Source organism: Parambassis ranga, chromosome 21, assembly GCF_900634625.1.
Source record: "Parambassis ranga chromosome 21, fParRan2.1, whole genome shotgun sequence".
NCBI lineage: Eukaryota > Metazoa > Chordata > Actinopteri > Ambassidae > Parambassis > Parambassis ranga.
In genome coordinates this window covers 11088756-11653575 of record NC_041041.1, presented here as the reverse complement: position 1 = coordinate 11653575, position 564820 = coordinate 11088756, and the positions used below count along the sequence as shown (strand labels likewise).

Sequence of the window (564820 nt, the reverse complement as noted above, 5' to 3'; positions counted from 1 at the left end):
ACACAAAAGCTGCAGGCATCCAACTAAAATAGGACATCCAGCGTCATCTATGCGTGCAAAGTGATGCTGTAACTTTCACATATATGAAATAAAAAAACAAAGAAAACTCCAGATTATAACAAGGCACACTATTTAAATGACAGATACATAACAAAAACAACACCCTGAAGGAGTCAATGCAACTTAATGTAATGTTGTGATTTCATTTCTTTTAATCACAAATCAATATTCAGCTGTCTGTCCTCTCACATTATGATAAAATATACAATAAAGAATTAACCAGCATATGGAGGCTGGTGGGCTTTTCCTTTCTTCTGCACTCTTTGTCTGAATGTTCATTTCCTTGAGGTCTACGCTGATGCAAGCGTTGTGTTGTCTGCATGCAAATGAAGTATCAAATATAGCATCATGATGTGAGAGGGAAAAGCTTCTGAAACCTGCTTCTGTGATTCACACCACAAGTCAAATGTGATTACGCTCCCACGTCTCAGAATCTAATTCAGCCTCTGCAGCGTTATCACCTTTCTTTTCTGTTCTTTCTTTTTTACAGCAGGAAGTGACTGCACAGACTTCAGAAATCAATGACTGTCAGAGCTCTTGCTGCTAAGACCTTATTGGAAGAGGTATCAAAATGAGTGTATAAGAGCAGCAGAGGGGGAGCAGAAAAGAGGCTTTGAAGATCAGTGTACTTATGTAGGATGGTATCCCCAAACTGTGAAGGGGGGTCTGACAGGGACCGGCTCGCAGCACGAAAGACGTGAACCAGAGGGCATCCTGCGCGGCTTTCCTCCCGCTCCTGGTCAGTGAACGTCTCTGCCCGGGAGGGTACCTGATAGAGCTGTGGTAGATAAAAGAGCAGTAAGAGCCTTTCATATGCACTGGTTCATCCTCTCACACCCTGAGCCCTTTACAGCTTTATGCAGCATAATTGCATTGCCTGCTGTTGAGTGGAGAGTGAGCGTCTGACTCCCAGGATGTGGTTTACTTTGAACGCAGCTCTAATTGACACTGATTGATTTGCTTGTTTCCCCAAACATGTCCAGAGATGGGACCCTGGAGGATGGATGTATACAGCGTGGTATCTTTTACATGTCTGTCCATCTGCGTCCAGCCCGTCTGATTTTATCTGGAATTTAAGGCTGGTATTTTTCCACAATCAGGATTTAAACAACAACAATGTTATTCTGCTATGACCCAGAAACAAGAACAAAACTTTCTCAATCTCCCATTAAACTTTATTTCCTCACTCAACCCCCTCCTCAGTCTATTTCAAGCCATTAGCTGCTGAGTATTTCTGTGGGGTAAGAAGGTTGTTACATAAGGAAATGTTCTTCTAATGCACTGCTGACCCAACATGACTAAAAGACCCATTAAGAGGACAGACGCTTTGGCTCTTATGATCTGAATGTGAGCTCTCAGGGCCAAGATTTCCATCCTGGTCACTCATATAACACTCTTTGTTTGAGCTTAATCAGTAATAATAATCTTTTATCATTCTTATGATAAAATAAAACAGAAATATCAGCTTTAGTGCAGCACTAAAAGCTTTAAGTTAATGTAAAAGGCTGCTGATCTATCACTCATCCCATCTTCCCGGACAAATCTGTTGATCGGTTATATAATGTTACATAAGTAAAGCTCGCTGACGAGAGAAAGAGTCAGGGCTTTATAGAAAAGTCTAAGAATACAGAGGCTACTGACGTCAGAGCAGAGATGTCTGAACACTGAAAGCTTTCAGCAGAGATACCATCCAAGGTGTGAAATGACCACAAGAAATTTAAATCATGTAACACAGGCTTTGACAAAAGTCATGTTTCATGTCCCATCAGTGATGATGTCTGCAGCAGTGTAGTTAAAATTACATATTTAGGTTTAGCAAATGAAACACACACTGTCACTGTTTAGCATGCCAGAATGCAGACTTCAGTCATTTAAAACAACCTTTTCCCAGCTACCACATGGGGACGAGACATCCGACCAACAGATTCATACAACAACAGGAGAGTGCAAGCTACGTAAAAACCATAGACCCCGTCTATTTCCTGGTGAGGATCGCTGGTCAGAGGTGTCCATGTATTGGGTTTCAGACTGACATTTGCATGCTAATTGGACTGAACCAGTGTAATACCACCATGTACCACTATATGGGACAGTGAGGTAACATAGCATTCAGGCTATTTCATGGCATTCAGGCATTTTTTTCATGTATACACACTATTATTTAATCTCACTGAAAGACAGGTAGTCAAACAAAGATGGCTGACACTGATGCTGTAGCTAGTCCAAATGACCACCCTTGCTCTGGCTAGGGTTTGCTTTTAACTTAGCATGTACCTCTTGGTGTAGACTGATATCCAGCAAAATGAGATTTAGCTTAGTTTAGCTGTGAATAATTTCTATGCTCCAATGTACATGTGACAAAAATAAAATGTTTGGCTGTGAAAAAAGCCCTTTACAGTGGGTTGGTATATATTTTCAGGAGGCTCACAGTGGGATCAGGGGTTACACAAAGACCATCCGCCCCACCAGGAAATAATTTTTTTTTTTTTTTGCCTCTCCTGCAAGAAACTCGGAACAAATTACACAATATTTTACCGGGACAAATAGATTACGTGGATGTGGCTGGAACAGTCTGTGCTCTGACAGTGATTTATGGGCGGCTGCTTATCACATTTTGCTATTCACACTGCAAGGTCAGAACAGACATCCTCCACAATGCATGGGCACAGTATAGAGAGGTGTCGGTTGCATTATTTTTTTCAAACTGCAGATCGGTGATTTCACTCCCGAGAGATTCAAATACAAAAAAATATCATCAACATGAAGGAATGTTTGCTACTAGATGCACTCATGCAGCAGTAACGCAGTCTGAAAATGTGAAAAAAAGCAAATCAGCTTTCTGCTGTCGTACACACAAAGAACGACATGTCAGAATTCACTTAAATGAACTGAACTGTTATTTTCAGTCCTTCTGTAATCACACAGTTTATACCCCTTTCTTATCAGTAATGGAGGTCACACAACTAAACCTATCCTTACATTTACAGGCAGTCAAGTGCAAATCCACTCATTAATCGTGTCTACAAAAACAATTCAGTCACCACAAATCCACCCACTCAGGAATCACTTCCCTTTATGAAGAAGGCCTGGGTATCATATGGAAAGACAAATGGTTGAGGAGAATAATTAAAAGGCTTGAGTGGTCCTTTATCTCTTTCTTTGGCTCTACACAGAGCTCTACACCCCCCAACTATGTGAGTATGTGTTCAGAGCTTGATGAATGGCTCATTGTGCAGCAGCTATTTTGGCAACAGAGTGATGATAACAGGACAGGATGAGTTTGTTAATGCCTCATCAGAGTTTAAGGGGTTTTAGGAAAGAGAATGCAAAATCTGTGGGAACTGAGAAAGGGATTGTGTTTATTTACTTTTCCATAAACAACGGTTTTTGGAATCACATCTACATCACCGCTCCTGATTTCCCTGAAATAAACTTTACACAACACATATTGTCATTTTCCTTAACACAATAAATTAATCTGTCACACTGCTTTTTTTGCATATTATCATTTCTGTACTATATGTATAAAAATCTCATTGCCGAGTATCCAGAGTTTCATATCTGAGTGTGGAACATCACGCTCTGTTCTCATAATCATGGATGGATGGATGAACAGAACAGCTATATATACATATATATATATATATATATATATATATATATATATATATATATGTACTCTTATATAACTGTACCTTCCTCCTCCACATCTATGGAGGAAAAAAAGGCTACAAGCCCCTGCAGCTTGTTAAATGACAGAGAGGTTTGATGATCAGCTCACTCCACTCTGGTCTCGTCAATAACAGGCTGCAGCCTAGAGGTAGTTTTCATCACTCTAATAAGATGCAAAGAGGAACATTTACATTCAAACAAAAAAAACAAAAAAAGGGCAAGATGATTATTTCATGATATTATTTTCCTCTTTAAATCACATTCTGACACATGTCGGTTATGGCTGATTGAACACATGTCTACACTGAAAAATACATTTTTAATAAAATACATGTACTCACATCATACAGCATACAGACAGTGTGTGGACAGTTATAGTTTGGTATTGTGTGGTGACAGATTCCATGGATATTTTTCTCCATTAACCATTTTTAACCATTAACTCTCTTTTTTACTACAACTGCATTTGAACACACTGCAGAGATTGATGCTACATGCAGGCTAAGATTGAACTATAGAAACTAGAAATAGAGCTACAGTATTTTAAACAAACACTGTTTGCTATCATAATGTGTTCATGTGTACAGAATATATTACATATAAAAAATCTGCAAGTTATACGATCGTGACATGAAATGAAACATTATGCAAATATAGGTCCAATCATTTTATCATTTTAGTACTACCGTTCAATAGTTTGGGGTCACCAGGTCAGTTCTATAGCTTCTCTGATCGGCATAACAGTTCAGCTGCGCTAACATAATTTCACAGGAGTTTTCTAATCATCAATTAGCCTTTTTATGGCTTCTAGGAGTGATGGTTGCTGGAATAGGGCCTCTGTATACCTTTGTATATATTCCATTAAAAACCAGCCTTTTCAAGCTAGAATAGTCATTTACCACATTAACAATGTCTAGACTGTATGTCTGATTACTTTAATGTTATCTTTATTGAAAAAAATAAAGACATTTCCAAGTGACCCCAAACCTCTGAACGATAGTGTATATCTGCTCCTTTATTGATGACAGTCAACATTTAAGAGACTGAGTAGAAACATCAGTGTGTTTGTGTTACTGTGAAATATCTACAGAAGCATGGTGGCAGTGTGCACGGTAAAGCACCGGGGGGAAAAAGTCACTGCAGGTGCTGCTTGTTTTTTCATGTTTGGAGACAGGTGGCCCAAAGTCACATTTTTTTTTGGCAGGAGGTCTTGACTTTTCTGATCAGTAATCTGCTGAGTGTCTGCTCTGGCAGACAGGTTACAAACCTGTGGAGTCTTGACCATATTGTATCTTATTAGGTTTCACTTTGTGTGGAAGAAAAGCATCTGTTTGGAGTGTCGGGTTCCCATGAGAACAATGTTTCTGAGCCAGTGGACTCCTCTTATCCACCACTGGTTGTCTTAACAGGCTGGTCCCATGAGTAGGTGATGTTAATAGATACTTCAGAGTTGCTGATGTATGAATAATTTGATTACTGCGCTGAACACATCTTGCATTCTAAGGAACAGAGAGAGCTTCTGCTTTGTTTTTTTCTATTCAGTCAGTCATCTTTTTCTATGTAAAGAATCTATAGCAATGCTAACTAGAGCTAAATGCTAACAGTGACAGCAGGAACCTCAAGTATCTGCCTGTCATCATAGAACATGTGTAATAAATTGATCATTGCTATTCCAGCAGGCTGCAACATTGTGATAGAGTCACACATCAAACGGAGCTCACAGCTTTCACCTCCAGCAGTGATCAGCTGTGAATTAAAGCCTGTGATTCTTACAGAGTTTGTCAGGATATAATTTTAACACCCTACAAAAAAAAGCGCCGACAGGAAAAGCTGTGAAAATTGTTAAATTAGGCAACAAATCTCCATCTACTAGCACGTTGCTTTTCACACTCTTCACACACTCTTTCAGGTTTTAATTAAAGCTGCAATAAAGGATCATTCCACAGTGTTGGTCATGACTTTTACCAGGAGGCACTCAGTCCTGTGAGAGGCCATTATCATTGTTTTCACTTTTGTTTAGTTAATTAATTTAATGTAGGTTTCAGACGCAGCTTAGTTAAATTTAGGCACCAAAACTAGGTCATTTCATGATATTTCTCTGGTGAGGATGTGCTATTGCATGCGCTGGAATCCATCATATAGATCAATTATGCGCTGAAAATACTCCATTGGCTATATGTATGGGGCCTGTTCCAGTTGTCAGTGGGTGAGAAGCAGACTGCATGTCTTTGTACTGTGCAGACACTCACATGGGGAAAACAAGAACAAGGTGGACAGGCAACCTCTACACACAGGCCCAGACGGCCGGAAGGTTCAGACCCAGAAGTGTTGAGCCACCCTCTCCAAATTAAGTGATTTAGATAATCTGGCTAAACGGTCGGCTCGTTTAAATCAGTCTGACAATCAGATTATTCAAAGTTTCTTGCCCCAGCAAATCTCTTGGGGTTTAACAGCATTGCTGTTGCCCCAGATCTGAGGAATTAGCTTTAATAGCTGCAATAAAACATAATGGAAACTGCTGTATGACCCAAAGTGTAATTACCTGAAATGATGCTTTTCTAATAAACCCTGATGCAGCGGTTCTACCAGCAGCATTCCTCTTTACATTGTGCTGTGGTTGTAACATGGCAGCTGGTGAAAGGCACAGTGATTGACACTGATTGCTGAATAAACAGGCCCACTGATACAAATGAATGTATAACTGTCCTAAACACAGCATTTTGCTTGAGGCAGTTTTTCAAATCACTGGACTATGAATATGAAATCCTTCAGAACTACCCAGAACAGAGCGAGTGGAGGACATCTGGCTGACTGGTGTCTGTGCTGCGCTGCCTGCTCGTTAGCATATCAAAGACAGAACTGTATTTATCATGCAGACATAGAGGAAATACATGTTTGAGAACTGGGAGCAATCATTTAAAATGTGATATTGTTGTCATGATAGCTTTAAAAAAAAAACACTTGAGTTTACATAATTTCAAAAAGAAGACATTACACAAGCAGTGTGTGTGCTAATGAATTTAATCTGCCAGGAATGTCAGACAGAGCCGCTCTTTGTTTGTGGCAGAGGAAGTTGAGCTCCCCCACTCCAAAGAACCAGTCCCACTGTTATCCAACCTTGTTTATGAATCCAATGTACTGTGAGAGCACACAACACACACCGCAGAAGAAAGTTTGCTGCAGAGGTTATTCGACTGCACGGATCGCCCTGAACCATTTTCCACTCTCTGAATTTATTCCAAAGAGACGTGAAATAGTCAGCTCCTACGTAATCTCCTCCTGCACTGGTAAGCAGGGACAATCCCGCTCATTGTTGACACGCTGCCTTGCTCGCCCCTGGCTTGTCGTCTGTGTTCAGAGGGCTGCACTCTCCTGTAGACACCTGAGAGTCAGAGCACATCTACCACTGTTTGTATTTGCACTCAAACTCATGATGGATCTGTGGGTGATATAAACAAGCAAAGGCCATGCTGTTTGACTATTTTAGTTTAACAGTGACCTGAAGAGGCAGCACTTCGTACAATGCTTCTTTCTGTTCAACTTAAAGGTTTTGCTACGTAACTTAAAGCCTGAAGAAGACAGGCACCAACAGCCACACACTGAAGAAGAGTGTCCTCTTTTTCTTCCTCATTTGTCTGGACATTGGCTTTCCACTTCCTTGCATTCCTCCGATGCCCCCCCCCCCATACATCAGGTTGTTAGGTGACACTGAAGACCAGGGCCCCATCGGCACTGCAAGCAGTTTATCTAGCGGAGCATTATAAAGGTTGTGGCCACCTGTGGTAGGTGGTTGTTGTTTGCCTTCTAAACCACACTGACCAGCAGCTGTTGTACACTGGATGCTATGTAAGATTAAGAAACCTTTATTAGTCCCACAATGGGGAAATTGCATAGCTCGCTAGTCCTTCTACAAGACTGCTATCAACAACCTGCAGCTAGCTGATTACCACCCAAACTTCAAGGATTCCTCAACAACCTAATGCTCAGATGTTGAAGTTTGAACTTTGACCTTTAAAACAGTATATTCTGATCAGAATCCTCCTCAGTGATCAAACAACAGGTCGTGACCAAACCTGTTCGGCTAAAATGTGCAGAAACAAACCACAGATAACAGCTTTTTCTTTTTTTTTCTTTTTGCACTTTGTGAACTCACATTTTAAAAACCGTCCTCAGACGTGTGGGGAAGCAGTGATGTGGAAACCATTTTTTATTTGGATTATCAGCGCTGCTCTTTCTGCTCCTTCAGGCAAGAGAAAAAGAGGCAGACACTGGTCCTATTCATGTTATTTCCAGTCAGCCAGTCAGGAAGCTTTGACATTTATAAACTGGTCAAATGAATAAATGTAGAAGACTAAAAACTATTGTTTCACATGAGACATGAAGACACAACATTCCCCTGCACTGTGAGAACTCCACCATGTAACAGCACAGTCAGCTGTAGCTAAGAATACACAGTTCATTGAGCGGGCGGTCTTTACAAGAGTTAGCTCATAAGGTGGACAGAATGATTGTGGGTAAAATCGCCCTAATTCCATTTTATTACTTCCCTGGCTGGGGGATAGAGGAGAAGTGCAATTTTAGATTTGCCCCACTATAGAAAGGCATTAGGTTTGTTTGCAGTGAGACATACATGTAATAAAGGGGTGAAAATATCATGTCTGAACCAATCGATATGTGTCAGGCTTACGTCTGCCAGAGTGTACACAGAGACAGGCTGTGTCAGGATTACAGGGGACAGCAGGAACCTGCAATAATAGAAGTACTGTTAACAAATCAAAGCATTACAAGGAAGGTCTAGCTGCATAAGCAATAGTTAGCAATTGGTGTTTCAGGAAAATAATTTATTTAAAGCTTATTTGTCTGAATATTTACACTCGTTACATTTCAATCTGTAGTGATGCAGATTATACTGATTTTTATATAGATTATAATGCAGATTATAATGTGACCTTCCCTGATGTTCCTGCTCTCATGTGGACCTTATCTTAGATCCTTGTCTTCGTGCCTAGATTTAGCTATTATTAGCTTGTAGTTAACTAATGTAGCAAAACTACTATCATAAGTGGATCACAGTATAATTCATCTAACCTCCTGAAGGTGATCTATAGCCAAATAAAACTAAATTAGCTAGGTTTCCATTTGCAAATGACTTCACAGCTGTAATGCTACACACACTGGATCTATCACCATGTGAGTGGATGTGATAGCTGGTTAGCTTGCTGCTGATCTGGCTTTGGTTGCTTTGTTGCATTCAGCTTTACTGAACGTACACAAACAGTGTGACGCAACAATGCAGGACTGGTGTAACTGATGAACAAGGTGCTCATAAGGACAGTCTGCAGTTCATTACACAGCCATGTGTATCAGTGATACCAAGGGATGTCTCACATATCCAACTTTTAACCATTACCTTAGATGTAAAATGTTATTTTCTCACTAATCTGAATGGCCACATAAAAAATAAAAGCCGGCTCATGAATGCTGGGACAATGAAATGGAAAAGAATTGAATATAGGAGCAGTGGATTCTTCGTCGCGGTCCGGATCATCGCTCAGTGTGAACAGCTTTCATAGGGATTATTTCTTTGTAAATACATAATACCAGCTTTCAACTGACCTTTTTGCTTCTGAAGACACAGTTTGTATGAAAACTGGATTATGCAGAATAACTGGGTCAGGTTGGAGCCTACAGTGTTTGAAGCAGATATCTCAGACAGATACCTTCGAACCTGGAAACACACAGCTGAACTGCGCCTCAACACACCATCCACAGTGTATAGACAAAATAAAAATATGGATTTTTGTGTCTCTGTGCCTGTCAGCAGAAAAACAGGATGATAACATCAGTCTGAGGTTGGAGATCTTTCTGAAATCAAAGACGTTATCTGACTTCAAAGCAATTTAAAAATTCCTGAAAGCCTGTCTTAAAGCGCAAACAGTAATTAGCCATCACTCCATTTAATGGGCGAATGTTAAAACAGTGATTAGCTTGTCTTTGTTGTCTTGATTAATTCATTTGCTGCTGTGAAAGCAAGCAGCTGCAAGTCTGCTAATCAGTGGCAACAATCATCACAACAGTGCAATCTGCACGGCAGTGTGGGCTGAGGGAAGGATGTCACAGGGCACAGAGCTATCCATCACTATTTATATAAAAACGTATCCAAAAAGGGAAGAAGCAAATCTCCCAGATTCAAATTAAACAGATTTATAGAAGACTGTTCTAACACCTAGCATCACACTGACTGTGTTCTCCTGTTTGTGGCTTCTGAATGAAACCTTTGGTGTGTGATAGCAGGAGAAGCTCAGGTGTAACTGATAACATTAAAAACACCTGTGTTCCATTAAGGTGTGCAGGGTCAGGGTGTGGGTGCTGTGCATGCTGGCACACAGTTCATGTCATGGCTCACTGTGGGGAGCAGAGCCGTGATTAAAAGGGCTACAGCTGTGTGTCGGGACCAACGTGAGCCATGATTAGAAAGAGAGCAATCAGATCACAGCTGCATTTTAGTATAAAACTCCCCGTTTATGCTCTTTGTCATAAAAACAACCCCTTTAAATCTTGTAGATTGTCAAGTAAACTGTTTATTTATCACCCCCACCCCAACCCAAATGATACAAAACACATACATCTGACCACTCATGTGGTCGATCTGGTCACTGAGGCATGAATTAAATGTCAATAATTCAATGTTGTTTGGAAAAGTCCTCAGGTTTCACTCAGCACAGCAGAGCACAGTGTGGTAAACAATAAACAGTAATGATGGCTGAAATGTCCAACAAAATGCTGACTGATTATAAAACTTATATTCTTGGAATATATCCAGTCTGTCTTGTTGAAGTCAATATGAGGCTTGATGTCACAGAGAAATAATGATACACAGATGATATTATAGGAAAAAGATAAAGATCTAGAATGAGCACACTTGTCCTTTAAAATGAGACATCATGTAAACAGACTGTGACTCTCACAGCTTTGTCAACAGCTGACACAACACAGCCGCTGTGTTTGTGTCGCCTGTGTACTCCTGTGAGACCGACACCATCCTCGTTTCACCTCAGCAGCTCTGTCTGCGAACACCAGAGGGATCATAGACACTTCAATACATCCAATAAAAGCAGCGTGTGACCTTACAGTCCTGGTGTCATCTGATAAATCCCAAGTAATCATGCTGTCTTTCATGTGTGATGAGATGTGCCCTCATTAGCTCTTAAAACATTTGATAGTTAAATCCTGGGTTAGCAGCCTCCTCTGTAATCCCATTAACTTCATCTAGCTCAGCCCCGACTTCAGCTGCAGCAGAAAATGGGTGCGAGACCACGAAGCAGCTCGCTGGAAGAGGAGTCCCTTTGTCACATTCTCTGCGTGTGGAGTGTATTTTTAAAGTCCACATGAGGAGGGGAGACATTTACATCAGGGCAGAGCTGTGTTTAAACCATTTAGCAGATTTATGGAAATCCTATTAAAGAGTGACTGACTGAAGCTGGGGGACACACTGCTATGACAAAAATAGAGGAATTTTTTTATATATAAAAATGCAGCAGAACAATCAGAGACAGTAAAAGGTGGAGAAGGAGCCCGCTCATCAGACTCATCGGATATTGATGAAAGGAAAGTGATTTATTAACTTCATAAAATACAAAATAAAACTGCAGTTCGCCTTGATTGATGTGATGCAGACTGATGGTAGAAAATATGTGCTTTGAATACTGTTCCTGCTTAAAATGGGAAATTCTCACCTACCAGCCTGCAAGGTCAGTAGAGAGACAATTTTACAACAGCTGTGGACTTCCTTCTGTTATTTGACTGGTTTGTTTATAGAGCCTGAGCCGAACTTGTTGGTATGTTTTACAATGTTTTGATATGGATGCAAAGAAACTATCGCCATTATGGACGAATACTCCTCCCACTGTGAACTGCATGTGTTTAATGGGGAACTCCGGAAGATGTCCAGACCTGATCCTGCAGTCTCTAACTGGACGGTCACATGCATGAATCGAGTGGAAGAAGTTTTACATCTTTACTTGTTGGGATGTTTGAGTATAAAATAAAAAAATATGAACCTGATACTGGTGCTAAAGCAGCCTGGTATAAGGTCATCAGTGTCTAAGCTCATATTATGTCAACAATACATCTGCCAGATACAACACAGGGTTACATTAAAGGAGCACATGATCGCATTGTCCACCAGCATCCGATCATGGGACCAACACAGCAGCAGACTTTCACTCAGAGGTCTGAAGATCGAATCCCCCGACACCCCGAGCTGTTTTGATTTTATCCACCAGCTATCAAAACTACTGGTTAGTGTTAGGCATTAAAACATAGGATGAGGGCTTTAGGTAAAGATAAAGTACTTGGGGTGAGCCACCTCAGAAAAATCCATGAGTCTACAGTCTACAGTCTTGGACAGAGTCATCATATCAAACTGAAATTGCAATTAAAACTGTACAGATAGCAGAGGCAGATGATTATTTAAAGTTTGGTTCTATTGACAATAAGACAATGAACCGATTAACTGTTTCTGTAAAAAAGACAATCCTTCTCAGTAATTAAGATCCTCTGTTTTTTCTGTAACTTTTCAAACTTAAAACCATCCAGGATTTAGATGTTTAATAAATTAAAGCCATGACTTAATATGTCCAGTGCTTCAGCTGTGTGTCCTTCTATTTGAATAAAAACTGGCAATCAAACGTAACAATAAAGGGAATCTATCACAATAATCACCGACCACTAAAATGTGCCAGCGGAGCCGGCTCCATAAATACTCAGTGTACAATGTGGCTGCCGTGAAATGATCGACGGCGTAATGAAGGAGCTAATGAGGGGGATCAAGATGGCTGCAGAGCCAATAAATCAACACCACTGTGCCTACAATGATACAGGAGCAATCAGTAATGCTGGTCAGTGCTCAGGAGCAGAGGGGAGGAGGGGCATGGGGGGGGGCAGGCACCGCCATCACCATGCAGGTCAATGTCAAGAGCTCACTGATGAGATTTCAGAGAACAGAGCATGGCTTCAGTCATGAAAGTCTGTTCTCTGTAGTCATCAGAAATCATCAAGTAAAATCTTAGTATTCAATATTTTCATCAGAGTGAAGTGTAAGAATTCCTGGTAACACCTTTCAAGGTAACATCAACCCTCGGTCTGACAATCGATGAGGCTTTGCACCGATCAGCACATCGTGAAGACGATTCCCTGGTGTAAGCATGTTGAAGCAAAAAGGTCAATCCACACTTCAGACTCACCTTCCACGAGGCACACTTTCCAATCATTTAATAATCAGTCCGCACACTCAGATCACAAGACAGCCATCACTCCAGTAATCAATACTGATCAATTATTATTTAGAATTTGCCTTCAAAGAGTCGACAGCGACACAGGAAATGAAACCATTTATATAAAAGATTTGATATCAATCATAATTATATTTCATTTTCAGAATAAGAAAATTGTGCTTTTTTTTATTTATTTCACCCAAACAGAAGCTCTTTTCACCTTTTTTCACCTGCAGATCAATACACGTTTTCATGCACTGGTTCAAGGGTCAGGACCTCCACAGGGGGTCACAAGGAGAATCAAAGAGGTCAACAAACCATTTGAAGAGGAGGAAGCACCAGAACAACAAAACCAAAAGTAGTTACAAAAATGTGGTCAGCTGTAGAATATGAGTATATTTACATCAGGTAATGCTATCTAGTAAGCTAACGACAGCTAACATCAGCTAGCAGACCAGAGCGCTGGTAAAAGAACATATTTTTTAGGTCGTTAAATGCAACTGGACTGAGAAAGAGACAAAAAAAAAATAAGAAGCAGGCCAAGCAATGCTAATGTTAGCTAACTGTGACCCTCAAGGCTCCAGGTTGTTTCTTGATTTTTTCCCCACAAACACATCATTAAAAATAACAAAATAATGTTATAGGAGTATTTAAACTGTTAGATTTCTTTATTGTGCAGCAGCCTTCATGTGCCGACTAAACAAGTCTGCATGGATAGCACTGTATCATCTGCACTGAGAATGGGCCCACATTAAATATTGATAACAAAATAAGCAAATCCACATGGGAAGCAGCAGGATTGAGTAATAAGCCGAGACCTGCACATACAGTAATAGGCCTACAATGACCTTCATGCATACTAATGTCAGCAGACTAATGGAGGAGACGTTGTGGTGCCTCCAGACGCAGTGTGGAGAGCCGCTGCAGGGTGAGGGGAGGGGGGTATTGGCAGAGTCGACCCGTGTGCACATGAGGATTTGCACTCACCCATGCACTTTGAGATAACTGAGCGATACCCCATAATGCTATTAAATAGAGGCACATCCCCGGTGGCAGAGGCAGATGCCACGCTGAGTCGCCCTCCATACAAGAGCAAAGGCAAACACTGTGATCATACACGGAGGCTGCCAGCTGAAATAATGAGCAGCTATCAGTATGTGTCACAAGAACATATTATATCTCATCGCGAGTTCGGGGCATGTAAGGAAGAAACATTTGAATGACAATAGAGAGAGCCGGGTGCTGCAGGCCGCCTGCATTGTGTCCCACATTTGGGTTGGGACACAACCAGTGTATTTACATAATCTGAATTAAATGTAAATCAAACTGTTTCATCTCTGCCTCCCTGGATTTGAAGGGTTAATGCTTGTGCTTAAAAAGAGCAGCCCTCAGCAGGGGGAAAGAGTCCCTCAAAGGCCCCGGAGCAGCTTCATTTCAGCAACCTCTGCGTTTTTTAAAATTTCCTCCAGATGCCCCCTGAAGGAGAGGAGGCCATCCAGTGTGTATTTATGATACCATTCACGTAAATGAGGCGGTTTGGCCTTAATCCTTGCCTAATTAAGTGGCAGTCTGCTGAAGCAGTCTGCTAAGGGCCAAAGCATAATACCTGTAGAATTATGGGAACAGCTGGAGCAGGCTGCCTGTCAGCAGATCAGCAGCCACATTATTATCCTGCTCATTTATAGAAAGGCTAAAACAGGGACTCTCCGAACTACTGCTGCCCATCTTCAGCCCTGTTGCTGCTGTTTCCCAATTAGACTCTGTTCTGTGTGGTGGCTCCACGTGTGCAGCTTGTAATAAAAAATAATAATAATACAAATAACAATGCAATTCTGTTCACCAAACAGGAAACTGAAGCTTTTCTTGCTGCTGCAGCAGCCTCTAAACGTTCTGCATTCATTAAAGTAAAACCTCATCAGAATTAGCATTAAAATAATTATGGAATGAATAATGAATAATACAGAGCTGGGGGGTTTAATTAATCAAACAATCAGAATGAACAGCCTGTGTGTGGTGCTGACACAGTTTGGACTGTTATCAGGGTGATGCTTTGCTTTTCTCTCAGCCTTTGATTCACCATCAAAGAAGCAGAACCTGCTGTACCATCGTTCACTTCCAGCTTTGTAAATATGCAGCGTCGAGCCAAAAGTGTTGTTATTCACCAGTGATGTGACCTACATAGTAACATTTACAATTCTCCTCTCTGTGATCAGCAGCTAATCAAGGCTGCCCCAGTTAGGCAGCATTCAGATCAGACAGCAGCAAACAATCAGTGTGTTATTAGAATATATACCAACAAACACACACACACACACACACACACACACAGTGAATCACAGAAAGCATATTTCTCATCAGCTGTCACTGAAAACCTTTAAAAATGTTAAAAGCTGTATTTTCTTAAATCTTTTTTGTTTTATATTTTGTATTATTATATTATATTATATTATATTATATTATATTATATTATATTATATTATATTATATTATATTATATTATATTATATTATATTATATTATATTATATTATATTATATTATATTATTATGTTTTAATTATAAATTATCTTTATAATTATATTCTTAAATCATTCATAATAAATAATAATTATTATTATTATTTATTATATAATTATAATCCCTCTTCACAGTAATCTGAGTATTGTTACACGTGAATGACCAAAACCTCTGTTAAATTTGGACGTATCGCCCCCTGCTGGTCTCCCTGAGATGGTGCAGGTGGATTCATCATCAATAGTTCTAACTCGCATAATTTGTCATTTTATTGCTGAATCTTAATAATGACTCCTTAGAAAAGTGAGATTTGAGCAGCATTAATACAGACAACACTGTGCCTGGAGGTGCTCACTATATTACACATTTTTTTTAAATTCTTGCACAAATTATGATAATTATAATGCTACTGATGAATTCCAAGCTCAAAGTGCTTCACAGAGACCCAGAGCCTGAACCCCCTTTAAGAGAAACAGAGGCAGGGGAAAAACTCCCTTTTAACAGGAAGAAACCTTGAACAGAACCCGGCTTATAAGGAGAACCTTCCTGCTGACAGTCAGCCGGGTAAGGGAGGAGAAGAAGAGGGAGACAGGACAGAGATGATGAAGGAGAGAGGAGAAGAAGAGAGAGCAGAAGAAGAGGAAGAGGAGAATAGCTTTAATTTTCCACATAAAGCATCACTATGCTGGAGATTTTAAAGAGAGATACAGCAAAGTAAATCCCTGCAGGATGCATTAGTGTTTGTGGTTACATGACATCACAGCAGAACTGATATTACAGTGGGTGGTGGTGGAGCCAGTTTGAACCAGTTTATGTACTGTGAGGGCGTCCTCTGATGATTAATGGGAGAAGAAAGAAAACAAAGTCCAGTTCAAAGTGTCATATAACGATCATAGAGTAGGAAAAAAAACAATGTTTCATACATCAAAACTGTTCCTGAATTTCACTGCTCACCACTGTTTTGAAGCAGCTGCTGTGTACAATGTGCTCATGCGCACAGACTTCATCAAGTCATTATGTCTTCATTGACTTGTCCCAGATTAGTGGAACCACAGGGGCAGCTGACACCCCTATTATAACAAAATAAAACAAAGTGGAAAGTTGTGTCGAGAGAGAAATGGACACTTCCAGACATTCCACAAGGTGGCAGACTAGACCACAAAAAAAACCATTTGTTCTCCAGGCTGCAGCTTCAGTCTGATCTGTGATCACATCAGGAAAAACTGTCAGCTGAGAGTGTCACTAAACCTTTTATACAAAGAAAGGTGATGTAATTCAGAATTAAAGGAAGTAGAGACATTTTAAAGAGATAGTAAAAGGTTTATTACAACGACTTAGCAATTGGAATTTTATACATAACTTTCACGTTACAAGTTCACTTTCAACACAGTATCACACCCCATTTTTTTAGCCAAGGTAAGACAAAGAACCTAAGCTTTCAAGTTTTAACAACTCATTTAATGATATTTATCTGAGACATTATCAAATAACGGGTAAATTCTCGCAGAGAATTCTTATCTCATGCAGATAGCACATAACAATAAACCTTTAAAAATCATACTTTAAGAAAACAAAGTTAGCTTCTTGTAAAAACTACACAGTAGTAAGCCAGTACAGACTATAAGAGAAAAAGGCAAACTGACTTCATGGTGTGATTTGCTTCTTACAATGATTTCAATGATGAAATGCTGACGATTCTTACAGAGCTGTAGTAGTGTAAATCTAATATACATGACGTGATTCCAGTTCACATCTGAACGCTTTCATTTTACAGCTGACAGTCAGAAGGAGGCTGATAAAAGGTCAGTTTGTATCATGTGATCAAAAGGGCTCAGCTACCGGATCCAGACAGTCCTATAAAAACAAATTACCAAGAAAGATCACATACAAGGTACCGTCCATGTTATTTACAATGTTTTTTTTTTTTTTTTTAAAAAAACAGTTTCTAGAATTGTAATGATGTAAACAGCCTAAAGTGTTCTGCGTTAGACACTGAAGCCTTTAAGAGCCACTTAGAAAGCAAAGCAAGATTTCTCCTCTAAACTCTGAGAGAGCAACTGAAGCTAATTTGCCTTAAAAATGTACATTAGTCATTTCTACAAAAAACATTAATGGCACTGAATGAAGTCAACATCACCATGACTGAGTAATGAAAAAGATACTGCAATCCTACAATCACTGCTTCAGGAACAATCAGACTACAGATGGAATGTTAATGAAAGAACACGCACATTTCTAAGCAGCTCACCTCCATCAAGACTATTTTACAGGCAGAGGCGAGCTCAAACATTCAGACTGCACAAAGTGGCCACAGCTGACCTCACTCACAGAAAAAAATGGCAAATCTGATTTAGCCATTTGTGTGAAATGTGACATTATTCAAATCTACTCCTAAAAAAAAGCTGCCAGTTCTCAATGTGTGGAACTCCTAAACCCGTCATCTCTCAGATATATGTGCAAAGCAAATAAAAATGTGTCTTCATTTTTAAATATAGTGCTTACAAAAGTCATGAAAACAAACAAGCAAATTAATTACAACTGAGCCACAACACACTTTGGTAAGGTCTCCAACAAATCACTGATCGCCTTCAAATAAAAAGGATAAAACAGATTAATAATAAAAAACACAAATAAAACTGTAAGTTACACCTAAAGTGCATGTTCTTCAATTCCAGAGAAAACATTGTATTTTTTTAAAGCATTGCCTATGAAGTACAAAAAGGACCAAACATGAGATAAACAGAAGAATAAATTAAAAACAGTACAGTCCGAAGTGAAGCTGAGAGAATCTCTTTCCTCTGTGTGTGTCAGCAGCAGCGCTCCAGCACACTTCGGGACAATCAGCTCCCTGAACGCTGAGACTTGGTGGCGCCCCGCCGTGGCTGGCTCTCCTCTATGCTCTGATTCGATGTGGTGGCGGTGGACGGGGCGGAGACGGCCGGGGTCATGGAGGAGGAGCTGACCCCGTTGGAGGTGCTGACGGAGCTGTGCTGGATGGCCTCGTTCTGAGGGCTGCTGGGGACGGACATCTCCTCGCAGCTTTCGTCTTTGTCAGAGACTGAAAACACATCGGTTTGAACAGCTTTTTAGAACATGTCGGGATTTACTTGTATTCTTCTAGCAGAACGCTCACTATGGCTTTATCACAGCAGCCTAATCTGGATGTAAAAGAGCCATTTGCATGTAGTGTATGCAGAGCATTCCATTAATCCCCATAATGCTACTTCTACACCCCTTCCTTTAATTAAAGCTCCAATGTCAATTTAAACCCACATCATCAGGGTACATTACATTCTGGGGCATGTGGCAGTGTTTCCCATCTCTAACTGCATTCTCATTTGTTTTTTGTTACCTTGCCAACTACTGCAGCGACAGATGATTACAGCACCTGATTTTAATGATGCTCACACTGGAGAGTAAGGAAGACTTGGAGTCGAAATGCCACCAGCTGTTAGGCAGTTGCATTGAATTAATTGGATCCTGATGGAAAAAAAGACTCCACTCTCATGCTCTGTTTCATAAAGGAATAAGGAGCACAATGATAATTAATATTGCTAATGATATGAAGTCACTTGTTATGGCACTTTGTAATTAATGACTGGGGTTCGTATTAGAGAATGTGAAATACAGATTCCATAGAAGACACAAATGTCTTCACATTAGAGGCCTCATCTGCCTCCTTAACTGGACGTTGACCGTGTGATTTAGTGCAAGTGAATGTCAAAGAGCTATAAATTCCGGTGCTGTTACACTACGCAGAAGGTCAGTCTCCGAATAAATCCGCCCGGTGGTTTTGTTTCCTGTTCAAGTGAGCATTATTACTCCTAACAGCATTAAGTGGTGGCTGGCTGATACATCATAATACTCTAAAATTCTGCTTCCCTGGGCAGACAGAGCTTCTTTCCGCTCTCTTAGTTTCTGAAGTGGGGTCCGTGGTAAACAGATGGACAGCTCGCTGTGCCAACTGAAAGCATGTGCTGGCTTGTTTGTGGGGCAGTCTGGGTAATTTCCTCCCACCTGCCATGGCTTCGCCTGGGCAGGACGATGAAGGGTATTACAGGGTCTGGAGGGCAGTGTAGTCTTATGGGGTGTGTAACAGTGAGAAAACAGGAGTTCTCTGCATGACTGAGAGTCGTGGATCGGTCACAATTAACCAATGTGATTCACAGAAAAACAACCAGGAGCACTCCAGCCCCCAGGAGCAGTTTTACAAGAAGGTATAAATGAAGACTGTGGTGTCATTTAAAATGAACAGAATTAAGAAATTACACAAAAAGTTAGAAAACTACTCTGGAACCATTTCCAGCAGATGTTATCAAGAGTAAAACACAATACCTTTGGATCTACAATGAGTCAGGGCAAGGTTGATATGGCCATATTGGTTGTTTATGAAAGTGCCTCATTGGTTCTTTACTGTACAGTCAGACATAGAATTAGAGCAGAACAAACGTGACCTAAGACATCTAACAACCACCTAATGTAATCAGTTCATCTTTGAGTTCTTTTCATCTTCCAGGAAGGCGACAGACGTACAAGCTGAGAACATTACAGCTCCATCTACAGAAGCATAAACACCTCTGTCCAGCTCAAAAGGTCAAATCACAGCTCAGGCATGTTAAATTAACAGGTGGCCATATAAAACAAATCCTAAGGCCACACTGGCCAATCAGAAAAAGTAATTAAAAAGCTATTTCCAGTAGGCTACAGAGTGTGTAGAAATAAAAGCAGCAGCCAAAAAGTCAGTTTTACTTGTCCACACGTTAACAATGTAGACTGTGATCCTGGTGTGAAGTCACTAAATTATTTCATCCACTCTCACATTGGATGCATTTCCTTCTAAGCTAGCTGAAACCACAGCTGTCCTCATGAACCAAACGGATGAACTAGAGGTGTTTGGATGAGGTATATTTTTCCAAACATGGTAAAACGTGCTCCAAATGTCATCCTTCACAAAAGGTCTATAAAGAGAGGACAGACGCATCCTCAGCAAACCCACAAAGAAGATGACCCAATTCATCTGCAGATCCTGCTAGAGGCAATCTGCACCGCACCAAATGAGACCTGGCTCTGACAGCCTGGAAACCATCAGTCCCATAATGCCCATGACGTGTGTCTGTGGGATGGTTAGCAATAAGAGATGCATAATGAACAGCGTAGCTTGGTGGACACCCCACAATGAGAATGTTCTGCAGTCTTGTCAAGCTTGCTGCCTTAATGGACTCATTTCAGCAGCAATCATTGTCAATACAAGTCAGCGGAGGCGTTTGGAGCACAGAGGAGAAGTGGCTTGGAGCACACTGGGTTTGGTAGCACATCAGCTCATCTGTGAAAGAAGGTGAGTTATGACCAGAAAATCCCAATGACAGAGCCACATTCTGAGGAAACGAAGAAAAATTGGTGACATCATTCTAAATGAGACCATGTGATGACACTGTACAGTAAGGGCAGACAAGAGGAAATTTAAATGAAGAGGCTGCAAATGGCTGTCTTCAAACATACTCAAAATAATGATCACAAGCTAAAGAAAACACTCAAAACTTAACATTTTAATTGTCACATTTGGGTGCTGCTCTAAGAGAGATCATGCTTCATAATCCAGCTGTTGTCACAGAAACATTTGGTCTCTGAACATCCACCCTAAAGCACACAGCAGACATTTAACTTCATCTAACCAATGTTTATTCAGGAGTCGAATGAGGGGAAAAGATTGCTGCATGTGGATAGCACCTGTGGCCTCTGGATCAGGACAGTGCTGCCAATGAGAATCTGTCTCCAACACCCACACATAATACATGCATACCTGAACTTTTGCAAAGTTTTTCAACAAACAAATGGAAAAAATGCACCTCATATGTCAATAGCTGTTAAGTAAGACATGTGCTTCTCATGGTTAGCAGGAGCTCATTTTAGACACGTTTGAGTGGAAGCCTCGGGCTGAGAATAATGGAGCATTACTCACTGTAATAGCCAGATTTCTTCTGCATGGCGGTTACAGGGCAATCTTTATGAGCCAGAAGAAGCTGCTTCAGCTGAGCCACTTCGTTTCTCAGCAGGGTGACTTCATTCTTAAGGAGAGAAGAGACACACAGAGCCACTCAATAAAAACCTTCACTCTGGAGCAAACAGCACGTCACATGAAAAGATAGACAGAGGACAGGCGCACACAGTTCAAATATTCCACATGATTCCCCCACACACAGGAGATAGAAGGCCAGAATTCAGCCATCAGTGTAAAAGTTGTCTGATGTCTGATTCCGACACACACACACTGCTTGTAGGCCAATACATTAAAAGTCTCAGGAACACATTTCATCCAGGTACAAACTTTTTAGATCTCTTTTGATTGATGATCTTGCTTCTTAAACTACAACTGGGACATTTTACACTTTTTACACTTAAACCAATACCAAAGTGAAAACAAAGGCTGGCAGTGTCTTGGAATAGACCACGGAGACTTCAGCCAACATTCAACTGGCACATTCTGTGTTAAAGAATTATTTACCAGCAGGTGGCAGTAGTATATGTTAGTAATATAAACAGTAATCAGTTGCTTTTACATTCCAGATGGCCACGAACAAGCAAACATATGCATCTTAGAATGTTCAGATGAAGATTGTTTGTTTGTTTCGTCACTTCTTGTTTTGTGTGGTGGTGGTTAGCTAAGCTAAGGAGCCAATCAAAGGGACGTCTCACACCAACACTCCTCAATCAGCCAAAAAAGCTAACCAAAGGGGTCTGACCACAGGCCGCATATAAAATGGAGTGCAACTGGATCTGACTGATGCCAACAGTGCAGGACACAGTACAAAAACTAAGATATGAGTGCTGGCTAAATAAACATGCAAGTTTTCTCTGTTGGACAATCTCTGCCAAAACCTAAACTAATTCTGAGAAACACATGAACGCTCTTTACCAATATATCAACTCTACCTTGAACACATAAGAGGCAGTTACAGCTAAAAGCAGGATCTGAAGCACAAGCAGAAGACCCAGAAACATACAGAAACAACAGCAGACACAACTTCAGCTTGAGTGTAACTTTGTTTCCTCTCTACTTGAAATGCTCTCTGAAGGTAATTATTAATGGGATCACAAGGTTAAATACTGAAGACTTCCTTTATACAGTAAGTTTGTATGACCACTACATTACTGCAGATAAACTCATATTTTCTCCCAGGAGAAACAGCCAGCACAGGGATAGGTAACACCATAATGAATGAACTGAGAATAAAGTATGATGCACTTCTTCCTTTATGTTTTTCCTGCACAATAATTATGGGCCTTCACTGGCTACCGACCAGCACATTTGTCAGAGGTGAGCTGTTCAGATTGTCAGCGCAACTTCGTAGATGCTGCAGAGATTTACACTCTTGTGTCGTTACAGCTCCCAAGGGAGGTGAGGATTTCTGCATGTCGTAAAAGAGAGCCACATTACGCTGAAGGTGACTTTAACTGGATTTAGAGCGGCCAGGGGCCCACGGAACACCCAATGGCAGATTTAAGCTCCTTCTCTTCTCCTTTAAAGGACTATGGGCGGCTTAATCTATTAGTCTAAAAGCAGCCAATTTATTTGATTCCATCTGTTTAGTCTTGCTGGCGCTGGCAGGGCTGAGCTATTGTAAGACAGATTTAAACACAGCTGGAAGGAGCGTATGCATCACATGTAACTGTGTTCACTGCACTTCCACTGAGACTGCTCGCATGTTTAGCCTATATAAACACTTGCACTCTTAAATCTCCTTTTAATTAATTAAAGAGGACCTCGGACACTTGGCCAAAATGTGACATTAAACACCAGACAGCACCACTGCCACTGATGTTCCAGCTGTAGTGATGTCAAATCATACCAAGTTCTTTTTCTGGACATCTGAAAATTAACACTTGTTTCTAACTTTGTGAATTAATCGAAATTGAGCAAATGGGCCTTGGGTGATGTTGGACGCTCTGTGAGCTGCCTGGTCTGACACCTCATTAAAAAGCCAGTTAAGGATGATGTTAAAATAATTGTGCATCATTAGAGGCAGTTTCGCTGATCAGCTGGGCCATGTCAGCATGGGGGTTTTTACAAAAACTGCACTGCTGATTAATGCCTTCATATAAAGCGCCCTTTTATTCTCTACCACATGTTGTTCTCTTCATTGTAGTTAACAGTGCAGTTCCTGCTATTTATAACCTCATTCACTCACCTATCCTTTCCCCTTCATCTTGCTTTATTTAAATAAAATCTTAGGTAGTGCACATGACAAGCAGTGATGACTTGTTTTTGAACCACATATTAACAACATGAACCCTTTTATTTTCAACGTGCAGCCCCTCCCCCCATCTGCGCATATTACTCCGCTTTCATAGAAAAATAAGACAGTGAGCAAATAAACACCACATCTCATTTAATTGTCTGGAACACCGATGTGCCGCACCCCCGGCTCACACTTATCAACAGAGACAGCAGATACATGAACTGTTTCGAACTTGTCAGCATCAGATCCTAATTGCTTCCAGCGAAATGAAGGTTCAAAAAGACACCTTTCCCTCTGAGATTTTTGAGGCCATTCAGTAAACTGCTGAGACAGAAGCGAAGACACGCTTGTGTGCGGCTGACATCTGGAGGAAACATCTTTATTGACAGGGACATATCGATGTAAAGGGCTCACACACTGCTGCTGTCACACGGCAGCTCTTCTTAATCGGCTTTAATGACTTCATCACCACAGAAGGGAAAAGTCTGTGTACACACGCTTACACCAACAGCACACAATGACAAACACACACACAAACTGACACACTGACGGCATGTGAGCACAAAAACAAAGACAGATAAAGGAGTGGTTGTTACATGCAGGAGATGAGAAAAAGATGTAAAGAGCACCTGTAGTTGTCCATTCATGGAGTTGAGGTCCTCAGCCTTCTTCTCCAGAGACTGGACCCACACCTTCCTCTTCTGCCGACAGCGAGAAGCGGCTGCCCGGTTTCGCTCCAGGAACTTGCGCCGCTTCTCATCGGGGTCTTCATTCGTGGTTCTACGCCGCCGGCCCCCTGTGCTTGGAGGGTTTTGTGCAGGGGGCACAGGAGAAGCCTATGAATATTAATAATACAGTAACAGTTTAGGCTAGAGAGTGGCCCAGTGTTACAGCCTTTTAAAGGGATGAGGTGGAGAAAAGAAACACAAAACCCTGATAAACGTGAACTGGTTGTGGAGGATGAACAATTGAAACTTCTGGGAGACACACAAAGTAATGTTCACTAGCCATTCCTAACTATAGCTGTTCATTTTGCCTCATTATTGTCAGCTTTCAGTTGTAGTTAGTTTAGGTTGTGTCTTTGTTTATGTTCCAGGAAAAGATCACGATTCGACCATCTTACAGTATAATTTGCAAACAACATAGTTGGCTACAGACACCTGGGTGCTTGTCTCTGCCAAGTGATACACTTAGGTGTTAATAGCCATGTTCCACCCCAGGTGCAAATAACATTGTCGGCTATACACACCTGGGTGTGAATAACAACTGCCAAACTGTTGAAGCTCACTGTCCAGCCCCACTGTATGTAATACCTGTCAGAATGTCAGGCCCGATTCTCAGACAAAAGAAGTCTTTTCTATCAGACACAGACTGGTGAGAAGATAATTGCCCCTCTTTATGGTAAACATGAATACTTACAGGTGTCTCTGTGGTGGAGGTGGCTGGCTGTTGGAGGGAATGGGGGGAAGGTTCCTCGGTTGTGGGCAGTTGAGGAGCCGGAGCCGGAGTTAGGACGGCGGTTGGGGCTGGAGTTGGGGTCGGGGCAGGAGAAGTGGGAGCAGCAGTGTGGGTTACAGCGCTGCTCTGAACTTCACCACCATCTCCATTGGTTACCTGAGGAAGCTGCTGGCTTAATGTGGCTTTTAGTTTCTGGGGACAAAATTTGACACAAAACAACACGTTAGGTTTAAAAGCTATATATGTGAAGTATATAATTTTACAAATTTAACAGAAAAAACAGGTTGAACAGTCATTCCCATCTTGACCAGAATGGTTACCAACAAGGCCTCAAAACAAATATTAAAAAAAAAGTCCTACTAGTCTCCCTGACCCTGCCATAGAGAGGCAGCCCACTAACACGATGGTGCAATCCCCATGCTTTGCCATATGGGTGCTCAGGTTAAAGGAGCTAAACGAGTGGGCAAAAACTGATGGATGAATGCTTCCCTGGGTATTTTACTTGGATCCTAAAAGCACCAAGAAGCAGCAGGTTTTTCCACTTTTGATAGTGTCTTTTAAAAACTGATAATGTGTCATCAACACTAGCCCTAGAGTTTAGAACCACAGAAAAGAACCAGCAAAGACTGCTGACAATATTAATGAGGACGCTGACTAGATAATGTGACATATCCTGCTGCTACTCTGTTTTACTCCAAAATTAAGACTATAAAATAGGACGGTAAAATAAATGAAATAAAGTCTATAAAGCATCGACTCAAATCCTCAAAGAAAAAAAAATGTAATTAATTTTAATTAATCATTAAAAATTCTCCACGACTGTCAATGTAAGCATTAACACAGTGCTCATTTATTTTGCATGTGTTGTGATCTGGTAAGGTTACTAAACATGATGCCGAGGCACAACGTATCAACCAGACTATCAAATAAAAAGGGCTCCTTGAACACTTCCACTAACCATGCAACACAACCTATTCACAGAAATTCATCCATTCCTCTGCAGACTGCTGCCTGCCATTCACAGGTCAATTCCCCTAACATCCAACACTGAGCAAACAAGGTGAAAGTGAATGAGCCTTTCGAAGCAATAACAAAGTGAGAGGGAATACATTTACATGAGAAAACAGAGGACCGCATTATTCCAACAACTACCTTTGCCAGACCAATCTATCTACCAAATTAGTTTATCGTGTAATACCCTTCCAGAAGCTCTTCTGGCAGAAACAAGATATTATTCTCTTGGAATGGCCCATAGAAAGAGGGAAAAGCCAGTCAGATTCATATTTCATCTCTGCCATGGAAACCTCATCAGTGTAATAACCCTCCATCTCATGGGTGTTATTCAACCATCTGCTACTATATTACTTATCTTTATTTTGCAACTAATTAACAGCATAATCTTCTAAATTCAGCAAGTTAATTATCATTATTGTGGTCTTTGCAGCATCATCAGTCCTTGTAAAGTGCCGTCTCCGCGCCCCCCGAGAGTCGGGTAGGGGGGGTGGTAAGCGTGCAGGTTGAGCTGGGGGTCTGTTTTCTTGACGCAGGCTCATTAGGTGTTTGCTGATGAGCTGTGTGCGGTGGGAGGCACCGCGAGTAAGAGGGGGATGCAGGTCAGGCAGGATTCTGCTGAACAAAAGGTTCCATGCAGGGTGAGGCCGACTTAATGTGCCTCGCTGAGCGTGTGCCAGGATGCCCCCAGCTGGCTTTTACTGGTCGCTCCCCAACCCCCCCACGCCTCTGGTTGGACCTGATGACGACGTGCTGAGCACAGCGCTGTCTCCACGTTAGTCATCTCCATACCCCATGATCCCTAACATCTCCCTGCCCCTCCTGTTCTTCTTCTTCTTCTTCTTCCTCACAGCATCAGGATCAATCCTTCTCTACAAAGCACACACACACACACCTCCTTCTCTGCAGTTTATCTGTTAATTTCCACAGGCGGAGCATGCTGTGAACACTTACAGGTTCTGTGATCCGTGCTTCATCACATTGCCACTGATCTCCCACACAACACTTAATATCCCTGCCCTTCACCTATCACTTTAAATACAGAACAACACTGCTGTGACCGTCTTCTCCCAACAGAGATTTTTTTTTCTGCGTTTCTTTAGATTTGCCTATAAAATGTCACAGAACAGAAGAAGAAAAACATAAAATTCTACAGTGGTTTTACTGTAATTATGCTAATGCTAATGTTTTATTACATTGTTAAATTTTAGATTTGTTTACATCTAACTTTGTTTTTAATCTTCCTTAATCTGTAAACCTTTTCTTTTTACTACACTCTGCAAACACAGTTCATGTTAATATTAACAAATTAACAGAACAATAATTTAAAATCTGAATAACTGTGGATTAATCTTCTGTCGACACATTGCAGTTGATAGAATAAAGATGGAATATTGATTTAGTCTCTAATGAGACTGCAAACCCAGTCTTATTGCTCCCGTACTGTCAGACTCGGTCATTACTTTGGTTTTTATCTCATCTCTCAGATGGGAAATAACAGATTCAACATAGAAATGATATTTGATGTAAATGAAAGAAGAGATAATAAATACCAGCTTTGCCTCTGATTGGGCGGGCTGAGGCTGTGGCGAGGGAGGTCCTGGGATTCCGGGGACGTTAGGCACTACGGTGACAGGTCTGACAAGCTGACAGCAGAGACACAGACACAGATCAGCACAGAGAAAATTAGTCTTCAGCAGTAAAAAGGCAAGCAGCACTCCCCCACAACACCAACACACACACACACATACACACACAGCCATGGCAGGCTCTCAGAGTTTCCTCATATCTCAGCCTCATTAGGTTGGATGGCCTGTTATTTTGTGGAGGCAGCGCCACATGGAGATGCAGTGTGCACGCTAATGAACCTCTGCCTGCCTGTGTGAGAGCATATGGACAGGGAGACTGAGGAGAGGATGGAGAGACATGAGTCAGAAGGCCAGACTCAGGCCTCCTCTCACAGCCGCTGACAATGAGACAGGGGAAGGGGGGGAGGAGGAGATGATGGAGTGAAAGGGAGGCCCACTGGTGGCTCCTGTTCTCCGTCTACTTTTTGCCCTCCTTTACTTGTCAAAAGCTTTCCCCGATCCCCACAGACCAGGAAGATAGAGGTTTTTTTTCCCTGCTGTGAAGCTATCAGGAGATAATCATCTGCTGCTCAGTGTTCCACGCAAACAATCAGGACTACAGCGAACAATAAGACAGGCGTCCACATGGGGGAGTTCATAAAATTCCAACAAGACTTTCATTTTGTATATGAGACACTGACATGGGTTGCAGCTTGTACCATCATCTATTGGCTCTGCCAGGAATCGAGAGAGTGGGTTTTAATTGTACAAGGACAAATAGGAGTAAAGTATCCTGGACAGAAGCCTGCTGCGCCTCAGCCAAAATGCTGTGACACACAGTTGTACTCTAAAGTCCATTATTTCACTCAATCTCTCCTGCTTTAAAGTGACTGCCAAGTCTGAGGTGACAGCATTGTAAATATTCTCTCTGACCAAGGAAGGAAATATGGGATACCAATAAATCGCTACAGCTTATGTGTAATGTTGATATTACCTCATATAAAGGAATTTAATTCACATTTACATGACTGCTCATCCAGTTCAAAATGTGTGTAATGAATCAGTGTATTTCTTCAAAAATATGTGTTAAGAACAACATTTCACATGCAAACTTCTGCCCACAGAGTAAGGATGAATTCACTGCTTAACTTCTTCCTTGAAGTCCGACATACTGAAAGCCAGTGTTTACAGAACATTTCCAGCAGAACACTCACAGGGATTGTAGTTGGAATATGTACACTTGAGCTTGTAATAGATGCAGGAATAGCAACTGGCATGGTCTGGCCATTAGGCAGCTGTAAGAGCACAGGGAAGGTACCAGACACCGGGCTGAAAGAGGAGAGAAATCACAATAAGGCACATAACAAACAGCTGAGCAATCAGCACATCAAACAGAATGTGTTGAAAATTAAAGGACAGTGGTGACTGCTGATTTATTAATATATGTCATATTCAGGCATTAACTAATGAAAAGAAAAGTGTAACCAGGATACAGCCCAACTAAAAAAACATGAAAATGTACCTGTTGTATAGAAGAGTCAAAAATAGAAGACCTGAGAAGTGACATCAGTGTTGCCCATATATTCATATCTGGACTGTGAGGAAAGCATCTGAGGTTTTCACTGGATCATCCATGTCAGGGTTCACACAAAACTCTTTGCAGACCCCTGTTCCAGCCCAACACCATGGTAACTATTAAAATGATCACAACACAACTAAGGTAATGTAACGTTTAAGGCCAGTCAGGTCTGTATAACATACTCTCTTTTATGTAGTAGAATCTAAAATAGATTTTTGATTATATCAACGTCTAATTTTGTCAGTACGTTTACTCCTAAGTGTGACAACAGTAGACACAAAATATTAAAACACTGAATTTGTCTGCAGGCATTAACCAAACAACCCAACAGCTTACAGCAAGCATTTGAGCAAAAATAAAGAGCAGATGTAAGAACTCTGACAAGGATGATTCTTCTTCTTTTTGGTCACCATTCTTCATTATTTTACTGATGTATATTTATATTTGAGCAACACTGAGTTTGTTCTTTAAAGATGGAACTTACAGCCAAAAATAAAGTTTCTGCAGAGTGCATGTAAATCAAAAACAAACAAGCACATGCCTCATGAAGAACGAGCTCACCAAAACAAAACTGCACAAAAATGATTTTGAAAATAAGAAACGATGACTTCATACAACTAGGATTGTTTTTTTTTTTAAAAAAGTGAACACATTCAGTTACTTACACTATAGGTCTATTAGTGGATGGAACTTGGGTAATAACAGAGCTAGATGTTGGCGATGGGAGAGCCTGCTGTATTACAACATTAGCCTCTGAGGTTGCTAGAAGTACATTGGGAACTTGGAGAGATGCAGGATGGACTATAGTGGATGTTGGCAGTGGGGCTGGCTGCAAAGATAAGTCCTGGAAACATCACACAAGACCTTAGCTGCAGGAAGTTTTTCACCAACATCAGATTATTTCCTACTATACAAGTTGATGCTGCTGCTTTCCTCAACGTTGGGAATAGGAGTGATTCTTTTGTGCGGTACAGTTGAGAAATTATTACTCACAAACAGTCCAAACATTTTTAGAGATACATTCATACCACTGCTAGTTGTTAGTAACAGAAGAACATGAGCCTCATAATCACCTTATTTAAACTCTTACCTTTTCATCATTTGTGGTAGACTCGGGATGAGGCAGAGGACTATCTCGATGTGCCTCTAGAGCCGCCGGCTCCTCGATTTTGTTGCGTATAATTGGTGTTGCAAGAGGTGACAAATCCAGTGGTAACTGCAAACAAGATACACGCATAAGCAAAGGGCTGCACACGGACACATTTCTGATGCTCTGCTTTCTAACAATGAGAAACAACCTTTTTAATGTCATCTTCAGTTGCTTTTTTGAAGTCATGGTCAAACGGACTTGCGAGTTCATTGAAGAGCCCGACTTCCTCGCAGTTCTTCAGGAAGCGTGTAGGTGTAGGTGTTTGGTCTGCAGCAAAGGAAAACCTTCAGTACAACCTGACCAATGTGAAGCACAGTTCACACCTAAATAGCACTCACCAGCTATAACACTTTCGTTCCTTGCTGGGCCAAACTTCAGGGTCATCTCATGTTTGTGTTTGTGGACAGCCAAGTGGTCTTCATTTGTAAATCTCTATATAAAAGGTAGAGAAAAAATACAACATTTCCTATTCATGTTTATCATCTTTTGCTCTTATTAACATATAGATTACTTCCACTGCTTAATGCACATTTGTAGTTCAGCTCTTTGAGGCTTTGTCGTTATGCAGAAACTTTGATGAGGTCCATAACTTCTTTGGTAATACTGCTTTAGGTAATTGAAAACTGAGTCTACAGTGACCTCCTTAATGTCATCCTGTCATCTGTCATCCAGGATTAATTTGTCCTGCCCTATTCAACTGCAGTGCCATGCCAAAACTACTGCCTCTTCCCCAAGAAGGAGAAGAAGAAGAGGTCCAAGACACAGGCAGCTGATCACTTGTCACTCCTAGCTTGTTGACAAGTCTAATACATAAAACTGGTGAAAGAGTGATTTCCTCAAAATCATAGAGAGGGGATCAGTTTTACATCATTACTACAATTATATAGCCTACAGTGAGTTAGACACATACTATCATTTTAATGGTAACACTGAATTTCCAGCATTCACACATAAATAAACACACTCTACGTTTAAAATCACAACACTAGGAAGTTCCTGTTTGTATAACAATGTTATGCAGATTAAATAAAACCTCTTGCAATTTTTTCTTAGATGTATGCTTTATAACCATTAACATTAAGACATATTTTTGTTTGTTGACAAGTTAAAACACTTAACACTATATCAATTACACAACCATTGTGCTAGAAATAAAATATTAAACTATGTGTAGAAAATACAAAAAAGTGTCCACCGAGCCTGATGTCATCTTACGGAAAACAGAGTTCACACTGCAGCTGATTCAGTAAATAACTTTAACAGTGTTATAATATGTTGGGGCAAAGTAACACTTTTGACACACAGATAGTGACTCACCTGTCCACAGCCAGGCGCAGTGCATTGAAACGGTTTATCATCACTCATATTAAGGAATTCCTGTTAACTCGCCCTGGAATCAAACACGAAGGTGCATTGAAGTGAGTATGAAGGATTAGCTGATTATAAATAACATCTGGCTGCAGCCAAGAACACGTTACATCAAGGACAATACGCGAGTATCGGTTGTTTGGTATAGTAATATAAAGTCCTGCTGAACATGGACAAAGCCTATCGATGAAGGGCGGCTGCTGTGGTTGTTTACACCTCAGTGTCATCATAAAAGACGGCTCTCTCTCTATTCTGGTCCAAACATTTGTGCTACTGAGGCATGTTTTTTATAGCTAGCAGTTTGTGTGCCGTACATAGAACTGAAAACACATCACACAACATCTATATCGTTTTTACAGAGACAGCGATCTTCATCAGTTCCAGTCGCTTCCACGGAAAAGCCTGAGCCGTGCGTTAACATACTACCGTCGCCATGTTAGGACCTAAATATCACTGTAAACAGAGGACATGTCAGCGTTTGTTTCGAGGCCGTTTCGTTGTAGCGAAGCACAACTACCTCACAGTCCCACAAATTATGCATTTTAACACATCTTTGTATCCGTTCGCTGTCACTTTATGTGGACACTTACCCCACAGCCACAACCCTTGATTTCCAAAATCCCACGGTTGTATCAAGGTATCGCGAGAGCTGCAAGGGCTCTTCCGTAAACGTCACACTCGGCCATATACATATACGCTCTTTGGCCAGAGACGGTTTTAGAGCAGAAATGGCTACTACTGAGGACTGTCTTCCCCACAGCATGTTCTGGAGGCTTCAAGTTTCCACATCACCTTTCATAAAGCTGCACCGCGCAGCTCCTAATTGTCCTCATGTGTTTTCATTTGTTTGCACTGTGGCAGCTGTCAGCTTATATTATTACTTATAGTAATAGTAAAATGCAGTGTAATACATTTTTAGCTTTTTACCATCTATTCCCCAAATTATACCAGTAAAATACAAAATCAGCAGTACAAGGAGTACTCAGGTCCATTAGGAGGACAATAGAGCAAATGAAACTCTTCCATTAATAAATGATATAAAAAGCACATAGGTATTAGAAGGAAAATGTCCCTGTCAGAGCAGCATGCTACTGGTTTATATGCGAGGAAAAAACATATAGAGAAAATTCCTTTTTTCCTAATCTTTCTGGAGAAAAGGCTGTAAATCTCTGGTTTAATCAAATTTAATTTTAAAGTAGCTAAAGCTATTAAATAATGTAGTGGAGAACAAATATGAAAAAGCATAAATTGTAAATACTGTAGTTCCTCAAAACTGTGCTTCAGTAAATAAAACATTTTATATTTCACTTCCTTCAGTGGACATTTCTGCTTGACAAATGCCTTAATCAAAGACATACAAGATTGACAACTGCTTTGGCTTAAGTTCAGTCAATCAATGTCTCCAAATATATACAGCACGGTCCAATGATTCAATTTGTCACTGTCATGATTAAAACAAGTCAGAACTCATCATTAAGCTCAATTAAATCATCTAGATTTATTCAGTGGCATTTACAAAAGCAAGCTCTCACTTGCTGCCTAATTACAGTACTATTTAACTGCAGCTGAACTCACTGACGTGGACCCCAAAAAGCTTCATGTTATGCTCTGAAAAAACAAGGCTGATTCATGGCAAGTCCAAGCAGCTGCTTCACAGAAAAGATGACATTCATGAAGGCCAACTGCGGTTGTGTTAGCTTGACATTCCAGACATAAAAGTTACTGCCATTGTTAAATAGTCAAAAACATGTATTTTAATCACGTAATCTCTTACATTTGTACAATACATGTTTTCCTTATTTGACAGTGTCTGAAAGACTTGAAAATGTACATTTCCATGACACCAACACGGAACAATTTTGGTAGCCACAATAAAATATGTAGTCACATCTGTAATGAAAGTGTTGTATGACAGCAGAGTTTTTTACATAGCAAACAGGATAAGGAAAGCGACCATCAAACAGAACAGACCCATAGCTTCAGACAGGGCAAATCCCAGGATGGCATATGAGAAAAGCTGCTGCTTCAGAGATGGGTTCCTGCAAAAGAGAAGAAATTATCAGGACAATGCACAACCATTCGTTTGAAAGATGTACTGTGACAAGACTGAAACAAACCTAGCATAGCCGATGATGAGGCTACCGAACACCGTTCCAATTCCAGCACCAGATCCAGCTACTCCAACTGTGGCAGCTCCGGCACCAATGAACTTGGCGGCGGTGTCAATGTCCCTGCTGATAGCGCTGGTCTGAAAGCCTCTGAGTGTGACCTGGCTGAGGGGACTCTGTGGCATCACAGCAACGGTGCTCTGTGGCACAAAAATTTAATAATAACACTTTTTAAAAAGTCAAGATACAATCAGCTGACATACCATTTTTAAAAAATTATGCCAAGAAATAAGGTTTTTGATTTAAAATTTATCAGAAACTTGGGTTGCATTTATAAACTCAAGTCTGTTAAGTTGTTTAACATGTATTTATAATATTAGAATGTTGATATTTTCTCAAATATGTAAAGAAAATTACAAAACCTTTCAGCACAACTGAGTTTTAAATAATAAACCGACAGTCCTCAAAGCAATCCTGCATTTTTTTGGTTTCTTACCTCTGTATTGACATCAGGCCTGGACAGCACAGAGGCAGAGAGGGGTCTGTAAAGAGCCCGGGATCCAGCACGGACCTGTGCAAATACATGGGGAGGACAGGTTTAGTTACACAACAGGACACAAAACATAAAGTTAGTAGCTATTCCCAGGCTGCAGGCACAGAGCAGGTGGGAGGTGTGTGACAGTGACAAGTGTCAGTCAGTACAGAGCACACACACTGTGTGACCTGTGGCATTTTAGATGACAGCAAGAACTGACTGTGCTGTCAAAGACAATGACAGTTAAGTTTCTTAAAGATAAGGTATTGACATGTTACAATACACTTTAATAGTAACATTACTAGCATATCTTCCTATGGTAGTTGAATCTGGTTAGCCTATTAGAGGTCCCAAAATTAGTAATATGCCCTTTTTAAATAACTACGTGTATAAGGAAGCTAGCAACATCCAAAGGGGGAATGCACTCCCCCTGCTATGAGTATTCTGTTGAACTTTGTGACAAATTCTGCTAGCAGAAGGTTTAGGTGACCTTAGCTAAAGGCCCTCACTGGGAATGTCCGCGACAAGCTAAGGCAATAGCACAGCAGCATTACTTGGCGCTCACTTGCATGCAACGTCTTTGTGAACGCAGAAGCTCCTCTAGAAGCATATAACACATCCTTCTTTCACTGCTTTTGCTTTAGTATTAGCAAGTAAACCAAGTGGCCTAGTCCGCAGATACCCTTGCCAGTGAGCTGCAGTCAAGTTCAACCAGAGGCCCACCGGATTTCATTCTGACATTATCAGGGAACGACTCAAAATCCACAGCTTGAAAACACACTGAGGGAAAACTCACCAGAGCCGGCGTGGACACGAACTTTGCACAGGCGTACATCTTTCTTCTTTAGGTAGTTTTAACCGGTTCGGTCTAATCTGGCTGAAGCCCGGGTCTCTCTGTGGAAGAAAGACCGGAGTGAAGTAAGGTCAAACGGGTGTAAAAATGCTCCACAGAGAAAATAAAGCCATTCACATGCACATCCACATCCACTCTGTATGCTGTCCTCACTTGTGCACTGCGATGTTAAGCTAAAACAGAGGATGAAATGAGATTTGAAGGGATACACTGCTCATTCAAACTGCCATTACACACTTACCGACTGCAGAGGTCGAACCACAGTGGAAGAGTACGCATGCGCGTTGTGACGTAGATAGAGACCCGGATGATGACAAGGGAAGGTCATTTAAATGAAACTTTATTTAACATTCTCCGGGAAACAAAGACCATTCACAACATTAAGTGTTCTGTATGATCATTGTTTATTAGTTTATTATTTGTGAATACATTTAAAACGAACATTTATTTAAAAAAGATTTTAAGATATATATATCATCTGTAGTTTGGCTCATGTGGATAAGATAGGCCTTAAGATTGCCTTAAAATGTCTTACTGTTCATAAAGTCCATAAAAGAGCAAACCAATCACTGATCCTAATGAAAAGCACTGCATAGCATAGCTGTGCTGGAAATAAAGTGTTTATTTTGTAGTTATTTATTGCATATATATTTGAATATGATTAACTAAGTCTGATTAGGTCATTTTGGTTTTTGGCGATGTATACACTTAATGTATGACTCAGTAAGTGCAAGCCATTGACTCAATTAACTATAATACAGCTAATAATAACAGTGTTGTGCAACATCCCCTCCAGTCCACACCAGATATACCATCTGAAGGTAGAGGGAGAATTTAACTCGTATTTCAGCATTACTTTTTCTCTCATAACAAAGCATGCCTGCTGCTGTCCACCACTATCACCTGTTGTGGTGTGAATTTAACACTCTATCCAGAGGGAATGATGGCTCGGGGCCCTATTTGTGTGTCTCACAGGCTGACGGTGGAGCTGTAGGCTACAAGCACCAGGCGGATTTGTAATCGTGATGAATGACTCCACAGCAGCTGGTCTGTGATGGAAAGGTAATGAGCATAGGGAGGCTGCCTTTGCTTCATGCTGGCTTAAAAGGGAAGAAAGTCCCAGTGGCTTCTCAGATATGATCTTTTCAGTTTCACAACGAACATGAAGCCACACATTCCTGACCTCATAAGCAGTGACTCAGTCAGTAGATCATGTATGAAGCAGAAATACTGAAGACGACAGTGACAGATTTTATGCATTGAGAAACACCACAGCTGGGCCCTATTTTTGTCTATGCTATTCTACTCTGTTTCAATTTATTCTATTCAGTTTTCTTTGTTTTTACTATTCTATTCTATTCTATTCTGTTCTGTTCTGTTCTGTTCTATTTTGACCTTGTTCGGATAGTGTATCCTAACAGTACAACAGATTTAGACTGATGATCTGGTAAAACTGTGTCTAATGTAATTAAACACATCACAGACCTGTAATCACGCCACTATATGGCCTGTACTGCCTGAGACATTAACAGCTTGTAAAACAAGAACAAGGTCATTCTCATAATGTCCCAGCAGAGGGAGCAATAGGGTCTGATGTGTTCATACCCTTTTGTTGCTGGGGTCATGGTAATGACACAAAAGAGATGAGAAACATGCGCTTTCCACAACAGCAAATGTATAGTATATCAATTAATCTTCTTTTCTTCATACAATTATTGCACAGATAAAATATATCACTCATTTTTTTACAAAACGTGCTTTGTTACAACCTTTCAGTCATTCTGTTGATTGTGCATAAATAAGAATTTAGAATAAAAAATAAACATGTGACATCATTATTTTCTTACTTCTACAGCTGAATTTCTGTTACACTCTAGGCCTTTGTTTAATGCAGGAACTTTTAGGTCAGAGCTAACCGAATGATAAAACATGAAGATTTACAATATATTAATTGCAAGACAGCACATATCAAAGTAGCCATTAACTACCTGAGGTCAATGTCATACTGTCTAATTAACCGGGCAGCGGCTGTGTGGTCCTACAAGGCTGCTGAAGGTGGAGAGAGCAGCCGATTTCCCACACACACAGCCCCCACCACCACCTTTTACTTCCTCCCATTCAGAGGCACGCACGCACTTGCTGTCTGAGTTCTTGCATAGAACGCTCTGAGACATTCCATTTGCATGCCCGCCCCATCAAGCTGGATGCACTCAGACTGGTAATAAAAGGCATTGACCCCCTTAACCTTTATGAATTACAATTTGTGCCTGCAGCACGTCCTGTCAGAGGCCTCAGAAAAGCAGGCACCTCAGCCGGGGTGTGTGCGTGTTGTTTTGCAGTTGTTAAGAAGAGGGGAAAAGGTTTTTACAGCTCCTCGTCGGAGCTCCTGACAAGCAGGGAGGAGGCGGTCTGACAGCAGAAGCAGGGTAGGGAGGGACTGCGGTGCTGCTGATGGCTCCATGCTAATCTCTATCCCTAGATGCTGCACGCAACAACACAGGCTTTGTGAGGAGCAGGAAAACACAGCTCATGCATCTTCATGCATCTCATCCTTACTACCACTGCAGTTATAAACCTGAATCAATCTGTTTGTGGGGACAAACCAGAACATAAGACCAGAACAACTTGTTGATTGGTTTGGGAATTGTTAACAGACTGCCATAAATTATTTTTTACCACCAATTCATTATTCCTGCATCAAGCTTTATTGTACAAGAACACTTGCTATGGTTATAGTGACAGTTTAGGGTTCTCTGTAATATAATATTATCATGGCAAAAAGGACTAAGATTGTTAATTTCACTGCAATATTTATCAAAAAACCTGTAACTCCGACTCCCTCTCTCTTTTTTAATGCTAGCAAACGCACAACTACAACTTAATCTCTGCTGTGGTGAATCACAGGTACATTTAGCTACTGTTAACCAACACTTCCTGCTGACTGTGTAGGCAGTTCTTTGTACAATAATATGTAGTGAGTTAATCGGTGCAATGAAGACACACTTTCAGACACTACTCACATCATCATTGCCAGTCTACAATTTTTCTTTGAGCACAATGCATGACGGTACACAGTGCTTGTGTAGGGACATCAGCTTTACTTTGCTTTCTTGGTGCATTGTGGGATTCATTGGGTTGACTGCTGTATGGGGGTGTATTGATTCTCACTAAACATGTGGACAGGGAGACAAAATGAAAATAGTGGACAACAGAGTGAGTGATTTTGGTCATAATCCATGTCTTCTTTTCTTAGTTTTATAGTGCGTTGTAACAAGAAATAATGATGATAAGATCCACTACTATCCTAACAAAACACTCACACACACACAGCAGTCACATTGAACACAATCTACAGTATCTGTCCAGGCTCATATGGGTGCACAAGGATCTTAATAAATGTGTTTGTGTAGAACATTGTGACCTGATGTCACAATGACTCGGTCCTTTTGAATAGAAAATGGTATCAACTGATCATTAACCCAGTTTGACATGAGTGTAACATGTTGCCATGATCAGCATATAAATTCCATTTTCCACAACATGTTGCTCACATAAACCTAATCAGTTCATCACTGAGTGATATTTGTGGTAAACTTGAAGATACCTCATGGAAATGTTTCTGCGTTATCGCGTTCATGAGAAAAACTGGAAACAGAACAATGCCTGCCATGGCTGCTGCCAGTGGTAGTTCAGATACATGGAGTTCTGACAGGAGTTAAATACCACAGATGACAATAGACTCTGTGGGGTTTGGTGCTGAGTGTTAACATGTGCTCTCTTGTTTAAATAATGTATTTAATCGTACATTAGGCTTGGGTTTTCCATTTCCTGTGCAGTGTAAAGGCTACACAATAGGATAATAAAGGTTAGTCCTGCCAGCAGTAGAATCTAATTGTTTTTTTCGCTGTCTGTTTCTTTTCTTGCTGATGAATAATGAGTATTAATTTAGAATAAAATGTTATTTATTGTCAATTGTATCAGATCAGCTGACAACATTTGGTTTAGAGGCAACACGTAGCAGGAATAGTAGTCTCAGAATAAATAACAGGACTTTCTGAATAGCCAGCGAAGCTTAAAATGTGACTGTGCCTTTTCTCCTGGGTGGCACAGTCGATAATTACTGCTGTGATGATAATACACCATGATAACCCTCGCAATTTTATCCCTGGAGCAAACTGCAGAACAGGTGTAAAATCAGGTGCATGCTGAATCCAGGTCACAGCTCTGCAAAGGCTGCTGAATTGTTTTTAAGAAAGATAAGATTCTTTAACCCGTGTGCGGATCATGAGGAGACCCTGAGAACCCTCTGCACTGAGAGTGTAGAAGCCTTCAAGCAGCTGCTCCAATAATCCACAGTGAGAGTACACAGGCAGCTTCCTGATACCGCTGCAAATCATCCCACAGAAATGCAGCAAACATTCTTTATCTCTGAAAGATTTAAAGGACATTAGCATTCACAAAATTGATTTTTCAGCGAATCCATAATAACACTGATGTTTGTGCTGCTGCTGAGCAGAGCAGTTGGAGGTGGTGTAAGAAATGCTGAAGCCTGCAGTATCATTAGTCTTTATCCAGACTTTTTTAGCTAAGTCTGTAACACCTCTGTATCCACTGGCTGCACTGTGCTTACAAGTATTCAACTCAACAGAGTGATTTTATCAAATAGTTCTTAGCAGAAGCACTGTAATGTCAATGTCTGCTTTTTAAATAAAGTTTAGAACTGACAGTGTGTTCTCACAGCCACAAGCTTGAACTGAGCCTCTTTGCTTTCTCTGTTTAGCATCAGGAAATTCAGTCAGTGACTGTGTGAACAGGAGCGTGGCTGACAGGGGCAGCCGTGCGATGATTGGTTTACGGATCTCTGCTTTCTGTAGTGACTTCAAGGTCACTAAGATTTACAATCAAATAGCTTATGACACTTTAGCTTAAAAAAAAGAAAACAAAACAAAAAAAAGCCACCCAGGGCTGACGACAGGAAAAAGGAAGAAGAAGCCAGCCACCTCAGAGGATTCTGCTTGACCTCATGCTGTGGACTGGGATGTGCTGCTGTCTGTTTTTATTTCTACACCCAACATAGACGTTGGTTTTAGCAGACAGAAGGTTGTTAAGGATGGCATATGGAGAGCGGATTTGATAGACAGACACTACATGGTGCACACAGTTTAGTAGATTAAAAGAAAGCTGCATTTCAAGCTCCAGTCAAACAGCAGTTTCAGTCTACTACACAAAAGAGCAATTAAATATGATTTAAAGGCCAATCTGTAATAGCAGTGTGCTGCCCCCTATTGAAATGTTATTGCCCTACTACTTACTCTTATAGACGGTGATTTAGTGCAGTGTTCTGTCTAGTTTAGTTTATTTCAGTCATCACTCTGAAATTTAATGGCAGAGTTTTGATTTAAAGAGCTGCTAAACTTCTGAATATGGAGACACAATATCTATTGCAAACAATATATATATATATATATAACAGTGGACACAGTATCTAACCACACAACAAGCTAAAATCACTATAGAAGCAAACATTAAAAGCATGTTTAGTTTTATTAATCACAGCACTCCACGTGAGACTTGCTACACATAAGCTAATATTTCAGTCATGTTTACTTAGTACTCATATGGAACACTGTTGATTTTTATGGGACACATATGGCTGCATTTTATTGTGCTCAATTAAATCGCTTTAAACTAGGATTAAGTTTTTTGAGCAGCAATCTATTATACAACGTCTCCTTACTTAGTGGCATTCACTGCCCGGCTGCTGCTGCTGCTGCTGCTGTGAATGCCTCCTGCTTGCTCTGCTCACACAGACTGGGGTGTCAAATATGAGGCTGTCACAACAATATTTAGTGAAAGAGCCCTTCCTGCTTTTAATGGCTTGACCTACATCCCAGTTCAGAGAGCTAATAAAGGCAGTCTGGTGTAGGTCCTGGTGCTGCACAATGTCACTCACAGATGCCCAACTCAGCAAGATCCGGAATGCTCAATTAGTCGCTTTTATAGGCGCCATTAATATGCATTAACTCTCTTTCCAGTGTACAAGCACAGACAAAGAGTTGCTGCTGTAAACATATCAGCAAGGTAAAAGATAAAAGAATAAACATGGAGCATAAAAGGATGCGTCACAATACAGTGATGGAATTTAGCTAATTACATGTGCTATGTTTATACAGAAATTTAAGCAACATGCATTTATTTTTATGTTGCATTTCAGGTCCTATATTTACTGCTTCTGCAGTCAAACATTGATAGCATATATTATCTGGCCTATTAAAACAGGGTACACACACACATACATGCACACTGTTATAAGGAGCTTTACATTTCCATAGATTTGCTGCTGTTGCCTCAGCTCTGCTCTTGAACCTAGACAACAGATAGCTCATCGCAGAAACCTACACAATCTGGTACCACTCCTCCCACACAATAAACCGATCTGGCACGCAGCAAGCTGAATCAATCATGGCACTTTATTATCCTGTCACTAGTCTGCTTCCTGCAAGTGTGTTTACCCCGTCCATGGCCCTGCGATTGTGGCTGTTCAGTGTACATTAAGACAGACATAATTGAGATTGTGGGCGGCCGAAAGTACAGGGCTCAACCTGTTGTCGTTAATCTGTCATATTGTCAAGAGTCACAGCGGTGCTGACCTATAGGAGGCTGCATCTTGGAGGCACTGCTGATGGCGCTTTGTTCTTCATGGCAGAGGGCCTCACCTATTTTAAGTTTATTGGTTTGCCACCAACCAAGAACCCAAAGAAAGTATGATCTATTATCCAACCTCTGGCTTCAGTGTTTCTCTGCGTGTTTGGTGCTTTATGTTCAGCCGTGGCACCCTTAAAACTCATTACCTCTGCAGTATATAACAGTATTCATGATTTGAGCTATTAAAGATTTTTGAAGGTGTGGGAAAAATAAGTTAGAAAAACTCACTAGAGTAGCAGTCATGCCCCGTATTATGAAAGCTTAATACTGCTCTTTGTAATATACGAAATTATACAGGCAATCAATTTGCATTAATTGGTACCCCTTCAGATAGCAGCGGTCTCTCTTTAAATCAGATTACTGATGGGTGTGCTGAAAACTTGCCTTCATTCTGTATAAATTAAAGCTCTGGAAAAGCATTTACAAAATAACAAGATATAAATGAATGCAATCGCACCATTGGAAAAGGTACTTTTTACAATCACACACCATATTAGAAATAATAGCTAAATCTTGCCTCTACGGCCTGTTATTAATTACCTGGCAAATAGGACCTGTCTGTTTTCAAAGTGAGTTATTGTGGTGGCGAGAGATCACCAAAGAAAATTAAACAGCAATCAAAGGAGATTTCTATCATCATAATTCTGATTGTCAGGATCACCTTTGCTGAGATGGCTCACTGCAACATAACAAATCCTTGTTTTTATTAAGTGGCTCAATTTGCTGCCGTTCATATTTCATATTTATGTTGCATTACAACAGTGCCATACATGTATCCTGCGTTCTGCTTATTTCTGGTATGCATCATGATTTATTAGACATGGAAAAAGGAGAATGCTGCAGTGAAACAGGATCTAATTGATAGTTAGAGACGATGCAGCATCCTGCATGCAATATGTTTACACCAGACTTACATGGAAACAGCTGCCACATCACGCACCCCGTGCATCACATGATAACAACATGGCGATAAAAAAAAACACAGCTTTTATCGCATCATGCGTTCTTTTTAACTGGCCTTGATTTCGCACTGCAAAAATTCAAAAAGCAATTGGTTAAAACCTCAAAGAGGATGTTAAGTATCTGGCTCTGTGTCTTCACAATGTGGCTTCTTTTATAGCAAGAAGGAAGGGGGGGTTATATCAGCCTGGAGACCCATAAGTTATGAAATGTCAGGATCCTATGCATTCTAATTGAGTGTGGAACAGTTAATGGCTGTGGAAATTCAGCCGCTTGACGTCTTATTCCCCTGTGAGCCGTTTCACAGCCGAGCCCATGAGCCTCAATTAAATGACAAAATGGGCCCATTCTTGAAAATAACAACAATAAAAACACAAGCCTATAAGGCAATAATATCAGGTCTCACCTTGAATCAACAATGGTCACAGCTTGCAAATGGCTAAATGGAGACACTGTGATAAGAGCCCAGACAGGGGGTCTATATAAGATATTTCTTTGTAGAGACTTTACAGTTGTGGAGATCTTTATTGATCAGCTAATCTGATGAATATTTTCCCAATCAATTCAAGAACTGTTTGTTCCATAAGATTTTAGAAAATGGTTAAAAAATATCAATTACACTTTCCTCATCTTCAAACGTGACTGATCAAAAGTCCAAAAACATTTAGTTAAACATCACACAAGAAATAAATGCTGCAAATATCAGCATGGAAATATGTGAATTATTGCTTAAACCATTATCAGAATGATTAGATTCATTTTAAATAAGGTGAAAAACATGTTTCACTTTCATGTTGCAACACTACAACACACTGCACACAGCTCATCCTGTCCCCTGTACCCACAGGAATGTTTCTCAGACTCAGGCCTACTTTTTACACCAAACTAGATCACGTCCCAAAATAAAGTTAAAGTTACCTATGTGTTACTGAGTAAAACTTTTAAAATCCAAAATCAATACAGCCTAAACCTTTTCTCATTTTCAGCAGATGTCTGCAATCTATAAATACACATGGAGCATGTCCTATTAAATCCTGTGATATGGTGAGGGGCTAAATATTGACCCAGTCCTGATTGGAGAAGATTTTTTTCATACCCTTGCTTATTGTTTTTATAACTCTTTGACTTTAACCCCTTTGCTGCATCACTGATTTCATGCAACAAACAATAGCTTTTCAATAATTCAATTTATAGCTCGCCATAAATGGAATTCAAAGGACAATGCTGTTGCAAATGAACACAGACGATGCTCTTGGCTCTAGCAGCACCCTGGGTGCCAGAGGAAAGGGAGAATATTTATTTTACGGTTGCCTCACATTCCCATTAAAAACAAGGAAACTACATTTCCAAGCATGTGGGGTAAATGTAATATACAGAGTTGAAAGAGACAGATGGTAGAGTGAAAATCTCATGTGGCAATACTGTGCAATGGTACCAGCGCAGCCAGTGCCAAGGAAGGAACCCTCCAAAAACCACCCAAGGCCAGATTAGATCTATTAATGCATGTTCATGTGCATCTATCATGTTTTCCGTTCACATACATGTCCATGCGGGCAGTCTGGTCCTGATACTCATGTGGCAGAATCTCGTTCATCATTTATCGTTATTGCCAAAACACAAAGACGTGATGTGTGGGAATGGATCTAAGACACAAGCACAGAAATGAATTACCATCCTATTTATTTATTCTGGCCTTTCTGTCAATCACAGCAATAATCAGAACTAACTCATTCAGATTTTGAGAAAATGAAGGATGCATTCCTTCCAATTTTCAATTTGGAAGTGGCAACTATGGCCATGATGAATGTCTGAATAGTCCATCTTCTTCCTCTCATTTCTCCTAACCTTTCCTGACAGCTTAGATATTGCCTACCTGGTAATTTGCTCTACAATAATTGTTACTGTGAGATTTCCCCCAGCTTTTAACAAGGATTCTTAACACCCTCTGTAGGTGACAAAATGCAATTACAAACACAAGTGCCCCGTCGTGACTGGTCATCAGCAGCTGCCACCTCCATTCCCTCAGCCCCAACTGCTTCCATTAATGTACAAAAACAAAAGACATGCAGACAGATTCGGCAAACATTTGCTGTGAATAAAACTTTAATTAAAAGATATGAGGCTGTTTTATTGATTAACAACATCAGTGATTAAAGTGTACACCAGACATTTTTTTTCCTGTCTTGCCATTTTGTTCCCTCTCAGAGATCATTTATTGTTGCACGGCCCTGTTTATTGATAAGTGCGTTTGATGAATGCAGAAGCGGCTGCTTGGAGAGCAGGCTTGCTGATGGAGCGATCATATTGTGAGAAACGCCAGGCTCAGGCAAGAACAGCTGTTGCGGCTCCATCCGCTGGGACGCCATGTTTCCACCACCACCCTGAGTGCACATGCAGACGCGCCGCCATAAAGCTGCAGCCGCCATATTCACAGCACCCTAACAACTCTATGAATTTTATGACACATCACCAGATCTCTCATCTCTGTCCAGCACTAAAGCCTTAATTATTGGACTAATTGCTATGGCAATATCCATCTCTCTGTAATCCTTTGGTGATTACATTTTGTGTTCAATACCAGGCTTATCCTTTAATTAAAAGGATTATTAACCTTTAAATGGAGCCATGTGGGATTAAACCCTCGAATGCTGGTGTCAAAAGCACTTTTCCAAAAAAATAAAAAAGAGCTAAGAATGGGGCGCATCATTTCAATCATAATCAGGAGACTGTGAGGCCAGTCAGATGGCTCATAGCTGCACTACATGTTAGCAATAAGCCATCATCCATATCTCCTTCCAATTAAAGTCTACAAAATGCTGACACATTATGCCTGGTGGGCTAACAATCAGTGCAAATAGATGGATAATGATGCAGCTCTGACCACAGAATCTAAACAGGGTGAGAACAAGGTGAAAGGGTGAACAAGTCAATGATAAGAAAAAAAAACTCATAATATTACAGACAGTGAGAACTGTGCCATGGCAGGCTTTCAAGGCCTTTCACCTCCAGTTCAAAGTTCAAAGTCAGCCTAAGTGGAGCATCATTGGGAATCTTGGACAAATAAGAGTGTGTTTTCAGACAATGAAGGTGGTGGATCGGTTTGGTCGTGGTGTGATGACACCTCATTGATCAACACATAGCCTCATCATGTGCACCTGTGTGGAAAAACTCCAAGGAGGAGCGCATGCAGGATGTGAATGTATGAATATAAAAGATGCTCTGCTGTTAACATCGCTGTCATGGCTGCTGCTTTGGTCACCCAGTGTAGCATCATTTTGTCTGATCAATACCTGCCTTCATCGATAATGCAGCAGAACTATTTGGCCACCAATGAGGCGAACGCGGACTAAGAGACCATGATGCTGAACCCCCTGCTCCTCAGCTAAATCGAGCAGTTAGACTCAAGAGCTGTTTGCTCATGCCAAAGCCACGCTGCATTATCCAGAGCAAGTCTTCATTTGAATGTCCTAATTAGTTAATTAGTTGGTGGTTAAGGATGATATGAGCATCTCATCAATCTCTCTATCTCTAAAAATAAACACCCAGGGATGGCAGTGGTGAGTCATTAGAATACTGATGACTGTGGAAAGAGTCTGTGAGGAGGAGAGGTCTCCTTGCGACACTCCATATTTCCATAAAGCACCCAGTGCCATAAAGAAGACTGAGGACCTATTGCTGTGAGCATTGTATGGATGACAAACCAAGCATGACATAATGAGTTTACACAAACTCTGAGGAGCTCAATTAATGTTTTTTCATGCGTAACTTTTGGGATCCATTTACTTGTTTATCATTGATGGAGGGAAATGAGAATTAGACATGAGAATGAAAGCTGTTTGGTTAAGTGGCTGTTTTCACCCCACCAAACCCCATTGTTTTTATGCAGGCTTAAAACAATTACTCTGGGCAAAGTAGCAGCAGCATGGACAGAGAGTAAGTTTGTACTTACTGCAGCAGAGTACATGAAAGAAAGAGGATAGAAGAGGAGGAACGAATAGGTTAAAAATAGTTAGCATATGGCAGCATATGATTGAGTTTCCAGGGCTCTGAAAATTCACTCTAATTATTCAACGCTATCCCTCTGTCATCCTTCCCTATATGCTTTCCTTTGCGTGGAAGTACAAGTGACTCCAACTAATATACATAATTCTGCTACTTAATTGGCACGGATCGGGTGAAAGTGGGCTAGGAAAAATCCTTAGAGACTAATAGGGGCACATATCATTGGCTCCATCAGAACAGTAGTCCCATAGGTGATAGAAGTCAGCAAATATTTCATGAGCTGTACTATCAAAGTACCTCACCTCTGGAGTCTTGTGCACTATCCTGCGAAGAGCACTTCTGAAACAGTTGTGCTGTCAGGTGTATTTATAGCAGGCGGGCCGATGACTGATGCTAATGCCATGGAAATTATGCAGTGCACTATTGCTGTCATAACAATATGTTAGACTTAAACAGGAAGGTTAACTAAACTAGTCATTTAAGTTATAAGTGGGCCACTGGCGTACGTCTGCATACACAGATATGGATTATGCAGTGTTGCCTCAACTCCTTTACACGGTCCTACATTTAGCCTTGTGTTGATTTAAATCATTTGGTATCAGATGAAAATCCTAGGCTAAATGGGAAATTTAATTAAATCATCACTAAGGAAGAGACAATTCAAAAGGCCTTCAGTGATTCATCCCTGCAACAAGATGCTGTGGTCATCATGAAAGACATGGATGGAGTCAGGTTGGCTGATACTGGCTGATACCAACTGAGTGTTGGATTTTTTCAGAAGAGCTTTTTGAAGGAGTCCTTAGCACTGCTAATTGGCTCTGTAAACGTCCTTATAGACAGAGATTACAGTATGAAGGTATTTTTGATTGTTTGCAACCCTGGGTGCCAGTTCTCGTCACTGAAGATGCATCTTTTTGTAATAACAAAAAGAAAATTCCACAACTGTACAAGCTGCATGCATTTTAGAATGATCTCAACAGGTCACTGCATAGGTCAGGCCACACATGACACCATACAAGGACAATACTCTATTGTCGTGTTTCTGTCATTCTGTTGTTGAGCAGTGTTTAAGGTTCCACTGTGCTGACTAAAAGCTAGATTTGTGAGATAATAATGCAACACGATCAACAAAACACCCCATAAAAACATGAACTAAAAGTAATTCTGTATTACGTCCAATCAAGAAACACAAATATGCATAGATGGTTTCATTGACACATTAACCTCCCTAGCAATGTGTGTGCTCCTACAGGACATGACCGTTTAACCTTTATAACATATATGCGCACAACGTCAGCCTGATTGCTCTCTTAGTCTCCTGATAGTGGATAGTGAATAGTGCGGTGAGCAGCAACCAGAACCTTAAGAAACCCCACAACAGCCCCACAATAAAAGGCTCACACTATATCAAAACAAATTGTAGCCACTAAAGGAATCAATTTTTGACATTTCACCTCTATCTAGAAAGAGTTCACTGACCCTGGCTCTTAAATTTACAGCTCTGCACAGGTTCTATCAAAGTGTTTGTCAGCAATGCGTTTTTTGCTGAAAGTTTTAGTGTAACACAGTGCAGATCATGACACGTATGGATTTAATGGACCCTTGGGCCCCTCCCTTATATATCTCACGTCGTTCACACAGGATAAATATCTTAGGTCTCGTGTAATAACACAGGAGGAGATTTGTGGATGAGACCCCCATTTCTAATCTTGGATCTATTAAAGTGCTTCTGAATGAATCATCAAAGCTGTTGATGTCACTGTGGGCTTGTTAGCAGGATTCTGGAGTCAATAACAATTTCTGATAGGGTTTGTAGGAATGATCAAATACAACAGTGTATGATTAATAACTGTAATATGGCCTAATGAATAATATACACACATAATGTGAACATAATGTTAAGTGTCTGCCTGTTAAAGATTAGGCAACATATGTTTTACATTATGGAAGATAACACAACTTGATTCCTTTTGTGTTTTGTTTCTGATTCCTTCTGTCAGGTAAGAGATTGGATATGAGCAAAGAGGAAAACAGCAAATATAATCCCAAATCTTCCAGGAGCACACAAAAGTCACTTGCCGGTGTTTTTTTTTCTTTTGAGAATCGGTCTACTCAAGCTGAGGATTCCTTCTAAAGCAGCAGAGATGACTTTTTTTCCATCGCGGTGAGAGGCTGTTCAGTTAGCCCAGGGAGAGGGATCATGAGTACAATATTGACTTTAAATTACAGCAATAGCTGCTGCTCATGCTGTCTCAGGACCACGCTGCGGATCAAACACAAAGATCAGGCCAGGATTAGGAGAAAGCCACTGACAAGCACAGAGCCGCCTCTCTGCTGCTGCGCCAGCACATACACACACACACACTCAAACAGCTCCACCCAAATCTCCACACTAAGCTCTCCCCCGCCTTGCAACATGTTACACACAGACCTTACAGTCATCTCATTTGGATCTCAAAGACAGAATTGATTACAAACACAATTATCTAAACACAAGGGTAAAGAGGCGGCCGGTCGTGTGTGTGTGTGTAGACTTTTGTCAGCACAGATCTATTCTGAGGACAGGAGGATGGCAGCATTTCCTCCCTGACTCACACGCTTACTTACAGGATACAGCCGTGTTCTTGCAACGCTTTCTAACTGGGCTTTTATTTTCTTTTTCCTGGCAGTTAAACACAAATAACAGCATGGATGATGTGCTGGGATTCATTGTCTGTGCTCAGGGAGGAGTGCAGGATGTGACTGCTGTGATAAATGATCGTACCTTGTGGCTGGCGTGACAAAGGAACTGCAGCACAATCTGCATGTGCTCCATCCTTTCGCCATCATTAGGTGTAATTGGGACTCATGGCGAGGCATGTTCTTTTTTTTTTACTGTGGTGAAAGTATCGGGAATGGAGCCCTCTAATACAACCAACTGCAGCAGGGAGACACGTCCAGGCCCACCACGATAACATCATGTCCTGATATCACACTCCTGGGCTTAATGGAAGCTCAAACATGTACATGTGTCAAATCACCTTAACTCTAATGTCAAACCAAGCCTATTGTCATGTCAGACTACCCTTTTCGATGTTGACCTTCAAGGGTGTGCACACAGGGGCTTTTGGTTATTGGCATCTGTCTGAGGAAGCCTGACCATGTTCCTTCACTATAAACTCTGATTAGAGTGCTACTCATTAGCTATAATGGGAACGCATGTGGAATTTACAGCACAATTTACAGGTTAAGACAACCTTTATTATTTTTTTCCTGTACTAGTGTTATTCATTAGACACAGCTGAATATACAGTAAGTTGAGACTTAACTGGAATAATATAAGTGTGTGTCTGTGTTGTCCTGTTTGTCAATGAAAAATCCCCCAAAACTCCATATATGCTGATTATATATGCAGCAGGGTAAGTTGTGGCAGCAGGAGAAACACAAAGTCTTTGTTTCATGACCTCAGTCTGTATATCCTTTCCCCTCCTTTGAATCAAAGCCCCCACACCATCTTTAGCATTTAGAATTAATTGCACAGTTATCCTCAAATTAATTCCTAACTGTTTTACAACACACAGAGAGAAAAGGGCAAACCAATTATTATTCTGTTTTCACCTTACAGAGGGGGATATTATGCAAATGATCTTCTCTACATGAGAAGGAAAAGGGGCTTTATTTTCCTCAGCAGATGCTGCCTAGACAGTCTAGCGTTCTGTGGGGGGACAGGAAGTGAGGATGCTGTGAAGATCTGATCGCTCCACCTGGCTTCCTACCGACTCCATATCCAAGCAATAATAGAAAACATACAGATTATTTATTTATTTCAAAGAATCCTTTTTTCTGTATTTCATTCTGGACAGGTAAGGTTAAAAGGAATGTTCTAAGTGCTGTCTGGAAGTATTTTACAACTTCTGCGCTTACGAGCTAGAGGTGTTTCCTGATGGAAGACAAAGTCCCTTGGCTAGGCAGACCTGCAAAATGTTTTATTTGCTTCTTTCCCAGGAAGTCTATACATACTAAGACTGAGCTGCGAGCCTGTGAGCCAGACATCAAGTTGTGTCTGACAGGACAGCAGTGAGCAGTGCTCGGCTTCAGAGAGGACAGGGGGCATCTCACCTCCCTTGGCCGCTCTGCACCACAGACCACAGTGAGTGTTTATTAATCTGAGACCTTGAGACCTCAGAGAAGTTGCTAAATAAAAACTAAAACAGAGACGCGCAGCGCAGCATTTCCAACTTCTTAACAGTCAGGAGCCATAATGCTTTGTGAGCTGATTTAAAACCAGCATCTTCTTCCTCTTCCAAGGTGGAACAAACAAAAGCTTTAATGAGCTGTGATGATGAGCTAAGGTCAAAGCGCTTATCATCTTTACAAATCAGGAGAAGATGCTCTCATGGAAATAAGCTCCCATGAGTATCCATCATCACCTCAAAAAACTGCATGCAGTGGCACAGCTCCAGGTGCTCGAGCAAATTGGGCTTTCGATGTGGAATGGATCAAACGTCGGCTCAATATTCATTACTCTCTCTGACTGTGATCTGCTGCAGCTCCGTGAGTGGGTGAGGGTAATTGTGTACCTCATTGTGCACGTGTTTGGACCAAACTTAATCATGATGTCAGGTTGTTAATAAAAGGTTATTAAAGGAACAAAGATCCAGGTTTTACATATGTTAGGCAGGGGAGGTCTCGGGAACTCCTGTCTCTGAGGTAAACATGGGCCCTCATGACAAATGATGCTCATGCTGAGATCAGATAGTTAACAAGAGATCCCCTTATTAACCAGGTCTGCATAGATAATTGGCACTTGAGCCTCACATTTTGAATCTGGCCTGAGCAGTGTCATTTATCAAGAACCCGAGCATGCTGTCAGGGCTCCATAATAAGCCGCAGTAACTGATGAATCAAGATTAAGCCGCTAGATTGAGAACGAAGGGGGAGAAAATGGGCCACAGCCATGTTGCAAGAGGCTCAGCCTGATATTCATAACATTAGAGCGTTATTATTCCTTACAGGGAGGGGTTCTATGCAGCATTACAACCTGCAGCTGGAAAACAGCTCTCGCCTGACAGCACTGTAATGAAGCCTCTCACCTCTTTGCTCTAATCTGTGTGCACGTATCTTCGTCTATTAATCAATGGGAAATTAGCAATACATTTAAGTTGAACTGTTTTTTTGAGGATTTCATGCTTTTACTTGTGTTGATTTGTTTTTGAACATATAACCAGAGGTTTCTTTCTTCTATAAATTTTAGAAAATAGCACTTACTGCAGAGTTACTCTCAGGTTGCGAAAATTCATATTAAAATATTAGCAAAACAATACAGAAGCTCATTAGAATTAAGTACAAGTATTCCACACTCACTGGTTTCCAGTTGCTGCTGGTCACTGATAGGCTTTCATAGACTGTTAATGTGGCTATGAACATGAGCCTGTGTGTGTGTGCGCACTTTCCTTCCGTTTATCTCACTGGTATATAAGTGCAGATAATTACAGATGATGGGCTGGTGATCAGCTGCAGGTATGGGAGCCACCTCAGGCCTCGCCCAGCCTTGCACCTCCAGCTCTCCCCTGCTCTGTCAGGCATGTTTGGCAGCGTCTCCTTTCCCTAAGTCTCCAGCTGTCCAGTGGGGTGCGCCAAGTCACAGCAGGAGTGCCTGCCTCTCCATCTATGGCCCATCTCTTTCTAGGAGTGTGTGATATGTGTGTGTGTGTGTGTTTGGGGGTTGTTGGGGGGGTGAGGTGGAGGGGGGGTCCTCTCTGTACTCGCATTACTCACTAGCAGACGGAGCATGCTGCCAGCGCCCAGCATGTCCGCCCACACACCCCTGCCCTGCCGGTTAGACCTCACGGTTGGAGGAGATGATGGAGAGAATCTGGGATCCATGAGGGGGGTGGATCCAGAGGAATCTGAGAGACAGACAGAAGCCCAGAAGCTTACCTCCATCCCACAGGCCGATCCTCGGACAGCCAACCTGATATGGTAGTCTGTATCTCCTTGTTGGGTTTTTTTTTTTTTTTTTGGGGGGGCAGCAGTGTTACTGTGATGTGACAGCAGAATGATTTGTAGTTTCGTATTATCACTACCCCCTTATTACAGCTCTGCACATTCTTCATGCATTTCTCTTAGCAAAAGTTTTAGGAGGATTTTGATGTTGACAGTGCTGTGTGAATGAATTATCATTAGGAACGCCACAGGAGACTTAATATTTGGCAGCCTGACTGACTTTAGAACAGTAATTAATGGAACATATTTACTATCAAACATTGTGACCTTAAGAAAGAAATAGTTTAAAAAGCACATCTTCTCATTCTGTATGTGCAGGATTAGTTAGTCCTAAGCATACAACACTGTATTAATATAATCTTGCATATATAATCTTAAACAGTTAGCCATATGTTTAGAAAACTGACTGGTGCTCAACTGCAGCAAAATATTCATTTATATTCAACTCCTTATACAATACAGTAAAAAAAAGCAGCAATCAAATAATGTTAATCATCAGCAGTGGGACAAATTCTCAACAATAAATCCTCATCCAAATATAAATAACTAGGTTTATTACTACCAGACGGTATTACTTTCATGTGCCCACAGGGGGCTCTAGTGTACCACAGATTTTTACTGCCCAGAGTGTGTTAACTGCAGCTCAGAGACCAAAGCACTGATTGTGTTGAGGGTAGACCTTTTGAACTGCTGTGCCATACCATTGATACAAACATTAACCAAGCTTATGCACAAATCAGAATATAAGCATGCAGTAACAGTGCAAATTAACTGCAAGAGAGGACTGACAATAGTTAAAACTGAAATGGTGTCTTAATGTAATGTACCACTGCATAAAAGAAAGGTACAAAGAAGTGTGAGAAGCCCGAGAGAATGCACACCTTATCTCGATATTTATATAAATATATATATATATATATATGTGTGTGTGTGTGCGCGCACGCATGTCTGCATGAAATTCCAAGGTGGTGAACAGTACTTGATGAGCTAGCTCTGGAGACCTCTGAATTTTAATGATGTTGGAGATGATATTGTGTGTCCTTCAGCTTGTTATACTGACACAAGCACTCCATAAATCATCATACCTAGCTATCGTAAAATCAATACCAAACTGCTACCTCAGCGCTAACCCGTAATAAGTTTTTCAGCCATCTAACAGCTTAAACTTTGCTGTAATGCTGTTCGACCTATAGGTTAAGATCAGAGCATGCTTAATTTGTTTTGTAATAGAGACTTTCTAATCCTTAATGAAGCGCCTATTAGGGAGGCTTTTGTTGGCACATTGGTGATCAGTTGGTGGAACAGCCACTGCAATTAAGTTTGAATCTTTGTCCTGGAGCAAAAAAAAAAAAAAGAAAAAAGAAAAGGAAAAAAGAAAATAAAAAAAGGAGTTGAAAAAAAGGAAGGCTTGAACGGTCAATAAATGTTAATCCAGTCAGAACTCGTCTGCGCCTTTGAACAGGACTCACGCTGGGTTTTTTTCACATGCACTTGTTTCATCCTGCCCTAAGAGAGGCCATCCCTTAAGAATACTGCCACTGATCCTGAGACCAGACTACCACTCACTAATAAGAGCCCATGTGTAAGCAATATTGTCCGCATTAAACACATTATTAGTGAGCTTTGTGTAAAACAAGCCATAAATAAATCCACAAATAAATGGAAGACCACCATTATTCCATAGGAAAGTTACAAAAATAATAAGGCTGCTACTGGGTTAATTGTGATAAAGTTGAAACACTTCTGAAGAATTTGTGCCCTCTTCTTGTACCAAAATCATCCCTGTATGCTTTGCACGAAGACCAAACAAGATGCAAATAACAAAAGAAAAGACAAAATGACAAGCCTCATGTAACCTTGTGGGGTTGTACTTTTTTTCAGAATGATAGCTATAACTGGGGCAGCATTTCTGAGACACACAACATATGTAAAAGCCTTTGCACAAGAGAGAAACCATTGCCACAATTTCTGAAGCGTAAACAGCTTATGAAAGTCAAATGGATATGTGGCATAATCTGACATGGCGAGTCGCTGCTTCAAAAACATCCCTAACAAACCACCACGCCAGACAACAGCGACAATAGTTGCATGTTTTTAAACGCTCCACAGGTGCTCGATCCAAAACATCACCCAAGTCAATAAATAAGGGTTTTAACATCAGAATATTATTTATCCATGTTTCTTATACACAAAAGCAAAGTTTAAAAAATGAGTGTAACTGCCAGCTTTCCATTTACACTCCAGTAGATTAAAAGGCTAACATGGGTCACTGGCCCAAAATTTCAGGTCCAAAAGATTAAGCATTAAAGCGACCTGGCACCACAATCATCTGATGTTTTCTTGGCAAGGGGAACACACACAGACCAACGTTTTTTTAAGGGGCTGACGCTGGCTTTGGCTGTGATTTACACGCAGTAAGAGGTGGCAACCAATTGTCAGAGGTCTTGCTGGCTGACCCTGAAACATCTGTGTTTAGGGTCTGTTGCTGATTACACAGCAGACAAGGCAGCAAGAGGACGATATGAACTCTGGCACTAAAGTGGCCTGAGAAATATTTGACTACCTAAATGACAGCAATGTCATTTTTCATTCATTGTTTAGCATACCAAAAAAAAAAACACCAAAAATGGCTGCTGCTGATTCATGCTGGCTCTGAATCCTGTCTGTAAAATAATCGTATTTAAAAAAAGAAAAATTAGTTACTGAAGACTCTTTAAGATAAAGGAGAGAGTTTGTGTCCTATGAACACTTTTTCTGCCACAGTCTCTGATTGAAGGGTGAAAATTCAAAAGACGATTAAAATGACAAAAAAGAGCATTCTCCAATACAGTTGTGTTGAAACATTTTTTATTTTTTTTTTACAAACATGTTTCAGAAATTTGTGATTATCAAAATCTGCCTGGTTGCCATGTTGGGAAAAAAACTCTTTTATGTGCACATCTGAAGCTGTAGTAAACATATAAAACATAAATAAAAATATAATACTCCATTATTATATTGTGGTAACAGACATTTTTCCATTTATTTATATTTAGACAGGATGATACTCAACCTCAGAATTAAATTTACTAAACTATGTACATCTGTGTTTTTCTGGAATAATGTTTCAGTTTTGAGTCCAGCAATCACAACCATGCTCATTTGTTAGTTAGAGTAAGCAGAGTATTGTTTTGGACGACCACTGTAATCAACTAATTTCAAAATGAGTCAATATTTTTGTTTGGACTACATTATTGAAGGTCTATTTGTATTTTCCTATTTTTAACAGGTCAAAGCATTTGTTCTACATCATTCATATCTACAGACATAATCAAGGTAAGAGCAATTATGTATGGGAAAAGGTCATTTTATTTAAAAAAAAACAGGACAATCTACTAGGTCTGCTTAACTATTGCAAAGACACAAAACTCAAGAATGTGTGCGGCTGACACCCCCAATATATGTTTTTAATAAGTACAATCAATACTGCAATACTGTGCCTTTTGTGACTTTCGGTGCAATTTACAATACCATCTTGAGTGTTTTTTTTGTCTCACAGAAACAAACCAACCATCATAAACTTGTGTGAGATGTCGACACGACGACGTTGCAGAAAAGTCTTTTATTTGGCTAAATTGGAGCAGCCGGGTTTCTTGCATGTCCATCAGAGGCCTCCCATGTGGCTCTGATAGGGCTGTTAGGGATTGGCAAGGCCAAACCGGGGCAGGGAGTGAGAGATGGGGGAAGGGGATGGGTTACACTTAAAGCCAGAGCTGGGATCCGTCAGTGTGGGCGGGTGGGGTCATCTTAAGCGTGACCTGCCACCTCTGACAGAGCTCTAAAAAGTATGAGCTGACCCCATGTGCTGAGCAGTCGTCCCTCACTGTCACACAAGTCTGCGTCATATAAATGGAGACCTAGTACTGTAGTCTGATAATTGTTGTTTTATTTGATTTGTGCAATCTGCAACATTATTTCCTAGTTTATATAAAAATGATTTGATTGCAAACAAAGAACACGTCTCATTAAAGTGACAGAGACAAACAAAGAAACAACTGTGATCTGCATGTAAAACATTGAAGCCTTAGAGCAGCTAGGGAACATAGATGTAGTTTTTCACAATTGTATGATCTGCCAAAAAGTCCAGTCTCGCCCTTTGTTGAGCATCTACACAGGAAGAAGCACGGATAATAAAGGTCTCTTTATGATGAGGCTCCTGCACACACAGCCACAGAAAACTTAAGGAAAAAAATATCTATCAGGAGGTGGGAATTACATTGCCCTGTGCTGGGGTGGGAAAAATGAAGCAGGCATTTCTGAGCTTGCTGGCAACATAACCTTCAGAAACATCCTATTTTTCATTAGAGTTGTGTCAGACAGCTATGCCTTTAATAACATTCATCCCTGTACCAAGGAGAGTATAACTCAGGCTTTAGGCACATAATGAATGGGAGAATAGGCCCTGGTGCTGTTAAGAACAGGAGGGCTTGCCAAACAGGCTGAGCTGCACTGCTGCACTCATGGCAAGCCTTTCACAGCACGGCATCCTCCTGTATTAACGCCATGCAAATGAACAGTCAGACGCTTCCTGAGGTGGCTCTCTAATGTGGCCCCGTTAATTACTGTCATTAGAGCCGGGGTTTGGAGAAAGAAACTAATAAGGCACCATCCTCATGATCTGTGCATTTGAAAGTCATCTTCGACGATAAAAACACGTCACAACCCCAGAAAGAAAATTGCAAATTGCTAAATTTGCTGACAGAGTGAAAAAAAATTCTGCTGACTCTGAGCAGCCTGCCGGTGATGGATGCATTCTTGACACAGTCTTGGTGTTTAGACTTAAGAAATAATGAGTATCAATGTCCCCGCCGTGGAATATGCAAAGATGAAAGAGCGCTGTGTGGGTTTAATTAAGGGAAGCAGAGGCAGGAGCTGCTTTCAAACAGAGTGACCCAACATGATCAGGTTCTTATTGCTGTCATTTTTGTGCTGAAATATGGTAAGGTACCGGCAATGCTTTAATAACTCCACCGCAATGTCACACACTCAGAGACTTTTAAAGCATGGTAAATGTAGCCCAGGGATATTTTTGTGGAGCACATCTTGGTTTCAGAAACACAGGATAATGTGTATAACATCGAAATAAGGTGTGTGTGTGTGTATATATGTGTGTGGCTCTCTAAATAAGGATGGTTTTGTTTTAAGAACAGTCGAATTGGTTTTCACTGCATCATTACAACCGCGGGGGGTGTGGGCACTCATTGTTTCCACAGTCAAGTAAAGTATTTTGTTTTACAAATGCCCTCTGGCAATTTTACACTCCCTACATCAGGGGGGTGGGGGTGAAAAAAAATGTTTCTCATACTTCACAGAGCAAACCAAAATATCCCCTATTATGTCTGTGATGCATCAAATCCCTGGTGAGGCCTTGAATTTACTTTCTCCCCAAAAACCTGGAGGGTGACACGGTCAATATATTCAACACACAAGGCCACTTCCAGGGCTAATACAGAGGACTTTGTTTTTCTCCTGTTCCCTCCCCTTCTCCTTCTTTGTTTCACTTTCTCACTCTTACGCTGCTGTCTCTGTTTTTCAAATGTCTGTGCTGCTGAGGACAAATCAAAGGCTCTATTTTACTAATGTAACACTGAGCAGACTGTGAGGTGGCTGTGGGGATAATGAGGGACTGCAGAGATGTGAAACAGACAGCCTGAAATGGATAATTAGGACAGAAAGTTTCAGCGATGCCAATGACACTCTACAGGAAACAGGATCATTAAGTTCTATATAAAATCGCTGTAAAGTGTATCTATATGTCCTATTCATACTTTTCATTACAACCAAGCTCTATTTAACTTAAGGTGCAGCCTTTACCTCTGTTTCAGAGAAACGTCAGAATGTAGGCACTTTAACTATCTTTATAACTACCTGTGAATATATTTAGCATAATTAATGCTTTGACCTGCCTGAAGAAACACACCACTACTTCTTATCCTTTTTTGCACCACTGCCAGGTCTTAGTTATTCCGCAAAGATGGTAGCCTTGTTGTAACATGCAGGTACATTACAGAGGAAAAGGTGTGGTGTTGGAATTTTAAGGACAAGTGAATGAAAAGGACAGCCTCGCAGGTCTGTGGTGCTCACGAGTATTTCACACTGCTCTGAAGGGTCTGTTGCAGGCAAACTGGATAATGAGCTGCAATAGCTGTTAAAAGGCGTTTGAGGGAGATATCATGCTATGTTGCTCTATTATGATTAGATTTCTCCTTGACAATAGGAAAAGATCAAATCAATATCTACTGAGATTTTGATGATCCACGAGCCACCCCCATCCAGTAACACCCCTTCCCCAGGCTCTATTGAGAGAACATGATCTGACATCACCACAGTAACATCAGGCTTTTCTCTGCTACTGTGGAAATATGTAACTTCGATTAGCGAAATGCTTAACAAAATGACCCATGCTTTAGATTTCCTCCCAAATGTTGCTGTTTGGGTACTGATGACAGGATCTATTGTGTGTTTCACTTTAAAGCAATTCAATTAGGAGTCATTAGTCCTCTGAGTGATTACCCGTGGCCTATCGATAGAGAGGAAGGACACACTAATTAAAGGGCATTTAAATGTTTTTCGGTGCAGAGTAATGGGGAGAAACTCAGCATTTAAAACGCAGTTTGGAGGAAAATATCCTTGCACAGCAAATGACCGACATAACATGTTCACTTTGCTCTCTGCAAATTCCCTTTATAGACACATATCCTGTAATGGATCCCACAGGAATACTAAAACGTGGTCTTACAACAGTCACCAAGAAGCTAGCAGTCCTGCTAAAAAGCAGGTAAACATATAGATGGTATGCTCAAGAAACAAAAGACAGATTAGTGGACAAACTGATGTAAAATCATGGCAGGTATTTATGGTACATATGTGAAAATGACTATTTCACTGAAAGCAAGGAGGAGATTATCTTTCATTTTTAATTGACTGTCAGTGTTGTGCATCCTTAAATTCATTGTATCAAAGATGGATAGGTACTTCCACTGCCTATCATGAAGTTAATTCCATTCTTAGATGAATTGCAGTGATTATATTGAAAGGTTGTCTTACTTCAAATCCGCTTTTCTTTTGTATAATAGGTTACTGCTTCTTTTATGCAATCATACAATACAGTATGATACAAAAATAATAAATATACAAATCATTCATGTTTAAACCTAAATCTGAATGTTATAACAAATGGAAATGAAATAATATGCAGCATATGTACAGGTCACTGAATCATTTTCCTTCCAGAGACTCATCAGCCACAGCACAAGGACACTACACCTACACAGTGTTGAGGGGACTGCTTTGTGTTAACATAGTGAGAGAGAGATATTGATTAAAGTATGATAAGAAAAAGCTCCAGTCCCAGGGCAGAGGCTTCACAGTTATGATTAAATATGCTGCACAAAGGTAGGACCTATATCTCAGATGCAAGCCAACCTTGTGCACATACAGAAAATGTACTTTCTCACTAATATAAGAGAATATGAAATCTTTAAATGGCTCCTTTCATTAAAAAAAGAAAAATATAATCAAGAACTATACCTTATTTTGATGGTTTTCAATGGCCCATGATATTCTTTACAGTATACAGTAGCAGGCAGGAACTATTTATAATATATGCTGTAAAAATGTCTAAATATAAGTGCATTAAAGTAATGTCAGTTGCCTCATTACTGTGAGAAGTTAGTGGTTTCTGATTTCAATGTATGATTAGCAAAAGTGGTTTTAAAAAACACAATGAATTCGCTTTTATGCAAAAAACATTTCAGAGGTTTTTTCTCCATTTTTAATAATTACATTATCTCTTAACTGTCCAAGCAAACTAACACAAATATAATTTTGATATGATTTTTATGCACTAAGCATGCATAGACACTGGCTGAGGAAAAAAAAATTAAAATACATGAAATTCACCGTTAATTTGCAAAAACAAATTTTGGTAGCATAATTGGGTATGCTGTCATTTCTATGTAAATATGTAAAAGTATTGATCCATATTAGCTAATATATTGGGTCCAAACATGGTAGACTGGGCTTGGTATGCAGTTAAATGACACGTTATGTTACACTTTGCTACACAGCCCCTGGTCTGATATGCTATTCATCTATACTCACAGTAAGTGTGTTTTTTAACATATGAGCGCCACTTATAAATCTGAAGTCTGTAAGTTGAATACTGTAAACAAAAGGCAGTTTTGAGATTGTCGGTAATAATAAGACGCCTTGTTATATTTATGTAAAACTTGTTAATTATAATACATATCAAAAAAATAGACGATTCAATTTTGCATGCCAGCAGCATTCTGCAGTTTTAGCTACACAGCTGAAATAACTGTGAAAAATGTCCCCTTGGTCTGACTTTTATTCCTCACCTTATTCCCAATGTCATTCATTTGCCACTGAAGGTAACAAGCCTTTTCCACTCGGTGCTCTGTAACGGCAGACCTTTAATAGCCATTTCCCGGTGTGGCGAGGGGAGAGAGGGAACATGTTTATTTGTGTGTCTGCACATGCTTCTCCAGCGATTCTCTCTGCTCCACTCACCCAGCTGCTGGCTGGAGGAGTGATTCATGGGCCTGACAGATGCCTGGTGCAGCTGGATCTGTCCTTGATCATCCCAAAAGCCTGGACAGCACTGTCATTCACCATTGCCCAAATTATCTCTGTATTGACTGCAGAACCCTCTGTGACAGCGCCGTAATGGCTAATTACCCAGGATGCTTTGGGTACTTTTAAACCCCAGAGTGTTCTCTTGCTGTCTTGCCATGCGGCTGCTGCTGCTGCTACTACCGTATCGTGTCGTATTGAGGGCCAGTGTTTCCTCTAGCCCCACCTGAGCTCCACAACCTGAGGATTCCGGAGCAAAATGTGAAGAGAAACAAAGGCATCATTATCCTCTTTTCCCCAAATTATACAGCGACACCAAAGTAACCAAACAATTTTCTCATAGTGTCAGCAACACACACAGAGGGAGATGAACAACGAACAACTGTTTACGGGTTGTCTGTTTTTGTCTTTTTTCACATGTCAGGGGAATTAGCTTGTGAAACACAAAGTTAATTATCAAAATCTGTTGGGAGATTTTTAAAACATTCTGTAGAAAAAATCTTTTTCTGTATCTAAATATTCAGGAGTATCTTATAATCAAAACCTATCTGAAGGACACAGGTTTTTTAAGTCAACTATAAGGATACTAATCCAATATTCTAAAGCTGCAGGTGGTAGACTTTGAGTTGCATTTCAAGAGGAAGGTGACAGTGAGAAGTGAAAGGAAATGAACGGAGAGACAGAAAGAGGGAAGGAGAAGGTGAGGGAATAGAGGGTACAAAATCCCATCCTGACTGTTAGAGAAGATGATGAGGTCCCCTGAGAATGGACAGAGTAGAGAGGGAGCAGCTTTTCCTCACAAAGATTCTAGTAATTTGCCACATCCTGTCCGCACACCAGGCATGGAAGCCACTCTGTCCTTAATTACCAGGATAACAAACCCATCCCCTCCCTGCTCCTGCTCTCCTCACGTTACTCCCCCCCCCCCCCCCCCCCAGCCACAACTGCCACCTCTCAGGCTTCTTGCACTCCTCCTTCGCATCAGTGTCGGGCAAGAAATGAATGGCCTTTGCCTCTGTCTGCAGACATTGGAAGGATGGACACCAAATAAAGTGATAAAAGCTGAGAGAATGACCCTGCCTGAGTTAGCAGCTCTGATCTTGATGGACAGGGGCATTATAATGACACCAAGGCCTCACCTGGATAAACTAGCAGTTGTGACAGCCCTGTTAGCCATACACACCGGGGGAAAACCTTTAGATTAGCTCTCTGCTACTGACAATAGGACAAAATTATCTGTGAACTATTTTGATTCTCCTATATATTTTTAAAAAAAATCGTGATGTAAAACAATTAAAGAACTTCTATTTTCCAAAAAATTAAAATCAACATTGTAAGACACTACAAACAATGAGGCTTGTAACAACACACTGTCAGGAAACAACCACATTACAGGGGCCATGGCCTTTTCGTCTGGCCATCGTCTGTCATCTTCAAGATGGCGGCTCGTCAGCCTTGCATATTTGCATTGGCTTTTGCATACGTCTGCATTGCTGCATGCATCCTGACTCCACAGAATCAAAACAAAGAGACAAAGAGAGAGAGAGAGAGAGAGAGAGAGTGTCGGGAGTGACACAGTGCATACAGTACATTCAGCTCAGAGGGAGTGACGAGGCTGCATTAGTGCTCTGTTTGTATGCCTTTAAAGTGAACAGGCAGTGGGAGGGTCTGCTATTCCTGGGGGTGAAGGGGTTAGAGGGGTGTGTGTGTCTGTGTTACCAGTCACCTGCTGCTAAATCCTATTAGCAAGGCCTGGGGGTTAAACCAACCATCACCATTAAAGGCCTGTCAGGGGAAAGCCCACAAATAATAGGGCTGATCGCTACAACTCACAAATAATTAGGTGCTTTGATAGAGGATAATCAATTAGTGATAATAGGAAGCGTGTTGACATTCAGAGATGTAGCAGAAAGGGGGAAACAAATAACAAAGAGAGAGACAATATGTTTAAGAGAAATACGAATTGAGGCTTTTGTTAACAGCCTAAAGCTATGAGGCTGCAATACAGGTTTTTTTGTCAATTACTTAATTAATTAATTATCAACTTTTGCTTCTGACAAAAAGCAGCAGATCACTCCCTTTAAATGTAACTTAAAACTGGTCAGGCTGTGGTGTTAAATCCTAAATTAATACTTTATGTCATGATCCAGAAACTCACCATAGCTACACTGATCGTTATTTCTAGTTTTTTTGTTTATTGTGTTTTAAACACTAATAGTTAAAACAATGCTGTACTTTGGATGAAAACTATATCATGGTAAATTTCCACATGCACATGATTTCGATTGCATTTGAAATATCTGTTAGAATGTATTCCTCACAGAAACTCGTCACAGCTCTACTCAGACTGCAGGTCCCTGGACTGAGGGTAGACAGGTCTGCCATGATGAAATCAAGGACAAAAGACGGCTTAGATTTTGGGCCTTATTGCCAGTAGGTATGAAAGCACAAGTAAAAAGTCATAAGGCAGACAGTGTTGTTTAAGCATCACAGTGCCAGCCTAAACATTTCCATATGTTTACTAACATGAGGAAAACGAGGTGAGAAAAAATTGGCAAAGGAAGTGTTAAATGAGATGAGAAGTGACAGTTTACATCTCCAGCCACAATTAACACGTTGATGGCGTTTTTCGCCGGGCCCCTCACAGTGATAATGCCTGTTGTCAAATCTGTTTAGCACGCCAAATCTCCTGGAGCCTTCAGCTAGGCAGCAAGCTTTTGACAGATTGAAGGTTCAGAGATAGGCTATCATGACAGATGGAAGCTGGCATCGATGTTCAGCTCTCGCCAATCACAGGGGACCTGCCCCCCTTATTCTGCGGGGCGCAGCTCCGCAACCTTCCCCCCTCTGATGGGAGCAGGGGATGGCATTGTTAAGCAGTGCATCTGTGAGACTCAGTCTCCTCTGATGGAAGCATAAGGCAAAGAGCTCTCAAGCAAAAGACGGCCACTGCTGTAAGCGCATTTCAGATATGATGGGAGGCTAGCTCCAGGGAATTGAGGAAGAGAAAAAGTTTGAAACATTTTGAGGAGCAGAGGAGGACCCAGGAGAGAAAAGAGCGACTGCAGCAAGCCTCAGCTATTCAGTAATGCTATCATTAAATTTGATTATTACCTAAATGCTCTGTATAGTCACAGGACAGTGGCGTTTGGCAGAAACATTTACATGATCACTCTTTAAATCTGATCAGCAGATTGACGTTTCTCTCAGACAGAATCGCACCTGTTAAATACTCGATGCTGAGAGGGAAAATCAATTTAGATAGCCTTGGCTTGTGTGTAAAGTCCTCCTTAGAACTCATACTACAGTATGATTACCCTTAATGAGATCCATCTGAAACGGTGGCACAGGAGAAACTCATTAAACTGAGCTTGTTCTAATCAGACAGGCTTATATGGATTTTGCAGACATCAGAAATTGTTCTGAAAAAGACAAATACACCAGGGCCTCTGAAACAGAAGAAGGGATCCGATAATTAAGTATCTGCCATGCGCTGATGATATCACGAGTGTTAATGATCACTATAATGACAGTTCACGCAGCACCCAGTTGATTTACAATACACCTACTGTGAGGCACCACTGAGACAACCACTGCAGCAAACACGCCTGAGTGAAAACAGTTTAGTATAGATTAAAAAGGCATAACTCAGACCAAATAGGGAAAGGAATTAAATGCTTACTTGCACTAACAAAATCCATAGGTAAGTTTGAGATGCAGCGTTGCTAGTTTACTTGCTGCCAGGCAGCCCTCTAAGTTGTTTGGTCTCTCCCTCCCTGTTTAGGCGAACACATTGTTGATTCAGACCCATCATGTTGAGGCTTGAGGTCACCCTGTCTCAGGCTTGGCTAGTTAGCAGCAGCCCACCTGATGGCCCAGAGGAAATCACAGCAGCCGCACTCACAGGAGAGGGCCTGACAGCCAGGCCCCGCACCAGAGAGAGGGGTCCAGCCAGGGGGGGTGGAGAGAGGAGGATCAGTATGTGGGGGGGGAGGAAGAAAAAACGAAGAAGAGGGGTCTGAAGGTGGGGGGGTAGTCTAAAAGCAGGGAGTGACGAGACAGAACTAAAGAGGGCGCAATGGCGAGTGTTATAGTCATGGCTGTATTAGGTGAGGAAGAGTGTAATAAAAGGATATAAGGAAGGAAACAGGGTTGATGAAGAAGTGAGATGAGAAATGAAGATGACACTTTTTTCAAGTTGTACAAAAAAATAAAAAAAGGGGAAGGTCCTGTCAGTATAAGAGAGTGATGAGTATTCTTCATAGGGATGGTTCCAAATTTTTTTTTTTTTTTTTTGGGGGGGGGGGGGGGGGGCACTTGTCATCAGTGGTGTATGGATTTATACAGGGGGGGCTGGTCTAGTGGTCTAGTTGTCTGCGTTTCCAACACCTAACAGCAGTTTCTGTTCAAGCAGAAGCAAAACTGCACTGTGTAAATGAAGTGAGGCATCAGTGTAAGCTATCCTGGGGCAGTGATGCTGCTCTTGCAGAGAAAACGTTGGCTGTAAAATGCTGTGATGAACAGCAGACATTTCCAGTTCACAAGACTCCCAGTCTCTCCTGAGAGTCTGCTTCATCCCTATTATAGCCAATAATAGCCCATTGTAGTCAAATGCTCTTTCTCTTCACTGTGACTGAATGAGGACACATTATTTACTGAGAGGAGACAACGCTAATACACGGCTGCAGAAAACTGCTGACAGGAAGAGGGCAAAAATCAGAGGTTTTCCCTCCTAGAGGACGTTACACTTTTTTATATTTATAGTTGTGTTTAATAACATCCCACAAGCTGCCAATACTTCTCCAGGCAACCTCCATAGTCGCACTCACTGCACGCTCAACTACAAGGTGTTGAATCTGAGGAAATCAATTTATCATTTCCATTATAAGAGAAAGCTGACACTGATCATTCATTCATTGATAAAAGAAATAATGAACATGTCTTCACAACAGTAAAACCTATCTATTCAGATAAAAGCAGAGATAACATTTTGAACCTAAATTTAACATTTGATGATTGATGGGAACATATCTTTGACATATTATTGACTGCACGGATTAGAAGAACACAAATTAAAATGTAAACAAATAATTAATTTAATGAGTCCTTTAATACTAATTAAAAGGTATTCTCAGTGGAGAGAGGCCCTGTTTTCTTCTTCTTTTACAACCTCAGTGTATTGATGTGCTGGTTTCTTTAGGCTTCCATTCTGCGCTTATGTCCAAAGGCATCCCGAGACAAATGCCTCACCACAAAGTCATACACCATTAATGCAGTCAGTGGTGCTGCAGCCTCAGAATCTTATTATCTTAGTTGGTTCAGCCTCATTAGCTGTTCTATGCATATTAATGGGTGGGAAATGGAAAACTATACCCCATTTAAGAACAAAACATGCTCAAAGTACGCTTGCTTCTAGGTTATAGGACATAACTCACTCTGCAAATTGCTATCATCGGGCTGCTGGCAGAACCCTGCTGTTTTCTTTACCCAAAAGCCCTTGGTTCCTTCGCAGAGACAGAGTTTCATTAACCTGCACTGCATTCAGATGCCATTATGGCTCTAATTATGGCACATGCTCTTATGAGGAACAGCCCAGGTTCTCAGAGACTTTTATGTCCAGCTGTCCTGTCGCCAAGGCCGGGGTCGTCCCCAGCTGCTGTCGAAGTTTCAGATAGAGACGATGTGCTAATCTCACATGCATTGAAGCTGGCTTTGTAGACTTATGCAGGCTTATCTATCATGGTCACGACTGCATTAGACATAAGACCTTAAGTTTGCAGGCACTGAAGTAGAAAGGAGAGCAAATTAAATTCTTCTCATCTACCTCCTCAACTGTGTCCAGATTGCATCAGTCAGAAAAAAAAGAATCTCTTGAGGATAAAACCAGCACCTAGTAGTGCAGAGGTAAGTCTTTATGTTCCGTTCCCCTCAGTAAAAAGGCAATGCTGTTATAGTTTACCAATCTGCATTTAACTATTAGAAAAGCAAGACAGTGACAGACTCAGCACATCTGCCAACAGACCAATGGAGTCTTTAGCCTGGGAAACAAATAAAACCTTTGTCTAGTGTCTCATTATCCATGAAAGTATCTCCTTGGCTTCCTCTGTCTAATCAAAGAGAAAGGAAACACAGGAACAAGCTGAAAAATTCCAACATGAGGGAGATTGAAACAGTTCCCTCAGCGGTGAGCATTGCTCCACTCACAGTAGATAGTGAAGGTAAGAAGATCCTTTGGCAGGTGCTGTGGGCTGTCAGAGCTGTAGATGAGCTCTGCTGCTGGATAACATCTTGCCAAATGCTCGAAGCTTGTCAGTTAAGAGTCAGCCAGAAAAAGGTGGACAGATACTAACCTCTCAAAGAAAAGACAAAGACCAACAGGAAGTTCCAAGCCATAAAAAGAAAGTTTAGAGTTCCCCGAGTGAAATATTGTCACAATGATGAACTTTTCAGATTAACTGCTTGAAATTGCTGTAATGTCTTCATTGGACTTACTTACATATGATTATTTTTTTTATTTGATAGGCAAGGTGGAATAAATTCCACAACTGAAGGAGGTAAGAGTGGGTGTTAAAAACATTGTCAAAACTTTTCTATGGCAAATTCCATGTTCTTGGCTGTCATGGAGTGACTGCTGCCATGACTGTGATTTTTAAATGTATTTATTTACAGAAGCACAGTACAAACATACCCACCCTAGTGCTTATATAAACTGAATTTGTTGACATTTTTTGACATATAAAGAACGTCACCACTACCAGACACTGTATATCTACAACTCACATTTGAACATTTATGCACAGGTATTATGCATAAAAAGGATCTTATGAGAGCTGTAAAACAAAAGAATATTGTTTAAGTTAGTTTCTTGTGACTCTCGCTTTAGTTCCTGCTGTCTGGCTCTCCCTGTTTCCATACAATCACTGCAATACCACAACACGGAGCTTCTGCAAGCTCATCTATACTTCATCAAGCTGAAAGAATATGTGAATTGTTGGGAAAGATGAGTGAAGTCATATTAATATATTAATAATGAATAAAAATCTGTGTGTTTAAAGCCCCTTAGTGCTGTATACATGTACTTTCAGAATAAAAAAAGTGTTATTGATCATTGTTTTTTTTCAATCCCCATATAGTTGCAATTGTAGTCCTAAGTCACTTTAGACTCCCTTGACTCCATTATTTTGAGCTACTTCAAAGACAAAATCTTTATTTACATCTATACTTATTGCCACATTATTTGTATGTGACTAATTTACTCTGGTTCCATCAACTAAAGCAATCTGACTTATTGAACAATTTTAATCTGCTCTCACAGGGGAACAGTCCGTATTGACTTTACATATGGTGAGTTACTGATACTTTAACATAAGCAGGTAGAGAAACATCACTTCTTATATTTAATGACATTTCAAATGTTGTGAAGATTCGAGCACATGCTGTTATAAGGTCTCTTACTGTTCATTTTCTTTACTAGTAGAACAAGCAATTTGAATAATTGTGACCTCATGATTGAACACACAGCTGAAGTGTACACAACTGCAGCGTGCAACGCTAATTCCAATAAGCCCTTTTCCTATCTAAATAATTTTGCTTTAATTATAACCACTATAACAATGAGACACAGTGAGATAAATAAATAACTCTGCTGTCCTCCCTGGAATTGTGCTGATGCGGAGGCCTGCCTAGGCATTATAAACCTAATTAGCAGAAGATTACTATGCAGTGTGCAAGGCTGTGGTCCAGAAAGACATCATTAGGTCTTCTGATGGGGATATGCCTTCAGCACATTGATTGTTTTTCGCTCCAAGAACAATGCAGATTGCAGACTTTATAATTGGGCTTTCAGGTCACTTGTGACTTCACTTCCACTACAGCATGTGTGGCTGGTGATCTCCACTCAAACAAAAGAAGCCAATAACAAAAAGACATTCCTGCTGAGCTCATGAAAAGACCAGCATGTTCATGAATTATGAGCCATACCATAAAAATGACACTGTAGGAATGGTGCAAATGGTCTAAAGGCAATGATGCAGCAATGTAAGAACATATATAGATATACAGTCAACAAATCTCTTCCATAATTTCCGAATCTTAGTTTTGATATGTTATGATTATAACCATCCTGCCTCATAAAGTTCTGTTGATCCACTAAGGTCTCCATCTAAATTATTTTAAACATATACAATTTTATGCATGTATCTCTGCTTATGCAATGAATGGAAATTGAGAACTTTGAAATGAAAATAATAACTTCAACTATTTTTACCCCACAGAGGAACCGGACTTTTGTGCATCTTCAGACAGCTGGACATTTCCTGGGACTTCTTTAAGGTCTATGTTCACAGAAAAATAACTATGTGGTAGGTATGAACCACAAGAAGCAAAGAACAGTGGGGGGGGGGGCAATGAGAAAGAGTAGAAGAATTTCAATGTATTACATTACCTTGTGAGTCTTGTGTTCCAACAAAAGTCTGGGGGAAAGGACTGAGCAGGAAGCCGTTGCTGTAAATTCTACATCTCCCCAAGTTCCTATAGTGGAAAAACACATGTTATTATTGGAGCAAAGCAATGATAATTGATTTAAGTTCTATTCTAAAATTGTATTCCTTTTTTATTTAATCTTTTTCGTTAACTGAAAAACTGCTTTTCTGTTTAACTGGAAGAATATGTCATTTTTACTACACTGAAATATAAACATGTATCCCATGTTCTGCTCTTTTTAAGACAGACTGAAGACGTGATCTACTTTTCTGGGTCTGTGTGCATGTCAATTCCTCAGTCTTTCCAATATGACCGATTTACAATATAGACTAAGTAGCAAATTAAGCTAGGTGACAACTTAACAGGACAGTATGGTATTTGAAAATATTTTTCTAGGAGAACAAAAGGTTAATGTGATCAAACTGGACACCATATACACCACAAAAGACTGAGGACAGAAAACATTTTTGGTATTGGCCTTTACTAGACACTGTGCCATAGAAACATATCTAACTATAGACTGCTGTATCCTCTTGCACCTTTGCTCATCAGCAGAGGTAACTATACTATGAATTCCAGTTGGAACATCATCTTCCCCTGGTGCCCTGGGTTTGAAGGCTGTTGCCAACTTGCCACATAGCCAACAACAATAAGAAAAAAGTGAGCCTTCCTTCAATAACGATTTACTAGATGTAATAGAAAGTCCTTTTTTTTCTGGTTTCTGCTAAACGTCTGCCATGCTTGTTTGCTATATTCAGCAAGACAGCTGTTGGTTCCTGCCTCCTAGACAGGAACTAAACCTCCACAGGTGAGACTTAATGTTACAATGATAACCTCACCGCCAGTTTGTTCTTTGCATGCCTGTTCAGTATCTTCACCATGTGACATAATCCTGAGTAGTCCAATACCCACCATCAACATATTGATGCTAATAAAAGAACAAGATTCAAGACTCAATTATATATTTAAAAAATGAATCATATTTCTAAATATGTTTCCTGAGATGCAGAAGCATAAATCCTTGGGATCCATCTACTCGTTTTTTTTTTCTGGTCCAGAAATAAGTACACCATCAACATTGGGATGATGTTGTTAGGACAGCAGACCGTCCCTCCCATTCAAACCCTCCAGGTTTCTCCTTCATTAGCCATATGAGCACAGAAGGTCCCCCAGTAGAGCTGTGGGGTCCCCATGTGGCGCCCTCTCCAGGTGCCTGTGACATCAGAACTATATGCTACAGTGAAACAGTCATCCTGCTTTGATTTATGCACCTGCTGTAATTCAACACAGCATTTTCTACACCCAAGTCATAACTTGCCACAAGCAAACACAAGCTACATTTTTTCCATCACAATGAACGTGACATTAATATATTTCTCAAATCTTGTGCCTTTGAGGTCATAAGATTAAAACAAACCGGAACTATAAATATTCCTATGTTTTTTTTTTGTTTCCTGCTTGGGTTGCACTTCATTTGCTTGCTTTGCATTCCTCTATGTGTGTTCATAAGAGAGCTTTTTTTAATCAGCTTTGCTTGCTGCCTTCCTATCTGGACTCACCCATCGTACGCCTGTCTCCTGCACCTCGTTCTCTTTGGCTGGCGTTTGTAACAGAGCACTACAGCCCCATTTGAGGTATGATAATCAGCTGATTAGCCAGCGAAGTCCTTTTCCCAGAGGCTCCTTTGTGTGCAAAATCCTCACACTCAATTGACATGTGGACATCATCAAGCTGATGAAATGCAATTGTAATGAACAAGTGAGGCAGAGCATCTGCAGTGGGACCCTGAACGAAAAGGACCCTTCCCTCCTGACATGCTAATGCTGAAAGCTGCTCTCTGCCTGTACTTCCCGTGGGTCCCTCATGGAAATGTGAAGAGATGCATATTCAAACCGACGCCTTTTGAGGGGGCTAGATGTACGAAGAGAGACATGAGAGAAAAAACCCTGTGTGGACTTGGCCAAATGCTAATTCTGAGACAGATTATATTGCATCACGCGCAGTAATGATCTGACAGTTCATTTGTGAGGAGAGTTCAGGATCTGAGGTTTAATGCTTGGGTGGACGCAGGTGCTGAGCCCCAGCTCCTCAGAGCTGTCAGAAGAAGGCAGGGGGCTGCTGTCAAATTATCCCAGTTAAAAAGGCTGAGGCGCCTGCAAATATGAAAGACATTTAAGAAATTAATGCATTCGTATTCAACACATATTGCAACAGAGTTTCATTAGAGGTGCTCTAGTCATATTAAAACTGACATCTGACCTTTCACATTTCTCTGAGGCACTCAGGAACATTCTTATTACATACATGCTTAAGTCAAAGAGAAGGTAATTGTGATAACTAGCAATAATTAAACAAACTGACATTTTAGCACCATCCTTTTCCCTTACTTCTGTTGTTTTTGTTTCTTGCTGACGAATGATTATAAAAGCTGTGATTGTGTGAGTCAGTTTATTTTGGAGAAAAACTGAGTAAACTGGAGGTTATGTTACTATCACACACCGCCATCATTTCATCTCTTAACTGTTTTCAGTTATGAAGGAGATTTATCTTATTACCATTGCTGCTTTGTTACTGCATAATCTTGCTGTGATTATGATAAGCATGCATAATGGAGACAAATTCCATACAATTTCCCTGATCAACATTTTCTGCTTTCATGCATAAAACATTTATCATCAACAGATATGAGCAGGAAAGTCCTGGGGACTATCAAAGTCAGGATTTTATAAATCAAAGCACCAGAATATTTCAACACTGTCTTCTCCAGCTGTGGGGTACCATGGAAACTTGCAAACTTTATCTGAGTAAATCAGACTTTTTTATATATTGAACAGGAGTGTTGCATTATGTATTATGAAATGCAAGTACAGTTGGTAGAGGTCAAGTCAAATAAACAGACTGATGATGCCATACATATTGTTCTATAAGGATAGATGTAGGTCATTACACCTATGGCCTCCAGATGAGGAGCTGTGTGATGACAGGACCTTTGGGCTTAGACCTTAGAGACAAAGCAAATAGGCAGTCAGCAGGCCCCCTGCTTTCTGGGCCTTTAGGGTCATTGAGGTGTCAGAGGAAGAGAGGGTCATGGACCCAGAAATCTAGCCTCACTCACTTCAACACCATCACTAACCCGGTGTAAGCACAACGAGACCCTAGGCTCTGAGGTGGGCTCCCTCTCACCAGGTGTTCGGGATGGCATACATGTCTTCAGGGTATGGAGTGCTGCTGGCTGCCCAGGACTACACATGGTGCTGAGGGTCAAACATGGAGCCATGCTGGACCAGCTGTCGCTTTGCTGTTGGTCCCAGCTCTGAGCAAGGAACGCTGGAGAGGGACAGATGCGCACACTCAGTCACTCTTCTACAGCTCACTGCAACACGGGTCTCACTATCTGACCCCGGAGCTTTGGCATTATTTTGTCAGGATCACTGTGGTAAGTAAGCACACATGTTGTGATCATGGGCAACTCTAGGTCTCTGCATAACAGCACAGAGAGTGAACACAATTCTTCAGTATCCTCCCCATAATTGACACGGTCACTGTTCTTTGTTTCCATTCAGCATACAAGGGCATCCATTAATTTGAAAAGGCTAAGCTACCATGCTCACACATGTATGCACCTAGATCACAGACTCGGCATCGCTTTGGAAGCAGCAGTACTCCATCTTCTGCCTAACTGCAGCTAAAAGCATGAAAGCAGCAGTGAGATTTCATTTGGCTAACTGACTGAAGGCACTGAGGGAGTAAAGCTCGCTGGAGAGATTTATACACCCAGTCTGATGCTTCCTGCTCCCTATAATAGAACAAAAGCTTGTTGTCTCTTCCAATTACAGATGTCAAAACGCTTATTTTGAGGGTTGTGATCTTTTCCCTTTTAATCTGCAAAGATAAAAGGTCTCAGCTTCATTAGCATGTCTTCTTTCCCCCCAGACCCAGATTCCCTGCAAGCAGCCAGCTCAGCCTTACAGCCTATTACCCACTCTTGGGGCCATTAAGGTCTAACATTAATGATGTGTAATTAGCATATGATGACAAATAATAACAATGCACACCCATTCAATGTAATGGGGGGTAGGATAATAACATGGAATCCCACTGTTTCAACCCTACATAAAGCTCACAATATTTATGTTTTATTGCCCACGCTCTTGTTCATAGGTATAATGGAGTGGGATGTAGTACATGTGCATAAATTATTCAAATTAATATGTTTATCGAGAAATTTTACAATTACAATACATCAAAGTGCTTAATCTGCACAAAGCCTGACGGTAGTTTAATTATGTTCAATGGCAACAGAGGTAAATTTTGATCAAATTTTTAGAGCTACAGTATTTTATGTTTGTGTAAAAAATATATGATAATATTGTTAACTACTGTTGTAATGTAAAGCCCTGGTATGAACAGAAATCTTTTTTATCTACTCAGTTACCTCAATGGGTCAAATGTACGAATAACAAGTCTTTCTTTTGCTGTGAACACCTCTTACCTACACCCTTAATTTATAAATGATCTGTTTGAGATAATGAAGGATAGAACTCATGTTAAATGGAGGGGTATTAGTAGACAAGTGATCAATTATACTGTAGAACAGAGGCAAAGCAATCAGAACTGACAGACCATCTTCAAACGGCTCTTCTCATCCATTAAACAGACTGCCTGTTTGTGTCAGCTGTGGGTCTGGAAGAAAACCATACAATTAAAGAGAGCCCGCATGTTTACGCACACACATTTATATGCAGCCCCAACATGGAGCATCTTGTATTGTGTTTTGTGTAATGCAGCACACACTACATTTTTTTTTTTAGTTTTCACATCTGTCACAAAACAACCCATCACCAATTATACTGAAGCACAAAAACAGCCCCCGTTTTCAAATTTGTTGGTTACCTCCTGTAAAGAAGATGGTGGGGCATCTCGGAATCAAACTAATCAAAGCACCTCAAAAGTAGAAACTGAATGAATATATTGACAAATGCGAGGTGCTGTTGAGATAAACAAGTGTAAGGTTTTGTGAGACATCCCACTGTCTTTGTGTTTTTTTTCCACTCCACCATTTTAAAAAATTAATTGCTGAATTGCTGCTTTCTATAACTGTCTATAACACATCTTTGTAATATAAAAAATAAACCTCACCAAAAAAATAAATAAGAATAAAATGTTGAAGAGTATAAAGGTAAAAGAATAACAAACACTTCAGATGTTTCAAATGGAATTTGCTGTCTGCAAAACACAGACATTCTCTTTTTTTTCAGGCAAGCAAAGCAGGGCTATTCGAAACCCTGTTTACAGCGCCCAGATCTCAAATTGACTTGCTAATGTTAACTTTTATTCCGTTGCCATGGGTTACCATGTCGTGTGATTTGACACCGAGCTACAGGCACTGCTGATTAGTAGCATCCAGTTCTGTCCATCTCTGTGCATCACTGAACCATCTGGTCATTTATTCACTAATAAGCCCCTAATGGCCCAAATATTCAGCGGCCTGTCATTGTGACATGGCAGAAAATGCCTACATCTTTCAACTTGCTTTGACGTGTTGCTTGTTTCACATCAAAACTCGTCATTTACAGGAGAGAAACTCAGAGGGGTAAAAACTTGACCTAATCTGCAGTGTTAACACAGAGGCAAGGAGCTTTGTTATCTGCTAGACTGACTGAAAGGATGTTAATGCATTCATCCTTCCCTACTTCAAGATCTTCTTTTCTGCCACAGGGAGACGGATATGAGTGCTGTCAATACACATTTGATTATGCACACATTGATTCTACACTCAAAAAAGGAAAAGATTATGCACAGATGCAGACTGTAAGGTGCTGTGTGAGAATTCAACGGGCAGCTCGTGGTTCTGCAATGTGTTCACGTCCAGCCTGTCATTTGTCACCAAAACATTGACTTTTCGCCATAAATATTTCCAGATGAACAAAGCCAGCTGGGGTTGTAATTAGTGACATGCAACCATAAATTTAACCTTTGCAGAGACACTGGTGGCGACCAATTAACTAGCTGCTGAATAAAAAATATCCTCAATTATCTGTCTCATTATGGCTATGTTGACCTGCATGTCCAAAGAGCAAAGACAACAGGCAACAAAAACAATTTGGTTTTCTGTCTCTGTTAAATTTATATTTAACTGTAAAATCTAATTTATATATAGCATGATATGTGTGGTAATCAGTTATCTGTTGTGTGTGTGAGAAATGAAAAGAACCAAAATTGCAATAAACAAATGAACACTTTAATACTAAATCCTGAAACAGCCCCTTTCTGTATCATTGGTCGTATTGGAGTGTGAATGAGCTTCATGTTGACCGACTGGTTGCAGAACCTCTCTGTCAACTTAACTAGCAGCCCAGGGTGGTGTGAATGTATACTTAACTCCCTGTCACTTAGCATGGCATGCACCCTGAGTCTCCATCAAGACGAGCTAAGTAAGATGGAAGACGAGCAGGCTTTGGCTGGAAAGGAGACGGGAAATGCCACCTTTGGTGAGCTCGCCTGGGACCAGAATCTCTCAGACTTATTTGAATGTTGTGCTAAGGGTGAGAGGATACAAGAGCGTGTGTCTTTCACACAGTTAATATAATTTCTATTGTAGAAGTGTTAGGGTACGGCTGTTTAAGGGATTTACTTCATACTTGAAGCATTCACAGGAAAATCCCTATTCTAGCTCATCTTTTCCCTGTTTAAATCTCCTACCATGCATCGGCATTGCAAACTACACAGCAAGCAGAGGAAATCAAATCATCTATGTCTTAAACCATCAGGCTTCATACAAAAATAAAGTTGAAACCAAACGCATTTGATACAGGAAAGCAAGGGGAAAATGTTTTATGTATGCAGTGCAGATTCGGAACGGAATACAGAGCACAGCATATATATTTTGAGTCCACTTTTAAAGCACTTCTAATTAACCAAAACACTCAAATACAAACAGTCTAGGCTGCCTGATGTCACTGCAGCACTGTGGTCTAATTTATGTAAACTTGTTCCATTATATAGGCTGCTGAGAGTATCATTAAGGTTTGGCTTGGTTTTGGGATTCTTTTAAAGCAACCCTACAATAAAACACAGCCAACTCATCTCATTTGCTCCGTGTGTTGGATGTGTATTCTAATGAACGGCTTACAACAATGTGACCTGCCAGTGCAAATAATTAACCTTAAGTGAAACCAATTACATACTTTTCTTCCATTGCAAAAGCCTCCAAAAGCAATCATGTATGGCTTTCTCCAGGAATGTTTTGCTGATAAAGAAACTAAGTAGAGGATTCAGAGCCACTGTGTAACAACAAATGGACACTGAAAAGTCTCTTTATGCTCAGAGAGATATCTAAAGAGAAAGAAGATAAACAACAATTATACTGCTCTCCCTGTCAGCACAGCATGCCTCGGGTCAGTCCATTAGAGATCACTGTTTGGTGCACTCTTGTGCTGGAATAAGAAGTGCACCCGTTTGCGGCCAGGCTTTTGACTGGCAGTTGGGACCTGGAGACTGTGTGTGTGTTGTGAGCTGCCTGCGAATGCAGGCGGGATGGGGGGTGGGGGGGGGGGGGATATCCAGACATAAACTTCCGCTGTCAGCATGGGCAATCATGGCACTTCATTGTCCAGCAGCATCATTACAATATGGTTATCATCTGAGCTTGAGTCTGACACCTTCTCCAGGACCTCTCCAATCACCCCCATAGTAGGCTTCAGTACCAGGCAGTCAGGGCAAATCTCTGCTTTGTGCTTGTCTGCCTTAATAGACTGGATGTCACTTCTGCCTGTGGAATGTGCCCGGTCTTCAGCTGTCAGTCAGAGGCGCGGGTGTCAGGCCGGAGCGTGGCTGGAGCCGTCTGGATTAGAGGGTAGTTACCATAGCTGTCAGATTACTGACAGCCTGACACCCCCTCTCCCAACTTCCTTTTATTGTTTCTTTGTTTCTCTCAAACATCCTCCAGATGGGAGAATTACCAACCAGAAAAGAGAGAGAGAGGATGGTGAGCCTTGAAGGTGGAGTGTGGGGGGGTGTGGATACAAAAGCTGAGGCGGGTTTTAAAAGTTGTATGCCACGTTAGTTTTGTGATGAAGTAAAGCGTGCTTGGTGGATTCCCATAGAGAGAGAAGGAATGGCAGAGAGGATGAAAGAGAGCATTACACCTATTCCCACCTCTCCTTGTTATCTTTGGTATTCATGTCAAGATAGGTGATTGTGTTGGTCATTAGTGTTCCTATACCCAACAGAGTGTCTTAGTTAGTACCTCTGAGGAAAGCTTCATCTTCATCGAATATTCACCTCTATGCACCTGCTTCATTCATCTGGAGATGTGTTGGAAATGTTCTTTAATTTCTCTTTCTTTTAAAGACAAATGAACTGGCTCAATGTAGAGATGTAGACAGGCATGATGAAAATCACTTAGATCCTATAACCTATAATGAATAATGGAATCATCCATGGTTTCCTGAAGTATTTTAATGATTGAGGGAACTGTGGGTAGGCTACGGGTCAGCACTTATCTTTACATTTTTTCATCCCGCTCATTTCAGTGACCCTGGATGGGTGACACTGTCATTCTGCCTTCTTTAAATGAGCACTGAACTAAAAGGCAGACTCTACATTAGGACGAGATATGAAGACTACATCTGGATGTCTGGTGAACAGTCTGGTGAACAGTCTGGTGAATATGAAAAGGGAGATTCTTCTTAAACATTAAGTAACATTTCGTTTTATCAACTTTATAGCAAAAAATACATGAACAAAACCTTGATTTTAAAATCAAAAGCACGTTTAGCTTCCAACAGCCCAGAACTGTGAACTTCAGAAGCAATTACATGGATGTAAAATGAGAGGAAATGAGGTATTCTGTTTGTAAAATACACCAATACACCATTTCAGCCCCTGGCCGTCGGATTTTACCAAAAAAATAACCAAAGGCAGATTACAGTTTGCCCTGACCTCCAATCTCCTTTAACAAGCCCGGCAACTAAAATCAGCTGTGCCGTCATGTACGGGTAAAGATAATGAGGGCGGCTGCCTAAGGAAAGACTGAATGCAAAACAATTATAGTTAGTTACAGGAGCACAGGTTAATATTCTCTCATGTCCCTCTTCTCACACATTCCCCTTTGTCTTATATCAATCTTAATGAAAGTTACGAGACCTGTCCGCAATGATAAGCAGCCACTCAGGCGTACTCTGTGTCAAGGCTCCCACATTATGCCTCCCCTTCAGCCTATGTTTTGCATAGCCTAAAGCATCTATTAAAATCCCCTTGTAAAATTCATAAAACAAAAATGTGGTGGGTCAAGTCTAGAGGGAGCCAAAGTAAGCTGCTTATTAGCAGGGAGTCGAAAACACAGATCCAATTACAGATCCTGAACAAGGAGCACTAAGAATCAGCATTGGGGAATAAGTATTTTCCTTTTCTCTCCCCTTCAATTGGCCTAGGTGCAGAGGAGAGAGAGAGAGGTATCAGAGAGCAAGATCCACAAATGGTAATTACAGTGGGAGTGTTTAGTGCATGAAGCTAGAGTTGGAGCCATTCAAGTACAAACTCATGTAAATCTTCACTTTGCTTCAGATAGTAAATTGGTCGGGTTTAAGAGGAATCCCAGAAGGAGAGGAGGAGAGGGGCTGCGCCGAGAGGAGCCATGAGCTCCAGAGATATGTAAAGAATCTCTGTCTGGAATTTAAAGGGCTACAAATTAGACCTGACATTAGCCTTTTTCTTTTACAGAGCCAGCAGAATGTGAATGAAACAGAATAAATAACTATAAGAAGGCTTTTCCCCCCTTCTTATAAGATGACATTAATCCTTTCATGTGCAATGACAGCTTACAGGGTTTGACCCTCTCCCCAGACAGCCATATAAAGCCAGGAGCTTTCTTAAGATCCCACCAAGAACACGCTTCTGTTAATAAGAGGTCCTGATAGAGGTCTCCACCCCACATTTAATACAACCAACCCTGCTCAACATGCTCAACAGATGGTTCTTATTTAACCAATCAACAATATTGCCAATTTGAATTCCATTTAGACTTTTATTTTTAATTTGAATCGTTCGGTATCTGTAACAAGCGGACAGCTTTCTAAATTTTTTTTCTTCCTGGGTAGTGAAGGCTGAAGTGTCTCTCAAGCGTACAATAGCGTGAGCATTTGAGCCCTTTGAAAGAAAAAAAGATCAAAGGCGGCAAGTCCTCCTGCTGCTTCTGGGTTTAAGCTGTAACCGGCACAGACCCTGCTCTCCACATCTCGAATAGCGCATAGTGGTGGGTGGCGAGCTGACTGATTGCCAGGAGTGTACTGTCAGCGTCACTCCCTCCAAAGAGGACCATGATGGCGGACAGTGTGTGGGCAGTCCACGTGGACCCCCACACCAATACTATCAGCCCTAACACAGAGATGGCGGCTGCCTGTGTGTCCCATAATGACCTCAGTAGGTAATGCACAGCAATAATATTTCGACAGGGTAATTCATTTGCACAAATGGACAATCCATCACATTTTTGTAGACAATAAATTCTGCCCTATAGGCTGAATGAATGCCATATTTAGTTTTCAATACATTCCTGAATTGGGTATATTTAAAAAAAAAAAAAAAAAATTAAATTAAAAACAAATCAATAGAAACACAGTATGATTTCTATAAGTGGTCTTTAGCAAGATGCCATGCTACAGCATGTAACGGCTTTAGTTGACACTTAAGAGGTTTTAAGGTAAGTGTAAATGTAATATAAATTATTATAAATGGGAAAGACTGGGCTCAATTTATAAACTTTAAACATATTATTAATACAAATTATATGTTGTAATTGTATAAATAGTCTCTTGATGTTTTTAGTAGCATAAACTGTATGCAGGGAAGCAGGGATTAGAATGTCACTTGAATTTTATTATATATTCCAAGGCTGAGGGGGAAACCCTCATCACACCATGTAGTAGTTTCAGGTCTGGCCTGGCCTGGCCTGTGTTTTGTTTGTTTTACCGCTCTCTCTCCTGTGACTGTCTACTGTCTAATAAAATTACATAAACGATATTATCTCAGTTTTCATCCTTTATTAGACACCAATACTTTATATTACATAACTTTTCAGTACACTTAAGAGTTATGTCCGGGGCTAAACTAAATGCAAGGGTCTCACACCCTTAAATACGTAAATGTTAACACAGTAGTATGAGATAACAGACATTCCTGTACAATTACCAGCCAGTGTTACACCGCTGACATTATCAGGAGGAAATCTACATTACAAATGGCCCCCCTTTTGAAAACAGCAGCAAAGTGGCCACTTTATATTCCATCACCTTAGATCCCCCCCCCCTTAAGCCACTCCTTATTTCCCCTTTTTCCAATCAATGTCATCTGCTGCCAATGGAGTGATACAAACACAATTTCTATTTATGCAACAGGACCAGACACAAAGCAAATAAAACTAGCAAGATATGCGGTCCAAAACAGCATCTGTTAGTCAGAGTATGCAGATTAATTGGAAGTCTTTGTGTTGTGATTTCAGTTGAGTGCAGTTTGACTAACGTCTTAACCTACTTAGTGCAATTAGTGCTTCATTAGAGAGGCTAACTAACTATTGCTTCTCTCCATAATGATGTGCAAGAGTGTAGACATAAAAGTACATAATCAATGGTTTCCAATTACTCCACGAGTGCAACCACTATTTCAAATAAACTGGATAATAATATAGAGCCATTACAAAGTCTAAGGTAGCAGAACCATTTAATTGCAGTGCAGTTCTTCTCAGCTCCAAGATTTTTTTCACACTAATGAAGTGTCATACAAAAAAGGCTGTATTGATTTTTTCACCACACAGCCTCCACCACAAATATGTAATTATCCTTTTTATATCTGGCAGGGGATTAAAGTAATCTATAGTATCTAGCCTTTGCGCTTCCCTGACAGGGTTGTATGGGGCTTTTACCCTTTTCAAAATATGCAGCTTTTTGATGAATGAACTTTAGACAAAATGATGTTCTGTTCTATATTGTTTTGTCTAAAAACCTGTATTCTGAAGACATCATGCAGCATGTACAGCTGCCTGAGCTTTCAGTACACAATCATGGCATTTCAAGCCCTGTCATCTATGAGCCAGGCAGTTAGAGCTAACCATCAGCTAACACACACACACACATACGCAGACAGATAGGCTCCACAATCGAATACAAACACACACAAAGTTGAAACAGCTGCACACTGTTACACATGCACATGGTTTCTTTGGAGATCTGCGTGAAGCAGTGAGTTCAATAGAATTCATCACAGCTGGTTAATAAGGTTAATTTAATCCAATAATGTGTCCATGAAAATCACTATTTCCTCTAGAGCACCACACAAAAGCTCCCTGCTGTTCACTGTCAAACACACAACACATCCGCACTCATCCTCAGGCTTCACATAATAACAGCCCAGTCCATTTAAACTTTAGGCCAGCTACTCCTCTCCTCTCTCTCCCTCTCCTCCTCACTGTCTGTCTTTGCGTCTCCAGACCTGAGATGGACGAGCAACCTTAAGACTACCCCACGCTGGGCTGCCCTTCACGATAATAAAAAGCCATTACCTTGACCGCTGACACGAGGCCAAGTGTGAGGGTCAGAGTGATATTTATTGATGAAACTCTGAGCTCCCAATCTGCTGCACTCAGTGCGCATCATACAGCTGTCAGCACAGACAGGGATCAGGCAGCATGATGGCCCTCGACATGGCCCATCTATAATTTATGAACTACACAGAAAACAACCAGGAGACAACAGAGAAGCCCCGGCTGCCCAGGGATTACCCTCCAGCCCAGCTAAAGAGATCTGAACGAGAACCATCTAAGGGCCACTGTGGGCCACGCTGATATGGGGCAGCAGGTAAGCACAATAGCTGGTGTTCCATATTCAGAGGGGCCTCACCGGGATCCATCTCTCTGGAGGACAGTGTTGTGAATAATATAATAGACAGTGTTTACAGTGGGGATGTAAAGTGAGTGCGCTGGTGCATCACACACCCCAGCACACTTCAGCTGAGCCCTGTAAATGAGCTAACAGAGGGGCAGGAGATGTAAAGTTTTCACATGTGCTCTGAGACTGCCAAATAGCAGAGACAATCAAAGATGGCCATCGCAGGTCGAAGACATTTAGTTATCACTGTTTTTAAATCATGACATAAAATAGGCTACAATTTAAACCACTAAAAATGCCACAATTTAATAAAGCTAAAAGGGGGTCCCAGTTGAGAAGCTTAAACCACCAAATTAAACTAATTAATTATCAAAGTAGCCAATTAATTTTCTCCTAATTGATGTAGCAATTAATTGCTTCCAGTAGCATACTTATATATTGATGGGGTAATAGCAATATATGCAATTGTAATTTTCCCCCCCTCTATCCATATACATTATTAATCTGATCATATCGATGTAAAAAAATGAGACCAACTTAATTCATATATTTTTGCTTCTTTCAGATCAAAAATACCTTTTGTTATTTATTACTTCTAGCATTACCTAAACATAGTTAAAATAGATAGATAGGACTTTTTTCTCTTTTTGGAAACTTGTTTTCCCACTGGTTCATTTTGGGTTTTTTTCTTCTCATATTAAATCCCACTTGACAGTTCTTTGTTGAAAACTCTAATTGCAAATACACTCCTTGGCCATTTTTAACACTAGGGTATTCCGTCTCCATTCCTGAATTCCCAGCCAGATCAAGTGCAATCCTTCATCGTCCAATTTCACTGACACTACCTTTTTATCCTCTGAATTCATCTTTACATGCTGCAGACAGACATGTATTGTTTCTGATCAATAAATAACCATATAATTGAATACTGCTGCATCTCAAATGAAGCCCTCATTTACCAAGCTTCAGTAAACAGGCGAGATTCTTTGCCCATCTAATGCTGACATTTCAGAATTCAAACACATTCAGGGCAGTGTCAGTGCACAGAGCTTCTGTATCCCACTTAGGCTCTCTTTTCAATATGGAACTATCTCCACCCAATAAATTATTCTGGGCATCTCCAAAGTCATTACACATTTATTTTGATCTCGCATCATAATTCACAGCTTGGCGCACAATGCATTTTCACAAAATGCATGGTAATTCCTTGGTGCAGAGCAAAGTTATGATTCATTTATACTGGAGTGACAGCATAATGCAGAGACGTCAAAATCCATTAAACTGTTCAATGTCTTGGGGTTTATTTTTAGATTCAATTGAGATTTAACTGATGGTGAAAAATATACAGTCAGGTGTGTTTACCTCACCTTTAGAGAGAATGTGTTATGGTTCCAATTAATTTGTTATTCCTGTCACTAAAGGCATTGTCTATGTCAAAACTGTCACAGCGCTTTGGGCTTTGTTTTCTGGAGAATGGCATTTAATTTCGCTGTACACTTTCATAACTATACTCATTTAAAAGGTGTGCATTTTATTTAGAGACACTTAAATTTAATACATGCTGATTTGATTGCTCATCACAATGGCAGATTGCAAAATTGCTAGCTGTTACCTTGACCACTGAGCTAGTTAAATGATCATCCGCAGTTTAAAAGACATTCAATTATTTTATGCACACCTCCAGAGATGAGTGTTGAGAGGAGGATTCTCCAGCCTGAGTGGATGCTAAATTGCATGACTGTGGACATAATGCCACCATTTAAGACCGTTACCTTTGTGAATTCTTTCCTATGTAAAACAAGGTATGGGCCTTTAATGTACTGTGGTACAGCACACTCATATTTCCCAGTACAATTCATGTCAGGGACTCCATTCCTATAGGCAATAAAGTATTGCAGAAATATTAAGTAAAAGCTAACTTTAAGTATTGGGTATATTCCACTCCATTTACTAGTATTTCTAACCAATAAACATTAAACTCTATAACTTGCCAGGCTGTGCAGTGATTGTACTCTTCCCACTGTTATGGTTCTTCAAAGCCTTGAAGTGCACTGAGTATACCTAGCTGTTCACTGTCTGAGATGGGGAAAGGCAGGCAGCAGGGATTTTTTTTTCTTTCTTCTACAAGGATTTTTTTGTGTGCAGTTATGGTCCATCATTATTAAATGTCTCTTGTTGGATGGTAGAGGCGCTTTATCAAAAACAGCCATTCATCAGGCGCTGTGCAAGACAGCTCACATCTGACCTCTGCGGCAATAATGCCGCATCAAGTAGGCCAACTACCTAGTTTAGCGGCAGAGCAGGGAGCAGGGGCCGGCTCCAAGATTAAGTGCGCTGTTTCAGGTTTTCATTCCCAGGGGCTCTGCTGGCTGATGTTGTATTGATTGCAAAAGTTTACCAGTAAGTATCACAAACAACAATAGCCAGGTCAACGATCGGTGATGCCTGAACTGCTATTCCCCGGTGGAGGGCTACACGTTCAGGCTAAAGCACTGCCATCATCATGGCTGTGTGCAGGGTGCAGAGAGGGCTCTCCTGAGTTGGGGGAAGAGAAGTGCACTGGCTGTTCCTACTGACATTTAGGAAAGCGATATGTCAGTGTGAAATGAGCTAGCGTGAGATAATTATAAGCCTTTGCATTATAAAAGGCTGCATCGACAAACTGTCGGATTGGCCTTCCACAGTGGCACCTGGCCCTGTTACTCCTGCGTAAGTTGCTCCTTATCCTAGTTAATGGTTTGGTAATTCATTTTAACGTCCACTGTTCAGACTCTTCTTGCCTTTCTATGCACATATATGACAGAGGTGACAGAGGACAGATCCGTGCAAATGATTCACAGCCTATTTCACAACAACTCACTTCCCATATTTATGGTAGCATGTCCACAAAATGGACAACATTTTTGTAGAAGGAAACTGCAGTGCTTCACATAAGTGAAAGGGTTGAGCAGTAAAGAAGACAATTCACCCTGAGGCCATCTCCAGCAGGCTGAATGATGGTGCATCCTTGGCCCTGCATGGGGGACAGCACACAACCCTCCATCACAGTGCCACCGGACCATTACCCTGGGACTGTAACGGCCAGCCGCACCAACCAGGCCTCCTCCACTGCCCCATGAAGCTAATCATGTGATTTGATGCAATGACAGAGTAATGACACAGATTGGTGGTGTGTTCAGCCTCCCCCTGCTGGAGACAACAAAGGAGATGGTATGGCAACACACGAGACTGCCTCAGCCAGAACCTGAGATACAATGTTGCAGAGCAAGTTACAGAAGATATCCAAGTACTCTCACAAGTAAAATAAAAAAAGATTAATGAAGCTTCTCAGGGATTCTTTTATGTCCTTGACTAACTATATTTCACTTAATGAGGGACATTAGCTGTAATAAAACTACTCAGAAGTACAAGCCGTTAATTAATGCTTCCACATTACCACTGAATGAAAATAACTGAGTTGTGGGACCCATTGGACCAAATATTAAAGGTGCAATCTGTGGGCTCATAATTTCCACTGCTCTCTGCCAATTCATCATTTTAGCCATCTAGTACTGTGAAACTTCGATTACTGTACTGCACATCACTCCTTATTAGACTCATGCTGTCTTTAGCATGGTTTTAAATGACTGTATTTGTTTACCTCTTATTATTATGTAGAGCAGCAGTGAACATAATTGCTCCAATGCCGCTTTTAAGACACTGAGGACTTTGTATGAACTTGAAAACACATAATCTGAACAGTTAAATTAAAAACTCCTCCTGTTTGATTCCAGTTTCTTCGCCTACCTTCACACTGCACAAATACATCTCACTAACCTCCCTCTAAGAGCACCTTTATCTGGGCTATAATCCTGGCTGTAATATGCCCTCGTTAGGAAAGCACTGCTGGCCCACACCAGTAGTAACACAGGGAAGGCCTCAGGCACCACTGGAATTAATTACAGACAAAAGCGATGGTGTTTGCAATTGTCATGCCAAATTTATCACTAGCCACTTAATGTGCCTCATCTGAACTGATCCACACTAGCTGAATTGCCCCGGGGCATCTATTCTTCATCTTCCAGGGGTGAGGTGGTAGTACGGAGAGACCGTGTCTGTGTGTGTCTGTGTGTGTGTACTCAGGGCAGTCTGCATCTGCTGGGGGCCTGCCTAAATCCTGAGCTGGAGGCGGTGTGTGCTAACAATGCCCCCAGCAAATACAACATGTAGAAGTGTATAACAAATGTCAACACCCCTCCCAACCCCCTCATTCTCTACCCACCCAGCTACATCTCCAGAGAGAGGTTCAAAGCCAATCTTGACATCTTTAATTCTGTCATTTTTGTGATGATAATCCTTGATGTTCTTAGATGTGGTGTCAGTAGTCATTTGCTCTACACTGAAGTACATCTCTACACAGGAACGCAGATATCCTTTCTGTAGAAGATCAATGAAGGATCAAAAAGATTTTCTCACTAAAAAAACAAGAATGTTCACACATGTAGGGCTACAATAACTAAATAAATAAAAATACTTCAATTTTTTGCATTTAGCATAAAATGTCCGTAACTGGTGAAAACATCTACCAGAGGCATTCAGGTATTACAGAAGAAACCATCACATTCCCATTTGAAAAGCAGGAATCCATTTTTTTAATTCAAATGTATTCATAAAAATTAGTGATTAATTTTCTAGCACTTGACTAGATATTTGTTTTAAGCACATTATGAAGGCAAGTTACAATATTTTAGTCTCTCTAATAAACACTGTTTATTAATTTAATGTTTATAAAGCACTGCGACAACCATAATACTGAAATACATTTAGCTGCCGTTTTAATCCTGTCATTTATATGGTTGTTTACATCAAAAGGACAAAGCCTATCCCAAATGCACACTTACACATAAGCCACCATTATCATTCTGCTTGTGCAGCTGAAAACCTAATACCTTAGTTCAATAATCATGCTGAGGGGACAGCTCATTGGTAGCCCAGTGGTACAAGAGAATAATAACTCCAAAGGAGACCTGCCTCTCTAAAACAAATATGCAAGTGCTTCAGTTCAACATAGGAAAAAATGTAGCAAAATACTGTATCCACAAGTGCATAATGTCTCATCAACACCAATCGGTTATCAATTAAAGCAAAACCATCTCATTATATTAATGAATGGCCTCAGCCAGTAATAGCCTGTCTTATTGATGTTTGAACAAGGTAAGCACAAACCCCCTTACACAGCAGCAAGATCCACAGCATCAGCAGCTGTGAACAGATTTGCAAGGATGAAGAAAACAAAAAAGGGAAAAGCAAAGAGAAATTGAAGGACACAACAGGCTATTCTCAGAGGGACTGCATTTATTCCAGCAATTGTCATGCAAGCCTTGTTGTAAGTAATAATGTGGCCTTTAATGACGGAATGATGGACCTGCCAAACACTGCCTCTGCCATATACTGTCTGCATGTCCCCGCCGTCCGCTTCTCACATACCCATCTGGGACATATTAGCATATCCTCGTCAATTCACAGCCCACTTTAACATAATCCATATTTGTTGGGTAAAGTCCAACAGCAAGGCTCCCATACAGCGGTCATAGGATACTATGACACACTTCAGGAGCCCGGCCCACATAAAGCATGCTTGGGCAGCTAAGCAATTCAGAAATGCAAAATAGCAGGGCATACCTTCCCCTACCTTGTACCTAGAGGGACAAATCCCTTTTGGCCAGACATCTCCAGACTGTTACCTTGGTATTCTTCCACAATAGTACTTGTGATTTTTATTCTAAGTGTTCAGGAAAGAGGAGGAAAAGAACAAAAAGCAGGCTGCTGTCATGGCTGGCAGTGAGTGTGTAGAATACATTGGGTTGCTGAGGCATGTCAAAGTATGTATGCTTCACCTATCAGAGAATAATGCCATATTTTGATACACATTTGCTTGGTAAATATTCTTATTCTTAGGAAGAGGGATTGACTGCATAAGGGCAAAGCTTAAAATAACATATTATTTAAAAATTAATGTAAAGGCCTTTTGACCTGACACTGGACTGCTGTGTACTACTAATATAGACCATTACTGTATTATATTAAGTACACGTGTTTATGCATACATACACCTACATTCTACATGAATCATTTGCAATATAAATAGTGTGAGTTAAATACAGTAAAACTAAAATAGGTCACAGTAATGTTCTTTACTCTTGAATGCACGAGGATAATAATTTACTTAGTGGGTCATCCCTTAAGAGAAGGACAATCATTATTCCAGAGAAGAGAAATGCATCTCAAATGTTCTGACATTTATTGATACGGTAATGTGGCTGTAGATTTTATTGAGCACACTCAGAAAACAGTTTAAGTGAAAATAGTCAACACAATTATGGAACAGCTAATGATAAATTGAATACTTATTCTGCATATTTTTTTGATTGGTGCAATCCTTTCAAGTGCTCTGCAGTATATACATTCAGCAGAAACCCTTCACCCACTTGAAAGCAATACCTGTCATGAACCATCATCACAAAAGCCTTCTGAGATATATAATCTCAGAGAACTTTTAACCCAGGAATTTCAAACCTTCCTGTCAAAGAGAGAGCAGAGATCTTGGGATCATGACACTCAGTCAGCAGCAGTCACACAGCTCTGGGCCGGGTGCTTCTCAAGTGCTGGACTATCTGGCAGCCAGCAGGGCCAGAGACTGAATTTCATAACCCTTAGTTAAATATTAGTCCAGTGGAATCCATTTAACATACTGCAGTGTACATGAAACTGTGTCCAAATGCATCAAGGCTCGCTGCATGCTATTTTTGATCAAACACACACACCAAAAAAAAAAAATCTACCACCACTGTTAGGAGGTAAACAGAGTGGAGCAAATTGTAAACATCTAGAGGGCTATAAATATTTCAGCCATGTCAGTTGTCAGACCCACCTAGTGTTCAAGCCAGAGACATCTAGTTATGGCTGAATTTTAACTGAGGTTGACTTATGATAATGAAATTCATTCACAGCAGGAACTACTGTATGTATACAGGACACTTCCTTCATTTCACTGAGTTGAGGAAGTTTCTCATTTACTTCCATTCAACATTTAAAAGGCGGCTACGCATGGCTTCAACATTATGAAAAAATTACAACAAACACCTTCCTCCTCAATCACAGGCCAATTTGATTTGTGCTCCAGAGGTCAACAAGGAATCCTGTCTTCACACATCCCCCCACCCTGACCAAACCCCCAGTGATGCTGCGAGTGGGATGCTTCTCTAAGGGATGTCATGCTGCATGTCATCAGCCTGGTTAAATTGCACTGCCAGTGGGTAAGCAGCAGGGGTCACATGAGGCTCAGTGTGGACTGCAACATGTAACGCATGGTAGACCACAGTCTGAAGGCTGGCCAGTAATGACTCCAAAACCTCCCAATAAAGATTGAAGAGCAGAGGTTTTCATCTAAAACAACCCGTCTCAGATGCACGCAATGAAGAAAAGGCCATGTAAAGCTCACTGTAATGTGTTAAAAGGGCTATACGGTTTTGCTTGTTTGCACTACAGAAATCAATACATCAATACTGCGTCAATAGAATCCATCTATAATAGGGCAGCTGTTTGGGGGTGTTCTTACACTAGATGATCCTCATTTTAGGTATGATTAAACAATTCAGTATAACAAGTTAAAGGAAAATGTCTGTTTAGGGAACAAGTCCAAGTCTTTGCCCTTGTAAACACAAAGCCCACATGTGACTGGGAGAGGCCTCAGTTGGGCAGACAGCAGAGGGAGTTAACAAAGCTAATTAGGAGAGGCTGACATGTTAAAGTGAGCTGTGGCTCGGGAGTCAGCTCTATCACATATGTTTCCTTTGTGGCGGGTGAAGTGGCTCCTTTGTTTGTGAATTGATGGCGTTTCGCTCTGCCGTCCCTTTGGGTAGAGGCACTGACCTGCGGAGGCCCCGACAGTGAGAAGAGGCACTTTCTCTGTCTCCCCAATGCCTGCTGCTCCAGCTGTCCCACTCCCTCCCAAACCTAAACCTTCCCAGAACCGTGGATGCACAGTGAGATGGGCAACACCTGTAAAAGAGCGAATACCCCCTCCGCCCAGGCACCACAAAGCAGCCTGCCCACCTGCTACTGAGCTCTCTGGGCCCTGCAGCTTAAACGCTCATTTTGTGCCTCTCAGCACGGGACTTATTGATATAAATAGCTGTGCACAAAGTGCACACTCTGTTTTCTCTTGGTCTGATGCAGTAGGTGTGTACGTGATTATATTCAATGGCAGCCTCTTTCAGGTGGGGATGAAATATGAGCAGTTTGGACACTGGGTAAATGACAATCTCTGCTAGATTCACTGAAAATGATTATAGCACAATTGACATTTATCGAAATGGACAACATGATTCTGGCACCGGTCTTAAACAAGGATTCAATATCTAATATGTAGACACAATATACTCTGTATTAAACATTACAGATGCTGCAATAGATTTAATGATGACCTTACCATTTGTCTTTATATAGCTTGTCCTTCCTCACTGGCAAATCGTACGGTTTGTCCTTGAGAGAGGAATGAGACACTTTATGGTTACAATGAAAAAGACTACGTTAAATCCATACAGTGGTGTCTCTTCACGTATTACTTTGTGTTAATTGTAGCTTAACATATCTACATGCTCGTTTATTACTATTTCACTAAGGTTAACTTGTGTTTGAATCAAAGGGAAACACAACAGTAGAACAAATCGCACTGTGCAGCATTTTAAAGCCTGGATGTTAAAGTATTAACTTGCCCTATGGGTCCACAAACAAAGTTTGAAAAAAGTCAATCTCTTTCATTCACCTAAGCCAGCATGGCAACAGATTAATCCTCACCCATTAAGATGACAAGACAATTTGTGGAGTAGTTGAGTGTAAATAAATACGTTGAGGAGGAGATAATACATTAGGCTGCTGACCGGGCTATTCCATTACAGCAGCACATTTGTTTCCATACACGGAGGAAGCCATTCAGCGGATAGCGTCTTTCCTTCATGAGGTGAAAGTGGAATCTTGCCTGTGAAAAGAAAATAAGGACATCAGGACTCCCCAGCATTAACTTTCATCACAAAAGTCATCTCAGCCACCAGAAATAAAGGCTCTCTCTGAGGCCTGCTCATAAAAAGGAGAAGATATAATACACAGCCTTCAGTTTAAGAGGTAACAATAGTTTTGTCTCCATTAGGTGCCATAAAACAACAGTGACGAGAAGTGCATCTGGTGCCCTGCTATTTCTAAACATGACTGTAAAACGCTGCACCCAATGATCCTGCAGCATCACAAAACAATCCTAAAAACTTTTTCAGATGGTATATATGCGCCTCTAGATTTACAAGCCTCTTCACCATTCCAGGTGGTAGTTCTGTGAGAAGGCAAGAGGCAGTACAAGCTAAGCCAAGTGGCTGCATTGATTTTGTTGTAATTGATCTGATGGTTCCTTGTGATAATTGACAATTATCCCTGATTACCAGACAGGGGCTTAAAATCAGTCTAAGAAAATGACCGGCATTATGGGATGTTGTACAATGGCTGAACAAAGATAAATCAATACACCTCAGAAAGTGCTTAGAAAACAAAAGAGTGTCACACAGGACCACATGCTGCTCTGCCTCTAACAATTCCTGGCAGACAATATACTACCACATATAGTAAACTACACATATACTAATACCACAAGGGATTGAAATTAACACAGTCAATATTAAGAGTATGAAATAAACTCTACTCATAATTGTGTGCATGCTGCAAACCTGCACACGCCTGCATGTTTGTGTGTATGGCTACATGGCTATATTTCTCTGTTAATTTGTGTCTGACCTCCTGATTCCACCAGACAGATGCAACTCATTGCAGCTTAATAAATATAGAGGCCCAGGGGATCTCTGCTAAACAGTTCTATTAAGTTGGAAACATGTCAGCCAATATAAAAGCAGCCTGACCCCGGGAAAGGTCAACTGTGACACGCATGTTTACTCAGGAAAACAACCCGAGGCTGGAAGGTCTTGTTTTATCGGATGTCTTCAAAAGAGAGAAAGAGCAAGAGAGAGAGAGCGTCTGGCTGCCCAGTTGCTGGTTTTACGTGATTTTGGATCTTTGAGTCCACAGAAGAAAAAGCCTGTGTTGTCATTGAGCTTTTCTCTACACAAGTACAATAGCTTGTACATGGGGGTAACAGTATATTTCTCACACCATGAAGACAGATAGATAGATAGATAGATAGATAGATAGATAGATAGATAGATAGATAGATAGATAGATAGATAGACAGACCATTAACCCTGTCACAGGGGAATAGCAGAAGAGAAAGTGAGAAGGCTTTACTTCCTGTCCTCAATAATCTGCTTCTACAATGTTTAATCAGCACATCAAAACATAGAGGGGAGAGGAATTTCCGTGCTTGGTGAGCATATTAGGGATGCAGTCGCAGCGTTAACTAGCATTGATGAACTGTTTGCTTATGCAGTAATAATTAACTTCCATTACATTACTTTGTGTGATTACTTTCTTAATTGCCTGAATTATGCATCAATTTAATATCTAATAACCAGTCTTAGACATTAGACACTGCTTAGACACATTGCATATAGTTTCCCAGCTTTAATTAAACACACTAGAATAAATGAAACGATGTAGGATGGATGTCTTGCAGTGATTTCCTGGGTGCTTAAATATGCTATTTATTATAAAAGCATATAAAAATTCACTTTCTCCTCAGGAAAGCAAACCACAAGATGCCAATTATAGAATGCAAGTTGCTTTGCCATGGCTTTTTGAGAATCTAGACTAATAAATTTGTTGAGTGGGACTCATTGTGCATTATGCAAATACAATACAATGCCATTTTTTAAGTTTCAAAATCACAGAGAAAAACATGTCCCCAAAGATTATTTTAATTATATAGCAGAGTGGGCTCCTCCATTGTTATTGTCCTCTGGTAAGGATCAGTTAGCAGGGACAATAAACGAGGACAGATTCCATTTTTTTGTATCACTTAACACTTAAATGCAACATATCTTGTACACATTCTCTGCATGAAATATGAGCATGTGCTTACTGGATGAAGGTGCAAATGAATGACCTAATCAGAAACATAAAAACACCATGAAGGTAATACAGCCATAGAACAATTACAATATATTTTTTATACATGTTGTATGTCAGAGCATCAGAGCGAAAAAAAAAAAAACCTTCTGCCCAAATGAAATAACTTCTCATCTCTTTTAATGCAATGCAAAAATAAACATTATAGAATCAGGTCCATCTTTCTCAATTGCACCCCTCATGGTACCTGATTTAAATTTGATTTACACGTAGTAAAGCAACTGTATGTCATATGAACAGAATATAATTAAAAAGCCATCCCATGGAAGCACTAGGTCATTCAATGAATTGATATTAACGTCTGGTCCTCTTGTATCATCATTTTACCCTCACTCAAAAACTGACATATCCACTTAAAAAGAAAAATGAACCCTATTTTCCTCATCAGCAGTAGTTTGGGAAACCTACATGTACCAGAAAAGAAACACTCTCATACTTCGTTATAAAGCAGCACAAAAAAACTGTGTGATTAAAAACTATATTTTACTGTATTTTACACAAATTATTGTAAATTATATGTGAATAAAAGTCACTGAGAAAAATCACCTATGACTTAAAAAAATAAAATCTATTTAGCTGATCTAAACTCATGCAAATCTGTGTGAATGGTGGTAGGTCTGGCAGCATCGTTAGTCTGCCTTTTAAATGATTTTCTGGAGCTGGTGAGCTGCTAGCAATGCAAGGTTAGACAGAAAATGATGGCAGCACGCGGATGCTTCACAGACCTCATGATAGTTTCCGTCTGTCATTATTTACGTCTGACTAGTCGCGTCATGTCAGCTACCTAGAGAGACACTTTTAATGTGAACCCCCCTCCGTTCTCCTATTGCTCTTCACAAGCAGTGTAGTATACCATTATTTCTTTGCTTCAGTACCTTTAGGTGAAGCTCGCCCTCCCATCAGCCAGAATCAAAGACAGATTCCCTGCTTGGTATTGTACATGCCCATGTTTTTGCAGAAGCTACATACTGCAATGAGGAAGTCAATTCTGTATCTCATTTGACTAATTAAATAAAAAAGGGGGGAAAATATTCAGTGATGTGGTGTTTGGGGATTTAAAATCTGGATCTCAAAAGATTTGGGAGGGCACAGCTGCAGCAGCAGTTCCATAATGAATATCTCAAATGTTTCATAGTTACTGTTATACTGTATGCAGCTGCATACATCTGCAGTCATTAGCTAACACAATATATTCTCCTGAATAGAGAAGTGCACTTAATATGCTAAGAGTGATGAAGTAAAGAAACACTGAGAGCACAGCCAAAAGTAGTATCTTATGAGTTCTCACAACATACAAATTTATTTCTCAACAGTTACCCTCTAGCTCAATAAGATGGCCATTTATCACAGCGCTACCCATGAATCAAGTCAGGTTGTGAAATCGATCATTGATTCACCTTATTCCCTTGTTTTTCCATCTGAGCCACATAATGATCATTAAACTGACCACAGCATGTCCAAAAAATGGATTTATAATACTCTGAGCTCAGCCTGAATCATCACAAGAATGGTATCCTGAGGAAAAGTTGACACAGACATAGCATAGAGAGAAAGAACATTAATTTACCATATAACACTCTTCCTCTGCAACTTTTAGTGTGGCACACTTGTGCTGTGGAAGTAAAAACCACAGGCCCAAGACCTCTTGGCTAGAGTCCATCTCTATGCTTTGTGCACGTGATCACAGCCTAGATGAGCATGCTTTAATGGGGCTGCTTAGCCCCATCATGACCCAATGAGTGCCGGCTGTGGAGTGGATGTGCTTGCTGTATGTGTGTGTGTTCCCAGCAGGGAGACAGTGCCTTATGAAGGTCACAACTGCAGCAGTCTGGGGCTCTCTAAGTGAACCCTGGAGAGGATAACAAGCCACATCTAACGCTCTCTCTTTGTGCTCTCACAGCTGCTGATTCACCTGAGTATAGTGCCATCTAAAACATAGTTAGCACAAAGCAAAGCTACATTTTATCTCAGACTGTACCAAAAAAAAAAAGCTGTGCATGAAAATTACTGTGCAGGATTATTATCTTCAGCCTCAGTCTAAAATGTATTAGTGTTGACCCAAGATGAGAAATGTGGTGTTTTGCAAAGCAATTCTTGCACAGTCTGTATACAAAAATGGAAAAATGAGGAATACCATTTGCCTCTTGGGAATTTCAGTTCAACCACAGTGTGTGACAGTATTGCCCTGTGTTATGGCCACCTAATGGACAATGTAGCATTAATTCAGCTTCAGATGAACAGGCAGGACAGCAGAATCAAAAATGAGGAGGGGGCCCTAGGTGTATGAATTATGCATATTACATTACCATAACACTACAATATACTGTGCGACAAAACAACACAGTGAAAATTGAGCTTCGACTGAGATATTGAACAATTTCCTACATGGTTCTTGCCTACCTTAGAAGTGAAATTGTATTAAGCTTGCTCAATAACAGCAGAACCCATATGAGATTTGTATGTTCACATCTAGTCCATGGAACAAAACACTATGTAAACAAGTCGGGGATAATTGAAAAGAAAGTCTCCTGACTGCTTTCCCAGGGACCTATCATTCAGGTAGATGGGAATTTGGTTAAATGGCAGGAGAGAAATTACCTTTTTTATTGATTTTCCTTAAGACATCAAAGGCAGATAAATGAAATTGAGCAATTTACTTTATCAGGCCCTGAAATGGTATTCAAGCAAAACATGTCAGAAACTATTATTTGCAATCATGTTGTTCTTATTAATCCTGAGGAAAAATGGATAAATGAAAAGGCACAAAGGAATTTAGTGGGCTACAACACATTTTCAGTTTGTATTAGGCCATAAACAGTGCAGAGAAACAGATGCAGTCACACAAAGCAAATGAAGTGAAAAATTAAATTGTAACTTTTAAACAAAGTTCTTATGCAAACATCACTTGACAACTAGTTTTTGCGATCATTATAAAGGATAATAACTATTTTGTATCAATGTTATAAAAACGAGCATTAAAATGATTCCTGTTCTGCAGGTATGTGACTGAGACTGTGCCAAATGCTTTTTGGAGAATAACTGTCACTAATTAAAAGCATATTAGCTACTTTTTTATGCCATTGAAATGACAGCATTGTTGTTTTTGGTCACAAAAACCAAAAACAACAATTTTCTTTTCGTGTTCAATAATATAAGGCAGACAACCTCCCTGATTTGTAGGTGACTGCTGTAAAAGAGACAGCCTTTAGCTGCAGCACACACTGTAAGTGTGTGCTGTGTAAAACAGTATGTGGTATTGGTAACTGCTTCTGTTCAAGCCTTGTAATCATTACCTGGCATCTTATTGCCTCTGTGGCTTTTAAAGCTCTTGTCTCACCCCCAGAAAACAGGGAGTTATAGCTGATCTTTTATTAAAACTTTAGGAGAGCGTCTCTCTCTGGAGGGGGCGGAGGAGGAGTGGGACAAATTAGTGTTGACAGTAGACACTTAAAGCAGGAAAATCACAGGCCCACTGGGAGGCAGGAGCCACATGGGGCTCCCCGCCTGTGTAAAGAACACTCCAGATTTCACTTGAGATGCAGTCGCCTTTTAACAGGGCAGGGGGAATGTCAACAGACCCTCTTGAATGAACCAATAAAGCCACTAAAAGGAGAGGATTAACCAGCTGATATCAGGGACAGCGGTTTGTTTTGAATGCAGCTCCCCCTCTCTGGAACATGCCCTGAAACACACTGGGCGGAACATTTCCTTTGCTGCTACACTGTCACAATTGTATAGTTAATTGTGCAAACACTTGATTGTGGTCACACCAGATTTAACCATGTAATTGACGTTACTACTACTTGATTGGAAGGAGCATAGAAAGATAGCTTTGTAATAATTTGTAAATTGAATTGTTTTCTCCTGACCTCAAAAAAATGTACCAGTTTCAACCCTTTTTTATAGCCCTGGCACTATTGTTGCTTTTACTGCCCATTTATCAGACAGTGCTTCTGCTTGTAAGTGAGGCTACACAACATGAAACGGTAATTAAAAGACATCGGGGCTTTCAATCTCTTCTTAATTTACCTAACAGCTGTGATGAAAAGCCCTTAGTCCAATTAATGTGTCAAAATATAATCCAACAATGTCACGACCTTCTCACAATGCCATTAACTTCAAATAAAAGATGTGGCTTAAAATAGATGTATCTGAACTACCGTACCTATAACCACAATGTGTTTAATTTTTGTAAATCACTGTTGTAGCTTTTGCTCAGATGTTTAACTGGTGTGTTTAAATGAAGCTCAATGAGGATGTTTTAGAGAGGGAGGGTTCTGCTAATGACATCTGATATGACCATAAATATATATCAGAGGTGTGAGGTTATGCACTATAAATACAGGCTCTGACGCATTGGCTGATGAATGGGGCAGGCCTTTCTGAAACTTTCTGCCACCATTTACAACAAAGCTTCAATGTTTATGCTAAGCTTCATCATTGCAGTAGAATTCAGACGTGTGAAAATAATATTAACATTTCTTTTTATTGAGAGCTGCTTGTTTTTTCATTCAATCCTAATGAGTTTTTCTGATTTCAGTGTTAGGATAAGATGATTTGCAGTTAATTACTGGTTAATATCCATGCCACAGAACTTTGCCATGCACCAGGAACTTGTAAACACATGATCCCAAGCATGTCATAAAAAGAGAACTTGCTTCTTCCTCTTATTAAGTCTGCTTGCATCTGCTTTGGTTGAATTTATTTCACAGTAGTTCCCCGCGTATGTCATATCCCTGGGTCCTTTCTCTTCAGTACGTAATTAGCTGAAATGCTTCCTGCCATCATATATAGTTTCTAGATTTTACTTGTCTCAGTGTATGTTTTTAGCGCTCACATATTTGTGCATTTATAACCTTGAGTAAACCATTTGATTGTGCTATATATTGATAAAATATCACATTTTTACAAACAGATTTTAATTTGTTTTCATTCTCAGACCGGCTTTCAGACTGCAGACTGCATAAAGTATAAGCTGAATCATGTGTTACAAAGGTTGGTTATAACGTCCCAGGGTTATGCCAGGGTACTTCAAATTATAGGAAAAAACAGTTATGTATGAGAGAGCTGAAAACAGGCAATAACACAATTAGTATTTCAGGGCATCTACTGGAAACTTACTTTTCTATGTCAAGCAGAGCAATGTGAGATGAATTTAGGCATTTGCAATGTGTAGCTGATTTATTATTGAGGAGGTGAGGGTAAAACATTGAGGGATTTCCCTTTAATCAGATCTCTTAGGAGTCCATGTAGTGGACCAATACCCCAATGAGCTCCCTTTTAGAAGCCAGGAATATTAGATTGGCTGCACGCTGCCTCAGTTTTAGCCTCAATCAGAGGGAATTGGGGAGGATTTTGTTAAATCTAAGAGCCTTTTACATCTCAGAAAAGTTCATTTCTCTTCATCTATTAACTCTGAATAAAAACCAACCATCATTTATGCATTTGTCCATTTCAAAATCCTCAACCTCGTGAGCTGTAGATCTAAGCCCAAATTTTGAGCTTATGGATGACCAATCACAGAGGTGTGTGCCTCAGAGCTGAACCACAAATGGATCCTTCACAGCATTGTAAATCAGACCTCAAAGAGTATTATTTAGCCTGAAGCAAAGAGTGCTTGTTTATCAGATGGTGCCTGAGTCTAGGATAAAAACCTCCCCATAAATCTGGATACCTTTTATGTGCTCATGCAGACTGGCTGGCTCGTTCTGACTTTAAGGCTCTCAAGAATGCAGAGGTAAGCATGGCATTCATGTCAAAGAGCAAACATTGTTGCAGGAGTTCCTGAAGACAACTCCTAATGGACATTTTTATGGGATGTTTAAACACATTCTAATTGGTCTTAATGTACCTTTAATGGCACATGTGTCCTATCTAAACATTGCTGTCATTTCATTCAAGTGCAAACAAACTATAAACCACAAATCAGCGACAAATCATGACGCTTAAAGGGTGACTCCAAGGTGAATCTTTGGTCTGGCTAAAAGCCTTACATTCATGATTTAGTGTGCGCAGTCTATACACAGGTTCAATAAGCACTGTCAATTTCTCACATGAAGTGTCACTCGGTGCCACACCATATCCGACAGCGTGCTAGATGTAAGTTATCACGACTGCAGCGCTCCAGCAGGTGATTTTCTGAACATTTTATTTGGTTGCCTGATATATTGCCGCTCAGATATGGCATTGCCAAACCCCAGATGATAAATCAAACGTGCAGTGGCTGCCTCTGATAACTCAATAAGCACCTGGACTCCTCCTAACATGTCACACCTGCACTTCTACATATACAACTCTCATTCTGAGGCCTCACTGGGGGGCTCAATACACCTGCCTAGTGCATTTCTGCAGCGTAGCAGCTGGGAGAGAAACATCATGCATGCTTAATTAGGAGGATCGAGAACCATGGGAAGAGGTCTCTAATTTCTGATGCACATTATGTACTCTTTACCATATGAAAGAGCACATGTAAAGATATAAACTGCTACTCCAGTAGAACATTCATTTTTGTGAATTCTAGTCTGTTCACACAGCAGAGTATGAAGAAGATTTAATTTAATGAGCATACTTGAGCATATTCAACAAGAAAATACCAAGGGGAGATATTGTCAATCAATATTATTGTATACTTTCCATCCAGTCAATTTAGTGCATACTCAGGAACCATTACAAAGTGTAATAAATAGGGGTGTGTTCAAGAAAATAATAATAATATACTGATTCTCAAAACCTGGAGGCATTTGTTAAAAAATGTTCCATGTCAAATGCGCAAAAAACCCATTGTAAGTGCATACATTGTGCATTTACACTGTTAACAAGTATTTAAGCCAAACACTGACTTTCAAACCTGCAAGATAAATAAGATGATGTATTGTATCAAAAGAGTTCATCATTTACAGTTCAAGTATTTAAAAATCATTCCCTTTTTCTATTCCAAGTACAGAGCTGAATAAGTTAACAGTAAGTTATAGATAATTATTCTATAAGGTGTGCTGGTCTAAAAAACAGGTGCCCTGCAGAAAACATTTCCCAATAGTTGTGTTATGGCCCCATGCACAGAGGTAGTGCGAATATGAGAAGCCATTTCAGACAGGAGGTTACATTTTCAATGAATTTTTCAGTGTTTTACAAGGGCAATCTTCTAGTGTGAGAGTATTGCTTATAAGGTGTGACTCTTATCAACACTCCACAAGCTATGTGTTTATCACAGACTTAGAGTCATACGCCTAAATCTGATGTGAGGTGCAGCATTGCAACAGAGGCTATAAACCCTATAAGGGAGTGAGAAGTGGAGAAGCAGTATGGTAACTCAGAACGTCCTGCTGTAATTATGGCATCCATGAAAAGATGAAATTGAGTGCAGACTAAATCTGTAGCTGCAGGCAAAATCAACAGCTTGGCATTACTCAGTGACCCCTACCTATCCTGAGGATACAGCAAACATACCAAAATTTTCCAGCTTTTTTTTTTTTCCATCAGTCAAGAGTGAGGGAATGAAGTGCATCGATTGCTTGTGATTATTAACTAGACTGAGATAAGCCCTCTCCTTATTATGCAGATTACTGAGGCTCCCCGCTCCAGCATATTGTACAGATGCAAGGGAGCAGCTGCTCTTACAGATGGTGGGTACACGGATCTATCATTATGCCTCCATTGTCTCCACTTCAATTGTTTGGGGGACAACAGAACTGCATCAAAGAGGAATCCGACTGCAATGAATTAAGAAAGAGAAACGAAAGCCATCAACTAAATTTATACACCGGAGGCCGTGGAATGGAGAGGAGCGTAAAGCTGAAGCTATTTCCTATATACAGCCATGGAATCACCCAGTCATGTATACTGTACCCAAATCTGTTAGATGCAGCACTGTGCACCAAACATATGTTGTTTTTATTCACAAACAGATATTAATTCTGTACTCGAATATTAATTCCAACGTGGAAAAATGCCTTTAACCAGACAAAAAAAACATAAACCTTACAGCTCAAAATATTAACATTAAATTACACCTCCTGATTTGTGTAAATCTAAAAGACTAAAATCATCACTATTACTGTACTACAGATAACAACTCTCCAATAATTAACTGTAACTTTAATATGATCCCACAAAGACAGCCATAGTGAGAGAGGAATATTATGCAGACAACATCAATTTTGCCCTTAAGGGAAACCTCTGGTTGACCATTTGACTCACCACACCTCCTGCTGTGCACTGCTGAGATCAGGACACTGGTAGCTCCTCTGATCAAACATGACATTACACTGGAGGGAATTACATGCTCAGATTATAACAGAGAAGGTCACACCGAGTCGTAAGTCATGACAGCAGTCTCACACTATTTCACAGATAGCAAGGGCTAATAGTGCTTTAAGAATTAATGCAGTGACATTAAACCGAGTACAATACCAGCTTTCAACCCTTGTTAGACATGCTGATTTAAATATATCTATGATGTATTGTAAAATCTGCTTAGTTATTAACGGTTCTTCAATAGGTTTTGAAAGACGATAACTAAAAAAACATAATATATTGACATGAAACATCACATACAATAATGAAATGCGGTCCAGTATGAGGCAAGATAGCAGTGAGCCCCACACTTACACAATGACTAACATATGCGATTACACTGAACATAGTCACACCAAACTGCCTGACAGAATCTAATTTTGTGAGAAAACTATCACTATAAACAAATTGTAATGCTAGCCAGTCTTAGCGTTTCTGATTTGTGAATGTTTAGTAGTCGAGGAAGCAAGAAGCTGTGTGACTGTAATCTTACACCTATAGATGCTAAACATTATACAGTATACACTGCCTATATGTCTTTAATATAATATAGTATAGCTAAAAACAGAATAATAATAATAATGCCCATGAAAATGCCCAGCTCTAATTATTTTCCTTCCTTTACCAGTTTGTTTGTTAAATTACAGTTTCAAATTTAAAAGGACTCACTAATGTCCCAAAGATAACTGGTTATCCTGCATTATTTTACATTACTCTAGTAAAGGATGCTAAGTGCATTTCTTCTGTACCACTGGAACCATTGATTACAAAGAAAGTCTCTCAACCACAAGTGCGAGATGCCCACTATCATCCATACAGAATAAGCAGTAATTCCCATAAGGTGGAGGGAACTTACATTATTTGTGCCAAATAGAAAATCAATTGGTAAGCAGAATATATTCCTTTATCAATATCCCACAGAAGCTGCTGTCTTGAGATGATCTCAGTATGAATTAATAAATCCCTGTTTACCAACTTCTTTCACTTTGTGTATTCACAACTCATGGCAGAAGAACAACTTACTAACAATTCAATTCCTCCCAATGTGATTTGCATGTGGATAAAAAAACCCACAAAGGGCAAAAGGAAATTCTAAAAGCATCCCAGCAGGACACAAAAAGCTGGATTTCAACATTAATTCCTTAACTTGTATCTGCTATATTCAAATAAATAACAGTTTTCCTTTCTTCAGTCATGTGTCATGGGTGGATAGATTGAGCTCCTGTCAGAGCACAAAGCTCCCCTCGCAAGTCCACATTGCCTCATCTGTTGTTAGGACCTGGTCCACATGGGGCCAAATTTGATTGGAAAGCCCAAAGGGAGGAGTTCCACCAGTCACAGGGGCATTGTTAGCGCCTCCAAAATGGCCAGAGAAGAATGACTGATTATGCAACCACAACCAGGGTTACTAATAGGAATTCTATTTGAATTTCTAACATAACAGATGTTTGCTGGGCACCTCCATGGAGTGCGTATACACAGTTATGCTAATTCGCCAGTGTTTCCCTTCAAGTTAGCTCAGAGTCATTAGAGCACACAGCTAGCTTGGATCCCTCTGTCAAACTAATAATTGGCCATTATTGATATTAATTAACATTTTTGCTCTCTCTGTCCTTTTTGACCCACTATCTGTTAGTAAATCCAGTTACTGAGTCCTATTAGGGCAATAAAAACCACGGGACTCTATGGTGGTTGCGAGTCATTTATCAGAAAGAGAACATAAAGCCAATTAGGAAGGGGTGCAGACAGTTGTCTTCATTCTCCACTGACTACTTCTTGATCTCCATTATAAATTGCTAATAGAGCAAATACTGGTTAACAAAGAGGGGGGAGTGGTGGGTTACCATTGCTTACTCCCACCCCTGATGGCAGGTGAATAGCACCAGTAACAGTAGTTTCCGTTTGATGAGGCCATACCAACATCAGCTGCAGTTTTTCCTAACCTTCTTCTGCACATCTAGCAACCATGTTAATTACCCTAGAACTAGATTGTAACATGTAGGTAATTCATCCTATTAGCTATTGGTCCCTCTGCTATTATGATGCAATGAGCTTGAGAAGTGCTGTCCACCATAGGTTTATGTTCTCAGATCAAGAAATCCTAATAGGTGTATATTGACTGGTTTATTTTCCACAAAACTCCAAAGGGACCAGTGGTTGCAAGAAAATATATCAAAAAGGCTATCAACAATGGCTGGGTCTTCTGTGTAAAATCAATAGCGCGCCATAGATGGCTTGAGTTTTCACAGTTCTCTCTCGTCATTTAAAAAGACTGTAGACTATATGATGCCTGGAGGGACCCATGAGATTATTGTAACATAGCAACCATGCTATATGTTTGAAAAGGCACAGATTAGTAATAACATAATCTGTTATGCCATTGCCAAAACAAAACACTAAAGGCTGTTGTTTTGAACTTGATAACAGGTTATTGCTGTTCTAACCCGAGTCTTTGGGAATTAATGGTTTAGTTTTCCAGAACAAAAGGACTCAGTAGCATGAATGATCATGAGATGTTGTTGAAGCATTAAGCCTCACATAACCTATGTGAATTACAAGTTATGCTCCTGCTCCCTGAATCCAGATGCTACCGTAGCAGCCCAGGTTTATGACAAGAGGTATTGCGGTCCCTTAAATGAGCAGTATTTAATAGCCTGGATTCAAGTGTAAAGGCTTTCTCCCCTGTGCATTACTCCAAGAACCTAATTACAAGTTTCATCATCAATCATAAGCATTATTTATTCAGTGAAATGAATTTCTAATTAATAACTGATGAGCATTATGGCCTCAAAGACTGTAAAGCTATTAATTATGGTTGGCAATAGGGAATATCCCTGTAAAGGACTACGTGGTGCACAGTCACAGCACAGTAATGCCAACAGGCTAATGTCCAAATAGTAGATGCACTAGACAGAAAAACTGTGTTAGCTAAATTGGAACTGGTTTGGTTTTTGTTTGGAATTGTTATGTTGTTTGCCACTCTCTATCATAAAACACATGTTTTGGTTTAATGTTTGTCTGCAGCAGGGAATGTTACTGTATTTAAGAACACATTCAAAATCATTAAACATTTTTTCTGCTGTGCTTGAATGTAATTTCTCTTGACTGTCTAGTACTATGTTTTGCATTGCAGTCTTTCAAAATTGGTTAGATTATTACTCAATGAATGTCATTTAAAGACACAGTTGATGAAGTATAAAAAGGGTACATTTTATTCTTCATCATTACAAAACAAATCCATTAATGATTTTTATGTATGGCATTCTAGATGTTTGTTCAATACTATTTTCCTTGTGTTTTATCTTATTTGTTCTTAGGTAAATTGCTGATCATGCAGGCTGTTTTTAATCACCAGCCTGTCCCATCCACACCTGGAATTCACACAGCGAAATTAAAATAAACAGTTAAACAGACTTTCTAAGGGAATGACAACATATAAAATACATTATATTGAATGTATATTTTATGTAGCTACTGTGCATGAATTGCTGATGCATCCTTTGCAAATCTAAATCAAATTGTATTTTTTATTCATATATCAGTTTCAAGTTAACTCAACAAACAATTCCATGCTGCCTAATGCATATTTTATTACTATTTGGAACCCAGGTCACAGGAGAGATAAACATAACAGCAAGACACACAAATGATTTGAAAAGAGAGACATAATTACATCACAGCCTGTTTGTAGAGAGACTGCAGGTCGTGAGAAGGGATTCAAAAGTCAGCTTTGATTCTGCTGGCCTGACCTCCTACAGGAGGGTTTTACAGAACATGTGACCTGATGGCAAATGACCACTTTCGGGAAGAAAGGAAAACATACATATAATTATTGAATTTCACATGGTTATTGAACTATAACTGTATATTTCTTTTATAGATGAGCATTATCCACACACAAAATAAACCCTGTGCACTGTCATTTTGCACATTATTGATGACTCTTCTACTCATGATTATTATTATGTTTTTGACTGCAATAAATAATAAACAACACATCTGACATATACTCCATCACTGCAAATGTATCTAATTTATACACAGGATTACATCTTTGCATTACTGAAGTTGTGCTCCCCTGGATTAATTCTTTTCCAGCCTCATTTCAGTTTGCAACAACCACAGGTCACAAACATAGATTGGTTATAATGAAAGTAGATTATTGTACATCTTCCCTCAGACATTACAATAAAATAGACACATTATGAAAAAGACGCAAAGAAAGTCAAAATGATGATAAAGAACTATGAGAGGCTGTAATTCTGTCATTTAGAAAATGAAAATCAGTGAAGCAGCTCCTTAATTTATCTGTTGTTTCAATTCAGCACAAAATTTTTGCACATTTGTGGCAGTTTTTTTGCATATATTCATCTCACACAACTCTATCTGCACAAAACAGAGATAGATTGAGTCATGCATGGCTGTTTAAGCCATTCAGAGTAAATGTAATAAATGTACATGACTACAATGCTGAATTGCAGCCGTGTATTAATGCGTTGTACTTCCTCATGGGTCAAAGAAAGCAGGATTTTCACATGATTTTTACATGTTGGTAAAGTCTCATGTGTTAGCGGCTCCAGTCATGTTAATGTAATTGAAACTCAAGCCTGTTTGTTTCCAAACTCGACAATTCACTGTGTGCAATGGAAATTTGGACATGCTCTTTGGTTTATTTAAAATATGCTTTCTATTCTCTTTCACTTTTTTGGTAAAACAGCAGAACACAAAAGCGCAAAAGCAGCATGTCCTCTGGGCTCTGCCTGAATTGTATCATTCATTGTCTTGTGCTTTTTTAATCAGGGTCATAAGGCATAGAAGTCACTGTGCTGGTCAGACCCTTTTGTGCTGGACTACAGAGTAAAACACCAATAAACTGACATAGGAGCACTGCAGCCAATTGTGAATTCAACACTACTACAAACATTTACCTACTTTTCTGGCATTTTATTGACATATTTCGTTTTGCTGTCTCAAAGCTTAATAATAAGTTTATATTTTTCATGATATCCATACTAAATATATCTAAATCACAACTACACTCAGTTTATGGATCATTATAAATACAATTCAACACACACTGACAGATACCAGTAGTTTGATTCTGCCACCATATTGTTAATGTGTCCACTAGTGGTGGCATAATTTGCAAAGTAAACTAAGCAAAAATTAACACTTAACAATGTCACACTTTATAGTGTCAATTGTTTTCTTTACACACACAAAAATAGATGACACTGGCAATTAAAACCAGTCACCAGTCCATTGCAAAATGAAATTTGCTTGCTTGTTATGAAAAAAAAATGTCTGCTTGTTTGTTGCCAAAGCATAATTTCTCAAGAGGAGAAATCATGGATGCACCTTCTACTGCCGTAGTGCTACACCAGATCAAATGAAGGGGACTTTCCATAAGTGGCAGCACTTCTCCCAACACTGTCATCAAAGCTAAATTTAGGATTATAGCATCACAGAAAGTAAGTGAAACCTCCATGACAATAATTCATGTGATAATCAGAAAACCAAGCTGTATCTATAATCTGTCCACAAGCAAGACAAAGCTCTTTAGAGTAATTTCCTCCATTTGTGTCAAATGAGTTTCGCTTCTGCTCTTCCCCTTTAGGAAGACTAATAGAAGGTCTGGAGTCTATGCATTCCAATTGAATATGAGCACAGATTTAGACCAATCCTTTCACCAATAGACATCGATCAAAATATTGAAAGTTTTCAAAAGTTTGTCAGTGTTTACTGTCAGCTCTTATCATTCGGGTGCAGGTGATTTTCCTTTTGCAAAAATCTCTTGAGAGGTGCAAAACTATGTTTGCATGCAAGACAATAAGTTTATATCATTTCAGTGTTGTTTGTATTGCTTACACCTATTATCTTGATGTAAAGTCTACAAAAGATGTGTGCATACAGAGCTATATGCTGTCTAAACCAATTCAGGAGTTGAATGTACTGATGGATAACAGCATTAATGACTTCTGTAAAAGGTCTGGCACACTCGTGTTTACTTACCTTCTGTCTTTGAGGTAGGCCTGAATTACTGAGAAGTGGAGTTCAGACTTGTAGCATCCTATTCTTCCTGAGCTTAAAAGGGTGTAAATAGGATAATGTTAAAGATGAATCCCCTCACAGCAAGAACAGAGAACATTTTTAGCCGTCAACTGCATTGCAAAATCTCACCTCCACTAGTTTAGCATTCCTTGCTAATGCTACTAGCAATTTCCGGCTGATTTTTAAAACGCAGTTGCTTACTCGGTTGCTTACTCTGTTTTCCCGCTATACTAACTTACCTGTTGCTTTTAAAATGCAGACAGTCATTGACACGCGTGATAACAAAATGACACACTGCACTGGACCTGTGCCGGAGGTATCACAGGATGATCCGGATCGGAGTCCACTGCTATTGTTGACGTCATCATTAAACACCTTCTTGCTAACATCTTGTTAACGGTATTGTCCACGACCTACAAAGACGAGATTTGATTGGTTGTTAAATGCACCTGGCTGAAATCCAGCGTTTCTATTGGTTAATACTCTAGCATACCATCATACGTAATACATGATATATCTAATATTTTTAAGCATTTTATCTATTTTTGACTTCCCTGTTCTATTTTGTATTGTTTATTTGTTTATTATATATATATATATATATATATATATATATATATATATATATATATATATATATATATATATATATATATATATATATATATATATTATTGTATATTGTGCATATTCCTGTTAGAAATGACCATAGGAAGCATGCAATAATTTTTCCCTTTACAACCACCTCCTTTCAGACAACAGTCTATAATGTGTGAACCAATTGTATTGTGCTAGTCTCTTATTGGATTTCACATGATTGGTATTTTAATTGCCTGTTGCTTGAACTTGCCAAAACTCTGCAGGTCAGTTCATTATGCATTATTTCTCTCTTACAGCACAGCCGGTTCACCACTGAAATAGATACACTATGTCATCCTTCAATATGAGTGAGACACATAACAGAGACAGGACTGTGCACATCCTATAACTGTCCTTCTCTGCAGGTCTACAACACACACACACGCACGCACGCACATACTGAAAGCTCTCGTCTTTCCATCTGGTAAAGTGGGCTGTTGTGATTGATTTGTGGATTTGCTCCCTCTTTTTTTCCCTCCATTTAAGTGAAATAATGTATGGAAGCAATCTGGCGACAGACATTTTGGAAAATCTATTTGAAATCATTTCAGTTGAAGCCATGGCAGTTTGTCTTCTTAGGGGAGAGGAGCAAAGTATAATTGTCTGCAGTCTAGTAAAACACAGTATAACTGCCATCACACTTGACTGAGCTTATAGCCAGCTAGTCCCATGGCCTCTAGAAGATAGAGCAGTTAATGTTCCCTTTTATTTTAGAGGATATGTCACTTGTATCGCAGATTTATACCATGATACAGCAATTTTGTCCAAACAGATGGATAATGGTGTCACCAGCAAAAAGCCCTGTTTTTATTGAGTTTAGAGCATATTGTTTAGATAGGAGACTGTGTTGAACAGCTCCACCAGCCCTTTCTCTCTTTATCTCTCTAATCTTGCCAGTATTAGATTTGATCATTTTTGTTTGAAGGAGGAAAATGTGGCTGTAATGGCTTCCTAATAGCAAACACAGGGGATACAAATCCAGGGACCCTGTTCTGTAGTGCTTCCATAAGCACCACTGATTTATAGAGGTCTTTATGACAGAAAGGAAAATGATCTGCTGCAGGTATAAATCAGGTGAGGAGTAGAAAATTGAACTTAGATATCATCTTGTCAGATGCTTAATGCTCTTCCTCCTGTCACATTCGATAGGACCAATTTGGAGAATCCTGCAGAGGTAAAAAGAAGACAATTAACAATGACAGTGTGGTAATAGATGAAGCTATAAAATGAACCTGCTGCCTGCAGGATGCTTTGTATGATTTCCACATGAGGGAGTGGAAGGAGTATGTTGTCTTGTTCTCTATTTCTTCGCTTCTCTGTTTTTTTTTTGGTGGTTTCTTCCTCAAGATACGTGTAATTCTTCAGTAAAGATCATGTTTGTTATATGATTTTACACTAAAGTTGAGTGATTATCTTGCATATGTGACAGGACTTGTAAAGGTTGGACACTATAGTAAATGAATCAACATATTAGTTGTCAGGCACAAAATTATGCACATATTAAAACCACAAACAACCAAAATAAACTCCAATACTGTGCAGGAATCTGATTCTAGTAACCTCATTTGATGAAATAGATGTTTGCATGCTGTCTCTGTATTAGTGTGTCTGTCCTCTGTTAGTGTAGTATATATTTAGGATAGCGGGTTGTTTGCTGTAATAACTGTCACACTGTATCAGAGCTCAAACAGATGCCATCGCTCAGTGGTGTAATGAGTTCAAGATAGGACAGAGAATGACAATGCTCTCTGATCCCTGAATGTCACTGTGGTATAAACTACAGCATGCTGCTTTATTGCTAGCATTATGCATTCAGCTGCATGCAATGATTTGACAGATAGAATGTAGGGGAAAAATGGAAAACCATCCATCTATGTGTGCATATGTGTAGGTTTCAAGTGATGTGAATTTGAAAAAAAAAAAAAGAGAGAAAGTAATTTCTTGGGAGCTGATGACCTTTTGCAGAAGCTTTTGTCGAGTGGCAATTGAAACCCAAGCACCTAAAGAGCTTTAAAGTAATAAGCAGAGATCCAGTGCTCGGGAACCATCACCCCTCGCAGCTCATCAAGCCACGCGCTTGTATAATCTAATTTGATTTTAATGCTTCTCTGAAGGAGATTGTGCTCTTATTACTGTGTAATGATGCTATTGTCAAGAGCCAGTGGTGATGTCTAATATCACCAACCATGTTAACTACTTCTGTGACACTCTTCTCAGCATTTTCCACATCGCCTCCAGTGCACAATGTAGCTGGTGCTGTATATTTATGACTTTGTTGTTCTTCCTGTTGCATTCAGGCTTCATGACTGACAGAAACATAGCCAATCTTTTAAAACTCCCTTCCTTATTACCTTTGTCTGATATGGTACTTTTTTCGTATTCAGTACAGTAGATAGAGCATAACGATGAAGGTCTTAGCCGAGATGAGGAGAATTTTGAAGTGCTCACACTCGGGGGCAGCAAATGGAAAAGTGACAAGCCTGGTGCACTTGTCTATTTTACTTATTCTGTGCCTCTGTTTCATATTCTGCCTCGCACTGTGGGGTTATTTTCCTCCAGGGTTCAGGAGGGCACGCTCTTTCATTTCTTCAGAAAATTGTTTCGCAGGATTTCAATCTTTGGCTGCTAGATATGACAAAACACAATATCAAGAACACTTATGTTTCTTATCTGCCATTTTTTCTGGGTATAAATAAAAGATCAGTATAAATTTGAGTCAAGTGGCCTCGAATGCACATGTGAGAGATGAGTATGAAAAGAACTATGGACCTTGGGACAGCCCCACTGTACATTCTCATCTCTTGCTCAAAATTACCTTAGCACTGGGGCTTTGTGTGTCATTTGTCATCCTTGAAAATCAATTAGTGTTTCCATGATAGCAATCCAGATGTAACACATGACACAAAAGCCAAAGGATTTTATATTATGTAAACTGTATTTTCTTAAATTGTTCATATAAAGGGCTGAAATAAATTTAAAATTTAGGTGCATACTATGATGACTACAGACTAATATCAGATATCTGAAGCTGAAGGGCCATCCTAAATATTGATTGTGCCTAAATAGACCTTCAATTTGCCACCCAATAAAAATCATTGCATCACACAAAGTCTAATAGTAAAGCTATTTAACACTTCTGTCATCATTCCTGTCTGTAAGATGCATTTAAAGAAAGACAAGCAACACACAAAGCTGCACAAATAATAACTCTACTGACTGTGAAGAACAAACTGTCAAGAAATGATTCAGTGCCACACAATGTAAAATATTACTCAAACACATATTTCAAATCACGCCGCGGCACCCAGAGATCTTTTGTGATATATTATTTATGATGATGCACATGTGTGCAGGCTATGTATACTCAACAACCTCCCAGTGGTGTAAAAACATTCAAACATCGTCCTATTGATGTCCCATTTTTTTCCCTGTTTGGCTCTTGTCAGAGGTCAACCTCAAACAGCATGCGGTGGAATCAGGCGTTACTGTTGGTGTCACATTGATGCATTACAAGGCCCGGGAGGTCACGTCTCTGTAAACATACATTATCAAAACCCATAGAAGATGTGGAATGTTGACCTCACCAATAGTTTACGGTGTATCTTCAGGGGAAGAGGGTCATGTGCTGGCAAAGAAGCAACTTCGTAGCCGCAATGACTTTCTTGTTGCAAATGAAGAGGGTCAAGCAATCAAGACTGGTCAGGCTCTGTGTCAGCACCATTATCTTACACTGTCTGAAATGATCAATGAGCTAAAATAAAATGATCACAGGCTACAATTGGCCTGTTAATGAAAATAGACTGTTTAAATATGGGCCTGGGTGAGCAGCTGGACAGAGAAGAAAACGAGCACCGATTTAATATATGAGAAGATGCAATACAGGCAACATAAAGGAGCTGTTGTTAGTGTGACTGTCCATGTTGTGAAGTTTTAAAATGCAGCAATATCCAAATGTGTTTTTGTATAAAAGCATGCATCCAGTGCATACATGTTCTCAAAAGTTTATTTCATATTATTTATACAGCAGAGGAATTCATACATTCAGCAAACAGATATTGTCAATAAGACTGAAAACATGTGACTTCATTGTCTGTGTGTAAAAAGGCTTTACTCAGAGGCATAAAATATAAAAAGCACTTAGGGTGTGTGCCCAGTCCTTATATTACTGCTTTCCTTTCTTTTACCAATAAATACAAAACGTATGTGCATTCCTATTACGGTACCATGGCTGTGTAAACATGTTAGCACCTCCCTTCTGCAGCGTACCTCAGTTAACACCATCGTGAAAACTGCCGCATTATAGAAAAATTTATAAATATTTCCCATAAATAAAACTTTCCCCGGATTCATATGAACTAGAATAGAAATGTTTGAAATTCAGTCAAAAACAAATAAAATATAGAAAGAAAGAAAGAAAACACAGAAAATGATTTTTCCTACAGAACATCAAAAGCAGTTACATTCATTTAGCCTAACCCTTCTGTGTTTGTTATGGACTAATCATACTGAAACAAAATGGTTTAGCAGGGCTACGCAATTTAATGTTTTGTTTACTACTACTATTTGTGGCACTATAAAAGCAATTCTCAAAAGAAAGGACGACCAGTTAGTTAAAGATCACATTAACAGCCAAGTTGTTATTGTTCGACTCTAACTAACTGCATTTACTTATAGGCTAACTGTTTACTTTACACTGCTTCAAAGACAGAATAAAGTTCAAGCCTGACTTGTGCTGAAATAACCACTCCATTGTTTTATTCCACTTCCATGGCAGACACATCTTGTTCTCCGTCAGATTTCTCAGAGGGCAGGTCTTGTGACTCAGGGGTGTTTTGGCTGTCTGACGCAGAACCGGGCTCTGTGGTAGTGAGTGTGTCTGGCTCTTGGGTATCCGTTTCAGCAGGGACATCACCAAGCTTGGATTTTTCTGATAATTAGACAGTTTTAGTTTAGTATGCATGCATTTCAAACAGGAAGGAAAGAAGGGAATTTTATATTACTAACAATATTGGTAACATTCATTTGTATACATGATCATTACATTCTAGAGGTATATGCTGGTGGGTATTTTTTTTTATTTGAAATGCAATGTGCTTTTATAGGTTTAACAGCTTTATTCTAGATGGACATGGACAAAAGTTTCAATTCAAATCTGGAAGGGTGACAAGAGGCCAGGGGGAATGGCAGGCTAAAAACAACCCCCAGCTAGGGTTCTACAATCCATTCTGCTTTTTCTTCCTAATACTACTGGATGGGGGGAGGGGACCTCATAAGCAGCATGCAAGGAACTGGAGGCCAGGAAACATTCAGGGAGCAGATGCTAGGCTAATGCTTGCCAACAGTGGCTCTACTGTCCTGCTGCAAATCTTACAATTTGTTGATTTAGTCAGACACACCTACCTAAAATGCATTGTTCATCTACATCAGCACTTGACTGGAGGAATGACGACTCGGATGACATCTTCAGTTCACCCATAACCTCAGGGAGTCGAGGTGCCTGAGGTCTGGTTTTTCTTGCAGGGTTCAAAAAATAACAATACGCACATCGGAAGGCTGAAACAACGCAAATAAAAGACACCATACATACAGTTTATGTAACCTCTCAAATACTTTCTGAAACAGACACAGATTAATATACATGAATATGAACCAATGACAAAAAAATGCCTGAGATGCATAAACATTTCAGATTGATGTGTGGCACTACTTTGCATATTCAATCTTGTTCCGTTTTTGCTTACAGGAGTTGGTAGTGGCAGAGGCATTTAAGAGCCATATGATATACTATGCTGCCAAATGCTAGAGGGCAAATGAAGGCGCACTGTTTGATAGGGACAAGAGTGTTGTGGTGCTTAAACTCTTACCAGTATATTCAAATTCTTCTTTTAATGCCATGCCGTTATGGGATAGACACTGCTGACATATGAGAGCATATCTGACAAAAGAAACAGTACGTAGTTAGATCACATGCAAATAAAATTGATTCTTTTCAGATGTTATGTGCATTGTAATTTAACATTTAGACACATGATGTAAAAAAAAACCTCTTTAAACATGTATTATTTTATCATGTTTATATGACAAGGAAATAACATTGAACACAAACTGTACATAAACAAGTGTAAAACACTGTCTCCATTTTCAATACAATGTTGTACCTGTTTTGAGGACCATCTCCAACAAGATATTCAATGACTCTGTCCATGGCACCTCGCTCCCTGGGGAGTACAGGTCTGGCCAGGGGCGGACCCGGTGGGTGCATCCCTGTTGAAGCACAGTATCAATGCCTGTTAGTCCCTGTGTGCAGTTCTGAACACAAACTTCCATTAACAAAGTACAGTAATAGCTCTCTAAAATAGTTTGCTGCACAAACCATGATGAATTTTACAAAAACAAGCCCCTTTTTCTTAATGACTTAACACAGGATCTCACTTGCAAAGCACGTCCTGAGTCCCTGCTGCGCTGGCGAGCAGTAATTAATATAATCTAACATCAAGAGCAATCATAGGAAGATGACTGGTCATTTCTGTGAGACTTGGCAGAGTCTCAGCATCCTGCTGGTTATTAATTTACCAGCATATGGAAACTCTGTGGTGACTCTTTGTATCAAATTGCTTTTCACTTCCAATTTTCAACAGAGGCAGGTGATAACATCAAGTCATGTAAACCATTTGTGAGGTGTTCCCAATGCCAAAGGCAATTTCACTGAGCATTAAAACACATTTAGTGAGATTCCACCACCATTGCCCAGAGAACAAACGCAGGTCTGACTAATTAATCATAGTTAATATAATCCTGTATCGTGCATACCTCACAGTTGGCATTCCACATGGCAATTACAGCATGCAGCTTCCTCTACTCAAGAACCACATTTTCTTTACTGTTTGCACTTTGCATTTTTTTTCTATTGAATGGTCATAGTCCAGAAGTAATTCATATTGAATATTCAATACTTCTCCACTCCACAGATGTCTTCCATATAAAATAACATCATCTTGTTGCCTGGCTGTTTCTAATCTTTAAGAAAAAGTCAAAGATGTAAAGCATTATATCCTCTTGAGATAAATATTAAACATATACAATTCCTACTGTATAAAAAAAGTTATTGCCAATTTCCAATCTTAGTTTGCAATTATATACTTTTGGAGAAAGGTTGGACCTTTTAGCAAGATATTTTAATCATACACTCCTGCAATTATCCTTTACAACTTCTGTATAATATACTGCAGCCTTACTGACAACACACACCACAGAGCTTTAAGCAACTAGGGACACAGAGCCAGGGAAGAGTAAATCACACCTTAATCGACCACATTATGATCTGGTCCCCCTGTGTGCAGGTAACTCACCGACTCCTGGAACAGGTGTTCCAGGGGTCACAGGCTTCCTCATCAAGCTCTGCTGAGCAGCCATAGCTGACAGGCTCCTCTCTGGGGGTCCACCTGGAGCAGAGTGGGAAGATCGTCCAGGATAGGTGGGCCCAGAGGCAAGAGGAGGGCGGGCAGCAGCACCGCTTGCAGGATTCACCACCACTGGGGCGGTCTTTGGGGTGACATTACGCTGACGGAGCTCTAACACAGAAAACATTGCAGTTTGCTTAACAATAGTAGGAAATGCCAGAATAGAAGTAGGGCACATGGTGCCTTCTTCTGTTAAACCATCAAAACTCACTGCTACCTTGTCCTGGTTTAGGAGTCATGTGAGGTTTGACTGGAGTAGATTCAAGTTCCTTCACACAGATAAAAGTACAAAAGTACAATTTAGTATACGAGGAATAAAACAAGCACAATTTGATTACTATAATAAAGTAAGAACTAAATATCTCACAATAGTTTTCTTAGACTCAGGATCAAATCGCTCCAGAATCATTTTGGCGTTTTTATACGTCTCCGTTTCCATTACTTCTTCAAGCTGAAAAGACAAGACAAGTGCTTAATTTCATTTTTCAATACACTGCACACTGCATTATTCCTGTATTAATAGCTGTATACCAGAGTAATTATTGGCTGATCATCTGATGTAATTAATAGACATTAATACACACATACAGATATCTCAGAATCACCTTCAGTAACATTAGTGAGAAAGGGCACCATGAAGTTACTCCTTTAAATAGCACATCTTCATTAAAAATAAATACCAAACCGTTCTAAATGTTTATATATAATATGAAGAATAATTACATTCACTACTTCGATAATGGAGAGTGTGAAAATTCATCAGCCCTAATTATTGAAAGTTATTAGACTTGACAGAGGATGACAAGCCATTCCTCAGATTTATTTCGCTCCTGTACTAAATGCTATTAATTAAAGTGTCATTAGCAGAGTGGTTCACTGGGTTAGTCATTGTACCAATCAAATGCTGTCTGATCTGAGATTAGTAAGTCACATGCTGCAAAATACTAAGAAGCTCAGCAATACTACAAGGCTTTCCACATAACTTGCATAACAAAGTGCAAACTTGTGCTTCACTAGGAGAGCACCAGAAAACCAAATTACAGACTTTATGGGTTAGTTAGTAGTTGGTACACTCTGGTTTTTAGGACATTTAAGAAAAATCTTGTGTCCTAAAAATGCACCTTTTTATTAAAATAACATAGACATGTAACATAAGTCATGAGTCAGTCTGGGATTACGTGAAAAGGTCACTTACTATTTTCCTTTTTTGAGCTTTAAGATCATCTAATTTTTCATCTAACAAGAGAAAAAGTAAAGAAAATGAGTAACATATCAAAACATAAATAAGTCATCATGAGGAAATAGTTAAAAAAAAAAGGATCTTACTGTTTTTTTCAGTTCTTCTTGAAAAAATAATAACAAGAAGTTTTCGAAGTAGCCACACTCTAGAAGGAAACAAAAAGCTCTTATTTGGTTATGTGATAGTTAATAATAATAAAAGGATTACACTGTATACTTACAAAAATGGAAATATTACAAATGGAAGAGACAATATGAGTCGACCCATTAGCTGTTCAGGCAGGTACCAGAAATACACGACTATGCAAGTGATCAGGTAGAGAAGTGACGAGTACAGAAGCAGTCGTCCCACCCATATCTTCAGCTGCCTTTGATACTTTTCACTATATTCTTCAAGAATCTGTATATCCTGTGGGGAACAGCATATGAGGATTTTATATATTTGAACAGAAAGGTGATACTGACAGTGAATAGCTATGCTAAACTGTTTAGTGTTTTACACATTTTGCATACCAGCAATTCACAGTTTTGCATTTTTATAATGTATACATAATGATTTACCCTAGCAAACACAGGATTATTCTGCCCCTGTAGTCATGTGATATCTTATGTGAACCATGTTTTGGTGCCAAAGCCCTTATGCAAGACTGACCCATGGTCAAGTACAACACAAAGTAAACATTTAGTTCATTAAGATACTGCACCAACTGAATGTTTTGATTAAACCATGAGATGAGAAACTCTCCCAGCAGAGAAGTCAACTAGCCTTTGTAGGGTGTTGCAAGCAACAATCATGTAATTCATCTTAAGATATTTTTACATGGAAATGTTACACCACTGCCAAGTACCCTCATCCAAAAATAGCCTGTAGACAAAATGGGGCCCACTCTTGGTCACTATGGTTCCACTGTAACATGTGCAGATGTCACTCTAAGTGCTGGATGAGCTGTTCTTGCATTTAGCCTTACAAGAGATTAGGCATCATTTTAATTCTGCTGCACATGAAAATGTGGTTTCATGAAAGATGACAAGATTTTTGTAGCAGAAACAGGCCCAGCAACACTTTTTGCATCACAACTTTTATGCCACCTGACGTTAAGACTTGATGCAGCTCCTGCTCCAAGGACAGGTGCTGAAAATAGCCCAACACTAGCTTAACTGCAGTAGAGCAGTAAAGCTCTATCATTCAGCAAATGAGGAGCCAATTTGACAGTCATTGGCACATGCAGTATGTTTGCTTATTGTAAAAACATGCATACTTATTAGGGGTAGTTCTATATCAAAAACAAGCTCAGTGATGGCCTACATGACACTGACAAAATATGCCTCCCTGCAGGATCTGACAACCTTTCTGAGTCCTTACATTCCCAAGAGAAACAAAATTCAAGGTGAAATGAAGTAATGAAGTTACCTTTAAGTAGTGCATATGCAAAATTACAATTTTAGTGACCTTCCTCTGATCTGTCCTACATACTGTGGTGCCAAAATGACAGTCAGTCTGGATAGTCTGATCATAACAAGAGTGATGTTCCTGGATTGTGCGCCCTAAAAAGATATCACTGGACATCATTATAATAACATTTGGCCAGTATTGGGCTTCAGCTGTGTCTGAGGCTTTGGAGTCGCAGAGTCTGAGGGGATTTACTGTAAAAAATTTTACTACTGAATGACACTGGGTGTACCGCTAACAAGGAAACAGATCTTAACTACACTGGCAAATAATGTGTCACTTAAAGTAGCTTTACTTTAAATGCTTGTAGATTAATCATACCTTGTCAATTCCTTCCAAAATCTCCACAGTGGATGGTTTGGCCTGTAAAATAAACAGTCAGTGTCAGAGAGACTAAATCTTGACATTTTTGCAAAACAACTACTTCTGCAATCCCTTTCTGAAAAAAGCAAACTTCCCATTTCTTCTTCCAACTTTTGCAGATTTCTGTGTGTTGCATTTGCATAAAATTACGTTAGACTATGTATACCAAACATCTGTGATAAATCTAAATAGGAATAAATGTGTTTCAGGTTTGGTTTGGTGTAGTGCAAAAATCTTCCAAAGGACTGTAAGTTTTCAAAAGTAAAGCTCATGCCAATAAACTGAGATAATGTAAAAGTTTCAATACTAACCCTCCACCGTGAGACCACAGCCCCCATACTGATGAAGAGACAGTGCAGAATATTCTCTTACTGGGATCCTGCTCCGATTTCTCTCACAGATTACCTCACCACCTGTTGACAGAAGTGATGGCCGATTAATACACATTCAGCTGCCACTAACTTAGATACAGGAAGCCACAACAGATCTGCTGTAATACAGCCTGAAGTCACAAACATTATAATGTTTGATTTCTGAATCACTGTCTGCCTTTTACTGGAGGTACTGCTAAATACAAAACCTCTAGAACAGTGTTAATTTCCTTTTAATGCTTCCAAATACAATAAAAAACAAACCAACGTGTTAACACTACTTTTGCAGCATTTCCTTAAGTCAGGGACACTAAACATATGATTTAGTGTAGATGGATGTACAACTAACCATATATGCAATCTGTGAAACGCATTGAAAACACTTTTGTAAAACTTTACCAGTTGCCAAGCTTAAGTAAGCTGCCCTGGCTAACTCAAGTTAGCTAACGCTGTGTTTTCACGGCAGCTAGTAAGAAACAACCCACGGCGCCGGTTTCCGCACAGAGACCGTCTGGCATATCGCCAGTGACAACCAATATTCCCCGAATAGCATCCTAATGTGTACAACACGTACACAGTTACATACGTTAACCTTGTTAGCGAGCTAACTTTGTGTAGCCGCTAGCTAGGAATGCTAACACCATTACAGCTTGCAGCACTTACAGCAGCAACAGCTAACGCATTCAAAGTTTCCTCAGGGTTGTGTTGAAGCAAGCCAACCTGAACATGTGGCTGGAAAGTGGATAAATGACCCAGTGTTTGGAAAGGAATGAGTTCTTACCTTGGCAGTCGAGCTGTCCGGTTTGAACAGCCTGTGGCAGGAGGGCAGACGTCCTGTTTTTACACGGAGGGTGTGTGAACCAAGATGGGGGAGTGTCCACTGAAAGAGCAGCGTGGAATATGAGCGTTCGTGGGCCTTCAGGGTAGCATGGCCAGTGTCTGATGGGACCAACTATATATTAATTTTGCTATGATTTCACAACACTCACAACTAACTGCAAAACAGTGAGAGTAATCATCATTGTATTTGTATGGCAACATATGTCATTATGGACACAAACATCTACCAATGCATGTAAAGTAATAGTAGTTGCTATCTATTTACAAAAGGCACTGCACCTCTCATGACATTGTAAAAACAAAACAAGCATTTAGTTTACTAGGCTTGCATAAAATTTTATTTTAATTTTTAATTTAGTTATGTAGCCTAACACAAACTTAACAGTGAGATTCATTTGTGAACACAGTCCTGAGGGTGCTCATAAAAACTACTACAGCAGATCTCAAAATGCCAACAAAAAATGGACCAAACAATGGAAAAAAAACATGTGCCAATAGCCTTAATGAGTATAATATAACACTTACTAACCAAGATAATTAACATAGAAATATCATAATCATCACAATATCTCCATGGCATTCAACATGCTTATAGTAAAGATTCGGTAGTTTCAACAAGCATACCACAAAAATACTGCCTATTGATTGACCACAGAGAGCAAAAAAAATGGCTGAATGATGCTTGAATGCTGTCAGATTGGACTTTTTTGGGCACTTTAGTCTCTTCTATGGTGAAGCCTCATTAGCTGGCACCGTTTGTGGTATTCACTCATTTTGACTTGACATCCTGTCCTTTTCACCATTCTGATATCTGTGATCAGAAACCTCCATGTGCTTTGATGAACATGATGAGATGGTTGAAAACCACTTAAAATCAGTCTGTCAAACTGTCCTATCAGGAAGCTTTTAGGAGAACTAATAATGGCACTGCATGTTAATGAACTCCAAAATGACTGAAATTAAATCTCACATTTTCTAATAACTGCACTCTAATTAAAGTTTGATATGATGCACAAAAAAGAAAAGGAAATTGTGACCTGACAGTTTTGTATACACTTGTAGACCCGTTAACATATAAAGGGATCACAAGCAGGGGGTCTGTCAGTTGTGGGCACTCAAAGACCTTGTTCTGTCTTGGTCAAAGGGGCAGGTACATGGCCTTGTTTGCATATACTGCAGGATTGAAACATTTGGTTACCTTGCAGTTATTTTAATGAAAGTCACAGCACCTGCAGGCATTAATTAATGCTGTTTTCACGTTTGGCATTTTACAGTATTGATAAGTGATGGTCAGACACAGACAGGAGTGGCATGCAACAACATTTCTAGTTTAGCATCACAGCAAGCACATTGCAGTCATACAGCTCTGTGTGTGTCTTCCTGTATATAATGTTGTGTACGGTACATAAAAAAACAAAATCCTGTAACCTCTTGATGGCTTTCCTGTGCTTTCTAAAGAAAGAAAGTGCCATAAGATACATAAGACAGGCTAACCAATGTTTTTATTAGATCAAGAATAATAAAAGAGAAATTTGATTCTTGTAATTAATATGGGTAAAGGCAAAAATGAGCATTCAGGTGTCTTCTTTCATTAGCGACAGTTGAAGAATTGAGTGCCTAATTTCCCAACAGCCAGTGAATGCAGCACATTTCCTTAATGAACGATTGGAGCCACGCCCTTTCCTCAAACAGGCCGTTCATTGGTTGGCATCGTCTTTTGGCGGGTGCTTGCGGGTCAAAGTTCAGTGAAACTGCATGAATGCGTAGGGAGCAGGAGGGTCAGGTGGTCACCACCGGAAGCAAAAGTCGCTAGTGGAGCCCCAGGTAAGCTAGCGATGGAGGCTGATGGAGATATTATTAGGCAGAATGCCCAAATGTTGCAGTTATCTGCGAAGAGTACGACTGATTGGGGAATGTTACGTTATGTTCATAGGTCTTGGAACAGTTCACAATCATAGCATGGTAATTGTGTTTTGTTTAAAGGGTTTGTTGTTGTTAGCCCTGTGATAAGCTCAGGTCAGCTAATGGCTTTGCAGCTACACTTTGAGCATCGTGGTGATGGCTGTTTGATCTGTGTGTTTAAGGGGCGAGCTAATGGTCATGCTAGGGAACTCGGTGCCGGCTTATTAATAAAGGCTGCAATTTTGTCACTGTCTGATTTGGGCAACATATATTGGTGCTTATGTTGATGATTATTCCTGTCTGCTGTTAACATCTCAGTATTGTGTTTTTTTTAGTCAGTCTGTTTATGAGTCATAGCTACAGCCATCACTGCAAAAAGAGCAACAAGTGGTGCTTGGCTGATAGTCAGTCGTTGTAACTGTACCAGTGGTAGCTGTGATACATGCTAATATTCCTTCATTGCTAACTATCAATTATTTTAACATGTTTTGTTCACTTTCAGGAGTCCACGCTCTACCTGCTCAAAGTGAGAGTCTTCTTGTTGTATTGGCCGCAGAGCTTTATCATCAGTTGATCCCGTTTCGTTCAAGATGCTCAAATGGCAGCACAAAGTGAGTACCAAAAAAGAACAATAGCATCCAGGTGCTGTGTCCTTATACAAAAACACAAATGTTCAACATATATAATCAACACAAAATGTCACTCTTTAAGTCCTCTAAGTTCTTTTTCTTCCTGCATTTGGTGTTGCAGCTGTAGGTATAAGAAATCTTAGCTGTGGTAATTACACCTATCTGGCTACTATATAGCTGTAAGTCATCCCCTCAATCAGGATTAACAGAGTGCCCAAGTCCAGCAGTTTTTTTTTTTTTTTTACAAAGAAATCCTTGTAGTGTAATGGGTACACACTAAAAGTACAACAGAATAAATGTGTAGTGTGTATGTATTCAGTATTCTCCTAATTCTCACTGGGCATACAAAAAAAAAAGCATCGGGTGGCACATATCATTCTATTGGAATCATAGTTGTCTGTACTAAATTTTGTCTTATTTATCTACTACATAATGAGAACTGTCTCTCTGGACATCAGCCGATCCACAACACCAACATTACCATCTATGTGAGATTTAATTGGCTATTTTTTCTGCACTGGAACATCCAACATAAATTTTAAATCATAATTTTAAAAAAGTAGTATTGTTGTGAATGCATGAAGACAGCCTTTTATTTAACAAATAAACCTTAGTCAAGACCTACACACTTTACCCCTAGCAAATATATTACAAATGCTTTCTCACCCACCTCTACTGGCTTTTCTTTTATGCACTATATGAATGGTAAAAGCGGTTTCATTTAAATGCTGTGCACCTGAACCTAAATTCATATAATATGGTTACATCAACAGATCATGTCATGTATTTTTTTATTGAACGATGCTCAAAGTTACAATGTTGTTAGCGATCACTCATCATTTTTGTTAATCAGGCAGTTTGTTTGTTCAATTTAAAAACCTAAACTCATAAATATTGTGCCCCATATTTTTGTCATTATATTGCATTTATTTTTTTGTATGTCTGTATTTGAGTCTTCAGGGACAAATCAGGCAGTAATCAGTTCACAAGGTAAGAAATTGTTCTTCATGCATGGAGTAAGGTAAGTCCCAGTTGTGAAGCTGTGACTGTGAAGAAATGTTCTCATTGCAATTTGTGAGGTGTTGTTTGAGTCTCATGCATGTGATGTTTGCAGAAACTGATGTTAATATCCACGTTCAGTCAGAAACCTTCAGTCAGCACTGTTTTTTTAAGGATAAATTATCATGTTGGTCTTTTACATGGACTTTAAAGATTTTAGTGTTTTACTTATGCATATTTTGTCTAAAATGTAAAATCCTTTGGGATGCAGACTAATTCAAGGATTTTCCCCAGACATGGATCCACAACATACTTAATTTCATTACATTTTTACTTGCAAATGTTTTATCCAAAAGCATACTGGAAAAAGGTAACACGTGAGCTATTGCATTGGACTATAAATGAACAAAAAAGTCCATCAAGAATTTCATTCTTGTAGGGGCAGCTGATGCTTTAATGTGGCTCATATGTGACAGGTTCCCATAAATCCATCAACACAGTAGAATGGAATGGAAGCTGGAATGTTTCAATGATTTGCACTGCCTTGGAAAACTGGATGTTTTGGTGATTTAAGTGTCTTTACAATTTTTTTTAATCTCGTTTTGTTACAAGCATTCATTTCTGCTGACCTTTGAACCCATTTTTTACCCACAATATAAAAAAAATGATATTTTAAAGATATGAATACTTTCTCTATAGAAAAACAATAACATTTCTGGTGTAGTTTCATTTAAAAAATTCCATTTACTTTTTAAATTTCCAAGCATACTATTTATATAGACTCATAACAGGAAAACGACCCTTTATATTACAGGTGGCGTTAAAAACATGATGGCAAAAGAGTGAAATTTATAGTACCACCTTAACGAGGCTACATCCAGAGCGAAGGACCACTGAAAGAATTACTCTTAAGCCAATAAAAGCAATTTCCAAAAATAATTGAGAACACGTTTCGATACATATGCATGAAAAGGGGATTTTCCATACGACCGACTCGCACGCTTGTGTAATTGATTGAGGGGATGACCCGCTATATTAAATGTTATTTGAGAACCATCACAACGTGCAGGATTGCAAATTGCCCAGCTTGTATCTGAATTAATACACCATTCATCATCATTATGAGTTGATAAGTTAATTTAACCATTTCATTCCGTCTTAATGAGCTATAGTTGAATTAATGTCATGTAATATATGAAAGTAACATTTGAACAGAGGCAATGATATGAGACAAACGGAGCAGAGACTACTTTAGAAGCATAATGGTGGCATAAATCTCAGCTGGCTGCAGTTGATGTTGTGCGTTTGGCTCACAGTTTGGTCAAAATGTAAAGAAAAGAAAAAAACCGTCAGGTTGTGAAATGCAGGTTTTGGGATTTTGATGGCTTTGATTGATTTTAATCGGCATGAATAACAGCTGGTGCGCCAGAGAGGTTTGTAGAATGGGGTTTGTGCTCTCAATGTAGTGATAATAAGGGCACAGTGTTATGTTTTTGTCCCCACTTGGCTCACTGAGGAACCTGCTGAGCTGCCAGTCCCTCATCTGCCGCTGCTCAGCGACTACATTTGACCATATAGGGCTCTATGCTGTCTTCCAGTTCCACCTTAAATGCGTTTTGGCCCCGCTTGCTCCCTGTAGTTTAGGTTTTTTGTCCTCCCGCAGCAGCTGTCACCCTGCATTACTCGCAGTCAGCTAAATGAAACATTATTCTAAACATATGCATCGTAATCAGTCCGGTCACACTTACAAGAACACGCGTTAATAAGGCAATCAATCACTCTGGAACAAGCAAGTTGTTCTGTAACAGCTCATAAACAGTGTGTAATGAAGAATTGGAGGTTAGCATGACACGGCGCTGATCAGATAATCAATGTCAAAGATGCGATGAATGTCAGTAAATGTAGTTTTCATGTCGTTTCTATAAAATCTTCAATTTACAACAAGCAGTTCAATTACCCTGAAAATACAGTCAATTAAAGAGGGCTGATTGGACAGTAGGGGCAGGATCATCGATCTTTGCATTTCTATCTCGCTGGTGGACATTTAATTTGGTTTTTCTATTAGCACCGAAATAAAGAAAATATAAAATATATTAAACAACCCCAAGATTTATTTTCTTGTCAAAAACCATTCAGCGAAAGGTGACAGACAGTCCTCTGCATTATGATGAATTCTTTTTTTCTGTCCTGCACATTGGATACAAAACTAATCGTGTTATTGTGGGCAGTGTTTTTCTGGCCTCTGTCTTTTCCTTTTTACACCTCCATCTATCTCACTGCCTTTGTTGTATGGGTTGCAACCCTCGCTTTAGTAAAGAGCAAGGAAACCTGGTGATATATCACGCCCATATTTGCTCCCCTAATCCTATTTCTTTTAATGGGGACGTTCAAAAAAGCAACTTATCTTAAAGTCCCTTGGGGGCATTCTGGTGGAGTCTATATTTTAACCAAGTGCAATTAACGACAGTATCAGCTTGTATCATTTAGAGGTAATGTAAAAATAATGGTAAATTATAGGGCCGGAATGACCCGTGATGGCAGGCTTCATATTCCCAGTAGCTTTCCATGTATTTTTAACTAATGTTAGACTGCCTCTCTATAGATATGGCTCCACGGCACTTGAATGAAGATGTCTTAACTATACGTTTTTTTATTTTAAAGAAATTGCATTAAATTTTTTTTCTTATGTGATATAAAATACTAATTTCTTGATGTAGAGAACCAAAAAAATGTGTAAAGATTTTTTTTTATTTATTTTCCAAGAACAAACACGATCAATAAATAACATGATTTACATTTCATATTGCACATTTGTTTCAAGTTAAAATATTTAAATTCATACAGTCATTGATATTTTAAATACAGAGATATAGAGTTATAACAGAGACCCTAGGGACAAAGGCCAATATTTAATTTCAGTGTCCGTTTATCAGCCCTTTTTTTAAAAGCCTCTTTTGAGTGGACCTTGTAAAAAAAAAAAATGTTCTCCATAATTATTACATTTTGTTTTCACGAATTAATTTGGGCTACTGGTAATTTATTTTTGTTTGTTATTATTTGCAAGCCAATTCGTAGGCTAAATAGGTGATGGTCCTGTAGGAGAGCACATCCAGTGTTAACATTTAAAATAAAGATAAAAAAAACATTCAGCAAGTCACACAGAAAAATAAATTAAAAAATAAAAGTTTTAAGAAAAACAAATCGCCTACCATCCACATTTCATGGAGCATTTTCCAGATCAGTAATTCAGTCAGTAGGACCATCCGTTTCAAAAAATATTTTACAGTTCACATGTTTTATAATTAACATATTGGAGATGATGTCCCAACAGGAACGACTAAAATGCACATAGCCATTTGTACAGGCGCAGACAGAGTGTAAAGCCAGGCTATTTGGTCTGAACTTTTCGCCTCGCTCAGTCCCGTCACTGTGTGTGCTGAGTGATCCTATAGGGATTACATACCTATGAAAATACTGGTTTGGTATAATGAGGTTCAGCAGTGTAAATAAAGGAGAGAGAGGCTGCTGTGTATGTCGAGGTATTCCCATTATTAGAACAAAAACCAAAAATTCAGGGACTCATGAAAGGCTGTAATATTTTCAACCCCTCCATGTGTCTGATAGTATCCTTATACAGTGCATTTTGTGTACCAGGACTGTCGCTTTGTTCCAGGTCTTTTGTATGTCTAATGACTTCCCTCCGCGGGTTGTTAGCACTTGACAGCGGGTCTCAAAACGAGGAACTTTCTTACAGTCGTGTATTCAAAGGAGTTCCATCTAGGTACATGATTGGCAATTTTTGTCATGATCCTCTCATTATTAACATAAAAATTGACACAAAAGACGCGCTGCAAAATTATATGCACCTTCTAGCTGATTAGGGGTGTCCCCACAGAGCACAGGCAGGATGTGGGAGATGCTATTGCTGCCAAAAACTCTGTCTATTAGGCCTATAGTGAAGAAAGATATGCTGCTGGGCAAAAAAAAGAAGAGAAGCAGACCTTCTGCTATCTAAATTTAGATAGCATAATTAGCCCACGTTTGTATCTTAAAACCAGCCTGAGTTTGTCACATTTTAGCCGCATAAATGTGGACTGGTTTCATGAGTTTTTGTAGAAATTATAGAAAAAATAATTGATCAAGCAATGTAGACAGAATGAAATATATTTTTTCAAAATCTGTACGCACTTTGAAAATTGGATTTCTAATACAATAAAGAGGCGCAATCATTTTAGAAAATTTATGAATGAGTTGGAAAACTATTCGGTTTTGGCTATTGTCTTTTTCGTTATGGAACATTATTATTTTTTTGAATCAGACTTTTACAGATCTTGTTGTGTGTTTACAACGCTTCTGCCCAGGTGTGACATGAAAGTAAGCCTATCCTTTAAAGAAGGATTATAGCAAAATAGGAATCGGTTGTGTGCAGCCTGCGTGGTGAGTTATCTGTTAAGTGAAGTTTCTTCTCGTTGGTCTGGTGACGGGACGGAGGTCTTGCTCAGAACAGCAGCAGAATACGGCAAAAATCCACTCTCGGATCTTTGACCGGAAGCTGTACAGGTAAAGTCAGCGCTGGCGCTCCTGGAGCCGAGCGCGCTCGCCGCCTGGCTGCTGTGGCAGCTGAGGCACGAACAAGGCCCGGTGGCTGACGGGGCGCTGACCGCCGCCGCCGCTGCCGCAGCCGCAGCAGCCGCTGATGCCGCCGCTGAACTATTCAGGCCTGCGGGTGACTGGTAGAGTCCCGGGTGCCTGAAGCTGCACAGGAGCTCCGGCCGTGAGTAAGGGTGGGAGAGTGCTCGGAAGGTATCGAGGGGACGGATTGAAGTGGCGAAAGGTGACGAGGCGGCACCGGTGGCGGCTGCCGCGGCTGCAGCTGCAGTGACACCGACGTGCGGGTAGTAATGTAGAGGCATATGCGAGTGGAAAGGGTAAGGTAGACTTCCTGTAGCTGCCGCGTGCGTCATCATGTAAGTGTAGAAGCTGGGGTCTGCTGGATGGGGCCAGGACATCGCCAAACGCTGCCTTTTATCCTTCATCCGCCTGTTCTGGAACCACACCTGCACACAGAGTCAAAACAAGGCCCATATTGAAGCTGCCATGTTGTTTTCAGGCTCTAAATTTAGACCTCCGAGGAGGGTGGTTCAGCAGGAGGGACACTGAGACCTGCACTGATCTGTCACTGTGAATGTTATTTTGCAGCCGGAGATAAAACCCAAAGAATGTAGGCTACTTAAATAAGGTTGCTAAAATATTTTTTTCTTAGCGATTAAGCTCTGAGTTATTTTGTGTACACAGCGAATGAATTGATCAGCTGGTTGAAGTTAAATAATATTAAAAAAAACATACTGCAACATTTTTATCAGAATGAAAATAAAATACTGCGGCCTATTTTTTACTGCATTGTATTAATATTAAAATTCTTTCTAGACAAATGCTTTATCTCTCAAAACACCAACACACACCACACACACTGACAGGATGCTTAATCTGCAGCCTACCTTAATTGTAGTTTCGGGCAGATTTAGCGCTGCGGCTAATTCACATCTTCTCGGCCTGGAAACATAATTTTCTCTGTAAAACTCCTTTTCAAGTCTTCCGATCTGTTCTCTGGTGAAAGCAGTCCGGTACCGCCTGACCTGGTCGCTGTTCGAGCCTCCCGTTGAATTCGTGTTCGGGAGGGAGTTTGTGTTGGAAGATCCAGAACTACTGTCTGAAAATCCTAAAAACACATTTAAGAAATGTCATTGATATTAATAATAAGGAAACATTATGCTTAAAACTGGGCCTACATTAAATTTGACATATTAATGTTATAATGTTGATTTAAAAAGCAAGTACACTTTATAACAATAAATAATACAAAATGATCCGCATCTTTACACAACAACAATAATATATATTCAGTTTTAGGTAGAAATAAAGAGCGGACTATACTAATATAATTCCCCGCAAGAGAAACGTGGAGAAAATAAAAGCTCACCTTTGTTGTTTTCCTTGTGTTGGCTCGGGGACCGATGCGCAGGGCATCCCACTTCCACATCACTGTTAATATCTGATTCTTGCGAAACTTCGGAGTAAATGCTCATTTTCTTCCTGCTTTCCGACGAGGAAATCTCCGCTGAGGAAGTGTTTTCGTTGTTGTGGTGTGAGCCGAAAAGACTGTCAATTTCAAATTTGCTTTTCGTCGGGATGTCCCCAAGATTTCCATGGAGAGAAGCCGAAGTTATTCTCGGGCTTAGCCGTCCGCCGTGCTGTGAGTTTTCCAGGGCCTCCAGCACTGAATTTCCCGGCGTGTCTGCGAGTCTCTTCCCCGCCACAGGACTGTGCAGACCTCTCTCCATCAATATCATCTCTTTTCTTATCCTCTCCATCATTAAGCCGTGCAGGACGAAGAGAGAGGGAGGTGGAGGGGGAAAAAAAGAAAACACTTGTCCAGAGGGCTGGAGCACCAATGAGTTGTGTCGGAGCTAAATCCGCATGCAACTCAGCAACTGTGTCTAAATAACTGTCTCTAAACCTTTTTATAAGCAAGACGCAAAAAATGAAAGAATCTGAATGCAATCGACGAGCGACTGCTCAAAATGAGCCGTGCATCCTCCCCACATGCAGCAAAATGTCATTCATCAAAAGTGGTTGCTGTTCGTTGTTAAAATGCTAGGCTGACGTTGCTCCAATGATCATTTATTGTAACAGGTTTATAAGCAAATAAATAGGAGAGGGCTGTCACTTGATGATGGAGGCGGCCTTCGGTCAGACGAATAATATCCAAGTGGAGAGGAAGAGAGAAGTGAGGAGCGAGGTGCTTGTCCCTGGGTTGATCTCTGAGTCTGTTTTAGATTGCTCTTGGGTTTGGCCTCTTGGGTGAAATTGACAGTCTGATTAATAAAATGAGCGGAGCAACATTTCCCTCTTCATTTAGGAATATTATTATGCTTTGATTCTCTATTGTTTCCCTCCTCTCTGTTTGCCCTCCCCCTTTCTAATCGTTGTTCTTTTATTTATCCCTCTTTGTTTTTTTTTATTTTTTTTGTGCATTTTCTGAGGTTTAATCAGTCTGAGAAGTGCAGTAAAACTGAGGTGCAAGACTGTGACAACATATTAACTGCATTATTTTGCACTTACTCGGTCCATGTGGATTTTTTTTTCTGTTTTAGTGTACTTTATATTTTTTCCCTCTTCTTTGGACTTCCAGGTGTTTATTCGTTAGACACATTTTATTGCACATTTGCGGATAAAGGAACACACATATTTATTGATACATTTAGAATGACGCCCAATTTTATGTTAGACAGGTGATTTTTAAGGTAAATTAAATTTTAACAACGTTACGCTCAGTTCGTTACAGGTCATTCTGATTATGTTCGTTTTTTTAATTTTGTGTTGAATTACTCAAATTTATCAGCTTAAACATAATTATTTAAAACGGAATCTTTTTGATCAGATAACAGTCTCCTTCTCGAACTCTGTCATAAACATCATAATAGTTGTGTGTAATTTATATAAAGGAAAATAACAGGCACTTGTCTCCAGCATATTAACTCGGCATGTAAAGAGATAACACCCATGCATGGAGTTTTCTCGATGTGAAATGACTAGAAAGGCTCCATCAGATTATCCTCTGTGCGTCCTCTGGCGCCTCCTGCAGGTTTTTAATATTAATTGCTGCCACTGATGTTAAGTATTGAATTGGAGGTGTGAGCTGTAGTTTACCTGAAGTCCTCTTTTGAAAGGTTTTCAGGTAATGTGACAGCAATAATGAAATAGATAATAGTGATTTTTATAAAACTACTGCAAAATCTGCAGCTTAAAGCAGCTCTAAAGACAGCCTTATACTCTGCATGTCCTATTTTTTTGCAGTGCAGGTTGAATGTAATGGAATTAATTCAGAACAAAATCAACTGCTGCCCTACCCTGTGGGACAACGCACAATATGAGACTGAATAGTGACATATATAGGGCTTAAGAACTAGGATAAGGACTTATTAAGCTTTCAGCATCAACAATATAACATCATGTAGCTAATTTAAATATAGTTCATCCCAGTTTTAAAGAGTGTACCAGTGTTTGCATGCTTTTTTAACCACTCCAAATTCAGATAATACTGTCGGTGAACACAGTATTTTGTTTTGTAAAAACAGCATTAAACTCAAGTAAGACACTGATGCGCAAAGGCTTTGGAGATCTACATGTAATATAATTAGATCATTTGCATATGTACTGTATTAATTATTCAGCTGATGAATCTTTTTTTTTTTTACAAAAACAAAGTTTCTGATAAGTGTGAGCTGTAAGATGTAAAGATTATTTTAAGATTATTGATCCTTTTAACATATTCTAATATGGTCCTGTCATCTTGGCAGGTGAGAGGCAGGGAACCATGCACATCGTTTTCACTTTTTGATCCCGAACTAAACATGTGATCTAAAGATATAGAATATTCATCTGTCACCTTATGATTTCCTTTACTGAGAGAGGTGGTGAGGGATTCTTTCCCATTCTTCTGCTACACTTGTGCTTAAGGGAGTCTTTCGTGAATTTATATATGTGCAGTTGTTAAAAGATGAGCCCAAATTTAGTGTTGAGCAGCAGTGCTGATGACGGGTCACATGGTCTGTCAGTACTTTTTGTGTCTTCACTGTTTCACACTACTTTCTCGACCTAGCAGTGCCATTATATGCAAAGCTTCTCTTTAAACATTCACTGGTTGTGCCACTTGTGTCTGCCGCTGGGAGGATGCACGCTTGGGAGAAGCAGTGGGGTTAGGTGTGGAGTGCTCAAATGACTTCTCTCTTCATTTTTCTGTGATTAGGGTCACAGATTTAGGCTACAAAGATGAAGTAAGAAAACGGCGACCTACACTGTTGCACCTTGGATTTGCGTTGTGCTGGTTATCAGCAGATAATGTTAGTTCCCAGTGTATGTGCACTAGATGACACGATGATATTTTTAACAGTGACATTTTCTTTACTGTATATATTAAGGACAACATTCATTACTCGGCATCAAAGTGCCAGTTTTATTTAGCCATATTTTCAGCTGCAGGTCCTTGGCAGTGTGCCCTAAAACCGCTGAGGTTATGCTCAGGGGTTAAACCTGTACTAAATGACTGGAAGCCTCCAAAATGATAACAATAACCAGAATCAGAGAAAATGTGCAACATCAGAACACGTTGTGACAAGTTGTGAGAGACAAATATAAAATTGACATTTTATTTAAAGGTCAATGTTCACATTTTTTTTTAATACATTAGGACAATGGGCAGTGATGAGGGACCGGAGTTTACAAGCAGCATCCATCACATGAGACACCTGTCAATCAAGATAACATGGCCCAAATATTTCTCTGTAATAAATCGTCTGAGCTTTCAAATTCACTGAAAAGACAAGAAGCTGTCAGACCATGTCCACTTCACCTCAGTGCAACCAGTTTTGTTGGATTAGTGTTCCTCTAGTGGGCATTAGTGGGACTGCAAGTGGGGTCCCTGTTAATAGAATTCACCCCTTTGAAATACAGCTTTTATTCTGTCAAATCTGTTCCCTGACCGTGACTGTATGTTTATACTGAGGAGAGATAATATCATTCAGTGTACAGTGAGGGTTTCCGTACCTATCTTAAAGATAGATAGATAGTATATATAAATCACCATATTTTTGATTATGAAAAGTTAATGTTGGCTGAGTTGTCATCTGGTCTTTAGTATGCATCTGTCTTCAATTTCTGACATTTTACACAACAATATTATCTTAGCATTTAATGATAGATAGTTTGTTGGGTGGTTTTTGCAATAGACCACTGAAGAAAAAAGGAAATATGAACCAGCATGTGATAAATGAACATAAACACCAAGACAGAATCTGTTTGCTTGTGTTTTCTTGCTCTGTGCTGGTGAACTAAGATGTGTATTTAAAATGACTTGACCTCCTATTTGTCTCTGCTGTCTTTAAGCCACATGGAGCCAAATAACAGCAAATTCCTCACCCATTCATAATTATTGTTGAAAACACAAAGACACACTGAGTTGGCATTACATGTATCTCACATTACTTGTTTACTTTTCATATAGGCCTAGTTCTGGTTGTGTCTGAGACCACTGCATCATGTATTCAATAAGGTTTGGTGCTGAAAACCATTTGTTGTATGTTAATACATGTGTGCTGCCACACACCTTTTTCCATCTGTAATTTCTTTTCTGAAGTGATAGGGCCATCTAGTGGTGACTTCTTGTGAATGCAGAAAACCTGAACAAGAGGACAAAGGAGCACCCCTTTTTCCAACCGTTTTTGAAAACGACAGTCTGTTTTCATCACATCACTGCAAAGCCCACTACTCACAAATGATTCAGAAGACCTGGTCGGTTTAACGTGTCTTAGCTCTTTTTATGGGACACATATGGATGTCCAACACAAACAGTGGACAAAAAATTACTGTTTTAACATCACTAATTCAACACAAATCAGGCACATTATACAGAATATATAAAAATGACTGACTATCAAAAAAGTCTTTAAGTCTTCTAAGCGTCGCCTATTTTTGTTTATAAGTATAGACCCCCCGAGGGGACATTCAGATGCATCGGCAAGCACAAATTAATAAAGCCACAGGAAGATAAAAGCCTTGCAGTCATCACATTTTTTTTGTGTTGTGTTTATTAGTTCTGTGCTGTTAGATGCAGACATTTAGGGCTTTGTTCAGTGCTCATCAGACACAAAAATGCATTTTTTCATATGGAAATATGAACTCTGGACGGAAATGGAATAATTTGTAACGTAGGTCTTATGTCTGTTGCGCACAGTGTGCGTGCCACCACGTGAAGCAGGTCTTATTCACACGCTGTTTCTGTGGCACCAGGGTGGTTTAAAGACTCATGTGATTATAAATTGTAAGTTGTACTTTGTAAAATGTGCTTATAACACACAAAGTATAATTCGGTAAATGTAGTCAGAGGCTGCTTTTTTTTAAGAAAACTGGATCCACACTTTAAGCTGCCCTTTAGTCGTAGAGATAATAATAGGTAATAATAATAATAATAAAAATAGGCCATTTAAAACGATTTGTACTTTTGTACGCACGCACCTGCTGTTTAAAGGATTCTATTTGGGATTATTTTGTCAGATTTAACCTCAGCAACAGAAATTTCTGTTTTTGTGCATTCAAATGAGTTTAAATGGCAGGAAGTATAAATAAGCAGTAGTAAATAAGCGACCCACATTGGGGCTTAAATAAGACAAATGTGTTACCTGCCAATCAGTAAAATCGTCCCAGGGCCTCTGGTCCACGTCGATTAATCTGGAAAGTTCTATTCGGAAGTGTGCTGCAGTTTCAGGTGTTCCTGAATGTGATTGAAAAGGTATCATATCAGACTTCGCCTCTTTGCCCTGTATGCACTAACATCTTTTCATTGCCCTCAGTTTTGCATCTTTAGAATGGGAACTGGAAATTCTGAATAATATTCAATTGAATTATATTATGAAAACCCCTCCAGCTGACTTTCTGGGTCTGGAATCTTAAAGGCAGCGTTTCTCAGCCCAGAGAACTTGAACGAGGGAAGCAGCAAGTTTATTACCAAGGACAATAGACGGCGGATGGCTTCCTTCAAAGGGCCTGGAAAACAGCCAGACTGAGACGCCACAATTTGGCTCCTGACACCCTAAACATGAAGGACGGAGAGCTGTAAATGACACCAACACTGCACACTAAAACTTCTCCACATTTTCTAATTGTGGGATATTTCCTGTGACACAGTGCTATAGGTAGCCCAGGCCTAGATGTTAAATTTTCAGACTCACAATGCAAAACATCAGCACGAGAATAAGCACATTTTAGCCAATATGACTATATATACACATTAAAAAACGCATTTCTCCTTTGAAGGGCATCCCTGTTAATCGGCGTCTGTTTTTCCACAAAGTCAGAGAAACGATAAGAAAAATGTAATTCCGGATTTACGCGCAACTTGGCATCTAGCAACCATAAACTTGACTGTTGCGTTTTCACAATTTTCTCTATTTTTAATCAGTCTGAAATGTTTTTAACTCGCTCTCCCATTATTGTCATCAGTAAACTTTTATTTTATATATTTATCAGTATTTCACATAACTAGTGAAAATACACCAGACTACTAAACATTTCAATATAAAGGCTCAGATTTTTTTTTACAAAGCGCCAAAAAGAACAAGCGTAAAAATGATACGAGTCTGATTTCATTAGTCACTCTGTATACAAATGATATTTAGCTGCGTAATGATATGATCCTTTAGATGGAAACATTGACTGCGCCAAAATGGCTATATTTTAATCATAGTTTGCATCTCTGACGAAGCAGAGTTTATTTTAATTTTTGGAAGTTGTTGCACAAAGCTGCCTATTTAAACATCATTCTGTAACCTCGTAGCGCTGTGTGCCATGGTTAAGGCTGATGATGGCATGACGTTTGATGAAATAAAAAAGAGATTCTTTTACAATGATTATTGCAATGTATTTGAATATATAAACTTTCACTGCCACCTATTGGGTTACAGTTGCCACAACTGAAATTATTAACACATCAATGTTTATTAAACTTTTTAAATCTGTGTAGTTTTATACCCAACGTCTGTTTTAACAGGCAAAATACGCTGTGGTGGCGAGGTGCACAAATAATTTGGATAAAGGGAATATATATTATAGAATGATAGTGGCGAACAGTTTACTATATAAACGTTGTTTAGTTCCTGAAATTTTAAGAGGTTTCAAATAAATATACTGGTCTACTATAAGGTCTACTAAAACATTTGAAGAAAATCTCAGCTTTTGAAATACTAGATTTACGCACTGGGACTTGGATTTTACATAAAGGATGGTAGCATTTTCGCAGTGAGCATTACAGTGTGTATTTGTGTACATTTTAAGGCGTTAACGTCTCACACGACACACACTGTCGTTATTGTACAGTAGGGATACCATACAGAGACATTTATAGAGAGATGACGGTTGTAATGGCTTCTTTCTTCTCTCCGGGAAATAGTAAAGTTCCATTATATGGACACTATCATCTAAAAACAGCGCCTGTGTTGGCAAAGTTAGACATGGCTTTGCAAATACGAGGAGATTAGGTCTATATAGAAGCCTGCAGGTGGTAAAGGCAGGCTTAAAACGACGTTTTCAAACTAACTCAAGCCTGCCAGCAGTTTAAATAGGGCTGAGCTCATTGAGGGGAAAATAGAAGAGGGAGATGAATAGTTTCATACTGGGTGAATTCAGTGCTTAAAATGGGATGTATTTCTTTGCACCTTTGTTGCTCATGGCGTCCAGGCCGAGACTGGCACAGGCTGCATTATACAAGGAAAGGAACACACCATTACTGAATCTAAGGCTTGCTGAATTGTTGAGGTTGTGTGTGAGAAAATACAACCTAAGCAAGAAAATATAATGCATAATATAACCATTGTAATTAGGGAACTGCCTGCTCCGTGCGTTGCTTTCAGGGCTCTGCATTTACCCGTTTATGGGGGAGTGCACACACCTTGATTTTTTTTTCATTATACTAAATAGAAGTACAAAATAAAACCAATGTTCAGACGCACACATTATCACAGTATTGAGATACTTGTGTCATTTTAATAGAATTATAGAAAATACACAGTTGGTTGGAATATTTTCCCCCCACCCACTCTGTACCAAAATATTTCCATGGAGTATTTTGCTTTGCAGTATTGGGAACAAGGGTGGGGCTGAACAACATGGTTTGCATATCACGTGACGCTGTATTAACAAATCAACAATTACCTTCCCTTTATTCTTCAGGAGTTGCTAAAAGGCGTGCAAGAAGCGCTTGAGAAAAGCTCAATGGAAATGTGTGAGCGGAATCCTTTAAATCCCGGTTATGTTGGTTCTCTGTTGAATTTTGCGCCTACTGAGTCGCTGTATTTCTCCAACTTGCGCGGCAATGGAGCCCACATACCCGGACTGCATCAGCTGCCGTACAATAGGAGAGAGGTGTGCACGCTCCCGTGGACTTCCTCAAGTTCGTGCGCGTCGGGACCAGCAGCACCGCCGCCACCAACGCCACCAACACAGAGCCGCGCCTTCGGAGGCTACTGTCCGCCGTTTCTGTCCAACTCGGTGTCTATAAACACTAACTCCTCCAGCGGCCACGTAAAGGCACATTTAGAGGAGTCTGCTCGATGCTTTCAGGACACCAACCACAAGACAGGGGAGTCTGCCAGACAAGATGAAGTTTACACCCACGGTGGCCGTGGTTACTCAGATCTGGACAGCAGCCGGTCTCATGGTTCTGTGGCGCAGCTTGATCCGGATTCAGCAGGTCCACTAAATGGGAACGGCACAAAACAGGAGCAGAATACAGTTCACACATCAAGCAACACATGCTCTAGGACGACTTTTACGCAAGGTTAAGTAAACTGTTTTAATCAATTGTTTTTTGCATTATAATATGTCATTTCTACACTTTAAAACAATTTAATTATAAGACACATTGATGCCCCAATGTGGACTTGATCTGTGGTTCTGTATAGTTTCCGGATCTTATTCTGTATCTGCTACGTGTATAAAAGGGAAAGCTATTTAGGCCTATAGAAGTCACAGGAAGACCTCGTAGTTTGTTGGTAATTTATAAGTAGTTAATGTGACTTTCAAGGTGTTAGTCTGTTCTCTGCTACATGCTCTTTCTGTGGTTAGTGTCCAATATCTATTTGTGAACAGTTTTTTTTGTCAGCCTGTATTCTCGTTGGTATTCAAGTATAAAACCTGTTTCTGCCTCTGCTCCCCTCCAGGTGCCCCGTGGTGCTCATCACAAGTGAAGACAAGAAAGAAGAGAAAGCCTTATTCAAAGCCACAGCTTGCTGAACTTGAGAATGAATTCATGATGAATGAATTCATCAACAGACAGAAACGCAAAGAGTTGTCGGACAGACTGGATCTGAGCGACCAACAAGTGAAAATATGGTTTCAGAACCGGAGGATGAAGAAGAAACGGCTAATGATGCGCGAACAGGCTTTCTCCACATACTGATGACCTTTGGACTTGATCATGACCAGCAGCTTACCAATATCAGAACTATACTCTGTCTACTAAAAATGACTTCATATAAATTGTTTTCACAAGTACAAAGGGTTGGGAGCCTATAATCACTGGCTGGGTTATGTTCAGATATCTTTTCCTATAAATGAAGCATTGCTTTTATGAGTTTGATGCAAAGCGCATTATTGTCACAACAGAGACCGGGGTTTACTCCCGTCTGTGGTTACATTTAAACAACAAAAGCACTTTGATTTAAGGAAAGATGAGGATTTGACTTGGATGTAAATATTCAGATCATGAGCTAAATTTTTCCTGTCGCAAAAGTTCAACAAAATTTGTAGTAATAAGAAATGAATTTGTATTGCAGCTTAAAATACAAAATACCTTTACGCACCAATTATGGCTCTGAGATTCTCTAAATGCGCAGTAGGCCTCATAGCGCGCGGTTGGCCTACAACACCTGATTATAGAATTCATCACTGAGTCCAATTATTTCTCATCTGAGTAAATATGAGGACAAATGTGAGAACCATTTAAACTGGAATGAGGGTGGTTATGTTTTGTGAATTTTGTAAAGCGCCCTGTGCCTGAAGGCATAATATGGAAGTGAACAGTCAAGTTCATGTTTACTAAGAATACCACATTAGCTATGTCATAATTGCATGCCATTTTCTTAATTTATATTTAATTAAATGTATAATTGCCCAATTTTATTGTGAAAATAAGTAATGGCACATTGCTTCTTGTAGGATATGGCCGCCGTTTGTTCGCCTCATTTAGTGCTAAAAGGTATTTACTTCCCAATGCCTGCAAAACAGCTTGAGTTTGTGTAAGTGAAACATTCTGGTAGTGTTACTTTACATTTATAGTTCTTGTGAATTAAGCGTGGATTGTTATTCTTAAACCTCTGTGTTGCCACAACAAACATGGATAAAGGCTGATGTGCAATTGCAGTTCCGATCTTTGAGAGTTACGTTTTATTTAAATGCTTCAATACTTCAATTTGGATTTGACTATTTTAAAAATGATGTTGTTTGTTATGGTATGGAGAAGCCTGGCGTGTCATAAAATCAGAGCAGCCATCTTTGAAACCATGGACAGGTTTTGTAAAATGAAGGCATCGTGACGAGTGCATTTGTAAATAAAGAGCCTTTTAAAGGGACTTGCAACCAAGTTATTGTGCAGCAGATTTTATTTTTAGACAGAACATTGTAGAGCTCACAACGTGACTATTTGTTGGATTACTACCAGTAATATTCTTTTTTTTTTACTGCTGAGTTTAAAATAGAATACAAGATGGTTTCCTTAGAAACCGCGACAGTTATATGAAATCGAAAGGCTGGACTCTGAGAGTCACCTTTCTCACTGAAACACACACCGCTCTTCAGTGTGTTGTAGGCTATTTGTTACTTTTTTCCTATTCAGACTTTTTAAGAAACATCTTTTCGGTTGACAGCAGTTCGCCCATTTTAAAAGCGAAGTACCTCTGTCTGCATTCAGCTGTGCGTAATGTGTCCTCACAGAGCATTAACACAGCAGCAGCTCTCACCCACAAGCGAATCTCCACACGTCCAGTGGTAGTTACTGTGACTGTGGCCAGATGGGTGTAAGTCAAAAAGTCCTCCTTGAATATTTTATGTACAGATGATGTGCATTTTTTGCTCCAGAAACAAGTTGCTCTGTGCGCGTTGGCGACGTTTTGTTGCGCACAACTAGGCCATGGTTAATATTTTACCCAAGGCAATAGTATCCACATTGTGGATGAGAATTTAACCCAAACAGGCCACACGTGGTCGGTCAGGTTGGAACCTAGGAAACTTGTGATTGCAGCTATGAAAGGAGTACCAACACACTAAGAGTGGATCTATTAATGTTCCCTCTCATTACATCATTATCACATCATCATCATCACCGCATCGCTGCAACGATTACGTTTCTGTAACACTGCTGTCATATTATATGCTCATGGAAGAGTAGGTAAACATTTTAGAGCTAGTCATTTGTAATGAAAGGTGAAGTTATGGTTCTTCCATTAGTATATTTTATATTGCAGCGATGTTTCGGCTGAATATGTCATTTTCTATGGTGCAATTATTTTCCAAAACCCTTTCTGTTTTTACCAGATATCTGGTTTTATGTGTGCAGGCCGGGTGTGCAGTTCTAAGCGTGAAATCTTTACCACACAATATGCCTTGCTGTTATTACCTTTAATGACCCTTAAAGCCTCTTTCGGGCACCTACAATGGCTTTCTCTGCCTCATATAGGCAGCGTTTTCCTTCACTATTTGTTGCTTTATTGGTTTACTGCCAGACAGCGTCACATAGCTCGGTCTTCTTAAGATAGTGGGGGTGCCAAAACAAAGTTAAGGTCAAGTTAGTAGACAAGTTAGTGTATTGCTACATCCGCTAATATGAAGACTAACAACTACCTTCTGGAAAAAAAATGTGAAAAATTAGTTTCACTACTGGAGCATTAACAATTTTAAAGTAGTTTGTGTTTTAAAGTGTCTAATTAATACAATGGATTTTACTCAATGACACTTTGTTTGGGGTTCGACCATACCAAAGCTTCTTCCATGCGGCCTTAAAAAGTTCTTAAAAGTTTTTGATATTGAACTTTGTTCAAAATCATTTTCTTTCTGCGTGTGCACATGAATTAACTACAAAGCCTGTTGCACTGGACAGAACTATGATAAAATATGTTTGAAAGTAGATCTACCTCTGATGACATTGGAACAGTTTTGTAAAATAAATGTTTAAAATGCTTCAAAACTGTTATTATTAATCATAACCCCTAAAAAAGAAACCTTCACTTATATCTAGTTTACAACTAAACGACCACCGTATATTCTTCTCAGTGCACTAGTCTTTATTTTGAGTCTTAAGACTCAAAATAAAGTTATAAAAACACCAGATTTTAGCCTGTTATTTTGTAAACATATATGTTTTGCATAGTTAACTGTGTGTGGGTTTCTGTGAGAAGTGTGGTGAATTTGCAGACAGAGAAGCACTGAGCTTGAATTTACCCCCAATAACAATAAACCTAGCCGCCTTTAAGCCATGTCCACATTGCGTGTGAAGCAGCAGAGAATCCTCTAATCTTTAACCGCTGCATGCTTCCAGATTAGAGCTGCTTTCCTCTTGGAGGTGAATCATTTGCATGAACATTTTTGTTTTTATTTAACTTAATGGGCTCTGCTTTACCATACTGCCAAAGCTATAAGGACTTAGCATCTTCTCTAGATTTTTTTTTTCTCGTTTGTTGAAATAAATAAAAATATATACTCACATAAATATAAATATACCGAGGCTTGATTAAAGACGGTATCCGTTTGCAAGTGTTAATACGTTTTTTCCCACCGAGGAGGAGGCAGACACTGCAGACACTGCAGAGACTGCATGCCTGCCTTCGTGCAATAAAATGATTTGGTTGCAGAGGCTTGTTGGTGAATGCCTGGTGGACATCACCCAGACCACAGACGGTCAAAGCCAGTTGTTTTGGACTTGGCAATGCTAAATGTGCTTAGTGGTTCGTGCTTGCAGATGACTTAACAAAAAAAAGAAAACGTTTTTTTCATTTGCAACCGCATACCAAGACTGTTTTATTTGGCTGTTTTGAAATGTAGCTATTCATCTGTTTTGGATATCAAGGTCTAATAAAACAAATATTTGACATTTTACGCAAAGGTGAACGAGTTTGCAGAAGTTAATGCAAGAAAATGTGCAAAATAATCTGCTGGCTTTGTTGTTCTTTTTAATTCTTTAAGAGCGCCTGCTATATTCTGCACCATGCTGCAGGCCTACGGGCTGACAATGAATCCAGATTATTTCCTTCTGGCATTTGTTTGTGTGTATTTACTGCGCTCCAGCCATCGTGCTGCACGGTGCTTATACGCAATGAACCTTAAAATGTATTTGCATAAAAGCTGACTTGATAAATTACGTATCATTCTGCATCAGACTTCTGTGTGCAGGCACGGTGGCCTCTCTAAGCTTTGCATTAAGTGTGGAGGTCAACTCCAATATTTCTGTTTAACTAACTGTTGCTACAAATGCCTTCTCTAAACTGCGCATATTTACTGACGCAGTGAGCGCGTGTGGCTGCCATTACACATCATTACAAGATGAGGATGATGTTGCTGTAAAGCTTTCAATTAAATATTCCAGTGGTGGTTCACAAATTTTCTTTTTTTCCCCCCGTGAGCTATAGGGCAGGAAGGCTGGAGAGGAGTTTCCTCTGCAGCCAGGGAGCCAATGGAGTCCCTCGCATGCGCTCACATGAGTTTCTCTGGACAGTTTTTAATGACTGATATTGATGTATGGTAATTTCTTAGCTGGATCACATGACACAATTACCTCAAGAATCGATCAAGATGTATTGCAGGTCTGCCCACGTTTCCGATTTTTTCTCCCTGGCGGGGTCTTTCTACACGCCTGTGGTGCTATAGATGGACAAAGTTTAACACAGCCAGGCTGCCAATTCTTTTCCTCTGTTGCAAAGAGGAAAAGGGAAGAAGAGATATGACGGAATACGATGATCGCAGCTGTGCGTCAAATATGTTTTTACCGAGCTGCACTTATTACGTTTCGACGCCCGATTTTACATCAGTCTCCTCCTTTTTACCGCAAACCACTTCGTGCCAGATTAATTTCCCCTATTCTCCCAACATACCGCAAGTCCAACCTGTTCGAGAAGTCGCTTTCAGGGATTATGGACTGGACCATCCCAAATGGCACTACAGGGGCAATTACGCTTCTTACTACTCAGCGGACGAGATAATGCACCGGGACTTGATCCAGTCCTCCAGCAGCAGGGCGGACGTGATATTCAAAAATGAGTCCTTGTACGGTCACCACGGGGGGACCAACTCGCCGTGCAATTTCTTTACAAGTGTCGGACGAAATGGGGTTCTACCGCAGGGCTTCGACCAGTTTTTTGACGCTACAAACTCGGAGAAACCCAACGCGGAGCTCCCCAAACAAAAGGCAGACATTGCTGTCCCCAGTGATGCTGCGAATAACAATCAGGCTTTAACCAATCTGGAGCAGCACAAAGCAGCTGACCCGAGCGGGAGCGTGGACGAGGACTCATCCTCCAACTGCGGCGACATCAACAGCCAACAAAGTAAGTCAGAATTCTTCTCTTTGTGTTGGATACAAGGTGTGCAGTTTAGCCTTTGCAGTGTCTGTTTGTGTCTGTGTGTGTGTGCGTGTGTGTGTGTGTGAACCACACTATGTCCACAGCCGTGACCGTCCAGGGTTATGTGCCTCTTTATAAGCATGCAAAAGCTTTTATATCCCAATAAGAGTTACTTTACGGTTGTAAAGGTATTTACAATGGGAAACAGTTAAAGTAAGCACAGTTAAAGGTTTCCTTGTGTCCAGTAAGAACATAGTGTTGCTGGGTTTGATTTGTATTGATAGAAATTGAAGAACGTAGTGAATTATTTATGCTTTATGTGCCATTTGCAGTGGCGTGTGTATACCTGATGAAACACGGACAGCTTAGTGACAGTCTCCAAACAACAAATACATTAAAAAAAAATCAATGCAGCTATGTGTATTTACATAAGTGTGTGTGTGTAGGTGTGTGTAGGAGAGAAGGCCTTTGTGCGTAAAAGAGTAAATACTGCGAACATTTTTTTTGCACTAGTCAAGATTTTCTGACATGATGTTTGAAATAAGAAAAAGCTTTTTGCCACATTGTTCTTGTTGTTAATGTGTGTGTGTGTGTTGTGCAGGTTCATCAACCAAGTCCAGGAAGAAGAGGTGTCCTTACTCTAAATACCAAATCCGAGAACTTGAACGAGAGTTTTTCTTCAACGTGTACATTAACAAAGAGAAGCGGCTTCAGCTGTCCAGGATGTTAAACTTGACAGATCGGCAAGTGAAGATTTGGTTTCAGAATAGAAGAATGAAAGAGAAAAAGCTCAATCGCGACCGCTTACAGTATTTCACAGGGAATCCTTTATTCTGATACCTGGCTCTGTCTCCATGCCACACACACACACACACACACACACACACACACACACACACACACACACACACGGGAGTGAAACAGCAGTTACACACACATGTTTTGAAGACTAGTTCTGTATATGTGACTTCAACATTTACTAATTTTACAAAAATCTGGCACTTACAAACTGAGCTGACATATTTTTTTTGCAACATTTCCTGCATTTGTTTATTTGTATTTCCACCTTGTCCTGTTATTGGCTACAAATATTTCAGCAAACCGCGGGCTTTGCTTTGACATTATTTATATAAAATACAGGCTCCTTCATGGTGTAAGTACATTTTTTTAAACGCATGTTATGTACAATTTGGTGTGAAATAAAAGTAGGCAAAACTTAAATGTATCATACTACGTTACTAAACCGGCACATAAAGTCAAGTTCTACGAGGTGGAGATTTTCCAAAGATTCATCAGTGGAGAAGTTTGGCGCTTGCAGACTTGTATGGTCCCCTTATTTCCTTTGCTTTGTAACACTGGATTGTTTACTAAACATTGAACCGTCTAGACAGCATAATAAAAGTAGCTGTAAATGTCTAAATAGGGGGCTATTGGACTTTGGTGCCCCAACCCCCTCAAACCACCACATAAGGACTGATTCTCCTTCCTGTTTTCAAATACTTTGACTTCAGGCTAGATTCTGCACAACCCGTCCACTTTAAACTCATGCTCAACCTGGAGGCTCCTCTGATGTTACCGTGGAAATTAATATAAGACATTCTTTAAAATACTAAAAAAGGATCGCCGTCTGGAAGGATAAGTAGTATTTTTTTTAATATTTTGTAGTTGATATTTGGCTGTTGGTGTTTCTAATTAACGCAGGTGAATCCTTCCTCCAGTTAGTTCTATATCGAGCGAGCTCATCAGATTGTCTTACTTCACCTTAGAGTGTTTATTCATATGTTATGTTTTTACATCGAGTAGTTGCACAGACTAAAGAAATGCAGTAATTACACACAAAACTATCGCTTTATTGATTCTCCATCATTTTGTCTTTAGGCGTACGCAGCTAAACGATTAAACCTCTTCTTCAGAGATGTAGTATAGTTTGGAGAGGGGCGTTAATGTTCATGACACTCAGTTATTTCCCAGAAAGGCTGTTTGAAAGGTGAGCTTTCATTAAGGCTTCTGTTGGGCTGTCATCTTGTCCTGCAGTGAAATTGCATTACCAACTGTGTGGGGTATTTCGCTTTGATTCTCGGTGTATCCACATGAGGGCAGACTTTCAGCTTTTGGCCGCCAGTGGAAATGCAGAGTGGAGCCAATTTAACATCCACCCAGCGTGAAAAGCAGTCAGTGGAGAAATAATCAGTTTAGCAACACCACTTTTATTACTTCGTCCAGACGACAGATGTCTGTTTTTAATTCATTTTTTTTAATTAAAGAAAACTCCCAAAGTCACTTTTTAAATGCATATTTATGAAAACATTGAACTTCATGTTGTGTGGAGTGTAGAGATCACAGCTTCTCTTAATATTGTAAAAACCTATTGTTCGCTCAGTGCCACTATGATTTAATGTAACACTTGATCAGATTATCTTCCAAGCAGCAATCACATATCCAGCCGTGTCCACGCGTTTTAAGGGTGAGAGACAGAAGTAAGAGTGTGTCCGTGAATGCGGCATCCTTATTATATAAAGTAAAATCTTCATCTGAAAGCCGCGTTGCGTTACAGGCCACTAACATCTGCTCCTACAGGCCTAAGCTGTTATGGCGTTGTTAATATCGACATAAATATGCTCTCATTTAGTTAATTTGCTGCTGTGTGTTTGTTAAATCATCGTCCGTCTGGGTTGAGTGTTAAACATAAAGGTACTTTTTCAAAAATGAAAAGAATGTGTTGCTGCAGCTTTAAACTTTCTATTATTATTATAAGCGGCATTTAATTTGTTATATTTGAGATGGGGATTAAAATAAATGAATCCCCATCTCTTGTGTATATGTTGTATGTATGTATAAAGTGTTGATTTGATCTAAGGAATATAGTCCCACATTAGTTTGTTTTCACAGTATATTAAATATAGCCCTGTGTTATCTTTGCACAGTTGTCCTTGTTATAAACATGATCATTAAAACAAACCTAAATATGATGTTTATCTTGTCTTTTTTTAAGTCTTTTATTTTGTCTGATTTTTGTTTTGTTAGGTTTGGCAATGATTTGCCTATGATGACACGTGAGCATCTATAAATATCTAATAAGATTATTCTTATCAACCATGGTTTTGCAAGTTTGTACTATCGAAGACGTAATTATTTTCAGCTGCATTTGCTGTGTTTTTTCTTTTTCTTTTTTTTGTATTTTTGTAAAACCCAGTTGACTCGCTAGTGAATATTGTGAACTCTTAGTGGATATTTTCAGGGACAGAAAGTGTTTTTTCTCCTTTCTCCCTGCTCCACTTCAGCAGCCAGCACCATTTATCGAGCACACACTGGCCTTCCTTGCAGACTAAAACAATGGAGCACTTGGCAGACATGCACACCGCCTCCTCCAGCATTTGAACTTTGCATTTGAACGTCGAAAATATACGCCTCTGAACATGAAAATAAAAAGTTGTGCTTCAGAATCTGAGTATATAATGAACCATGTTTTTTGGATTACACTGAATTTCTTTAATTCTTCAGTTATTTGCAATTATCCAGAGATTTACAAAAGTTACTACTTTGACCTTCGTGCATTTATAGCTTTATTAAATATTTAAATATGTGACACATTTTACCCACATTTTGCTTTCTTCTTGCATTATTTTGAAACTAATCAAACCTAAACTGTGACTGTCTCATATGTCGAATGTTTAATTTATTAAATAATTTATTTATTGCTTAAAAAAATCCACAACAAAAACCTTAGAGGGGGGAAAAATAAATATGCGTGCCACTTTAATTTAATAAACAAAATAACACGCTGAATATTTACAATATTAGTTTTATTCTCCCATTTAATTTAACACACAGTAACTTGTACGTAAACAGTTTATTGTGGCCTATCTCGTTGGTGGGCTCTGGGTCAAGTGAAGGGTTAATACGAATAAAAATAACACCATATTCAGTGGAGCTTGTTACATTCTTTCTGTACAATCTGCAGCTGTCGTCTGTGCGCCGTGTAGGCTGCATCTTTACAAACACTCACACAGTACTGTCTCTCTCTTCACTTAGTCTCCCACACAAAGAGACCTTTACATACTTTGCGATTCTGCGCATTCAGACACTTCACAGAGCGCTGATTGATGAACAAGTGGGGTACAGATGAAAGCGAAATGTTTTTTTATGCGATTCAAATAGTCTTTAAAAATGAAATTGTTTCAATTCTATTGAAGTCCCGCGATGCCCCAGTTTGCATGCCCGGCTCAGCAAAACCAATTTCAAGTCCGTGTTGTAGGGGTCGCTGTTGACCACGTCTGCATCCGCAGTACGAGTGCGTGCAGGGAGAGGAGGCTGCGTCTCAAGGCCATTTTCAAATCTCATTGGTGGACTTGTCATGTGGTCGGGAGGCATCCTGACTTACAGATTGTTTTTCCTAGATATGTCAGCTTACAAAGGACATCTCTCTCCTCTAAAGAACTTAACCCCCAAAAATGTCCTTTCCCAGTAGCTCTCCTGCGGCAAACACATTTTTAGTGGACTCTTTAATTGGTGCTTGCAGGACGGACAGCTTTTACTCCAACAGCAACATGTACATGTCGTCCGGCTCAGACATGGGAACTTACGGAATGCAAACCTGTGGACTCCTGCCGTCTTTCGGCAAAAGAGGGGAGGTCAACCACCAAAATATGGGCATGAATGTCCACTCGTACATACCTCAAATAGATAACTGGACTGATCCGAACAGACCCTGCAGAATAGAGCCTCCCAGTCAGATGTCAAACTGCACATTTTCACAGAGCATAAAGGAAGAGAGTAACTGCTGCATGTACTCCGATAAGAGAGTACGGAAAGTCAGCTCGTCAGAGGTCCCCGCATATTCTAACGTTATTCCCGAACCTTGTCCCGCCGATGGTCCGGAGATCCCGGTTCCGGGCTATTTCAGACTCAGCCAAACTTACGCGAATGGAAAGCATCAAGAGAGCTACTGCCATGATCCGCCGAGTCCGAACCCGACACTGATGCAGCTCAGCCGGGTCACCCCGAAACCGCAGTCCTCCTCTTCCGCGTCCTCTAATTTTCCAGAGGTGGACAAGAAAATCGAGGATCCGCAAAACTCTGAGAGCACAGGAACACCGGTCCCCGTAGAAAGCCCCGATCCAAAGTCCAGCTCGGAGGAGAAAAGCTGCTCAGTGGAAGCCCCTGTGCCCAGCCCTGAGCTGCTCCAGAAGGAAAGCAAAGGTGGGTTGGCTACAATGAAAGGCTTTTATCTTGTGGCGCTGCGCTGAGAAGGCTCCAGCATCATAAAACCAAGTATAAAACACAAACAACCCTAAAGTCGTAATGTTTAATGAGAGTCTTTCTCAGGTTGCAGTAATAGGCAACAGAGGATGGTTTTACCATGCTGCATGCAGCCCATGTCCCTATTTGCATTAGATATTTACATTGAAATGTAAATCTCTGACTTTATTTGGGCATGATACAGTTTTCAGAAACTAACTATATATCTCCTCAAGTTTGCAATATGTTTTTCAAATTCTGTCCCTCCAACACTGGTGCTTTTGGTGTGTGATGCTATTTTTAAATCCACAACAAGATCACTGCTTTAGAAATTAATACTGAACGTGACTTGTAACAGTGTACATTTTTAATTTTAGTGTAAATGTATGCTCGCCTGCACACTGGTTATTTTATACGGTCGTTTAAAGTTAATACAGGTATTTTTTATTTACATACGGTAGTATTAGAAACCTTGAATGCAGTTTAATCAGCTAGGTTTACGTTTAATTTTTGATTCATTACTAATGCTACTTATAGAATCCATGCATTTTATTTATTCTTGCAGATTAGATTGTGTTATTACCCAGAGGTGAAATCATTTATTTATTTATTTATTTTTGAGGAGAGGTTCAGCGTTTTGCTTAAACGTGTCTCTAATTATGAATCTTTGCAGACTGCAAGAGTGACTCGTTAACAAACAACTGGCTAACAGCAAAGAGTGGGAGAAAGAAGAGGTGCCCCTACACAAAGCACCAGACCTTGGAGTTGGAGAAGGAGTTTCTGTTCAATATGTACCTGACCCGAGAGCGCCGCCTAGAGATCAGCAGGAGCGTCAACCTGACCGACAGGCAGGTCAAGATCTGGTTTCAGAACCGCAGGATGAAACAGAAAAAAATGAACCGAGAGAACCGCATCCGTGAACTGACCTCAAACCTCACATTTTCGTGAGCCTGCATGTTAACAGTCTGTCATTTTTCCCCTCTCACATCCAGTTTGATGCGTTCGTGGCATTAGACATTTATCTTAAATTTCAACGAAACTGTGACTATATATATTTATATAATAGGCCAAACTTAGTAGGTTGTGTGTGGTGCCGTATATTTGTTTAATTTTATCACAGGGTAACACTTTTTTTTGTCTTAAATTATTATTACTCTGCCAAATCCTTATTGTCTGTGTGGGGATGGCGAGCTTTACTCTTGTTTCACTCATGAAAGCACATTTTTATTGTCGTATGTAGTGCAACGTTTGTTTTACAGTGAGTGCAAAGCCATTAGCTCAGTAGTGAGATGTTTCTTGTGGGCTTTTAAGTGGTGGAAAAAAATCTGTTAATCTGTGAATTTATTGCATGTTTGTGGCATGTATCTCGCAATAAATATCTTATCAAAGAATCCTGTTTGAAGTCTTTTACGCACTTGGTGAAATCTGCAGAGCCGCAAGCACCGTTTTGCTTAAAGTGGTTAAGATGAGATAAGAAGACATAATCTTTCCTTAATCCCTCATAAGGGAAACTTTTGTGCTGTTCCAGCTACAGGGAGATTAAAAAAACAGGCACGCCGTATCAGTACGATGATGTTTAAATACAAACCGAGAAAAGGAACAATTTCGTCCGAGCTCTTTGTGCGTAACTGCAAGAAAAAAAGACCCCAAAATGCTCTTGGTATGTGTTTCTAATTTAACTTATAATTAATTTCATCTGACAACGAGCCAGAAAACACTCTGTTCGTGGCATGGCAGTGTGTTTGCACATTTTTTGCTTTTGTGGATACCTCATCTCTCTGAAGGCACTGATTTTCGTAAGAATTAAGCCAAAATGGTCCAAATAAAAAGACCAAAATCTTTCTGTTGTTAATCGTTCTCGGCATTTTGTGTTTAAAAGAAGTGCAGTAAGAGGCGGGGTGGCGAAATGAAATAAACATGTTGCGTTGCTTTTATGCTCAGTCGTGTTTATATCTAAACTAATCGTATAAGGATTAGGACCGGAACGCACAAATATGCACATGAAGCCAGAAGTCTGCGCATTTCCTTGTTGACCACACAGGCCTTCTTTGTACACAATACGTATTCAATATTTGGTCACAAATATAGGCCATATTTCTGATTTTTCCAGCCACTGCGTCTTTGCTGCAGATTAGACTTGAATTCTTGTTGTTTTTGTGGGCTGAGAGTCTTCATAACGTGTAGAAAAATAGATTTTAATAAGCTTTAAACATGCATAACCTATAACTTTTATATTGCACCATCTATATAGAAACACACAGATGGACCTCTCCAAGTCCTTTTTACTTTTATTGACGGCATGTATAATCACACGCACCTCATAAAACATTTATTGATACATTATTGCTCTCCTTTCAATGAATACAATAATTTCACAACTGCCGTTTCCGTCTAAAAAAAAATTTAAACCTGCCCCAGAAAATGTTTCCTCGCCAAATATTAACAATGGACACACCGCATTGTGAACGGAAATGTCGTCTGTTATTTTACAGCATGTTATTACATCTACTTTACGAGGACTCTGTAAGTCTATAAACCATTTTACTAGCATTGAGGGTATCAGGACGATATTATAAGAGTTTTCTCGAGCATTAAGATACAAGGAATCCGTGTTGGTGGACTGTGTGTTTGAGGAAAAGCGACTTATTCCTTTTTTAAAGAGCTGCATATATTGTTGCAGTTCATCCTGCAGCCACATGCCTCATAAGAAACAAGAAAAAAAATGCATTTTATTTTCTGCCATTGTTTTCTCCCTCCAGCCACATCAGATGGAGGCTTTTTATTATTTGTGAAATGAAAAGCTAAATTAAACCTGACGAAAAAAAATGGGAGAGCAAGGGCAGGATTGATTTACTCGCTGTATTGGTAAATATGACCACGTGATCCATGTAACCAATCCCTGTAGATGCAGGCCAGCAAAAATACTATGATTGTTCATAGAGGGAAGCTTCCCGTAACAGTGCAAGCCTTATTTTATGAGTAGGAAGAGATCAAAAATGTCTTCCAGTGGCACTCTCAGTAACTGCTATGTGGACGCTATAATGGGGCAGCCGGAGCCGGAGGATGTGTACGGTGCTCGCTTTATTCAGGCTCCACACACGATGACCCCGAGGCCGTCAGGTGCCGGGGACAACGTAGACTTCTCCTCGTGTAATTTTGCACCAAAGTCCGCCGTTTTTTCGTCGTCCTGGTCCTCAGTTCATCCGCAGGGGATTTATCATCCATACGTCCACCACCACCACCACCACCAGTCCCATCTGCCCGCCTCGGACGGCCGATATGTAGGCGTGCGCTCCTGGATGGACCCCATCTCGAACCACGTTTCGTTCGCCGGATTTCACTCCAGCAGTCGGCCGTACGGGACAAAGCCTGAGGTCTTGCCAGTAAAAGCCGCAGAGTGCGACACGTTGGAGACAGAAGGACGGCCGCTCGCCGGTGAGTTCGTCTGTGGAGTATCGGAGTGTCCAGAAAAGACGAACACGGAGCACAGTGGAAGTGAGCTTTCGAGCCACAGCGAACCCAAAGAGGAGAAACAACAACAACTTGACCCAAGTAAGTAAACGGAATAGCCAGTGCTGATTTACAACCCTAAGAACTGTATGAGCCGGGTGTGTAAAACTGGAGGTTTTACTAACCTATAAAAGTGTCTCGTACTATACCGTGGCTCCGAGAGGGGGAGAACCCGCCCTGTACAGAGGTTATTGCAGGGATCCTCGTGTTTTTCATGTCACAGGACACCCAAAAAGGGTACAAAGTGTAGTAGTTCGATAAGATTTTACCAGAGAGGACTTTATCTCTATAGATACAGGTCTAATTTATTCACATCTGCTGGGATGGGCATAGCAGCTCTGACAGGAAAGTCAGTGGCCCTCCTTTGGCATTGTCTATCAAAATATGCAATATTTGCAATTTCCGCTCCGTTACCTCAAAAAGTGCCCTTATTCAACTTTGGTAATGATTCACAAATGTTCACAATAAAACTATCTACACATGTCTTTAGTCACATTTCCTTTACTTTACAGACAACCCTGCAGCAAACTGGATCCATGCGCGCTCCACGAGAAAGAAGCGGTGTCCCTACACCAAATATCAGACTTTAGAGCTGGAGAAAGAGTTCCTCTACAACATGTATTTGACAAGAGACCGGCGCTATGAAGTGGCCCGAATTCTCAGTTTAACGGAGAGACAAGTGAAGATCTGGTTCCAGAACAGGAGGATGAAAATGAAGAAAATGAACAGAGAGAGGAACGGCAAGGACCAGCTATAAAACCCTCACTGCTGCTGCTTCTCACACTGTTGGACGTTTGTTTACCAAGAAAGCCATCTGAACACTTAAATTTATTTTGGTAGAAGCCTCCGTAGCCATTTTGCTTTTTAGATATTCTATATAAATATCAGTGTCATTACGCATTGGACACATTTGTTTTTGGTGAGAAACAAACAGGATCTGTCCATAAAGCTTCAGTCCATCTGATTTTTCTTTCTTTCTTTTTTTTTTTAGAAACAATTTTTACACAGACATGGGATGTCTGTAGAGCAGGAACATATGTGTATTGCTTTTATAGTTGGTAACAGATTGTAGTTGTATATTAAACAGTTGCACAGCAACAACTTGGACTGCATGGTGTCTGTGTCAGTACACACATCAGCAAAAATGTGTGTTTTAACCTGTTTTCTGCAGCTAGTGTTTGAATATTAATTATGTGTTACCTCTTTTGATCAGCATTTGACAGCTTTTTGTTTTATCTGGCATATTTTGAGTCTTTCTCGTGTTTAGCATTAGATTTTTTTAATGAAAAATATTCCCTGAGGTTTTGATCACACACACAAGCTGCAGCACACTGTCATGTAGCCATATAACACCCAGGGGATTTACTTCTTTATCAGCCCACAGTTTAATTGCAAATTAGGTTAATTCCTGTTCCTCAAATTTAACTTTGATTTGACTTAGATTTGGAATTACATGTAATAAAGTGTTTACGGTTTGGGAGAGGTGTTGCGGCGGATTTCCAATTTATTGTTCAACTTGTACTGACAATTACTTTAGAGCAGGAAGAACCGCGGTCCAATAAAGCTATAGAAATGGCTAGACGTCTGGCCTAAATTACTTTATGGGCCTTGGCCAGTAATTACGCTCTCCTTTGAAAAAAAAACCTCTCTTTTCTTGGGCGTTTGCGCCTGTTGCTGACAAACAGAAATGTGGACACTTTTCCACAGGGGTGTCTGGTCGATGAATTGTTTTAGAGGAATTTAGAGGAATCACCCCCACCAGCACCACCTTAATGGTCACGTTTATTCATCAACTGCACTTCCCACCGATGAGAAAAACCTTCACTTTGACTCACTCTGGCTCTTCTAAAGAATGAACTGGAATGTTAAAGCAGATCATGCGTCCTGAATTTACACCAGAGGCTGGAAACCCAGGACAGTTTCTGTTCTTTAGTCTGCTTCATCTGCTTCATTAGTGAATTAAAATAGAAAGATGCGCCTGGAAGTGAAGATCTAAACACAATCTGTTTACTTTCAGTGGCTCACCGGGCTCCTTTGGGGGAGTACTGGGAGCGCTAGAGGGCGATGTTGTTCTTTAGGTTCCACTATCAGTCGCTGTCATCCACAGTTGAAACATGAAGACAACACATGGACCATACCGTACTCCATACATTCACTTATTTATATTATAAATATGGTGCTTCTGACGGCTGCAGAGTCTCGCGGTTTTTTAAATATTGCGGTATACTGATTTTAAAGTGTTGTGACAGCTCTCCAGGCCTCACATTCCAGCAATATGCGACACGTTTGTACCAAGCAGCAGCCTCAGTCCATCACTTTAAAGTATAGAAAACAACAGTAACAATTATAGTCCACTTCAGAGATGGAAATTCCCTCCAAAGGTCACATCCTCCTCTGAACTCCATCAAATTGATTTAGTTTATTTAATGCGCAGCAAAGCAGCGTCATGTTGTCCGCGTCTTTGTCATGAAAATACTGATGGCTGTAATGCTTTAGAAGCTGCCGCAATAACTGAAGTTTTACTTGTTGCAGAGAGGTGCATGCGTTTCTCTTTCTAAATGATGCAAAATAAACAAAAGCATCATTAAATATTAAAAATAGTTTATATGACACCAAAACTGCAAGTCACAAACCCTCAGATCTCTGCAGAGATCAGAACTTTTAATGCTGCTAACTCAGACCTTTTACAGGACTCATGCTTTGATGAAACCTTGCTGTAGTGTACGTCTCTTTGTTGTTCGTTGTTCGTTGTTCTGCAGTGGTGATCTCGGTGTTTGTGTCCTGAGGAGAACCAGTGAACATTACATTAGTCATCACCATTAAAAGTGATGATTGTCATGAGGGTTCCAGTTGTTCAGAGCTGCATCCAAACGCTGACAGCCAGCGGCTGCATTCAGAGCGCAGGATGCAGATAAAATATTAGAGGACATGTTGAATCGATTATTTGTGTTCTTGATGTAGTTTGATAAGAAAACACAGCTTATCATCAAATGGAGTAGGGATTCTAAGGCTTGACGTTCAGCTGCTCTGACTGCCTGATTACACAGTGTTTACACGCACATAATAAGTGGATTAAACGCTTTGTTTGATGGTCAAAAGATACTAAGATGTCACTTGTGTGAGTCGACAAATAAAATACAAAGGAGATAAAGGACAGCAACATTCAGAACACGCTGTTCTCGGACTGCATTATGAACCATTTTCTTTCAATGTCCCCTTTTTCCCCTGCAGTCACCCTCACTGCGGCGTTATAGGTCAGTCATGTGCCTCTGCATTCACAGACCGTCCGTATAGGATCAGCTATTTCAGTCCTGTCATTAGGTGCAGGAGATGCTGCTCCATTTCCACGCGCTTTGTCCCACTGTGTTATTTCTGCCAGGGCTGCATACAGGCCGAGGTAATGTCTGTGAAAATGAGCCGAGTGTCACACATTTTATGGAACACACACTCGTGCTAAAGCTCGGGCCTTTCCGAGGAAGGGTCACATCATCTGTGAATAGAACAAAATGCAGGAAAGGGACGTTGGAAACCAAGGGAAAGGACAAAAATACGTGTAAAAACAACACCAAGTGCAAGTCACACCTGTGTTAATGTGCACAGATTCTATATTTAGCACGTTTCAAACTTTATTTTAACACATTTATTTATCATTTCAGTAGTATTTTTGTTAAATGTTAGAATTGATCGAGCTTAAAACACGTTTAGCTGGCATTTCAGATTTTATTTGTCATTCTCACAGACAATATAAATACCAAACACTGCGTAATTTAATCCGAGTCTTTAATCCAAACACTGTAAGCTATATGTATGTGTGTGTGTGATATTCATTTTAATTTCATACAACCACAGTCTGGCAGCTGACTGTTTCAAAAGAACCAACGTTTAGTCAGGCATACAGGAAAACAGTGCGGAGGAACACAGAACTGCACTGCGTCAAACGTAAATAAAATAAAGTGGTTCGTTGACACTCAACTATAAAGTCTTCCTGTAAAGTAAAACGTTTTTTAATCATTTTTCAAACAGCAGTAGAAATTCGCTGTAAAAAAAGGAGAGGAAAAAAATAACAAACATGTTTTCTTTTAGCACATCAATAAGTTTTACGATGAAAGTAAAACCAAACAAATGTGTTGGAGTCTCTCTCGAGTCATTGTACGCACACATTTTGTGGTTTATTTAAATTCGCTTTAGGTGTTTTTTTTTTAAAGAAACGTTTGATTAAAGAGAACATGTAACTGCACATGGGCTACAAAAGAGTTTACAGAGCTGGACAAATCACCTGGCTTTTTAGCTGTATTATTATTAATAAACAAAGAGGAGAAAGATCCAGTATATCAAAATAAAAAACCTTAAATGTGCTATTTTAATGTGGCTGCATCTTTATTCTGTCAAACAGTCCTGCAGCTGTCTGTTGCTGTTAGTCTAACACCTAGTTCTTTCCGCAATTAAATCGACCAATCACCCAAACACACACACACACGCCCAAGCCTGGCCCTCGTTCTCTTTAAAGTGCTCATTTAATTTGTGCATCTCTTATTGCGCAGGCTTTACGCAAATGCATCTTTCCCCTGCACTTTGTGTGGTATCACTCTGCATTGGTCACTCAACATATAACATACATAATCATTGGTCCGGTGCGACCCTCATAACTGCAGTGACCTCAAATAAAAGGTGTGATACAGATTGTGTCTTTGCACCGACAGTGACCCGATGATCCATCTCTGAGACCGCATTGGACTATTGAGTTACAATAATGCCATAGTGGTGTAATGCAACAAATCCTGAAGTCTTGTACTGCTCTCACTCACACACAGACACACACACACACAGCTAAGACAGGAAACCAGAGCCATAGCCTGACTATAAATCGCACTGTGCTGACTCTGGCGTGCCACCAAAACGAAGGAGAATGGAATAAAAAAAAAAATCCTGTTTGCAGCAGAGATGGTCATATGTACAGGTCACGACTGCAGTTGCATTATTTAGCTTATGAATCTGGACGGTCTAAAGCGTGAAAATGTTCATACCACAATTTATCCCACCCCCTCTGATTTAGTTTTTTTATTTATGAATAACAGCTGGTCCGAGAGACGAGACCATGCGCAATGCGTTGACTCCCTGCACATGTTGTAGGCCTGTTACAGTTTAAAACACAGCCTGTTGCAGGACAATAACCAAGTATCAGTAGGGAACAGCCCGTCGCCACAACATTACTTGATAATTCTGGATTACTGTATTTTTACCTTTATTTATAGACTATTTGAAGTAATAATTCTTTTCATTGTTGAAAGCTGTAGCATAAGGCCTCGTCTTAAAAACGAAAAACAATCATATTTTCTATTGTGTAAAAACAAAATCCCCCAAAACTGTCCTCACATCATTTTTACGCATGCGTTGTTAGTCTAAAATACACACTAACAGTTATATAATATAAGTGCATAGTCCTTTAGTTAAGATTTCATACATTTGATTGTTCATAGAAGAGAAAAAATAGACTAAAAAATAGACTATTTTTGTGTTATTCTACATAATTTGCTGTAATGCAGTCAAATAACGTATTGTACATAGTCTTAAATGCTGTTTTTGCTGTTTAGGCTTTAACATTTGTGAGCAGAAGACAAAAAAAGAGGGAAAACCTCTTCTATCCAGGACATGGAGGAGCTTCTGCCATTATGCGCAAAGATGGGGAGAATTGCTGCAGTCCAAATTCCTTTTTGTGAGAGGACAATTTACAACTTGGTAATAAACCTTTTTTATGTGCCTCCATCGCCTGTCATTGGATGCCACTGGTCATGTGTGAGAGGCAAACGTCTTCATGGCCCTTTTCCTGATTTCCCAGGCGATTTTTCCCCCCACTGCATTCTGCGTCTATGGTGTTAAACCGATACGCCACGGTCGGCTTTCTTAAAAAATCGCCAGTCATTCGTTTCATAAACGTCTGATCGGCGCGTATTTTCGGCACTGCGCTGTGCACTTTTCCGGATGACAAAGAGGAGCGTTTCAACTTTACGCATACCATCTGACCACTTCATACACAGAGCAGCACCGGCTCTTCATAGCTTTCATATTTATATATTAAAAATGCAGTGCACAGGTACAGCTGAAAGAATAAGGATGGATTACCTCCCGGCTATAGGTAAGATTTCTGTGCGTAATGGCGTTTATTTGTGATTGTGTGTGTGTGCATGTGAAGCCTGACAGCTTCCTGTTTCATTAGTCATGTAAATTAGCAGCGTGATAATGACACTCGGGTAATTTTGTGGTTCCACATGTTGCAAGGTGTTTTGGAATAAATCGTAGGTTTGTGGGCAGATAAAGTTGATGGTGGTGGCTTTTTAAGAGGTGTTTTTACTGATGTGCTGCAAGAATCCGATTTAAATATTTAGACTGAAACAGTTTGTCATGTTTTTTGTTAGTGTTGCTCATTCCTTTTTTTTAAGCGTACTCTGCACATATACAGCTTGTGTTTGAGGTCATGGATGGTGTTGTCTGAGCAGAATTTTGGTGCTTATTGTGTTGATTTTACGCACATTAAAAAAAGAGCTGATGTTTAAATAAATGTTCCTAATTTCGTTTTCATTTTACTCTCTTTAATAAGAATAAAATGTATAAACGTGAATCATTTCGCATGTTTTAACAAACTACAGATCCTCCAGAGATCTTATAGAAGCCCCTCGTACAAATTCCTTCATCCTGCCTAAAAATGCTGCACTATAGTTGACAGAGAATTAATCGTGCTTTGCTATATTCCACATATGCAAAGCCTGGCAGGAGAAGTTCAGTTTTCATAGCTGTTTTCAGCTGCTTGGAGATGGGGGCCAACTGAACAAAGACAGTATTTCACAGTTGCCTGACAGGCAGCTGCGAAAGTATTTACAGCCTTACTGCAATGCGGCAAAATGGACCCTGGAAGACAGGCACAGGCAGAAGCCTGAGAAAATTAGACAGGATTGACTCTGTGTTGTCCAGTTTGACAGTACACACAGGCTTACATCATTTCAGCATGTGTTTGTTATGTGTAATTATGTCGAACAATGTGTGACCGCAGGCCCTGCCCGACATTTTAACAGATCCACTTCCAATCACCCTTATTCATGTCCTCACAGACATGCAGTCAGTTATTAGACTTTTTAGCATTTGTGTGAAACATGGTGGTTGCTTAAATAAAAAATGGGCTCAAGTAATATTAATTTATTTTCTTGTTTCACCACTTACCACCTCTATCTTAAAAGCATGTTTTGCAGAAGAATGCCCTGCACTCCTTTCCTTTGCCATTCAGTCTACACAAGAAATATGTTGCTGTCATTATTCAGATTTAATGTCTTGTTTGTCTCAGATCCCCTTTTAATTAGACTTGTTTTCAGAAAGTGCAAACCTTCATTCTCAAAACATGTGGATTAGTTGAAAAAATTGTTTGGCCATAGATGGACACTTTTTGCAGTGGAGAGAAAAAAAGGAGGAGGGAAGTGGTTTTAAACTGCCAGCAGAAGGCGCTGTTGCCCAACAGTCAGCCTCTCTGCTGCCCCCCACCCGACCCCACCCAGCAGTTCTTTGAGCAGGTTGTTGAGGTCTGTGAATGGCTGAGGCAGCAGTCATGTGATTCATTTTTGAAAAGTGTAGAGTTGTGTGTCAGTACATTCACCCCTGCTGTACAGGGCAGAAGTCTGTTATCAGTTAGAAGAGATATGTGGAATTTTTATGTCCTCGTGTGCCCTTTCTAACCCTCATGTGTGTCAGAAAGCAACTTGTGAATTGTCATTAATTGCTCTAATGTTGGCAGCACAGTGGCTGTTTTGTTTCCAGGCACATATTGAACAATGGCAGCAACTGTTTCACCATTTTCACACAGACTTTTGACAGCTTGAACTCTTACACTCCTCAGAATGAGTGAAGGACTTATAAAATAAGAGGTGTAGGTAAGCCTTTAAATCAGATGTAAACGTCTTAAAACAGCAGAATAGCTCCAGGATTTCCACCCAGTGATGTAAGGTAATAACTTTTTATGAGGACATGCGTGTAAGAGTGACATGCCTTTTGATGTGATGTACAGTACCTCCCTATTTACATCATGCATACCTGCCCCATAGTGGCAGCTACCTAAACACATCAACACTCCCCAGCTGAGACAGAACAAGGAGAGGAGGAGCATGAGCGCGCTGCACTGTGGGATTGGCCTGAATGAATGAATGACATCAGTCTTATTGTGGCAGGTTCACCAAGAAGAGAGATGTTTCTGTAATACTTTAGAGGTCGGAAGGTAATGTGGAATGAAAGAAATGGAAAGATCATGTTTCACTAGAAGCACTGATGCACACACACAGAGCAGATACCAGCACAAAAAACCTGAAATATGAATCTGTTTCCATTTCTATCATGAGGGTTAACCTCCCTGCTGCCTCTCGGCATTTCTACCACTTCTCCTCAGTGCACATCAGTGTATTAGGCAATATTGAGTAAGTGCAACTTTGAGGATTATTTATGGGCCTGCGCGCTCCTGTGAATGGCTGTGGGGAAACACGTGATGCCATTAAAGTTTGTTTTATGGCCTGGGACTTGACAAGCCAAAATATAATTCTCATTGTGTATTAGTAAGACGGTCCAGATGGGCTGGAATACCGCTTGAAATTGACAGGGAGCTCTCTTTGTGTACCGGACTGTCCCTTTTCCCTCCTTCCCTTCAGCATGGATGCGTTTGTCGCCGCGTGTTGCTGTGTCAGTGGTAAGCTGCGTTTTATCGTTGAGCTCGTGGTATGGGCGTGATGTGATGTCACATGCGTAATGCTCACAAAAACGGCAACAGTGTGCGCTCAGGACAAAGTTGGACGATGCTTCTGTGAGGTGGTTGTGTTTGCTTTGGCTTGAAATACTTTTAAGACTTAATCGATGCTTTGTTTTTAAAGTCTTTATGATTTTTTTTATTTATTTTATTGGTTTAGGGGCGCGTAAATGAACCTGCTGTTTCATGTTGGAGAATTTGGTGATTTGTTTTTTTTGGAAGCCTTATTTAAAACAATATCAGTTTATGTTGTGTTGGGTGTGTAAATATGCTTACATTTGTCATAATTCGTTTGTTCTGCAGTGTGAGTTTTGATTTCATCCACACAGAAATGTAAAAGGTTTAAACTTGAATATCTATTTTTACATTTTCTTTATGCTCTCCAGGCCTGTAGGCCTTTAAATTATTCATCTCCTAATTGTTCGGAAATCCAGTCTAATAATTGGTTCATGAAGGTTGCAGAGAATTCCAGCTTTCCTTTCTGTTATTATCAACCAGAAAAAGCTCCTTTCGGTGTCTGAAAATCTGGTAAAACAGGCCTGCTTTGTGTTGCTCTAAAACATTAAGTGGGCACATTTTTGATAGGGAAAAAGCCCCAATAAATACAACTGAAAAGGAGCAAAGCCAGACTAGTTAGCCTTTGGTTTAACACAAGCTGCCATGCAGGAAACGCTGACTTTATCTTTCTTTTGTTGTGAATCTCGGCTTTGACCCGTCTGAAGGACTGGCAGGGGAAGGTGAAAGGCAGGTCAGGCTGTCTAATAAATATTGAAATGTAAAGTGCAAGGATGATTCTATTTTTCGACAGATCTGAGAATTTTAAATACAACCGTAACGAACATTTTTATTTAAATGTGCAGAAAAAGGAGAACAGCGTAAATTCTGAACAAAGCGTCTAAAGGTCTTGTGGTTTGTTAGATTTTTGTCTGAAGTTCTGTCACTTTTACACTTGATACAAACACTAAACTAAACAGATTAACACACATCATGTGGTCTAAACATGTAAAACCTTTATTTTTTTATTATTAGTGAAGAAAATTTGACCTTTGTGGCATTTCAGGCTTTTTTTCCACAGCTGTGGTGTGCGCAAAATGTCACATTGTGGCGACATTTTGTATTGCTTTTTACCAGATTACAGTTTCTAATCTGACATTTAAGCTGTGCAGAAAAATCAGTGTTATTCTTCTTTTTGTATTCTGTTATTTTTTCTCTCATTTTTTACGCAAAGACAAATTCCGTGAACATGCGTACCAATAAATGTGATTCTGATTAAATGAAAACATAATGATATGATTTGTTGTCCTGCAAATGTTTAATTTGCTGGCTGTGTCTTTCTGATGGAAGTGATAATCTGAGTTATCCCCCCAGTTTTAATGAATTTATTTCTGAAAGAAGCTGGAGTATGGGGGCTCTCAGGGGCCGCCATGGTGTTGGTTAATAGCTGAAAGAGGGTTTGGTAAACCTTTGCACCCTTTGAGCTGTCAGCAGCAGTGAAAAAAATGAAACTTTTGGATAAGTTTGTAAATGATTCAGTTTGACCTCAGTGGCCTGGAGCCTCATCTTTATTTGGGGCCAGTGCTGATAATAGTAAGAGTCTCTGCGCAGGAGTTTATAGCATTGTTTGACAGAGGATTAACATTAAACCTGAACTGCCTGCTTGCTGATATTAGAGGTTATTTATATTGTTTTAAGGAGGATTGGAGGGAGGAGGACCTTCTGCGCAGGGCTTTCTTTTTTTGCTCGTCATTAAACAGACAGGAGGGCAGAGGTAGCCCGCAGGCCTACAGTTTCCTTTTGAAGCTTCAAATCAGCAACACGAAGGCCATAAAACTCCACTTTAGGTTGCAGAAAATGAGGAAATGAATTAAAACTGAATCAGGATGATTAAAAGTTCTTTGGTGGGTGTTTCACTCCATCTGTTTGTGATGGATGCGTCTTATTCCTGGTGTTTACCCTGACTGTGAGCCACTTTGTACATTTGGTTTGGCTTTAATGCTGCACTCTTTGCGGTTTGTGTGGCCAAACGTGGCCTGTCTGGCTTCCCGTCGTCTATATATACCCTGTAGAACCGAATTTGTGTGATAAAACCACAGTCACAGATTCGATTCTAGGGGAGTATATGGTCGATGAAAAAACTTCGATCCTACTGACTCATCGCCATCTTTATCAGGCGTTGTGGTGTCTGTGATGGGCTGTCAGCTGACGCAGTGACAGCTGAGAGTAAATCCTCATATAGGAGGAGTGTTTCTGAGCTTAAAGAGAATCTGTAAACATAATCAGGAAGGTGGCTGTGCTCCTGTTTATCCCACTATATGTAGCAATGAGATGGATTCACTAGAAGAAGCCACAGAACTCTCCAGCTGTAGCTCTTTTTCCTCTTGTGGGTCGTTTGTGTCTCTACATTATTGATTCCCAGAGGCTGCTGCTGCTGCCTCTGCTGCTGGCCAATGGGCTCCTGAGACAGTTGTTTGAAAGGGATGGAAGCAGATGAAGTGATGAGATTGGTGTAACTTTTGGATGACCCCTTCTTGACAAAGACACTGTCCATCAATTGTCCTGCAGTCATTATTCGCTGCTTTTATGCCAAGGGGCTTTTTGTGTCTTTTGTTGCTTTCTCTGTTGAACACCATGCATTCAACTCACAACTTAGAAGCCGAAATATTTTATATCAGTTTGGATGAAAAGAGTCAGTGATTTCTCTTAGGTTTGTTTATATTATTATTTTTTATTTTAACTTACTGAAGTAAGAAACTTTTTCTTATTTTTCTTATTTTTTGCCTGTTTTTTTATGATCCAACTGTGCGCACAGATGTTTTTGGTTGCGGTTTGTTTTTTTCTCCACCAGGGTCTAATTTTGGTAATTCCTAAATTAGTTAAAAATGCATCTAGTTGTATGTTTACCCGTGTTTGGACAAGCATCACCTCCATTGGCCGGTCTAGTCACATGGTTCGCTAACTTTATTCAGTTGACACCAAGTAGGAGGGCTTTATGGAGGGAGGAAAAAAAGACAACTCGAGAAAAATTAGTATTTTCTACCTTCAGAAATTAATGGCCATGAGTTCGTATATGGTGAACTCTAAGTATGTGGATCCTAAATTTCCTCCGTGTGAGGAATATTCACAAAATAACTATATACCTGAACAGGGCTCGGACTACTACAGTCCATCGCAGGACACAGACTTTCAGCATCCAGGGATCTACCCACGGTCAAACTACACGGAGCAGCCCTTCAGCTGCAACACTGTGCAGGACTCCACAGTGCAGCCACGGGGTCATGGACACGAGAGATCCAGCCAACCGAGCCATTTTAGCGCACAGACTGAGCAGGGGCCCCCGGTCCAAGTGGCCGGACCCCGGACTTGTGGACAGCAGCAAAACACAAAGAGCCAAAATGGGATACAAGCCAAGCAGCCTGCAGTAGTTTACCCCTGGATGAAGAAAGTTCACGTAACTGCTGGTAAGATTTCCCCCTCTTCGTCTTCTTTTCCTTATGAACCAACTGAGACTGTAGTTTAGAAATCGTTCAGTGTAATATTTATAGGAGTCTTTGAAAGGCCTCGCCAATTACACAAGTCATAAATTTTTATAGCTCAGGAAATAGGCCGCTAGGTAAGCGCCTGAAAGCACATATTGAGCTGTGCTAATGGTTTTAAATCTGCAGAAAATCTGCTTAAATTCAGCTCAGATCATTCATTATTTCCTGGTGGCGCTTCCGTGTGAATTTCCTTAAAGTTTGGGCGCCCCGGGTGCAGACACTTTCTTGCATTGTTTTTGCCTGCATGCTGCATTGGTTCACATTTGGTGACTTCTTCTTTTTCCCTTTTTTTTCTTTCTTTCCCCCAAGTGAACCCGGATTACACCGGATCTGAGCCCAAACGGTCCAGAACAGCTTACACCCGGCAGCAGGTTTTGGAGCTTGAGAAGGAGTTTCATTTTAACAGGTATCTGACCAGGCGGCGGCGGATTGAGATAGCTCACACTCTGTGTCTCTCCGAAAGGCAGATTAAAATCTGGTTTCAGAACAGACGGATGAAATGGAAGAAAGATCACAAGCTGCCCAACACCAAGGGCAGATCTGCACCAGCGTCCAGTCATCTGCAGAGCATTCAGAAGGATAACCAGACTGATATCACAGCGTTATAAACACACACACACACACAGAGGGTGCCATATGTTTAGAAGCTGTACATAAAATGGTTGCATCTGACTTTTTGCATGGACTGATGTCGTTTTCATTTTTTTTTCTTTTTTTATTTAACAAAATGACCCCAACAGTGTTGAGTCAAGACTGAGTCAGAAAAATCAGTCTTGGACCTCTCAGTCTCTTCAGTGTTTTAATTTCCTCCAAAGGACAAAAAGGAAAAAAAAAACTTCCAAACAAAGTTTTTTATTTTTATTTTTATTTTTTATTTCTGGACGTATCCCCCCTGAGGACACTTAACAAGCAACCTCGGCCGATTCCATGGATTTAAACTGTCTCACGTGGACTCACGTTTTAAAAGACTGAAATATCTTCATTCATTCGTTCAGATCACACTCACACACACACACACAGATTATTTCTCTCCAATTGAAACTTTACATTAAACGCACAAAATTTCTACTTGAAGGAACCATTATTATTATCATTATTTGCATTTTATAGCACGCCAAACACGCTCAATATCCCGCTGGATGTTTCAGTTTTTTTTTGTGACTTGTATGTTTTTAACTTATTTTGTATAAAAAAAGCAGAAATTTTCTTAGCCTAAATATTATTCCCACACGTAAGACATTCCTTTGTGCAAACTATTCAGAGTGCCCTTATAAATCTCTCCTGACATCTTTGTAAACAGTGTACATTTTCAGAGGCTGTCTCACATGAAAGATCAGTTTTGTTCCCTGCATGGCATCAAATTGATATTGGATGTTTCTAAACCGAAATAATCAAATCCTGGATATTTAGGACGTATAATTGTTTATTTTTCTTGATGCGATTTTTTTTATTTATTTGTGTAAATTTTCGTATAGCACACAATTTAATTAAACAAATATTCGTTCAACTTTTATTATTCTGAAGGAAGTTTGAACTCTTGTGCATTATTAGCATGGCTTTATGCAAAGTTTTTAGTCTTAGTTAAAATGGGAATCTTCTAGTTTTTCAGTTAAACCGAGCTGACCGAGTTGGGGGGTTTTCAGGTCACGTTTCAAGACAGATATTTCTTGTTTTGTACCGTCATTGTCCTCGGACAAAAAAAACCCAGAAGCTCTCCCAGGATGAGGAGCTTCTCCTCTCTGAAGTCTTCGTGATGAGAGAGTTGAAAAGGTATTTCAACCGAAGGTCGACAAAAGCAGCAGTGGCAGGTTCATCCAGGGGACACATTTCAGCCGCAAGGACTGACCCCAACACCCCTGACCCGCCGGACAAGCAGCATTTTCTCTCCCAGGCGCTGTTCGCTTTTGGGTTGAAAGGCTGTTCCAGGACACTTTAAAACAATACAACGAAAAAAAAAGCTCATTCAAAGTAAGAAGCCAGTGAATTCCACCGTTTTACTGACAGTATTTATATCAGGCGCAGCAGCCCCCGGGAAGGTTCTGATGTGTGCATTTTGTCTCATGTCAGTATGCAGTCCTTTTGGTTTTATTTTTGTACATGCTTTTTACCTTGTACTGTGCATTGAGATGTGAGAAGTATATTGGAAAAAAATAAAGATTTCTACTGATTATGCATTTAAATATTCGCAAAAGGTTCTGTTCTGAGATGCTTTATTTCCTCCCAAAAAAAGGAAAAAAAAAACACACACAAATTTTGCACAAACTTGTGTCTCAAAGTGGGATATTAATTTTATTTCTTACTTGTAGTTGTATTTTTACCGTATTTTGATTGCGTTATTTTGTGACATGTGGTTTGCGCCTTTTCCAAAAGGAGGTGTTTTTTCAGTGGGTTACACGCGTGTGGGGCCATATGGACGCATAGCCCCAAATGTGCACTACTTGAGCAAATTCTTGTGCTTTCAAATGTGTAATTTCAGCGCACACGTGTTATTAGCAGCAGAAAAAACAGAGAAAACACTGAAAAGTAAAACAAAGAATCCGTTTAAGAGTATATGGCGTCTTTACTTGGAAAGAAGCGCACGCTTTGCGCAACAAAACATCGCCGCAAAAAACGATCTGAAGCTCTGACTGCATAGTTTTGAGACGTTTTGTTCATCAAAACCAAATTAATAACACAAAACAGTCTTTACATGAGCCTTTCTGTGAAGGGAAACCACTTTAAGTTTGTTGGCCTCACAGGAGACAAACTTTTTCAGAGCTTCTCCAAAACCCCATTTGTTATCAACTACAACACCTCACAGTAGTTTGATATTAAACTCCACATGCGTCACGAGCTGGGACTTTATTGAAGATGACCCCCCCCCCCTGTAATACTGACCCCCCCTGACCCCCCCACACCACAGAATCAGCTTTGATATAAACAAAGTGGCCATAAACGGGCATGAGGAGAAAGACAACCTGCAGTTTTTATCCCCAGTGACCACAGCCTGATCCCCCTCAGTGGGCCGTGTGTGTCCAATACACAGTGTCATATAGAGTTAGAATGAAGCAGAGACAATGTGATGCTACCAATCCACCATCCTGCCAGAAGTGATCTGCACATAGATGCTGAAGAGAAGATGAGAAAGAGGGGGGGGGTAGGCTCAGTGGAGGGGGGAGGGGGACAACTAACCTGCCTTTATATACATTGCTATTCCTTTAACCCAACCTATTCCTTTAGCTTCATTTTTATTATTTCGTAGCCACCTCATGTAAAATAGGACTCTATAATGTCTCTATAATAATAGCTTCCCTGGCATTTATCAGGTCAGAGCAGCCTACTACAACGTGCAGCGTGTAGCCACACTGACCTACATGTCTGAACAGCAATAAATGGGAGCCAAAGGCAGTGCCATTTTCAATGACACTGCACCCAGTGCAGGAATACAACGTCGTTGCTCTCCATCCGGCCATATTTGATTTCCAGCTGTTTTCGCAGAAGCCTCTCCGAGCCAGACAAACCCCCCTAAGATGTATTAAAGTGCGCTGTCTGCATTCAGAGATATAATCCAGAGACTATACCACTCCGCTCTCTATTCTCGACCACGTGATTGTCTAAATAATTAATGCAGCACGTCCCCCTAGAAACACGGCGTCGTCATTAATCGCAAGGACTCTATCAGACTTGAAAACTGAAGAGATCCCCCAAGAAAATAATATCCGATACCCGGCGCAACTGTAGTCCCGCATTTTATAGCACCACAGCTGAACCGATGGATGCTTGGGTAGGTAAATATTTCAGCATTTTTCATGTAGCCCGAGCTGGTGAATGACGATATCAAATGTCGGGATATTTGATAAATTGCTCCTTTGATGTGTGCGCTCCGAGCACAGTTGCAGGCTGTTGTTGTGTTGTACTTACTGTATGTGTTGTGAGGTTTTTTTATTAACTATATGAGGGTTTTTGTGTTGACGCTTGCATATTGAAAGGGATTGATAGGAGTGATCGTAAAAACTAAATGGCACTGACCTGAATTTATGGATGCTCGCTCTCTCGGACACATACAGCTCAGTTTGGCTGCTCTCATGGCCCCATTCAGAGACTAAGTCGGATTAATTTTAACAACTTTGTGCCAAAAAATAAATAAAATGAGGAAGGGAATGATTTAAAATACAGCTTTATATTTTAAATAGGCTAAGAAGAAATAAACTTATCATGATTTATGGTAAATAGGTAAATAATAGAATGGAATAAATGCATTTCTGCAGTTTTTTATTGTTAGTAGGGGCATGATTTGATTTTGATTTCTTAGAAGTGGTGGAAGTTTGGGCAGGCTGACATGTTCTGCCTCCTTGTAAATCATTCTCAGTAATTCCTGAAAGGGCGAGAGGCTGCTGGGGGGCCGGGCGAAAACTGTAAATCTTTCACTTTTATTACCCTCTGAACATATGCTGCGTCGCTACCAGCCCTGCATCCCCTCTTCTTCTTCTGCCTCTTCTTCTTCTTCTTGGCTGAGATAAAAACCACCGCTGAAACACCAAAACAGCCGACGGTCTCTGCGGCTCCAAATCTTCCTTTTCCACATCCCTTCTGATTTTTTTTCTTCTTCTTCTTGCATTAATTTTCTTGGCTTATGTAGCTTCGCCATTATTTGATGAAAAGTGTGATTAATGCTGGAAACAATGCAGGAGGAAGCTGTGGCTCTTTGTGTGTGAAGGCAGACACAACAAACACAAGATGATAATGTGGTTTATTTGAATACAATCAGAAGGGAGGAAGAAAAAAAATCCCACGTCCTCATTTCATAAATCATTTTTAAAATGCACATCCTACATCATTGCAATGAGGCTATTTGTCAGCTGGGACAGCGACAGAAGAACCATGTTACAAAAATTAAACAAAACACCGCGTCTATGTGGTGCGTAATGGGCCCAGTTTGCACGTTTTATTGTAAAATTCTTGTTCGTTTCTATCTCCAAAACTGCACACAGCTTTTAGGCACAGACATTGCACATATATGCTGCAACTGCAGTGCCCTGGTGGAGGCTAAGATTGTGTAATGTTAGTGCACAAATAAATAGCATATGTGTTTGAATACTGAAGTGCAGGCGAGTTGCAATAACTCGCAATTTAGGAGATATAGAGAGGGGGGGGAAAGGAGAGAAATGTGCAGAGGACCGTTTTCACATTCACACAGTTCAGACGAGGAAATAAACGCCACCCTTTATCAAAATGGATTGGTGAGGTAAAGGCTTGCTTGAAGAAGAGGACAATCACGTGAACAAATATGCTTGTATCTTAAGGCAGCGCCTTTATTTGTCATCATAAAGCTTCCGAAACACCCCAAAAATATCCGAATCTTGGCTCCCAAATCCGCGCAGAGGGCCTATCCGTTTGTGAATTCCTGTATATTTCAGTTGGGTGATTGATTGCCAGTGATTTTTTTTTCTGGAATAAGGATACCTTGTTCGCTTTTTATTGGTAGTTGAATGCGAGTCCTTCCATTCTTTCGGGAATACTGTCTCCACTGGTATATGGAAATGTCTGAAAAACAGCAAGATCAGGTTTAGGACAGCATTGTCTACAGACAAAGGGTGAAGGATTTATTCTAGAGACTGCGTGGAAAGGAGAACTGATGCTGAACTGCTTTATGATGAATTGATTCACAGGTAAGCAATTGCATGACAGAAAGCAACCTTTTAAGCACGGGTTAATATAATGCAAGGTAATATATGTGATTCAAAGGGGGAGGCTGATGCTTGTTAGTGTCGCCTGTATTTGCGCAGATATGGATGCCACAGCTACCTCTCCAAAAGCAGATGCATATATATTTTTTTCCTTCAAATATTATCGACAGATTGAGCCTGAGCTGCTCTGCGCTTTTCAGCTGATTTCACCTTTATGAAAACCGGCTCCGAAGAAGAAGAAGAAGAAGCAGAAGAAGAAGAAGTAGGAGAGGAACTTTTTTTTCCCTTTTTGACTCTTGGATCGTAAATCACATTAATTTGTTGTCTTATCGTCACACTGGCGTTTGCCGTGATTTATGTGGTTTCAGCTATATGGCTTTGTTAACCTGCAACGTTATATTATACAAGAATTCATATTGGATATTTTTGAAGGATCATCGGACTCAGTATTAAACAAGAACAAAGGCAGCGACAAATATCCACTGTTTGGAGGCATTTTTATGCTTTATTTGTGTTTTGGTTTATTTGTGCATATTTGTTTCTGCACAGGCCTTAAAGAATAAAAGCTGTTTTAGATGATTATTCTCCGTTTTGCGCATGCTCAGGGAGCGGATTAAACTTCAGATTTCTGTGCATTTATCCTTAAAAGACAAATTCAGATTTTGTAAGCAATGTTGAGCTCGATGCAGAGCTCCTGAATCATGAGCCATCTATATATAATTTAAAATGTGACAAATATTATTTTTTTAATCCATCAATAACACCGCGCGTCTCGAGGGTGTTTAACTTCAAAATATGAACAGGATTTGAAAGGATAACGAGGATACGTGGGATTATAACACTCCACATTGACTCGGAGCCATTGTGTGAACCAAACTTACCGTAACAGCGCGTAGGCGAAAAACACAGTCGTGTGAAAAGGGGACCATGTCTGCTACCAGTGCATCAAAAAGCAGTGGAGGTGCACATTATTACCAGCTTTTCCCACAAATATTCCACGTGGAATGAAGACATTTTACATCCACAACATCAGCATCGCCATTTTCTAAATTATCCTCCAATTGAAACAATAAAAATGAAAATAAATAAAAAAATAATCTGAGTTTTACGGTCAGTTTTTCTCGCCGTTGCTCGGGCAGCTCGTCCTGTTTCTGTGTCCGCTGAAAAGATGCTTTGAATTTAGTTTAGAGTTCCGGGTCTACTTGAAGCCAAATGCTCGTTGTTCATTAAACTTTGACTTAGTGCTGAATGACCCAAAGGTCACCTAAAAAAGCTTATGACTGCTAGATATTTGGCCTGGCTCTTTGTATAAAAGTGCACATGTAGGACTTTTCACTCTGCAGCAACTGAAAGAAAGAAAAAAAAATCTGTCATGGGTCGACTTGACAAATCTCCTCCTTACATTTAATATATTTATATTTTTTATTTATTATCCAGGATTTTATTACTTGAGCTTTTATACAAAAATAATAAAAATGTGTGGCCTATCAATGATGATTTTTGTGCACAAATTGCATCGAAATTTACGCCCTAAAAAAACCCTCTCTATATGGAGACATTTAATTCAATGTTATTTGTCTTCTAGGTCGAGGTGGAAGCAGTGATGAATGCGTGAGGGATATAAAACAGATCTGCGCAGATTTCGGTGAGTAACACTTCTTTAATGAAGGCAGTGGACAACACAGCCAACTGCTAACAGGGTGAAAGAGTGATTTGTTATTAGGCAGCATATTTACGCTCACAGTGTTTCACGGGAGGTTTAAATCACGAAAACAGACATGAAGGATGGCCTCAACTTAGCCTGTACATGTAATTATTTACGCAGGCCAGAGTCCAGTTTCAAAAGGTACTCCTTTATTTCCTTTGCAAAATATCTCCCTATTAAAGGCCAGTGAGTGGAGCCATGTGTAACCCAGCCTTTCTACAGCCCCTGGGAAGGAAAAATACATGTTTACAGTCTTACATCTTAAAATACATGCAAATAATTAAAGTAAAATCTGGAAGAATTTCACCACTTCATCCCTCGGTTTCATTACAAGACGTGCCATCCTTACATTTTAAATAGCTCCGTTTCTGCTCTGTGCTCAGCTCTCAGACTCGGACTAAAGCTTCGAATGGAGGCATCATTTATAAAGCGAGCCTCTGCATGGGAGAAGTCGCCGAGTATGAAATTCTTCTCCCTTGCCTTCCTCCTACGCTTAGTTTTACACTTCTGAGGGCTGCTAGTCTTGAGGAGTGTTTTGCTTTTCATTCCTCTCTGAGGCAGTTTACAACCATAACATTTGCGGTCATAAATTTTGCCGCGGTCCACACTGACAGGTGCAATTGTTATGCACGGCGCAGGCTGCACCTCCTGAAGCCACCAACATACAGTAAACCAGGGCCCGTTTGATGTTTTAGTTTCAGCTTAGTTAAAATGTTGACACGGTCTTACTCTGAATTTCATAATGTTAGCAGAAATTTTAGATTATTATTTATTTCTTTAAAATTTTTGATAATAATATTAATTGTATTAAATTGTCAGAAGTCAAAATATAGAAATATAGAGGCGTGCGTAAAAGCTGATGGCACATCATGATTTAACTACCACCTCTCTCTCTCTGTCGTTATGAACATTAATAACAAACAGTGATGGTGGAGGAGTTCAGTATTTATCTTCTTGCGTGCGTAAAACACGCGCTCCAAATGCATGTGCGCGGGAACAATGAGTGCATGATGGGCTTTGTCGGGCCTTGTGATTAGTGAAAGGGGTATTGTGTGTATGTGTGTGTCAAATGCTGATTCAGCGTATTTGTGAGGGACTCTTGAAGCCTCCCAGAGGGTCCTTTTAGCGCAGGTTAAACTTTAACTTGTTTTGTGGCAGAAATGAGTCAAATGAGCAGCTCGGATTTTTTTTTTTTTGTTGGGGGGGGGGGGGGGGGGGGCTGGCTCTGAGATGAAGCTTTGTTACAGACAGTGCGCAGTGATGTCTGGTTTAATGGCTGATGTAACCTATAGCAACAGTGGGCCAAGCAGAGATGTTGTCCTGGTATTATTATGATTCTGTGACACATTCATTGGAGGATGGTTTAAAATGGTATCTAATATTTCTCCTTATAGGTCACAGGACTGGAGCAACGGTGGGAAACACCAATCACGTGAATAAACAACACCCATGCCATTGGATAAAGTTGCACTGGCTTACTGGCTTTAAACCCACAAAATGCAGAAAGCAACATATTACGATAACTCTGGACTTTTTGGAGGCTACACGTACCCCAAACCAGACTCTTACAACTATGGCCCCGCACACCAGTCCTACCCTACTTCTAACATCGAGAGTGACTACCAGGGCTCAGTGTGTCCCATCCAGACTTCTGCAGTCCGGCCACCGGCTCTCAAAGACAGTGACCTGAACGGGGACTGCATGCGGCAGAGCAGCAGTCAAAATAACAACAACAGCAGTAGCAGCAGCAGCAGCAGCAGCCAGGCGACTAGTATTTCGGAGCAGCAGGCACCTCCATTGTCCGCATCCTCCCCCAGCTCCAACAGCTCTGCATCCCAGAAGAAGAAGTCTCCATCCAGCAGCGCCTCCGGTGCTGCCACGCCGGCCCTCACCAAGCAGATATTCCCCTGGATGAAGGAGACCCGGCAGAACTCAAAGCAGAAAGGCAACAACTGCGCCACTGCAGGTAGGGATCATTATCAAGTGTGTGTGTGTGTGAGTATGGGGGGTGGGGTTGAAGAGGGGGCTGACTGGGCCTTGATGTGCTTATGAGTTGGTATTCATGTGGCTCCAAAGAAGATGATGTTGTGGTTCTCTGACAGGTGGTGAGGTGAGCGATGAGAAGAGCCCACCAGGACCAGCCTCCAAAAGGGTCAGAACTGCATACACCAGCGCGCAACTTGTGGAGCTGGAGAAGGAGTTTCACTTTAACCGCTACCTTTGTCGTCCTCGGAGAGTGGAAATGGCAAATCTGTTAAATCTGACCGAGCGCCAAATCAAAATCTGGTTTCAAAACAGGAGGATGAAATACAAAAAGGACCAGAAGTCTAAAGGGCTCGCACACTCTCCCCTGGGACACTCCCCGGATAGAAGCCCGCCGCTGAGTGGCCCAAATCACACTGGATACTCTGGCCAGCTCCAAAACATCAACAGCCTCAGCTATGACGCGCCCTCGCCCCCGTCCTTCGCCAAACCGCAACAGAACATGTACGGTTTGGCCGCGTACACGGCACCCTTGGGTGGTTGCATCCCGCAACAGAAGAGGTACCCGGGCTCTGAGTACGAACACCACGGCATGCAGAGCAACGGCAGCTTTGCCAACGCCAATTTGCAAGGCAGCCCCGTTTACGTGGGTGGGAATTTTGTTGATTCCATGCCAGCCTCGGGCCCCATGTTCAACCTCGGCCATCTTCCCCACCCCTCATCCACCAGTGTGGACTACAGCTGTGCCGCTCAGATCCCAGGAAACCACCATCATGGACCCTGTGATCCCCACCCCACATACACAGACCTCACCTCTCACCAAGCGTCTCAGGGAAGGATTCAGGAAGCGCCTAAACTGACGCATTTGTAATATGTGGTTGTGTGTGTGAGTGCGTGCGCGTGTGTAAGTGTGTGTGTGTGTGTGTGTGTGCCAAAATTATGTTGCGCTCTTTTTTATTACCTCACTAGTCTAATAACTACACTCCAAGCGAGTCGTGTATTATTACAGTATTATTGATATTACTATTAATGCTATTGTGTAATTATTTTCTAAATAATACAGCTTTGTCCATTTCTCTTGAATATTTGGGGATGCGCAGAGGCACACTAGCCTGGTTGTCAATAGTTATTTTTTTGTTTGTTTATTCTCAAGTGCAATGCGCAGAATTGTTTTTGACTGAATATTTCATGCCGTTACTTGAAGGTAAGTCTTGTAGATCACGAAAGTAGAAGCGCATTCTTAGAAAGAAGGATTTTTAGGAACATTTCGTCTGTTGGTAGAATCTCATTTTTCCACACCGTCACCCTTATTTATTTATTCTTATTTTTTTGGTTATGCATAATCTTTTGTACTAGCATATAGCCTATTTATTATTTAATTACTTTTATATTGCACATTATTTATCGTTTATATGCGAGTATTTATGAGTCAGCGTGGTTGTAAGATTGGACAGATCAGTGCACTTGGAAGTGTTGGGAAAACAGGGTTTGGAAAATGCTTTGACTCGCAGTGTATTGTTGGAGAAGAAAAAAAAGGAGCATTTCTAATTGTAAATCTGGGATAAATGGGGCATTTTATAGTGTATAAACACCACTATATGTCCATGGTTAATCTTGTGTCAAACCTTAAGCAAAACGTAGACTATCGAAGTATGAAATATTATACACACCAGCATGTCATTTTTTTGTGTAGTCCATTTTGCTATTTTTATTTGTCTCCCATTGTTATTCCATTCAGTTGGATATCCATAAATTTATGAAACCCTAATGATATTGAAATGTTATATTTTATTGTGTTTAACATTTTGTAAATAAAGTGCTTAAACTTGTATTTTTTTATTGAAATTTATTGACTTGCCTAGCCTGCAGGAGGACTCATCATTATTTTTGAATTCCTCATTCAGCTGCCGCTGCTGCCAGTGGTAACAGTGCCGAGGAGGGTTATTGACTCCCAGCTCTACTGTACAGTCCAAACAGAGGGAGGGACGATCAATAATTAGACACCAGGATATCTGAAACTCATCAGACGGCTCTATGCTTCCAATGCAAAGTGCGTTTCAGCGGAATAAAAGGCTCTGCAGCTTATTGATGTTTTATTGGTATGAGGGAAGCGAGTCTATTGCATCTTCCACATGTCACTTTTTTTTTAAATACTCGGCCACATGATTACCTTCCTGTGTGCTGGGGGCAAGAAAATAAGCTCAATGCTCCTCTAAGTCACATCACTGTGTAATTGATTGGTGCGCAGCAACAGTATAAATATGTCAGTTTATTGGTGGCTATGAGGCAGCAGCTTGGTGACGAAAGAAGCAAAAGAAGAACATGCATGGTTCTTTTTTGACATTGGAAAAGATGCAACGATGTGTGTGTGTGAGAAAAACACACACACACGGAGAAAGAGAGAGGGGGGGGGGCAGTTCATCCTTTATTGCTCCTGGAGAGCCATTTCAAAGCTCATTAATCAAAAACTCGTCGCTTTCAGACTCCTCGCTGATCCCTCCTCCTCGTGAACAAAGCATTTGCATTCCAAATCCAAGTAACACATTTCTAACCGAGAGGGCCAATATTTAATGGGGAGTAAAATAATAATAATATTAAAATAATCTGTGTTCACATGTTCTGATGAAATATCTTCAGATTTAAGAGCCATGTCAGTTAAAAATCGGATTTAAATCTGAGCAGGTTGATCCCAGAAAGTTGACTCTACCATTCAACTGAAGCTCAGTCACAGCCCTAAACACCCCGAACTGATGATGTTAGCCTGATATTATCTACAATGAAAACCCATGTTGGAGTTTGGCTACAATTCATCTCAGTTTCCAGTGGATGGCGGCCATTTTAACCCTGGGAGTTTTTTTTTAATTCCTCTTTCCACTTTCTGAACATCACAAGTCACTTAGGGAGGTTTTAAATTAGATCTCAGAAAGCTGTTTTTTAGAGCTGAACGAGAAACAGGTTGCTCCCAAAACAGGCTGAACACTTGGTAAATATGATCTTTATTATTCATAGAACATCTGATAACAAGTTCTCTTGAAATAGATAAATCAACTCATCTTGACTTATACAATTATGCAAAACCATTAAATAGAAGAAAGAAGCACCTACTATATCCTACCTGCACAATCCTGATTTTTCAAAATAAAAGACTTAATTTACGACAGTGATAGTCATCTCGACTGTTTTTGTCTGAACTAAGAAAAATACAAAATAAAAGCCTGTATTTACACTGAAAGTGTTGTTTCACCTTCATTTACACTCTCTCAGTCTAAACTATCGCACAACAAAGTCAAAATCTCACTCATGAGCCACCAAATGGAGCACAGTGAGCTGCAGATTACATGCATGATTACAGACAATGGGCGCAGAAAGTCAGAAATTAGCCATCATGGCAAAAAAGGAAGTTTCACCTCAGTTGGAAATTGCAGCAGCATAGTTCCTTTGCCTGCAGAAATTCTACTTTATTGTGAAGAGGTCTACTTAGAAAGGTGCTTTGTGCGTGCAGACTGAACAACACGTGTAACTGCAGCTGATTTGTGTTATATATAATCCTTGAAGTGTAATGTGTGAATTCTTAGCAGAGAGGCTTTGTTGGAGCAGGCAGTGCAGCTCATTTTAGGCTCCTGATTGGACACAAGCAGAGCAGACCACGCCTCCTCTGTGGAGGGTAACATCTACATGTGTGGAAGAAGTCCTGCAACTATTAATGACAACAAGAGGCGCTGACAGCGTTTAAACTTTACGCAGGACATCTAGAAAACAACGTATGAATTCTGTTTATTAGCACGTGATGTGACGTGTAGGATGATAGACAGCAGGGACCACCGGGACACAAACAGCTTTCTATTCAATGAGTGAAAGGTACCAGAGACAAACATGACAAAACATTTCTTCTATCAGCTCTGGAAGAAAGTCGCACGTCGCCGTTGGCTTCACATATCGCGATGACTCCTCTGCGCAGCGTTCATGTCCATCTCAGGGGGAGGAGGGGGGAGGCAAGAGGGGGAGGGGGCTTTTATTTATTTCATTTTTGGACGCGCTGCTTGGACACACTACAGGGAGCTGCAGATGTGAAGAAGAACCAGTCTGAAGATGAGTAAGAACATTTCATTGACTCTTTCAGTTGACGCGTCCATGTGCTCCTTTGATTTCGCTGAGCTGTGGATTATTAAAGCTTCGGATCGAGACAACAACAAAGCAATGGACGGAAGTGGACTTTAACACGTGAAACATACAAGGACTGAAGCGGAACCAGAGAGAGAGAGAGAGCTGGATCCACATCAGTTTATTTGGTGCAATAGGTTTTATGTATTTACATGTATAATGGAAACATTTATTGATTTGTGTCTGCAATAATTAAACACTACACAAAGGGGTTAAATGATGTAAACTTGTAATCATGTTGTCTTTTCTGAACGAAGAAAGTTCACCATGCTGTTTTTATTGTTTATTTATTTACATACTTTTCCCCAGGTTTTTACTGTATTATAGGTTTCAGTATTAAATCAATGTGTTCTATATATTAACATGTTTTATTATTGGTTTAACAATATGTTTTTCAAAATAAAAGTCGTATTTATATTAAAATGGTGTTTTCCATCCTCATGTCTTTCTTATGTATTAAATTTATTACAAACAATAAAACGTTACAACAATGAGTCACATCGTTGTTTACCTCGCACAGAGCTTCATTTTTTTGCAGCAGGAGTGATCTGGATCACACTCCCTGACCATCCGAGCACAGTGACAGAGGACATGAATGTCAGAGGACACTACTGTCACAAGTCCTTCCTGTAGTGTACAGTAGGTGCAACGAGCAGTGGAGGCAGGCACATTTTTTATATAGGCCTATATATCACAACATGTGAAACTGCAGGGCTGCGTCTGTCCTTCAGCTATTAAGTGCACGAAAAGTTCACACACACAATGACACGTTGGAAAAAACGTGCAATGAACAAAACGCAAGAAATTTAGAGGTAACACTGTTTTTATTTTTTACCACACATGTGGTGAAAGCACACAGAATCATGTTGCAAACGCTGAAAACAACAGCGGAAATGTTTCCAGGGACCCTAAAAAGTGATGCACCTGCCTAGAAGACAGTGCTGCTGGCTGGAGCTGAGCTCAAAGTAAGTTTTTCTTTTTCTTCTTATTAAAAACACTCACACTCCTCAGCATGTTTGTGTGTAACTTTTGTGTTGTTGTGCGCGCGGTGTGCAGCGTGTGTTTGTCAAATTGATTGATTGACACGCTGTCAGTTTGCTGGTGTTTGTGTTGCTGTGCGTTTTAACCCTTTACATGTCAAATGCATTCATATCCCTCCGCCGTTGTTGGAAGGTCTGCAGCACTGGAGGCTGTACCTGATAACCAGCCATGACTGAGGGATGTTCTCTGAAATCTTAACCACGTGCTCCTGCATCATAAAAAAGAACCATCAAAAACACACATAAATGTCTGTCTGTGAGTTTCCTGAGCCTGTGTTGACTCTCAGTGGTAGAAGCCTCCCCACATGGATCATGCATGTTGTCACAGTGAACTGATGTGCATGGATTTATCGCAGCTCTTATGTGTTAGTGATATTGATATAATTGTAACTATAACAAATGACCCACTTCTCTGGCTATGATTTAGAGGGATTGGCAAAAAAGGCTCTTCTCCTCCTCCTTCCTGGTGTGAAAGATAGCTCAGTGATGTGAGGAAACCTGAAGTATAATTCATGCATTACCCAAGCTGTGACTGCAACACTCTGGCATCAGAAAGTGTGAGCGTCTCTACCCCTTTTTCTGATGCTCATATGGATTTCATTCACGGCATTTTCTGTATGAAATTATGAGTGAATAAATTGCATCTTCATTTATCTTGGATAAAAAAAAAAACCTTCTGTGCTGACTGCGATACTCAGCTCTCAGCGCTTTACATAATTATATTAGTCTTCTGCTACACCACGAAATTGATTGCCCAAGAAAATGAACCTGGCTTTGCTATAAATTACACCTATGGATCATAAGAAATGTGTTATTTTGTTTAAAATAGTACCTAATATAATTAGAGCTCTAATTCATGGCAAGCTACAAGTGTGCCTATTACAGTAACAGGGTTTGGAATTTAATCTGTCTGCTGGATAAAGAATGATCCTGTGTGGTTTTCATTTGTAATCCCAGACACATTATTTCAGTAAAATAGTCTGTGACTTTTAGATATGAGAGATGGATTGTTGAATGAATAACTATATTCATAAGTTTCAGTATTAAAGTTAACAATTCATCCAAGGAAGTTTCAGCATTCAGCCTCGCAGCCCGTCCTGTAGAGCTTTGGATCCGGCTTTTTTGTGTGTGTGTGTGTGTGTTGGAGGGCTCATATCCAGATTTACTGTGGAGATCAATAATAATAGGACCTGACTGCAAAAGTGCTCAGAGACTGACCTGTAGCTTGTGTCAGTGTATATAAGGATAAACCTGGCAACATGTGATGTTTTTGTTCCATGAAGATGTCACAGCCAGCACACAGTTAGCTGGCTGCTCTGTGGATCACAGAACTTGCCAACTTTTCTATAATGGCTGAGAGCCACATTGTTCCTCCTGGAGACTTAAAAATGCATAAATTATTAATAGATTATGAAAAAATGGCTGTTCATATATGTCGAAGACATCCATTTATTGTGTTGTAGCAATATCCTCTGAGGCTAGCAAGCTAACTCTGAGTTGCATAATACCACTTTAGATGAGACGGTGAGTCTTTGCTGTGATGTGTCTGCCTTCGGTCCAACATGAGAGGAAGACGCACCACGACCCAAACAGATATTTATTATGCAGTGTATAAAGTGTGTGATTCCAGTCTCTTGTTTCAGTGTTGATGGACAGGTGGTCAATGAATGAAAGGCTAAACATTGTTTATTGTACAGGACCCCCATGTGGACTGACTGCAGGTGCTGTAGTTCCAGCCAAGTGTTTCATACTAACATCTTTTATCTGTCTAAACACCATAAAGTACAGAGTGCATTCACATTCCCTAGATCATGTCTTTGAGTGACGTAGATGCTCTGAGGTTTTCTTCTGCTGTCCTTTTTGTTTTTGAGCACCATGAATTGCATTGAAATCTGACTCAGACATTCATAGCCCCCAGAGGATGAATTCCAGTGAATGTAGTGTTCCCATGACTTTTCCTGTTTAGAGCCAGCAGCTGGCCAGTTTACTTTACTAATCCAATGAAATAACTCTGCTGCTACTGCAATGATACAGACATTCATGGTCCCCAGGGGATGAATTGTAGTGATTCTTTACATTTTAAAGATCATCCTTTGTAAGAAGCTAACACTAGGTCAGAATAAATAATTGTTTCTAATTAGCGTGTACTTCACTCTGAGCTAGATAATCACATTCATACTCCCATCAATCCGGACTGTTTTTGAACTAAATCTAAAGATCGTCTTTGCAGCCCTATTTTTAAAGCACCTAAATTGCACAGGCACATTTCCTTCTTCCATTGTTCTCCTCACCTACAGGCCTCTGCATTACAATCTGAAATCCAGGAGCACAGCGGCAGCTTGCAGGGTTAAGTAATTCTGCACCATCGAGAAAGACATTTGATTTCATTTGTAGTGTGTCTTGCAGCGGGCGGAGGTGAGCCCACCTTTGGCTGCGGGAGGAGTGAAGCGGCACACATATCTAGTGTTGGGAGACACAAAATTGACAATGCATTTATCTTTGAATAATGTAAATGTCCTGAGAATACGGTGGCAGTGGTCCTGGTGTGTCCACCGAGGGCGCAGGGCTGTCAGACTCTGAGCTCTCTGGCCCTGCTGCAGCATAATGTGGCCTCCGGCTCCTCTGGACCATCCCGCTGCTCCGCTCCGCTCTGCCTCAGGCCCACATTCCTGCTTCAGCACACTGCACTGGCTCCCCACTTAATTTACACTCTGGTAGGAGAGGGAGTTAATGCAGAAAAACCTGCCAAAGCGAATCTTCCCTGCTCCCCGTTCCTTAAAGGCGATGTAGTTTAAAGCAGAGGTGTGGTGGTGTTTCTCCTAGATTTGATCTGTAGAATATTTGTGTATCCTAACTCATCAAGCATAATATGAAATTGGACATCTGTGTGATGTGAATGCACATTTCCATTGTCTGAATAGCTTTCTATAATCTTAAGAAGTTGGCATAATGTAAGTGGTTCGAGTTATTGTGTCGAAGAAATGTGCAGCTTGGTGACTAAAAACATGTATTGTTTAAAATGGATGGTTCCTGGCAGGCTGACAGTGCTGTTCAGTGAGGCAAAGTGCCAGTAAATTGTTTGTCTTCTGCAGTGCAGCCCTATAATTCTTCTGGGAACCAATGGCATTGTGTTTGCCAAAGAGAATAATGATAGATGGGATAAAATCAAACTAGAGGATTTTTGGGATGCAGTCTGACCACCGGGCATAATCTAAATACATTTGTGTCCCCAGGAAAGATGCAGTTGTTATCTTTGTGTGTATTTCCAGCATCTGTCTGTCCCTCGCTGATGGTTTTATGTCGTCATATCGCATACACAGTCATCACCCCACATTAAATTGTAAATCTGTATGTTCATGCATAGGCTGGATGCAACAATGCGTATTACTCTGTAATAAGCACTGGCTTGTAATGGCTCCAGCTCTGAGGTGTAAATGTAAATGTGCAATCTGCCTGTTCAAGTGTCCTGTTGGCCCAACAGCAGGCACACGTCCCCATCTGTTCTCTCTCTGGAGCGCCCAGACAATACATTTCCCCGGCCAGACCTTCCCATTTGCCGGAGCAAGAGGTTTCTCAGCCATTTCTAAGGTTACAGGCAGGATAAGCGCCTCGGCCATGTGCTCACAGTTCTGTGTTTGGAACTAAATTGTTGGGCTTAATTTATTTTTTCTCTCTTTTGGTGCTGCTGAGTAATATTTAAATGTGCCGCCCTTGGCTTTTCAAGCGTTTTGTTGCTGTTGCTGCATTTCCGCTGGACGCGAGCAGCAAAAGACGAGCATGGCTGTCAGTGAGGGTGTGATTTGTTGCAAGCCCAGCCTTGCCAACTGTGAGGCACTGAGGTGTGACAGAGTGTGTGCAGAGATGCCTAACATCTCCAGTTGCCTCAGGGCCAGCCAGTCAATTACACAATACTGTCTACCCCGAGCAATGACATGCACTCAATAATGGACCAAAAGGGAGACGGACCTCGAAACAGTTTCTGTGCATTTCTGGTGAAATATGACCATTATGGTATATGGTGACACGGTCAGATGTGAAAATGCACGATGTGTCTGCATGAGAATCTGCATCCAGATACCTTTTTTTTTAAAGCTGTAATTGCATCTATTTTCCACTGTCTGTATCAAACGAGAAACACTGTGGTAACCTCAGCTGTTTATAAGGACCATGTGTGGGGAAACTCCGAGTGGGTCCTCGTTCAAAAGAAAGCCTGCCTCTCCTTTGTGAAACACTTTATCGTGTGGATGCAGATGTGCTTTTTTTTGTTGGAACCTTGCACCTCATCCATTACGTTTGGCCTGCCAGAGAGATAGTGGAGAGTGAATCCATTCAAAAGGCCCGTGACAGAGCCCGCTGCTCAGCTGAACTTTCCGTGAACTAGGCTCAGCAGCGGGGTCCATGCATCAAAAAATAAGTAATTTCTCTTTGCTGTTCTGGCCTGTGTTTCATACAGATTGCTACTATCATCACATCCAAGCATCCCCATGTATCAATCTGTCAATCTGATATTTATTTGAGCATTGTATCAGTCTCTGAAGATTCAATCAGTGGAGGAAGAGCTGGGAATTACAGTTAGTATCTTGTCTTGTTGGACCCAGGTTTTACTGCACAATTTGTAGAGCGATTTATCAGCAATATGTATGTGACAGTACACTGTGGCTCCCGCTGTAATTTTAAATAAAAACCGAAGTTACACCTTTTCTGAAGAGGACTTTGAATATTCTGTAATATTTACTCAAACAAGATGGATTGTTCATTGTTGTTCTCATGACGGTTTGTTTTGTTGCACATAAATAATGCAACCACTCAATGAAATGCTAGATGTTAGACGAGTGCTGTATGTAGAGCAGCTTTTACAAAAAACGTGGGATAGTCATGGCTCACCTTTGTGGAAAATGTTTGTGTAAAGTCAGTATTGAATATCTGATATTTAATATGCTCATAGTGTTTAACTCCTGTTGTCCACTTGCTGATACTTGTAGTGCTGGAGGAATGTAATGTATGGTAGCAGCTTCTGACACTTTAAAAACCTGGATTCTTGTCTCTTTTACATGCTCATTAATGTAATGACATCAGTGAGTATTAATAAGTCTCAACTTATCTGCCATTGTCTCCATCTCATTGGCAGATTATTGGTCTGTTGATAAAGATTTCTTGCCGATAATAACCTGCTTCCCTAATTGTCAAAATATTGGTACAAAGAGTTATTTTGGCTCTCCTATAGGTGAACAAAATCCATCCCCTTAAACCTTTGAAGCTTACCATTCAATTCACTTTTGTCCAAATTATACGACTACTTTAATAATTGAATAGTTGCCGATTATGGTTACGATTATTCGAGTAATGGGATCACACGTAATTGTTGCAATTTTCGCATAAGTACGGCTGCAACTAATGACCATTCCAATAGTGGACGACTACTTTGAACCGCTAATTTGCCATTGCTTCTAAACACTTACTCCACGCCGACCTACAAACTGCTCGTCCGCGTTTCGAACCCAGGGCCTCTTACACCCAAAACACTGATCATCCCGCTACACCACGGGCCACAGAATCATTCTCCACCGCAGATGTGTTACACTTGCATGCCATGCGATGATGTCTCTAATGAGTCATCGACTAGTTGTTGATGCATTTTGCCCTTGAATATTACTTCAGTACTCGAGTAATTGTTGCAGCTCTAGTGTAATTTCATAGGTAGATATACTTATCTTTAGACTTGACCTGGTTGGCTATTTATGTCTAGCACTTTGCTAGTATGCTAAGCTAAGCTATCGATATACCAGAAAGATCCTGTCGAATGTTGAATGAGCACAGAAGCAGAGCTGCTGTCATTATAATGCACCTACAGAGTCTGTTTGGAGGCAGCATACAGCAGACAATGTTTGCAGGAGCATACAGTGTTTTCTGCACTGTGGAACATGCATCATTCAACTTTTGGGTCTGTGCGGTAGTTTCTCTCATCACAGACTCATACTTCAACTGTGAAGTGTTATGCATGCACACTTAATGGCATTGTAGCTACACAAACAGACAACAGATTGGTAGGTGGGTGGATGTTTTCGTACAGGGAGGCATCGTTTGTAGAAGAGTATGAGATCTACTGTTTGGATCTGTTTACAGGGAGACTAAACAGACTGGAGTCTGACAGGATTTATCATTTGATGAAAAAAAATAGTCAAGCACTATTGTCCAACAGTAAACTCAGGATATCTGAAACACAGAAATTTACACAGATTTTAATGTAATAATACTACTACTACTAACAATAGCAGAGAGGGATGTGTAGAGAAAGCTGTAATGTTGACTTTTGGAGCACAAACAAAAAGGCCTTTTTGCTTCCACAGTAATGCTGCTGAGACTCTGGCACTATTGACACAGACCTTGGGTTGCTATATGAAAAGTCAGTGGACACAATTTAATTTCTGTCAGCAGTCAGGCTCCACAGCCACAATGGATTTCTTATACGCTGTAGCCTCTGACTCTCTGGCTGTGCATGTGTGTGAACGGGAAACACAGTTTCTGCTAAAGCCCTTCCTCTCCTCCACCCGCTGCCTCTGCCCTTAAGGTGCATTTCATCCACATAGAAAATGAAGTTATATCTGAACTTCGACCAATAGTCTCGCTCGCCCAGGGGAAAGCTCGCCTTAGTATGACCGAGCAGCACAGACTGCGCGGGGCTGCACGAGTCCATCAATCTCATTCTGTTCTGCACAATGGCTGCATGCATAACACAACCATCCTGTGCATTTGAAACACATTTGCTGATATGAAATGGGCTGAAACCCTTCATATATCTGCAGTATTGTTACACATATCTATTTCTATAAGTGCTCCTTGTATTTATTGTTACAGTTGCAATATCAAGTCAGAGGGATCCCACATGGTGTTACATCCTCAGACTTCTTGTCCTACAGCTGCATGTTGGAGGTTTGGATATTGTCCAGAAGTCTTGTCATGAAAAATGTGCTGCTGACAACCTGAGAGCAGTAGCTCTCCAGAATGTGACTGTTGCTGTTCCTAATGGCATGAAGCAGAGCAGTGTGTTCATGGCTCTTTTGCCTGTGGTGACTGACAGCACTCGAGTCAGGTCTGACTGACAAGAAAATAAATTACATCATTTTCTTCTTGGGAAGTGCTGACATCAGACTTCTTTAGTCAAGGGTTGGGTGGATGTGATGTTCTACTAATGTGGCTCACGTTTCCTCACAGTGAGTGTGTGCGCACTGCAGTACCACATAATATATTGTCTCATTGAGCATAACTATATGACGCTTCATGTATTCAGAGCCTGGCCTGCCTTAAACAAATCTTTTATTCAACATAATATGAATAGAATATGTAAAAAATATGTGATTTTTCTCTTTATATATGTATATAAAATAAAGTGTTAACTTAAAATCTAAGTCACAGGCTTCTGCAGTTTACTCCAGCTTGACGGAGCATTTTGCATCGTTCCACTCATTTTTCTTTGGTTTTATGGTGTGCAGCTCGAATTTTTCTTTCATTGTAAGTGCTCTAGTCAGCATTCAGTAAGAAGTGATGATGTCACTGTTCGGGACAGGCCAAATAAGTGTCTACTAGGGTTGATTTCCTTTTGCTGGAGTAAAGCAGCTAAAGTGTGTGTGGACATTTTGGCTAGTCCTCACTTATTCAGGCCCTTTCATATGGCTATTAGAGGGTTAATAGTTGGTTTTACTATAAAGGTGATGGTTACCTTTTCATATAGATTCTAAAGTGATGGCTGACTATGCTGCTAATATTTTCCCAGCAGAGCGGGCCGAGTATGACTAGAAAAATAAAACACCCTACCTACCCTGGAAATCTCATTAATGATATGTTACTAACCTTTTCTGATCACCCGCTAACCCCCACCTGCCAGTGGGACAACCCCACCGTGTTCCAATTTGTAAGTATCTCAGTGCAGAACTGGCATGTTTATTGCCGTTCATTAGTTGGTCAGCAGCCTTCCTGTTCCTCCCTGTGTCTCCTCTTTCTGTCCTCAGCAGTTGCAAACCAGCTGCTTGTCACATGACGGGAGCCACCTGAGAGACGGTGTGCTCTCACAGATCGTTTGTCTTAATTAAAATTTAATGAAATGCGGCTCACTTTACTATTGTGTCTTGCAGCTCATAAATGAAACATTGTACTTTGTTGCACTGCGCTCCATATATTGTTCGTTTAAGCCTGCCGCAACAAATGGTGAACCAGCGGAGTGGAATATGGCTGGAGCAGTGGCTTTAGAAAGTACCACAGGTCTGATTTAATCAAGCTTTTGAAGTCGAAGGATAGTTGTTGTTGAGATTGCTGTGCTGTGGATGTCATATATTATGTGGTTGGTTATTATGTGGTTGTGTTCAAGCACATGACAGCGATACAGTCATCTCAGTATTCAGCAAACATTTCACAATTACTGTAGTTATGTATGCATGTGTGTACGTTACAGGAACACAAGCTTGTCATGTAGAAACAGGCTCTAAGTTGAGTTTATGGACAGTTGGTGTGAGTTAGATGGAATCTATGCACACTGCCTGTTTAAACAGATTGATGTGTGATGTTAAGAATGTGGTTGAAATTTTTCTGTGTGCTGACGTGCTGTTACCCCAGGCAATGCAGGTTTACACACTGCCACCATTCAGCCATGTTTGTAGTTGTTATACAGACACGCCTCAGCCTGGGATTTTAAAATCTGTATCCAAACACATTAAGGGACGATTGATTCCAGAATCAAAACGACTGAAGGACATAAAATAACTATTTCTGACAGCTTATTTTTCATCCTCCCATGATAGACATAACGGCGTAACAGAGGAGGACATCATTCATCTTTACATCCAGTACCAATGTCTGTTGCCATGAATAGAGGCAATGATACAACATACATTAATAGAAAATAGTCATTTTTTAGTATAGTCAACTTTTTTAGCTATTTATTTTGGAGTGGACTGTCCCGTAAATGTCTTCATACGACGGGATTTTGTAGTATCTTTTCTCCCCCCTGCAGTGTCACAGTGTCAAACAGACTCAGGACTAATGTGACTTTTTTCCATTTTATTAATTTCTTTAATCTTACAGCTCCTGTAGGCTTCATCTCATTTTCTGAATGCACCTGAAGGAGATATCTTAATCTGGAGGAAGAGGGGAAATGTAACAATTGCTGTTGCTATGGAAACCAGAAGCCTAACAGTGAGCGTGAGATGCAGGAACACAAAGCAGAGTCAGAGACAGTTGATCATCATGAGAAAATATTGGAAAATAAATCTGTGCAGACTGTTCAGTGTCGTCACCAAGGAAACCTCTCAGACTCCTGGATGTCTGCTTTGGTGATCAGCTTGACGTAAGTTTTATCATTTTTAGTGTAAGGGAGCAGCTGTATGGGTGAAATCTGAATCCGAATCATAAACAAATTTAAAGGACTTTAAATGATACTGTGAAGCTGAGAAACTCTTACATATAAACATGAATTTGTCTCTCTAAGCTAACTGCCGTTTCTGCATCTCTTTAGCAAATGTAACATTATTAGCATATTCACCTTTATTTGAGCCTGTGTGTCTAAAAGTGGATGTAAAGTTGATTTATAGCTCCAGTTTGCATAACTCTCCATAGAATTCTACAAAAGCAGAGACCATGTAGATGCAGTGTGTACAGCCCTCCTAAAAAAGCCAATGGTGTGATGTCTGTTGGTGATGACAGGTTCAATGCAGATTGGTTGAAAGGTTGGCTTGAACCAGAAAGGGCATGAGGGCGGCAGAGTTAAACAAAATAGAAAAAAGAATTCACCGACATTACCAGTCGTTCCACATATTTGTAACACTGATGTTTGTTTGCAGTCCTCTGCTGGATTACTCATGCTGGAACCTGTACACCTTAACAGCACTTATCAGGCTACGTTCGTGTAGTATTAATGTTGGGATCGTATTGTAGGATCAATTTATGTATATATGAGTTAGGTCTGAGGTTTTTCCTCAACACTGTAAATCTAAACATGTGGCATTAACATGCGTTTCTTACTGTTGCACTCGTTTAGTGTTACATGAGGTCAGGCTAAATTACTGATAGTAGCTGGAATACATCATGTTGCATACAAATTCAAAGTTTTCATATACTGCTTAGAAAATAAGAGAAATCCTGATGCAACCTTTGTATGACATTTTAGTGTTTTCTTGTAACCTATTGATCTATTTCACATGACTAATGACACTTTGTGTGTTTTTAAATCCACTGATGTAACCTGAGATGATGAATTCAAAGATAGAAGAACTTTTATGAGGTGCAAATTACAGGTGAGGGAGATTAGAGATGATTAAGGCTGATCTAATGACTTTAATCCTCACCTTTGTCTAATATTGGGCTATTACATTCCTCCCAACAAGCTTTTTAATGTTCATGCCTTGCAGCCTTTAACACAATTTAGCTAAACTTACCCTGACCTCAATACGTCTGTGTTAAAGGCACATCTTGGGTGAATCACTGTTCACGTGTGCTTCTGACGTGTATGTAGCATGTCCTCCTTTTGTTCATTTGTCATCTAGCACAGTGACACCTTCTCTGATGCATTCATGTGCAGGTTTGGATACGGAACATGAGATTACTTTTTAACTAAGCCAATAAACAAATTGTATAGTTTCCACATCTGTAATTTTGAGCCAGAGCAGAGTTTAAAAATATACAGAGAGCACTGTTCTAGTGATACTAGAAAAACATACAGAGGTTTTACAGAGCATGTTTCTCAAAGGCTAGCTGTGACTTTGATTTTATGGAATTCCAGAAATAAAGAGCACATCCAACACAGTTTCCGTGCCATGTGTATGTGCATTTTAAGCTTTTTACCTCATTTCAAAGTGTTAAATCGCACAAAGAATTATGGTTAGGGCTCGGGAAGAGTGGCAAAGACAATTACAGAGGTGTGCGATTCCCATCTGATTTTTAGATAGTTGAGGTGGAGGTGGTGGTTTTGAATGCACACCTGCATGCTTGCTTGTATACAGTCAGATGTTTGCATGCATCTGCTGAAGTATGTGTTGGATGTAATGCATGAAGAGGGGGACCACAAATGTTCATCATGATATGGTTAATATGTTTACTGCAGCTGGAAGTCTGTCTGTTGATGGATATTAATGCTTTAAGTAACATCTTTCTTTTTTGGACAATGGCCCAGAGGAGACATCTTTCATGTCTTCTGTGAGTCGAGCCTTCTTTTGAAGTGCATCAGTTCTGTCCAGGTGCTTTGTAATGCACCGTGGCTGCAGGCGGGTCCTCAGAGCAGACCCCTGGTTCCTTCTATTTCATTTACTTTCAAACCAGGGTGAAGGGTAAAGGCACTGGAATGATGAAACACGGTTACCCAACTCTTGTTGTTTTTAAGGGGGCGCCGGTATGCGTTCACATTTCTCTTTAACTCTGAGCGCAGGGGGAAATTATAATTAATCTGTTAATGACAGTCGGGGCTGTCATAAGCTCGGGGAGTGTATAATAAATTGCTGTAATAAAAATTAAGATTGCATGCATCATTGAGGCCTTCAGAGGGTTTGTTTAATGTAGTTACAAAAATGGTAGCAGCTGATGTGGCGTCCACTGCTCTACCAGGAGAACGCTAATTTCTGAGTGACACTTAACCTGCTGTAGCTCAACCACAGCTGAGGGAGGTGAGGGGAAACCTAATGAGTTTTTCTGCGTCCCATTTTGAGAACCACTGAACTGGATGGCCTGGTTTGTTTCCAAAAGGTTAAAAAAAATTAAATAAGAGCTTGCATCGTTCATGGGAAATTAAGTAGACCCCCCCCCCTTAAAAATGTGTCCAATTCTAAAATTCAAGTTAAAGAATTCATTATGGCCTGCTGCTGTGGACAACCCGGGCCACAGCTTTAGATAAATCACCATAAGGCCTGAAAAGTCATGCAGGGGTTAAAGGTTACGTTATTCACTTGCTTCTCTCTTCCTGGAACATGAAAGATGCCGCATCTGTAACGTGCAATTTGCGGGCCACTGCGCCGATACAGCAGAACTTCCTCTTCTTTGATGAGAAACAAAGCTTCCTCTGTGCAGAGGGGTTCCCATTAGAGGAGAGCCCTTGACTTCTGCCCCGCAGCAACAAAAGGACAAATCTTAGTCCCACATTGCAGGATTATCATATGAAGCCATTTCAAACATGAACTTGAGACAAAATCCAGAGAATCAAGTCCTTTCACTAATATAATATATATAAAGACTGGTGGCTGCTCACTGCTGGTAGGGCTGAGGTGGTAAAACACTGGGTATGATGACCAACTTTTGATATGAAGAGCAGGCAAAACTGTGTTTGTTCTGGGCTGGTTTTGCTAAAAGTCCCAGTAACTACACTCCTTCAAGTGCCTTGTTTTGCACGCCCATGTTCATGCAAGCTCCTCTTCAACCAGCCTCTCTTGATGTACAGATAGAAGAAGAAGCTGGCTGACTGGTTTCCTGTCTGCGTCTCCTCTTCTGGCCTTTTTAACCAGAAATATTTGTCAAGGAAGAGCCCGGGAACCTTATCTTTGGTTGTGTTGTTTAGGACACAAGGGGCCTCGTTCTGGGTTTAGCCTGCGGGCAAGCTGGTATAATGCACTTGTAGCCTGACACCAGTTGACATAGCATAGTTGCCCGGGTCACCCTACAAAAACATTGCTCTCTTTCTGGATGAAACCACCAAACAATGGATATATTTCTGTTGACAGACAGCCCATGAATCTTTAATTGAAACTCAGCTCACCTGACTGGATTGTGTAGTGAATAAAGCGATGACAATCTTCCTGCACTGATGTTGAACTTAGCCGAGGCTTACTCTGTTAGAAGGTAAGGTATACATGGCGTACTTCATTAGAACGGCTTGTGATGAGTGAGGCAGGTGGACAGAAAGGATGAACAATAATTGTTTCTTAACATTTTATGTAAAACAGTAAACTGAGAGAATCAACAGCTGTATTTAGCTTTCTCTTTTGTTTTGTCATTTTTTTGTCATCACCAAATGTTTAAAAAAAACATTTGCATGGAAATAAGTGGACACAAAAAACACTCAACACCACCCATGTTGTATATTGGCTGATCTCCACTCTTGGTCTGCTTAGCCAGCTTGCTAATATGCCAACAGTGCTATCAGGCTAATGTGCTATAGGTAGCAGTTTGATCAAGGAGCACTACTTCAGTAAACGGTGTAGACTTAAATATAAATCCACGATTACTCCCTGTTTATATCCTGAATTAGTTTAAAATTGAATTTGAATGTCCTTTAAAAGCTGTGATTTCTATGTCACAGAACAAACTTACTACAGCTTAACCTGAAAACAGGGATTTATTCTGACATTTCACAGCCATAAGCATAGAGTCTGAGGCTGAAACATTAGGTCTGCAGCTGGAGGTCCTCCTCTCTGATCCGTCTCTGCTGTTTTGCTGGTTTGTTACTTTTCCCTCAGAAGGCTGATTGCTCCCGCGGCTCCCACCACAATTATCACTTGCTTGTCTCTCGGCTTGTCGACATGTTGTTGTCTCAGTTTCTTTGTGCATCTTTATATTTTCCTCTGCGTGGTGCTGTGTTAGTCCCATATTAACCTGTTATGCATCACCCAGTGACCATGAAAGATAATTAGGGACCAAAACACACAGACAATGGGTTTAATTTTCCAAATTAAGCGAAACTTAAAATTACACACCTAAATCCTGGCAGTGATTAATGGCTGGGAGATGACTGAGTAAAAATGTTATGTACATACAGGTCAACTGCTTGTATGGCAGATAAACAACACACTATTTTTCTGAAAATGATCCAGAAGAAAACCAGGGAGGGAGGGAAATGGCACATTTTTATACTTGTTGCAGTTCCATTTTTCCTTTAAAAGTTTCCAGCAAAGCACATATGAGTAACAAATGGGCAGTGTACACTACACCACCCCAATGCACCATCCACTTTTTCATACATTTAGGGAAAATATAATCATTCTTTTTAATTACTGCACCTAGGCACTCTATTAAAATTCTAATTCACCTCATCCACCTCGATTGATCTGTTCACAGTGGGTGGCTGTGGTGAAATGCACTGTATAATATTCATGCTGGTACGCCTTGGTTGTGCTGTGTGTCAGAAGCCATCTTGCAGAGAATCCCTCACCCACCTTGGAGCGCAGCCTGTGGAACTGATGAGGTGAAGAGCATTGCTCTGCAGCTCCATGCTAGTAATCACGGGACTGAAGAAACACATACATCATCTGCCACGCAGGTTGGCATGGCGAGTGAAAAGCCTTCACATCACGTAAGATGTTGGACAAATGATGGCCATACGTGTGTTTGTCTCCTCACAGATGGCTGTGCATCTTCAGTCAGGAAAAAGCTGAGCCTGGCACTTATTCCCCTCCCCCAATCCACTCCTCTTGCTCCCTCTTCCTCTCTCCCTCCATCAGTCTTTTGTAGCACGTCCCTTTTTTTTTCCCCGCCTCTCCTCTGCAGGAGGTTTGATATTGGCAACACAGTTAGTGCCCTCCACGGAAATAACAGTGGAAAAGATGACATAAATTATTTGCCAATTGTTTGACACATGCAGGGCATTGTCCTTGCTATAATCATCAGCACTCTGTCACCTGAAGGTATGAACGGTGCCACTGCTGCTTTGTGTCTCTCTGCTAAGCCTCTTGGGCTGTTCAGGGCTCCTGCTCTCTTCAGTATACAATGCACCCATATCCTCCAAGCGGCACAAAGGGAGGATGGTGGAATGAATTGCGCCGTGATTAATATTTAACACAGAAATCAAAAGGGCAGCCCAGTATTTAAACAGTATTACTCATCATCCTGCTGTGACATCTTGTTATCTGGTTGACATACACTGCTCTTAAATACATTCTCAATAGTGTTTCTGAAACATGAGCAAATAGGACACTTTAATTAGTCAGCTACATTTTAAAATCACATTCTGACAGAATAGTTTCATTAATGACTTTTTCAATTCTTATTTTTAAATTAGTTCAACACTCTTGTAAACTGATTAGCGAGCTAGTTGACTGAATTGCTAACTGACTGCAGGTCAGACTGCTAGCATTTTTAAGCATAGCAGCTACCTTACTAAACAGGTATGGTTTTTGCCTGTGGAAGATTAAGCCACCTATTCTCTATAAGCATTGCAGCTGGTAAGGGCGCCCATTTTAACAATTATGATTTTAATATTAGACAGATAAAGCCACTATGTTTGAGCCAAAAAATACTGGAAGCCACATTTTACAGCATCATACAAAAGTCGGATCTGAACAGGCCTGCTCGGCAGTCCACAATCAGCAATGAATGGCATCAAACATATAAAGAGAGGTTTCCGGTCGTATTTCCCCCAGGCAAAGAAATTATACTCAGCAGTCTATGCAGTGCCATTAAAAGTGGAGGCTGCGTGCCTGTGAGAGAATAAGAGCCTGTGAGAAAACAATGTTAGTTTATGTGCATGAGTGTTTGGTTTATTTTCAAAGAGCTTGCCAGTGTCAGTGTGAAGCACATTTTAGTTAGCCCATTTAAAGGCTATTGTTATTAAACTGTGGATGGTGATGCATTGCAGTTTAGTATACGTAGCATCCCGCAGTAAACAAGAAGATCTCCGCGACGAGGCTCGGGCACATTGCATGGACGGTGCACAATGCATTATAGTGCATGGATATGAGATATAGAGTCGGATCAATACGTGATTTAGCTAGATGAAGAATGATGCTCGGCCTAGAAGAAGAAAATACAACAAGAGACGAAAACGGTGCCTCCTCATGAAAAATGCTCATTATCAATGGGGGAGGTGTTTTGTCTAGATGTAATGAGATACTGTCACGCTGTGGTACAGTGCAGAACAAGCAGAGCCACCCCTATGCAGCCTGTACCATTCCATAATGTCCTTGCCCTTGATCAGTTCCCGCTGCCTTCAATTGCACTGAAAGCCATTATAAATTAATCACCCCATCTTGCAATTTGCATAAAACACACACACAGCACCGTTTTCCATTCACCTCCATCTATGAACAGGATTTGGAGAAACTGCATTAAATGGCATATTAAAGAAGAGGTAAAAGCCGATTTGTAGCAAAAAGCTGTGTCTTGGTGACACTGGCGGTGGAGCAATTCCTGTGAGCGATATAATTAATGCATGCCTTGCAACCATACACGGGGAACCGCTCGGTGCATTTGGAAACAAAAACGAGAGGAATGTCTCCCCACTCGGTTCCCTCCTCCTCTCTGTTATTTCTTCTGCATAATATAATATGACGGCGCTGCCATGTTTTCTATGTTTTGACAAATGTCTGCATACAGAATTATGAGATTTCAGACAATATACAGGTTTCTTTCCTTAATCTCCTAAGTTTATTTTGGCTGCAACACAGCAGTGAGATGTGCACCTGCTCGCTCAAATTATAACAGATTTGCCCCGGAGTGATGAGGTAATCAGCTCATCTGACAAAACGCCTGGCGATTACTCAGACATCGAGGAGCCAGTCATGACAATAAACTTAAGCGAAAAGACTCAAGATTGATTGTGGACTTCTTATTTAGACAAACATGACTTTCAGAAAAAGGCAATTCATCTGATCTGTCTTGGTGTATTCTCTCTGTGAATCAGCAAAAGTAAGTGAGGCCATCCCTGACTTAGATTAGAGGAAGAAAAAAAAAGCATAAATCATGTAATTACATTGTCAAAACAACATCTGATCTTTGCACACACACACCTATAAAAAGTTTCATCTTTATGCTCTGCTTACATTTTACTAATTAATCTAGTTTTCATGAATTACAGGTTTGCATCCAAAACAAATAATCTGTGGCATTCGCAGATGTTAAAGGTGGTTTTAATGGGATTTGATGTAGATTTGCTGCACTGCTTCCTGCTGTATTTTCTTTATTTCTCCGTCATAAAATGTTAGAGCACAGCAGACTGGGATAAACAGAGAAGTGCATGCTGTATAATTATAGAATGATCTGGCTGTGTAATGGACATCAGGCTTGTAAAGCTGCCTTGCCCAACCATCTCGTTTGGCAGTGAGGCGCCCGTATTAACAACACAACAGTGGTTATTCTCCCAGTGCTTTCCTAAATGTCACAGTTTGCATTTGTCAGATTACAATGTATCACTTAGAGGGGGGTGATGGGAAAGCCTCCAACAGTAACCTTGAATGGCAGCCAATCGGCACGGGACCAATGGCCTCCCATTCCTCTGCTTCACTGCATTGGCGCCGCAATCTACAGTATATTTAAACACATGCCGACACCCAAGAGGAGGAGAAATAGCACCTGACCCCTTGAAACTGATACCCTCTAAAGCAAGGGAGAGGGGAAATTGTTTAATGAAGATGGATCACGGTGATGGCTTTACATTTCATTTCTTAACAGCGGGCATACGGCTTTATTACAGCCAGTCCTCACCTTTGTCCTCTCCCTCTCAGACAAGGCACTCAAGAGGCTCTGTGTACTCACTTCAGTTTTGGTTGTAGTGTTTTTTTTGTGTGTATGTTGTGTGTGTGTGTGGTGTCTGTTGCCTCCTGAACATAAAAATCCGTCTGCATTGTGGAACTTGCTTAGCTGGCTAGTCAACAGGGAAATGTTGACAATTCAGCCCAGTTCCATCTGGCCACATTCTTCCTGGTCTAGCTGCTCTGTGAGGTCTCCTGTGAAATGATGTCCTCTATCAGCACTGAATGTCACAAGCCCTACACCATTATTGCAGAACAGGATCCCCTGCAGACTGGATGGAGGGAAGGGGCTTCAGCATCTCCATGTTTCCTCCTCCACACAGTGACAGATTTGAAGTTTGAAGACACAAATATCTTATTTCAGCTTTACTTTAGTTCATTTGTTTTCTGAACCTGTCCAGTAGTGCTCACAGTGAATTAGTGCTGTTCAACACCATACAAATCGCTTTTTTTTTACACCAAAATCTGCTGATGAGAACTATGAGCTATTTTATTAAAATAAAATCATGCTAACATGTTAGAGCTGAACACACACAATCAGCATGAGACTCCCTGTCATTACCTTAGCAGATATTTAGTAATAAACTAAAGTATTAGACCAATTCAACAGTGTATGGGATGACAACCGTCTGGGAATGATTTTGAAAATGTAAAATCGGTTTCCATGGCAACCCTTCCCAGTGTCACCTTTTATGCTCAGCCAATCTCTGATATATGAATATCCAGACAAACTTTCTTAGCAATTTGTGAACAATGATTAACAGGGCAGTGGACAGATATCACCTTTTTGGGTGGTAATATTCAAAGAGGAGCCTTTGAAGAATTGTAAGAAATTAGAAGTACTCTTTCAGGAGGAAGCTAGCCTTTATCAACAGGTATTTATCTGATCAGTTAGTTAATCACATGCAGGTAAAAGCCTGGTGATAACTGCATGGATGTAATATTGCTTCTCCACTCTAAACCTGTTTTTGCATTTAAAGATCCTAGTCTGTAAACAGTGTCTCCTCCTGGATAACATCTGTTATCCAGATATCTGCTGGCTGCACTGGCTGTCGTCCCCAGAGGCCGAGTCATCAGATCATGGCCAATGGGCTCGAAGATTACTGGGTTGTTTTATTTTGCAGATGGTGGGAATATTCTTGTGTTGATACGTATTAATGTTTAAAATCCTTTTAATTTTTTCCATAATATCTTTAACTATGATGTAGGACTTCATAATGCAAAGACAATATATTCCTGGAAAAAGTGGGAATTCGATGCTACTGATGATAATTTGGAAAACCTAATGCTGGAGCACGCTGACATGCTCTGTCCTAAAACACACTGGGCGTAATAGAGTCTGATACAGGACAGACTGAGGAGGAGTTCATCTCTTCAGTCTCGTCTGTGGCATAAAAAAAACTGTCCAAACATCTAAGGTGGTAATCTTGTTGTTGAGACTATATCAAGGTAAGCGCTTTGTAATCTGTTCCTACTCAGAATGTACAACTGAGCTCAAGTCACAGGCTGTGGTAGCTTCTGTGTCATCAACACTAACAGGTTGTGCTATAAATAACAGCCGTGTTGCAGTGATTGCTGTGTGTCTGTGCCTGGCTTAGGCTTGTTCCAACCACAAGGCTGACTGAGCAAAAAAAAAAAAGCAGCATTACCGCAATGAGGGAAGGGCTTTATACCAAATAATAATTTTGGATATTTTCAACTAGATTGTAAACGTATAACCTACATTTATATAGAAATTACTGTGCATTTTTCAAAGGATATACCTGTAATCAACATACAGATCTTTGTCTAAGATGGAGTCTGCACCTCTGAACCCAGGACCAAAGGTGAAAGGTTTAAATGGACAACAGGGCCCTCAGGCAGAAACTCTTCTCACCCTGATGGGATGACAGAACAAAATGCATCAGCAGCACAGTATCTCCCTGAAACTGAGCGAGCCACTAGTTGTATTGAATATTTTTACATCATGGGGGAGATTTTAATCCACTTATGGAACCAAACATTCTGAGGATTTGAGGCTGTGCTGCAACAAATTCAATTTAGCACCGCTGGTAATTCATTTTTGTCCGCTGTATGGAGATATAGATGGATATGGAGGTATGGTAGTTCCTCATACAATAGCGATTGAATTTTAAATGAAAGTTAATAGAAGTTTCAGTCATCAAAAAACTCTGAACTTGCTCCGGTCATGAACCAAGGGGAGCATTTTGTCTGGTGTAACAAAGATATATGAGTCTTACAGTACACAGCTCGCTAGTCTTAATTAGGTAGCTACCATCAAATGGGAATTGTATCATCACATTGGTAAGTGTACCACAACATGCTTGCCCCTAACCTTATACATTTATGAATTTCAATATTAACAGTGGCACGGAATACTTAGAGGAATAATTAATGCTGTACTAAATTGAGTTTGAAAAGCCTGTGGTTTACCGTGTCATTGGTGTAGACTGTCAGCCAATTGCAGTGGCTGAGGGATTGGGAGGGTCAGTGTGTAATGTCCGTGCGATGAGTAGTGCTGCTTTATGACTTCCATTTGCTCCATTGCGGGCAGCCTTCCCACTGGTCCCCACTAATGACGCTTCTCTAATGCTGCATGGAAAAGCAGAGGAGGGTAATGTAAGTGGAGATAGGGGAGCCACTTGGGTAAAAATTAAAACATGATAATTGATAATATTTCAATGTAGCTTAACGGAATTGCTCCATATCATGCTCAGGAAGATTATCGATGAATAATTAATAAAACATAGCATGAGTGAGACACAGCAGATGTGAGCTTTGGATGCATAGTTCATGATAAAACAAATGCTGCTTTTGAATATATGGATTTTGAGCAGTTAAAGTGCAGACTGTGCACATGGATTAGTCTACACATTGATTTTTATGTGGTGTTTGTGTGACCGAACAGTACGAGCGTTATGAATAAGATATGATGTGAAAAGCCATTTGTTTCCTCCACATCATCCTCATTATCACCACAATGGCTGTGTGATTAGAAGACTCTCGTCTTGCCAACATATTCAGCCACATTTCCTGACAGCTATCAGGGACATAAACTGGGCCTTAAATACATACAGAACATAAGCTTCATGCAGTTAGCAGCACATGCTTTTTTTGCACTAGTTTTAGCAGTTTTATAATAATAATAATTACAATTGTAGTATTAGCTGCTATTATTTTTTAGCTTTTAGCATTTTTAACCCTGGCAAAAAAATATTCTTTGGGAATATAGCCTTTACACAGTGGTTTTGTAACCAGGACAGCTAGCTGCATGTTCAATGTGAAGATTAGCCATGAGGAAAGCCTGCTCTCCATTGTTAAGGGCTTCATGCCAGCACTGTCAGCTACACTGTGGATTTTACCGACAGCTCAGACAGGGATGAAGCTGAAGATGAGGACAAACCATGATGCCATTTCTGTGACACTAAGAGAGATGCAGGGAGTGATGTAAAGCTTGAGAAAGCATTTCATTAATATGCAGGATGAGTCATCAGTACTTTTAACCTGTTTTCAGGAAAAAAAAATATAGTGCAAGATGCATCACACATTTAAAATGAATTTATGAGGACTTCAAGCTTAATATTTGTTTGAGTTGTCTGCCTGAGACTTTACAATGCCATGTCAACAATGGAACATAATGTGGTAGAGCAGAATTATTTAGTAACATAAAATAAAAGTACTCAGTAAAATAGAGGAAGACTCCAGGACTGGATTTAATAATGGCCCAGGCTGAGCAATAGATAAAGCAGAGGAGTCATTAGAGGAAACCCCACAGTGTCATGGTGCTTTGGCTCTCGCAATGTTGTGCTTCGGAAGTAAAATAATTGCAGGAAGCGAAGGACCCGACTAAATCATGCCAGTCTGGGGGAGAAAGAGGGCAGCAGACAGGAGCTGGACCATTCGGCCGTGATGTCTATAAGTGCATTTCCTCCTCTGTGCCCCTTCTGATCCAGCTGTCCCTTATATCATAGATGCTCTGTTTATGTTTGGAAATCAATTGATATCGTGCATGATGGATGAGCTGTTGGCAGACCTGGCCTCTCGCTGGAGTGGAGTCAGAGGTGGCCCGATTTAATGGATAGCTTGTCGGCTTTGAAACTAAATGTGAACATGAACATCACAAGCTGTATGACACGGTAACTTCTTCAATGTTCGCTCCGACAGGATATGTTTTATTTAATGTGTTCCAAAGACAGATAAAAAAATGTAAATATGGAAAGGAAATAGATGTTGTCAAAAAGACAGTGGAACTTCTACACACATTAGTGCTGCTACAGCCATGAAACTAAGGTTTGTAATAGGTGGATTATTAGGTGAGGAGTGCCTTTTAATAGACCAGCTTGTGCTCCTGCTTTGTGATAGTCTGGGAACTATAAGACAGATAGGTGACCTAGATTAGATAAAGCTGTGTGTGTGTGTGTCTTCCCAGTCTTATACAAATAGGGAGAGCCCAGTAATAGCCATCGTCTGAACGTGCACTTTCATCCTGGTGCTTTTTCTTGCCTCCAGCGATGGGAGTGGATGACCTTTTACTGTCAACTTCTAACATGACAAATTACAGAGGCTGGATGACCGTGTTTTTTAGGAATGTGAGAGTTCACTGCTTGGTCAGGCCGCTAGCAGGGCAGCGGACCCCTGCAATGGAGACAGATGTATTAATTGATAGATAATAGTCATAGATACATTGACTGGGGGCTTCGTATTTCGAGGCAAGAAATGTGATAGCCAAGTTAGTCTTTAAAGGGTTTCACTACTCTTTCCCCACAGGGCCTGCCCGAGCAGTATAGACCTGCAGAAACTAGATCATGTATGTAACATTGGAGCAAATGACTCCTGGGATGAACCACCACGATGTTTCCACAGGCTTTGTCTGGAGTAGAAAGACAAAATTAGGTGCAACAGTTTCCTCTGAAACATGTGTGTATGTGTGTGTGTGTGTGTGTGTTCTTTCCATGGTGAAAGCTAAGAGGGTGTGCGTGACATGTCTTGGCGAGAGATCCAGAGGTGGCTCACATGGTCTGCTCTGTTGTGTGATGTCAATGCCCTGTTTAATTGGAGATCAGTTGGGCCAAATGCAGCGAGAGCCTTGCTTCCTGACCTCATCGGGCTGATCTGTGCCATCCATTCGGCCCACTCTCTTGCAACCACATCAGTCACCAGCCTGTCAGTTGGCTCAAACAGCTTCTAAGTATTTATTGTGCTGATTATGTGTGCTGCTGCGCCGACTTGCCAAGGGAGAGTCTCTTAAGATGTACACCTGATGGTTTACTAATTTACAGCACTTCAAGCCAATAGCTGCTGTAATGAGGTCATTGATACATTTAGTGCTGACCACCGTATGAACAGGGTCATTCAGCAAGCACAGTGAGTGCTTTTGTTCGTCTCGTCAGATGTGAAGCCATGTGGAAATCATTACATATTTACTCACTGCGTTCATTCTGTCCCACACAGATTGGATCATTACATATTCCTCATTTGTTCAATGACACTACTGTATTATGCAAATGCTTATTGTAATGGATTTAGTCCCATAGACCAAATACGATTGCTGTAGTTATCACATACTGCAGTGTAGCCAACAGTTAGTGAGCTGAGAAAATGAAACAGAAATTGCCAAGCGTCCCATCTACATTTATGGAACAAAGCATTGTGGGAAAATTATTATTTTATCCCCAGGGTTTTGAAACACTCGTAAACAATCACACAGCTTCTCATGCAAGCAGAAATTCATGTTGGCCATGGTATTAAGGTTATACGGGCTTCAGTGCTGTTAGTCCATATGAATTAATTACACCCAGTAATGCAGTGTGTGCTGCACAAAAAGTGTGTCTTATTTCACATCATAAACAGCTTTGCCACAGATCCAGGCCAGTGTTTGTGGTTATAAAAGTTTGCCCATTTTTAGTAAAAAGCATCATAAAGAGCCAGAGTAGAAAAGGCCGGAACACACATCTGTTTGCTGTTTTCACCACTGAACTGGAAAGACATAGTTCTGGGTGTTTTTATTATGTAGAAACAAATGTTTGGCCAATAAAATCTCTCACGCAGACTGAGGGGCTCAGCCACACTGTGGCAATATCAAGTGAAGGCTACCTAGATTCATGGCGAGTCCTCCAATAAAATAAACAGCCAATAAAACATCAGGCTGGGACTCCCCTGACAGCACTTTACCATCATTACACTTTCAACAAGCTTTCATTGAAAACTTGAATATATATTTGACTGTTCCCTATTACTTGTAGTGGATCACATGGGTCTAGAGGAGGTTTTACAGCCTCCTACTTAATATCACATATCTCAAAGGTCTGTGTGCTCAGTGAGTGTGAGCATCGTGTGGGGAGATCTGGGCCTGATTTGCGCTCACCATTGCTTACATAAACTCCACTTCCACCTAATCACTCTGCCTTGACATCAGTAGCCAGAGAGCATATGGAGCATATGTATTTTCCACACACAGATGGACTTCAGACCCGTGGACAAAGACTTATGTTTGTAGAACTGAGCGATAAAATACTATGATTACTCAATGATTGCAGATTATGAAAGACCATTAACAAAAAAGCTGATTTATTATTATCATTATTATAAATAAACTCATTATTAAACTAATTGGTGAATGTGTACATAATGGTGCACGGTTGGTCTCTACTTGTGTCTTTTTGAAGCACTGTCGGATCACTTTCACTAAGGTTAATCCCCTCAACCTCTGCTGTTTTACAGTATTTAACCCCGTGTGTATACAAGGATTTTCAAGAGGATTACAGGTCCTTAATAGGGGATTAGCTAAATCCATGTATTGTCTGTCCCAAGTTCTATTACACCAAGGGATTAGACCATCAACAGTAGCTGAGGGCAGTCTGGTTGAGAGGGTGGTGTTTTAAGTCCCCCCCTCCTTCTAATGACTGGTAAGCTTCACCATCGGTAAGCATAGGGGAAGGTGTGAAACGCGTCACGCTGCCAGAAAAACTACAGAAGCATTTCTTTTTAGCCTATATGTTGAATTTTGCTGTTTCAAACCTTTAATTACAAGCTGATGACAGGATTGCGCATTCCATCACTGTGTGGTCTAATGTGTGTGTGTGTGTGTTCTGACACACAGTGATGATGCCAGACTCCCCCTATAGGATGCCAGGTATATTACAACAATCCATTGAGGGCTACAAAAAAAAAAACAACACAAATCATTTTATTGAATTAATTATTTATCAATAATGGATAATTTTTCTCATCTAGTTGAAGTAACTTTTTAATAGTCTCTACATTTAATAGTTTACTAACTGGTTAAATGAAATAATTATGCTTTGTAGCAGTATTTGTCATACAAGACACTTATAGCTACTTGTTTATTTTAAACAAAGTAAATGCAAATTAATACAACATTAATGCACCATTAATAAAATAAAACAGACTTGCTCAAAAATATGGGATACTGCAGGGAGAATGATTTAGACAGTATTATTAAGAACCACAATTGTAGAAAACTAATAAATATAATGTGCAAACAGTGTAGTTAGAGTAGTCGTATCATTATCAAATAATATCATTACACTGTGACATGCATTGTGTTGTATTCACCCTGCAGAGTCCGTTACATTGAACCTTGCTCTCTTCAATGAGTCACTGAGAGGCCACTTTACCCTGCACTCTAACTCAGGCTGTACCCTTTGTTTTTGTGTCTGTCTCTGTGTGTGTAAGTGTGCAGGCCGGAGGTGTAACCAAAGGCCTACACACTCCCCAGATCATGTTCTTCACTGTTTACTCCTCAAGCAAACACAAACAACTCAATTTGTTGGCAACTCACGTTTTTTAAGGCATCCAGCTTGTCAACTGATATTCATGGAATTTGAAGCCCGGGCTTCACAGTGAGCCTGAGCAGAGACGCAGGGAGGCTGACAGCGCTAATGGCTATAAAGATAAGTGGAAGAATGTTGACGCTTGAGAAAGCCACAGGCAATGGAAGAGGATGAAAGAGAGAGTTCACCACTTAGACCGCTCCCTCACAATGGGGGGACACAACCAGTATTTATCAGCTCTCACACTTCAAATTACTCCCTATAAACACTGTTTACAACAGTGAATAAATAAAGATGACTCATACAACCCCACAAATCCGCAGTGTGTTGATTATATCATATTAAGACCGTAAATGTTTTTGGACCCTGGCCTGCTGCTTGTTGTGTGGATCTGCAGTGACGTATAGACATAAATAATCACAGAGAGGACGGCTGAAAAACAACATATTGGAGCTTCTCTTTCTCTGTCTTTTATCTGTCTTTTTCTGTCCTCCCTCTCCCTCCATCTGCTGCTCTCTGAGGTGCGGCCAAAGTAAACACCATGTTCAGCTCTCTCAATCACAGGATCTCTCAGAGGAAGAGGGGGCAGTGCCCTGGCACGGTGCTGGTGGCCGGGCCTGGGGAGTGGAAGAGGAAGTAGGCCACAGCCTCAGAAATGTTCTATCATTCCAGTGCCGGCAGGGAATTCACATCTATCAGAGCATGTGCTCACTAACTCAAGTGCTACTACTTGACATAAATATTTGCATGACATGGGTTGACACGGGAGATCCTATCATAAGTCATACAAACTCATCATAGCCCATTACAAGCAGCACTCACAGTGACCACCAAGACAGACAGTGGCTAAGTAGAGAATAATGGCCGACTCCTGGCCAGGCAGCAGCTACAGTTACAGAGACATGGGATCATTCTGTCATCACGTTTTTAAACAAAATGTCATCCCAGCTATTAGATTGTCATTTTTAGCTGCTCTGTCAGAGCCCTACAAAAAGTCCAGTGACAGATAGTTCTCCTGCTGCATGCCTCTCGGCGGTTATGCGACTGTACTTTTTTTCCCACGTACTTCAACCTTTTGCCTGACTGCAGCACACATCACTCTCAATTGTGCTTTGTGCAGCAGCACGAGGAAGAGCCTCTCTGTTATTTTTGGTGTATGAATGTGTCCGCGAGGTGCTGTGTCGGAGACAGGCCTATTCATTTTACTTTTGTCCATCGTCGCTTACTGTATTTGAGCGGAAGCTCCTGGCTTTCGTGCAGCACAGGGGCTGGTTTGTGTACGAATGAGAGTTTCCTTCTTTAAGTACATGGTTTGTGACAATATCACTGTTTTCCTGCTCAGCCTCTGGTTCACAGTGTGTGTTACAGATAGCTTTGGCTTAGAACCAGCACAGTTTGCCAAGCAGGTTATCCCGCAGTGCTCTTAAACATAAATCTGCTGCTAAATAGTAACTCCTAGACATGCACACAAGTCGGTCGATGTAGTTTCAATTAAAAAAAAAACACTCATGGGATTAGACTGAATAAATGATTCTAACATGCATGTAAATCTGAAATGTGTCCTAATCTCAGTGTGAGTCTCTTCACTCTTTATTTTATTGTCTTCATTCAGCTCTAACCTCTGCAGGTCTGTTTTACTGCACTACATAAAGTAATGGATGTCAGTGTGGTAAGGTCATATAACTGTGATCAAGATAAGGATTATTTGCATGCATTCATGCAGCGACTCTGTACAGAATGATCACTGTCATCTTTCAACAATGGAGCTGATGGATGAAATATGACAATACTGAGACGTTCATGATTATTGATTGGTATTGTTAGGAGATTTAAAGGACCCATATGTCTTCATCTTCGGCAATGGCGTACGTATAACAAATAAGTTTACCACGCTGTGTGAGGCGTAAAAACCCAAAGGCAACATTGTAGGCTTCTGATGCACATCACAGGGTTACTTCATTACGATGTGGTGTCATTATAGTGAGATTCTTGCATGAATTAGCAAAATAAATGAATATAAACCTTTTTTCTTGACAAGCACATCCATAAAAACAGGAGGGAAGGGTTGGTTATTGAAATACAAATGAGGTTCTTATTAGACAGGTGTGCACTTATTGTACTGTAATAAATATAATGTCATAATACGCTTATAACTTTTACAGTGCAGCTTTGTAAGAAGAGCACAATGTGTGCTTTCAAGGCTCATACATCTTAGTCAAGCTTGATTCCTTTTGGATATGTGGTTATGAAAATAATCTGTTTGTTTTGAATTGTCACAGGGAGGAGGATGTTGCATCCTCTCAAGGTTAGCAAAGTTGCTCAGATGAATGGTTGCTTGAGACCGTGCTCATATGTCAATGTTTACCCCATTAGTGACAGCTCTGAGGCAGTAGGCCACTTAATATTGTCTGTGTTGCCCCGGCTGTCCCCACACGCCAGTTCAAAAGTTCAGCCACTTCCTCAAGGGTCTCATCACATTCTCGCCACATCTTGATTTTCAAAGCCTCACCAACAGACTCGAGCTGTCAGGAGGGATACCACAAAAAAAATGATGATGGAACACAGATTTGGATCCTGGGCTGGTCAGGGCCAGCAAAATCTGCCTCCTGGCTCTCTGGTTAGGAGGCCTGGACGATGGAGCTTATATTAAAGGTTGTGTAGCGGACCAGGGCACCAGCTGCCTGCAACCAGCTACAGGAGGAATTGATCTGTTCTGGAAACTGATGAAGCTCGGGCACAATTAGATTGCAAGGCAGCACTGTGAGGTGAGAGAGCACCCTGCCTGCCTCGCTGTTGATTGATGGTAAAATAATAACTGCTGCGTATTAACTACAGAGTTCACCACCAGGTTAAGGTGGGCCAAAAATTGCTGCTCTTATTAGATTCCGATATGACTTGCGATGTTAAAAGATTATTTTCATTGTGGCAGTGGACAGTCATTTTTACATGCTGTGAGGTGGCTTCCTATGGGACACCGCTGTTATATGCTGCCATGAGAGATTTGAGTCAGGAGGGCACTGGGTCAGGAGTCACAACAGGACATTAGCGAATGTTATTCTGACATTCAAGCCTACAAAAACAGATGTGAAGCTTATTTAAATACAGTCATACACACTGAAGGTCTCAGAGGGTCCCTTTATGTTTCACTGTGTCCTCATATCTCCTGCACTGCATCAACGTCCGCTCAAAAATGTAGGTCCAAAAAGCTGGGAGAGCATCAGTTTATCATTTTACTGCACTTCAAGATGAATATCCCCTCTCATACACATGTCAGGGGGGTGGGTGAGTACAACCATATTATAATCTATGACTAAAGACATATGCTGCTCATGGACAGAGTGATCTATCCACACTTTAGATAAGGATTAGCTAACACTGTAACAACAAATGTATTTTTCTTGAAGAGTCTTTCCTCAATGTGTGGTTACAAAACAATTTACCACCCACCCACCCCTCCCCTTCCTCAAAGTGTGTAATCCTGCTGGTCATTTGTTAGCTGGTGCATCTCCCATGTGGAGGAGAGGCCGCTGGCAGAGTGTTGGGGTATACAGGAGGTGAGAGCTTATAGTCGCATATCAGAGCTTGGGGATTCATGCTCATTTATCTCCATTTCTTGCACACGGTGTCTAGTAATAAAGGCTCAAGTGAAAATGGTGTTTATCATTGGAATGACAACATCTCCCAGATGCTGCAGGAAAAAAAATCTAGAAAATAGATAAGGCATTACAATAACAAGTCCTTTCTCTGTGGAGAATCCAATTAGGAGAGCCTTACATCATGATAATCAAGCGGAGGTGGACTGTTTCATTTAGACCAGAGGATAACAGAGCAGAGGGAGGTCTGGTCCGGGGGATCAGGGTTAGTTGCAGTCAGACCTGCTGCATACATCAACAGCCATCTAGTGTGGTGAGCTTTACCCCCTAGTGGTGTAGAGGAGGACTACAAGCCTGAGCTGCTTTTAATGGACAAAATGGGAGATGTGCTTTTTACATGCAAAAGGGTGAATAACTGGAAGTATCAGAGCTGTGTTCACATCTTTTGAGAAAGATAAGACTGCTGTAAACAGTTATAACTGTGCAGATGTTTGTGCATGTGTTGGGATGGTAGGATGTGTGGTTGAGTAGTGGGTGCACCGCTGGGCCTGTCAGTTCTGGTGTGCTGCTTTCCTGCTGCTCAGCATTTCGTACGGCCTTAGGGGCACACAAGGGGGGGCATATGACTGAGCCATGCAAAGCTGAGCTAGTCACTCCTGCAACAGACACATCCCTTTGGTGTCCTTCTGTCTCCTCATTGTCAGCCTGCACCTCAGCAGCACAACATGGCAACAAGCAAAACTGTTCCTCGCCATGTTGGTTAGCAGCTTCAGATCTCCGAGCTGGCATTTGCAGAGCAGGTGCTCATGTTGCCACAAGGGCAAAGTGGACATTTCTGCACTCCTCTCTCAGCAAAGCTCTGTGCTGACATAACAATTTACCACCCACCAGCACATACTATGTTTGGATCACTCTTTAACATTTAGATGACCACGCTGTGATTTATTGGTGCTTTGATAATTCTTTGTTCAAGGATGCAAGCTATGCGTTAACATGTAGGAGACAGAAAGCAGGTATGCTGACATGTTAGATTTCTGACAACAAACAAGGTGTACTGTTATTTTTCACAGAGAAACTGCTGAACAAAATACAGCAGGCTTGATTCTTTACTTCATCAACTAACATTATAGAGCCCAAAAGGGAACAACATTCATACCAGCACAATAAAGACAGACTTTTTTAAAGTGATGTAAATACAAAAAAAACTGAATTTATGAAAATTGCATTGTAAAGCTACTTGCACCATTTTCAATAACTCAGGCCATGAGATCATGTTTATTTTTTTTATCTATATATTGCTGATTTTTTTTATACCTCCACACAATCTTTAGTATTGCTGGTTAGATGCTAAACTGCATTTCATTGTGCAATAATGTGTGCAATAAAGTTACATCTAATTTAACATGCATATTTTGCAAATACTGTGTGCATGTGCAGAAACAGAAAGCAACTCTGCATGCATTATGGAAGCAATAGTGATGATTATTATAAGTGTGTATATATTTACAATATGCATAATACAGACAGTAAGAATGTATCTTATCTGCATGAAACACACTAAATATTCTGTCAGTTTCGTTTTAAGGCAAGATTTAAAAAAACTTGAACAGTACATGAATGCTCAGAAGATTAAAAAAAATATCGTGAAAGCCTGTTTTTGCGTAATTACATTCAGGCTCATATGAGCAGCTTGTAGTGACTGTCTCCCCTCTGTGCTATTGGCAAAGCAGCGCATTGTTTGTGATGAGCATGAATGCTGACCTCTGCCCTCTCCGGTGGCCTCTGCACCCCCCCTGAAAGTTCATAGGAGGGTCAAAGAGTCCTTGTGCCTTACACAGACACTGTGTTGATGGAAACCCCACCCCACCATCTCCTCTACTCCCTCCTCTGTAAGTCTGTCTGTCTCAGTCAGACATAAACACACACTCAAAGCAAACAAACAAAGCCTGGTCATGATGGGAGCATGAATGTCTGGAGACTGGAGTTGGAAATATTGGATCACACATAATCATACAATGTATATAAATTAATACAATCTCAACGTATCACTTGGCCCATTGTTTTTTCTTCTGTGATCAATGAGGTCTGCCTCCAGTGACTCTCTCGGGGAGGCTTTTAGGACCTCAGCTGCTGGGGCATATTCTTCCTGTACTGCATGGCTGCAGGCACGACCAATGGCAAATGGGGTTGATGCTCATCACATGAGGTATCACATGCTGCTAGGCAGAACATCTACCATGTCCTGTTTGTGAGATATGCATGTTGTAACATGGAGATCATTTTCGTTTGGGGAAGCCATTAATACTGAAGCTCTCACAGTTGCACTGATTCCAGTATGTAAATGGTTCTGCGTGAGCCCCGAGCATGGCGGAGTGCTCCGGTTTTAACGTGATAGTTTGTTTAGGGATCAGATTAGGCCCTGTGTCATTTCATGCTAGAGATGATAATAATGGCTGCCACTGCCGAAATGACTGTTGACATCATTACTCATGTGTTCTGCCACACGCATCAATCTTCACACGCTGTACAGACGCTCCTGAGGTGAATGAATTTTTCACTTTGGAGTTCAGAGCAGGGTCACACAGACTCACCGCCTCACATATGAGAGGAGCTCAGCAGGTAAACCAAAGGACTCACTGCGCTCATTTTTCTTTCCTTCCCTTTCTTTTTTCCACAGTATCACATTACACAGGCTTTCTTTAATTCTTCCACTCAGCACACTGATATGTTACTGTACATGATCCTGAGGCTTGTTTCTGATCCAGATACAGATGTATGATGCTATCAAGTTCAATGACACACCGGACAGCAGATGGTGCGTGTTTTAGCATAATATGCATAAAACGTGTCAGTTGGTTTGAAATTTGGCACCAATGCCATCTGGATTTCCTTCATGAAAGATGTACCTATATTCATGGGTGTAACAATGGTAATACTGTATGAAACCATACTATGTTACTATCACATTTACACACTGGAACGTTACAGGATAAGCTAACAAAAGCAACAAAAGAGCAGGCTTAAAGATGCAACATCGCCATGATGTCAGAACAGATGTAGATGTGATGGCATTCTTCACTGACAGGTAGAGTGAAGGTATGAGAAAGGCAGGATTTACCCTCCTAAACTGTGTGCTGTCATCTTTACAAAGTATGTTCAGAGGGTGTGAAAGGGATCATTAGTTGTGTGGCAGCGGAAGCAGCCGTGTTGTCAGCTACCTGCTATTTACTTCCCCTCATTACTGTACGCTGGCTGGTGCTGGTGGGAGTGTCAACATCATTAACATGACTGTCATTAGTCCTGTCCCACACTGCATGGAGAAGTTAGTCCTGGGGAGAAAAATGAAACAGTGTTCAACCAGCCCCTGATGCTGATGGTGCTGAAGCAGTACAGCTCTGTACACAGCTTCATTCTGCTCAGGCTGGGGAATAACCAGAAAAAGGAAGCAGTGCATATGAAATAAGTGCAGTTTCTGTCAGTTATTACAGTTAACTGGAGAAATGCTTGGAAAAACATCCTCATTAACCTCAAATGAGCTCTCTCGTGTCAGTTTAAACTTGTGCATGATCACATAAGAGGACAACAATTATCTGCTAGCTTTTAAAGTCCAGTTTGTAGCTCTGTTGTTGTGTTTACACACAGAGCCTTGGCACCTACAGCAGGATTAAAACAAACAGGCTCCCTCACACCTTGTCATCTGCCTGACTTGGCTGGATGTTATTGTAGCCAACTTCAAGGCCTCAGCAGCAGCTGCAATCACTTATGGCAGTCTGCCTCAGTGCTCAGCCCCTCTATGCCCCCAACTAGTTTCCCATCAGCCTTGAGGGGATAGAGCTCCTCACACTCAGTTTCAACCCTTCTGCTCTCTGTCTTGCCTCGCCGAGACCTCCCCGACCTCTGTAGAGGTGACTAGAAAAGTGGAACAACGGAGAGCGCCTCAGTGCAGAGCATGTCCCCGTGCTAACTGATTCAGAGTGGGTCCACATACTGTGTTTCCACATGCCTTTTGTAGGGGGTTCGGGTTTAGAGTGGGCTGGGCTTTTCAGGGCACAGTGCTTGTCCAATGGCAGCGCTGGGATCTCTGTGTGGCTCCTCTGATTTACGGTACATCATTAAGTCAGCGCATTCCTTCTCCCTATGGCCCAGGTGGCTGTGGGGCCTGAGGCCCAGACTCACAGAAGCAGAGCAAGACTCTCTGTGGAGCACTGCACAGCCAAGGGGAGCAGTTCAGAGGAGCAGCTGCAGCAACAAATCCAGAACCATACCACAGCCATGCCACATCCCTCTATGACAGGAAGCACTTAATACAAGACATCTCAGCACCTTTTGAAGGAATTATGTTGTCTTCTTTAGAGGTCTAAAAACCAGAATTTAAACACAAGAGGCTGAACTCTGCTCACTTTAACAGAAGAAACATGTGCTTTAAAAAAGAAAACATCATTCATTCTCCAAAATGAATCAACAGGGTCATTTATTAAGAAACAGCATTAATTTTATTGAGGATTTATGTATTGGATATTACATGCTTTAATTAGTAATTTGCACCCCAGTGAATGAATGATCTGCCATACAATCTTCTTTCATCTCCCCTATCTCAGCAGTCACAAACAACTCAGGGTGGCATGAGTCATGAGAGATTTTTGGAGCTGCTTTGCCCTCTAGTGGTGACTCACAGTGTCAAGAGTCCACATGAAGCCCTGCCTCCTCCTCCTCCTCCTCCTCCTCCTCCTCTTCTTCATTTAACACACTACTCCAAGCAGTCAGTGCACAAACCACAGCCTACAGCTAAACCCTTTGAACATGTAACAAAAAGACTTGTCAATCTGCACAGGATTTTACATCAACAGCTCTGTAATCTTCTGCAAACTGACAGTAAAAGAAATTAGCTGTTAGAGATTTCAGCACTTTATGAAACTTTACAAGCAGACTTTAATATTTACAAGGCTACTAAAAACCCTGGCATGCCCTTCAGCTCTGACCTACGCATTAGTGACATGCCATGGTTTATGCTGGGAGGAAAAAGGCAGCTTACAAAAACTGTCCGAACAACTGTTAAATTTATCCGTTTTATGGTTTGTTATAAAACTTAAATTTATATGTGTTTAAGTGAAGAAGAAAGTTGTTTCGCACACGACTCCACATCGTCTGACCTTAACAAAACAATGATCAAACAAACTTTGTGTGGTGGCTCTTTTTACAGCCTGTGTTGATTTTAACTTCAAGTGTTCTGGGTGTGTGTGTGTGTGTGTGTGTGTGTGTGTGTGTGTGTGTGTGTCCTTAAGAGAGACGCCTACACACACACACACACACAGGGATATTTTATTCACTATCAGCTATGAGTTCATTCAGGAGGGAAAACATGGCAATTTCAGCTCTTGGCTGCAGCTCTGGGAAATAGAAACAGTGTGGTGATGAGGTACTTCCTGCACACGGTTCCTGTGTGTGTGTGTGTGTGAGTGTGTGTAGCCCTATAGAAATTGGTGTTGGTGTTGGTGAAAAGCTCTCCTGGCTGACAGTAGGTAACGTGAGACAAACGGTGTGCGTTTGCTGTGTGTCTCTCTCAGATATCTTGACCTGGCCGACTGGACAGGCCTGACTTTCAGCTCTGGCTTATCTCTCTGGCACAGCATTGGTCACTTCACACCCAGCCACTTGATCAGCCCACATTTGCATGGGAGCTGTGAGACAGAGGCCACTCAGTCTTTCGTGTTGTTGCAATGATGTAGACGTGGAACAAAGACCTACTGACAAAACTACTCAACTCTACCACTAGGTCTACATTGCATTACATTGCTAATAAATATACACACATATGTCTCACATGCACTTGTTGCTGTGTAACTTACAGCACCACACTATTTTCCATGGTTTCCTTAAGACATAGTTATCTGGGCTAATAGTATGAATGTAATCACACTCAATTATTGAGCATGTTTAAGTATTTATTTTAATATCTTACATAGATACTAGAAATACATTTTGTAAATGTTCATACTTGTGTATACAGTGTCGCTGTTTATTTATTTAGACAGTACACATACACACACATGCTCAGTGACTGGCTCATGTGGTCATTGCAGTAGCACAAGGTCAGTGCAGGTGTGCAGCAGCCCACTATTTGCCAGTCCAGCTCGGGACCTGTTCTCCAATTCTGCCACTAAAATATAAGGCTAACCCTGACACATTGTTATTTGTTCTATCAGCTACTGTGTCAGGTAAATTTCCATTTTATTTAAGTTACTGTCACCAAAAGCCTTTAAATAAGATCTTACTTACCATGAAGGTAACACCTGCATTCATTTATAGTAATGAAGTGAGAAAACACATTATGTCCACAATATGAGTTTAAGTGTAACAGGCTGCATTAAATGGCTAAAGATATGTCTGTGCTAATTTTCAAGTCAGCATTTTTTAGCTACAGAAATGGTTTGAAATATAAGTAACACACAGAGACGGACTGCCAGCCTGTTTGCTGACACAGTAAGTGAGCCTACAGCCATCACACAAAATAAATGTTCCACCCAATAGGAAAGCAATTTTGCAATGCATCACTTTAAGTGAGTGGACCTCTGAGCCGCAACCGGCATCTCTTAACCTTTCCTTAATTTGTCTTGTCTTGTTATGAGCACAACCACGTCCTTTCATTATCAAGTTGTAAGTGCTCAACCTGCACTGAGCTGCAGGATCAACACCAGAGGATGAGAAAGCGAGTCAGATTTTGTTTTACCGCCTCATGCTATGCAGCTGTTTCCTCTCTCATTTTAGTCTTTGAAGACGCCCAGAGAGGAAAAAAAACCCTGCACACTCCTGGCTTGTGTACTCCTTCCTGTTGTCAGAGTTCAATTATTAGTGTGTTTAAATGGGGAGAGTTAATAAAAAATAAGTTACCACAACTTTCACCATGCTGTTGATTTACTGCAGCTACCTTTCCACAGCACACAAACATCAAACACTTCATTTCAGCAGGGAGCTGATAAGGAAATGTTATCTCAGTGTGAAGGAGGCAGTGACCTCCCCTCTGGCTTCTGAGAGGTTGCAGGAAAATGTTTCCAGCGTTGTCCAGCATCACCATCCACAGAGAGCCAAGTATAACAATTAATAACTCATTTTAAAAAGCTGCAGCATGTGAGCTGAAAATAGTTTTAATCTTGCTTCAGTGCTGAGAGCGGAATTACAGATTAATTGAATTTATATATATATTTCCTAGAAAATAAAAAATAAAAAAGAAATGCTTTGTCCAGGGAGTGCAGCCTTTCCAGGTCTTGTAAAGGACATCATCACTCTTGTTCAACAACCTGACACATATTTTGGTAGAATTGTCGCCACAAGAAGGAAGTTGTAAACTGGAGAGGCTCCCAGCGCAGGAAGCCTCCTCTCATTGTGAATAATGTCACCTTGAAAACATGGTGGTCCTCAGCAGACCCTACACAGAGCTCGCACGTAGACAGGGAACAAAGAGTACCTATACAAGGATGCTCGAGTAAGGGTACATGAAATCTTATTTTTATATAATTGTATATACATCTTTATATTTCGTCTGGAACAGTCAACATGTTTCAGATTGACAAGTTTAATTTTTAGGACTTGTTTATGTTGTGTTTATTCCCTCTCATTCCCCGGACACTTTGATAACTCCAACCTTTCATTAAGCCTTATTACGCACAACACTCACTCAACATCTGGCTTGGGGCTCCCAGAATGCCTCATTTGCTGTGCTTTTTTTATTGCAGTCATATAGTTGGAGTTGTAAATGCCTGTGCAGCTGTGCATTGTTTTCTGTCGTGGGGAGAACACAGTATTCTCACTACTGACATGCAGTGATGTGGCCACAGATCTCATGCTAACACCTCCAATAGTTGCAGCGAAGTTTATTATTTGTGTGTGTGTATGTTTTGGTGTGAAAAGTCTTTTTGTGTGTGATTTTGTTGAAATATAGCCTTATTAGAAAATGCCATTAGCAGCGACTTCAATGAAGGCGGGTTGTTTAATTCAGCCTTTGGCCTGTGATTGGGTGAATGTGAGTTGAGTAAGTGGTGCACAGTGGAGGGATTGGCAGCTCTATAACTCCCTCGGACAGGTTTGTCATCTGTGTCAATGACCCACCAGGGAGCCGGCCCTAATATCAAACCCAATGCTGATGGATGACCACAGTTCCAGCTGTTAAAGCACTGTCACAAACAGGTTCCTTCATAGCCTGTCATCGTGTGTGTTTGTGTGCACCCCTGAGTGAGTGTGTGCTGTAAGTGGGATGTACAGCCACGGTCAACCTTGGTTTTCTCTGTCTGTAAAGATGTAAACGTGTGTCATGAGCACACAGGGCCAAACTTATTCTGTGCCCTTTAAAACAGCGAATTACTCCCCAAATCCTAAATTCCTATGAAACAGTGGAAATTATTAGCTCAAAATATTTGGTATTTTATTTTGAAATTATGATTTAAAGATGGATTTCTACTCATGTAAAATTGATGCACTTTTTAACCAACATGAGCTTTTATTTTGAAAATTCAAATCCCAATGCATCTACATCCAAAAGTGTCATAAATATCAAATGAATTCCTCCCACAGGAGGATGTCTGTTTTAAATGAGTGCTGAAGGTGAGAGAGATTAATACTGAAAGACATCATGGAGGTGTTACAAGCCGAACACTGCCTCTCCACGCTTCACAGCTTCATTGTTTCATTGTTCTGCCCTGCTTCTTTCAGCAAATGTGGTTCATAGTGGCTCAAGTGTAAACTACAGTACATCGCAGGAAGGAAGAGGGACCTGGTGGTGGTTGTGCTGGGGGGAGGGGGTTGGGAGCAGGATCCCAGACCATAAAACCTGGCAGCCGCCCCTCCTGCATTGTTCACTGCCACCATTCCAGCCCTGCTTTACCATTCTCTCCCCTGTGCTCTCTCTCTCTCTCTGTGTGTATCCTGTCCTCTTAGAGGTAGTAAATGTTGTTGACAAACATGAGTCCTGAACAGGCTTCTTGTCTGTCTTTGTTCTCACCATGAAGACACTTGAAGGCAGGAAGAAGGTTGTGCGAAAGGAGCTCGTAAATAACCTGAAGTTTGACACAGGCCTGGGTCCAATCAGAGGTACCAGGCTGCATGCTGCGTGCATTACACTGAAGTAAGAGTACAATAAATAAATAAATACAATTACAACCTTTCAGTTTGATGTTAACCCTCTCAAATCTCCTCTTAGAGCACCACCTTGTGGCTACACCCAGCAGTCATTTTTTTACATGCTGTAGCAGTGGTGTCATTTATCAGAAGAGAGCCAGTGATTTAATTCACACACACACTTTTTTTTTATGTCTAATAAGGTATTACAACACATTTAATTCTGCAATACCAAAAGTGACATTTTACAAAGAAGTTTTAAGAGTCATCATAATATAAGACATGTGAGCATATCATAAATGTTATGTGTTCTACAAATACACAAACTGTCTCGTCTGAAGTGATGACAATCAACACGACCCGACCAGGAACTTTTATGGAATGCAGATGCTTCTCTTTCAGGCTATTTATGTGATTTAAGGCTGTCAAGGAAGCCAAGCAGGACCAAGACAGGAGGCTGGACATGACAATGAAGCTGAAGACTTATACCAACTGCTCCCCCTGCTGGCAGGGTTTAGACAGATGTGACTGAAAACATTGCTGTGACTGCTGAAACTCCACACAGCCTGGTGTTTATTTTTATACATGCTGGCTCAGGTTTTTCCCTTTTTACTCAAACTAAAAATGAGATATACATATTGAAGTCAAATAACCACACTTGTTCTTTTATCAATTCCACTTGCCCCCTCTCTCTCTCCTCTTGGCAGAATTATAACTGTAAACACAGTTTAAAAACATCTCTGTGATCCCAGCTGCAAATAGAAAGCTGGAGACATGGGAATATTTTTCTTTAAACCGCTGTATGCGCCGCACTAAATGCAGCCTTTCTCTGAGATCAGAAGGACTGATGAAGCCTGTCATAATCATTTCTATGCTACATTAACCGAGGCAACACTGTAGTTTGCTTTGGCATGGAGAAGTGTTGGTGAACAACCTCAAACATTTATAATATACAACCTCCACTCCTGCTGAAGTGAAGGGTAAATGTCCGACCGAGTTTAAGAATCGTCACATCAGCAGCACTTTTTATTTTTTTGCTCAATGGAAAAAGCAAATATTTATGCTATGATAGTAGTAATATGAGTGCACTTGTATTTTCCCAAAAAGTGCCCTAAATGCAAAAAATAATTATAAAATTCTACAGTAAATAAATAAAGATAAAGACATTTATCTCTCGTTGGTGCTTTATCACATCAGAGAGCTCATGGGAAACACCAAGCAGTTTCCAGGCACATGGTCCATGTTTTGAAAATCAATTTCTGTCTCACAGTTGGTTGCTGTGCCACTGAAGTCATCAGGGTCACACACCCTCCTCCGTAGCCGTTTGCCAGCCACTTCCAGCTGAAAAATGGAGCTTTCTGGACTGGAGGGGTATATGAACAGAGATAGCTTGACACAACCATTTGTTTGGCTCAGGTGAATACAGCCAGACAGCAAACACAGTCCCTGCTCTGCAGCAGGGCTTGCACTATGGCCAGATCTTACTGGACGCTCATTCCTCAAGTGCACTCCGAAGCTCTGTTTAGAGATACAGATGCTGTACAGTAGCATGGGTGAAAAAAGACACCACTGGTCTCTTTGATGTGCTGCATGTATGGATATTTTGGCTAAGAATTTATATAGCAAGTTTTCATAATAATGCTGAATGATAATAGTGGGGACTGTTTACGGCATCTCTCATTCAGTTTCAGCAAGGATGGGTTCCAGCTCCTCACGACCCTCTACAGGTTAGAGTGAGAACAGCTCATGGAAGGAGAGAAAGTTGTGGATATATTTGAGAAAAAGAACAATGGCTGAGTAAAGTGAAGTGGTAATTCATTAAGCTGAGCAGGGGGTCAAAGCCCCAAAAAGTAGCAATTTAGCAACATCTGCTGATGTTATGGTACAATTATATCTAAGATATACTTATTTATTTATTATTTTTATTGTATTTTCACTTTTTGAGGTTATTTTGTTTTTGCTTAAAAATATTTTTTATGTAGTGTAATGACAGCTTTTCTGTTGTACTGTGATGTTGTACAACCCAAGGATTACATATTATATATAATCAGCAATATATATACAATAAGATGTAGAGTTTTGTGATGCTGATATCCTCACATTCATATCTCTGCTCTTTTCCTAACTGTGCGTCAGAGTTTTGCTGTAAGTCTCGTGTGGGCTGTGGCAGTATTTATGGCTGCATATACAGGTACGAACAGAAACAGCCCGGCACCTTGCGTGTAATGAAATTGAATCTGTGGCTGATTCAGTATTAGTCTGGCTTATAGCTGCTCAGCCCTGCAGGAAATGAATTGGCCTTTATTTAACATTACAAATTACAGGTGACCCACAGTGAGGAGAGCTGTGAGTTTGAGAGGTGCGACAAATAGATTTAGAGAGGCAATGATTCCCCTCCTAGATTCCTGTTGTGCAAACGCAAAAGATTAAATGACAGGGGATATTAGGAAATAATTTGTGATTCCCACTGTGATAAACATAATGCGGTTAGGAGGCAATGAATATGTCTGTTTTCATTGCAAATAAATCTGATTAAGTATAAGATTGCATTATGTTGATTTGTTGTATTGCAAATTGTCATGTAAACGGTGCTAGCAGAAGGCTAATGAGGATATGAGGTTAGCTCTGCTGCAGGGGTGGATTTGTTTGAGTGTACAATGTGTGTAAAGGCTTCAGGTGTGAATGACCAACATCCTCATTAGACATCCTGGATTAATTCCTCAGTTTTCATTCAGTATAGTCTTTTGCCATCGTGGGTTCCAGTGAGTAATAACTAAGCTAAATGCTGCACAGGTCTCAGCATGGTGGCTGAACCACTTTTAATTTTCTTCTCTCAGAGCCTATTGAGTCAACAACATCACACGTTAAGATCATGTTACCTTGGAGATAAATCCATCACTCTCCTCGTGCATGTATCGAAGCAAATGTGTTCAAACCGAGCTTTACACCATTTTTGGTTCTCTCTCCTGCTGGTGACTTGGCCTGTTGAGTAATGAAGTGTTGGGGTTCAGTAATGAGACTGTTTACAGGGCGTGCTTGTTTCACATGAATCAAGCCCAGTGTGTGGTTAGATAAATACCAGCTTGGCCCTGCACGAAGCCAGTCAAACCTTCTCCTTTGCTCAGGAAATGGCAGCCAAATTCCTGTGGAATGAATGAAGAGGAAATCTGCGAGTGGCAGCCCTACCACGAGAACACTCTGAAAGGAGAGGCTGGAAAAGCTGTGGCCCTTCCTCTGCCGTGGACCCGGGCCAGGGCTCACTAGGTGAGACTGATGGAATAATAATACACATCCTGAGTGTTCTTTTCATTAGCAGCACGTTTTCATGTTTTTCATCATCCTGCTGAGAGAAATGGAGAGACCCTTATTTCTGAGCTGGACAAATTACCCTTTCCCCTCTGGGAGATGCAGCTGCATTCAATAGTGTGTGTGTGTGTGTGTGTGTTTCTGTGTCAGTGTGTTTTAGGTGGGGGTCGTCATCGCTCGATACAGGGATTTCCTGTGGAAATAATAATTAACCACAACATGCACACTGGGCCGGCGATAAACGCTCAGCACTCTCCCTAAATATTGTCTTTTACAAGCAACCTGGATTCATCTGATTTCCTACATGGGATTTAGACCTGGAGCCAAACTCCATTAGGATATAAGAAGTATTACTTAAAAGCCACGACCTCAATCTGTCAGTTGTGTAAACCTATCAGTCTAGGCTGTTTGAGCTGAAGTGACAGTATGGCCGTCCATATTTAGAGCACATTATCGGTGATTCATATTAGCCCTTAACCAAAGCAATCCCTCCATTAACTCCACCTGCAAACACCTCATATCCCAGGTGACCTATTTTCCCAATTACTAACGCCATTACTCTGCACTTCCTCTCCTCACCAGCCGTCAGCAGACGTCCAGATTAGAGCAGATTTCACAGAAACTCCTCTGACGGCTACATTAGTGTACATTTTTCTGCTCTCTTATTACAGAGCACGGAGAGGAAGAGTTACAGTGCCTCTCAAATGAAACAGGCTTGAGTGATAAATCTCTCGCACTAATGCACACGCTTAAGAGTTTTTGACTGTAAATAAAGTCATGGGAGACATGCTGTACTTACATGGAGAAAGCCTTGAGGAAATAGCTTTCCTTCTTGAAAGAACACATGGGTGTGTGTGTCTGCAGCCAATCAGGATTCAAGAGGGATTCAATCCTTTTTTCTTTTTGGAGACCTCACCAAGGCCTCATTGTTTTTTTTAACCTTTAAATATGAATAAACTCACAGCATTTGACTCCCAATATCATAAAAAGAATCGACTGTTTCATATGGTTTGTATGTCAATGACCTCATAAAAGACGATATAGTGATATTTTCAACAATATAGAAAACAGCCTTCTGAATATTTGTCAGATAAATTGGACGTCAGTTCATTCTGGGTCAGCTTACAGCTTTTCATCATAATCATCAGAGTGTCATCCATCTCTCTGTGCAAATATGACACCTTAATTGCTTTTGATAATACATTCATCCTCTCAAAATGAGGTTGTTTCAGCGGCCACTGATGTCTGTCTTCATCCACGGTCCTGAAAAGTCCCAGAATAGGCCACAGTTTTGTTTTTTGCATCATGTTTGTTGATTCATTCATTTATATATGAAATGTCAAACTATTTGGTCTGTATTAGGGTTGTCAATGGATTTAAAAATGAACTAATTGATGACTCACTTTGCTGTGATTAATTGCGATTAATTGCCTTTTTCTTCTCAAGGTTGAAGCCTGTAATATCAGACAAGACAAAGTGTGAATTAAATTTAAAATCAACACAAAGGAAGTAGTCTGTTTATAATCGGACACTATTTAATGCCATCTTTTTAACTTTAATCTATCTATCTATCTATTTGTATAAATATTGTGTTGTACAAACATTCAGAACAAAGTTTTTGAAATGTTTATTTAATTTGTCAGATTGTTGTTCATAATTAAACAGGTGGTGCCCTTTCCGAGTGGGCCTGAAGTGCACTCATAAACTCATTGCGGTATTTCTCCAAAGGATTTCTAACATTTAAATGTAAGTTAATCCACAGAAATACAGTTTCCCCCCCTGCTGGAATAAGCTACAGTTTCTTTGTCCGTGACTCGGTTAGTTAAAATCATTATGTTGCTAATGTCAACAATTAAGCTAGCATGACGTAGTGACACTTTATAGCTAAAGCTGTAACGCTATCAAAACATCCACTCTGTGTAGACGTTGTGTGCTTTATACACTGAACATGGTTTAATATAGAAGCTGAATTGTGTGTTGTTGTTAATCTTGACGTACGTAGTACATAAGAAACATATGTAAAGAGATTTATATTACACGAGGATACACAAAGGAAGTCAGACGGGGTTTTGAATGTTTTTCTGCCTGCTCTCACTGTGCAGGTCAGGACTTCTTCCCTTTTTTTAAATAACCATTGAACAAAGTAATCATCACACCAGGATTCAGAGTGCTGAAGTGAGGAGACCATGAAGTGCATTGGATGGGCTGAACTGTAACCTCCTGAGTGGTAGGTTATCCCACACATCTGCCCTTCTGGTGTGCTATGATTAGCACACCAAAATGTTAAAAAATGTTGATGTTATTATGACTGAAACTACAAATTTCACATAATCTTTGAAAAAGGAGCACAGTCCGTGGAGTCAATCCTCTAGTAATTACAGGTAACTAGGAACTGATGACCTAAACATACCAGCCACCACCACGACTCTTACCCGGTGCGCTGTAAGTCTGTTTGGCCTGAACTAGGCAGGCCGTGTGTTGCTCTGCTATGTCTGAAAACAACAATGCAGTAGCAATGTAGTTTGTTTTGAGCTGATCTGGATTTGATTCTGAGCATAGAGGAGGGAATGGAACAAAAACTGTTCCCACTGGTCACGTATCCTGCATCGGTTAAACTAGAATGTCATCAGCAGCTTGAGTGCACAGCTTATGTCTCCCCTCAAATGTTCTAATAAATACATTTTAGTGAGAAAGGTCCCAAACAAGCCAGAATCAGATTCTGCTAGGAAGTGTTTGCAGTGGTTTAGGAGGATGCTGCATGTAACATAGGTAACAAAACATGGCTATTTATTGATACAACCAGGTGCTTTGCCTTTGGAATGGAACTGTGGTTATGGTGTCCAGTGACTTCTTACAGTTGTAAAAACATAGTGTATAGTAACCAGATATTTCTTTATGCAACACACACATCTTATTCCCCAGCACTTTTAAAAGTCAGTTCCAGTTCCTTTATTCTGTTATTTATAATTTTTATTGCTCCTTTCTGCGGTGGATTATTTAGCTGTGAAGGTGTTTACCCTGAACTCTGAACTACAATGTTTTAAAATAAGTCAGAAGTGTGTGTATAAATACACTATGTACAGTCTAGCTCACCAAATGATAAATTTGTAGTCACATTATTTGTACAGCTTATTGAAATAACAACTTATAATAGAACACATGTAACACATGCAGCTGCTCGTAAAAGAGTTTCACTTTGAATTTCCTGGCACTTAAACTCAAAGATCTGCTGGCTGGCAAAGTATTGACTATTTAGATTAGCTTTCACTGGAGTGGAAACCACCTTCACGCAGACCATCAAGTGCTAATTGGTTTGGAATGGAGCAAAGGTATCAGGGAACAGATTCCAGATGACACAGCAGTGATGGAAACATCCTTTAAGTAAATGTAGCAGTCGGCTCCAGCATACTGCACCATGCTTCATCTGCTCAGGACGTCTGATTACGCAAGCGAGTGAGTGCCAGCTGAAGCAAAGGGTTCCTCTGTAGTGTATTCTTCTCTTTAATGAAGCACACTGCTGCTGTTGCAGTCCTGCTCTCCAGGTCTGTATGGAAGTTATCTGCTTGGCCTGTGTGTGTGGGAAAGTGTCTGAGGCAGCAAACGTCCCGATGGGTTCAGTACAGATGGAGCAATTAAAGGCAAGGCACTATCGTCTTTTTTGAGCCAGACATATTGGAGAATGAGCAGGAACAATGCGTCCAGTTTAGAATATTTTTACTGAAGTTCACAGAAACAATATAACTAGCCACGGGAGGATGGAAATGTGAGTCCGCAACTAAAATAGCCAAATATGTGTTCAGGGATTTCTATATTTTGCTGTGCAACACGAAAGTCAAACAGTGTTCACACACACAGTTGATTTTTCCCCAAATCCAAAATCCTGTGCTGGTTGTAACTAAATGTTGCATGTTTAAAAAAATAAGACGCCCTTGCTTCTTTCTTAACTCTTGACAAGTAAAGCCGCCCGCTGTGGCACATTGCCCTAATAGTCTGTCTCATCAGCTCAGTGGGAAGGGAGGGACCTGGTGTGAATTGGATATTCTTTCTCTTCATGGGGTCTTCCCCCTTAGTTGCTGTGCTCCAGAGGTGGCAGGACACTGATCCGAGGTTGGTCATAATTAATACAGAAATCAAATCCTGCCCACTTTGCCCTGCCTACCTGATTTGATTGTGTTGATTAACACCACCATGTTCTCCATATGAAGTAATTTAAACTGGTTAAAATCTAAAAATAGCTTTTCTTAAAGAGTGAAGGTCCTTTCTAAACTACCCTTGGAAAAGCAGTCTAGTTAAAGATTGTATTTTCTGAAGTCTGTATTTTCCTAAATGCACCTCTCATAGTTGGTATTTTAATTATTTATTTGTGGAAAAATGTGCTCTTCCTTTACTATTATTACTTTGGCAATAGTGTGAGTTATCTTTTTGATGTTGTGTGCTGGAGTTGTGTTGTTGTTGCAACAGCAGGAACACAGATGGCCCAAGCATCAAACACTCAGCACATGATTCCATTATGGCAATTAAAAAGAAGGAGACCTGGTGTGCAGAACCTGAAAGTAACCTGCTCGGCTTTAAAATGTGGCTGCGGGCCATTTTGTCAGCAAGTCCTGATCAAGGACTCTACACTGGAACCTTCTTTGAATTCTCTTCTATACTCAGAAAGAAGTCAAAATCTGTAGATATTTTTTTGACAATGTTGATGTATAGATTCAGTTCACTTCACCTTGGGCATTGTTTAAATATTCAGCCACACTTCACCCTCTGGCCGATGCAAATTTTCCAAGTTACCGTATGTTAATGAAGATAAGATTCCTGTTGCCAATATCAAGCTGCCACATGTCATAGTATTTAGGATTTCTTCACAGATAGACAGACAGACAGATACTTTACTGATCCCAGGGGGAATCTCGGAAATATAAATGTAAACAATACTGCTTTTTATTATCTTATTTTTATTTCTAACAGCACAAATCTACTGTATTAGTTTGAACTTGAAGGTTTTTCAGTATTCCTTTCACTGAACATTTAATTTTATCCAATATAGATTGGAGTATTTCCTTCCTTCTGTCTGCTCTGCTGATTGCTTTTGGTACCTTTTTTTTGGTCAGATCTTAACCAAAGATCTAACCAAAGAAGAACTTTGGATAGATCTTCTTACCACGCAGAGTTACAATCACGAAATACCCAAAATAGCAATGTTTTACCTGGCTTAAAAAAAAAATTAGATTGCACCTAAAGCTCACTAATGTACCATTGCATCGTTTGTCCTTTTTACAAACTTGAATAGTATATGTGGTTTTTCATCATGTTGTCAGAACTGAAAGTTTGCACTTACACACAAAATTATTAAAAGATCAAAAGAGTGGATAATTTGTTTTTATTGCAGTGGTCTGCTTAAAAAAAACTGGAGATAACTGTGAACGCTTACTTACCATTTTTATACTAGTAAGAGACAGGTCTTCATTTTCTTTATTGTAGATGACCCTGTTATGAAAATACTAATGTATAAGAAAACAAAACCTTAATATTGTGCCCTCTTGACCTTGTCATCCTTCTTGTGCACTGCTTTTAATAATCTCTGCCTTGATCACCATGCTTATATGGTTCCAATGTGGCAGATGGTCCAGCAATAAGGGACACATACCAGAAAAACTATCACTGCAGATGGGCAAGCTACTGCACCCAGGATCCCGAGTGGTGGAAACTGAAATTAGACACTAGATGCTTGTTGTAACTTAATTCTACCTTAAGAGTAAAGTTTGACATTTGCAAGATTAAAATACAGACAACCTATACCTTTTGCACTAAGCATAGGGTAGTTATGGCTGTCTGACCAAAGGAAAGACTAATATATGTGCTTTAGTAACACATATTGAAGTAGTTATACATCATTTGGCTGAAGTACTCGCCAGCTGCCGTTGCTGCACTCAGCCCCTGATTAAATTATATACAACGTTGATTACTAAACATTCAGTTGTGTACTACATGATCAAAGACTTTCTTAAAATGGTAACATGTCACTTTTTGCTTCTGATTATTAGGGAGACAGTGTAATAATAAATCTACGTTAAGGAGAATGGATAAGAAGTTTTATGTTGCTTTTAGGCATAGGCTCGTTTAATGAGCCCAGAGTTGTGTAATGAAACAAGCAAACCTAAAAAGTTTTAAAGCAGTGAGTCCTGGATGCAACAGACGCACAATCTGAGCTATAAAGAAAGATACAGATCACAGTTTGACAAATGATTATGATGATTTTGATATTCCCCGCAGACAATTCTACTTTTTCATTTCCTGGTAAACTGTCTCAGCACCAGTCCTGTCCTGGTGGGCTTTCCTCCCGGTCTCATCTCCCGTTCTGTGGGTTTTATTAAAGCTAACATTTGTCAGCAGGAAGATGGTTGATATGCAAAATGTGGAGCAGCTCACACCTCACGCTTTAGTAATTCTGGCTGTTTGAGAAATGAGATATGAGGAATGCCCTGCTACGACACAACAGATAAGAGACGTGAGTAATGTTCAGAAGATTTTGATGTGATTACTCCTTATTATATAGTTTTATTTGTACCTTGGTGTGTCCCAAAGACTGATGCTATTAGGAGAAAACACTGCAGCCTTTGTTAAAGACTTAAAAAAATATTATCACTTACTTTAGGATCCAAATGTTGAAATAATTTATGATACATGTAATATGATTTTAAATTGTTTGGCAAATTGGTCATAGAAATTTTAAATGAAAGAGGGCCTTGCTGACTTTCAATGTTCACTGCAGTGTAAATTAATTTGCAGCATTCATTCACAATATTAATAAACTATTATTTATCATAAATCTTCAACCTTCCTACTTTTGCTGTGTGCATCTCGGTGTAATTGCAACTCAAATGTCAGTATATCTGAGGCGTCACACAATTCCATGGAATTAAATTAATCTAACGCCTTTGTGCACATGAAGAGATGAATTTCACAAGATTCATTGTTTCTGCATTTCAAAAGCTGTGACATTCTAATTCTATGTGTCCCTTCTTAAACAGAATAATTGGGTTTTTCCATGTGATGCTCATGAGACCAGACTGTAGGTTTCTATAAAATTCTATATATTCAATGAACTTAGCATATAATGTTGGTTTGTGGTATCATTGTGGCCAGTGATGTACTCTTCATTTATCTTTTTTACCCCCTGATTTTGTTGTCAAACTATATCTGTGATACACTAAGGTATAACTGCGTATAGGCAATTTCTCAGAATATAATTTGTGCTGCTAAGATGAAGCGAAAGGACCATGCTGTGTGAGGAAATTGTTCTGCTAAGTGACTCTTCCCCTCACATTGCCAGGCAGCATCTCTCTATATAAATGGCCATTATCACGAACACACATCAATCTTGGAGCATATCGCCACAGAGCCAGGAGGCGAGTCAGAGCAGACTGCTGTTACCAGTCAGAAATGTGTTGAGCTTGTCTCCTCAGGCCATCCCCAGCTCTGTACAGTAGAGCTACAAACTGTAGCCACTGTTCTGGAGACTGGTCACTTCCATTAGAGAAGTCATTAAAAGGAATTACAGCAGCCCGGCCATAGATTTTTTTTTTAGATTATTGTACTTGGATTTAACTCAGTTCATCAAGCATATAACTAAAATGCAGCAGCACTGTGAAAAAAGGAGAGAGAATGTGCAAACCTTTCTCATTGATTCAGTTTTACCTCCCAAAGCCCCTTTGGATTAAAGATAAGTACTAAAGGCAACAATGTCAGCTTATAAAGTATGTATGACTGTTATTAGCCCTCCTGTGGTTGTGTGAATAAAAGCGTAAAGAATGTTTTACTTTTGTAACTTTGTAAGTACTTTTGTACCCAAAATGACAAAAGAAAGATAAAGTAAAAAAGTAATTAAATAATAATTACAACACAGGATAGGGTAAATATGTGAATTAGGTTAATGTATGATGAGATAATCAATGAGTTCTGTTGTTTATTTAATGTGTGATGATGTTCAGTCCTTACACATTTTTCTCTTTTTTTGCATGCCGTCTGCTAGTTCTCTTATACTCCTTCAGATAAGGTTCTCTAGGAAAGTGTATAAAGTGAAGTAATGAGTCAAAACTGGATTTTGTTGCTCCTTTAAGCCGGCAGCAGCAGTAGCCAGTACAGAATGTGAAAGGATGCACAGCAGAAGGGACAGTAGTAGCTCTGATTACAGAACATTGGCATGGCCTTTCATAGGTGACACTGAGGGGACATGATGCCAAAAATGGCACAAAAATGACAAGGTTTGAAAGTCAAATTCTATGTAACCACAGAGAGCTAATGTTAGCAGCACTCCTAGTAGCAATGTTGATGTGGAGTCACCTTGTTTTTGCCCCCCTTTAGTAGAGTTCTCTATTGCAGGTCTGGGGAGTTCATTGCACAACACACAAACAGCTAGTGTAGCTAGCCTGAGGGACAAGTGGACATAGAGTGTAGAGATGCAGAAGTGCTTCATTTGTGTGACACTAAAAGCAGGGAGAAGCGAAAGTATCCAGGGATTTTGCCAGGAATACAAAGAACTAAGGGCACCCTAGCCTGATGACTTCATTGCACCACACGGTATTGTTGTTATTCTTTGACTCCAGTATCCTTGTACCGTTTATTCAAAGTTTAAATATCCGATGTACGCCAAGCACTGCACTGTTTAAATCCTCAGCTGAAAATAGACATAAACAAATCCCCAAATGTGCCCTCAATTTGATAAGCTTTTTATGAACTACCCTGTCACCTGACCACAGGAGGTAACATAGTGACCTTAACACTGGTCGTTATGGTGGACTTAAAAATTCAACCCCTACTCTTGTTTTCCTGGTAAGGACAGGCTGCATGTGAAAAGTTAATGATTTATTATAGAGCTGACAATAACTTTGCTTTGCTAAGAGCTGTTGTTAGTTTTGGTCATTTAAAATTAAACGCAGTAAACAGTGGTTGTAAAAATGCTAGATAGAATAATAAATGTGAAAATTCATTCAATTTTGATTTTTTTTTCTTACTCAAGTCATTTTGAAAAAGATTCTAGAGCTGTTTGTGTGGTGATCATAATAATAAAGATAATAATAATGGTTTTCAGATAAGAAGAAGTATAGTTATCATAAAGAAAGATATGTATTTTCCACCATTTTACCTTCAGCTTATTTTTCATGCTTATATTGTCATGACCTAGAAGTGTGTGTGTGTGCGTGTGTGTGTTCAGGGGGATGTTTTTGATCTCGTGTCCTGAGCTGTGGAATAATGTAAGAGCAGTGGTGTGTTGCTGCTGCGGCTGGGGGAGCGTGTTGCCATAAAATATTAACGACTTGGAAGCCCAGCCACATGACAAGATGAATGTAATTGGCCCTCGCAGCTCTATCTGTGCATGTTAATGAGATGGGATGGTATTTAAATCAGTCGCGCCCCAGACACTGTGGCTGCAGTTGAGAGAACCACAAACAAAGACACAGTGAGAGAGCACGGATGAAGCAAGATAGATACAGAAAATGTCACTTATTATTATTCAGCACAGGAAATCTTCTCCTACCTTTGTATTATTATTGTTTTCTTTTTGTTTAAGCAGATCAGTATTTCCAGCTGAGCATGTCTTTAATTGAAATAATGTAAAATTATGCTTAGATAAATGTACTTTTACAGATAATGCGTGTGCTGTAACAATTGTAAAGAACCCTTGGACAAAAGCTGGATATAAAGCTGCAAAGGTGTGCACCTGCATAGCACCTGTCCTGCCAAGACACTGTGGCCAAGTCCAGTGGTCTGGAACAAAGCTGTAGTCCCTTAAAGAAAATGTGACCACCTCAGGAGAAAACACGGGGCTGTGTTTGTAACAGCAAACAACAGCTTGAGTCTGCTCTCAGGGGATGAGACATGGGAAACATAGCAGGTAGTGATGCAACCTTAATCTTAAAAGGCAAAAAAGGCCAGCTTGTGTTCAGTGATGAAGTGTGTGGTTCTGTGGGTTAAACCTTTCATATTTCTGAGACAACTGAGTAAATATTATCTAATTTTACTTCCCACTTCTCCCTTTTATGTGACAGTGCTGTGGTCATCCTCAGTAGCACATCATAAAACCCCACTCATGTCCTCTAATGGGGTTGTGTGATGCCAGCTGGACAAAGGTGTGATGTTTCAAAGCCTCTGACAAAAAAAACTTTGCATGCTGTGTTTGTATCTGTGTGATTGTGTGAGTGTTCATGGCTATGTTTTTGTGCCGACTGGGAGAGACCTGATGCCAAAGGGTGGGGGGTAGTGCAGGCAGGAGGACAGATGGTCTCTCTCATGGTGGCTGAAATAAAAGAGGGAATTAGAAGACTCCAAGGTGTACACTCTGACGGCAATTACAGCAAATAGATTGGAAGTGGACCTCCAGGCACCTAGGGAGACAGCTCTGTGGGAGAGAGCTCCACCTCACTGCATCTGGTTCATACACCCTGAAACAGTCAAGATAAAAACAGAACAAAACACACCTTGTCTCTCCTGCATCCGAGGCTGACTTTGACTATTAGCATACTACTGTATATCAGAATAAGTGCCACAACATAAAAAAAAGACCAAATAAACTTCACGCGTGCTGCAGAGTTTGAAATGGATTTCTATATTAGCATTTTTCTCGGTTTGGATATGTGGTTGAAGGATTTGCAAAACCAATTTCAGACATCCCTGGGAGCTGTTTTTCGTTAGTTATTCTGCTGCCTGCAGGAGTTTGAAAACAGTCAATTATTTTTGTCTTGCCTGCTTCCGCCCATTGATTCTCAAACGATTTTCACTGCACCTCCAAGTAAGGATAGGCAGCAATTGAATTAAATAAGCCCACCCAATCAATATAAAATACGTAAAACATTCAGAGTTCTCTCTCATAGCCTGTGGAAAGTGAGAATTCATTGCAGATGAAAACGTAACAACAAAACCAAAGATACTTTTATAGATCTCTGAGAGCGTTTAGACATCAAACAGCTCTCATAGATCATCAATAGCCATCAAATATTTTGAATATAAAATATTTAATGCATTACTTCTGGCAATACTTGCGTGCAGAATTTCAAACAGAATTTGGGCTGCTGTCTTTCTTTTCTGAGGCTATTTGGAGCAGTAGGGATCAGCAGATTCCATTAGACTTGCCCTGTGGCTGAACAAGTGAAATACCATTTAGAGAATAAGTGTCTCTAACCCCAAAACCTTGTGTTCCCATCAATGCATAAATGATAAAGACGCAGTCTAATGAAACAAAAGGCTCCCTGCCAAAGTCGCCCATAAAAATAACATTTGGGTGAGAGAGACCTTAAGCTTATCCATTAACCTCAGAAAAGTGTCTTTACTGTTACTCCCACACTGTACACTCTGCAGTGCCAACACTACTGAAAATACACACAAGAAAACAGTAATAAAAACTTGAGTGATTCCACTGCAACACTTTGCTCTACAGTGAGATATTGTGGCTGTACTGATGCCATACACAGCCAAGATTAACATCCTAATGGTGAATACTAATTTAACTGACAGTTGGTTGCTGACTGATGGAAAGTGATGTCAATCAAAGAAATTCATGTTATGTTAATATTGCAGACAGAGAAGGGGATTTTTTTTTTCATAATTGTACTTATCTGAACTTATCTTGATGACAAAGCCATACAGTTAGTGCAGACATAAAAAACAAAAAAATTTGTGTAGTACCACAGAAGCAAGAGACACGTTTCAGCCTGTCATTGCAGTCCTGCTGTTGTTGCTTATCTTTTCAATGTATGTTTTTGACCTCGAAAAAGATCTTCAGCATTATGAGCATGGGCGTGGGCAACTGTCTGGGTTTTGGGTGCCACTCCTGATGAAATCCACCAATGCATAAATATGGGCCAGTAGAATGATCTTGTTTCTCTTGGCATGGAAGGAAAGTTGTGATTTCAGCAGCTCACTTTCTGGATGGTGTTCATCAGCCATATCTACTTGCAAGGCTAATGCAGCTGCAGCCTCGTCCTTCCTCCACTCCATGTCTTCAGCTGCATACTTGACCATTCAATTTAGCACATGGTAAAATCCATCCTCAACCATAACATCTGTTGTACTCATATTTTGGTGTTTGAGAGTGTATTGATCGTTGATTAATGTAGGTCAGGGGTGGGCAATTTTTTTTTGCAAGGGCCACAGGCTTCCATAAGAAAAGCAAAGGGGCATGTGTTTTTCGTAATATAAATTTGCATTAGGCCCCATTGCATTGCGTTGGCCCACTAATTGTAGACCACTGGCACAGTATGGCACATTATGTAGTATGCATTGCATTGAGTCATTTGCTGTCATTTACTGGTTCAATGTTTAAACATACTGTACTCCCGCACACACAGTACATAGCAGCACAGATGATGTGATATTTTTACTAAAGAAAACTATTAGAGTTAAAACTAATTTAAAAACTATCAAATCCCAAAGTTCTGAAAGTCGGGCATGATCTGTGCTTTTTAAGAGCAGATGACAATGAAATATGTCAACTGCAGTCCCGTGGTTACATCTGAATGCACCGTGGAGTTTCTGCACCCTTTACCGTACATTTCAGCATTTTTAAAGTGTAGACAGCTTGACCGTGTCACTCTGAATATTAGATGGGATGACCGGAGTACTGCAGCCACATCGAAGTCATAATGGGCCGGCTGGCGGGCCATACTTTGCCTAGGTCTGGTGTAGGTGCACATACAGGAAGCAATAGATTATGTATATGTTTTTTTCTGACTTCTGGAATACAGTGAAGCTCAGTGCTATTATCAGCTACATGTATTCCCATGAAGATTTACACACCAGGCTTAAAGCAAAATGAGAAGTCAGGCTTGTATTGTGTACAATGTAAATAAGGCCAACTTTTGGCCTGTGAGTTATGGCCTCTAGAACTGGCTGCTTTCCCTTGTTGCATTTATTCATGAATAGTAAATCACTGGCTTCTGAAAAAAACAAATGCAAAATAAACCTTGAAAAGAAACCAATGCATAAAAGATAATTAGGCAGGGGAGCATACACTACATAACCAAACAAAATATTTGTCCATGTTTAGTTATTTTTAACCACCGAATAAGAAGATGCAGGGAAAGAAGTAGACAAACAGCTTTCATAACTTAAGGCTTTGTTTGCAAAATCAATATTTTTATTGATGTTTGAGTAATTAACAGTTGGCTCATACAGTTAATTGAATAGTCAGGACCCATGGCGAAACTAAGTAAATACAGTGTCTGACTATATTGACTGAGGAAATGTTGACAACAAATAAAACGGAGTTATTACCCAATTACTTTCACTTGTGTGAAGATATATTTACTAGATGTTTTACATTATGTCCAATAATATTTAGGCATCCCCCGTTTATTATACAGTGGGTTCAATAGCACTTTAATATTGCTTTTGAAGACATTTTTTTCAATGAAAAAACATCCCTATAAATCCTCTATGTTGCATGTATTTAGTCTGTCAGTACCTTGTCCTAAGCACCAGCAGAGAAAGTGGCACCTTTTTTATCTTTTCGTCTTGAGCAAACCACTTGTGTGATCTGCCAGCTCGACTGGCTGCCAGATCTGACCACAGCTGAAGGAGTGTCTTGTGCGAAAAAACCACAACACGGTGTAGAAACTGTCCCTGTAATTTATTCATGGTCGAGCTAAAGCACGGTCTTACATCAAACTGCAGATATGACAGAGATATCAGGAAGCTATTGAGGTATTTTCTGAGATTTTGCAAATAACAGATGAAAAGAATTGTTATTGTGAGTGTGTAAGTTGTGATTCAGAGTTATGCAATGTCGAGGCATATCAGTATATACCGAAACAGGGTATATAGTTACACTCCACTTGTGTACTACTTGTAGTTGTTTGGTCACAGTGCTCTAATAGCCCCTTGCAATTGTCAGCGGTGAGCTGGATGTCCTCATCCTGTTGAGCCATCATGAGTTACCTAACAAATGTACTTTTGAAATAAAAGCAATCTTTTGCAGCAGCTTCTTAACATTCAGAGAAGGAAAACATCTGACCTTCACTGTGCATGACTCAAGTGTTTGTGTTGGAATTGAAAAGAGTCTCAAATTAAGAGAAGTCTGTTGAACTCAGCTAGGTTGTGGTCATAAATCATGAAGGATTCTTGGAAAAAAGCAAATCTATGCATATTACACACAATCCAACAATCCAAGGTACAAACTATAAAATCACATAACCTTTGACTTATTTATGTGTGTGTATGTGTTGTGTGGTGTTTGTTGGCAGTGCATGAGTCAAAAGTAATACAAATTAAAATTAATTATTTTTTTGGCAAGAAGACTCATTCAACCAAAGCTCTGTTTTTCTATAAAGATAGCAGAGACAGGATAAGTTGCATGTAACTCCTAATGACATTTGTAACAAAAGAAACAAAAGGTAGTTTTGCTAATGATCCAGAACTCTGGTGTGTAACTCAGATCCAGTAACTCCACATAGCGAGTGCAATGATGTCCATGTGTTTTATCTGCAGGTCAGCTTGGATCCTTCTGCTGGAACCTCCCCACCTGCCTGAGCAAACATCCGCGGGTAATTAAACACAAAAACATGCTTTAAAGATGCCAAACACTCCAGATTTAAGTTTTCCAGAAACCACTGGTTCTGTTTCCATTATAGAGGTGTTTTTCATCAAAACATCTGAATGAGTGCACAGAAAAAAAAAACAAAAAAACATCTTATGTTACTGATAATTTGCATTCATCACCACTCCAGAAAGAGATTTATGTTTTTTCCACAAACAATCCCAAACTAAACACAAGCTTAAATGTACCCGTCATAAAAAAGGTTTAATCAAATAAAAATGAGTCTTATCAGATATTTGAAGTCTTTAAAGAACTATTCAATATCCTATGTGAATGATTTTAATAGAGTGAGTCATATTTCAGGTGGCCTGCTTTTCAGATTGTATCACTGCTCAACATTTGTCACCTGTCAAATTATTTTCCCCCTGCATGTCATGTTCATTTGTCAAAACAACGTTGCTCAAAGTTGCCCACTGCTCCACGTCCAACTAAATCAGATTGTGTAGGGGTATTTTTTTTTTGGATGTCATATTTATGGTAATGTTACAATAATAAAATTGTGCACAATTCTAAATGCAATTTATCTAAGTCTTAATGTATTTAAGCAAATATCAGGACTAATGATGGGACCATGAAGTGAGAATAAGTAGTTGAATTTTTTCAGAGGAAACATATTTAATCAGCCCACATACAGTAACTCTGCAGAAACAGCTGCTACAGACATCAGCCTGTAGTGGAGCGTGCCAAAAAGAACAATTGTAGCCTTGTTCAATGCTAAGAAAAAAAATCTAAACAATTACAAATAAAAGCTATGTTACCTGAATTTTGAAAGAACGTTTAACCTTTTCACATTAATGAGAGCTGAACTTGGCCAGAGTCCAGACCACCAGAGGCCACGACTGTTCCTGGGTAGAGAATTACCGCTGCTCTTACCAGGGTTTAAACACGTTGATACTTCTGCAGTGTCTGATCAATGCCAGAGAAAACCATTTTTTATCATTCTTCCAGCTACTTAGAGCCACGCCTGAATTACGGTTGGTGTATCCGATGCACATTTATTCTTCCTTCCTGACAGTTTTATGGAACTCATTATCCGCTTTGTGGCCATGGCTGTGAATGGAGAACCTGTGGGGGTTTTATGTGTAGCCAGTAGCTCCTCCACTGACCACATTTAATGTCCTCTCAGAAACAAAAAAAAAATACAGGCGGGGTCGAGGGGGTGTTTCCAAGCCCCACTGACAACAGTGGCAAGCTCTGCTCACACACACAGAGTGCCAGTGTAGGATCTGTTGATGTGAGGGTGAGGGAGCAGACCGAGAGCCAGACCGGAGTTTTATTTACCTCAGGTGCAGCGGCTCATTATAATGGTGTTAATGAGGAGCAGATGTAGCTGAGAGAGGAAGGAGGAGGGGGTTGGCTGGAGAAGTGAGGTGTGGCCTGTCCAGGGTAAGCCTACATGGAGGTCTGTACAGGGATTCCCAAAGCCCACTCTCAGTGCAACCAAAGCACCCTCTCTTCACGTGTTAATATCTACTCAGCAAGTGCTATTAGTAAACGCTGAGAACTGCCTACCGCAGTGATTTAGCAAACCCATCTGAACCTGGGCTGTGGTCAAAGGTTATTTGGATGTTGGTGCTGCAGACATAAATGATTTAGTCCTCTGCGGAACCTTCTTGTTTTCATTTGGATAAAGTAAAGTACAGACAATTACAGGTTAGCCTTTGCATATACTTTAGTTTTTTTTTCAAAAAGTGAAACATATAATTTTCCTACCTAATGCTCTTATTTCTTCTCTTATAGGGGACTTTGTTAAAAAAAACAGTATGTTCAATGTTTTGTTTTAAGACTAAACTTTGTTTTAAGACTAAAACAAATCTGTCTCATATTTCTTCTTATGTTTAGCTTCAATAAATATTCATGGTTTAAGCACAAGCAGCTAAACGACAAGGACATCAATCTGCTTAACTTTCATTCAGATTATTATTGGGACATAAATCAAATAATACATTTAATACAGAACAAAGTCTCAAACTAAAAGTCAGTTTTCAGCACCTAAAAATATCTTTTCATAAATCTAGGATATATCTGATTAGCTTAACATTAATGGCTCCCTTGAATCCCTCAGTAAAGAGAAACACAGCCCTTTGTTGGTAACAGGCTTCTACGCTGTGCTGACAATGGAATGGTTTCAGCTTTGAGTTTGCCTTTGTGACTTATTCTCTGAATGAGACCTAGCAGTAATGATCTCCATGAGCCCCCAGTGCATGCCAATGGTGGGCCATAACAGTCTGTATTCACCATGAAACCTCCACTGAGAGCATCTCGTGGTCCCCGGGACAACAATGCTGGCAGCAAAGCCCACAGTCAGCCCCGTCTTTTACGTTTTTATGGGCCTGGCCTTCCCCCTGCTATTGAGGCAAACGTAGGCTATCAAACAAAGCAATTTATGACCCAGTCTGGATTTGACCTTGGGCCTCCTGAAATGCCATTGCTCAGAACAAGTAGAAACCCCATGAATGAAAGTGTGTTTATATATGAAGACATAAACTGGTTTCTTTATTTGGGATTACATGAGAACAGTACACTCAGAAAATGTATAGCTTTAGAGCTGTGCGTGCAGAGGATGGATCAATGTTCATATGTAATGGGGAATTTCAGTGCCTTGTTTGAAGTGAACACTGTTTTTTTACAGCCTGACCTCAAATGTTTCTCTGCTGTTATTTATTTATTTTTCTTTAGGTACAGAGTGACCTGGCTGACTTTTGCCTTCTGGTTTCTGAGCATAGCTGCAGGGAATTCCTTATTTACTGCAGGGGTGTGCCTTGTCTTGTCTTCATTCATCAATATGTTAGATTTCTGTCTTTCCCTGCAAGCTGCAAAGCTTTGGTAGTTTATAGCTCTTCTTGTTTATGGCATATCCTTCCTAGAAAGTGGAAAACCCCAAGCTGCTGACTGTGTCACTCCAGATTTCTTTCTGATTTGTAGTCTCTTTACCAACCTCCCAGTGATTTGGGTTGTACATATCACAAACATCCTTATTTAAAGATGCATGAATTTAAAATCGTGAAGAGGTAAATATAAAATACTATACTCATCCTCCCTGTTCCTAAATCAGAACTACAAAAATCCTGTTACATTGTGGATAAAGATGCACAGTAAATTATAAAAACTAGTGCAGTTTGTGACACAAGAAAACATACAGAAAGTCTTGCCTTTGAATATGTGCGCACGTTAGCTGGATTCTTGAATTTGATGTAGAGAGTGACCAAGAAGCATGAATGATACAAGATGAAAGAAGGGCTTTCCATCTCTGTGTGTTATATGGATTCTTCTCACGCATTTCCCTCTGAGACAAGGGGTTCAGTAATCTGTATCCTTTAGTGAGAGAACCCCATGGAGATGCATTAAAGAGATAAATTGGTATCATCCCCGGTGTGACACACTCCTCATCTGTCTCTGCTCGCCTCCATTGATCACAATTTATTTTATTTGTGTTGTTTCATTATTAGGCGGAAGAAAAGCATTACATTAATAAAGCCCTGATTATAAAGTTAAACAGAAACGCTATACTGTTACACAGGAAGCCGGGGTTAAAGCACAAGGCTCTGGCACGCCCGCCCTTGTATCTTCTTACACACTAAACTGAGATCACAGGCGGCACTGATCATTCACTGTGGACCTAATTCATTTCTTAACGATTATCCGGCCCTGGACTGGACACACTTCTCTAAATAGATCACTAAAATCCTGTATTTCCCAGTAGCCTTGTCATGGCTGTAAGACAGAGGAGCAAGCTAAACTGCACTGGTAGCAGTAATTTCACCACCAGGTTTGTTTTTTTAATCATCCTAAATTTCACACAAAGATGATAATGTAAGTTAAATAAATCATAATATAACCCAAAATGTTTTTTACTTTCTAAGGAGTTAGGTGGCTGTAATAAAACCCATTGTAGTATAGGTTAAAAAAAAACATGTATTTCTTTGGTTTCGCTTTCCATTTTTCACAGGGAAAATACAAATCTTTACATTCGGTATTCCACCAATACTTGATGTCAGGTAAATTCAATTATGCATGTAATGTTATCATAAAAGGTAGCAAAGGGTACTGCTATGGTAATGTACATCCAGCTTAATTATCAAATTTGAACAACTTGCATATATTGTTGACAGCTGATAATATGTTGTAATATAAATAAATAAAAATAAATCCAAACTGTGCTATCTTCCCCATTTAAAGTATGCAGCTATTTGCTAGAACACAGAGGATGTTAGTGTGTGAGTCTCCAGGTCAAAGCCAAGAGTTTCCATAAATATGACGAAGCTGTGTCTTTGGGTCTCTAACAATAACAAGTAGTGCATTTATTGCAGAATTACTGCAGTTAAAGTAATTGCATTTATTAGCATTAGCGTTTGGATGTCTTCCTTTGAATCCTGGTCCAGTTAGGAGTGAGGAGGCAGCCAGTAACAACAGTGTGTTAAAGGGCTGGGCCTTTTTGCTGTGTTCCCCAACTGTAAGTCATGGCGTGATGTGGTAATGTGCTGACAGCACCATATTTCAGCACCATTTTAGAGAGACCTTACTTAATATTTTTCCTTATGAGCCATTGGAGTTCACCATAAACACACTCAGACCCTGGATTTGCTTTCCCTTCTGCTCAGTTTTAGTGCTGAGACCACCTTCTAGTGAGACAAATATTTAATAAAACAAGTCAAACAACTAAAAATGAGCAAGTTAGTTGAAACATTCATTACTGTTTATGAAATTAAAACCAGAATAAAATGGTAAGTGCCAGATAAGTCATCAGTGAGGGGAAAACAAGCATGAGCAGCAATGGAAATTCTCATAGTCTTGATGCTTATTGCTGTGTTTACTCAGGTATTTGCACAAAACTTTTCCTAGATTCTAAACTACATATTCATATATCTATCAACAATGTGATTAAAGGTGTCTGAGGTTTATCTAATGTGATGTCATAAATGTTTCTTTCAGTGTGTTCTGCACAATAGGTCTTATTCATATTGCCCTAACCTGCACATCATAATCACTAATAGCTTTTTCCATGCTCTCAGATCTCGGGATGAGAGCCAACAGAAGTCATTTAAACCAAACAAAATGTGTGAAATAATGGTATCATGCCCTGTGAGATTTAGCTCTGAATGTGTGGCAGCCTCAGTGTGACAGAACGGGGCGATGAGGATGCCCGCATGTCATGTGCTACACACCCGAGTACAGCAGGAGCTCCTGTTAAGGTTATTTTTACTCTAGCACCTGGAGGTGTTAGAGACTTGCTCTGGCCTGCACATTCTTTTTCCCTCAGCACAATCAGGTGTGAGAGCAAGCGATCTTCGTTCACTGCAATTAAGATTCTGCCTTCATCTTCTCCTGGTACACAATTACTGCTCTGCTACCGCTGTTTGCTCTAATTGCTCTTTCTGCAGGGATTGGTGGGAAGCCAGTGATTGTGATGGGTAGGGGATTATCTCCTTTCCTTTACTCTGGCCCCTTAAAAAAAAATCATCTGTAAACTCCCCGGTGTAATTACTGCACCTCATGATTAATTGTCTATTGAAATTAGCGCGGGTCTAGCTTTCATTTTTACTGCAACGAATATTAATTAATGTTAACTCTCGCCTTTTCTTTTTTGCACCCTTTCTATAGCACATCTTTTGAATATTCATTGTGGTCTTGAAAAATGGGCACGGGCACGCACTTTGAGCCAGCAAACTGACACTTGGCTATCACAAAAAAATACATATCTGGAATTAAAAGATGTTTTTTAGGCTATTAATAATATTTACAGGAGGTTGACGGGTGAAGAAAGCCAGCTCTTATTTAAATCACGTCTCATCTGTTAGTCGAGAGGTGTCAGGGAATATGCAAAGCAGCACCTCAGCTTTTGTTTTTCTTTGGAGAGGGAAGAATAGTCACGTTTAATTCAGTTTGTATTTATTTAACCCTTGTGAGAAATGACAAGTTGAATAAGTGCCACATAATCACATTCAGCATATTGTCATACTATAATGTATAGAACACAGTGTCACCTTGAATAAAACATGCACCAGAAGAATACATTTGGGTAATATGGAAATTTACACTAAGGTCTGGATCAGATTAACATTAGAATATCTCCATATTCTATCAAGTGCAGAGCGCTCTCATTGGCCGGGGTGGAGCATAGTTACACACACACACACATCGCATGTTGCTGCAACAATGTTGAAAGTCAACAAAACACTGATATTTAGGTTAAAATGTGTTTTTATTACTTCATGTGCATTGGTTCCAGTGTTTGGGGTTAATGATTTTGGATTGATTGTGTTCATTATAACATTGTATTATAGCTAAACTAGCCAAGCTTTGACCTAATGGAGAAAATCAGTGTCCCCTGACCACACCAAAGGGTTGCTGTTGTTTGTCTGTGTAATCTAAGAGACACAACTTTTAATATTTATATTGCACCAAATCCAAGTGGGGTCAAATTCTGATTTCATCTGTTCCTCTGTGCCTTAGCGCTCCTCTGTTTTTGTTTGTTGCAGTGCCACATAGAACGTTAAACACTCGCTAGTAGCCTAAATGTGTAAGTAATCTTCTGGTAAAAACCTACTTTTTCAGGAATAGAAGGGCAGACTGACAGATAGATTATAGGGAAGTCACCGTTGTCTTTTAAACTAAATAGCACCAAAATAAGGCTTTAATTTGGCTGATTGGATAAGGATTTAAGACCATTTTGTCCTCGTCTCCATTCACTCACTCGGCCCAATTGCAGTTCCCCTGCTTTTTTGTCTGGACACAGAAATCCAGTCGACCTTCATGTTGCCTGCCTCAATCCACATTCAGATAAAGGGATCACACCAGGCAGATCAAACTAATGTCTTAACCCCTCAGCGTCTCTGAACGGCCACTGAATAAAATTGTAGCTGCTGTGAAATGGCTGTGACATAACTTGATCCACGCAGTGACGGAGCACACCACCACTTGCTCCCTGCAATATATCAGTGCCAGGAAACAGTGGACGTGGAGACACACTGATTGAATCAGGGGCCACTGAGGCCCTGGGGAGGGTTCATCTATACCGAACCAGCAGCAGACACACAAGAATCCCTCGAACAGTAACAATGTTTAAGGACTTAGAGGTCATTCCTTCAACTTCTCCCAGGCAAACTACAGATGTTTACCTGTTTTCTGTATTTCCCTTTTGTCCTAAGTTTGTGCATATAAATTTAATGATGTGCTTGATTTTAAGGGAATTATATAAGAAACATTACTGTTCACTTTACTGATTTAAAAGACATTTGATTTACAAAAACTCAGCAGACAATTTCTTTTCTATGAGCGTAAACAATTCAGTATTTATGGCCACCAGCCTATGCTCCAGTCTTTATGTCTTTATGAGTCACTGTTACACATTTCACTATGCTCAGACGTATTATCATTCTCCAAGGATAAATGACCAATAAATTTGACAAATGACAGTAAAATTGCCTTTAAGAGAGAGATAATAGAAATCAGATTCTCAGCTTTGACAGGTTATGTTATAGAGTTCAGCATTTTTAATATGGAGATTACATTAAAATCCAATAAAAGCCAGCCACTGTAAGGTTGACAAAGATTTTTTGCTTCAGTATTAGCTGCTTTGGGAGTAATAAAATTGTTTTGACTTTGTCCTAACAGTAAAAAAATACACTAATGACTGTCCGCTGCCCGTAACTAGGAATAAACATTTTCAAATAGTGACAGTACAGGTGATAAATTACCTCTTTTTGTTTACTAGAAAGCACAAATGAATGATTGATGGTATTACTTCGTGTTTGGTAGGATTTAATATGGCTGCAGAGGTCTCAGTGCAAGTTGAGGTTTTATACAGATATTACTGCACATTTTATTCAGGAAGAGTTGCACAGTATCAGATTTTCACATCATGGTTGTCATGTTAAAAATTACATTAACAAAAGAAATAAAATAATATTTTACATGGCAAAAAAGCTACTGGTTGAAGTCACAGTCTTGTTGATGACTGCTTCGCTGAAAATGTCTTGTTTTTTGTAATTGTTGACTAGCATTTCCTGCTGTCTTTTATGTCTACAGTTTTATAGAGTCCAAAAAATTCCTACTGTGGCAACATAACTTTTTTGGGTGCAGGTGGGCATACACAGCACCCAGTTCTTGGTCATGTCAGTTATTTCCTCTGACCTGATTTTGCTTGGCACTAGTAGCAACACAACATGGTTGCTTGCAGGCAAGTAAGTGCATTGTCTTATTTAAACATTTTATGTATGTGACCAACGTCAAGGTGCATTACGGTGAGAATAGAAAGAAATGGAAATGATTTAAGAGGCACTGTATTTCCATGATATTATCATATGTGTGTCTATTTTTGAATAGAATTATTATATCCAATAGCAGTATATCACAATATCAGCAGCACTGGAGCTGTATTTCTTCTTCCAGCTGAAGTTACTACACATTAGTGATCAAATGTTTATTGGATTTGCTAATTAATGTTTTGACTCATGCTGTTGAATGTGTGGGATGCAGCTGAGAAATGACTTACTGTAGCTCAACAATGCTTTTATTGAATACATCACTTTGACAAGCAGCTGACGAACAGACAGGAGTGAGTGAAGTATGCTGTATTTGTACGTGACCGTCCTGACAGCTACTTAAGAAATGAAAGATGCCACTTAATGGTGCATACAATGTCTGATGTGATTGCAGGCAAACACATGCAGCAAAGCTGTGCTTAGTTTGTTCATACGCTACAGTATATATCAAAACAGCAACAAAACTGAAATAAAGATTTCTGCATGGGAAGAAATTCATAATTCAGTTGTTGTTGTGATTTGTGGAGCTGCATTCCAAGACATAGCACAGTGATGTATTGAATAATACATTTATATAATAATAATTTTCTGTGGTATCATAACTGACTTAAATTAAATCGAAATTAGAAATTCTGTTTAATTTTATTGGCCAACTGGACACTAACCTGCTATGTGCAGAAGTGTATTCCTCTAAAAATATGATAGGTTATTAAACTGTTCTCTAATATGCTAATCTGTTAATTAAACTGTCTTTGTCTCAGAAGTAATAATAAAGCAAACTGATTTAGAAGAAATATTCTCATTTGCGATATTACAGCTGATAGTGACTGTACATCCGTCATGTTTCTGTACTTGTGTCTTCTGGCTACGAACAAGGACAAGCGACTAATTCTCCCTACAAGTGTTAGGTCTCACCCCTCCCCAAAAAGAAAGCAGGCCCATTCCATCTCCTGCACCGCTGTGACCCCCCTGATCCTCCCTGGAGTTGCACTGCTCCACAGTAGCCTGCGTTGCCATAGTTACCTCCTCCTGGCTACTTTGTAAGGTCACCAGCTCTGCTGAGCTCCTTCCTCAGAGAACAGGCATAACTAATGTGCTGCAGGTTCGGGCTTGATGTAAATAGTCTCAGTTGACAGGCTACTGTACAAATACTCAATTACGTCTGCTTAAAGGAAATGATTTGTTGTAACAGCGAGCACTCAACTTGTGTGACATCAGTGTTGCCCAGGCAACGACGGCTGATTGCACAGGCTGGAATTAGGTATTGATCAGAGGAGGGGGCCCGGCGCCAGTGAGGGACTGGAAGCGATCCGCCACTACGATTTACAGAGGATGGGGGTGGGGGTGAACCTGCACACTTCGCCCCAGCTCAGAGAGCTGAAAACCCCTCAGGAACCAATTTACACACCACTACAGTGCAATATCTGCAGCAGTCAATAATGGAAATCTGATGCCCCCTCTGCCATCAATGTGACCGCTCCTCTCCCTCTCGTTAGAGCACCTTGAAAGTTCTAGGCCAATCCATAGACACAATAGATTTCCAATGGTGTAGGGATATTTTGACTTTGGTATTCTCAGTGTAATTACACCTCTAAGTAAGGTTGCAGTATCTCTGCTTTATAGTCCTCGTCAAAAGAATCCTTGTTTAGTTTAATCATCATGACATTAGATTTATCCTCACATTACAATATTTCTGTTTACTCTTCCTACACATTCAGTGAGCAGTGCTGGACTCCTGTTAACTACAGTAAATATACGGCTCACAAACAGCATCTTAATGAACTAAAAGCCTTCTGTCTAAATGTGCTGTGTGTTTATGTCCCTGTACATCAGCTTACAGAAACTTCTTTAAGAATAAAAACAATGTTTAGCTGCTAAATTCAGAAATTTACTGATCGTATTTTTTATGTTTGGGTCCAGATCATCACAATTATTTGGTATTTTATGTGACAATGGCTGAAAATTATTAGAAGTTTTACCTATACAAGCCTTAAAAATGTAGATATTACATGAAGCAGACAAGCAGCGGTTACAACTGGGTTTAAATTTAAAATTGACCACAATCCTGTCTACTCTGTGTGTAGAGATTATTCTTCTCAAGTTTGTGTGGGTTTTCTCTGTGGTTTTGCCTCCACTAAAACAAGACATGCACGTCAGGTAACAGTGGAACATATTTCTGACTACTTCACTGTGGTTTGACAAAATGTTTCTTTTAGCTGGCCTCCCATTGACGCCAGGTGTTGAACCTTGAATGTTGAAGCCTGTGGTTGATTCATGCAAAAAGAATCTGAATCCATTTAATACTGCTTGAAGTGAAATAGTAATGCACCGCTGTCTTAATGGAACCAATCCCATTCTTAACATAAAAACCTCCCTCTCCTGGCAGTGGTCTGTAAGTGCAGTCCAAATAGCAACACTGTGTGACATCTGAGCATGCTTAACCAAATATCCTCCATCTTCTTCACGGAGACTTCTGTGCTACAAAAGATAGAGCTGTCTGTTTTTTACATTGCACAGACCTGGGAGATGTCAGCCACTTGTCTCATCACAGGAGTCGATTATAGAATATATGTGCCATAATGTGATGTATGCATATTAAAGTAAAGCCTCAAAGGCAGCAGAGACAGACACACTAATAGAATCCAGCTATCATCAAGAGTAAATTCCAAGACCTCGATGTAATGGAAAAAATTCCTGTCTGATCTTCCCAAGGCTCTTGTGTGGAATCTGAAAGCCAGCTTGCTGCTGTTATCAGCCTGTTAACTGGGTCATATGGGTGGTGTGAGTAGACAATTAGGATGCCATCAAAATACCTATATTTGGGGTATTTAATTAAAAAAAATATCATCAGCGAGCAATGGTGAAGCAGTGGCAGCTTCATAAAGTTTGATTTAAGCAGACAAGAGAATTACAACCACTGTGTGACATCTGCAACTCCGTTATGTGATGATATATTTTAAATCTAAAGAGACGGCACTGATTGGAATTCAGAATTTTAGCATACAGCCCTTGAGAATTTAATCTAGAAAGTCAAAGTCTTTATAGCATAACCACCTACATGTGTGTGTGTGCGTGTATGAGAGAGAGAGTTTGCATTGCAAGGCATCTATTAATTTTCTCTGTTTTCATAGTATTATTACACATCGGCTGGCGCTGCCAGTTTAATATGTTGTACATCCTTTTTTTTTGTTTCATTCCTTATAGTAGATTCAATGTCATCTCTTTGTTGTCTCAAAATGCAATCAATGAAGGTCTTCCTACCCCATCTACTGAAAGTCAAGCCCAACCTATCTGGGGCCACTCTGAGCTGTTCTGTCAAATCTAAGAATCAAGCCCATATTTCTTGGAGTCATGTTGTGCTAGTCCTCACTCTAGTTTGTGTGTGCTCTCGCACCTAATATACAAAAGATCTATTGAAATATGCATGAGACCCATGATGCCTGCACTAAAAATACACTCAAATAGGGAATACATTGACAGCTCTGTTATTGAGCTCTCCTTGAGCTTCCTCTGTCACAGCAGCCACAGATCGCTCTCAGGGCTCATGTATTATCAAAAGCACGCAACTCCTCTCTCTCTCTCTTTCTCTCTGACACACACACACACACACACACACTATCTCCTGCTCTCACACTCACTATCCCGCTCTTTTTTTTTATTCCCTCTATCACTCTCTTTTCACCTGCCAGTTACATGCAAATGCACATGCAAATGCATATGTGTGGGCATGGCATTCATTTTATGGATATTTGCATAATACTTACAATCACACAAAATGGTTCTAACAGATTATTTCCAAAGTAACGATACTACAAAATATAGGCAAATAAAAGCGAACCTTAAAAAATAGGCCTGTGTCAGTAGTAAAATTACTCATCAAACATAAAAAGGGCACCATTCAGGTGTTAGCACATGCATGCGGTGATAGAAGCTGTAAAGTAGTGTACAAATCAAGTGCACTAGAATTGTAGGCTATGCTATGAGGTAATGTTGTATCTAAGCATTAGAAACACACCACAAGTCACTATGTGTATAAATGTGAAGAGCAGCTTAACCAGCCACCTTTGAAGTACTTTCAACAATTATTCCTATAATACCGTCAAGGCCTCTTTTTACTGTCATAGATGGCCTAGAGGGCAGAGTTTTATGCCACATTAGCTGCTGCTCTACCATAAAGAACATTGAGGGGATATAAATTGGCCACCAATGTGTCGGAGCACACTCTTTTTCTTTTTTGACATAATGTGGCATAAAAGCAGTTGTGCTATTATTGGTTTGTTAAAACAAAACTCCACATAATCACATTAAACTGCTCTGTTGTAGTGTGTGTCGCTTTGTCAGAGGAGACGATGCTTTACAGTTTGTACTGATACAGCCAAATTGGAAGTCATCAGTACCAGCTACACCCCTGTAATTGGGCAGAATTTAGAAAGGTGCTATGAAATACACCCCTGCAACTTTAATAAGTTCCAGAGTCCTAGGCTCCAGGTTGCTGTTCCCAAGGTGCTGGTCTGAGTTAGCTAACATTTATCACATAAACATCTAACACCACTCCTGCTAAAGCAGACAAATGCCTTCCTGCTCTGCAATCCCTTCCATGGCCATCAGAATCAGGGCAACAAATCCAGCTTTAATAGTTATCTATGGAGTCCCTCGCATGCAATGAACACCCACATTTATTTCTCTGCTTTCTCCCAATGAGGGTAAGTGGATCAATTAGTAAAGACTACAAGTTCAGCATCTTTACACATAGTATCAATTGTTAAGTTGAGCAACAGCAGGTCCCCAGATTATCTCAGATCTGTACCTCCCCTCACTCCTATCCCTCCTCCCTCCCTCCTCCAGATCCAAAGCTATAGCCTCATTACAAATGATCCTCTGATACACACAACCTTGGCACACACCCTCGTGCTAATGGCCCGCAGATTGATTTTTAATTAGTAACACTTTTGGATAGTGGCCAACTCAAATGGACTTTTATGAAAAACTAATCACCTTTAAGCTTTAAGTGTTGAGAGGTCTAAGTGGATGGTTTAAAGCCTTTAACAGTGTTCAGACATTCTCTGTAAATGAAAACTACAAATTATTAAGCTTACATTTGTATAAATTATTGTAGTAGCAGTATTTCTCACAGGGAAAAAACACATTTGTCACCACATACAGTAGAGCGCAAAGACAACTGCAGAGTTGTTAAAAGTTCTGTGCTGAGAGGGCAGCCGTGGAGTGGATTAAAAGTGGGTCAGGTCACATATCGTCTCAGGGTTGCTGAACATTTTGGGCCAACGAAATGTCAGTCCACATTAAACAAGCAGGTCAGATGAGCCCAAAAGTGTATACCCTGTGAGTTCATCTGGCATGAGTTCATTATTAAAGTGCACCCAGCTTTTATAAACTGGGCCAGTATTTATGATGGCAAAAAAGACACAGAACATCTGCAACATTTTAGACCCAGATGTGCAGACTATTATGGCAGGGTCAGGCACATGAAGTTTACTGCAGAGGATCCCTCACAAAGCAGGGACAATATTATCTTTGATTTGATTGTTATTGATTATCACTGCATTTTATAAATGTATTATTATTGCTGCATTGTTTGTAAATAACATTTCCTTATGTTACCTCTGTCGCTCTCCCTTTCGCTACATCATTTTACATTTAAACTTTTACACCAGCCTAGCTGAGATTGTGTAGCTTACACAGCAGATAAACTGGCAGCTTAGTTCTGTCTATATCACCATGCTCTGATGATGATTTAGAAAATACACATGTGGGCACAAAAAGCACCATGACAAGCATGAAAGGTTTAATATTTGCTATAACTTATGTTATAAAGCGGATTTGTCTCTACTGTTCCTGTTTGCCAGTATGAGACTTCCTGATGCACACAAACCTGCTGTGATTTCCTGCCGTGTTTTTGCAAAGGAATACGGTCAAGATGCAAAGAAAGAGATGTACAGTGCAAGTGAGACAGGCAGAATGTGAAGAACTAACATTCGTACTGTTATGACAGCACAGATGTTTGCCATATGTGTTATGGCTCACAGATATGAAGCTTGCATGCTAACCAGCGAGCTGTACCAATACATGGGATAGTGAGTCCAATCCACTATGCTCTTGTGTCATTCCTGTTTTCCAATATGCACTCATTGGACAATAATTTGACTTTATGTGACATTGTGAGATTTAGAAACTGCTGCATTCTTGTTTTCTCAGAACCCAGGGTCAGACACTGTCATTTTAGCTAGACTAGGCTTTCTTATGCTGACAGAAATCTGTGTAGTAAGTGGTGGATGGTGTGTTTACATCAACTTGTGCCTCTTATTGCTATTGGAGTACGTTTCCTCTTTGTATGATGAGATAAAATGATCACTTTTAGGTGCTACAGTATAATTGTTCCATGCCCTCTAAATCAATAGATACAACAAAGAGTACATGATGGCAAGGCATATCATAATAAATGTGACTATTTACAAATGTTACCTTTAAAAGGAATGGCACATTGCATTGTATTGACATGCATATTTTTGCGTTTGTGCCTTTTTTTCCTGCTATGTGTTTACCTTCTTGGGGTGGAGTTTCTAGTTTCCTGGGTGTTCGGGACAATCACACATTTGCTGAGGCTCGCACACACACTAACACATCTGACCTAACAATCCACTCAACAGTAATTTATCGGTGTGATCCATCATTATCATGTTTTATTATGGCCACCATTGGAGATATAATTCACAAATAGGTACATGCTGTAGAGATGACAGTGAGGGAGAGGGATGTCCTTTACCTTCGTCCTCGTCCTGGAGCTTTCAGGAGTCTCTGAGGCCCTGTATGCAAGAGACCCAACCCTAGAATGAGCAGGGAAGCTGGGGATCTGGGGGGCTGGAGGCTGCCCTGTTAGCTCACTGTATTGTGGGCCAGCAGGACTCCCATTAAGTGCCAGAGAGAGAGAGAGAAGGAGAGGCAGCACAGAGCAGTGTTGGTGCCATGTCACATGACCACCTTTGTATTCGGTAGCCATAACTCACTGCTTGTGCACAGGGATTGATCCCAGGCTGGACACTCCCAGGAGGAGCACTGGCACTCAGTGGAGTTTGATCCCTCAGATTAATGCAATAGGGATTCCAGGCCTTTGTCTCCAGCCAAACACTTAACGTCCCCCGAATTTGTATCCAGCAAAGGTTGAGTCCCATGTTTATTTGGGTAATGAATTGCTGTAATTAATGCACCTATTGATTCCCCCTCAGTGTCTCCTACAAAGGCCAGTCCAATTTCTAATTTAAAGGGAGTAGGAGTGTTAGTAGGAGGATGAGAAAAAGGGGAGGAGAGCCTGGTATAGGCAAAACAAATGCACTATATGCTTGCAGAATGAGAGTGTAATTGTTCAATGAATCACATTTGAATATATTCAATTAAACCCTTCACGTTGTGGTTTAGGTCTGTGTGTGTCTGTGCTGTTGTATCATTTTGCTTTCTCCTCTCATGTTGCAATAAAAATGTAAATCCTTGGAGGGCATCTGAGCACCAATGAGGACGTTTGCCAAGTGCCATCTCAGAGCTCTGGTGTCACACTAATAACCACAATGCAATTTTCTCACACAAACAGGCGAGAGTACATTAGCATATAATCCCCTGGAATTATGACTATACTGATCTCCATCACTGTGCCCTCTCAGAGGAATCCAGCATGCTCAAAAGAAAAAAAAACACAAACATGCATGCAAAGGAATGTTGCTCAAGGACAGGAAGTTTGCAAATGTAATCCAATGAAAATGGAATATTCCTCTCGGTGTGGATTTTGTGTGTGTGTCTTTGATCTAAGACCTTTGCACGGCTCCTCAAAATGCTTCTCATGTCCTTCCCCTTGCTGTGAGGCTGTGTGGCTGTGCCCTGTGTAAACACCTGGTCACCACTGCTGTGAAACGTCTAACCACAGAACAATGAACAGCCAGCTGGTCCATCTATTATTGTTTGTTGAGGTTCACCTCAAGAATTGAGCCCCCCACCTCCACACACACACACACTCCCACCCCTTTGAGTAATTACAACAAAATGAGCCTTTGACCTTTGATGTACATTGGAAAAAACTTTAAGAGTAATATTGTCGATGTGTGTGTGTATTGATCACAGCTGTAATTACAACTAAATACCTCGACAGTGTAGAGGTGAGTGGTTTTAGTGTTTGAAAGATGTCACCGGAAACGTAATAAATTACATCACAGAAAACAGATACCATTACTCTAATCATGAAGTGCTCCATTAGATTTATTCTGGCTTACCGTTAAGGGGGATATTTAAATTGGTTTGATATTCAGTGATTGTGTGAGGACCAACAATGTACCAGACCTACTTATTCATCTCATTAATAACACACTTTAACTAAATCATAGCCAGCAGTTCAGTCTATTGCTCCATTTTCACTGTTCTAACAACAGTGATGATGAATAATGATTCATTCCTACATCCTAGATTTTCTAAGAACCTATGGCATGCCTTATTAAAGACAAAATAGGTAGAAGACTAATTAAGCTGACCAAATAGGAATGACGGCATGCCCAACTGCCAGAGCCAAGTAAGGGCTTGAAAAATGGCTCCTCTGCAATTTCAATTAATCAGTTGTATTTTGCTTAATTTTGTTTGACGTTGGCAGAAGAAACGTCCTCTGGGAGTATCTGTCCTTTGACCACTAATGCTTTAGTAATTCTTCCATCAGTAGAACCCATGATTGAAACGATCAAGTATGTGTGTGCCTGTGTGTGTGTGTCTGAGACTGGTGTTTGCAGCATGCATAGTGACGAGTTTATGTAGGTTGATTGCAAAGCCCACACAACTGAGAGTAGAACCTGATTAACCTTACAGTGACTCCAGAAGCATGTGACTACCACTGCTTCCCCTCCTCTCCAACCCAGAGCCCAGGAAAGAGATGTTGAACTTAACCTCTGCAACAGTGATGAATTAACAATAGAACAATTCAATGCCCCAGTAATTACAAAACACTTTGGACAAGGCAACATTTTTCAGCTCTGCCACACAGGTTTTGTCGGTATTGGTGGCTTTCACCTGGAATGCTGGGGCTCTTTGCTCTTCCTAACTTTGTTTTCTCTGACGCAGATTAGATCTGCCACCCCATTACAGATTCATTTTCCTAATTTTTCATGTCTGCGCCGCGCCCCATCTGCACAGGGCTGATAATTGTGGGGACCAGCCCTGGTGATTAACATCAGCAGAATTAATTACGCCCGCCATTAAGGCTCCAGGTTGCACACAATGATCAAGAGAAATTAACTTTCTCCCAGGCCCCTAAATCATCTCACCTTCAAGTGGAGTGATGGCAAAGAGACAGGCCCAGAGTCCTGGACCCTGCACAGCACCTTCTTAACCAAACATGAGGTGCGCATCCTGCCTCCCACCAAGGAGATTATGGCTGTGGCTGATGGGTATCAATTACGCCACCTTATGTGGTGGGATGAGCGAGAGGTGTCCAGGGTGTGGTGACTAATGGACCTGGGTTAGAGCCACCCTGCAACTGGAGACCAGGGAGCTGACTGTTTCTCTGGCCAGGGAGCACCCGCCAGATGCTGAGAGCCTCACTTCACCGGCCTGACACACAAGTATATATCTGCACACCACATTTAACTATGCACTCTGGAGTAGGGTGGCTATGTGATAGCAGGTCAGCCAAGAAATAAGAAGAATATAAGTTTGTCTCAAGAGCAGGCCCAACCAGAAGACAGCATGTTAAAGACTGTGTTTTTAAGATATTATAATTGTGCTGTATCATATACACTGTATATGATACAGTGTATATGAATGTGGTGCCTCAGAGAGAGAGGAAGTGATGTGTTTGTAAGCTATGCTAATGGAGCAGACCCTATGGCCCTGCAGCAGGGAGAACAGTGGTAATGTCAGGAGGAGATAAGCAAATTGCATCTGTATCATATTGACTTGTCAAGGTTAAGCAGTGTTAGCAGGGGGAGGAGGAAGAGGCAAAAAACTCTCTCTCTTTCCTTGAGTACTGAAAAAGATGCATGAGAGGTGGGAGAAAGGGTGAAGGAGTGAGACAGAGAGGTGCTTTTGCATTGAAGGAACCCTGCTCCATGCAAACACATAGATAGCAATCACACAGAGCAGACAACAGACACACATTTGTACGGGGAGGCTTTGGGTCTCTGCTCTCATTTACACTGATTTGATTTAGCTCCACAGGATCTAATTAAGCTCAGACTCAAACCTCTTCGGAGTTTCAGCAGTCATATTGTGAATGTCAGGCTTTGAGAAATGGCCAAACCTGTGTATGCGTGTGTGTATCTGTGAACACACATCACATTGATAGAAAAACGTCTGTCGATAAATGTATGGTAATAAAAAAACTGACAATTGTTGTGCTTAAGGGATCGTATAAATTTTAATGACAACAAAGCAATGTAGTAAAAAATAATAACCAAAACAGTAACATTAATGATTCTGTGAAGTTAACTTACACAAAAAAAGTTGCTGTGAAGAAAAAAAAATCCACTGCCTGAGGTTCATCCCATGGTGATTGTCACAGTGCTTCCCTTTCCCTCTAATTAGCTGTAGCAGTTTTGCTTGAATTCAGTGTATAATCCCCTGGATGAAGTGCAGTCAGCATCTTTCCTTTTCCTAAAAGCACGAGAGGTGCAGTATCATCAACTCCATCTTCGCTCCAACACTGCCTCTGGATGATTTAATAAGGTTAAAAGACTAGTCAGCAATTACCCCCTGCTCAGCAGAGGAAAACTCCGAAACACAATTGCATTACAGCTGTAGATAAATGCCAGACACCACATCCACAAAGAAAGCGTCCCCCCTCCCCTTTACTGCTATCATAAAACAGCTTTTAGTTAGAAATGTACTGATGGGTTAAGGCTTTGTTAACAAGCTATTTAACTTTTGATTATCTGTATGCGTTTATCTCAGAGCTGTGTAATGGTCAGGGTGAGATAGTCCAGAGAGTGTCACAGAGTGACATTTACTGCCTCTGCTGTGGGGAAACAGGTAAGCAGAGCACACCATCTACAAAGTAGTCCCCTTTGACACCAGCACTCTACAAATCAGGGCTGAAGGGCAGGCCAGAATGGGGCCACTGACACAGAGGTCCTTTAGAGTTCCAACATGAACCAGGAATGTGGCAGAGCGAAGGCAGCTGGGGCAGAACAAGCAGACGTCTGGGATTTGTCTGGCACCATGTTTGATTTTACAAACTTCAACATAAGACAACTCACAGGTCGAGAAGCATGCCCGCTCCTGTCCCACTAAACTAACCCCATACTTTCTTCCCAGTGATAAAAGTTTAAAACTGGGTTATCCTCTTCACAGGTTTGAGAACTGCTCGTGGGGGGTATATGCTCTGGTGAAATTAGTCCTCCTAGTTGCACTTATTAGATAATACTTCCTGTATTAGTGGGGCAGCAGTGATAGCGGGCAGATTTACAGCTCTCTGTGGCAGGCCACTCACTTTAACGTGGGCTGTGTTAACTCTGCTCATTAAACAGAGGATGTCATCACTCCACGCCACTGCTGCATGTTACATGTCACACACATCCTCCACAGGGGCCAGCCTCTGTCCACCTCCGTCCACAACATCCTCTAAATCTGTCATTGCCACCTGGACTAAAGGGTCCCGCATTTGACCGCACTGCCCTGCTGCAGCTTTGTAACACAGGAGATACACAGGTGTTTGTGTGTACCCATTGCATGTGTGGACGGACGTGTGGGACAGCGGTCGGTCCATCCACATGGGGTGAGGTGTGGGCGTGACGCTCATTACAGACCCAACTCTGTACACAGGCTAGATAAGCAGAACAGGACAAGATAAGGAAGCAAGGCTGGCTACAGCAAAGTGCAGCCAGATATTCTGATGCCTCCACCAGATGAAACGGCACTCTTTCTCTTAACTCTTTCTATTTACTCTTCTCTTCATCCATGGAGGCATTATTTTAATAAACTATCTGCTGCTGTATTTTAATCCTCGCAGAAGATAGCAGCTTGAATGCATTACACAAAATGTGGCTTTTACTGTGGTAAAAGCTTTAAGAGGGCATCTGTCATTTTACAAATCTCTACAAAATTCTCTATAGCTTTTATCAGTGATAATTTTCTACCATTATTATAGAGTTATATAGAGTTGTTGCCTATTGTAAGGGAATACTCCACACTTTTTTAGGTCTTGAACTGTTAATATTTGCTCTTAGATGAGAGAAAGAGGCTTCAGCTCCCTCCAAAGTTGTATCTAAGCATTGCATGTGATTTAATTTTCAAAGCAGCCATATATACCTTAACATGAATCACAATTAGCATCGGGGGAAAGTTTTTAGCAATAAATGGGGCAAGTATGCTTTACCATTGTACTATATGTACATTTGTACATGTAGTAAAACACCTTAAATTAGGTCTGTGAAATGTAAAAAAAAGTATTATTCTTTCTTTATAATTTGCATCTAGGAACACAGAGGTATTACATTTTGAACATTTTGTTTGTTTATTTTAATATTTTGCATCAGGCATTTTTAGGCCATATTAGCAACCATTGGAGTGAACTTTAAAATTGTTGGTCTACCTGATGTGTTTGTTATGAACATTATATGATGAAAATTGATCTCTATAAAGTCTAAAAATGTGCTGAAATGCATTGATAGTAATCATTTCTCTAACTGGATAAAACACCATAGAGGATTTGCCCAGGTCAACTTGCAAAATGACCCATGCCAGCACTAGCTATTAAACTACATTAGTCATCGACTCCTGGGACCAGGCAGACCTTATGGTTATTCATCTTTAATATCATCTAATTCAAAACATTACAGAAAATGTGTGTATCTGACTGCCAGGGCAGATAGCCTCTGCCTCTGTGTTCAGTGTTTATGAATCCATGCAGTGGTTTTATGTGTGTGAGTGTGTGAGTGTCTGCATTAACTGTTGGTATGTGTCCAAATATTGGATCACCAGGTGCGAAGGTCATAATTCAGCTGCTTTATAGTGATGCAGATAACGTTTACTGTATTCAAACGGTGCCATTAGGCATCATGTCTGCTGAAATCTAGTCGTCATCCAATAGATTGCAGCTCTCATCATCAACAGTACAATCATTCTCAGTGATAGTAAAGCACATGGGAGGGAAGAGGAGCCGGCTCTCCAAGATGGATGTGTGTTATTGTTTGTGGGATGACAGTGTGTTTCAATCAGGCCCTCGGTGCTCTAATCCCAGGTAGAGCTCTTAAAGTGCTGAGTCAGTTACTGCTTCATCGATCCATCACAGTGGGTTAGTAGTGGGCAGGTGTACTCCCCAGCTCCCAGGAGACAGAGGAAACACCTGCCCTGCACTGCTCGGGACTTCATCATCCCGCCATTCCTTTGTCTTGTTCTGCCGGGAGCTCAACGTCGAGCCACAGAAAACTGTGAAAGCAGCACTTTTGTGGTCGTTTGTTGCCCGTACACAAGAATTAGGGGAAGGGAAAGATGGTTTTCCCTTGCCTCCCACACCTGCCCCCACCCTCCTTCCTTATTTCTCACCCAGGACGAAGGGACTTGCATTGAATGGACCGCACACAAATTCACTGGCGATCACTGCGAGCATTTTAACAGTGAGAAGTCATGGAGGCGAGCAAAGAACAATGCACTGCCCGAATCTTCTTTTTATTATGAAGTCCCAGAGTTATCAAAATGAATACTCTTTTCTGAGGACAATGAATTTGGAAGTGCACTAAGAGAGAGCAGAGTGGCTATTATTACATCTGAGAGAAGTGCACCAGTGAGGGGTGAGAGTCTATGCTTCTCCTGCTGCAGGCAGTCAATTAGTGCCAGAGGGAAACACAGCACTCCTCTGTTGCTCTCTGCTGAGGAGCTGTAAATAAAGGTTTTTATTACACTGCACTATCTGCGTCTCTCCTGTGGACATCAATAGGCCAAAGCATTGGACTGTTTCCTAGCATAATCACTTCTCTCACTTCCTCTCTTTTTTCCCTACTAAAAGCAAAAAGAAAAGACTTAAAAACTCAAAAATAGCTCTTTGATCCGTGCGTTTTGTGTGGCATTACAGAACCAGCTTTTATAGACATAGCCTTGAACTGTATCAATTTTATTTGGACAGAAAGGATTTACAAAGCAAATAATCTGGCACACTTTATTGCTCCCTCAGAGCCTTTGAAGAAAAGCTGCAATTTAAAAAGCCTTTGTCTCAGCCTGTCTGACAGTAACGCAAAGTCTGAATGTCCCCATGTATCACGGCAAATGTTCAAGATTTCTTTTATCAAAAAAATTATTTGTCAACTTTATGTTTCCATGCTTCTTATTGAATGTTACATAATACATAAGTCATTTTTCCATTCATTAAAAAAATACTGAGTAATTTATTTACTACTTTGCTACTTCTCACTGCAAATGTATAAGCTTTACTGTCATGTCTTTTGCACTCAGTGTTCATATCCAGCCTCCATATGGAATTTGTGATTATAGTATATGTGAACCAGTATTTGCATATTGTCTTCATTTGAAATTTCTTGCTTCAATGTAATTTGTTTTAAAAGCCTAATCGATGCCTTGCGATGGCTCTGAGTCAGTGAAATGTCTTCTTTCAGCTTCCACTCACACATTATAATGACAGAAAGAGTCAAAAATGCAAGGCCACAGTCACCAACTTTAGCTCCTGTAAATTGAATGCTGATTCTATTTATATTTGGTGTGATTTACACCCAGCTTCCTTCATGCGAGTGAACAGGAAACAGATGCTAGGAATTGTTCTGTCCCTAAATTCCTCTGAGAGAGATTCAACACCAACATGTGAAGTTGGCTTTGTACTTGCATGCGAAAAGGTAGTAGACAGAGACTAAATTGACTCCTTGGTTTTCCTGCTCTGAATCTCCATTTCCTCACAGTTTCCACTTGCGCACGTCCGTCTACCCAAACCCAGTTTATGGCAGTCAGGATTCCCCAAAGCAGCCACGAAGCCAAGTCTGCTCTTTCTCAGGACAAGGTCATCCTTAATGCCCCCAGGCACTACAGGCAGTGGGAGGTAACATGTGTGGAGAACATTAAGTTCATAACAATAATTCAGTGAAAAGCCGGGGAAAAAGCCTTTTGTGGCTGTAAAAGAAAACAAAACCAGCAGAAAATATATTATTATTATTATTATTATCTCCTGAAAATGTATTAATAATTAGAAGCCATACCTTACCTGACTCAATCATTATGCCTTCCTGAAGTATATTTTTGCCTTGCGACAGCCAATAGACAAATAATAATAAAATGTGAAATAATAAAAATGTGTTCGACGTAATTACATTAATTATGGAAACAAATAGAAGCAACTATAATTGAGGTTTTCAGATTATTGCAGATAATCAAGTGCCCAGACATGTGACACAAGGGGAAAATAGTAATTTAATATTGAGGAATATTGTTTGACATTTACAAGGTGATATGATTTGAAAGTAAAAGGCTCATCTTTTCATGGACCATGGTGCCATCTAGAGGAGAGGGATGTGCAAATCACACACAACGTTTGACAGACGCCGCTCATATTTGCTTTGTTCATAATACGAGGTCCATGTATGGGCAGATGATGCTTCTTGTTAAAGGTCATTTTTATGTTTCTCAGGTTTTATAGTTCTTTTGTTCAGGTATGTATGAGATCTTGTTGTGTCTGAGCATTGTGGGATACTGCCACCTACTGTTGGATCACTTTGTATTTATCAATGTAATCAAATCAGAACAATGCAAAGGTCAGCTGTACAGTTTTAATATGTGTGTGTTGTGAGTTTTAACCCATACTACCTGATGAAAATGTGTGTGTGTGTTTGTGTGTGTGAGGCCGGGGGTGGGGGTGGGGGGTGTTATATTCATGCCATCCTTTACCTCACACATGATTTGCACCCACAGGGTCCATCCCTTAAAAGATTTACCGTACATGAAATTCTTGCTGACATGGTACTCCTCAGTCTTCCTTAGATTTATGGCCAACCATAATTTGGAGGTGTAAAATGGGTATAAAACCTGTATTAATTATTTAATCGTGGTTCTACAGTAAGTGCTGCCTTTTAGCCCAGGCGAGGATGTCATCCCCCTCTATTTCAGCCGGACATTATATCACTCATTTGTCACAGAAAAAAATAAAAAATTACAATCAAGAGCAGGATTGTATAGATAGTGTGGTAAATCAGGAAAAAGCAAGACTGTTTTATGAGTGCCATTAACTAATAATTTTATTCATTTTTCTACTTTATTTGATGTAAATGAACTACTAATTGTGTTTGAATCTCACTTCTATATCAATGGACTGGCACACGTTGCTGTGTTAGATAATCTACAGTAAGAAAGCCAAAAATAAAAGACATTGTTAAAATATCAAATGAAAGTAAAGAAGCAGTACAAAGACACAAAGGTGTCCACAGCAGGCAGCAGTGTGTGGGACCTGTGATATATCTTTGTGTCAGGGGGCAGTTAGGTACAAAGGCTGAGGGGTGTGATCAACAACCAAACAAACATGTTGTCCTGAGGTGAGGGCGAGCAGGTGTACACAGAGCATCCATCAAACTACATCTGCGAGAGACTGATACGGTTCTGTTTACTCTCGCCACGCTCAGCTCATCTCTTACTTGTGAATCTCAGATGGGGACTTTTACTTAAAAAATAATGCAGAAGAGATGGCTAGGCATAGGTCGATTGTGTGTGGTTTAGAATAAGGATGAACATATAGCTAAAAAGAGCTAAAAAGAGAACTTTATACTGATACAGTCCAACAGGGGGCGGTTTTCAAAGTGGAACATCAATAATGTTACATCTTCCATACACCCATTACATACTAATTAAGGCTGTTAGACTGTAATCTGTCATTTTGCTCTGATTTTCACGTGTGGACAAACAAGAGACACGAAGATAACTGCAATGTAATGTATATGTCTATTGTTAATAAGCAAATATAATATATCTAACAGAGTAAAAGGAGCACAACATGGACTGGCTCTTATATTTGAACTATGGACTGATCATAAATACTCATCATTAACAGTGTCAGAAAAACATTACCCCTTTTATTGGGGCTGTATTTTCCTCACATACTACAATAAAGTTAATGACAGACATTGTCTTAACCATAAAACAGTCATATATTTGGAGATGCTGGTCAGCTTCAACAAGGCTCAGTAGCATCTGGGTCGTAGATCACACTCGCCTAATCAAGTGTCCTCGGAGCGGATATGCAAGTTACAAAACATAGATGTAGTATGTCTTATTTCCCTATAGCTGTAACTAACAACAAATCCTGAATATTACACTTTATATATAAAGTGAGAGACAAGCTTGGACATATCTGTTAAGTGTGTTTTGAGGCTAGGAGTCACACTTTCATGCACAACAGGAAAAAGTAAGAAACAGGAACAGTATGGCTCAATGTTTGTGGTCACAGCAGCACTCTTAACTGAAAATACAGTGTGTGTGCAGAAGCAGGCTCATACCCACCATAGCTCCTCTGCATGGGCCCTTATATGGAGTTAATATATAGCTTTAAGTATAAATTTGTTTCCATGTTAGATTTTTTTTCTAAGCATTGTTCCAGTACATGGGTACAGGTTGCACCAATGGAGGTATCACATTGTGCAAAAGGTAGAAAGTGGTGAGATTCTAAGGGTTCAGCTGCATTTCCTCAAATGTGTTTACAGAGGACATACAGAAGATCTTACCATAGATCTTTATTTGGCACATAATATACAAGGATTGTTTTTTGCTGCTCCTAATGTAGCCTACTTGCGCAGGGATAGACATAAAATGTAATACCAGTGCTACCCAATTTGACACACAGTGTACACAAAAGGACTAATGACTATAGAAAACCTTCACCTGAAACCAAATTCCACCTACCCATGTTCAGCAGGTCCATAGTAAACCACAGAGCTGCTGTTAGAGTGGACTGTGTCCTGTTCCTCTTTAACCAGTAGGTGGCACAAATGATTGTTTTCACTGCAGGGCAGGCAGCAGTGAAGGGCAAAGTGTTCTCATACGACTTTATTCTACAAACTATCATTGAATAACTGTGAATACCACTCAATTAAAAAAAAATATGACTAAAGATAAACAGCCAGTTTGTTTTCCCACAAGATAACACAACTATCTGTGCAGTCTTCTAACCATTGCCATTTTGGCCACCAAGTCATAGCAGAGGATGTGAGAGACAAGCTTGGGCAAACGTCAGAGAAACTAACACTTCCCCTGTCCGCCCAGAGGTCCTGCCAGGGTCCAGTGAGGTGGAAGCACCAAAGTTCCACCAAACAATGCTTTAACCAAAGGCACCGTATCACACTGCTATGTAGATTGAAAGATAATACATCCAGAATGTGAAAGGTTCAGTTTTCTGTCCACAATTCATAAATGTATTCTTAGCTACATTTACACTATATGTTTATTTATTTATATTGGATTAACGTGGCTGTGTAATTTGAGATCATATTCTGCTGTGTTCAGTTTTACACAGCTTTCATGTAATAAATACATTTTTAGGATTCAGTACACAAACTTCCTGCTTCCTTAAATCCTTCTGCAACTTTCCCCTATTTGTTTTAACCTATAACCAATGGGCGACGTTCACTGACAGTTAGGTGACGTTATGATTCAAGAGTGTCTCCAACGAAGAAATCTTCAGGCGTGGCGACAGCGTAGCTATCTGATTTGTTCACGTGAGCCTAAAAGTGACAGACAGCTGGTATATCCAATCAAATGCCAAAAGTCACACACAGTCCCTGCCTTTCTTCAAAGCCTTTTTTTAGCACGTCAGAGCTGCCCCTGCCCCTTGTGTCCCTGCACCACAACTAGTCCGAAGATATCGCGTGATCCTGTCAGATCTGCGTTCTACCTGCAAAATGGAGGTGAGGTGCTTGTAAATGAGTTTATGTTCGATATGCAGAGACAAAAAAATCACGATCATACTTTAGCATAAATGTACGTTGGCATAAGAGTGGAATTTGTTGTAAAGCAATATTATCTTGTCAGTGTAGCTCATGCTCATGCAGCGCTGGTGTCAATAGCTAGCGTTGCTGCTAAGCTAATGGGGGGCTCAAATGCTACAAAGCCGTAACTAAAAGTAATAGCATTGTGAAGCATTTCGGGTCGTTTGCTTTGTAAACACTAGCGCGTTTTAACCTAATTTATTTGTGCTGATGTTGAGTCTGTGGCATTTTTTGAAGTAAGCCAACGTTAGCTGTTAAAGCTAGTGTTAGCTTCCTTCGTCTGTTATAGGTGGCAGTTACAGTAGATCGTTGGCTTTACACTTTTTAAATAGCTTTATTTTTTGTGTGCGGATTTTTATTTATCTGTCTGCTCAATCACACACACCGGCTTTGTTTATATTATACGTGGGCTGTTTCCACTATAGCATTACGGCCTGATGATAGCATTAACCCCAACACCTGCCTCCTCCCTGTGACAGCGTGGCGTACCCTGCCACACAAATACACGCTGGGATTTAAATGTTTCTGTAAATAAGTGTAAACACATGTTCATTGCTTGTTGCCAGTAATAGGATGATACCGTCACAGCGCCACCTACTGGCAGCAGGAAATGTCTGTTGTGTAAATGTCTGTTGTGTATTTTTGATTTTATAGGACCATGACATTAAGGAACCTGAGCAGCTCAGAAAGCTGTTTATAGGAGGTCTGAGCTTTGAAACCACGGAGGAAAGTTTGCGAGCCCATTTTGAACAATGGGGAGCGCTCACAGACTGTGTGGTTTGTAGTTTTTAATCTTATTTTTAAAATAACACCACATGTAAGGCAAACTACACAACAACCATCATTCATCTCACTTGTACTGTACTGTAGGTGATGAGGGATCCGTCAAACAAGCGATCCAGAGGGTTTGGCTTTGTAACATACTCTTCTGTAAATGAAGTTGATGATGCCATGAAAGCAAGGCCCCATAAAGTAGATGGTCGGGTTGTGGAGCCCAAGAGGGCCGTGTCCAGAGAGGTGAGATAGATGAATAAATCCTTGACCACAGATACAGCAGTGAAAGTGTTTGTTTTGTGCTTACTGATACACTCTTGTTTTAGGACTCCAATAAACCAGGGGCTCATCTTACAGTGAAGAAGATCTTTGTAGGAGGCATCAAGGAAGACACTGATGAGAGCATGATTCGGGACTATTTTGAGAAATATGGAAAGGTCGAAAGTGTTGACATCATGGAGGAACGCAACACAGGGAAGAAGAGAGGATTCTGCTTTGTTTCGTTTGACGACCATGACACTGTCGACAAAATAGTTGGTATGTGATTGGCTGGAATCCTGGGATCACTAGACCGTTGGTGAACATATGGCGATGTATGATTGTTTATCACTTTTCCTTACAGCCCAGAAATACCACACAATCAACTACCACAACTGTGAGGTCCGAAAAGCTCTATCAAAACAGGAAATGAGTAGTTACAACGGTAACCGGCGTAAGTGTATGATCTAATATGAAACTTAGTTATACTCTTGGTGTTTGTACTGATGCAACTAAAAAGATCTGTGATGTTATGTGTCTTTCTGACTTCTTAGAAAACAGGAGCGGAGGATCAAATTACATGGGCAGAGGAGGGAATTATGGAGGTGGTAGCAGCTTTAGCCGAGGTGAGTTGTTACAAAATGTCCATACATCTCATTTTTGCAATTGCTAATGTACCAAAAATATCTAATCATTACGATTGCGTGGTGCTATATGTCAAGAGTATTCCAGATCAAGTTTCCGCTTCCTAAATGCAAACTGCTACGTGTTTATAACCACAATTGTCTGGCAAAACCAGTTTGTCAGCTTGGCTTAGGGGTGGGTAAAGCTTTGCTTTAATGGTGTCTGGTTACCATTTTTTTATGTACTTCTAAATTCATTATTAAGACATTCCCCTATTGTCAGGTAAAATGAGTCCAGAGAAATGTGGAATGTGCACAGAGTTGTGTTTCAGTGATGGCACTTGAAGAGGTAGAGGTGGCAGGATCATATTTATGAAGTGTTATAATAATATAACTCTTAGAATTCTTGTTCAGGACTTAAACCTGTATTTGCAAATGTATTTTTAATTTTAAAGCTCAGTTTCACTGTTTTAAATTAACTTAAATGTATTGCGACAAGATTTAACAAATGATTCAGTTCAGCCACAATACGTATTTTACCTTCTTGTTTTTTTTTAGGCGGCTATGGAGGGCGCGGTGGTTATGCTGATGATTTTGACAATGGTAAGCTGCCCTATAAATGTCAATGTGTAAAAATGTATCTCCAGACCAACTCTCACTGTTTTAGCAGGTGTTTTACAACAGTGTCATGATATAACCGTTTAGAAATGTTGGTTAAATTGTATATTTGCATTGTTTTTCAGGTCCAGGAGGAAACTATGGTGGCGGACCAGGTTATGGAGGTGGCCGTGGTGGCTACAGTGGTGGTGGTGGTGGTGGTGGTGGTGGTCCTGGATATGGCAGCCAGAGTGGTGGATATGGTGGGAACTGTGACGGATGTTACGGAGGTAACGGTGGAGGTAAAACTTCTATCTGTCCTAGAGAATGTTGACTCAGAATTGGGGTCCTAATGTTACAAGTAGAAAACACACATTTGTTAAAATTGACTTGCATCTTCAGGATATGGAGGTGGTGGAAACTACAATGACTTTGGAAATTATGGTGGACAGCAGTCCAATTATGGGCCCATGAAGGGAAACAACTTTGGTGGCAGAAACTCTGGACCCTATGGCGGTGAGTTTTAAACCTTCAGTTCCTTGTGTTACAGTCTGTGTTAAAATGACATGTTGCTTGACACAATTTATCGTATTGTGATCCTTTGACCTGTAACTCCAGGTGGCTACGGCTCTGGTGGCGGCGGAGGTGGCTACGGCTCACGGCGATATTAATTATTTCCTTTTTTGGTAAGTTGCATTCGGTTTCGCAGCACCCTCATAGCACAGTACAGAGTGAGCCCATGAAAGTGCAGAATAACTATTTGTTTTATCCTGTATCCATTCAACAGGCTTCAGTTCTTAGCAGCAGAGGCGAGGAGGTGAGCAAAGGAGTTGTCAGGAAAGCTGCAGGTTACTTTGAGGCATTAGAGGAACACACAAGTCAGACTTTACTGCAGCTAAATCTGAGAAGTTTATGAAAGGACTGTATACACAAACCTGAGTGCAGATGATGCCCTACCTTAATTGTGATAGATGTTTCCCTATTGAGCAACTTTTCCTTCTGTGCGTCTGAAGTGTGTGTATTGTGCCTATGGTATCAGGGGTATTGTTTTTTTGATCTTAAGTCAGGTCTAAATATCTTCATTTTTCTTTTTTTATATGGGCTAGTTTTGTGCTGGCTAATTTATCTTTTGTCTTTTAACATGGTGTTTGTCAAATAGTATAGTTATTTCAGGCCTTTAGATAAGCTTAGAACTACACCCTTTTTTCTCTCTAAAGATATTATGATCGCTCTATTGCAAGTGTCATGTATTTTTGATTTTTGTATGCAAAGCACAGTGTGTAATTTCTTCATAGCACCAGTGTCAACACATAAGCAGTCTGGATTAGATTTAAGGGAATCCCTCACATTTGTTGTTTCCCAGAAAAACCAAATTCTAGATTGTTCCAATATTTTGATTAGTTGAAAAAGACCGAATAAAATTGTGTAGTAAAATAACACGAGGTTCAGTGCATCATTAAGGCTTCTGTGGATGAAAGTAGTGTGTGTACATATTGTATGTATTTACCTACCAGGGTCAATAAAAAGGGAGTGTTTTTTCTGGGTAGTCCTAGGAAAGGGGCCCATACACCACTTATCACCAGACTTGAGTGAGTAGAATTATGACAGCCACAAGAACCTCCAGTTGGGCCCTCAGCATCGCTAGTGTGGAAGATTGCAGATGACTGTCAGACAGGACGTCTTCAGCGCCAGCACAGTGGACCAGTCAGCATTTTGAGAGAGAGAGGGAAGAAGGCAGCATCGAGCAGCAACGCCCATGGAGGAAGCTTGCAGTGTCGTGCCTGGTAGTGAGCATCTTATCTCTCTTCCAAGCCTAGCTAATCTCCAGCAGCTGCTGCTAGCGAAGAAAGACTAGGTCCTGGACACACTGGAGATCCTGTTGAGTCAGAGATAACTGCAGTTGTGCTAGATTTGACACACTTAACAAGAAAAGGGAGTGAATATTTCACAAAAGGTGAAGATGGCACAGGTAAGAGTAACCACTTTGCTTGATTTACAGATGTGGAAAGAGCTCTTCTTGGTGAAAATCTGGTAAGCCCTGATAACATGGAAGGTTCTGGATGGGTAAGACTTTCTTTTAAAATACTATCCAAGGCTGATCAGATATGAGTAGTGCAAACTGTAAGTACACAAAGTGTGAGTCAAAAGGTGTTTTGAGGTAAACATCAGATGTTGCTCCACCATGATCACAGCCAGTGTCCTTCACACCACTGCTTTTCAGTCAGTCTTTTAGTTCACATTAACAGAAATGAAACCAGTGGCCAAAGATTACACCCCAACAAAAGACAGTATTATTTGTCTCCATGATTTTCTCAAGTTGTTATTTATCATATATTTATCACATGTGCAAATATTTTGTACCGTAATCCAAAAAATCAAGTTAAACCTCCCTTAATAATTTCTTCACATTTCTGAGTGTGGCATAATTACTGTCAGACCCTTTTGGTTGAAAAATAGAGTAATATAAAAATAGTCTTAGTCGAATGAGGAAAGGTATTTTTAACTTCAGATATTGTGATCATTGCAACAAAGGCTACAAATATTTTGGTTCTAGAAGGACGGCAGTACTTTCAGCTGGTTGTTAAAATAACTGGCAATAGACTGCAAAATTCCTCAGTGGTTAGATCTATGGTTCATATTACAAGTATTGTAGTAAAACAGGAATCCTGTTATTCTGAATTTGCTTTAAATCCTACAACGTCTCGCCTACATGGAGTACAGTTGCTGCTAACCCTCTATAGTTGGGATCATTAATGTCTGTGCTATAGGGCGGGCACAGAAATATGTGTAAACAAGGAACCGACTTCATGGCAAAAGTACACCAGTGTCAACAAGCTGTCGTAGTTTTCTAGCACAATATGTAAATGTAAATGTAACTTTTATTTGTAAATAAAGCATCTTTTTCATAAGATGAGTCTTTTATTTCTGGGAGAAATTTTGTGTAAATGTTCCTTTAATTGTGCACCACAGCGGTTATCCGAGGGTTTTATTGTTTGATTTGCTTGATTCGGGCACGTCCTTGACTTGTTTGATCAGAAAACAGGCTTGGTGATCAAAAGGTAGTGTCTGTGTGTGAAAGTGCACGTAGGGCCCATTGATTGCATACAGGCTTTTCTTTTTGAATAAGTTTCACTGGCAGATCATTGAGAAGCTGTCATGCAAGACTCAAACTGTACATACTGGACTATAGCTTTACAGTTGAGCTCTCTGTCATAACGAGTAGTGTGGGTGTGATTTCTTTTGGAGAATTAAAAGATTTAAGTTACTGTACAAGCAGGCATGTTTTACAAAAAAGCCAAGCAGATTGTGAAAACGGTTCAAACCAACAACGCTTTTGTTTCACTACAATAATCTACTTATTTGCTGTTTTGTAAGCCTTCAAGTCAAGAGCTAACTTGAACATGTGGTAAGTTATGTAATCATTCCTTGGACTATATATCCATCTGGCATCAATCTGTTGTGGGCTGTGGCTGCAGTACAAAACACAATGTTCAGCATTTAGACAATAAAGGCCATATAGCTGTATGAATAGTTTATTTAAAAGCAAAAGGAGTTAGGATAAAAAAAAAAGAGGCAGCGAATCATAAAGGGAAGTTATAAAATAACTAATAATTGAAACAATCATTAGCATACAGAACTGATATATACAATATATACACATACAGTGACATTGTCTCAAAAGCGAGTAATGCTTATATTTACAAACTACTTAGTTAAAGAATCTGAGGGTACAAAAGAAAATATTAAAAATATTACAACATTCAAGAGAAGTAAGCAAAAACTATACAATAGTTCTGCTGAGAGCTACCTACGCTTAAAGCTGTGTGACTACAAAGTTATTGCATAGTATACTATGACAATTGCAGTACCATGTTACAAAGGAGATTAGTGGTTGTCTTTGCTCTTAAAAGTCTTTTTGACGCGAGGAACGAGAAATACGCTGCCGTCAGTGGACTGCTGGAGGGAGTAGTCTGACGGCGAGTAGGAGTTCCCCTTCTCGTCTCTCAGCATGCTGAAGACCTCCAAGTACAGGCTGTTGAGCTGCCGCTTCATGTCCTTCAGGTCTGTGGTGTTCTTGCTCTTTTCGCTCAGCAGACGCTCTTTCTCCTCCTTCAGTGAGTCCAGTTCACCCTCCAGACCCACTATGTTCTCCATCTTGCGCTTGCGGCAGTTCTGAGCAGCCACTTTGTTCTTGCCGCGGCGGCGGATGTCGCGGACCAGTGCCAGCTGGGCCTCGTTCAGTTGGTGTTTTGACATCATCTCATTGAAGTCATCAACGGGCAGATTGATAATCACGTCAACGGTGAAAGGGATTTTGAGGGATTTGGCCCTCTGCTCGTCTCTGGAGAGACGCACATCAGAGCGTTTTTTCTGTTTGTCTTTGGTGAACGGAGCGGTGTCGTGACCACTCTCTTCTGCTGGTTCCACCTTGTGTAGCTTGGGTTTCTTCTCCATCTCCTGTTCTGCTTGCCCAGTCAGTGCAGATATAGAAACTGCTGACTGAAGATCATCAGGTTGGAAATTTATAGAAAACAACTTGGAGTAGTCAGAATCTACGCTCCCAGGGCTGTGGTCCATCTCTTCTAGATCAGAATCACTGTAGCCAACAGACCCACTGCCACACACAGACTTTCCTGGTGAGCTGGCATTTGGACTTGCGTTTGAAGAAACCCCCGAATCTGAGTCTGGCAACTCTGTGAAATTTTGCTTGCCTCTGTCAAATGCATCTCCAGGTGAGAGGCTGTAAAGGTCCATGGGTGTGAAGGGACCTTTGCTGTCAGACATGGTTGTGCTTTCACTCCCCTCCAGGCCTTGCTGACCACTGCTCTCTTCAAGCATAGCACTGGGGTAAAACATGTCACAGAAGCTTTCTGAACTGAAGTTAGCATTCAGCTGAGGAGCTTTTGCCTTTATCTGGCTAACATCATCAGATGAGGCCATGCTGGGAACAGAACCATCAAATGTGCTCATAAACTCTGCAGGACCAACATTTATACTGGCTGTTTTCTCATCTGTGACGCTCGGCATGGGGTAGAAAGAGTAGTTTAGATTGTGTACTTCAGGATTGTTTGGGAGAGGATAAGTTGTAGTCTCCAATGTGTCCTCCATTTGCATGTTCAGGCATTGCTAGAGAGAGCAGAAAGGTGGAATATTAGAAATGTAACCTAGATGGCCACAGTTAAACTAGCAGACTTTGTTGCTTTTGAGCTAAATACAAATAAACAACAAATATCTTGTATAGCTGGGTATGCATGTGTGCTATTTACAGTACAAATAGTACAAATAGTATTTACAGTACAAATAGTACAAAATATAACTATAATTTTTCTTAATAGTCCTCAGACAACACTGTAATCTATTAAAGCCAGTTGCATTTGTTTTTTAACAAGAAAATTAGCACTAATTTATCTTGACTAAATATGGTTTTGGTTTTCTGGAAACAAAAAGTTACTAATCCATGCAGTTATACTGGTTGACTGACATTTTTCTGATAAAATGCTAGCAGAGCTGGCTGTTGCATAAGGAAGCCTACTGTGTGAAAATTCCCTGCTCTTCTTGTTGCTGCAATGTTACCTAAACCTAATCTCTATGAAGCAGTTTTTAAATACTCAGTTTCAGAGGGTGAGTCTTATTGGGAGCTTGCCAGATTAATGTTATTTTATGGTTAGGATTGTGCTCCAGTCTACTCTGGTGAGAGTTCAAGGCAACAAAAGGCACACTGCTCCACCCATTAGCTAATGCAAATATGAGGTGCCTTGAAGCTAAGCTGATAAAGCAGCTAATCAAATAGCTACTCTACCAGTGAGCAATGTGCTGCACCTTCTCTGAACAAGATGCAACCGGTAATATTACTGAAGCATCATACATCTGTTTATTGCTTGAAAATATCCCAGCAATAAAACCTATTTACGGTGGAATGAGCTGTATGACACCTTGCCGCCAAACAAATAAATGTTTGTCCTTTAAAGCCGAGCTCCTGCCATTCGTGCATTCTACACAAACCGCCATGCTATTGAGGCAGTAAAATCCATGTATTATACCTGCAGCTCAGGGAGGGACAAAAGCTCCATCCAGGCCTGCTCCAAATCTGGAGACATCCTCTGTAGTGGTGGTGGCGGCGGTGGAAGCTGACCTGGGGAGAGGGTGGCTGGTGACAGAGCGGGCTGCTCTGGGGACGTCATGATGTTGCTGCTGATGGAGACAGCAGGTGTGTCCAAGCTAACTGAATTATTCTAAAGGAGATAAAACATACACTGTGGTTTTTAAACAGTAAAAAGTAAATGACTCTTGTGGTGATAAGTGTGTCAGCATACTTACCTCAGGTTCGTCTACAGGAAATGTCTCTGCCAGTAGCTCCAAACATTCATCAAGTGACATTGCATCACCGTTCTCCTCTGTGAAGCTGACATCCTGTATCACAAGTCACAGAGCTTCCTATTAAATTCAGCACTTTTTTTCAATCTTTAAAAACACAGCACATGATTTTGTATTTATAGAGCACAAGTCTCTGCAGAGCATTCTCTGGAGCCAACTACACAGATGCAAAACTACAGACCCACCTGTGTTTATGTAATTATACAGGATGAGGTGGTTACCTAGCTACACACACACACTGTCAGAGCCTATCAAATGAGGGGGGAGTGGCCCATCTCTGACATGAGTAATGATGGCATGTGTGCACGTACCTGTGTGACCTCTAGAGGTGTAACAACTGGCTGCAGAGGAGCACTGGGTGGCGGACAAGGTATGTACTCTCCCGTTTCCTCGTCTAGCTGCAGCTGTGCCAGAAAGGCCTTCTCCTCCTCCCGGAGCAAATGAAGCCTCTTCTCTTCCTCTTGCTCCCGCTGCCTCTGCAGCTCATGCTCCTTCTGACGGTGGTTGTAGTCAAACACCTCACGCCTGGCACCAAGATCGATGTCCTGGTTCCACAGTATGTCAATCAGGTCCATGTTCTGCAAAAAAAGGCAGGCAGTGGATCAGTTAGCCCGTCTTGCAGAGAGAATAAGATTAGCGTTGGAGCAAAGAGGAGCTTCCCCAGTGTGAAGCGTTACACCTGCCACACCCTGTCCCTCAGTATCAGATCACTGACAAAGCTGGCACTAGTGTCAAGGGGGAGAAGCAGCATGAATAATAAATGTACTTCTCTCTTTTCCCCTGTTGCCACCATACACCAACAGAAGATACCTATCCTCACTTGATACTCCTGACAAAGGAAGTGGTCATTACCCATCTAATTACAAAGGTGTGAATTTGACTGTCACATTCAAACTCACAAAAGTTCATTTTTTTGTTTTTAAACCAAATATTCCATGTTCAGTCACTTAGTGCTAAAGTAAAATAACTCAAATGCCAAATATTTCATTTGTAAAATTGTGTTGTTTTTGAACACTGTGTGGTTTTGTTGCTGCTCAGATGCTATGTAATATAGCTTAGAGCCCAATTTCTTCTTCCTAATAAAGTCTTGTCATACATTATATTTACACATGTGGGCTTAGAGTCAGGCCCAGCACACCCAACAACTATGAGGATATTTAGAAACTGCTTCCTGTAGATTTTACTGTGATGGACCAAATGCTATTTGCCTTTTATTTTCTTTTTCTTTTTAAACAACCATGTCATAAGATAAATAATGCTGCTCTTTTCTCTGGTATTCTACCAGAATTTATTTACAGAAGGAAGCTGTTTCATAAGGCCCCTAGGAAGTTGCATAAATCCAAGATTCTGGTTTACAAGAAGATGTCCTGAGCATGTGACTTGTTTGTTCCTCAGACCTCGTTATAAACATAACTAATGAGCTAGACTTCATAACACTCATATGGCCAGAACAGACCAAGCCTAGAGGAAGCTGAGAGGGAAGTTAAATGAAGTACAAAGCAGACAATGCACAATTAAGAGGACGTGAAACTGTTTAGAAAGTCCAGTGAGATATTGTTCTCTCTTTTGATTCAAAGGAAACAGAGAGTGTCATAAACCCTCCTAAACTAATAATACAAGCATATTTTAAGAGTCTGTTGACACAGTTTTTCTGACTACAACTGTGGAGCTGCAAAATAAGAACCCACTAACCCTCTTTGCCTCTGTGTTGCATCAGAAGCACGACCGCAGAGGGATTACTCATTACTAAGGCTGCTATAAATCAAGCTCACTGACTGAGAGGTGAGCACACACAACCAAGAATTATGGTTTCTGCAGGAATGAGGAAGTCCCATAACATGTCTATGTGGGATCTTTGAGGTCACTGATGTTTTTGCAAAGTAAAAAAAAAGACACTCTTGTCTGTTGGTCACACCTTATAAGCTCCTCAGACAAGTCATACGAGTCCTCTAAAAAAACAAAATCACGTCTAAAAAAAGGAATGTCGCAACAGATGACGTTCAATCAGCACTTTCACCATCAATGACAAAATATTCTGTAAAGGCATATAATTTAAATAACTTATAATGAGAACATATTTGTTACATCGTAATAAATCACATAGACTGAGTATTTGCCAGTGTGATTAACATCAGGTATGCTGTCAGTGATTCATGTGTCACAAGACAAGAACTGGCACCAGAACAAGGAAACCAGCTCAGAAAACTACTCAGATTTCCCAGACACCTCTACCAGACAGTCCACACGTATACCAACCAGGCACAGAATGAACAACAAAAAAACCCAGAATACATACTTTCAACAACAAGCCCAATAAATGGACTACAGTCCCCTCTGCTTTAAAAAGAACATTTTGGTTTGGGTTGTTCATTTACTTCTGTGAGGGCCTCAGAGGGGGAATCTTCACCTTCTTTAACCATATTTCACTGGACATCCACCCTTGACCAGTGATGATGAAACACAGCTGTTAGACCTCATCAGTCAACTCTGTTCTTCCACTGAACGAGTTTATGATAAAAGGCCATAGCACAAAATACAAATAAAAACACAGTGAGGTTTCTCAGACAAAACAGGCAACTAGGCCTGTACGTGCTTTAAAGAAATGATTCACGGTGGTTCAGATATGGGATCACATGCTTAGAGGGAAGCGGAAAGAGGAGGAGGAGGGACACTGTTACGAGAAAAGGCTGAAGGGAGTCCAGGGTTTTCTGTTTACCGAACTTGCCAGGATGAGATAAACTGGGTCAGGTTATTATGAAAAATCCCCCTTTAACACTGAGATATCAGTATGTGTTTACAGTCTTATTTAATCCTCTGTAGACGAAAAACGTTCCGAGTGGATGACTTGCAGAACTGAAAGTGTTACAGAGGGTAAGCTCGACTTCAACTAAAGTGAGCCTGACGGAGTTTTGTCTGGACTTGTCCTGTCACACATATCAACAATATAACGTCCTAACTACGCCATTACGTGCCTGTCATAACGCGTGTTATTCAACTTTAGGCTACGTAAAAACTCCCGTTCATACTGTATTAAAAAATGGAAGCTGACAGTCAATGCTAGCGAACACTTTTGATAAATATTCGGTTTACCTGTTGACTGGAATGAATCACCTCCATTTCCATCATCATGGAGAGCTGTCTCGCTGTCAAAAAAAGACGCCTTATGACTGGGCAATGTGTGTATTATTCCTCAAATGTCAGATTAAAATGGCGAGCCGACACAGTCCCTTCGCAGCAGCTGAGCTAACACAACTATTGCTTCCTCCAAATCTAATGAACATTACGGAAATGATGGCCCTGCCCACCGGGCTGCGGCGCCGGGATCGTCCCCCTCACAGCGGCCTATGAGGCTGTGCGATACGACCCGTGTACGCATGCGCCCGAAGCAACTTAACACACTCGTTACCAAACACAAAAATAACGCATGGTATGAAAACAGAGTATGACATAAAAACACACAACGCACCCACATATTATTAGTACGCCTCATTTCTGTTCGGACGTTTCTCTGTATATAAATAAACTGAAGTTACAAGGATTTTTTTAACCCTGTTGACACTGCTAACATCACCTGAGTTTTGTTTGGTGCGTAGCACCCCCTGCTGGTCTCCGTGACCTTTGTGGTGCCGGGGACCCTGGGGCCCTGATGTCCCGTGGACTGGGTGAAGTCACTCTCCAGCACAAGGACACCATTACAAAACAGAGAGGAGACACACAAAATACTCCACCGCAGACATTGTCATAAACACCTATATTTCTGGCTTGACTCTTTTAAAAAAATCTTTATTATAAATGTATTAAGGGGTAGTTTAGATGAATGAGCTGGATCTAGTTGCATGTATATAAGCTTGCATGTACATAATACTTTTAATTGATATAGCCTATAACAGTGCATAGGGTGTCTGGAAAATTAATCAGTAGCAATATTACAGTGACACTTAGTTGTAAAGTAGGATATAGGGGAATAGTAGGCTGCTTATTTCTGGTAAAACATGTCAAATATAATAAATGTAAATAATATTATACGTATTCATTTATGGATGATAAAGATGTCTTATCATTCTTATTGAACTAATGGCATCAGATCCTATATAAAACCTTAATAGAGAGTGGAGTGTAGCAAAGTGGTATTGATGCCTAAGTATTTAACTTTAAGCTGCTCCTTTACTTAAGTGTTGGCCTACAGTAGTTTCCATTTGATCATACTTTCTCCTCCACTACTAGGAAATAGGCTACTGTTCGATCATCACCCATAACATGAAATTACAGAAAGTGACTTTGTGAGTTAAGGTTTAGAGACAAACTTCTATAAGTGCAGTGTAAAAAGGCAGCCAAGTTCATTTGGGCAGGTAAGCATGCATTGAGATGTTGAGCTCCACTGCTTTTAACTCTTGAGTTTACATAGGCTACAGCACAATATCTACACACACATGTAGTCATCAAACAGCAGCTATACTTCATAGTGAATGAATACTGCAAAACAAATGTATATGTATGTTATTAATTCAGATTACTTTTACTTTTCTGATGCAGCTTTTTCTCACTATAGGCTCTATGCAGGTTTTAACATGTGGCTGTTATATAAAGTGTTCTAATAGTGGTTTTACTGGCGTTAGCAGTTTCACTGCTGAACACTGTCTGCACATTGGTGAAATACAACTGAGTTATATGTGAGTAATAGTAATCTGGTACCTAAAGCTAAGGGTTATTCTGCACTTCTGATTCAAGTATGTTCTGTTTAATATATTTTATACTTTTACTACTTTTAGCTTTTTTTAATCCGGGACTATCAGTACACTTTTGACTGGGGAGACCCATGAACGTACTTAGTTGTCGTCGAGCCAAGTTCATTAAAAGATAAATATAATGACATACAGAGAAAATGGTCTCAGTTAATTAAACGTAAACCATTCTGACACCTCTGCGTAAGACAGAAGTCGAATTGAGATGTAATTAAGTGGCTTTTGAAATATGCCAGGGTAATAAGACAGACTTAGTCCTGGCTGTAGCACCTATCTGTAAAGAAGCTCACACTAAAGTGCCGCTCACTGTGCCACTGCGTGAAATTACACTAAAAAAGCCTATTTTTTCCCCCCTCTCGTGCGCGCTCATGAGCACGCGTTCACGTTTGGCAGCTCCACGTCGACATTCTTCCAGCTGCATATAGTGAACTGCACAGCGCTGAGCGAAGAAAAGGTAAAAGCGGCGAGAGACACCTTACGATCAGAGCGCTGCAAGTCCGCAGACGGACATCAACCGCAGTGAAAACAGGCGTTAGCACTGTGAACGTAGTCACGGCCTGCAATGTCCTCTGCTCGCCTTTTTTCTTTCTTTTTTTTGTTGCATTTTATGATCCAGACTATTTGCCCCTCGTGTTGGATTGCAGCTGCTCCCTCACGTCTACCTATATCAGGTACAGTATGACTTGCAGAACTTACTTTCTCTGAATCATATCACTTCTTTAAAGAATCATTGTCGACATTACGATGGACACATGCCACCGTTTGTTTCGTCACATTATTATTATCAACATTATTATTTTGCACTTCTGAAGTTCCAAGTTCTCCCAACTACCTTCAAACTGATGGAACTTAATACTCCTGGAGCTCAGCTGGCCTTTCCTCATTGCTATCATATCTATCTGCATTGTTTAGTGAATAGGTCATTCTCCCAGGGCCTGTTCAATTCACAAAGTTGTTAAAGCTCAACAGGTAGAGTCAATGACGCCCTGGCAGTGGAGGGAAATAACACTCATAATAAAGATAAAACCAAAACCAACTTTCCAACATGTATGTAGAGAGATGTTGACTTTGCAACCAACCAGATGGTGCAGCTTGAAGAGAAGTACAGACACTTTAGGGTTATTTTGGGGGGAGGGTGTGTGTACAGGATCAACTATTGGACATGCTCAGATAGATATTTAGCCAGTGCATCGTTTCTGTAGAGTTGACGATGTGTTAAAAGGACTCTACCCAGCCTGCTTTACCTGTGTGGCTCAAGGGAGGACCCACCTCGCAGCACAGCTCTCTGGAGGCCCTTAAAGCCTTCAGGTCTCCTTCTGTGGGCTTTATAGATCGTACATTTTAAATTTTGCATTGGAGTCGGTGAACAAATAAAATAAAATAAAACATGACAACCCTGTTTTCAATTGCTTTTTGTGCCTTGCTGCAGGTTAAAGGAGCACCCAGTCATGAGGAGGATAACGTTCCACACAAGGACAAACCTATGAGGTGGCACTGTGGCTTTCCAAATAAAGTTCTGTGATACACTTAGACTCTAACTGCCTGCAGTCAGTGCATTACAGAACTTTGTTTTGGGAGTTTATACTTTAACCTAAGAGAAATAAACCCTCAAACATCTGGACATTTTACAGCATCTTGCAATTTTTCTGTCAGCACATGATTGTTTTGTCAAATAAAGATCATCACATGGAGCATTTCTCACTGTTTCTGTGTTTTTTTATGATTTGTCCGTGCTTTGACATTAGCGTTGTTTGACATTTTGAACTATAAATTTGTATTAAATCGTTACTGAAGCAGCAGCTCTGTGTGCCATATGGAAACACTAGTCATGCTGGTCAGGTGACTAAGTGGAGGTGAGGCAGAAAGGTAAACAGTGTTGTCACTCTGTTTCAAGTTGCTCTGCTTTATAAACAGATCACAGCACCAGCATATGAGGAATTTTGACAGTGTAATACCTCTCTAATGAGAAAGTCATGTAAATCCTGATAGTTTATACTTTAATCTTAGTTTTTATTTACTAGCATATACAATATTTAGGAAAAGAAAATGTGTAAATTCAGAACATCGGCTCAAGTATTTTACTGGGTTTTGTGTACTTTTATGGTGCATTTTCTTTTAAAGTTAATACAAAGCTCATTTACAATAGTTATTCCTGCCCAGGTAAACACTATATACACATTTTCTGATATAATTCTGATTTTGTGTTTTATAAACGCTGTAATGTTCCACAGGCTAACCCAGAAGGGTTGCATTATATTACCTCTAACCAAACTGTAAATTCCAGTCTCAAATGTCAGTGCAACCAGCATATGCACCCAGTCATATATTGCAAGGCATGCTGGGAAATGCGTTAAAGGGTGCATTCACGGGCTCCTCCTCAGCCCCTTTTTCAAAGTGAGGAAAAAGCTAGGTTTGTGCAACGATTTTTTTGTTTTACATTTATACGAATATATTAAAACGCATGCTTATAACTTGGTTAATATGAAACATATCACAATATATATTCATAAGTGCAAGTCTTCATTAGGTGCTCTGACTATGCACATAATCCTATATTTAAAATATGTTTCGGCAAACCTTATCTGTGTGTATTTTTACAACGTCCTTCATTCATTGTTACAGTTCTCGTTTGGCCAATAACATAAACATTACTTACAAAAAAACTATTCAATAATTATATAGACGTGTGTGGTCTGCTTTTTCATATTGAATCCCACTTATTACGAATTCGCCACTTTTGCCACTTGTGTAGATCCTGCGGCCTGAGTGTGATATTTCCTACGCCCTCAAACGCAGCACACTTTCCCTGCTGACCTCTGACAGCCGCTCATGGATCTGCTCCCTCCCTTCACAAACACGGAAGCAGCATGGCGTCCAACAGCAGCGGCGGCGGCTCCGACAGGCAACGGACTGCACAGCAAAGACTAAGCATAATCGCTGGGCATTTACAGAGACCGGTTGACGGTAACCCAGCCATCCTAGCTGAAGAGTGCAAAGCCCAGGAGAGCAAGCCAGATGCCTCCAGCGAAGAGAGGAGGGTGCCGAGGAGGAGGTACATGGCTGTGATGGAGTGGTGGAGAAGGGTTCATCCTCTGTGCCTTTAGCTTGTTATAAAGCTAAACAGTAGTCGACATGTAAATAACCAAGAACCAAGTGGGTGACCTACAGGGACGGGCTGGCTTCTCTCTCCCCCCCAGAAGTAAATAATGATGAAAAACATAGCTGGAACGGAGTTAAGTTAGCTTGCTAGCTAACGTTTCTTAGCTACAGAGTAGCCATTCAGTTGCCACAGAGTGGGTGCGGCTATGTTCAGGAGTTTGTGTGGTCGACTTTCGTAAAGTTGGTCTGCTGCAGCTTCCCCTCTAGTTTATAATCGATTGTTTAATGTATCGTATGATATGTTCTTAATGTCACGGAGCCTGCAAAGGTTAAAACAAGTGTTGACAGGGCTTCTCTTTTGGACAGATCCTGATGCTCCAGATAACGAAGAAGGTGACTTGAAGTGGCGACATTTTAAAAGCAGTTTGCCGAAAAACGTCATATTAATAATAATGTTATATTAAGCTTTTATAATGGTTACTGTCACATTTGTTTGTCTGGTACATACTTACTGTCGTTCACAACTGTACATAAGAAATGTGTTATGGCTGGCAACTGCGTTCCTTTAATTAGACGCATAAACAGGTTTGTGTGTGGATCAATGAGGTCTGGTTCTTGTTTTATAGTGTTTTTTTATAGTTTAAATTCGTTCATATTTAACCAGTTGGGAGATAAAGAATCAATTGTCGAGGAGACAGTGAAACTTCTGATTGGTCAGGACAAGTGTGGTCTGACTTTCAACCTATTGGCAGCTTGGTTCCTTTTGAGGAAATGCCTCCACACTGTGCTGACATCTAGTGTTAGTATGACCTAACAGCAGTACAATCAGCCCACGGAGGTATGTGTATTTAGCCTTGTGAAAGAAATCATATCATGTTTTGGCCAATGTGATAATAGGGCACAATATTTTGTCTTCTAAGTCTGACCCTGTCTGTTTTCTGGGAAGTGCTTGTGACAACAGTCTAGAAAAGGCATTGCATGAAGCCTGTGTGTGGGTCAGACTTATCAAATATCAAATAATGACATTCTCTAGCAGTACAGGATCAAACCATTAGTGTTAACATCTTTGCGCACATCAACACACATCAGTTACAATCGCACGGCAAACTGTCAGTGTTTGTTTTAAGAAGGACTAAATGCTCAGAGTGTTCTAACATCTGCACGTCACCTTTCTTACGTGGCTAGTTGAATGCTTTCTGGTAAAAATCCAGATTTGCAGGTTGCGCGGGGTCTGGCAGGCCGTCCATTGACATTACACAACAACCCAGCAGTGTTTTAGTGTACCATATAAACATGAAGTGTTTTATTGTTATAAGGAGTTTCAGATGCTTCAACAGTTTTTTGCAGGATTTTTGTTTCTGAGCTTGGATTTGACTTAGTCCTAAATTCAATTAACTCATGCATGTTTGTACATCTCCAAATGGTAGATCATATATTTAACTTGCTTTCTTTACAACACAGGCAGGACATTCTATGTTCATAGACAAGCTCAGGAAATTTTAAGAGAAGTAACATTTAGGAAGGATACCAAAGCACTTTCAAGGTTAACAGACATGCAACAGATGTTGTGTTGAATCTCAGTTGAGCTGCACATAGGCAGGAAAGAGGTCAGTAAATCAAGAAGTCATCATGACCTGCTGTTGTACCGTCCCAAACATTTGTCTTCTTTATTGATACTTTTTGTTCAGTATCTTCAGCAGCTATTACAACATATCAGTGGTGCTGAAGCTCCATTTTGGTAGCTTCACCATCTTTGTTTGTAAAGCCTGTAATTATAGTTTATGTATGCTTATTATAGTACAGTAACAAATAAACAGCATAATACTTTAATAAAAATAATACATTTTTCTTTGCGTAACATCTGCATACATTTAGATGCAACACTTCTGTTGTTGCTTCCCGATGCTCCTCCTGTTTGTACAGCAAAGAACACACATATCATAAGTAATTAGTTGACGCCTGTTAGTTTAGCACAGTTGGACTTTATCAAAAAAACCCTGTGACATAGTAAAACTAGCTAGGGATAAGAATATTTGACAGGCGCCATAGATGTAAAACTTATACTGAATGAGTTGACTGAGTGCCGGCCAGTTTCCTCTGCTGATGGGGAAGGTTAACTGTGTCACTTCTGCGTCGCTCTACATGAGGTTTATGGTTTTTATAAGTTGGTGTGCAAACTGTTTCGTAGTGACAAGCATGCGGTGCAGGAACTATTGTAGGTGTGCCTGTCTGCAGCACCTTCCATAATGTGTTTGCCAAGTTTTAGCTGGCCTCACCTTGGATCAATGGGAAAAATGTGAATGACTGAATAAATAATGAAAATGTGAACTGTTCTGAAATGACTGCATAAAACAGTGATACTGTTTAAATTGCATCATTTGTGCTGGTTGTCAGCAATGTGTTGTCTGACACAGTAAAAGCAATAAATCCATGTTACCTTATGTGAATAAGAATTTCTTGAATTTAGTTACCAGTATTTTTGAGTATTTTATGAACAACAAAACAAAAATGTTTTTTATGTTTGCGTAAATGAGTTAATAAATCTGGTTGAAAGTGAATTTCTTTGGGCTGACAGTGAGTGTGGCATTACCGAGTTAAAGACCTTGTGTTTTCTGTGGTCTGCTGTTTCAGTAGTTATTTGATAAATTACAGTTAAACATATTCAAAGATTGTAGTGCTAACATGCTGGCTTAGCTGTAAAAGTTGTTTTAGTTATGATGACATCACTTACACAATTTCTTTCTCTTGTCTCTTCTTTCTAATATGTTTTCACAGAATCCTACTTTAGCAGATTTACAACAAACACTTATTTTGTTGATCTCGTTTAATCTCTTTTAAACTGAGAAGTTGAATTTCTGAAATCAGGCTTAAGTATAATCATCAGTTTTCTGTGACGTCCTATGATAGTGATAATTTATGTCTGTACTACCATTTACCATTGTTTTTGACAGGCAGGAGATTATGAAGTGGAATGGATGGGGATACAGTGACTCAAGATTCCTCTTCAATAAGAAAGGCCAAGCAGAATTTACTGGCAAAAGGTACCAATTACACATCTTTCTTAAGTGCTGCCTATTTTGTATCTGTGACTGAATCAGGCATTTCTCTGCCTCTAATCTTGTTGTAGCATTCATTCACACAGTTTGTGTGGCATAAGGCCTGAGCTGTGCATTGATCGTTTTCATAGCCTGTATTCTAACCCCAGAAATCAGCTGCTTTCTCCTTCCTATGCTTACAACAATGTGGTGCTACTGCCACCTAGTGGTTGGCATTTAAACTGGTCATTGTCATCTGAGAAGGTCACTGACTGTGGTTTTCAGCCCCTCCCAAACTCAGTCGCTCATTAACAAAAACAACTTTCCATCGTGTTCAAAAATGAGTCTTATAATGTTTCATTATTTATGATATATCTGCGGAGTTATCACCAACAATGATTACAGATTTTAAAACATTAGATTTGTGTCCAGAAATAAAGCCTGTTTGCACCATTTGAATGAATATGCAGTTTTAGAACAGACTGCCTTGCCTCAGTCAACACGGAGAGGTGGTACAGTATGCATGAGGATGTGTTTTCCGTAATAAACAGGATGTTACACAGCAAATTGATTCCATCTATGCAATTTTTCACCACAAACTGCTGCACGCCCTCTTAACAGCCTTGGCTGGGTTGGAAGGGTGGTATTCTCCTCCTCGGTGCTCGCTGTGACAGAGGGTTTTTCATTATAACGTTTGCTTCATGGTGTCTCGGACAACAGCACACTACAGTCCCCTGATGGGCTGGCCCAGTCTGTGCCAGCAGCTCAATTATGCAAGGGTTGGTGAGGGTGATCACACAGGCAGCGCTGTCACTGCTGCTCTGCTCGTCTAATAACCTCATTGGACTCCCACCCCATACTTTATTCTGATTAGACACAGAACTGCTTTTCCAAATAAACTAGCCCAGTTTAATTTTTTTTCTGTAGAAATCAGTAACACAACAGTTTTAAGTGATATCTCTCTGTGCTCCTCCTTTACACAATCCAGGTATAGACTGAGTGGTATGATCATTCCTGGTCTCAAAGACTGGATGGAAGGCACATTTGGCGCCAGCCTGCAACACAAAGCTCCAGCCACAGTGAGTTCATATCGTGTTTGTCTGTTGTGCGTTTGGTGGGTGGGAATATACAGCTACCAGAAACCACAGTGGTTTGCTTTGTTTTCAGCCCATTCTGAATAGCAATGCTATACAGCCTCCGAACCTACACGAGGCCTTTGTGGAGGAACTGAAATCCACAGGTATTCCCTTCTCTCATGACGCAGAAGATCGGGTGTTTCGTGCACATGGTAAGGCAAAAAACAACAAAAAAACATGCACGTCACATTTGTAAACCTAAATGTGTTAAATTATCTTCCCCTATTTTCTAATTTTCTTCCAGGCCATTGCTTACATGAGATCTTTGCCTTGAGAGAGGGGAAATTTGGTCGTGTTCCAGACATGGTGGTATGGCCAAGTGAGTTTTTTTTTTCTTTTCTTTTCATTGGTCTGTTTTTCTCCTCCTACGTAACATCACTGATCCCCCTGCTGGCTTACGTGATTTAAAGGGTTAATCTCTGCAGAGGCAGGGATATTAATATGTATGAGTGGAAGCTTAATAAGAAGCGTCAGGGGGAGGATGGTCGACACCCAATACTCCACAGTCTGGCCCCACAGTGTACACCCATGAATTATGATTCTGAGATTGGTTTTCTGTTGTTATGGCTGGCACTATTTTATCATGCAAATGAGTGTTGACTGATGGTTGGAACTTGATTAGCAGCATCCCAAATGGGCAGCAAATCACTAAGCAACTGTAGGCATATTCTCATCTCACTCTGGCACAGAATTTTAACCTTTTCAACCCCTGCACATACACACACTCTCATTTATGACTACATATTTGGATCTTGCAATTTGCATTCCTCAGTGGTCCCTTCAGGTCAAGCTGTGTATTTTAAGTGGATGTTTAGCTTGTTGAGCTATAATCCGTGGGCCAAAGCTGTGTGTTTAATTGGATGGCAAAATGCACCAGAATGTATGCATTTCTCACCGCCTCTTAAAGCACTCGAGGCCAGTCAAGCACATCTACGTAGGTGCAGCTCTTCCCACATACTCGCCACCCCGGTGTGCATAGATGTGGGTTCCGTTGATTGGTTGAAACACTTCTTTATTGATCCAGCACATCCCACCCATGAGACTGTTGCTTCATGCAGTCTGACTCCGCCCGAGGAAAGCCCCAGGCAAATCACAACCATCAGGCAAATAAAAAAAAAACAGCCTCCCTCTCTGCTGGTCCCCCTGCTCTAATGGTTCATCCGGCATACATTTATATATTGCCTACTGTACACACATAATGCTGCGTGCATTTTTTATTTCCTTTGCAACTTGAGCTGTTATACAAACAGATGGTAAATGAAAATATTTTCTTTATGATGGCCCTGTAATATAAAAAGAAAATTTCCTTCTGTGTATTTGCAGACTGTCACAATGATGTAGTGAAAATTGTGGAGCTGGCGTGCAAACACAACGTTTGTTTGATACCATATGGAGGTGAGTTATGAAATCACAGGCTTTATCAGCTTTCACAATCTATATATACATTAACATTTATGCACTTGATCATTATGGTTTATTCTTGTCTCACTTTTCTTTCATCAATGACGGCCCATAAGCCATGGTTAAAATGGTACTGCTCACAATGTAACAGACCCTTAATTTGTGTATTTTGTACAGGAATGATCCTATTGGGCCATTGTCCTAGGAATAGTTGTAGCTTGTATGCCATCTTCTCACATATAGTTCACGCTGTCGACTATATCACGATAGTCAACTGGCAGAAATGCATGTATTAGAGCAGATTGTGAACAGGTTCGTATATTTAATAAGAGTCAGCTGCTCATTTATGCAGTGAAATCCTGTAGCATATAATAAATTGCACCCAGAGGACAAGCTATTTGCATTCTGCACACTTTCGTGTTTTTTATTTAAAAATATTTTTTGTAAATAAAAAAAAATACAGCTTGTTAAAAAATTATTGATATGCCCTCTAAACAAAAGAAGCCAAGTTACTTAACCTAAATTTAGGTTGGGTTATAATTGACTGTGTGACTGAGTATCTTCACACTCATCTGCAGCCAAAGATTATACCTGGGAAGGAGTGTGTGTGTTTGTGATAAAAACCGATTTATTCCAGATGAAAGCTTCTCTTTGTAACCTGCACCTCTCTCGTGATGTTTTGACTTGTCACAGCAGATAGTCAACTGAGAATGATAGCTGTATTTCCCTTGTAGCTGGGGAAGTCCTGCTTTTGTGCTGGCACTGCCACAGCTTACAGGGGAAAGTAATGAAACTAAGCCACCATTTACTCTAGCAGTGCTTCCCCTACTGCGATAAGCAGAAGTGTCTGCTCTGAAGAAGAAGGATCTATTGTAACCGTTGTTTTTCTCTCTTTCAGGAGGGACTAGTGTCTCAAGTGCTCTAGAATGCCCTCATGAGGAAACTCGTTCCATTGTTTCTTTGGACACCTCACAGATGGTGCGTAAACATCTGCCTCTGTACATGATGTTAAAACAGTTTATCTGCACTAATGCCTAAAAATAAATAAATCAAAAGTAGTTGGATGCTGATAAATACTATCTGAAGTTATACTGTTATTTAAAAATGATTGTTTTCTCAAGTGTAAAAGTGGAAATGTACAAAATATAGCATTAATATAATGAAACATTACACCAGCTACATTATCATGCTAATTGACACAGAGACCATGCCTTTTTAGAGCTAGTTATTCGCATAAATATTTTCTAGTGCATCTGGGCCTTGAGGGTATAATAATTGTCATTTATTGGCAGGTGATTAATAAAAATCTTTTTTTCCACACTGTCAGCACCATGCAACAAATGGAAACTAGATCCAACCAATGCTATTGCAGTAGACTCCACTAGAAATTATTTTAGTGTCCTGGGTGTTTATTTCTGACGGTGTCTGACAGTTTTTGTGGGCCGCATCAAACCTTATTTCTGGCAAAATATTAACATTGGTGAATATGAACAGTGTCCAGAAGCAGCATATTCTTTACCCTAGTTTTAATCATGTTAGTGCACTTTTAATTAAAACAGTAATATTAAAAGTCAAAAACGTTACATTTAATTGTAGGCCTATAGATTAATTGCAGTCAGAGTTTGAACTGATTTACTAAGTTGTCACAGCCATTAATTTTAATTTAAAGCAAGTTACGTTAAACATATGAATATCTAAATAATAAAAAATAGTCAAAATGATCAGCAGCCCCATATAGAGGTGATATACAAGCTGTCTGGATGCCGCTAGCTTACCAGTCATTTAGCTTGGTGCCATCAGTGACCAGTGTTCTGTGTCAGGGGTCAGAGGTCAGGTGGCTCCAATGGAAGCACATGAAAGAAGCAGTGTGGTTGGAACATAAAGTTTATTACCTCTGAAGAATAATTGATGGCAGGTATGAGATGACCTCCTTCAGGTAGGGGTAGTCCACGTGCATAGCAGCTTAAGTAATAGGCCTGTATTTGAAATAAGATCTTGTGTGTGAGATATTTTAAGTCAGCATAACAGATGGTTCAGATGACAGACATGGTGATGCACAGGCAGCAGATAAAGATCTTGAAACCTGCACAGTGTTACACAAATAAAACACATTATATTGTCTGCACTGTATGACAAATAGACTATGCATATTGTTTACGATTTCCTCCTCTTGTCACAGAACCGCATTCTGTGGATTGATGAGAAGAATTTAACCGTCCACGTGGAAGCTGGCATCGTCGGTCAGGATCTGGAGAGACTGGTAAGCACTACCCATCCATCCATATTCATTCACTGAAAGCACTTACATTAATGTGAAATGTTGTGCCAGCAATCAAGCTGTGTGACCATTTGCGCACCATGCATGTCCATGCTCAGTGACTTTGGCGCAATCTTTGCTCACTGGATCTAACAGGGTTGGGGGTAGCAGGTTGAGATGGTGCAGAGTGCTGAAGGGGAGAAATAGAGAGTGAGACAGTGGTCATGAGCAGATGGCACCATCAAGCTAATTCAGAAAAATGGAGAGGGAGCGGACGTTTGATGTAGAGGAATGCGTGAGCTGCATTTAAAGCGGACTGCACCTCTGCATTTAGACTGAACTGTTTTGATGGAGCAGATGGGTCTTCATTATAAACTGCCTTCCTGACGAGTGCAGTGATAAAACAAGGCATGGTGTTACCCTTGTGTTTCTGCGGGGTATTGTTGTTATATTTTAAGGTCTTTATTATTATTACTATTAAATGTCCTGCCTGAAGAAGCAAGAGGAGAATTTGTGAGTTCCTGATGACTTAAACATTCTTCTCTAAGCCTTAGGGATGGTACATGTGATCAACAGTTTTCTCAAAAAGACTTTTTTGTCACTAACCGTCTTATCATTACAGCTATGTGGAGAGTAAGCATTGGTTTGGGTTGTTCAAGACGAATGTGCAGCAAGCCTTCGACTTAAATATCTATGATATAATAAGTCAGACTCAAACAAAATTTTTTTTTAACACAGTACTACAAAGAAGAACCAGCTGGAATGTGTTGGGTCTCCTTACACATTTTAACATCAGGGCTGCAGCCAAAGGTTTGGCATTGCCAAATAATGCACTGATCTCTTAGTTTAGTTTTGTCTGCTTTTTCCCCTCAGTTTATTTTAGGCCGTTATAAAAGTCTGTGCCATAAACTTCGCATTTTTTCATTGCCCTATAACTGGAAGCAGAGCTGCAATTATTTTTTTCCCTTTGCTTGCTAGTTTCTTTTGCTTGTTATTAAGACATTCCTGTGGTTTTACAATATCATTGTTGTCCAAAACCTTTTAACTACAATGGCACAACCATGCTTTGTATTTATTTTTATCACAGCTTAATGAGAGTGGCTACTGTACTGGGCATGAGCCTGACTCCATGGAGTTCAGTTCCCTAGGGGGCTGGGTAGCAACCAGAGCATCAGGCATGAAGAAGAACATCTATGGCAACATTGAGGACCTGGTGAGCCATCTGTCCTCCCTTTTACCTTCCTGCTTGTGTTTGTTCTATACATGGGGTGAGGGCATGGAGGTTTCTGCACAGTAATCGGAAAGGAAATTATTAGTAAAGGTTTTTTGGACTTTACCCTCACCTCTAACATGCAGTTTGAAACCACACACGTGGCAACCACGTCAATATCAGCATTGTATTGTTCATTATGTCTGTTGTAAGGAAAGAGTTTATTTTTGTTTACAAAGTTGTTGGTTGTTTACAATGTGTTGTTGGTTGTGTGTGTCTGAATAGGTTGTCCACATAAAGATGGTTACCCCTCGAGGTGTGATTGAGAAGAGCTGCATGGGGCCTCGCATGTCCACAGGGCCGGACGTTCACCACTTCATCATGGGCTCAGAAGGTAAACTAAATTTCTAATGTGATTTCATGGCACGTGTGCAGTGGTCTAAACCTGTATGTGTTTAGGAGGGTTTGTGTGCATAGTAACATCAGGCCAGTTCACATGCTTTACACATTAACCAGCATTGGTGGATAAGTGATCTGGAGGTGTGTTAGTTGGGAACCAGCAAGTGTCCTCTGCACCCCATCTGCAGTGCCCTGTCCTTGTGAATGCCCACAGAGAATACTGCCATATGCCAGGTTCCCCCCTACCTAATGAGGAGAAGGTTCAGAGACTGTTGGCATGGCTATGTTAAAACAGCTGTGGATACAAACTTTATATTTGCCCTACAAAGCTCAGCAATCTGCTTCCTGACTGAGCTGGAATTGGTTCACAAGTCTCTATTTGGACTTATTAGATAGGGTTTCAGTACAAAGAGCACAGCGGGGTAAACCAAAAATCATGCATGCAAATTAACTGTGAGTTTTATACCTTTTAATTCACTTTGTGAAGACCTGTACAAACAACATGACTATAATATCATCATGCCTATCAGGTGCTTTGTACACTACTTTGTACTTTGTCTTAAATTTGAGTAGTTTCCCTTAACCCTACTTCTCCAAAAGGTAAATAGTAGAGATGGTAGTGAAGTGAGCATAACATTTACTTGGACTCATACATTAAAATAAAATAACTGAAACATTGTGACGGCATGTCAGAAATGTAAAAACTACGTAAACATCGCATTACTGAAACATTACTACGCCTTCAGTTACACTGAAATATAGAAATATGCTGGTATAGTATCTTTACGTCAGTCCATACAGCCTGTGTACAACGGTGTATTAAGACCCTGAGTCAAGAAAGTCTTTTTCTGTATGACATGATTTCTTATAGCAAATACATGCCTGTAATCTAATCAAAGATTTTTCTCAAAATCATCATTAAAAAGGTCTAGTTTAAAGGTTTAAAAATAATTTAAAAAAATGAGCTTGCTACCTGGGTTAGTGCACAAAGCAGAGATAGGACAGGACCACACATCTCTCTCTGAGGACATGTTCTCCTGGGAGGCCTAACACTGGAACTAAGAGGTCGCTTCAGCACATGGTCTCATTAAAATTATCTACCTTTTCACCCAAACAGCCCCATCCTACAGCCTGATAGAAGGCCACAAATACAACAACAAAGCAGCACACTAAAGCAGCCAACTATGCTCTGCATGTTAAGTGGAATGCATTCATTTTATTAGAGATGACTGTGAAACCTCAAGCTTCTCATTCTCTGCACAACCACAGGTCTGTCTATCTCTCTGACCTTAAAATAGCCTGAATGCAGAGTAGTTCCCTTCTTGAACAAATGATTGGAATGACCACTGATAACTCCTTTCTTTTTTAAAACCCTCTTAACTGTGGAGGATACAATAATAGGAATCCAACTAATGCTCTCTGTTAAATTACTGATTTTTCGCTGGCTTCACGGTGCTCAGTGTTTCCATACAGCTCAGTCTTGCCAGAAAAGCGCTCGGAGACTCTTCCAGTCCCTCTTCACAAACACTAATCCTGTAAGATAAGGTTTGTTTAATACAGATAGTCACACTAAATGGATTTCATATGCTCTCCAGCATTTCACTGCATTGCATATGTCCCCAAGAGAGAGTTTTTCTGGCATTGCTGTTCTTATTGCCTCCCTCCCTGTAGCCCTCACTCTCTCATTCACCCTCCTTGCATTCAAGCTCCTCCTTTCCACCCCCCCCCCTCTCTCTCTCTCTTTCCTTCGCTCTCCCTCCTCTCCAAATGCACATCTCTCTCATTCAGCGGCTCCTCCTGCATACTGTCAGGGGGAGGAGCCTTTCTTGGGTGAGGCCCATTGGAGTCACATGTTTTCCACTGTGCCACTAGGGAGCAGCATGTGGCATGTTGTTCCACATTAGGGGGCTCATTAATGACCATAACAGGCTGATGCAGCCACCTAATGGTCTATGTTCATGAAGAACACAGTCTGTGTTAATCCTAAACATTCTGGATAGTAGAAAGGTTTGGGTCATAAGAGGAAAAACATAATGTGTGTGTTGTACTGTAGACTAATTATTACATTTTGAGACATACCATTCATTGTCATTGTAGCCATCAAACAGAACCCACTGATTTTCAGCTTGTAATTGTAAATTACATATTTTACAAATATTTGAGCAGCAAAGCTAAGTAACATTGCCTGAAATTACCTCCACAAATTGTTAAACTATGCTGAGTTTTGTGAGATTTGTGAGAATGTAGAAACATAATTAAAGGATTAAAAAACAGAACCAGTTAGGAACCCAGTACTACTAATGCAGTAATTTGGTGCATATATTTTAATAAATGTGGCCCAGAAGAGAAAATAATCAGCTGATAAGTAACAGTTTTTTGATGTTGTGCATATACACATAAAAGCTAGCCAGCATTAAATTAAATCACATAAGAGCAAAAGTCAGATCTCAAAATTACATAGCACTCACTATTGTTCTTAATAGGCATTAAGCATGTTCCCTGTGTGGAGGGGAGATGCTTAGCTTTTCAAAGAAGCAGAGTGACTCCTTGAGCAGCAGCAGTAGCTAATGGCTGACTTGCTGAATGCTGTTTTCAGGGTCATAAGGTCATACAGAGGTTTCCGTGTACCTGTGTAAGTGTTGCCTCTGTTAGCTGTGCTGCCTTTGATAGAGCCCTGCTTTATTTCCTCATGCTTTTAAGCTGATAAATCTTAGTTGTCCCCCAGTGTGCGGTAGAAAACCAGGTCTACTAAGTGAAATGTGAGACAAAGGTCACCCAGACGACCCGTGGGACGTGTACCAGAGCCCTGTAAAATGGCCTGAAGTTCCGCTCTGAGTGGGTTAGGTCGTATAAATTGTGGGAATTGATATACTTCTCTTTGTTCTGCTTTCTGTGATTTTCCACAGGAACTCTGGGTGTGGTCACTGAGGTAACGATGAAGATTCGTCCCATGCCCGAGTATCAGAAATACGGTTCTGTAGTTTTCCCTAATTTTGAGCAGGGAGTTGCCTGTCTTCGAGAGGTGGCCAGACAGGTAATAAACAAATTCCCCAGTAACATATTTTTACCCACTGTCCACACTGAGACCAAGTGCAAAAAGTTTTGTGTGTTTGTTTGGCCAAACTGCAAATAAGGAGCCCTTTAGGTCTATATATATATATATATATATATATATAAAAAAACATCAACCAGCAAATAAACTCAGAAAAAGCCTTTGCTCACCCTTGTTCAGCTTTTAAATGTCACTGCTGCAAGCCTTTACATACTGCACAAGTTTGAGACATATTTTATTTTTCTGCATTGTATCAAGTTTTGATACTACTGGGATTTGTACTCTCAACATCACAGAATTTGATGACACTAGTTGTAGAACCACTTGTGCCGTCTCTCTGTAGTGTCCCAGGAAAGGTCTGATTGGTTCAACATAAACCAATATATGCTAATGGTTTATTCTACTTTATTTTGTTGTCTGTGTTTTGTTGTTGATGTGTATTGGTTTCCAGAGGTGTGCTCCTGCATCAATACGGCTCATGGATAATGAACAGTTTAAATTTGGTAAGTTTTATTTGATCTTTTACAACTTGGTCATGTCTGTCACTGCTGCTGATATCTCTTTATGTGATTCCTTACTTAAGCCACAGTTTCCTTATGCTGTCCCTTCACTGAAAACAGGGCTGCGTTTCACCTGGTTTTCATTTCCTGGGAAGGTTTTCTTCCTTTTTATGCCCGGATGGCAGGGCGCATAGCAGGCCTTTAAACATAATGGCACTCATATTTATTCACGATGTAGCTTTATCTTTTGTAGTTTTTTTTAAATGAATATGTCCCCCTGTACAGCACAAAATTATTAAATTGATAATTATTTCTGCAGCAGAATTGCTGCACACAGACAAAGATTTGAAGCCCAGTGGAAAAACAACCCCAGCCAAAATGAAGTAGTTGTTACATTGAAGTTTTATGATGTTGTTTCTTTAGGTCTAGTGGAATGCATCTGGCATTGCCAAGGATCTCTGTAAAGTTCCCCAGTCTCCGGGGATCTCATTATCTTCCCTATATTTCCACTTTTCACAGAGTAGGCACTTCTTAGCATTAAGTAGGGAAGATGAAGCGACCAGGTTCTTTACTAATAACTAGAACTCATAGTCCTGGGATACCGTCTTGAGCTTGTTAGTGGCTTGTCTTTACTTTTAATCATGTAGGCTGTTGAGTATGTTGATGTATTCACTGCTTCTTTTTAGTTTGGGACTACAAGTACAATTTAGCACTGACACATAAGATGAAAAATGAGAATGTTGCAGTAAAGAGCAGCATGTGTTGATATGCAAAAAGGAAAAAAAATCCACAGAGGAGAGAGTTAAAAGTAAATGCCCAGTTTTGGTGTAATTTCTTTCTAGATTTTGAGTATTTAATTAACGAGTATGATAGCTGTGTGAGACCTTAAGACCTGCAATCAAATTTTGGAATGGAAACAATTAGGACACTAAGTGATGAAGAGACTTGAGCATGGGGGGAAATAAATGAACTGTTAAGTCTCGGCGACATCACCCATGACTTCCCCGCTGTGATTGATAACCATCCCATTGGCCCCAGCCCCTCATTTTCACTTGTCCACAGGCGCTTTTGTGCGTCCGATCAGGAATAAATCAAAAAGTGTGGGTGAGGAAGACGGATATCACTGTGTCAACCCCACTTCCCCTCGGAAACTCTCTGATTTATTGTCGCTGTCGCTGGCAGCCACTGGCCAGTTGTAAAGTTATTCAAATGTTACCATTTATTTTTTTCTCCTTTTGTTTGAAACACCTAAATAAATCTGACTAGCCTGCCTTCTTAGAACACTGGGAGATGCAAACAGGAGCAGGATTTGTCTAATGTGTGAAAAAAGAAACAATTTTTTAGGTCACTTCAGTTTGAAAAATTAGTTAACAATAACTTAAGCTGTCTTCAATCTGACATTTTTGCAGGTCATGCTCTGAAGCCTCAAGTATCTTCAATTTTCACTTCCTTTTTGGATGGCTTGAAGAAATTGTACATCACCAAGGTAAAAATAAGTGAATAATCAGACGTGAACACCAACAGTTTGCAGCTTCAGCTGCGTTTTTAATGAAAGATGAATCTACCATTTCTAATCTTCAGTTCAAAGGGTTTGACCCCAACCGCTTGTGTGTGGCCACCCTGTTGTTCGAGGGAGACCGTGAGAAGGTTCTGCAGCATGAGAAGCAAGTTTATGACATCGCTGCAAAATTTGGGTGAGTATTAGCTGCTCTATTTCTGTCTTAAAACAAAGGTCACATGATTGAGCCATTTAGTAGGACTTGAAACATGATGAGTAACTACCTCAGGCCTTGTCACTTTGTTTATATGTGGCAGCAGTGCTTCAAAAGCACAGCTACACACTTGTAATTTGGTGTTCCACTCTGTAGAGTGTCTCAGTGTGTGTTGATGGATCACCTGTGGATGTTCTCCTGTCAGGCCAGCTTTAATGTTAAAGTAGGTGTGGTGTGGGCAGTGATAGTAGGGCACAGCTCCCCCTCAGGACAGCACAGGGCGAGAGGACACAGCTGGAGAGTGTTGTGATTGATCATTAAACGGATCAATGAGGACTTTGGTGGAAATCCGTTACCTGCCAGCATGAGAGGGAAGCTCTCTCTATCTTGAGCCTGTTTTAAACCATTTACTATAGCACAGTCTCATACATACAGGATGTGCTATTATATTTTCCACATTGTTCCTTCTTAATGTTGACAGCATAAGACAAAATGTAGAAATAAAATTTTAAACATTATTCACCAACTTGCATAATCAGCAAGTGACAAATATTTGCTACATTTTACCTGTGGTATTAACTAGTATTAGGAGCGTATGGACTGAAATCTAAACAAAAATATTTTTCTTCTTTTGAAGTTGTATAGAAGTCAGCAGCATAGTGCAGCATATATTACAAACAGTTGTAAGTGTAGTTTAGTGTGAACGCTTAGTGTGTAGTTAGCTAGACAACTGGCCTGATGATAAACAGCACAAAAAGCTGGTCAGTTACATCAGTTACATGCAACAGCATCTGCATTACCGTCAATAAATGGTGATCACCCATCAGATCAAGTGCCAGTGATGGATTAGTTGGGTTAGGATTGGTGAGGAATGTTTTCCTGTGGTGTTGGGAAACCGGAAAAAAGGTGAAAATCAATATAGTGATTTTGTAATGAGCTTGGCCTGATTAGTTTGGATGGTGGATGAAAATGTGATTACCCACTGCAGGTGATAGATGTGCGGCTGACCTGTGGCGATGCATTGAGCATGGCGCCATTGATCTGTACATTGTTGGATTGACGGGCTCCAGGACAGCTGTTGTGAAGGGGTGCGGCCCAACCAACAAAGCTAAAAGAAAAGAAGCAGTTAAATATTAACCCTGTGGTCGCCTTTCAGAGGCCTGGCAGCTGGAGAGGACAATGGGCAGAGGGGCTACATGTTGACCTTCGTCATCGCTTACCTCCGGGTAGGTCACTTCTTTGGCTTCTATTTTGATGGACAGGTGGGGCGGTCAGTGAGGCCTCTGTGTGACAGCAGATAGGATAGTGAGCAGCAAAGAAAGGCAAAAATGCAGAATATGACCTAAGGACATCTTTGATTTGATCTCGTCACAGTTGTTGTCAGGGCGCCAAACAGTGAGGTAGAAGAGCCACAGTTCCTGCAGACAGAATGACAATAGAGTTGACATAGGTCGGCACCATTAGAGGCCTTTCTGACATTCACAAGAACATTATCAAGCAGGACGTTGCATACCTTTAAGTGTCCAGGTCAGTGCCAGCTTTCTGTGGGAACACACAAGTCTTGGCCAACATTACACATTTACATGTTTGTATGTGCAGAGACAAGGAAAATGGAGCTATATCAAGTGGGAGTGCTTCACAACAGGATAATTACACACAGTGACATCTGCATATTCACAATAATTCAGTCAATAAACGTAATACTTGGCTTTTTGCAACATAAACTCTCCTGTTTCCTGTAAGGAAAAAGCTCTATGTATAGCTACCAATAATACAAAAAAATCAGACTGCAGTTATTTTTAGTATAGCTTCAGCTACTCTTAGCTCTCAGCTCTTTTCTGGTTTTCTTTGATGGTCATCACAAAACAGTCAGTGATACTGGTTCACAATGGCATCATTCATTTATGATTTAATAGGTTGACTAGTGGAATAGTTGATGAACCAACTACTTCTTTTAGCTCTAAATCCAACTCTAGGATTGAAAATCTAAGGCAAGAGGCCGATGTGCTGTTGCTGCCTGTATGTGCACTCGTAAATTGGCTTCTATTAGCCCACTAATGTTAGTTTTGTGTTTCATTTAGGACTTGGGGATGGACTACTATGTAATCGGAGAGTCCTTTGAAACCTCTGTGCCTTGGGACAGGTAACTACGTTGATATGATCTGTGGGCTTTGTTCCTGTTAAATAGCTGTACACATTTCCTTTATTCACCTCCCACATGTTCCGCTCTGAGAGAATCCCCTGCCTTACTCCTGCTCCTGTTTCCTCTCATTTGTTTTATTTCTCTTTGCCTCCGTCTTTGACGTTCACCTTCATGCCTGCCGTCTCCCCCTTCCACATTATACCAACCTGCGTTGGTGGAAGCTTTGCCTCCTTAACCTACAAACCTGCTATGACTTGACTCATACATGCACAAAGAGAGCAGAGGTCTATTATGTGTTCTATATACAGATGTGTGTGTGTGTGTGTGTGTGTGCCACAGATGCACTTTACATTCATGGGGTGTAATCTGCATTTTCTACATGTTGTGTTTTTTCACATAACAAACGGGAGCACTCGCGGCTCCTTGTTGTGTAACATGCCTGACGGGAGAGACCAAGAGATCAGGCACTGAGGCGAGCATATGTGCCTGGCTCATTACCCATCCTCCTCCCCATCCTCCACATGCTTAACACACGGCTGCACATGCTCAGGACTGGCGGCCATTTCCACACCAGTGGGAATCTCTCCCACAGTGGTCGTCATGTTAGCCAGTCTGTCCTTCTCCTCCTTCCTGGCCTCTTGCCTTTTTCTGAATTTTATTAATTTTGCATCTCTAATTAATTTATTTGAAAGCACATTCAATATATACAGAGCACACACAATTCATGAACAAGGTGTGACTTAATCTTCTGGCTCAGAAGTGAATCTCTGTTCTATTTATTCCCAGGGTGTTGGACATTTGCAGAAATGTAAAGGCGCGCATTGTTCGGGAGTGTAAAGAGAAAGGAGTTCAATTTCCACCACTATCCACATGCAGGTAATACTTTAAAAGCAGCAGTTGTATTAGAGGTGAACATTATCTCCCTACAAAGATATTGGTCAAAAGGTTTTAACACTGCTGCAGGAATCTCTCATTGGAATTTTAGTTATTCAAAGAAAAAATACATCTGTGTGTACTTCATATTATCGGCTTCAGACTAGCTTTTCAGTGGCTGGGGGAGTGTGGAGCAGATAAACAAATATTAAGACAGAAATTGTCATCCGTTTGTGATTGAAAAGTAACTTTGTGAAGAAGTATACTATTACTATGAAACAAAGCTTTCTCTGTTCTGTTAGCCCTTCATCCAGATTTATTTCTGGCCCTTCACAGGAATCAGTTTATGCACCTTTGGTATATTCTTCTTCCTGTCAACAAATGCCCATAAAAAGACTACAACAATGTGAATCAACAATGCCTGTTAATTCTTGCTCAAATGTGAATCCATTTAAATCAGTGTCTCACATGTGTGTTTGAAACATAGAGTTTGCTGAGCTTGCAGGTCACTGAAACCATTCCTGCGCTCACAATATTAAAAGGACATCTCAGTGAGTGCAGCAGTGATACATAATATTATAAAACCACTACTTTTCCCTAATCAATCCCAAAGATACATTTCATTTGGAGACTGTACACCTAGCCTAACCTGTGTTGAGTTGGTTAGAGCCATACAGGCAGGCAGACGGACAGTGCGACAGACGGGCGGTGAGCTGGTTGAGAAGCACCAGGCTGCTGCTCACAGATTGCGGACAGATTAGGCCTCAGCCTGATTATGCTACAGCCATTCATTTCCCGGCTGCAGTCTGTCATATGATTGATTTGTCCATTTAACCTCTAGAACAGTCAGTGTGCCAGGTGATGGGCCATGTCAAATGAACAAGGGCTCGGCACCCTGCTCCTCCACAGAGAACAAGGCCAGACAGAGGGAGAAAACACAAGCCGAAGAAGCATTTTGTTTACAAATTATGAGAATAATTAATTATTAAATACACAAGTTCTGTAGAAAACAACAGTTGAATCATCCTGTTACCTGCAATGTTAACAGTGAGGCGCAGATGATTCAGTGAAAGCACTTTGATGGTCATTTAATGTCTGATAATGTCGTGTTATTAAAGGTGACAGTGCTTTCACACTGCCTCCGCTTTCCTTTAACAATGAATGGAATTGAGGTCAGGGGTTCACTGTGGAAAGCCAAACCCTCCCACTTCGCATTTGTCTTCCCATTACACAATGCATTTATTGTCTGAAAATGGTGCACCTTGACAAAACACCACTCTTTACATTCATGTAAATTAGATTTTTTTTCCTGCTTGTTTGAATTCATGTGTTTTGCTTGTACAGGGTGACTCAGACATACGACGCTGGTGCCTGTGTGTACTTTTACTTTGCCTTCAACTACAGGGGACTCAGTGATCCAGTACATGTATATGAACAAGTGGAGGTAGGATCAGTTTTATTTTATTTTATCAGCCTTACAGGTGCACATTAAATAGCTGTGGTTTTATTGTGTGGACCTCCCAACACCCCACAGAGTGAGCATCGTGTGTTTTTGTTTCCCAGCATGCAGCTAGAGAAGAGATCCTTGCCAATGGAGGGAGCTTGTCACATCACCATGGAGGTACCAAAAACATCACATTTATAAGAATTACACAAAAACTAATCACACAACACGCACCTTCACCTAGAAATCATGGAAATGGTTTGTACTGGCGTGCAGGCGCCCAGCCGTGTTGTAAATGTGCTTTCGGTCAGGGATCTTTCATTGCTTCCTTTACACGTCCAAAATTTGCTCCTGCAGCTCAGATGAATGACTCTGACTCGGCTATTTGTTCATTTCAGTGGTGACCAAATGAAACGTGAGCAGGGGAGGGCAGCGAAACAAACTCTCTGGGCCCCATCAGGGCTAACCGAAATGGCTGCCTTATCTATATTGCCATCCGCCTCGCTGTTTTCATACATCACTTCAGGCTATTCATCACACCTGCCAAAAACAGTATGCAGTGAATCAGCTGCGATATTAAATCACAATTTTTCCTGAAGGCAGGGACGGGTTCAAAATTAAAAGATTGCTAATAAAAAGGAGGCAGCGGGCTGGGGTAAATGATGCTGCCGTTATCGCCGGCTGTACACTGACCTCCAAACGGTGGCCTGGCCACCCCGAGCAGCACGGGGAGGTGACTGTGTGTGGCGGGGGAGAGGAGAGGAGGGGATATTGATGCCGCTCCCGCGTGCGAGGCCCACTCTGTAATTGTGATTAATAACAGTGAGGCTCGCTATCTGGGCGCAGACAGGCCGGTTTGTCTGCCCACAATCAGTGCTTGACAAATGGAGCTAGTTTCACTGGGTTTTGTGTATCAAACAAAACAGATGTAGTCAAGGATGGTGAGGTGGGAGGGCACCAGAGGAAATATACATTTTTGTGGCCCTTTATTTACAGCAGGTCAGTGTTGTGCTGCATGGGCGTAGGATGAGTATCTGGGCGTGTAGAGTATTTAGCATGACATAATACTCAACTTGTGTTGGCTGTGGTCTGTAACGGAACATTTTTTACTTTAGAAAGGAGTGAGATTTATCACACTTAGTAAAAGTAATGTTTGATTATTGGCTAGTTCTGTAAGCCAGAACACTGGGAGAAATGTCCTCTTTAACTGGGTCACCAGTGTCGCAGCGGTGAAGAGTTGTTGAACATCCATCACTAGGAGAGTCATCCATCTATCAACCTGCCTTCTTGGCCATATCACAGAAACACAGGGCCACTACCTTACACTGTCTGTCATGTCCTGACCCCCATTTGTCAGAGAGAGCAGTCTGTGGGTCGAGGCTCAGCCCAGCTTCCTCTCTGCACGAGGGCCACCCCTGGGTGCCCAGCATCTTCACCTCACCTTGTGGGTTTCGATGGCAGTGCTTGGTTTCACTAACTCTACCCGCTGTCCCCTCAACACAGGTCTCTGCACTCACAAGATAAAAAGAATGACCTGATTTAGTGAAGTTCCCCTTGTGCCATTCACCCTGAACTTCCCCAGGCTTTTTCCACACCAGAGAAATCGCACTCTTTTTCCACAAAAAAAGTCATCTCTGAAATGGCTACCTGCGCCTCTCTGCATGTCTCAGCTGCACAGACCGAGCCTGCTGAGATTGATTGCAATAGCAAGCAAAAAAGAAAGAATATGACAAGATAGATGTGTAAATTATCACAGTGATGGAGGCAATGATGCAGTCCCAGCACCTTCTGTTTTCTCTCCTTTTCCTAAGAGGAGGGAGGGATGGAGGTGGAATAAGGGGGAAGGAGCAGGGAGGAGGAGGAGGAGGTGGTAGACTGCGCGGTACTTTCTTAGTTATTGGGTAGCAGCTGATTGGTCCCTCTGTCACCATCTGGAGGTTTGTGTGGTCCCTGGTGACCCTGCTGTCTGCCCTGTTTTGTCAGGAGACGGGCCCCAGTAGCCTCATGGCTGATCCCCATCTGGGTTTCCTGGCTGGACTCTGATAACGTGGTGCAGTAATGTGTCAGGGTGGCTCCCTTCCTTCAACAGGCCCTGTTAACACAGAGGCCCCCTGCTACTGATGCAGAGAGGAGCGTGGGGAGAGGGGAGAGGAAGGCGTGTGAACACTCCCATCATACACCTTCCTCTTTCCAGGCCTCTGAATATAATCTCACATGATTACACTGCTGGTTTTAAATGTTTACCCAGCGAGCAGCACCTGTTCCAAGCTGCTCTGTTCTCAAATCTATCTTTACGAGTTTAGGATAACAGATACAGAGTATTTCTCTTTATAGGCCATGACTTCCCAATGATCAACATTTACACAAGTATGATTGATTTCTGCTCTCCTGTTTTATATGTTCTTTTTCTTTGTTCATCTTAGTTTCTTTTTTAACCAATTTTGATAACTACTAGGGTGTCTGTGCAAGTGTTCTAGTGGAGACCTAGTGGTAGAAAATTGTATACTGTAACCGCACCATCTTAACTCAGGCTGGCAACTACAGCAGTTCATTATCTACTCTGTTTTAATATTATCGTTTCCTCCCTCTTTTCTATCTAAGCTCAGACAAAAGCAGCAAATAAAATCTTCACATGTGAGGTACCTGTAGCAGACATTTAATACACATGATTAGTGTGTATGCACATTTGTGGGGTTGCTATGTGAGCACTCCACCATAAAATAAGGATAATGATATTTCAGTGTCCACTGTAGTTTAAGTGTACTTAATATGTATTTCATTAATACACCTCAAGTGCATGATATGTAGCAGGTCTGGGACTTTTTGGGGTCTTGGGATAGTTTACCTTGTGTGGCTGGTGACCAGGGATTTTTGTTGTGTGCTTCAAACAGCACCACCCATCTGTCTCTACTGCCTCAAGTAGGAAATAAAGGCAATGTGCCAAAACGGAATCTTCATTGTAAAATTTCACAAGTCATCCATTGTTTGCAGAATGTACCTTATGTTACAAATGGCGAAGAAAGGAAAATCCGCCTTATTAGCTTGTTTAAAATAAGTTTTATTTTATTTGAACTTCCTGAACAGGCGTGAGGTTTTTCAGTCCTCCGCAGTCACCAGACTCTTTGCTGGCTCCAGACACTACTATAAGAACCTGTCGACTACAGGCGCTGTGGAGTATGTCGGGCTGGACAGCTGGCAAAGTAATGGGCACCCTCACTAGGCTTCATGCCGAAGCCGCTCTCACTCCTCATGCAGTATGGAGGAAAAGAGGAGGAGGGCCGGTGAGGAGCGGCTGAAAGCCAAAGTCCTGCTGACCATTGTGTGGTGCTCCGTGGTCGGCTTTGGCACCCTAATGGTGATCAGGCCAGCGTCAGGGCACAGAGCAGTGTTCAGGACAACCAAGCACAATACCCTCGCCGGTCAGCTGGAGGAGCGCGTTTGTGTGCACAATGAGACAGAAACGCACACACTAAAAAACGCTCGGGTGACTCGAGGGAGGGAATTGGAGGGGAGTGGTGGCGCAAAGAGTGAGGGAGCTAGGGACGGCCTGCTACAGCCGCCAGCCGGCCCCTCCTTTGGGAACACACAGAGCCTAATGAGTTTGATAGTCTGCTGAGCTCCATAAATCATGCCATGCAAAACATTTCTCCTCTCTGAATAAAAGCATTTATCACCCTCTGTTTATTCACTCACTCTCACAAGATTGATTGGCTCCCAGCAGCCTGCTGAGCAATCAGCCGTGCCGATTCCTCTATTTCTCCCCCTCGGTCGTCTTCCTTGGTTTGTTTATTTATTTCTCTCCTCTGCCATTCAGTGGGGAAACTTCGGAAGGAGTGGATGAGAGACACCATTTCCAATGTCGGCATGGGGATGCTCAAGTCCGTCAAGGACTACGTGGACCCAAATAACATCTTCGGCAACAGAAACCTCCTCTAATTTCACAGTCCTGTCCATCTTTATCTGACCTTTTTCGAAGAAAGCATCTTGGTTCAATAGTTACTAAACGTAAATTTAAAATGGACAGAGATCTAGTCTTCTCCATCGAAAAGTGTCATTCAGTGCCATTTAATGATTCACCCAACCCCTTTTTCTTACCTTTTGTGACACTTAAACTGCTGTAACAATCATTCATGTTTATTTTTTACGATTGTGTCCTGGCTTCAGCCTCTGAAGTGACATGATGCAACAAAACTTTGACTTTTTGTCAATATTTGCTTCATTTTACCCCTTCCTAATCATGATCCTTGCCAATATAGCAACAACAATTTGTTAATACGTTTGTCTAGTTTGTGTGTGTGTGCGTGTGTGTGTGCGTGTTTGTGTGTGTGGCACTTCTTTAGTGGTAAGTTCTAGACGAATGCGCTTTCTAAAGCCCCGTGCCTTTCTAAAGCTTGTGTCTGCCTTCCCTTCTCTTAATCTACTACACATTGACCAGTGTCTCCTGTTCGTCTTTTCGTACCCGCCTGCCTTCCTGGTGTACTGACCTATTGCCATAAGAGACTTGTTTCTGGACAAAGTGTGTGTGTATTGTTTTACTCCCCTGTTCTACAATACCCCAACAAATGTCACCCTTTAGAAGTATGATTACACAGAGATGTTTCATGTGTGCATAGATTTTGTACTGACAGCATTTACCTTGCATGGTTTGTTACTAAGAAAGTGAAGTAGGGGGGGAAAAAGCCATTTGCCTGTTTCAGTGTGACCACGTTTGCAGATTAAGGCCTCTGGATCCCGGTGCTCATGCTGTACCAAAGACTCAATTTATCAGCTCATGCAAACACACTGAAAGACAAACATGTCTGACATCATCACCTTCATGCACTGCTACCCTGATTTTTTTTTTTTTTTTTTAGTTTGTTTTTAAATTAGCATATGCAAACGTAACCACCTTGTAGATATATGTGACTGTTACATATGCTATAACTTTCTATCTTTAATAAGTTAAATCATTTATCTGGACTGCCTAATTGTATAAATTGCGTGGTTTCCCCCAAATTCCCCAGCTCCACAAACAGTTAAATAGTTTAGCGTGTCCGTATTGTGTAAAAGCATTTTGAATGGATACTGTAACGTGCTACATTTTGATACCAGACAGCTTGAAGAAACTACAGAAAGAAACATGTCTTTTTCCAGTGTTCGTCTTAAAGGGACACCCCCCAAATCAAATGTTGACATATTTCCTGTGGCCTGCAGTGCGGTTTATCTATCAAAGAAGCTAAATGCACACTAGCTTCTGTACACTGCAGGCCACAGGAAGTTCTCCCTAAATTAACAGAAAAAAATAATTTGGGACTGGATATTTTTTCCCCATGTGTCAAAAATGTGGATGAGCCTTTTTGTCAATTTCCCACATCTCTTAACAACATAATAACATCTAAGTACATTTTGTCAATGTTGATTGTGCAATAAATTGAACTAAAAACATCCCTGTTATGGGTTTTTTTCTTGTAGTGCATGCACACACAGCATTGTTCTGTGTCATAAATCATCTCTAATTCAGCTCCTCAGTCTTTATTTATACTGTCACAGATGGTGCGAGGAAGGTCAATGAGTGCCTGTGAGCAGGGTTTTTGTTTGCTCTACCTGCACCACACAGGGCTCAAGGTAATCCAGCACAGCAAAGTTTAACAGAGCCTGTCTTTAGCTTCCTGAGAAGCTTTTTTCTTTCCTCCACACACACAGGCTCATTTGGGAGTCATCTTCACCCACACATCCGCCCACGTACTGCCGACTGACGTCACCACCACCACCTATCAACAGCAATAGAGCTCAGCCTTGAATAACAAAATGCACCGCAGCTCTTACACTGTAGTTTAATATTGAGTATTGTGTGAATGAATACATTAGATAAAGACAAAATATGAGGCTTTAAATGTTAAACATGATTTCTGATTAATGCTTTTCAGATTTGTCTCACACTCTTGATTTTTAATTATTATAATTAGTATATTACCGTCTTTCCATCCTCATTGATCTGATGTGGGGGTCGTTCTTTTTTTTTACTACAGATTATAAATGTCTCAATGAAATGTGCTTATATCTGCAGTATTTCATTGAGATAAAATTAGTGTGTAATATTACTTCTGTCCACATGAGGTCAGCACTGCACTGCAAGAGCTCCTGTATGTCTGATAGTCACAGTAGCACTGGTGGATTGTTGTTTTGTAATATGTTAAAGAAAGGGGAGAGTTAACTGTACAGCTGGGGTTACACTCCTTATCTGAGAATAAATCGGTGTGCAGTAACTTAGAAAAAATATCGATGCAAGCTTTCCTCTGTTGTTGGTTAATTTTATTGTGAACTGTCTCTTTAAAACAAGTCAGTGCACTCAATGCCAATAAAGGGACATGCAGGTAAAGCCCTTTTATTACATGGTAAGATAATCACAAGGATGCTCATTAGTCAAAGGATAACATTAGTTGTTTGGTTGGCCTTGATGTGTATACATCCACGTTCATGTGTTTTTTCCTTGTAGAGGCTTTTGTATTGGTGTGTTTTCATTGAGATGTGAGCCAAATTTGAGGAATTTTCCTCCATTACTTATAAATTTGTATGTCCTTCTTCACACTTAGGATTATTATCCACCCCTGTTGGTGCAGACACATCCATATTTATAGACTTAATGATTTAAAGAGAGATTTTGAGTAAATGGTTGTGTCAAAATTGTTTCAAGTATGAACTGTTTTTAAGATATAAATACTCACAATACAGATACCTAATGTTTGTCTGGAGGGGAACTAGTTAACCACAGTGGAGTTTTATAAACCAGAGCACACTTAGCAGCATATTTTTATTTAAACTCTGAACAGAAACATTGCACATTTGCCTTTTCATGCCTTAGGTTTCTTTCAGTTTCAGCCTGTCGACAATACATCCAGAGTCCAAAACTGGGAGAGGGAAGAAGAAACACAAGAAGCACGTTACATTGCAAAAAAGACGAGTAGAAGTTGGCCACGTCTGGGGACCTAATAGAAAAATAGAACAGCAATATTCATACATAATTCACATAACATGATGCAATAGAATTTAAGTCATGCATTTCTGATGAGATAAAGTGTTTACTGATGAAAAATACGAGGTATTTGTTGGCTCACCTGTTTGCTACATCCTTAGCAAGTGGTTGAATTTAATACTGCATAAAACATGCGATCAAAACAAAACAAAAATTCTATTTGACTTCAATTGAGCTCTTCAACTAAAATACAGTAGAGCACACAGATCCATGCCACACAATGTGCACAGTTAACTCCAATGAACAAAGCTACAACACATTTCATAAGGCATAACCCCACCCAAAAATAATACTTATAATAATAATAGTTATAATTATCGTAATATCAAAATAAAAGCTTGTGACTACATGGGCACTTCAGTACTGCAAGTTTCTGTGTCTCAGTCTTTAGATTATAAAAGCTGTAGAACAGTTTGTGAGCTTTAAGAAAGGCCAGAAATTACATTAAAGCAAAAGTTTGACATTTTAGGAAATACACATAAAAGGACCAATGTGTAGGATGTAGTGGCTTTTAGTTGTGAGGTCGCAGATCACAAACACCTGAGAATTTTTCGAGCTTGTGGGAGAACCTACAGTGCTAACGCTTGGCATCTGACACAGCACCCAGCTGTCACTCAAAACTGTCACCCCTTTAGTTTATGCTTAAATTCAAAGCAATTTAAATGAGTTGTGAGCTACCTTAAAATTCACCATGAAGAGGTTCTTCTTACGTTGTGCAAAATGTTAGTTAAAACAGCATTATGAATGCCGCGTTCAATTTCTGGTACTGGTTCCACATAAATCCTACACACTGCCCCTTTCTCTACTGTCTCCTGGAAGGTTAGATAAAAGGATGGATCTCATACCAGCTGTAGCTACAGTCAGCGTAGGCGGAAGCAGTAAGACACCGGTGACCTGGCTCTGTCCAAAGGTAACAAAACCCAGCCCCTCATCATCAGGAGCTTTTGCTGTTCTGCTCTTTGTCGTGTGTCTTTCAGTCACTATTTACTAAAACTACTTAGAACTCCAGCTCCATCTACAATATGGCTTTCTCAGCTGAACGTGTTAAGAGTTCCTTGAAGATGTTTTGTTGCTTCATCACTTCTGAAGAACTGATGAAGCTGCTGCAAAGGAACTCTAACAAGTCCAGCTGGCCTGCTACAATATCTTGAATGAAAATAAGCAGGATTACTGAGAATCTTCATCAACATACTTAATTGGAAATCTCTACACTTCTTGTTAAAAATCAAACAGGTGCAACCTTTGACGCACACTCTGTGTAAGACATTGAGCCACTTGGTTGTAGCCTAGAAACAGCTAAACACAGTGAACATCTGCACAACACATGACAACAAAGTAAAAACATCTTCGTCAGAAAACTGGTTGACCCACTTTTGCTACCTTTGGATGGAGCCAGGCTAACTTCTTCCCTCTTCTTTTGTCTTTATGCTAAGCTGCTAACTGTAGCCATGATACTCTTTTTATTCAACTCTCCTTCCACAAGAGGAAAACTTCCTAAAAATGTCCTGCTTTTGATATGAAAGTTTTAGGTTACAGCTGTCAGTGTTAAAACAGAAGGTGAGAGGACTTTCCTGCAGGTATAAGCCAGAACAACTTTATCAAGGCACGTAGTGTGTGTGTGTGCGTGTGAGAGAGCGACCCTGCATTTATAAAACTGGGCAAAATATATTTGTATATAATGTTAATGTTTTGTGGCTAACATGGGGTCTAGACATAACTTCAGTCATTGGTTTTACAAATTATGGCAAAAAAATACAGCATGATTCAACATGGATTTCCATACTATCTAAAAACCTCAGCGAGGAGGCCATGCATCTTTCATCAGGATCTTAAAACAAGGCACAGGAAGGGAGGGAGCGGAGAATTCAATTTGCATTGCAAGCACTGTCATAGGTCCCCTTCATCCTTCAGGAACTCTACAGCCACATCACAACCTGTTCCAATCTTTAAACAGCACTTGTAAATAACTCAATAGCCTATTTACAGATTTACAAAAAAATATCTCTGTTACCCCGGAGAAAATGCAAGAAACGAGGAGGTACTGAGAGCAAAACAAACTACAGCAGAGACAAACATTCCTCTCCGATATTTTCCATGCCTTGTGCAGAAAACCTGTGCAATGCCCAGAATAGTTGTTGTTAGCTCACTGGTTGACATGTTGACACAGTGGGTTTTAGTTTCCTTTGTGTCATGGTGTCATCAGCTGATTTGTAGCTGCTTCAACAAGCCTGCCAAACACAACTCTGTCAGCCTTCAGTACGGGGAACCTGAAGGGAGCAGAAAAATCTCTGTGATAGCACCACACCGAGTCTAAAGCTCATCCCTAGTAGCAAAAGCGAAGAGGAGCAGAGCCCAAGAACCTCTGCATGCACTGCACCGCCTCTGTTGCAGGCTGCATTTAGGAGGAAGAAAAGCCTGAAAGATCCGCTCAGCAGCGCGGCGGGAGAAGCTAACTTGCAGCTTTAGATGCTGTGCCTTCCATGTCGCCGCTGCAGCATGGTGTGCTGCCAGTTTTGGCCACACAGCAGCCACTGGTTTCTGTGCTGTCACCACTGCAGGGGCTCGGGGGTGCAGACACACTCTGGCCATGTTGTCTCTTCATGTTTAGTTCCTCCCAGTTGGCTCTGTTAGCTTTGATCATGTCAAGCATCGGCTGAAGTTTAGGATTCAACTTGACCAGAGTCTGGAGAGAAAAAACACACAAGATGAAACTAAATACAGGCTGTATACTTTTGTTTGTTTACAAGAAGGATAATTTTTCTAATGCATGTTAGCATACAAAGCTCAGACTGTGGCTAAGAAGGCAGCACATTATTCATCAAATGCACTATATGGACAAAACAAACAAAACAATGCAGGATAAGCACTACAATAACAGCAACATACAGCCGGTTGATAGCTGCTGTCCATTAAATGGCTGTCCTCTGCAGATTAGAAGCATGTATGTGACTAAGATTAGTTGCCTTTGTCGTGTCTCTGTGTTGAACTGTAAGTGGCAGCACAGTCAAACCATTTAATAAATCACCTGTGAGACAGAAGGGTTTGGTTCCCTCAGCTTCAGGAGACACTGACTCCTGCATATTGGAATTCCAGGGAGGTCTGTGTAATTAGTTATTGTTCCATTAAAACCCATTTGATATGGAAATATGGCTAACATAATATGTTGGTGTCCGACTCACAAAACAAGTGCAAACTTTCCTTTTTCTGCACATATATAGGAGTCACGCAGGAAGCCACTGGAATAATGAGTTAAATAAATATGTATGTGCATGGTGTACACCTACTCTAGGGACTGTGTTTTGTGCGCATGAAAGGGAAATCAAATCTTTTGTAAAAGTGAGGGAAAGCACAACTAATCACCCCTGCACATTAACTAAGCTTTAAACGAAGGCGTCTAATTTGAGATGCATTCATATTCAGAGGATGTGTTCATGGTGTGTATGAACAATTAACAGATGCATGTAGGCAGTCAGCTAAGAAAACAGCACCATTCGTTAATGTGGCCATTTCAGACATTAAGACCTCTTTATTTAAAAAAAAAAAAAACTTTTGATCAGTCATAACACATGCTCTATTGTTTGACTCTGTGATGCTTAGTGCTGCATTAGCTGTAATGTGTTCACTGTTAATTATGAAGCAGTTCATATGTGATACTGAGAAACATTAGAGGACAACATCAGTTTTCATTTCTGTGAAGAACAGTCTGCAGTCAGTTTTAGACTTTCAAAACTCTTAGAATGTTATTATTGGAGAAGTACAAATATAGTCAGAAGGAGCTGCGTTGTGTTTTTGTGGATTTAGAGAAAGCGTATGACAGGGAGAGGAGCTGTGGTACTGTATGAGGAAGTCAGGAGTGGCAGAGACATTTACCAGAGTAGTCCAGGATATGTATGAGAGGAGTATGGCAGTAATGAGATGTGCTGTAGGTCAGACAGTAGAGTACAAGATATAGGTGGGGAGACATCAAGGAAGTTTAAATGCAGTTTGGGGGTTATTATCACTGTATGTATTGTTGTTATTGTTCTTTTCTGGGCCTTATACAGTCATGCCCAAGGGAAGCCAGCTGGCAGTCTAATAGCAATACTGTTGCACCCTTTGTTGCTTGTAATTCATTGTATGTTGGTAGTATATAGACCTTAGTGCATTTAGTGCAGTATTTTTTCATTAATTTTTATCTTCATCTTGATTTCATGCCTTTACATTTTTAATTAGGGATGCACAGTGATCCCAGTGTGTCATCAGCATCTGCCAATGATGGCTTTAAGTAAGTCACGTGCATCAAATAGGATGGCATCGGATCAGTAAAGGTTGTACTTTTTATATACCTGGTGGAGTGGACATAATCACGTGAATTTTATTAAATAATGATGTGATGTTTTCTGCAGTTAGGTAGAATAAATATGCATGTATCATTCCTGGATACAATTATTTAATTGCCTAATCAACTATAAGAAATACAGGTTAGTTGCAGCCATTAAATTAAGGTGTTATGTGTGTTTTTATGTGTGTCCCTAGTATATTTATTGGAGATATATCTGCATACATGTTGGTAAATTGAACAAAATGTAAAGATGGATGCTTGAAGTATGGTAATTTAGAGGTGTTGTAATGCCACCGTTTGTCCAGCAGAGGGGGCGCTCAGGCTCAGACTATATTCACAGCACTGTCTGCAGCACATGCAGCAGAATATGCTTCACATGTAACCAGTGGTGATAAGGCAGTGTCTTTAATAAGTTTGTCAGATGCTTGTTAATCACATCTGATTATATCTTATTATATTATATGTTACTGTAACGTCAGTAATATCAGCTCCAGACCTGCAGTATAAATCATAGAGCTGTAATTTACTAAATCTATAAAACCTGCATTTTCAGTTGAGCTTAAGCTTCTTTCTCCACAGTGCTCCCCCTCTGTGGGACATCGTCATCGGTTTGCGCAGCATCATTATTCCAGCAGGGAGAGAGGCTGTCATATGGTGGGGTATAAAGATGGAAGGTTATATAATGGGGGGGATTAATATTCCACAAAGCAGAGAGCCACCACCAGAAGAAGGAGATCAGCGAGATCAAGAACGAGATCTCTTACGCCCACGGACAAAAAACCCTGCCGCCTCTGAACTTCCTCTGTTCTCCCCCCTTGCAAGTTTAATTGGCAGCGGCATGATCGTGAGCTCCATATCTGCATTCTCCAAACATCAGCCTTTTACATGAAGCAGTGTGAAGACAAACCCCCCACGCAGACAACACACACACACACACCGCTTTGATGCCTTTTTATCTACACTACACAGACTGTAACAATGCCAGAGCCCAGCAAAGATTAGTCTGCTCTAACTTTTGACACTGATCCTGGGATAATTCAGCAGATGATCCATGGTTTGTTTTCTGCTTGTGATGACTAATGTGTTGAATGTGACGATAAAGAGGAGGAGAGGCCTCGCTGCGTACTCCTAACAGTGCACTGAAAATGAATGATTTATTTTATCCTTGACTCCTTTCACAACTCCTCTTGTGTGCGGCTTTCATGAATTTAAGTCCAACATGCCTTGTCTCTTAACAGAGCTGATCTGCTCAGTAAGTCAGCCTTATTCTTCTTCTTCTTCTTCCTCCACCCACGCTGCCAGCAGTGGGAGGGGCAGGTGAGCCTCTGTTGATGTCATACGCAACACTATACCAGCAGAATCACGGTGTGGCTTCCTGTGATTAATTCCCCGTTCCTAATATTTGCTTTTCCGGGATCCTTCAATAAGATTTGCATCTTTTTTCAGGGTGTCTCAAGAAGTCAGTTCTTTAATTTCATTGCTGTGCAGTGAAGCCCCCAGTACACTGTCTCACTGAGGGATTTTAACCCGACATACATCACAGCTCTGTCTCTGAGTCTCAGCCTTTTCTTGCAATCAGAAAGTGCACACTCACACTCGGCTGCTTTCAACGAAACAGGATGCAACCTTGAAGTTGTTCCAGAGCTTTCAATAAAAAGCATTTCTCTTTCACAGAATGAATCTATGGCTGCAAAAAAAGTCAAATACTTCATTGCTGCCGTCAGTGGAGGGGACAAAAGCTGAGGAAGGACATCTGCTGTCGATGTCAGAGGCGGATGTGTGACGAGCTCTACACAATGAAGGCCAGAGAGATGTGTGTCTTCAGAGCATTACCTCGTACAGTGGCGAGCAGATTCCATCAATCCACTCCAGCTGAAGCCCCGGTAACTCGTCCTTCCTGTTTCGGTCAAAGATGGCCTGAAACATAAATGATAGAATGTATTTACTATTGTAGAGAAACAACGGCTACGAAGCTATTCCTGCTTTGATGAAAGAAAAATCAGCTTTACAGTTTATTTCACATCCATGTTCTTTTTCTCCTCCCCTCTTTCTTCTGCATCCTAAACTTAAGAGGCTGCGCCGAGGCTGAGCTTCAGAGATAGTTACTGGGCTACGACTTAGAAGTTAATATTTAATTTCCAACACCCACACACACACGAAGCGGTAAAGGTCTGACACAAGCAGCAGACCCGAGGCTACTAAATTAGTTATTTCATAGGGGAGGCAATGTGGCCTGACTCGATTACTCAACAGCTATTAATTGCACACAGAAAGCTGTGGGATTTTTTCCCCTTTTCAAGGACTTACAGGAAAGAAAATCTTCAATCAGACAGACAGTAGTCTGCTGAATGAATGAAGAAAACGTCTTCATTAACACTCTCTGAGCTATTTTTACAAGAATTTTCTGGACCATCAGCAACCCAAAGCTAGTAAAGTGCCAAGTCACCAAAATTGTGTGTGTGTGTCTGCAGCTGAACGAATAGAAAGGTCAGTATTTGTTTGTTTTTTTAAAGAATGGCTGTTTGCTCCTGGCAGAGCAGCAGAGCAGTCAAGCTGACCATACACTTTTCTACCACTATGAGACACAAGCTCTCATGTTTCCTCAACAGTCAGTGTGTTTTTGGGGCTTCCGAGAAAATCTATCTTCGGCATCAACATCTCTTAGAGGTCGCAGAGGCGGTCAGAAAGTGCAAAAAAAGCAGAAAAGCACAGAGCTGATTTACTCACAGAGGGCGTGAGCTTCAGCTCCAATCTTTCTCTGTCGCCCTGCTCGAAAAACTCGCTCGTCACCAACTCAGCCACCTGAAACGAGAGAAAAGGCTGATGCAGCACTGCAACTCATATTATAGATATCTAGTGACAAATGAGTAAAAGCAGAAAGTTGTTAAACAATCATTCTCTGGTTGATTTATCAAAACCTAAAAACATATTGATGCTGTTTGTCACCTTGCGTGATATTTCCCAGGGCTTAGTGACAGCGCCGAGGTCGCATGCTGTCATCATCATGGATCTGAGAGGCAGACAGAATTATTTCAGGCAGCCTCAATAACCTCAGTTCTGTCATTTTAGCTGATTTTCAGATTTATATGATTACCTGCACATGTCTCTGTGACTCTTGACGTTCCAGTTGTATTCCCCTTTGCTGACCAGCTCAAAGAATGTTTTTCTGTTCCTAAAGGAGAGGAAACAAGAACATTTACATGCTGCTGTAAGTTACATCAATTCCACAAGGGGGCGGTGTTACCTAAAAGAAGCTTGCAAACAGCAGCAAGAGACAGCGTGTCATTGTGTTTCATAGTACATTAGTCAGTGTTCTGTGGAGACATGTGTCCACATACTCATAGTAAAGTGTGAGGTCTGTGGCCAGAATGGACTGTTTCAGCAGCTGCATGAGGTTGCTGTACTCTGTGGACGACAGATTGGAGAAGATGTTGTGGCCCTGTGGAGACACAGAGATAACATGATATGTTACTGTTCCATCAGCCCTGATAGGTGACGCTGAACACTCAAACTAAAGGTTGATGAAGAGTTATTTTCATTCAAAGGGTTAAAGCAAGGCAGCTGGAGGTGTAGAGTTTGCTCCTCTGTTGAGCTGTGAAACATTTGTGAAAATGGAAAAGCCTCATTTTGACTAAGATAGTGGGGACATGCAGTGTTACTGACTGTATTAAGACATCTCTGTTCTAATAAAGAGTCCTATAAGTCATCAGTGTGACAGTGAAGCAGTGTGAATAATATCATGGCTGTGAGAAACATCATTGTCCATCAGCTATTCTGTGTGAGCATCAGGTTCCCCAGGTTTCCGTATATATATGTGAGTGTTTTTAAGTAGTAAAAAAACCTCTGTAGTTTCATGAATCCACTCTTAAGCAATCACTGTGTTCAGACACTCAAGTGAAGTGATTTGTGGGATTTTTACTGGTGTGTTTTGTGTCATAGAATATAGTGTAAAAATCTCTAATTAAAAATCCATTAACACCTTTGGACAAGGGAGCCCGAAGTGCTAAAGTGTGTCCTGTTTAAAGAGAAACTCCACCAATTTGTTAGTCTGTTTCCAGGTCTGCTGCATATGTGTACTGTATAGAGTTTACTGTATTATAGAGAAAAGCCCATACGTGTCCGTCGTAACTAGAGCTGGAATCAAGTCCGACTACAATACTACTCTCAGCTTATTTTAAAGGCCGACTTTTCTCACGATGAAATGTAAAAAAAAATCTTCCCTAATAGGTATGTATTTGCACAATTAATGCAAAATAATAGGCGGTATTGTTTAAAGTATCTGCCTGACATGCATTATGCATTCATTTACTGTGAAAGGTAAGCAATGCTAAGCTAATTTAAACACATTGTCCCATCATGTCAGTGACTCCAATTTCAGGACGTCTCTCTCTCTCTCTCTCTTTCTCTCTCTCTCTCTCTGTCATTCTGTCACAAATAAGTAGGCAAATTAAATGGAGAGCGAGAGGAAACAGGGATACAAAGAAAGTGAGTCGTGTTTAAAAAGTTCACACTTTTATTAATGGTTCCCGCAGAATGAATCGTGAGCTTTCTCTTCTACTTGAATTAACTGCGCTTCTCATTTATATGCTAATTAACTAAGGACAACAGCAGTTCCACCCCGGTATCAACACACACCATTATGATATTCCAAGCAAACATTTGTCAGCTCGCTGTGTTGTCAGCACTGTGATAATGAAGCCACTGGAACCTACCGCTCAGCTCCTCCCTTCAGAAAAAAAAGAAAAAAAGAAAAGCCTTCAATTACAAGAAAGCCAGTCACCTGGTAAAATGTCTCTCTCAACCAATTACCACTGAATCTATCATCTCTGTAATTACATTGATTTGAGGGCAGCATGAGCTTTTTGTTTACTCGCTCACATGCAGCAGACACTGAGGCATCCACAGAGCTGCCTTCAAGCACTGTGAGCACAAACTCCCTTTTTTCTTTAAGATAAAGTGGCTGTTAGCGTCTTTTTATTAATTCAAGAGAAAGTAAAGTGAGCAACACAGGAGTATAAATGTGACTTTACAGGTGAATAACTGTGACCTATTTTATCCACTCCAGTGTATTGTCAATGGCAGAATGAGGGTACAACTCAGCGGATTTTAAAGGAATACATTGGAGAGATATCCTTTCTTGTTGGCACTTAGATGAGATGATCAATATCGCTCTTAGTTAAATATAAATCCTACCAGCAGCAGCACGACACTGGAAACCAAAGGAAAGCCATAACCTGTGCCCACACTCATTGTGATGACAAGATACCAAGAGATAACGCCCCAGACTGAAAAGCTAAGCTCATGTTTACGTCTCCAGTAGAGATGGCACTTTAACACAGGTGTCAATACCACCACAGCCTTGCAAATAAACAACACATTACGACAGGACAGACTGTCTTCACTAGAGCAAGATGACGCAGATACAAAAGTCCAGGAGCAATGACACGTTGGACTTCATATAAATACAACCACAGGCCCACATTGGATTGTACACAATAGACATTGCTGGTTGTTCATGGAACTGCAGTTTTTGGGGGTTTGTTCTGGCACTTTTTGGCTTCTTCTCTCCAAACATTGCTGCTTGATTTTTGGATTAGCCAGAGCCAGAGCTGTAGCCTTTACACTCAAATACCAAACCTCCCAGACAGTAAAGAACAATGTGATCAATAGCTAGTTTCCCTCAGTTTCTAGCCTTTATGCTAAGCTGAGCTAACTACTGTACATATTGAGATTACACACATGAGAGTGGTATCTCGTTTCAAAGTCACTGCAAAAAAAATGAGTTATTGCCTTTTCCAACGCGTCTAATAACTTGAGGTGGATAGTGTGTATATATTTTATTGCTCACTGCTCCAACTGCAGGTTTAATATTTCATTTTTTTTAATTTGGCATGTCATAGTACAGGAAGCACAGGTGCTCTATTTAGGTGAGCTGGTTTGTGGTACCATGCATCTTACTGGGACACATTAGCAAAATTAGCTTCACCTGTGAAACCCATCCATGTATATAATGCTGTGTACCAGACTGTATTAGTTAGTATTAGACTGTAGTAAAGATCAACTGATAAAAAATGTGCTGCATAAATATAATGTGCAGTGGTAGGCATTAGCAGAGGATACTGTATATGGTAACTGCAATGCAGCAGATATTAGAACAAAGCGCACCTCACTCTGCAGGATCATCACAGCATGGTTGAAGTGGTGGTGCTCCAGTGTAGCAGAGGTCCCATAAAGCAGAGCAAGAGCTGAACCCGTCCTAACACACACACACACAGATCAAAAAAGAGGGATAACATAATCAGGATTTAACACACGCTGAGAGACAAAGTCTGGCGTGCTTCTGTCACCAACTCATGGCTAAATGATAAAAGAGAGTTGTAGCCAAGTGCAGGTGGAACAATGACTATAATCACTATTTAATATGTACAAAAAATACTTATGAGAAGTGATGGTGATGTACTAAAGATGAGACATGTAGGCCAGGGTTCTAAAAACATGCTTAAATCTGCTGTAAAGTTCTTTTAACATGGAGGTTTACAAGACTGTGAGTGTACTCTGCATATAGGCCGCTGCTTAACACAGTATAAATTAAATAGAGTATGCAGATAAAAACACAACGTGTTCATTTGGCCGTATGTTTTCCTAGCTTTGATTCAGCTCAGGGTTATATCTTAGTTGTGGTTTACCATAATAACCCCAGTGAGCACGGAAAATGTTTGCCTTCAAGTAATTTAATCAATCAATTCTACCTGGTGAACTAACTGCACTCAGAGTCAGAAGTGTTTACAGTCTCTTCGTTAGGAGACTCTTATATAAGCCTTAAACAACTTCCTATTTGACTCTTGCTGATCTGGGCTGGACTATACTGCAGACTGCTGCAGATGGGAAAACACACTATAAACAGTGTGTAGGAGGCAGCCTGTGTTTGTGTGTGTGTGTATGTGTGTGTGTGTTTGGCGGAAAGCAGGAACACTTACTTTGCCTGAAAGGCATTGTTGGTGCCCCTGTGGTCCAAGTCATGGCACACACAACCTACAATGAGTGCTAAGATCTCCACTTCGGTCAGAGTCTCCTGGAAACCTGCCGTCTGAATGGCACAGAGAGGGAGAGGAGGCAAATGAGAAAACACACACACACACACACACACTATGAGCACCAGGAGCTGCATCTCTTATTATTCTATGAAGCTGTGGAGTACATTGAATAAAAATGGAAAAACACTCCAACAGAAGCATCTCTCTCAAAAAACAGTATCTTCCTAAAATGCCAGTGGGACTGCAGTAACACAGGCACACAGCGAGATTTATGGCTTGGATGAATGGGTTCTGGAGGCCATGTGCTGAGTGAGTCACTATAGGTCATTGTGGGGATAGCTGCAAAGATAGCAAGGCCCTCAGCCCACTCATTAAAACACATGACAGGAGGAGTGGAGGGGCCCAGAACAGCTTACACACTACTATTTCATTTCCCTCTGCCAATAATCAGTTCACAGGGGACACCACACATTAATGCTGCGCTTGATTAAATGAACTACACTCTGCTGTTTGTATAGGCGCTTTGTGTGCATGTCTTTGTGTGTGTGTGTATGATGCCCCAGGGACCTGATAAAGTATAAACCTGGAACCACATGAAGTAATTCTCTTGGGAGTCCTATTCAAACAAACATCTCTGCACAGAGTGGGCTGATTGTACAATTTAAATCTCACTGATCTGAACGCATGAGTCAAACTGAAACCATAAGGTATCATAAAGTTGCCAGTTTGATTCCCGGCCCCTTTCTGTTTCTGTGTCATCCATGTTTTCAGTGTTGGTTTGGTTTATAAACTTTTTCTGCTTTTGTCAGTTCTACATTTGACAGTTTGGTACATTTTTGCCTTTGTAGTTTTTTCGACTTTGTTTTAATTAAAGCTCTCTTTTGGTTGGACTTTTTGACTTTTTATTTTAGTCTGGGTCCAATTAGAACTCACACTTAACAAAATAGGCCTTTTTAGAGAGCTAGTACCAGCAGTCCACTAACAGTTTGGTTATTATTAAGTAGCAGGTTGATCAACTCAATACGTTTCAGTAAATTATGCATACTATAAAAATGAATCTCTTTATATTATTCTGTGATTTAAACATTGACCTGATTTGTTTTGTATTCTACTCTCAACAAAAATTAGCCTGATATTTACCGTAAGCATGGCAAACATGCACTGACACACGTTGAATGCGTGTCTCCAGTTGTGATAGAGAACCATTCTGTAGTTTTTTCTGACAGTCAGCAGCCACCTGCACAGTGTCTGGAGGGGAGACATGAGGACATCAGAAAACTCAACGAGTACTGGAGGAATGAGTCGGAGAGAGTCGGTGGTCTCACCTCGTAGTCAATCTTGAATTTCTGCACCATTCCCAACTCCATAAACATTCTCAAAGCCGCTGTTATCATGGCGTCGACGTCCAGGGAGAAATCATCAAAGGAGAGCTTATCGATGCCCAGCTCACAGACCAGGGGAATGTTAGCAGCCTGTTTCATCATGGCGGGAAGGAGAATGTGAGTTCACACACAGCGAAGGAAGATGGAGAGGTCAGAGCTGGCTGTGCCATTTTCAGATGATATATGAAAATATGAAGACATGCTAATTAAGACTCTGAGGCCTCATTTGGAGAGGGTTTAAGATTAATGAGGGAGATTTACTGAAAGATCTCACTGCTGTTTTCTTCAGGAGCTCATTGACAAATGCAGCAGTGCAATAGCAATCATCAGCAGCTTTTTTTCATTGTTATTAAAACAGAAACAAAAACACGTATGAGATTCCAATTAACCACGATCATACTGAAGCAGATCTTCTATCTATAATACAGTCTAATGAGCACAATGATGATCTGAGCGGGACATGTCTTTCCTGCCTGTGGTCAGCATTTATAACACGACCATTGGAAGCATCTTGTGTTACAGTTTCAGCACAGCTTCTTCTCTGCTGTCTCCTCTCCCTCACAAACATTTCCTTGTCAGATTAGCAAATGTCAGCCAGGTTTGTTTGTCACTGCCATCTGCACACAAGTGGATTCCCAGGCAAGTGTACTCAATACGGCTCCATATGTAGAGCAGTTACGAAAGAAAGTAGGGTGGAGGTGGAGGAGGGGAGGGGAGGAGGGAGGGAGGCAGGAGTCAGAGCTTGGTGCTGCTGGATTGGGGGGGGGTGAGAGATCACACAAGCACACTAGAGAGCAGGGATCCTACTACACAGTAATGGCCACAGGGGAAAATCCTGCACATGAAAGTGCAGCAAAATAGGTCATATCTATATTTCAAAAATGTCATGCCAATTAAAAATGTAGATACTTTCAGTGTTTTTTTTTCATCTTTATAAATAAAGCATTGAGAATGATTGCTTATTGATCGGAGTAATCCATTTCAAATGCCACTATTTGTTTGCAGTGGGGAATTCTCGGCCCATATGTATATACTCGCTTGCTGCAGTATTTCTTTGGAGGAACTTCAAAATGAAGTCCAGAAGACAGGCTGCCAATAATTCTTCTGTGTTGCCATAGATTTTTCCTTCTCATTAAAGTTAATAAGAAATTGTCATTAATATCTTATAATTAAAGCCAACCAAGGGCATTATGAGCTAAATATCCAGGACTTTTTCCTCTTGTAAGTGTCACAGGGAACCTTTGTGAAATAGCAGAATTTTAATGCACCTCTAATAATGCTGCTTTATTTAATAAAGTCCTAACTGAATTTAAAGACTTGATATTAAGGATTACATCTACAAAAACAATAGAGTTATATTATGGCAATTATCTGCACTACCTGAAGAAACTTGATGAAAAGTTGTAATCCACACCACACACCAGCAAGACTTTAGTCTCTCTTTAGTCCCTGCCCAGCATCAGCAGGCAAACAAAGGACTTGTTGAGGACTATTATCAGCTGTGTATTAAATTCACTAAAGGTGCCCTGCAAAGAGTTCATGTTGGGCCATCCTTAGCTGGATAAAACTGGGTCACATGCTCAGCTTTAAGTCAAATCCAATTCTCAAAAATGTACAAACAAAATAAAAAGGTTGATAAGTCATCCTGCACTCTGGAGCAATATAAACCTAATTTAACTCATCATTTTCTCACACTTGTATGCCCCCTCCCTCTGCCTCCATGTCTGCTACAGAGCTAATGCTGCTCAGGCTGTTGGAGCCGACCAATCAAATCAGACTGAACCCCTTTGTTTCCCTGTTCAAAAGGACACTACCTGCACAGTCTGCTCACATTGCATCTATTCAGTTGAGGGATTTTGCTGCATGTTTTTTTTGCTAGCTGGTGTCTTTCATTTATTGCTCTGTTACTGTTCTTGCCAGCCTACCTGGCACCTTTAACACATAGTGACTCTTTCTGGGAGCAGGATGTGAAATGGAGACAGATGTCTGGATGTGTTTTTAATAAAGAAGGTCTACAGCAGAGGAAAGGTTTAACAAAACAATAGGAGAAACACTGGATTGTGTGGTCCTGCATCTACAGTGTTTCCTGAGACATTAGAAATGTGCAGAGATTTGAGTTTAGCGTCTGTGTTAAACCCTAAAACCTTCCACAGTTATCTAACTATGGAGAGGACTAAATGTTAGACGGTTGTAATGATGACATCTCTGAATATCTGTTACCTTGAATTTGTCAACTTCAGTCTTGGAGCAAGTGGCATGGTAAGAAAGAACCTGTGAAAATAATGACACTGTGTCACTTTTTCAAATCATTAAAATAACCAGCAGAACAGCTGAAAATGCTGCACATTGATATGGTTTTGGTGGATGAGGAAGTCTCCAGCATGTCAGTCCTGATTCCATCGCCGTGTTCCTCTCATTGCCAGAGAGAAATACCTTGCACAGAGCTGCAGTTGCTTATTTGATCATAAACGCTCATGTTTATTCAATGCTGCCAGCAGCACTGCATCTACATATTAGTGCATTCTGTGTCTCTGGTTTAAACGCTCTATCTGTCTCCAGCCTTTTTCTCTACAGTGGTGCTAACCTAGTACAATGCACCTGAAAACTCCCCATTGTAATCTAAGGACGTATACTGTAAGGGCTGAGTAGTGCTGAATGGCTACATACTGCAGGGCAGATGAGGGATTGCTTTTCACTGCCTCTCATTAATTTTCAATAAAACCTTTGTGAGAAGGTTATCTGCAAAGAGAGATCAGCACTTTTTTTTCATGCGTACATTCTTGTGGAAATATGAGACTACAAAAAAAAGGAGACTAGTACAAAGACCCCTGAGAGAGTCAGTGGGAAGAGGGTTCTGTTTTCCATGTAGCAGCTGTTGTTTCCACTGACGTCTGGGTAAATGTGCCTCCCACCCCCCGAGCATATGTTGATAAGTAAAGATATCATTATTGCGAATGGAACAGAGGAATAAATATGCTAGGAGAAGACTCGGACACATGGTAAATATGTTAAATATTTCCAATTATTTTGTGTTCTTACATCCAGAGCCACCGACTGCTTGGCCCAGGACTTCTTCACCTGGTCGTACATGATGGTGTTGTTGATGCCCAGACCACAAAAGATCACAAACGCCTAAAAAAAATGGATAAAACACAGAAACCACATTTCTCAGTTTCCCTAAAATGCCCAAGGGACACTCACATTTTTATGTAGAAAAGATTTGAGTGTAATACCTCAAAGAGACGCTGGTCTGCATCATCGAATGGTTTCCCATCGAGCCTGTTCAGCACTTGGGCAACACCTGATACATAAAATCAGTTTATCCGTACAATAATCATCCTAGCAGGAGTGTTTGATATCAGCAAGATTCTGGTTTATATAACCTGGCTTCAGTTTTTAAAGAGACTCATATGCATTATTAATGACCATCAAACATCATCGTCTCACGTAAATGGCAGGATATTTAAAAACTCAACAATGCTGCGGCAATTAAACTATTAAAAAACACATGAAAACAGTAATATGCTCCAGCTGATGACAAAACAGCACAGGCGGCACAGGCATACCGTTCTACCATCTACAGCCAAAAAACACTGTTTGATCATTTAGCATATCATTGTCTTTCATTTTGCCAAACGTTATCACACATTAACATTTTCATTTATTTCTATTAGGTCGGACAAACCTGCCAATGTGATGCTGAAAACACATACTGAGTACAATGATTTTCATTATGGTGCCATTAGATGTAGAATACAGAGCAGATGTTTTCTCAGATCTACTATTGCTCCCTTTGTAATAAGTGGGTAATTTGTGATGAGCTGCAGCATAGGTGGCCTTAAGCACAAGCAAATTGAATGCCTACTTAGTGCCCCGTGGCCACCACATAATCTTTTACTACACCACCAGTGTTTTCATTATATCTAAAACCATGATAATTTACAGCTCCATTACAAGCTTTTACATTGATGACCCAGGGTATTCTGTTACTCTACAATGCAGCTTATGCACTGAAAGCGATCGGTCGAGGGGGTGTCAAATTTTGCTTAGAGCTTCACAAAGCCTGAGGCCAGACCTGAGCTGCAACTAGCAGCCCACAAGGAATTATAACAAATATCAGAGCTAGACTCCATGTCATCTTCATACAGTTGCTGTTTAAGTCCTAAAACAACAATGTTAATACACAAAACTTGAAGCTGTTATTTTGAAAAAAGCAAAATAAAAGCAATGTACAATCACAAAATTTCACATACACCTCCATTTTTAAACTGCATTTATGCATCTCATGCAGATTAAGCCTTTTGAGTGACAGGTGGGTGTCAAATAGATCATTAGCTGCCTGCTTGAACTCCATCCGCCTACATCAGTGTCTGTTTACAGCCTAACTCATTGACCAGGATTTAGGTGGAGTCAGACACTGAGGTTTAAAACCACCTTTCATCTTTATGTACAGCTTATGGTTGCACCTCAGTGATCAGTGGAAGTAATTCTTGTATTCTCTTTTTTTGCATCAATCCTCTCTAAAACATATTTTTATCTAAAAATGATTAAATAAAGGAAATTATAACTACATATTTCTGCACAGTTAAAATATTATTTTACTAATTTATTTTTATAGTTAGACGAGTATTTGTTATGGTCGTATGTTGACTGAGCTGACTGTAACCTCAGCAGATGACACAAGGGCATTCATTTTCTAACTGAATGTATCCTTGACTTGAGAATTTCATCTCCTGCTGCTTTGTTTGTGTAATGGTTTTTCACTCCAGATCCTCGGGTGCCACCCACACACTGCATTTCTTTCTCCCCTCACTCTTTCTCTTCTTCCTCTTCCCTCTCCCCTCCCCAACAAATGCACTTACACCTACGCAAAGGCGCACACAGGTCTTAACCAACCATCTGCGGCAGATATGCTGATCATTTTGCGCTTGAATAAAACTAATGACTTCCTGCGTTAGTTCTCAGTGGACTGAGTGGAGCAGGCTACCGTTGCTCCTCCCTGCAATATCCAGTGCTAAAATCAGACGAGAGATCAATGATTTAGCAGCGTGTCAGCGTGGTGTTAGCCTGGGGCTGATTCACAAACACAAAGCACAATGCCAGAAGAAGGAAACTCCACCTCCAAGTGTGGAGTGATGGTGCAGCATGGATCTAATCACACACATGCAGTCTCAGCTGAACACATGCTCCGGCTCCCACCTCCCCTATTGTTCGCTTCATGTAGCAAAAGCAGCGGCATGAATACAGCATGCAAACAAAAGTATGTGGACACGTCTGTATCCCAAGATAACTCTATCTAACAGATGTTTTATCTTTATTGGGTCCATCTTCAGGTCTTCATATTATCTAAAAAATCAAATTTGTCATGATCTGTAGTGTTTTACTGGTAGTCTTGGTTTTTCTGTACTCTTTAGTTATCACAGTTTCTTGTAGTCCTTGTATTTCCTGTTTTATTTTGAAGGTCCCGTCTTTCCTGTGTATTCCTGTGTGTGTTGCTTCCTCTTGTGTTTCCCTCCTTGTTGATTATCTGCCCCGCCCTAATGTGTTTCACCTGTGTCTTGTTACCTGGTGTGTTTAAGTCTTTGTCAGTTAGTATGTCCCACACAACAAAATCAGCTGTGTCGGAAATCACTTTGGCTACAACTCTACTACCTTTTTACCTTTCACGTTTATATATTTCTTTTATTATATCCAATTAAAAACAGGATCAGAAAAGTCATGAACTTACCAATGATTTGGTGGTTGCTGTTCCATATGGGAACACAAAGCACAGAACGGATGTGGAAGTCCGAGAACTGGTCTGCCTGCAAAACAGCCAGAATATACCTTGTATGAATGAATCGATCAGCATTAGAAAATTCCCATTTTTGCTTAGTAAGACTGTGTTTATGACAAGAAAATTGATTCCTTTGTATTACTTCTATACTTAGACATGTATGTTGTAATTTGTCACAGGGCAGCACTGAGAGAATGTACCTGCTCCATAGTGTCACAACAGCTAGGTCTCCTGTAATAAATTCACCACTGGAGTATTAACTATTTATACACATGTGTCACCTCTAATGGAGAAGGTGTGTGACATGGAAATATAGGAACTGTGGGAAGCTAAAGCAAACCGCAGGTGTCCCTCAGGTGCACAGTGCGGGCCTGTATGTTAACTCTTCAGCCCGTCCAAACAGCAGCGTTAGTGTTTCTGCCACTGTCACTCTGTGGACCATGTCAAACCTTTGCTGCTTGCAGACTGTCAGTGCTGATACTGCTGGATTTAAACGAGATCATTCAACAGCTCACAAAATGAAAAGAAGGGTTGTGCCCTGTGGAGCGTTTATAATTTTGATTTTTGTGTGAGGTGCCATCAGTTCCACGGACTGGCAGCCATTTTTATCTGTGCAAGCAGGATGACTCCATAAGTTCACATGAGAATCCTTAAGGTCAGACGCCAACCCCACAATGTCCAATTACTTAAGGTGCAAATTGTTATGCAATCATCTTGAATGTCATGACAGCAACATACCTTAATTTTCCTTTCACACCATCTGTCTTATCAGAACGTGTACTCATAATGACATCCTGACATCACTTCCCAGGAGGTTTCATTAATGATGTTGTTAATGACCTTATTGACTCATGTGTCTGACATCAAGGTGTGAAAATCCACACTGAGCAGTCTAGAGTCTCATTTCTGGATTATATATACAGCATATACATGATAGATGACAATCAGAGAGAGATTTCTAATTTTGTAGACATGTGGATGAGGTACCTCAGCATCGAAGCGAGGGTCCTGATAGGCGTCACTGATGTTCACAGGTAGACCAGTGGAAGCCACAAGCTCTGCAATGCTGTTGTTGATGAGCCAGTCTGAGTAAGACGATTTCTCCATACTGTCTTTGAAACTAGACTCAGAAAAAAAGATATGAAGTGTGTTTACATGGATATATATATATAGTGTCTAGTCCTAGTTTTCCCAGTATTTTTGCACATATAAAGAAAGCAGCCGATCATGTTTCATCATGTTTACTTAAAAAGATGTTTGATTTTACCGAAAATATATTTTAATAAAATAATATGAAAATAATAAAATGACTGCATCAACCTTAAAATGAACAGAGCCAGATTAGTCTGCTGAAAGCATGTGCACCCATCAAAAACAATGTCCTTTTGTCCTTTTTAAGGGTTCCTTTTTTTACTATATCTGAGCAATGACATCACATTCTATCTAGTCAATAGTCCAAATTTAATTACTCATCTTTATCTTCGTTACAGGGGAAAACTCAAAACTACTGAATGTGCACACGTTGGCAAGTGTTGGTCAAGATATCAGTTATCAGCAAATCTCCAGTATTGTGCACCTCTGAATGAAATCCCAGCTTGCAAACAGACACTGCTGCCCCCTCCCCTCCCACTTTCCCCTCCCCCTCCCCCCAAGGACCCTCTTTTACATAATCTTGTATATAATGAACGTTTCATACAGTAGATGTCAGTAAACTTCTTTTGCACAGCTTATGAAGTAATGAAAAGTTAATTGTGTGATTGCCTTCCTCATTGCCAAACGCCCCCGCTCTCTGCCTCAGAAGCACCTGCATTCACTGCTCAGACTTCAATTCTCTTTACCTTGCAGTTGCAGCAACGTTTAAATGTTCAGCGTTTGGCTCGTTTTGTCTTTTGAGTTTAGAATAAAGATGGAGAGAGAGAGAGAGAGAGAGAGAGACTGATGTTAGATCATTTGAATCTCTTTGATATAGTGATACAGCTGTGTGTGTGGATGTAGCACGGCAGGGAATAAACCTCACGGGTGTCATGGCAAGACCTCCTTTTTCTGTCTTGGCTCCTTAATACTTAATACTCTTTGTCTCATGTCTGTCATTTAGCAGCATCATCGTGCCCATGAGAGCTGCTCGGGACTGTAGGTGTAGTGCAAATTCTACATTATGCTCACCTTTTCAAATGTACCTATTTAATTGCGCACATAAATCGCACAGCCTTTGTCGTATAGATGTGAACCTCACAGTGATGCTGTTCTGAAATGTGCAATTTTATTAGTGGAATTTCCATGACTTAAGACAGCAGAAGCACACATCAGTTTATAAATTGAACATTGTGGCACTCTTGACATTTCTTTGATTAAGGGTGATTTCTTAATATTGGTATTCAGTATGTATGTAGTGACCATATCGGTTATGGCAAGTGCAGGACTTGGGGGGGATAATTTGTCTTCCTTTCAGTGCTGTTTTCATCCATAAACATCCCACACAATATTAAGCCTCTCTTTCTCCACTCAGCCGTGCCTTGCAGTACAGAGAAGCAGCAAAACCCAATTAAGTAGGGCTGCCTCAGTATGCTTTCTATTCAGAATCAGCACATTACTCCCACTGCACTACCAAATAGTCGATTTTTATACTTATTTTTTTGTACTTGATGGACGTTTTACAGATTCTGTGCACAATTTACAGGTACCAAAGGCAAAAAAAGGACGAGATGTGACTGTGTGGTGAAAGAGGATGCTGGTGAAGTTTTTTTCTTCGTCAGGACAGAAGTTTTTAACACTTAAACATACCTGCTTTCAGTGTCTGCACTGCACTTAGGAGACAGCAGCTCAAACGATTTGGTAAACTTCACCACCTGCAAATTATAAAAGGGAAGAAATCACTAAAGCTCACAGAGATACTGAGTGTCTACTGAAAAAAAGAAAAAACAGACATGCACAAATGTACTGACAGACAGACACACAGCAGGACAGCAGAGGGAAAAACAGTACCGGTGACTCAATGTCCTCCAGCAACTGAACAGAACAGCGCTCGCACTTAAGCAGTGTCTGGGCACGGTGCATGATCTTCCTGACGATCTTCTCCAGGTCAGTCTGTTCTTCAAACAGATCATTGACTACCTCCAAGAGTGCCTGAACACCAGTGACAGAAAAAAAGATACCACTGGCATTATTCCCAACAATCTGAAGCACAGCAGCCTTTAAATAAAGATGCTCTGCCTCACTCAGCTGTTAGAAACCGATTATTATCATTATCCTTAAACCATAAACCAACAACATGACTACTTTCCACAATAAAAATAAATGAAGCTCTTTATCGAAGGCAGCCCCAGTCCAATTTAATGCGAAGGCACATAAAAATCATAGGGTGTAAAGAGAGCTCTGCTCATTTTTCTCCTCCACTCACTGAGCGGTGTTCTCATTATGTTCTCTTCCATCACAGATCAATGTGTGACATGAATTAGTGCATCTCTTAACATTCCCTTAGAGATTTAGATCATGGACCAGGCCCTTGTCTGGATGCAGAACCCACCCCCACCCCCACCCCCAGCCCCACCCACCTCTATCCACAGACCCAGTGAAAATGTCCATGCAGGGCTGCATGATGCTCTGTGAGTCCCACTGCAGTGGCAGCAAGTGGGCTGCTGCTGATCAATACTCTGCCTCAATGTCAGCATCATTTGGGGAGGGGGTGGGGCTGGGGTTTATGGGGAGATGTAATGCTGATTCTAGACATGGGAGGGTTATTATCTTAGTCCAGCCCTGTGGCCCTTACCCGACTCCTGTCGTACTCCTTCCGTGAGGCGGCGAAGAGTTGGGCATTGGAGATTGCAATACCACAGAAAGGCAGGTACATCTGCAGCACCTGCAGACATATTGAACATTGAACTTATTATTTATCTGTAAGAGAAAAACAAAAAAATACTTGGAAGTAAGAAATGCACATTTCATTGGCATTATTACTTAGCTAGGATAAATAAATCAATTCAACTGACACTTTACCATTTGACTGAATAGTCTGACTTACTCTGCCCTGGGCTGATGGCATACGTTTCTTATTTCACTCATATTTTCTTTACATAAATAATGCAATCAGCTGCTGTGCTTTAATGACTCTAGTTTATCCTGTATCCTGAAATCGAATGTAATTTAGAGTGCAATCTAATTTCATTCTTTCTCACCGCTGTTGATTCATAATGAATATCAATATACAAGTAGCTCCAGCTGCCTGCTGCTAAGGTGTGGCTTAAAATTCTATATGACGACAATTACCCCACAACACAGCCTTATCTGAGAAACATTCAGCCCCTATAACATGGAACCAGTAGAATTTAGGTTGTGTGCTTCCTCACGCTGCCTCTTTGTTTAGGTATCTATCTTTAGCATCTGGCTGCTGTGTAAACAATGCAATCAGTACAACAAACCCACTAATATTTACCAGCCTTCAGCCTGACCTGAGGGTAAGGCACCACAACAATACATGAATGGGAAGTTACTCAGCTGCTCCTGCTGATACTGGGATATCTCTCTCTCTCCTCCCAGTATCACTTACTCATCTCTCCTACAATTGAACATGTGATGAATATAAACTTATAGCCTCACATGTTGTCGTTCTAAGTTCACCAGTTATTTATATTTGTTTAATGTGCTTAAGTAGAAAATCTAGAATCATAACGCAATCATATAGCAGCTTAATACATACAAGTTCTTAGAGTTGATTAGTAAATTCACATGACAACCTGAAATGATAATTATAGACCTAAAATGGCATCACACACAGGCAAAGGTTGAGAAACTCTGCTCTAATTGCTACAATTTCCCTTCACAATCAAGCAGGGTCTCCCGGGTTAGCTGCATAGCTTTAATTTATCTGTCTATATTTCAGTGGTAGTGGGGCTATCTGAATTTTAGCAGCACATTTAAAGCTTCAAATTCTCAGTTGTAAAGGAGATCTTGTAAAAAACAGCTTTACAGAAACATGTAAGCTAATAATCCACAGTGGAAATAAGCCGTGTGGCTTTATTATTATTATTATCGTGCTTTTAATTAGTTACAGCACTGTGTTTAAATCATCGATCAACAGCAAAATAAGTAAATAAACAAATAATAAAAAACATTAATGTGATGTGAAACATTACACTGCTGTGCTAATGGCTAAACAAACTTGAAGCACTTCATTCAGTCATTAGACATAATCAAGCCTCCCATGCAGTTGTTTTTCAGACAGTGAAAACAGATGATGCTGCGCAATGCATCCATTCATAACGCCGTTTCAGCTGTCCAATGGAATTCTCTAATAATGATCTTCCAGAAAGGCGGTGGCCATCAATACCAAGAGCAGGAGCAGATTCATTAGCGAGCAGGACTTTGGGGATCTTGGCTATGGATCTGCCTGTGGAGCTAACAGGCAAACGCAAGGAAAGCACTGCTTGCTCTAATTACATTCTGTTAGGCAGGCCATTATACAAGGTTGCATTACAAACAAGACGTTTTTGCCTAAAGACCTCTGGACTGAGCAGTAAAGAGTGGTTTAATAACAAAACTAACTGATGGAGGCCTCGGGGACTGTCAGTTCCCCTCACCTCAATGACTTCCTTTTCCACAGCTGGAAATTACATACGCCAACACTATGTTTCTCCACGTCTCCATGTGAATCACAACTGCAGTTTGAAGGTGTGCTCTCAAGCTGAGGCCATCATTGTTTAACCAAGAATTCTCAGGGATAAAAGCTCTGATCACACAGTGACCAAAATCCCCACTGACACCAACATCAACCCCGCTCAGCACTGACACAAGAGACACACACTGATTTCTTGGCAGTGTAAATTAGTGTAATTAATTAACAATAATTACAAATTACACAATGGATTAATTTACTGAATCACAAATGCAGCGTGCTGTGTTACAGTGCCTACTGAGATATTTATGGACTTATTAATACATCATTGAGCCTTGTGTAATGTATTGGACCACTGCTGTTGCTAGATTTACTGTAAGCACCAAATCTACTCAGTCATGGTTGAAAACAGACCCTTTAACAAGCTTCTCCACCATTTTCCTCCTTACAATGCTGTTTATCTTACTCACGCAACCACACAAGGTTATATAAAAACTGGTTACTCATGTAGACACCCTTTAAGTCCGTCATAATTGTCATTTTCATACATGTTGATGCCCTCTGTTTTGCCTATAGATTTCATATAGCAACTTCAGGTGCATAAATGGCCATTTCCTTCTGCTCATCATTAAAGAGGAGTTTTGTGACACAATGTTTGTGATGATGCACTGTATGAACTATATTTGATTTCCTTGGCTGCAGATTTATTAGAGAAATACATGTAAAATAGTAACGTTCAATTTAACGTGACAGCGTAGAGGGAAGAATGCCATCTGAACATCAAGTCACACACATGTTCTGTGCATCTATGCACATCTAAGAGGATAATCTACATGAGAATCACACACTGTCTAATGTATCATAAGGCAACATTGCAATTATACTGCTCATGGGTCAAAACATTATTCAAACTCCAATCATGTAGGGTATCAGCAGGACGGTCAGCCAAAATTCCTGTAACAGTTTTGTACACAGGTAACATCTTTGTGTGGTCTAACAGTACAGACAGTCCTTTAAAATGACACATGTCATCATTTATTGCTTTCAAAAGTCACATGTTACATTTTCTTATTCCAAGGTCTTGTATTAAAGCAGAGCTGCTGCTGTGCTGTGCGGGCAGCTTACTGTGTTCTCTGATGCTAGCATTGCATTTCATTACTAATTCAGCTGTAGCCATCCCGGGCATTAGTGTGATGCTAATGCAATGTGAAACACACTCAAAACAGGGGAAACAACAAAAAAAGGAATTCCTATGAACAATGGAGGGAATCAGGAGATGTAATTTTGGCTGTAGAACACCGATGGAGGAAAACACAAATAAAACAAAAACTACGCTCATTGGCTGTTGTGAGACCTCTGAAATAAAAGCGTGTTTCATCTTCTCCTCTTCCCTTTAGGGGCTCATGCAATAAGAGAGCAAGTCAGTGTATCAGCTTGTCACTGCCTTGCTGCTACATCTATTCAAGCATGCTGATGGACTGTACACGTGCTCCTCGTGCCTCTCTGATCATTCAGAAGCTCTAGACTATCTGGATCAGTTGTGAGATATAACACCCTGTGTTCATGGCTTTAATGCATTGTATTTGAGTGTTACATTCATTCACAACTATCTCTGTGTTTGTGTTGGCGGCAGTTCGACTGATCTGTTTCTGTATTGAACTGATTCATAGAGCTGTTCAAATACTGAATGGTAGTCATCCAGTAGCCTTGTATGTTTATACGTTTGGGGTCTAAAGTCTGCCACAAATGTCCAAACTGGTGTGGCAACCATTCAGAATCACATATGTGACACTAAATTAACTAACTGTTCCACTTCCATAACGTATACCAAACGGCGTGTTTAAAGTTATCATTCTTTGTTGTAGTCTCGTTCATGCTACTGTCCATTCCCATCTTCCAACACAAGAAGAGGTCAATGACTCCTGGTAGTTTAAAGACAACAGTCAACAAAGTCCAAGTCTGGTCTTCTTACCTAAGTCGTTATATATCAAAACTACTCAGCCAAACTTCTCCCACCTGCAACAAGCATCTCCACATTTTTTTTTTTATCATGGCGATGCATCCTACTCTTACAGAGCAAGTTACACAATGCTCTTATTCACATGACCACAAGAGGGCGCATTGCTATTGTTTCAAAATTCATCCTCTGCTGTTCTAATGAGGACAGGCTGCACGTGGCTGGGTGGAATCTTTAAATAATAAGCATTAAGTGCATTGAGTTTAGACCGAGGAATAAACAGAGAACGAGCAAACATCACTTTCTGTTTATCAGATGACGCATATGCAGTTAGTGTTGCTCGTCAAATATTGAAAAGAGCGAACACAAAAAGAAGAGACAGGTGTGACAGCAGCACAGCATTCAAACACAGTATGTAACCCTGGGGTAAGAGTAATTATCCATCCTGATGATCACCTGTATTAAATGATCTGTTCCTCATATTAAACATATAAAGAGTAATTTAAAGTATTACACAAAGGATTCTAAACTGAGGACTTGAGGCAAGAAAGCAAGAGGAACAGCCACAAAGATTTCTGTTAGAGGTGTTGTTTCATTCATCAAAGGGAAAATGCTGGACTTCTGAAACTATCCTGGTGTACACTGATCTCTCAGGAACTAATTATGAAAATATGGGAGCAAATGAATCAAAATGACAAGTCCCACCTCGACTGCTAGATTTTATCATGCAGTGCATTCACCCACCACAAGAGGGCTCCAGCTATGTAAACCACGGTCATTTTAATTGTCTGAAAAATCTGACCACTAAACAGGGTTAACCAACTAGGCTTAACATGGAGACAAACTCATCCAAATATCAGTTTGGAGTTCTCATTATAACACTCTACAATTTCAAATCTGAATGAGAATGTTTTTTTACACAGGTAAGAAGACAGAATGATTATTTTCTAACAAAATAGTGTTTTTACAATCAAAAGATTGATGTAAGAACTACTGTAAAATCTCAACAGAACCAAAACTGCCACTGTATCAGGCCACATAAACATCAGAAGAATCCAACAATAAATAAACTTAAAGAGTACGAAATAGTAAAATACACATTAAACAAATCCTATTTCCATTATTCCACCTTGTTTTATTATCTCTGCCTCTGTGAACTTGTGAGTTTAAACGCTGACAGTAATCTCCAATGACAGTTCACATCACTATGGCCCTGTTATCCTTGTGCAACTCCACAAAACTGTGTTTGTCTAAAAAAAACATCCTTGAAATGCCACACATGAATCATAAAACACGTGCAGTACTTTAAGGCTCTTCTTTCCTCTGAGCTACGCTGCACTCTATAACAAGCATCTGAAGCTCTGCTAGCAGCTCTGTATCATCATCATCATCATGACAACTTGCTTACAACGACAATGTTAACGTGCTGACGGCTTGCAGGTTTTTAGCGTGTTAGCGTGCTCGGTTTTGTGTGTTGGCTTTGTATCATGTGCAGTTCACACTTTATGTGGAAACGTTTGATCTGATGATGGTGGTGCTAACGTTTAAGTCAGGGTTATAAAATGCTGACACTCATGTGTGACTGCATTCTGAAGCTGTATGTGGTGTAGTGCTCACACACACAGGAGGTTTATGGATTAAACCAGGACACACTTCATCGTGACATGGTCACATGTATTATATTTCCCAGGACAATTCACTGGAGGTTTATAGAGGATTACAGTTCATCCTCTGGGGAGCATGACCCTCCATATTTGCAATGAGGACTCTTGTTGTTGTGACCAAACACGCTTTTTGCCATTTAAGTGTTCTCTTGTTTGGACATTTTATCATATTTAATACTAGAACAAGAGGATTAGAAATGTGTCATTTGATCTTTTTATTGTTTTATTCAACAAACCCACTGCACTTACCATCATCAAGATGAAATGCACAATCTGTGACTTGGTTCTATTTATATACACACACGAGAAACAGCCTGAACTAAAACTGCCACAAATATCATTTCTATCTGCTTGGTGCTCCATAAAGTTGATTGATTCAGACGTACAAAGCTTCTTTGTAGGTCTACGTGGTGGAAAAACAAAACATTCAATACAGAAGGATGGAGGGGGTAATAAGAGGCCGTGGGACAACACGAGTGTGATGAAATTACCTTCTCATCATCTTCAGTGAAGAGTTCTCCGCTCGAAGTCTTGTTGATGGCCTGAGCAACTCCGATGATCTCCCCGTCACTGTTCCGAATGGGCATGCACAGGAGTGACTTGGTTTTGTAGCCCGTCAGCTTGTCAATTTCATCACTGAACCTGCGATCCTGCAGCACAAAATGAAAAGACACAATGTAAGCAGTAGTTGGAGTGAAGAAAAGGCAGCTTGTTGTCGTTTTTTTCATGACAGGGCAGTAAAATGTGAAGCTCATCAGCCCTGGAAGAAGAAAGGCAGCTTGGCAGATTAGTCTGAGGTTTGCTTTGAACATTTTGCCCATTACCATGTCTCACTTGAAGAAGTTTGGGCATTTCTAGTGTAAATGTTTGGACATCAAAGAAGACTTGGAAAGAGAGCTGCTGGCCTCATAAAGCAAAGAGGAAACATGGTAAACAGGAGAAAGTTTGAACTGTGTGTGAAGCTGAGGTGTCCTGTAGTGTTTGTGTGTTTATGCTCTGTCTGATCATGAATGAGAAGCTGGAAGAAAATGACCTATTTCTATATAACACACACACACACACACACACACTCAGAAGACCCAGCACCTGATAAGCGTCAGGGATGTTCACCGTCTCTCCGTGCTCAGCCACATATCCAATGATCCCTTTCCCCCACGGCACCTGAACTTCGTCTGAATTCATTGAGGGCAAAACTGTGGTTCCCGCGTGCACGTCAAAGAATTTGGACACTAGTGTTTTCTTGTTGCCCGTCCCCTCCACTAGAAACAAGGAGCACCGGTCTGCGTCCACCATAATACACACAAACACCAGGATTTTGTAGCTGAGACTCGTTAGATCCAGGTCGTTAGAGATGTCTTTTACAAGCTCCAGGAAAAACTCTCTTTCGTTGTGTTCTTTGAGGTAATATTTAAAATCCACGGCTGTGGACGGGTACTGAGGGATGTTGACTCTGGACTCCAGCAGCGCGCTCAGTATGTGCGCAGTGGTCGGCGGCAGAGAGCTCGCTTTCCTCAGCAGAGCTCTCCTCCTCATGCTCGTCAGCGGCTCCTGGGCCCTGGAGTTCACATGTTCGTCGTATGTCCTGTTGACATTAATGGCCTTGGATCTGGCGAAAGTTTTGCGCAGCTCCTTCTGAGACGCTCTCCGCTGCAGGCCGTCACATTTGCTCGCCCAGCTGTCCTTACACGCGTTGCTCTTCTCCTCTCTCGGCTCGGCTGGAGCCGCCGCCGCCGCCGCCGCTGCTGCTGCTGCCGGACTTTTGCTGCTCGCCTGGTGATTCTTGAGCCATTTCTCTACCATGCTATAACTCCCCTTTCTGTTCAGGTAGTCCTCGAATAACTCGGGATGCGAGTCCAGAAAACTTTCCACGTCAGAGAACACCATATTTGACACTGCCATGTCTCTTCTTCAGATGGTCCTCAGTGAACCAAATCCATGAAGTCGCGCAGAGAAATATCATCTATGAGGCTTTAATGAGGGTTAAAGTAGAGAATCGAGTAAATATCACAACTTCCAAAAGGCATTAAGCTGGGAACACCCCCGGAGCTCCGGCTACATATCCAGGTTCCACTCTGTGGGAAGAGGGATGGAGACTCCCTTTGCGCACCGGCGTGTTCCTCCACAGCATCTCCACAGCGTTCCCCTAATTTAAGATTATTACAGCAGATCTATGTGGAATAATGCAGAAATTAGGTTAGGCTGGCGTAGACTATCACAGGCACTGGAAATCTCACACGGAGCCCCTCTGAAGCATCACCGTCGTGTGGGTCTTCTTGTGTGCAAATGACGCTGGCTGTGGTTGGCTCGGTCCCGCTGATGCTCTCTTCTTCGTCACACAGGCAGCAGCTCAGGGTTGCTTCAGCTCACAGCCCTCTGGCCATATGAACCGTTTGCACTCCTTCAGTTTGCCCTCCTCGCCACAATGTGGTGATGATGATGATGATGATGATGATGAAGATGATGATTGGGCTAATTAGGGTAAATTCACCAAACATCTTCTCAGCATTAGATTGTAAACTGAACAACAAGCAAAGGCATAAAATGGAGGATGTTTGTCCTCTGATGGTCATAACTTGTCATGCTGGGAGTTGTTAAACCGCTTTGAAAGCCAAAGACCTCCCATGTGGGTGGATTCAATTTTAATATGTTCCAAAAGCTTTTCTGTCGGACTAAAATGAATCTTATTGAGTAAAGCGGTTGCAATAAACAATGCAACTCAACGGTACTTTGATTTCACTAAAAACCTTTGCAGATCCACAGTTGTGTATCATTCTGTTGTGTGGCCGCGACTTTTACTGGCAGTGTGCGCGTCAGAAAATCAAATTCCTTAATACAAGATTATTAGTGGAATCTGTGTGCGGGGGTGCCATGTGAACGCTAGGGGGAGTCATACTCCACAATGTGGGAATACAGATTACAGCACAAACACTGAGGGGCCAACCAGTATGAATTCTTTTGTGGTATATCATGACAAAGCAAACAAAAAACACGTTTTACACCAACATTTATCTGGCCATACATGCATTAATATGCTACAAGAACTGCCAACGAAGATGTTGTTTACATAAAGACACTTTCAAGCTCCACGGCTTCCAAGATGATAATCAATCACTTAAATAGAGAAAATGTTTTAGCTGCTCAATGGTGTTTGTGTAGTTTATGTCACTGCCAGATGCACAAAGCACAATAGGTTTAAACACCAGCACCCAATTCACTCTTTAAGACAGCTCCTCTTATACATTTGTTCCAATATTAAGAGCCGATGGATGAATTACATGACATACTGTGTTATGTGCCCAGTCTGAGAAATCCAGACCTGCACAGTAGTGAAACTGTTAATCAGAAGTTTTCTTGCATTGCACCATTGTTCAAAAATCAGTAAACATGTAGTGTCAAATTTGTTTAACTCTCAGATTTAAAAAAAAAAGACAAAACACTAATGAGGTATAGAAGCAGAAAGGCATATTCATTTTTGGAACAGTGTATAATTATAAACCAGAGATACAACATTAGATGACAGTCAACAAACACAGCGTTCAGTCTCTGCATTCTGAATGCACAATATATCATTTAATAATTTATGGTGGAATTATGTTAAAACCAGGCGATATCAGTAAGTCCACCTCAAGGGGGCGATCATATCAGAAACAGAGGTACAGCTGTGACAAAAAAGGCAACTGGACATGCCAACACTACTCCAACTGGTTGTTGTTATTGTGAAAAAAAAAGTCCTGGCATCTTGAGCAGTTTGTCCAAGACACAAAGATGGACAGATGAAGAGGAGTAGTTCTCTATGAAGTTGCAGACTTAAGATATGCTATAAGGTCAGCTCGCTCATTCTTCTTTTTGATGCCAGCAAAGATCATCTTTGTGCCTGGAATGTATTTCTTGGGGTTCTCCAAATAAATCATCAGGGTGTCCTCCTCCCAGATGATGCCTGGAAGTAAAATGAGCAGACACAGTGGAGAATGGTGCTTAACATTAAACAGCATGATCAGTGAAGCTACAGAAATACTGCATATATATTTATATATACCTTTGCTTTTGTTGGCATCCGTATAGGAGAAGCCTTCAGCCTGTCCTGTTTTGCGTCCAAAGAGCCCCCAGAGGTTGGGTCCAACCTTGTGCTTTCCACCATTCTCCACAGTATGACACTGGGCGCACTTCTGGACGAATGCCTTCTTACCCTTCTCGATGTCTCCAGGCATAGTTTCTTTTAAGGACAGAATCCACACAAAACTAGTAAGACTTTACTGCATCCAGATGTATTAAGTAACAATTATAAAAGATGATGCCTTCCTCCAGCCACCAGGGGGAGCTCCTGTCCCATCAATTTATAAGGCCCCGGCTTTGTTATAAAACTTTTCTGTTACAACACAGATTCCAACATGGACTCACAACCTTTTTATAATCGTTATGATATCAGGAATTACAGCCATCAATAAAATTGTTAGTAGTTTTTTACTTTATGGCATTTAACGCGTCGAAACTCGAATAAAGTAAGTTTCAAGCGAAGCCACACGAACAAGCTACCGTCGAAATACAACATTTATACCGCCAACATGTAAAAGCAGAGCACGTTTTTATAGTTACTAACTGTACTAAGTGTAAGTTACGGGTGTTCCCCGGAAACAGACCGACTGGACGTGACCACGTTTTATGTGGAGCCGGCACAGTCAGTTTGTTTAAAAGAAAGTTTAAAACGCAAAAAAAGGTTCAGAAATGCTCAACATTGATGATAATCGTCGTACCTGTGATTAATATGTACCCACTCGGATTAAAGTGTCTTCAGTCCCTCGGTTTGTCCTTCACCGGTCCAGACACTCACCAACGTGCTTCCTTCCACTGAAATTACTCACGATGAACGTCAGCAGTCACCTGACCTGTTTCATCGTCCGCGTGACGTCACGCAGAGTGTGTCGTCAGTTGCGAAATGAAAAACGTACTCATTGATTTATTTCTAACGACACGCTGTTCACTCCTTTTCACTTCTAAAAAGCATAAAATAAAAATGATATGACTTTATCAGAATCAGAATTACTTTATTTATCCCCGAGGGATAGAGGGAAATTATTTTTTGTTACAGACAATAGAAATCAAAGCTAAATTGAAGTATGAAATTGAAATATATAATACATATGTAAATACCTAGAAAGCATTTAAATCCCTGCGTTGTATCTAAAGAAGAAACATATTTACTATTGTATAAAAACCTTTACATAGTAAAGTGCATGACATGAATGTACCAGTATGAATGTGTCTGAGTGACTTACAGTTCAGAGTTCAGTAGTTTTACAGTTCCACATAACATGTTGTTTCCCATTTGTAGTACCTATTTTCCTATTTTATAGCTTATATAGCCTACTAAACATTTGTAGTTTTTCAGACATTTATATGTGCTGCCAGCTAGTAGGCTAACTCACAGAGGGGGGAGTAGGCCTACTTAAGTTTAAGGCTATTTTAAAGTAAGTAAAGGTGCATAATACAGGATAAATGTCTAATATTTTAGATTAAAATGTGCCTTAGCTCTGCTGGAATCACAGTTTCACAATTAATAGACTGTCTGTGTCCTCCCACACTCTTTCAGTGATTTCTGCCCACACAGGATTCATGTAATCCCTGTACAGGCCTGTGGTAGAAAGCCTTCAAATGAGCAGTTTGACATAAGGGATATTATGATCGTGACATGTTGTGAGACAGAGGAAAGCTTTGAATGGAGCATGTGAGAGTTAAGGGTGCTTGTGGCGAAACATGACACCTGATCGTTTTAGAGACAGACACACACAGATGGAAGTAGTTAATAGATATTTTAGCCCACCGACAGCCTCCCATCTTAGTTTTGCACATAAAAGGTTCTCCATAAATCCCACTGTGCGTGAAAATCTCTGGAGTAAAATCATTTCCAAGATACAGAGAATGAAACACTAATTAGCACCAGAAGAAGCTCCGGTCACTGCACATTCAAGTCGTCAGTTCAAATTAGCTTGCAGTGGCTAGTTTGTATTGTTTGTTGTACGTTTTTATTTTAGTTTATTGTTTAGCACTTTGTGACACCAACCAATTAGTTATACTCATGTGTTCTCCTTCTTTTGTGAGCTGATGCAAAGCAGTTAGAATCTACAGTCAGGTTTTATTTTGTAATATAGCCTACATTTCTGCTGGAAAAAAAATATAACAGTCAGACATCTGATCATAAAGATATGACATAAAGACTTTATTTATTTATTGGAAATAAACTGAATTGAGTTGCAGTACTTTACCTACTCTTTCTGATCTGTTCCATACTCCGCTCTTTGTCTCGCGGAGTATGGAACAGATCAGATTAATGCCTGTGCAGTAAAATGATGGGCCATGAGGGCCGTTGCCAGGCAACCATACAGTCCAGGTATAGGAGGAAACAAAAAGGTGATAGTTGCTCATATCAGAGCTTCATCACTCTACAGTACACCAAACAGTGGATTGTGTTACTTCAATTATCTAACACAGCTGGCCTGCAGTGGCAGCATTGTTCCATGTGTGGCTTACTTCCTGTATGTCTAATCTAAATATTACCTAGCAACAAATTAAATAGGCTACAATAAATGCAGAATATATACTTAAAATAGGTATGTTAGCTGTATCTTTATTTCATTTATTTATGTCTATTCAAAACAAACAAACAAACAAAAAGCATCTTGCTCCGGGTCCGGGCCATTGCCATTCCTGGCTCCTCCGAGTCCGGTTTTGTGTGGCTCCATTTCCGGGTCTTGTGCGCAGCCGCTGTCCGCCAGCGTTTGATCCATTCCGTTGATTTCTTCCCGCTCAAAGCCAATCTTGCTGCAGGGAGGAGCGAGCGGTGCAGTTGAGCTGAGCTGAGCATCACAGCTCGCATTCAAGGAAACGGGCAAACACAGCACTTTTTCTTTGACTTCACCATAATGTTCGAGCCTCCGTACGGCGCAAGCCTTTAACACTTTACCAGTAAGAAACAGGAACAGCCTGCTGCGGAGCCTGATGGAGGCCGCTTGTCTCTGAGAAGCTGGGAATCTCTGCCCAGTCAAGGAAGACCCCCTCAATTGTTTCCTGCGCCAAGAACTGTAAAGACATGGTCATCGCAGCGCATCTGTGGTAAGCTCTGCTCTCATTCTGTTTACACAACATCACTTCCAGGCGGGTTTATTCACAAAGCTGCCGCATTTTCACGGCGCTGCACAGCGTATAATTAAGCAGCATTCCTCGGTGCTGTGTGCAGCCAATCAGGCAGCATCTGTTCCCTTTGTATTTGCATCCTGAGTGATTCACCGAGGACCAGTCAGACATGACCACCTTAGCTACCTTTAGCTAGTTAGCTTCTAATCTATGCATCCAAACATCACCATCATCTCAGAGACGTCATCATTTTTAAGGATCCCTAATCCGAGGGGTGATTAAAGTCAGTGAGTGACGATTTAGAAGTAATGCGTCACTGACATTTTCCTCTGTTTAACTGCTGCTTTCTCCTTTAGATTATAGACTCACAGTATGTGTCCTGAGGATTATAATCTGCCCTCATAATCTGCCACACTCCTCTCTCTTTATCCTGTCAGTGTTGTAATGGAAACTAATTGAAAGTTAGCCAACTTCTGTCACTTACAGGATTGCTCCACAACATCAGCCTCCTCTGTTCTACTGAAGGTCAGCCAGTGACTTTGCAGTTGTTTTAAATAGCCTCAGATCACATTAATTAAAGAACGACAGATGAAGACCTGAAAGCTCAGTGCATCTGTAGCTGGTACACTGACATGCTTTCTGGAATAGATGTCTCTTTGATCAGTAGGGATTATTGATTGTCTGATGTATTGCTCGTCTCGGCCTGAAGAGTTCTCCTGCTGAAGGTGTCCCCGTCCCATTTAGATCTTTGCTTATGTGCCTTATTCTTTGACAGAGAGAAATGCCTCACTGATGTTTGGAATAATTACTTTATAGAGTCTGTTTTGTTTCCTGTATTTTTTTCGAGCCGATGCCAAATACAGATTTTAGGGAGTAAAATACATTTCAGCATGCTTGATTTCAGATAGCTTGTTTATGGTGGTAGCATAGAACAGCTGGTTAGCTGTGATAGCTAACAAACCTGGCTGTCCTGGATACCGTTTTTTTGGCCTCTGGGTTTGTGATTGTAAGAAACAATGAATATTTAAATAGATGCATTCAGATGACTTGTCTTTTGGTTGGGCTATGCATTGCTCTGTTTAAAGTATTCCCACATAGCTGAGCTGCCTTTTAATATTATTGTTTTAATGTGTGATGTTTACTGCTCTGCTGCAAGCAAAAGGGATGTCAGCATCCTAGACATGACAGACTTTAAACTTTATTTACACATATTAGTGTCTTTATTGACAGATGAAAATGAGGACAACTTGTATTTATCAACCCCCCACCACCCCACTCCTAAATTGGAAGGAAAATTTACGACGAATTAGTTAGCCCCTTACTGTGAGGACACTGCTTGACTCTGTTGCACTGTTGTCTGTTCAGGCGAGATGCACACAGCTACCCGTGCTAAGAATGTCAGACTCTGTTGGGTAAACATGTATGTGATGACACTGTTTTTTTCTGCATCCTGTACTTATCCTAGTATACCTGTGATAGGCCTGTAGTGTCTGATAATATAGGTCAGGAGCTGGATACCCCATTTTTGGCTCCAATACCAAATTATCATAAGTATTACGATGTTTGCTTACACTATAATCCAGACATCCTTCCATCTAGTTCAGTGTACTTTAACATGAAGTATAAGAGCTAACATGCAACAACTGAGAGGTTTGAACAGTTCACTGCTTGTAGTTCTATCAGGCACACTACCTTAAAAAGTATGGCTCGGTCTGTGAGTGTGTGTGTGATGCCCAGCTCTACCTAGATGATGTAATGTGTGCAGCATGGGATAAACTGGCTCTGTCCAGTTGGTGCTGTTAAAAAAAAAAAGACAGGCCTACATACAGTAGATGTGTTGCTACCTGCTTCCATATGTCACACAACAGCTACATCTATTTAGCCTGATATTGTACACACACTGTAAGTGGTCACAACACTGCTCTGCTAATCAATATGCATTATTAGTCAGTTGTAAATTCAGACAATACTTGTCCTGAAAGATCCTGTAATATAATATAGGGACACGACAAGTCTGCTTTTGTTGGCACACTTTAATTATGCAACAGTGAGGGGGGATCAGCTGCAAACTTGGGTCAGTTCCTGTAGAGTGCTGGTCAATAATGTGATACAGTGTTCCTCAGATGTGGTGACAACACAAACATGGATGTCTCTCTGCCCCTTACAGCACCATCACGCTTCATTGTGTTACATTTGTGTACTGATCATGTCTGTGCTGCATTAACATGCATCCACGACAGCAAACAGTGATTTTCTTGTGGCTGTTTAGCTTTGGATCTTGGTGTTCTAGACATATTGGATGACTAAATCTGAAGTTTATTTTCTTCATCCCCCTCAGATCTCGCAGAGCGGGGCACAGAGATAGTGGGATTACTGTCGTCCTCCGTGCTTCTCTCTAGGCAGCCCTGCTTTGCTCCTGTTGGCTTGACCCACGTCAGGACAGATGATAGTCACGACTTTATGTGTGATCCTCTATTATTGATCCCTGAAGGAGAAATTTGACTTTTCACTTGCCGCTCAGACAGAGGTCACAGCACATATTCGGCAGCAAAAAGCCCCAGAATCTGGAGAAACGTACTCATTATTTTCATCCAGATTCTTTTTTAATAGAAAGAGAGAATTATGGAATCAGTGTAATTATCATTTTTATGATCCTACTGTGACGGCAGTAGCTTCTTTATTTGTCAGACCATAAAATCTTACTCATTATAGGAATTTACAATTTTTCTTCACATTATATCTTTGCCCTAACAGCGCAAAAATAATGAACATTTAGTAAACTATTTCAACGCAGTGTTATTGTGCCACAGGTTTGACACTTGGTTTATCACTCAGCATTTAGCCCACAATCAGATGATATACAGTTGGATCCACAATGTCTTTATTCCAATAATCTCCCATAACAAGCAGACCTTTTCTTAATGTGGTAATAATAATGGTCACTGTAAGTGTATATTGCAGCTACATTGCTATTGTATACACAAATGGAGCCTGTCATGAGACTTGTTTACTCAGTTTGTTTCACGTGTCTCACGAGTCCTGACTACTGAACCTTGCATGAACACATTGGCTGTTTAGCACGGCTAAATTATTTTTCTAGAAAACATTCGTTATTTTTTGATTGTAAGAACCGCTGTGAAATGAGAATGAGAGAGATACTATTCAGTGTGACTGAGCGTGTATTTTGAGATAAACAAGAGGAAGGGGAAAAGGGATGTGAATCTGTGTTTTTGCTGATCTAGTCACATCATAGACGTGGTGCTACCAGCCATTATGGGGAAATTAGAGACGCTTCAGGCTTGTGTCCATGAAGAAGTCTTTGCACTGTGTTTAAGCACAAAGACACTGCACTTACAAAAAAATGAAGCTTTTTCTGTTATTATGTATACAAATGTAGTTTTCTACACAGTACTATAGATACTGTAGAATACAACTGCTCTGTCTGCATCAATACCCGATTACCACTCATAAAACCTACAGACAGTACTGTCATATTTTGAAGTTGCTATTGAAAAAATAAGATTTGACACTGTGTTCTATGTCCTGGAGAATATGTAGTTACTACATTTTTCACTACATTTGATGCCTGCAGCAGCTGTCTTGAATTTTGAGGTCAGGGTTGGTGATTTTTTTTTCTGACTCGGATATGACAAGATGATATCTGTCAGTGTTAAAGTTGAAATTTTCTGCTTTAAATCCTGACTATCCACTTCAAATACTCAAGTAATTACCTTTATCATGTTTTTGAATGGACAACATAAAGGTTTATCAGGATTTAGAAGGAATTAGTGAATTGTGCCCATGTTTATAATTAAAACTATTCTCTGCTAGCTACATTTCTCCTTAAATGTGATGCATACATTTGCCCTAGCCTTCCTCATACAATTTGCAACACAAAGACGTTCAGAGGATCATTTTTGCAGTGAGCTTTCTCATGTCCTTTAAGTTTAGTGACACCACCATGAGACACTCACAAAATGTCGACAGACTCCACACTGCTACGCACTAGGACTGTTGTTGCCTTATGTAACTGAAGGATCCTCTTTGTCTACTTGGATCTTAAAACTTCACACCCTCAGTGGCTTTGTCTCTGACTTCCAAACCACACTCTCTGGAAAGGAGTTTAAACTGTGCAAGCGACTGGAATGCCCTGTTTATTTCAATTAATATATTCAATGCAGATGCTTTCTCTGGTCTTTGGCCCAAACCCTTTATTTCCCAAGCAGCTATATTTATATTGTTTCTACTTTACATTATTTATACTGTATGCCTTTTAAATGAAGCACATAAAAGAGTGTATTGTTTTGGTGAGGTCATGCCTGTTCAGTCTTTAATGCCCCATAATGGAAACAGTTTCGTATTCTCATCCATCATCAGACAGCTTAAAAATCAGCTGTTACCAAAGTAGCATGCAACACAATAAATGGCGGCTGAACACAAATGAAAAACATGTGCAAATGTGTTACAAAAGTCAAAGAGCTTACTGCACCAATATTCACACAGAACACCATCAGCTTTAGTTACCAACCACAAGTTTGCATAGTGTTGGTTTTAGTGACCAGCTGTTTCAGAGGTTTCCTGTGGCCACCACAGGGCAGGGCCTGCCTCATCTTCCTGCTTAGAGGACCATAATCATGGTGGCCGGATTTAGAACAATAAGCTCATAACTAATCGAGACCTGATCAGACATTCCCTGACATGATGAGTGGCGTTATATAGAGCAACACCACTGTGCTTGAACAGTCAAACAAGCTGCTGTGTGAATATCAAATTTATGATGCTAAAAAGATGTTGCTGTATGTTATGTGCAATTTCCTTAACATCGAAATTACATGTGAACATAATGATTCTTTTCTTAACTTAGCTGGTTGATGTTTTTACTGTAATGTTTCTTGTCTTTTTGTCCTTTTCATGTCTGATGCCTCAGTGTTCATACCTTTAGCGTCCACATTCACAGAATGGCCGTGTATTACAACTGTCAAGTTTACACTGACCGCCCATCTGTCACTTCTGCTTTCTTATTAGGTCAAGGAGAGTGTATCTGTTAAATAGACTAAGTGGAATACTGAATGGACTTAGAAGCTTACCTCCCAGTTGGCTTAAGACAGGGCAGGGATGATGACGTTGCTGAAGGATCTAAATTATAGATTATGGTGTGTGAGCATGCAGGGTGGTTGCATGCTGCAGAGCTGCACAGGGGACTCAGTGGAGTTTCCCCTGTCACATGGGAAAGCCCAACAGAAACATCTTGTTGTTAAAACCACAGTGGAGTTCCAGAGTCAGACACAGTAGCCATGAGCACAAACTGATGTTAACAAACCAGCACGGCAGCCCACTTCTCTCTGCCCGTCGTTAGAAATATACCTTTGTGCTTTCATATCACACTTTGTTTGGTACACTTTATTATGATGTCTTATAGTAACTATACATATTATATATCCTAACCCTAGATAACAAGCAAATGTGGCTCACTTTTGGCATTGATATGGCCTTCATCTGGCCCTGATGAAATAGATGTGAGCCTCTAGTGGCCCAAATGTAAAATAGCAAATGTGGCTCAAAATTCCAACATTTTATGGGCATTTTTTGCCTAAATAAAATTAATGTCTCTTGCAGTTTGTATTCACAACATGTGTGTGTTTGTGGCATCTTCTCAATGAGAAAGTCCACACTGAAGTCCTTGATTAAAAACAATAGGATGTTTGCCCTTGCGAAGGGCAAATAGATTCGATAACATCCTCAGTGTCTCACTAAGCGTCTCAATACCTCAACTGAACAGTGTCTGTTTATCTGTTTGTTTTCAACTATCTTGCAATCGGTGTATGTTTTAACAGTGAGGCCTCCTGAGGTCCCAGACAATTACACAACCCCACTGCAGGCAGTATTATGGCTGTCAGCGAGGAGCAGCACAGTGCCATGACTAATGATAAAAACGAGCACTCCCTGCTGCTATCTGAACAGAAGGTTAACCAGACATTTGGAATCAAATGTATTTATTCAGAATATGGCTCTGCAGACTTAAAGGTTAACATCGTGGAGGCTGTTCTTCTGGGACCTTTGGCTGGTGTGTTGACCATTAGATGGGTGTATGTACAAATGGAGCTGTCGCTTTGATTCAGTATCCTCACTTAAATACAATCATTATCATAGTGGTAATTAGATGTTTAAGGATTTATTATGCAAAACAGTCCTTTGGGATGATTTCAATCTACTGCAGTGGAGGCAGTGACTGTAGTCTTCAGTAAACATAGTAATTGCTACATTTGCTAATTTGCAAACAGTCAATGCCTTGATGTACAGTGAAGTACTGTTTACTACTTCACTGAAGGTACAGTCTCAGCTCGGTACAGATAAGAGTTGAAACATTAAATGAACTGAGAGTGATGAATGAATATTTTGATAAACATTCTGTCTAGTTTAGTTAGAGAACATAATGTCATAACTTAATAGAAAAGACATTTCAGGACATAGTGCTCGATGAAGATGCAAGTCATTTTAACATTCACAGATTAACATATTGGACATGTTATTAACTGCAGCCCTGATACTGGTTCAGTTGGAGATCATTGACTGACGTGCACAAGTCTGCTGCATGTGTGCTGAGTAATCCTGAGTGGCATCGATCTCAAGGCAAACATAATGAAAGGCTTATTCCGTAATGCACATGTAATGAGAAGAACCTTAAAGCCATACTTCAAAGAATAGCTCGGGGTGCCTCAGTTAGATTAACATACTGAATCTGACAGAGGATACTTGTGAAAGCCTAGGAGTGGCTCAGATGCTAATTTTGGTCAACAGCAGCGTGGCTTACTATAAGCAACAGCACTGTGTCACAAAGAGGAAGGTGAAGTGGAAGCGATAGTGTGTAACTTCCTGACCTTTGTGTTTCAGATGAACAGCAAGAAGTGAGCGTGAGGAAGTGTCAAGGGATGCTCCTGAGCTGTGGGGCCCAGTGCTGAAGGAGGTCCACACAGCCAAACTGGTGCCCAACCATGTCTCACCATCGAGGCCCCCACGGCCGCACCATGAGCTCAGAGGAGAGGAGCTCCACGCCAGTGAACAAGACCTCCACGCCAGTTCACAAGAGCGCCTCCTCCTCATCCTCCTCCCAGCGTGACAGCCGGCAGGTAATTTCCAGGCCACGAGTGAGAATCCATCTAGAAATAGATTCTGGGGATGGCAGCACTTTGAATGAGTGCAGCGTGAGCAGAGGTGTACAGGGAGGAGTGAGCATTAGTTTTGGGTTGCAGCAGTCTTCTATCTGTGTGACTGTTTATGCAAGAGAAAAACAGGCAGATAGAGGGGAGCTGAGCCGGTAAGGAGACCATGAAATATTCATGCAGCAGTTTTCATAATGTGAAACAAAAAAAGGGTCAAACATTTTATAGTGGGAAGGCTAGGATAGTTTTTATGAAATCAGATGTTGTCTGAAGTGTACACTCTGTTAAATGTGAAGGCACTGTATGTTTTTATGAATGTTTATGTGGCATACAATTACACAAAATGCTTTTCACTTGTTATTATTTCACTGCTCTGTGTGCCACGCCACCTCTGATTGGTCAAGAAGACAAGAACACATCCTGATCCTGATTAGGCTTGCTAAACACAAGATGATTTATAAAACATAACAAAAGCATTGATGATTTCACAGGATGATTCTTGAGTGTTCTGTCAAAGTCGTAATGTCTGATTCTAGATCAGGGAGCCTTTGATTTGATTGAGAGCAGTAAAATCAACAACAATAACAAGCATTAGCTTGAATACATTCTGCACCTCTTGGGGGATGAAAAAATCATAATAATTTTGTTCTTGCCCATTTGGGCAATCTATATAGGGCATTCCTTTTACCCAAAGATGTTTTAATTTCCCCCTGCAGGCATGAATGATAAGCCCTGAGGCTAAATCCTGACTGTTAATGTCAAGCCTAATGTTTTTTTTTTAATAACCTAACTAAAGCTGTTTTTTGATTTTTTGGCATGAGATGTATTAAAAAGAGTTGTACTCTCTGCTTCTGCTGATTACTAATTTATTTCCTCTTGAAACTATCAACCTAACAAGGTTTTATCAAATGATGAGCTGACTAAACATTCTCAAGAAAGCAGCCTCGGGTTCCTGTTTGGTAAATAAGAGCTCTGCAGTGACATAGTGAACAATAAGGTCACAGGACAAGTGCTTAAACGTAACCCCGGCTGTAAAGCCATATGTGAAGCCCCCGGCCCTGCTTACCTCACTGAGCTGCTGTGTCACTGTCTGCACAGAAACAGGACACCGAAACTGGAATCTCTGACATCACAGCTTTTCCGTCGGCACTGGGTGATGAATATTTCATGAGGGACAAGCGGAGGCTTGGTGCTCCACTGAACATGTGGCACACTGTGGTATGCGAAGTGGGAGCCCAGCTTTGTGTCCACAGGAGATGGCCCTGTGAAGACAAAAAGGGAGCTGGTTTGAGAAATGGGGCTCGTTAGAAAAGCCAAGCCGACAGCCTGCTGCTTGACGAAACAGTTAACCCTTCTCTTTATTGTTCTTTTTTTTAATGTCACAGACTTTGATAAGCCAAGGGCCCCTTTGGAGAAAAGGTTCAACATTTCATTTCCCAGATGCTCCATAATCTCAAAGGAAGGTTATCTATTAGCTTTTCATTTTTGTCAATCCCTTTTAATGTGTTTAATGAAGTCAGGTACCAGGCCAAGAGGTAGCTCCTCAGAGAACAACAAATGAACTCAGTTTCCAGTATTAATTCTGTGCGGCTGCTTTTGATCCAGACTTCTATCAGTATCAACTGTTGGCTGTCGAATTGGTTTCCTGTCATGGTTTAGCTGAGGAAATGCTGTGGGCACTCGGGTTCTACATTTCTTCTTTCATCTTGATAAAAAAAATGTTAAATTTAATATTTTTAGGCATTTCTATTTTATTTTGTTATTTGGATTAATTCAGATTACCGTAAGCTATAATTGCTTTGTGGCTCTGTTTTACCTATGTATCGATGCCCATATTTAGCATTTGTCAGAGTCTAAATTGATCCTGGAACCTATAGCAAAATTGATAAATGCAACAAATTCTGTTAAATCACTAGAAAACTGAACTACGAGGGGTGAGCAAGACCCTCCTAGCTGCTAAAAAACTTTTGAAATAGGCATGCAGGCTGCAACAGTTCGCCATGTTGTGACAACACTGACCTTTGACTCCTCGACCCTTTGCTCACATTCATTTTGGTCCCTCTCAATATTTTGATGTATCCTCCACTGTGCTGGGAATTGTGGGTCGGAATAGCAATCTGTCTTTATCCAAAGTCTTGTTGCGTTTGTGTCGTTACATTTGTATAAAGCAGCTCTGCTGTGTTTAGTGTGTTGTGTGCAGGGACAGCAGACACTCAGGAAAGGCCTTAGCTAGCTTTGCTGGGCCCCTGTTTTTAGAGGAAAATTGAAAATAGGGCATTTTGTTTGGGGAAAGCCTTAATGGGATCCTGCCCCCATTTTCACAATCAATACATGTCACTTTCCCCTCTGCTGACAAGTACTGTTCACTCTGGAGACCCTCATGAGAGCAATTAGAGGCACTGACACCTGCAGTAAGCAAAGACTCACACAAACACCCAGAATACACATCGTTTGTAGATCTACAGTAAGACAAACACAGGACTCAGGATGTTGTTGCAGCTATCTGCTTCTTCTCTTTTTGCTTGTCATTTCCTGGCTATGATAAAAGGGTTTTTTTTTGATTAAAGATAGGAGGAGGAAGTGATTGTTTTCATGAAAATATTTAGGGAGAGAGAAGGGGAATCAGTAATGCCGTTATCAGATCTGACCCCTCTCACACTGTTTAGGCTTTTGAAATTATCCTTTAAATTGTTTTTGTATTGGCGACAAAAAAGTAGATAATCCAAGGTCTACTGTTTCATTAAATCACTCAACAAATGCAGAGTTCACCTTCTCTTCCTCTGTTATCCAAATGTTTGTGCTGATCGAGGCCCAGTGTGTCACCTACAAGCGAACAGGTCACACGTGTAGACTGTAACTGAATCTGTGGTGTTTACACAGGCAGTGCATGGTGAGACTGTGCTTCTCTCAGGGTGTTAACTTTCCAACCATGTGGCAGCCCATTCTCCTACTCTAAGCTTTACTGCTGAGCCAGCCAGATACTGCAGTGAAATCAATCCCCACAACAATTCCTCTGTGGTTATTAGCTGCTGCAATATCATCTTTCAGAGGTGATTGTGGTCGATCAGGTGAGAATACGTTACAGTGTCTGTGTCAAAGATTACACTTTCTCTCCTTTATACTAGTGGTGAGAAAAGAGTACCACTATAGGTGGTGGCTCATTGTGTCTGTATGAAACAGGACAAATCAGCCAAGGGCTGCTTGGACTACACCTTCATATAAATACTTTTAAGGTCTTCCTGTTTGGTCAACAACAATTGAAAACAATAACATCTGGAGAAAAGCACAATATCCTTACATTTATGAATGACGACAACTTGCTCATATAGTTACACCAATTGGAATAATTATCCGATTTGGTTCTTAAATAAACGACATCCTTGAAATAAAAAGTTACTGAATACTTTATTATATCAGAAAATATATTTATTTTGTCAGTTTTAGAGTACAACTATATCTGAGACAACAAGATTATAAACCAGCCCTATTACCTCAACACATCAAGATACGCTATGCTAATTACTAATAGATGAAGATAATGAAGATTAGAGCATAAAATAAAATTGATGCTACTGCAGCTCATCATGGTTCCCATGAACTCTATAAACAGTAAGGTTGCTCACTAATTTGATTTCTGGATTTTTAATATTTTATTGATTTGCATCATTATGTTTTATTGGGGCACAAATTCGTTTTTTCAGATATTTAATGTTTTCATTTTATTAGTTTATTTGACAGGGACAATGCGCATGTATTAACATTTCTGTAAACGCACCAGAATTAGCCTTCATCTGCAGTCCCTGAATGCAAGCATCCCTTTTCGTAAATTTAATGGCACATGAATGTTTCCATATTAGGCTTATTTATTAAATAGTCATAGAGGAGGAGTGGACAGAGAGGAGATGGAATCAACCCTTAGACACCACAGTAAGGACTGTTTTTGGTAAAAATAACATGACGTCCGACATCACAAACAGAGGGGATAAGGGGAGAGGGGTCATAGATGATAGCAATCAAGTGTGAGAGGTGGCAGGGACTCATGCAGAGAGCAAGGAGCAGGAGCCTTAGAACCCTAGAACAACTTCCAGTTAACAACCTGGCAAATAATGTTTGTCTGTTGTGTCAATTTGGCAATGTTGTATATCCCTTTTTGGGATATGTGTTGAGTCTATATGCACTGCAGCAAAGCTGAGTGACAGACTCTCTGTCGGTGCTAACAGAAGAGGCAGATGTATAGGAGAAAGTGGTCATCAGAAGTGGGCTGATATTTATAGTGCTGATTTAGCCTAAGGTGTCTCCAAGGAGTGTTTGTCCTTTCTCCTGCTCACAGAGACCTTAACTGTAATAGTTTGATTCATCGCAGCATGTAAAGAGGTCCACTGTGCCACCGTGGCACTCTGACTGTCACTGCATATGGTGAATCCCATAAGAAAGTGACACGACTACATTTTCAGACTGATGATCAAGAACTCCTTTGGGCTGCTAAAACCATATGTTTGTCATCTGAACTTGTCATTTCAGTATATATAACGAATCTCATTTTCAAGTAAGAAGCATGGAAAGCTATCTTCTAAGAGCTGCCTGATGGAACAAACCTTTTTAAATGTTGACATGGAAAAACAGGCAGCCTCTTTTCAAGTCTGCCACAAGATCCTTCATTAAAGGGGCAAACTCGCCAAGAGGGGCCAGCTCATTCAGCTGTAAATTACTCTGCAGCACGATCAATGAATGTACGCAGAGCACAGGAAATCACTTTGCCTTAATTCTTAGTTCTGTTCTCAGGGTAAATAACAAAAGCAGTTCCTCTCAACGTAACTGTAATTTCCATAAGCCTATAATCAGCATATTGAGTGTTTAAAGTATTGAGTTCGAAGACCCTGTACTAAGGAATTTGTTGTTGATGGTTTGGATGGTAAAATGATGCCCAGGAAAGTTTTGCAGCACAAGCAACTCTTTATTTAGTGTGCTATTGATTTATCAATTTGGATCCAGCTGAACGTCTGTAATGCTGCAGATAACACACAGGAAGTTTGTCTGAAATATTGCTGCTGCTCCTTACTGCCAGCCAGGGACTGTACTTTATCAAGTAGGCTGGTATGTACTATTTAAGGAAGCGTGATCCCTTCAGAGGTAACGTCAGAGAGCTGAGATGTTTTACTTATAGTGCCTCGGATTATAATGAGTAGACTGCTACCTTTTATGATATGATTGATGTAAATGGTGAGGTACATTTTACTAATGAAGTCGAGCTCCTTCACTTCCTCATTTTTACCACTCATGGGAGGGGCTGGCCTCCGTGGAGTAACATGACCTCATTACCAGACAGATCTGTTCGCCAGGCCATTAGATTAAACAAGCTGTTGTCTCCTTTTGTTAACTGTCCTGCAAACCAAGGTCAGGTGTCGTCTCACCCGCACCCCCAGAGCTGTCATGAAGGTTGCGGCAGCACATCGTGCTTGCAAAGAGCCACAGGCTGTTATTGCTGTGCCGGACGTGCTTGTGCATTTTAAGTTGTGGGTTTTGAATTGAAATCTCTGTCGCTACCGATTCAAGTGCAACATTATAAACCTGACCTATTTAAATTTAATGTTTGATTTCCATAAGTTTTTCTTTTATTATAATGGAAAAGTGCCCCAGGAAAATAGATGATGGGCACATCAGTGGTCTGCAATGATGCAAAGCATTCATAAGGCATTTTATATTGTGTGTGATGCTCTTAAGAGCTGCATTAAATTAATAAAGTGCAGGCTCTTAAAAAGCTTTGTGTAAAGGTTTATTTAAGAAAGAAAACATTTTTTTTTATTTGTCAGTAGCAGCATGCAGAGAAAAATCTCCTATGTGTTTACATTGGAATTTAAATAGTGTGCAAAATTCAAATTTTCAGTGTTTGTCTCACAAAATAAGAGAGAAAACCATGTCCTTGTAAGGGGATAGGACCCAACCTGAGCTGGTTTAACCACGTACGGTTGAATTCCTTTGTCTATCAATGGTATAGGCAGGAAAGCTTCACATTCCATTACATTGGGTTTCATGGGAGTATGAGCAGGAAAAAAACAATCTGGAAAGGGTCATCACCAGCAACAGCTCATTATCATTTAAAGCTACACACCCTTTAATCCAAAAGGCATATTTAACAAAAAAGCTATAATAAATAATTACTATTATTTGACTGTAATAGGACTTATAAGAGAAAAAATGAGAATTATCAGTAAAAAAAACACAGCTTAAAGACGCTGCTGAGTGGAAGTTGTCATACTAGACATCTTACTGCTATCAAAACTGTGCCTCCATGTCACTTAGTGTTCTTTCCAGAGGGACAACAGTGGGATGTCTTACCTGTCCCTGCATGAACCCCCCCGTCCCTCCAGTCTGGAGGCGTCACTTTGATTTACAGACCCACTAGCAGCAGGAAGAGCGTAGTCAGGAGAAAGCTAATGGAGTGGAAATGCTGAGAGTGCAGGAGGAATTTCAATGGGGCAGTATTTCTTTAAATGTGTGGAACAAGGGGGAAAAAATGAAGAAAAAAAAGTGTTCCATGCATTGTTGTTGATGTTTTTCCCCATGAAAACAAACACTTGACAAGAGCATCGTTTTATTTTTATTGAATGTGTTTTATTGTGTGTCTTGTTCTGGAGGATCAGTTTGGACACATCTTTGTATTTTTTTATTCTTCTTCAGGAGCCAGACAGCTGGGAGATAATTGAGGGGCTGAAAATTGGTCAGAGCAACGTCCAGAGGCCTGATAAACACGAGGGGTTTATGTTAAAGAAGCGGAAATGGCCCCTGAAAGGCTGGCACAAGGTAAGATCCACTTGGAAAATAGAGGCACAAAAGCTTTTGTTGGTGAGAAAAAAACACTTTCAAACACAGCTGCTTCTTGAATGTCAAACAGTTTGCTGTCTAATAGTGCAGTTATTCAAAGAAATTCCCCTCGTCATGCACTTTAGTTTTCCCCTCTCTTGCTTTTTCTGCAAGCTTCCTGTGAGTTTAATGCATGCAGAAGAAATCCCTACAACACCACAGTACCCAGTGTCCTATAGCTAATTATGTGTATCAATTAGAATTCGGAGTTTTAACAGGTCCAGTGAGATCTGCATTTAGTGTGTGTCCTTATATAACCAGCACATTATTTCTGTGCTTATTTCCTCTGCAGCGTTTTTTTGTTCTGGACAATGGTATCCTGAAGTACTCCAAGTCCCCCATTGATGTAAGTAACCCTGACTACACCCCAGAGGCAGAAACAGGGCAGCCTGGCGTAGCAGTGAGTCAGCAGAAACATCTGCAACATGGGTCACAATGTTCAATGTGGGAATGTGACAACATGGCTGTGAAGAATCCTGCACGGGTTGGAGTGACGTCAGTAATGATCACAAGCTTGAAGACGTTTTTAAGGAAACCACATGTGTTGCAGCTGTGTGGTCCTGACAGAAGCACTGTTTTTTGTTGCATAGTTTTACAGGTGGCATTAGGCATTAGGGGTAGGAATCTTCAGGTACCTCACAATTTCAATTATAAATCATCGATGCATTTTGAATCAAAATCAAACAGTTTAGCAATTTTTTTGCCCTGACTGAGTTATCACTAATCACTTGTGCATTTGTAATTAGAAACAAGAGATGAATTTATTTCAGTTATCTTTTATTAAACTAATAGAAACCATGTACACCAGAATGTTACAATTGCACTGAATCAAATATGTCCTAGCTTATTCAGTCAAAAACAAAAATATTTCACTGTAGCAGAAAAGAACTGCATTTTACAGGAAACAAAATATAAATCTAATTATTTTTTAGCAATAATAATGCTTTCAGATTTCCGTAAACAACATAAAAGGTTTAACATGCGTCTTGTACCCATATGTAACCAGATGATAATAAAAGAATAAAAAACTATAAAAATAAATTTACCTTGTGTTTAACTCATAAAACTAGCTGACAGCAAGCACATTATTCCTATTTTGCTTTAATGTTAATGGACTTATGTTACATTATAAAAGCACAGTCTGAACTCAGGCAGTACAGTCCTCTTTTTTCTGGGCCTGCTGCATACAGCTGTGTGTGTTGTTTAAAGGTGTTGTATCGACAGTATGAGGTCTCACTGTCAGACATTCACGCTACTACGTAAATACACAGACGTGCAATGATGCAAGCGATCAGGAGAAAGTGGGACATCTGTGTTATAAATAATCTTTGCAGCTCAGTAAAGTGTCTGAGTGAGGATGTGCTGCACATTAAAGTTCCCTTATCGCTCCGTCTACTTAACGTTATTTCACATTTAGATTACAGATGATTTTTAACATTCAATAATCGATTCCAAATCGCCATCGCGATGCGTCAATGAATCGATTTTGTTCTCACACCACTATTAGGCATTCCTCAGCCTGTTACATTACATACTCAACAGAAACAGATAAACATGTTCTCATTTTCTCTCCCGGGTTTTGGAGTTCTCACAGCTTGTGCTCACCTCATCAATCTTTGTTCTTGGCTCATGTCCGAGAACCAGAGCCATCGCTCTGCCGAAAACTAGTGTGCGATTGGAGTGGGCGTGGCCAATGCAGAAAAGCTTCTCCATTTGCACAGAAGCCACACATTACAAAAATTATCATCCTCTCACTCAGGTAAACAGATATTTGGTCCTACGAGGAGTTCTGCACAGATATTTCTTGTGAAGTAAAAAGTCCCGGCCTAAACGACCTTTGTTTCTGTTCCTGCCACCTCGAGAAGTTCTCGTTCTCGTGGAATCTGTAGCAAGCTTAAGACTGTCGATGTTCAAACTCAGCATTTAAGCAAACAGACTCCTTGCGTCAGAGCTCCTTCAGAAATTAAGCTCCTTAAATTCCTGTCTATACATTACCAAGGCAACGACTCGAACGCTGGGTTAGCAAACACTTATGAGGACTTACTGAGGCCAAACTTAACATGCACACAGGGTGAGATGGTTTCCCAGAGTCGGCACACTAGCTGCAGACAGCTCCTGCTGCGGGTTATAAGTGAATAGTATTGTGTGGATTTAGCTTAGCCACATTTCCCCCCATATTTAGACAGCTAGGGCTGCCTACAAACATCAAGCTTGACAGAGAACCTAGTGCTGCTTATTATCACAGTAAACAGGATCATCAAATTAGGATCATCTCCACATCATTTTGTAATCTTATTTGTAAATTCTATACTTTAGATTAATGATTCGGAGAAAAAAATATGATTCAAATAATGTTTTTACATTGGCCCTGAGCCTATGTTCACTTCTGGGGTTTGGATAAACAGATTTTACCAGCTGAAGGTCTTTGGGCACAAGCGCCTGTAATCAATATCACACAGGATTCTCCAGTTTCTTCAGGCTCAGCAAAATGAAATAAATATAATTACATTTATGTAAAAGGTAAAATGTAATTTCATGTGAAATCAAATATGATGAATAGAAATATATTAGTCTGTTTTTGTCCTCAGATCCAGAAAGGAAAGCTTCATGGCAGCATCGACGTGGGCCTGTCAGTCATGTCCATCAAGAAGAGGGCCCGTCGCATCGACCTGGACACTGAGGAGCATATCTATCATCTCAAGGTAACACTAATGAGGGACTCAATGTTTCAGTTTTTATAAACAGCGGGTCAGTGGTTGACAGACCCGTTTTTGTCCTCATATTGCATCTCAGGTCAAATCCCAAGACATCTTTGATGCCTGGGTGTCAAAGTTGCGCCATCACCGGCTTTATCGACAGAACGAAATTGTGCGATCCCCCAGGGAGGCCACAATGCGAACATTTCCTCCTTCAGCTGCCATCGAGTCCCCTCAACCAGCCCCAAGTGTTGTGCATGAAGCCAAGGTAGGTTCTTAACAATCAAACCAAGTCTGTGAAGCTATAAATTGTTAGAAAAGACATGTAACAATATAATATTTTACAGTAAGATAAGAAAAATCTCTGGAGCAGGTCAAAAAGTTTCTGCAATTTGACTTTGTTTTGGCCTTAAATCTGCCTCACTCTGTGTCTGTGCTGTCAGCAATCAACAGTTACGTATTCAGGAAGAATATGTCATGGGTAATGAGAGCTCGCCTAGTTCTGCTTTTATTGGAAACTAGGATAGCGGCCCAAATGTGCTCCAGAAGAGAGGAAAGACAATTCACTGAAGATTCACAGTAATGACAGACATTATGGTTAGAACTGGTTGTGTGCTGCTGTCATCACCACACCTGATAACTACACAGTTCACAGATTTCCTGAAAACATTGCAGTTTTGACCATCACACTGATAAGTCATGTGTATTATGTGGCTAATTGCCAGACTAATGGATGTGGATTGTAGACAGAGTTCAGCCTAATGCAGTAAAGCTGATTGGACAGGTAATTGGACACCATGACGATAACAAAAAGGGTTGTTTGTCTCGACTGTTTCCAGTTTAGCACAAACTGTGTCCCTCTCAGTGTGTTTGAAGTGTCTGTGTAAATGTGAGGATGCAGTCGGAGTAGCTTCTCCTGGGAGTGATGCTCCGTGCCACATGGAGGCCATTAGAGGTGATCAGTAGGATGTGGATTCAGAGCAGCTGGCTGCAGTCTGATGAGCTCTCCCAGAAGAACAGCTTGAATGACTCCAGTCCTTGAGTCAGAATTAACTGCTGCATCAAAGAGTCAGAAAGGTCTGCAGCAAATGAGAAGGCTTCAGTGTTTGTGTCAGGGTCCTGATAATGCAAGATTAAGAATTAAGTCAGACGTCTTTTTATAAAGATATTTTGCAGCTCAGTCCATTCAGACTGTTACATTATTAGCAAACAGTCAATGAGACCAGACCAGACCAGTCGATCACCCTTTGCTGCTGAACAGATTTACTGCGTCACCTGACATGGGTCATAAATGCTCCATTCAAAAACCAGCCATGATTGTCTGTAGGAGACACTAGTATCAATAAATGATTAAATCTGATCCAAAGACAGTTAAGAACATTCTCTTGGTATTTTATTTAAAACTTTTTTGTGATGTAATAGTTTAATAATAACAGCCACGCTGCAAGACGCCTGTGAATGCTGTGGCCAAAGGGCATCATGTTTTGTCTTTGTCAGCACAAACACCTGTAAATGTCACTTTCACGAATGTCAACGCCTTAAGGGAATTTTTGCACAAACGTCAACTTTGACTCAAGGATGAACTGTTGATCAACGGTTGATTTTGGTGGTCAAAGATCAGTCACTTAAAACACATAAAACTTGAAAAAGATTTACTAATGCAAAAATTTCAAAATAAAAGTACCGTATAAACAGAAAAAATTATTTTATTTCCAAAATGTCAAAGGTAAATCTCATGCCTCATCCCTGTTTGCCAATTTTTTTTTTTATTTTATAGTCCCCTCCAGTATTTAGTCCAGTAGTTGTGGAGCATACTGATCCCTACTTTGTAGAAGTAAATATCTTGCACCTCCAAACGATGATCTACAGCACTAATGATATCCTCATTGTAGTTAATATTGCGACAATGGAGCTCCTTCTTCATCAGAGTTGAACTGCAAGTGCATGCAATAGAAGCTGTTTAACACATTTCCTTAATGCAGAAGACCATGAACTTATCAATCACCCCTATGAGTGTGGACTGATATGCTAATTATCATGATTTCCACATGATCTGTAAACACTGTTTATACATTTTTTCAAACTCTAATCCTGAATATTCTTGTATTTTTGATGCCTCAGGCTATCAGGCAACTCCAATCAAGTGTGCAGCATTCAACAGTGGATGTGTTACCGTTTGTCGCTTCACCACCGCAGGCCAAGCCGAGCAGCCTGCCGTGGCAGCCGCCGGCCCCCAGTAGCAGCAGCAACAGCAGCCTTCCTGCTTCCTACAGTAATGGACAGAGCAAGGTGGTGGCCTGGCTGCAGGAATCCGAGGAGATGGACAAGTGTGCAGAGGGTAAGTGCAGTTTTCCAACCTGACACTGGGAACTGTTACAAAGAAGTGTTTTAAATAAATTGTTTAGAGGTGGATGAGTGAGTCTTTCATGACACATAATGCTGAAGGTGTTTGTGTGGGTGTAAATTTTATTTCCAGAGCTCGCACGCTGCCAGTCCAACCTGACTGAGCTCAGCCGGTTATTGCAGAGTCTGGAGATTCTACAAAGGACACAGTCTGCGCCCAACTTCACTGATATGCAGGTAAAACACACACGCACAAACACACACATGCACAGATAAACAGCAGGGGGTGGTGTTTGTTTTCGGCATTTAGCTTTCACACTGCATGGTGAAGTGTGTTTGTATGAGTGAGGGAGAATAACTTGTGACAGAGGTGTTTCAGCAGTCATCTTCATTACCCGTGCTGGCAGACACAATTTAACAATCCTCACTGTCCCTAACTGATCAGAATCTATTGATTTATTGTTGAGTTTGCTGAAATACATTCTAACACCACACATTCCATTTTTGTTTGCTACCCATTTGTGGGAATGTAGCCTCTTTTTTGTCATTTCACTGCAATGTGTGTGTTAACAGTGGCTTTTTTTGTGTCACATGTTTGTCTTAACCTTCACTTTGCATATTTCATTCACGTGTGCCGCAAAAGGCCAATTGTGTAGAACTGTCAAAGAAAGAAAAGCGCTTGAACAGAAGATGGAGAACAAAAAGTGTCGGCAAAGATGCAAAATTCCAGCTTCAGGTACCATTCTTCAAACCTCTATTATGTCACACACACACACAAAGATGTTTTATATATAGATTGTTATATGATCCACATTTTTACCAGGTAAAAGCTGTAATGATGTTTCTGTAAACACAATACCTTAGCAAAACTTCTTAAGACTTTGTACAGCTGTCTACATGGACTCCAAGATAATAAGCAGATTTGGCGATCAATAGAGATGACTAACACTAGCCTCTTTCACACGCACATAAAGATCCTTCTTTAGGCTATCTTTGTTAATAAACAACAAACCAATCGGTGTTTGTGTCAGTACTGGGCAGAGCCATATTGTGGTGCAAAAAGTCGCCTGTAGTGTTTTTATCAAAGGTAACACAGACCCTGGTGTAACTGAAAGGTCAGAGCTTTGATTCCTGCATGTCTACCTGAAGAGTTGTTGTACTCCCTCAGCTCTTAGGAGAGGGGTTTGTTGTTACTGCACACACTCCGGCACAACTAGAACACATCTGTTTTCGCCTTTTCTGTCCTCTTTTTTTTCCCTTCTTGGTTCTTTTATTCTGCTCTGAAGCCAGCACTCATTTGCTAATTAATCCTTGTTTTGCATAACACGCTATCGTGCTTCTGTACACATTTATGCACCAAGTTAGGATTAGGATAATTATCTCCATCCAGCTTCCACTTAAACAGTGTGACTGCTGCACTTATAATGTACATTCAGAGCTAATTATGGTATGTCTTTCTTGTCTGTGGCTCCTGCCCCTCACACATAGTTCCTGCTGTCACACACACACCACACATCAGCATCACTGCAGCTCTCAGGTGATTGACAGAGGTCCCCTGTGGTTGTCATCTCTTTCCAGGTCCCTCTGTCTGCCAGCATGTCCCCTGTCCGTCTCCACTCATCCAACCCCAACCTGTGTGCTGAGCTGGTGGACTTTCAACCCCCCGTCAGCTCCCGCCTGACAGACAGCGTCGAGAGTGCCACCGACTACATTAAACTTCAGGAGGAATTCTGCACCATTGCTCAGAAAGGTGAGCAGGCAACATGTGTAACTGATGTGAGAGGATGATTGTGGTTTATCACTGCCAGCATCTTATTCTCATGCTGTGGTTTTGTCAGATAGTCACTGCCATGGTGTTTTCATCATGAACTGGTTTGATTGTGTAATAAATAGTCTCTCCCTCTGTCAGTTGTCAAGTTTTTAATTTTTTACCTCAACCTGTTTCTCCATGTTTTTCTTATTGCCTGCCTGATTTCGGGGGTTTTCATCAGATCAGCTTCCTGTTCTTCAAACCTGCGTGTTGCTCTGTGTTATTTGTGCCCGCAGATCCCAGGTTTTAAATAAAGACAGCTAAAAAGAGGAAATACAGAATGACGAGTAATACTGTAAAACAAACTGTCACTTCCTTTAACTGTTGAAAAATAGATCTGTGCAGATTAAAGGAGCTAAAGGAGGAGGTTTTATATTATATTATTGTTTCATAATCAATGATTTAATTTAAAATTTAAAATTATTCAGCCAAAGTCATTGGTTTTTAAAGATTTGATACCTTTTTCATTCTAAATCTCTAAAGAAAACAAACTGATGTCCCCATATCACCATATGCAGAAACGGTACAGTGAAACCCGCCCTCCGTGGTTCTCATGTAAGTTAAACAGGCTGCACTGTTGAACTCCCCTCTTGGCATCATCAGAGTACAGTAGAAAATGCTGTTAAAACTTACTGTGAACCTGTAGATATTCCTCAGAGTTGTTTATTAATTCAGCAAAAACTCAGACGTTTTGGGACACTGTGTGAAAGGCAGTTTAGAAATGCTGTATTGAAACTGTATTGTTGTGAGAACACTAGGAATAAAAGTGGAGCGCTTCGGACCGTGTTTTGAAAGTAAAGATTATCATTCTAGAGTTGAGACAGCTGCCGTGGACAAAGACTTTGAAGTGATGCATGGATGGGTAAAGTTACTGCTCTCTGCCTTTTGTGTCTCTGCAGTCCACTCGCTGCTGAAGTCGGCCTTCAACACTGTGGCCATAGAAAAAGAAAAGATCAAACAGATTCTGTCTGACCAGGAACAGTCAGACCAGTCAGCCCAGATCAACTCTCTCAGGAAGTCTCTGTCACAGGTAATGAGCTGCTTTAACCACTACCCATGATGCTCTTTCTTTCCTGCTGATAGTGTAGCTTAGTTAATCTGACATGTTTTACTATTTTATATTTTAAATGCTGTTTTCACATATAATTAAAGGAGTCACCGAGACATTACCGGGCAAATTAGTGCTTTAATTTGACCACTGTGTCTTTAAACTAAAGCCCATTTCATTGTGTTAACAAGCTGTCAGATAGAATACAAAAACTCCAGTCACAGTAATCACAATTAAAAAGGATGATGTGCAGAGAGGAGAGCAGAGACAAGTGAGTCATGAAAGTCCAATCATTGTTTCCCCACATTAATTGTTGAGAGAGAGAAATGTGCAGAGCAGTTCATTAACTGTGCTCCTCAGGGCTGTCTCTATACACCGGTGATTTAATTGGACTGTTCCTCTGCTAACAGTTGAAATCATTCCGGTGAAATGTTTTACTTGCTGCTTCATCTCAGTTTTGTTCCTAATTGGATGCTTGTGTGACACGGTTGTCGCATGCTGGAGGTCAGGTTTTATGGCGAAGCTCTGTGGGAGGTTGATCATCAGGAGTTGTGCTTGCTAAGGCTTCAGGCACTGAACTCTTTTAATCCCTGCGGGACATTACTGTGGGATGCTGCTTTCTTAATTTTGTATAGTTTGTATCTGTTTTACATAGGTGTGGAGATACTTAAAAGTATACCTGCTCACTTATACCGATATATTTAATGTCTGACTGAGTTGGTGACCCACTCTTGGAAGGTACATACATGCCCTCCATTTAGATTGTAACAAACAGACCATTCTCCAGGAACAGTAGGCAAAGCTAAGGCAACAAAATTGCAAATTACAGATAGGCAAACAAAGGCACATGACTGCAATATAATACGGAGGTGTGGCCCATGTGCTAAGTGACTAATACATCACACATTTTACACATTTTCTGTGGGAAGTGGCGTTGGAGCTCCTCCAAGATTTTCACTTGTTGAAAATGAAAACAATGAGTTTAAAGATGCCAAATCTCCACAGAAAAGATCTGCACAGTCTGGTAATACTTTGGTTTACTAGTGTTTTACACTTACACTGACAGGTATTTCTTCTCTTAAGCGTCCATATCTTTATTCAAATAAGTCATAGTGAGGTTTCCAGTCCTGCACAGCCGGTTCACAAGCACTTACCACCCAAACATAACGTTTTCCTCTCCTTTTACTCTAATGTACAGCAGATTGTTAAGGTGTAAACATGCTGCATAATTTGTAATAATTGTTTTTTATTTACATCGTTATCTAGGCCCTGTCCCAAAATGCAGAACTTCGAACTCGACTCAACCGCATCCACTCTGAATCCGTCCTGACTGAACAAGTTGTCAGCGTGAACATCATCTCCACACCTGATGAGGTAGGTCACCCCAGTGACTGACAGAGCTAATTTCTCACTCTGATATTGATAGAAAAATACACTTTCCAAGGCTGGCCAGGTACTTGTAGTGTTAGCTTCCTGCATTAGTTAGATTTTATTGATCCTTGTCATTATAGATTGATGGTGCTTCCAGCATGCCCTGGCAGGTTAGCTTACAGGATCATTATTCTGTGCAGAACCTGACATCAAGGTTAATGGAAAAAAATGACTAATTAGAAGCGAATGGGAGCTCTGCCTTTGGCAAGGATACACATGCTGTAAAGATGAACTGTGTGTTGTCTTTGTGTGTTTGTTCGGGTTCTTGTTTGCTTCTTAAACCTGTCGTCATAGCAAGAAGCCTTGAACGTCTCCTGCTTGTGTCTGCCTACAGGCCGGGGAACAGATGGGGATCCCTCTGACTCAGCAGGCCTCTAATGAGAGCCGGCTCTCCATGTCAGAGTCTGTCTCTGAGTTCTTTGATGCCCAGGAAGTGCTTCTGTCTGCGAGCTCATCAGAGAATGAGGTATAAAGTGAGGTTGTAATGAAAGTGGGTCAATGACGGGTTGAATTAGTAATTCTGCTGGAAAAACAATGTGTGTGTGGCGATTAATGAAGTGATAAACTCAAACATTTGCATATAGGAAGGCTTCTTTTGAATCAAAGCCTGATAATCCCTCAGAGTCACCACATTCCCTCTTTTTCTCTCTTGATTTGTTGCTTTGTTAAAAAAAGCATCACTTGCAACAACCATTTCTCCTCAGTTAACTGACGTGAACACCCTTCTCTAAAATACACTCTCTGCAAGGTCTCTGAGGAGCCTTTAAGCGTTGTAGCTCCCCAGGCATGCATTGAACTGCAGTGAAGGATTACTCACCAAGGAAATTCATCAACCCCCCCCCACCCTGTAGCTCTCACACCTAACTGCCCATTCAGACCGCTGTAGCCAAGCCTCCATCAGGAGCAGGCGACTGTAAGAGAGGTGCCTCCAGAAATAAATATGCTTCTAATTGTGTTTAAAGTATGAGAACGCTGCAGTGTCTCCTCTCATGATGACTGCAATGGGACAGATAGTCTGCTGCAGTTTGTTAGCCACTGGCAAACTGCAGCAAGTGTGTGTGTGTGTCTGCGCTAAGTCCGTCTGCTGTTCTGATCAGTTTGTGTTGGTGCACTGACTCACTGCGCTCTGTACCTGTTCCTGTCGCAGGGCTCAGACGATGAGTCATATGTCAGCGATGTGAGCGATAACATTTCAGAGGACAACGCCAGTGTGACTGATAACGTCTCCAGACAAAGTAGGTTCAATTCTGCAACCATCACCAGCATTGTTTTTTTTAAAAACAAGAATAATAAATATTAATAAAACAGGGATATCCCACTCAGTGCCTCAGTCCATGCTTCCTCCACAAAGACACACACACTCGTACCGGCAATCTAATTTATCAGTGTTGCCAAGGTGGATGACTTTGCAGTGCTGCTCTGTGCCAAGGGCTTCTCTCCGGCTTCATGAACGGCAAGATGGGATCTCCCTCCTCCATCTTCATCACAAACCGCACACAGTGAGACAGGACTCTGAATAGTATCTCATCATGATGAAAGAACTCAGGGTTCCTGCAGTCTGAAAGGGGAAAAAAGAACGGTAATAATTCAAGGTGATTGATACACAGAGAAATAGTACCGAATACCTGGTTTTACAGCACATTTTTTCACTGTCATTTCAATGCAGCCTCTCCCCACAAAATACTTTGAGTGCCAGGTGGTTAGAATTAATATGGTAAAGCAAACATGAGCATTCAATATACAAACGCACAAAAAAGAGCAAGATCAGTTCAAAAGCACCACAATGTATAGCAGCAATGATGTCATACTACTCTACCAAGTTCCCTTGAGACTCTTTCTGGCCTGGATCTTTGGTGTATTTCTTTCATTGTCTTTCATCCAATATAATCCAATTTTACACATTTGTTTCCTAATCCCTCATCTAGTATTACATGCTACTATTGTCTATTAAAATAATGTTACTAATGGCATTTTAATCACTTGACGATTACTTCTATTTGAATTAACTGATTGCTAGAATACATCTTAGATCTTAAATCAATATTGGCTTCAGTAGTTTGTCAGAAAAAAATAAAGTGTTTTTTTATGCTTGTGATCAATTGACCATGAACTCATTGTTGCAGCTCCCCTGTATCCCCTGTATCCCCTGTTTCCCTGTTTGATTAAATTAATTTTGATTTATTGATTTTAATATGCAGCCCTGTTTAAAGGTTTTTGTAAGATCACTCATCAAGTGTATGTTTTCCAGGATAACAGATAATACACCAGTTGACTGTATTTAATATGAGATGTGCTTCTTTCAGTGGCCAATGGAGACTTTGCTGGCAGCGCCTTCCGTAACGGGCGGCGCATCTGCCTGCCAGCGCCCTGTCCGGACACCAGCAACATCAACCTCTGGAACATCCTGAGAAACAACATTGGCAAGGACCTGTCCAAAGTGTCCATGCCTGTGGAGCTCAACGAGCCCCTCAACACCCTGCAGCGTATGTGTGAGGAGCTGGAGTACAGCGAGCTGCTGGACAAAGCTGCTGAGACGGAGGATCCCTTTGAGCGCATGGTAAGCTCACCGTATGTCGCTTTAAGACATGCACCTGCTACATTTTTATGTGAATGCTTTAATGTGTGAGGTCCCATTGTCCAGCATATACATTCTCTCACTGATAGGCACGTCTGTGAAGCAGGTCGTACACTTCAATGCAGCTGTCGACCTTATGTCCTCCTATTTTTATCTGTCTCCCCTCACTCTGATTGCACTCAGTGCATACTAATGTTCAGCTTATTCATAAAGGAGCCTGTGTTTAGCAGCCGGTTAATCCCTTGTTTGTGTTGTTCTGACTCTGCGGCAGGTTCTTGTTGCTGCTTTTGCTGTCTCAGGCTACTCATCCACCTACTACAGAGCAGGAAGTAAGCCATTCAACCCGCTGCTCGGAGAGACATATGAATGTATCCGGGAAGACAAGGGCTTCTGTTTTTTCTCAGAGCAGGTACGCTGCTGCACAAGTAGCTGTAATCTCGGCAGCCCTCGTCATACATTGCTGCATTTGTCAACCAGTTGTTATTATTTTTCTGTAATTATTTTGGGGTAATCTGCCAATAAAAGCCTGTAGAACTTTATGCAGCATTTAAACTTCTGTAACTCAAATTTGTCTTCAAAGGCCTTGTGGGCCCCACCTCACAAGGTCCAATCTGCTAGAAGAAGCATCCAGTTTATTAATTAATCAAAGTGTTATTATTATGTTATTATATATAGTCTGAAAGGTAATAAGAAGTAGCCATTACAATTCTACGAGTCTATAATTAAAAACAACTGATCAGTATTCAGGTTCTGAATGGTGTGAAATCTGAACAGCAGCAGCTGTAAGCCTGTTTCTATTTGATCTTTCCTCAAAGGTGAGCCACCATCCTCCCATCTCCGCCTGCCACTGTGAGTCTAAGAACTTCACCTTCTGGCAAGGTATGCTACCTGTGTAATTAGTGATGGCGCTTCCTCATGGGAGGTTACAGCTTAGCTTACACTTTACCAGCCAACAGGATTTAATGAGCAGAATTCTGAATATACAGTTTGTTTCCTGTGAGTTCTAACTAGAGGACTGTTTCTGATGTCTGTTTTGGCTTTCAGATGTGAGATGGAAAAACAAGTTCTGGGGAAAATCAATGGAGATTTTACCCATTGGAACTGTAAATCTCATGATTCCCAGGTAACTTTCACCCACGTGAGATTTCTATTCAGCAAGTAAGGCATTAATAAATCATCTTCTATATATTAGTCCTGTGGCATCAGAAAACATGAGAGATTCAAAACACAAACACTGCAATACTGGCATGAGGATCTGAGGATTCAGGAAATGCATAATTTACCCATATTGTTTGGTTCTGAGGGGGTAATTTTCAGATCCTCAAGATTTTACCCTCAGGTTTCACCATCTTGGCTGATGTCTCAGTATCTGATCAGCTGTTTTGTGCCTTTTGTAGATTTGGAGATCACTATGAATGGAACAAAGTTACCACCTGTGTGCACAACATCCTCAGTGGACGACGGTGGATCGAACACTACGGGGAGATCACCATCAGAAACATGAAGAGCAGCGCATGCCTCTGCAAACTGACCTTTGTCAAGGTAAAACACAAATGAGCTGTTCAACATACTGTGTCTGAACAAAAGAAAATTTACATACATCTAAGCTGGTGCTGTGATTTGTGTGCATTAGGGAAACTACTGGAGTTCAAATGTGAATGAGGTTCAGGGATTTGTGATGGATCAAGAAGGGAAAGTGATTCACAGACTTTTTGGAAAATGGCACGAGGGCCTTTACTGTGGAGTACCACCTTCTGCCAAATGTGTCTGGAGGCCTGGTAGGCATCACATCTCCACCCACACTCCGTCATCACTCACCTGTCCACCGGAAGCTTTTAAACTAATTTGTTGCTTTTCCTCGTCAGGCTCCATGCCCACAGACTATGAGCTCTACTACGGCTTCACCAGGTTCGCCATAGAACTGAACGAGCTCTGCCCTGAGCTTAAAGATGCCTTGCCACGTACAGATGCCAGATTCAGGCCTGATCAAAGGTACACTGTCGCAAACAGTGTTAGAACTAGCTGCAGTTTCAATAAATCAGCTCAATGATCGAAACTTGCTCACACTGTGTCTGATTTGCTGCCTGCATTATTTTGCTCATACAGGCACCTAGAAGAAGGGAACTTGGAGATGGCGTCTGCAGAGAAGCAGCGAATTGAGGACATGCAGAGAGTCAGGAGGAAGTGGAATGATGAGAACAACATCAAACATGAGCCGCGCTTCTTCAAGTAAGCAGAGAGCATTATGTTTGTACATGTTTTTATTCTAAAATTATTAAGGGATGACATTATATAATAAAGATAATGTCTGCAGGAGATATTGTATGCATCTGTGTAGACATGAATCTTAAGAGAATCTTCATGTATATGACATGACTGCAACAGCCAGCTCGAACCCATGTTTATAAATACAAGGTTTTATCATTTCATGCACAATATGCAAAGAAACAACTGGTTCAGTGCAACGCAAGAAATGATACATTAAGAAATACAAGTGCACTACCTGTTCTGATTGATAAAAATGTACAATCTAATGTACTACTACAACTACTGCTGCTATCAGTCCAACTAAAAGAAGGAAAATAAGCACAGAACCACCAGCAACACTGTATAAAGAGGACAGTGTGTCCATTTCAGCCTCTGTCTACACCAACTAATATTTCCACCATATAAAACACATCCAGGGTGTGTAAGGCTTAATGTATGCAGAGTAAAGTAGAGAGTGTAAGGTCAGGATCAGTGTGAACCCCGAATACTAACTGAGGAAAGTGAAGTCTGTAGCTTAAAGGGACAACAATATGTTCCTTAGTGCTGTTTATCCATCCAAGTAATATAGTTTTGATGGGAAGTCTAATGAGGAACTATATTATACAAACTTGACTGAGAAAAGAAACTGCTATTATTTTACTTATAACCCATGTTTTTCCCAGGAAAACGGTTGATGCCCATAACAGAGAGAGATGGGTCTCCAATAACATGTACTGGGAGCTCCGCAAAAACCCCGGCTTCATCAACATGGAGTCCACCGTCAGCCTGTGGTAGCACATGGATCACTGCTGTAACGTCCATCATATCACAGATGAGAAGGCAGTTACCTATGCACAAGGAGTCGACACTAAAAACATCCCGTGTGCATGGACGTGAAGGACTGCAAAGCCGAGGGTCGGACCTGATGCCCGGCAACCCTGCCACGCAGTCGTCCATCCATGGAAACATCCTATAAGAACACCTCCATTGTGCTTGTGGAAGCTGGGTTGTCAGGGCAGCCATCTTAGCCACTCAGACGTAGATCTCTCCTCTGCTCTTTTTGACTTATAACAAGTTTTTTGTCCTTGCCTTAAAAAGACACCCATACGAGTCAGATGATTAGGCACCTTTTAGTTGAAGCCATTTACTTTTTAACAGCAGTTTGGTTAGATTAGTCCAACAAGTTGACATTTTAATTACCTTGCATGTTTAGAGAGCAGCTTCACTGGCATACAGCTGTATTTACTAGATCAATTATTGTAGAAAAAAAGAGGTATTTTTATAAAATATCTTGGACTCAGAGTTTAGTGGAAGAGAAATATGTGAATTGGCAGATTCTTTATTTATTTTTGCCTTTTAATACTGTTTAATCTGTGATATAGTAGTAATCTCTCCTGGGAAACAGCTCATTTAATATTAATCTTCACTGCAGCAGAGAGGTCCATAGATGGCATTTTTAATGAGCCAGGTGATAGAAGTCAGAAATATGATTTAAATGGAAATCCTGTTGTGGACATGTGAACTGTCAACACAGATCTGCCGTGCCGTCTCTTAAATAGAGGGACAACCTGAGCAGCCCCCCCCCCTTTGCCTAATTTTAGACATTGTTACATGAAACCAACTCCTGTGAATCACACGGTTATATAAATACATACACAACTCCTCTCTGTGTATAGTGGGCATGCATTCCTGTCTGAATGCAGTGCAGGCCGTCAGGTCCTCTGAGACACTTCTGGCCTTTTAAAATACTTTGTAGTGAAACAAGAGTAGAACAGGTTCATATTTCCTCATGTTGTTCATCGACAGAGCCACAGCATAAAAATATAGAAATCAGCCATTTTCTTCACAGATTTTGTCAATGTTCTAACAACTAAAAATATGTAATGATGTGAAAAAACTCGTACCAATAAATGTTTGGTATTTTCCTTTATAAATTAGCCACATGATTACTTAAAAATATATTATGAGCCAGCGTGACCACATGCAGTCAGCTCATTCTGAAACAGCAGAGACACCTGCAGGTGGTTTTGTGAATTGCAGATATATTAAAAGTCAGATTTTCAAAGTTGGCTCTTCTTCAACTTAATTTGTTTTTCTTTGATCATTATTATCATGTTTAATTCCACAGAAATTAGAATTTTGATTGGCTTTCTATTAATATATGACATAAAAGGATCTTTATTTTAAGAAATATATTAATCTGACTATAAACATTGCATCTCCAAACTTTTTTGACACATCACACACATAAATGCTGTTCCACATGATAACAGATTAATATTTCTTTTACCTTGTCTCACCTAACGCAGGGCCCTGAGGAGACCTACCTACAGTTACACTGTACAGCCTGATTCCCCTGAGAATTTACTGCTGTGTCGCTGGCTTCTGCAAAAGCACCAGTTGCTTATTTGAAGTTTGTATATTTATTGCAAAGCTTTAATGTTTTATCTAGTGCCCTCTCCCTAAAAAAATATTAAACACAGGGCCTTTTAAAACAACAAACCCCAACACACACACTGCAGTACAGTACAATAGTCACACACTGTCCGTTGTTTCCCCTCGTTCAGGACTGCAGGGTGAAGAGGGAACATATAACATGTAGAGCTAACACTCACTGTTCACATGGTACTGTAGATTATAAACCAAAAAAGTAGTACTGCTTTGCATCCATTTTTAACCACACATTGTGTGCATATTTTTTTTTCTTCCTCGTCACAGACTCAACGCTACAACTTGTCAGTTTCACTTGCTGTGCCTTAATGCATTTACTAATGCCTCACAAACACACAACTGATAAGAAGCCCATGCCAAGAAGAAGGTATGCCACTAACCAAGTCACCTCCACACATTCTCCTCCTGCCTACAGATGATTAAGTACACTGACACCGAGGATTTAGCTGAGAACAGAATATTTTAAGAGACAAGTAGAAGAGATTTTTCTGTTTAAAGTTGTTCTGCACTGCTCTGCTACTCCCAATACATTGTGGCGATCACTATGAATACAGCACACTTAGAAGAAGCAGCACTACTGCAGAAGTAATTTTTTTTTTTTTGCCTCCAATGTCACAAGAGTCATGTGTGTTTGTGGAGGTGTGGGCAGTGCTTTGCATAGTGTTATGGAACGTAGTGGAAAATAAAATAGAATTAAGAAAAACCTCAAGCTTCCTTCATCCATCATTCTACCTGCATGTCTAGACAACTTAGCTTGCCAATGAATGTTGCAGATGCCTTATAATGAAAAAAAAAGTTTTGGTTTTCTCAATTGGACACATTTTGTTTTGTTTCCTTTTGGACTGACATGTATCATAAAGCACTATGTCAACTCAGTTTGGTTCAGATCTATTTCCTGATGGGTACCTTCTAAAGTGCAATTTTAACAAAGTACATATCTTTCCATGAACACTGTACACTGCTGCTACATAGTGCTTGTTCTAATAAAACTGCAAAACTCAACTAATGAGGAGTCTGTGGTTTGTTTGAAAAACAGGCACCTATAGTTTTAGTTTTTTAATTTATCAATTTATGTAAAAAAAAAATGTAAATAAATATAAACATGATGAAAAAACAATAATATTTGGCAGCTTTGTCCCCACATCTCTGCACCTCAGGTTAACACACACACCGCACATAAATCACAAACTAGCTTATTAATGAAGGAGCACAGTGTATCTTGGTGTATCGTTTTACTCCTAGCCTGGTAACTGTATCAATACAAGAGTGTATTGATGTGATATTTTTAGCATAAAAAACTCCAGCTTGCTACATTTTTTTGTGGAGGAAGTGAGTGAAGAAGCCCATCAGGACCGACCAGTTTTGGATGCTCAGGTTCAGTGGTTTGGTCCCTGGTGATCCACTGTGGAAATGACCCCAGAAAATATATATATATAATATATATTATACTCACAAATTTCAGTCCTTTCAAAAAACACAACAATGCCCATTATATTGGTTCTATTACATTCAATAAATAACCGTCTTTCTGTAACAGGTGATGTCCTTCCTCATCTCTGAGTTATTAAACCACACAAATCAAGGCTGAACGGCCCAGTGCAGCAGCTCTGATGTAATTGGCGTTGTACTAAAACTGCAGGACGCGCTGCCCGATAAAATTGATGGCTGTCAGGAGGTCAACTCCCTCGAGAGACCATCGATTCAATAACAGGGCAACAGCTCCCTGCAGCAATCTCTCATTCAGCCTGATGTATGATCATTAACACGCCGATGCTTATTCACATTTAGTGTTTGCCTTTATTTTTATTTCATACATGTTGCTGCTGCCGTTAGGGTTCCTATAGCAGTTGATAAATATACTAAATATATCACAAGTTTTACTTTATCACACATTTTGGCACGCTGCAAAGAAAAAAAAGAATAGTGAGAAAAATCACAACTCAGCACTGAAGATAAAATGTGCAGCAAAAACACAAAAGTATTTCCAAACAACGTGGACAGTAAAAATCAAAGGCAAGCTATACATAGGATATATACACAGTCATGTTCAAAAGTTGCTACCTCTTCTGTAAATTCCTTGTTTTTTGGGTAAAACATATTTAAAAAAAAAACATCTGGGCAATACTAAGTACTAAGTATAGTAAGTGCTTCCATAGGATTTAATTTTGTGAGCTGCAGCAAGAGCTGCTGATCAGACAGGCAGCATTCAGGTGTGTGTTAACACAACAGGGCTTGGTGGAAACTGGGTAATGAGCACAACAGAGCAGCAAATCTACGACAAAATGGCTGAAAAATCACAGAACCAAGGCCTAGTCAAAATCTAGACCTCAAACTAACTGAAATTCTGTGGCGGGGCCTTAGAGCGCTGTGCATAACTAGTCCATGGGCCAGACGACAAAGACAAAAGTATTGATAAAAGAGCTTGAATGAAAGCTCAATGTGTCCCCTTTAAAATAATACTAAACATAATACTATAAATTATTGAAACATGTCCTTAACAAGGATACCAAGATATGCACCAGTGTCAAAAATGCGGTGGAGATAACAATAACAATAATTTAGCTGCGACTTCAATGGGGTTATCGTACCAAAATGTTGACTACAGACATGTAGCTTTTCTCAAGTATAAGCAACCTTTGCCACCTCGAGTGGTACAGACATCTTGTCTGGCCCATGGACTAAATGAATGCAAAAAAAACTCAAAAAACTGAAGAAAATGCTGTGAAGAAGAATGGGAGAAAACTTCTGCACAACCATGTCATACAGGAAACCATTAATTCAACCCACTGCTGATGAAGCTCTTAGCGCAAGTTCAATCAGGAAGACTATCTTCACTCTTTCATCACTTCTTTCCAACCGCCTCTCCCTCATCCTCCTCACACTTGTCCCGCCTGCTCCCTCGCCCTTTTCTCTTTCTCTGCCTCCCACTTAATCAGCTGGTTAATATAGAGCAACTCCCTTGCTCCTCTCCTGCCCAATCACTGCTCAGCAATTCATTTAAAAATCTCTCCTTCTCCTCTCCAGCTGTCTTTCGGATCGATCTCGGCAACCCTCCTCCACCCCAAGCTCCACCAGTTCCTCATCAGGACAAGGCCTCTCATCCCCTGCTCTTCTGCTCCTTCACCACCACCAGGTCTAGACCCGGGGGGATTCCCGCCTAAGCGGCCTCATCTCCTGTCCTTTCCCCCTTCGGATGACACTGTATTTCAATAAATTCTTTCCCATCTGAACATCTAGTCTCTCCTGATTGAACTAAAGGTGGATCTACAAGCTATAAAGTCATGGGGGGTTCCTAGTTCTGCACACGTTTTTTTTGTTTTTTTTTGGCTTCATTTTCCCTTCATAAATAATGCCATGGTGAAAAAGGTGATATGTTGTGTATCTTATGCTGTTTATTTTTAACACAACAGCACACAATTAAAAATGGGAGTGCTAACATTTGAACATGACTGTAAAAAGGTCAAATTAAAGTGTCTAAAAATATATCCATCTTACGTTTGTTAAATATGCTGGAGATCTTATCCACCTGATGAACATTTGTCAGCTCTTTAAGTTTACAGACAAACAAAATTGCATGATTAAAGCCAACAGCTGTGTCTGCTTTGTGATGTACTGGATTACAAAAATATATACATATAGGCAGCAGGAAGACGTCATCAGCTGCAGTAACTTATGATGATCAGTGCAGGTTGAAGCGAGCTTGTTGAAGGTGCTGGTGTTTATTTGATGGACGCCATGATCTTTACGTACTGGAGGGCACTGTGTGCTGCGTCGTTGTGTGCGTTGCTGCAGGAGATGCCTGTTCCATGGCACACAGTGATGGGGGAGGTGGACAGCTCTGCCAGGCACTGGTACTGGCCATTTACAGTCAGTTCATCTGTGTGACGTGGTCATACAAAAAAAGGAGAAGATGCAAATAGAAAGTAGGCAATATTAATGTGTGAAGACAGTCACATTAAGCAAATGAAAAAAGAAGACACAGATGTAATATTGTCTTACCGATATCAAAGTATGTGACCTCAAAGCCTTGCTCGTTGGAAAGCTCCAACAGCATCTGAATATAATCTGTGTTGGGAATGCTCAGCGGGTTTCTTCTCAGTAATGAGATTTTCTCCGCTGAGGAGTTCCTTATGTTTTCAAATCGAACAGTAGGTTGAGGAGTCTGAAAAATACAAAAATCAAAACGCAGAAGATTAAAACAACGTACATGCTTTAAACTTCTGGAAGTCAAAAGACACACGTGACGCACCCATGTGATTTCAGAACAGCCTGATAGACTTTGAAGCTTGGCCACCATTTTCTCTGCTGCGGCCTTTTTTGCTGCTTTTTTTGAATTTCCTACAGCTGTGAAGACACAAGACAAATATTAGTAAAAAGTTCATCTAGGGAAAAAAAAGAATCCAACATAAAAAAATATTCGCACCCTTCTCTGACAGGGACTCCAATCGACAAGTAACAGTGAACTCTCTATTGTGTGGTGGACCGGCCTCCATTAGAACTGTGTATTCAGGAAGACGCCAGCTTCTCTGCAGCGCTAACTCCTTAAAAGACCAAAAAAAATAAGAAATAATGAGGACAGTATTGGCTTTTCATGGGAGATATTGCTGAATATCATTTGTAATTCCAGTTTAGTGTTTTTTTGTCTCAGGAGGTAAATAAAATATATAAATAAAACAACTTCAGACACTCATATATATACGTAAACACACCTGTAGTACGCTCACAGAGTTGCGATGGTTGTTTGTTTCTGCTGCTACACAGTTACAGTCAGCCTTCCCTGGAACACTCCTGCTCACAGCAGGACAAACAACAGATCAACATTAACCAGACCCTCCAGGAGAAAGCAAAATTCAACCATTCCCCATGATTTTTGCAAAGCCTCGTAATTTTAACCAATCCCCGCAACTTTTCTGCAAATTTGACCGATCCCCATCAATTCCCACAAGTCAGGTTCAGCCACAGGTCAGCAAATCAATTGCAAGTGCTGTAATGTGCACAGTTAGTGGTAACGTAGATGACGTTAGTGATTAGTGTTTCCTTGCTTGCATGCCAATCTGCCTCTGTGAGTGCGCAGACAGGCAGGCGCCTGCGCAATCCAGAACATAGACATTTTATTATATATCATAAATACTAAGGTAAAATCATGACTATTTCTCGCAATCTCATCACAACAAGCATCTAAAAACAGCAACTTTCAGCACATTTTTTAAAGGTGCCGCAAAATCAGACATTTCAAAAAAGGCCTGCAAATTCCTGGAGGGACTGATTAACTACAGGCAATAAATCGGTCTTCTACTTTGTATTAGAAAGTTGTACATTTTTGAATATTTGCATAAATGACAAGATTAATTTTACTTTAGTAACTCTTTCAGATCTACTCACACTATTCCAGCATCTATCTTCAGAATACTCAAAGCGGCCTCTGCAGCCTGGTGTTTAGCAGCTTTTTTACTGCGACCCTGGCCTGAAATACAACACAATCAGAAATTAGAAACAAATCAAATGTTTGCTACCTCATAATGACTAAAAAGTTAGTTTTTGTTTTAAAATGTTGTGAAGAAGAATGGGACAAAATTCCTTCACAACCATATGTGAGACTGATGGAGTCATACAGGAAACCATCACTTTCCTCATTGTGACTAAAAGTGGATCTACCAACTTAGCTTTTTTAATTTTAAAATCTAAAAGTCCACAAGTTGTCAGATCCTCTAGAAGGATTAAAAACTAGGCTCTTTCTGTTGTTTGAGGATGCTGAGAATAGATTGTTTCTCATCACATCAACACTTCTCATCATCCTCCTGCACTGAACCTGCACTACATGAGTGACACATCTTTTAGTGAAAGAAAACAGGTACATACAAGTATACTGACACACAGAAAAATGAGTGATAGCATCTTGCAGGCTCTAAAATATTAAATAACCTTTGTGTGCTCACTGACAGGCAGCTTTCAACATCATACCTGTGCAGCAGATGTCTCCGATTGTCACACTGAAGATGAAGCTGGGCTGGTGAGCTTCTCCTTCAGCCTTCTCCAGCTCATACACAGGAAGGTTGCCACTTTTGGTGCCATATTCCTGCAGAATTTGTATAGGCGTCTTGCCAGCCCTCTCTGATTCCTGTATGTCCAAGCTGTGTGTTCAACAGTCAGACAAACACTAAAATAAGACCATAATAACTGTAATAACTTAAAAAAATACCTATCACATAAAACCTTCACATAAAACCTAATATTTTTATAACACTGTAAATTTAGATACAAATAAGTTTTGTTGACAGTTTATACGTAACATTAACATGATTAAAAAAACACAAATTACCATAAAATGGACAATAAGATATGAGTTCATGGCAACATCTTAGCATTTTACCGTAACAATTTGAAACTTTATTTATTTATAAATGAATAGTCATCTTCAGTGTGTAACTTTCTTTAATAATAAGCCATTTACCAGGGTACTGGTCTTAGTTAAACGGTTGCTGTGTCTGAACAGCATCTAATTCCATTAATTGATTACTGAAGATTTATGTGAGCCAACGTCTGAACAACTATTGCTAATTGCAATCCTCTATGTCCATGGAAAAATTCCATCACGTCACCACGTGTACTGTAATCAAGGGTCAATGTCATTATGTGACTGTATTGTTTGTATGTACCGCAATGTGCAAATTTATTTTCGAGAGCCAAAAGGGCGCCTTGAACGGTCGCCCTGGTGCTTTTAGTGCACTCATGCACTAGACATTCCTAGTAACGTGTTTCTCACTTACATGGCAATAAACTCGATTCTGATTCTGCAAATCTTGCCGATATTTCAGCCGTTTATTCTGCAATATTGTAGAACAGATGGATGAGAATGCCTACAAACGCATATTTCTGTGTTTTTCCTGCTTATCACACTGGTTTGACAAAGAGATTAGGACATGAACTCACTGTGTGTCTCTGATCTAAATCAGATACTGACGCTATAACGGTATGATCATATTATGATTCCACCGTGTTAAGTAAATACAGTTTGGGACTCATAAGGATAACTATTAGCAAAAACCAAATGTATAACTACAATGATTAGTTGTGATGTACTAATGACAATGTCTTAGTTGACACTTGATCTGGTGATAGCAAAAACGCTAACCTCGTATCTACGTTAGTGTTCACCGTTGGCAGATATTCCTCTTCAGACATGTCTACAAATCACAGCGTCCTCTGAGGGCTGGTAAAATAGTGCAAAGATTAAAAAACAAACTTTTAAGAACAACACGAAGCAATTTTTTGCGGCATCTGGCTCTGTTTTTTCTTCTGATAAGGTGCGTTTTAAATGCTAACAACGCTTCATCGTAGGCTGACCGGAAATATTTACCATGTTAACATCAACATCCGGGTCACAGGCAGGTCAGCCGGCTCAAACCGCCACCGCCATCTAGTGGTAGAATAGATTTATGACATCGCACCAACATCTTAAAATATTTGTTTTGTTCTCTTCATATTTATTTGTATTTTATTGGTTTTGTTGTTTAACAACAAATATCAAGAAGCTCCAAAATTCCACAATATTCTATATTATGTACTTCAGAAGGGAAATAACATAAAGTGTTCTGGTGAAACAAGCCCCCTGGGAATTCCTTACTTCCTTCCATCCTTTCTCTGATTTAATTGAAGCGTAAACAGTGAAAATGCTGTCAGGAAGAACCATTCAGTGGGTTTTGTTTGTTTGTGTGTTTGTTTTGTTGCAAATTTAACTTTGGGCGTGTACAATTTAATTAAACTAATAAAGCAAACTGATCACATAAAACTGTGGATACAATCGTCAACATATTCTATCAATCCAAAAAGTACCTTAAAAAAAAAATTTGTAAAAAACTAATTCTACCAATCACAGTCAAACATTTCATTATGGAATAAAATACTGAATCTGTGTGTACGTCTGTATCCATCCTGTAAGCCTTTCTACACAGAGATACAGATAACCTGTTTGCAAACATTTCAGAACTCTCCTATGGTCTTCATCAGCCAACAGCGTGATCTTATGAAAATATATCTTTGTAGTACACTTTATAGTGTCGTTTGAAACATGTAAACAGTGTTTGTAATCTTGTGATCTTGCAGTGAGAGTCTTGTAAGTACAGCAGACTGTTGTCATCAGTGAAGCAGAGGAATTATAATTAGGATATAATCGGGGGAGGAATTTTGGGGACCGGAAAGACCACTCTCTTTCTGAGAGAGAAGGCTGGTTGAGGCATCTGCTTTCCTTTACCGGCAGTCTTTCTGCTAACATCTGCATTCACTTTTGTCAGGATAGATATAAGGTCAAGCTTCCTAGAAAAAAGCATAAACATGCAGAACATGGTGAATCCAGAAGTGCACAGTAGCATAAAACTGACAGTAATAATAGAGTAAATTAACCTTTAATGTTACTAACCTGGGAACCATCTGAATAAGGTTTTGGCAGAATGACTGAATATACCAGGTGCCGCTGATCTTGTCTCTGTAGGAGACAAATTCCGGAACTGTGGCCATTCCAAGCAGGAAATCTGCATCAGCTGGGATGGACTCTTTGATCTTTAAAGCATCGCTGCACACAGGATTGGGTCCAGAGCTATCAGCCTCGAGGTAGATGGCTCTCTGCTCGCTGGTGCCCTGACAGGCCTGAATGAAAAACAGCTTGGGTTTTTCTGTTAAGGACGGGCAGTTACATCCATTGAAAGGCTCCATCAGATCCCTGAGATTGACCACGTCGCCATCCACACCAAACACACTTCCTTCCAGGCCGTGGCTCAGAACGCAGCACACCACACAATCCGCCTGACTGTGGTCTCTTTCACTTAACTTCCTGACCACATCCAGCATCTTCTCCTTGTTGCAGTCTTTGTGTACCTCTACGTCAAAGCTCAGCCACTCAAACACAATACGCAGATATCCTGAAAGACACACATGTAAACAGCGTGTCCAAGCACATGTCTCTGTTTGAGTCTATTAAAGGTTAATTAAATGCAGCTTACTCTCATCACTATCGGTACCAGTACGATTCTTGAGATGCACTCTGGATTTAGTAAAGTCCTTGTTGTTGACTATCAAACAGACTCCTCTTTTTGCTGCAGTCATGGGATATGTTCCTAAATCCTGCAGAGATGAGACCAACAACCCACTTTAAATACTGGAGGTGAAGAAAATCCTTGTATTATAATTTAAGTTATGATAAGTTTTGATGTTTCAATGTATCTTTACACACTTACCTCATCATTTGTGGTAACCTGGGGGATCTGCTGTTCAGACGAAGTCATGTTTTCTTGGGAGGGAACGGATGTGTTCAAATCACTTCTCACTATGGGGAGAAAAAAACATGTTTTTAGTCTAGTTTTAGTCCAAAAGCATATAAATCACTCCTTGTAGCTTAACATAAGATACTTATAGAGACCTTGCAATGAAGCAGAGCTGTTGGAATTAATGTTTAAACTACACACATCACTTGCCAGGGCCTCAGATTCATGTCCGCCACTGCCAGAGCAATCTAGAAAAAAATTAAGAAGAAGATTAGGAATATATGAACTAATGCTTCGATTTAAACAACAACACACACAACTCACCAAGAACGGAATTCATGGAGGTCTGTGTAGGATACAAGGGGAGGCAAAAGTGACCATTACAAACAGAAAGAAGGCTGTGAGTCATAAACAATGAATCTTAATAAAGGAGTTTCTTACTGTAGCCGATGAGTGTGATTCCTCTAAAAAGAAAAAAAAGAACATTTGAGTGGGTGAGTGGCAGAATGGACATCTACATTATACTTATATTGACCAGATACAGACACGTCACCTATCATTTCATTCAAGCCTGTTTCCAGTAAAGTCTGTGATCCCTGATGAGAAAGAGAAATCGTCTGCAGTCAGAAGCACACAATCTTTCCAGACCTGGACTCCACCTAGATGTGATGATTATGTTGCAGTATAAAAAAGTAGAAAGTACATACCGGGTTTGGTTGACATGTTTCTTGAGCAATAATCCCAGTGGAATGTTCTGCAGTAAAAAAAAGATTAGAAACAATAGAAAGGTGATCCACAGACAGATTATAAAACACAGGACTGACAGTTTCAGTTTCTCCTCTCCCGCCTCCGTATGTGTGTGAGTTCATTTGCAAGTTAAAGTGGTTTCCTTTGCTGCTGCAACAATGTTAAATTCTTCTTCCTGCTTCACCAGCTTGAGTTCTGACACACACACAGACAGTGTGTGTGTCAGCTTCTGTTGTAACTCACCGTGCTGTGCTTTAAACTGGGCGATCGTATTATTCAGCATGGGGCACACTGACTCAAATATGGTCTCCAGTGTGTTTAGATGAGTGCTGCTGATCATGTCCGTGTGCTCCATTTCTAAGAAGACTTCCAGTGTGGTCTGAAAAGTGCAGCAAAGCTAGTGTCACTCTACAGCTGAGGGTAGAATACACACATAACTCTGAGGGAGGCACTCACAACATTGTCCTCTAGTTTTCGACGTGGAAGCTCTTTGTTTAACAAGAACTTGATATCTCTCAGTTCATCAGCAGTAATGTCCTCAGACAGGCTGTAAAGCAGCTTCCTAGAAGTTACAGACAATTACAATAAACACAGCTCAACATTTTGGGAAGTTCACAAGTCTCTAACAAACATAGCATATCCTTCTGTCTGTACCTTTAAGGACTGCCAGTGAACAAGTTACATCCTGTGTTAAATTGCACAGTCATTTCAGGGTGTGGGCTTGGAGCCGTTGTTTGGCATTACAACTCATTACAACCATAGAAACTTCTCACATTCACAACTTTTTTACATTTTTACATTTAAAACAGTGGTAAAAGGAAAAGTCCTTTTTAGTATACAGAAACACAGCAGGCTCTTATAGGAGGACCGGTCTGGCTGCAAACTGACATATCACATCACATAACCTGAACCACAGTGTGATCCACCCACCTGTAAGGAGGGATCCTGACTGTACATGGCTGCTCACCGAGGCCCAAATCCCTGGCCAGGCGAGGATGGTGGATGGTGTGGAGAAGCTCCGTCAGCAGATGGGGTTCCTCTGGTGAGAGGTGGGCTCTGTTTGTCAGACGGCTGAAGAGGTCCGCAGCTGAGTCCACATTGGCCGGGTTCCGACCCAGGAGGTCAGTGCAGAGAAACGCCAGAGCTTTCACCTCTTCTGTGTTGAGGGCCTTACCCACTTTCAGCAGCAGCATTTGGAAATCCATTTCCTGTTATCAATACAAAATCAGAGATTATATTATATTATATAATATGATAATAATTTATGGCATTCTTCTGGCCTTCAGTTAGTTAGTTGTTTGGTTTGATCTATTGTTTTTATGCCTACATAGAAGAAATGTAAGAAGCTTGATGAGGAAATTAACCCAAGACAATTTAGAGAATGTACAAATAATGTGGAGATCATATTCCAGCGTGTGGCAGGAGAAACAATCAAATACAATAATCAACCTGACAGCTCATCACACCCCAGCTACCAGCTTGTCTCTTCAGCTCAGAAAAGTTCTATCTGTTCTGATTTGTTGCTTGATTAAAATGAAATGAAGTGATACCTTCTGAAGTCTTCGCAGGTCGAGTGCACTTCATATAAAGCAGAGAAACAGGAAGTCAAATCCGAAACTACAACACAACAGAGGACAGAATCGAGCTACAATGTGCGTGACTCACAGCTGGGTTTTGCCAGTGGCGCGCGGACCTGCTTAAAAAACGATCAGGACGCGTGGACGGACGCACGGGGCATCCACGTGAAGCTGTAAAATGATCCACAGTGATAGTCTGATATCTACCGTAGCTTACTCAGCAGCGTGTAGAACTGAAAGTAAACGGTGTCCTGACGGGACATGTTTGGACATGTTTATTGTTGATTAGTTTCAGTTCACTATAGCTACAGCTCAATTCATAATAATTTGAAATATGTAGACAATCAGAATGATCTGCAAACACACCCAAGAACAGACACACAACCAGTGGTGGAAAGTAACTAAGTATTTGTACTTCAAAGCTGTACTTAAGTAAATTTGTATGTATTTATACTTTACTTAAGTAAAAACAATAGTGCATACTTTATACTTTTACTCCATTACATTTTGCAGCTATTACCTGTACTTTCTACTCCACTACATTTCTACAGTGTTTGTAGTTACTTGTTACATGTGATTAACTCAGTGCTGGACTGATGTGAGGTCAGACTCTGCATGGAGGTGGTGTCACGCTGCCAGCTAGCTAGCTAGCTTCTATAATGAGCCTCAGTCATGATGCCAGTGCTCTGGCTCAGTTAGCTAACCAGTTAGCTACTGTCTGCTAACACAAATCCATCCATTAAAGGTAGGGTAGGAGATTTTGAAAACTCAGTGAGTCAGCCAGATTTTGAAAGTAAACACACGCCATTTTCTCTCGGCGCTCACCCCAAAGCCATGCCTACCAACCAGTCTGTGACTTCGGCCATCATGCACATAAATTTCTGGTGCGTGCAGAGCAGGAAGAGAGTGACAACCAGCCAATACTCTGCGCAGGGGTGCCTCGTAGGATTGGCTGATGTTTTTAGCGTTTTATAGCTTCCACAGATGATTAATATTCTTCGTTTTAAAGCGAAACTGCCGAACTAATCGGTTGCTATCGGATTGTAAAGAGAAGTTACACTAATTTAACAAAAAGTGCATCAGAATGAAATCTCCTACCCTACCTTTAATGTGTGATTAACATGAATGATAACATTAATCTCAGCAGGAATACTTACACAGTAAAAATGCTGAATGCCTGTTTTTATTAGCAGCCTCTTTGTTCACTTGATGCCATAGCTGCTTCTGGACTGAAAATGTAAATTAACTACACATTGTCAATTTTAGTTTTAAGATGATTTCTTTGATTATTTAAGCCTGTTCAGATATCCTTTGCAATGGAAATCAAATATATATATATATATTTGGTGCATGAGTACTTACTTTTAATACTTTAAGTACATTTAAAAGTCAGTACTTAAGACTTTTACTTAAGTAAGATTGTTGATGTAGCACTTCTACTTTTACTTAAGTATATATTTTGCTGGGTAATTGTACATTTACTTAAGTACCAAGCTTCAGTACTTCCTCCACCACTGCACACAACACAAAGAGACTTTAGAAACATAGTACCTGTTTTCAGACACCTGGCTGGGACCACTGGCAAATTAAAGAATACTTAAATTACACCCCTGTTTGAGTTGCACCCTGGATTACATTTATGATGTTTGCCAGTTTGTCAGACATTAAAGGGATACTGATGGGGCTCCATTGATGCCAAAAATACTCATTGTATGTTCTGTTCTAAGTTTATGGACAAATGTTTAATAAATATGGTCTCCAAGGTGTTTAGTTCTCATCTCCGCCTCCACTGATGATTCGGACACTTTACTAACTTTAACATCATTATAAACCACACCAGGTCTGCTGCCTCGCTGCTCAAAAAAGACCATCTGTGTTAGCTTGAACTGTAGCATCATAAGTCAGGAAGCATCCCGTGTCCAATTCAGAGGCAAAATTACAGAATGCAGGTTGCTGGGCAACAGGTACAGCACACTGGGATAAACAGGAAGTCTTTCGCAGACCACATCATCTTATTTAGCAAATGTTGTGTGACCTTTAACCCCTCTCCAGACAGCGTCCTCTGGATGGGGATGGATGAAGGATGAAGGATGTAGCCCTTGATTTTGTGCGTTTTTGTGGATAGACAAGGACACACAACTCAAAGCCACAACACATGCATTTATTGTTCTTGATTAATAAACAGACAGGTCATTTAGGTACTAAAGTCCACAAGGATCCTCTGACCATCCTTACTGTGCATTAGAACAAAAACAATACCTTTTACAGGGACACAAACATTTGAAGGTGTGCTAAACTGTGCATCAGTATTTCTTGAGAATGATGAGACTAAACAGACTTTTAAAAATAGGTAATAATTTCAAGTGAGCATCGCCGTTTGGGTTGTGATAAAGGTGTGCTAGTAAGGTCTTGGTTGCTTTGATATTAAAAAATAAGATTTTTTTTTCATTAGCAGGACACTTTGCTGAAGTATAATGAGGTCAGCGAGCTGCTGAGAATCACAGATTATATATTTTTAGTGGGCAAAGGGATGTAAATAAAGGCTTCCCTCTGACCGTGTGTTTTATTTGGGGTTTGTCTTCAGTGTTTTGATGTGTCCTCTGCGTCTCACTCTTAAACTGAGCCATGCCCGGGAGTTTGTTCCTGAACTGTTGAACCTGAAGGACTCTAGTTAGGACACACATAAAGAAAATGTAAGGCTACAATATAAAAGATACAACCACATAATCACTGCAGGATTTATTCAAAGCTTCTTACGATAAAGATGACACATAAAAAGCAGTAGCAGGGTAAATGGTGAGATGCAGTGACTGTGGCCATATAGTGTGTCGCAAGAGCTTAATTTCATATCAACACAGGCCTGGGTCAGGCTCTGGAGACAGTTTTGACTGTGTGAGATTATATACATTTAAAATTTAATTGAACTGAATCCTCATTTATCATATTATTATTATCATATTCACTCATTTATAAAATGTTGGTCAAAATTCACTGCAACAATCAATAAATACCACAAATGATTGCTTCAAGTTTTGATGCCAGACAATCTGCCAACATTTAATAAGACTGGTTCAAAAGAAGCTCTGAACATCGTGCTTTGACTTTCAGAAATCTATTTTATCTATTTTCTTTAGTTAAGCACAAACCCTGCTGGTTATGTGTTGAACACTTACTGTCAGTAATGAGGGAGTGCACCGCGGTGATGTGTCTCCTCCCCAGGCCGTGACTCCTGGACAGGACGCAGTCCAAGTAGAGGTCCCAGAAAACCCTGGCCAGGTCCCAGAACAGAGCCGTGTGCTTGCTGTTGTCTGACGACCTGAGGGACTCCATCAGCTCCCAGAAGGCCGGCACCGTGTCCGCGATCCTCGGAGAGCGCATTTCCAACAGCACAACCGAAGAAGCGTCCCAGCACTGCGGGTTGGCCCGGTGGGCCGTGAGAGGGTCCACCTGACCCGGTCTCTGGCCATGCAGCGGCCCGGCGCACATGCAGCTCATCACAAACAAGGCGGCCACGGCTATGTTAAAGAGCATCGAGACCATCTGTGAGAAAACAATAAATGCATTTAATATAAAAACACACAAATGGCCCTCAGCATAGTCTAATAAAAGTTTTCAGGTCATGCATATTTTTAATTAAAGTCACATCGTAAATGTATTTTTAAAAACAACTCTGCTGCTACTATCAAGGACCTGTTGGTGAAAAATGACATTAAAATTGCGCGTGTATCAATAAAAGTCATCAGTTCCTAAATATTAAGGTCAAGAAAACAAAATAAATGGACCCCAAAGAAGTCTAGTGCATATACAGAAGAAGTCTAAAATGTACTTACCACTATAGCCGGGCCGAGTACCAAAGCTATAATGTTGATGAGGGTTTGGTAAATATCTGTTAGGTCCTAACTGACGTCACTGCCTCCCTCCTCTGCGAGCAGTGTTATTCTACAGCTTGTCACGCTTGTTAAACAATGTGTGTCTTAGGCTGTGGCCAAAACATTTAACAATTTTTGGTAAATGTATTAACAATAAATTGCACTCCTCTCTTTAATTAACAAATTGGTTAATTAATTTGTTTGGCTAGTGTGGATTTGACCTCTGTACTGTCAGAAAATCCTGATAAAATAACAAAAATAAGAGGTTCAGGTTCTTTAATAGTCACATGTCTGCAGGATAACATACATTAGAATCACACCACACAGCTCCTTCTCATATCACATGTTATAAATGCTCTTCACAATTCACCAAAAGAGACATCTCAGATTTGCCTCTTTCCCCTAGTCCATTTTAAACTTTAAAAAGTGTATAAGTGTCCTGATGTTTTTGTGGCTGTGCCATCTGTGACATGCCGTCATTCAACCTGAGCAATTGAACTACATAATGTTGGTCAAAGAATCTTCATTGTGGACTTGAAGGCAGCAGACAGTAGTATATAGTGCTTATACCTGTATTAAACATAAGCATTGTGTCCTCAGAAACTTTTGCCATTCTGTAAAAACAACAATGTTCCAGCAAGTGGTGAAATACTTACGTTTCTATGCTTTTACTGAAATGTCACATGCATACCTGATCTCAGATGTAATTACATTCACAGTGAGAGGCCAACACTAAATGTACTGGGTGGGTTTCTCACACAGTCATTCGTCCGTCTGATGATGACAATTTCTTGCTGCGGGGGCTAAATTATGACTAATTTAAATAAAGACCATTTTCATATTCATATTAACACACAACATGTAATGCTAGGATGATTCGAGGCAGGAAGTGAGGCGGTAAAGTACAGATTATTGTTATTAAATAACAAATTATGAGTAAGAAAAACAGGTCTTAGACGCTGAGTAGCCTTTCTTCTGCAGGTAAAGGAGCCCATATAACTCCTATTTAATAAAACCCCTATAATAAAAAGTGGAAATTAGTATTTAATTAATATTAAGGACATATATTCAGTGCTAAAGTAGAAAACAACACCATGCATAGTGTTGTTCAAAGAGCCTAAAAAACATCTGTTTTTTAAAGGCAGGTTGGACCTCCAGAAAGAGGTCTGTAGAACTATTAGTGTCAAAATGGTGACCACTGAGCCGGTTCTTCATTGTGGAGAAGAAGAAGAAGGTGGCAAATCACATCTCGGTGGAGTTTAAATCCACATTGTGAGATTATTGGATATTAATCCAGAAAGAAGCCACTACCCAGCAGACCCTACATGTATACATGTGCATACACTTTTTTTCTTTTGTCTCCGTCAGAAGTGGTGACTCTAATACCCCGTTCACACTGGGGAAATCAATCCGGCTAGAGCGGGATTTGGGCCATATCTGTATATCCTGACAGTTTTTTGTGTGAACACCACGAATCCAGCTATATCCAGCTTGATTTCAATTTACCTCTCGGAGGTGGATCTAGCCGGATTGCAAATGCAGCTAGCGAATCCGGCTAGCGACGTGATACTTCTAGTTCACAGGGACAGTGTCTGGCTCGTGTACAAAAGCCGTACCTACACAACCATCAAACTACAACAGCTTTGCCCCAAGTTTATTTTCCACAGGGCTGCAAAGGAATAAACTGCTTTTTAAACTGGAAAAAAACGAAGGAACGAGCAACATGGGACAAAAAAAACGCATGCGCACACACGGTCCTAAACAGACTCTGTCTATTATGTTACGGTGCCACCTAGCGGTTTGGAGGACCGCAAACAAGCCGGATTAAGCTGGATTGAGTGTGGATTTGAAAATTTGAAAATAGGTCTGAATTTATCCAGCTTAAAGACTATCCAGATACAATCCTACTCCAGCTGGATTAACTTTCTCCAGTGTGAACGGGGCCTAAGGGTGATGGGTCAACTTTCAGGCTTTCCACATGAATGCAGGCGCTCATTTCTTCAACATACTCCAAGCAGCTCAATGCCAGAGGTTAAAATGACAACTTTCCACATAATCGCTCTGAGTAACAGGTATCCTTGGACACCTGGTCAGGTGTCTTTTTAGGATCAGTTTTTAACAAGTCTGGATGTTCATGTTCCTGGATGGGAGTGATCAAGAGGAGTCTGCAGTAAGAGGTGGTGGAGGAACATCCGCTGAACTTTCCTCTAGGAAAACCAGAATTGATACTTCACTGTTTTTGTATTTGAGTTTTTTTGTCTTTCTCATGCTGTTTTTGGTGACTTAAGGTTGATGTATTAGAACATAGTTCTTCAACGTCTTCTTCTGTGCTTAATAAAACAATATGCACTTCTGTAAACTGAACTATACAACAAATTCAAAGTATAATAGATGGATTTTCAGAGAAAAAAAGACAGGTGCTGGGATAAAATTTGTCAGTATTTTATTAATCAGTCCAACTGTACATGATGCAGTGAGAGAGAGAGAGAGAGAGAGAGGGACACCAGACGATGAGCAACATGGAGGTTTACAACGATGCCAGTGCTATGGCAGCACCTGGAACACACCAACTATCAGCTGGACTGGAAATGATAGCCCTGCACGAGGAAACTGTTCAGGCCCCAATATGTACAGGCACCATACAGTGTGTGTGTATCTGTGTGTGTGTTTGTGTGTGATTAAAAATATTATTAGACTGAATGTAAAACACACAAAAAATGGTTTTCAGTTCCACAAATGTAAAAGGGTGCTCTCTCGCTTTTCACTGGGAATATTGATTCTTTTTTTCATGTATTCATTTGTTCGTCCACAGTTGGCAGCGAAATGAAAGATGTGGTAGTGGCCAAATACAAAAGATTAGCAGAGTTTTTTTGTTTGTTTTTTGTTTTTTTTGTAATTCCATGTTTACATTAATATCACTATTACCCATACTTTTTGTGCAATATCTCTCTTTGCATAGTAAATAAAAGTTAAATGTTTTTCCTTGTTGACATGCACCTATCTGTTGTAGCATTATTTTTCTTGCGGATTTTTGGGGGACTCCCATATAGAATTATAAGCCCACTATAGTGATGGCATGCAGCGTTACCAGTAGAGCTGAACTTGGTTTCTACAAAGAGTTTATGAGAGCAAAAAGGTCTAAAGCCAGTATAGTGGGTGTTGTTGAGGACTGTTAAGTGACACCTGGCTGGACAGGTGAGCGCCTGCGCAGGCAGACTTCATTTACCCTCAGCAGTACGAGAGGCACCACTGGCTGCAGACAGAGGAGGGGAAAGTGCTCTGTGTGCAACAACATCCATATGTTCAGGTGATTGGTTCTTTGGCTTTTGAGTCACTGTTGAAGATACTTCAAGAAGAAGGAAAGAGGGGGGAGGAGAGGGAATCTTGTGACGACGGACGTGATCACAGTCTGAATCTCTCTAGAACTGGCGTGCTTCTCCTCGACACTGCGGCTGCTCTATCCGCTGTAATGAATGATTTTGGCCCAAATCCTTTTTTTTTTTTTTTTAATGATAACATTGCCAAAAACACCCGCTATACAACATGCTGAGATAAAAAAAAGGAAAGCAACTGATGTCCTTGTAAAATATGCTGTCAATTCCAAACCTCCAAAACTTCTTAATTATGTACAATTTTGTGTAAGTGTGTGTCTTTGTGTGTGAGCATTCACTACGAGGTCTGCTCCGTCCTCACATGCAGCCTCCTTTAATCTTCTGCAGCACCCGAACTACAGGAACCTACTTTCCTCTGGGTTTGGTTTGAACTCTTTCTCCTGCACTTTTTTTTGTTGTCTTTGCGTTATATTTTATAGCATTGTTAGCCATGCAGAGCCCTGCAGAGAGAGAGAGAGAGAGAGAGGGCTCTTCATGCCAGAGAAAGTGTGGCCAGCAAGCAGCACGCTTTGTGTCAATAAAACATGCCAGGTGAGAGAGTGGTGTGGATTCCGCCTGAACGCCTGTGCACTGGCACTAAAAGGATGGAGGAGGAGCTCTGTCACTCTAGAGATCATAGGTAGGAGGTGTGGGTTGTTACATGGGTGAGGTGGAGTTGAGAAGGCTGCATTTATAATGTCACTACGATGGAATTTATTAAAATGTCCACTATGTTTTTTGTTTTTTTTTTCAAGTAAATCTAATGCCAAAGATCAGCAGCAATAAGTGCAGTCCAGCTGTCAGGTAGCCAACTAAGGAAGCCTTGGAGGAGTCCTTCTGTGATTGCCATCTCTCCGTGAGTTAAATGGCTGTGGCGTTGGGATCGTATCGCCGTTTCTTCACATTTCTTTTGAGGAGACAAGAAAGAAGAGTCAGTGTCATCTGTAGTTGCATTTCTTACACAAAGCTAATGAAACCTGGACAAGCAACCACACTCATCCCTCCAGTTAGTGCTCATATGAAAATTCTTCTGCAACTTAACACTCTGTTCATGAAAGAAAATATCCCCAATGTGCACACTGAAGTGAGGAAAGGCTGGTCCACGTTGGCCAGTTCAGTCTTGACTGCAAAGAGACACTCAGAGGGACTAACAGTCACAAACATTTAAGTCTCAACTTGACTAATGGTGACATTTTTATGTTTTCTTCAGTGATGTGCATCACTGATGAGCCAAATAAAAATGTTCCGGACATATACGTCCTCTGTCACCTTCTTGCAGACAAGTGCTGATTGGCTTGTGCGTGCAACATCCGTTTACAAAGGTGAAGTGTAGGAGACATGTCTTATTACCAGTTTTGATGGGAAAGACATTTGTTCCACTCAAAACATAACCATCAGGAGGAAAGAGCTAACACAAAATATATATATGCTATAGAGCAGGGATAGAGGAGACGACCACAGAAACAACAACCACAGCAGCAGCAGCAGCAACTACTACCACAACAGTGGGACAACGAGTAACAACAACAGGAGTGATGCATAACCTCCCCGTACTGTGGCTTGTTGTGGGGCTTCTAATCACTCTGTCATGCACCTGTTCCAATAGTAGGCCAGTTGAGGTTGGCACTATTGCTGTGCGTGGGTCATGCAGTGCAATGTGCCGTGTCTGTACCAGGTCTGTGAAGCAGGCAGCAATGGCAGCTGGTGTGGGCGGGGTCCGAGAGTCCTGCTCTGCTCTAGGGCGGAGCTTGGTCTGATCCAGGTGGGTGTGGCCAGCCATGGCACAAAGGCTGCAGACAACAAAAAATCTGGTCCTGGATTCTCTGTGTCGCTCTCACCATGATTAAAGTCTCAGCCTCGAACAATGACGGATTGAGAAAAAGATCACGGAAGTGATGAGAGCACGACAAACCCGGGACTCACTCTACGTCAGGGAGTTTGACTCAGCCTTTGTGCAATGAACTGACCTCCTCCAAATCAACAAGTCAACATGCAGAAATCTTTTCATCTCTTATTACTGTTTGCTTTCCTTCTGTTTTTCTGTTCTGGTAACGCCCATGATGCTTTGATATCTGGCATGCTTTGGTGGCTGCAGGTTTGTATTTCTGATTTGAGTCTCTTTAGGTTAAAATGTTTAACACCCCTGTTGCTCAAGACAGCGGGCTTATAAGCAACAAATTAGACGTAGGTATCGAAGATAATCTCTTGCACAATAAAGTGCATTTCCTAGCTGCACAGAGATGTTATGATCTATTAACACGAGCAATCTATATTCAGTTCAGCTGTTAAAAGTTCACCTCTGTTTTGTGAAATTATCAACTTTTACTGAACATGCATGTCAAGCATTGAGCTCTGCCCGTCCAATCAGTTTGAAGTTCTGCTACAGATGCACAGATAGTGTCTCTTAAAAAAATATTTCAAAAAAAAACCATCACATTTACGCCTTCCTAAATGTCATGCATGTGCTCTAAATTTCAGGTAGCTTGTTTCATTCTTTGTATTTTCTGATTTTCACTCTGTGGGGCCTGTATTCTGTAGCAGGAGCTCAAACCCTGGTGTCGTGTCTAGAAGCAGCAGGGATGCTAGAGTTAGTGCAGGAGAGGCATGCGGCGTGTTGCTTACTTAAAGCCCCATCCAGTGCCCCCCAGCACTATGGCAGCCACAAGGATGGCTCCGGCGATGGAGCCTATTATTAGATTGGTGGCACTAGGACCTGTAAAGGGTTATGGGGAAAAAAACATGAGTTTCTATACTCACTTACTGAATCAATACACGTAACTATACAATGACGATCTCACATGGAACAGAAAACATCACCATAAGTATACTATTACAGTAAAATGACTGAATCTGAGAATGCATTTTGCATGCTTTCCAGCCCCCTTTTACTGCATAAAGTGACTTGAATATTATCAAGCAAATGCTCCAGGAGTATTTTCATTTATCTGGTGTCAGTTGAAGGTATCGATTATCAGTGGTTTGTCTGTTAAGGTTGTGCAGACGACTAGACCTTTGGTATCCATCACAGGTTTAGTGGTGATATGTGAGCTGCAGTACAGAATATTTTTAAGGGTCCCAGTCACCACACAGCCTACCACTGACTGACAAGCCAGGTCACTAGCTGGACACTTCTCAGGACTGTTTTCATCTAAATGCCCCACATGCCCCAGAAAGGAGAGGATCACAGGAGCAACCACATAACAACTAAGAATAGGAGAAAGAAAAGGGGACAAGAAGAGGAAGAGGAAGTATGAAGAAAGAGGCTTGTAGTAATGGGAGAACAACAGGAAGTGGCAGGAGGAGAAGAGGAGGAGGGGAAATCCATCAATCACACGACACTGAAAACATCCAATCACATGACGATTATATGGTCATCACCAACACACAAGAAAACACAAAGCCACCGGGACGCACACACGGGCTCAGGCCGGCTCACGAGACCGCCCGCACACTGAGGCACCACTATGAGAGGAAGAGCTGTGAAAGGGTTAAAGATGCTTACTCTATTCCCCACCCTGTGCCTCCAAAAATCACCCCCAGGGCCAGAATGGTCCCTGCTACTGCCCCTATCAGCCTGTTAGTGGCCACGCTCACTGTGCAGAGGGAAAAGGAGCATTATTACCACCCTGTCAAAAACAAAAAGCAGACTTCTGCTTCAGAGTCATGGATGAAGAGACACGGTTCCCCCTATGACGCTTCCCGCCCCTTTAAGCACCTCCCCCTTCAAGTGTCTTCAAGTGTACAGCTAAAGTGTGTGATCATGTCATCCTCAAACAAATCTAACACTACTGTCATCAGAAGTCTGTAGGACCCCAGAACACCTGTAAAAGTCTCAGAAACCTATGCTGACTCATGTTTAGCTAACAATGTAATAATGCAGAGAAACATACAGAAATAATATCATCAGTGTGAATCTTGGCTATATGCATATACATTTGTGTTATTCATTCTTTCACATGGCTTAAGAGTTAAAAGAGGAGGAAACCGACCCTTGGGTTCTTCATCCTGAGTGACCTCAGGCTCTTTGGGCGGGTCAGGCATGCTACAGTCTGTCCCTGCCCAAGTGGTGTCACAGGTACATGTGGCTTCATTGTTACACACCTGTACAGATCAGACAAAAAGGCAAAAAGAGAGGGAGCAAAAGCCTGAAATAAATGTGCTGACACACCAGGCTTATACCTGATGGGATTGAGTTTCATGCAGCTCTACATTTCTGCCATATTCAGACAGGTCAGCTTAAACAAATTTATATACAAACAGTGCAAGCAGGAACCTAAGCTGGTTTAAGTGCACAACACATGCAATGTTTGAGATATAATGCTGACTTTGACTCATCATCATAGGAAATGAAGAGGCTTAACTTAGCATTACCAGGAGTTACATTCTATTTAGTTGCCCCAGTGAACCAACAGTGCCACCATGAGGTGTTTAGAAGAATGGCTCATTTTTCTTTTTTTTAATCCTACTTTCAATAACTATTTGCACTTTTCTTTATGGAGATGCATCCTGCTGCATTTCATGTCAACAACTGCATGTACGGTTGAAACATTGGTCAACTGTAGAAACACAAAATAACATGGGTTACACTCTGCCTCTCTAAACTGCAACTATGTCTCTGCATGCACACACTGCTATGAGATCTGGGCACAATAATAAACAAGAATGTCTCCTTTTGTTTGCACAGAGGAAGCAATGAAAACAATGAGGGATGTAATATTTTGCTGCAGGCTCACTGGGACACAAAGAGGACACAGTAACTGTAGACATTGCCGTTTCTGTCTCATTTAAAGCAGTCTGCAGCCTGGCCTCTGCTCTGTGTTGTGTTGATGTTTTTCACATTAAACTGTAATAAATGAGGCCAGTGTGCAGCCAGACTCACCCCATGGGCAGAGCACACCTGTCCATTAGGTCCAGTGGGGCAGGTGCTCATGTTGAGTGACTGGATGGGCAGACACTTGCGGTCAAGGCACATCATTGACGGCCCACAGGGAGTCCCATCCTCCACGTAGCCTAAATCAGTGTCATCGTCCAAAAGGACGTGGGCACCACTGAGAAGAAGGATGAAGACGGAGGAGAGGTGAATAGAGAAGAACAGTATCAACCCTCATTAGAAAAGGAAACCAGTAAATAAGTCTCCAGGATGAAACTGGTGCTATAATGAATTAAACATGTGTTTACGTGCACTGTATCACGTTGCCTTGGTGATTAAATGAGGTGGGGGTAACATCTCCTTTCATCATTCCAATGCGCGGGGTACGCCCAACATCGGTACACAGAAGGTAGCCGCAGAACACGTCACTGTGTAAAACAGGCAAACAGAAATGTGTACAGACGCCTCTTCCATCACACTGTACTGTGTAAATGGTACATAATGCTGCTTGGAACCAGGAAATGTTAGAAGAGGTTTTTATTGTAGAAGCTGCCGAATCGGCAAAGTAAGTGCAAAAGATATATATATATATATATTTTAACACAAAAATAATAAAACAGTCACCGAAATGCTTCTAGCAGGGCGCAGCTTCATTTTCTCTGTCCCTCTTCAATACAAGCCATGTAAGAACCAGGCACACACATCTAACGTATGCAGAGGAATAGGTCTCTTCATTTAAAACTCACTGTTTGCTACACTGCACCCATTTCTCTCCATCCTTTCCACAGTTGCCCTTCTCTGTGCCCTCTGTATTGAGCTTCTCATAGCAGAACTTCTCTGAGCCTCCAGCCTCTGTAATAAAGAGAGGAGAAATGAACAGCATACAAAAGTCTCTTATCATACAGTCGCTGATACTATGCTCTGGTATCGACTTACTTGGCCCCCAGATATATTTGCACTGGTTCTCTCTGGTCTTGCACTCTCCACTGTAGCAGCGTCCCTTTAAAAAGAGAGGGAGAAAGTACATTTACATTCTTTGCTTGCTCCTCCGAAACTGCTGCATGACTGTGGGGCTAAAAAAAAGTTTCTTTTTCATACCTGGTTTAGCTGACACTGGTAACCATCTTGTTTATGAAGGTTAGGAGGGCACTGCACAAAAAAACATAAACATTGACGTAAGTATCGACGTTATCTTTACCATGCAGAGAGTGAACCAAATCTAAAACAACATAAGAGCACCTGTCCAGAGTCCCCAGTGCAGGTCTCTGAGATGTCACAGTCATTCACAGCATACCGACAACTGTAGCCCCGTGGAAAGAACTGTGAAGAGAAGAAGAAGTATGAATTAACGTTTCAGAATTAAAAACTTTGTGCTGTATATACACGACACATACCAGACATGTGTTGTTGCAGCACGGACCATCACTGCAGTGTGCCCCGTTGGCAAGGGAACACTTCTTGCAGCATTCCTTGTAGCAATCCTGAAAGAAGAGGAGCTTCACCCATCTGAACAAACAGCCGACCACAAACAGACGTGACATACCCAAGTAAACTTACTGTTCTTGTGCCGCAGTCACACTCCTCGCCCACTTCAACAAATCCATTCCCACACTCTGCTACCTCAAACAGCTGCCGAGATAAGATGAGGCAGTGTAAGGAGAGGTTGTGTTATTCACGACAGCTGTGAAGAGTGAGGTACAACTGTGGGCTTCTAACCTTGGTTGGCCTGTTAAACAGACAAGAGCCTCCACCTTTTAAAAGGAACTCCTTGTAATCTGTGATGCTGCATTTGGAGAATTTCTGTGGGTGTTGGACTCTAAGCAGGGAGAGAAAATCACTGATGACCAAACAGTGAGGATGAACATACAGTTCCCTATGATGTGTGATTTGAGGAGGGTTCTTCTCCAGGTGGTGCGGCGGACTCATCCACAGCAGTTTAACCCTTTGCTTCTGTTCTTTTTGCTTCTCTAAAATGACCACCACCATCTGCTGCAGATAATACGCTGACTATGAATGAAGTCATTTATACAACTCAGCTTCTAAGTAACCATTCCGTTAACATGCAGCCTAAAAATATCAGGAGTAAATAGGGTCACTTATTTTATTATTACACACATATTTCTTTGATATGTAACAATGAATGAAACCAAACTACTACTACTACTACAGTGCAGATGACACAAGCATCTGTTATTGTTCCACTGTCCCTCTCTGAGGTGTGTGTGTGTGTGTGTGTCTCCGGGGATAGGTTGGACATTACCCTGTGTCCTCCATTATGCAACCAGCCCACAGGTTAACACATCCACATTCCTCTGCAAACAGGTCAGAAAGAGCAGAGAGAAAAAAAAAAAACAAAACAAAAAAGGAGAGAGATTTAAAATGATTTCAATAAGAATTAAAAATGAGAAGCAGCCTGAACCAGTGCATTTACACCTGATATCCACAGCTTTCTGCTGAATAAAGAAAATTCCTTCTGTCTATTTTTCACTGACATACTCACGCTCACCAGTTCTGGAGCATAAAAATAATTTTGCTGATGGTCAGCTTTTTTTTTGAGATCACAATTTACAACCTGGCATCATTGTGACGACTCTGCCTCATTAAGCACTGTGATATTAAACTGAGCATAAATCCTTGATCCAGACTCTGTGAAGTCTCTAGTTTTGGACCAATCGGTGCATTTTTCCATCTGTCACTCCTGGCACTGTGGGAGTAAAGGGACAGTTTGTTCCCATAAAAAGGGAAAAAAGAAAAAAAAAATTTTGTGTTTTGCAGGCATCCTCTGCTGATTTTAAGGTCTATAAGGATTTGATATGAAATCTAACACAAGGCTTACAAAATGTTCTCTTATAAACACAAGTGCCTTGCAGTATTTATCCTGCACAACAGGACTTTAAGCTTTTTCAGTAGGTTTCTGGTTTTCAACATTTATGTCCAGTGATGGGCACTCTGGTGAACAGAAAAAGAGCTGACCACAACAAGAGGAAGGAAGAGGAGCTGAGGAAGATAGTGTTGTGTCAACAGAAGCCCTTGGGTGACCTTTACAGCAGAGCTGTATACAGAAAAGCTCTGTTGATCATCAATGGCCTGACATATCCCCTCTATAAACAGTGTGAGATCCTTCCTTTCAATGCTACAGATTTAGACCTCTCTAGACCCTCAAAGTAACATGAACCTTATGAGTTTGGCCCTCCCTTTCTCACTTGAGCTTTCTGTCAGTTAACAAAGAGTGTGTCATGTATACTTCTCTTGGATGCTGGGTCCCACTGGATGCCTAAGTTCTGTGCCAGACTTTGGGACAGAGACCCCGCCATAGACCAGGTGGTGCCGTACTGTGGATGCAACAGAGCAGACATTATCCCCTTGCAGTCACACTCTCTGATGAATGATCAGAGCGATGCTGGATGTATGACCGTATGACTGACCTCGTTGACCCCTACTCCGCGGCTCACGGAGCACATGCCTCCAAAGTATGCAGTGCTGCTTCTGCGGTAGTGGAAGGTCACATTTCTACAAGAACGATGGAGGACAGGCAGAGGGAGTCACAGAGGGTTAGGTCAAAATGCGAGCCTAACTAAATATTTGATGTGAAGATCCACCCCTGAAGATGCAGTACAGAACAAGTAGCTACAGCTGCAGGCCACACACACAATGAGTGCAGCATGAATGTTCAAAAATATGAACAGTCAGAGAATATTATGAGAAGAAAAAGCTGCATAGAAATGATGCGAAACTCACTGTTATTATGTAGCATTGCTATTTGTTTAGCCAACAGACATAAAGTAAATAAAGGCATTTTTACTAGTTTTAAAATGTTTAAATAATCACAAAAAAGTAACATAAAAAGAAAATGCTCGAGATTTAAAATTAGTTAAAGTGATCCATGCACTGCAGTAAGTGTGACAGAAAGAGATTTTGTTTAAATAAACTTACGAGAGCAGCTGCACAGAGTCAGCATGGTGCTTGATGTTCTGTTGCCGGTACTTAGAAAAATCTCGCAGCATTTCCAGCGGCATCACGCTTATGGGGATGTGATCCCTGTCCGTCCAGATCTCCACAGCAACAAGCACCACACGTGTATGAAGTTGCTCTTTGAAGATCTGCCATTGAAGCAGGTAGTGAATGGAAGCAATAAAGAAAAAAAAGACAGAGAGAGGTAGAGAGAGACACAGGGAGAGGAGAGAGGAACACCAGGTGTGGATTTAAATCTGTACTGTTTGAGGAGGACAGATGAGGGGATGTAGCACACTGAGAACAGTGAGAAATGGAGGGAGTATTAACACATATGATGACAACACAGAGCAATCGAGGATGCATCCTTAATCTGTGTAATCTACATGTAAACTAACAAATACACTGACAAACCAGCCAGAACACACCTCATCAGACATCTGAGTTCAGCACAAAGAACACTACTAACTTTAAACCAATGTCATGTAGTTAGCAATTTTCCAATTAAGATTTGGCGACATTTTTCTATGACAGTTCAGAATGCAGACAAATTGTGGTTAAAAGTGGATTAAAGCCTACATGCCGCATTTGTCAGAGGATAACATAGAAAGGTTACTCACACCATCCACAACATTGACCACTGACTTGGCAAAGTTTCTTGTGTGCTGCTTGTTTCTGTGCCGTTTAAACTGCAAACATAAAAAAAGAGAAGGTTAACAGGCTGCAGACTTCAGTGACAATGCTGGGAAAAATAAAATAAAATCTGATATGTAAATGGGAAACTACCAGTTAAAGAGTATAAAATGAATAAAGAAGTCAAAGCATGCACTTTGAAGCTGTTGTTGCTTCAGTAAAGTCACATACCATACTATGGTCACTGACAATCATGACTTCCAAATACTTCATCTCCTCAAACACATTGCGAGGAATCTGCAAAACAAAACAGCAATGACAAGGTAGTTCCAAGCACGTAATTAGGAGCCTTAGTATCACCACAGGTTTGACTGTGCACACTACTATTATTGCACACTCGCTGTATGATGAATCGAGGGTGGGTGAACTTGGGGCTGAGGTGAGCTCAGAGCCTTACTGCTCGCTTTTTCCTGCGCTTCAGCCAGGAGAGTTCATCCAGCTCTGAGAAGAGCTGTTCCTCCTCCTCCTCCTCCTCTTCTGAAAACACACACAAGGAAACACTTCAACACATTTATTGAGTATTTACAGCTGTGTAGACTTGTTCTGTGTGTTCAAGTTGTCAGCAATGGGTTTTGATTTTGATGTTTTCCCAGAAATTGCTAAATTGTTTCTTCAATCTTCCAATGAAACATGAAACCCTCATGCTTTATGATCTCCCAGGAAATTACCAGGTGTTTCCACTTCCTAAAATAAAAGTAGGTACATTAAAGTAGCGTTTTAAAATCTTGTGCTCTGCCGTACTTTGTGGTGAACATACATAAGGAAAATATTGTCATGGTTAAGAGGGGCGTGGAGCCGTTCAGAGGACTGATGGAGTTTATGTAAGATGACGGTAATTTAGGTCTTACCCTGTTCCTCTGAATCATTGTTCCATGGAAAAGAGGCTGTTCTTTTGAGTTTGTGAGGCCTTGCAGCTGTATCCTGCAGGAGTGAGACAAACAAGAATAAAAAAGGTGGAGCAGGAACTGGGACAGGCTGGCAGAAGACAGTGATTAAGTTTAGTTACTCATTTATGGGGATTTTGTCTGTCTGTGTGTATATATTTATTTATGCACCTTTCTTCTTTAATTATATATGTATTTCTGTATTTGGATTCAGGTACAAGGTCTTATCCTGAGTCAAAGCCACTTATTTGAAGTTAAGAAATATAATTTGTGTTAACCCATTGCTGTGGTTCTCAAAGGAGAACAAGACAGGTTCCCAGATTAAATAGTGAATCTATTTTCATGCATCATTCATGTATCTAACAAAAAAGAACACATATACTTATATAAGAAAGCTGTAAACATCTGTTACTGTCAGGTACATCATGATATAGTACTTAGCCCTATAATATTAATGACAAAATATAATACAACTCTTTAGGTTAAATGTAAATTGTGAAGATGAATATACTATCAAGAGTTTTTTCCAGTATTTTCCCTATTGCAACCAGTATACTACAGCATAAGTCATGCGCTTAATCTCATGTTGGATTTCACTTTGTCCAGACATGCTTCATTATCTCATCTTTCTTCCTTTATTAACAGCAGGATCATCAGGATATCCTCCACGCAAAACACTAAAGCAGGAACAGTAGAGCATGTTGTGTTCATGTCTTATCTGTGTGTTAAGTATTTTGGTTCATGCGACAGATGCTAACTTACAATCGAATGGGTCTGTTGTAAAGGCTCAATTAGATACATATGGACTCCATCGTCAAACATCCCGCTGCCGGGAGGAGGGAGAAGAAAAGGGAGAGAAACCGGTCGATAATGAGTCAATAGGAGCTAAGGAGCAGAGATGAGTATATCCAGAGTTATTCTGAACACAGCAAGGATTATTAAACACAACTCTGCGGTTCACTTACTGCAACCCGTTGCAGGTAGATAAGGCCACACGGGAGTTATCGTTCCCTCTCACCTGGCCGTGGTAGTAACAGTGCTCACCACCCTGAGGGAAGAAGACACAGTGCTAATGCAGCATCACAGCAAAGCAGCCTTACTGGAAGCATAGCACGCGAAACTCTCTGCACTCTGAATATCTAATGACGTTTGAATTTTAAAGCAGTTCTGAGGATTTAACAGCTTGTGTCACAGATGTCGTTTTGGCTTCCTTGCAGTGCATTCCTGCAGGGGGTCTCCATCTATGCTTGTTAAGATGTGATGTTAATACAATGCAAGGTGGGTCCTGGCACTACTTGTGACTCAATCCCAGGGTGAGGCGAGGACACCTCCCTCACCACCACCACTACATCTCTCTCTCCTCTCTCTCTCACGCTCTCTCGCACACATTTCACCCATCCCACCCTGCGCTGATACTGCAGAGTGTTTTCTCTCCCTTGTCATGTGACTAGTGCTCCAGCAGGAGGCTGCAGGGGAGCAAAACCCTGCTGATTCAGCTACAGTATGCCCAACCCAGCCCTCTGCCTGAATCAGCAGTAGCAGCAGCAGGAAGCAGCTTTCATCCCCCCTCCCCATCACTATCTCCTCTTTCCTCATCTATCTATCTATCTATCTATCTACAAAACACATCTGGACCTTTGATTTTACTGAAAAATACATGACTGCACAAAACAAACGGATAAGAACCACATACCAATTTAAATTCCAGCACAAATAAACAAAAGTTACCTTTGACAGAACGGGTTTCCCCCCTTCATAGTGGATCTCGACATAATCTGAAGACAGCAAGTCACTGATAAAAAAACCAAAAAAAAAACAGATTGCAGTCAGTTATGGTGAAAGGATGTGGTGCAGTTCACAATAAAAACACACACAAGTCTGTCTGTCTTTGCTTTCTGTGACTCACACATTGTGGTTTTTAAACTAGCAGTGAGTACTGCTTCGGTTGGCGTTTAAACAAGTGGAGTCATCACCACAGCGCCGGGATTATACTGCACAAACACTCCCATGGCATCTCAAAAGCACAGTGGGGATGTTAAATGTTGCCTCAGGAAAAAAAAATGATGCATAAACTCCTGAGGGTGATAATCAACCCTGTCAGAGGCAGCACATACAAAAGCCGAGTTTGGTCAATCCCACAATCCCTCAAAAACACAGTAGTAAAATCACTCTGAAACTACATTTCATCCTCAAAAATTCTAAAACCAAACCAGTTATTAAGAATCTGCACAAATAACAGGAACAGAAACAAGAAACTGAATCTGAAAGTGTGATAAATGATTGTGAGGCCTCTGCTTCACCTTGAACACAACAGTCCTCCCGGCAGTTCCTGCTTGTCTGAGTCAGCGTCCCTCACCGTTACACACACTCTATCTGTTAGCTGACTTCAAGAGACTGCAATTTCTGCCACAATGGCGCTTTTTTTTGTCTGAGTAACCTTGCAAATCAAAAATATCCTCTTCACAGTGGACATGTGGCCCTGTCGCAGTGTGGAAAAAAAAAAGATGGATGTGATGGATCTGTCGTTTGAGATATGTGAGTGATGCTTAGCAGCACGCAAGCAGGAAGTGCACCATTATGAGGGGAGAGTCGAAGCGCGAGCAGCATCTCTGAGAGATTCCTGAGTGAAGGGCTATTTATAGCTTGACAGATGAGGCAGGGCGAGAGGGGTGGGCCACACCACAGTGTGGTGGTGTTTGTATGAGAGTGTGGGCGCACCACATTGCAGAAGGGTACAGCACTGGAACGTGAGCATCTAGAGGCGTGTGTCTATATAAATGTAAGCGCACGAGGAGGGACCAAGGTCTCTCAGTGCACGGGAGCGTGCCACAATTCAGCAGCACTGAAAGAGGTGAGGCAGAGAGCAACATCCAAAAAAACTGCAGGAGGCTCTTAATGTCTGGCACCAGATCAAATGCAGTTCTGAAATCCTGTAGCAGAACCACGTCTCACTGCTCATAACAATGAAGACGCTCTAATGAAAACTCTACAACAATCTACAGTCCATTAGGAGAGCCAGCTCCATTGATGCTAAAATACAAGGCACAGACCAGATCTAAGTTCTCTCAGTGTAACACCATCTTTTTAGTGGCCTGCACAATCACAGGTACAACAAAAGGTGAGCAGATAAAGATGCACCCATTGGCAGGTTGCAGACTTATCTATATTTAGATCAGCGCTGTCGCAGCTACACCACTAAGCAGAATTTAAATCCTGTTCTCACATGAAAAAAGATGCGTCTCACAGATAACCTAGGAGCAAACAGCTGGGAATCAAGGTCACACTCTTACTGCTGTGAAGATTCTCTGCAGTGGTTCCTGAATGTCTGACATTGTACAGAACAACATTTATTAAACATGACGCACCGGGAAAGACACAAAGTTGTGTCTCTGCAACTTAACGTATGCTACATGCTATGAATATGAAATGAGTGAAATACACCAAAGAAGCGAGGCGGAATGCATTTTTCTTTATCAGGAGCAGCACAAACAACAAGTCAAATCTGATTTGGCTGAAAATCTGCACTTTACAGCCACGACACGACTACAAAGATGGCTGCCAGGGTTGCACTTCATTTCTGTGTGTCATCTGCTTTAAAAAAACAATATTTCAGTCTGGTATCAACTAACAGCATAAGACTAGAACACCAAGTCATGTTGCATATTATTACCACGCAAAAAACACAAACAAGATTTGCTCTCTGATCTGTGATAATCAGTCAGACACAGGCCGAACGCCAAACAGTAGTATTAGACATATAAACCTACAATATTTTAACAGGATCTGGCTTTAAATCCCATTAAGGGGTCTGAAATCCTCTCTGCCTTTTTAAGTCCTTTATCCCCATGTACATTAAGCCTTCACATATGTAGACTGGCTACTTTATGTAGGGAGTAAATCAATACCATTGACTGTCTGGAGCGCTCTGAGTGGGAGTCTCGCTCTGCTCATTTTGATACAAGCTTATTAACGATAGACGTTTCTATCCAAAAGCGTCGCGATAACAGAACAGTCTGTCCTTGTCTGTAGTCTGGCAGGCGAACTAGGATTGCTCTTAACACTTGGAAACCAGTGTGCTGACCTACTCAATTTCCCTGATTACATTGTCTCCAAATGATGCTGCATTAGTCATTGATCTGACATAAGAGAGACATATCATTTACGACAGTCATCTACTGATGGGAATGTTGTCATTTTTGTTTCGGTTGTAAAGCACGGACACCTTTAAACACTATTTCTGGTCATTATGATGCCAAAAGAGAGGCTTGTTATTGCTTAGTACAAGTTCAATCTGTTTAGTGCCATATCATCAAAAACGCAAATCATGTTATTTTAACTGTCTTTTACAACTCGTAGTATTACAACTATGTCCAGTTTCTACTAAAGAAATGATCTTTGAACAAGGTTATAAAATACTGACAGCCTGTAGTTTTGCTGAACTATATGGTCACTTCTGATCTTAAAACAAATACTGAAACTATGCTGTTATGACTGAAGGGAAATTCCAGTTTATTTGCTTCCTCTATACCACAAAAAGTGACTCTAAGGATGATGCTAGGAAAATAAAGACTTGCACAAAACACCTCACATAAACATGGTTACTTTTGCTTGTCTAAAACATACTAACAAACAAAGAAAAGAATTACCATTGCCTTACTGCATTTAGCTGAGATGTGGAGGACTTACTTGTTCAGCGCGAGATCCAGAATAAATCTAGAGCCAAATGCCTCTAACTGGAAACTGGCTTGGGAGAGGTGCACTGCCTGTGGAGGAGAGCAAGACAAAAATCCTCTAGGGTCCACCTTAAACACTAAAAAGACAGACGGTAATGTACAGTAGTGGAAGGAAGGCTTCCATCAGCATGGCTGCACTGGTTCATATACACCGTATGTGTTTAGGTGCTTTGAGACAAACTTCATCAGTCTGCCAATGTTTTTTACATCATCCCAGCATCAATCTCTCTGCTGCATCCCATCCATCCTTAGCTCTTGCTCACCTGGTTCTCTGAGGCTTGGTTCTTTACCCGTGTGTTTAGATCATGGTAGGTGCTCTCCGAGTCCTCGTTTAGGTAGTAGATCAAACGCGAGGGGTAGGTGATCACATGCTCTACTGCATGGTGTGTTGTGTTGTCTGTAGCAGGTGCTGCAGTTGCCTGTTGCTTCAGCAGTGCTGCCACTGCGTCCCTCTCAACCTTGTCCTCTACTCCTTGAGACTCTGCAAGATAATTTTCAACACACACACACACACACACACACACACATGAAAAACCTTGACCTTACACAGCTGCCATCCTTGAATCATGAAACACATTGATAAGACTGAGGTAAGTGTCTGCGGCTCCATTATACAGTGCAGCATTAAACTGACAGCTGAATATGGTAGTCGTCTTGATTTATGATACAGAATCGCTTCTTGTGATTGAAAGCTACTTTTGATATGCTCCTGGTAAAAACTGCAGCATTAATCCAACATCGTGCAGGGAGCATAGAGTCCTATTGATGCAACTGTAGAGATCATACATAATAAAGAGCACTATTTTATTAGCTGAACAAAAGATGCTGTAGTCTGTCCTCATGCACCATCATGCTGAAGACGCATCAAATATAATAACATCCCGGTGCTGTTTGGAGATAAACGCGATCATATGTGCCCACATGTACATCATCAGATATCATTATATTTTGTTAAGTCGGCAGCCAATTAGATGAAAGTGACAAAAAAAAAAGGAGCCAGCAAGCTGTTACAATACGTACCGGATGAAGCTAGTGATGGATGAAGCCAAGGCGAAAGGACGCTGACGAGCAAAGTGGCCAGAAATATCAAATGCATGATTCATATTTGATAACTGAAATATCTCAATATCAACACATCAACCCAGTTAGTAGCTCGCGGCCCATCGTGGCGGGGGTGGTGCCGTGCAGGGGGGCTTTCTTCATGGATACACCGGGCTCTGCTGCTGCAGTAGCGGCTGGAGGAGGAGGAGGAGGTAGGAGGAAGAGGGGAGGAGGGGGTATCTAAAAGAAGGCGGTGGCCAGGCAGCAGCGACTGGAAGTCAACCAGGAGGCTCCTCCTCGATTAGCTCAAAAGATGTCCTTCCTCCCCGCACCCGTGGTGCCACAAGGAGCCCGGGGTGGTTACGTAACAATCACGGAAAACATGACCGGTGTATTGATCATGATCACAAATCTATTAAGTACTACAACACTTCCTGAAAAAATAGATCAAGGAAAAAAACGACTCATCAAATAAATTACATTAGATCAAGTAAAAATACAATACAAATGAAAATAGTGTTGTTATATTGTGCTATTTATGGAAAAAGTGAGATCTTTAAACAACGTATAAATCAGAAATACTCCTATTGTTTACCAAAGCTGCTGTTAAACTGACTGATCTATGACAAATGCTCTCAAGTCTCACGCTATTCACCAAGTTCACACGTAACACGCCACTCATGGCATTTCTCACGCGGAGAAAGGATTAACTTCATCGCACAGAAACTCCTAAAGGCAGACTGTGCGCTGAATTAGCGACCTATCGACCAATCAGAAAATAGGATTTGTTGTTGCCGGGTGAGGTCTGAGTTCTGAATTGTTCCTCAATGGGGCTAAAAGGTGTAGTGGTTAGAGCGCTGGACTAGGAATGTTACATCTTTTAATTTTTAAACACTGAAAATTAAAAACTAAATTAGCATGTAGCACAGCACTACATTTAAGCTAGCATCTTGGAAGAAGCAGCGCTCAATTTACAAAGCAGCCCAAAATTAAAAAGAAACTTATCGTCATTATTCCTGATAACACCCGTCAGTCAGAATGTGAACTTTTAAAGGTAGGGTAGGAGATTTCATTCTGATGCACTTTTCGTTAAATTAGTGTAACTTCTCTTTACATTTCGATAGCAACCGATTAGTTCGGCAGTTTCGCTTTGAAACGAAGAATATTAATCATCTGTGGAAGCTATAAAAACGCTAAAAACATCAGCCAATCCTGCGAGGCGCACCTGCATGTATAGTTGGCTGGTTGTCGCGCTCTTCCTGCTCTGTGCAGAGAGGTACATGCATGATGGCACAGACTGGTTGGGAGGCGTGGCTTCGGGGTAAGCTCCGAGAGAAAGGGGCGTGTGTTTACTTTCAAAATCTGGCCGAAAAAAAATCTCCTACCCTACATTTAACAGAAAAACAACAAAGTTGCTAATTTCAGCAGAGCCTATTAGACTCTGATTTACCACACAAACAGCATACAAGTCAATGTTGACAAGCGTGGGGTATTCCTTTGGTTCTTTTCTAGAGGGCGCTAAAACCACCATGTCCCGTGGAAAAACCATACATTCAATATATGGTATATGGAAAACAATAATAACTCACTGGCAAGTGGGATGAAAAATAAATAAAGGAGTTACTACCCCCGTACATATGGAACAAACGTGTGCATATATACTACGTCACTGACTTTTATTGGAGTGTTGTACTTACATCTAGTTTTAGCAACCTTATTTCTTTGGTATTGTGCAAGGTGTGTTATTATTCTGAATTAATAAAAACTATGAAGACCCAGTAGTAAACAAATTGGCCTTTTTGTGCAAACTTCTGCACAGTAGCCTATATCTGCCTCCTCTGCTGTATGTCCTGTATTTGGCTAGAATTTATAGAGAAAATGGAGGCACGTGAACTCACAATTTTCTCTAAACATGTTAAAGTACAATGACATGAATAGTTTATGAATCTGAGCACTGCTCATACAAACAGAGCCTGAGAAAAAGCATCAACGCTGGTGTTCAAGTGATGATGATTGCTCCATTTTCCCTAAAAGCCCCTTGAGCAGGCATTTCAGCCCGCTGGAGATCAAGACAGCTGAGCCAAGAATGTCTGGCTATCTGATGAATCCAAACGAGAAGGATAAGCAAAAATGCTTCTGATGCTGATGTAAATTTCAGTACTGTACATTGAACCTTATCTGAATGTTCATTGTAGTTTTAGATACACTCAACAAAAATATAAACGCAACACTTTTGTTTTTGCTCCCATGTTTCATGAGATGGACTTGAAGATCTAAACTTCATTCCAGATACACAATATTACCATTCCTCTCAAACATTGTTCACAAATCTGTCTAAATGTGTGATAGTGAGCACTTCTGCTTTGCTGAGATAATCCATCCCACCTCACAGGTGTGCCACATCAAGATGCTGATCTGACATCATGATTAGTGCACAGGTGTACCTCAAACTGCCCACAATAAAAGGCCACCCTGAAATGTGCAGTTTTGTCTCACAGCAAAATGCCACAGATGCCACAAGCATTGAGGGAGCGTGCAATTGGCATGCTGACAGCAGGAATGTCAACCAGATCTGTTGCTCATGCATTGAATGTTCATTTCTCCACCATAAGCCGTCTCCAAAGGCGTTTCAGAGAATATGGCAGTACATCCAACCGGCCTCACAACCGCAGACCACGAGTAACCACACCAGCCCAGGACCTCCACATCCAGCAGGTTCACCTCCGAGATCGTCTGAGACCAGCCACTCAGACAGCTGCTGAAACAATTGGTTTGCATAACCAAACAATTTCTGCACAAACTGTCAGAAACCGTCTCAGGGAAGCTCAACTGCATGCTCGTCGTCCTCATCGGGGTCTTAACCTGACTCCAGATCGTCGCCGTAACAGACTTGAGTGGGCAAATGCTCACATTCGATGGCGTCTAGCACGTTGGAGAGGTGTTCTCTTCACGGATGAATCTCGGTTTACATTGTTCAGGGCAGATGGCAGACAGCGTGTGTGGCGTCGTGTGGGTGAGCGCTTTGCTGATGTCAATGTTGTGGATCGAGTGGCCCATGGTGGTGGTGGGGTCATGGTATGGGCAGGCATCTGTTATGGACGAAGAACACAGGTGCATTTTATTGATGGCATTTTGAATGCACAGAGATACCGTGATGAGATCCTGAGGCCCATTGTTGTGCCATACATCCATGAACATCACCTCATGTTTCAGCAAGATAATGCACGGCCCCATGTTGCAAGGATCTGTACACAATTCTTGGAAGCTGAAAATGTCCCAGTTCTTGCATGGCCAGCATACTCACCGGACATGTCACCCATTGAACATGTTTGGGATGTGCTTGACCGGCGTATACGACAGCGTGCACCAGTTCCCACTAATATCCAGCAGCTTCGCACAGCCATTGAAGAGGAGTGGACCAACATTCCACAGGCCACAATAGACAATCTGATAAACTCTATGCGAAGAAGATGTGTTGCACTGCATGAGGCAAATGGTGGTCACACCAGATACTGACTGGTTCTGAGTCCCCAGACCGCCAATAAAGCAGAAACAAAATGCACATTTCAGGGTGGCCTTTTATTGTGGGCAGTTTAAGGTACACCTGTGCACTAATCATGATGTCAGATCAGCATCTTGATGTGGCACACCTGTGAGGTGGGATGGATTATCTCAGCAAAGCAGAAGTGCTCACTATCACACATTTAGACAGATTTGTGAACAATGTTTGAGAGGAATGGTAATATTGTGTATCTGGAATGAAGTTTAGATCTTCAAGTCCATCTCATGAAACATGGGAGCAAAAACAAAAGTGTTGCGTTTATATTTTTGTTGAGTGTATAAAGACTAATCAGACTATGAACATCCCAATTCTTTATCTTAACCCATAAAGAATAAACTAATTCCAAGGTGTCACTTGGACTAAAGGATGACTTACAATTAGGATATGAAAGGTCAAAAGTCACTGTGACCTCACAAAACACATTTCTGGCCACAATTCATGAATTTCTGTGCTAATAAGAAAAAGTGCCCAGTCCAGGGCAAAATGGGGTAAGAACATGGATAAGATAAGGTGAACTAGTGTTTGCATTTTATATCTAAAAGGTCAGAACTACACATCACTGCAATGTCTTAACTTTCCATAAAAAAAAAAAACCTTGGACCGCTGCATTTGGCAGGCTGACCGATACAAATACCTGCAAGGAAGAGTTCAAGTTTGTGATTTAGGTGGAACAGACAGCTGTATTTTTTTAAATTCAATTTTCTTTTCTAATTACATTCATATTAGGCTTGTTTACAACACATTCCTACTCCCACTGCCAATGTTGAGAGCAAATGTTGGAACCAAAAGACAGATGGAAAAGTTATGGAGATTGGAGAGGTGGATATGTGTGGTGCCATAACATCGCGGAGGTGTATGAAAGATTTTTTATGTCTTGACAAGTTTCAGGAAGAATCTGTTTAACCACATTTCCTTGCTGCTGTGTTGACTTTGCGTAAATATTGTCAAGAGTTACAGATTTCCCACAAGATTGTCAGGAAACTCATCAGAGGCAGTACTACACAGCTGTTGTATAATGTTTGTCTCTGGAGGAGCTTCAATCAGAACATAATCATCATCAGAGTTATCTCAGCTTGTAGCGCTGCATACTTCACAAACTGTGCACGTGTAGCTTTAAAGATGTGGGTGTGAAGCGGCCCAAGAGACTCTAATGAAAGATGTGAAAGAGATTCATAATATATGTATTATTAATGCAGGAGCTGCGAGGCTTCACAGTTATCCAAGCCAATTTTTCAGCTCAGTGAAAGTACTGAAATTCTTTCACCACAGTTTACTGTAGCAGACACCACCATGCATTAAAGGGATAGTTCTTAGAGACAGGTATTCATAGTGTATTGCTCAAATAGACAAATAAGACACACCTCTTACTGGATTCTATACAAAAATATTAAAATAGAATTTGACTTGAAAAATGAATAAAAATCCATATTTGCCATGAAGATATTATTCTAAAATTAAATATCCTTTAAATCCATTTTGATAACATGTGTCTTATGTATGTCTTTTAGTAATACAGTCCAGCATAGGTTTGAGTCACATTTGAACACAACATGGTAGCTATTGAAATTGATTTTTCGATTAAAAAAAGTAGAAGAAGCTCTTAATATGCACTACAAACAGTGTCTTATTCGTCTCTTGTACTGACGTATTTCGGCTTAAGTTTACAGTTTCTTGGATATGTAGAAGTTACTTTAAAAATACTAATGTGGTTTTCACGGTAATTTATTGACGGTCCCTAAATTACAGTGACTCGAACGATTGTCTGAAAACTTCAGCGCTTCACTGAGGCAGTCTGCAGCTTTCAAAACTTCTCCGTAAAGTGTGAGTTTGTGGTTTGCAGTCATGAGAGGCAGCCACAGCTCCGCTGAATGAAAGCATTCTTCATTCCGTGCGGCTGACCAATAACGTTTCTTCATTCTGTGGTCCACTTTTGACGCGTCAGCCAGGCGCACCCACTGCACATCTCAGCCCCGACCCGTACCCAGCAGCGGAGTTTAGTTTGGATTGGGTTGACGGAAAGACTACACACATGCTGCCGAGAAGAGTTTCACACTGAACTGCTGAGAGACAAGTCAAGAACGGAGCTACACAAAAAGGCTCAGACAGCAGCAGCTTTCAACCGGGAGCTGCTGGAGCACATGAAAACAGTGCGCAGCTCTTTTTAGGTAAGCGATGACTGAAATCCTGCAGAAAAAAAACTCCATGTTAATCCCATTAGTATTCAACACTGTATATGTGGCAGAGGCTTTACTACGAAATGTTACTTCCCATTTCCGCAGGCTGGATTTGCTAAATGAGCGATATTAACTGATATTTATGTACTATCTGTATCTATGCGTTAATCTAAACTTCTAAAAATCTAGAAATCTAAAGTTTCAAATTTTGCATTTTTTTTTAAATTAGTCTGATCATGTCTGCCATTAATTTGTTAATATATTAGTTTCACTTTTGTGTATTAAAATGCTTATATTTGCATTAATGCATGTCTATTTCTATCTCGATATTACTGATGCAAAGTTAAAAGTTAGACATTTGTGTTTATTTAAACTATCTTGTTAGATGTTTACTTACTAGGTGTAAACGTTTTGTTTTTCAAACTGATCAATAAGTAGAAATAATCCAAGAAAAACATGTTTATCTCACCTAACATTTAGCTGTGAACACATATCCGTGATGAATTTGTGTCTCAGCGTGACTTGTACCACTGCAGCATCCGTTCAGTCTGTTCTGACCTTGATATTGATAAAAATAGCTTTGTGAACTCACCCACTTTTGCCACATTCAGATGTGATAAAGATGAACAGTGAACCACATCTGTTTGTTTTTCATCCTTGACACTAAAATCTCATGTAAAATGATTTGTCCGTTCCTCCCTTCCTTTATGAATCATACCATTCCTGCCTCATCTGTGAAGCATCTCACTCGCCACACTGTTGATCTAAATGGATGTTGACACAATGTTCCAGGGCTGCTCAGGAAACACCCAACTCTTAACTGAATGACCGGAAAGAGGGACAAGACAGGCAGCTGGATCCAGGAGTTTTGCTGGGCAGAATCACAAAGACTGTGAAGGTGAGAACCTGTGTTACGAACTCATATGATGCGAGGATATTTGTACTTTGTGCTTACATCAATGCATCTTATTATGAGATACTGTTTCTACAGATAAGATCGATCAAAACAATGGGTGAGTCCAGTGAAGACTACGGGAACTACACCTACGAATATTACCTGGAGTACGGCGACGTGGAAGAACTTAAAGTAGACCACAGTCAGAAGGAAACTATGCACATCATCTCAGTGGTCATCTACATCATCTCCTTTGTGCTGGGTCTGATCGGAAATGGAACTGTTATTTGGGTGACAGCATTCAAGAGCAAAAAGACAGTGAACAGTATCTGGGTACTCAATCTAGCCATGGCAGACTTTGTATTTGTGCTTTTCCTCCCTTTCTACATTGATTACATACTGCGGGACTTCCACTGGGACTTTGGTGTGGCCATGTGCAAGATCAACTCATTTGTGTCAGTGATGAACATGTACGCCAGTGTGCTGTTCCTGACAGTTCTCAGTATAGACAGGTATATCTCTCTGGTCCATCTGAACTGGTCTCAGAAGCATCGCACTGTAGAGAGAGCCTGGATGGTGTGTGGCTGTATATGGGTGCTGGCTGCCATCCTAAGCTGCCCCGCGCTGATCTTTCGTGACACTGTGCGCTTACATGACAAGGTGGTATGCTTCAACAACTTCCACACGCAGGATGGCCACTCAGGGGCCATGACACACATTATTATAGTGGTCATACGTACCACTGTGGGCTTTCTCCTGCCTTTTACTGCTATATGTGTGACAGGTATACTGCTGACAATCAAAGTGAATCGATCTCAGGGTTCAGTCCGCCTATCAAGCTTCTCCAGAACAGTCACTGCAGTGATCCTGGCCTTCTTTTTGTGCTGGACACCTTTTCACACGTTTAGTTTAATGGAGTTATCTATACATTCCTCATTTTACCTCCACAACATACTGAAAGCTGGCTTTCCTCTTGCCACCAGCTTAGGCTTTTTCAACAGCTGCATTAACCCCGTGTTATACATGCTCATGGGCAAAAAGGTGCGTCACCTCCTGAAGCGTGCATGTCTGGACATGACTAAAAGTTCACTCAGAGAGCTCAGCCAGTCTATCTCTGCCACAGAAGTGGAGTCTGTGCCAGGGGTTCACCAGAACAGTGTCCCAGAGGAGCCTGTGGAATCCTCAACTCCATTGTGATTGCAAACATTCTCAGACTGGAGCAGCGGTCTATGAAAAACAAGACCGACTGGAGTGGTGGATTATCACAGCCGGTGGTTCCGGCTAAGCTTTTCCTATTTTCTTTCATTTGGACAAAGATATATATTCTTCAACTGACAGTTACTCTTAAAGCTAAAGAATATAATGCAGGGAGATAATATGATTCCATTTATTTTGCAGACAAAGAGGCACCTCTGAGCTCAAGCATTCATTTAGTTGTAATTCTGCAGATAATCTATTGTAAAATAATAATTCAATTATTGCTAAATAACTGTTAAAGCTATATAGAGTGTGTTGTGCATCCAAGCCCATGCTAAACTAATTTACACAGAGCTGATTGAGACTATCAGGATCTAGATCCCTCTGTATTTTGCAGAATAGCGATGTCTGTGGTGACATTCCCACTCTGGCATTCTGTTAGCAAAGCTGAAGAGGAGAGCAACTGGTGAGCTACAGAAACTAGGGCTTTACTGAAGCCTCCGCTGGGAAAAACCAAGGCAGCGTCCAAGAAAAGTTTCTGATAATCCAGATAAACAAGAAACTTGCCATTCAGAGGGAGGACTGCAAGGATAAACACTAGCTCTGCAAATACCCTGGCTTGTGTTCAGAACCAAGCAATTTCCACATTTCCAACTCATTAAAGCATTTACCATTTTGGTAAAATAAATGTAACAGCCACATTGGTATCAGCTGATTACTCCTGCTGCCAGAAGAGGGAGACAAAAGTTCTGCATTAAAGCTCTAAGCTGTTCTCTTTTTCTATGACTAATTACAGGTTTTATATTTTTGTTTTGGACTGATGATTACACTAATCAAGCAATCTGATGATATCCCTAGTCTACTGGAAAATTATGATGAATGATTGTGATGATTTTAAATTGTTTTTGGCACCGAACATGTAAATATTGTCCCTTGATTAAATGCATTTACACTTTTGTTTCTTTTCAATATGCTACTTAAGGTCTTAATGATGAGATATAATGCAGGAATAATTTTTACATAACATTATTATATTTTCATACAGTTTAATATTTGCTGCTAAAATCACGCAATCCCCCAGCTTGGGATGAATAAAGTATTTCTATTGTATTCTATCATGTATCAGTGTATTTTAACATGTTTCACAGTCTGTGCTGTTATTGCTGTATAAACACATTTTATAATAATATATTTAAAGTAAATAGCACATATCTTAATAAATGTGTTCTTCTGAACATAACTGCTTTGTTTGAGTGTGTTCTTCTGTGTTATGTACAAACAGAACAGATTTCCTGTGGGATTTATGCAGGTCTTGAAAGTATGCACAAGGCTGACGTAAGTCCAGATGTGCATTTCCTTTCCATTTCCACAGGGTCTGTTTACAAAGTCAGTTATTTCCTGTTTTTTTCTTTAAGGTGAACTCTGACTTGTTTGGATTACATCAGGGATAGAATACCATCCTGTGCCTCGAAGGATGCTGCAAGAGTACGAACAGGAAGCAAACACGTTTTTATCTTCTTGAACATGTGAGCAGTTTGAAAACAATGCCTGCAGACACTTGGACCTGCTGATTGGTTCCGTAGATAATGTGTGTGAAAATGATCCTAATTGAATAAACAGTCTGGGTCTGAGAGGGGGAACCCGGCTGTGCCACAGACTGCAGCATAGATAGGTATCTTATGTGTTACGTGTGTTATGTTACTTAGTGTGTAACGGTGTTGTATATCTGCACTGATAGTTAGTTAGCACTTACAGAAAAGTAGCCCTTCTGTTTGGATTATGGTACACAGGATTACTTAATCCGTGACGCAGCAGAATTACAAGAAGACTGTGCGCAATCTGTGTCGGTGACCGTTTGACGGGGACAAACTCTGGCGAGGTAAGTAACCCATTACAACAAATTAAACAACACTACACAGCTGTAACACAATCATTAGAACGGTTCGTTCATCGTGTTTTGGTTCAGACTGGTTTAACCGTTAAAGCGTGTGTATGACGACATGAAAGGATGGAAGGGTTTGATTCGTAACGTTATAAACGACAGCTTTAGCATCGTTATAATAAAACGAGCTAATGATGTAATATCACGTTAGCTTGAGATATATGACCGGTGTAACGTTGCAGACAGTTTCTGAGATGTTTCATTGTACGTCACATATTCTGCGTGAAATGAAAAAATGAATTATTCAATAATTCCACACGTACAGGTGTGCACACTGTATATTAAAAAAAGACGAGACACATTCATATGTAAATCTGTCGTTAATAACCGGCTGCGTAACGTTAGCTAGCTTTCTTCTCTTCTTGTTTTGGTAGCCGCATGGAGGCTAACTGTGCTAACGTTAGCTCACGGACCAACTGTTGTACATCTTAAAGCCTTTCGCCACTTGTTTGGAACAGGTGCCAGTCTGTAAAGCCTAACCTTACACACTGCTGCTGTCTTTCTATCTCTCCTCCAGCATGTTCCGTCTGCCTGTTGTGAGCCGCGGTCTCTTTCCAGCACCTATTACCAAAGGAGGGGCGGCTGTCACTCACAATGGTAACAATATGCCACTTTACTAACTGATTAATTGATCATGCCTTTGTAGAGCACACTGTGTCTTTTGTACTTGTTCATAATTGCTGCTTTGTCTCCTTTTTTAAAAAACTGCACCCTTGCTACTTTGTTCTACTGATGGATTATAGGCTGGATTACAGATCTGGCAGCAGCCACATTTGGTGCCAGGCTGCTGTTAACTCAGTTTGGCCAATGGCAGAATGTGTATGATTAATTGTTACATGTTGTGATATACATGATAAATGATCTATAACAGCGATAACGTTTTCACCTAAAACTGTTTTCTGTCTGTATCTGAAGTTCGCCCCGCATCTGCAGCAACAGCAGCTGCTAGTAACCTCCTGGAGGTGTTTGTGGATGGAAAGCCGGTCATGGTGGAGCAGGGAACTACTGTGTTGCAGGTGGAAATCATGGATATTGGCTTAGGTTTTCAGACATCTCTTGCTTCTGATATAACACTGTGGTTTTATTGTGCCACAGGCATGTGAGAAAGCCGGAATGCAGATTCCTCGGTTCTGCTATCATGAGCGCTTGTCTGTGGCTGGGAACTGTCGAATGTGTCTTGTGGAGATAGAGAAAGTTCCCAAGGTAATTGTTTAAAATGCTGTTTGTATTATTTTTTTTCATACAGAGACAGAGTTTTGCCTGCTTAAATATATATAGCCTGGTATTTTACTTTTACTTTCTAGCCAGTGGCAGCTTGTGCTATGCCTGTCATGAAAGGCTGGAACATTTTAACCGATTCTGACAAAACAAGAAAGGCCAGGTAGGATCTTACATCATTTTTGCCTACTTAATTGAGCTGATACAATAACCTACATGTGTTTTTCAGACTTCTAATTTTACTTAATTTTGTTTCATTGGACACAGAGAGGGTGTGATGGAGTTCCTGTTGGCTAACCACCCTTTAGATTGTCCAATTTGTGATCAAGGAGGTGAATGTGATCTGCAGGTAAATCAGAAATAATCTCCATGCATGCATTCTTCACAGTGCTAACTTTTTATTTGTAATTTGAACGTTATTAAAACATAATTATGTAATTTTGCCTGAAGGACCAGTCCATGCAGTTTGGTAGTGACAGAAGCCGTTTCACAGAGGGCAAGAGAGCTGTGGAAGATAAAAACATTGGCCCGCTCATTAAAACCATTATGACGCGCTGTATTCAGTGCACTCGCTGTGTGCGGTGAGTTGTGATTGAATATTTAATGTAAGTTGAGCTGTATATTTATTATTTTGAGATGCATATTTTTAGAATGCATACATTGTTTTTGCTTCCACAGCTTTGCCAGTGAGATTGCAGGAGTGGAGGACCTGGGTACCACTGGCAGAGGCAACGACCTGCAGATTGGGACTTACGTGGAGAAGATGTTCATGTCAGAGATGTCTGGGAATGTTATTGATATTTGCCCTGTGGGGGCCCTGACTTCTAAACCATATGCTTTCACTGCTCGCCCGTGGGAGACCAGGTTTTTAGATTATGCACTACATTTTGATTTTACATTTTAGAAGACTGAAACCTTTGACATACACTCATCTTATCATTTTGGTTTTCTGCAGAAAGACCGAATCCATTGATGTTCTGGATGCACTGGGTAGTAACATTGTGGTGAGCACCCGTGGTGGCGAGGTGATGAGGATCCTCCCTCGTCTTAATGAAGATATAAATGAGGAGTGGATCTCAGACAAGACTAGGTTGCTTTCTTATTACACAAGGTTTACATCATAGACATAGACCTGTGTGTGATGTTTGCATCCTCACTGGACTTTTTTTTCGGTCCTTGCTTTGACAGGTTTGCTTATGATGGACTCAAGAGACAGAGGCTTACTCAGCCAATGATGAAAAATGAGTCTGGGCAGTTGGTCCCCACATCCTGGGAAAATGTGCTGACTCGAGTTGCTGGAGCTGTATGTAATTCATGATTTAATTATTCAAAACCTGTGGTTTGGTGTGGATTACCTTAATATCCTGTTTAATTTGACAGCTGCAAGGAGCTGAAGGAAAAAACATTGCTGCTGTTGTTGGAGGTTTGGTCGATGCAGAGGCTCTCATTTGCCTGAAAGACTTGCTGAACCGTTTGAATAGTGACAACCTTTGCACTGAGGAGATGTTTCCCATGGCTGGAGCTGGGTAAGACAAAGACCGAAACTAAAACCGGGACATCACTACTGATTTTTTATGATTAATTGATTAATCTCTTTTGTAGAACTGACCTCCGTTCCAACTATCTTCTCAACACTGGGATTGCTGGGATTGAAGAAGCAGATCTGCTGCTTCTGGTTGGCACAAACCCCCGCTATGAGGCTCCTCTGTTTAATGCACGGATTCGAAAAAGGTAAAGGAGAAAGCTGCTGTATGGATGTATGGCTGCTTAACTGCAGTGAACAAGTAAAGACAAGAAAGATAAACACTAAATGTCTGTTCTTCTACGTGACATTGCTGTCTGTCTTCAGCTGGCTGCACAATGAGTTGCAAGTGTCTCTGGTGGGAAAGGAAGTTGACCTCAGTTACACATACAACCATCTTGGGGAGTCGGCCAAAGTCCTTCAAGAAATTGCTGCTGGAACACATCCCTTCTCTCAAGTAACACTGAGCAATCTGTTATGAATGTCCTCAGTTTGCTCAAATGTCTCCTCTTAATTTTGTGTCTCTCCTCTTACAGGTCTTGGCTAAAGCCAAGCATCCCGTCATTGTAGTTGGCAGCAGTTGCCTGCAGAGGGAGGATGGAGCTGCGATAATGGCCACTCTGTCAGCTATTGCTCAGAAAGCTCGCATCAGTAGTGGAGTGGAAGGAACCTGGAAGGTTCTTAATGTACTTCACAGGTTATTGTCCTGGAAAAAATTACTGTAGTGGGAAAGTTTACAGTAACAGTATGTTGTTAAAGAGGGACTGATACTGAAATAACCCTTTTCCTGTGTCATCAGGGTTGCCAGTCAAGTGGCTGCGCTTGATCTTGGATACAAGCCAGGAGTGGAGGCTATCAGGAAGAACCCACCCAAAGTTCTCTTCCTACTAGGGGCTGATACCGGCTGCATTACTCGGCAAGACCTCCCAAAGGACAGTTTGATCATTTATCAAGGTCAGCTTTTTTACCTCAGAGCAGCAGAGGCTGCAGCTCTCATTAACTTTAATTTATTGCATCTCAGAGAGTAAGAGTAATTCCTGACATCCTCTGCATTTACAGAAGACATGATGGCACAGAAAAACCCAAGTAGCTGAGTAAAGAAAGCACATGAATGCAGATGCTTGAGTAGAATTTATAAGGGGTCTGTGAGTGGTTTGACTGTAGTGAATCATATCTTAGTCATATTCTGTACCTGAATGCAGCTTAACTCTTACCCGAGACAGCACTCTCCATCATCAAAATATAAATAGAGGAAATATCTTATATAAAAATATAAATAAAATTATTTCATCTTTCCAGTCCATACTCATAATTATATGTTAAATTTGTTGAATTTTGGATCTCTGTTGTGTGCCCAGGTCACCATGGTGATGTGGGTGCATCAATGGCTGATATCATACTTCCTGGAGCTGCATATACTGAGAAATGTAGCACCTATGTGAACACTGAGGGTCGTGCCCAGCAGACAAGGGTAGCTGTGACTCCTCCAGGCATGGCCAGGGATGACTGGAAGATCATCAGAGCCATATCTGAGGTGAACTGCACTACATTACAAACATGCTACGTCCAACAACACAACAGACATTTAATTGCAGTGTATTTTCCACTCTGTTTTTTTAAGCTGGCGGGTGTGACTCTGCCATATAGCACTCTTGATGAAGTGCGAGACAGACTGGCAGAGGTTTCACCAAATCTGCTGCGATACGATGATGTTGAGGAGGCCAACTACTTTAAACAAGCTGCTGAACTGTCTAAGGTCAGCTGTTATCTTCCCTTACTGTGGGTTTTGTTGATTACAAAAAAAGCTTGATTTAAATGTGATACAGTTGATTTATCTCAGCTTACATCATGCTGCTCCTCATGATGATATGTGGCTTATCTCTTTCAGGCAGTGAACCAGACTGTCCTAACTGATCCTTTAGTCCCTCCACAGCTCACTTTGAAGGACTTTTTTATGACAGGTGTGTCATTCCTATTTTTTTTTTGTATGTTGCACCTCTCACTAAACCTGATATTATTTTATTGTTGGAATCACTGCAGTGTATCAAGTATGAATTTTCAATATAATGATATTATATCGTATTGTATTGTTATGTTTTTTATAAGAATCATACTAATATACTAATACTCATCCTAATTCTAAATTATAGCATGAAACAAAAGCTAATTTGGAGTGTGTCCTCACAGATTACTTTTAAATGTGGCCTCTTATTTTCATCTGAAGGAAATCTATTTAACATTACCAACAATAGTGTTAGAATAATAATAGAATAATAATATTTACCTTGATAAACATACTGGAAATTTCAAGACTTAGCTGCATTTTAATTAAATGTCAACATTTTATATCTCTCATTTTCTATCCACAGATCCGATTAGCAGAGCCTCCCAGACCATGGCAAAGTGTGTGAAAGCTGTCACAGAGGGAGCACAAGCTGTGGATGAGCCCGCGATATGCTAAAGCACAATAGATAGAGCCATACAACTCTTTAAAACAATGATACGCACAATTCCTATATTTGCACTTGTCCTAGAAACGTTTGCACTGATGTATATGTTCTGTTGTAGTACATGCCTCATCATCTACACACATTATGGAACTAATATACCTGCAGAAACATGTGTAAGTGCTGCTTGCAGAGTGAAGATGCCAGCTTAGTTTTACCAAATGTCCAGAAATCTATTTTTGTTTGCACCTATTGTTGCACCAGACATTCTCATTTTAGTAGGCGTGACCAAAGATTTAAAAAACCTTAACCTCAGATGGTGATTCTTGTGTTCCTTTTAAATTACCAGCATTATAAGTATTTGCTAAAAGTATACAGAATATTTAAAGCTATTATTATAGCTATTTGTAAGTGTAATAAAAATAATAATAATAATAAACTATTTTCTATAGTAAGCCTAATAAATTCTTGCAAATCTTCAATTGAAGTTTAAAACATATGTGCAGGTTGTAGATGTCATTAGTGATACTTAACTTTTACCGTGTGGAGCTCCGGCGTCTGATTGGCACGTGGTCTATCATTAGCCGGCAACAGTGTGGCAGCAGGGCTGATAACTCATTCATGTGGAGGATGATAGTCGTGGTCCAGGTGGATTTTTCACTCTAACACTCTTCTGGACTTCGACGTCACTGTGTCTTAATTCATCTGTTTTAAACGTATTGCCTGTAAACGGCACTGCCCTTCACGCAAACTGTCATTTCTTCTTTAAAGAGATAAACATGATACCTGTACATTGTAGAGGCTTTTAACAAAGTTGAATTTCCAATATGGTAGGAGAGGTTGTTGTTGTTGAGCGGGTTGTTGTCATGTCCCCGCAGTGCCTGTAGTGGTGCTGTGAGGAGTCTGCTGTGGATCCAACAAAAATCCTCAGCAGCCTACCTACTGCTTGAAATTTGCTCTGGATAGCCTATATTTACATTCATCCTTATTTCAAGATATACCGAGCTCGATGAAGATCATCGTTACTATCCTATCTCGAATATCGATGCACAAATAGCCTAGCTGATTCTAATAGACATTTCGGCCGTCTATCTGGAGCGAATACCTTACAGAGCCCATACCAATTCAAGGTAAGCGAATTCGTTTACAGCCTCGACCTCAATTTTAAAGTGTACCGATTTGCGCAGGCTTCAGGCGCACTGCCGTTCTACTAGAGGCCGCTGGTCTATCGATGCTAGGAGGCCTCAGATTTATAACTTTGTGTTTTTTCAACTTATGATCTGATTAAATAATTCACCAGATTTAATAGACGTGGAGAGTTGTGCATTGTTCGCTGTTTCACGTTGTGTAGCTTGGTAATATCCCATTATGTAACGATGGTGGCTATATTTCATATCGATTACGAAGGCCTTCGCGAATAGGCCTTAAGCCTCGTATGTATTCCCTTTGTTTATGAATATTTGACCATAAATCTGCTATGTTATATACGGTAAAATCTCACGACTGGTGCCACAGTTTATTACTTGTTTTATATGACGATGCTTGGATTTTTTGTAAATAAATCTAAACTGGAAATAGACCTTTATAGTGTTGCCATTCGGCGATGTTTCCGTTTCCTGGTTAGCTACCGCCTACTAATTTGTGTTTTTAGCTTTGTTAGCTAACTAGCAATTTTACTTTTCGTTTTAAGGCTGTGCGTATACTTCGTATTTTTGACAGAAGCCAGATAAAGTCGTGTGTTTTAGATAAGGACAGTAGTACTAGTCACCTCTACGTGTTTGTTTAATTTCACATTACAAAGTTTCACAGCTGTCTGTCTTGCTCCTAGCTAATATGGAGACCTAGCTTCTCGGATTCTTACGGTAGTTACGCTAGCAATCACGGGTTTACGCTTGCTGCCTGTCTAAGTCTTTTCCATAACTAAAGTTGTAATCGTAACGCCATGCTGACAGCAAAGACACTCATCCAACCGGTTATTGTGTGTCTAATAAGCAGTTATGTTGTCAGAGTCGTAGCGATCACAGTCCCAATTTGAAACCACAAAAGTTTAAGGTAGCAGCAAAGCTACAATTATCGGTACAGTGTTTCGTGATGTAGCTGAATGGCCCTTATTTGTATGTTTATTAAATGAACTGTTTGTTTAGTCAAGTAAAGAGACTTTTTGTTAAATTGTTGGATTTTACAGCCATTCCTGTGATGGTGTATATTCATTACCAAGTAATATATTTTCTAACTGTGGAATAAAATAAGACTGCCATTTTCCCAGCAGCCTCTAAAGGACAGACTTTCACACTGAACGTTAGAGACTGTAAATAGTTAAAATATGTTACTAGGTTTTCTTACTATCTACACCGCTCCTAGTAGTCTAACGGTCAAGCACCAATGGAAGAAAATTGATGCTTGAACTGGCATTAAAAATACTCACACAGCTAGATATTTGCTCTCAATGAACATCCAATATTAGCAAAGTGCTGCATAAACAATCAATGGAATAAATGACTACATTTCTCCCTCTCCTGCATGTATGGTTAACCCCTGAATGTAAAGTGTTAGTGGTGTAATTCTTGGTTTTATCCCATCAGCTGATGTTGTCAAGAACAAGAGTCACGTGATGTATGAAGGCAAACACATACACTTCTCAGAGGTGGACAATAAGCCGTTGTGCTCATACAGCCCAAAGCTCTGCAAGCAGCGCAGACTAAATGGCTATGCTTTCTGTATTCGGCACGTTCTGGAGGATAAGACGGCTCCCTTCAAGCAATGTGAGTATGTGGCCAAGTACAACAGCCAGCGATGTACCAACCCCATCCCGAAGTCTGAGGACCGCAGGTGTGTATTATTCTTTTTATATTTGAGTTACCGTACATGAATTACTGGATATATAGCAGCCATAGAGCTCAGTGTGTTGATGTGTCATTGTTTTCCAGATACTGTAACAGCCACCTGCAGGTTCTCGGCTTTATCCCCAAGAAGGAACGGAAAAAGAAACACGATGGTCTGGAAGAAATGCGTTCGCGGGCTCACCTGGAGTCAGTGGCTCTCAATATTACTGTGCCCTCTCTAGCTCTGAAAGCTCCAAATGGTCTAGATGAACTTCCACCATCTCCCCCCTGTACACGTCTGTTACCGCTCCCTGATGGGGAACTCCTGGACCCTTTTGCCTTTTATGAGGATGACACAGATGGGGAGGAGGTCGGTGCTCCTCGGAAGGGCAACGCCATCAAGAAGAAAATACAGAGTCGCCTGGTGCTCAACCAGAAACTCTGCCATGACACAGACCTCTTCCAACCACCTCCTGAGCACTTTAGTCCCTCTCCTGTACCCCGTGTCCACCCCTCGTCACCACTCAACACTCATCTCCCACGACAGCAGCCAGGTCTTCTCCAACCACGGCAGCACTCCAGCGGGACTTCCTTCATCTTCCCAGGACAGCAGCAGGGTTTATTATGCAATCCACCACCACCTCAGACGGTCAACTTTCTGCCTCTAGGGATGCCTGCAAACGCAGCACCCAGTCCAGTGCAACATTCTGGGCCATCACTCAGCAGGAAAATGCCTTTCACTGCAACTCACTTGCCTGTTAGTTGCAAGGACAGTGGCAGTAACAATCAGCGGCATGTGGTTGTCATGCGTCCCACTGCCTTCTCACCACCTGACAGCTGCCTGGTCAGGTTGCAACATCTGGTGCAGCTCTGTGCCAAGCGACAACGGGAGCATGGAGACCTATTTCCTCACCTAGGTGACTAGTATAATTATTCTTACTAGTATTTAATTCTGTTCCTGTAGTTCATAGATATTCACTTACTACGATGGATGAGCTGCTCTAACAAGCTATCTTTCAGGATTAGACTGGTCAGAGGACAGTGCAGATGACTACGACGAGGAAGAAGAGGTGGCAGAGAGATTTACTCCTTTTCAGAGCTCTTGGAGACCACATAATGGGTTGGTATCTTCATACTTATCCCCATAGCATAATGTCTAACTTCATGATGACCATCATGTGTTTGTCATATAGGTTGGAAGATGACAGTGGTTCCTCTCGGAGAACACGCCTACTTAGGCTTTGCTCCTACCTTCAGGAGAAGTACAAGCACATGTGCAGACAGGAGAGGGCGAGAATCCGCCAGAAGAGGTACCGCTATGCCTTCCGAAAAGCCTTGCTGCATGCTGCCGGCAACAACCCCAGCTGTGCAGGGAAGCTGGTCCAGGAGTTGAGTGGTGCCTCTCGCAGCTCCTCAGGGTACTAACCATCATTATATTAGTCAAGTTTACATGTAATGTCCATGTTGTTGCTAATGTCTAATTTTTTTGGATCTGTTTGTCTCTGCAGTGTGGCTGCAGCAAGGCCACAGAGCACAGACACGGGGACCTGCACTGGCAGCACAAAGGGCCAAGCCTGCAGCAACAGAGCTCTGCCCTTCACTCGACACTGCTTTCAACGTATCCTTTGCAACAATTGTTTAAATCTGTTGCCTTTTTTTAAAAAAGAAAATCACACTCTGCAGTGCACAATATTTGCAATATGCCCGTCTAGCACATTGTGTGTTTTTTCCTTTATCGTTCTCCGCAGACATTCTGTTGAATCGTTCCCAGCAGCTATTTGCTAGTTGCACAGCCAAATTTGCAGATGGTCAGCAGTGCTCCATCCCTGTGTTTGATATCACACACCAGACACCTCTCTGTGAAGAGCATGCCAAAAAGATGGTGAGTTCAGTGGTCATTTTTAACAGTTTAGTAAAATGTTGGATTAATTGCCAGTGGAGTCTTTCGCTTGTATGGTAATAATATGCAGCTACTGCCTTCTAGCTTAGCAGTGAGACTGGACTGGATTAGAAATGACACACAACAATGCTGGAATTAAACTTGTATTACAGCTGTGTCATAATGGTTGATGAATTAATTTAAGTAGATTTTATTGGTTTTGGCTTTTCTTGCAGATATGCTAGGCTAAAATGTATTGGTTGTAGCCTCTTTTTCAGCATACCTAGTTTCCAATATGAAACCATTTGAATGTTTTTTTTTAAATTGTGCTTCACATGTTTGATTGTTATTACCCTCTCCTGGTCATGCTGCTCAGGATAACTTCCTGCGTGGGGATGGAAACCGACGAGTGCAGCACCAGCAGCAGCAACAGCGAAAGCCACGTAAAAAGACCAAACCACCGGCACTCACCAAAAAACACAAGAAAAAGAGGAGGAGAGGGCCACGGAGGCCTCAGAAACCCATTCCTCCAGCGCTGCCACAAGGAAACCTGGGAATGCCTTCTACAAGCCTAGCGATGCCCTCGCAAGCCAGCATCAGGTCTGCTCTTGTGTCATGCATGTTTTAACTGCTCCTTCACTACAACAGTATGTAGTAGTTCTAACAACAAACTTCTTTGTGGCAGGAGCCCTTCAACTCCAGACCTGAGTACAGACGAGCTTCCTGACGATATCACCAATGACATGGCAGACATTCCAAATGACCTTGAGCTAAACCAGGAGGATTTCTCCGATGTGTTACCCAGACTGCCCGATGACCTGCAGGACTTTGACTTATTTGAAGGTTGGACTGCAGCTCATTCCAGTGACCCCTGTCATTTAGTCTTCTGTGATGTTGTAATGAAAACTGTTCCAAATGTTCTTGCAGGTAAGAACGGGGAGCTACTGCCCACCACGGAGGAGGCAGAGGAGTTGGTACGTGCACTGCAAGCGATGGGGTCCTACCCGGACTCTTTGGTGTGCCTGACCTCCATGGGAGACCTAGCCCCTGCTGAAGGAGTGGACCACAGAGCCATGACTGTGTTTTCCGGTCCAGTCCAGCCAGGGGGCATGGGGGACCTGCTCAACAGCCGGATCCCTACAGAGAACTTCACCAGTCTTGAGCTGGAGGACAATCTACTGCAGCCCACCGGAGATCACTTTTCCCCTTCGCCGCCATCTCAACCCACTAGCCAGCCCCCAGCACCATGCTCCAACCTGACCTCATCTTCTTCTTCTACAGTAGCTCCTTCCACAACCTCCCTGCTCACTCAGACTGTCATAACAGAGAGAACGTTTTCTCGGACACACTCGTCACATGTCCTGGCCAAGTCAGAAGCACCTACATCATCTCCACAAGGCAGCCACTACAGCAGTGAGCATGTGCCATCTCCATACAGTGACCACATATCTTCTCCCCATGCCAGCTCCTTCCAGACAGACACTCCTCTGCTCCTGGAAGTCCCTCTCAGCGGGGTACCAGGACCCCCGCGCTCGACATGGAACAACCTCCCTCTCCCCCTTACTGACCCAGCGCAGTTTGGCAATCTCATAGCATCAGAAAGTCATCTCATATCAACCTCGCTGTCCACTCCCCCCGCCACTACTCACTCTGTGACTCTGCAGCCCATAGCTGCTCTCTCAGCGATCCCTCAGAGCGGCATGACTGGTTTAACAACTCCTCCAGCTCCCTCTTCCTCCCTACCATCTTCCTCACATGATCTGCTGACCTCCACACAGCCCAAGCAACAGCTCCCTCAGTTCAGCGCAGCCTTTGGCCATCAACTGGCCTCCCACAGTGGCATCCCGAAAGACGTGCAGCCCAGCCACAGCTCCACAGCACCCCCTGCTGGCTTCTCCATAGTTAGTGCCACCGCTGCAAGTGCCAATAGCGCCACACCACCCTTCACGCAAAGCAAATGAGAGCAGGCGGCATATAGTGGCTGTATGATGGTTTCTGGACTCACATTAACTTACAATCCAGTTGACTGGCTTCTGATTAACCACCCCTGTTTATCTGCTACATATGTGCAATGTGGTAATAGTGCACTATTTGATAATGAATTTGCACAACCTCAGATTTTCCTCGATACTTTCTAAGTTCTTTCCTTGTGTAGGCAGACAGCATCTGAGATTTGAAGTCAGCGTGAGTCCACTCGTTTGATGCCTTGTGGTTTCGTCAGCAGGGGGTGAAATTGGCAGAAGGACCTTAGCAGAGATTATCTGTCACAGTGCTCAGAATTCATAGAAGCCTCAATCAGTGGTCAGTTTTGTTTGCTTTGCCTGTTCAAGTCCTGTCTTAAAATGATCAACTGTACCCTGCCTTACTCAGATGGCCATTGCTTTTTTATTTCCCCACCCCTATTTCACACACTGCTTCTGTCACCTACTGAAAAACAGAGTACAGGTTGTGACATTTTTTGTGATCCATTATGTTTCAAGCTATTTAACTGTTATCGTGATATAGAATCTTTACTGAGTCAGATTTCACAGTCATATAACTTTACCAAAATACTTTTTAAACAGCTGTTTTTATATTGTGTATATTGTATATGTGCTCATTTATCGTTTGCTCAGACGTCAAAATCTCTGACCTCACCATTGGGTTGTGGGACTCTGAGTGGCCTAGTAGACACTTGAAGGTAAAATCTAGTTTCTCAAAGCAATAAACATGTTAACATAACATTGAAAGGTATTTTATTGGTCTCATCACATGTAGCTTCACCTGCTGAATCCAGGCTGGATCAGGAACTTATATATATATATATTTTGGCCTGTAAATGTTTGACTGATCAGGTCTCCTCTCTCTGAGTGGATTTTTTCAAGGCTAATAACTTAGCTTCAGTGTTACTGTGACGATGGTGATGGCATAATCCAGGGACTTTTAAGTGTCTACTCTCCAAGGTGCTCTGTGGTCCACATATACAATGGTCTTTGCATGTCTCATTAATTGAAAGGACTTCACAATAAGGCAGAAAAGAGAGTTTAAATAGCAAATTGGTATTGGAAAAATATATTTTACTCAAGTGTAACATGATATAAATTGGTGTATTTTGCACGTCTGAAGTAAAGCACTGTCAAAAGGATTTTAAGCTACACCATGCAAAGCTGGGGTCTGGTTTTTAAGAATATGAGGACTCGTCCACCCCTGTCTGGTGACATCTCATACAGCAGTACAAAAACATGGCTTTTTGATAGATATTATTATATTAGACATTTGACAGAATGGTCAGACATTGTTGAGTATTAGGTATATAGAATAGCAGTCTCTATCTTGGGGTTTGTTGGTGAATTATTGAGTAGCAAAGGATTAAAATTGTTATTTGCAATGTATTCAGTGGAACCTGTGTCTTGTTGAATGAGTCTCTTGTTTTTTAATGGCTATCAAAACAGTTGTCGAAGGGATCAGTGTTTGTTCGTATACTGTTGTTGGTGATTATGTTCAGATGGAAAATATTTTTGATAGCTATTAAACTCCAGGAAAAGGTCTTGAGATTGCATGGGGCAGCAACCTTGTTATTATAAGGTAATGGTCACTGGCTTGATTCTTAATGATATATTGGACTATATGCATCATTTTATGGAGAATAACATTTGCACAGGAGTGGATGAGGCCGGTTGTGTTTCATGTGTCCCGCATCTGTCTTGCCTTTTTTTTTTTTTTTTTTTTGCTTGGACGCTCATTACATGAACAGCTGCCATCATTACCAGCGCTGAGCCTGCACCTTGTCTCCCCCTTTGTTTCCAGCTGTGAGAAGCCCCAGTTATGTCTCTCCCTTCCAAAGAGAAAACACACGTCTGAAGTGTAAACTTGTAGCTCTACCAGAGACCAATGGGCTTCTCACTGGCTGCAGCGTTGTCGTCACTAAATAGAAACACATCGCCCCTAGAAGTGAGAGTGGGGGGAAAAGAAATCAGATTGGTTTGAATCAAGCAAGGCAATACTGCTGTATCCACATAGCATGAGATTAGTTGTTGCACCAGTTTACTCTCCTGACAACCACGTAGAACAAATTTTACAGGGCTCGTAGGCACATGTAACTGCTTGAATTCAGAGATGGCTGACAAATTCCTATACTCATTGAATGTACTGTATTACTGTTTTTAAAGATAGGATGAGCTAATCTAGTCACCTTTTGTTATTGGTCCTTGTTTAATTTGTCTAAGGTATTTTTTGTATACAAAGGTTTACATTTTTATGTATATTTTTCTTGTGTACAAATTATGTAATATGTGTACAAACACTGTATGTAATATCTGTATATAGTGTGAGAAATTTGATCTTTTGTTTTTGGATGTATAAATAAAACTTGCTGTGAGGTATTTGCTGAAATGGGTTGATGTGGTTTTTAACCAGTTACCTAAATACAATGAGGTGAGATCACATCTGTTTAAATTTACTGTGACATTTAATTCACCAACGCACATGGAGATCACAATCATTGTAGATTATAAGCTAAAATGCTACCAGTAAACTCCACAACATGGTAGCAGTGGATTATCTTAATAGCTGCTGATGGGTATTGTGTCAAATTATACTTTGCAGATTTGACTTACTAAGTACACTGGACATTATATTGCATAAATTTACAACCTATCTTGCAAGTTAAGTCATTTTCACTTGCTGTGGTGACCACACCCCCCACCCTCAGTGTCGCCTGATGCCAAAGGGGGTGGGGTATTATACACAGCAATAGGTTCATGCTAGGCTGAAAATAAACACTTGTTGGTGGCCTTTCAGTTAATCCTGTTCTCAAATATTGTAGTCCATTATGCAAAGCTTTCATTCAGACATAACCCTACCACACTGAGAAATAGGGATATTTCCAAGTGGCTCCACAGTTACAGCAAAAGAGTTGTCAGACAAGCAAATTACAAAACTGTTCAAATTTGTATGGAACTTTTATTTTTTTTTTTCCTTAATCATTTGACAACTTCCAATCAATCCAACAGCACTGTCCTGATTTAACAAAAACATGTATACTGGACTATAAACTGTCAGCGAAGTCACACAAAATGAAATGTACATTTTAAATGATTGCTATCCAGTGTTAACTTAAACTTGAAAATGTCACAGAACCAAGCGTTGCTCCGATAATACTGCTCTTTGGGGTTACAAAAATAGTATTATTTACTTGTGCTAAGAAATGACTTCAGGCAATTACACTGCTGCTTTATAGCCATACATCACACAAATGAGGTGGGAAATGGTGTAACTGCAACATAATATTGTAGCCTTAAGTACCATTTTATTTTTAAATTTAAAAACCAAAACAAGACCTACAAGTGCAACACATAAAAAAGTCATATTAGACCACATGAAGGTGCAAACTGTATTGCATTGTTTCAGTTTGGGACAGAGGGCTAACATGGCACATTTTCTGTGAAAAATAAAAAAGCATTGTGTGACGGCACTCGGCTGTCATTTCTTTACCTAGCCAGTAAACTAGATGCTGTACTTTGATCAACTTTTCAGCTGTTTATTCTTCTATAGCTACAGCAGCAAGCAGAAAGGTTATTCTGTGATGTTCTGTAAGACATGTTTAAAATCATTAAGTCTGGCATTTTGGGAAATACTTGATATTTGATATGGATCTGGTAGAGTCTAATCAGGCCAGTAGCATTTTCCAAAAAATTACACATTCTAAATCACCACTAAGGGTGGTACCTACAATATATCTTTTGTCATTGGGCCAAAAACAGGTGTGTGTAGTTGCTTGATCAGGAACACCTGCGCTACAAGATCTATCTGGACAAAGCCAATTAAACATTTTGGCTTTATTAGGAAAAACAGTCTGTTCTGATTGGTTAAGATCCAACTGCCTAAGGATGCATCATAAATATTTTGACTCTCATACACCTTTGGAAATACTTAAACATGACCTTTTTTGTCCTTGTTAGGCCAGATAAGTGCTAAATCTGATGCCATGAGAATTTTAAGATGAAACAACTGCATACAACTGCACAGGTGTACCTAATGATACATTCTGAATTTCTATTTGAACTTGATCAATTTTCCCCTCTCCAATAAGGCAAATTCCCAAAATGCCAAACTAATCCTCTAACCTACCTTGTGTACCGTGAAAAGAACATATATGACCCATAAGATTTGTGGAAATTCCTCTCTTCTCAACTGAAACAATGACAGCTTTTAGATAACACACAGAGTCCAATGTTCCTGTGCATATTATTCTGGCAAGAAATGTTTTTTTTATCGTATGTCTCACTGCATGTGTGTGTGTTAATGGCAGAGAAGGCAAAAAGAAAGAGAAATCACAAAAAAGAAAACATTTGATCTAACATGTTTTTAAAGCTGATACTATTCATCCCATTCATCACTCAACACCATAAGGCCGATTCAGCTCTCTTCAGGACTCAACATTCCTTCAGTCCTGCAGGAGTATGCTACAACACATACTGCTCCGGCTGACCGATAGGCTTTAAACTGTCATGCACATTCCTTTTAAAACTGCAGTCAAAAGCAGTAGCAGTGCTGCTGGTCTCTTAACACCTCTTGGCCTTGTTAATATGTACATCTGAGAGCAGTGTCATCTACTGTGAATGCTCCTTTAATAGAAAACTCAAAATATACAGCCAGCCATATGTTACACTGCATGAGCAACTCCAGAGTCCAAGCTGTGAGACCTTTTATTTATCACAGATAGCTGCAAAAAAAGTCTCATGCTACTGTTTTATGGCTACTTAGTTTATAGTCAAAGGCATTTATACTTGAAGTGCAATAATAGCTGTAGGTACACTGAGGAGATAGTACCAATGCAGCTCCTGGGAAGACTATCAGAGTCTGCTGATTCATAAACTAGATGATGGCACTGCCCTGTTAATGGAATGAATGAAACCTCCGTTTTTGTGATCGATCAAATGCACAGCAAAAAAACAAAAAACAGGGAGGATGAGTCCAACAAACCACTCAAGGCTTTGTGGAATCAGCTGGAAACAGTGTCCAGTGTTTAAAACTGGTGGGAGCTTCAATGAACCAGCCATTTTTTTACATTCCCTAAAATTATTACAGCCACAGCAAAGAGTGTGAAATTAAATGAAGTATATAATAAATCAATAGTAAAACATGACAGGGCAGCCATTTTCATTCACTGGACGAGGACAACTGGAGAGAGAAACGCATATACAAAAAACAAGTACAAAGGCAAGGCAATCTCATTTGTGGCCACTTCAGTCACTCAAAATATTCACCTCACGACCATTATCTACAGTTTGCATTTGGCCATTTGTACACAGTGGATCCACAAATCTGTAGAAATTAGCTTATTTACAAGACTGTACAGCCACCCTATAGAGCTCCTTCCATCTCCCAGAGGACCCTATCCACTTAAAGCAGTATACCTGAGTTTTCAATAGAATGCTTGAACCCACTCGTCACTCTTCGCCACAAGTTTCACAAGATATTTCGCACAGCCACACACACGCACACATCATCACTTAAGCAAGGAATTATCTCCAAAGGATGCTGAGTGTAAACCTTTGAAAACCACAAACTTACCAAAACCAAAAACTCAGAGAGTCCTTCCAGAAACACAGCTAACTGCACCCCTAACATAAGACAGCTGAGAAGGAGGTATTGAGCAGGGACATCTTAACAGCAGGTGGCAGCTGACTGAGTGGCCGCTGACTGTCCTGTGTAGAACCCTCTGGTGCTGTGCTAGCATATAAACATAGACATAAAGTAGGCCAGGATTTGCTTCAGGCAAATGAGTGATGAGACCTTCCTGGGAGACTTCATCCCAGCTGTGGAGGTCAGAGGAAAAGATCTGACTGATGCCACCAGGGTGGAAAAGTAGTGCAGAGCTGGATGTAGCTCCTCTCACTGAGCTGTGGCAGCATGTGGTACAGAAAACCTGACAAACAGAGAAAAGGGTTCATATTAACAGGGCTAAACATCTGTAGTCAAAAACAGTGGCAACTGACAGATTAGGTCAAAAGGTTACATATCATATATGAGTACATAAATTACACTTAAGCACATGAGAAGTATGCTGCATAAGTCCCAGACAAAGGCCTTCACTGAGAACACATACAGAGCACATGTACGGGAATCACATGTATAGAAAATTCCAGAATTCTCCAACACTTCCACATATTTTTTCCTGAAGCCCTGTGGACTGCATCTTTACAGTCTTTAATACAAATCAAAAGTGCAGCCACATTAAATGTAGATTTTGTTTCTATGACAACAATATTGTGAAAACACTCAATAGCAACACTGAGATCTAACCAATCTGCCACAAGCAGCCCATTCTGTCTCCAGCATATTTTTCCTATAGGTATTTACTCTGTACCCAAGAGGTGGACTGATGGACCAATGGACATATCAACACAGCCAGCCCTACAGCCTATTAATAAGAACTTCCTGTAAAACAGTACATCTGTAGTTATGCCGTCATGCTCAAATCAAACTTTACATAGAATCATACATTTTTGTCATGGTTCTGTCATAACTGACAGGCAATGTTTACATGTAAACTGAGCTTTCTGCCTAATAACCTTTAATGCAACCATTAACAACCAAAAATACTTTTAGGAAGTAACCCTGCCATTTGGTGGAATTTTTTTTTTTTTTTACAAAATATCAATATGGTGGGAAGTACCTCTGAAGTCTCTGCACAAGCTCAGCCACCAGGGAGTCACAGATCCCTGGGTGTGTATCTTCTGCCAGAAAAATGGCCTCCTGCAGCTCCTCTGCCACTTCAGGCTTACCGTTACTTGTCTCACCTTTTTCCTTTAACTGTAACAATGACAGATCATGAAGTAGGCTGAATGTTGATTTACCTCTGAGTGAACAGCAGTGTAATCTTTCAGTGATGATTATTTAAACTTTGCACAACTTGGTGCTTTTACCTCAGAAAATAATGGAGAAAAGATTGTCGATAAGCTTTGTGACAATGGCCTCTTTGGACTCTCCTGCACCTGGACAAAAAACATTATTTTGAGGTAAATAACAAGTTTAGGAGACACTGAACATAAGGCCATTGGAAGGAATTGCTACTCTCTGATATACTCTTACCTCTTCGTTTCCTATATCAGAAGGCTGTGCTGCCCCATTCTGAATCTTTTTCAGATCCTTTTCCCTGATGGTGTTGAAGATCCAGTCGTCGTTGCTGGCGTCACAACTTCCTGATGCCTGGTTGTCGTTATGCTCCCTACAGGGAAAAAAAAGATTTTAGGTACATCATTGGTGCATTCTCCTCTTCCCCATGACTTAACTGGAAGATAAGCCTCATACAACTTACTCATCAGACTCGTCAGAGCTCGATTCATCCCGAGACTGCTCTGATTTCCATCTCTTGTATCTGTCAATCAACTCTGTGAGATAGGTCGTCTTTTTGGCATTCCTAACAATATACTTATGTTTTAACAGCTCTTTGGCAGTTGGCCTCTATAGAAAACACAAAACAATGAATAGGACAATGAATGAACAGGAACAGGCAAGCCTTTCTTCTAATGTACAATGCAGAATACACCATTCATGGTAAACAGGATTCATTTAAACTTACAAAGCTAGGCTCCTTATTTAAACAGGCTTCAACAAATTCTTTAAGTGGTTTACTGTAGTTTCCTTCCAGTGTTGGTGGATTGTTTTTTGGGATGAGAAACAAGACCTTCATAGGATGAAGTTCAGAGTGAGGCGGCTCTCCTTTAGCCAGTTCTATTGCTGTTATTCCTAATGACCAGATGTCTGCCTGTAAAACAGATATTTGGGACAAAACAAACATTAATGCAGTTATGAAATGACATTTAAACTGACTTAAGCTACATGGGTGTATTTGAGGAAGCATTGCAGACAGAAGACAGCAGGATAGAGGCTGTGTTGACAGCCCACACTGACTCATACTGTGGTTATTCCAAAAATATGTACTGGCTCATTTTTAAGTGTAGAAAACACTTTAAATGTTTCTGACAAATACAAACAATCAATCCTTGTGAGAGCAATTTCAGAAAAAAACCTTTATTTCATAAGCACTTCTTTTCTAGATTCTTGATATGGATACCAATGAAAAACAACACATTCCACCTCAGACACCGAGTGAGTGATGCTCATTTAATTCAGGACTAACAGACATGACTGGAAAAATATTAAAGGGTGTGCAGCTGTTATAACAGCAGGAAAGCTATTAGCACTCAGGCCAGGACTGGCTACCATACTGCTATTAGCTTGAATCTGGCCTGACATCACCAGGTTTATGTTGGGTGTGTTTAAACAAAAGAGGCACATGCACAGTGCAGATGGTGAAACAAAGAGCAGAAGATGAGAGAAGCAGTTTATAGCAAAACACAGTACAGACGAACTATAGATTTATACAAAGCTGTTCAGTTTTGGGGCTCTGTGGCCACACAAACTGAATTTTAACCCTACATTTGATGCTGACCATATGGGGTAATGCTTACCTTTGAATCATAGGCAGACTGCTTTATGACTTCTGGTGCCATCCAGAAAGGAGTTCCAACAAATGTGTTCCTTTTTATCTGCGTATCTGTCAACTGGCCCGCCACTCCGAAGTCTGCAAGTTTCACATCGCCTTGTTCTGACATCAACACGTTGGCAGCTGAGGATCAGTTAGAAAAATGTAATGATGAACAGCTCTTAAAAATTAACACAAAGCTTTCATTTACATCAAGGATGGAGAAATGTGTTGAAAAAAGAATATCAGTATAAAAATCTGGATGACACTGCGCAGTTCATAGATTTGTATTTAAGTGAGAAATGTGAACAAATTTAATGCAAATGTTTAGGAAAAAAACATTTACCTGTGGATTTTGTGGTATTTAAAACTAACTCTCTGTAAACACTGAGGCCAAAGCACAATAATTCACTTCAGCATCAACACACACCTTAAAGACCATGTTCTCCAGATGGAAAAGAAAAAATAATAACAAAGCTGTGATTTATGTACCTTTGATATCTCTGTGTATTTTCTTTTCAGAGTGCAGATATTCAAGCCCTTTTAGGATCTCTCTCAGGATTGTGGCGATCTGTATTTCATCCAGGGCTCCTGGTTCCAACTAGATGAATGTATAAATTATTAAAAATCGTGCTGTAACATTATAAAACATCATAGGTCATAGGTCATAATGACCTGAAAATCAAAGGAGTTCAAGAAGGCTTACCAAATCAAGAGCTGATCCTCCACCCAAATATTCCATAATAATCCATAATTTTGTACCCTGAAAAATAAAACAGACAGAACTGACTCACACTCTCTTAGTTCATTTTTTTATTTAAGATTTTGGGAAAACCCTGACATCACCACAGAATGACTGACTAAAATAATACCAGTATGTTTAAAACACCAAATACATCACAGATCTCCATTACGGTTGTGCTCAGAACCACAATAATTTTATGATTACTTGATACGTCATCTCCGAAGGCAATTCAGCCAGACAGCCCGAGTGTTACTAGATCAGCACTGCTACAAAAATGTCACCTCTACTCAAGGTGTCAAACTATACCGAAGAACATTCCTCACAGATGACAACCCATACCCACCATCACTGTCTGCTATCTGTGTTTTACCTCCATTTAGGGGAAGCAAGTAACTTCTCCTTAATACCCTTTTTTTAATTTATCAAAGTCAAGCTCTGAGAAGCAGAGCATTAGAACCACAGCTGGTCATACAAGCCATCCTCTCCAGGTTGTTTATTTAACTGTTGATTAACATGTATGAACTCCAAATAGATTCACTCAGTACTGATAGTGTTACAGCACCCAATTTACCTTCATAACCCATGTATCACAGCTACTGCTGTGCCTGCAGACTGTTGACAAGCAGTATTAAAAAAAGAGACAAAACATCTTGCAAGCAACTGTCCATTTCATAATGTCTTTGCTTCACACATCTCTCTCCTGCACTTAATTGTCAGCTATGCAAATATATACGCCCTGATGGTGAAAAAGGTACATAAGCAAGACTTTAGAAAGCATTAATAAGCATAATACATTATCTGTAGTTACAGTAGCGATCATTTGTTAGGAACATTACACACCATTGGAACACATGGCACTTGTTTACAACATAACACACAATCTCTGTAGATATGCATGAAGAAAGCAAATAAAAATACACTTGACTGTTCAGTTTAGAGCATGCATACAATGCTATTATCTCAGCTCTTATCCCACCTGTGTAGACATCAAGACTAATTAAAAGCATATGTTCCATCAAAAGCATGTGAGATGGCTAAAAGGCTTTCTGTGCAGGCACAGCAATCAGTACCACTTTTCACACGTTTTATAATGCACAAATACATACACATAACACAAATGCCATAGGCACGTTTGAGACATACATAAGCTCTAATTCTCCCCTTCAGCCAGTAGCATAACTGACTAATGCACTTCTTTGCCTTTAGCTTTTAAGTACCACAGTAAATGTTGTGAAAGGCACTTTCAGCACCATCACATGCAGCATGAAAAACTATTATAGTTACAAAATACACTGTGGTTATTTGCGTGTCAAATGTCAATACAGCTATTGCAGCTACCCAAGACTTCTTTTTCTTTCATTTAACATGGATACATATAGCCTGACACTGAAGCTGAAAATCAACATGTGTTCATCATATGCATCCACCAAGCATTTACAAATTGCACTGTTACAGCCACTATGTAGGAATATGTGCCATATTACACAAGTTCCATATATGTGATATTACACAAATGCAATACTTACTCTATTGCCCGTTTGCATTATTTATTGACCTACATTGCCTACACTTGCTTGCAGGAACACCATTCTAACATTTCCATTATGCCAAGCGTAGACTTCTACATGTTCAATAACATCATTCTCCTATCTGCCTTACCTTAAGATAAGATCCAAAATACTTGGTGATAAAGGGGCTGTCACATTGGCTGAGAACTGTGATTTCCTGCTGAATGTCTTCAATTTCATCCTCTGCTTCTTCCAGATCAATAATTTTGATGGCCACAACTTTCTGAGTCCGATTGTCGATGCCTTTGAAGACCTCACCAAAAGATCCTTTCCCTATCCTTTCCAGCTTGGTGAAAAGCTCCTCCGGATTAGCTCTGAAATTCTGAGTGAAAGAGAGAGGGATGTTAACAGATAGTGAGAGAAAATACAGCATTTTAAAATAACATAAAAGAACAGAAAACAATGGAAAAAAATGAGTATTATGTACAAATACACATCCTAAAGATATTGTCACAAAGACAATCCTGCCGCTTCTCGTAAAAAAATGTCTTTTTAGAGGAAGCTCTTGACAAATGACATTTAGTGTTAGGAGACAACAGAGTACCGTATGTCAATGTGAGTGAAGACAGCATCCAAAGAGCACCTGTTAAATGTGATTGATGGACAATGTCTGTATGAGAACCAGAAAGTGAATTAAGATAAAAAGGTCACATACATGTATACTTTGTTTGCATCTCATGTCTGTGTGTGCAAATGCAAGAAAGCAGGGTGCCGAGGTTAAAGTTGTTTGGATAAGTGCATGTCATATTTTGGCTAAAGGCTCTAGGGATTCCAGTCTCATATGTTTCTTGTGAAGATTTTCCAGTTTTTGTGTCAGCTGGGAGAAAGGTGTTTGGAGATATTTTGCAGGAAGTCTGAATAAAGTTAACTGCTTTTATCCAACAAAATACAACTCGAAAGTACATAGAATCATCAGCAATAACAATGCAGGTTGCTAAATTTGTTTGAGGTACTTCATGTTTCACTTTCTCAGAATGCAGTATGCTAATAAAAACTTTAAACACACTTGCCACCTAGATGACAGCTGGCATACCAAGTGTTCAATTTGGGATACATTAAATAGGAAACTGGATTTAATAAACCTGATACTGATCAGTGACAATCAACAGACATGACCTTGTAAGCTGAGTGTTCAATTTCTGTGGATGATGACCTAAGTTATACATTTAAAAAACATAATTAGCCACAGAAAAGGTTTAAAAGATGTAATCTAATCCAGATATTCATTTATTTAATGACAAGGTAAAGGCACAATGTAGTACTTCAGCCTGGCTTAGGCCTCTGTGTGCAAAGCACCTTTTCTGGTCAAACTTGTGGCTTTGAGTAACACTTGCATGATAAGACAGCGTAGTGGAAACCTGACTGAGGCTTAATGATCTCGACTGCAAAGGCTATACAGAATCTGAAGGGCTACACCCTAAATTATTGACTGAGCTAAATGGCTTATTTCCCCATGGAGCACCAGGGAGGGAATAATGGTCTTCAAGTTGGTCCATTCAATTTCTCTTTATGCATGGCAACCATTAACCCAAAAATCCTGATAAGTGTTTGTGGTACCTTAATTTCTACATCAAAAAGAGGATTCTATATTTTTCATTAAATTATTCCTCTATTATATGAGGTTACAATGTACAAATTTAAATGCAAACAACAAATTATACAATAACATCAACTCAAGCAACAAAGCCTGATGTTTAATTTACCAGGTAACCTTGTTGATGATCTATTGCCTGACACAGAATGCAGTGCTTTACAGTCCCCTTGAGAGAATAGTTTCCTGTAAAAGTGCTAATGCATGGTGGTCAAAAGTATATGGAAGTGGAGATGAGCAGCTGCACACAGCTGCAAACTAGCAAAGAGGGGGCTGCTGAATTTGATAGCAGGGGACTTTACAACAAAGATAAAAAGACAGAGCAGTGCAGAACAAAGCAGAGTAGAAACAACACAACCAAAATATTATCATAACACTAGTGTGGTCAGTCAGCCAGGTGAAAATTATAATGTTGAGGCTGACCTCTGTAAAAACAATGGGGAAAAATAACAAGAGCACTGTGACCACCGACTACACATGATGGGAATGTACTTGCCATATCCACAGTCAGCAGGTTTACTGCGACAACTAAAGCTGCCCGAACCTCGCTCTAAAAGCATTTGTTTGATGCTCTCCCATCTGCACCGCACAACTGTGTAGTCTAGTGTCATCCACAGACCACAACACCACACCCTCAGGGTCGAAGGCTCAATGCCAGCCCTCCAACTGTGAGCAGCAGCTTTCTGCATGGTTCCCTTTGGGCACAGATCTGCTGTTGCGACTATATGATTGTATTTGTTTGTGCATACTTTTAAGTATAGAAGAGTAGTATTTTGTGCAGTCTATGCATATAATTTACAACTTAAATTTCCCCATGGGGATAAATAAAATAATTCTTAATTCTTAATCATGTTTTTCTTGGTTATGTCAACAGGCCTACCAATTTTTAAGCAGAATATAGAGAAATAGCCAGGCCCTGATTGGTTCTGCAAATGTATAATTAAAGCTGAAGCAAAATAGAAAAAAAACATTGCTAATCTATTAAAGAAAGGATAACACTCATAAGACAAAAACTTTTCAATGAATGCCAAGCTCTCACTGACCATAATCAATTACAAATAGCCACAACAGATAACTAATACACAACTATTTTCTTGAGAAAGCCAACTGAAAATTGCATGAGTGCAAGTACTTGACTAAATAATTGCATTAATGTCATTTATTCATGGCTATATGGTTTTATTTATTTGTCAAGACAAGAGCTCTTATCTTAAGGCAAACTCCATTTGTAAACTGAGTATTTTGGAATGTTGGCTGGGTAAAATTTACAAATGGAAAATGTAATTCTGGGCTTTGTGAAACAGTAATATATACAGTATGTTTAATCTTTTTTTCCAACAATTAATACACCCTAAATAGATAATAATGAATAAAAACAGATATAATAAATAATGAAAATAATCAGGGGTGTCACTAATTCAGGGCACAATAGATTGAAGAAAAAAACAATTGCCAAATAGCTGCAGGTTAAAAAAATAATCAAATGGCAACCATCATCACCAACTTCAAAGCAGAGAAGGTCCTGCCTCAAGAGCATCAGTCAAGTTTTCATGGACTATAAGGAGGTGAAAGTATCTGTCAAGCAATCAGCTAAACAAAGCTTTGCTGTTATTTTAAGAATTGGTAGACATTTTAGGCCAAAATATCTGTTTCCTGTTGCGTACATGTGACGGTACAGTAAAAAAAACTCTCCATATAACATGCAGAAAAGTTAAAAAAAGAAAAAAGGTGGTGCATACACGTAGTACCTACAAAATGTATAAACTGCAAGTCACATAAATATTTGACCTGCCAAAAGGATAACAACAAGATAAACGATGATGACAGCGGTCTTGCCCAACATTCACATCACTGAACTTTGATAAATAAGACTTTATTTATCAGTGGAAAGCAAAGGTTATAGTGAAAAGAGGTGACACTGATGCAATGTGCACGAAGACAAAAGTTAGTAGTAAAGTTCCAGCTTAACAGTTAGAAGGAGTGTAACAAAAAGCATTGCTCGGCACCAAATACGAGCCTCTGAATGTTATATATAAAATATTATTTTTATCTACCTGAATCCCCGGCAGTCCACTCTGAATAGGGGAGTGAGCCATGGCGTCAGGTCAGCAAGAAGACGCCTTTCCTCGTCTTTACAGCTTTCCTTATTAGATTTACAACGGTACTTTCCTGACAGAACCCTTCCGTGGTTGATGATATTACACACTCCGCCAAGAACAATAAACGTCGCTTAATTCAACAACAAAAATCCGCTTGACTTGTCGGCTTTTACTACGAGCTGACTTCTCCTCACTCGCCTTCCGCAGTTAACGTTAGCTAACGTTACCTACGCTAGCCACTTTAGCAGCCAGTTAGCAAACAGTTAGCAGAGTAAGTGCGTCTCGGCAGCCTCTTAGCGCGTACTTGACAGTTTCCCGGTGATCAGAGAGAGGACTGGTTTGAAACATTCGTAGGGGGTAAATAAATGCACACTGTTATATAGTTGTATCGCTTGTTGTTCTTTTCTCCCAATCACTTTTCTCTGTCGCCCGGCGCCATCTTGGTTAATGTCATTTTCATTTTCCGGATAGCCAATCAGAGTGAAGGAAAGTAGACAGCGCAGGCGTCGTCATTCGTAAACTGAAGACGTCACAATAGGAAGGAAGTGAATCAAAAATGTTATTTTGTTCAGATTCTTTTTAATTGACAACTTTTACTTGAAGTATTTAATAGATCTCTCTTAAATCAATTGTATTGGTGTCTGTTATTAGCAAAATTATGATTAAAATCATTTGATTTTCATATTTTTTTAATAGAAGAATCTTTATTATCCCCTGAGGGATAATCTTTTTCACACAATCAACAGTACAACAGCAGCAGGCGTCTCACATTACACACATTTCTAACATAAAAATAACAGCAGCAACAACAACAAAGAAACGCATAGAGCTGTGGGCTGGGCGTCTGTCACAGGAGTTTATTTAATTTATTTATTTAATTATGGCTGAGGGGACACAACTTTTCATGAATTGTGCTTTTTTCCATATGTCATTCTGAAAAGCATATCTGTCAATCATTGCTTCATCTGCCCTAGTTACCTAGTTTCTAATATTCACATACTATCCTGTCTTGTGTTGTCCTTTTGTACTGGATGTAATATGTACATATTTTGTTGAATAAAGTTGTTTGGCACTGACTGTACAGATAGCACAGCTAGATAACCACCTCTTAGCATCCTCACATACTGAAAGGTGAAGTACTTCCTCTTTATCAGTTTTGTGTGTATCATGTATGCAGTGCTTTTACTTAAAAAAATAAGCAAAGATTGAGGTTGCAGCCATCAGTGTCATTAATTACACATGTGCATTTATTACAGTGACACAAGAAAACATTGCTGCTGCTGCTGCTTTATTGGACGGTAGGTGCCACTTGTGTTCGTATGTGGCATATGAGTATATACCATACAAATGGTTTGCATTTAGCAATGAAATAATAATGTATTATGATTCAATTTAGTAATGCAGTCATAAAATAAATTCTTTAATACTTGGTTATTAAAGTGGTTATGTACTGTGGTGTGTTAATGACAAGTTACCCTGAAAAACGAATGAGAAACACAAAAGTTTTATTTCTCATTTCGACATAACTTACACATAAATACAAAAGAACAATCACTTCCAAGTACCAGAAATGTTAGGAAATAATGGGATTTGCCTGCTGTTATTATATATACAGCATGTTATACTCTGAATATAATGTTAAAAATACTTGGTTAAGAGTTATTTTGGCATTAAAATATAAAATATTACACACACACACGCATACACACACACGCATCATTAACATCTAATCAGCATGTATAGACTGTTCACATTCTGGTTTGTGTGGATTTATTGTCCTCATGACTTTTAGTTGCGCCTCCTTTGACCATCTCAACCTCCAGCCTTTGGAGATTTCTTTTACTGTTGTCTTTATCATCATCATCATCATCATCATCATCATCAACCTTCTTCCTGAACTGAGCCTCGATTTCTGCAGGATCAATGTAGGTATAGAAAATTGCCATAATGGTGAAGATGAAGCACACTACAACCAAGAGTGAGGCAAAGAGGACGTACTCTGCCCACTGTGGAAGAAGAGGAGAGACATGGGGTGTTACTGTCTCAGAGTTACAATGCTGCACAGGAACACAGGCATTTCCAGCTTTTATTTATTTTTTTTACCTTTTCTGGAAGCTTTGCAAGTTCAGCCACAATCAGGACGATAAAGTTTCCAACAGCAACAGTAAGCAGCCAGCCTGCCTGTAGTACTGCTTTCATATTACTAGGAGCCTTGAATACAACAGAAATACACACAATCAGTGCCATGTTTGGTAACATAATCCAGGTGTTCATCTCTACAGGGTCAGAAAAGGTTTGAGTCTGGAACTAGTTTAACACTGGTGTAATGTGTTTACCTGTGAGTAAGAGAATTCCAGTCCAGTAACAGAAAACATGACTTCACCAGCAGTTATGAAGAAATACTGTGGGATCTGGAGGGCCATGTGAACCGAGTTGGGCTTTATGTCTTCTGCCACCGTGATAGATTCCTGACACTGAAATAAACAAAGTTCACTTTAGAGCATGTATGTGTCTCAAAGAACGTAAAGGTACGAATACTGATATTATTTGAAATTTTTTCACAAATCCCATTGTAAAAGCAAAACTAACAATTTCATATGAATAATATCGACATGACTGTCACTGATTAGATGAAGTAAAATTTTGCAAAGATGACAAACATTAATGATATTAGTGTAAAATTTACCATGGGTCCAAATGTTAAGGTGCTGGGGATGAAAAAAGTGTACGAACTTCCAAATCCAAAGTCCCAGCTGTATTCACATGACTGGGAACCGCTCGACAATGTAAACACGGCCCTGACCACCAGAACAGAACATCTCTTTAGTAAAGTGTGTTATTCTTTACATAGTATAAAACATTATTAACAAAAAAATATAGAAATAGAAATAGAATATAAATAGAATTGGTGGAGGCAGCAAAATATGTCTTACTTTCCATTTTTTATCTGTTTATAGCCGGAAGTCTGAAATGGATCAATAATTCCAAAGTTGGCTGAAGGAGTTGACACATTCACACCTTGTTTCAGTCCATTTATAAATCTGAAACAGTTACATAGTAAACATTGAAGTTAGTAGAACCAAAATATCTTATCAATCTAAGCTGCTTATAAAATATTAAAAAAGTTGCAAATCACACAATTTCCCATTTTTTTTTTTATCTTCCTTTGGTTCACTGATCAATTAATTGAAACTTTTTAATGTATTCCAACTTACTGGATTGCATTGTTTCCCTGTTGAGGCTTGAAAGTCAAATCATTAGTCTGAGGAAGAAAGACAGTGGATGCTTGTTATTTTAAACATTACAGATATTACTGTGTAACTTTATTTTCATACTTTTGTGCTTCTAACCTACCTGTGTCCATTGTTCAGAGACGTTTGAGGGGATGAGAAGTGTCTGCCGCTGTCCTTTGGCCAAGGGGACATCTCTTGTCACTGCAGGACTGCCGATGGAAATGCTGATTTTTTGTGCTTCAAAGGTGAAGTATGAGTTACTGAACTGTAAAACACACAAAACAAGATACAGCAACATGTTTTGTTTTTGTTTTTTTTTTAACATAACTTTTAACCAGTATGTCCTGTTTGGTGTTTGTAATGAGATGACATACCTGACCTGCAAAAAGATTCACATCATGGCCAGGCAGCTTAACTGGCACTGCACTGCTGCCCATGTTAAGTAATTTTAACTGACTCTGGGAAGCGGATGGGAACACGGGCAGTGTTCGCTGAGAATTTGAATGGGAACAAGAGTAAGTTTAAAATAAATGTGCATTCTGTTTTATTGTTCGTAATGTACTAGTGCTTACATCAATTTGCAGCTGGACCACAGCAGCACAGAAAAAAGCGATAGCTGCAAGCAGCATCCCCACCGTCATTCTCTTCAGAGGCCTGTTGAATTGATATTATGTTTGTTACTGATTTCTACAAAATTATTAATATTAAATTATTGCATGTGAGCCTCTTCAGTTTCACTTACGTAAAGTTGAGACCGCATTTTTTGATCAGTGGGTAAATCAAGCTGTCCATGATGGGCACCAGAGTCAGGATCAGGATGGGGTTGACAGTCTGACAAAGAGTGACACACACAGTGAGTATCTTCTCACATAAAGTGTACTAATGTAATGTGATCAATTTTATTGAACTTACCTGCATCTGATCAGGCTGGATAACTAGTAACCCCTGCAGACATTAATGAAATATTAATAAAAGGACACTTTGAAGGACAAAAATTAATATAATAATAGTTTGTTTTGGTAACAAACTCACAAAGTTTCCATCCATTGTGGTGGCCTGCAGAGTCCATCTGGAGCCCTTTTAATGGAGATGCAAAATTTAGCATGAATTCCACTGTCAAGAGATAACATTTAAAGTAAAGGCTAACTTTAATTTACCTTTTGGTCAAACAGGGTCCAGAACATGGGCAGGGGGAGGTATAAAAACAGCACCTTCAGCACCATTTTGATTTGAGCAATGAGGAGTTTCTACAGCATGGACAGACATGTGAGATTTTAATGGGTCATGACAAAGAAACTTCTTCTTTTTCTATGAGACTTTAAATAAGTAAAATTTACATCATATTTTTCCTCCGCCCAGTCCATCCAGTGCTCCCTCACTGGGTACCTGTTGCTTTTGTGAATGTAGCGGTTTTTAATGGCAAACTGAAAAAAATAAAAAGTGTTTTTAGGAACACCCAGACTGATTGTTTTTAGCTGCCATATACTGTTAAAACTCTATATGACGTACCCCAATGCATTTACACACATCCAGCATGATGTTCCCCTGTGGTTTAGCTTTGTAGTACATGCCGCTCCCAACGATAAACACCACTGTCAGGGAACACCACAGCTCTGTTACATACACAGGTCGTGCACCAAACATTTATATTCACAGTATCCATCATCTAGACTTACAGAGAGCGACCATCATGAGGGCTGCAGGGACACCAAAAGCCAGAGAATAACACTTTTGTTTAGTGTAGATGCCACAATCCTGAGCTGCAGGTAGACATAGACAACATTCATTCAGCTACAATTGAAAGTTTATACTCAGCAGGTATCATTATTACATGTTCATTGTAAAGTTTACTGTATATCACACTGTTATCTACCTCTGAGGATTGGAGTGATAATGGTTGACAGGAGACTCCCACCATTGATGCACAGGTAGAATACAGAGAAGAACGTTCTTCTTTGCTTTTCCTGCACAGAAACCTTCGTTAATTTCTGTGGATCCTATCTTATCGTATGTTTATAGGTGATACGAAGTTCACTACATTAGTCATTATGAGCAAGCTAAAATAATTGCTTATTATAGTACCGCCTAATATAATGAGATTGTAGATTGAAAGAACGGCAATGGGGAGGGGAGTGGTGACATGTAATAAAATACTTGAACTATGCATGTTGCAATGCTCAACATGCCTGCTGATCCCACTGGTTAAACATTAGAAGACTCAGACTAAGACAGAGGCTTAATATTCTGACCTGGTGGTCACCGAACTGGTCTCCGCCGAAGGCAGCCACACAAGGCTTGATACCACCAGTGCCCAGGGCAATAAGGAGAAGACCCACCATGGACAGCACGCTGTGTGTGAGGAAGAAGAAGAAGAAGAGCATGAGGAGGAAGCACTGTGGAAACATGTGATGTTACACTCTGTACTGTGGGAACTCACACATGAAAGGTCATGTTGTCTGGTGTTCCGTCCCTGTCGGTATCAGTGATGTCATGAATGGCACTGACGGCCATGGCGACCTGGCCGACCGCATAGACAATGGACAAATATATGATGGTCCTGAGAAGGGAAGAACGAAAGAGACAGACAAACATAATGTTTACTTTCCTTCATGGGTTAAATCGGTGGAACTTAAGGAAGCCACGCACTTAAACTTTCCCAGCCAGGAGTCAGCCACGATGGCACCAAGGATGGGCGTCAGGTAGCATAAAGCCACAAATGTGTGGTAGATGGAGGTGGCCAAGTCATCATCCCAGAGCAGGAAGTACTTAAAGTACAAAACCAACACAGCTGTAGACGGACAGAGAAGAAGACTTTAATAGCTTCTAGCACCTTTAGGATTTAACCTTTAACATAATTACAGTGGAACAGTTATAGTGGAGTGCTATAATGAAGGCCCTTCACCTCCAGTGGAAGACCATGCGACCTCGGCCTACAATCCTCAGTTCCGGGTAATTATACAAATTATTTTTTAAACAGGTATTGGTGTGTACTGTTGCTGATATATACATCAAGACTTATCATATAAATTATCATATGCATTTAAATATCAACTCTGAAGCTCATGTCGAAATGTTTGTTGTCATGGTTACAGCCATCAGTGTGCTAAAACAGCATGTTTCTCACCTCGCATTCCATAGTAGGAGAACCTCTCGCAGAACTCATTCACAACAATGAAGAAGATGCTGAGTGGGTAGCCACACACCTCTTTGCTCTAAGAAAAACAAGTGTAAGTAAAATCTTTTCTTTCTTTTTTCATTTTAATAATTTCTTTTAATTAATTATCTCTCCACACATTTGGATGACAGCCATACATTACGATTATTATATACATCCATTTGATTTTAGTGCACAGAATAATTTTTCACAATCCAGAATTCTATCATATATAATAAACATAATTATTTATTTTGACAATAAATGAATACATTAAGTATTTAAAAAAGGCATTCTGCAAAAGGCAGGAGTAGATGTTTTTGCATGCTTCAATATGCATGAAGTATTTTCATGTTACAGTTGATCACAATCAAGGGAAAGAGTTTTAACACTAAAGATAATTTCTATTTTATTTGTAATTACAAATGAAAAATGTATCTACAAAACAGCATATAGTGGAATGATAGAATGGATGAAGTATCTAAAAATGATCATTAACAGTGATTTGTAAACAATGCAGTGAATACAGTGAATAGTTTATAAAGATTGTGCCAGATTTTTCTCTAAATTAAAATTTAGTTTCAATGTACAGTTAAAAATGTACTTTACCTTCCCTTTGCTCTTCTTTTTGGGATCCTCATTGTCTGCGCCCAAGACGAAACAAATTTAAATGAAAAACATGACAAAAACCAGCATCCCTAAAAGTTTTGAGTGCTTGTCTGTGGGTTGAAATTAAAGGACTCAAAAACTCTCTCACCTGCCATGATGTCTCAGTGCAGCTGCTGCCTGCTGTGGTGTGATTCTCCAAGAGGGCAGTTGATAATTTATCCTTCTCTGTTCACTTGTGGGAGTGGGAACTCTTAACGTAACATTACTTCTTATTACCTTCTTGGTAGCCTTTGATTTGCCTATCTGCTGACTGCGTTGCTTTTATGATGGGTGGGAACATGTGATAGAGAAGATAGGGAGTCTGGTCTGTTCAGCCGTTGACTTTACAAAAACTACACAACTGAACCACACGTGAGAATAACACAAGAAAAAACAATTCAGAGGAGAGTATGTCCAGAGAAATGAGTGTATTTTATTTAAAAGATTTGCATTAGGGAACATCTGTTTACAGCAGAACAGTGACTTCTGTGTTAAATAAAAGATTATTTTTTAAAAAAAAAGCGCTGCCCAAATAAAACAAATAAAAGACATTTTTTTGAACATTTCAATGAACACAAAACGGTAAAAGCTTCATATTTTACTTCCACAGTAGGTGTAGTGTTTCCACACCTCATCACTTTGGCAAAAACGTGAACATAATTTTACAGTGTATGAGCCCCAGGCAGCAAGATACTTTGCAAATATTGCACACACTCCATTTTTTATATATGTATATACATATTAATAAACAACGTGGAATATACTTTTTGTATGCAATGGCTTAAAATATTTAAAAACTCTCCCGTTCTAAGACATCGAAGTGATTTAAGGTTGACATCACACGAGGCCATTTTAGTAGAAATATAACTTCATGTACAGAGAGAGGAGCGTCGACATATGCAGCATACTGTTCATCCAGACATCAATACAGTGGCTTAAAAAAGTGGAATACTGTACAATAAAAAGGTGAAACATTATTTAAAATAAACACAAAATGGGCTGTTGTGTGGGTGTAATGTAGTGGCATGCATAATAAAAAATTCCATCAGGAATGACTGAGTCTTTTCATGTAGAAAATGTCTCATCACATCATCTGTCCATAAAGCAGTAACAAAGTCTGTGGTGTCCTCCTCACGTCAGTGCTGTCACATTACATGAAAGTGGCCTCCCTCAACACAGTCACCATGAAAATATTTAATAGGTCCAAGTGGCTTGCTCATGGCCAGACAGAAGAGGGACCCAAGAGAAGCAGGATCGGTTTATACGTGACGTAATATGGCATCACTGGCTTGTCTGGTCTGGCTCTGAGGTCAAAGGCTAACCCGAGTTAGCGTCATACCACAGAGGATGAGCTGGGGATGCCCTGGATGGTGGCACTGGTTGGTGTGCCACTAATGGCATTAAAGATGTGAAGCGAATCAGGAAGAACGCTCTTCATGCCATCTTCCACAGGACTAATCTGGAAGTAAATGAGAGTGTGTGATAGACTGCTTTTATTTATGCTAAGCTAAGTCAACTGGCTTCTGCACAGAAAACATTTCACAGTGAGAAAGCACGTGTTTGAAACTGTGATTTAGTCTTTAGATGCCCTCTCAGTATCCATTTACGAGCTAAAGGAAAGAAAGTAAAAAGAATGGTGGCCAAGTAACATCAACATAGTGCAAATTAAAACATCTGCACATAAAACACACACACACACACACACACAAGTGAGGTAGAGAACATGTGCTGCCAATACTCACAACGCATGCAAAATCAGACATGGCATGCCAGGACAGTGGACAACAACAAAAATGTTTCAAGAGGACCCCAAAAAGTGATGGACCTGTCGAGGACAGGTTGTTGTTCACTGTTTTGTGACATCAAATTCTGAAAATTGGTGTTGGAAAAGAGCTGCAATGTAAGTATTTCTGATTAATTTAACATTTTACTTCATGACACAGCATTTCTGTTTGTTATTAGCCTGGCCATGTTCGTCAATTTTTGGGTTCCCCCTAAAAACATTTCCAATGTTATCAGCCTGTTTCTGTATTTGACTATATTGTGTTGTATTTGCAGCTCGAGTCTTCAAGGTTCTTGCACGTTTTCTGTTATCGTGTTTTTTCTTTGAACTCCATATAAAAAACAAAACAAGACTATACCAACAAAGCGTGATCCCAATTACTCATGTACAGTGTTTTTACACTGCTCATACATGTACAAATGTGCATGCAGAAGCAACATACTGCTTTCACATGCAGAAAATATTCTAATAAGTGACTATTGGTCCAGCCAGCTGCCAGTGTGCTGATAGAGGCAGAGTAAGTTTAGACTTTTGGCTTGAGTTAATCTTTTATTTCTATTCTCATGCCATATTGAACATATTTAATAACTCCAGTCTCTAATTGTGATTATTTTGCTATTTTCCTTTACTTTTTTGTGAGACTAAATGAGACGATAGAATGGATATTTTTTTACCCAGATCAGGAAGACTCTGGGCACCCGTTTCATCTTTTATGTGTAGCTTATTTGTTATTTATTAATTCAGGGATGTAAAGATAAGGCTGCCTGTGATCTGATCAGATAACTTGTCCATCAGTACAGTGTATTTAAGGTCAGGAGATGGACCTTGGCTGTATATGAGTTTTTGGAAATGTTACGATTTAAAATGTTAGTGAGAATGATTTTCTAATATTTTTTCTGGCTGGACCAACGATTTAAAACTCTGTGTTTACCATCAAATCTGCTCATGTCAGCACAAAGGAGAAACAGAGAATGGTGTTATTTCACATATAAATGAATGGCACTGTGTGCCTCAGCTGGTTTTACAGTTGTAAAATCAGTACTGTTCACAGTAATTACACTGGAGTGGTAGTGTACTCACTTGCTCGTGCATGATGATGGACAGCTCTCTGGCTAAGTCTCTATAGTTGGCTTTCATTTCATCGTGGTACTCGTGTTGGTCCTCTTTGATCAGTCGCTCATTGATGCCTAGTCCGTGGCCACAAGCCTCCACAAAATGCCTGTTCACAAATGCACATGTGTCAAAAGGAGCCACTGTAAACACTATAAGCCACTGACACCTCACATCTCACCTGAAGACCTCTTTCAGCTGTTTGACTTTATTATCTGGATACTTCTTGGCGCTTGCATCATCCAGAAAAGCTCTGGCATATGCAAGTGGCCCCGCGTTTACCTGAGAGAAGACACCATTTTTCTTATTATAATGTATCTGTCAGATGTGTGTGTATACTTGTTGATGTTACAGATCAATGAAGCAGGCACCTGGACACTGATGCTGCCCTGCAGTTTGAGCTGCAGGCGTATCATGTCCACCTCGCTGGAGGAGCACAGCTGTTTGATCTCTGCCACCTTCTTGCTCATCTCATCGATGGCCACCTCGATAGGGCTCAGATCAGTGTGGTGCTGATACATCACTGCGATACGTTTCTTCACATAGGGAAAACAGTGTGTAGCTGCAGGAAAGGAAACACAGGTGAGGTGAACGCTTTTCTCAGTTTAACAGCACAGGATTCACTCAGGAGAGAACTGTACAGGCTATGAAAACTCTCACATCATAAAGATAAGAAGACAAGGTTGAACCTTTATAACTTCTGCACCATAAAACAATTAAACTGATTAGGATTAGAAACCTGCTAACATGTTCAAAATCTAATCAAGATCTCCCACTCCTGCACAGGAACTTTGATGCTGAGCAATATGATGGGGAACAAATCATGTGACAGCCCTGTTAATGGAGCCTGTAGGGTTGGGAAAATGTTTCCTGTGTTTATCCATAAACTAAAAATCAGACTGTCAGAGCATTTGCAGCACCAATTTGTATTCTTTCATGTGCACAAATAAAAAAAATAAAAATATTTATGTACTTGTTAGTATAGTCCTGCGTTTGCACTGTTCCTCCACACCGCCCTGCTTTTTCCCTGATATGGTGAAAGGCATCTCAAACACAAATCGCCGGATGTTGTGGCTCCTTTCAAAGTCAGTCTTCCTGTCGACCATCTCCTTCTCCTCCAGGTATGGAGTCACATGTGTCACCTGGATGTATGCGTACTTTGAATCCAGGTCTTTGGGATTAATCTGCAGAGGACACAACGTATCAGTACCACATTTTAAGAAAATCTTTGAGAAAAAAAAAATACAAATAAACAAAGTCTCACCCGGCCTGAGTCCTGTATCATCTTTACATTCTCCTGTCCAAACTTGTCAGAGTACAGCTTGAGGAGCCGCTGTGATATCTCTGATAGCGGGGTGAACTTGGGTTCCTTGTAGATGTACTCTTTACCATCTTCATCTTCAAAGAAACCCTAAAAAAATGTCCTCAGTTATTAAAATATTAAACACTGATAGGTATATAACAACCCATACAATGCCACATCAAACAATACAAGGGTTGTGAGTCGGAGTCATGCCAGCTATGACAATATTTTTTTTAATCGTCAGGGTTAAAGCGTTTGGCTGACTCCAAAATACACAACCCTCTACCTAAAGTCTGAGCACAAAGACTAAGGAAAACTACAGAAAAAAACTCTAGTGTTAGTCCATCAATGTGAGGCAGACCGAAGGACACAGGTGGGCGCATGGATTCCACTGTCAGTGGGTGCATTTATGTTATTTATCTTGTATGTAAATGGTAGAAAGCCTCATGAATGGATGGGTGAAGCCATGCATTTACCCGATGAGAGATGGATCCTGCCATTAGCCCTTTAAGGGTTTCCTAATGTGATTAGCACAACACTGAGGCTGGAGTAGAGTAGAGGAGGAGTTAAAGGGCTAAAAAAAGATAAGGATGCATGTAAAATAAGACTGACTGTGTTAGAAAAGGAGGAGGAGAACACAGCCTAAAACATCACTGCACTCTCAACTATTGATTTACCTCAGCCTCTGAGTCAGTAAACTGGTACTGCTACAAGGTCATAGACAAAAAAAATGAAATCATCATCATCATCATCTAAATAGTGTTAAATATGTTAAATATAACATTTAAACTGAACTACCACATCAGTCATCTGACCTTAATGTGGAGGAGTGATTGGTAAATTTGTGGCTTCAGCACACTCTTAAAAACAAGTCATGCCTCAATCTCAAGGGCAAAACACCAAAAGATGTGTGCAAGGACATGAAGAGTGCTTCTTTTTTTTCTTCTTTTTTTTTCTTCTTGCTACAGAACTCGCAGCAACGTGTCAGCTCCTGAGTCCTGAAACTTGGGTCTGATGAGAGGTGGATTTAACTACACATATAACAAGGCAATATTGTGATGATTTGGAGACAGTTGTCAAACAATTCATGAGTTTTATAGAGACTTGGATCCACCACTTTTAACCAGACAAAAAACTGTGAAGAACCCAGAGTCTACAGTTCCCAAGGTTTCTTTTCTGTTTTCTGAGGTGTAAAGGGAGTGGACTATCTGGAAAAATGCCACCCCAAGATATCACTTGGGAGGCTGGAAAGAGAAGTGACAACGCAATGGTCAACAATTCAACAGTGGAGATGGGTGCAATCTAAAAACACTTGCCCTATTTATGTGTCTTGCCACCCTTATGAAGATGGTTAAATGGTGATGATTAATTTATCACTGGATCTGGAGGATCTGCATGTTCCAAGGATGCTTAACTAAGTGTGTAAACATAGGAAAAGACTGACTCTTTTTACCTTAGGCCACAAAATTATCAGTTACCCCTTCAAGCGGATCTATCACATAACACAGGAAGACGTCATCATCCCTAACAAATACTTCAAAAAACGGTTCCACAGAAATGAGGATCAGCACTACAATCTTACAAACTAGAACCGCAACACAGCTGGCAGAAACACTGACATGAGTGCTAAAGTAAATGAGAGCCATGCAACACAGTCTCCAAAACAGAAAGCAGCAGTGTTAACGGTTTGTTACTGTTGAACTTGAAGCAGCAAAGTGACTGAGAAGTGGAATGAATCACAGCAGGACCAACACCACACAAAGACTCAGGCTGCTTAAAAATGGCTAGCAGGGTCTACAGCAACACTTACCGCTGCCTTCAAACAGGATAAAAAAAGCAGAGAGGTGTATTAGACTGGGTCACAAAGCCTTAAACAGGTCCCATGCTTTTTGTGACTTAAAAAGGTGTGACGGGGTGTTTGAATAATTGATGGTTACAGTTAGCACAGACAACAAATAAACAGTTTGGAAATGAAAAAAAAAACACCAGTGGACTCACCTGGCCAAAGAAAGCCACTCTAAAGTATGTTCCCAGCAGTCTCTTGCCTGTGTGCATGACCTCTGTCACTTTGCTGTATGCTCGGTGCAGTGTGTCATACAGGTGGGCCAGTTTCTGCAAACAGTGATATATAAACGAATAACAATTTAATGGTGCAATGGTCAAGAATGAGGCCACAATAGCATTGTGTTATTGTGGGAGAGTAAAACCCCTGATGAGGAGAGTTTGTACCTCAAAGTCTCTGCGCTTCTCATAAATGGGGATTATGAGCTTGTAGATGTCGGAGATGAGCTCGTAACGCTCTGCTTTCCACAGGCCGTCTGCACACTCCTCCAAAAGCTCCAGTAAGACGTCCTGAGTGGAAAATAGAAGGGAAAACTATTAATGAACAGTACATATATAAATGCTATAGTTAGGAAGAAGAAAACAACTTTAACAAATAAAATCAATTAATGAAAAGGGCCTTCTGTGAGTTAGGTACATTCATGATATAAAATGATTTCAGTACTTCATTGAAATGGACGTCCTGCATTCCGACATCCTCCATCATTGCTGCTTCTTCATCAATGTTTGGAGTCACAACGCGGAAAGCTGTGCAGCCCTGCTTGAACATGCCTGCAGCAGAGATGCAGATATCAGTTTACTCTTAGACAAACCTTTAAAAAACAAAAGAAACAGAGCTGCTCAGGCAAAGCAATAAAAACATATCAGTTTGCTGACTCACCTTTTCTCCGCAGGTATTCTGCCACAAGTGCTGCAACGTGCACATAACACATGGCAGCCTGTAAACAGCAAGAGCTCAGATAAGCAAGGGTCATGGGAAGAATGTCAGCACACATAATCTCGGCAAATATGAAGTAAGCACAGTCTGTAGCGGATGTTTGAGGTCCTATGAGCCTAACGTCAGTCACTGGCCAGCCCCTTCCAATCACAAAGAGCAAAGTCTTATGACAGACCTCAGACAGGTCTCCGTTCTTCACATGGATTCGGGCCATGCTGTCCAGCCAGGTCTTGCGTAGCTCTGGTGTGCTGGCGTAAGACTTGGCGAGGCTGTACTGCAGGTCCACCAGCATCTCTGGGTCTCTCTCGTGCTCCTTCATCTGAGCCGTGGCCATCAAAACAGTCCTGATGCGTTTGGTCAGGTCTTTTACATCCGATGGGAAAGCTGTGTTCTGTTGAGGAGAAATCATCAGCTATCATTGCTACTAATAAGTTATATTACACATAGCTTTTTTAACTAATTATTTAAGTGGAAACACTTAAATAACACATTTCTCACCTTGATAGTTTTGTCACTGTTGGCACAGTTATTGATTATTGACAGAGACTGCTGGAAGCGAGTACTTCCAATTCCAATGACATCAGCTATCAACTGGCTGACAGCAATCACCACCTAAAGAATAACAAAAATTAATATAAAATATTTCTCAGTCCAGTTGTGTTGACATTGTTATAGTTTTTTGTGAATTTTACAATGAACAATGAAGAAAAACTACAACTACTACTATTATATTATTATTATTAATAATAATAATAACTGGGAAAATCCAACAATTCATCAACCTTCTTTCACAGGAGAGTGACCTTACCTGTAGGTGTGTCCTGACAAAGGACTTGCGACCTGTGTAGTCAAAGTTACTCTTCATGAGGAAATAGAGTAGGTGGGCTGCGTCACTGCGGATGGAGCTCAGCTTGGAGTTACAACATTTCAAGATCTCATAGCAGAATGCAGCGCACATGTCTGCACGGCCTTCAAAAAATGTGCATGGGAACTGAAGAGACAGAACAACAAGATCAGTCACCAGCATTTGCTGTGATCAGCCAATGACAAACTGTTTAATAAGTAGGTCACCTTGTAGATGAAGGTGCGCAGTGAAGTGAAAACCTGTTTGAGGGCTGTTTCTGACTGGTTGATGCGCAAGAAACAGAGGTGGACGTCAAACACCTTCTTCATGAGTGGACTGTGGCCGTGATCGGAGCAGAGCTGCGTCTGTGGAGAAACACAGTATCAGATTACAAGGTATGGCTGTGATGAAGTATTAAGTACAACTATATTCTGTCAAGGATCATACCTTGAAACCCATGATGAAGATGCTGAGCGTGTCCAGGACAGTCAGGCACACTTCAGTGGCAATGTTTGCCTCCAGCAGTGACTGATTTAACACGTCTGCATCCGAGTGACTGTAGGCTAAAAACACACAACAAAAACAGCTGTAGCTCTTTCACCTACACTCAGTACAAAAGATTTTCATTTAATGACACATCAAAATATGAGATCTGTGTGTTAAAGGCAAAGCTGCTGCTAGAAAAATGGAAACTGTCATCATGGTGAAAAGATTAAGTTTCATTCCAATCCAAAGCTAAAAGTCAAATCAGTGTATTTAAGCAGATACGTAGATGTGAACATAGTTTTTATAAGCTTCATAATTAACTCTACATAGAGTGTGCTGGAATGAAACTCTTCATATTTTACATGGATTGATTCTGCAGAGTGAAATGTAAAAAAAAAGCTCAGAGCAGATGAGCTTGGCAGCAGGATGAGGAGATTTTAAAAAAAATCTAATGTTCAGTTAAATTAAGCATGCTCTTACGTCAAACAATTGAAAAAAAGTCAGTAACAAACTTCCTGTCACCCTGATACTTCCTTACCATGCTCTACAGATATTCCAAGAATACTTGAAATCTTTCTTACACTGAAAACACAAAGAAACTTTATTAAATAATGCCATTTAACAAAAACGTCACCCTCCAAGTAAACAGGCCACACAGAGCTTTGTCGGCCCCAGTTTTACTTAATTTACTGATCATGTCTCGTGACGCGTTTTCTGCTTGACAGCGGGCTGTGTTTGTACAGAAGATGAGGATGATGAAGATGCTGACAAGCATGAGGTGTGAATAAAGAGCGAGGGTCCTCCGGTGGAGGATGTTTGATGACGTTTACAGTATGGTATGGGGGCACTTACTGTGGTTAAAAGTGTATGAGTTATCCAGGCTGCTGAGCTGCTGTAAGCGGGCATGCATCATTCCCGCCCTGTTACGGGACACAGGCAGAGTCTGAGACTTCCGCTCATGTGCTACAGGTCCTGCCCCATCCTGGTTCCTGATGAGGAAACAGGACAATGTTAGATGAGTGGCTGACTACCAGCTGAGCCGGGGTTAGTGAAGCAGGTTAAGGTGAAGAATAAAGCATTTTATCCACCAGAACGGTGTGACAAAATGTTGTAGAAGAAGAAGAAATGAGGTTTTGGAAGCATGTTTGGCATGCAGTTTAAAGGTTCCATATGTAAGAATTTGAATCAATTAACATGCGACTGATTTCTATTGTTCACCTATGAAGCCATCATAGGTCTGCTCCTGAGCGTGTTGCCTAGCATGTCTGGAACTTCTTGATAATATAGCAAAATAATGAAAGGATGACAGTAAATGAATTTATCAGTAAATAATATTGCTGAGATGTAGCTAGAGCTACATGGCTAAGATTAGCTTGTTTACTGAGCTGAGATGATTGTTTGTTCCATATTAGCTGAACAACTACTTGATTTGTCTTGTAATATTTACCGACAACTACTACAACTAGATCAGCCCTTCTTTGGGGATTCTTTGTGCATCATCTAAACTCCAAGGAGTTCCTTATATTAGACCCCTCTTCTTTCTCATTAGGATGTTTTACTGATAAGCTTAACATACAAAATAAAGACCATGACCAAACAGTATGCTTGCGCACACATGAAACACAATCAACAGGATCTGATAAATTAATACCCACAGGTGTCACAATGTTTTCTGATTCTTACCGTTAGAACCTTTAAAGTAGCAATTAGGAAAGCAGAATTAGCAGCATTGAGTTAAAAGCTGTAGCCATGCATGTGTAGGAATGAGAGAGGCGGTGAATTTAGAGAACCCCAAAAAATGTCACAGCACTGCAAGATTTCATGCAATTAGTCTGAGAAAGTCAGTTCCACCTTTAGGCTTACCCAAGCAGGAGAGGGCAGGAGCCAGGTTTTATTTCATTATGTTAAACTTGCCAGCATTTAAGTGAATAAAGATAAAAACAGTGGCGTGAGGTTAGAGAGATTGAACACTCAAAGCCCTCTGGGAGTCAAGGCCAGAGCTCCCAAACAGTGGATACACAGTGTCTGGGTACAATTTGAACTTTAATAACTGCTGTACAGTCACAGACATTCACAATGTTATGTTTTATCCTGGAGGATTTTAAATAAAGATGGTGTCTAGAAGCCTGAAATCCTTAATCAATGACAACAACATTACCTTGCAATGTATCTCTTTCCCATGTATCTGAACTGATGGAGGCACACTCTGAGAAAGCAAGCAGAAAATCCGTCAACTCACATATTTAGACAGTATTTATAACATCAGATGCTCACTGTAAGACATCTTACTCGATTAAAGTGAAGAAGTCCATCAGCTCAGCAGAAGAAGCCTTGTTCCAGTATGTGAACAGGGCATCTGGTAGATATAGAGACACATTTATTGTAAGGACTGTAGTCATGTTAGTGGACTTCATGTGTGAGACAGAAAAAGCATGAATTTCTACCCTCAGACATGCTTTTGAGCACATGTAAGAAGCACATGAGGAGGCTCTTGATCTCTGCCTGCTCCAGTTTATCACATCGCAGCAGGGTACTTCCCAGGGTGGAGGCAGGCTGGTTCTGAGGGACAAACAGGGCGGTCAGACAGACAGACAGACAAATTGATAGACTTTAAATCAAACAAGCCGTGTTTACCACAGCAATGTGTTTCTCAGTAAAACTAAACCTTTTTTCTGACCGACTGCAACATGATTCATAAGAGGTTCTTTCTGAGGGCCTGGGTTACACTAGTGGAATCATTCACTCAGATGTTGCAGGGCTCTATGCATGCTGGGACACGTGACACTGCACAATAAACACCATTTCTCTCAGCTGAGGCAGAGAGCAGTGTGAAAATAGAACCAAAGCAGCACAGCAACAGCTCTACCACAGCAAGGGACTGGAAGTATACCAAGCACGTTCCTTTGCCAGCAGTTAGTCTAGACCATGAAACTGGCTGGGGATGACTTCATGGAAAGCATGAGGCTAGTGCTTTGGTTTTTAGTGGGTGTTTGCACAGTGGAGACTTTGAAGGCTATAGTTAGTTTTTCCTGAAAAGGTCAACATAAATTTGAATGCTGTGGTGCAGTTATTTTTTAAGTGTTTGTGGTATCCTTGTGGCCCCATATGCTGGCATACAATTTATGATGAAAAACATCACACATCACAAATAAACAGCTCCTGCAGAGGATTGAACGCAACAGCACAGATGGTAAAAATCCAGTCCTTTACCCTTTGAACCCAAAAACCTGCATGTAGGTCAGGCTCACCAAAATGACTTCATCATAATATTCAAATAAAGCCTCATTCAATTTCCAAGTTGAAAAAAAAAAACAAACCTAATCTTAAGGTAAACCTATTTCATTAAACCACCCTATAAAACATGTTGTACATGTTCAGCATGTAAAAAAGTCAACATAAATAAATAATATACTAAAAAAACAGCTTCTCTGTGCAGCTGAAAAGACAAACAATTTACATGTGGCCAACAGGCACATAGAAAATTTAATTAATTTGTTCTTTGCTGACTGATTCTCAACAGAAATCAGTGTGGGAAATGTTGTAATTCTTCGACTACAGGGGACAAAGTGTAAAATTAAAAAATGTAAAATTTAAATTAAATCTTCACATAAGAAACACTTTTTCTTTTTCTTTTTATTTCTAGCCATGACCACACTGTTTCCATAGAGGTACTGGATTCCAGCGAAAAAATAAGCCCACAGTGAGTCAAAATGACAAAACACACACACACAAACCCTGAGTTTAGAGGGTTAATAAACTTCTTCTCAGATTTAACTCAAGGCTGTTTATCAGAGAGGGAAAATAAATTGCACAGCACACACGCAAGGAACTCAACAGTGAAGAAATCCCTTAAGAATGCCTGCTTATGGACATGTGGAAAAAGAGCAGAGACAAACCAGCACCAGGCCCTGTGCTGTGTAACAGGTCTGCTGTACAGCAACAGAGAACAAACAGGACAAAGTCTGAGAACTCTCCTGGCAAAGAAAAGGCTTAGAGGTTTAGGGCATTAGAACACTCTCACACACACTCTATCACTCCCAGATGGGACACTCCTAGGAGCGACTGTGTGAAGGAAGGAGGTGTTTTGTACTTGAAGTGAAATGCTGGACTGCAGGGCGCTCTCTGGCACACAGGGGGCAGTGAGCAGGGAGAAGTCCATGGTGACACGCTTGGTGCGTACGGAGAGCATAGGCTCCTCAGTCTCCGTAAAGAAGCGCAGGACATTGATAGAGTGTCTCCGTACAAACTTCTCCGTCTGCCACGGCCAGCCGTACATTGGGGGCAGGGAGTTAATGGTACAAGTTAACAAAGAGAGACTTCCTGTGGCACTTTTTTTTTCCAAAATCAGGGGGCCTCTGAGGCGTCTGAAGCACAGAACGTCTAGTTGTCTAATAAATCTGTGTAATCATTCTACTTAAATTATACCTTGTCCAGAGAGTTGGCCTTGTCATTGTGTTTCTCCAGTAGGCTGTTTACAGAATCAGTGCTGATGAGTGAGCCACGAGAGTCCGCATGACGCACAGAGTTAATATTGGGGGTAGACACAGCGTGAGGAGAAGCTAGGAAAAAAAAAACAATAAAAAAAATTAATAGATATTTTTGTTCCATTTGTTTCAGCATCATCCTCTCACTCACCAGTGCCAGAGATGACTCCAAACACATCTTTGTGCAAACTGGTGTCCAGAAAGGTGCTGGAGCGGGGAGGAGTCATCAGAGCGTTGGTGAGAAGTGAATCTTCTCTTCCATTCTGAAATGAAAAAAGCATAAATGTGTGTTAAGCATAAATCCCACGATTCAAATTAGAAATCTTAACTAAAAATGATACATATTCCAAATAAAGAAACTGTGTGTTCTTGTAATATGTAATATGATTTCTGACATTGTCTCATCATTTGCTGTAAATTATGAATTGACGTTTTTGTGACTGTTGACAGAGGCTATAAATACTCAAAAGAAACCACTAGGTGGCTCCCTTACATTGTTGGAGTGGTTGACGGTGAATGGGGAAACTTCCTTCACATTCAGCCTGTTGACGTTCTCCTGCAGCAGGCCAAACAAGGGCAGGTACAGGGTGGCCATTCTAGCCTGCTGGCTCTGAAAAACAAACGAATCAGTCAGATGGAAACTTTCAATATGACACACACAAACGTACAAATACAAGTGAAAAAAGCGGCTCTTCACCTTGGAGGTGTAGCGGTCGTCAAACGTGTGCTTTATCATGAGGTTCTTCAGCACCTGGATGGATATCTGGCGAATCTCCCTGAACTCCTGCAGAGCTGCACTGACTTCCCTGAGCAGCAGCCCAACCAGGAAGTGGTTCTTACAGAAGTCATCTGTCAGCGAGTAATCCAGCTGGAGGTCTAAAGAGGAGAAGGACAGGGAGGAGTAGATTATTAGACTGATGAAGCATATAAAAGGAGGTGAACAGCCCCAGATTTAAGGCTGAACAGAGATTGTAGAATATTCTTCTGATTAACTAGAATCAAACAGCCTATATAAGGAAGAATCAGGTTTAGTCTTTGAGAATCACGCTGTCCTACATCACAGTGACATTTTGAAAAGACAGGATTAAAGCTTGTGAACAAGAGCAGCTGTTCACAGACGGCTTCCAACAGACAAGTAAAGCAATCCCAGATCACACACACAGACTCCCTCAAAATGACTATAATCAAACACATTTTTGTGGGTCTGTTTTTTTTTCTTTTTAAAACCTGCATTTCAAGCATGCAGGCATTAAAAAAGACCCCTGATTTCTGAGGAATGACAGAAAATAATATACCTTCATCACTTGCAATAAAAGCCCATACCACTTCAAGACAGCAAAAACTTCACCGAATCACCCACAAGGAGGCAGCTTCAACTTATACACACAGTATATGATCACCCACATAAACCAGTCTGTAAGCTGAGAGGCTTTCAAGGTTTGGAGAAGAAGCCTTTCTGGTTGTGACTGATGATACATGCAAGCAGCACACCTACCTACAGGAGTATCATATGACTCCACTGTATCATGTGGAGATAGTAAAGCTAATTGAAGAAAACAAAAAAGAAACAACAATGTATACGAACACTAAATAAACAGGTTTCAATGTGAGTACAGGGCAAATTAAATTAATCTTCTCACCTTGAAATCTCAGTATCCTCCCCTTTCCAAATGGCATGGGCAGGTTTAAAGGGACGTAATGCTCGTGGTTGCACACGACACGCAGGAACTCAAACTTGAACTCAAACAGTGTCTGCATTTAGAAACGACAGAACAGAACACCTCCATCACAGTGCTGTTTCATTATAAGTCTGTAAATCAGCCGTTTGTATCATCGCTGTACCTTTGGGTCTCCGGGCATGAAGCAGTTGATATAGTTGTTGATCTGCTTGAACACAAAGCCTCTGTCCATCAGGTTGAAGCAACGCTACACAACAAAGAAGAAAAAATATTCATTATTTCTAGGACATAGAAAACACATGGTGTTTTCACAGCCTTGTGACTTAAAGTAATCTCAACCTTAATGAAGACTGCCAGGCTGTGGTTGGCGTTCCGGGCAGCATCCAAGTTGTCCTTGTATTTCTGAGTAATGTGAGGCATCATCATGTTGACCAAAGTCTCCACAGTGTGATGAAAGGATGCTGAGAAGCGCTGATTCCTGGACAACTGAAGGGCCCAACACAGAACACAGATGTTATTATACGACATGACACACTCCTCCTTTAAAAGTCAAGGTCTGAAGTTCACTATGAAAGCACTTCTAACATTGAGCTGTGGGTGTGTAGCTGTCTCATTATTCTCTGTACCAACATCATTATTAAAAAAAAAACACATCATAGTCCTTCATTACAATAAACATGAGCACTGTGGTTTGTTTTGAGTCAACCCACATATCACTAAATGAGTTTTGACCAAACAGTCTTATACAAAAGCTTAACTTTGTCCTATATAATACAAAGACTTATATTTTAACCTACCGTAAGCTACCGTAAGGTGAGCTGGAGAATTATGAGACAATAAGCTGGCACATTATTGGCTTTGCTTTATTTCGGGGGTTGAAATTGAGAATGGCATTAGTTCAAGCAGGCCATGAACTGCAGCTCGGCTCAAAATCTCAGTGTTGGAACTGAACTGACAAATCCTCAGACACAAAAATGTCAGACATGGTGCATTATTTAAACTGCATTAGCAGGCTTAGTCTTCTGCCTCTGCTTAAAGCCCAGTTTCACCCCAACTCTTCCTTCTGTGACTTAAATCAATTGCATATTTGTTGTCACTGACACCTGCTCTGTTTGGTCTTTCCACATATGCACATAGAAAGAGCAGAGAACACAGCCACAGATACAAAAACCTACAGCAGATGACAGTTTTCTTTGACATCACTGGCCTTTGAGCAACACTGTTTTACAGTTTCCACTCTTCTCTTGTTGTCAGTATTTACTTGCTTCCACTGTGGCCTTCACATTGTGCCAGAAGTTAAACACAGGGTTGTGGTTCAAAACAAATGTTGCCAATAAAACTGCACAGCAGTGTGGCACAGACTGAAGATACATAATACTTCCACTGTGGCACTGTGGCTGTCCACAAGACTGTGCATATTGTAAACTGTGGTGAAGAAACCTACACTGTAACCTACATAAGGTAGACACCTACCTTCACTTTACAGCTCTCAATCAAGTACTGAGCCATGGACTTGACTAAAGCTTCAAAGAAATACCAGGAGTACTGTGGAGAAGACAAAGATCAGTGAAAATTCATGTTGGCACTAATTACACACTGCATAAGCTGTTTGAAAAGGTAACATAACTGTGTCACCTTCAGCAGCTTGTTGCTTGTGAGGAAGTCAGTTGAGGGTTTCAGAATTGCAGTCATGGCTTTAGCCAGCTCCTCGTGCACCGTGCGGGAGGTGGAGGATGTGTACGGCTCAGTCTTGAATACAAACTGAATCAGCACACACGGACACAAGTCAATTCTCCAGCACAAAAAACTGAATACAGTTCAAATAAAAATACCAACATGGTTGGGATATACAGTATGTAACATTCACCTTTACATACGATCTAAGGTAGTGCTCCAAACCCTCTTCGTGGCACTGGGCTACAATGTGAATCATGACTCTGACGGGAAACAATGGAAGGGGAAAGCATAAGCGAGGAAAAGACTGACACATACAGTCTGCCCTCAGAGTTTATGAACACAGCTGTGTTGATCCATCAGTTTTTATAAATCGATTGAGGCAATCTGTGAACATTTGCCACTGACGTGGTTCTGATCACATCCAAATTAACTAAAGAAGTTCAATAAATGTCATTTTAAATCAATAATTAAAGTAAGTTACTGAATTCTTTAGTAACTACTCCTGCAACAAACAGGACAACAAGTCAAACATTGTGATTACACAATTGTGACACAATTCTAAACAAACTTACTGTAATTCATCAAAACAATCCTCCAAATCCAACATTATATCAAATACTGCTTTTTGTCGATTCATATTTTAAAATGTATTTTAGGATGATGGAAAAGATGGTGGACATCTTGCCTGGTGACGTTGACAGCCACATCCTCTTGTGTGGCACTGGTGAGAACCCTAAACAGCTGATTGAGGGTGGTGGGCAGGAAGTTGATCATCACATGGCTCTCCATGGCATGCAGACTCTGAGAATCAAACATCAGAGAGATGTGTTTATTTAGCTCCACAGCTCTTTGTGTACAAGGAGGGGAATGACAATGGAAAACACATAATAAACGAAGGAGTCTAATCTAATATTAAACAACAGATGGACATGAGTGCACAACATGGTGCTAATCACCTACACTGTATGCTCCAGTGCCTGGAACATGGCAGAGCATACAGGCTGCTGCATCAGTGCAGTGCCTGTGTACAGGAGACTAACACAAGCCTGCCAAGTCATTTGGCGAGCTGCCAGTTGGCATGGCTGACCTGCTGTGTGACCCTCTGGCTATTGTTCATGTTCACTGCTGTGTTTACATTAGAACACATGAGATGCAGTGGACCAAATATCTCTGTCCATGTCAATGTGCTCCAGGGGAAGAGTAAACCGAGTTTCCCGTTAGCTAAGAATCTAGGTAAGAAGAGCTACCACTTCCACACAAAGATTCTGCAGGTAAATGTGCTGCTGGCACAACTACACCACAAAACAGAACATTAAACTCCACATGACTCATCACAAACCAAGTGTGGTTTCATGGTGAATATGAGGAGCGAGTGTGAGAATTTAACAGACTCAGATGTCATTCTGGTCAGACTACACATGGTGTACACTGCATGTCGGCGTTTGTAGATTGTGGTTTAAATATCTTTATCTTTAGCTGTACCATCAAAAAAGCTAATCCTATTAGTTATCATTTCCTTATCTTGCTTTACCTTCAGGTATTTGACCAGGTCTCCTCCTGTCACCTGAGCTGCTGATGCACTGCTCTGACAGTGATGAAAGAAGTTGTGTAAGTGTTGATCCTGAAACACAAAAGTTAAGAGTTTATTTCATGAAGCTGTGTTCTTGTGAAGAGCAAAAAAATAAATAATTCAGAAGACAAAACCAAGTCCTGCTATACTGACCTGAGTGTAGACAGTGGACACAAGGTGAGTGGACACCTTGAATAAAGGCTTGCCTCCATCCACCCATTTGACTTCAGGACTTAAATGCTGTAATATGGAGAAAATGTATATTAATCAGTATGTTTTGTATGACATGTACACGTTTAAGTATCCCACTCTGAGTAGGGTTCTGGTTTACCAAAGTTAGTGAATTAGTAAATTAAAATTGAAAAAGAAGCATCATGAGGATGTGATCTACCTTGCTGGCACCCTCCTGACAGCTGAGGTATCCTGCAGGCAGGTTGGCAGCCACAGGGATCTGACTCTCATTCATGATCACCCGGCCGTCCTTCAGCAAGGGGAGCCAGGCATAACCCACTGAGAGGAGAGACAGAAGAGATCACAGTCAGCAAAAACCCTCCACATCCAAAAAGAAGAAACTCTGAACAAATTATCTGGTGTTTTACCTTGTGTTTCAACCACTTCTCTCTTTTTGGTGCTGGCCTTGCTGTTGCTGTCACAGCTCACATGGTAAAGGGTGAAGAGTAGATGATGTTTTTCATGGAGCTGGGTTGGCAACTCAATCTTAAACTTTAGGCACACAAACATCCTGTCATCATCACACACTAATACACAATCGCAATGCAACCAAACATGCATGGCAGTCTGATGCAGATTGTCTTACTTCATCGTAGAATTCTGGGTTTTGCTGGTGATGCAATACTGAGGCAAAGGCATTCTTGGTAAACAAGGGTCCTCCAGGTCGGCCATAGATGCACTGTGGAATGATAACAATAGCTGATCAGCTCCTGTGACTAGTTAGGCATAATGTCTGTGATTTTTCTGGGCATATTTACCTTAAGTGAAACAGCCTCTTCCTCATCTGAGTCCTTGAACTCAATGCAGACAGCTATGTTTCTAGCCTGAAGCAACACATGATCAGTAAATGACTCAATAACATATAAGAGAAAAGACTAACCAACCACCAAAGTGTTTTTGTGATACCTTTGCAAATGACTTTTGGCTGTCGTATTTCAAGTGCTTCGGGTAGATGTAGAGGTGATTGTTGTAGATGGTGAAAGGCTGAGAACATTTGGCAATGCACGGCACAAACTCCTCCACTTCAAAGAAGATGTTGGTCTTCTCGCTCACATCAAACTGCTTCACAGGAATGTAGGATGAGGTAACACAATCTATACACAGGAGCAGGAGAGTGGGAGACCAAATAAACAGCCTGCAGACAATGTGACCAGTCTGGTTTCAGCAGGAACAAGCTTTCATCTCTGAATTCAGGCTTACTTGTCAAGTCAGGGGCTACATTGTCAATGGTAACGTCGAGGTTTCCCAGAATTACAGGCAGCTTGGCCATCTTCTCTGGCCTGAGGAAAGAATAAATAAACTCCAGTTAAGCTTCTGGTATGATCTATCAAAGGCTGAATGAGAAGCAGACTGGCAGCTGGAGACAAACGATATCTGACCACATCTTATTTTAAATAACACTTCTACGGGCACTTATTTTCCTTTTATAACATCTGTAAGATATATGCAAGCGATTTAGAAAAGAGACCAATCATAGAAACATGACTAACTTTCTGAAATCTGCCAGCAGTTTAAGCATGTCTTCATTGGACAGTTTGTTGCTGTCTTGTCTGTACAGAGCAGAGAAGCGAGCACTTTTGTCAAGTGTCCCTGAAGCATCTTTAAACAAAGGTCTGCAAGAGAGATAGAGACAGAGAAAGAAAATTAGTCTTATCCTTTAAACACCTACATTGCTGTATGTATGATAAAATGCTGGTACATTATGAAGCTAATACATCACACTACAGTGGTAAAACAATACTATAAATAAAACTATTTCCATTTTTGACACAATTTCCAAAAGCCCAGGAGAAATTAAAAAAATATAGTAAAAAGGTATTTATTATGTAATTATTAGAAAAGGATGGATTAAAACAAAGAGAACATACAGTTAAACATTTTTAAAGGAGACAGTGTACCTTGCTGCCCAGGCAAAAGGCATCCTGTACTGTCCTAACCGGCTACATGCCATCTTGGCGTTTTTCAGGACCTTCTGTGCCACCTAATGTCAAACAGGAACACACAGTAATTAAAGTACTAGCACAAGCAAACACACAAACACACAACCTGGCCCTCATTACTTGCAGGCCTCGCTGTTAACAGTATTCAGCATGCAGCCAGTCTCAGCACACAACCAAAAATAAATGTTCTCCCCTGAATTACATTACTACCCACCATGCTCCCTTCAGGGAGCACAGCCACATCTCTGCAGCCAAAGTCAATGCTTGTGTTGAGTGTCTGTGTGACTGGTCAGCAGATACAAGTGGGATAGTTATCTGTGTATAATGTGGAATAATCAGATGGAATCTGCTGAGTCTGAGGAGAGTAGGCTGGTGATGGGTCATTACCTTGGTGGAGTCCGAACTCTTCATGTACGGCTCAGCGCAGTGGTTAATTCCCCCCTGAAGCACCTTCTCTATGCGAGCCACCAGGAAGATATCTGGGTGTGGGCATGTTACTGAGAACACTCCCTGTGGATACGGTCAAACACCCTTAGATCCAGGTCGATTTGACTGATATTTATGTAGTAAAATAGGCATGATGTTTACCCACCTGTTTGGGATACTGCATGGCCACTTCTGGCACCCCATGGATCAGCCGTTGCCCCTCAGGGCGGGTGTCCACTCCCCCATTTATATACTGACTAGCATTATTGGGCACCATGCCCCTGACAGATGGGTGGTTTAAGTCAACGTGAAAGTCAGAGGAGATTTTTCTGCCATTTTGGATGTCAAAAAGTGACAAGGTGATGTAGAATGGCTCCACCTGGAGAAGGAGCAGAAGTACAATTAGACATTTTGGATGTTGTGTCTGACACTATAAAGCAGTGTAACTGTGATTACTCTTGAACTAACTAGGCATTTAATTTATTTCTAAGACTTGGGCTTAGAAGTGTAGAAGCACTTTTTCTCCCTGATGCCTGAACACTGCATATCAGATAGACAAGGCTGGTTGGGTGGACACAGTTTTCTGTTGCATTACTACAAAACGTCAGTGGGGGGAGCTGAGGGAACACACTCCTGTGTAACTGCTCTGCATGAGTGGACCATGTCGACTCTTTAATAGACAGCTTCTGCTGGGAGGGACAGCAGGACATCAGACTTCATTACACAGATTGTTTTGTGCCGTTCCTGAGGCTGTAGCCTGGTTGCTATGCCAACAGCAGTCCTTCAGCAGCTAGAATAATGAGACGAGCCCATCCGGCCCCTGCAACAAACCACCTCATCCGACTTTAGCCGGGCAGATAATGACATTTCTGTTATTTATGGCTAGAAAAAGATCAGCCTTACGTTTGTCGTCGGCCCCTCCTCGTTCTCGGCTACACAGCTTTGCAGATTAAAGGACAGGTCATTACAGTTCACCAGAACCCGCTTGCCAAACTTCTCCTCAAACTGTTTCACATCCGGTTCTATTCCTGAGAAATCAAGTTTCTAAAGACAGTACAAAGAAGGATATTACATTCCATTAGAAAGTGTTAACTTGGATCTTATTACCACGTGGGAATAATGAGTTTAACTACCTGTGTGTCTGGATCCAGGGTGAACAGCTTCAGTCTGGTCTCATTCCTCATCCTAGACTCTATATCTCTGGTGCTCTGAGGAGAAGAAAGGCATTTCCTAAGGAGAACCACAAACTGTCTGAAAGACTAAATGAACTGTCTGAGAGATTCAGTCACTTGTTTTTATCATTAGAACCTTTTTTGTGTATCTTTTGCACCCATCTGGAACTGAGGCTTCATATTTTACAGGATCAGTCGTGAGAGTCAGGTGGTTCCAGCACACATTTCAGAGAGCACACAGTAACGTGACAAGCTGTGAGAATTACCACCATTTTCCACGCACATATGGCTTCATTACCATTCAGTGAGACACTAAAAACCAAAACTGGAAAGACTTCACACATCACACACATTGGCCTGATGCTTCGATTCTAATAAACATCTTTAAGTCTAAACTTTTTTCCCTTTTACTTTTTGTCCAGAAAGAAAAGCCCACAATCAATTGAATCCTAAGAAGATAGAATGACCTCTGCATAATGTCAGATCATATCCACAAAAACTAATGAATCACTGAGAGGTGTGTAGCCCTTAACTCTTAAATCTAAATTGAAATCACATGTTTGTGGCAACACAGACTTGCTCCTCTTCTGATGAGGATGCTCTGAGCTAAGATAGCAGGACCTACCTGAAAGCTGTCCATACTGCCAGAAGAGCTGTCTGACTTTGCAAGATCATCATCTGTTTAAAAAAAAATACAGGAAAAAATGGATAGAGGACAGAGATGCAGTGTTTATTTAAATCTACTTAATCACATGCTGTCATGTGTAGGTTTAGTAAACAGTATTTCAGACGTGCAGTAATCAGTCAGGATTGAGCAGGAGATACTGCAGGTCTCTGTGGCATATTGTAAAAAAAGCTTACATTCTCTCTCATGCACAGGATGATTAGTAAAAGCTGAGGAGTTAGAAAGATTAGTGGAGCGTTTTATGCAAAGGCATTCAGCCTAGCTTCTCCGTGGCTAAGCCTCCTATTAGACAGGAGGTGAGTATTAAAAGCCTGGGTGGTCTGGCATCACATCTCTGCACACTACATGTACACGGTCAGGAAGAGGTGGAGGAGAGGCGAGCCAGGGCGTGAGGATGATGGTGTGAGGGAACATCCAAAAACATAAGATTCACTGTGTCCCAAAGTAAATACAATGGAAATAATAAGTTGATTTAGAGGATATAGTATCTCAGATATCTCAGCTTGCATGACAGCTCCATTGAAGGTTGAGAGGTTTTCATTATTGACTGTCCTGCCAAATGTTTTATTGGTTAAATAAGAAATTATTTGGTCTATGAGAAGATATGAAAATATGATTAAGCATCAGAACTTATTTTGTCTAAATCCAAAGATATGAAGTGTTATAGCAACTTCATGTTCTAATGTAAAAGGAAATGAGTCACAGCTTGCATTACACACATGTACAGTTATATCAGCATGATAAGGTGATGAAAAGATATGTTTTGGATGCAGTCCAATGATGATGTAATCATTATCAACAATTATATAGTTTCCACAATGCACCCTTTACTGCAACCAAAGCTATCTTCTGTATTTGTACTGATATAGATATAGAAGGCTATGTTGAAAAGTAAACAAACTTCACTTCTTCTACTGTACAAAACCACCATTTTATTCAAAAGTGATTAATTTTTAAATGAAAAACTGTTCCAGAGCATTTATGTTTTTTACACACACTTTGGCCAGTGTGAGGAATACAAAATGTATTTTCTCTTCATTAAACTATGAATGTTTTTGCACTAACCATCATGAATGTCTCCATTTCTCTTCTCCTGCATGGCAATCTCAAAGCTGCTGTGCAGGATCTTGTTCAGCGTGTTCATCCAATCCTCCATCTCCCCCTCACTGTCTGCAGACAGCAGGTAGGTGCTTTTATCCTGCATCTTCAGCTCGAAGGCAAACCTCCGCACCTTAGTGTTCTGCAGAGACACACAGAGAAAAAATTATGTAACAGTATAAAATTTAGAAGAAAGACCTTCTTGTTATCTATTGTAGTATCTGATAATGAAGTTTAGCTTTTCACATTTTAAAAGTCAAATATCCAACTGTGAACAGGGCACACCAGATGGAACGTTTTATCTCCCTCTCCAAAGAGAACACTGAACCACTGCCCGCTCACCAGAAGGCAGTACGTTTCTAGTTTTATGATTAAAATCATGGCCTGCTCCCTTTTATTTCCACACTCGTCCTTGCTGCATTATGTTCTGCTGCAAAACTCCTTATCAGCAGCACAGATCTGATGGTGAGTTTCTGCTCTAAAAAGATGTGAGCAGGTAAATCCAGCTTTCATTTCAGGGGCAAATGGAAACAAAGTGAGTTAAGAAAAAGCTGCATTATGTCCATCTGTCTAACATTACAAAGCCCCCTTCTCTGCCAGGACTGCAGCAGAGACCTTGCAAAGTGGGATGGGGCACCAGAAATTAGCTGCATCTGCAGAGCTGAACTGTGACCTCCAAACAGTGAAGAATGATATCACTGCCCCACTGTCAGCTGCAGTTTGTATACTCTGCTCTGAAGCTTATTATACTGTGTATTTTAATATACTCAGTTTATTTAAGTGTTGCAGGGATGCCTTCTCATTACTGTCAGCTGTTAGTGGGTTGTTATGCGGTGGTTATCTGCTGTGTAGAGACAGCAGAATGGGAGTGACTGGGAGGGAGAGTCAATATCTGCAGGCTGGCTGAGTAAACATGTTTAGGACAGAAATAAAACTGGAGTCTAGATAAACAGACTTAATCATCGTCACAGTGATAGGTAGGAGGACTTGTCTCAATTTTCTAGACAACACAGCTGCACACATCCTCAGGGAAATTTAATGAACAGTCCTTCAAATTATTTTTACAATATTTTATCTGTCTGTTTTTATTTAAAGGGAGTCGAGAACAGAAAATAAAACCTGTGGGAGATCAGATTTTAGAGCAATTTATGTTACTCAGCCCTTTGTTAGTCCACAGAGACTGCTGATCGTTTAATTAATACGTGACGGATGCCTCGTGTTTTTGAGCATATGCTGGCATCCTAACAAAGAGCGGGATCAGCTTAGGGCTCACTATGAAGTCACTCCACATGCTGCAGCACGCACATCTGCAAGTCTACTCATGGAGCAGTTTCTTCTGGTTAAGTCACACAACAGAGGGAAAAAAGCAGTATAACAGGGGTGAGGGGCCAATTAGCATCTTAGCTATAAACAATAATTAAAGGCCCTGCATCATCCAGGCACAGTTAACTTCATTATAATTCACTCCCTGTTCTCCATTTCATTAATCTGCATCAGGATTATGGTATGTTATGACCAAAGTTATTTAGGAGAACATGAACTGACAGATACCTTCACATTATTACAGCATCAACTATCCAATGAACAGGTCTGCCTCGGTGTCATCCAAACCATAATCAAAACTTATAATGAAAGTAAAATCAGAGTAATGTTGGCTCTGCATTAGGGATTAAACCCCTGAGATAAGCACAAAGTTAAATATATAGAAAAGAAACAGGAGAGGGAGCTGAATACTGCAGAAGATGATTGGAAAAACATGGAAAGTCTATCCATCTAATCACAGACATGGAGGGAATTTTCTTCATTACAGTTGAAAATGAAAAATAAGCACAAATGTTATAAAAAAGGTTACAGATCTGTTGATGTAGATCACATCACTCACATGTCTTCTGAAAGGATCAGAAACAATAAAAGTAAAGGGAGTCCACAGTGTCTGCATGCTTCGGTGTGGATCTGATTTGTTTTTAAATGAGATTTTTGTTTGTTAATCTGCTTGTTTTGTTTTAATTACGTAGAAAAACCAAAATACAATTTGATTTAAAACTATGGTTTGTGGCTGTAAAGAATAGAAGAACATAACACGTCTATAGTAGCTCAGATAGCTGGAAATGTATTATGTTCCTCTCAGCTCTGACTGGACTGAATCTCAAAGTGCATTCCTGCTTCGATTCCTTCACCACTGAGGAATCCACAGGCGAGGTGTGTGGTTCAAATCTAGTTGATGCAAAGTTAGGAGGGAGGTTGACACAGACACAAACAAAACTCCAAACAGTATAAAGCATTCAGATATCGACCCTCTCCGCCTCCATTTCTTCCTCCTTTATATAGCAACCCCATCTTCTCGATTATTGCCAGCTGCATGCCTCATAGGTAAAACTCAGGTTCTTTCCATCTAATGAGATGATAGACGGTAATGCACCCTGTGAGTGTTGGCCTACATTCGAATGTGAGCACGTGGCATTGATTGGAAGTTGGGAGGAAATGTGCTCAGAAGTGAGCCCTCAGCATTCACCTTGTTTCACCAGCTGAGAGTCAGCAGAAAAGAGAGCGTCCTTGGGGAAGGAAGAGCTCAGGTTTCATTGAAATGGAGAAGACAGAGTCTCACAGATACTTTCAGCTGCAGTCCATCACTATCAGGGCAGTTTGTGTTGAAATTCTGCCTAATATGTTTTAAATAAACACATTTATAGAGACATGAAATGTGAAGAGGAAGTTTCTGTATCCGTTTTGTCTGTTTATTCTCGGAATATTGCGTTTTAACTTCCATCAGGGACCACCATGTGAAGACAAGGCACCAGCAGGGATATCCCGTTTTTGTCAAAAAAGACATGGGTCATCCAGGGTTAGTCAGGTTTAACAATGCTTCAGCCTGGACTGGAATAAATTTTACCTGGACCACGCCCATGCAGGAGTCCAAGAAAATGGTTCCTTTGGGCTCTTTGGAGATCTTTTCATCCTTGTAGAAGTTTAAGTTGTAGGAGCCGTCTCCAAGCTGAGTCAGGTGGAAATACCTCCTCTTGAACGACTGAAACAACAATGACAATTATGGAAAAAAATTGAATCATTTAAATTTTGAGAAATTGGAAATGAAATGAAAATGAAGAATGATCAGTTGAAGAAATTTAGCTAATCTCTAAATGTGCTCATTACACTAACTCACCCTCATGGTGACGCTGATGGCACTGTTCATGTTTCCTTTGTAAAGCCAGCCATGTTTGGTAATGCCACCTTTCTGGGATCCCAAAGAGGCCGTATCCTGCAGAAGACACAAGAGTTTAATGTATATAAAAACACTTAAAGGTCTCACTCAACTCAACGTGACTTCACTTGGAAAATTTTTGCCGTGGATCGTCATGGAATAAAATCCTGTCACACCCCTGCCTCACTGTGCGAAGAGCTTTTGATCTTGTGGTTTGAGATGACACAGAGCCCAACACCGTGTAGGGTCGCCTCAGTCCAAACAAGCAGGCAGAAGAACATAAAACAAACTATGACTGTTAAACAAAATAAATATCTCAAACTTCACAGCAGATCTATGACATATGGTCCCGTTTATCTCACACTTGTAAGGTGGGTAGTGTGAGATCAGGCCTTCCACTTATAACCAAACACAAAGCTACCAAGACCCATCCGCACTCATGATCTGTATAAATAAACCAATTATGGGAGTAATGAAGGAAGCATGAGACAAGGACATACTCTAGAGCCAGACCCTGGTTTGGATCATCACCTGCATGGACAGGAGATGTGTCAGTTGCTGTTAGATTTCCCAGCTTTGAAGGACAACAGAGAGTATCTGTATCCCACATGATTCATACAGTAAGAAGAGTGAATGGGCTTTCAAGATGTGGTCGTCCTGATCCAGCATTTCTTATTCCTCTTTCTTTTAGTCTAATAAAGCAGAATGGGAAAAAGTTCTGCCAGGAGTTGTGGGGTGAGCTGAAAAGCACCTGGTTCAGAGCCTGTTTCTCTTCATCACTGTCTAGACATCATTTAGACAAAGAAAGTCACTAAGTTCACTATCTCTGAATTCCACAAAAGAGACAAAAAAAACACCAAACAGTTTTACTACAAAGTCAAACACAGGGATGGTGAACCACAACCAATCCTTCTGGGATTTTAGAGGAAGACTTTAAATCCTTTTCTTTCAACATCACAAGGAACCTCCCTGTTACACAAAAAACCTAGAGTGAAAGTTATAAAGGGAGCTGAAGGGTGATTTTTTGTTGACGTCCTGCCCTGTCAGAGGTAAACCTCTTGACAATGAGGCTCAGCAGGACAGGCCTTGACCCGTGAAGACCTTACATAGCTTCACACTCTGAGGAATGCCCCTCCTTCAATCTCAGCTGCATTAACTAATTAAAGGCAAAAGAAACATTTTGCACCCTATGGATCCTGTGCTGCATCTCTACTCTCTCCAATGAGACGTTCTGGCCTTTAGGAGGCGCAGTTTGACGGGTGTGAGCACAGCAGGTCAGGATCATCACAAGATATTCTCTGAAGCAGTGTGACCTTGTAGTGTTTCAGACAACGTCTGTATCAGCAACAGCTCTGTGTTATCTTTGCCGCTTTGAAGACTCCCATTAAGTGTGAGTGTGTGTCAGGTGACTTATGAGCCTCCTTGTTGTGCACTCCTACGAGCCATTCCAAAGACAACAAATACTCGTTTAATCTGTGCAAGCCTACACACCCACTCTGTCATACATGAATTAGCAGAGGATGAAAAGACCCAAATGTTGTACTGCAGCCTAAGATTTCTCATTGTGGGGAAAGAAAATTGCCCGTTAAGACATGATGTGCAGGCAAAATCCTAATTACACTTAATTCTTTCTGTTAAATTCAGCTATTAGGGTCAAAAATGTCTTTTATCTCTGTAGTGAGGGCATTGTGAATCAATCAAGTCAACTCAACTGTGTGATAAACTTGCAGCTAATCATCTTCATGAGTAGTTCTTTATACGTTTCAAGGACTGCATAATACTTTTTTGCAGACACAAAGAGACACAGTTCTTCTCATTATATCTCTTTAAAGTCTGTATACCATAAATGCACAGTCGATCAGCGTCGACAGAATTGTATACACGCTGACGCATACATTTTCCTGCATATTTGGTTGACTTGTAGTCATGTAAGGATACAGTTTAAAGATGTGGGCAGTGACAGACCTCTGTCCACAGCCTCTTCTCAAAGTTTGGTACATAGCCCTTCTAGATAGATTCCATGCAGTCCAGCCGGTGCCACACACATACAGTAATTATCTTTATGCTGTTTTCACACAGACTCTCCTGTGCAGTTGGTGGCCTTGTACCTACTGCAATACTACTTCCTGGAAACTCACCTCATCTTTGTCAACATCTTCATCCACTTCAAACACGTGGACAGCCAGTTTATCAGGTCTGGACACTTTACTGTAAAAAAATGTTTAAACATTAGTTGATATAAAGGGTTGCTATGTACAGTTTTAAATGTGTCTGTGTCAATTTCACATTTATAGTCCAACACATTTCACAAGGAATATAACAATTTCCCTTTTGAGATCAATAAAGTATATATATCACAGAAATAAAATATAATAATATAATAATATAAATAACTTTTGGAGTTTAGGTGCTGGTAGTTCAGAGTTTCCACTGCAGTGTGACTCATCGGCTTTCATTTTAGTTGCAAATCTTTCTAGCACATGTGGCCTGAAATGATTTGACTGAGATCATGTGATTTCTTCCTTATGTTTTTGACTCATTTTTATAAGTTGTTTTGTATTCTGTAGCTTTCCCAAGAGAGCCAGAAAAAACAAACACGGCAGATGCAGTTTTCCAGGATTTCCAGGAGTGCTGGAAAATCAGCACTTTACCGCTCACGGAAACACACTAAGGTGTATACTGATGGATGGAAAATGAATATGAGCCAAAGGTAAGAGCCTCTTTAACTGTAAGTAGTGTGATTTTTTTTAACAAGCAGTCGGCGTCACGCAGCATTGTTTTAACTTCCACAGATTCAGTGAAGTGACAGAACATTTGGCAGCAGTTGGGCTGTCAAGGTCATCATCAGCTCAGTTTCTAATACACTGGCCGTAAAATAGATGCTCTTCAGGGATGGGGCTGGAGCTGATGACACAATCTGCGGACAATGAGGGTGGTTTCCACACTGGCTCCATTCGGGAAATATCCAGACAACATTGTAAAAAGGAAACACTGTTTTAAACCACTGTATTCAAAAGGTTAAAGCGAGGCAACTGGACTTGTTGCGCGTACAAGGCCTGTTGATGCGCTTCAACCTTTTGAATGAATATGACCTGACTGACTGAGAATCTTCATTTTCACTGTATTATTTTTATGCTGTGTTTCCTATTGAAAAAACAGGAAACAGGTTGACCTCATAACATAAAAAAGTGTTCTTTTATATAAAGTAATGTTTCCTACTTGCCCATCATAAAGATGTCTTGACACACTATCAAATTATCCCTGTGAATACAGTGTAAAAGCCCACAATGGACCACAGCTAGACTTACACTGGAAGCTGTCGAAAGTCAGCAGAGTAGTCCTCATACTTGTAGTTGACAACATGCCAATCAGACTTGTAGGTCTTAATGCACTGTGGAGACAATGGAAAAGAATTACAGATGACTATGACATCACATCACTGCAGTGCAGTCCGGTCTAAAGACTGTGTTAAAGCGTCAGTATGCTCAAAGTCAGCAGGACCACACGACACTGTCTGATGACTTCTATAGCAATAAATGCAACATTCATCCCTGGCACACAAGGCAACAGCACACACCTTTTTCACATTTTCCATGAGGCTTTAAGATTGTTTAGTCATGTAGTCTGACCATACATTCAAAATTGCGTCTTGGTGAACTATTTTCCTAGGAACAAAGTACTTTATAACAATGTAAAGGCTTAGAAAGAGAACGTGTCATTGCAGCACAGCATAGAGTTAGCAATGCCTGTGAAACCAAAGATTCTAGATTCTAGATCCTGAGTCTCCTGCTTCTTTTTAGATGATAGGTTAAAAAACTTTTAAGCTTTGTAAGAAAGCTAAAGCTGGCAGTATGGTTCATCAGAACTGCAGATGGCTTCCTCCCTCTTTGGGTCCAGTGCTGGAAGGACCAACTATTATCAGACAGTTCATTTCTAGCATAGACTGACTTTTAGAGTCTAATCTTCAGTTTACAGGGAAATGAGATTTATGAACATTTTACAAAGAGAAAACGAACAAAACATCTTAGTTTTCCCTGATGTGACTGACAAAATATTTTATTAGGAAACTCCAAAAACTAATAACAAAATTATTTAATATGAGCAACAATTAAAGCCTCCAGAAAAAAAGGAGTGTAAGATGATTCAGCCTCGATCTAACTGTACACTAACAAAGTTTGGAAGGGAGTGTATCTCTATCCTCCTTTACTTGGAAAGAAGACATCTGTTCATTGTTAGAGTCAGTGATAGGAGCAGCTCACTGGTATCTGCTGAGAAATACATGCCGTTTACAAGAAGTGCTCCTGCGGGGAGATGAAATGCAACCTGATCAGGAGACCAATCGGAAACAGAGAGGCCTCTTACTGGGGCCAATCTCCACAGCTGTCCAACCGACCGGCAACACTTGACTCGGTGTCTCAATAACTTTATGACATCAGATAAAGCGGCCTAAACAATGACCTTTGACCTAGAAAGTGAAACATTGGCTGGCAGCTGACATGTGGCTTAAAAAGACAGTGAAAGCAGTGTGCTTGTGCCGGATGGTCATAATGCATAATTCTAATGTCTGGTTTAATCTGCACTCACCGTTAGCTTACAGCACTGACAAATACCACTATGAGCCAACATGGACAGAAAATATCCGGGACTTTGATAACCATGTGACAATTAATTGCATGTTCTCGGATATAAATAGATATTTCTGAGAAAGCAGAGTGCAAATGGCCCTGCTGCCTCCAGTAATAGTCTATAATGGGCCCATTTTACACAACAGTTCCACACACAAATATAGACGGGGCCTTTGTTTAGGTGGACTCATGAATTGAAGAGGTTTTCTGATGAGCTGTGATGTGCTATGAATACTATTGCTAATATTAGCTCATAAAGTAGCTAATAACTCACGTTAGTGTCACTATAGTGCAGCAGCAGGTCTGTGTGGTCCATGTGCAAACTTTGCTAACCACTTCCTCAATCTCATGTATTAGACTTTGCAAATCATTCAAGTGAATAGTCAGGAATGTTTGCCTGAAATTCCATGTTTGTGTAGGACCTCATTGCTCATGCAAAAATGATTAAGACAACATGTTTTCAGGGCCTTTAAAATGAGCCTACCTCTTGGACAAACAGACTCTGAGCCTCCCTCTCTGCATTTTCAGGCACTGTGGGGTACAGAGTTCTCCCTTGACGCCTCAATGTGGAAATCTGTGAAACAAAGCAAAAGATACATAACTGCGGGGGGAATTACAGCACACCGTCAACACAGTAAAACTGAAATTGAAACAAAATGTGGGAGACATTTCTGAAGCTGGACACCTTCTTGTGGTTTCAGCTGCATGGAGACAGTGGCTCTGGGTGTTCCCTTAAATATTATTCTTTGTTTGATAAAAGGGCCAGTGTCTATCTAAAGCAGCATGAGCAGCATGTGAGGGAGGCAGCATGCCTGTCTGTACCGTGCAGGGCCTACAGGTTCAGTGAATAGTCAGCAAGGTAAACAGCAACAAGTAGAAGCAAAATCCTCAAATTAAAGCATGCTGCTAACATCAGCATGCTCAAAGCAGATATGCTGGCAGGCTGATTATTGTTGCATCACAGGTAGAGACAAGAATGAAACTTATTTTAACATCCCTGTCTGACAGCCAATTAACTCATTTTAATTACATGCAATAGCTGATGTGAGCAACAGCATCATGTCTCACAATAAAATGAAATGCATTTGACCAGCCATGATCCCTGAAAGCAAGAGGCAAATATAAATACAACCATTAAGTGAGCAGTTCAGCTGACTTTGTCAAAAGGAAAAAAATGAATTCTAGCTTTGTGCAAGTTAAATACCCGTCAGCTGCGAGTGTGAGCTGCGTTTGTTTGCTGGTAAATGTGAAGAATGCAAAAGGATTAATTTTCTTTTACAGGAATAACAAATGGTTCAAGGAGAAGTACAGTATGATCCATTCATTCAGGTTAGAGTATTCTTAACCAAACAAAACTAAACTAAAACAAAATAACTGCAAATAGGAAACTATACCTTGACTATAAACATCGATACAAATAGCTAATATAGTGTCAAAAGTGCCTCCGTCTTGTGATTGTGTTAGTTATTGTGCATTTGGTGTTAGCCTCAGCACCAACAAATTCCATACCAAGCTCGTATTTGTGAACCTTTAAGTCTCCCCTTCCTGTCTGCTAGCCAGGTTTCCTGCAGGGGCGATTATAATCTTTACAATCCAAGCAGCAGAAATAAACATGCATGGAGGTAAGAGGGAGGCAGGAAGTGGGTAACAGGAAGCATTTAATTGGGCTACAAGTTGCCGTGGAGAACCTTGGGATTCTCTCATTAAGTAAGCAGCAAATTAGCATGGCTCCTCTCAGCAAGACTCCATCAATATTTCATTTTGAATATCATTCTTATTTCTCCGGCTGAGCTGGGTTCTCTTCTGGACTCTGAACACTTGACCCCTGCAGCAGCAAGTTTCAGAGATTTAGTGTTTCTCTAAGTCAAGAATAAGAGTTCATCCAAGTTGGATCCTTTAGAGGCAAAACAAGAGTGTAAAGAGAGGTCATGTGCATGTCATTTAAAAGGTTCAGTGCTGAGGTCTTAGCATGAACACACAGTTGCCACACCTCTTCTCACCAAAACACAAAGCTGATTACAGCCCTGCCTGAACAAGAGTTGGGGGCAGAAACAGATGTTAAGTTCAATCACTGCCTCTCCTGTTTCCCCCCCTCATTTAGAATCACCTGTCATCCCCTGACAACATACTGTTTGTGTGTGAAGCTGGTATGCCATGTTCATAGCAGCGGCAGCAGACAGGATGAGCATGAAGAAGACAAGGCTCCCAGCTGCTAGTTACAGAGTGATATCTACTATGAACTGCAAATCAGATGACAGCAGGAAGACCTGCCCTTATTATCTGCATTATATTCATCACAACCTCTGTGTTTGTACAGTAAACAGTGAATTATTTATATATTAGTTCTCCCTGTTACACATATAAACAGCACAATTGGTAGATACACAGGGATTATGCAATAAGTTTGTATCAAGTCTATTCATATACAGCACCATCCCATAACTGCAGATCAAACCAAGTTTATGCATCTAGACTTTTAACAAAATCATACACAGATTTTGATTGATTTTTAAAGTGTTTTACGTAAACTAAGGATACTCTTATCATTATAAATTTACCAGTGCTATCAGTGCCAAACAAACAAAGCACAACAACCTCTGTGCACAGCTAAAAGAGCCTCATCTGGTTTTTGCCAGTTGTCTGGATAAGTATGCAATTTGCACTATGTCATCCAAAGAAAAACCTTTCAGCAGTTCTAAGACAGTGTCTCTAACTGAGAGAGAGAGTGGAAGATGTTACATGCCAAATATACAGTGGTGATACTTTATCACCACTTTATTTAAACTTTTAACTTTTTAAGAAGCTTAAAGGGTGGCAGGGGGGCTGGAGCCAATCCCAACTGGGATTAAAGGCGAAGCAGGGTGCAACCAGAACAGGTCACAAGTGTAGAGAGAGCAGTAATGAGAAAAACACACTGTGTATAAATTCCATACTTGCAATTGTGTTGTTACTGGTTGGATTGTAACAGTGTAGACACAGTTGAAAGAGAAAAGGGAGTCACTCTTGTGTCACTTCACAGTGGTTTGGTATGAAACTTTATTTATTTTTTTAGTTTTTATTTTTTATTTATTATAGTTTATGAGTTTTTGGTAAAGCAGAGAAACAACACAAACAATCTTCATGTAAAAAAAAAAACAGTTACTGTTCTTTTATTTTGAAAAGTCTCTCACTGCTACAGTTACTGCTGATGGTCTGGAGGAAGAAAGCCCTACTGGCATGTTTCTGTAGCACAGTAATAAATGTAATACATCTAAATTGCTCATTAGTACCATCTCACGCCAGCATGGGCATTCAGACAAAGGATGTTAAAGTCATCATGGTGAACGAAATAAAAACTTCTCTCACAGGAAGGAGTGTTAAAACAATAAAGTCCAGACTCTATAAAATTTTGTGAGTGGAAAGGTCAGATCTGAGGATATGCTATACATCTCAGTCCTGCTGTTGGTAAGAACATCTTTCAAAAGAAGTCTCATTTCCTGAAGAACCAGCACCAGGCCAGATTTCCATTTCAGATTTTCCAACCACAGCGTGGAAAGTGGAGAAGGAGCGTACGTCCTGCACAATGTGGCTGCAGATAACACTTGCTCTGTCACAACATTGGAGACAGAATGAGCCAATTAAACAGATGGCCCCTGACCCATCTCTTGCTACAGCAGAGGAGGATATAAACAAAAGAAAAGCCGCCATGAACGACCCCACCCGGTATTCACAACAGTGGCCACGCCTGGGCCAAAGGAAAGGACTGCGAAAAGCCAAACAAACACAACGAAAGAAAACACGCAAGTGGGCGAGTAAATAATGATGTTGGACTGATAACAGTAAATGGTTTGACCTTGTATGGTCATGGAGCACATGCTGTGACACTGCCCCTCAAAAAAAAAATACAGTGTGCAAGAAACAAGTGTGGAACTTACCTCAAAGTCCTCCAGGGGGAACTGCAGCATGTCCCTGAGGACGTCACTGAGGATCTGCGTCTTCCTCTGCACCAGCACATTTTCATAGTCCAGTGGTTCGATCACCTTTGGTTTCACCTAGAGAGCAGAGACAAAACTTTGTTCACACAGAGTACTAATAAGGTAGACAAAGGTATGGACATATTGTTGGGATCTGAATTTTTGCCTGCATTTAAACCTTTTATTAGATAGATCCAGAGGAGTTTGGAAATACATGGCATTAACCTAAGTGTAAATGCCCAGGAGAGTGGGATAAATGTTGACAAGCACTTTTTCACTTATTGTTTTGGCTCACTGTTTAATTAGGTTTAGGAATCAAACTGCTTAAACAGGCCCTTTAATGATGATTAATATAGGGCAACTTCCCCCATCTGCAACAAGCTTCCCTACCTTTTTTTGTCACAACTCTACAACCACACATGCACAAAAATGGAACCCAACAAACAACAAAACTTCACCTTCATAACATACACACCAGTTGTGAGGGCAGGACTGAGAGAAACAAATCAAATCAAACTTTTTATATAGCAACTTTCATATAATATACTACATGACACAAACACAAACCATACACACACGCCCAAAATATATACCAAGCACACACACACCCACACCCATACACACTTCTACTTGAATTAAAAACAAAATAAAAACAGGATAAAAGGATAAAAAGATACAGAGAGAAGTAGCTAATGGTAATTTATGGCATCACAATAGGTAGCATAGGAAAAACAACTAGGAGTGTCGTATGTGTTTAACCTGTCAAATGATGCACACACATAAAAATATTCTATCACTGGAAAGGTTAATATTTTAACCCAGTTCCCACAGAGCTGACATGGTGATTAATCCGACTGCATGCTGTATAACAGGACCTGCTATCTGCTAGATACTGTGTGACATGTCTACCAGGACTTGATCTGTCCAGAGAAAATGTATCCGCTTCAGCAGTGAGAGGTGATGGGTTTATCTCTTTGTGAGCGCAAACATGCACAACATGTCTGTCAAGGAAAATATCACAACCCCCTCTGACTGCGGGGACTTCTGTGGATACAAAGTGATTATCCTCTGCAGCATAAAACAAGGTTCAAAAGTCAGCTTGAGCTGGTAAATGCTTTTTTTTTCTGAAACAGATGTGGTGACGTTATTACTTCGTGATTATGGCTTTACGGTGCATCGTCATACTCTCTGCCTAGTGCTGACCCACTAAACTCCCATATTCAAGGCAGGAGAAAGGCTTCTAAGCTGCTACGATACAGTGGCCATTCGATGGAGAATAAGCTGTCACTGTAGCACTGATGGGATGGAAGGATAAACCTAACAGCATATAGTGAAAAATGAATAGTGACACATCACCAGACTTCAGGGCTGAGCGACAGCCACATCTGGGACTGATAATACTAGCATGATCTCAGAGGGAGAGTCATGGATATTGACCCGCTTAACTACATGTTGCTAGCAACCTTTGTTAATAACAGAGCAGGCTGAGGGCAGAGGGGGCAGGACCTTGTATCAGTTTCAAGGACGTGGAGAGGTTAGCCGAGCAGAGATGGTGCCACCGTGTCTGACAGCTGAAGCAGGTTCTGACGTTAACCTTTCATTCACAGACTTCTGAGCACAACACAGACATTACAACTAAATGCATTCATGCGTACAGTTTTACCAACAGGTAGAGAGATAGCCACATAGATAAATAAGCTAAGAAAGAATTTGAGCTCTAAGAGATAAGAAGCACGCCAACATCTCACTTGAGACTCGACGCCTAAAATCTCCATATCTCCACTGAAATCAGACAACCTGTACTAGATACTGAACATCAGGTACACACAGCTACACTGTCATTACTAAGCAATGCACAGGAAACAAACACTGACAATAACACTAGTGGCTAAACAAAACAAATTAGGACACACACACTTATGAAAGTACTGAGGTCACCATGAAAACCCTTTAGATGTAGTGAAATGCAGATGTAGTCGTAGTTTCCTCCTTAGGGTTACTGAGCCTTATAGAGTTCAAGAGTAGGGCAGCATCTGTATGTGGCAACCCCCAAGGTGGGAGGAGACCCTCAGGTAGATACAGAACCTCCTGAAGTGAATAAACTTCACATCTGGGAATATCGTGGAGGAACTAGAAAACAATGCAGGGTAGAAGGTGGTTTTAAGACAGAGGCCATAATTGTTCGTCAACTAGAGTGGTGGCTGAAAAGTCTGACCTACAATAAAATGAGAGCGCCCTTTTTTCACCAGCTATGGATTCTTTCTGACCACACCTCGTTGTAGCTGACTTCCCCGAGTTCATGCACACTGCTTTGTTAGTAGCTCAAAGTGGTCAACCACACAGTACACTCAGCACTGAGTAAGAAAATGAACATTCATAAGGAAGACATTCTCAGTCCACAGCGCTGACCGAGGTCAGTGGACGTAGGCCAAAGATTTAAAGGAAGACATTTCAAAACGCTTCAGTCTTGTGGACCAATGGTATTGCTTCACTATCAATCCAAAAGTATGTTAATACTGTGCTATAAACAAGCTTTGGACAGAGTATCAAAGCAGAACAAAGCAGGCTGCACCAACATCTGTATACTTATATGAACAAGCATCAGTCATCCCTGGAAAGAGAGCATTAAGCAGAATCTTATGAAGCTCCACTCCCTCTCCACAGTGACCTAGCAGCTGTTTAGCTCCACTCCTCCCATCACTGCACCCTCACACAGCCTGGAACAATGGTGCTGTGTAGTGCCCACTCTGACTGGACACCTTCTTGCACATCAGGATATTACAGCCAGCTCTGACTTTTGAGCCAAATAAATGTTTTACAAGTCACTGTAATCTGTAAGAATAGATGTGCTCTGTATCTATCCAGGTAGTAAAGTGTTGGTAAAAGTTCAACATTCTTTTGAACTGGTGCTAACCCTGCAAATTATAAAAGTGAGCTGGCAGCATAGAAAGAGATGAGAAACCAGCGCAGACGCTCACATGACACCTGCTCATTCAGGACTTTATGACTGTAGTTAAACTTTACAGCGTTGCAAGATTTTCATGTGGATCAGAAAAAAAAACACAACACATACAGTTCTAATTCTCTATGTGAAGTCTGACTTACCACCACCTGTGGCACTGAGTCTACCTCAGTCTCAGCTGCAGCAACCAGCCTCTTGTACTGCTGTGGACTCTCAATGACCAGCTCCTTCTTTGGAGCCTTACCAGCCCTTCCTTGCATTGTCAACAGATATGTCCAAGTTAGATCCAAAAGAGAAGCAGACAGTCAGCATATCAGCCGGAGAAAGAAACTTCAGCCTGGAAAAAAAAACTTTTGTATTTCTCCTCTCTCAGACTTGAGCTCACTCTCTCAGCCCAGACTGCTCTGACTGAAAACAGTGGCCTCACACCCAGGCTGAGGAGATGGCCCCTCCCTCCTACACTCAGCTGTGTGCTGCCTGGGGGGGAGTTAAACACCCTCTCTCTCTAACCCCCGCATCCCAGCACAGACACACATATACACACACAATGAAGCTATCTGACCCCCACACTATCCACCTGCACAGTGACACAGGGTTGACAAAAGAAAACAAGATACACATTCTTCAAGTATTACAGTGTGGTCAGGGACTGTCCACGCCTTGTGTGGGACAGCTGAAATAAGAGCCAGTTTAAAGTTCACCAGGAGGAACAAGCTCAGGGAGAATGAGACAACGATGGGGCACGTATGCTGTGACACTCACAGAACACATACACTACGAGGGCACCTGCAAACATATCAGCTGCTGCAATCTTGGATTAGACATAGACACTACAAATCTGATGACCCAAGACTGAGCAACACATCGTCAGTAGTGAAGTATGACACACAATCATTAGTCATTAAAGTTTTTATTGCCAGGCTGCTTCCGCTGTATGACTGTAGCCAAGATAGTGGCTGTAATCACAGATTTGAGATTAGGACCTGTTTCTGTCTTGCTGCTTGTTGATGCAACTGCTTCAGGGGCATTCCTGGGCGACACAGCCCCCATCAACCCACCGAGGAATGGGCCTGACTTACAGATTCCTCTGGTGGGCCACCACAGGGGAGGATGTTATCTTTTCACGCCTGCATCTCAGTGGAGAAGGGGGAGGGCAGCTGCTCCCCTCACACTGTCACATGCCCATATGGGCCCCACACCGGGATTGGTCAAAATCAATAACAGTTTGTGACCATTTTTCAATTGATCTTAAAATCCTATAAGAAATAACTTAACAGATGTTGGTTGTTGATTCTATAAGCACAGTACAGATCAGTTCAAATCAATAGTTCCTGCACATACGTCATATTCCCGGTGGCACACGCCCCTTTCACCTCAAAGGATGTTACTTTTATATTGTAGGTACATTAATAACATTAAAAACAGATAATATCATCAACATCAGTTGATGATATTATCTGTTTAGTTGTTTGCTTGGTTTAGCTCACCTTGATAGGACTGTTATTAGCCCAGCATAGTCAAAGCACACTTATCATTGATCTATTATACAATAACGTTATGATGTATCAATATAAGTATTTTTTACTGCAGTAACTAAAGACTAATAATCATTATCCGTCTGTGTTTTGGTATGTTATGTATGCAATAGGTGCTTAGCCTACATCTGCTAACTGCTATATGTTGACTAATTGGACCTTAACATGTCCATACGTCTGTGTTAACATACAATATAAATGAGTCAAGGTTACGCTATCACCTTACCAACAATTAGTGAGCCAGTAAACAAATGCTAAAAAAAGCTACTGTAAATAATATATGTTGTTAATTTGTGTTTTGTGATGCAGCCTGTCTCTGGCAGTATTTGAACTTACTAGTCTACTGAGTTGCATCGGCCTTTAAAGTGAAAAGTGTTAACTTCCTGTACAATGGTTTGATGGGAAAACCTACGACCATGTCGCCTCTGACTCACAGTAATGACAGATTCAGGCCTCCTAATCTTGCACCCTCTCATAATATATCAGAGACCGTGTGCCTTATTGTGTCACAGAGATATAAGCTAATCCTCAGTCTATGAAAGCAGGTGTCACAGGGGGTTAGAGGGCAGCGGGGTAAATCAACATATATGCACTTTTTTTTTCCTCTGCGACACTGGCCACAACCCAATGAAGTGTTCTGTTTCAGAAAATAGTGAATATGTGGCAGGTGTTTTCCAAAAAGCTAAAAACTTGGCATGAAAAATGCACGATTACATCTGTTTTTTCAACTTTACTGTGATCTGTGTTTCGATGTGTGTTAAAACTTAAGCAGAGGTCCACTTTAGATGCTTGCTGCAGATAGTGCAGTCTACTCCCCCACCTCCTCTAACTGCAACCCAGGGACTGGCTTTATCAGACCAGCCTGTTTACTGTATCACACTCTCTAGTTTTACTGGCCCACACTTCAGTCCACTGGATTATTTCATACTCTGCATGAACACCAGCAGGCACTCCATTATTCACTAAAAAAATTTAATTTTGTAAACTACTAATTCAGCTTCACTTAAGTGACCAATCTGTACCGATAACCCAGTGACACTGTTGTGTAATTTGTCAGAGTAATGCCACATATCAAGCTTGAGTTCTTCTACCTGCTGTAGTAATCGGTAACATGTTGAAGTGGTTTAGTGCTCATATTTTGCAGCTTGCTGCTTGAATCAAATCCAATGGAAACACATTAAAACGTTTCTTTGGGACGAGCTGGCACTTGGGTCTCTGCAGGAAGGCCTGCTGAGTCCCTTTTAATGGCAGAACAAACATTCATGCTGACAGAAGCAGACTGACAGGATGTTCTGAGGAAAAGATTTTGATCAACTCAGGTTCACTGGAAATGAATTGATAAAATAATGTATTAGCAACTCTACAGTCTTACGTTTCTGGTCTAAGGGAGAAGTCTTCTTGGCCCAAAGGTGTTCATGATCATTCATGGAGGACTTGGAAAGTGCACCTTATTACAGCACAGTGACGAAATGCCCTGCTGAATTTAAACATGGAGAACAGGTGGAAGATGACTCTCATCCTGGCAGGCTGGGAGTCATCTAGACTGTTGCATCTTCTCTAAAATGAGAGCATTCCTGCTGTGGACATCCAAGATGGCGACTTCTCTAATGAAGGGATTTATATGCTCCATGACTGCTGGACTGTTTGTAGCTGGGAGTGCTGAAAAATACATGTAGTGGGTTCTAATAAATAAAATAATAATCTTTATTGAATGGCTGGGCTTGGTGCACCCCAGAAATATGAATGAAGTTAAATGAATTGCTGAACAAATCAGAGTTATGTGTGCAATGATTCAGAGGTCTGGGCTAAAAACAACCAGGAAACATGTCATTGGACACATTGTATAACTCATTAGAAGCTCTTCCTCTGTCCTCTGAAGCCATTAAGGAAATTTGCAGGCTTTAGTTTTGCGTCATTACTGTAACATTTTTATGAACTGGGAGGGGACTAACACATGAACATCACAATGCCACATTGTCTCACGCAAAGTCAAATGATGTCATCCATTTTGTGTGATTACATAAATATAAACCCTTTTATTACAGTGTCACTATAGCTTTTATATCCTCTTGTGTGAATGAGCACTTGTACAATGTCAAGTCTAATGAGGTAAACTGCTCTGTTTGCTCAACAACACTTTAATTTAAAACTCAAGATATTACCATCATATATCAAGTTGTGATCCTCAGCCTGGACACGACTGGGCTTCTCAGTTACATAATAATGGTCTGATGCAACTATTTTATGAGCCAAAGCATAACAGGGTGTAACCTGGAATGTATCAAAACACACACCACCCCACTGCAGCGCTGACTCCAGGAACCACCATCCTGTGGTCTGTTTTCGATCCGTCCCTTCAGACAGCACTGGACTGAGAATGAGGTTTTAACATGCAGGTAATAATGCTCTCTGCTAATATCATTACTGTAGTGGGATGTAGGACACAATGGCAGCAAAAATAACAGGATGTAATCATTTAGCAAAGGCAGGCATCTCATCAGTCATCTAGAAAGAGACTCAACTTACTATTTAAGACTATAAGAAACCAGGAGCTAAGAACATGTATTGATCAGCATGCTTTAAATGTAACTAACAATATTGAATATGAATAAGGCTGCTCTCAGATCTGCTGCTGCAGATAATGTTTCCATCCATCATTCCGTAAGTGAGCACCGTAAGCATACAAATGCATGTAAACACACACACGCATCAGTGCTGCGAGCGCTGCAGCAACAATTTAAGGAAGGCTTGAGAGTAAGGAGGCAATCACCCAGAAAAACAGACAGCAAGGCCCGCTTTACTGTAAATCTATTTTACTATAAAGAGAGTATAGGAAGAATGAGATGAACATCTAATAGGGTTAAGCAGGTTAAGAAAAGGGATGGAAACATTTTATTACGACTATAAAATATTAACTGAATTAATAATAATGTCATTTTTTTCTATACACTGACAATTGACACCCAAAAAAGAAGAGGATTAGTCAAGTAACAGAATCTACTAACTGGATTTAATCTGTAAATAATTTATGTTTGATGTTATGCAGGTTTAGTTTTGGTATTTCATCAACTTCCCAACACAAGTAACACATAAACTTATACTCATTTGGCACAGTTATCTGGAAGGCAACCAGCACAGGTCTGAGTTAGAAGCTCTACTCCCAAAACATAATTGGACAAAAGCACTTTCATCTTTTGCCAAGCTGACGTCACCACAACATTCTTCTGATAAAACCAGTACACACTTCAGTGCTTCTGTTACAGCAGCATGGGCCTTGACTGTTTCAGAAATAAAGAAACGGAAACCGAACTTTTATCACCTTAAAAATTGAAGATTCTATCTTGACAAATGACAAACACAAAAAGGTGATAATGAGAATGCATAACTTTAATGCAAACTGTTCTTCTGACTAGAACAAGAAGCAAGTTTCCAAGAGGAAGGAAAAGGCCGAGCTGTTTTAATGAGCGAGTGATATAACAGCCATAACAGCCTGATGTCTACAGACCGGCTCCTCACAGAGAGCTTTGTCTGTAATCGTGTGCACAGTAGGTGAGTTTGTGCTTGGCCCTGCCCCATCATCTGTGTTTTTCATTCCCAGAAATAATAACCTGCTGCAATCAAAAGAATTAAAAGGGCAAACATAACCGTGTATGTCTTTTTATAACCGGGCTTAGAATAGATTAAAAAGGTGCAAACGGTGCCCAAAGAACAGCACACACCCTGCACACTTTTAGACATTTTTATACAGAGATAAGGTTCCTGTTCACAGACCAACGCCCACAAAGGCATTTACAATAATGAAACTTTACCAACCTGTACCAAGTCAGCTCACTCAATTAACCTAATAAACATACAATAACAGCTCAATAGCAGTGCTGCATTTTCCTTCATTTTTTCATTTTTATGTAAAATTTACCACATCTTCACCTTTCCATCTTTTCACACTCAACAAGACTGTTGAGGTACTTATTAACTATGGTTCATTCAGTGGTCCTATGTTTTTACTGCATTCTGTCAGTTTGGTGTTAAATGAAGCACATCCCCTGCACACATGTAACTATTGATTTGTATGACTGCAAATGCTGACAGAGGATTAACTGACCCTGTCTGATGATAAGACCATCCCTGATCCAAGAGAAGCAACCGTGCCCTTGACCTAATTCCTTGCTCTCAGCCCGGCCACTGTCACTCAGTGCTCTGCTGCGAATCTGATGAAGCAGCGCCGGGAAGGAGACATCACACACACACACACACACACACAGTAGTAAGTAAACACAAACAAGAAGGGAAAGACAAGCTGGTACGGAGCAGCAGAAGCCCTGCCAAGCCCGCCGGTTCACAGATGAAGAGCGGTGATTGATTTCCAGCAGACACAGAGCTTACTGTCCCCCCCTACTCAACCTCCTCACCCCCCATCTATGCCCACAGAGGCTTTAACCCATGCAGCGCTTAGCAAGAGGCATCATGCAGCCCTCCTACTGCCCTACTTTTTATACTGTTAACACTCACAAATGCATATTCACATGGCTGAGACGAGGATGGTTATTACTGCTGCATCTGTAAATCTGCCATATATGAAAGGTGCTAGGATTAGAGCCCAGGAAAAGAAACTCCCCCTGCAGTACTTTGTCAATATGTGGATGTTTCCTTGACGGAGGAAAGGAGGACCTGCACACATAGTGTTACTACCATCTGAATCATTTATCATGCATATGTAGTACATTTTGCCGTCCTAATAGAACACATCAGGAAAGGTAACATTGGCTATTTGTTTTGCAAACGCTTAAGAACTCATTTAAAGCATATCATTTCTATATGAACAATAATGTTTATACTGTAATCCCTAATCTAGACAGTTTAACTCCTTCATTAAGCAAAGCTGCCAAACATTCGCTGGATTTAAATTCTCAAATGTGAGAATTTACTGCTTTGCTCTTTTTTTTCATCACTATTTTTATGATACTGGAGTATAATGAGATGTCTGACTCAACAAAAACAACTATAAAAGGAGCCTTGGCACCGAATTCTGCAGGTACGAAGTTTTTCCAATTAAAACTCATGACTCTGGATTGTTAAAGCTAATTATTACTATACAATCTGGGCTCTAATCAACATTCTAAAGACAAAACAATCATGATAAATCTAAAATTAAAAGTGAATGTTTCTTTTTTTTCCAAATAAACATGAATATATATACATTCTCTGTCAGGACACACACACCTTAAGTAGTCTCGGTGTTGGCAACAAACGCGACTCTCTCCGACTCAGCGCTCGCTCTGCCTCAGACGGCCCAGTGGTCTCAGCTGCCTCCTTACAGATGTAGCCACTACAGTTCCTCTCTAAAACCGTTCGCAGCCCATCAAACACAACTGTGCTGGTGGTGCACCCCATTCCTCCAGGTCCACACAGGCATCAGTCAGGAGAGCCTGCCAGTGACCCAGTTTCCCTGGTCGTCCCCTGCACCTCCCTGGTCCATCATCTCTATGACTCTGACCCCGCAAATCCACGGCTCCTCACCCGAGGACAGAAAGCATCCAGGCAGAAGTATCCAGAGAGCAGGATGACTGGAGAGTGAATGTATGCACACACAGTCACTGTAACTGCAAGCTGCCCCAGTCTGTGCTTGTAGGAATACCTCAGTCAGCAGACGGGATACAGTGCGTGAGTGAGTGAGTGAGTGAGGTAGAGCAGGGAACGAGGGATGGAGGGGGATGAAGGATGCTACAGCTTCAACCAATGCAGAGCGTCGGTGCCACACAGCCTTGTAATGTGCATCTGTCTCACTCGGTCACTGGCTCGTTCTCCTCTAAGCCACTGTGAATTCCCAAATTCCTCCCCATCTCCATTCATTTCACAGCCACATTTGCATACTAAAATGAATTAACCCGTTTCATTTTTAATCCTCAAAATGGGACTCCTTTAGGGAATTCAGATGAGTAATTGTGAAATAAATGGGTTAAAGTAAATGCAGGCTCTCATATCCAGAGGGAGAGCCAGACGCCATGGTCAGGCAAACAGCAATATGGCTGAATGCTTATTTAGTTCAGCTGAAAAACACGCCAGAACAAGAGTATGATTCACAATGAAGGATATGACATACAGCAGGCTGATAGTCTTCATGGAGAAGAGACAACCAGACACAAATTCATTCACTGAAATAAGATGAAATGTCGGTTTTTGGTAGAAAACTAAGTGACCTGGCTCAAGCTTTGCACAAATCTCTGTTTACAAAATAGACCAAGGACATGGGAGGATTTAAACCTTTTAGGCCAAGACATCAAATGGGGAGTTTTTTTTCCTACAAAAGATTAGCTGCACTTGATCACAAGCTGCCAGCTCTGCCAAGTACACGAATACATTGGGAGTGGAACGACATCATTTTATCATATACAAGCTTTCTGTAAATGCCAGGGAATGATTCATGCGGCCTTTTGATTAAAATGTCTTCACCGGACTGCAGTGAGGAAGATAAAAGCAGGAAAGAAGTAAACGTGTGTTCTGGAAAATGACTTTCATTCCAGTTTGGGTTTCTGTGGGTGCAAACGTTACTCATCTGCCCATGTCCCACATCCTGATTATCAGGAACAGGGATGAAGACGAGGAAACAGGGCAGTGTTCATACTCGGTTTATTTATCTCTGTCTGTTCCCTTCCTGCAGCTGCAAGTCCCACACTCAAAGACCCCCCTTAAGACCTTAATGACATTTGTCACAAAAAATCATCCTTGACACAGTCGCAGGCACATGCTGCAGCCACTGAAGGATGGCAGTAAGCTGCTCTGGTAGCAGCTGTGCTGACTTTCATTAATTCTATATTAAAAAAACATGGTGCTGTCGATCTGGATTTTTGTTTTGTGTGTGAGAAACTTTCACCTTTTTACAGTTTACATTAACACACACAAACGTGCACGTCTGGAGAAAGTGAAGTGTCCACTTACACCATGATGGTGCACTAGGCCATGAATGCTTGTACGCATTTCCCTGCTTGCTGCTGTGTTAATATTTCAGTAGTGCTTGACACACTGAACTACATTTGAGTGCAGGAGGATGAGACGGGCTGCAGAGGAAAAGCAGCTGAGCCCACAAATGAGAAGATTCAGTAAGAGAGAGAGAGTAAGGAACATATGGGGGAGAGAGAGAGAGAGAGAGAGAGGGATGAGGCTTTGATTATGCCCATTGATCAGTTGGGAAATACATCCACTCTGGTGGTTTATCCCTTTTCTCACACTTCTGATCCCGCCTGTCGCTGCAAAGAGGGATTTTCAGCTTACTATATAGAATGACAAGAAGTAATTTGGTGTAAAACTAGTAAAACTGCAAAGTCATAAATCTTGTTTTTTCAGGGCTGTGCACGAAGGCAGCAAAACAGATTTACTTTACCACTTGCATTTGTCTAAGAATTGTCACCACCAGTTTTGACTGACTGAGCACCAGCACAAATATGAGTAATGCTCAGACAACAAGCAGGCGTTGTTTGAACTGTCACAGCTGGTCATCGTAAATCTTCCGCCCTGAGGACACAGACTCTTCTTGTGCATGTCCACAACAGTATAATGAGGTGCTCACCATGCTGTACCTATAGCTGTAAAGAGAGAGAGAGAGAGAAGGAAACAAAGGCAAGATGTTGCCAACCACTAGCACACAAACAGATGCCTTGTCATGTGCATGTGTTCCCATTACAAGGGGCTGATAGTTATCTCAGAGAAAGAGTGTGAACAGGTCAGATGATCCAGCACAACACAGACAAGGTTCATGCTTTTCCTGGCAATCCAAAAAATAATCCCTCCTAAAAAAACAGTTCTTGACTTTGGGGTAGAGCGAGCTGAAATCCTGCCCTTTTGTTGGAGCATACCTAAAAATACATACAGTGGTGAAGGGGGACGGAGCGACATCCTGCCTGACTGACCATGAGTGATGATACTTTTTAAAAGTCCAGAATGTCTTTCTAGAGTTTTCATAAAACAGAAGAGTTATTAGAAAGCCATGTATGCGACGTCATCATAACTGAAGCTGGTGGACTTGATATGTCCATTCATCAGTAATCAATCACCAGATTGAGATTCAGTTTCCAAACATGTGGGCTGGCTGTTAATAAAACATCAGAATTATACACTAATAGCTATTCAACACTTCAAACTTACCTGTGTCATTTGTCATTACCCTTTGTGTAAAGCCACATAAAGACAAATGTGCTGTGCCAGTGCCAACAAAAGTTCCATTAGGATCACCCACATTTTTGTCTACTGAATTCTGCACCAGACTAGAGCATGCCTCCGAGAAGGTGATGAATTATTAAGGTCAGACAGGGAGCTGCTGAGTCATTAGGTGTAGTAGTGTTTCTTCTTCCTGTGAAGCAGCTCTGTCTGCAGCTGAACTCTCAACCAATGCTGCTAAGAAAGTGAAATATCCTTCAGCTGACTATAGCACACACACTGCCTCTGTAAAATCAATACTATGACAACCATTACTGTCTGACTTGAATACCTTTCAGTGTCCTTTCACATGTCTGTGGTTAACAAATATAGTGGTGCTGTAGCCTCCAGCTGTACACAGTTGGACTGTGTCAGCCACACTAAATCATGAGTTGGACTTCCAGGCAAGGCTACGGTAAGATAGAATGGGGGTGGGGCTGGAATGAGCAGAGCCACACAGTGGGTCTATCTGTGGATATGAACATCCTCTGTGGGATGTGGAAGCTCTGCTGCACTGCTCTGCTCAAAGCTGGAGCAGCAGCAGCTGCAGGGGAGATAAGAGTGGGGCTGAAGCACAGCGGAGCTTCATGTCTTACTGCACTGCCACACGCTCCACAGTGTGCAACAGTATCATGGCAAAATAAATAGAAATATAATATACACTAAGAAGAAGCCTGCAGGATGAGGCCTGTCATGGAAAGACAGTTATCATCACCAGACATAGCAGACCGGTGACCACAGAGGGTATCTCCCAGGAATGTGTCCAACTCCAAAAGACCAAGGTGATAGCTGTCTCCTTGAACTGGGTGAGAAGCATATTTGACACAGCAGGTCAAGGGAAAATCTGTCATTATTATTAAGGAGGATCCTGAGAAATTTCTCCCACAATTTGTAACCATGAGTGAAACTTAGGTGCTGAGTGCTGCTGAGTGAAAAGCGAGAAAATTCCGAGCTGACAAGTGATTCATGAGCTTGAAGCAGGGCATCTGTACTTGTTAGAGTTCCTTGAGTTCCTTTGCTGCAATTATTGAAACTGGCTTGGTTGAGTGAAAATCTTTATTGATATAATTACAAGAGAAGTGCTCTTCCACCAGATTTAAGCCCCGACTGGCCTCCCCAGACTACTCGGGAGGTCTAAGACGACTGCAAAGAAAGTGTCTATGTGACTATTAGATCTATCATCCCATGTATTCCCGTTCTTGCAGACACAGTTTTCTAAATAATATACCATAAAACTGCAGTGATTTAGAGTCAGTGGTTTCTTAATTGCTCCTCTCCAGCTGGACTAACATCTGCTGCACATGGACACTGAGCCTGGCCTACAGTAACCCACAAATAACACCACTTGTAGTAATACACCAATATCAAGCTGTTAGCAGCAAGTGCTGGGTGGAGCTGAATTCAGAACTTCAAAGAAGCACATGTGGACAGAGAAGGGTTGACTTTCCCTAAAGGAACTCACACACAATCACAGATAGGTCTCTGAGTGCCTCTGAGAAGCAGAGGAGCTGGTATCTCTTCTAAGAAGCCTCTCATAGGCTGGAGGTCAAGTCCACAGCTGGGCCTTTTTCACTCCAGTCACAATGTGGTGGACCACAGTGACATCACCCACATATCTAGCAGGACAGGGCAGATAAAACTGAGTGGCTCCCAGCTGGAACCCTCCAGGGACTCCAAAAAGGAAGTGGCTGTTTCCTGCTGATGTGTGAGTGTGTATGTGTGTGTAAACCCTCTCATAACAAAGCCGCCTCTCGCTGCCCACTGTTCTGAAAAAACTCCATCACACACTTTCTGAACTCAAACGGAGAGTTTCATAGAAAAGTTGTCATGGTGATAATGGCATGTTCAACAAATGGAAGAAGTGATGTTTTACTGAAGGAGCACAAAGCCAGGAGTGCTATCAAACCTGCAAGGGCTTTAAAGGAAGTGGCAAGTGTGCTGTGTTGTGTAAACATTGTTTGTCAAGTGGTGGGTACAGCCCTAAAGTAACACACGTGGGTGGGCTACACAGACAGTCTTGGAATGTGAATAATGCAAAAAGATGCCAAGTTTACATTACAACTCCCAGAATACTTGTTGAGACTCAATATTACAAACTAAAAATCACCATCTGGATAGTGTGTTGCATGTATTCCTCTGGTAATTAGCAGACATGTCTCCTTCTGTTTGACCTGGAGCTGACACCCAGGTTATCCTCACCGTCTTAAAATGGCACAAAACAAATACAACAGGGGCCACATCCCCTTCCTTCTTAGTATTTTGGGATCGTTTATTTATCCCAGGAGAAGAAAATGACCCACTTTCCTGAGGGGCACTGCTTCCTTTACTTTGTTGTGGAGCCACCAAGCGCAAAGTATATATTTTGTAAGCACACACACACACACACACACCAGGCATGCTCTGGTGGCCCAGGAGTTGGTTCCGTTTGTCATTATTATATGCTTCTAATCAGGCAGTGAGTTACCGCATGCTTCTGCTGCTGCAGCACCAGCACCAGCAGGAATGGTCTGAAACAGAGCCAAAGCCCTGCAGGGCCTTCAGTCACCCTCTCTTAACCCATCCAACTGCGCTTTGGCTTCAGAATAAAATGGATGGATGAATCTCATGACAAATTCTTGCTACTCAGTGCACCACAAAACTGATCACTCTGCATATCTAAAAAGAAAAAAAAACATGACATGCTGTTGCACAATGTGTTTTTGAGATGATGGATGACTGCACGGCATCCAAGAAAACAGCCACAAAGGACCATTAAAGATGAAAGTGGTTTCATATTTATTTTATTTCCTATCATATTTCAGCTGAAGGCAGAAAGCAGCAAATCAAGTAGTGTTCACTCTCAGACAAACACACACAAAGCACTGAAAAGGCATCTTCAGAGGTAAAAAGGTAAGAATGATGTCACTGCCCCCTTCAGGTGGATTATGATATTACACCTAAAAAACAAGGCTTGTAATTGAACGAAACGTTTGTAGTTATACTTGTCATTTTGTATTTATTGACAGTACATGTCTTCATGCGCTGAAGATACCCAGAATGATAATGCTGCTGCTACAGCTTGAAATGAGGTTAGCCACTGCATTACTGCAGCCATTGTTTGGTGAGTGAGTGCCATTTCCAGCAGCTCAGTGCGAAAACAATCTGGAGTTTCTACACAGGAAGAAGAGGTGACTGTATGGGCTTTAGTAGGAAGACACACAAGACCATGTTTAACAACCCAAAATAAACACACATAAGGGCAGAACTACTGGCAACATAATACCTGGCATCCATTGTGTGTGAAGGAAAACAGTGTTACTGGCTTATTGCAGTGTATGCAGTGATGATTTACTACAGACTATGATTTAGTCTAAATACCATGTCCCCCCATGGCAGGTCAGCGGTGTGAGCCCAGGTGTGAAAGAGATGTTAGAGGGAGTGCGTCATCATTGTGGTCAGGCTCTGACATGCAGGCTGGAAGCTATGAGCTGACTGATTCTGCAACAAGTCCACACGGGCCTGACACGAGGCCAACACTGGGAAAAAAAGCTACACTTTTGAGCAACATTATTTCAGACCTGTAACTAAATCACCGACTTTGGGTGTGTTTCACTCTGTGCTTTGACTGAAAGGTACCAGCCATGGGGCTAAGGGGAAAATGACTCAATTTAACATTATTCTGGGGTTAAACTATCTCTGAGTTGCAAATGAGAAACAGTCTATTAAAAAGTAATTTTGTATAATTAAATCTTATTTTATTCTAATTTAATTCAATGCAATTAAAGCATCATGTCTAAAGTAAACATTGCATTCAATAACAGCAATTAAAAACAAATGTCTTGCACAGCATGCTAGTTAATAAGGTTCTCACTACTCATTACCAGGCAGTTTACACATTATATATGACATATTAATAAAGAATGGGAACAAACACTGATTAATCATTAATGCAGGTGCTTTACTTTCTGGTTAGAGCAGCTAATGGAGAACATGAGGTTAAAAAAAGTCTTGTCTAACAGATGGTCCACTGTAGGTTTACTCAATGAAAGCCAGTTAGACGGAGCAGATTAAGAGCAGCACCCTCACTTTTCTACACATAGTGCAGCCCTGATAGTACCGAGGTACCACCATACCTTATATATGTATACAGTGTGAGAAAAAAAACAAGGAAGACTCAAGGAAATTCCCACATGGTGTTGAAAGATAGATCACCAGGAGACAGGAGTTTATGTAAAACTGGAGCTGTCAGTTCAGTCAGGTTTTGTAATGACCTGAAGGTGCACTGTATGCAGGGAGGTGGGCTGGGTGGATAATGCCACACATTGGGAACCTTTAAGGATCAGCTTATCTCAGTTGGCTCTTTGTTTGTAATCAGTGGAAATCCTCTTGAGCCGGGTTCAATGAGCCCTGCTGACAATCAAGGGAAACAGAGGATGGAGTAGGAGGAGATGAGCGTATGTCCGTGCACCTGCACCACTTTAAGTGGCAGAGGATTTGGCTGTAATGCTGTAATGCCACATAGCTCCCCACGGAGGCCGAAAACAGCTGCTTCAAGGAGCTGGCTGGCACACATGATCACCAAACTGATGGCAAATAATACAATACCATTTTGTAATTGTTTGATTGATAACACACACACACACACACACACAGATATGAAATTAAAATCTGTCAACATAAATGACCTTGACCTCTGTGTCATCTCTGGGTGTGTTGAATTATAAGCTTGCCGACAACTTTGCTACACAAATTCAAAAACTTGGAACTGCACTTTTAGACAAACACAAATCAACACATAAACATTCTGCTGATTAAAAGGTGCAATCAGTGCTTTATCAGCAGTGTGCTCAATCATGTCTGTTTGGTTCACACACTTGGAATTGACTTTGATGAAGTTTAGAAAATTCAGGAATGGCAAAAATGCCTTTTTCCTGTTGTACACACAACATGTTGGTGCCACCATAACCAGCAAACTGTGTCTCCAAACAAGTCCACCCCTGCCCTCCACCCCACCCCACCTCACACACACACACCCTTCCTGACAGAGGAAACACATGTTACAAGATACACTCCTGTTTTATGATAGCCTGACAGTGCTCTGTCTCACGGCCTGCATGTGTGGCACTTTCCACTTTAGAACCAGACCCCATCTCAGCCTCTCACACAGCGCAGCAGGACTCACTCATGTAAAAAGAATCTCATTATTTGCAGCTGATTACTGCTCTGTTGTTAGCATTTTATGAGATTTAACCTCCCTCTTGGATTGTGTTAATGGCACAATGAGCAGTGTGGCTGCCATAGCAACTAAGATGGATTTGACATTTTTGTGAGATTTAAGAAATTCTCTAAGGAAAATGTTTGTCAAAAATATGAAACCAAGGTTTGAATGAGGTTTTTTTGAGTCATAGATTCTGCTCTGTGAGTGAGGGAAGTGTCAGTCAGGTCAGAAATACTGAGCTGTTTATCTGTGGTGTGCACGGTGAAGAGAACAGGGATGTGATCCTGCAAATGCATGGTGTCCGTTTTAAAGCACATAAGAACAGCTTGTCTACATGTAAACAGAGCTCTGTCAAGGGTCCAGGATCACTTTGTACCCCCTCTATCAAAAACAAGCGCGATTAGGAGCAGGCCTTAGGGCGCACACAGACACTGCTGCTCCTCCAATAAACACCACCAGCTAACTTTATTTATCCATCCACTGCAGCAGCATAGTGCACACTCAGTGCAATCCTGTCTCCGAATGCTAAGTCCCTGAAAAACAAACAAGGGAGCAAACAGAAACAAAGCCTCAAGTAGAGCTCTGAGAGCACTGTATGCACAGACTTCACCAGAAAAACCAAACACAGATTAACAGGGTCACATGACTTCCTACTGCGTAAGACGCTCATTTGTGTCTTCGAGCTATTGTGTTTCCCACCCTCTCAGCTTGCTGAATGCCAGCTGATATAAAAGCAGATGAAGGATTTTGTTGAAAATGCTTCAAATCTGTGTGAATTTGTCACATAAAAACAGAACTCATTTGTTTACTGGTGGCAGAGAGTAAACAAAGAGCTGGTTTCAGCTCTTTTTTCAGCAGAAAAAAAGGTTTTCAGTGTTTCATGAGGATTATTTCTGAATGGGCAACTACAGTAACTTATTAAAATTCTTTTTGCATCTGACAGCTTGTCGAAACTTCTTTGGAAGAAGCGCTGATTCAAGCCTGTCCAATTAAGGCTCCTTTTCACACTTTACATCACTGTGTTCATATTACTCGCAAATGCAAATGTGTCATATGATTTTTCACAAATCTGATCATTAATCTTGAAGTTGTTTCAGGATATGTTCCTGAATTGGATATATGACCAATTTGTGGCCATGCAAAATAGATAAGTTGAGATAAAATAGGACTTTATTGATCCCCGGAGGGAAATTCAGTTGTTACAACAGCAGCAGAACGAATAACTAGAGTAGCATAAACTCTAGAAACAGATAAGTAACAAATAAGCATGAATTAAAAAATAGAATTTAAAATAAAAGGATAAAAGTCTTTTTACACTTCTGATAAAAATCACAAGATGAAATGTAAACCCTGCCCTGTAACCCTCTGCCCCGCCTCCCCGTAGGTTGTATCCCTCCCCCTCCCTCCCTCTTCGGCCTACAGTGTGTCAGGGTGAGGAATGCCAACTATGTCAGCCGGCCTGGTGAAAAGTCATTATAGTTTATTCCCTCAGGCTGTGGCAGGTCCCATCCACACAGTGCACACAACCATGAGAGTGAACACTGAGAACTGGAGAGGTTTTAGACTCGCTTTAATTAAGCTGACAGCATGCACTGTGGGAAAGTAGAGAAAACATCTATGGGTAAGGGTTACCTCCACACTGACGGAGGTAATCCTCTGAGTCTCTGAGTCCTATATATTTACCCATCTAACTGTGCTTTTACCCGCCTCTGCTTTGGTGTTTTAGGTGGATTCAAGTGCCAGGAAACTTTTAGGGAATTCCCAGTTGAACAATTACAGCAACATCAGTAGCAGTTTTCTCTTTCATGTCTGCAGCCTGATAGCATTCAGACGGCAGCACAGAGCCGGAATGTTAAGTAGTTCCCCACAACCTTCACAGCAACATCCATTCTTGACACAGGGCAAACACAAACGTATAGCTTCTGATTCAGGCAAACTATAAATGCTAAAACAAGCCAATCGATTATCAGTATAGGTTATAGTAGTAAATCAGGAAACTGGGTTTTGTATTTGCTAATTGTGTGCTAATCCATCGCTCTGTGATACACCACATCTGACAGCAGCTGATCCTGCTGTGATCTACGTGTGAATAGGAGGTCAGTGACCACTGTGTGGCAATGTCAGAGGGGCCGCTGGGAGAGACCGGGTGTTTGAAGCAGATTAACCTACTGAGTGTGGACTTAAACCTGAGCACTGCATCATTTACACAGGAGAGTGAGGTGATATAAAGCAAACAGCTGCAGATGTTTTCCTATCTTTTCATGTTAGATACACAGGGTTTTAATCATGACAACACATCAGTGTGAAAACAATGTCAGAAATGAACATAGATTTATGATGAGTCCCAAGTTATGGTTTAGCCGTTTAGCCGCAAAAGCATTACTAAAAATACCACAGTTAGACCTGTTGTTCATCCAGGATAAGTTCAAAAGATTCAGTCTGAAGTGTAGTTTGGAAAATAAATCACCTCCACACAGAGGGAACCTCTGCTCTAATCTTAACTGGCAGTGATTCAAATAGAGGAAAATCAGCCCCATTGGGTGGAAAAAAATAATCACAAGGTTTAGAAGTGTTAGCCTGCAGGGCACCCTCCAATCTATTCTGTCATGGTAACAGCCGTCTTCCCACAATTACAAGTTAATGGTCAGTCTGCAGTGACGGATGGGAGGGAAACATTATTTTTATAGACAAATCAAGAAGGCTTTGGGAGTAAATACACCGCACTAAAAGCACACAGGGTCTTAAAAAGGAAATGTGCTACTCATTAGTCTGCTCTTTCTAGACATTTTCTCCACCAATCAACATGTATGTTGTTCAGGTTCCGGTCAGTAGAGCTTTTCAGGGCTTAATCCGATGAGCTTAATCTGCAGGCACATGTGCAAAGCCACAGTTTCACCTCTTGGCTGAAACTCTGGATGGCCTCTCGTACGACTAATGAATCAGACATAGCAGTATCCACCTACATCTTATTTCTTTCATTCTATTATTCTTGTGTGGGCTGTTTGTAAGAGCACCATTCATATGACACAGCTACAGGGTGATGAGGACACTCCTTATTTCAACAAGATTAATTTGGTCTTCACTTTTTATAACCTACATGTATTCTTTTTCATCAGATTAGTGTTGTGTGTTTTTACCTTGACATGTTTTGATTGCTTCCTGCAGTCTTCTTCAGAAGTCACGTGATGTTACCAGTGACGTGTCTGCCAGCTGATTTATGCAGGTTGTGGTGCCATTCTCCTACTACTCCAGGTAGTAGGGTAACATCACGTGACTTCTGAAGAAGACTGCAGGAAGCAGTCGAAAATTGTCAAGGTAAAAACACACAACACTGGTCTGATGAAAAAGAATACTTGAATGAGGACACTCCTTCACAGGGCTCTGATGGAGAGTCATCAAGAATAAACACATCAAACTTTAAATAAGTAAGACTGTATGTGGACATCAGATCAGTTTCAGTAGTTGGTAATTATTGAGCTGGAAATCTGGCTAATCAAGCTGACCCCATCAACATTGTCGGCACCACCAAGTACAACATTGAGCTGCTCCACATCCTGAGCGCTCCACACTGTCAGCACAGACTTGTTTTTATGTTATTTACGTACTACACAAGATACAACACAGCCTTTGTATCGCATGCATATTGTAACCTTTGTTCTAATGCTCAAATGTACTTCCTCATTTGATCAGAGATGATGACGCTGACGATGTTTTTACGCAGGAATGCAAACTGGATAAACCACATGTGGTAATAATCATGGAGACCTACAGCTGTAGGGGCTGTGAGTCAGTGAGTCTGTGCCAGCAGCACTAAGGCCTGCAGACTCGAAAATAGTAACAGAACAATACTGCACTAGACTGCTAAACTGTTGATGATAATGTGCAACTATTGCATATGATATGAGACTTCACAGTCAGATGTGAATGAATTGTTGGGTTTGTCATATGAATGCTTAAAGAGCTATAAAGAATACAGTAAAGCTGGGGGAGGAGCGGTGGGCTTATGTTATGATTGTAAAACAGAGCACTGCCATCCACATGCTAACAGGAAAACACCCAGTGACCAGGCTCCTCAGCAGGCTCGATCTGTTATGGTAACCTCTTCTGTGTTCCAAAACAGCTCTGCTCTATCAGGCAGAACACTGAGTGGGTGTTTTAACAGAGTCCTGCCCAGCACTTCTCTTCAGCCCAAATACAGACACAGGAAGCTCACTCTGTCTAGGAAAAGACAGGCCTCTGGTTTCCCACAAGGAAACGAAAGACAGGAAGCCATGGGCACTTCCTGTTTGGGCAGGATGGAACAAATCTGAAGACTTAGTTTATGGTGGCAAAAAGGTTTATTCTGTTTATTCAGATATAGCAGTAGCATACGTAGCCATTGATCTGAATGTGTGGCCACTGAGGCAAAAATCTTCAAATTACAGATTACATAGGAAGCAGTTAAATGTTTCCTAGAGCCAAGAAATTGTTAAATAAACTCATGATGTGACCACAACTCTCATCTTGAGATTCCTTTCTGGCTCAGTGTTAATATTTAACACTTATTTTGACATGTGGTTAAAATACGCTCTCAGTTCACGAGCATGACATTTAATCAGAGTCCATTTCCACTGGAACAAAATCTGTCTGTCTGGCCTAAGAAACATTTAAGTTGGCTTTGCTACTGCAGTATTTATGTGAACTAACCAGGGTCACTCCGGCCTCAGAGGAAATCCTTTCAATTTTTGACGGAGCACTTTATATTATATCCCAAAAATTCATGTGTAGGAATTCTAAAGCTTCCCATTCCTGCAAAAAAACAAACAAACAAAATAAAGCCCTGAGTGGCAAATCTGGTTTGGATTATAACCACAACTGCCAAGAGGCATGCCCAAACCCAAGCAGACAAATTTTATAGTGCGTTTGAGTTTGATGGGTGTGTTTTATTTCTCACTTCGCTTGAAGCCGTCATTCCACAAGCCATGCATCAGTGCTTTGTTTCCACTCCAGTTACAATGCAGCTAGTTGTATTTACACTTTCTTGCTTGAAAACACTAAGAGACAATAGTGCATGGTTACTTAGCAATAGAACAGCAGACAGGTGGAAAAATGAATGGACATTGTTTGCTTTTCCTTCCATGCAGAGGTCAAGTAGTGAGGGCTGTAACCAAGTAACCAAATGTACATGCTAATCAATTGCTTATATATAAAAGCCTAAATAAAATTAGCCATAGCCACTGGAACAACAAACATAAATTTACAGGTATACATTCAGAGAATGACTCCTCACTCTCAACAAACACAACAAGGACCAACTAACTACTTTATTGAGCAGAGTCTCCTAATGGGTGCATTGGTTACTAAAGGAGTCTCATGTATTATTGACCCATCTGCTCTCCTGTGTCTCCCCCCCTGGGTTTTGTTTTTTTTTTTACCACAAGCTTCTTATGCACACTTTTACTCTGATACCCGCACTACTCGTAGTGACAGACAGGCTGAGGTCAAGCTGCTTAGGCCTCGCACAACTCTGTAACTCTGTAATCTTCATGTGACAGCAGCGTCTGCTCCAAATACACACATGGCACAACAAAGCGATCGCCTTCTTTTCTTTGAATTTGGTAGACTTGGATAAATGATTCATGACTATCAAGCTTTATCCTGCACTCATGTGTCTAATCATGGCTCAACAAGACGCACATATTTGGCTTCTGGCAAAACTAACAAAACCAGCTTGGCTGCATGAGCGAACATGACCTTATCTTAAAAGGAAAAATCCCTAACATACTTGTAATACTTGTACACACAGTACAAAACCCACCTGGGGGATTTCTGGGATCCCACACCCTGGGAAAGTTTACACATCCTTGAAAAACAAAAGATTTAAGTGTGCAGGTGTGTGAAGAAGGCAGAAAGCAATGTGCAGGCAAAGCAGGAGGAGTGTGCTGATCCATCTTCTGCAGATGACTGGCGTCGTTCAATGCACTCAAACACACTGCAGGATGTTGCTTGTCACATGATACCAGAAGAAAAACATGTCTATCTGACAAAGGGGTTCACACAGTGTTCATGTCTTCCATCATCAGACAGCATAAATCATCTAAGAACAATCCTGCATGATAATCCAGTGGATGAACTACACAACCTCTGCTTGAAGCCAGGTGAAGGAATGTCATGTGATGCAGCTGAGCAGCAGGAGGTCCGCAGCAGGTCTAAAATTAAGCCCTAACTGAGCAGCGATGATGCGTTCTGTCAACAGAATGGACAGAATTCTTATTCTTGTCATGTAGAACTGAGGCCAGAAAAAACATTACACTGACTCGGTGTTTTATCTTGTGGTGCTACAAGTCTGCAGCAACTGGTTAGCATATTTATTTCAGTCCAGATCTCTGCAAGATGTCTTTGACATAAAGATTTGAGCTGTACATGCTTAGGCCATGGGCAGCTGACAGCATCACACACAGTGACACCCATCTGGTGTACACCTCCCTCAGGTCAGGCACATAGCGGGAACACTGAGGATCCGAGTGTATCACCACCATTAGGTGGCAGGCAGTTAGGACTATTGATTACAATTACACAACTGCTCCCCCCCAGCTGCTTCACATCACTGTATACACACACTAAACATTTCCAACCACTATTGATTTGTTATATACCCATCAGCCGATACATTAACACTGCTGACGCTCAGAAAGAAAACTCACCACGAAATACAGTTTACAACACTAAAAGTTCTATAAAAAGGAGAAGGTGGAGACTCATGGCTGATGACAGCTATCATGGAGCTAACAGCACTCAGCATGCCTAAAGTGTGAAGAAACAGAGGGATGGCTCAGCTGAGGGCTCAGGCCTATTACAAGTCTCCCTGCTCTCCACTCCAACAATAAACAAAGAGGCTCTACCCAGTGTAAGCCTTCACGAACATGCACAAACTGTTAGGAGAAGGGGGCAGCACTTAAATCGAAAAACATAAAACTGCTGCGTGACTAGTGGACATGGGAGTTCTACCCTGTATATCATAACCCATGTTGAGTTAGTGCAGGAGTACCAAAACATTAACATTTTAAGTAGGAGCACTCTCGTGGTGACAGCTGCTACAATCTGTCCTTTATGTCCCCGGAACAGATCCCTCTATTCCTGCTGCGGTATTTACATGTTTCATGGAGGAATTAATTACAAGCTGCGTGGACAGCGGTCTTGTGTGCGGTCACATTCTTTGTCCCACTGAGAAGACTCAGCAAACAAGTGATGCAGACATACATTCACCATACATGGACAGCCTGGGGATATTCATCAAACTTATATCATATATAGATTCCACAAATGGTATCACCCTCTTGTGAACATATCTGCTCTTGTGTCAACAAATGAACTCCTGTAGGCCTGCTCAGACCACTGCAGGCATGTAGAGCTAGAGCTCCCTGCACATGATGATTTCCCAACATGCATACTTGTATCCATTTCTGCTCTCCTCCCTCTGGCAGTGCACCAGTGTGAGAATGAATAAATAATACGAAGGTGTGGTTGGATGTCTGGGATCCTGACTCAGGATTCCATTTCCCTGACAGAGAGCCTGGACGGTGTCCGTTTCTTGGTTGCCTAGCAACTTTTTCCAGGAAAGCAGGAACAATCAAGACAGAGCACCCAGCACCCAGCAGCACACGCTCGGACACAAACAAAAGGGCCGAGTGCTCTGTTGAAGGAAACTGATACTGAGGAGGTGCACTGCGGGTCTGCCCGTCACCCAGATGTTGTCAGAGCAAAGCTGGTGGTCAGCATTATGTCACTGTCACTGGACACTGAAACATGAAATTGAAACCACATGCTTTCCTTTTCCAGGAGCTATTATGTCATCTCAGTGCAACCCTGTGAAAAGTGATGCTGTCTAAGTGACACAACTTTATACAAGCACTGATTCTTCACAGACTATGGAAATAAGACACACTCAGGAGGATTAGGAACCTGAATTTCATTCTCAAAGCCCACTTGTTCACACAGCTGAATTTAGACCAGCTGCGTGAAATTTAAAGTGAAAGGTGTCAAGAACTTTGTGGCAATTTAACAATACTCTCACACAATGGATAACCTTGTTGTAAGAAGCCATGAACATTTTCTGACAACCTCACTCATAAAAACTGAAGCGCCACAAACACACATGATGACACTGGCCCTAGTAGTGGTACTGAGGATGAAGAGGAGGAGGAGAGGTAAGGTGTAGTCTACTTACAACCAGCACGGATGTCCTCACCACCTCTGAGACACTTTGCCTGAGTTCAGCCGCGGTGCCAGGTTTACCCAGACCACGCGTAAATTTCCTGGTCTCCGGATGCGCTGGAGTTCCCATCATAGCGCACCGCTTCGCATCAATCTCCGTCTCCGTTGGTTATGTGAACAAAAAAAAAGTTTGGGTAGAAATTCATAAATTCATCCTCTCCTCTCTCTCTATCCGCGATCCCCTGCTGCTAGTCCGCACCACGAGTGAGAAGTTGGGTCATGTTGTGCGGCGCGGCTGGTGTTTCACTCCCCACCACTTCAGTTCACTTCTTTAAAATCAACCTGTGCGGCATTATTCCTGCAGCAGCTCTGCGCTCTTCCATCAGATATGCGGTTGTTACGCTAAAATATCCGCTTGTGTAGCGTTTCATTGGGCGTCCAGCGTCAGACAGGAGGTCTAAGGTATAATCTGTTGTCTCCTCAGCGCACTCCGCCCCTTACCGGCTTAAAGGCCTGCCCACTGCTGGCCGTGCGCGGCCTGCTGCTGCTGCGGTGCGGGCCTGGACTTTGGACTGTGAGCAGCTACAGTGACTCCATGCTTTCATATAAACACAAGGAAATCAGAGCTGTGCAGGCAAAATGCTTCCGGCGAATCACAGCCGCCATCCACTTTGACATCTGAAAAAGACATTGTCATGAACTTGAACAAAAATAAACACAGACACAGCAAGAAGTGAAGCTGAGACCAGAACTATCGCACAATAAGACGACACAGTGTCTTTCATACTTTTACACTGAACCTATTTTTATTAACTTATCTGTATTCTCCTATATGAGGTAGTGGCAGTTTAGTGTTTTTAAAATAGGATTATGTAAATAGACACACAACTGATACATAAAGTACAAACCGAACCTGCATTCTCACTTTTTCTTGATTTACGGCCTCAAATTCACTTTTAACCCTCATGTCATGATTTTCTTCTGGACTCTTTTTTAACAGTTTTGACAGACATGTTTAAGTCAGACCTTATATCATTTTTTTCTGTGCCCCTTTTGTACAGCAAGCACAGTTTACCACTTAATACTGGGGCAGATATGACAGTAAGCTTATTTTATTTTGAAAGGACGGACAGTGCTGGATGAAGATCTGTCTTCAGTTGTTAATGTGACTTCATTCAGGGATTACAGTGGCAAAACAGACTCTTGACTGAGCAGTAATGGTTTAAATGTGCCTTTAATATCACAGCAGTGTAGTCAGGCTAAGCAACACCAGCTTTCTTGATCAACAATGCCACCTGTAGGTTAGCGCCATAAACACACTGAATAACCTTCCGGCTTCAACAAAATTCACAAAGTCACAAAAATCAGTTTGAGTAAGTTTTTTTTATTGCTTTCATTTCCAAAGAGCTCTCTGTTGTCTGGAAAAAACACTGCAATTCTAAGCAGAACTGAGTTTTTTTTCCACCTAACTTCACCGCAAAACCCTGTCAAATGCATATTTCCATTCATTCAGACCCACTGAGAGATCTGTGCACAGGAGGCAGCCGAGTTCAGTGAGGGCGACGGCGCTTGGAACTGAAAGATTGTTTTTTGTTTCACACATAATCTTTAAAGCTTTCAATTACACTTACCTTCATAATACAGAGATCATGTCTCACATTTTCTCATACAGCTGAATTGGACCTTTAGAGTTAATAATAATAATAATAATAATTAAAAAAAGTATTCATACAACAAATATCAGCAAATAGAATATTTACTTGAAATGGCATTAGTGGTGATGGTAGCTACTTCTGGCCACACTGTGATCAATATTATGTCAATAATACAACAAAATAATTCATATATATTTTTTAACACACTGTACTGAGCCAGGTGTGAACACAGCGTTAAAGGGTGACCTGTTTTATATGAAATTTTATGCTATACACTGGACAGACCTGATCCCCATTCATAACAAAATATCATTAAAAAGTCCAGGACGCTGATATAAACCAGTTTTGGCACTGACGTTTCAGGATATTTTAAAAGCAGCTCAGTAACATGTAGACAAAAATGTTTATGACAATGCATTGACAATTTAACCATATAAGAAATAATGCTGGGTATCCGTATATCAACATGTTCCTGCTGTAAAAACAATCGATGACAAAATGTAAAACCAGAAAGATAGGAAGTGATTCAGACCATTAGAAAAACTGTATAAAATGACATCCTTAAAAAGAGGTTTCAGAGTTGAGAGAGTAAAAATGCCAAAGTCTCTGATGCTGTCTAAACCAGCGGACATGTCACCATTAAAGCATTAAAAAGCACCAAATTGTGCATGGACACATGTATAAATGTCCCAGATATGCGTAGAAAAGAAAAGCAAAGAGTCCGGGAGGGAGCTGGACGGCGGACACCACCCGAGAAGAAGAAGAAGACAGTGTGAGGAGACAATGTGAGCCAACTCAGTGAGTGTGGAGCTCTTTGCTGTTCAGGACACGGGCTCGACTTGAAGGGAGTGTAGCACTGCGGATCACCTCCATCCACCTGCAGGCGGAGAGTTTAATCAGTCCTCCAATTATCACATCACTTGTAAATAAATAAATACAAGTAAACATGAATGTACCTCTCAAAAGTGTATTCACTCTCTGATCGGAAATAGTAGATGTGGGACTTGAAATGCAGCTTGAAGACGTAGTCCTTGTGGATGTTTTCGGACTCGGACGGGATGGTGACTGAGTAACCTAGCAGGGGAAGGCTGGCCAGTGGATAATCATCCTGAGAAGGGATTAGAAAATAAGATAAAACATCCTAATCAGGTAAAATATTACAGGAAGAGTATGACTGTGGAATTTCTGCTAAAACAAGGAAAATATCAATTAGGTGCAGAGAGGGAGTAAGACAAATGAATCGGCTATGAGCGTGTGCCTGCACCACCATTACACGTGGTTCCATGGTGTAATGGTTAGCACTCTGGACTCTGAATCCAGCGATCCGAGTTCAAATCTCGGTGGGACCTGATATTTGGCAAAATTTCCCAGCTTGGGATAAATAAATAGAATATTTCTATCATATTAGCATTACTGCAAACAATGGATTCTCTTTATCTCATCCCAAAATTTCCACAGTGACATCTCAAGTGAGCAGTTACAGTTTGTTGCCCACAGTCTGCCTGTGCGTAGAAAAACATCTGTGCTAGTTAGCATTAGCTGCAGGCTTTGCTGTGTGTTTCAAGTGTGTTTTTAGGATCCTCATATATCCATCTGCGGACACCAAACATTTTCTGGGATGCATGGAAAACTGCATGGGAAAGTGTGTTCACCTCCAAAGTGACACAAAGACTTGATATTCCACGCTCAGATGTGATGCCAAAGCCCAAAGAGTTTGACAGGAGCAGTGTGAGGGAGGGTGGCGTGTGTGTGTGGTGTGTGTGTAGCCGCTGGACAAACAGCAGGACCTGAGAGTGTTTGTTCATCCTCACCTGGTGAGACTTGTAGAAAAACAGGCTGAAGTTGGTGAAGACAACCCAGAGCTTCTGCCAGCCATTGCTGTTTTTGAACTTCCTCAGTAAGTTTCCTGAGAGCTGATTCTACAAAGATGAAAAAGCAAGTTTGATTCTGAAACCAGAAAAAGTCACATGACACAGAAAGATCTCTAGTACAATATTCAATAATTTAACTTCTAGATTTATTTGTGCTTAAAACTATATGCAATACACCTACTGTTAATATGTACTGTAGCTTCTAGCATGTTTTGTTTTAATGATTCCCAACCGAATCATCCATAATCATCCAAAATCAATAGTTTTAGATTAATTTGACAAATTTTTAGTTTTTTGTATGTTGTAGCAATCTTTGGAAAGTACTTTGTGTTACAAATATTGTATGAAAAACGCTATATAAACACAGATAGATTGACTGATGTGATTAATTAGGGTTTCAATTACTGAGTTTTTCTCTGCTTGTTTTGTAATGCAAACATAAAGTGCTGTTGACTTGTTGGTTATTGTCAGATATAGATACAGCATGTATTCCCTCCCCCCTGTCCGGTTGGGAATCAGTGTTTTGATTATATAATGATCAGAGAGCTCGTACAATAAATATTATTTTGGATCTATGAATCAGTCCCTATAAAACTAATGGGTATGTCAGTATGAGGCATAACTCTAATTCCATGTCTACAAAATTAGTTTCCTGTGATGCAGTTCAAGCAAACACAAACACGGGGCCTCCCCTGACTGCCTGGCTCTTTTACCTCTAGACTCCTGCAGGATTCACTAAAGGAGAGGCTCTGAACACGGTACCAGCAGATAACAGACAGAGGCACTGGTCCCTGGCCACTCGGGGGCCCCACTGGGGGGGCCTTATTCTCACTGACTGGACTAGGCTCCTCTACCACGGAGGAATGCACAGACGTATGGGGAAAAGAGAGAGAGAGAGAAAAAAACAGACAGGGAGGGAAGGAGGGACAGAAACACAGAGACTGAGTAGGTGAAACACAGGCATGCAGTGGCAGGGGTTAACACGAAGGCCGGCGGTGTGTCCAGGCAAGGCTGTGAAGAGGACATTGTTATAGAGGAAGAGCAGAACTAGATCAGGACACATCTGGGTTGTAGGGAGCCTACATCCCAAAACAGGATCCGTTCTGTTAATGTGAGACGAGGACGTTTAGCACATTATCTACGTACTGCTCTATCTCTTATCTATTTATAGACAATCAGAGATTTAAAGTGCCAGGAAGGGAGGAAAAAGAAGGACAGAAGCACACAGAAAAGCCACAGTTCTGAGTTTGGATAAGGACATCGGGCTGGTGTTAAAGCCAAAAGGAGGGAAACGTGGGAACAGTAACCTCACTGAGGCTGCAGGCAGGATTATCCTCAAGAAAACAGATCAAACAATACAAACAATCAAAAAGTGGTGATAGAAGATATGTTCAAAAGGAGCAGATCTGTTTGGATGCATTCAGACGTTGTGATGACATCATAGGAATACTGTGTGCAACAGTATGCACTTTGTAAGGGCAGCTGCACTACTCACTACAAGTAAAATCTGCCAGCAGACACATGAAGGAGTCATTGAAATGGTGCATCACGAAAAAGTGTCACAACCCCATCATCTTCACTATTACAAACAAACAATGCACAATTTATAAACACAATCAGTCATTTTAGCTGATTGTTTTCTCACTGTTTTAAGGCACAAAACGACCTAAAACAGTACACAACCTGCTCAGCACCAAGCTTTGGACAATTAGCAGCTAGCTGGTGAACAGAGTGAAGCATTAATTCATACTGTACATCATTTCCTGGCAAGTATTTCTTTGTAACGTTCCATGAATTACTGTAAGACTCCACTAGAGGGCACTTTAGATACTTCAGACGATGTAGTTTGTAATCCCTGTTATAATGAACAGTGCAGTGCAGGAGGATACTGTTCCCACAAAGAGGTCATCACAGTGAAATTCAGATAAAGCACACACTCAGAAACAGAGAAGGAAAACAGCGAGGCAGGAGAGGGTGTGTGTGCAGGGAGGGGGCAGATCTGAGGTTTGGCCAATACCTCCACAGCTATGCTAAAGTCCACCATGGACACACTGGTGTTCCTGTGCCAGCACACGTGTACCATGGTGTTACCACGGTGAGGGTTGGGCCTTTCCAGCAAGGTGTTCGAAGTGGCTGTGTCATCCTCAGACTCCGCCTCCACCGAGGAGTCCTCCAGGCATTCTGGGAAAGTCAGGAGGTTGTTACTGCTAGACAAGGAGCAGGGTGACTAGGGAAGAGAGGCGCTAAAACACAGACAGTGTCAGATCACTCACATAGCAACGTGCGTCTCTGAGTTCAGTCGGTGGGGTCTTAATACATTTTCTTATCACATTTAAAAGGACAACAGAGTGAACACAGGAAACATCCTAGCTGTGTGTGTACATGGTCACTTACTGTTGTCTGTCAGGTTGCTGGTCAGCAGCTCAGATGAAGGCCCGTTGCTGGTTTTTGCCATTTCTATCGCCATCTTTATGTCCTCCATCCACTTCTCCATCTCTGTCAATGAACTGGGAGAGAAACACATAAATAATGTGAAGTGAGAAGCAAAGCAAAACAGGCACGAGTTGCAGCAGGAAGGCCCAACAACAACAAATATCTCGAGTGTGATCTGGGTTAGTTCTGCCAAATTTCCCTTTGAACAACAACACAGGGCTGCCATCTGCTCATTGAAAGTAGTTTTAGGCAAAAAAAGCAGAGAGGTCAAAGTTGATAGAGACTCTGTGACTGATAAATATTATTTTTTCTTCTCCTTTAACTGCCGTCGCTGCAAACTAAACAACTCTGCACAGTTTGTAGTCTCAGAGTTTCAGCCTGCTAGCCAGCTACAGCATGACTTATGATCCTTTTACACTAAAATTATCATGCAGAGAAATACATGTTACAATAAGTTGTAGTGTTCGTTCCCTCACACACAAACCAATGCACACGCACAAACGTATATTCAACAATATGAACATTAAGAACATAGGGGAAAAACTGGGAACAGGAAAAACAGGGATATCATCCAGTTTTGTACTGAATAAGGAAATACTGGGAAAACGGAAATAAAATCTAAAACAGAGCAAGAAAACTAAATTGATATTCAACCGGTCTTACCTTGCTGCCACAACAACCGACTGCCGCTGTCCTACCAGAGTGAAGGCATGAGGCACACCCCACTCATCCTCACTCTCTCTGATCTGGAATGAGAACACAGAGACACAGAAAAGACATTAGAGAGCAGCAGTATCTAGGACAGCAACAACCAAAAATAGACAGAGAAGGAAAAAAGGTGAATAAAAAGGAAGCGAGAGAGAACATCACATGTGTTGTTGTCCTGAAAGTGTGTGTGTGTGTGAGAGCAGGAGGCGTGGAGGGGCAGATGTTGAATGATCTCTGGTTGTAGTTGTTTGCTGTGCTTCATTTGCAGTAATGACAAACTGGTGACAGCCAGAGGCAGAGATGCTGCACTTACTGTCATGCCATTTAGCGGCAGCTGGCCGTGAACTTTGAACTGATTGGTCGCCGTCATCCCTCGACTCGTGTACAAAAAGATGTCATTGAACTGTCGTCAGAGAAACAGGAAAAAATCAGCTACATGTGATCTAATAAATAATTCTATGGAGGCAAAAACAGCTCAGAAAAACATTAATGACATGAATAATGAATTATAGGCACCATGTTTGATATATAAGCGACTACAGTGAATACATAGAAAAAACTTGTGATGCATGTCTTCGGTTGAAAGCAACTTCTCTATAAGCTGCACCACATCTGCTAACACTATCTGAGTAATGCAAAGCTGGGAAGGATAAATGTGTGATTATTGTCCTGCTGAGATCACTGATTGATTATCAATAGGAGGTGAAGAAAGTTTGATGTTACCAGGAAAAACATTCGCTGCTGCAAGCCTTTTCCAGACAGCTTGCTGAGACAGCCTAACCTGATGAACTCCTGAAAAAAGAGCATCATGTGTTAAAAAATGCAATAAAAAGCTATATATGGTATGATCACGGGAAGAGTTTAAACTCACCCGACCAGGAACAACAAGATTGTCAACGCCAATCAAATCCTTCTTCAGCTCCAGAAGCTTCTGAAAGTTCTCCATCTTGATTAGGCTTCCCTGGAGCTGCTCTACCACCTCAGACACATCCGCCAGAGCCGCTGCACACCAACCACAGGTAGGAAAAGGTCAGTACTGGTAAACAGTTAAGCCTAAATGTGCCGTATGAGCCTGTGTGCGGTACCCCTGCAGTCCCTGAAGTCCACATGAGTAGCCGGGTAGTGTTTGCACAGGCGCTCCAGGATCTGTTTGTAGTGAGTGAGGCGGTGGAGAGGTCGAAGGATAAAGACGTTCAGGGGGACGTAACAGACCTTCTGCAGCTCAAACTCTCGGCACAGACCCTCCAAACGACGGGAGGACTTACACGCCTTCTCCAGCTCCAGCAGAATTTCAGACTGCTTGTTCAGGTTTGCTGTCAGGGGCTAAAGACAGCAGCTGTTATATGTGAGAAACAGTGGATTAGTGCGCGTAAAAAACTGACATTAAATCTTACCTTTAAATCCTGAAGATTCTTTAACATGACATCTCCAATGCGCTGGTAGTCTCCTTTAATGTGTGCATTGGATCGTCCTTCCCTACAAACAGAAAACAGCAGCAGGTGATTAAATGTTTTTTTTTTAATCAAAAGGCTTGTTTATAATGACTTCATTTAAACTGTTTTTTTTAAATCATGCTTTATGCTGTTTGTATGGTCTGCAACTGTATTTTACTGTAGGAAATATGCGTTTAAATGTCAGAAACCAAAGTTTCCCAGCAGAATATTGCCCTCAGCAGCTCACCTCATTTATTTCTCTTCTCCAGGTATAATATACACAGACACACACTCGGCTATCCACATGATGGAAAGCAAAAACTAGTGTTTTCAGGTGTCAGAGTGAATACTCCCCACCCATATCAACGCCTGATGCATTATCACTCCTGTAACATTGGTGCTAAAGCAGCTCTACTGTGGGATCGGAGCACACGGGCCAGCCTTTGCTTCCCCTTCCTCTGATTATTGGTCTCACTTAGATTCTTGCGACTGCACAATTTCAAACAACAAATTAAGATCCCACTAATCGCTTCTCCTATCAGTGGTTTTGACGTTGTGACTTATCAGTGCATGTTGCACACTGTCGGCTAATTTTTGCGTCCCTGTGAAGTCTATTGTAATCTCTGCTTCTGTCTGAGCTACATAAATGAATTTTAAAACTGTAATTACATGGAGTGAATTAATCGACAAAGCTACACAAAGACTCTTTAAGCTCATTGATTATTCTGATGGCTTTCCCTGTATGCAAGAAAAATTTCAATGAAGTTGGAATGGGTCTCTTTCAACTTGGAGAAAAAGATCAACCAGCAGGTGTCTCCCTTGAGCACGAGCTTCCCCTGTACAGTAATGTGCTGCAATTACTGGACTTTTTCAGAATCTGTAATAATTTTTTAAAAAGCCTCTTAGCAATAGCTGTAAGGAATCATATCACAGTCTGTAAAACACATCCCACCTCATCAGCTTTCTAATCATGTTCACAAAAACAAAGGCTCATATCTACTGTAATATTTAAATATGCAAATTCACAAAGAGGGGTGTGTCGTGCTGGATAATTTGCATGCATGTTTGAATGTGGTTCTTATCGGCAGAGTAAAGTAAGATATCAGTTTCAGTTTTAATTTGGACTCCTAACAAGTGTGACCGGCCAGTATGGACTTTGAAATAAAAATAACTGTCTCCATTTTTAATGGCTGTAAATTTTAACAAGCTTGATGGTCTTTAAGCATCGCTGTCTCCATGTCTGTGTGTGTGTATAAGAGAGAAAAAAAAATGTAGTGTGTGTGTACCAGATAAAGCACAACATCATTAAGGAGATCAGACAGCAGAAAGCCACAGGCAAGAAAAGGCCAGCCGTGGCGAAGCATGACTGTTGCCATGGAGACGGTTGCCCCTCCTCAGGTCATCTAAAGGGGCTCGGTCTCCCGTCTCAGGCTACGCGCCAATAAAATTCCAGCAGATATCTAGGAACCAAAACTAAGCTAAACCTGTGCCATAGCGGAGGGAATATAGAGCACGGACTCACCACAGAGCCAGCCTCTGCTCCACCTCCCTGAGAAAACCTGTGTGGAACTTGTGCAGAGGCTCAAAAGTGGAGAGGATGGTGTTCTTCAGTGAGTCTGGGGTCACCTCGTCTTGTCCCACAGCACTCTGGAAAGACTGAGATCACAGATACAGATTAATTTACTGTTACACATATTTTAGACTGATAATCCCAGGCACTTTTAAACAAAGTGAAACCACAATAAAACTTTTTTTTCTAATATAAATGGAGGGATATGGGGTTTTGTGTATTATGCAGATAGCAAAAACCCTTGAGGCAAATTTGTAAGTTGCATTGTGTAAAAAGTTATTCTTCCTCACAAATTCACACACAACATCGTAGGCTTGTGTGTTAAAGCAGATTTACCCAGAATCCCTTTATCTGTGTTTCTGCCGTTGTGCTTCAGCCTTGTGACGTCCCGTAAATCCCTTAATTGGCTGAGGATGAATAGAAGAATCAATATTCCTTAACACTATTGTTTCCTTAAGTCAGATTGGGGTTGTGTTTGTGCACGACAATAGACAGTGAGCTGTTTTATTTGGTGGATGGGAAAGGGAAGTGGGAAACAGTTCCTAGAATAGGGCTTGAGATAGAGAACCAGCTGCTGTTCAGATGACTTCTCCCCCAACCACTGACCAGCATATGGGAAAGGAGGCAGCACACACAACCACACACACACACTGGGAAAAGAACAAGGACACCAGCCAACCCAAATATTTATGAGACATGTGAGATGCTTCTCTGAAAACTGCAAGATGAGGAAAGCTGCAGCCTTTAAAGCTGCCAGTGAAATGCAGCGATGCATTTTGTGCACGTGCCGAGTCAGATGGCAGCTCATAGGACCGTCCTCTCTGTTTGCCGTTGAAGGAGCCGCACCGCACGTTTAATATCCTGTTCTCTGCTGCGTTTACTCTGAGATATTATCAAATGAAACGCTGTCCAAATGCTTGTACCCAGCCTGCGCGCAAGAGGGAACATCTATCTCTTTAAACACAAACACAGTTTAGGATTCACGGCCTTGAATGAGACAGATAAATGCATTTCAGAGCACAAGTGTAGGGAATGAATAAAAAATGATCTGCCAAAATATTCCTCTGTCACTGCCCAACTCCGTGTTTTGGCGGGCTGCTCTGCAATGGAGCAGCTAACCGGAATAATCAATGTTTTCCCCCCAGAGGACAGGAGCAGTAGAAAAACAAACAGCGGAGCACAGTGTCGGCGAGCAACTCTTACCACTGTCACCACCTCCAGGTCCTTCAGATATGTCCTTTCTGTTGTCAGCAGCTCTTTGGCGATGAAGTAGGCCCGATCTGTTGGAAACCTCTGCAAGGACATCACAGCACAGAGAAGATACTAAGCAAGAACAACAGTGTGCCACATTAGCTGTGTCACCTGTAAACGTGGAATAAAATACTCTACTTCAGTCCCACTGGAGATCTATTTTGGAAATGTAGTCTGGGTCCACAGCTATTTTGAGAATGTGAAACGGTGTTTACAAACCTTCCTCCGGACCTCATCTTCATCATCCGTGCGGACACTGCAGGCGTCGTTAAGCAGCGGGCTGGTGAGCGGTGAAGGCTGGCGGCCGTCCGGACTGTGACTGCACAGCTCCAGTGACTTCTGACCATTGACCATCACGTGGGAGTGCCCAGAGGACGCAGAGAGGTGAGGACTGTTGGAAACCACACCTGCACGGAGCCACACAGTGACAAGCACAGTCAGAAGGAGGTTGTGGTTTTTACCAACACTCAAATGTGTATTTTCTGCAATCAAATTTGAGTAAATTATGACATTTTTCACTCTGTTTTGACCTTTTCAGAGTAAACATTTATTCAATAAATGGACAAAGTCATCAGCAGATGAATTGATAATGGAAATAATCTCTGTGGCGACATATTGGTAAACTATCTAACTAAAGATTTATTATAGCAAACTTCACCCAACTGGCCATACAGAACTACATTTACAGCTGCTGTCAACCCACGGTCAGAGTGTTTCTCTGTCACAAAGGGTGCAGCTGGCAGAAAGTGAAGCGTCAGCTATGACTCTACGGTCCAGACAACTCTGCCAGCCTTTGAACCACGTCAATCAATACACAAGCTGAGACACATACTGCTGGATGATCAAGAGGAACAGCTTACTTTGCATCATCTCAGCTTACTATGGTTCAGCTGCAACTTGCCCACCTTTCTCTCCCTCTCTCTCTCTCTCTCTTACTGCCGTCCTCTGGTGTGGTTGGTTCTGGTGTGCACAAAGAGTGATTATAAGAACACAAACCAGCACAGCTCACACGACACACAACACCACAGAGGGAAGGAGTGACGCAAAAACACACGCAAAAAAGCTATAAATGAGAGATTAACCAATACTACAAACGAACTACTGTCTACAAGCACCAACAGCTGACCAACTCTCAAAAAGAAGATTCAAAAATTCTCACTTATCGTCTTTATTGACTCTAGTGTAACATATTGTTAAATGGTGAGAAAAGCAGCATAAAAAGGCCAAAGCCCAGTGAACGTCTACAGGAACACTGAGAGTGAATGAAAGACAGACTCAGCAAGCGACAGATGGAAACATAAAATAAGAAAATCATGCATAATATTCTGCTAATATATAAAAATAGATTTTTGTTCTGATTCTATTATGATTATTCAGTAACTCTTATTTAGAGAGTTGTAAAAATGCTTTGACTTTTTTAAATATTTTACATTTCTACTTACAATCTGCTTTAACATCACATTCTTAGCTGGTATTGTATATACAGTATATACAATTAATAAATGACATTACAGTTAAATGGATTACAGTACAATCTATATTACAGTACATACAGCAGAGTACATGCAGAAAGCAGTCAGCGCGGCATGCATTGAAAACAACCTGAGGTCTTTCCCACAGATCTGAATGGAATCGATGCAGTTTCAAATGGGAATGTTTAGATTTTATCAACCAATGTTACAATCATCCAGGTCTATGGGAGAGACAAGTGACCAGACAGGGCTCCCTCCACTGCAGTGATCCAGAGAAAAACTGTTCATATTTCATGTACAGGTCCATTCAGGAAGCATGCATCAAAGTACTGCTACTTTAAAGCTGCAGTGCAGAACCTTTGTCTTCCCCTTCTGGCAGTGAGAATAATTACACAAACACTACCAGCACTGTGGTTAAGCCCGATGAATAGATGCTAAGCTAAACCAGCTCAGGCCTATAAAAGCAATTATGTCAGTACAACTTCATTATACTGGCTGCATTCTAAAGATGGATTGGAGCTTTTGAGCAGTCCAGGTAACACTTTTTTATTTTTAAGAGGAGGATCTTACCTTCCTGCTATTGGACTGGGTTATAATTTGTATGAGTCAGCTATGCACATATTGTAAATGTACTCATTTTTAATATTAGATTATTGTTTTGCTGCTGTGGAAATGTCTGTTTTGACTCACTTGTTTAAACAAGCCTGGTGTTTGGAGCTAGTCATGGTATTTAGTGTTTGTGCTTTGCCTTGGTTGACTGAAATACTTCCACTGAACACAGGATTCTTTATCTGTAGCATCAGAAACCCTCATGGATCCTATTCTTCTAGCTGCTGTGGATACTCAATCTCTGTGGGTATGGTTGCTCACCTCTTCAGCTTTGCTAGAAAAGGAATATCAGCAGTAACACCAGATTAAATAAAAGTATGGTGCTGGCTAACTGTGAGAACTACATGAAGCTTGAAGGTAATGGACGCTCATTTATATGAAAACGTTCTGCACTGTAACACAGAAGTAAAACCACCGCTTCTCACTTTGCAGCAGGCTTCTTGATGTTGGTGCTAAAAATGTCTGGACTCTGATGGATGAGCCCTGAGACTCTGTGCTTTGAGGTGTTGCCCTTAAACTGCCTTTCACACACACAGTTATTAAAAACCTGCTTCTATCTCTCTGCAAATTCCCATGTTTCTGTCATTCATACAAGTTAGCTGGATCACTGCAGGAAAAAAAGGAGCCCAGATATTTGTTATCTGGCCGACCATCACCACACACAGTGAGTGACAAAACAGGTTTACTATACATGCAGTCACAGTTAAAGGAGAAAAAAAGAAAAAAAAGACAACATATGACAGACAAAAGAAACAAAAACAGGGAAAAAGACAGAACAGAAACATAATATAAACAGATAGAACACAAATAAACACACAGAAGTGCAAAAGAAAACAGGAAATAAAAGTGCACTGCCATGTTGTTAAGAAGACTGGACACCATAACCACCAGTGATCCAAGTCAAGTGCAAGATGAAGAATGGAGCTGCACACCGCAGTGAAGTGACTGAACCACCCACTGCAACATGTTACCTGCTAATACGACACATGAAGTTAGCGCCACGTTAGTAAATCTCTACTGTAAACATCACATATGGATTCATTTCCACTCTAATCTCTGCATGCCAGATTGCCACAATAGTCAATAAAAGAATCCAAAGTTTAGATTCACGACCACAAGACTATGTGTGTTACTTAGAAAACTGTACATCCGACCAACTTTGTTAAGTTAGATCTCTCTGTGAACAATTGCGGAATAAAATATTTGTATTCCTCTGTAGGAGATCATAAGGCATCTGAGATGTACAGCCTGAACTGAGCGTTCAACAACTCTAACAATGAAGTCGGCAACATTTGATTCATCAGACATAAACAGAGCCACAAATCCTCTTCAGTCTCTTTGAATTAGGAACAATTCTGTGTGGATTCCTAACAAGGCACATGTGTGTCTTTACAGACATATTAATATAATTAAAGAGCAGGGAGTGTTAAACCCCCTCCATGCTTGCCAGATTCCTTCTTATGTGCAAAGAGAGAATTAGTGAGTGAGTGAAATGCTTCTAATGTGACAACTGTGGACACAATCTGTCACCCAATGGACACAGCTTCCCTTAAACCATCTGTACCCAGACCAACCTCTCTGTGTGTGTGTGTGCTAACAGCTAAAAATCTGTCCACCCTCCTCATCACTGAAGGCATGACTGTCCTCATCTGCCTCCTCGTCCAGCTGGAGGCTGCCAAATGAAAACTTGTTTCTGGGTATAGGGGAATTACAAGTAGTCTCTGCTGGATTACCAAACATCACAGGGCTGCTGCGGTTGCCCCTGTTGTTCTCCACCTCAGACTCACTGGACTCTGAACCGCTGGTGGTGGAGCAGTCATTCATTTGAACTGCTCCCATGTGACTGACGCCAGCGGATCTCAGTCGCTTCTGCCCCATGCCAGCTCGGGACCTGCCTGGTGCTGAGAGGCCATTGGCTGTCATGCGGCGCTCCAGAGCTGCCATGCGCTCAGCCCGAGTCAGCACAGGACGGGATTCTTGCCCCGGGGAGGATGCTCCCTGGTTCGGCTCTGCATTAGAGGGGTGATGCACTTTGTGCTGTTTTTGATGTCGATGAAATCGGCTCAGAACGGGGGAGCCCCTACCATCATTAAAGTGAGAGGGGGTGGAACAGTACCCATTCTGCTCAGCATAACTGAGAGGTTTTTGATGGAGGGTATCAGAGGCAGGACTGGCACTCCGTGAACCCATCATGTGTGAAAATGTGAGAGGGCTGCTGCTCTGCCGCTCTCTGTTACGGGCAGTGAAATCCCCCATGATGCTATGGGCAGGACTGGGCTCAACCTTTTGGCATAGTTGCTTAGAAGACTGGTCAAGCTCATGACTCATGTTAACTGATGGTCTAGAGGAAGAAGGAGACTCTCTGTACCGCATCCTACCTAGAAAGTGCTCTTGTTGGGCCTGTAAAGGTCCGTTTATCCCCCCAGACCCCTGTCGGAGGACTGCCTGCTCCCTGAAGCTGTGATCTGACCTACTAGCTTGGTCCCTGCCTGTGTAATATTCATTATTCACACCACTGCAGTCAATGTAGGGGACAGACGAGCTGCTGGATCTGGCAGCCCGAGATGCTGGACCTGTACTCAGATGTTCTGGGTGGGTCTGCCTGGTCGAGCTCCGTCTCTCTTCTGTCCTGGACACAGACCCCGCTCTGTCTTCATGGCCGTTTCCCTGTTGGGAAGGACTCGCCCTTGTTGACCGTGAAGCCGACGGGTCTTCTGCACTCATCAGTACTGACTCCTTCCAATGACGGTGAGAAGGAGAGTCCACTCTGTCCCCAGGAACACCAATCTGACAGAGACAGCAGCAGAGAGGTGAGGAATATAAAAAAGTACACTTCATTCATCATTAATGAGAACTAAAAGCTGGGGTTTTAATTCAGTCCTGTCTGTGTTGACAACACCCTGTGGAAATCTTCACCAACTGTGGAGTACCCTGTGGCTCTTCAGCTCTGCTGGCGAGAGCATTATGAGATGTGCATGCACAAAGATGGCACATTCCTGCTGACTTAGTGGGAGAAAGATCCAGAAAATGATGCAAATTTTCAACTAAAATAAACCAGCAGGTAGGTGAGGGTCCAAAGAAGCACTGATAAGAGGCTTAAACAGGTGCTTTAATGTGACTTTGTTTGTATTAACTTTAATTAATTAATTAATTAATTGAAACGCTCACCTCTGCTGGCACTTCATGGTGGCGTGGAGAAGGCAACGGCGACAAACGACTGTTGAGTTGGACCCGACTGTTGTATTGGACTCGACTGTGTTTCCTGGCAGACAGGATTGTTGACAGAGAGCTTTACACAGTGTGGGCACCCTCAGTTATACCACATTTATCAAACACATGTGCTGTCTTTACCTTTCAAATGGGATCTTTTTAAACTCAGACTCCCTCACATAATCAATCACCTGCTTCTGTGTGCGACCGCTGCAGAGACACATACAAGTGAGATAACAATGAGCTAGTCTGTAGTAGACTGTTAAGTGATGGATGGAAACGGCTGCAGGCATCCTGACAATAAGAGAACTGGTATATATAATTTAAACTCTTTACCTGAATCTGAAGGAGGATCCTCGTGTAAAGAGCACCGGCTTAGGTTTGGGTTTAGGCTCCTCGAAGAGGCGGAAGAAGGCGTGATATTCAACACAGATCTTCCAGAAGACTTTACAACAGTCCCTGCTGGCCATCAGGAACTCCAGAGTGTCCTGATATGAACTCTGAGTGACAAATTATGACACGGCTTATAGCACCCAACACTGAGCTGAAGGTTTTAATGCACACAGATGTTACTTACATTTAAATCTGGCCTCAGCTTGATGAGGAAACGTTTTCTCTTGAAGCTCAGTTTACGAATTTTAGACCAGTTGAAGGCGTTAATCCTTGTGTGTCCCTGAGATGGTGAAAAAAAACAACCTTTAAGCACCAACTGAAGTATACGCTTTTCCTTTTATGTTCACTTTTGTCAGATTTGTGACCTACAAAGCAGCGTGTCTCACCTGGAACACCAGGACGCCAGTGTGAGCCACAGCCAGGCTTAACCTCGTGCCCTCACGATCCTTGGCAGGGTGGAGCCGAATCCCGTACATCTCCAGCCTGCGAGCCACTTCTAACAGCTGATAGTCTGATTCTGCTGGTGTTTGACCTCTGCAGCACAAAACACATGGTTTCAAGTTAGAGGATATTGGCATTAAATCCCAGGAAAAGGCCAAAACCAATAATCAATGGCTCCTATTAACAAGTACTGATCTATCTTGCTACTCTTTGCCACTGAGCTCAATGTTTTTGATCCTGAGAGGTCTGACTGATAAATTCAAGGTAGAAGTCCATTTTAGAGCTGTGCACTCTTTGTATTTTTAACATACTCTTAATTTTGGCCCCGTAGAGGACTGGAACTAGGCAAACTGCCAACTCCACCAGTATAATTTTAAAGCAATGTAATGTTTTGTTTTTCTTCCATATTTAATCTGTAAATTATTGTTGCAGAAGATCTTTTCTAAACATATTTGTTTTGTTTTTGTTCCTCCTCAGGGGAGGAAGCTAATCTTGCTACCAGGATTTAACACTATGACTTACCAAGGTGCATTCATTATCCTTTTAGCCATTTTTATGGACATATAAATGAAATCCTGGCTTATCTGTGTCTCCTTAACTGAGGTGAAAGAGTGTATCCAGGTTTCTCCTGTTTATCTGAGTTTGTGGAGCAGCGGTGGGAGGTTCGGGAGTAGCTGCACACATTAACTAACTTTCCTAATTCTTATCAGCAGATAAGCCTTCCTGTTTCCTGTGTGTGGTACTTAATAAGAGATTTAACTCGACGTGGCACCCAGCCACAAGAACTCCAGTTAAGAGTTATCAACCGAGAAGGGACTTGGAGTGGAAAAAGAGCATGTCAAAGAGAGCAGTCAAATCAAATGGAGCTCCTTTAATGTCCAAGCAGACACCCACTCTGTATCCATGACACACTGCACAGTAATGCAGAGGTGTTGGCAAAGCTTCGGCTGCTAGTCAGACTCTGCACTGATGAGGGCATTCGGATCTGGAAGGTTTCCAGTAATATACTCCCAGCAGCACACTACTCAGAGACGTATACAAGGGAAAGTATAAACAGCCAAGTTCAATAACCAGCTGCACTTCTCACAGAATGCATTGCACACCTGAGAATCATCTGGGTTTTTAACCTACTAACCCAGCTCACAGCAGCTGTGTGATTCATCTGGAGGCTTGAAGGAGGATTCAGATCTTTTTTTGGAGCAAAGTAGGCTTTTGTTGAAAGAGTAAGAAAAAAATCCACTTCTGGCCAGAAGCTGGAAAACAACTTACAGAGGCTTTTATTAAAAGTGTAAGATAGAGTACTGCACACAGCACTCTGAAGAAAGAACCCATTCATTAAATGGCTGCTTTTCCTGAATGTGTCACCTGCATAATAAACAATTCCCAATGGGACACACACAAGGTCTGAAACAACATTTCCTGAATAACTTTAGTCCAGGCTTCAGTGACCTTCTGAACAACGGAAGCATGTTTTAAACACAGAGTGGTGCACTTCAAGCTGTGAAACTCACATATTCTTTGAGTGAGACTCCATGATCCTGTCAATCAGGGGCATCTGATCTGGCATGTAGTTGTTGTTGAGGAGGTGTGACCGGCACTGGCTCTCCTCAAAGTCCCCAATCTCAGCTTAAAGAAAAAACATCCCATATTACTTATGAGAAATGACAATTATTTCCAAATAAATTCACTCTGATCACTGTTAAAACACTCAGTATTTCCTGTCGTGGCACCGTGACGTGCGGTTGCTCTGAGGAAGCTCTGCAAGATTATGCTCAGGCATTCGACTGCATGGTATCCATAGCAACGCACAGATAATCAATTCACAATGGTGCGTGGTGTACTATAGGACGATGTTTGATGATAAGCTCAGTGTAATGTTGATGGTGTGTGATCTGAGGATAAAGTCCTTACACTGGATAATGTGGGAGACCATCAGCGCTGCACTGCTGTCGTTACAGGTCAGACGTCCACAGGAGAGATCCTGTTTGATCTGGAGGGCAAACAGGTACCTGGAAGTGAACACAAAACAACCCTCACATTACACTGTATCAGCTCAGAATAGCATTCAAAGAGGATGTCAGAGAAAATTCTAATCAAATACAATGAAAGCTGCCTCTTTTAATTTTACACAAGACTGCCTCTGAAGCAAAATCTGTTGGCCTGAGTGTACATTCTGTATTCAGTAATTAATAAGCTGAATGAGGATTTATTTGTGTTACAGTGCTGCTTCTTCTGGCTGCAGGCCAGAATGAGAAAAAATACAGTCAAGCTACAATAATTAGCTTGAATAATAAAATGAAGTGCGCATAGGGAAAGTGTTGCCAACTTTATGAATGCAGCAGATAACACAGTAATACCATATGCTTAGTTTTGCTGAGCGACTTCATAATAGTGAAGGGCCTCCTCTGGTAGACTATTGATTCTTATGTCTTAAAAGCAAAATGACATTGAACAAAATGAAAAAAAGATGATAAAAGAAGGGGAACACATGTTTCAAATAAATATAAATGTCAAACATTATTGTTATGATTATAAGGATTTAGTGGTTTTTGCCCTATTTTGACCTAACAACAGATCAAACCTGAAATGACCTGAAATTTTTCACACTGGAGGAGAAGGAGCCAGAATGTTTACAAAGAGTTCAATTTAATTATTTATTCGACAAATACTGGCAGCAATAATTTTTCAGAAAGATCTGTGACAGCGTGAGACACCAAATATGTTCAACAGTTCAAATATGTTGTATAAACACAACAAGGTCACAAGCTTTACTTTCCATACATAAATTAATTCTCCACTCTGACCCTGAAAATATGAGTCATGAGCCTGATTATGAACGGGGAAAACAGAAACCAGAAAATCATTAGCTGCACCCTAATCTCCATGAGGGCTAAATCAGAAACATGGCAGCCATGACATGTGAACTGCGTAGCTGAGCAGGGAATAAATCCTGCAGGAACCGCGCTGCATGTTTCATTAATGCTTCGACAATCGCAGCCATGACATATCATATACTAACACCCATTTCTCAGCCAAGAGGAAGACAAACACAGCGTACAGATGAAGGGAGCTGAATTACACCTGAAGAGGACAGCTCACCTCGTCAGCTCCTCAAGTAGCTGGGCGTGATCCGGGGGGAAGAACTTCACAGAAAACCTCAGGATTGTGTGTTTCGGCCCTGCAGTGGGATAGAAGAACACACTGTAAAGTTGCATCTCAGTGATTTGATAGCTATTCTCTGATGCATTCGAGGACCATCGGCTTAATTTAGCAAATTAACCCTCTGTGTTGAAGACGACTAAACAGCATTTTGAAACACTTACGCCTGAGCTGCTTGATGATGGGCTTGATGTGGTCTAACCAAACCTGTGGAGACAGAGAGAGAGAGAGAGAGAAGCATTACAAAAACAAATGTAGGCACGTTTAATATGACTGTCCATTTTATTTTCACTGTCTTACTATCATCTTCTGATGGTTCTGGAACTCCAGGCCAAAGTAATCCCCCTCAATGAGATTCATGTGGGAGCACACCAGGTCGAACAGCACCTTGCCTGAGGCTTTTTGCTGTGAACAGAGGAAAAACAGGGAACTCGGGTTAACATAGCACTCAACAGTAACAGACAGCAACCATTTTCTGTTTTAATCTCAACTATAGTTTTCTGCATTTTTGCCAAATGACACCAGCGTTTTATGTCTAAACCAGAATTTGACACCCTGTAACAGACACAAAAGAGCAGACAAGCACAAAAGAACCCTGCTTTATAGAACTGTCAAATGCAAGTGAATGTGCCCAAATACAAGATCGCTTTCTGGGTCTAAATTCCTCTGCTAGCCTTCCTCCTTCCAGCCAGACGTTCAAAGGCTCAGTTGGCCAATAAAGAAGCCCCCATCCTCCCTGCTGCTGCCAGAGGGGGGTGGACCTCAGCTTTGATCTGAGCTTTCAGTGTCACCGCTGTCACTGAGGGCGGCCCAGCAGCCTTTGAGGTTGATACAGTATCAGGATGGGATATGGACCCTCCCTATGCACCCCTGTCCCTGCTTACCCTGCATATAGCGCCCACAATCGCTTTGAAAATGACTCGGCTGCCCACTTTCTGACAAACACTGGCAATGTGACAACACACAAACCCTCAAATATCCACCACATCTTTGGAGACAGAGAATCGTTCCCATGTAAGGTCAAACAAATGTCAGGGATTTCCAGAGAAACGCTTCAGACAGAGCTCTGTCAGGCACACAACAGGAGACTTTCTCCCTCAATGCTTCCTCGTGACTGGTGTGTACTGGTGCTGAGCGTTCTGCATCCACTGAATGTGAATGTTTATAGGAAGGATAATGATCCAGGACTGTGTCAAGGAAGGTTTCTTTTCTACTTTTATACAAGAGGACACGCCTGCTACAGCTGCCTTACTTTAAATCTTTGTGTTTCACAGGCAAAGAATAAAAAAATCTCTGCCAGATTAGTAAAAGGGTTTACACACATCCACTACTAAATCCAAAACCTTCTCCAAACACCAGCCTTCTCTGTCCTTCCTGTGTAGCACCCCTGTCTCTCTGCAGGCTGTTTTCATGCAGCGCAGAGGGCATCCTACCACCGAGGACCAGCTGTTTCCATATGGTGATGGAGCTGATGAGGGAAGCCACAAGAAGGCTGGAGGGAAAGAGGCCATCAACACACACACACACATTATATCCTGCTGCAAACAGCACGCAAATCAACCCCTGAATGAATTCTATGTCTGAACAAATGTGCTTTGTAGAGGCTCCAGGAACAGCAGACAAAACTGAGCTGGATGTCTGAGGAGTGTTTCCGTCTTGCCGGAGCACTCTCATATCCAGCCTTATAAATCTGCTGTCAGGGTGAAAATGACCACGCAGAGCCAAGCAGAGATGGGTAAGGCAGGGGCTGATTAGAGCCGGGCAGTGCTTGATTAAATGCAGCTGTTGCAGACTGGAGTTATGATGCTGCCATTTGACACCACTGCAGCCGGCAACAGCTAAAAGAAGGCCGCCGTTAATGACACACAGCAGCACAGCTCAGCTCAGCTGCGATCACAACGCAGCCACTCATACACACTATTGCAGCTATGTAAGAATGAAACCCGATAAAACACAGCTGACTTGGGGTTATTAAGGCTGGATTACCAACCAAAATAAGGTTGGATGATGCAATATAGATGCTATTTTATTAGCCACACCTGGCTAAATGTGGCTAAATCCTTCTAATAGGTTATAAACCACTGATCCACTCCTGTCTGAATCCTGTCATAGAAGTAGTGCAGGCCTGTTGTATTAGATACACCTACCAACCTAATCTATATTACATGCAAACTACAAAGAGAAAGCATGTGGGCACACTGTATGCTGATTGTTAAAAACCACTGGCATTACTCTGGCTCTAACTACCTCCACTCCTCTGACTCTGGAACCTGTCGACAGGGATTTGCTCCCATTCAGGCACACAGGGTTTACATTTGGCACTAATGTTTAGTGATAAGACCTGGCTCAAAGTCAGTCCCATAATTCACCCCGTAGGTCTTGGATGAGGTTGAGGTTAGGGCTCAGTGTGAAGCCGGTTCTTTCACCCCAAAGTGGAAAAAAACAATTCTTCATGGACCTGGCTTTGACATTCTAAATCTGGAAAGAAGCTGGACCATAAGGCTGGAAGCACTCTACTGTCTGAAATATCACTGTATGCTGACTGTTACTATAGGAACCTAATTCAAACCACACAGGCGATACTTTCAGCCCTAAAACATCTGATCCTCAGACAGCAGACATTTTGGATCCTTCAGATGTGCACTCACTATAAATGACAATAACTACATTTCACTGGTTGACCTACCAAGCCTAAGCTAGCTGCTGCATTTGCTGCAGTATATTGCTGAATCAGACTGCTACATTAACCCATTACACAAGCTGATGGAAAATAACAAAAGCTCTTTTTATAGATGTAAATAAAGGGTGATTATGGTGAGACGTATCATTTGAACTTTGTAACTCATATGATTGAGTGCACGATTTAAACCATAGGAAGTCATCCTATAAATATATAAGAAACCCTGAATATTAGGTGAAAATATCATACCCTATCATGAGATCCTCTCATGACTAAATGTCATATCAGCAGTGTGGCTGACTAGCAATTTAAGCCAATTTAGATAACTAAAGCTACAAAGAAATGATAATTTACTGCGCTAATACACTTTACTTTTATCTATTCTGTGCATCTCAGAAACAAATTATACTAAATAAATTAAATAAAATCTGTATGATGCTGATAATGTAAAATGTGTAATTGTGTAACAATCCCACAAAGTTGAATGCTCCTTTTCCGGGACATGCTGCTTCACCATCAACAGAAAGGTTGCAGTCGTAGGGAAGCATCACACTCACTAGATGATATTTCTTTCATCATCTGCAAAGCCAAGAAAATGTCACCCATCTCCATTTTTATGGCCTTTATCTATAAAATCTAGTTTACACAGGAGCAGTCGATTCAATAGAGAGACAACGCGTCCTGAATCAGCGCTCTTAGTCCCGGACCAGACTTGCAGGGAGAGTCTGTCCAGGCTCATTAGGTTTGAACATAGGCTCATAGGATGCTACTACTGTTTACATGTGTATGAGCGCTGGTATGCCTGCATCGCTACACTAACCCCTACATGCTCCGGCTGACAGAAGAAGGCTAAATAAAGATGACAGCAATGTCTGCACACATGTCCGCTCGGGTTTGCTCTTCAGGGTAGACCAAATAGCCCCTCCACCACCACCACCACCACCACTACTCCTTGTTAGTAAGCTCCAGAAAAAAACGTACAAAGGTCAGATGTAAAGTAGCATTGTGCTCTCTCAGCTGCTCCCCTCCAGGAGTTTTTGGTACGGTCCGCTTCACCCAGCCAGGCAGAGCTTGCCAAACTTCTCGAGGGGTTGTGTGGTGGATGTATGGGGGGGTGGGGGTGGAGGGGGGTAGGTGCCACGCGTGGTAAACAGACTGCCAGTGCCTTCAGGCAACAGATAGACAAGAAGAACAAAGGGATTGGTGTGTGGCTGCATATCGTGACTGCACTAAAGAGGCTGATGCTGGATGGAGAATGATTTTAATGTTTATTTTGGTCCAGTGCCCCTGCAGGTTCAGTTATACCTTAGAGTTAATGGAGCAGTCTTCTTCCAGCAGGGGGGTTTCAGCTGTGACATTCAGCATCATCACAGGAAGCTGACTGAGGTCACAGATGAAAGAGACTGTGTGGCTCAAAGAAGGAAATAAGCAAATAGAAAAGTGGGTAAAGGTCATCAAACTATCCGCAGTGCTCCACTGATAAGACAGCAAACTGGCTTAGCTCATATAATAAAAGTGCTGATCTTATCAAAATTCTTGACTCGCAGAGAATGAAACCTGACTTCAGAGGATGTGTTCTGACCACTCAAAACTTCTGCATCATACATGAAGCAGCACTAGCGGTGGAAAACCCCAGGAAGGATACTGTTAAGTGAACCATGGCTCCTCTGATATGGCTGCTCAGGGCCGTTTACAGTAGCAGGCGGCTATATTCCCACACCGAGTCCTCCTTGTGCTGTTATTGAAAACATATGTGAAGACTACACTGACGTCCCATACTCCCCTATGTTCTGTCACAGGAAAGCAAAAAAAACAGCAGTATTTAAAGCACCTTAAAGCGCGCGTGGGCGTGAGCAGGTATATGCACTGTAAGTGAAGTGTAGGACAGAGAGGTCAGCAGCAGCTGAAGCTCATTGAGATTCAGGTCATGCTCTGCAAGGGTTCCCAGGGTGACTTGACTACTAGCGGAAAGCTGACAAAGAGAAAGAGACGCGAGGAGGGAGGCAAACGTACCGATAATCCTGTCAAATTACCTGCACACTCACAGAGCACACACACTATGTGTGACCGTGCATATGTTTACACCGAAGGACAGTTTTAATGTCATTAGATCTAATATCATCCATTTAAAGGCAGTGTTGTGTTTACAGGAAGTACTAGTAATAAAAAAATATTTCAGTATGGCGTCACCTCATGCTTTCCTGTCCTTTGTTTATTTTTTTTAATCCAAACTGCAGAAGAAAAATATCAACAAAAATGAAAGGGAAAGTGATGATAGGGCTGCCACAGCTGTCAGAGTCATTCTGTCACACTAGTCCAGCCTCCAGGCCCCAAGAGGACAACCATGAAAATAATATACCCTGGATTCAATAGAGGTTGAGGCTGAGATGGAGGTAGCAACTCAGCAACCACAACCCCCACCCTCTCCTCCTCCTCCAGTCTTGGACACCCCCTCATTACTTTGCCCGCCTGCCCTCCCAGGAGTCGGGTCTGGTGGAAACATATTGATTTTGCATAAAGAATAATTAAGTGTCCTGTTGTGACCGTTGTGCTGCTGAATATCTACCAGCGCCTGAGCTGTGTGCATTTGTGCAAAGACCTCCCACTGTTATCCAGAGCACCATAAATCAGCAGATGGATCTAACAGTTGTGGGTGAGCATCGTTACTGGAGACAGTAAACACACGGCAGCAGAGATTCAACCGAGCATGCCAACATGCTTTGCTATGTTTGCAAAGCGACGGTACAATGTTAACACACACTGATGCAACTCTACATGAAATTCTGTCACGCCTTCTACTAACACTGAGATCCTTAAAATGAGTACAGGGCAAGACAGGGGGGGTTTTAGGCAGTGGGAATTACTAAAAAGATTGGCCTTTTTTTTCTTCATCTGCCTAAATCACTTTCAGAGTGCTTCAAATTCTGGACCCATGCTGGTTATTCTCCACCACCACCTCCTTCCGGAGCCGAGGATTACTGTCACTCAGAGGGTGGAGGCGTCACTTCACATTTAGGATGATTCTCCATGTTTTAGATAAAGGCAGGCTGAAGACCTGAATAATGCATATTTTGCTGCTGTTACCATGAAAACTAAACGAAAAAGACAAACTTTCACAGTAAAAGAAATATTTTCCTTTAATCACTGCACCAGATTTTATCTAATGTTACAATTTTGATGCACATTAATATTCCACTATCATAATCAGAGGGCTCAGAATATTCTCATAACTTTGTTTTTGTGATTGGGTGTGGTTATAGAGCACCTTTGTATAGATGCATGTATTTCCTAATCAGAAAAGGCCACTTCTTTTTACCTTAGGAATCAAAATTTTTTTTGTTCAGGTTTCCTTTTTTTTGTTAATAATCCGAACTTTTACTTTACTTACATTTCTCAGCTTTAAATCCTTTTATCAAGACGATAACTGTTGACTGATGACAACAAGTTATGTGCAGCCTTAGTACAGATCCATTATGGTGTAACACAGTCATTTTTGTATATTTCCTGCACTTGCAGAATTGAGATTTCCCTCCCACTACTGTGAATACTGTAGAGCTCTGTAAGTGTGCACACAAAATCAATAGGTTAATTAGGAGATTAATTAAGTGTAACTGTAAGAGACACCTCCTACAAGGTCAGGCCAAGAAAGACACAAGCCTTTCATATATAATCTCAAAGAGGTCATGTTTAAGGTTTTATTTCCTGTAACTGACCCTGTAACTGTTACAAAAAATAATGGTCATTACAGAATACACCAGAGAGTTAGAGGTAACATCAGATGTGACAGTGTAGTTGATGTTGGATATAATTACCAAACAAATGCAGCAGGAGAATGACGATCTAAATTAATCTCAGCACAGAAAAATCAGAACGGAGGGAACAAAACCACGAAAATGAAAACAGAAAGTGGCACACAGCCCTCGTTAGTCCTCTGCATAGCTAACTGGAACAACTGGAACCCCTAAAAACACACACACACACACATTCAATCCACAATCTGTCACAGCCTGCCAAGGCCAAGTACAAACCAAATCAGGGCTACCGTCCAGGTTCATGCACCTATTCCCACACACCACTGACTGTGACACCAAGTAATTTCTGTTGTCCTCATTTAAAAATCAGCAGTACTGGGACACTGAGACAAACCTCAAATTATTATCATAGTGTGGTAGGAGGCAGAAGAACAGCTGATGATTCATCGCTGTGTGTATCGACTCGGGCAGACCAGGTACAAGTTACTGCTCCTTAAACATCCGTATGAAAAATGTCATATCCAAGTTATGTTAATCTACTATAAGTAAATGAGCCACTGTGCCAGTTTAAACAGCAGCCGGCTAAAATTAGAGCAGACATGCCGATCTACATAATCGCTGTGATGTCTACCTATGTGTGTGAGAGAGAGAAAAAAAGACAGTGAGGCAATAATATGGGATGTCATCAAACACTGTACATTAGCATTATTAGGAACATAATTAATGTAGCTCCTGGAGCAGCAATGTTCACAGCTAGACATTCACAGAGACATTAATAATCCAAACACGTACAAATGCAAAGGCAGCAACAACGCATCAAAAAAAAACTGCCAAATAAAATTCAGCTTTAAGTTTAAATAGCATTCTGACTCTGGTTTTTAGCTTGGCGCAGACATTTTGCTGCGTTTCACTGGCTGCTGAAGTCAACTCCTCCAGCCACCGTCATCAGTCAACACAGTTAGTGTAGCTTATCCAGCAGCTCATCATGCAGGTTGGTTGTTGGATGATTTTTAATACTAGTCACAGACAGTGGATGCTGCCAGAAGATTACGTCTTCTAATTCTCCTTCTTCTAGGGCAGAAGAATGCTGCATTGACTTCCTGTACCATCTTAGGGCTAGCTAGTACTAACTTAAGTAAATATCTCTGCAACACAAAATATAGTCTGTGATAGAGCATCAGCTGATTTTTTGCTATATGCCTGATTCAAACTGATGAATTAGGGCAGCAGGGGCTCAGTGGTAGAGCAGGGTTGTCCAATAACCAGAAGGTTGGTGGTTCAATCCCAACTCCTCCCTAGTCATTGTGTGTCCTTGGGCAAGGCACTTTACCCGCACTGGTGTGTGGCGCTACTTGCTGGCAGCCTTAAGCAATTTCCCTTCTGGGATTATTAAAGTAGAAGAAGAAGAAGGTAGGTGCAGTTTATTTACTTATTTACAACCCTATACTAAGTAAAAAGTAATGTCAAAGGGAAGTCTTCTGCTGACGGGCATCACTCTGCTCATGATTTCACACTGTTGAAGCTAACTGCCGCCACACACTCTGGATCAACGGCTCAGAGAGAGCAGCTTTCCTCCTCACCCCCTCCATCCAGACCACCGCAGATTTGTTTGAAGTGGGTCACACTGTGAAAAAGATGAGACTTGGGTGTCTGTGTGTGATGTTGCAGACATTCCTTCCATGGCTGGAGCAGGTCTCTGAGGAATGTGCTTCTGCTCTCCTGCTGCATGTTCCTTACTTCAACCGTAATCTCCACCAGTAATAAATAATGACAGCTGCACATGCTGCTTTACTGGTGAGGCAAATCAATTGGCCTTCTCCAGATTAGCCTTAAACTACTTAGCCCTCAGAGCAGCAAATCCAGAGGCCCTCTGCCCTGTGATGAAGTCAGTTAACTCTACTGATGATAGCCATTGTGACCTGACATCTCAAACTTTGTCAGACAAGGCTAAATATCTGCACACACACAGACAGCATGCTGTGTCTTCTTCTAGTATCCAGTAGAGAGCATGCTGCACTGTTCAGCTTTACTCTTTATCTAATCCAGCAATACCTGGATTGACAAACAGTCTAATTTTCTAACATATAGTTTAAAATCAATTGAATTAACTAAAGATTGTTGTATAAATGGTTTAATCAATAACTAAACAAAATCTCCAACAGTGCTCTAAGCCCCCAAAAATCAATATGTCAAAGATCACAGTTAAGCTTTTTAAATATATTCACATTGAACCCTAATTATCGTGTGGACAGTCAGCTGGGATTTCCCCATCAGAATATAGTTGACCTTAGAATACGCCTGAGAGCACGCCTGCACTTCCTGTGGATGAGGATTAAGGTCAGCAGCCAAGGAATCCCTCACAGTCAGAAAAAAAGCGCAGATAATTCAGCACACATAGTACAGCACGACGCCTACTGAATATTAACTACATGGTCATTAGATACTGTCTTTTGGCAGATTGGATAAGACAGACACTGATTTTAATTCAGTGTCTTTTTCCTGCGTGGTAACGACACACACGAACACACAGACAGGGATTACAATGTCAATGAGATCAATGACACTCTGAGCCAGATCTGTATTTCTGAGCAGACTGATCTATGCTTTTTGAAAGTTCCTGCAGACTGTGATCATCACCGATGCAGGCTTGTGACACTAATCATGCACATATGTGATGTTGGAATAATCAGAAAAATGAGAAAAAAAAAGTTTCCCACTCAGAATTTGAAGAAAAAACTTTGCAAAAGTTTGATATATTTTACATAGTAACACTCTATGTCAAGATCTCTGCAAATCATGTACCTACATTTTATTATATTGTATGTTTTGCTGACTGACAGCATCAATGTTGAATGAACAATAAAAAAAAAACAACTTCCCATTTGGTTCCCAACTATGCTCCATCCTTTTGGTCTGTCAGAATGATGGCAAAATAATGACAGGTGGATCACTAAATTGATCATTAGTATAAATCATCTGGGATCCAAAATGTCCCACAGGATTATTGAAATTAAATATACATCAGTTCATGCAACATGAAGAGTGAAGGACACAACACCACTGTTCACTGGGGAGGCCCCTCATAGTGCCTCCATTATATCCTATCAAAGCAGAAGAGTTCAACAGCTGCCACATTAGTTACACACACTAGTGGTGAGATACAAACAAATGTTTCACTGCATGTGTTGCTGTAGTGTTTTTTGTACTCTGGGTCGACAGAGATGGAAGAACTGTGTGTGTGTGTGTGTGTGTGTGTGCGAACGGTTGCATTCTTAGTGCATTGACTTCAGAGTTACAGTTATTTTGACACATGGCATTCACAGCTGCATCACACAGCCCCCTTTTAAATCTAGCACCATTTAAACATCCAGCCCTCTGCTTGAACCACCCTGTGGCAAAAACATCTACACTCCAGCTCCACAGAGTGACAAATGTGGATGCTGTCCTGAGGTGAAATCTCACGTTCAAAGTTGTCGCTGGAAAAACTGCGGCAACAAACAAAACAAAGCCAGCACACAAATGTGAGAAAGCAGCCTGGGTGAAGGCAGCTGTTGCTGTGTGTCTGCGGGCCGCCGGGTCCTGTAGGAGTCCAGGAACTACAGAACAGCTAACCATGGCAAGAAAATGTGATTCCTATAATCTGAGAGAAATACTGCTAAAAGGAAGCATGTGGTTAAGGTTAAATAGTGAGTAATTATCTTCACTTAAAAAGACAGTATTTTAACCATTCTATGGTGAAAAGTGTGCTCTACTTTTAGAGACACTGGTTAGGCCTGTTTCTCTATGCAATAATGTTATAATTACTGAGACCATAATCAGCATATTTGGAAGTTAAAATACACAGGGTGTAAATGCCACACCCTGCTTATGGCTTTTTAAGCACACCCAAAACCATTTCCATCTAATACATGGTTAAAAACCAGCAGTGCTTTCACTATGAACACACTTGCACTCACACATGTCTGGCTCTGGGAATGGACACACTAGACTCACGCTTTTTAGAGTGCAGAGGTTTGAGGGTTCTCAGAGAGTGAAACCACCCACTCTGACTAATTTAACAATTCATAAACAATGGATGAGTGGTACTGTTTCTGTAAGAGGTTTAAAACACCAGCTCTCTTAGATGTGTGGGGTTTAAATGTAACCACCAAGTGAGGTTAGCATGCCAGCTGAGGTTTTTTTAGTCTCTCGGTACTGGCTCACTTTTTAACTAGTAAGGATTTCCATGGCAACCTCATGTATGCAGCATGGCTACTCTGCTCCGGGGGAGGCTGAAGTCTGCTGGCCAACCACTTCTGTGATATTATTCTTATAGACTGGTGCACACGGGAGCAATGAAACAAACTTCTCCATCCGTGGAAGTGATTCAAAGAAGACTTGCTACCAGACTACAAGCACACCAACACCGCTGTCAGTTGACATTTGTCGTCAAAGTTGGACAGCTGCATTGATCCCATGTGGCATCCTGTCTGCTGAAGCTTCCAGAAGGTTGGTAGTTCAAGTCCCTGCTCTGACTGCATGCCGATGTGTCCTAGGGCAAGACATATCCCTAAGTGTGGGAATGTGTCCATCTTTTCTTTCCACAAGCACCTCGTTGCTATGACAGTTGCAGGGGGGGGGGCATCAAGGAGCTGCCCAAAATTCTGAACAGAAATTCATCCCAGCATCTGACGGCCATTTTGAAGCAGTTAATCGCTCCTCCCTGTACACAGCATGGTAAACGATGCGTGATGAGCCTGAAATTCTGCCTGACTCTAGAAGCGGTCATGCAGCTCAAAAATTGGCCTCAATCATAGAGTGTAAGTTCAGCTTTATCTACACACAGATGCATGTGTACACACAGGTTAAAGAAGTATCATTTACCCACTCTGTTTAGCCAGTGGGATCGCGTTAGATTGCACAAACCTTAAATTTGGCAGATAACTTAAGCCAGGAGGCAGACGGAAAAACACAGCGTTAACAGACACATTTTATAATTCAGTATTCAACTCTCTCCTCACTCTTATTTTACAACCAAAGCAGTCACTGCAAGAGGCAAATTCTTATATCTTAGATTCTTAAATCTCACTATGCAGTAATGAACATTTTGGCTCATTGAGAACTAACACTGGCCCCATTCAAACCCCATGGTTCACATTTAAATGTGCAGTGTAATGGCATCACTTACATCGCAGTCATCCAAGTGTAATTTCACTAACCAAATATATCTATATTGAGCTAAATGCTTCCATGCTGCCTTTCTGTTTAAAGGAGGTCAACTAAGAGGATGTGCAGGGGCACCCAGACGACCTTACTATGTTATAGCTTCAAATGAAATGAGACCACAAGACCTGTGTCTCCAGCAGGAATGTGAAAACAAGACCATCTGACTGGACTGTACCCCAAAATGTGATCAAATATCTGCAGAATATGCATGCAGTCACAGACAACACAACTCACAGGAAATGCAACCTTTACATTAAAATGCAATATAATCACCTATAAGTGTAAGGCAAGCTGCAGTGTGTGAATATAATACTGAATATGTCAGCGCATCATTCAGCTCCTACAGCCAACAAGGACACCAACAGGAAGGAATCATTATAAAGGCATTGCCATGACAGGTACTCTGTAGCTGCTGTTGAAAGGCACCAAAGACCTAAAATACTCTAAGAGTACCGACCCCCGCTGGCTGTATGAAAGCAGTCATCCTCAGGAACAAATCCTTTTGATATCCACTGAGGGGCATTCCCACACTGGCCACCATTGACAGACTTTCCTGCATCATTGATCAATAGAGACAGCGAGAAGAAAGGCTCAACAGTTTAGATGTCTCCGAGGTCAAAGGAGTACAAACACATGTTAAAAAGAACAAAAAACTTAGTGAGAGAACCTGAGTAAAACTATGTGAGCTTGGCTCTAGGACAGATGAAGTGCTATGGTATTCTCCACGGTAGATTATGCAACAGTTTCCTTTTTAATAACGAGGGGTAAGGAAGGGCAGAGCTGTCAAATCAGTACCTCTCCAGCGGGCATATGTACAGCTGAGGTTCCCGGTATGAGATTTCCCTCCCTTCCCATTTCTTTTCCCCCTTGTATCTCTCTCTCTCACACACACACACTGATGTCCCTCCTTCAATCTTTGCTTCATTCACCCTGACTCTCCCTCCCACACATCTCCTCTATCTACCCAAGAGACCCCAAATTCAATTACTACCGGGGTGCAGTGGGAGGCAGACTCAGCTGCACAGGTACAGCCGAGAGGAATTCTGATATGCAACATGTCAGGCAAATGCATCATGGGAGTGACTTTACTGCAGGCGGGGCTACAGGACTGACTGGACACAGAGAGCGAAATGCAGCAATTTCTGTTTTAATTATCATGAGGAAAGCAGACCAGCATATGTGGTGCAGCCGCTACCCTTTTCCAAAATGATAAGAACCCTTCAGGAGAGCGGTGCAGTAAAGGTGAAGGCAGAGTACCCAGAGTAAAATAAGGCACCACAGGATAAGGATAATCCCATGATATCACACGGCTAGTCGTTTCTGACATGTTAATTAGCCTCCTGAATCTCAATGACTTATTCATAATTCATTGGGCAGTGTTGCTGTGAAGCTCCTGCACAGCTGAGGCAAAAAAAAAGAACTAACTCCCACGAGGGTTTCACCCTTTATTTAAGACCAGGAGGACATCACAGAGAAAATGCAGGCCAGATATGTGCAGCCACACCCATCATGTGCTGTGATGTCAGTGGGATGCAGTGCCACAGTTCAAGAGCTTAATGAGGGGATCAGAAAGTCACCATCAAAGGGCTGCTCAGTCAAACAGTGTATTTGTGCATAGACATGAAAATTCAGAGAACTCGCCTTCCTCATCCTTTCTCTATAAGACTGACAACAGGCAAATAGTCACATCGAAACACAGAGTCGACTGTCTGAACCGAATAAACATGAAGATATTCCACAAAGAGACATCCATCTTGGTTACCATAGGAACAAGACTTATTATAAAGGCATCAGTTGTCCCAAAGCACCTGTGCACGGTATAGAAAGCAGTGCAGCATAATGCTTGCAGACATAACCTGACAGCGTCAGCGACAGCTTTCATCAGTATCTCTGTTTCACTGTTGTCCTTCCAGGAAACAGACTGATGCGGGGTAAATGTTATCACTATTACAGCAGGCCTGTTTGCTTGTGCTCCATGGGAAATGGAGAGGTGACATATGATGGAAATATTTATCATTCAGCAGATGATGTTCAAACTCCTGCCATAGAAAGAAAGGGGTTTTTCATTCCAGCTCCAGTTAAATCATTTTCATTAATAAATGCCACAAACCCAGCTTAGCCAGATGACTTTAACTGGACTATCTATTGATTTCCACTCTTTCGTTTATACTGTTTAAATACATGTGGTTAACACAAAAAGTCATCATTGCCAATTGCCCCCTGATCACCAACACTGAATTCCAGACACCTGTGCCATTAATAATAGTAGTTCAAATCTGCATACTGTGTCAAGTTTGACATTTTCCTTTATATTTAGAAATAAAATCAAAGTGTGCTGTATTTCTTAGCCATCATATGCCAGATATTTCCCACTCTTCCTCTTCTCCTGTGGCTCCCAACCTTCATGACCCAATTACATTTTAGGATGTGAGGGAGGAAGATGGCTGTTTGTGGGAAAACCGCCCCCCCCCCCCCACAAACACACCCCCACCCCACCCCCCAACACACCCCCCCAACACACATATACACCCTCCACCACATCCCACTGCAGGATTTCTATTTAATGCCATGAGAGACAGGCAAGCAAGGGTTCAGAGTTCATGTGAGGAAAGTCTGAGAATATTTTCTGGCACAGGACAAACAGTGCAAGAATGATGCAAGGCACGTGAAGGCTTTTAATATTTCCCAGCTTTAATGTGTATTCATTCACCAGTGGAAACTTTGAAAGAGGCTTTCATCTTCACACTGAGCTTTCAAAACCGCAGCAGTGTCTTCGACGGCAGAGCACAAATCCTCCATTTATATTTACATGGTGACACGGAGCATATGACCCCCCCCCCAAATCCTTGGCACCCAAAACACAATGCCATCTTTCAGGGGAAACTGGGTCAATCATCAGCAAAACCCAGATGAGCTAATAATGCCTTGAAACTTATTGTGAGTCATATTTGAAGTCAGACGATTTGAGTACACTGACAACACACAGGGTGGAGGGCCGTGTCTCCTGGATATGCGTCTCACAAATGATGTGCAGCAGCGTATCCCTGCTACACTCGCATTAATGCTCAGCATGCAGACGCACCCCCCCCCCCTTCCAGATATCAGTGGAAGACAGAACTCTGCAGCACGGCAACCAGCTCAGACGCTCCTCATCCACTTCTACATGTAGCCATGGCAACCCACACATAGACCAGCGTGATTACATGTGCCCTTTCAGAGAGGAACTCATATAGTGTTGAAATTCAAAGTGAGGTATGTTCACAGGGGTCCAAACTACCACCTCAGAAGGCAGTAAATACTCTAAGGTTCTGGCAGTCGTGCCAACAAAGGTGCTTCCTAGCAGCAAAGAGAAGCGCAAGATGATAAATAATTCCTTCCCGTGGAAGGAGGCCACAACCTGCACAGGTTTTCTAAGAGTGGATAACAATAGATTAAAGTGAAGCAAGACTTTTGGGACATCATAGTTTAAGAACAGGGACAAGAAATGTTTCTATTTTAAAGCTCCCAATTGGGAACAAATGTAATATGCGAGCAGAACAGACAGCAGTGACAAATATCAGATGCCTGGATGCCAGTAATTCCCCCTCTCCTTTCTGTATCAAGGCCTCTTTCTGATTGTGTCCCCACACCCAGGCTGCAAACACTTTCCCGAGTGACACAGAAGATAAAAATCAGAGAGGTGCTATTTATCTGTGCACTGTCTCTAACAATCCTTTCATTCACAACTCTGTAAAGACGAGCAGAGCAGGGAGACAGTGCCACAGTAACCATCTCTTTACCACTTTCTCCTAAATTCATCTGCCACAGTAGATGCACACTATAAACCTAAAAAATGACCATGTATATAAAAGGAATGGTGCAGTTTATCTTAATAGATCTTACTCTTGCTCATGCATGACTTATATTAGCAAATGAGCAGTGGCAGTAATGGGTTTAGAAAACTCACTGACATGGTTTAAAAGGTAGGAGAGAGTTGGATTTGTTGCTTTGGGCAGCCATTCTCCCGAATGCTCCCACAGCCAATCATATCCCATTTGTATTCACATTTAGCCAATGACAGCTCATCAAGAAATGTTGGTGCCAAATCGTCCTCTGTGCACAAATCATTCAACCACCACCTCTGTCAGCTCTCTGCCTAAAGCGCCGTGAGGCTGGGGGAAGCAGACCGTGTCCTCGCCACAGCTCCGAGTTTAACAGGATTTAACACACCACTTCGAGACTAGTCTTCCTCCCTGTGAGCCCTGCCTTCCTCTACAGTTGACATGTCATATTTGAAAATACACTCCACGAAACATGAGATGTCGAGAGCCTTTGGTGGTTTGTAATGTGCACAAATGATATGCATGCAGGAATTTCAATTACAGTACAGCGACCTGTCTCATCGTGCAGACATGCGATTTTGCAGAGGATGAAATTTCCTCCTGAGAGTTTTGTCACATACTCTGCAGACGGTTTTGCTGCCAGTTTGTATTCATGCATAATAAGATGCCTAATAAGAGCCAAAAACAAACAAGGGGGTGCATTTCCCCCTCTCTACAAAAACTCCTTATCAATAATAGAAAAACTGACACGATCTGATATACCTGGTATAGATGTCAGCCTACTACTGAATAAACAGTTAACTACATGCACTGGTAGGGCCGATAATCCAAAACCAGTGTGTAGCCTCTTTTCCACTGCACTGGCATTACATACATAGTAATTTTTAATAATTGGGGAGGTCACCTATGATCTCAAAAACATGAAAATGTAATGTTCTTCTTATTTATTTAGAGCTTCATATTTTCATACTCTCCTAGTTCATATATCATTCTTCTCATTGAATTAATTCATCAATCCTTATCTCAATAAAATGAAAGCAAACAGTGACCATTATGACTAGAACTGTGTCTTAATCCAGGTGCTGCATCCCTATAGATGCAGCACCTGGGCCTATGGAGGGACCTGGGCCTATGGAGGGATGGTATATCAATCATCATGGAAAGTGCAAAGAATCACAGGGACCAGGTGGATCATATGGTAAAGAGGGGAAAAAGAGAGGAAGAGAAAAGAAGGCATTATTTCTAATTTCTGAATCTAGAATCTTGGAGTTGTTGACACTTTTGATTGTAATAAATAATATATTTATAGTCAACACAGTTGCAGATTTGTTTTGTTTTGATTAACTCATCACACTGTCTCAAATCGGTTGGTAATACCTTAAAAGCTTCACTGCGTCTCACTATGTCTGCTTAAATTACTCTGACTGCTCTTTTCAATAGACTGAACACAAAAAGCAAGACTGACACACAGGCTCACATAACCGCTTCACTGTATTGTTGTTATCCTAACGATAAAGCCATGAAAGTCAAATTTAACAAGTTTAATAAGTACCCTGCTGCATTGTCCAACCCAGTTAATTACTTGCTATTCCAATGCATGCATGGTTGATCCACAGGTGGCACCTTCTCCACACTGCTGGTCAGTCAGAAACTCAACAGCCTGTTGAAGACGGAACTGAAAGAAGCTCTTCATCGTGTTTCTACTCATTAAGTCAGGACCTCATTGCCATTCAGCTGACAACAAGGCGCACAGGAGCCGCTCTAATTGCTTCCCATCACAATGAATGGGTGACAACATATGTGGAGGAGAGCGCTGAGTGGTCGGATGATGGTAAGCCCTCTGGACTGCTGTGAAGAGCCTCGCTCCAAAGCACGCAGGTCCTTCCTTTTGTGGCACAGCAACCCTTTAGCTGGGGTGGCCCCTGCTGTCCTGGTTTCTCTGAGCAGCTTCTGGCTGTAAACATGCTTTAGTTATGGGAACGGCGGACAGAAAAAAAAAGTTTGAGCACCAGATGGGTCTCTGAATAGGCTAAATATAGCTGGTTACATGCACAGGGAGAACGGCTGATTCTGATAAACCATTGATCCAGTCATGGTGAGCTTCTCAATCCGACATGCATAACACTGTCACATGAACTCTGTAGCTAATAGCTTTGTGACCTTGTGTTCTCAGTTCATGCTGAAAAATGTACGCTTTTTATAATGATAGATGAGCAACACGATTAACATCAACCAAACACAGCCAGCAGGCAGTAGCATGTTTACCTTTATCCTCCGATTCTAATCTGCACTGACTGATCAAAAGATGATGTTGAGAGCATCACCCCCCCCCCTTTAAGATGCAGCTTTGAAGCTCTTTACTACTACATGCTGTGTTCAGAAAACAATAAGATGCTACTGTATGTTCACAGTGTTTGTATTATTTCCCAATAGCTTGCAGCTTTGAATCTGAATGCCTCTGCAAGGTTGTACTCAAAGACAGAGGCCCTCTTACATGCAGTGCAGAGTAAATGTGGAGTATTCTGTTATAATGCAAATACAGGTGATAAGCAGGAGGTTGTAGCCTGCACAGAATGGTTGGTTCAGTGAAAACCATGAATATCCATTCAAGATGTAGTAGCACTTCATGAAGTAGTAGATGTTGAGATAGTTTACTGTTGGTGGTGCTTGAGTGGATCACTGAAAAATTCATCTTCTTGGCACCAGTTTGTCGACTGACTGTGGCTAAAAATATGTTGCACTCAAGTTCTGTGTCTTAATTTGCTGTAATTAGGAAAGCAAAATCACATGAGTGAAATCTCACATGGGAAGCAAATGAAAATGTTAAGAGATGAAAGGGATTGTAATTAATTAATTCAGGATTTTTCTCTAATAAAAATGGGCTGAAACACGACTTTACTGGACAAAGTAATGGCTGGAGAGGACAGACTGCAGTCCTCATTGGCTCATTGTAGTTAGAGAGGGAGAACAGATGCAGTAGTAGTGAGACATGAGAGAGTAGCAGCCTAAGTTACATTCAAGTATTCCTTTTGAGGTTGTATTCTAGCTTTGGCTAATGGAGCCTGACTTCATTCACTGGAATGCATGACTCTCCTTCCTCCACTCTGCCTTTATCATCCCATCCCCCACCTCCTAACCTCTAAATCCACGCTACAATTACACTCCTCACACCCACAACCTCCACCAACCATCAGCAGACATAAGCATCAAAACATCAGCAGCGTCACTGTATGTCAGCCTGAGGAACACAAGACAGACTGAACGCTGCAGTCTGGGTCAGCTGCTCCACTGACCCCTGTGCTGCAAAGACAGAGAAGCAAAAAGGCCTATGTGTGATTTACAGTCCATGCCAGCATAAAGATGTCCAGGTTTTCGCAGCCATACATTGTCAGCATCAACACAAGTGTGTTCACAGCCAGAGTGCTAAGTAGGCCACAGTATGGTATGTGACCCACGAGATGGCTCCATGGCCCCTTTTTGTTTCTCAACCATCTGATACTCTGCCCGCTGAGGTGGAAACTTACCCCTCTCACAGACAGGAATAGGAACTGAAGCCTTCAGTATCAGTAACAGGGTGAGGTTAGACGTTTTACGTGTTCTAAAAGAGATGCATGAAAAAGTCCTGCCGTGAGTCACTTTGACTACAAAATCACCCGAGATGAGCTGCCACCTCTTGAACAATAGTACCTGCTCCTGTTGTGAAATAAAAGACTAGATAATTGCTCAACAAGCGTGTTTGTACACCATGCAGTTATCTCACTTTACTGCTGGAAAGAAGGAGATTCATATCAACAGCACAGGAGCCAAGCTGACGTATGTCTTCTGTAACTTTTTTTTTAATCAAATTATATTTAATTAGGACAAAAAGAAGCTACTGAAGTCATTCTAAACAGCCAAACATCATTCCTAAATCAAATTCGTGTGAGGTAGATATGCCTTCAGAAAAGATACTCATCAACTTCCAGGATACAACTAACACATTTTGTCTTTAAGCCCTAAAGAAAACAGTACAAACATTTGTGACAGTGAACTAGATGTCTGCTTTACTTTTTAAGATAACAGATCTTTCCATGCTGAATGTGAGCCAATGACTGAGGAAAATGTACTCTTTTGACACCTCTGGGCAAAAACAATATCAAGCCCACTGAGATTCTTATCTCGAGTGCTGACTTGAGATAGAAGATATAATGTGGGTTAAATTGAGCATGAACAAAGCTTTCTGTTAGCGGGGGCTGTTGTTACCGTCTCCTGAGCTGCATCTTCGACTTGTTTCAGCCCAATCTGCCTTAGAGGAAAAATGTGCTTCTAAGTCGCTCTCACTGTGACTCAACAACACGATAACCGTGATGGAGGCCAACATATGGGAAGAGCCTGGCTGCGTATAAACTGCTGTTTAAATTTAGTGACAGCATGGTTAGATGATGGGACGAGTATCAGGTAATTCAATGATCTGTTGATTTCTTATAGCCAAGAGCGACACTGGCCACAAATTCAGAAAGAATTCAACAGTTTTTGTTTCATTTACTTTCCCATACAGTATAATGAAAAGTACACAGCACATTACAAATCAGAACACAGAGCACATCAGAAGTGCAACACAAGCGAGCAAGATCAAAACACAAAACCAAGCTGACAAAGAGGAAATGATAAGAAGATTTAGACAAAAAAGATGTTTGATGTTTACGTGTCGCTGTGTGTATTCTTTGAAGGGCAGAGCTGCGTTAAACACCACTGTGGGACACTGTAAGGCCATAAAAACTTAATGTGTGTGCTGACTAAACTCTCACATTGATAGCACCTTAGAGAGCACAGCCCTGAAGCAGGCTGCATACAATCTGGCCCCACCTGCTCTTCCTTATAATCAGACAGAGGCATCACAGATTTTGAAATGTTAAAATACAAAGTCAAATGAAGACATGGCAAAAAAGACAATTTCATGATGCAAAGACACCCAAAAATCTGTGCCTTAAAACTAAAAACAAATCAAGCTTTAACGCCTGACATAACCCAAAGTACCCACGCCATTATGTGGTGTAAACGAGAGCAATTAAACAGGATTTCACTGTGAGAATCTAGCGAGCCTGAAGTATTAAGTACAACACATGATACCACTGGTAAGATTAACAGTCATGCACAGGGAGAGCTGCCTCGCTTTAGGAAGCGTTTACCCATAGTGCCTTGGGAAACAGTCGGGCAAACACATCCACACTGCACTGCACATATAACTGTCAGTGAAGCTCAGCAGCTTTTGTGGTGAGCCCCATTCATACACACTAAACAGTTACTCTGTGACTGCTGCTGTATGTCTTTTCCTCTGCACCTTTTCTATCTACTCATCATGCTTGCACAGACTCTAGCTCTACTAAGATGAAAAGCAACCTTTCCCTTTTCTATCCAGCATTTGTGCCATTATATCAAGGAAATCGTGCCATCTACTCATGACCTTAAAGGATATGTCTGTGCACATGTCCGTGCATACTTATATATATGTATACTATATATAGTAGTTATATGTAGTTCACATCTTCAGTAGGTATACTATATATATGTATTTGCATTAAAGCTCCACTTTCACATAATGAGTGCAAATACATAAGCCAAGTGTCTAAATTTAGACCGGTGTTATAAGAAAGTGAATCCTCAATAAAACACATCCTTTTTTTGTGTATTGGTCTACTTCATTACAGTATGAAAACACCAGTGTCTCTTCTCGCACGCATGATTAACACACCCGTGTCAGAAGGGGCTGTAAAACACCGCAGTGCCCATGGTTTTCCTAGAAGAGTATCCGAAAGGTTGTCAGGAGGTGACGGTGGAAGAATAATTGCGCTGTAATATGCGACAGCAGCAGAGCAGATTTGAGACACTTTGGGAGATTAGGAAGCGGAGAACAGAAATTAAATACCACCACGATAAACTGGAGGAAATCTGACATTACTGAAAAGATCCCTCCAGTTTCATCCGTGCATTCAACATGCAGTTGCCATGCCAACCTGTTACCAGAGTGCTGCTGCTATGATGAAAATGGGAAATGCTTCTTGGCTTACTGTGCAACACTGAGGAGTCCCATTCCGGCATTAGTATTCCCATCTAGAAACACAACCGGGCACGACAAGAGATAGCAACTCACCGAGATGTCAAAGAGTTCCTCCGTGTTGTCCAGCATACGGACCCTGATGGTGACATGCCGTCCAGGGGGCATGGTCGGGGGTCTGTGCCCGGGGTCCAGTGTACTGATGCCAAGGGTCTCTGGGGCTCCAAGGCGCTGCCCCGCTCCAGAGGACATTGGCTCTGGGTCTGACTCTGCCATGGTGTGCTGCACTGCTCACTGCCCAGCCTGCACCGGAGCCAAGACAGGAAAAAAAAAAAACACATTCACACACCCAGAACACCAAACAGCAGTTTAAAAAGTGTAAATGATCTCAGTAGTGGTTAAACGTCCTTTAATACAGCTTCACTGTTGTAGGTGCAATACAGTACAATGACTGCATCAGGGCCCAGGGGACAGGCGGCACAACCTTCCGTGTCACACTAGCAGAGTAATTGCAAATGCAGTATTTGCACTCGCCGCTAATGGCTGATAATTGTCGCCAGTGGGAGACCCAATTACTGTAAAAAAAAAAATAGATCCAAGCATGTTCCTGATTTCAAAGCACAAATCAGGCAGACCTAATTTAATTTGACAAATGAATCACAAGGCTTGAGTGTAAAATCAGAGTCAGTACAATGACGATTGATTCAAGAAGTCAGGCAGGCAAGAGACACACAGACATATGTGTGCCTGGGACTTAACAGGCCTCAAGGGCAGCAAGGCAAACATGTAAAGAGGCAGCGGGAAAAGTGAAAGTGAATGAAATGGAAAGACAAGAGTAATCAGAAAACTGGACAGGTGATGCATAAGACACCCTGCTGTGACCTGAAGACTGCAGGTTCCAGGCTAAACATTATGGATAATGTTCAATTAATTGTTTGGAGCTACAAAGTATAAGATAAATGGTTTAAACAGTATCCACAGTGTAGAAATGCTACAAGCAGTGGATACATGGTCAAAAACATCTGGTGAAGTGGCTACAGGATACATGGGTTACAGATATTGATCAACTGTGAAAAAGAATCTGGAATTATCTGCGGTGTCAGTCTGGCTTTTTCCCAGTTTTGTGCATCTGTGTCTGGACAATGTTGTGGACTCATTTGTTGTGTGTCAGTTGACACATGAGCAGGCCACTGTCCACCCCCCCCCCCCCACCCCCCGCCCAATTCCCCAATGATTCCACAGCCAGATCCGACCCCCCCAAGGCGCTGCTGTCCTGCTTAATTCTTCTCTTCATTGCAAATTCCAGCGGGCTGATGTCATTCCGAGACCTCACCAAGTGGTCCGTCAGAGCACTGAGGCCAGCGGGCTGTTGTTCAGCCGCTGCAGAGGTGAATGATTGCTGCCAAGTTTAAGCTGAAAGCTGAATAAGGCATTTGAAAGGAGTGGATAATGTAATCCAGTGGAGTGTATGTGAGTGTGTGAAGAAAATAGGCCAAGGACAGTGGATACAGTAAAATTCTGTCTGATGATGGGCTTCCTGACGCTTAACACATATGAAAAGTTTCCGCATCAGATTAACAATCGATGATTTGGTACCAATAAAGAGCTGGAAAAATGTAAAATGTCCCCAAGCTAAAATGCACCTGGAGCCCATGCATGCACAAGAGCACACAGTCTGTGCAGACACATACTTTTCTTCTTTACTCAAAGTCAGTTTGGTTGTCTTTAAATTCTTGCAGACATCTTCACACAGAGTGTTTTTACATGTGGACCAGTAACCTGCTTACAGTCTGGATCAGAGCTTACCATGATGTTACATGAACGATCATACTGTTATAATCATGTCAGCTCGCTGTAATCTCGAATGAGACAACAGAGGAGTAAGATCAGAGGTCATTTGTCCTCACAGAGCAGTGGGTGTGAGATGCTGGTGTTTCCCAGCTGAAGTGCACACTCACATTCCCCATGGGCTGATGGAAACCAGACCCAGCGCTGTCACTGGTGATGGGAGGGGAATGTGAATGGAAACATATTTTTCAATTAAACCTGCCCCAGTCATTTTTGGCGTTTGGTCCTCACTCAGCTGAGCATGTGTGTGTGTTGATTACTGGCAAGTGTCTAATATGGTGAATCTGTATGTGACCTGCACATGCATGCCACATAACCAGACACTCTTTACACAAAGCAGCACTGACACCAAGGCCAGTGAAAGAGTAGACAGTGATCATTTCAGCCAACATGTGCCCCTCCCTCCCCCTGCACCGAGCACCAGTTAAACCCACCAGTTGTACAGGTGGCACCTTGTTCCCAGGGCCAAAGGTGCGACATAAAGCATACAAAGCCAGAGGGACGTTTACAGACTCCTGAGTGTTTCTCAGGGTAAACCACCACCCTGTCTTTGAACTTGTTTGCTTGAAATTCCCCACAAGTGTGTAATGTGGAGCTGTGACTGCTGGCTTTAGAGAGTCTCTGGGGTTTTAACAGTGGCTCCTCTGTATGCAGGGAGGGGGAAGAGGGGAAGGGGCACGCAGGGGCCCCTCGGTGAAGTCCAGCTCTACACAGCTGGAATCCTTTAGTGACAGCTGAATGGCCTGTGGCTGATAAAGCCAGCTGTCTACCTGAGAGAAGCCACAAACAAAAAAAAGAGCTCAATTTCCTCTGCATTAGACACTGATACCTGGGTGTGGCTGGTATTGCATGGACTGCTTTTTAGTTCACAACTGTATTGTTGTGACATGTGTTTATAAAGTGAAAGGAATGACAACCAACAGGATACACACATGCACGCTGGAAGCAGAGCTAATATGATAAAAACATAGAAATCAGGCAGGTCTTTCCCTCCTTGCAGGCTGTCTGCTGGCGTGTCCACACCATACATGTAATGTAGGTTAATAGAACAGGCTGCTGTAATCCTCAGGACATTATCAGACAGTACAGTAGATGTGACATTGATGGACTCACCTGGATCAGGACACTAAGTGTGGCTGTTGTTCAGTCCATTCATTTAAAGAAGAAACCAGAATCATCTCATACATATACATATATATATATATATATATATATATATATATATATATAAAGCTGCACACATCCACACTGCTCCTGTCAGGTATCTGTGTGCAGCGCAACCCACACTGACTGCAGATACACAGATACTGACCGCAAATGGGGATTTTCAGTCACACTCATAGTTATTCACCTACCTCGAAATCCACAGGATCACAAACCAACACACGAAAAATACTCCTAAGACTTAACCCTAATCTCCTCAAACAAGTTGAATCACTTCCCTTAAGAGCACACCGAGAGAGAGACAGAGAGAGAGAGAGAGAGAGAGAGAGAGAGGACTTGGACTGCTGCTGCACGATTCTCTTACCCCTTCTCTCCAAATGCGGGCTTGTCCACACCAAAGTATTTCCCAGCTGAAGGGAGATTTTTTACATCCACGTCCAGCCGTGGTGGAGAAAAAAAAGAATCCCGGCGGAGTTTTAAGCGCAGCTTGCACCGAACAGGAGACTTCCTGCTGCGGTCGCCATGGCGGACGACTGAGTGAGTGAGAGAGCCGGGGGAGAGACGGGATTACACTGAACCGAGCGGCGGATCCACTCCCGGTGCCTTTACACAGACAATGAAGGAGGTGCAGCACCTCCACCTTCTCAGCGGCGGCAGCAGGGGCACCGAGGAGCAACAGCCCCACCTAGCGGCCGCAGCAGGACACAGCTCCATCCACTCATAATCAGTATTTCTTTTTCCGATTTTATTTTTTTTCGGGGTTGTGACCTCCAAATATGCCTCTTGGAGTGAAACTCCAGATTTAAGATGGGTTGTTGGAGATTTTTAAAGGTCGCACAACAACATAAATGTCTAAATAAAAAAGGTTTTAAGAGAAAAAAAAATAAAGATTGATATCAATATTTGTGAGCAATTACAAAAAGTAACTGGATTTATTTACAGTGAATACTTAGTGGAATATTAAAACTATACATTTGTCTGCATTACTCACTCTTGAAATTGAAAAAAAAAAAGAATTTAGTGTGCTGGTCAAACTGCAAGCTAGCTAGCTACTTAGCCTAATGGGCATTCTGGACTGCATGCTTGTTAGCCATGTTAGCATAATAGTTAGCAGGCCAAGCAGTTGTATAGCCTATAGCTAACCAACAGACCAGCTAATGATGGTCCCATTATTTTATTGGAAATTAAAGTAGTTCAGTTGAACCTTTGTGGATCAGTTGTCTTTTTTCACCAAGTTCATGCAGTGGAAGTTAGTGAAGTAAAATGTAAAACTTTTTCTGCTGCTAGTTTTGTTTTAAAGGATTACACAAAAGGCAAGAAAGACAACAAAATCTGCTGTGGAACTTTTTAATTTACACGGTTCACACATTTCCATATTATTTTCTGGTGATCACTTTAATTTCATGCTGTCAAAGTAATTATCTTTGTGAAGTTGCTCCTGGTCCTCTACTGAGAACAGCCTATTAGTGCAACATATACTGTTCATGCAGTCATTCCAGATAGTTTCTCTGATTATAAACAGTACAGGTCAATGTGTGTGAGTCAGATATTCTTTCATATACTTTATTAATGAATGTGAGTGCTCTCTTCTTGTTGTGTGGATGGCCAGGGACTCACAAAGGATCTTTTATTTTCCAACATTTCGACAACTTCTTTTGCAAAATACAACTAACTGCATGAGCTGTGGAACCACTCCAGACCCTGCACTTTACTCAGGGTCCACCGGAGGGTGCTTTGGTCTGCCACAGAACACAAGCAACAGGCCGCAGGCTCTTCAAAAAAAAAAGTTCTCCCTTCACCCTATAAATAACAGCAGGAATCTGCGCAGTTAAAGTCAGTTTAAGCTACAGTCTTGTCAGCAGATTAAGGAAGCTGGTGGCATTAACTTGGCGTGATCATGGTGGTTTTGTTGCCCAAAAGACACAAAGACTCAGTCTCCAAGTACAGACTGTATTACATCTCTGTAGCAACATCAAATCTGTAATGCTAATCACAGAAAATGTGATGGCACAACTCATCCAGACCCCGTTCCTCCTGGAAAGTCATGTTGTTTCATGTCCTTCACTTTCTCACTGATAGAATCAGTTTGCCAAAGAATCCCACAACAACACATATGGTTGGTGGAGACAGTGCTCCACTCTGATCTTTAAAAAGCTAAGAAACATCAGTCAGATTTCCTTCCGGCTCTGGAATAATCAATCAATTTTTGAAGAGTTGATTATTTATATTACGCAATCATTGCTAAATGTTCACTGCTTAGTATTCCCTCCTCTCCTTTTTGATGGAGGGTGGCCTGGGGCTTTGGCTTGGACCACTGCTTCCACATCACCCACTCCTCCATGTGTGTGTGTGTGCGGGGACAGGGATAAAAGACCAGCAGTGTGGTGGAAGACTAAAACAGGCATGTTTTTATTTTTTTCTTCCTTGTCTTCATTTCATGTCTGCTGCTTGCCCACCTTCTCACTGGCAGAAAAAGGGAGGTCTCCTACGCTTTGGTGGTGTGGGACTGAAGATGGAGAAATCACACTTGGTGCCTTGGCAGCTTCAGAGGCCCTCTGGAGGCTCCGTGTTGGAACTGAGGCAAAGATGAACATTTCAGCAAGAAGCGTGAAAACCAGCGGGAGCTGCAGAGGGAGCGGAATCAGACCAGAGACAACGCTGTTTTGGATTAGTTATGTAAGCAATCAAGATTTGGTGCCATGTTCTTGATCTGTTATGTAACACTAAATGAAGTCATCAAGTCAACTCCACACTGATTGCCACCATAGGGAGAGTAATTACTTTCTAAGAGCAGCCCCTACTTAATACAGTGTGTTTTCATGAAAATATGAATCTTTTTAGAAAGGGTTCAAAAGTCCAAAACACCAATTCAACATCATTTTTCTGTAGCCGTGTTGACCTTAAGAAGGGATGGAAGATGGAAATGAGATTCAGTTCTATTTCAGGCTATGCAGCAGCATCTCCTGCCCTGTCACCAATTTCCCAACAACTCTGACTACCAGGTCATTAGAGCCAGAGTGACACTACACACACACACACACTGCAGTGTGTTTAAAATAATGTTCTGCTCTGTTTCAACTGTTAAAATAATCCTCTGCTCTGCATGAACTCAAGCAAATGCCCCAGTTTCTTCTATGTTCTAACAATTATTTCTTTGATAAAATGGGAAGCCGGGTTGATATAGTGAGTCTGTGCAGACCGTATGTGCATAAAACACAGGCCATTACAGCAGCAATCTGCAACATCTGTGTTTATTTCTGTGTTGGTTGAATCACATCCCTGATTGGTTTTTAATGGTCTTTGAGTGTGCACTACAGTTCCCATAAGGCCATTTTCTCTCTGTTTGCAAAACAAGAGTGGAAAAGGGAGTTGCAGAATTTAAAAACCCCTTAATGAGACCAACAAATCAAAACACTTGGCCCCCAAAGTGCAAACACATGTTAAACTTACTGATGTCTTCAGTCTTAGTGAAAACACTGTTAGTACTGTTATTATGTTCTTTTATAAGAATCAGTTTGTGGCCTATTGATAGCCATCTGCAACATTTAACTGCTAGTCTGAGGTCAGGTCATTTTCATGTGTAATGATTCAGTATTCTGGGATATTTCATATGTCATTCCAGAAATGGCACTTGACGAGCTCAGGTGGAAAGTGCTGTGAAGATGCAGGGGGTTGTTACAGCTGATCTAGAGGGACTCATGTTTTTGTACAGACAGCGACTCTGAGGCCCTGGAATGAGACTTCCTCTCCCTAACACACAAGCATCGTGGATATCCTGCAGAGCGCTCCAAGAGAAGGAAGCCAGCAGGGGGGAGCCTCATCACAAGCTCTATTTAAGGAAGAAAAAAAAATCAGGGAACAGGCAGACAAACTGCTCTTTTCACTGCCACTGAACGTGTAAAGGCATCAGGATTACACAGATTTTATTACTGCTGTGTTTCTCTTAGAGTAAATTAAGCTACATATGATAGCCTCCAGTGGAGAGATTCAGTGCTCAACTGTAAGCACACACACACCCCTTAAATGACTTTGTGAGGATAGACTGCTATACATGTTGTAGTATTTATGTCTTTATGAAGACTCAACTTGTTTGATTCTTGTAATATTCCATGATAAACAAGGTCCTTTCACAAATTAAGGTGGCTATTCTTCTTACATTTTCTACATGTTTGGACCCTTTGAAACAACATCCTTTAGATTAACATTCTTCTGTTTTATGTGATCCTTCACTCCAGAGCCTGCTGTCTTTCTACCATTAAAACATTATACATGACTGTGTATCTGAACACAGTTAAGCCCATTTGCATATAATATTTTATGGTCATTAATACACAAAACGTAATAACACGTTTCTTTGCAGCCACTTCATGTTTTTATCTCACTGTTTTAGTTCTTTTGAGGTTGGGCACCTGATTAAAAAAAACCTGCTAAGTGCCACTAGAGGGAGACACACAGGGGAGGGGATAGCACTTTGTCTGCACACAGTACTACACTCAGGACTCAGGACTACATCTCCCTGGAGGAGCTGAAGGAAGGGAGGTCTGAGCACCTCATGTGGTAACCCAGGGGGTTAGAAAATGGATGGATCAAGCTAAAAACTAAAGACTAATGTAAAACTAAGAGTCTGCTCAACAGTAGTTCAGATTATGATGTCAAATAAACAACAAGGTTTAAATTTTAAATTGTTTGTTATTGTTTGTCCAGATCATCCTCCTAATACCCACACACACACACACACACACACACACACACACACACACTCTTCAGTTACAGCGGCAAATTAGACTGTGAAATTGACAACTCATGTGTTGCCATGTGGTTGCCATGACAGCTAGTTATTAGGTCTTCTGACAGTCCAAGCCAGGCCTGTATGCTCCGTCTTCCCCTTTCTGCACATCAACATTGTTTCCAGAAGAAAAAGGCATGAAGCATCAGAGGGGGGGTTGAGAGTGTAGGTTGATAACAGCTATGCTCTCTTCAGAGGAGGTGGCTCCCAGGCAGCTAAGGCAGAGGGTAATCTTTCAGTATGTTCAGTCACAAGCGCATCCAGGGGTCCATAATACTAGAAAATAATACCTAAAAGGTACAAATTGCCAAAAGCTGAGGTACTGTTCTGTGGCTGCCGTTGCTTCTGATGGTGCTTCTTTTTCTGTCATTCTGCAGCACACGAACATCAGAGCAACTGGTGTTTTTGTCTACCACTTACCACACACTGTTATACAGCATATACCCCTCACAGCCACACTGTGTATAATGATCTGCTGTACAAACACAACAGCTGTATTTAAAAAAGAACCCAGCAAGACAATGAACTGCAGCACAGAGGGAGCAGGAGATGGAAAGGAAGGGTGAAAGCAGATTGACAAGGAGGATTTACTGGCTTTTAGCACCATAATGTTTATTTTGTCAACACAAATGCTGAATACGCTGATAAAGTAGCAGTTCCTGTAACCAATCATGCACCCTTGTACCAGCAGCGAGTTCCTGCAGTAGGAAGAATACCTCATCTCTGCCTGCTAGGGGTGGCCAGGCATCCAGGCAATGTAAGAGAAAGCAGAAGTGCAGCAAGAGGTCCATGAAAGGCTAGAAACGAACATTAACCCTGTTCGTCTTTAGTCGCTTGTCAAGAGGATCAACAGTCATTATATTAACTACACAATTCATACATTAACACTGTTCATCAGCATGTTTAAGAAGAGGTTACATTTACCCACTTTACAAAAGAAACAGTCACTCACAGTCTCCTCTTGTGGTACAAAGTGGTACTACATATCTCTGCAACAATACATTGATGCCTTAGGCCAAATTATTTGCAATCTGTTTATAATTTTTGACAATCTTGCACATTTTCCTGATACATATTATAAAATTATTGGTCATGACTCAGTCCAAAAGACAAACATTGCCTCTAAATACAGATTTTCTTCTTCTTAGTATTGATTTTTCACAATCCCTCTGTGCTGCAGAGGCCCTGAGGTCTAATTTACACACATTTCAGCCCCTGTCTGGACCACGTTGAGACTTTAATGCTCCACTGATCAATGAGAGGATTAAAGCAATTTAAAGGCTCTTTTGTTTGGTCTGTGCATTGGAATCTCCTTCATCCTCAAAACTGCTGAGCTGGCAGGGTTTTCCTCTACTCCTCAGAATAACAGCCTCTTGAACTTTTGTGCCCCGAAGTCAAAGAGGATCCACACAGCCTGCTGCTGAATCCCACACAGATTTCCTCAAGATTCAGGCTGCAGCCGGGGGACAGGTGGGGTGGTGTGACTCATGGTCCCCCCAACCCCCGATTTTGTTTTGACATTTGACACACTGATGTAGAGGCAGCTGGGACAAACACAGTGCTGTGTCACAGCTGATATGTCTGTGCCTGAGAGCAGGTAAGAATGAGTCAGCACCTGTTTAATTCATACACCAACACCAGGTTGTTTTCAAGCTTTATTTTTATTTTCCTGCTGAGCTTCCCAGTAAAGTCATTCCTGCTTTGACTTCACAGTGCGCAATAATAATTTTAAAAACATCAGCCAGGACATGGAGCAGCACAGAAACTGCTAGACTGACTCCTGTGGAGCAATCCATTCTCATTAAACCTCCTCCTCTGGACAGCAGGGACATTGCACTCCATTTGACTATGTGTTACCACAAACACAAATGATGCTGCTAAGGAGTGAGTGATGCCAGAGGGAGCCTGCTTCCTAATGAACCCCACTGAGACGTCTCTCGCCATCAGGCCCTTCAGCCCTCTGCCCCCGTCTCATCAAGAGTGGATAAAGCACCTCAGCTCTAACACACACACACACACACACACATACACACACAGACACACGCTCTTCCATCAGGTGGCCAAAGGTGGATGTTGACAATTGTCTCTAAGGAGAAGCTGGCACACACTCCTCCCAGCTCTATTAACCACTGTTTCCCCCTCTGCCACCTCCTCTTTGCAAACTAAGGAGTGAAAGAAGCTGAAATAATCTTTTGAATCTATTTTTAAACTCAAGTTCAATTTTTGGTGTGTTGCCCTCTTACAGGAGGGATTGAATTCAAATTGATGTTACCCAGAACTGAAGCATTTATTTAGAAATATACTGGAATTTTAAATTCACTTTTCAAAAATTCTAGCTAACCATTTGTTGATGAGTGGCTCTATTCAAGCAAATTATTCAGCATTTCAATCTTTTGTTATAGAAGAAAGGAGCTAAGAACACATGAGAAACAACTTGATAATTCATGAATCATTAAGAAGTACTTCCCTAATAGTCCTAAATGTAATTACATCATTGCCTTGGTTGAAGAGTAAAGACAAATAAACAGGCTACACAGAGTGACATCCTTATCTGTACTTTCATCACATTACTCAGGAAGTCTTTGTGGAAATATTCCTTTCCCAAAACATTAAAATTTGCTGTCAGCTGTTTATCTTTGTGTGTGTGTTAAATGATGGGACAGTTCAGTGCTCAGCTACATATTGCCAGGCCCATTCAAAGACCACAATGGAGCAAAAACATGTCTCATGTAAATACATAAGTTAGCTTCTCTATTTTCTTTTTAGCAGGATAAAAATGGCTATAACCCACTATAATGTAGCTGTCAACAGATATATAAACAAATGAAATGCGCAGTAGTCAGGAAGTGCATTGAAGTCATGTGACTAGACTATCTTCTAGTTTTGAGGAAATTAAAATGGTGCTGCTGAATGCAAACAAAATAAACTGTTTTAAGTACAAGTTTTTAGTTGACAGTTCATATTGCCTGAGATGCCAAGAAATCTGCTACTATCTGCATTTTCCTCTTTGGTGGCAAAACACACAATCACAGGCTGACCCAGGGAAAACAGAAAGCTGTGTCTCTGTACAGGTCTAGCTGGAAAATGAACAAGCAGCTCTGACTATGTTTGGACATCAGTCTGGCATCCATAAAGGCCACACACTCTTGGGTTTGTGTCGGTTTAACAGCCCACTGGGAGGAAGGCCATGCTGCTACCATACTCAATAGGAGGCCCTTCAAGGACGAAACCACAGCCAGCAGCATGACAGGACTGTGTGGTTGCAAAGTGAACCTACTCTCAATGCAGAGAGGGGGAGACAATTGACCTGTGGACACAGTCATTTAAAAGCCAGCCAGACATGCATAAGAACATTACATTATCTCTTAGTGGCCTTTGTGATCCTTTTAAGTCTCCTGTGGTGGTTCTTTTCCATTTCTGTGTGGTCACTTAGTAACCCTTTGTGGAAAATTTCTTATCTTATCACATTTCTGTTGTTGGTTTGCCTGCCTTTGAGGTTGTTTTTGGTGACTTTACATTCTATGTGGATACTTTAATGCACTTTTTGGTTTCTCTGTGGCACCCTGACCATCACTACACCTGTCAGTGTGACTCAAAATAATGATTAGTGACTAACATCATCACTCACATTTTTTGAGTCAAATTATTATAATTAAAAGTGAATGTGGATTTGTGATTCAGTTCACAAATCTATTGTTTCCAAAGCTCTGATTGGCCAACTCACTGGGTTATTCCGACAGCGATGGACACAACAGCACAATATTGTATGATATGTGAATAAACACAAAACCTAAATAAAATAATACATCCTAACAGGAGCAGTCACCCCTCAGGCTCGAGCACTGTTTGCTGGGATCCCAAGCAGATTTAACAGAATAGATGCTGCACAGCATCAAACGCAAGTAGGTGAATGCAAGGTCATTCTCATCTGCAGCACATTCTGCTGCTCTTCAGCTGGTGAAGAAACAGAGGTCATTATTTATCATGGAAAGCAAACACATTCAGTGGGACCAAACTACATGAGGACACCACTACCTCTGATGTCAAAAATTGTGAATTATAAGGGGGGAAATACTTCCCTACATGCCTTAAATGAAAGGGAGTGTAGTTCAAGGACCAACCAAATACATTTATGCTATATTTGTTAGGGAATGAGAAACAGAACACAATTGTGAACAAGATTGCAGCCTAAGGTGTCACATGTCTGACTTTTTACCATGCAAAGCGCAAGAGCCTGGAAAATGAACTCAGTCCAGGAAGACTGGTCACTGTCACTGCAAAGACCACTGAAAAGAATCAAGAAGCTTCAGAGTGGGAAGCTGAGAAGAGGACAATGCTCCAACCCACTAGTCCACAGTGCTGATGCTGTCCAACAGCCATCCAATCCATCTGACCTCAGGCTACTTTCTCTTGACTGTGGTCACCTTTTGACATTGCCATAGACTACATGGAGGCCTAATACAGTGACTTCTGCAAAGACAGGAATTATATCAGACAAAGTAGCTGGACTAAGAACCTCCATCGCTAGGCCACAAACTTATCAATCAGCACATATACAAGTAGAAAAAAAATCACAGAACAAAAGAAGCAATTTGGTTATAAGCACTTCTTTTGATGTATTTCACTTCATTTCACTGACGCCTGGCAGTCGAGTGTTGAACGCACTTTTATTGTTTAAGTGTCAAATGCAACAGTGTCACCATTCAGAGAGGGATAAAGAGTAAAATGGTCACATAAAA

General features: G+C 40.9%; 27 protein-coding genes, 1 long non-coding RNA gene and 1 other non-coding gene across 69 annotated transcripts; 13 read left to right on the top strand and 16 right to left on the bottom strand.

Annotated features, from left to right (window-relative positions):
- Window positions 1-16921: 16921 nt before the first annotated feature.
- On the bottom strand, window positions 16922-32544 carry atf2 (activating transcription factor 2). Of its 3 annotated transcripts, none has more exons than XM_028394032.1 (12): window positions 32482-32544; window positions 31841-31913; window positions 30862-30955; window positions 30672-30790; window positions 30464-30589; window positions 30039-30217; window positions 29009-29123; window positions 27780-27872; window positions 25177-25407; window positions 24387-24593; window positions 21480-21585; window positions 16922-18578 (listed from the first exon to the last, which is right to left on the bottom strand). In XM_028394032.1, the coding sequence occupies exons 2-12, from the start codon at window positions 31886-31888 to the stop codon at window positions 18361-18363; spliced, it is 1536 nt and encodes a 511-aa protein (XP_028249833.1). In that variant the 5' UTR covers window positions 31889-31913; window positions 32482-32544; the 3' UTR covers window positions 16922-18360. The 3 variants fall into 3 exon arrangements, with proteins under 3 accessions (XP_028249833.1, XP_028249834.1, XP_028249836.1); XM_028394033.1 differs by lacking the exon at window positions 32482-32544 and adding an exon at window positions 32409-32437; XM_028394035.1 differs by lacking the exons at window positions 16922-18578; window positions 21480-21585; window positions 24387-24593; ... (1 more) ...; window positions 27780-27872; window positions 29009-29123 and having other exon boundaries at window positions 30035-30217.
- Window positions 32545-33622: 1078 nt separating this feature from the next.
- atp5mc3a (ATP synthase membrane subunit c locus 3a) lies at window positions 33623-35687 on the bottom strand. 2 transcript variants are annotated; one of them, XM_028393261.1, is made up of 5 exons: window positions 35629-35687; window positions 35331-35428; window positions 34496-34570; window positions 34009-34199; window positions 33623-33930 (listed from the first exon to the last, which is right to left on the bottom strand). In XM_028393261.1, exons 2-5 carry the CDS (start codon window positions 35367-35369, stop codon window positions 33816-33818), a joined length of 420 nt encoding a protein of 139 aa, XP_028249062.1. In that variant the 5' UTR covers window positions 35370-35428; window positions 35629-35687; the 3' UTR covers window positions 33623-33815. The 2 variants fall into 2 exon arrangements, with proteins under 2 accessions (XP_028249062.1, XP_028249063.1); XM_028393262.1 differs by having other exon boundaries at window positions 35541-35630.
- A 55447-nt stretch (window positions 35688-91134) lies between these two features.
- On the bottom strand, window positions 91135-109012 carry LOC114426563 (uncharacterized). The gene is made up of 3 exons (XR_003669364.1): window positions 108721-109012; window positions 108443-108514; window positions 91135-92054 (listed from the first exon to the last, which is right to left on the bottom strand). It is a non-coding gene; the product is annotated as an uncharacterized LOC114426563 (long non-coding RNA).
- A 4093-nt stretch (window positions 109013-113105) lies between these two features.
- On the bottom strand, window positions 113106-120920 carry lnpa (limb and neural patterns a). 2 transcript variants are annotated; one of them, XM_028394385.1, is made up of 13 exons: window positions 120785-120920; window positions 119944-120045; window positions 119591-119632; window positions 118041-118228; window positions 117907-117965; window positions 117776-117816; window positions 116948-117031; window positions 116798-116849; window positions 116470-116691; window positions 115279-115384; window positions 114985-115055; window positions 114521-114673; window positions 113106-114047 (listed from the first exon to the last, which is right to left on the bottom strand). In XM_028394385.1, the coding sequence occupies exons 2-13, from the start codon at window positions 119968-119970 to the stop codon at window positions 113875-113877; spliced, it is 1218 nt and encodes a 405-aa protein (XP_028250186.1). In that variant the 5' UTR covers window positions 119971-120045; window positions 120785-120920; the 3' UTR covers window positions 113106-113874. The 2 variants fall into 2 exon arrangements, with proteins under 2 accessions (XP_028250186.1, XP_028250187.1); XM_028394386.1 differs by having other exon boundaries at window positions 120667-120798.
- A 7895-nt stretch (window positions 120921-128815) lies between these two features.
- On the bottom strand, window positions 128816-130747 carry evx2 (even-skipped homeobox 2). The gene is made up of 3 exons (XM_028394100.1): window positions 130354-130747; window positions 129872-130092; window positions 128816-129430 (listed from the first exon to the last, which is right to left on the bottom strand). Exons 1-3 carry the CDS (start codon window positions 130745-130747, stop codon window positions 128816-128818), a joined length of 1230 nt encoding a protein of 409 aa, XP_028249901.1.
- Window positions 130748-138197: 7450 nt separating this feature from the next.
- hoxd12a (homeobox D12a) lies at window positions 138198-139400 on the top strand. Its single transcript, XM_028394028.1, has 2 exons — window positions 138198-138762; window positions 139145-139400. Exons 1-2 carry the CDS (start codon window positions 138198-138200, stop codon window positions 139381-139383), a joined length of 804 nt encoding a protein of 267 aa, XP_028249829.1. The 3' UTR covers window positions 139384-139400.
- A 4498-nt stretch (window positions 139401-143898) lies between these two features.
- Window positions 143899-145437, top strand: hoxd11a (homeobox D11a). Its single transcript, XM_028393676.1, has 2 exons — window positions 143899-144517; window positions 145134-145437. The coding sequence occupies exons 1-2, from the start codon at window positions 143914-143916 to the stop codon at window positions 145367-145369; spliced, it is 840 nt and encodes a 279-aa protein (XP_028249477.1). The 5' UTR covers window positions 143899-143913; the 3' UTR covers window positions 145370-145437.
- A 3514-nt stretch (window positions 145438-148951) lies between these two features.
- On the top strand, window positions 148952-150884 carry hoxd10a (homeobox D10a). Its single transcript, XM_028393677.1, has 2 exons — window positions 148952-149731; window positions 150444-150884. The coding sequence occupies exons 1-2, from the start codon at window positions 148984-148986 to the stop codon at window positions 150716-150718; spliced, it is 1023 nt and encodes a 340-aa protein (XP_028249478.1). The 5' UTR covers window positions 148952-148983; the 3' UTR covers window positions 150719-150884.
- A 1799-nt stretch (window positions 150885-152683) lies between these two features.
- hoxd9a (homeobox D9a) lies at window positions 152684-154305 on the top strand. The gene is made up of 2 exons (XM_028393572.1): window positions 152684-153322; window positions 153793-154305. Exons 1-2 carry the CDS (start codon window positions 152746-152748, stop codon window positions 154035-154037), a joined length of 822 nt encoding a protein of 273 aa, XP_028249373.1. The 5' UTR covers window positions 152684-152745; the 3' UTR covers window positions 154038-154305.
- Window positions 154306-159164: 4859 nt separating this feature from the next.
- hoxd3a (homeobox D3a) lies at window positions 159165-176699 on the top strand. 4 transcript variants are annotated; one of them, XM_028393363.1, is made up of 4 exons: window positions 159165-159413; window positions 172841-172900; window positions 174355-174926; window positions 175063-176699. In XM_028393363.1, the coding sequence occupies exons 3-4, from the start codon at window positions 174458-174460 to the stop codon at window positions 175812-175814; spliced, it is 1221 nt and encodes a 406-aa protein (XP_028249164.1). In that variant the 5' UTR covers window positions 159165-159413; window positions 172841-172900; window positions 174355-174457; the 3' UTR covers window positions 175815-176699. The 4 variants fall into 4 exon arrangements, with proteins under 4 accessions (XP_028249164.1, XP_028249166.1, XP_028249167.1 ...); XM_028393365.1 differs by lacking the exon at window positions 159165-159413 and adding an exon at window positions 161895-161996; XM_028393366.1 differs by lacking the exon at window positions 159165-159413 and adding an exon at window positions 169150-169352.
- hoxd4a (homeobox D4a) lies at window positions 164505-167392 on the top strand. The gene is made up of 2 exons (XM_028393367.1): window positions 164505-165511; window positions 165899-167392. Exons 1-2 carry the CDS (start codon window positions 165043-165045, stop codon window positions 166195-166197), a joined length of 768 nt encoding a protein of 255 aa, XP_028249168.1. The 5' UTR covers window positions 164505-165042; the 3' UTR covers window positions 166198-167392.
- An 86298-nt stretch (window positions 176700-262997) lies between the features above and the next one.
- Window positions 262998-268237, top strand: hnrnpa3 (heterogeneous nuclear ribonucleoprotein A3). Of its 2 annotated transcripts, none has more exons than XM_028394099.1 (11): window positions 262998-263090; window positions 263826-263948; window positions 264042-264188; window positions 264272-264482; window positions 264568-264657; window positions 264758-264829; window positions 265385-265429; window positions 265570-265725; window positions 265826-265939; window positions 266042-266109; window positions 267423-268237. In XM_028394099.1, the coding sequence occupies exons 1-10, from the start codon at window positions 263085-263087 to the stop codon at window positions 266092-266094; spliced, it is 1017 nt and encodes a 338-aa protein (XP_028249900.1). In that variant the 5' UTR covers window positions 262998-263084; the 3' UTR covers window positions 266095-266109; window positions 267423-268237. The 2 variants fall into 2 exon arrangements, with proteins under 2 accessions (XP_028249900.1, XP_028249899.1); XM_028394098.1 differs by lacking the exon at window positions 267423-268237 and adding an exon at window positions 266211-266862.
- A 934-nt stretch (window positions 268238-269171) lies between these two features.
- nfe2l2a (nfe2 like bZIP transcription factor 2a) lies at window positions 269172-275081 on the bottom strand. The gene is made up of 5 exons (XM_028394016.1): window positions 274889-275081; window positions 272110-272376; window positions 271742-271834; window positions 271465-271656; window positions 269172-270550 (listed from the first exon to the last, which is right to left on the bottom strand). The coding sequence occupies exons 1-5, from the start codon at window positions 274925-274927 to the stop codon at window positions 269309-269311; spliced, it is 1833 nt and encodes a 610-aa protein (XP_028249817.1). The 5' UTR covers window positions 274928-275081; the 3' UTR covers window positions 269172-269308.
- A 4311-nt stretch (window positions 275082-279392) lies between these two features.
- Window positions 279393-303675, top strand: agps (alkylglycerone phosphate synthase). The gene is made up of 20 exons (XM_028393817.1): window positions 279393-279592; window positions 282591-282680; window positions 283663-283753; window positions 283842-283962; window positions 284055-284129; window positions 285134-285205; window positions 286110-286189; window positions 287391-287471; window positions 288556-288681; window positions 288964-289072; window positions 291984-292111; window positions 292581-292632; window positions 294039-294115; window positions 294211-294323; window positions 295498-295567; window positions 296423-296484; window positions 297271-297360; window positions 298702-298801; window positions 298921-298978; window positions 302616-303675. Exons 1-20 carry the CDS (start codon window positions 279408-279410, stop codon window positions 302735-302737), a joined length of 1902 nt encoding a protein of 633 aa, XP_028249618.1. The 5' UTR covers window positions 279393-279407; the 3' UTR covers window positions 302738-303675.
- A 4587-nt stretch (window positions 303676-308262) lies between these two features.
- On the bottom strand, window positions 308263-335552 carry pde11a (phosphodiesterase 11a). The gene is made up of 20 exons (XM_028433638.1): window positions 334642-335552; window positions 334047-334205; window positions 328093-328182; window positions 327309-327449; window positions 327108-327172; window positions 325314-325446; window positions 324279-324354; window positions 321784-321851; window positions 321590-321682; window positions 320771-320821; window positions 318494-318640; window positions 318309-318416; window positions 317112-317221; window positions 316300-316390; window positions 313473-313573; window positions 313229-313306; window positions 313081-313144; window positions 312862-312936; window positions 311968-312051; window positions 308263-308496 (listed from the first exon to the last, which is right to left on the bottom strand). Exons 1-20 carry the CDS (start codon window positions 335452-335454, stop codon window positions 308263-308265), a joined length of 2781 nt encoding a protein of 926 aa, XP_028289439.1. The 5' UTR covers window positions 335455-335552.
- Window positions 335553-337000: 1448 nt separating this feature from the next.
- On the bottom strand, window positions 337001-338454 carry LOC114426148 (cytochrome c). The gene is made up of 3 exons (XM_028393340.1): window positions 338307-338454; window positions 337592-337768; window positions 337001-337492 (listed from the first exon to the last, which is right to left on the bottom strand). Exons 2-3 carry the CDS (start codon window positions 337761-337763, stop codon window positions 337347-337349), a joined length of 318 nt encoding a protein of 105 aa, XP_028249141.1. The 5' UTR covers window positions 337764-337768; window positions 338307-338454; the 3' UTR covers window positions 337001-337346.
- A 1929-nt stretch (window positions 338455-340383) lies between these two features.
- osbpl6 (oxysterol binding protein-like 6) lies at window positions 340384-372289 on the top strand. 5 transcript variants are annotated; one of them, XR_003669330.1, is made up of 24 exons: window positions 340384-340662; window positions 347575-347810; window positions 354522-354644; window positions 354997-355050; window positions 357293-357406; window positions 357498-357668; window positions 359522-359738; window positions 359877-359980; window positions 360387-360479; window positions 361322-361493; window positions 362453-362583; window positions 363868-363975; window positions 364367-364498; window positions 365180-365267; window positions 366336-366589; window positions 366879-367016; window positions 367423-367486; window positions 367652-367730; window positions 368005-368149; window positions 368241-368385; window positions 368473-368599; window positions 368714-368836; window positions 369538-371267; window positions 371573-372289. XR_003669330.1 is itself a non-coding variant. In XM_028393314.1 (23 exons), the coding sequence occupies exons 2-23, from the start codon at window positions 347676-347678 to the stop codon at window positions 369647-369649; spliced, it is 2754 nt and encodes a 917-aa protein (XP_028249115.1). In that variant the 5' UTR covers window positions 340384-340662; window positions 347575-347675; the 3' UTR covers window positions 369650-372289. The 5 variants fall into 5 exon arrangements, 4 of the variants coding, with proteins under 4 accessions (XP_028249115.1, XP_028249114.1, XP_028249117.1 ...); XM_028393314.1 differs by having other exon boundaries at window positions 359597-359738; window positions 369538-372289; XM_028393313.1 differs by having other exon boundaries at window positions 369538-372289.
- Window positions 372290-374584: 2295 nt separating this feature from the next.
- Window positions 374585-378686, bottom strand: prkra (protein kinase, interferon-inducible double stranded RNA dependent activator). Of its 2 annotated transcripts, XM_028393593.1 has the most exons (8): window positions 378438-378666; window positions 377267-377436; window positions 376688-376769; window positions 376015-376093; window positions 375729-375846; window positions 375555-375649; window positions 375305-375467; window positions 374585-375182 (listed from the first exon to the last, which is right to left on the bottom strand). In XM_028393593.1, exons 1-8 carry the CDS (start codon window positions 378485-378487, stop codon window positions 375025-375027), a joined length of 915 nt encoding a protein of 304 aa, XP_028249394.1. In that variant the 5' UTR covers window positions 378488-378666; the 3' UTR covers window positions 374585-375024. The 2 variants fall into 2 exon arrangements, with proteins under 2 accessions (XP_028249394.1, XP_028249393.1); XM_028393592.1 differs by having other exon boundaries at window positions 375305-375649; window positions 378438-378686.
- Window positions 378687-378782: 96 nt separating this feature from the next.
- Window positions 378783-383104, bottom strand: casp10 (caspase 10, apoptosis-related cysteine peptidase). Of its 5 annotated transcripts, XM_028393588.1 has the most exons (14): window positions 382975-383104; window positions 382860-382887; window positions 382240-382517; window positions 381766-381871; window positions 381553-381688; window positions 381270-381316; window positions 381116-381179; window positions 381004-381026; window positions 380887-380908; window positions 380718-380810; window positions 380536-380624; window positions 380302-380422; window positions 379722-380220; window positions 378783-379618 (listed from the first exon to the last, which is right to left on the bottom strand). In XM_028393588.1, the coding sequence occupies exons 3-14, from the start codon at window positions 382512-382514 to the stop codon at window positions 379465-379467; spliced, it is 1629 nt and encodes a 542-aa protein (XP_028249389.1). In that variant the 5' UTR covers window positions 382515-382517; window positions 382860-382887; window positions 382975-383104; the 3' UTR covers window positions 378783-379464. The 5 variants fall into 5 exon arrangements, with proteins under 5 accessions (XP_028249389.1, XP_028249391.1, XP_028249388.1 ...); XM_028393590.1 differs by lacking the exon at window positions 382860-382887 and having other exon boundaries at window positions 382975-383097; XM_028393587.1 differs by having other exon boundaries at window positions 382860-382989.
- A 2345-nt stretch (window positions 383105-385449) lies between these two features.
- On the bottom strand, window positions 385450-386417 carry LOC114453744 (protein FAM237A-like). Its single transcript, XM_028433637.1, has 2 exons — window positions 386060-386417; window positions 385450-385553 (listed from the first exon to the last, which is right to left on the bottom strand). The coding sequence occupies exons 1-2, from the start codon at window positions 386415-386417 to the stop codon at window positions 385450-385452; spliced, it is 462 nt and encodes a 153-aa protein (XP_028289438.1).
- A 2778-nt stretch (window positions 386418-389195) lies between these two features.
- On the bottom strand, window positions 389196-412935 carry adam23b (ADAM metallopeptidase domain 23b). 4 transcript variants are annotated; one of them, XM_028393480.1, is made up of 27 exons: window positions 412627-412935; window positions 406278-406732; window positions 405521-405738; window positions 405211-405287; window positions 402253-402316; window positions 401490-401572; window positions 401287-401350; window positions 400489-400561; window positions 400038-400117; window positions 399812-399877; window positions 399568-399636; window positions 398930-399096; window positions 398422-398506; window positions 398241-398328; window positions 397257-397308; window positions 396713-396812; window positions 396554-396625; window positions 396391-396477; window positions 396236-396316; window positions 396095-396145; window positions 395933-395996; window positions 395743-395848; window positions 395305-395424; window positions 395006-395174; window positions 394116-394227; window positions 392749-392839; window positions 389196-391033 (listed from the first exon to the last, which is right to left on the bottom strand). In XM_028393480.1, the coding sequence occupies exons 2-27, from the start codon at window positions 406351-406353 to the stop codon at window positions 390988-390990; spliced, it is 2361 nt and encodes a 786-aa protein (XP_028249281.1). In that variant the 5' UTR covers window positions 406354-406732; window positions 412627-412935; the 3' UTR covers window positions 389196-390987. The 4 variants fall into 4 exon arrangements, with proteins under 4 accessions (XP_028249281.1, XP_028249283.1, XP_028249280.1 ...); XM_028393482.1 differs by lacking the exon at window positions 406278-406732 and having other exon boundaries at window positions 412504-412935; XM_028393479.1 differs by lacking the exon at window positions 412627-412935 and having other exon boundaries at window positions 406278-407164.
- On the top strand, window positions 411733-415317 carry cmklr2 (chemerin chemokine-like receptor 2). 2 transcript variants are annotated; one of them, XM_028393485.1, is made up of 3 exons: window positions 411733-412025; window positions 412775-412932; window positions 413026-415317. In XM_028393485.1, exon 3 carries the CDS (start codon window positions 413044-413046, stop codon window positions 414124-414126), a length of 1083 nt encoding a protein of 360 aa, XP_028249286.1. In that variant the 5' UTR covers window positions 411733-412025; window positions 412775-412932; window positions 413026-413043; the 3' UTR covers window positions 414127-415317. The 2 variants fall into 2 exon arrangements, with proteins under 2 accessions (XP_028249286.1, XP_028249285.1); XM_028393484.1 differs by having other exon boundaries at window positions 411739-412025; window positions 412827-412932.
- A 227-nt stretch (window positions 415318-415544) lies between these two features.
- Window positions 415545-421706, top strand: LOC114426225 (NADH-ubiquinone oxidoreductase 75 kDa subunit, mitochondrial-like). Its single transcript, XM_028393483.1, has 19 exons — window positions 415545-416005; window positions 416586-416665; window positions 416984-417084; window positions 417164-417271; window positions 417373-417449; window positions 417554-417635; window positions 417737-417867; window positions 417965-418150; window positions 418242-418376; window positions 418475-418589; window positions 418667-418812; window positions 418889-419017; window positions 419136-419265; window positions 419345-419505; window positions 419608-419762; window positions 420167-420342; window positions 420430-420564; window positions 420697-420769; window positions 421178-421706. Exons 2-19 carry the CDS (start codon window positions 416587-416589, stop codon window positions 421267-421269), a joined length of 2211 nt encoding a protein of 736 aa, XP_028249284.1. The 5' UTR covers window positions 415545-416005; window position 416586; the 3' UTR covers window positions 421270-421706.
- Window positions 421707-422090: 384 nt separating this feature from the next.
- ino80da (INO80 complex subunit Da) lies at window positions 422091-429482 on the top strand. The gene is made up of 10 exons (XM_028393478.1): window positions 422091-422385; window positions 423838-424084; window positions 424183-424994; window positions 425098-425197; window positions 425271-425495; window positions 425586-425695; window positions 425826-425959; window positions 426333-426556; window positions 426642-426799; window positions 426884-429482. The coding sequence occupies exons 2-10, from the start codon at window positions 423867-423869 to the stop codon at window positions 427915-427917; spliced, it is 3015 nt and encodes a 1004-aa protein (XP_028249279.1). The 5' UTR covers window positions 422091-422385; window positions 423838-423866; the 3' UTR covers window positions 427918-429482.
- A 1395-nt stretch (window positions 429483-430877) lies between these two features.
- stk24a (serine/threonine kinase 24a (STE20 homolog, yeast)) lies at window positions 430878-442874 on the bottom strand. The gene is made up of 11 exons (XM_028392922.1): window positions 442386-442874; window positions 438832-439062; window positions 437134-437190; window positions 436920-437028; window positions 436414-436571; window positions 435522-435707; window positions 435258-435403; window positions 435032-435167; window positions 434866-434934; window positions 434616-434752; window positions 430878-433865 (listed from the first exon to the last, which is right to left on the bottom strand). The coding sequence occupies exons 1-11, from the start codon at window positions 442425-442427 to the stop codon at window positions 433832-433834; spliced, it is 1305 nt and encodes a 434-aa protein (XP_028248723.1). The 5' UTR covers window positions 442428-442874; the 3' UTR covers window positions 430878-433831.
- A 1115-nt stretch (window positions 442875-443989) lies between these two features.
- On the bottom strand, window positions 443990-449660 carry slc15a1a (solute carrier family 15 member 1a). The gene is made up of 23 exons (XM_028392921.1): window positions 449575-449660; window positions 449427-449461; window positions 448788-448875; window positions 448310-448451; window positions 448101-448220; window positions 447913-448012; window positions 447537-447627; window positions 447340-447423; window positions 447173-447255; window positions 447001-447087; window positions 446821-446910; window positions 446696-446740; window positions 446576-446608; window positions 446406-446494; window positions 446236-446317; window positions 446038-446154; window positions 445785-445928; window positions 445646-445692; window positions 445364-445471; window positions 445117-445228; window positions 444767-444904; window positions 444534-444641; window positions 443990-444436 (listed from the first exon to the last, which is right to left on the bottom strand). Exons 1-23 carry the CDS (start codon window positions 449579-449581, stop codon window positions 444179-444181), a joined length of 2208 nt encoding a protein of 735 aa, XP_028248722.1. The 5' UTR covers window positions 449582-449660; the 3' UTR covers window positions 443990-444178.
- Window positions 449661-449878: 218 nt separating this feature from the next.
- zmp:0000001200 (dedicator of cytokinesis protein 9) lies at window positions 449879-511085 on the bottom strand. 19 transcript variants are annotated; one of them, XM_028394273.1, is made up of 56 exons: window positions 510600-511085; window positions 484471-484587; window positions 481041-481130; window positions 479240-479322; window positions 478070-478139; window positions 475893-475988; window positions 475623-475757; window positions 472700-472874; window positions 471575-471627; window positions 470911-470985; window positions 470681-470821; window positions 469944-470156; window positions 469739-469861; window positions 469310-469392; window positions 468902-469024; window positions 468612-468691; window positions 468318-468505; window positions 468170-468235; window positions 467998-468090; window positions 467780-467903; window positions 467572-467690; window positions 467334-467420; window positions 467142-467231; window positions 466296-466411; window positions 465801-465870; window positions 465569-465694; window positions 465407-465478; window positions 464273-464419; window positions 464097-464180; window positions 463895-464006; window positions 463750-463797; window positions 462952-463130; window positions 462748-462864; window positions 462406-462517; window positions 462196-462329; window positions 460215-460329; window positions 460060-460126; window positions 459929-459976; window positions 458623-458759; window positions 457732-457847; window positions 457512-457649; window positions 457249-457431; window positions 456939-457052; window positions 456616-456831; window positions 456384-456441; window positions 456168-456274; window positions 455891-456013; window positions 455660-455773; window positions 455472-455477; window positions 454339-454368; window positions 453623-453769; window positions 453332-453542; window positions 452730-452920; window positions 452540-452640; window positions 452329-452467; window positions 449879-450924 (listed from the first exon to the last, which is right to left on the bottom strand). In XM_028394273.1, exons 1-56 carry the CDS (start codon window positions 510717-510719, stop codon window positions 450799-450801), a joined length of 6348 nt encoding a protein of 2115 aa, XP_028250074.1. In that variant the 5' UTR covers window positions 510720-511085; the 3' UTR covers window positions 449879-450798. The 19 variants fall into 19 exon arrangements, with proteins under 19 accessions (XP_028250074.1, XP_028250081.1, XP_028250083.1 ...); XM_028394280.1 differs by having other exon boundaries at window positions 458623-458690; XM_028394282.1 differs by lacking the exon at window positions 458623-458759 and adding an exon at window positions 458309-458352.
- Window positions 511086-511969: 884 nt separating this feature from the next.
- On the bottom strand, window positions 511970-555889 carry LOC114426521 (FERM, ARHGEF and pleckstrin domain-containing protein 1). Of its 2 annotated transcripts, XM_028393992.1 has the most exons (28): window positions 555660-555889; window positions 552380-552586; window positions 531092-531196; window positions 530956-530998; window positions 530732-530810; window positions 529544-529641; window positions 529144-529258; window positions 527578-527725; window positions 527376-527471; window positions 527135-527298; window positions 526940-527008; window positions 526757-526850; window positions 525205-526375; window positions 522388-522426; window positions 521727-521914; window positions 521460-521549; window positions 520209-520342; window positions 518648-518729; window positions 518339-518576; window positions 518125-518255; window positions 517977-518045; window positions 517567-517656; window positions 517209-517291; window positions 516507-516619; window positions 516130-516293; window positions 514053-514160; window positions 513198-513349; window positions 511970-513118 (listed from the first exon to the last, which is right to left on the bottom strand). In XM_028393992.1, exons 2-28 carry the CDS (start codon window positions 552557-552559, stop codon window positions 513037-513039), a joined length of 4125 nt encoding a protein of 1374 aa, XP_028249793.1. In that variant the 5' UTR covers window positions 552560-552586; window positions 555660-555889; the 3' UTR covers window positions 511970-513036. The 2 variants fall into 2 exon arrangements, with proteins under 2 accessions (XP_028249793.1, XP_028249792.1); XM_028393991.1 differs by lacking the exon at window positions 522388-522426 and having other exon boundaries at window positions 526162-526375.
- trnaq-cug (transfer RNA glutamine (anticodon CUG)) lies at window positions 513519-513590 on the top strand. The gene has a single exon. It is a non-coding gene; the product is annotated as a tRNA-Gln (tRNA).
- Window positions 555890-564820: the final 8931 nt, after the last annotated feature.

What these genes read in the sequence shown, in the direction of transcription:
- LOC114426225 (XM_028393483.1), top strand. Translation starts at nt 416,587, where the DNA reads ATGTTCCGTCTGCCTGTTGTGAGCCGCGGTCTCTTTCCAGCACCTATT. An exon ending in CAGTTTGATCATTTATCAAG is followed by an intron (nt 419,763 to 420,166) that starts GTCAGCTTTTTT and finishes TTGTGTGCCCAG; the next exon opens with GTCACCATGGTGATGTGGGT. An exon ending in TCATCAGAGCCATATCTGAG is followed by an intron (nt 420,343 to 420,429) that starts GTGAACTGCACT and finishes TGTTTTTTTAAG; the next exon opens with CTGGCGGGTGTGACTCTGCC.
- casp10 (XM_028393586.1), bottom strand. An exon ending in GAAAACTAGAGGACAATGTT is followed by an intron (nt 381,689 to 381,765) that starts GTGAGTGCCTCC and finishes TGCACTTTTCAG; the next exon opens with ACCACACTGGAAGTCTTCTT. An exon ending in CTCCATGAATTCCGTTCTTG is followed by an intron (nt 380,811 to 380,886) that starts GTGAGTTGTGTG and finishes ATTTTTTTCTAG; the next exon opens with ATTGCTCTGGCAGTGGCGGA.
- atp5mc3a (XM_028393261.1), bottom strand. Translation starts at nt 35,369, where the DNA reads ATGTACGCCTGTGCAAAGTTCGTGTCCACGCCGGCTCTG. An exon ending in GGCCTGATGTCAATACAGAG is followed by an intron (nt 34,200 to 34,495) that starts GTAAGAAACCAA and finishes TTTGTGCCACAG; the next exon opens with AGCACCGTTGCTGTGATGCC. An exon ending in CTCATCATCGGCTATGCTAG is followed by an intron (nt 33,931 to 34,008) that starts GTTTGTTTCAGT and finishes TCTCTTTTGCAG; the next exon opens with GAACCCATCTCTGAAGCAGC.
- lnpa (XM_028394385.1), bottom strand. Translation starts at nt 119,970, where the DNA reads ATGGGGGCTGTGGTCTCACGGTGGAGG. An exon ending in AAGAAGAACTGAAAAAAACA is followed by an intron (nt 117,817 to 117,906) that starts GTAAGATCCTTT and finishes TTCTCTTGTTAG; the next exon opens with ATGAAAAATTAGATGATCTT. An exon ending in GGAGATGGTCCTCAAAACAG is followed by an intron (nt 115,056 to 115,278) that starts GTACAACATTGT and finishes TTCTTTTGTCAG; the next exon opens with ATATGCTCTCATATGTCAGC.
- LOC114453744 (XM_028433637.1), bottom strand. Translation starts at nt 386,417, where the DNA reads ATGCTCTTTAACATAGCCGTGGCCGCCTTGTTTGTGATGAGCTGCATG. An exon ending in GCACTCCCTCATTACTGACA is followed by an intron (nt 385,554 to 386,059) that starts GTAAGTGTTCAA and finishes TGTCCTAACTAG; the next exon opens with AGTCCTTCAGGTTCAACAGT.
- nfe2l2a (XM_028394016.1), bottom strand. Translation starts at nt 274,927, where the DNA reads ATGATGATGGAAATGGAGGTGATTCATTCCAGTCAACAG. An exon ending in TGATTCATTCCAGTCAACAG is followed by an intron (nt 272,377 to 274,888) that starts GTAAACCGAATA and finishes CTTTTTTTGCAG; the next exon opens with AACATGGACCTGATTGACAT. An exon ending in TTCCTGTAGACGAACCTGAG is followed by an intron (nt 271,657 to 271,741) that starts GTAAGTATGCTG and finishes TATCTCCTTTAG; the next exon opens with AATAATTCAGTTAGCTTGGA.
- slc15a1a (XM_028392921.1), bottom strand. An exon ending in GGACCCTGTTTGACCAAAAG is followed by an intron (nt 446,741 to 446,820) that starts GTAAATTAAAGT and finishes CTCCATTAAAAG; the next exon opens with GGCTCCAGATGGACTCTGCA. An exon ending in CCACAATGGATGGAAACTTT is followed by an intron (nt 446,609 to 446,695) that starts GTGAGTTTGTTA and finishes TAATGTCTGCAG; the next exon opens with GGGTTACTAGTTATCCAGCC.
- cmklr2 (XM_028393485.1), top strand. Translation starts at nt 413,044, where the DNA reads ATGGGTGAGTCCAGTGAAGACTACGGGAACTACACCTACGAATATTAC.
- evx2 (XM_028394100.1), bottom strand. Translation starts at nt 130,747, where the DNA reads ATGATGGAGAGGATAAGAAAAGAGATGATATTGATGGAGAGAGGTCTG. An exon ending in ACACAAGGAAAACAACAAAG is followed by an intron (nt 130,093 to 130,353) that starts GTGAGCTTTTAT and finishes ATGTGTTTTTAG; the next exon opens with GATTTTCAGACAGTAGTTCT. An exon ending in TGCCCGAAACTACAATTAAG is followed by an intron (nt 129,431 to 129,871) that starts GTAGGCTGCAGA and finishes CTCTGTGTGCAG; the next exon opens with GTGTGGTTCCAGAACAGGCG.
- hoxd10a (XM_028393677.1), top strand. Translation starts at nt 148,984, where the DNA reads ATGTCCTTTCCCAGTAGCTCTCCTGCGGCAAACACATTTTTAGTGGAC. An exon ending in GCTCCAGAAGGAAAGCAAAG is followed by an intron (nt 149,732 to 150,443) that starts GTGGGTTGGCTA and finishes GAATCTTTGCAG; the next exon opens with ACTGCAAGAGTGACTCGTTA.
- osbpl6 (XM_028393313.1), top strand. Translation starts at nt 347,676, where the DNA reads ATGTCTCACCATCGAGGCCCCCACGGCCGCACCATGAGCTCAGAGGAG. An exon ending in AGGATCCCTTTGAGCGCATG is followed by an intron (nt 366,590 to 366,878) that starts GTAAGCTCACCG and finishes ACTCTGCGGCAG; the next exon opens with GTTCTTGTTGCTGCTTTTGC. An exon ending in CAAATGTGTCTGGAGGCCTG is followed by an intron (nt 368,386 to 368,472) that starts GTAGGCATCACA and finishes TTTCCTCGTCAG; the next exon opens with GCTCCATGCCCACAGACTAT.
- agps (XM_028393817.1), top strand. Translation starts at nt 279,408, where the DNA reads ATGGCGTCCAACAGCAGCGGCGGCGGCTCCGACAGGCAACGGACTGCA. An exon ending in GCAGAATTTACTGGCAAAAG is followed by an intron (nt 282,681 to 283,662) that starts GTACCAATTACA and finishes TACACAATCCAG; the next exon opens with GTATAGACTGAGTGGTATGA. An exon ending in CTTCATCATGGGCTCAGAAG is followed by an intron (nt 289,073 to 291,983) that starts GTAAACTAAATT and finishes GATTTTCCACAG; the next exon opens with GAACTCTGGGTGTGGTCACT.
- LOC114426521 (XM_028393992.1), bottom strand. Translation starts at nt 552,559, where the DNA reads ATGGCAGAGTCAGACCCAGAGCCAATGTCCTCTGGAGCGGGGCAGCGC. An exon ending in GGATCCTCCTTCAGATTCAG is followed by an intron (nt 527,009 to 527,134) that starts GTAAAGAGTTTA and finishes GTGTCTCTGCAG; the next exon opens with CGGTCGCACACAGAAGCAGG. An exon ending in ACCATGAAGTGCCAGCAGAG is followed by an intron (nt 526,376 to 526,756) that starts GTGAGCGTTTCA and finishes TGTCTCTGTCAG; the next exon opens with ATTGGTGTTCCTGGGGACAG.
- adam23b (XM_028393480.1), bottom strand. Translation starts at nt 406,353, where the DNA reads ATGCATTTGATATTTCTGGCCACTTTGCTCGTCAGCGTCCTTTCGCCT. An exon ending in GTGACTGCGGCACAAGAACA is followed by an intron (nt 396,478 to 396,553) that starts GTAAGTTTACTT and finishes CTCTTCTTTCAG; the next exon opens with GATTGCTACAAGGAATGCTG. An exon ending in CAAATATATCTGGGGGCCAA is followed by an intron (nt 395,849 to 395,932) that starts GTAAGTCGATAC and finishes TCTTTATTACAG; the next exon opens with AGGCTGGAGGCTCAGAGAAG.
- hoxd4a (XM_028393367.1), top strand. Translation starts at nt 165,043, where the DNA reads ATGGAGGGAGGAAAAAAAGACAACTCGAGAAAAATTAGTATTTTCTAC. An exon ending in GAAAGTTCACGTAACTGCTG is followed by an intron (nt 165,512 to 165,898) that starts GTAAGATTTCCC and finishes CTTTCCCCCAAG; the next exon opens with TGAACCCGGATTACACCGGA.
- zmp:0000001200 (XM_028394273.1), bottom strand. Translation starts at nt 510,719, where the DNA reads ATGATGGGAACTCCAGCGCATCCGGAGACCAGGAAATTTACGCGTGGT. An exon ending in AAGAGGCTGTTTCACTTAAG is followed by an intron (nt 468,091 to 468,169) that starts GTAAATATGCCC and finishes ATCATTCCACAG; the next exon opens with TGCATCTATGGCCGACCTGG. An exon ending in CCGTCAACCACTCCAACAAT is followed by an intron (nt 462,518 to 462,747) that starts GTAAGGGAGCCA and finishes TTTTCATTTCAG; the next exon opens with AATGGAAGAGAAGATTCACT.
- pde11a (XM_028433638.1), bottom strand. Translation starts at nt 335,454, where the DNA reads ATGGCAGTGTCAAATATGGTGTTCTCTGACGTGGAAAGTTTTCTGGAC. An exon ending in TCACTGAAGATGATGAGAAG is followed by an intron (nt 328,183 to 334,046) that starts GTAATTTCATCA and finishes ATATGTCTGCAG; the next exon opens with GTGCTGCAGATGTACCTGCC. An exon ending in AGCAGTCGGTGGCTCTGGAT is followed by an intron (nt 320,822 to 321,589) that starts GTAAGAACACAA and finishes TTATTTTCACAG; the next exon opens with GTTCTTTCTTACCATGCCAC.
- hoxd9a (XM_028393572.1), top strand. Translation starts at nt 152,746, where the DNA reads ATGAGTAGGAAGAGATCAAAAATGTCTTCCAGTGGCACTCTCAGTAAC. An exon ending in ACAACAACAACTTGACCCAA is followed by an intron (nt 153,323 to 153,792) that starts GTAAGTAAACGG and finishes TTTACTTTACAG; the next exon opens with ACAACCCTGCAGCAAACTGG.
- atf2 (XM_028394032.1), bottom strand. Translation starts at nt 31,888, where the DNA reads ATGAGTGATGATAAACCGTTTCAATGCACTGCGCCTGGCTGTGGACAG. An exon ending in CTGCGCCTGGCTGTGGACAG is followed by an intron (nt 30,956 to 31,840) that starts GTGAGTCACTAT and finishes CCTTTTATATAG; the next exon opens with AGATTTACAAATGAAGACCA. An exon ending in CTGAAGATGACATTAAAAAG is followed by an intron (nt 30,590 to 30,671) that starts GTTGTTTCTCAT and finishes TCTTGTTTGCAG; the next exon opens with TTACCACTGGATTTGTCACC.
- LOC114426148 (XM_028393340.1), bottom strand. Translation starts at nt 337,763, where the DNA reads ATGCCTGGAGACATCGAGAAGGGTAAGAAGGCATTCGTCCAGAAGTGC. An exon ending in GGATGCCAACAAAAGCAAAG is followed by an intron (nt 337,493 to 337,591) that starts GTATATATAAAT and finishes TTTTACTTCCAG; the next exon opens with GCATCATCTGGGAGGAGGAC.
- hnrnpa3 (XM_028394099.1), top strand. An exon ending in AGAGGGCCGTGTCCAGAGAG is followed by an intron (nt 264,189 to 264,271) that starts GTGAGATAGATG and finishes CTCTTGTTTTAG; the next exon opens with GACTCCAATAAACCAGGGGC. An exon ending in TTACGGAGGTAACGGTGGAG is followed by an intron (nt 265,726 to 265,825) that starts GTAAAACTTCTA and finishes TTGCATCTTCAG; the next exon opens with GATATGGAGGTGGTGGAAAC.
- prkra (XM_028393592.1), bottom strand. Translation starts at nt 378,487, where the DNA reads ATGTCTGAAGAGGAATATCTGCCAACGGTGAACACTAACGTAGATACG. An exon ending in ACTCTGTGAGCGTACTACAG is followed by an intron (nt 375,847 to 376,014) that starts GTGTGTTTACGT and finishes TGGTCTTTTAAG; the next exon opens with GAGTTAGCGCTGCAGAGAAG. An exon ending in GGTCACATACTTTGATATCG is followed by an intron (nt 375,183 to 375,304) that starts GTAAGACAATAT and finishes CACGTCACACAG; the next exon opens with ATGAACTGACTGTAAATGGC.
- ino80da (XM_028393478.1), top strand. Translation starts at nt 423,867, where the DNA reads ATGTATGAAGGCAAACACATACACTTCTCAGAGGTGGACAATAAGCCG. An exon ending in GCCTCTCGCAGCTCCTCAGG is followed by an intron (nt 425,496 to 425,585) that starts GTACTAACCATC and finishes TTGTCTCTGCAG; the next exon opens with TGTGGCTGCAGCAAGGCCAC. An exon ending in CCCTCGCAAGCCAGCATCAG is followed by an intron (nt 426,557 to 426,641) that starts GTCTGCTCTTGT and finishes TCTTTGTGGCAG; the next exon opens with GAGCCCTTCAACTCCAGACC.
- hoxd11a (XM_028393676.1), top strand. Translation starts at nt 143,914, where the DNA reads ATGACGGAATACGATGATCGCAGCTGTGCGTCAAATATGTTTTTACCG. An exon ending in CGACATCAACAGCCAACAAA is followed by an intron (nt 144,518 to 145,133) that starts GTAAGTCAGAAT and finishes TGTGTTGTGCAG; the next exon opens with GTTCATCAACCAAGTCCAGG.
- hoxd3a (XM_028393363.1), top strand. Translation starts at nt 174,458, where the DNA reads ATGCAGAAAGCAACATATTACGATAACTCTGGACTTTTTGGAGGCTAC. An exon ending in CAACAACTGCGCCACTGCAG is followed by an intron (nt 174,927 to 175,062) that starts GTAGGGATCATT and finishes GTTCTCTGACAG; the next exon opens with GTGGTGAGGTGAGCGATGAG.
- stk24a (XM_028392922.1), bottom strand. Translation starts at nt 442,427, where the DNA reads ATGGCTCACTCCCCTATTCAGAGTGGACTGCCGGGGATTCAG. An exon ending in AGCTCTGACGAGTCTGATGA is followed by an intron (nt 435,168 to 435,257) that starts GTAAGTTGTATG and finishes TTTTCCCTGTAG; the next exon opens with GGAGCATAACGACAACCAGG. An exon ending in TTTCTCCATTATTTTCTGAG is followed by an intron (nt 434,753 to 434,865) that starts GTAAAAGCACCA and finishes TCATTGTTACAG; the next exon opens with TTAAAGGAAAAAGGTGAGAC.
- hoxd12a (XM_028394028.1), top strand. Translation starts at nt 138,198, where the DNA reads ATGGAAATGTGTGAGCGGAATCCTTTAAATCCCGGTTATGTTGGTTCT. An exon ending in TAGGACGACTTTTACGCAAG is followed by an intron (nt 138,763 to 139,144) that starts GTTAAGTAAACT and finishes GCTCCCCTCCAG; the next exon opens with GTGCCCCGTGGTGCTCATCA.